The following is a 550345-nucleotide window of genomic DNA, read 5'->3' as shown; positions in this document are numbered from 1 at the left end:
GGCCAGATCTTACAGTGGGAATCACAGCCACTGAACTGGAAAACGAAGGTAGTCAGAGTAATTAGATTATGTGGTGGCAGGGGCCAAGTAGCAGCACTAAACTGTCAAAGGTATGGTGGGCATAGTTACTATAATGGACAGCAGAGCCAAAGCAGCAATAGGAATAACCTGACTCCTGCAGACTTATGGCGTTGACTAGTTAATCATGGTATTCCTAGAAATGATCTGCATAAGCAGAAAGGTTCCAGGTCAAGTGAACAATAAGTCTAACTCAAATCATTTTTAAAAAGAGTCAATCCCTCAATGAATTCCCAGACTTGAGCCAGTTTACAGATCCAGAACCCCTTGAATTAAGGGAAATACAGGTCCCCTGGAGGAAGGATCTTGGTGCACTACCAAAAATTTATGCTGTTCATCTTTCCCTCAACCTTCCTCAAAGGGACCTATAGTCTTTAATCACAGTAACTCTGCATTGGGGAAAATAAAATCATCAGACCTTTCAGAGACTACTGGACACTGACTCTGAACTGACCTTGATTCCAGGAGACTCAAAATGTCACTGTGGCACTCCAATCAGAGTAGGGGATTATGGGGGCCAGGTGATTAATGGAATTTTAGTTCAGTTCCATCTCTCAGGGGGCCCAGTGGGTCCCCAAACCCATCCTGTAGTTATTTCCCCAGTTTCAGGATGCATAAGGAACAGATATACTTAGCAGTTAGTAGAACCTCCACATTGGTTCCCTGACAATGAAATGAGGGATATTACCATGGAAAAGGCCACTAGAAGCCACTAGAACTGCCACCACCTAGGAAAACAGTAAAACAGAAGCAATAACTGCATTCCTTTCATTGCAGAGATTAGTGACACCAGATACAGGGGTGGTGATTCTCACTACATCTCATTCAACTCTCCTAATTGGCCTGTGCAGAAGACAAATGATCTTACAGAATTAGAGTGGATTATCATAAGCTTACCCAACTGGTGACTCCAACTGCACCTGCTATACTTGATGTGGTTTCATTGCTTGAACAAATGAACACATCCTCTGGTACCTGGTATGCATCTATTGATCTGGGAAATGCCTTTTGCCACCCCTGTCTATAAAGCCTACCAGAAACTATTTTCTTCTGGCTGGAAGATCAGAAATATACCTTCACCATCCTACCTCAGGGGTACATCAACTCGCAGTCCTGCCATAATTTAGTTTTCAGGGATCTTGATCATTTTTTCATTCTACAAGATATCGCACTCTTCCATTACATAGATGACATTATGCTAATTGGACCTAGTGAGCAACAAGTATACTTGAGACTTAGTGGTAAGACATTTGCATGTCAGAGGGTGGGAAATAAATGCCACTAAAATTCAGGAGCCTTCTACGCAGTGGAATTTCTAGAGGGCTGGTGGTGTGGGACATATTCCTTCTAAGGTAAAAAATAAGTTATAGCATTTGGCCCCTCCTACAACCAAGAAAGAGGCACAATACCTCGTGGGCCTCTTTGAATTTTGGATTTTGCCTCCAAAATGGTCCATTTACAAAGCCACCCAAAAAGTTGCTAGTTTTAAATGAGGCCCAGAACAAAAGAAGACTCTACAATAGGTTCAGCCTGCTGTGCGAACTGCTCTGCCACTTGGCCCATATGATCCAGCAGATCCTATGGTGCTTGGTGAGTCTATGGCAGATAGGGATGCCATTGGGAGCCTATTTAGCAGGCGTGCATAGACGAATCACAGTGCAGGCCTTTGGGATTTTGGAGCAAGGCCCTCCATTATTGGCAGATAACTACAGTCATGAGTTGCTTAATGACAGGGATATGTTCTGAGAAACATGTTGTTAGGCGATTTTGCCATTGTGCAAATATCATAGAGTTTACTTACACAAACCTAGATATTATAGCCTACTCTACAATTAGACTATTGCACCTAGGCTATAAACCTGTACCGCATGTTACTGTACTAAATACTGTAGGCAACTGCAACACAATGGTAAGTATTCATGTATCTAAACATAGAAAAGTACAGTACAAAATACAGTTTTATGGTTTTATGGAGCCACAGCAGTATATGCGGTCCATCATTGACTGAAACATTACACAGTGCTATTCTTTTGAGAGACAGCTCTTAGCCTGCTACTGTGCCTTAGTAGAAACTAAACACCTGACCATAGGCCACCAAGTTACCATGTTACCTGAGCTGCCCATCATGGATGAGGTGTTATCCGACTCACCAAGCCATAAAGTTGGGTGTGCATAGCAGCTCCCCGTCATCAAATAGAAGTGTTATATATGCAGTAAGTCCAGAGCAATCCCTAAAGGCACTAGTAAGTTACATGAATAAGTGGCCCAAATGCCCATGGTCACTCTTACTACACTGCTTTCTTACTCTCTCTCAAACTGTACCTATGGGCTCATGGGGAGTTCCCTATGATCAGTTGACAGAGAAAGAGAAGGTTTGGGCCTGGTTTAAAGAATGTTCTGTACAATATGCAGGCACCACTTGAAAGTGGACAGGTACAGCACTACAGCCCCTCTCTGGGACATCCTTGAAGGACAGTGCTGAAAGGGAATCTTCCCAGTGTTAGAACGACAGGCAGTGTACTTGGTTCTACACTTTGCTTGGAAGCAGAAATGGCCAGATGTGCGATAATATATTGATTCGTGGGCTATAGCCAATGGTTTGGCTGGATGGCCAGGGACTGGGAAGGAACATGGTTGGAATATTGGTGACAAAGAAATTTGGGGAAGAAGTATATGGAAAGACTGCTCTGATTGGGCAAAAGACATGAAGATATTTGTGTTCCATATGAATGATCACCAAAGGATGACCTCAGCAGAGAAGGATCTTAATAACTGAGTGAAGAAGGTGATCCATTTTGTGGATATCAGTCAGCCTCTTTCCCCAGCCACCCATGTCAATACCCAATGGGCTCATGAACAAAGTGGCTATAGTGACAGGGAGGGAGGTTATGTGTAGGCTTAGCAGCATGGACCTCCACTCACCAAGGTCAGCCTGCCGATAGCCACTTCTGAGTGCTCAATCTGTCAAGAGCAGAGACCAACACTGAGCCCCCGATATAGGACCATTCCCCAGGATGATCAGCCAGCTACCTGGTGGCAGGTTGATTATAATGGACCATTTCCATTATGAAAGGAGCAACATTTTGTCCTTACTGGAATAGACATTTACTCTGGATACAGATTTGCCTTCCCTGCATGCAATGCTTCTGTCAGCTACCATTCAGGGACTTACATCTTGCCTTATCCACCATTGTGGCATTCTATGCAGCATTGTTTCTGTCCAGGAAACTCACCTCACAGCCAAAGAAGTGCAACAGTGGGCCCATGTTCATGGAATTCATTGGTCTTGTCGTGTTCCCCACAACCTGAAGCAGCTGGCTTGATAGAATAGTGGAATGGCCTTTTGAAGACTCACTTACAGAACCAGCTAAGTGACAATACTTTGCAAGGCAGAAGCAAAGGTTCTCCAGAAGGCTGTATGTGTTCTGAATCAATGTCCAACATACAGTACTGTTTCTCCCATAGTCAGGATTTATAGGTCTAGGAATGAAGGGGTAGAAATGGGAAGGGCACCACACACTGATTCCCTAGTGACCTACTAACAAAAATTTTGCTTCCTGTTTCTACAAAGGTATGCTCTGCTGGATCCAGAGGGAGGACTGCTTCCACCAGAAGACACAGTTGAACTAAATTCCATTGAACTAGAAGTTAAGACTGCCATCCAACCACTTTGGGCTCCTTATGCCTCTGAGTCAACAGGCCAATAGGGGAGTTATGGTGTTGGCTGGGGTAATTGATCCAGACTACCATGGGGAAATCTGACATAAAAGAGGTAAAAAAGAATATGTCTGGAACACAGGAGATCTCTTAGGGTGTCTCAGTATTACCATGCCCTGTGGTTAAAGTCAATGGAAAACTACAACCCAAACCAGGCAAGACTATGAATGGCCCAGACCTTTAGGAATGAAGGTTTGGTTTACCTCCCCTCCACCCTCAAACCAACCTTGGCCTTCTAGGTTAAGAAGCATAACCAGCTGAGGTTCTTGCTGAAGGCAAAGGGAATACAGGATGGGTAGTTGAAGATGGTAGTTGTAAGTATGAGCTGCAGCCATGTCATCAGTTACAGAAAAGAAGACTGTAATTGTCATGAATATTTCATCCCTATTTTTTTTAAATAATGTGTGTATGTACACATATATTAAACAAATATCTTTGTTTCCTTTCCTTTCTTATCCCTTATCGTGTAACATAAGATGTATTGACTTTATACTAGTATTCTAAGTACTAGTATTGTTAATACTTTAAAGACATCTTAGTATTTTAAGTATGGGATATCAGAAGACTACACGTCACTCACAGACTTTACCTCCTCTTCTGGAAAAGGGATTACTGCATTTTTTGTTGTATGCAGGATAGTTGTATCATGTTAAGTGGAATTATGACCTTGTTATTGTCATTATTTGGAGATTAACTATGGTTTAAGGAGATACATATGGATGCCAAGTTCACAAGGGGCAGACTTGTGATGGTTAATTTTATATGTCAACTTGATTGGGTTAAGGGATGCCCAGATAGCTAGTCAAACATTATTTCTGTGTGAGTCTATGCTGGTGTTCCCAGAGGAGATTCGCATTTGAATCAGCAGACTGAGTAAAAAAGATCCACTGACACTAGTGTGAGCAGTTATCATGTAATCCATTAAGGGTCCACCTGAGTAAAACCAAAAGGTGGCCGGGCGCAGTGGCTCACGCCTGTAATCCTAGTGCTTTGGGAGGCCGAGGTGGGCAGATCATGAGGTCAGGAGTTTGAGATAAGCCTGGCCAACTGGTGAAACCCTGTCTCTACTGAAAATACAAAAAAAATCTAAGCATGGTGGCAGGCGCCAGTAATCCCAACTACTCAGGAGGCTGAGGCAGGAGAATCGCTTCAGCCTGGGAGGTGGAGGTTGCAGTGAGCCGAAACTGCATCACCGCACTCCAGCCTGGGCAACAGAGTGAGACTCTGTCTCAAAAAAAAAAAAAAAAAAGAGGAAGAAAGTTTTCTCTTTCCCTTCTTGAGGTATGACATCCATCTTCTTTTGCCCTTGAACATCAGAGTTCCTGATTCTCAGGCCTTCACACTCCAGGACTTACACCAGCAGTTCCCTGCACCACTCCCCACCTTCTTCCAGTTCTCAGGCCTTCACCCTTGGACTGGTAGTAATACCATCAGCTACCCTCATTCTCAGGCCGTTGAATTTGGACTGAATTGCACCACTTGCTTTTCTAGTTCTTTAGCTTGCAGAGAGCATAATGTGGGACTTCTTGGCCTCTGCAATCATGTGAGCCAATTTCCATAATGAACCTCTATTAGGGTTTTCAAGAGAAACAGAACAAATAGATTATATATTTGTTCTGTTTCTCTTGAAAACCCTAATAGAGGTTCATTATGTTTCTCTTGAAAACCCTAATCGAAGTGGTGAGAAATGGACAGCTGTCCTGAGCCCAGATGTAATAGCATCAGGGTTTGTGTTTGGCCAGGAGGGTAGGCTATTCCCTCTTCACTCCCAGAAGTCCACCTCCACCTTTACTTCAGACCCACATATGCTGAGAAAGGAGTGTCACAGTGGCTATCTTCCCTTGCTAGCTCCTCCCTCCAGGGAGGTAGGAGGGAAAGGCAACATGAGCTGTTCTTTCCTGGAGTCTGCATGGCTCCTCTTCTGGCTCTGCTCCTTTCATTTTTAAAAATTTTTTTAAATTATACTTGTTTTCTTTTTTTAAAACATTTTTATCTTTGATGACAGTACAACATGAACATAATTTCCACATTGTTTAAAAATCCACATAGCTCTTTTAATAAATAAAGCATATTCATGGCTTAGATTTTAAATCACATTTACAGATGAGAGAAAACTTCTAGGCCTAAACAGGTAACAGTGAAGCGACTACTGCTGGAAGGAGTGGTGTGCCACATGCGCCTTAAGCCTCAAGAGTGGGGACTGCAGGGCTAGGAACACCAAACACATCACCTCTAGGCCAGATGGAAAGCCGAGACCCAGGAAGCCCATGCAACCACCTCTGCCCCCTCCCCTAGTGCTGCAGAACCAACTGGATGCTGTGTTACTTTCAGATGAACTGGAGGTGGGTCCTGATCATATTACATGAAGCTTCCCACCATTGTGAATAATTAGGCAAGGCGTTAGTGTCAGAGGGGCATCACTGATAAATGCAAAGCAATATTGGGGCAGTAAAGAGGAAGCTACAGAAACATTCGCGTTTCTTCAAATATCAGAATCTTCCACATCATAGCAGGAGAGCTGAGAACGTGCTCTACCTCCTGAAGGCTTAGTCCAAAAATTTCCTGTTGGCTTTTGCACCAAAGAAGGCTCCCTGGACTTCTAGCATCATCTGCTGGGCTATGAGATCCAGCTGGCTTTCTGGGGTTTTGGAAACCTTTATTTTATGATTACCATTATAGATCTCAACTCCACCAGCTATGTCCTCAGGCAGGTAGGACTCCTGGTCGATTTGGACATCAACATTGTTTTTGGTGGCAATTTTGTACATAGGGATTGCCTTTTGCACCGCAGCCTTTACCAGAGGAAGGTCTTGTTTCCTGCAACGAACAATCATTCGGTGCTCCAGCAACTGGTACAAACCCTGGAGAACCAGTCCATCTAGCAGCACTTGGTACCTGGTTGTATCTTTTACCACCTTGCTGAGTCTCTGTTTTGCTTCATTTAGTAGGTCTGTGATAAGGTCATCTCTCGCTCTGAGGACTTTGAGCCTTGCTTGATTCATCAAATTGGATATCTGAATTTTCTTCTGCTACTCAATCTGTTTCTCTTTCTTCTCATGATATTCCATAATCTTTAGTCTTTGGGTTTCCACAAGCTGACCTTTCTCTATGTTGAACTCTTCTTCTGCCTTTGCATCTATTTCTTCTGCTTTCTCATTGGCTTCTTATTCAATGAAAGCCATCATATGCTTTATCTGCTTTCGCATGTCAGCATCACTGACAGCCATGGCAAGAGCAATGCTAGGCCGGAGAGCAGCAGGCTCGAGTTTAAGTTTGAAGGGGAAGGTGGGAGGATTGGGCAGAGGAAACCCCTGTGCAGATCTTTATCAATTTCCTTTACTTTATTAATTTCCACACTTTCTAAGCAAGCCTTGGCTTCAAAATGACCACAGTCAGGTTCTCCAAATGAGTGCAATTTTTTATAGATGTCTTTCCTCTGCACAGCCCAAGTAAAAAGTATGAGCAATTCTACTAAACTGAGTCTCAAGCCCAGACACCCCTCACAGCTTCCCTCTGAAACTGGGCAGTAATGCTTCCACCTCAGGAGTCATGCTGTCTTTGGGAAAATGCACTGTTTCACTGGGTGCCTGGCAGCATGGGTCTGTGCTTTATCCCAGTCTGCCCCTATGTCTGTGCTTTGGTGAGTATCTCAATCTCTATTTTTAGGTAGGTTCCTCACACTGTTAGCAGAGTAATGGGTATAACCCTGAGTCAAGACCTGGGCCTATCCTGGGAGTCTTCTGACCTGCTTATTCCCATGCCCCAGGCTCTAAGTGTCAAGAATTTGACATGGATGCTCAATAAATGAAAAATAAGAATCTTTAACCCAACCAACGTCATATATGGTAACCCAAACCTTCTCCAGTACTCAATCTATTACCAAGGCTCTAGGCAATCCATAATAACCTAGATCTAGGCCAAAACCAAATCACAGTAACCAATACCCTTCATCCAGTCTCTTCCTCTAGACTAGTTGCTCGTTGTTTTTTGTTTGTTTTTAAGACAGGGTCTTGCTCTGTCACCCAGGCCGGAGTGCATGGCACAATCATGGCTCACTGCAGCGTCAGCCTCCCAGGCTCAATCAGTCCTCCCACCTCAGCCTCCCGAGTAACTGGGACTACAGGTGCAAGTCACCACACCTGGCTTAGACTGGTTGCTCTTTGAGGGCCACTGGAACACTGTCCGCAAGAGAGATCAGCCCAACACAAAGAAGTTATCAATAAGCGTTTAGTGAATTTGACTTTTCCTCCTTACACTACAGAGCTACCACCTACAAAACCCTGAAAACACTTTTCCAACATTTCTTCTCTTAAGTAACAAACCCAGTATCCTGTAATCTAGGTTTTATTCATTTAGACAAGCATTTACGTAGGTCGCTGAAGAAAAGCAAGACAGATATCCCTTGCCTTCAACATGCAGTCACAGGAGAAATAAAGGACACACAATTAAGTTATAGTGTAGTATCATGATTCTTGGCCAAAAGAAAGAGTAAATGTCAGCAGTAAATATGAATGATAGAGTGAGGTAATACAAAGAACTTTGAAGTGAGAGAGGTAAGGTTGCCTACTATACTGGACATCTATTTTGGCTGCCTGCCATCCAATCACCCTTTTCAAGGAAGATTGTTCCTTCCCTACTCTCAGTCCATATGTTTATGGTATAGTTAATTCCACCCCGAACTCCAAGGGTCAACTTCTGACCCCAGGCATGACCATTAAAGCATCACCTTCCCCTGGTCACAGTGATTAGTTCCAGAATGGACCCATGACCTACTCTTCAGTGAGATGCAATGATTCTTTTGTGAGAACAATTAGAAGAGAGGCAGTCCATGTTTTAGCTATACTTTAGCCCAGAGGGATAGCTCCAGTGGTCTTGTACCACAAAGGGAAAGAAAGCCTGTCTCTGAATGGAGCCAACACAGTCTGTAGCTACCACGTCTGAGGCCGGACTTTTCAGCTACGTGAGCCAAAAAATTATCTTTCCTTAAGCTGAAATTGACTGCTTATCTATAAAATCAATCTATAATACATATAATCAGACCTTAGTAAAGTTACTTCGAAAAATTTAATTGTTCCCAAGTCACCTGGCTCTTTAGGGGGTTGGTCAGTCAAGGAAGCCATATGTTCAGTGGGGACACAGGTTTTAGAGCCAGACATTCATGGAGCTGATTCTGGCTTCTTAACCTTTCTAAGTGTTAGTTTATTCGTCTGTTAAATGCAGATAACAATAGTGTCATGTAATTTTTTTTTCATGTCTGAGGGCAGATTCTGTGAGCACAAAATAAAAGACTACTTACAAGAGCTTAGGTTTTAAGTTAATATTTAATTTATTAATTTAAAACTCAATACCTAGGTTTATTTATGTCTTAAAATTCAGTTCATAAGTATACTATTCTATCTGTAAGTCTATTATATATATCTATTATATGGATTTACAGATAGAATAGTATACTTATAAACTGAACTTATATAAAATAATTCAGTTTAAGGGGATCTTTTATAATTGTTCAAGTAACTCAGGTAGAACTATCTAAACTCTTAAACAGTCTCACTTATAAGCTTATACAATGTAATTATATTAGAATTTTAACTGAATTTGTAAATGTTTATATTCTTTTTCATTCTGTACCTGTCATATGCCTAATCAATCAAGTTCCATCCCTGAGGAGGCAGGACTAGATTGCAGCTCTGACTCTGATGGACAGAGCAGCATGTGGAGGCTTGCATGGTGAGTTTTAGCTCCAGAACGACTGCAGGAATAAGTCAGGAATCCTGTGAGGACCCACAGGCCCTCTGAAGGAAGTGAACTGCTCCTGCAAGACCTGGGAGACACCCCAAATACTGTGAGTACGCAAACTGCGGAAGTGGGAAAGGGAGATCCTCCGCCCCTGAACACACACCGCCACCAGGGAAACTGAAGGTCTAGTTTTTGGGAGAAGATTTCGACCTTACCTGGAGCTGAGTCAATTTAGAAAGCCAAGTGAAATACAGGGGTAGAGGAAGCAGTGGGAAAGGCCCTGGGAGCTTGCTGAGTCCCTAAGCAGGCCATTCCTGCCTGGCATCACAGGGCTCGTTTGAGAGGGTGGCCAGAGGTGCAGGGAAAATGCCACAGAGAGAAGAAAGTCTCCAGATGAACTTTGTAACAATTTGAACTAGTTGAGAAGCCTCCTGATTAGAACTTGGGGGAGGATGTGAATCCTGTGTGCAGACTCCACAGGTGTGGGAAGAACTAAAGCCCTTTTCTTTTGCAGCTGGGAGGCAGGTAGCCTGGGGCAAGTTCTCAGCCCTGCTTACCCACTGCCTGGAAACAGACTCGGTGCTATTAGCGGGGGCATAGTGGGAGTGAGACTGGCCCTTTGGATTGTGTGGGAGCTGGGTGAGGCTTGTGACTGCCAGCTTTCCCCCGCTTCCCTGACAACCTGTGTGACTCAGCGGAGGCAGCCATAATCCTCCTAGGAACATAACTCCATTGACCTGGGAACCTCACTCCCATCCCCCACAGAAGCCGCAGCAAGACCCACCCAAGGGAGTCTGAGCTCAGACATCCCTAGCCCTGCCCGCACCTGGTGGTCCTTCCCTACCCACCTTGATAGCTGAAGACAAAGGACATATACTTTTGAGAGTTCTAGGGCCCCATCCACCACCAGTTCCTCTTCATACTGCCACAGCAGATGCTCTCTGGAAAGCACCACCTCCCAGCAGAAGGCCAGCCAGCAAAAAAATAGAGCACTAAACCACAAAAGCTAAGAACCCTCATAGAGTCCATTTCACCACCCTGCCACCTCCACTGGAACAGGAGCTGGTATCCACAGCTGAGAGAACCATAGATGGTTCACATCACAGGACTCTGTGAAGACAACCCCCAGTATTACCACAGAGCCTGGTAGACTTGCTGGGTGGCTAGACCCAGAAGAGAGATGACAATCACTACAGCTCGGCTCTCAGGAAGCCACATCCATAGGGAAGCGGGGAGAGTACTACATCAAAGGAACACCCCATCGGACAAAAGAATCTGAACAACTGCCTCTAGCCCTAGCCCTTCACTTTGACAGAGCCTACCCAAATGAGAAGGAGCCAGAAAAGCAACCCTGGTAATATGATAAAACAAGGCTCTTAAACACCCACCAAAAGTCACACTAGCTCACCAGCAATGAATCCTAACCAAGAAGAAATCCCTGATTTACCTGAAAAAGTATTCAGCAGGTTTATTAAGCTAATCAGGGAGGCACCAGAGAAAGGTGAAGCCCCATGCAAGGAAATCCAAAAAACGATAAAGAAGAGAAGAGAGAAATATTCAAGAAAATAGATAGCATAAAGAAAAAACAATAAAAACTTCAGGAAACATTGGACACACTTAGAGAAATGCAAAATGCTCTGGAAAGTCTCAGCAATATAATTGAACAAGTAGAAGAAAGAAATTCAGAGCTCAAAGACAAGGTCTTCAAATTAACCCAGTCCAACAAAGACAAAGAAAAAAGAACAAGAAAACATGAACAAAGCCTTCAAGAAGTCTGGGATTATGTTAAATGACCAAACCTAAGAATAGTCGGTGTTCCTGAAGAAGAAGAGAAATCTAAAAATTTGGAAAACATATTTGGGGGAATAATCAAGGAAAACTTCCCCAGCCTTGCTAGAGACCTAGACATCCAAATACAAGAAGTGCAAAGAACACCTGGGAAGTTCATTGCAAAAAGATAATCACCTAGGCACATTGTCATCAGGTTATCTAAAATTAAGACAAAGGAAAAAATCCTAACAGCTGTGAGACAAAAGCACCAGGTAACCTATAAAGGAAAACCTATCAGATTAGCAGCAGATTTCTCAGCAGAAGCCCTATAAGCTAGAAGGGATTGAGGCCCTATCTTCAGCCTCCTCAAACAAAACAATTATCAGCCAAGAATTTTGTATCCAGCAAAACTAAGCTCCATATAGAAGGAAAGATACAGTCTTTTTCAGACAAACAAATGCTGAGAGAGTTCATCACTACCAAGCCACCACTACAAGAACTGCTCAAAGGGGCTTTAAATCTTGAAACAAATGCTGGAAACACATGAAAACAAAACCTCTTTAAAGCATAAATCTCATAGGACCTATAAAACAACAACAACAACAAAAAACATCAAGGTACACAGGCAACAAATAGCATGATGAATGGAATTGTACCTCACATCTCAATACTAACATTGAATGTAAAAGACCTAAATGCTCCACTTAAAAGATACAGAACTGCAGAATGGATAAGAATTCACCGACTAATTATCTGCTGCCTTCAAGAGACTCACCTAACACATAAGGATTCATATAAACTTAAAGTAAAAGGGTGGAAAAGGGCATTTCATGCAAATGGACACCAAAAGTGAGTGGGGGTAGCTATTCTTATATCAGACAAAACAAACTTTAAAACAACAGCAGTTTAAAAAGACAGAGACATTATATAATGGTAAAAAGCCTTATCCAACAGGAAAATATCACAATTCTAAACATATATGCAGCTAACACTGGGGCTCCCAAATTTATAAAACAATTACTAATAGACTTAAGAGATGAGATAGACACCAACACAATAATAGTAGAGGACTTCAATACTCCACTGACAGCACTATATAGGTCATCATGACAGAAAGTCAATAAAGAAACAATGAATTTAAACTATACCTTGGAACAAATGGACTTAACAGATATATACAGAATATTCCATCCAACAACCCGAGAATACACATCCTATTCAACGGTGCATGGAACTTTCTCCAAGATAGACCGTATGATAGGCCACAAAAGGAGCCTCAATAAATTTAAGAAAATTGAAATTATATTAAGCACTCTTTCAGACCACAGTGGAATAAAACTGGAAATCATCTCCTAAAGAAACCTTCAAAACCATGCAAATACATTGAAATTAAATAAACTACTCCTGAATGATCACTGGGTCAAAAACAAAAGCAAGATTGAAATTTAAAAATTCTTTTAACATAACAACAATAATGACACAACCTATTAAAACCTCTGGGATACAGCAAAGGCAGTGCTAAGAGAAAAGTTCATAGCCCTAAATGCCTACATCAAAAAGACTGAAAGAGCACAAACTGACATTCTCAAGTCACACTTCAAGGAACTAGAGAAACAAGAACAAACCAAACGCAAATCCAGCAGAAGAAAGGAAATAACCAAGATCAGAGAAGAACTAAATGAAATTGAAATGAAAAAAATACAAAAGGTAAATGAAACAAGAAGCTGGTTCCTTGAAAAGATAAATAAAATTGATAGACCATTAACAAGATTAACCAAGAAAAGAAGAGAGAAAATCCAAATAACCTCAATAAGAAATGAAGTGGGAGATATTCCAACTGACACCACAGAAATACAAAAGATCATTCAAGGCTACTATGATCACCTTTGTGCACATAAACTAGAAAATCTAGAAGAGATGGGTAAATTCCTGGAAAAATACAACCCGCCTAGCTTAAATCAGGAAGAATTAGATACCCTGAACAGACCAATAACAAGCAGCGAGATTAAAGTGGTAATTAGAAAGTTACCAACAAATAAAAAGTACAGGACCAGACAAATTCACAGCAGAATTCTACCACACATTCAAAGAAGAATTGGTACCAATCCTTTTGACACTATTCCACAAGATAGAGAAAGAGGGAACCCTCCCTAATTCATTCTATGAAGCCAGTGTCACCCTAATACCAAAACCAGGGAAGGACATAACCAAAAAAGAAAACAGCAGGCTGATATCCCTGCTTAACTTAGATGCTAAAATCCTTAACAAAATACTAGCTAACCAAATCCAACAACATATCAAAAAGATAATCCACCATGATCAAGTGTGTTTCATACCAGGGATGCAAGGATGGCTTAACATGGGCAAGCCAATAAATGTGATACATCACATAAACAGAATTAAAAACAAAAATCACATGATCATCTCAATAGAGACAGAAAAAGCATTCGACAAAATCCATCATCCATTTGTGATTAAAACTCTCAGCAAAATCAGCATACAAGGGACATACCTCAATGTAATAAAAACCATCTATGGCAAACCCACAGCCAACATAAGACCAAATGGGGAAAAGTTGAAAGCATTCCCTCTGAGAACTGGAACAAGACAAGGATGCCCACTCTCACTATTTCTCTTCAACATAGTACCGGAAGTCCTAGCCAGAACAACCAGACAAGAGAAAGAAATAAAGGGCATCCAAATCGGTAAAGAGGAAGTCAAACTGTCACCGTTTGCTGACAATATGATTGTTTACCTTGAAAACCCTAAAGACCCCTCCAGAAAGCTCCTCGAACTGATCAAAGAATTCAGCAAAGTTTCTGGTTACAAGATTAATATACACAAATCAGTAGCTCTTCTATACACCAACAGCAACCAAGCAGAGAACCAAATCAAGACCTCAACCCCTTTTACAATAGCTACAAAAATAAATAAATAAATAAAATACTTAGGAATATATCTAACCAATGAAGCAAAAGACCTCTACAAGGAAAATACAAACACTGCTGAAAGAAATCATAGATAACACAAACAAATGGAAACATATCCCATGCTCATGGATGGGTAGAATAAATATTGTGAAAATGACCATACTGCCAAAAGCAATCTACAAATTCAATGCAATTGCCTTCAAAATACCACCATCATTCTTCACAGAATTATAAAAAAATTCTAAAATTCATATGGAACCAATAAAGAGCCCACATAGCCAAAGCAAGACTAAGCAAAAAGAACAAATCTGGAGGCATCACACTACCTGATTTCAGACTATACTATAAGGCCATAGTCACCAAAACAGCATAGTACTAGTATAAAAATAGGCACATAGACCAATGGAACAGAATAGAGAACCCAAAAATAAACCAAATACTTACAGCCAACTGATCTTCAACAAAGCAAACAAAAACATAAAGTGGGGAAGGGACACCCTTTTCAACACATGGCACCAGGATAATTGGCTAGCCACAAGTAGGAGAATGAAACTGGATCCTCATCTCTCACCTTAAACCAAAATCAACCCACGAAGGATTAAGGACTTAAATCTAAGACCTGACACTAGAAAAATACTAGAAGATAACACTGGAAAAACCCTTCTAGACATTGGCTTAAGGATTTCATGACCAAGAACCCAAAAGCAAATGCAATAAAAACAAAGATAAATAGCTGGAACTTAATTAAACTAAGGAGCTTTTGCATGGCAAAAGGAATGGTCAGTAGAATAAACAGACAACCCACAGAGTGGGAAAAAATCTTCACAATTTATGCATTTGACAAAGGACTAATATCCAGAATCTACAATGAACTCAAACAAATCAGCAAGAAATAAAACAAACAATCCCATCAAAAAGTGGGCTAAGGACATGAATAGATAATTCTCAAAAGAAGATATACAAATACCCAACAAACATATGAAAAAATGCTTGACATCACTAATGATCAGGGTAATGCAAATCAAAACCACAAGGTGATATCACCCTACTCCTGCAAGAATGGCCACAATCAAAAAATAAAAAACAGTAGATGTTGGCATGGATGAGATGATCAGGGAGCATTTCTACACTGCTAGTGGGAATGTAAACTAGTACAACCACTATGGAAAACAGTACGAAGGCTTCTTAAGGAATTAAAAGTAGAACTACCATTTGATTCAGCAATCCCACTACTGGGTAAGTCAATATAAGAAGTCATTATATGAAAAAGATACTTGCACACACATGTTTATAGCAGCACAATTCGCAATTGCAAAGTCGTGGAACAAACCCAAATGCCCATCAATTGATGAGTGAATAAAGAAACTGTGGCATATGTATGCAATGGAATACTACTCACCCATAAAAAGGAATGAATTAACAGCATTTGCAGTGACGTGGATGAGATTGGAGTCTGTTCTTCTAAGTGAAGTAACTTAGGAATGGAGAACCAAACACTGTGTGTTCTCACTGATATGTGGGAACTAAGCTGTGAGAATGCAAAGGCATAAGAATGACACAATGGGCCAGGTGCGGTGGCTCACGCCTGTAATCCCAGCACTTTGGGAGGTCGTGGCAGGTGGATCATGAGGTCAGGAGATCGAGACCATCCTGGCTAACACGGTAAAACCGCAACTCTACTAAAAATACAAAAAATTAGCCAGGTGTGGTGGCGGGCGCCTGTAGTCCCAGCTACTCAGGAGGCTGAGGCAGGAGAATGGTGTGAACCCAGGAGGCGGAGCTTGCCGTGAGCGGATATTGCGCCACTGCACTCCAGCCTGGGTAACAGAGCAAGACTCCATCTCAAAAAAAAAAAAAAAAAAAAGAATGATACAATGGACTTTGGGGACTTGGGGAGAAGGGTGGGAGGGGGCGAGGGATAAAAGACTACAAATAGGGTGAAGTGTAGACTGCTCGGGTGATGGGTGCACCAAAATCTCACAAATCACCATTAAAGAACTTACTCATGTAACCAAACACCACCTGTACCCCAATAACCTGTGGGAAATTTTTTAAAATAAATATAAATTTAAAAAAAAAACAAAAATTTTCCATCCCTGATAAGCAAATCCTTCCCAAGTACTCAACTAAAAATTATTATGTATATTAAACATGTAAATCTATTAGGTCTAATTGTCAAATATTTCAATACTGTTTATAACCCTAATTAAATTTTCATACACCTCACAGGTCTAATTGATCAAATTAAGCTAATCTATTGGATTCTTCAATATGCCATATTATATTAAAATTGCACTTTAAGTACCATACTCCTCCACACATGAACTTATTATAAACATAAAATTATTAACATAATAGGTTTGATTTATTTATCATCTCTATTTTTAATTCTAGCCTTTTCAGGTTTGAAAAGCCACTTACTCACTGAGTTCTAGCATCTCCAGGGAGTTCGGATTACTAGGTCAAGAATTGACAACCATGATAGAGTTACCATCTCAGGGGGCCAAGTTGAGGTGACTGGCTCAACAGTTCACGGCTGTGAGATAGTTACCTTGTCAGGAAAACTGGGGTTGACATCTTAAACAAGTTGAAGCTATAGAGTTGAAAATTTATTAACACAATAAGGTCATTATCGGTTAGAGATTTGACATTGGGGAACAGGATCTGAACTTTGCAGGCTTCCAGAATGATTCTACCTGAGCTACATGTGGATACAGTGAGTCCTTTTTGTAGTCACCATGACAACAGGGGACTTCTAGTCCATATCCTTCTACTGGATTCAAATTACACCCTTCTGTAATTCATCTGGTCAAAGTTTGCAACCTCACTCAGGTTGCAAGAATAGAAACTTCTACCACAATTTGAGTAGATACGTGAGCCTCTTAAGAATTTTTTTTTTGTTTTTTGAGACAAAGTCTCACTCTGTCGCCCAGGCTGGAATGCTTTCAGCTCAGTGCAACCTCCACCTCCTGGGTTCAAGTGATTCTTCTGCCTCAGCCTCCCGAGTAGTTGGGATTACAGGTGCATGCCACCCAACTCAGTTAATTTTTGTATTTTTAGTAGAGATGGGGTCTCACCATGTTGGCCAGGCTGGTCTCTATCTCCTGACCTCAGGTGATCCGCCCACCTCGGCCTTCCACAGGGCTAGCATTACAGGCATGAGTCACTGTGCCTGGCCATCTTATGATATTTTAATGTACTTGTTTTTTAACAACTACATGCGTGACCTTTCCACCCATCTCCCAAAATTCTGCTGTAATTGGTCTGGCTAAAGCCTAGGCATCAGGATTTTTCAAATCTCCTCTGGTGGCTCTAATATACAGCCAAGGTTGAGAATCACTGATATGCCTTCTCCTTCAGCTGTAAAGACATATTAATTTTATTCCACCAGAGCTTGAATACTTTTCATACCTCTTTGTCTGCCACGAAATTGTGTTGATGACAGTAAGTTATAATATGGGATAGTGGTTGAAACTTCAGGCCCTAGAAACAAACTGTTTAGGTTTGATCTTGAGTGAATTTCTTACCTTCTCTGTGCCTTAGCGTCACTAATTGTAAAATGGGAATAATAATTGTGCTATCATAAACAATAATGGTGGATGCTGCAGCTCCCAGAACTACAGCCACAATATCAGGAGCAGGAGCGGCAGTGATGGCATGTCACCTGCAGGTATTTTATGCATGGGGTTTGTAAGAAGGAGATAACTGTCACTACTCATATGACCTCTCTGACAGTCTGTATGGTGTAGTGTGCAATTATTTTCAGCAAGGGTACTGCATTTATGGAGACCGCTGCAGATATGAACATAGCAAGCCACTGAAACAGGAAGAAGCAACTGCTACAGAGCTAACTAAAATGTTGTCCCTTGCTGCTTCCTCAAGTCTCTCATCGATAGTTGGACCACTTGTCAAAATAAATACAGGCAAAGCTGAGTCAAGAAATTCAAACTTTGCAACTATATGAGCAGGTTCAGAGGACTGGGTGAATACTATTGAGTTTGTTCCTGGGCAACCCTACTGTGGCTGTACTGTGCCTTCCTGCACTGAAGCTCCCCTGCAGGGCTCAGAAGAATCAGAGAAAGAGCAAACTGCTATGGAAACAAAGAAGCAGCTGTGCCCCTATGCTGCAGTGGGAGAGTGCCAATATGGGGAGAACTCTGTGTTATCTCCACGGAGATTCATGTGACATGTGTGGGGTGCAGGTACTGCATCCGATGGTTGCTGCCTAGAGATCACAGCATGTAAAATCGTGCATTGAGGCTCACAAGAAGGACATGGAGCTCTCATTGGCTGTGCAGCACAGCAAGGACTTGGTGTGTGGGATCTGCATGGAGGTAGGCAGTCTATGAGAAAGCCAACCCCAGCAAGTGCCACTTCAGGATCCTCTCCAACGGCAACCACACCTACTCTCTCAAGTGCATTTGCAAGTGGAGAAGTGCTAAGCAATTTGAGAGCAAGATCATAAAGTCCTGCCCAGAATGCCATATCACATCTAACTTTGTCATTCCAAGTGAGTACTGGGAGGAGGAGAAAGAAGAGAAGCAGAAACTCATTCAGAAATACAAGGAGGCGATGAGGAACAAGGCGTGCAGGTATTTTGATAAAGAGCATGGGAGCTGCCCTTTTGGAGGGAACTGTTTTTACAAGCATGTGTACCCTGATGGCCATAGAAAGGAGCCACAGAGACAGAAAGTGGGAACATCAAGCCGATACTGGGCCCAACAAAGGAACCACTTCTGGGAACTCATTGAGGAAAGAGAGAACAGCAACCCCTCTGACAACGATGAAGAAGAGGTTGTCACCTCTGAGCTGGGCAAGATGTTGCTTATGCTTTGGGCTGCAGGTAGGGACGATAGACTGACAGACTCTGAAGATGAGTGGGACTTGTTTCATGATAAGCTGGAAGATTTTTATGACTTGGATCTATAACAACCTTGCATGGCGTGTGAACTGGTCTGCTGACCCCAGACAGCAGCTGTCCCCTGTGGTGGTGTGGCAGTGCCTGTGTTCTCTCCTAGGCAGGCCTATCAACTCCAAGTGCTGCGGTAAGAATTTTTACCCAGGGCCTGTCTTCTCAACCCCTACCCTTTCCGCGAGGAGTGTGTTTTCCCTGTTGAAAAAACTTACAAAAATAAATCTTAAAGTTAGTTTTTTGTAACATGAATTTAACCGTCAGTTAGTGTAGGTGTGTTGCGCCATCTGTTTTCAACCAGATTGTGTTTATGGACTTTTCACACACTCATTTTGAGGACCCCAGGTTCAAAAGTAAAAGCAGTGGTCCTGCTTTGGGGTCCAAGAATAGGAGTGATGGGTGAAGGGACCTAAGCTGGCCAATAGCCTTCTGCTCCAGACATGGGACGTGGATCCTTGAGGTTTCTGGTGAAATCTGCACATCTGTGTTTTTATATCTGTTCCCTATCCTGTAATCCCTACCACGTGCACTTGTTCTGTGGTTTTTGGTCTCTTGTTTAATTGTACATAAGTGATACTACTGGGTAACCAGAACCAGGTGCAAATGTGTTGAGATTTCTACTGTTTTGCATGTTAGGAAAATTGAGAAAGAATACATATAAAAGATACAGAGGCATAACATCAATGCAGAGTTGGAAGTTGACTCCCAAGGGCTGACATAATGTGTATGAGTGTGGGTGTGTGAAAAGCTTCTCATCCCTGCATAGATGCAGTATTCTTAGCCTTAGCAGAAAAAAGTGGTTTAGTGGTTTAAGCCTTGTACAGCAGGATAGATCTTAAAGGGCAAAGCACTATATTGGTAGTTGTCAATATAGCAGTGCTAGCTCTGTCTATATAAACAGAGAAATGGGGTTAGCCATAGAGGTTAAAACTACCTGGTTATCCCATATGTTAACACAAACTGGGTCTTGGATACACTGTGTATTTAATGTTTTATGATCTAGCTTTTCCAGTACAGGCACTTTCTGAAAAACCTTTGTCTTCATTTGGGGCATTTTGTTGTCGAGTTTTTGTGTTTTTTTTTGTGGGTATTTGCCTCATTCCACCCCTGAGTTTTCACATAGACAGATGTGATACAAAACTCTGTTCTAAGGTGTCTATTGTAGTGGACTAATGGGTTTGCAGTAATAAGTCATACTTTTCCACTGAAGGGGAGGGCTTGGGAATCCCTAAGACTAGCTAAAATTAAGTTATTTGAAGAATTCCTTGATTGGAAATTTTACCTTTGTGTTTTGTCGCTTTGTTTCCTGAAAGTAACTCGGGGATGCTCCTGGTTTGTCCATTTACTGCTTTGATTCCTTGGATCCCACCCATTCTTTCACTTTATGAAAATACAAATAATTGTTGCAGAGGTCTCTGTATTTTGCAGCTGTCCTTTTGTAAGAAGCACTTTTCCCAAATAAAACAATTCAAATAATAGTCACTATCTGTAAGATGTGAGGAATAATTGTTCCTATCTTCTAGGGTTTTTTTTTTTTTTAAGTAGGGTTAAATGGCATTAATTATACATTAAAGGCATTATACATGTAATGCTTACTGCACAGCATTTGCACATATTAGGTGCTCAATAAATTTTAGCTATTCTTGGCTGGGTGCCAATGGCTCAGGCCTGTAGTCCCAGCACTTTGAGAGGCCAAGGCCAGTGGATTACTTGAGTCCGGGAGTTCCAGACCAACCTGGGCAACATGGCAAAACCCCGTCTCTATAAAAAATACAAAACAATTAGCTGGGGGTGGTGGCGCATGCCTGTGATCCCAGCTACTCAGGAAGATGAGGTGGGAGGATCGCTTGAGCCCGCCGAGTGGGCAGAGGTTGCAGTGAGCTGAGATTGTGCCACTGCACTCCAGCCTGGGCAACAGAACAAGACCCTGTCTCAAAAAAAAAAAAAATTTAGCTATTCTTATCATCATTTTCTATGTGAATTATCGTGTAATCTGAAAATAAATCTCTTCCTCTCCAATCCTTATACTCCCTCTTTCTTTTTCCGATCTTATTGTATTGATCGGGACCTCTAATATCATGGTGAGCATTGATGGTGACAGAAGTACCCCCATTTTATTGGCTCGTTTAGTTACTACTGTTAAATAAAATGCTTCCAAAGTTTAGAAGCATTCCTCGCACATTAAAGTATGAGGTTTGATAGAGGTTTTGCTATAGATACCCTCTTTCATATTAAGGAGGTTCTCTTCTTATTTTTAAAGGGGAACTGAATTTTATTGCTTGCTTTTCTGTCATTAAGAGAGATGATCATACAGTTTTCCTCCTTTGATTTATTAACGTGAATTCCACTTGTTGAAAAGATATCATTCCCTCCACCTTGGCGCCTCCCAGCCAGGAGCCCAGCCCCTACGATGAGACTGAAATGCACTACTCCTTCCACTTGCTCATCCAAGAGCAGAGCCGCTGGGAGGCCCAGGAGGGGCTGGAGCTGTAGCAGAGGGAGAGGGGTGGTGGCCACAGCGAGTGGCCAGCAGACACTCTTGGGGCCCGAGGGCACCCACAGCACGGCCACACTCTGCGTCCTGGCCAGCATTCCCAGCCTCACCATTGGCCGGCCCCTGCTCGCAGACTTGGTGCGCTCCTCCCGGCACAGCCTGCGTCTGTACGACCTGAAGCTGGACCCCACGTCCTGGGAGGAAGAGGAGGAGAAGCGGAGCCTCCTGGTGAAGGAGCTCCAGGGCCTGGCTGTGGCGCAGCGGGACCACGTGCTTCGAGGGATTCCCCTAAGCCTGGCTGAGAAACGCGGCCTGCGAGAGAAGAGCCGAACCCAGAGCGGGAAGTGGAGGAGCCTGCGGGGCCATGGCAGAGTCTGCTCCTGCTGTGGTTGGCTCAGATATGTCTGTGTGCTGGCCTTGCACAGCCTGGGGCTGGCGCTGCTCTTGGGCCTGCAGGCCCTGAAGCCGTGGCGCTACGTCCTGAAGCGCATCAGGGGCTAGTTCAGCTCCAACGTGCTCTCCTACTTCCTCTTCCTTAAGACCCTGCTGGCCTTCAACGCCTTCCTGCTGCTGCTGCTCGTGGCCTTCATTGTGGGCCCGGAGGCCGCCTTCACGCCCGCCCCGCCGGGCCCTGCCCGCATCTGCTCTGGCCTGGAGCTCCTCAAAGACACAGGCTGCTTCACCCACATCATCATGTATTACAGCCACTACAGTAATGCTAAGCTAATGCTAATACCGGGTGGGCAGCACCTCTGGCATCCACGCCGTCACTATCTTCTGCTCCTGGGACTGCAAGGTGAGGCAGAAGCGGGCCCCCCGCCCTCAGCAAGACAACAGACAACATTCGCACCGGGAGAAGGAGCTGCTGGCCCGAGCAGCAGCTGCGGCAGAGCCCCAGGAGCGTGTGCGGGAGGCTGCGGCAGGCGGCCATGCTGGGGCTCATGTGGCTCCTGTGTCTGGGGACTGCGCTGGGCTGCGCTGTGGCCGTCCACATCTTCTCGGAGTTCATGATGCAGAATCCGGAGGCTGCTGGCCAGGAGCCCGCGCTGCTGGTCCTGCCTCTGGTGGTCGGCCCCCTCAACCTGGGGGGCCCCTACCCGTGCCTTGGCCTGACCGCCCTGGAGCTGCATGACTCCCCGGTGCTGGAGTTGTACGTGGCCATCTGCAGGAACTTCATCCTCAAGCTGGCCATCCTGGGGACACTGTGCTACCACTGGCAGGGCCGCAGGGTGGGCGCCCTGCAGGGCCAGTGCTGGGAGGAACCCGTGCTGTATGGGTTCCTGGTGATGGACTCGTCCTCACGTGCTGGACACGCTTTTCGGGGAATTGATGTGGAGGATTATCTCCGAGAAGAAGCTGAAGAGGAGACGGAAGCCTGAGTTTGACATTGCCCGGAATGTTCTGGAGCTGATTTACGGGCCGACTCTGACCTGGCTGGGGGTGCTCTTTCTCGCCGCTCCTCCACGCGGTGCAGATCATCAAGCTGCTGCTCGTCTTCTACGTCAAGTAGACCAGCCTTTTGGCCAACTGCCAGGCACTGCTCCGGCCTTGGCTGGCCTCCCACGTGAGCACCATCTTCCTCACGCTGCTCTGCTTCCCCGCTTTCCTGGGCGCCACCTCTTCCTCTGCTATGCCGTCTGGCCTCTGCTACACCCTCAGCCATCTGCGGCCCCTTCCGGACCCTGGACACCATGTACGAGGCCCGCAGGATGTGGGTGCCCCAACTGGAGGCAGCGGGCCCCAGGGGCTCCTGGCTGCCCTGGGCGCACCGGTACCTGGTGGAAAACACCTTCTTCGTCTTCCTGGTGTTGGCCCTGCTGCTGGCTGTGATCTACCTCAACATCCAGGTGGTGCTGGACCAGAGGAAGGTCATCTGCCTGCTCAAGGAGCAGATCAGCAACGAGGGGGAAGACAAAATCTTCTTAATCAACAAGCTTCACTCCATCTACAAGAAGAAGGAGAGGGAGGAGAGGAGCAGGGTTGGGACAACCCAGGAGGCTGCGGCACCCCCTGCCCTGCTCAGACGAACGGGATGCCTAGGGGGCCGGCAATGGGCCTCGCAGGCCCGCCCAGCGCCCTGAGACCACACTGGTCCCTCCCAGTGACCCCGCTGGGACACCAGGACAAGGAAGAGTCTGCTTCTCCTCTCGAAAGCTGTAGCCGTGCCTAGGCTGGAACCGAAAGGGTGGGTGAATCCGACTTGGACACCCCCAGTGAACTCTGCCCTGCCTGGGACTCTATTTATTCTGATTAAAGGGGTTTTGCAGAAAAGAAAAGACATCATTAAGAAGGTGAATTTATCATATAAGAAGAGGGAAAGAGGGAAAGGCATCAAGATTAACTAAAAGAAATAAAATTAGTTAAGTCAGCAAATTCAAGAGAAACTATACAGATCAGCTAGATCTTATGAAGAGAGAGGAGAGAAACGAACAAAAGTTATGGAATGTTTCTATTCTTGTGACCATCACTGTGAGAGTTTCAAGAACACAGTGGGTGGTCAACCAAGTAAGATTAACGTCTCCGAAATGGCTGCACTGCATATATTCTTTCTATCTTTTACTGCTCTTGCCTCTTTCCAATTACAATAAGATTCTATTTTGTTAATTTTTTTTTCAAGTGAATGGTGTCAGAAAAAGGGTGCATTTTGTTTTGTTTTGTTTTCAGTTTTTTTTCCCCAACTTTTTATTTTGGAAAATAATATCGGCCGGGTGCAGTGGCTCACGCCTGTAATCCCAGCACTTTGGGAGGCCGAGGTGGACGGATCACTTGAAGCCAGGAGTTCGAGACCAGGCTGGCCAACATGGCAAAACTTGTCTCTATTAAAAATACAAAAAATTAGCCTGGCATGGTGGCTCGTGCCTGTAATCCCAGCTACTAGGGAGGCTGAGGCAGGAGAATCACTTGAACCCGGGAGGCAGAGGTTGCAGTGAGCCAAGATCACGATATCGCACTCCAGCCCAGGCAACAGAGCAAGACTCTGTCTCAAATAAAATAAAATAATAACAAAAAAAATCTCCACAAAAGGTGAAATTATAGTATAATGAATTAATAGTTTCTCCATCACCTAAATTCACTGATTGTTAACATTTTGCCACATTTTACTTATCTATATAATTTTTTCTTTTTTGTTGAACCATTTGAGAGTTGCAGACATCATGGCATTTTAAATCAAAACACTTCAGCATGCCTCTGTTTAAGAACAAGAACATTCTCCTATATATCCACAATGCCATTATCACATCCAATAAATTTAACATTAATATAATTGTATCTAATTATATAACATATTAAAATTTCATCAATTCTCCCCAAAATTTCTTTTCTAACTTCTTTCTTATTTGTTCTAATTAGGGATACCACATTGCATATGGTTATCAGGCATTTTTAGTATCCTTTAATTTTTCTTTTTACATTTTTGAAAAATAGAGACAAGTTCTCGCCATGTTGCCTAGGTTAGTCTCGAACTCCTGAACTCCAGTAATCCTCCTGCTTTGGCCTCCCAAAGTACTGGGATTATAGGCATGAACCACTACACCGCATGAACCACTATGCCTAGCCCTTGAATCTTAATCTTTAATCTAGAATAGTATACACACAAATGCATGTATGCATATAACACACACACACACACACATATATATAGTTTTTCATAACACTAATATTTTTGAAAAGTCCAAAGAAGTTGCCTTGTTGAATGTTCTACAATCTGGATTCATCTCACTCTTCTCCCATAGTTAGATTCAGGTTAATCATTTTGGCAAAAATACTACATACATGATGCTGCATACTTCCTATTACTTCACATCAAGAGGCACCTAATGTCAGTTTGTCTCATTATTGGTGATAAGTTTGACCACTTGGTTAAGGTAGTGTCCATCAGATCTCCATTACAAACATGTTTTCCTGTTTGTAATTAATCACATAACCTATAGAATATACTTCGAAACTGTGTGAACATCCTCTTCTGCAACAATCTTTCACCCACTGGTTTTAGCATCCATTGATGATTCTTGCTTGAATCTGCTTATTACGCTCATGATTGTAAAATAGTGATCTTCTAAGGCAATACCACATGCAAATGCTATTAGAGAACTTAGCTCTACCTTAGGAGGAGGACTGGGGAGGCATTTTCAAGAGATTCAAGCAGAAGACAAAGAGATAATGTCATAAATGAAAAGATTATCTTGAGTTTCTACAGTCAAGAAAGTTTCTAGGTTTTAGATCCATAGGACAGTTGTTTCTCCTGTCAACTTTAGCCAAGTCAGTTTATGTTAATAAATCGTCAGTTGGGCTGGGCTCGGTGGCTCATGCCTGCAATCCCAGCACTTTGGGAGGCTGAGGCAGGCGGATCACCTGAGGTCAGGAGTTCAAGACCAGCCTGGCCCACATGGCAAAACCCCATCTCTACTAAAAGTACAAAGAAATTAGCTGGGCATGGTGATGTGTGCCTGTAATCCCAGCTACTCGGGAGGCTGAGGCAGGAGAATTGCTTGAACCTGAGAGGTGGAGGTTGCAGTGAGCTGAGATCATGCCACTGCACTCCAGCTTGGGCGACAGAGCAGGACTCAATCTCAAAAATGAATGAATAAATAAATAAATCATGCAGTTACACATCTGTTTTATCTCTGTGTTGAAGTCATTAGCCTTATTGTCTGGAATGAACCCAAATGTTCATTCCCCTAGTCCTCTGTATAATTTGGCTTGGATCAGAGTAATTGTAGTGGCTGATTGCTTACATTGTTCTCGTTGCCTGTGCCATTGCCTCAGATGAAGTAATGAGACTAGGCTGGGAAGCCAAAAGCACTGATGGAGTTTCTAATTTTGAAAACTCCTTACGTTTCTGGAATAAGCTATACTTTGTGAATGCGTTATTTTTAAATTTAATACTGGACTTAAAATTAATATTTTATTAAAATTTTTGCATCCATGTCATAAATAAGATTGTCCATTCTATTGCCCTTAAATGTTTTTGTTATCAATATTATTTCAACCTCTTAAAAATGAGTTGAAAATTTTTTTCCCCTTTGGAACAACATGTATAAGACAAGAATCATCAGTTCCTTTGAAAGTTTAGTAAAAGCTCACTAGTAAAATGGTCTGGCTTGTGGGCGGATCACGAGGTCAGGAGTTCAAGACCCACTGGGCCAACATAGTGAAACCCCATCTCTACTAAAAATACAAAAAAGTAGCCGGGCGTGATGGTGGGCACCTGTAATCCCAGCTACTTGGGAGGCTGAGGCAGGAGAATGGCTTGAACCTGGGAGGTGGAGGTTGCAGTGAGCCGAGATCGTGCCATTGCACTCTAGCCTTCTTGACAGAGTGAGACTCCGTCTCAAAAAAAAAAACAAAAAAACAAATGGTCTGGCTTTAGTGACTTTAATGATAATAAATAATTTGAAGCATTCCCCTAAAAAGAATACAATAAAATTCATACTCTATAAAACTATAGAGCAGTAAAAATCAAAGAATACATGTGACAACATAGATAAATCTCAAAACTATAATATTGGACATTTCAGTTTTTTCCAGTTGCTTTTGTTATTTTTGTTTGTTTTGCCATTATGGACAATGCCACTATACACAGTCTTCTACATGTTTCTTGGTGCCCACATGCAAGAGTTTCCCTAGGGAATATACCTTGTAGTAGAATTGCTAGATTGTAGGGTACATGCATGTTCAACTTTTTAAGGTAATGCCATACAATTTTCCTATGGGAATTTTCCAATTTATACCAATATTAGAAACATACAAAAGTTCCTATTATGCCATATTCTCGTTAACATTTGGTATTATCCAACTTTTATATTTGGCGGTTGTGAAACTGGATTTTACTGTGGTCTCAACACACATTTTCCTGACTTTGAATGAACCTGAACATTTTAAAATATGTTTACATATTGTTTATGCTTTTTATTGAGTGGAAATAATGCTTTTTTTTGTCCATTTTGCTAACTGAATTGTCTCTTCTTATTGACTTAAGAAATTATTTACATATTCTACATATCAAATCTTACTTAGCTTTATGTGTTGCAATTATTCTCTCATTTTGTAGCTCATCTTTTCACTCTTTTTTTCTTTCTTTCTTTCTTTTTTTTTTTCTGAGTCAGAGTCTTGCTCTGTTGCCCAGGCTGGAGTGCAATGGCATAATCTCAGCTCACTGCAACCTCCACCTCCTAGGTTCAAGTGATTCTCCTGCCTCAGCCTCCCGAGTAGGTGGGATTACAGGCATGTGCCACCATGCCCGGCTAATTTTTGTATTTTTAGTAGAGGCAGGGTTTCACCATGTCATCCAGGCTGGTCTCGAACTGCTGTCCTCAGGTTATCTGCCCATCTCGGCCTCCCAAAGTGCTGGGATTACAGGCGTGAGCCACTGTGCCCGGCCCTTTTCACTTTTTTTATGTGAAATGTTTAATGTTAATGTAGTCAAATTCATTGATATTCTTTCTTTTAGTTTGTCCATTTTTGACCAAATTAAGAAATATTTTCCTATCCAGTAGTCAAAAAGATAATCTTCTATATTGTCTTGTATAACAATTTTTCTGTTTATATATAGGTCTCAAATACTCTAGGAATTGACTTTTGTGTATGTTGTAAGATAGGGATCCATTTTATTTTTCCCCTTATAATCAATCATCCACATACAATTTACTTTAGAAGGTCTGTGAATTGTCTATTTTAAAATTTTTAATTTTGAAATAATTTTAGATTTAGAGGTAGTTGCAAAGATAGTAGAGAGTCCCTGTATACCCTTCAATCAGTTTCCCCCAATGGTTGTATCTGACATAATTAAGGTACACTATCAAAACCAGGAATAACACATGGATACAATGTATGTGTATAGTTCTATATCATTTTATCACATGTGTATATTTGTGTAACCACCACAACAATCAAGATACAGAACAATTATATTATTATAAAGATCTCCCTGTGCTACTATTTATATTCACACATACCCAATTGTCTTTCTATTCTGTTTAAAGTATCTTTCAAAGACCAGAAATTTTGAATTGAAAAAGAAAACAACCCAATAAAAAATGGAAAAAAATATGTAAACAGACACTTCACCAAATAAGATATATGGATGCAAATAAGCACATAAAAATATTTTCAACATCATTGGCCACTAGGGAAACAAACATGAAAATCACAACGGTATACTTTGGAAAACAGTTTGGCAGTTTTTTAAAAAGGTAAGCATATACCTACCACTTGAGCCAGCCATTTCTAGTTATTTATTTACCCAAGAGAAATGAAAGCATATTGATGGCAGCTGCAGCCCATCTAGAGTGGCCACTGCAAAGTTGCTGGCTTTGCAATGGAGGAGACCCAGCTGGAACTGCATGCACCAAAGAGCTGGGAGCTGGAAACAGGTAGGAGCCCCACCTTTTTCCAAGTTGGCAGGGTGGGAGACCTGCTATCCCAGGCACAGCTGCAGCCACCCAGCTGTGGTTATGGATCCAGGCATCCTTGCACTCTCGGGGGCCCAGGAAGCCCCCCTGCCCCTGCAGGCTTGGAAGTACCTGCTCCCCTTGCCTGGCCTATCCCTGTATCCAGTGCATGCTCTGATTTTGGAACAAAGTTGAGGCCAAGCCTGGGCACTGTCACAACCCAGCAGGGTGTGGGAGTGCACTCAGGGTGGCGTTGACACACCAGCCCCCTGCCGCCTCGGCCACCTCCAGACTTTGAGATTGAGGGGGTTCTGAGGGCATCTAGGCATGGGCCTGCAGGCACCCTTCAGCACAAACAGCCTGGGCACTGTGGATGACATGATTGATGGTGGCAGGAGGCTGACAGGATTCTGGGCAGGTCCCCGGTGAAGCCCCATCTTCATGCCAGAAACGTCCTGGAGCATGGGAACTCGGCTGTCAGTTCTGGATGGAGTCTGCAGCCTGGAATGAGAACTTATGGTGCTTTTTCTGGGCCCACGTGTGGCCACCCATGGATCAATAAGCACACACTTCCTCCCTTCTGAAGCCCATAAAAAACCCAGACTCAGCCAGACTCAGAGTCACACAGATGTTGGGACAACCTGCCTGCAGATAGGAGCTACCCACTCTGGGTCTCCTCTCTTCTGAGGGCTGCACTTGACAGGATGAACTGCCTGTGGAAAGGAGCTACCTACATTGGGTCTCCTGAGAGCTGTACTGTTGGTCAATAAAGCACCTTTTCGCCTTGCTTACCTTCCAGTTGTCTGCATACCTCATTCTTCCTGGATGCAGGACAAGAACTCGGGACCCGCCAAATGGTAGGGCTGAAAGAGCTGTAACACAAACAGGGCTGAAACACATCCCACCCCCTCCCACTGGCTTGCCACATTGCAAGTGATGAGAAGGAGAGAAGAGCTGCAGTCCTTCAGGGAGTCCAAACCTAAGGGCTCTCTGAGCCAGGGCTGTGACACCCTCTTTGGGGCTCTGTGGTTCCTGGTATCTCCAAGCTTCCTGGAGGCACCACATTCCCTGGAGCCCACAGTGGAAGCCACATGCACTATGCCTGGTCCAGCCACAGCCTCACATGGAGCCAGCACCTGGGCCAGCGCCTGGAGCTGCCCACCCACAGCAGCTGGTGTGCCTGGCTGTGTGCAGTGGCTGGACCCCATGCACCTCTCTCATGCACCTCTCATCACTCTGCACCTGGCTCACCCTTGGCAGGCATGGGATCCGGGCCAGTAGAACAAGCTGAGCACAGCCTGTGAGGTTGAGTGGGCAGAATGAGCCTAGTAGACCCAAGCACAACTCGGGCAAAGGTGCCACTGGCCACAGAGGCTTCCAGCTGGAAAAGTGACACCCTAAGGATCCTGTGACAATTTGGCTATACAAAGAATTCTACAGAAATGTTCATAGCAGCTTTATTTGTAATAACCCCAAACTGGACACACTCAAAATGTCCATCAAGAGGTGAATGGATAAACATATAAATGTATGGCTATCCAATGAAATAAAATTCAACAATAAAAATGGATAAATATTTATATACACTACATAATGCATGAATCTCAAAATAATTATGCTGAGTGAAAGAAAGCAGACCAACCAAAACAAGAATACATACTGCATGATCCCATTTATACAAAATTCTAGAAAATGTAAGCTAATCTACGGTGACAAAAGCAGATTCAACATTCACCTGAAAGCCAATGGACAGAGAAGAGGGATGAGGGAAAGGGATCACAAAGGGCATGAAGAAACTTTTAGGTGTGATAGATGTGTTCATTATCTTGATGTGGTGATGGCTTTATAGGTGCAAACCTATGTCAAAACTTATCAAATTGTGTCAGCTGTGCCTCAATAAAGCTGTCAAAAAAGAAGAACCCATAAAAGATTTCTTTCTTTCTTTTTTTTTTTTTTTGAGATGGAATTTCACTCTTTCACCCAGGCTGGAGTGCAGTGGTGTGATCTTGGCTCACTGCAAGCTCTGCCTCCCGGATTCACGCCATTCTCCTGCCTCAGCCTCCCGAGTAGCTGGGACTACAGGTGCCCGCAACCATGCCCAGCTAATTTTTTGTATTTTTAGTAGAGATGGGGTTTCACCATGTTAGCTAGGATAGTCTCGATCTCCTGACCTCGTGATCCACCCGCCTCGGCCTCCCAAAGTGCTGGGATTACAGGCGTGAGCCACCACACCCAGCCAAAGATTTATTTCTTGCTCATGACACATGTCCATCATGAATTGGCTAGGAGTATTGTCCTCGTCCTCAGTCTGGGACCTGGGCTGATGGAGAAGGTACTACCTAGAACAATCCTGGTTGCCATAGCAGTGGAAAAAAGAGCACTGTGGCAAAATACACACTGATTCTTAGAGCTTCCACTCAAAGAAACAAGGCTACACATAACTTTTGAGGTGCTTATAACTTTGGAAATATATATTACTAGTGAATTGTAACTCCTCATTATGTGGCCATTTGTATCCCTAATAATGCTTTTTTCTTTAAAGTCTATATTTTCTACACACTAAATTTCTTTTAATTGGTAATTCCTTGGGATAATTTTTTAAATTCTTGTACTTTCAACCTTTCTGTGTGCTTACATTTTAGGTTTATTTCTTATAAATAACATATAACAGGATTTGAGGGTTTCTTTTTTTCTTTCTTTCCTCCTTTTTTTCTTTAGCAACAGGGTCTCACTCTGTTGCCCAGGCTGAAGTGCAGTGGCATGATTATAGCATACTGCAGCCTCGAACTCCTGTAAAAAGATCCTCCTGCCTCATCTTCCTGAGTAGCTCGGATTACAGGGATGTTGCCCAGGTTGGCCTGGAACTCCTGGCCTCAATAAATCCTCCTGCCCCAGTCTCCCAAAGTGCTGGGATTACAGGAGTAAGCCACAGGGGTTTTCTTAACTAATCTGAAAAATTTTTGTGTTTTAACTGGTTAGTTCATTCCATTTCACATTTATTTAGACAAATATTTCTATTTGTCCTATTTTTCTTTGGGATTGATTTGTTTTCATTAATCCAGGTTTTCCCCTTTACTAATTGGAATTCAATTTATTGCTTTAGTGCCTTCCTTACCATTTTCACAGGAATGCTTAATCTCAAAAATTAATATTTTTCCCTTTACCTGAATAATTACAGAATTTTAAATGCCTTACTGCAAACATCTTCTTCTAATTATTTCAATATATAAACCAGATCAATACCATTCAACACAAGCCCACAAAAGCAAGCAAAGTGTTTTGGTTTTCTTTTTCTCCTAGATCACTTTTTCACTAAGGTGTAGGTAATTGAGGGTATCATCTTTGTCCAGAGATCTCAGTTACAAATCTTCACCCTGCATAAATCCAAGTCCCCATTTTCTTGTCATTGTCTTGTCATTAGACTCACAGCCCTGACTTACAAGACCAGTAAACATGCTCAGAACATCCAAAGTGTCAGCACCCACTTATCACTTGGTTTTCAGCTTTCTGTTTGTTTTTTACCTCTAGGAATTTTCCTTATTTTCTTGAAAGCTGGTAATGACAGACCCTGCTGCTCCACTCCTGCCAGTGCCCCATCCCAGCTAATGTGCGTGCACCCCACTGTGCCTCTGCAGCTGCTAGCATGTGCAAGTGAGCACAGATCCTGCTGCCACTGCCCCTGTGAAGTACTTTGGCTGGCACTCTCCACTGGAATGTTGTGTGGCCAGCAGTCTGGGAATACCTCAGCCTCTCCAGTGTAACAAGTTCCTAACCTTGGGGGACCAGACAACAAAGCTGGGGGCTCAGTACCACGCCCCCAGAGTTAGAGTACAAAGCCCAGGAGTGTTGAGCTCTGCCTTGGCCTCTTGAAATCTTCTAGAAACAAAGCCCGTCAACTGAACCCACATTATGCCATTATCAAACCCCCAAGGGCATCAAAGAATATAAAAGCAAAACACCCCATCAAAAGGACAGCACATTCAAATATTAAAGGAGCATCAGCCCACATAGATGAGAAAGAACCAGCACAAAAACCCTAGTAAGAGTGTCTTCTTACCTCCAAATGACCACACTAGTTCCTCAGCAATGGTTCTTAAGCAGGCTGAAATGGGTGAAATGACAAACATAGAATTTAGAATATAAATAGGAACAAAGATCATCGGGATTCAAGAGAAAGTTGAACCCAATCCAAAGAATCTAAGGAACACAATAAAATGATACAGGAGCTGAAAAATAAAGTGGGCATTTAAAGAAAAAAGCACACTTAATCTGATAGAGCTGAAAAACGCTACAAAAATTTCATAATACAATTGCAAGTATTAACAGCAAAATCGACCAAGCAGAGGAAAGAATCTCAGAGCCTGAAGATTGGTTCTCTGAATTAACTCAGGCAACAACAGAAAAAAAAAACACAGAATAAACAAAACTTCTGAGAAATACAGGATTATGTAGAGACCAAATCTATGACTCTTTGGTATCCCTGAAAGAGAGGGAGAGAAAGCAAAGAACTTGAAGACATATTTGAGGATATCATCCACAGAAATTTCCCCAACCTCACAAAAGAGGCCAACATTCAAATTCAGAAAATGCACAGAACCTGAGCAAGATACTATATAAGATGACCATCCCCAATACACATAGTTATCAGATTCTCCAAGGTCAGCATGAGAGAAAAAATATTAAAGGCAGCTAAAAAGAAGGGGCAGGTCACTTATAAAGGGAACCTCATCAGACTAACAGTGGACCATTCAGCAGAAATTCTATTAACCTAAAGAGACTAGGGGCCTACATTCAGCATTTTTAAAGAAAAGAGACTCCATTCAAGAATTTCATAACCAGCTAAATTAAGCTTCATAACTGAAAGAGAAATAAGATCCTTTTTAGGCAAGCAAATGCTAAGGGAATTCATTACCACCAGACCTGCCTTACAAGAGGTCTTTAAGAGAGTGCTAAATATGGAAAGGAAAGACCATTACCAGCCACCACAAAAACACACAGACTATTGACACTATAAAGTAATTACACAATCAAGTCTGCATAATGACCAGCTAACAGCATGATGACAAGATCAAATAAACACAAATCAATATTAACCTTGAATGTAAGTGGGCTAAATGCCCCCAGTTAAAAGGCACAGAGTGGTAATTTGGATAAAGAAGCAAGACCCAAATCTATGTTGTCTACAAGAGATCTATCTCACATGCAGTGACACCCATTGGCTCAAAGTAAAGGGATAGAGAAACATATACAACAAAGCAAAGGAAAAAAAACAAGCAGGGGTTGCTATTCTAATTTCAGACAAAACAGATTTTAAACTAACAATGATGGAAAAAGACAAAGGAGCATTACATATTGGTAAAGGGTTCAATTCAACAAGAAACACTTAGCTATCATAAATAAATATGCATCCATTACAGGAGCATGCAGATTCATAAAACAAGTTCTTAGAGACCTGCAGAGGGACTTAGGTAACCACACAATAAGAGTGGGAGACTTCAACACCCCATTAGCAGTATAAGACAGATCACTGAGGCAGAAAACTAACAAAGATATTCAGGACCTGAACTCAATACTTGACCAAATGGACCTAACAGAAATCTACAGAACTCTCTACCCCAAACAGCAGAATGTACATTTTTCTCATTTGCACATGGCACACGCCTTAAAATTGACCACAAAATTGGCCATAAAACAATTCTCAGCAAAATTAAGAAAGCAAAATCATACCAGCCACACTCTTGAACTACAGTGTAATACAAATAGGAATCAATACTAAGATCACTCAAAGTCATACAATTACATGGAAATTAAACAACCTGCTCCTGAATGACATCTGCATAAACAATGAAATAAAGCCAGAAATCAAGAAATTCTTTGAAACTAATGAGAACAAAGATATAAAAATACCAGAATTTCTGGGACACAGCTAAATCAGTGTTAAGAGGGAAGTTTATAGCATTAAGTGCCCATATCAAAAAGTTACAAAGATGTAAGTCAAGTTAACAACCTAACATTACACCTAGAGGAACTAGAAAAATAAGAGTAAACCAACCCTGAACCTAACAGAAGACAAGAAATAGCCAAAATTAGAGCTGAACAGAATGAAACACACACACATGCACACACACACACACACACACACACACACACACACACGATCAATAAAACCAGAAGTTGGTTCTTTGAAAAAATAAATAAGATTGATAGACTGCTAGATAGACAAAGAAAAAGAGAGAAGATCCAAATAAACACAATCAGAAATGACAAAGGAGACATTAACACTGACACCAGAGAAATACAAAAGGCTCTCAGAGACCATTACAAACACCTCTATGCAAACACAAACTAGAAAGCTTACAGGAAAGGGATAAATTCCTGGAAACATACAACCTCTCAAGATTGAAACAAGAGGAAACTGAAACCCTGAACAGACTAATAATGAGTTCCAAAATTAAGTAAGTAATAAAAAGCCACCCAAGTGTGGTGGCTCACGCCTGTAATCCCAGCACTTTGGGAAGCTGAGGCAGAAGAATAGCTTGAACATGGGAGGCAGAGGTTGCAGTGAGCTGAGATCGCGCCATTGCACTCCAGCCTGGGTAACAAGAGCAAGACTGCATCTCAAAAAAAAAAAAAAAAAAAAAAAAAAAAAAGTCTACCAACCAGAAAAAGCCCAGAACCAGATGGATTCACAGCCAAGTTCTACCAGATATATAAAGAAGAGCTAGTACCATTACTACTAAACCTATTTCAAAAAAATTGAAGAAGAGGGACTCCTTTCTAACTCAACCTATGAGGCCAGCATCATTCTGATACCAAAACCTGGCAGAGAAACAACAGAAAAAGAAAACTTCAGACCATATTTTTCATGAACATCAATGTGAAAATCCTCAGCAAAATACTAGCAAACAGAATCCAGCAGCATATCAAAAAGCTAGTCCACCATGATCAAGAAGGCCTTATCCCTGGGATGCAAGGTTGGCTCAACATATGCAAATCAATAAATGTGATTCATCATGAAAACAGAACTAAAAACAACCACATGTTAATTTCAATAAATACAGAAAGGGCTTTCAATAAAATTCAATATATCTTCATATTAAAAATTCTTAACAAACTAGGCATTGAAGGAACATACCTCAAAATAATAAGAGCCACCTATGACAAACCCAAAGCCAGCATAATTAAGGGGCCAAAGCTGGAAGCATTCCCCTTTAGAATCAGAACAAGACAAGTATGCCTGCTCTCACACTCCTATTCAACACGGTACTGGAAGTCCTAGCCAGAGCAATCAGGCAAGAGAAAGAAACAAAAGGCATACAAATAAGAAAAGAGGAAGTCAAACTATCTCTGTTTGCAGATGATATGATTCTATACCTAGAAAACCCTGTAGTCTCTGCCCAAAAGCTTCTAGACCTGATAAACAATTTCAGCAAAGTTTCAGGATATAAAATCAAAATACACAAATCAGTAGCATTTCTATACAATAATAACATTCAAGCTGAGTGCCAAATAAAAACACAATCTCATTCACAATAACTGCAAAAAATGAAAATAAAATAAAATACCTAGTAATACAGTTAACCAGGGAAGTAAAAGATCTCTACAATGAGAATTACAAGATACTGTTGAAAAAAATCAGACATGACAGAAACAAATGGAAAATCATTTCATGCTCATGGATAGGAAGAACCAACATTGTTAAAATGGCCATACTGCCCAAAGCAATTTACAGATTCAACACTGTTCCTATCAAACTACCAATGACATTCTTCATAGAATTAGAAAAAACTATTCTAAAATTCATGTGGAACTTAAAAAAACAGCCTGAATAGACAAAGGAATCCTAAGCAAAAAGAACAAAGCTGGAGGCATGACACATTACCCAACTTCAAACTATGTTACAAGGCTACAGTAATCAAAACAGTATGGTACTGGTACAAAAACAGACACATAACCCAATAGAACAGAATAGAGAGCCCAGAAATAAAGCTGTACACCTATAACCATCTGATCTTTGAGAAAATCAACAAAAACAAGCAAAGAGGAAAGGACTCCCTATTCAATAAGTAGTACTGGGATAACTGGCTAGCCATATGCAGAAGATTGAAACTGGAACCTTCCTTACACTATATACAAAAATCAACCCAAGATGGATTAGAGACTTAAATGTAAAACCTAAAACTATAAAAATCCTTGAAGAAAACCTAGGAAATACCATTCTGGACATAGGCCCTGGCAAAGATTTCATGAAAAGATGCCAAAAGCAATTGTGACAAAAACAAAAATTGACAAATGGGACTTAATTAAACTAAAGAGCTGCCACACACCAAAAGAAACTATCAATAGAATAAACAGACAACCCACAGGATGGAATAAAATATTTTCAAACTATGCATCTGACAAAGGTCTAATATCCAGAATCCATAAGGAACTTAAACAAATTAACAAGCAAAAAACAATCCCATTAAAAAGTGGGAAAAGGACATGAACAGACACTTCAAAAGAAGACATACACGTGGCCAACAAGCATATGAAAAAATGCTCAACATCACGAATTATTAGATAAATGCAAATCAAAACCACAATGAGATATCATCTCACACCAGTCAGCTTTATTAAAAAGCAATAATAATAATAATAACAGATGTTGGCAAGGCTGCAGACAAAAGGGAATGCTTACACACTGCTGGTGGGAGTGTAAATTAGGTCAGCCACTGTGGAAAGTGGTTTGGCTATTTCTCAAAGAACTTAAAACAGAAGTACCATTTGACCTGGCAATCCCATTAATGGATATATAATCAAAGGAATATATTGTTCTACCATAAAAGACACATGCATGCATATGTTCATCACAGCACTATTCATAATAACAAAGACCTGGAATCAACCTAAGTGCCCACCCATGGTAGACTGGATAAAGAAAATGTGGTATATATACACCATGGAATACTACTGAGGCATAAAAAAGAACGAGATCATGTCTTTTCCAGCAACATGGATAGAGGTGGAGGCCATTATCCTTAGCAAACTAAGCAGGAATAGAAAACCAAATACTGCATGTTCGCATGTTCTCACTAATAAGTGAGAGCTAAACATTGAGTACACATGGACACAAAGAAAGAAACAATAGACACCAGGGCCTGCTTGACAGTAGAGGGTGGGAGAAGGATGAGGATTGAAAAACCACCTACTGAGTACTATGCTTATTACCTGAATGATGAAATAATCCATACAGCAAACCCCTACAACACACAATTTACCTATATAACAAACCTGCACATGTACCTCATAACTACAAGGTTTTTTTTAAGTTCTTTATAAACTGGAAAGTTCTATGCCAATAATGAGCATTATAATTAGATTTAGCCACAAAATGTATGCACACTGTTTTCATTAAAATTTACTTGTATAATCAAAAAATAAATAAATACAAACTGAGTCTCTGTAAACTAAAGAAAAAAAGTTGCATGCATCTAAGTGGATATTTGCTGTGTTTTATGTAGCAATTGCACAACTGTAGGTGCTTTATAAACGGTTTTTTAGTCCACAGAATTACCAGAATTGGAAATTCATTTTTGTTTTTCTCCTTCTTCTTCCTCTACATAGAAATATGTTTTTCTATGTTTAATTTTTTATCTATAGCTGGTTTGATTTTTCTTTTTTCTCTTTTCTTTTTTCTGACCACAAAGATCCAGAAGATATCTACAACTGGTTTGAAAGTTATATTTTTATACTTCTGGAGGTTTCCCCTAACTTACCTACACTCACATTTATACTTTTTTTTTTCTTATGATTGCCTAAAACTCATGGCATCTAAATCTTTACCCCAAACAAATTAACAATCTTGGCATGCATTTACCTCTCTCTCTCTGTCTCTTGATTACCTCCCTGACACTTTGAAATCATTGGAAGCTTTAACTCTAGATTGTTAGGGAAATCTAATCTTTTTAAAATGGCATTTAATTATTTAGACAACAAAGACCATTTCTAATTTCCTTATACCATCCATCCCATCCCTCTATTCTTCAGTTTAATGGCTGCTATCTGGAGGACAACTGAAACAATAGTACTGAGTGAAAAAGCAATATCCCTGGTCTAATCCAAGACACAGACTTATTTCCCATTACATAACTGAGAAGTGTAAAGGGTGCTTTACAAAAGTTTTGAGCAGTCTTGTTTTGCTGTTTGAGACTCCTGAACCCCTATCATATCTTTCCTTCCAAATCTGTGCATTCTAGGACATAAACGGTCAAGCCAATTCTTGCCTTAGCTCATTTCTTTCTTTTTATTTTTTCGTGGTTAAAAAAAAATACATAAAATAAATTTACCCTCTCAATTTTTTTTTTTTTTTGAAACGGAATTTTGTTCTTTTCACCCAGGCTGGAGTGCAGTGGTGCAATCTCGGCTCATTGCAAACTCTGCCTCGCGGGTTCAAGCGATTCTCCTGCCTCAGCTTCCCAAGTAGCTGGGATTACAAGCACCCACCACCACGCCCAGCTAATTTTTGCATTTTTAGTAGAGACGGAGTTTCACCATATTGGCCAGGCTGGTCTCGAACTCCCTACCTCAGGTGATCCACCCACCTCAGCCTCCCAAAGTGCTGGGATTATAGGCATGAGCCACCGCACCCGGCCTACCCTCTCAGTTTTTAAGTGTACACTACAGTCTTGTTAACTATGTGCACATCGTTATATGACAGATCTTCAGAACATCTTCACCTCACATGTCTCAAACTCTGTACCCATGGAATAATAACTTCCTATTTCCCTCACTCTATAGACTTGCAACCACCATTCTACTTTCTGCTTCTATGAGTTTGATTGCATTAGATAACTCATTTGAGTAAAATCATGCAGTGTTGCAGTGTTTGCTTTTTGTGATTGGCTTATTTCCCTTAGCATAATGTCCCAAAGTTTCATCCATGTTGCAGCATATGACAGGATTTCATTCTTTTCAAAGGCTGCATAATCTTCCATTGTATGTGTATTAGGGTTCTCTAGAGGGACAGAACTAATAGGATAGATGTATATATAAAGGGGAGTTTATTAAGGAATATTAACTCACACAATCACAAGGTCCCACAATAGGCCATCTGCAAGCTGAGGAGCAAGGAAGCCAGTCTGAGTCCCAAAGCTGAAGAACTTGGAGTCCAATGTTCAAGGGCAGGAAGCATCCAGCATAGGAAAAAGATGTAGGTTGGGAGGCTAAGCCAGTCTACTCTGTTCATGTTCTTCTGCCTGCTTTTTATTCTGGCCACGCTGGCAGCTGATTAGATTGTGCCCACCCAGATTAAGGGTGGATCTGCCTTTCCCGGTCAACTGACTCAAATGTTAATCTCCTTTGGCAACACCCTCACAGACACACCCAGGAACAATATTTTGCATCCTTCAGTCCAATAAAGTTGACACTCAGTATTAACCATCACAAGTCCACCCCCTGTCAACTTGAACCCATACACATCTCCTGAGATCATACATAATCTTCAAATAAGACAATAAAAACATAATATTCAAATAAAGACATAATTACACCTAACATAATACAACTATCTTTTGGGCACCAATCCCCAACCCAAATGCTATTACGTAAAATTAACAACACTTAAATGCTGATATGAAGTCAATAAATCTTATATCACATGATAAAGGAAAAAAGGAAATAAAAATGAAGAAAATTTTCTTAGTACAAGTGTACACATGCACAAACATGTTTTTAACAAAAGAAGGAGAAATACTCATGACAACTACAGTCATTTCTGCATCTGGTCACGTGGTCATAGCTGGTATTGATGACTACTTTCTTCTACTACCTATTCCTTATTCCCTTTGCCTTCAGCAAGCACCTCAGCAGGTCATAATTTTTTGCCTGGTGGAGTAACCCAAACCTTCATTCCTGAAGGGTCTGGGCCATTTGTAGTCCTGCTTGGATTGGGCTGTTGTAGTTTCCCACTGACCTTAGTCACAGGGCATGGTAATACTAAGAGATGCCCTAATGGATCTCCTGTATTTCATGCATACTCTTTCTTACTTCCGTGGTGGAGCAGCAGACTGATTTCATCTTGATAGTCTGGGTCAATCACCCCAGCCAACACTGTAACTCTCTTCTTAGCCTGTTGGCTTAAATGTAGGAGGAACCCAAAGTGTCCAGGTGGCAATCTTAATTTCCAGTTTAATGGAACTGTTGTTGTGTCTCCTGGTGGCAGCCTTCCTCCCTCTGGAACTAAGACCTCTAGGTCAGCAGAACATAATGTCACAGGAACACAAAGAAAAATTTTGCTAGTGGGTCACTAGGGGTAATGATGAGTGGTGCCACTTCCACTTCCACCCCTTGATTCCTGGACTCATGATCTTGGCTATAAGAGAAACAGTACCATATACTGGACATTGATTCAGAGCATACACAGCCTTCTGGAGAACTTCACCCCAGCCTTGCAAAGTACAGTCACCTAGTTGGTGTTGTAATTGTGACTTCAAAAGGCCATTCCACCATTCTGTCAATCCAGCTGATTCAGTATGATGGAGAACATGGTAAAACCAGTGAATTCCATGAGCATGAGCCCACTGCCGCACGTCTTTAGCCGTAAAGTGAGTGCTTTGGTCAGAGGCAATCCTCTGTGGAATACCATGATGGTGAATAAGGCATTCCATGAATCCATGGATGGTAGTCTTGGCAGAAGCATTGCATGCAAGATAGGCAAACCCATATCTGAAATAAGTGTCTATTCCAGTGAGGACAAACCTCTGCCCTTTCCGTGATGGAAGAGGTCCAATATAATCAACCTGCCACCAGGTAGCTGGCTGATCACCCCGAGGAATGGTGCCATATCAAGGGCTCAGTGTTGGTCTCTGCTGCTGGCAATTGGGCACTCAGCAGTGGCTGTAGCCAGGTCAGCCTTGGTGAGTGGAAGTCCATGTTGCTGAGCCCATGTGTAGCCTCCATCCCTACCACCATGGCCACTTTGTTCATGGGCCCATTGGACAATGACAGGGGTGGCTGGGGAAAGAGGCTGAGTGTGTCCACAGAACGGGTCATCCTATCCACTTATTAAAATCCTCCTCTGCTGAGGTCACCCATTGATGAGCACTTACATGGGATACAAATATCTGCACAGTTTTTGACCACTCAGAGAGGTCATCCACATACCTCTTCCCCAAATTTCTTTGTCACCAATTTTCTAATCATGCTTCTTCCAAGTCCCTGACCATCCAACCAAACTATTGGCTACAGTCCATGAATCAGTACATAATTGCATATCTGGCCATTTTTCCTTCTATGCAAAGTGCACAACCAGGTGCACTGCTCAAAGTTATGCCCACTGGGAAGATTTTCCTTCACCGCTGTCCTTCAGGAATGTCCTAGAAAGGAGCTGTACTGCTGCAGCTATCCACTTTCAGGTGGTGACTGCATATCATGCAGAACCACCTGTGAACCAAGCCCCAGTTTTCCCTTCCTCTGTCAACTGATCATAGGGAACTCCCCATGAGGCCATCAGTGCAGGCTGGGGGAGAGAAGGCAGGGTGGCAGAAGTGGAGACCATGGGCATTTGAGACACTTCTTCATGTAACTGACTTGTACCTTCAGGACCTGCTCGACCCTAATCACATATATACTACTTCCATTTGATGATGGAATGCTGCTGTGTATGCCCCACTTTATGGCTAGACAGGTCAGAAAGCACCCAGTTCATGATAGGTAGTTCAGGTTGCATGGTGACTTGATGACCCATAGTCAAATGTTCAGTTTCCACCAAAGCCCAGTAACAGGCCAAGAGCTGTCTCTCCAAAGAAGAGACATTATCTGCAGAAGATGGCAGGGCCTTGCTCCAAAATCCTAGAGGTCTCCACTGTGATTCACCTATGGGGTCCTGTCAAAGGCTCCAAATAGCATCTCTATTGCCACTGACATCTCAAGCACCATTGGATCTACTGGGTCTTATGGTCCAAGTGGCAGAGCAGTTTGCACAGCAGCCTGGACCTGTTGCAGAGCCTTCTCTGTTCTGGACCCCAATAAAAACTGGCAGCCTTTCAGGTCATTCAATAAATGGGCCAGAGTAACACACCCACGCAGAGAATGTGTTGCCTCCATAATCCAAATAGGCCCAGTAGGTGTTGTGCCTCTTTCTTGGTTGTAGGAGGGACCAAATGCAGCAACCTATCCTTCACCTTAGAAGGAATATTTTGACAGGCCCCACACCACTGAACCCCTAGAAATCTTACTGAGATAGAAGGTCCCTGAATTTTAGTCAGATTTATTTTCCATCCTCTGGTACACAAATGTCTCACCAATAAGTCCAGCGTGTTTGCTACTTCTCACTCACTGGATCCAATCAGCATAATGATATCAATGTAATGGACCAGCGTGATGTCTTGTGGAAAAGAAAATTGATCAACGTCTCTCCAAACAAGATTATGACACAAAGCCGGAGAGTTGATAAACCCCTGAGGTAGGACAGTAAAGGTATATTGCTGGCCCTGCCAATTGAAGGCAAATTGCTTCTCGTGGGCCTCATGGACAGGAATGGGGAAAAAGCATTTGCCAAATCAATGGCTGCATATCAGGTACCAGGAGATGTGTTAATTTGCTCAAGCAATGAAACCACATCTGGTACAGCAGGTGCAATTGGAGTCATGACTTGGTTAAGCTTATGATAATCCACTGTCATTCTCCAAGATCCATCTGTCCTCTGCACAAGTCAAATAAGAGAGTTAAATGGGGATGTGGTGGGAATCACCACTCCTGCATCTTTCAAGTCCTTGATGGTGAAACTAATCTCCACAATCCCTCCGTGGATGCCATATTGTTTTTGATTTTTCTAGGTAGAGGCAGCTCTAACGGCTTCCATTTGGCCTTTCCCACCGTAATAGCCCTTACCCTACCAGTCAGGGAGCCAATGTGGGGGTTCTGCCAGCTGGTAAGTATGTCTATGCCAATTATGCATTCTGGCACTGGAGAAATGACCACAGGCTACATCTTTCTCCTGTGTTGGATGCTTCCTGCCTTTAAACATTGCACTCCAGGTTCTTCAGTTTTGGGAATTTGACTGGCTCTCCTTTCTCCTCAGCTTGCAGACAGCCTATTGTGGGACCTTGTGATTATGTATGTAAAAAGTATAAAAGTGAGTGTAGGTAAGTTAGGGAAACCTCCAGAAGTATAAAATATAACTTTCAAACCAACTGTAGATATCTTCTGGATCTTTGTGGTCATAAAAAACAAAAGAGAAAAAAAAGAGAGAAAAATCTAACCAGCTATAGATAAAAGTTAATAGATAAAGTTAAACATAGAAAAACATATTTCTATGTAAAGGAAGAAGGAGGAAAAAAATAGAAAAATGAATTTCCGATTCTGATATTACCTTGTTGATTTTCTGTCCAGATGATCTGTCCAATGTTGAAAGTGGGGTGTGGGAGTCCCCATCTATTATTGTATTGTGGTCTCTCTTCAGCTCTAATACACTTTACATATCTGGGTGTTCTGGTGTTGTATGCATATATATTCACAATCCTCCTTCTGAATTGATCCCTTTATCATTATATAATGACCTCTGTCTCTGTTTTTTCACTTAAAGTGTATATTGTCTGATAAAAGTATAGCTATCCTTGCGTGCTTTTGGTTTCCATTTGTGTAGAATATCTTTTCCCATCCCTTCACTTTCAGTCTATTATATGTTTAAAGGTGAAGTGACTTTCTTGTAAGCAGCATATAGTTTGGTTTTTTTTAAATCCATCCAGCTGTTCTATATCTTTTAATTGAGGAATTTGAAACGTTTATATTCAGGGTTACTATTGATAGGTGAGGATTTACTCTTGTCATTTTGTAATTGTTTTCTGATTGTTTTATATATCATTTACTCCTTTCTTATTGTTTATCCTTGCAATTTGGTGGTTTTTCTCTAGTGATAATATTTGATTCTTTTTTTTATTTGTATATCAACTCTACCAGTGAGTTTTATACCTTTCTGTGTTTTCATAAGTGTTGATATAATCTTTTTGCTTGCAGATGTAGGAGTCCCTTAAGCATTTCTTTTAGGACCAGTCTAGTGGTGATGAAGTCCCTCAATTTTTGCTTATCTGAGAAAAACTTTATTTCTCCTTCATTTCTGAAGGATACCTTTGGTGGGTATTCTTGGCTAGTAGTTTTGTTTTGTTTTTTTTTCCTTTAGCACTTTGAATATATGAGTCCTTTCTCTCCTGGCTTGTAAGGTTTATGCTGTTGTTAGTGTGATGGGAATTCCCTTATATATATGACTTGATGCTTTTCTCTTGTTTTTAGAATTCTCTTTGTCTTTGACTTTTGACAGTTTTATAATGTGTCCCAGAAAGGACCTTTTGGGGTTGAATCAATCTGGAGACTTCTGAGCTTTCCATATCTGGATGTCTATATTTCTCTCTCAAGACTTGAGACATTTCCAGTGATTATTTCATTAAGTAGGTTTTCTATGCCTTTGCCATCTCTTCTTCTGAAATACCAAAAATACAAATGTTTATTTTCTTGATGGTGTCCTATATGTCATATAGGCTTTTTTCTTTCTTTCTTTCTTTTTTTTTTTTCTGAGATTGAGTCTCACTCTGTCACCCAGGCTGGAGTACACTGACATGATCTTAGCTCACTGCTACCTCTGCCTCCTGGGTTCAAGCAATTCTTGTGCCTCAGCCTCCCAAGTAGCTGGGATTACAGGCATGCACCACCATGCCGAGCTAATTTTTTTGTATTTTTAGTAGAGATGAGGTTTCGCCATGTTGGCCAGGCAGGTCTTGAACTTTTGGCCTCAAGTGATCCACCCGCCTTGGCCTCCCAAAATACCGGGATTACAGGCATGAGCCACTGTGCCCGGCTTCCTGAATTTCCTTATCATCATTATTTTGAATCCCTTTTTTTTTTTTTTTTTTTTTTTTTTTTTTGAGACGGAGTCTCGCTGTTGCCCAGGCTGGAGTGCAGTGGCGCGATCTCGGCTCACTGAAGGCTCCGCCCCCCGGGGTTCACACCATTCTCCTGCCCCAGCCTCCCTAGTAGCTGGGACTACAGGCGCCGGCCACCTCGCCCGGCTAATTTTTTGTATTTTTAGTAGAGACGGGGTTTCACTGTGTTAGCCAGGATGGTCTCGATCTCCTGACCTCATGATCCGCCCACCTCGGCCTCCCAAAGTGCTGGGATTACAGGCATGAGCCACCGCGCCCGGCTTGAATCCCTTTTAAGGCATTTCGTAGACTTCCTTTTCTTTGGGTCTATTACTGAATAATTATTGTGTTCCTTTGGAGGTGTCATGTTTCCTTGCCTTTTTTGTTTGTTTCTTGTGTCTCTATGTTGATATCTATGCATCTAGTATAATAGTCACTTCTTCCAATTTTATGAAGTAGCTTTCACAGGGGAAGACTTTTTCCTGTAGATGTATCTATAGTATCAATTGGGTAGGGTTGTTTAGCTTTGGTTCTGAGTGAGCATTATAGTGTAGTGTCTGTATGATTCCTACAGCTGTAATCAGTGTCACCAGTATCTCCAAGTTCCTCATTGGCTTAGGCTGCAGTTGTTTGTGAAGGCTGTGGTGAAGCTTTGCTGTAGATATAGATTCTGTGTGGGCCAGTCCTCAGATCCCCAGGCAGTGCATGCAAGTATCAGTAGTGGCAGCAGTGACCCTAAATGGATTGTCCTCTGGTCCCTGGACAGCATGCACAGGTGCTGGTGGTGGAAATGGTTGCCCTTGGTGGGCCGGTCGTTGGCCCCAAGATGGCATGCACACAGGCACCCATGGTGGCAGTGGTAGCAGCAGCCCCAAGAAGTTCAGTCCTTGGGCCCCCAGGCAGTGTGTGACCCCTCTGCTAAAGGGGGCAGAGTTGCTATCAGTGATGGTGGCCCTAGGCAGGCAGCTCTCAGACTCTGAGGGGTGTGAACTTTGGCTCCCTATGTCCTGGGGGCAATCTCCCTGATGTGCTGGGCTGTCTGTTCCCTGGGGTGTAGGGTACTGAGTGGTCTCAGGTGCCAGGAACATGGCCACATCACTGGTTCCAGCTAGTGTCAGGACACTGCAGTCCTCTGACATTTTTAACTCTGAGACTTATTCCAGAGGAAAGTCTTAGCTGGCTGGAATTCAAGAAGGAGCTAAAATGAAATAGGCTTAGTTTAACAGAAAACCAGGAAGGACAGACTAGTTCCTTTCACTGCTAAGAAAGAGAAAGACCCTTCTCAGAAAAGGCATGGAGTACAAGTCCTAAATGAAACAAGGAGCTCTACAGAATTTCAAGTACCAGTCCCTTGTGAGCTCTCCAAATGTTCCAGAAGTTGATCAGCTACAGTTTAGGTTTTCCTACCCTGGCACTGGTTTCCACACAGGTTTCTGTTCTGGTATGTTGTGATTCTCTGTATCTACCTGTCTCTCCAATTTGGGGGGCAATGATTTGCCCTGTGACCTCACTTGTTTTATGGATCTAAGAAGAGTTGTTGATCTTTCAGTTCGTTCAGCTTTTACTTATTGCTAAAACAGAGGGGTGACTTCTAAGCTCCTTACACGTGGAACTAGTAACCAGAATTACTTTTATTCATTCAGCTACACTATGTCTTTTGATTGTAGAGATTAATCCACTTACATTTAAAATAATTACTGATAGGAAAGAACTTATTATTGCCACTTTATTATTACTTCTGTCTGTCTCGTAGTTATTTTGTCTCTCTTTTCTTCTCTTGGTGCCCTTCCTTTGTGTTTCACTGATTTTTGTGTGTGTTGACTTGCTTTGATTCTTTTCTCATTTTTTTCTGTGCATCTTCTATGGATATTTTCTTCATGGCTACCATGAGATTTACATACACATCTTATAATTATAACAATCTATTTTAAGCTAATAACAATTTCAATTACATACAAAAACTCTACTCCTTTACGTCTCCTCCACTTTATCAATGTCACAAATTTCATCTTTTTATATTTTGTATGCATCAATGCAGTTTGAGTTTTTATGTTTTTCTCTCTTAAATTATATACCAGTTATTAAGGGATTTACATACCAACATTACAGTGTTATAGTCTTTTGTATTTATCTATAGATATACCTTTACTAGTGAGTCATATATTTTTGTATGTGTTTGTGTTGCTGTCTAGCATCCTTTAGGTTAAACCTGAGGACTCACCCTAACATTTCGTGTAAGGCAGGTGTTGTGGGGATGAATTCCCTAAGCTTTTGCTTATCTTAGTAAGTTTTTCTTTCTTTTTTTTTTAGCATCGTCTTGCCATCACCCAGGTTGGAAGGCTAGCATGATCATAGCTCACTCTAACCTCAAATTCCTGGGCTTGAGTGATCTTCCCACCTCAACCTCTTGAATAGCTAGGAGTACAGGCTCATGCCATCACACCAGCTTTGTGTGTGTGTGTGTGTGTGCGCGCATGTGTGTGTGTAGAGACAGGGTCTCACTATGTTGTCCAGGCTGTTCTCAAACTCCTGACCTCAAGCAATCCTCCTGCCTTAGCCTCCCAAAGTGCTAGGATTATAGGCATCAGTAACCATACCCAGCCTCTCTTTCATTGTTGAAGGACAGTTTTGCTGGATGTAGTGTTCTTGTTTGGCAGGGTGTGTGTGTGTGTGTGTGTTTTCTTTCAGCACTTTAATTATATCATCACACTCCCTCTTGCCTATAAGGTTTCTGCTGAGAAACTCCCTGATAATTTTATAAAGTTTCCTTGTATGTGATGACTTGCTTTTATCTTGCTAGCTTCAAGATTTTGTCTTTGACTGCTGACAGTTTGATTGTAATGAGTGCTCCTTATTGTGGGCCTCTTTGGTTCATCTTAATTGGAGTTCTTTGAGCTTCTTGGGATTGGATATCCATTTCATTTCTCAGATTTTGGAAGTTTGGGCCATTATTTCTTCAATTACATTCTCAATCCCTTTCTCTCCCTCTTCTTCTGGAACTCCCATAATGTGTATATTGATCCACTAGATGGTGTGGCATAAATCCCTTGGGATTTTTTAACTTTTCTTCATTCTTTTTTTTCTTTTTGTTCCTCTGACTCACTAAGTTCAATCTGTCTTCAAAGTTACCTGATTCTTCATTCTGCTTAAGTCTGCTGTTGAACCCCTGTAGTGAATTTTTCAATTCAGTTATTGTATTCTTCAGTTTCAGAATTTGTTTGGTTATTTGTTTCTGTCTCTACTGACATTCTCATTTCATTCACACATTGTTTTTCTGATTTTTCACAGACTGGCTTCATACAGAGAAAGACCTTCAGTAAGGTCTTGGCTTCAATAAGCAGCCAAGATAGATTCTGGGAACCTCCGAATCCTTTCAGAGGGGATGTTACTTCTCTGGGCTCATGCTTCTAATTTCCCAATTACAGACCTTTGCCAGTTTGTTGTTACTTTCAGAAGTGCATAATTTTCTGTTCTTTCTAGTGTCTGTCTGAGGTACTGCAGGTTCTCTGGTAGTACTGCAGCAAGTCTCCCTGCTCTCCTTTGTGCTCAGTGGCCCCCAGGCATTCAAATTATGTTGGCTCCCCATTAGCACCCCAAATTAGGTGACAAATACCAGTCCCTTAGGCAGTTCTCCCAAAAGGCAGAATACTAACACATGTTCTGCTCTTCTCCTTCCTTCCCAAGAGAGAAGCCACAAATTGGGAGCCTTCTCTCAATTGTGCTGAGTGTGCTGACCTCTGTCTCTGGCACTACAGGCCCTCCAGTGTTGCAGCAAGATGTACTTCCCAACCCCGTTCTCCCTTGCTTTCAGTGGCCCCCGGGCATCCAGAGTATTCCAGTTCCATTAGTACATCAAGTTAGGCAAGAGAATAAACCAGTCCGTGGGCAGCCTTCTAAAAGGCCAGAACATTAAATGTATGTTCTGCTCTTCTCTTTCCCCCAAGGAAGAACCTGTGACCCAAGCTGAGCTGTGCTGGTTTGAGGAAGAGACAATCACAGATAAAGTGAAACAGCTCCTTACCTGTTTCAGTGTGGTTCTTTTTGGCTTTGTGCTTGCCTGGGGTAGTAAAACCTAATTGGTTTTTAGAATTCTACCAAAATAAAGGTATTTTGGTCTGTATATTGTTAAGTCAGTGTCTCTGTGAGGGAAATGGAGGCTGACACCTACCTCCTATTGTACCATCTTGCTGACATCACCATGTCATCTCTTTCTTATGTGATATTTCATTTAATCCAAAACATTAATTGTAAGACACACTGCAATATTGGAGTAATTATTGCAATGTGGAAAAAAAAAGATCAATGGTGATAGTAAGACACCATGTATATAGTAAGATGCAGGCTGGGCACAGTGGCTTGTGCCTGTAATCCCAGCACTTTGGAAGGCTGAGGCAGGAGGATCTCTTGAGCCCAGGAGTTCAACACCAGCCTGGGCACCATAGTGAGTGTTACATGCATCCATGTGAAGAGACCACCAAACAGGCTTTGTGTGAGCAACGAGGCTGTTTATTCACTTGGATGCAAGTGGACTGTGTCCGAAAAGAGAGTCAGCAAAGGGAGATGGGGTGGGGCAGTTTTATAGGATTTGGGTAGGTAGTGGAAAATTACAGTTAAAGGTGGTTATCTCTTGCAGGCAGGAGCGGGGGTCACAAGGTGCTTGGTGGGGAGCTCCTGAGACTCATCGTCCAGGGGAGGACTGTCACAAGGTTGATTCATTAGTTAGGGTGGGGCAGGAACAAATCACAATAGTGGAATGTTATCAGTTAAGGCAGGAACTGGTTGTTTCACTTCTTTTGTGATTTTTCAGTTGCTCCAGGCCATCTGGATGTATACGTGCAGGTCACAGGGGTTATGATGGCTTAGCTTGGGCTCAGAGGCCTGACATTCCTGTCTTCCTCCACTGTTTAAGAGTTACCCAAAGCTTGGTGTCCGTGATGGTCCAAGGGGCTTCCGAGATGATCAGGCAGTGTCAGTCTTCAGCTGTTAAGCCCAGGAGATCTGAGAAGGAGTCAGCCAGAGAGCCCTGGGTTTTTGCTCCAGCAGGTCTAGGAGCAGCTTTAATCTGAGTTGGACAGTCAGACTTCCAGTGGGGTCCTGCACAAACAGGACAAGCCTTAGGAGGAATCCTGGGCTGCAGGCCTTCCGAGGCCCAGTGGCCGGGCTTTTGGCGTTTGAAGCAAGGTCCATAAGGAGGTTTTGAAGGAGTGCCTGGAGGCTGCAGTTTTGTTGTTTTGAGGTTTTTGTGTGCTGTAGGCATGGCTGGGGTTTGTCTTACAGCAAAGGCAAGCAGTTGCAGCTCTGAAATACGTTGTCACTTGGCTGTCTCTTCTCTATTGTTAAACACCTTGAAGGCGAGGTTAATTAAGTCTTGTTGTGGGGTTTGAGGGCTGGAATCTAGTTTTTGGAATTTTTTCCTAATGTCGGGAGCAGACTGGATAATAAAATGCATATTAAGAATAAGACAGCCTTCTGGCCCTTCTGGGTCCAGGGCTGTAAAGCGTCTGAGGGTAGCCACCAAGCGGGCCATGAACTGAGCTGGGTTTTCGTCCTTACCTTGGGTGGCTTCTTTAGGTTTGTCATAATTAACAACTTTGTATGCTGCCTTTTTAAGCCCCTCAACTAGGCAAGAGACCATGTAATCTTGCCTAGCTGTATCTTGGGAGCCTGTTTGGTATCCCCATTGGGGATCCTCCTGGGGAACTGCCCTGGTGTCTTCTTGGAGGCCTGGCTCAGGACGCTGGCAGTCATCAGCATGAGATTGGGCTAGGGTATAAACTCTCGCTCATCTGGGGAGAGGGTAGAAGTCAGGATGACATTTAAGTCACTCCAGGTTAAATTGTAGGACTGAGTTAAATATTGGAATTCCTGTATATATTTAGTGGGGTCTGATGAGAAAGAGCCTAAATGCTGACTGATCTGGGAGAGGTCCAATAGGGAAAAAAGCACATGTACCCTGACTATGCCTTCAGCTCCAGCCACCTCTCTAAGAGGAAATTGTTGGGCAGGTGGAGGAGAGCTAGTCACGGAACGAAACTGTAAGCCAGACCAGGTGTGAGGAGGGGTGTAATAGAAGGGTTATAGGGTTGGGGAGCAGAGACTGCGGAAAAATTGGGACCCAATTCAGCCTGGCAAGGAGCAGCCAGGGGAAGAGGAGAGAGGTCAGAGGGGTCAGTGGAAAAGGAGGATTTGGAGGACTCTGAACTTGGGATGGAGACTGAAGGAGCAAACGGGAGAGAAAGAAGGAAAATCTGGGACAAGCTGCATTGGGAGCAGAGACTAGGGAGAGAGCGAAGTGTAAAAAAGGCCTGGACGTAAGGCACCTCAGACCATTTGCCCAATTTTTGACAAAAATTATCTAGGTCTTGTAGGATAGACAAATCAAAAGTGCCATTCTCTGGCCACTTGGAACTATTGTCAAGTTTGTACTGGGGTCAAGCAGTATTACAGAAGAAAATAAGATGTTTAGGTTTTAGATCAGGTGTTAGTTGAAGGGGTTTTAGGTTTTTAGGAACACAGGCTAAGGGGGAAGAGGGAGGAATGGATGGTGGAAAGTTGCCCATAATGGAGAAGGTAAGTTTAAAGAGGAAGGTAGAGACATGGAGAAATGGAGGTGGGCACCTACCAGGCTTCCAGTAGGCATCCTTGACTGAGTCCTGGGCTGTAATGTGAGTGAACAGGCAAAGCAGGCATCCCTGCAATTGACCTGCCACCAAGGGAGTGTGGGTGAATGATCAAGGCAGGCATCCCCGTGGAGATCAGACACCAGTGGAATGTGGGTGAATGATCAAGGCAGGCGTCCCCATGGAGATCAGACACCAATGGAATGTGGGTGAATGATCAAGGCAGGCGTCCCTGCTATGATCAGACACCAAGGGAAGACTGTCTTCCCAAATCCATGACCGATGTCAGAGTTTTTGAGTTCACGGATAAAATGTGTTCCTTTGTCTCTACTAGAAAGGAAAGAGAACTGAAATTGGAAAGATAGGGAGATTGAAGGGTAGCAAGAGAGGCTGGAGAAGAGAGCAAAGAGACCGCTTACCTGAGTTGAAATTGGTGAGATGTTCCTTGGGCTGGTCTGAGGACCCGAGGTCATAGGTGGATCTCTTCATGAAGTGAGGGTGAGGACAGGGGGCCAATCTCTCAAAGGAGTCCCCCTGTCCCGGGTTCTTTGGCATCAAACGTTACGCACATCCATGTGAAGAGACCACCTAACCAGGCTTTGTGTGAGCAACAAGGCTGTTTATTTTCACTTGGGTGCAAGTGGGCTGAGTCCAAAAACAGAGTCAGCAAAGGGAGATAGGGGTGGGGCAGTTTTATAGGATTTGGGTAGGTAGTGGAAAATTAGTTAAAGGTGGTTATCTCTTGCGGGCAGGGGTGGGGGTCACATGGTGCTCGGTGGGGAGCTCCTGAGACTCTTTGTCCAGGGGAGGACTGTCACAAGGTTGATTCATTAGTTAGGGTGGGGCAGGAACAAATCACAATGGTGGAATGTCATCAGTTAAGGCAGGAACTGGCTGTTTCACTTCTTTTGTGGTTCTTCAGTTGCTCCAGGCCATCTGGATGTATACGTGCAGGTCACAGGGGTTATGATGGCTTAGCCTGGGCTCAGAGGCCTGACAGTGAGACCATCTCTAACAAAAATAAATAATTAGCCAGGTGCGGTGGCACACATCTGTGGTCCCAGCTACTGGGGTGGCTGAGGTAGGAGGATTGCTTGAGCTCAGGAGGTGGAGGCTGCAGTGAGCTGTGATCACACTACTGCACTCCAGCCTGGGCAAGAGGGAGACCTTATCTCAGAAAAACAAACAAAAAACAATGATGCACCCTAGTCTTATTGTGGCAATCCAGAGAGAGGGTGGGGAGGCAAGCAGAGATGACAGAATTGGAAGCTACTCACATGCCTTAATGTAACTCCTCACTAAGATTCTCAATCTCTAGGAAGGATTCTAAACTTATCAAAAGAGCTGAGTTCTGTGACAGGACTAATGGGGACAAAATAGAAAAGGTTTGTACAGATCACAGGAATCTCAGGCAAGAGATTATGAGGTCATAAACCCAAGGAATCTGCAGAAATTGTGTGGAAAGTTTGAACTTTCCCATCTTGTGGAATTGGCAATGCTCTGAGGCAATCATACAGAACTCTCTGTGGATCAGGAGGGTCCTAATTGGCACCTGGTTTACACAGACAGCATGTTTCCAAATCACTCATCCCCCTTTAGTTCATCCTCCACACTAGCCCAAGTGCTTTTCCTAAATAAAGAGTGAATATTATCATGTCATTCCCCAGCTTTAAAATTCCTTATTGTCCACAATCCAAAATTTCTTACCCTGGCATCCAACACAAGGGCTTCCTCTCCTCCTCACACAGGGCACACTATCAAACATTTCATTATTTCCTAAAACACTAAGCCTTCCCTTCTGTCTGAAATAAACTTTCCCTTTCCTCTCTTTTCTCTGCTATAAACACCTATTCATTCAGACCAAATTCAATCATCCTTTCAGATTCCCCTCTCCTGTGAAGTTAACCATTCCCACCTGTGTTCCCCCAGCACCTTGTTCAGAGTACTTTCACTTCCTCTGCGTTCCTTGCAGGAAGGACTATGTCTTTTTTTTTTTTTTTTTTTTTTTGTGATGGAGTCTTGCTCTGTCGCCCAGGCTGGAGTGCAGTGGCGCGATCTCGGCTCACTGCAAGCTCTGCCTCCTGGGTTCATGCCATTCTCCTGCCTCAGCCTCCCGAGTAGCTAGGACTACAGGCGCCCACCACCACGCCCGGCTAATTTTTTATATTTTTAGTAGAGACGGGGTTTCACCGTATCAGCCAGGATGGTCTCAATCTCCTGACCTCGTGATCTGCTCACCTCAGCCTCCCAAAGTTCTGGGATTACAGGAGTGAGCCACCGCACCCAGCCAGGAAGGACTATGTCTTACTCACTTCTGGGCCCCACTGTCCAGTACAGGCCAGGTTAAGGCACTCCCCCGGCTTCTACAGCATCCTGGGTACAACTGTAATGATACCTACCATCCTGCATTGCAACTCTGGATTTGTGTGGCAATCTCCTACACTAGAAATCAGGGGCCACATTGTCTTCAATGTCAGTATTACAAGTTACTAAGAGGGAAGGAGGAAAAGAGGGAGAGGAAGAGAAGAAAGAGTAGATGGAATGAGGGAGAAAGGGAAAAAATAAGGGGAATGAAGGATAAAATAAAGTTTAAAAGGAAGTTAGACAGTGAATAAAAGGACTAGTCAGGACTCAAAAGCACTGACTAAAACAAAAAATGTTAGCATATAAGTTAGGGTCAAAAAAGGGCAAGTGAGCCGGGCACAGTGGCTCACATCTGTAATCCCAGCACTTTGGGAGGCTGAGGCAAGCGGATCACCTGAGGTCAGGACCAGCCTGGCCAACATGGCAAAACCCCATCTCTAGTAAAAATACAAAAATTAGCCGGGCGTTGTGGCACATGCCTGTAATCCCAGCTACTCGGGAGGCTGAGGTAGGAGAACTGCTTGAACCCGGGAGGCAGAGGTTGCCGTGAGCCAAGATCGCGCCACTGCACTCCAGCCTGGGCAACAGAGACTCCATCTCACAAAAAAAAAAAAAAAAAAAAGAGAGAGAGACAAGTGAGATTGGCTGGGGAGCTTTGTTCCAAGATCAAAGCAGGAGCCTGGTACATTGGTCGTAGGCCCAACTGGCAGCAGACACTCATAATTATAAAAGTCACAGTGGGGCTCAGCACAGTGGCTCACGCCTGTAATCCCAGCACTTTGGAAGGCCGAGACGGGTGGATCACCTGAGGTCGGGAGTTTGAGACCAGCCTGTCCAACATAGAGAAACCCCGTCTCTACTAAAAATACAAAATTAGCCGAGCATGGTGGCACATGCCTGTAATCCCAGCTACTCGGGAGGCTGAGGCAGGAGAATCGTTTGAACCTGGGAGGTGGAGGTTGCAGTGAGCCGAGATCCCGCCGTTGCATTCTATCCTGGGCAACAAGAATGAAACTCTGTCTCAAAAAAAAAAAAAAAAAAAAAAAAAAATCACAGTGGTTGTCACAAAGTCTCCAAGTCAGGAAGGAGTCAGACTAAGCTTCCCAGACTGAGAGGGGATCTGTAGACCTAGCTTGATAGTGGGTATAATGAAGAGCTTGACCTTGGGATCAGACATACCTGAATTAAGTCTCCACTCTGCCAATAGGTCTGGTTATTTAATCTCACAGAATTTTCTTGCCTTGAACATGGGGACATTACTACCTTACAGGATAGTATGAAGACTAGAGATAAGAGTTGTACAATAATTGGCACTTAGTAGGTATTTAAAAGATGGTGATTTTTATTATTAGGGTGTGTGCCAACTCACACACACAAGTTTGGGTGACTATGTTTAAAATATATTGTGTGGAGATTTTCAAGGAATCAGAAAATGTGTATGAAATAAAAGTGCTTGGTAAACAGTAAAGTACCCTATAAATATAAATGAATCATTTGGGAAGTCTTTTATAGTTGGATAAAATACAGGACTTGAATTTGGGCAGTAGTTCAGGTCCTACACCCCGCATTTACTTGCTCTGTAACCTTGGGCAAGTCCCTTTCTTTATCAGCCTATTTCTACATACGGCAAATGCAAGTCACTCTTAGTTGCTGTGAGAATTCAATAATGAGTGTAAAGTTCCTGGCACATCTCTTACTGGTGAACGGCAGGGTCCCCATGTTAGGTAAGGTTATGGGTGATGTCAGTTCCAAGCCCGGTGCCAGAATCACACTCTGCCAACTGGCTACAAATGAAGAGGGCCCCTCACTCTGGAAGAGTAGGGCCCCAGATTCACAAGAGAGGTAGATAGGGGTCTTTTGTATTTGTTAGAGGAAGGGTTCTTTTGTATTTGTTAGAGGAAAACTGGGTGAACACTAAACTTCCATGTAGAAAACACTGAAATCTGCCATGTGGAGCCAGGCCTAAACCAGGAGGACAGGAAACCAGACATAATCCCTGCTAAGCTGTTCCAGCCTTGAGGACTAAACTATTGCTACTAAAAGCAAAGACTCTCATTATGGGTTTTAAGATTTCTCTCACCTTATCCCACCCTTCACCCTGTACTCCCCGTCACTGCCGTTTTTCCTTGGCACAGAGTAAGTGCTCAATCAATAACATTGAGGCCAGGTGTGGTGGTGTGCACCTGCAGTCCCAGCTACTCCATACACTGAGGTGGGAGGATTACTTGAGCCCAGGAGATCAAGGCTGCAGTGAGCTGTGATCACACCACTGCACTCCAGCCTGGGCGACAGAGCAAGATCCTGTCTCAAAATAAAATAAAGTTGACCTCAAAATAAAATAAAGTTGAAAACGTTCTCATGCTTGGCACTGACTTGCCATAGAGCAAATGGCCCAAGGCCATATGAAGAGGCCACACTGGCTCCTAACTCCAGGCAAGTCTCCTAAGTGGCTCCTCCTTCAGAAGCCAAAAGGTAAATGTAGTGAAAAGAGCAACAGCTGGCAGTCAGGGAGGCCCAAGTTTGAACTCTGCTCCACAACGTACTTGCTGTATGACTTCACAGCAAGTGACTTTATCTTCCCTCACTTTCATGTCCTCTTCTTATTCCTTTGAGAGTTGCTGTGAGAACTACATGAGATAATGAATGTAAATGTGACTGACAGAATTAATCGCATGTAGTGGATGCTCAATTAATGTTAGTTCCTTTCCTTTCCCCCTTCTCCTCAAAGGCCCCAGAAACTCAGTCTGCTTTCCTTTGCTTTTCAGAGCATCTACCCATCTGTCTTTCTTAGAATTCAAATCCCTTCCAGAGTGGGTTCAGTGGGACAATCTCCCCAGCTCCCCACTTCCCCAAATAAGTACACGGGTCCTTTTCATTGAAGGGTTTTACTGCTAATCACTCTGGGGAAAACAGAGGCAGGTTGGGGGAGGGATAACAAGTAACAAACATGGGGGAGTGTGAAGGTCCCTGGGTCATGGCTCCCTGAGGGTTTCCCTTTCATTTCTAAGGTGGGACCTCAGATCTCTTCTCCAGACCAAGGAGGCCCCTTCCATTGAGAAGGTCACTCCTCCCACCCCAGAGATCTAGAAGCAAAGTTGGGGCACAACAGGTGGGAACTAGCAGGAAACTGCAGTGCACTCCTACCTAAGCAGTTCACAGACAATTTGGAGAACCTTCAGACAGTGACACCCATCTCATAAGTACTTCCTCAAAGGCCAGGGGGACTGCTGCCTTAATAACATGAGCATGTTCTGAGCCTACCCTATTTCTCTTTCACCCCAAGAAAGTAAAGCCAAGACTGGGTCTTCTGACTTTCCAACACGAGAAATTGGCCTGGAAAGAGGCAAGGGTTTTTATTCCAGAGTCCCTCCTCAGGACTTCCTGAGATCCTGACTTCAGAGGCTATACAAAACCATTCTCCAAAGTGGGATGAAGGGCTTGAGGTCAAGGTAGCAGCAAAAGATGCTGAAGATCTTCCTCCAATAGGTTAGGGTCTCTCACTCTCTCTCCCTCACTCTAAATGGGGCTCTCCTTCAGCTGGAATCTTTCCCAGCCTGTTCGCCCAAGTGAGTTTTCTGGTGGCGGATGAGATTCGAGCTCCGGGAGAAGTGTTTCCCACACACAGTGCACCGGTAGGGCTTCTCCCCTCTGTGGGTCCGCTGGTGTGCTCCAAAGTTGGAGATATCGCTGAAGGTCCGCCCACACTCAGTGCACTCATAAGGTCTCTCACCTGTGTGGGTGCGGTGATGCACGCCAAAGCTGGAGCTGTTGCTGAAGCTCTTCCCACACTCACAGCAGATGTAGGGTGCTGGCTCCAGGTGGGTCCGGTGATGCACAGCTAGCGTGGCACTCTGGCTGAAGCTCTTGCCACAGATGTCACAGCGGTATGGCCGCTTGCCTAGGTGATCTTGCTGGTGCGTGGTGAGGTCTGAGCGCCGCCGAAAGCTCTCCTGGCACTTGGGGCATTTGTAGTGTTTCTCTTCCAGGTGGATCCGCTCGTGCCGGATGCGGTTGGAGCTTCTCGAGAAGCTCTTGCCACATTCAGAACACTTGTAAGGCTTCTCACCAGTGTGGATCCGCTGGTGTGTTCTCAGGTTGGAGGTATTATTGAAGGTTTTGCCACACTGGGCACATATAAAGGGCTTCTCATCTGCCTCATGCCTTGGATGAGCAATGGGGTCCCCTAGCTCTCGAGCCCGGACAGTGACTTTCTGCCATGGCTTTTTTGGATGAGTTTCTTGCAGTTCATCCGACAGGCTCTCTTGCCCATGCTCCTTCTCCCCAGGTGGGATCCAAGAACCCTCTGAGTCATCCACTCTCCAAGGCTTACCCCCTTCCCCTTCCTCAGGCAGGTGTGGTTCTGGACTCTGCTCCTTCTCACTGCCCATCTCTGAACCCTGAGAATGAACACAAATGGCCAACACCTTTATTCTTTGGGTTGGGCCAGATCACAGGGAATCTTTTGTTCAGTTTGAAGGGTATACACCTTCCCCATGGGACCATCCATTAGAAATAACCTCAATCAACTGGAATACTTGGATAGAATACCTTTACTTGCTACCTTTTAAGTGACAAACTTTCAGAGATATTTAAAGCTACCCACCAGAGCAAAAAGAAGGCACCGGCTTTGTCCACCACCACCAGATGATATTTGTGCCATTTGAATAATGTCACTCTTCTTGAAACCACTAAGCAATGACAATCCAGACTATAATTCATGGGCAAGTAAAAGAGCTTTCATTTTGGGATAAGTTCAATTTTTCTGCCTAACTGTAAGTTAACTGTAACTCTTTTTATGTTTAATCCTTTTTGAAAAACCTTCCTTACAAGTATCTACCTATATGCCTGCTTTCAAAATGAACAAAACAAAACCTCTAAATCTTGAGGCTTTCCTAGGTGACAAGGCCCAGCTTTGGCTTTTCTTGAGATTTCTGCCACTCTACCCCTCTCCAGCCCACACCAGAATCTAGCAAGTAAACATCTGGGTTAATACCTGGGACCTCCAGGACCTACTGTGGGGCCTGGGCTGTGTTTCTTCTGATCAGTCAGTGCCCTCCACTACATTCTCAAACACCATACAAAGCCCCACCCACACCCCCCGCCCACACACGCATGCATGCACACAAGCAAGCAGAATCACACAGACACAGTCACACCATACACAAAGCCATATTCTCACGTAACACGGTCATACTCACATACCTGACATACTCGGTCACATTCTCATACCACACACAACAGCTATACACCTACACACCACACACAGCCATACATTATCACACCACACACATACATACTACATACACACTCATACCACATATAGCCACATACCACAGCCACACACATATATAGCTACATACATGTCTATACACATATACCCATACACCACACACAGACACACACTCACATACCAAGTACACACAAAGATAAACACAGACACAGACACACAAACCACACTCCCCACACCCCACCCCAAAACTAAACACATAAGAGTGCCCAGTACAGGTCCTGATTTGTGCAAACATCACTAATGTGTGCTAAGCTGCACAGACTCCTTTGGGTTCCTACAGCCAAGGACAGGGAAAGAGTTGGGGGGAAAAGTACCTCTGATGAGAGTGGTAGCATTTCCTCCGGGCCTTGAAGAAATAACGACATTTCAGCAGAGTGGGTTGGTGAACAGAGTGACATGAACAAAGGGATGAGGGAGGGAAGCACAAACTATCATAGGACACTGATGATAGAAAATGAAAGACTGATAATTCCTTCAAGTCTGCAAGTATTTCTGGAAAAAAGAAACACAGAATAAAGAAAGGGGTACTGACTACATTTAGGGTTGGATTACAACTGTGACACATACTATCTTTATCGCTCTCTGCAAATTATTCAACCACTCTGAGCCTAAACTCCCTCTTCACTAAAATTGTGATACCTACCCACACTACAAGACTTTGTATTAGAAAAAAATGCCTGTAATACTCAGCAGAGTGTGTGACACATGCTGTCATTCAGCAAATGGCAGCTGCTGTTACAACTGTTGAAGACACTACGTCCAGGCCCTGTGAAGAATACAAGAAAAAGATCTTTTAAATGATCTCATTAAGAAAAAACTTTTAACTTAAAAATAGCATAAAACTGTATATAACCTTCTAAAATGTGAAATACAGACAGAACCTCAACTCTTTAAGAACCAGAGGTTGACAAGCTTTTTCTGTAAAGGGCCAGATAATATTTAGTAAATATTTATGGCCATGGGATATCTGCTGTAACTATTCAATTCTGCCACTGTATCATGAATCATGAAAGCAGCCATAGACAAGACATAAAGGAATGTGTGGCTGTGCTCTAATAAAACTTTATTTAAAGCAACAGGAGGTGAGCTGTGGTTTGCCAATCCCTGTTAGTGTTCCTTGAAGAATTTAGATAAGAATATGAAAAATAATTGGTTTGCTTTACTTCCAAAAATGCAAGTAAACATGAGAAACTATTCCTTGATACTTAGACACTGTTTCCTGACCATCCTTTAAAAAATTAAAATCACTCCCACACTCCCAGTCCTCCTGCCCCATAGCACATCTTACCTTCTGACATTCTCTTTATGTCTATTATTTATTGTCTGCTTCCCTAAAACATAAGTTCCATGAGAGCTGGTGTCTTTGTTGTTTTTTTGTTTTTTTTTTAATTTACCAATGTAACCAAAACTCCTAGAGTAGTGGCAGCCATATACAGTAGATCCTTCATAAGTATTTGTTGAATGAGTTGAATAAAACACCAGCTCTGTCTTCATGGGACACAAGTAACCATGAACTGTCTCACCCACTTTTCCTCAGCAATCTCCTGATTCCTGCCTACTTTCTCCTTTATGCAGTCACAGAATCTTGTGCTTGGCTTATAGTGGTTTGCAACTACTAGTAGAACATGTCTGTTTCTATTAGTAGTTTATAAGCAACTTGAGGAAAGGGACTGGGTCATATTAGTAATCTCCTTCTGCAGCATAAAGCTGGGTGCTCAAATGTCTTTTGAATGTATAAGTGACAGGATGTGATCTTAATTCACGCCACCATCCCATCCCCCACCCCCTGCCCTGCTCCCATCTGACCTACAGCTACAGTATCTCTACGCAATGAGCTATTCAGCCTCCACTCACTTCCGAAACTGCTATTCTGAGAACCTATAATTTACCAAGTTCCAGCTCTACCCGGGGCTGGATGCTAGGTCAATGTAAGAGCAAAAGGATTTAGGATTATGATTACCACTCAGTTTGTGATACAGTGTACTGAAACAGACCGTGAACTCCAGAAATTGTCATACAATGCAGAAGGTTAAGTTCAGGGGACAGGGGCAGGAACTGTGCCTTAGTCACCTTTGTACCCACTCCTCAGTGTCTAACACAGCACCTGGCACATTATTAACATTTTTTTAAAGCTCGAATCAAGTGCTAAGCTGTGGACTAAGGACCATATATGAATCATCTAATTTCACTTCACATCATCCTTATTTTAGAGATGAGAAAGCTGAGGCTCAGAGAAATTAAGTATCTTGCCCAAGGGCACACAGCAAGTAAGTGGCAGAACTGGGGCCTATGCCCATCACTTCAAAGTCAGTGCTTTTAACCATTATACTATTACTGAAGGAAAAAAGGAGAGAAGACGGGAAGGAAGGAAATAAAAACAGTACCACTGAAGTTCACATGATACAGATGTATCTCCCTGATGAAATCAGGGCTGAGAAGTTTCAAGGAGGAGTAGGTATTTGACCTAAGGTTTGCAGGATGGGTAAGACTGGGACTTGCAGAGATAAAGAGGCAACTACCTACTGAGAAGACAGTGCAGCTGAAGTACAGAGGCACTTTCATATCACACTGCAGAGATCTGGGGGGAAAAGGGGTCTATTGGGCTTTGTCTTCCTGGTGGCTCAGCTGCACAGAGAGAAGCAACGGTGGAAGGGGCTGAGAAGTGGAGGAGGGGCCAGGTCTAAGAAGTTAAGAGCCAAGAAGATGGGGCTAGTGATCACAGATGATGAAGGTGAAGCGCCTAGGTTAAAGGCAAGGGGCCAAGCCATAGTGCGGTATGGAGGTCCGAAGTTACAGGTCTTTGGGGCCAAGTCAAGGGCTGCAGGGAGGAAGAGGAGAGAGGAGCTATGAAAGACCAAGAGCAAGGTGCTAACAGGGTAATTGTACAGGGAAGCTAGATAACGGGTCAGAGATACAGGAGGACCAAGGAAGTCAGAGGGTCGCAGGAGACGGTCAGGGAAGAGGAAGCAAAGGCTGCCAGAAGTGTCACAGGCCAGGGCCCAAGAGCTGAGTTGTGTGTTGCGGGGCGGGGAGAAGCCAATGGCGGAGGTCCAAGGGTACAAGAGCTGGTTTCAGAGATTGCCGGCGGGCTTGGGGCCAGAGAGGTGGGAGAGGAGGAGGGGCTGATCCTAAACGTATGGTCAGCGGCAGGAAGGCTGTATACTCAAACCCAACAGAAGGGCCGGGGAATGGGTTGGGGACAGCCACCTGGCTGCGTGGGCCGGGGGCCAGGGCGAGGGTCGCGGCGGAGGGACCACAAGGCCCCTTGGCTTCCCACTCGGTCCAGGGAGCAAAGCAGCAGCATCCAGATCCTCGGTGAGAGGGAAGTGGCCGTGTACAGAGTTTCCCGCGAAGTCGTGTCCGCCTCCCCCCGCGACCTCGGGCCCAACCCGGACCCACCTCGCTCCCGCCGCTCGATCAGGGACAGCGCCGCCTCTGTAGGCGAGGGAAGGAGCTGGAGCCGGAGCCGGAACCCAGGAAGGATCCGCCCTACTACTCCAGGATTGGTTTCTTGGGATAATTCTTTATTTCCATTGGCTACCATGACTGCCACAACGCAAGCGACCTGGCAGGACCACCAATAAGCTTTGACCGCTGGCGTGGCATGCTGGGAGTTGTAGTCCTAAGGAAGCGCGTAGACTCAGAGAAAACTTGCGAAGTTTAGGATGGAGCTGAAGAGACTGGGTTCCGTCCTACGGTGGGATTTCTTTCCGTGCTCGCGCGTTCAGCCCCAAGTCTCAGGGCCACTCGTCTGGGAAGTTGTAGAATCTGTATAGCCAACCTACACAACCTCCAAGGGGGCAAGTACTCAAATTTCCTTCTTTACTTTGAGTTGGTAATCCTTGACCGTCCTGTAGACGTCCAACGAAGCCTAGAGTCTGGCACCTCACTCAAGGTTTATAACTTAAAATCAAAGGAGGGTAGAGCTGGAAGGGAGTTTAAAGATAAAATAACCCAATCTCCTTATCGGAGAAGCTAAAAGTACCCTGTTCAAGGATCAACCTCCAGGTCTTCCAGCCCCCCTGAGCAGGGATTTTCCCGGGTTCCGCGTGCATCCCTAATTAAGCCTGACACGTGTTCGTCAATCCAGACACAACAAGATCACCAAAGTATCCAGGACTAGGTCTTTTTTTTCAGGTTTTATTTTTTAAAATAATAAAAGGCTAATGAAATACGTAAACTACAGGCTTCTCGTATCTGCACAATGTTTCAGTGCAAAGAACAAGGAGCATTGCCTTCAGAGCTAGATAAACCAAGTATAAAACTCTGGCTCTACCACCTAGCCATTTGGAGTACCAACTCCCTCCCCCATAAAATCCCTGGCAGAATTACTGTGAGGATATTATATATACATACATATATTCTCATGCATGTGTATGTGTATACATATATACATATATATGTATGTATGTTTTATATAGTTGTAAGGTTATAATACATACATATATTGAGGTTATTTCTTGATGACATTAATATTCAAATCAGTAGACTGATATGTATGTACATATATACATGTATAATACACATACATGTGTATATACATATACTAATGTATACATGTGTATATACATGCATACATGTGTGAATATGTATTATACATACATATGTATATATGTGTATACATATACACGTGCATACATGCTAAATACATATACATATATATACACCTATGTAGTACAGATATGTATATACACATACATGTATACATGTGTATATGTGTATGTATGCATATGTGTGTGTATATTATATGTATATTCATGTATGTATGTGTATATGTATGCATGTATTCTGCCTCCACAAGCTGACAATGTGAGTTAGTTTTAAGATTGGGATATTCAGGAATGCATGTTTGGAACTGAATATGGTTGAGTGAAATATGTGTGCCTTATGAACACTATTTGTTTATAAATTGATAAAATAAAATACTAGAGAGCAGACTCAGGAATAAAACTATGGCTTTAGTATGAACGGTGGCTAAACCTTGCCTTGGGGGACTCAAAGCTCTTTGGAAACCAATCTCTTACCTTCCCCACAACTCCTCATTCACAATGAAAATAACAGCATACCAAAACACAAATACCAAACTTTTATTTTAAAACTGTACAAAAGCAAACAAAAAATTCCACTGAGTCACTGTGATAGTTAATCTTATGTATCCACTTAACTGGGTCACAAGATGCCCAGCTATTTGGTCAAACATTATTCTGAGTGTTCCTGTGAGGGTGTTTCTCAATGACATTAACATTCAAATCAGTAGACTGAGTAATGCAGACTGTCCTCCCAAATGTGGGCGGGCCTTGCTGAATCAGTTGAAGGCCTGAATAGAACAAAAGAGCTAACTCTGCCCTAAGAGAATTCTTCCTGCCTAATAGCCTTTGGACAGGACCATCAGCTTTTTCCTTGCCTTCGGACTTGAATTAAACATCATCTCTTCCTTGGCGTCAAGCCTGCTGCCATCAGACTGGAACTAAACCATCAGCTCTCATGGGACTCCATCTTGCTGACTTATCCTGCAGATCTTGGGATTTAACCGCCTCCATAATCACGTGAGCCAATTCCTTATAATAACCACCGCCCCCCTGCCCCAATATATATTGATTCTGTTTCTCTGGAAAACCTTGACTAATACAGGAACTAACGGAGAACTTCTGACAAACAGAAAGATACAGTTTCTGTTGGATAGAACTGTGTATTCATCTGCAAACTGATAACCAATATCTCCATGGTTAGGCCAGATCGCATATATGATGTGACTTGAAAGCGACGAGGCTTCTGCAATACACACCCAAAAATCAAGGTCATTATTTCATCCTCACACCTAGTCTACCAACTTCCTATTTGAAATCAATACTCTCCAACCTAAGAGGCTGTTTGCTACACAAATACTCAAGTATTGCAGTACAATGGTCTTGTGGGGAAAAAAAAGCTTCTACGTTGGTGGTTAAAACTGCCACTTTTTCTAGCTGGACCTCTCTGAATCTCAGAAAGGGTTGGCACAACAGATTGATTCATAAGACAGTCACAACAGACTCAACAGACTGAGCCTCTGAAGGTCTGGGCCAAGGTCAGAGGGCAACATACAGCTGAGTTCTCTGCAACTGTGTTTCCCAGCTCCCTGATGTGCTCCTGGGGCTTTTCAGGATTATAGCAACTGTATTTAAAGTCGCTGTACCTAGTTACCATCAACAGGCAGATTAGCTTTTGAAAGCATGTACATTAGCTCTGGATATCACCAAACTATGTTGTAAACAGCATCAAGAAAATAGAAAAGGATGGTATGTTTTACTCATCAGCCTTTCCCAATTCATTCCTGAAGAAAGAGGGAAAGAGTGAGTGGTCTAAAACATGCTTGCTTTTAGAGAGCTGACTTTGGGGGGCAGAGGCCAGAACTGAGAGAGAGAAAGGCAGTCCTCAATGGGATAAGTAAGAAGTCAGGGACTGGGGGCCATAACTTCTTGACTAAAGCTTGAGGGCAGGATGAGGCAGAGAAAGTGTCTTCTAAATAACCCCTGGAGTAGCGAACTCTTTTCCCTGAACCTGTGCTGTATCTTGGTAACACATATTCAACATCTCCACCTGCACCTAAACTGATTGTTTGGTTTCCAGGAATCCTCCCTCCAGGTCACTGGGAGCTTCAATTCCTTAGAAGAAAGGTAAGCTTCAGAACTGAGGCCTGGGAGAAAAGTGGTACAAATAGAAACCACAAAAGGGTCTGGATTTGGGTTAAGGTGAAGAGACGTTCCATAATCATGGGGTTGGGCCAGGCGACTGAAGTCCAGGGTGCTGGGCTGGATGGTGATGGGAGCAGGTAATGTGGCATATCCCTAAAAAGAAGGAGCCTTGAGCTCCTGAAGGGCTGGGCCAAGGTCAGGGGGCAAGGACAGGATTATATCCTTCAGCTCTGGGGCCTTCGGGGGTAGTAAAGAAGAGTTCACCTTGAGGGACACATCTCCATTAGCATGGCCTTTCCCTTCTGGCCTGGGGACAATTGATTCCTCTGATTTGTGTAGTTCTGAACAAATGACTAGAGGTGCTGTGTTTTTTCCTCCATCATGAAGGCAAGGTTCAAAGAAAGGGCGAAGGGGGCCAGAGAAATTGTGGGTGAAAGTAAAGATGTGGGACTTGTTGGTCACATTGTAGAAAGAGATGACTCCTGCTTCATAGTCCAGGAAAATCCCCACACACCGTGGAGGCTCTTTAAGGCGGAAGGAGGTCTGCGGGGATGTGAGAGCTTCATACTCATTCCCACGACTCTGTCGCAGAAGCCAGTGTCCATTGGCAGGTGAGGCAGTAACCTTCCCCTTCCTGCTCACTGACTCACTACATACTCCAAGAATCCATTTGGTCTTGTCTCCCACATACACCTCCCAGTAGTGGCAGCCAGTCGTGAAGTACTCAGAGCCTAGGATGCTGACAACGAAATCAAATCTCTGGGGGTTGTCAGGTACAGGCTGCCGTCTGTCTCCAAGCCTTACACATCTTTGGTCCTCAGAAAGGATGAGTTTGGGATGTGCTGTGTCTGGGTCCAGGGTCACTGCCACTGCAAAGAGACACAGACAGGTGAGGCTTGGAAGTATAGGTCTTAAGGGATTTGGGGATGGCTTTGGAGGGAAAAAGAATCTTAGGTCTGCCATCACTGTCATTAGCCCATTTTAGTTCATGGATTCCCGCCCCCACCATGTGTACTGGAACCAAAGAATATTCTCTTTCAAAGAATAGGTCTCCTGGTCGATTACTAAGTAATAGAAGAAAAAGTTCTTCTTCATCTGTCTGTGAAACTGCTTTAATCCTCAGGAAATAACTACCTGTTATGATTTAAGTGTGTCCCTCAAAAGTTCACGTGTTGGAACCTTAATCCCTCATTGCTGCAGTGTTCAGAGGTAGGGCTTAGTGGGAAGTGTTTGGGTCCTTCACAAAGAGATGAATGCAGTTTTCACAACACTGGGTTTATTTCTCTGGAGAGCAGGTTATGATAAAGCAGGTCAGGGCACTTTGTCTCCTCTCTGCTTTTGGAGGCACTCACTTGCCCTTCTGTTCTTCCAGAAGCAACTATCACCATACTATGAAGTAGCACAAGCCCTTCACCAGATACAGTCGCCCAATCTTGGACCATCCAGCCCCAAGAACCATGAGCTAAATAAACCTTTTTCCTTGATAAATTACCCAGTCTCGGGTATTCTGTTATAGCAACAGAAAACAGAGTAAGACACCACATTTGTCTTTGATGTTCCAAAATAATCAAATGTGTGATGATAAATACAGGGTTTGTTGTTAGATCCTGTAGCCACATAGCATGTTTGAATCCCAGCTCTGCCACATGCTAGTTATGTGACCTTGGGCTTGTTACTCATCTCTGAACCTTAGTTTCCTCATCTGTAAAATGGAAATAGTAACAGAACCTGTGTTGTAGAGCTATTGTGCAGACTTGATGAACTAATGATATAGTGCCTCATTCCTACAGTGAGTGCATGATATTCATTCTGTCACCTAAAATTATTACTTATAATTATCTGCTTTATTTTATTTTATTTGAGGAAGGGTCTCACTATGTTTCCCAGGATGGAATGCAGTAGGTATTCATGGGCATGCAGTCATAACACACTACAGCCTTGAATTCCTGGCCTCAGGTGAACCTCCCACTGCAGCCTCCCAAGTACGTAGGACGAAATTATTATTTTTAAATGTTAATATAGAGAGAAGGATTCTTCCCTAAAATTGTGGATTATGAGTGTCACAGTGAGTCTCCTTCCTTCCCCAAATACAGGAAACAGCTTCTTCTTAGAGAGTTAAGTCTATAAACCATACACAGTTGAGATGGTGGCAATAAGCCAGACTGTAAATGTGAGACAGAAGGGTTTGTAAGTTCCCAGAATGCCAGCCAAGGTGACCTGGAGTTCTCTCGAGTGGCCAACTCATAATTTGTTGTACTCTGCCTGAAGGAAGATGGTGTGAACAGGAGGAGGATAAAAGCCTAGAAAATTGATAAGGATCCCAAAGCAGTGAAAAAAACAGGTCCCATTTGAACAGCAGCAAAAAATGCAAACTATTTAGGAATACATTGAAAGAGAGGTGCAAATCTTTTCATAATGTATATTGTTGGGGCATCTGCTCAACCCATTCCCTTCTTCTCTGAGAATCTCAATCACCACCCCTAAGCAAATTGGTCTGCAGAGAAAGAAGAAAAAGCAAATGTGTAGAAAGAGGCGGAAGCAGTGGCTATTTATCTGGTTGTGGGATAGGAAGGACTTCCCAAACCTGAAAGCATGGAAGAGACTACACAGAAAAAGATGAATGAATTTGACTACGTAAAAATAAAACACTTATGCATCAGAAAAATACTATAAGGAAGTACAAATGAAAAGTAATGGTGACAAATATGACAAAGAGCTAATATACTTTATCTAGAAAGAGTCTTCACAAATCAAAAAAAAGCCCAAATAGAACAGGAACAGACAAGTCACACAAAGAAGAAATACAAATAACTGATAAACATAGGAAAAATCTCAAAAACCACAGAAAACCCTTAAGAAGACCAAACCTAATATTATCAGTGCTCTAAAAGAGGGGATACTTTCTAAATCTAAATATGACCTCAAGATCGATCACAAAGATTTTTTTAATTTGATAGTCAGATATACAGATTTGATTTAAAAATTTTTAAATTACCTGCATTCCAGAGGAATGGAACAAAATCTAAGGTTACAAAGCCATAAGGAGGAAGTGCTCTGAGATATGGACCTATTTGATTGGTATAACTTACCAAAATGCAACCGGGCTCTTCTCCAGCCTGAAAAATGAGAAAAGGGGATCATTAAAGTACCAGAGACATCAAGAACTCCTGTAGGGTGGTGGTCAAATGTGGAGAAAGTGCATCTCACCTGAGTTTGCTGCAGCTCTTTTCAACTCTATGAAAGAAGAAACAAGGGGAATGAGCTATCACTGCAAATATTAGGGCAACAGGAGATAAGTTGGTACGGAAGTTACAAGAACATGGGAAACTTACTCAGTTCACTCCGGAGTTTCTCTAAAGAATGAAAACAATTTGGCAAATCAGAAGGAGGGCCTCTATGTAGAGGCCCTCCCATAATGCTACAGTCCCATCCCAACCATGAGCAGACAGATACTCAATAGCTATACCCTGGAACTTCCCCAGAAGAGTTTGCAAGAGCAGTAGATCCCAGCTGTGGACCATGGGAGTATCCCCAGAGATACTGCAGAGGATCAGCAAATTCCTATGTGAGCCAAACCTTATCTGCAGGCTAAATAAATAACACATCTCACACCTACAGGTAATGACAACATAAATTATGTAGATGTTGTAGGAAATATTACTTCATTTAAAACTATCACTGAGTATTGGACTTTGTGATCATGTATATTTTCTCAATGTAATAATTAATGCATAGATATGTCACATGTCTACAGATTTATTTTTATTTTTATTTTGAGATGGAGTTTCGCTCTTTTTGCCCAGGCTGGAGTACAATAGTGCAATCTCGGCTCACTGCAACCTCCGCCTCCCAGGTTCAAGCGATTCTCCTGCCCCAGCCTCCCAAGTAACTGGGATTACAGGCGTGCACCACCACACCCAGCTAATTTTGTATTTTTAATAGAGACGGGGTTTCACCATGTTGTCAGGCTGGTCACAAACTCCTGTCCTCAAGTGATCCACCTGCCTTGGCCTCCCAAAGTGCTGGGATTATAGGCATGAGCCACTGCACCTGGCCAGATTTTTTTTTAATGTTAAAAAGAGGTCCTCACACATGAAATGATGGAGAAGTACTGCTCCAGCATATTCAGTTTAATAAGGATCCTGTCCTCCTGGACCCCATCTAAGGAAATGTCATGCCTGGGTGATAAAAGGGACTTCCAGATGGCTTCACCTATGGGAGATGCATCTATCTCTTCCTGGTGAAACGTTTTTCATTTAAAGACTAAATAATAGTTGTGCAGGAAAGAGGAGCAGAGAATACTTGAGAAAAGAGGCCTTTGAGAGCCAAGAAAGCCCCAGTCCCCATGGCTTGAATTACCAGTACCCCCTCCCTTCTGCCCCAGGAAGTGAAACTGAGATGCTCATCCCAAAGCAAAAGTGTCAGCAGAAGGAGCTTGTGCCATGGATGAGGAGCAAAACTTACTGACAGCTTTATGGAGTTTTCCTAAAAACCAGAAAGAGAGAGAAGAGTGAGTGATCAGATCCTGCCTCTTTTTCCTCAGAGCTGTGGCAGCCTCATCACTCCAACCCACAAGATTAAAATGATGGTGACGCTTCTATGTCCCTAGTCCAGCTCCGTGTCCCAGAGTTCAGACCCAGAAATCTGATGGTGCTGGTGACACTGTCCCAGTGACCCAGCCTGCCCGGGACTTTGGTTCCTCCTTCCCCTTCCCCTCCTTTTCATCTGTCTGGTTTCATTTCTGCTGTCGGCATGAGTGTTTCTATATGTTTGTAACTGCGGTACATGAGTGTATGCACTGCTGTCCTTTTATAGCCCACCGTTTATGGTATCTAAGGTGTAAAACTAGCTAAAGGCCTAGCATGAACTTGTTAATATGGCTGTATTATTCTCTACAGTAACTCCCCTGAGGTTATAAATTTCACAAATTGGAGGTCCCAGAAGATTTGGGGACATGTGTATGAGACATGTGTTTCTGGGGAGTACTTGCAGCTTCTCTGGAGGGCCATGTGGCCCACATTTCCCCCTACCCAGCATTGGCCCTGCTAGACAATTGAAGTTACACATCCTGAGTCCACCACCAGTCCCTGTGCTAAGGGCCGGGCATGTGTTAGGCATTAGGCATTGGAGCAATGCAGCCGAATACGACACGGCTCCTAAGGAGCTTATGGTTTATTGTTACCATCTCCACTACTAACAGCTTCCATTTACTGTCTGCTGTGCTTATACTGAAGTAGGCACTGAATCCTCTCAATAATGTGAGATGCCTAGAATTATTATTGCCATTTTATAGGGGGGTGGTCTGAGGCTCAAAGGGACACAAAATTTGCCCAAGGTCTTCCAGCTAGTAAGTGACCAAGGAGGCAGGATTCAATCTAAGTCTGTCTGACTCCTGAGTTAGAGGCCCTCTCCCTTACCCCACACTGTTCCCTCTTCACTTGAGCAGAACAGCCAGTGTCTGCCAGATACACGCCACGCTTGCACCAGCTTGGAGGAAATGTAAGGAGGGAAGAGAGGAGACGCTGACATCATTGAATCTGGAGTCATCTGAGCCAGTGACTTGTCTTCCCAGATAGACTTCAACAAGGTGTCCAACTCAGTGGCCCACAGTAAATGTCAAATTAATGAAGACAAAATGGCAATAAGGAAAAGGAGTTCCAGGCACTGTGACAGATTTTTTTTTAAGGTTGCCTGTTTTAACACTGAAAACAATCAGGTAAGGGGAAGTTATCTGCATTTTGCTGATGAGGAAACCAAAACCTAAGTGGCAGACCAATGATCTGAGGTGTCACTGACCCCAGAGCCTGCGACCCTTCCTTTGTATCATACCACCTCTCTCTATGCAAAGGTTGTGTGGATTCTTGAAATTCCCATATATCCCATATGACCACATTAATATACTTTTCAATAATATGTAGACTTCTTTTTAAAATGGTTGGCGGAAAGGCTAATGAAGGGAGTTTATGGTAATCTAGGCCTGTGAATTTTGACCTGGGCACCTCCTTACCCACTGCCACAAGCTCCACAGCCCCTTAACATTGCACACTAAATTCCAGTAATATCAATGGAGGATATATGTGTGCATGTGTGTACAGTATTATAAAAATAGACTTATAATAATGACTGTCAACATTTACATAGAAAAATAAAGAATGTGTTTTTTGTTCCCTACCCCTTACTCTTTTATATCATTACCTTTTTCTTTAGCATGGTCTGAAAGAAGATTGTCTAGAGGAAGAAAGGAAAAGATAATGAGATTTTTTGCCACTGCCTTGAGGATCCCTGATTCCTATTGATTTTACCTGCCCTTGGACCTGTCCACCTCTATCTTCACCTCCACCTCCCTGATCCGGTCTCTAATCAACTCTCACCTGGACAACAGAAATGGCAGCCCAAATTGTCTCCCACATCCTGTCTTAATCCCTCTGGTCTCTACTAAACTCTGCAGCCTGAGAGAATTGTTTAGTTTTTTTTTTTTTTTTAAATCTGCCACCCTGGCTGGATTGCAGTGGCATGATCTTGACTCACTGCAGATTTTTTTTAAAAATCTGCCACCCTGGCTGGATTGCAGTGGCACGATCTTGACTCACTGCAACCTCTGTCTCCGGGGTTCAAGCAATTCTCCTGTCTGTCTCCTGAGTAGCTGGGATTACAGGCACGCACCACCATGCTCCACTAATTTTTGTATTTTTAGTAGAGACAGGGTTTCGCCATGTTAATCAGGCTGGGCTTGAACTCCCGACCTCAGGTGATCCACCCTCTTCAGCCTCCCAAAGTGCTAGGATTACAGGCGTGAGCCACCATGCCCGGCCAAGTTTTTCAAAGCACAATTACATCTGATATCCCCATTCCTTGCTTTACCACTGCTCTTACGAGAATGACTAAAATCCTGAATGTGACCCACCAGGCCTCAGGAGGCTCAGCTCCGCCTCACTCCCCAGCCTCACCCCTGCCACTTTTCCCCTCACTCCTGCACCTCCTCAACTCCCCAGTGAGTGCTGCTTTCCCCGACCATGCTTCTCTCTGAAGCTGTTCTTTCTGCGGTGGCTGGTTTTCCATTCCCTCTTCACTCATGACTTCTAGTCCTTCAGGACAAACTTCATACCCTCAACCCTCAAGCTTGGTTGGTTCATTCTGGTCATAGCCTTCACAGAACCAGGAGCTTTCTTGTGTAGCTTTTGTACACATTTATTTGTGTTAACTATTTAATTCATCTCATTTCCCTGACTACACTGAAAGTTCCAGGAGGGCAAAAACTGTGTCTGCTTTTACTCACTATTGCATCCCCAGAATCTAGTATTGTCCAGGGCATTTTGTAGATAATTATCAAGTATTTGTTGAACAAATAAAAGCTTCCCCCATGTTCAAGCTACTCGACTCCCATAGAATAAGATCAAGCAATGAGCTCACAGGCAAAAATCATTAAACATACAGGAAGGCAAAGCTATTACAAGTAAGAGGCAGTAAAAACTGGAAGCAACGGATTTAGACATTGCCACCATCACCAAGGATAGCAGATAATGGAATTTTCAGGAACAGAATCCAGGTTAGTGGGTATGGGGGGCACAGAAATTAACAACAAAAGAAACATCTCCCCTGCCCCCCAGCCAAGAACACTTACCCACCTCCGTCACATGTTCATAGAGAAGCTTTTCTAAAAGGGAGAGAGAAATGCCAGCTCAGCTTAGGAAGGGCTTTTTCTAACAGGCACAAGTGTCCCAAGATGCCCCCAGCTGCCTGAGTAGGACTGACTCCTTGTCACTACAGGTAAGCGGGCATTTGAAAGGATTAGAGAGTCTTCAAACCATCAGATAAGGGCAGGAGTGTTGGATTACATGACTGTGACTTTCAAAGTCCCTTGCAGCCCTGAGATCCTGTGAAATGTGACCATTTTTTATGAGAGTCTTATCCAATGGATATAATTGGATTTCTTTATTAAAGGGCTGTAATTCATTTCTTAGTTAATTAGAAGGCTGGCATAGTCGGTTATTTTCTTATTTTTCAAAGGATGAGAATTTACAGCTCTGCCCAGGGGCCTTTCTGCAGTTTATTGAACTCCCTTTGCAATGTGTGTCCCCAGGGCATGGCTCTACCAGTTTTCTCCCAGCCAACTTGCAGTGTCCCCAACCTATGGAGAAGTGTCAGGTCTACATCTACTTCCGTCTGGCCCTTTCCCAGAGCAGTCATAGTCCCACTTCCCACCAGCCTGAGCTCCCTTACCATTTAATTACCTTTTGCTCTTCTTTGCTTCCAGATAAGGCAAAGGCACACCATGATGAGAAGTACCAGGACAGGCAGGATCACAGCCAGAGCCACTGCTGAGGGGGAGAGACTCCCCACAGATGGGGCTGAAACAGAAACCACCAACGACTGACCTCAGGGAGATGTCTAAGAGCTTCTGGCATGCCTCAGATGGCAGGCGGCTCCAGCACATCCCAACACTCTCCATCACCTCTAGGGAGAGAGCTCCGGCCAAGAGGCTCTTTGCTTCTCTGATAACTCAAGCCCTGGATAGCATTAAAGATAACTGAGGCTGGGAACGGTGGCTCACGCCTGTAATACCAGCACTTTGGGAGGCAGAGGCAGGAGGATCATCTGAGATCAGGAGTTCAAGACCAGCTGGCCAATGTGGGGAAACTCCGTGTCTACTAAAAATACAAAAATTAGCCAGGTGTGGTGGCGGGCACCTGTAATCCCAGCTCTTCAGGAGGCTGAGGCAGGAGAATCCCTTGAACCCGGGAGGCAGAGGTTGCAGTGAGCCAAGGTCACACCATTGTACTCCAGCCTGGGTGACAAGAGTGAAACTCCATCTCAAAAACAAACAAACAAACAAACAAACAAAAACTGAGATGTTCCTCTCTCGGGAATGGTTTGGATGGTCCTGCCTCAAGATGATGACTTAAACAAACTTCTTGACCACAATCTCATCCTGCCCTATAATTCAATGGAAAAATAAGCCCGGGACTTCAGAGGACTGAAGGCACTCTCCTCACTACACACCTCCAGTCTTCCCAGGAGCACCTGCCTGTTTACCCCTGTCAATCCTCACTCTGCTCTAGAAGAGCAGGCAGCAACCTCTTTGCCCTGAGCACTGTCCACGGGGGCAAAGCAATTTCTATGATGCCGCAGCAGTAGGCCTGAAGCCTAGGCAGGAGAGAAAGGGGAAAAGAAAGAGGAAATAGAGGAGAGGAAACGAGCAGAAGCGGGCTATGGGTAGAAGTAGTTAAGAGCCTAAGCTGGGAGTATGTCCTTGCTCAATGCTGTGTGACCCAAAGCAGGAGACTGAGCACCTCCCAGCCCATTGTCCCTCATCTGTAAAATGTGTGCATGACAGGACTCCTTATCTCTTTGAGGTTTGGAGAGATTTAAAGAGGTCAGTCATATAAAGCATTCAGTCTCCTAAGTAGCCGGGATTACAGGCACATGCCACCATGCCTGGCTAGTTTTTGTATTTTTTTGGTAGAGACAAGGTTTTGCCATGTTGGCCAGGCTGGTCTCCAGTTCGTTTCAAGGATCATTAAAAGGTTCAGGCCAGGTGTGGTGACTCACACCTGTAATCCTAGCACTTTGGGAGGCTGAAGCAGGAGTATCACTACAGCTCAGGAGTTTCAGACCAGCCTGGGCAGCATGGTGAGAGCTCATCTTTATTATAAATAAAAAAGAAAAAATAAGTAAAAGGTTTGAACCCTTGGACCCATTAATTCTACTGCCAGAAGTACATTATTAAAAAAAAAATCAAAATCACTTTCCAAAATACGTTCAAAGATGTTCATTGCACCCTTCATTATAATATGAGGAAAATTTGGAAAGCATCCAGATGCCCAGAAACAGGGCTTTGATTAATTTTATTATTCTATAGCCACATGGCAAAATACTATGCAGCCCTTAAAATCATATTACTTAGGGACATGGGCAAAGAAAACAAATGCTCATGATATCATAAGTGGAAAAATATCCTGGGCACAAGAATACACATGTGTAAACATACATGCTCAGAGATACATATATACAAAAAAGTCTTGCAAGAAAGATACAAAAATGTTAGCAGCAGTTCTCTCTAATTTAAGCTATTATAGGCCATTTTTCAGTTTCCTTTAAATATTTTGGATTTTTTTCAAATTTTCTACAATATATATGCTTTATTCTTAGAATTTAAAAAAATTGAAAATTCCTCAAAAAGTTCCTGCTAGGGTAGGAATTTCCTCAGGAACCACCAGCGCCTTCAAACCTGTTTCCACCCCAGCTTTTACTTGTTATGACCACAGCTGTGGTCTTCTCTTGGCCAAGGGCCATGTTGTGGATGGTTCAGGACACATTCCCCAGTGTGCTGTCCCTGACTCTGCTAGACACTGCTATTTGGAAGAGCCCAGCTTTTTCCAGAGAGTGGGCCTCTGACAGGGATGGAAGTACCCTGCCTTGAGGTTCTCTCCACTTGGCCCAGGGCTCTGGGAACCATCCCACCTATCTGCACACCAGCAGGGCCTCTGCCAGGGTATGGTCCTGGCCATGGCCCTCTTCCCCCATAGCCTCCTGTGATGAACAGGGGCAGCTGTTAATGGAACTTGTCCTCTCTCCACTCTCTCCCCACGCTCCTCCTAATGGGATAAGCCAGTCTCTAGCTTTATTCTCAGACATTTAAAAATTCACCCATAGCAATAACTGTATCACATGATTCAGATTCCTGTGGGCACCTCGGTCCCCTTTTAAAAATTACTTTTCAGCTGGGCATGGTGGCTCATGCCTGTAATTCCAGCACTTTGGGAGGCTGAGGTGGGAGGATCACCTGAGGTCGGGAGATTGAGATCAGCCTGACCAACATGAAGAAACCCCGTCTCTACTAAAAATACAAAAATTAGCCGGGCGTGGTGGCACATGCCTGTAATCCAGCTACTCGGGAGGCTGAGGCAGGAGAATCACTTGAACCTGGGAGGCGGAGGTTGTGGTGAGCCCAGATAGCATCATTGCACTCCAGCCTGGGCAACAAGAGTGAAACTCCATCTCCAAAAAAAAGAAAAAAGAAAAAAAAATTAGTTGGCCATGGTGGCGGGCACCAGTAATCCCAGCTAACTCAGGAGGCTGAGGCAGGAGAATCACCTGAACCCAGGAGGCGAAGTTGCAGTGAGCCAAGATTGCACCAATGCACTCCAGCCTGGGCAACAAGAGCAACACTCCATCTCAAAAAAAAAAAAAAAAAAAAAAAAAAAAATTAATTTTCACCCCAAAGGACTCCAATTTGGAAAGTCTGTCTACCAACTACTGAGTGTTTTAAAGTAATTGATTCATCCCCACTTCATGGTGTGTGACTTCAAATTATGACCAAAAGATAATCAGCATGTGACCATGTGAAGCCAGTGTCATTCAAGCAAATGCAAAGACATGGTTTGGGTTGGGTTGAGTTGGGTTTGGTTTGGTAGACTGATTTTTTAAAATATTAGTAGACTGATTTTTGTGGACTGATTTTCAGTAAACTGTTTTTTTTAAATATTGAAGCTAGTTTGAGAACACTCTCAACTGGGTGCAGTGGCTCACACCTGTAATGCCAATACTTTGGGAGGCCAAGCGGGGAGGATTGCTGGATTGGAAACCAGTCTAGGAAACATAGGGAGACCCTGTCTCTACTAAAAGTAAAAAAAAAAATTAACCAGACATGGTAGTGTATGTGTAGTCCCAGCTACTTGGGAGGCTGAGGTGGCAGGATTACTTGAGCCCAGGTGGTCAAGGCTACAGTGAGCTATGATTGCACTACTGCACTCCAGCCTGGGCAACAGAGCAAGGCCCTATCTCAAAACAAAAAAAAAAAAAAAAAAAAAGAGAAAAAAAAAAAAAAAAACACTATCTCTCCCTTCCTAACCCTTTACTTTCTCAGGAACCCCAGGAGAGGACCCATTAAGTAAATCCTGTCACAGCAGGGGATCTGTCCCTTGAAGACATTTCTTTACAGCCATGTAATGAGTTCCTTGATAATGGAGCATAGAAAGATGACCCAGGGAGGAAAAGCTATTATCTGAGCCTCCAAGCCCTATTTAACCAGGACCTGCATTGTACAGTGTTTTCCAAAGTCTGAGTTCCTTCCTTATCAGAAATGCCTAGGCCAGCTTCACAGCCTCAGCTGAGATCAATGGACATGGCTGGGTAAGGCTGAGCCATCCTGGCAAGTAAAAACTACACTGCAGATGAAAGAAAAGTCTAGACATGGAGAGACAAAGTAGGTCCTGATTAAGCTTGTCCAATTGCCACAAATGACCCTGGGCACCTCAAACCCATTCTAACCTGCAACCTGCAGGATCACGGTGTCCTCTTTACTCAGATTTCCAACTTGGATCAGACATCGGTAAGACCCTTGGTCCTCAAGGCGCACGTCAAGGATCTGCAGAGTGACACTTCCCTCTTGGGCATCTCTCACTAGCACCGTCCTCCCCTTATATTCCGGCATCAGATCTTCATCCTGGTCCTTCCCATCCCGGAATATGTGAACAGCCTGGGAGCGCTGCGGGAATGGGGACCGCAGCCACCTCACCTCCTTGGGTACCGTCCCGGGCCAGAGGGAGAGAGGGCAGAGCAGCTCGGCTGTGCCCCCTAGTAGGGCCACGTGGAACTTGCCGGCATCCCCTGCGTGGCCTGGACAAAAAAAGAGACAAGGCCAACTGGGAGGGACGGCAGGAGAAAGCTTGGGAAGGGATGAGGAAGAGGATATCCCGGGGACGGACAGAGCCCAGGAAGGACTCTGGAAAGGATTGCCAGGGCCGGGGGAACAGAACCCCAAAAGACATAATGTTTCCAGCCAAGCTTCCTTATTCTGGGGACGCCAATATCACATGTACCAGGCAGGGAAAGAGGATCAGAAACTCCTACCTGACACATGCACAGACAGCCGGAGGAAGACGAGAGGGATGAGGCAGCCAGAGAGCCAGGAGCCAGCAGAACTCGCCATCTCCATCCGAACTAGGACAGACAGAGGGAGACAGCACAAGCGGGCTGATGGGCTTGGCGTGACAGAGGGTATAACCCAGGAGCCGAGGCCGAGACGGTATTGCTGGTGCTCTGGGATCACAAAGGCCGGGGCTCCAATCCCAGCTCTGCTACTTACCTCCTTGTGATACTGTGACCGAACTTCTCTGAGACTGTGTTTCTTCATCTTCAAAATGGGTAAAAGAACTGTGCCTCCTTGTGGGATTATGGTGAGGGTTGAAAGAGGTAAATGCTCACACAGAGGCTGGCGTGTTAAGTCTCTAAATGCCGTGAGTGAGGATGTCAGTGCAGATGAGATGAGTGAGGATCCAGAACTTATACCCAGAACTAACCAAGGAAACACCAGTAATGGCCTTTTTTTTACAGTTGGTGTCCAAGGCCAGGCTTGGGAAATGCCTGTTTCAAGCCAATCTTTGCCCAAGATGCAGCCTGGAGGTTTCCCTGACAGCCTTTTCCAGTTTGACTCTTGATAAATAACAGATCAAGGCAGTGAGGTCCCTCCATGTCATCCTGAAGGCACTAATCCTACAAATTCAGGGTCTGGCGCTGGAAAGACCTGGGTTCAAATCTTAGCTCTACCTATTACTAGCTCTGTGTCCCTAGGAAGGTTGCATAACATCTCTGGACCTCGGGTTCTTAATCTATGAAGGGAAACTGTCCTCACAGATGAGTGTGAGGGTTCAAAAAGATACTGCCTGCCAAGCACTGGCCACAAATGCCTGGCAGAACAACTGCTCATAAGTGTGTAGTTGTTGTTATTATTACTAACCAAGTGAGGAAAATTATCCCTAGCAGGTCCAGATGACCGTGTGCATGAATCACAGGGAGACCCTAAAGGATTTCCTCCTGTAAAGCTCTTTCCCCACCTATTTGCTACTGCCTGAAATTGCTTTAGCAGGAAACAGAATCTCTCATGCCACAAGTGAGCATAAAGTTTAAAATGTAAATGCTCTAGGAAAAGGCAACTCATCTCTTAAATTCTCTCCAAGGTTCAAATCCTTTCCAAAGAGGAGGCTTTTGTATAAGTCAGAAGGCCCAGTCCCTGAAGGTCATGGAAAAGGTCATGACACACGGAGGGGGTGTCAAAGGGAGACTGGGAAACTGAAGATGAAGCTAGCGTTGAACACATTCTCATTTTAAACACCCAATTCTGTTTTCTCATGGCAAAAAGCACACTGGTTTAGGGTTGTTCTTGTTTTTCTTTAAATCATATTTTATACAACATACCCCTCTAAGCAAATGACAACATAGCACTAGGTCATAGTGAGGTTAGGATCACATTAGGACACATTTTTTTGTGACTGTCCCACCCACTTTCCTATAGGTTACTAGCTACTCAAAAACTGGACAAGAGAAGTTAAGTAAATGAGAAAAGCTCTCTATTTTATCAATTATGGTTGAAGGTGGAAGTAGGGCCCAGGATTCCCTGGCGTTATCCCTAATCCCAAAACCCCTCAACTTTCTAGTGACTCTGAAGCACACCCTGGGTAGACATGCTCAGAGTGACCCAGAGCTCCAAGCTAACCCAAGGCTGCCTGAAATCAAATAGAAGGAGACCTCTATGGACCCATATTCCAAGATTCAGACAATCTATGAAGTGGTTAAGAGGGTGAGCTCTAGGCTGGGCATGGTAGCTCATGCCTATAACCCTGCACTTTCGGGAGGCCAAGGCAGGAGGATCACTTGAGCTCAGGAGTTAGAGACTAGCCTGGGCAACATAGTGAGACTCCATCTCTACAAAAAATAAAAGAAAATTAGCTTGGCATGGTGGCACGCACCTGTAGTCCTAGCTACTCAGGAGGTTGAGGTGGGAGGATTTCTTGAGCCTGGGAGGTTGAGGCTGCAGTGAACTGTGATTGCACCACTGCACTCCAACCTGGGTAACAAAGCAAGACCTTGTCTCAAAAAAAAAAAAAAATTTTTTTAAAAAAAGAATGAGCTCTAGAGTCAGCCTGGGTTCAAGTCCTGGCTCTGCCATTTCCTAACTGGTGGCCTTAGACAGGTTAGTTTACTTCTCCAAACCTCCTCTTGCTCACACATGAAATGAAGTTAATAATAGTACCTACCTCATAGATAGGGTTATAGTAAGGATCAAAGAAAATACATGTAAAATGATTTGCACCAGATGCTGGAAATAAAAAGCAAATGAAGTCCTTCTGTTAGATTGTCACTCCATGTAAGAAGTGCTACCAGGTCCTTTTTTTCATATTTTCTTACACAGATGTAAGAACCATCTGGTCACCATACTGACCTCCAGGATTTATTCTTCTAATCTAGTTTGCCAGGATGGCCCCTTCCTCCATCTCTTCTAACATGTAACATATCAATATTATAGTAGTCAACATCCTATTAATGGCTGTGAAGTAACACTAAATCATAAATATGTTTCTAATTATGATATTGCTCTAAATCAATAATAGTTCTTATTTATTGCATTTGTTGTTTCTCCATATATATTGTCTTCAGTACTGACAACATCTCTGAAAAGTAGGTATTATTCTCTTTTACACTTAGAACAGGAAAGGCAATCATACACACTTCAGGGTACCATGCAAGTGAATTGCCGGGATCCTTTCTGGAAGCAGATAGAATGTAAAACATGGATAAACAGATGAATGAATGCATGCCTATATAGCCCTGTATCATGAGTTATAAAATGAGCAAATGACCACCACACTTTACTGAGTGATTATCATGGAACTCCTTTACAAAGAAATTTTCCCCAACAAATATAAAATATGATTTCACTTCCTAAAGTTCAATGTATATGCCACAGTTTGGGGCTTTTTCTGTCTTACTTATTGTAGGAAAATCTGGAAATGATCCAAAACAAGGACAAAAATGTCAAATCATCTGTAATTCCTCCACCCAAAGATAATGTTTCTATAAATATTCTTTCTATGCATGTACATAACTTTTTGTAAAACAAACAAACAAAAACCATGACTGGGCACAGTGGCTCACGCCTGTAATCCCAGCACTTTGAGGTAGAGGTGGGAAGATTGCTTGAGCCCAGGAGTTTGAGACCAGCCTGGGCAACATGGCAAATCCCTGTTGCTACAAAAAAATATAAAAATAAATCAACTGGCTGTGGTGGTATGTGCCTGTGGTCCCAGCTACTTGGGAGGCTGAGGTAGGAGGATTACCTGAGCCCAGGAGGTTAAGGCTGCAGTGAGCCATGATCACGCCCCTGCACTCCAGTCTGGATGACAGAGCAAGACCCTGTCTTAAATAAATAAGTAAATAAATACTTTATATACTGTTTTGATACCTGATATTTTCACCAAGTGCTACATTATGTGCATTTCCCAAGGCAATCAAATCTTCTTTACATGACTTTAGGATTCCATCATGGACATAGAATTTTAGAAGTTAGGATATAAGATGTAAAAGCTTTAAAATAATTCTATATTGAGGACATTTAGGTTGTTTTCCAATACATCGCTATTATAAACATTGCTATAAGTGACAGTGGATTGAGGGCTAGAATCAGATGGCTTAGTCCTAGTCTTGGCTTGGTCCCTTACTGCTCTGTGATTTTGTAACTTTTTTTTTTTTTTTTGAGACAGAGTTTCACTCTGCCGCCAAGCTGGAGTGCAGTGGCATGATCTCAGATCACTGCAACCTCTGCCTCCCAGGTTCAAGCAATTCTCCTGCCTCAGCCTCCTGAGTACCTGGGACTACAGGCGCACACCACCATGCCCAGCTAATTTTTGTATTTTTAGTAGAGACGGAGTTTCACCATGTTGGCCAGGATGGTCTCGAACTCCTGACCTCATGATCTGCCCTCCTCGGCCCCCCAAAGTGTTGGGATTACAGGTGTGAGCCACTGCGCCCAGCCATGACTTTGTAACTTTAAGCAAGTCACTTAGATTCTTAGGCCTTAAGTTTCCCATCTTTAAAATGGGAAGACTTTTCATCTGCACTGACAAATTGCCCTCCAGAAAGTCATATCAACTTACCAAAGTATCCTATGAAATTTCTTGTTTTCCCACAACCTTACCATCACTGGATATTATCATTTAAAAAAAAATTTGCCAATTTCATGAGTAACAAAATGCCATCCCTTTTTTTTTGTTTGATGGTGATTCATTTCAATTTGTATTTCTTTGATTACTCACTGGTTATTTGGACTTTGTCAATTACCTGTCTATGTAATTTGCTCGTTTATCTATTGGGACATTTATTTCTTAATGGTTTGCAAAATTCTGCATATACTAACCATTTTTTTCCACTACACATGTTGGAAACATGGCAGTTATTTACATTTTAAGTTTGAAACAGTTTAATTTTTAAAACTTCTAAATCAGAAAAAAGATTGTAACAGATGTTCTCTTGACAGTCCCAAGCAGTTTAATATGACCCTGCAAATCTGCAATTGATCAGTCTAAAAGCACACAGCACAGCGTCCAGCAAATAGTAAGAGCTAAATAAATGTTGGCTTTAATTTAATAATGATGACAATACTACTTAAATAAGAGTACTTCAACAAAACCCATCCAGCAATCTTGTCACTTGTCTCCTTTTGTGTTTCTTTAGTGATAGCTAACAACTGCCCCATTTCACCCTTGAAAATGTTCTTGTGCGTAAGGAGAAAGGGGATTATTTCTCTACTAAACCTGAGGATCCTGAGAAAGTTAAAGGACTAAAAAGCATGAAGAGAGAGAGGAGGACTCACCACCTTCTGGATCAGGGACGCTTGTTCCTCTCACAGGCAAAGCTGGAGTTTGCAAGCTGGGAACACTCCTTCCCCATGCAGAGAGACCAGGGAGCAGGCAAGCGCATCAGGAAGGCCTAGGGATGTGGGCCGGGAAAAGTTCATATTTTATGAAATATGAGAGGCCAGGGCTCTCTCTGCCCCCACAGAACTCCCTTCTCGCTGTCCCTGTAAACCAGCAAGCCACACCCTGTCTGTATGCCCCTGATAAAAGAACAGAGCAAAGAGGAGGCTCCCAAAAATGAGGGAACCACTGAGTATGACTGACCGGGTAGGAGGCACGTTTGCCCCTCCACTCCCTTTTCCTCCAATGCTGCCAATAGTAATTCCCTCTGATGCGTTTTGATCCTATCACATTCTTTCTGAAAACCTTCCCCCTTTACTTTTCAAATCAGAGTAAATTGGAAGATTGGTTTCAAAGACATCCACCAATTAACCACCTTCTTTAACTCACTATCTTTATCTCCAGCTACACCCTGACATGTGCCTTCTGATAAGCAAGCTTGCTGTTTTCCAACATGTGATAAACGCTTCCCGCCTGTCTTGCTTTCATAATATCCTTAGCTGTATGTTCATAATCTCCATAATTATATCATTAACAATACATTACACATTTTTATGTCCTTTGAACTTTATAAAGATGGAGCCCATTGTACATAATTCCCAATTATTCCCTTTTTTTATTCAACATTAGCTTCTGAGTCTAGCAGACATCTGTGGTGGCCCACACCATGTCCCCTCAGCCCACCCAATTTTGGTGTAGCTGAGACTTGCAGGCAAGCTGCTAGCATGTCACCTCATAGGCCATGGCATTTTTCTGCTTGCCTGTCTTGGGGCTTTCTACAAAGCCTTGGAAGGCTGTGCAGCCCAGAAGTTCACCAAAGCTAACACCTCGGAGACATAAACAACAGTGAGAGGAGTCAAGACAAAATGCTCCAGGCTTGCACCTTCAGCTCTGAGCTGTATTCGACATGATTCCTCTGAGTGTTCCCAATGGGAGTGAGCACGGTGGTTCATAGTGGTAAGTAGCTCCGTACTGCACCTTTTATTGACTTTTCTTCCTTTTTTGCTCATTCCCATTTCTGCTTCCTGGGATTACCTCCTAAATACACTCTTGAACTGAAGTACTTGTCTCACACCTCACACTCTGTTCTGGGGGTGTACAAATTAAGACACTGAAATTAATCCAGGTTGTTTCACAGAGCACTAGGATATTCATTCACTGCTATATAGTAGACCATTATATAAATCTACCAACAGTTTCTCTCGTCCCTTAATGATAGAAATGTGGGTTGTTTCTGGGCTTTAGCTTTTATAAATAATACTGTCCTGAACATTCTTTTTTTTTTTTTGAGACAGAGTCTCGCTCCGTCGCCCAGGCTGGAGTGCAGTGGTACGATCTCGGCTCACTGCAAGCTCCGCCTCCTGGGCTCATGCCATTCTCCTGCCTCAGCCTCCGGAGTAGCTGGGACTACAGACGCCCGCCACCACGCCCAGCTATTTTTTTTTTTGTATTTTTAGTAGAGACGGGGTTTCACCGTGTTAGCCAGGATGGTCTTGATCTCCTGACCTTGTGATCCGCCCGCCTCGGCCTCCCAAAGTGCTGGGATTACAGGCGTGAGCCACCGCGCCCGGCCTCGTGCCCTGAACATTCTTGATAGGTATTTCCTGCTCACATGTGCAAGAATTTCTCTAGAGCACCAGTTCTTAATGTGTGGTCCACAAACACTTGAAGTCCCTGAGGCCCTATCATCCAGGTTAAAACTACATTCATCATAATAAAGACGTTATTTGCCTTTTTCACGGTATTGACATTTTCAAGGACACTGCAAAAGCAATAGTGGGTAAAACAGCTAGCACAAATCAGGAAGTGGCACCAAACTGTAGTAGAAGTTACAAATTTTATTAAATTTCAACTCTTAGATACACATCTTTTTAATAGTTTGTGTGACAAAATGGGAAGGATGCATAAACAGTTACGCTGCATATCAAAGTATGATGACTTTATCGAGGAAAAAACCTTAAGTGATTGAGTTGTGAGCTGAAGTAATCGCTTGACTCATGGAGCACCATTCTTACCTGAAAGTACAGCTGAAAGACAAAGTATAATTATTCAGACTTGGGTATTTGGCAGGCATTTTCTCCAAAATGAATAAAGTGCACCTGTCACTTCAGGAAAAGCAACTGACAGTGTTTGTTGTCAATGAGAACATTCAATCTTTTGAGCAAAAATTAGAATTTTGGAAAATTTTTATCTGCTGCTTGATACCCTCACAATAGCAAAAGACTTTTCTGATGAGATTGGCATTGATATTAATAAATGTGATTTTTTGATGTTGTATAATGAAATGTGTCAACATTTAGAAGATCTGTAAAACTCAGTGACTCAGCAATTTCCAAATGACCAATGGGTGTGTTGACAAAACCCTGCATGGGTAAAACATTCATTTAAAATGCAAGAAAAAACTGTGAGTGTTGCTGTAATAGAGTATAAAAAGGTCATTGCTATGGTTTCAGATTTCATGTCACAACTAAGCTTTAAAAAACTACCACTTGCTGAGTTTTGGTGTCTTATCAAAGAATATCCACGATTATCTGAAAAAGCTACTGAAATGCTCCTTTTCCAATTGCATACACTTCAACCACAAAACATACTGCAGCAGATTGAAAGATATAGCTGGCTTGAGAATACAGCTGTCTTCTATTAAGCCAGACATCTAAAATATTTATAGCCATTAAAAAGAATAAAATCCCATCATTCAAAGTGACATGGATGGAACTAGAAAACATTACGTTATATGAAATAAGTCAGGCACAGAAAGTTAAACACCACATGTTCTCACTCATAGTTAGATGTTAAAAAAAAAGAAAAAGTTAATCTCATAGAAGTGAAAAGCAGAACAGAGGTTACTAGAGGCTGGAGAGGGAAGGGGAGGATAGGGAGAGATTTGTTCAATAACACAAAATTACAGCTAGGTAGGAGGAACAACTTCTACTGTTTTATAGCACTGTAGGATGACCATAGTTAACAATAATATATTATGTAGTTTCAAATAAAGAAGAAAGGATACTGAATGTCCCCAAAACACAGAAATGATAAATGTTTGAGATGAATATGCCAATTACCCTGATCTGATCACTACACATTGTATGTATCAAAATATTACTCTGTACCCCATAAATATGTACCATATGTGTCAATTAAAAATTAATTAGGGCTGGGTGCAGTGGCTCACGCCTGTAATCCCAGCACTTTGGGAGGCTGAGCCAGGCGGGTCACCTGAGTTCAGGAGTTCAAGACCATCCTGGCCAACATTGCGAAATCCTGTCTCTACTAAAAATACAAAAATTACCCAGGCGTGGTGGCACACGCTTATAATCCCAGCTACTCAGGAGGCTGAGGCACAAGAATTGCTTGAAGCTGGGAGGTGGAGGTTGCAGTGAGCTGAGATCACACCACCACACTCCAGCCTGGGCGAGAGAGTGAGACTCCATCTTAAAAAAAAAAAAATTAATTTTTTAAAAAGGATTTATATAAATATAAAGCAGTGCTACTCAGTAATATTTTTGTTTCAAAAAAGTTGCTTTTCATAAATATATGTTTTGTTGTTATATAATTTATTATTTTTATTTTTAAAAGTAGTAATTATATTTAATTTTTCTTAGTTTTCTTTTTTTTTTTTTTTAGAGCTAGGGTCTAGCTCTGTTGCCCAGGCTGGAGTGCAAAGGCACAATCATAGCTCACTGCAGCCTTGAACTCCTAGGCTCAAGTGATCCTCTTGCCTCAGTCTCCCTAGTAGCTAGGACTACAGGTGCATGCCACCAAGCCCAGCTATTTTTAAAAATTTTTTTGTAGAGATGGGGTCTTACTACGTTGCCCAGGCTGGTCTCAAACTCCTGGCCTAAAGTGATCCTCGCACCTTGGCCTCCCAAAATGCTGGATTACAGGCATGAACCACCACACCCAGTCAGTTTTAATTTTTAATATGGAAAATTTCAAAAAATATAACTCATATAAACTGAAGCTCCCTGAGGTCCTCAATAATTTTTAAATGTAAAGCGTTTCTCAGAATATATACCTAGAAGTAGTATTGCCAGGTTATAGATGATACTAAATTGTTTTCCAAAGTAATTGTACCAATTTATAACTTGTCATAATTAATATTTTTACTGCTTTCTCCAGAAGCATTTTATCAGATAGTCTAAATCACATCATAAAATGAGTTTCTTATCTGAAATGTTCTTTTTAGACTTCTAACTCTATGAGTGAGAAAAACAGATACAGACATAGATAAAGATATCACTCATAATCGTAATCTCAGAATCCAGTAATAATCACTGTAATTTTTTTGGTCTATATGCTTCCTGACTTAAAAAGAGGGAGCTCTAGATTTCCAGTTAAATAAACATGTCTCATTGAACACAAATGCTTATCTCTGTTACCTCCCAAAATGATCTAAAATGACAATCTTGGAGTGCAAAAGGAAAAGCCTATAAGGACAAAGAGAACAGGACAGTAAGTAACTGTGCAATAGAGATGTCAATACATTTCTTTAATGAAGGAAAGCAGAGGGCTCACTAGTAATAGAGCTAGGAAAAACTGAACTCTAACCCAGGTGCCTGCAGAGGGAGGCAGGATTGGGGGAAACATCAGATAAAGGGTTCCTGACATCAACCCTTGACATCAGCAAGAAGAAAGCTGATTCTCAACTGAGAACCTTCCAGGCTTGGGATGGGAGGGACCAGGGCCTGGCTCTACCTCCCGGGGTTGTTGTAAGGATTAAATTAGCTAAAACATGCAAAATACTTAAAATAGGGGCTGATACTCAATGGTAGCTGTTATTGTCTGAGGATAAGCTCCAACTTGAAAGCCAGAGACCAAAATAAACAACAGAGACAATCTAGGAAGCAGAAGAAAACAGCAGAAAATTACAACTGGAATCCTCAGAAATATGAAATAAGAGAAGATCCTGAATCCACAACATAAGAGCAAGAGGCTACCAAAAAGGAAAGTCGGGGATCAAACAAAAACTCTTGGAAATTAACATTTTTGTAGCAGAAATGAAAAAATTCAATAGAAGAACCAGGGGATACAGCTCAGGAAAATCTCTTGTAAATTAGAATAAACAAAACCAGGAAATGGAACATGAAGAAAAATTTAAAAACAGGGAAACTGGCTGGGTGCAGCAGCTCATGCCTGTAATCTGAGTACTTTGGGAGGCTGAGGCAGGAGGATCACTTGAAGCCAGGAGTTCAAGACTAGCCTGGCCAACATAGGGAGACCCTGTCTCTATTTGTTAAAAAAAAAAAAAAAAAAAGAGAAACTGATCACAGAGAACGTTTCCCAGAATTGAAGACTTTGTTTCCCAATTGAAAGGGGCCACCGAGTGCTTAGCATAATGAATGAAAAATACTTAAAGGACAGTTTGTTATGAACGTTCAGAACATCAAGGATAAAGGAGAAAAATATCCTAAACAAATTAACAAATTAACAAACAAAATATATGGGAAGTAACACAAGTCAGAATAAATCAGTCTCCTCAAGAGTAGCCACATGAGAAGCTAGATGACAATGAATCAATGCCGTTAAACTTCTGAGGGAAAATAATTTCCAATGTGGAAATCTGTCACTCAAGGATGAAAGAAAATAAAGCCATTTTTAGACAAGCAAGGACTCAAAAATTTAGCTTCCATGAACCCCTTCTGGGGAGTTAGTGGAGAACATACTCCTCCAAAATGAGAGAATAAACCAAGAATGGAAAAACATAAGATCCAGAGAGCAGGGGATTTGGCACAGGAGAAACAAGAAGAGAATCCCCAGAATGTGGTTAGGTCCCTAATCCTAGGACAAGAGCTGTGAAGCAAGGCTAAGCAGAGGAGTTTGGAGCAAAGAGAGGATGAGTCTAAGGAGGGATGCTGCCAAGAAAAAAAAAAAAGACACTGGTAAATGACCTGGTTCACATCTGTAGTACCAGCCACTGAGGGGCTGAAGCGGGAGGATCACTTGAGCCCACCTCTGAAAATAAAAAATAAACAAGGGATGCATAGATCATTAAGCAAATAAAAATAGATAATTTTTTGACTCTAGAAAAAATATTATTCAATAAAGTGAATATAATCTTAGTGTAGTATATACCTCAACTGTAAAAATATTCTAGTTATATTACTATAAACTCTTGCTAGTCATTCAACAAACCAGGAAATTCTGCAGCCTGGCCAAGAGTCCACTGGTAGACACAAAAGAGACAGACAAAGCATAAACTCATGGAAAGAATAGAGAGGGGACTTTGACAGTGTTCAGCCTCAACATTCACTCCCTCCTGGCTCCAACCTTCACCTTCCCAATAAAGAATGTAGAATCCCAAACTGGTATCTCCAGTTCCGTTCTTTTCTGAAATCTTCTAATTGCTCACTGGACAATTCTTCTTGCCTATTGCCACTTGAAGCGTAATCTAGCTCTTTCTCTCTCTCGGTCCCTCTCTTGCGCGCGCGCACACACACACACACACACACACACACACACACACACGCTCCTAACTTATCCTCTTCCTCACCGTTTCCCAAACCAACTCATCACACCTTCTCCACTTTCAACAGTGGCTCAGTGGCACCACTACTTTTCCAGTCTTCCATGTGGCTTTTCCACTCCTCCATTCCCTATAGCTGGTTTGTTTTTAGCTGGCTTCTAAAGGTCCTGCCGTGTCTTCAGCTGTAATCTAGTTCATAGCTTATATGAACGTTATAAACCATACCATGTGACACAAATGTAAAATACCAGTACTACATCAAGATTTCTGAAATAGACTCTGACTTGGTTACTTTTATTAATAATAATCGAATCAGCATTTGTATAGGGTTTTTAAAAAGACATTTAATGTACTTTCCTCTGATTGCTAAAGTATAAACGTTTACTGTAGAAATTTTGGAAAAGCTGGGCGCAATTGCTCACATCTGTAATCCCAGCACTCTGGGAGACTGAGGCAGGAGGATCACTTGAGCCCAGGATTTCCAGATCACCCTGGGAAACACAGTGAGACTCCATCTCTACAAAAAAATTTTAAAAAATTAGCCAGGCATGATGGTGTGTGCCTGTAGTCCCAGATACTTTGGAGGCTGAGGTGGGAGGATTGCTTGAGCCCAGGTTACAGTGAGTTATGATCACACCACTGCACTCCAGCCTGGGTGACAGAGCAAGACCCCATCTATTTTTTAAAAATTAAATAAATAAAAAATAAACATTGTGCAGTAGATCTCTAGAACTTTTTCACCTTACAAACCTAAAATTCTATACCCTTTAAACAATTCCTCTTTTCCCTCTCTCCTAGCCACTGGCAGTCACCATTCTACTTTCTGTTTCTTAGACTTTGATTGCTTTAGATACTTCATATGAATGGAAACATGCAGTATTTGTCTTTTTGGGGCATTGTGCTCACTTTTAAGGCTTTTGATACCTAGTACTAAACTGACCTCCAGAAAGGCTGTTAACGATTTACAGTTTGACTGGAAGCGTGTGTCCATCTGGGCTGAGTTCATTGCTTGCTTAGCATCTATCAGTTGTTTCAATTCTTGCCAGTTTGATAGAGGAACAAATAGTGGACCCAAACAGGGTTTTACTTTGGATAAGGCCATTGTCCTATGAATCCTGGCTGAAATATTTGCTCCAGCACTTAGAAGCTGTGTGACCCGGGACAACTCACTTAACTTTTCAATGCTTCTGTTCCCTTATGTGTAAATGGGGATAATAATATACACGTATACATTATACACACTTATTATGAGGAATTAGTTAATAAATGTGAAGCTGTAAGAACAGTGCCTGGAATATAGTAAGCCCAAATGTAAGGTAGCTATTATCATTTTTGTCAATCCTTGCTAATGTAATACCTGGAAAATTACAGCCAGCTATTTTAATTTACATCTCCTCGGTAATCAGTTGAACGTGAATGTTCTCTGTATTTATACTGGCTATTGGTACTTCTGTCAAGATTTCCTTTTTCAAAGCACTGTGGCAAACGGGATCTCACTTGATCCTCCCAATAAACTCATGAATGAAGAAGGTGGCAATCATCAATCCCCACTTTTCGAATTAAGAAATTGAGCCTCGGAATTCGAATTCTGAGCAATTCCAATTCCAGGATTCGGATCTCACCCTCTAAAACCTAGTAGCTGTTGCAGAAAATATAACGGGAAAAAGCTTTGGTTAGCCGTAACCACCACCCACCCCGGTGTGGCTCCGCCCCTGCCCCGCCCCGGCACCGGCTTGCCCCGCCCCGCCCTCTACGCGGGTTTCCAGCCATCCTCTCTGCGCACGCGCGGCCGCTCCTGCGGGCGGAAGCCTCCTGGCGCTCGGCCCTGCGCCCCTCCCCCCGGCGCGCGGCCCCGCCCAGGACGAGGGGCGGTGGGCAGGCAGCGCTGGGTCCAGTGGTCGGGGGAAGGCGAGGATTACCCTCCCGGAGGCGTTGTCTGCGACTCGGCGGAGGCTCCAACTTCCAGTGGCCCGGTCGGGAAAGGTACAGACTCCCAAGCCTCTTGGTCGGCGGCTCCAGCGACCGCCATTTTCCTCCAGGAGAGGGAAGAGGGCAGGAGGCGGGGGCCGTCCCCTGGGGCCGGGCGGGCCGGGGCGGGGTCGGGGGGCCGGGCGGTGGGGGGCGGGCCCGGCTGGCTATGGGGCCCGGCCCCCTGGCCCCAGGAGCGGCTGCTGCGGCGGAGTTAGGCCGGCCGCAGTGGGAAAACCCTGGGCGCCCTCTGGGTCTCAGCGTCCCATTAGGACGGTTCCGCGCTGGGTGCCGCACGCCGCACAGTGGGCAACGCTTTCACAGGGGTCTTTGCATTTCACCCGCACACAGCAGCTCCTGGAGGGAGGCCAGGAAAACACTTAACCCATTTTGCAGACAGAAAACTAAGGCTCAAAGTGGGGAGGAGACTTGCCCAGGGACACCCAGCGAGGTTGTGGCCTTGGGACTCGGTTCCTACTCCCCCACATCCAGCGCCCTTGCCACCAGACCACTCTGCCTCACCTGGCAAAGGATGGGGCGGAGCTAAAGGATTAGAGGAGTAACTGGCAGGGTATTTTTTGTTTTGTTTTGTTTTGAAGATCTGCCTCTTTCTGTACCACCCAGATCAGAGCCTCCTAAGAAATATCCAGAAGTCAAGCCATGGATCCACCTGCACGTAAAGAAAAAACCAAAGTTAAAGAATCTGTCAGCAGAGTTGAGAAGGCCAAACAGAAATCAGCCCAGCAGGAGCTGAAGCAGAGACAAAGAGCAGAGGTGAGATTAAGGCGGAGGCTCTGTATGCCTGTAGTCTGCTGGAGATGATGCTGGAATAGAGAAACAGCAGAAAGGAGAACTGACAGCGAGCCATACTTGCCTCCAGGCAGGATGGGTGTTCTCCCAGGTTTAGAGGGGACAACACTGAGGTTCAGAATGGTGAGGTGGCAGCCCAGAATCACATGCCAAGTTAGTGTCAGAACCCCAGTCTGGTGCGGAGCTTTTGTGGTAAGAGACCCAAGGGAAGGAAGAAAGGAAAAAAAATGATATGTAAGGGGAAAGAAGGGGTCAGAATGAGAGAGAGCACGCAAGTGTCAGACACCCCCAGTACAGATGTTCTGGATTTGGTGCGGAAAGCAGCTACTCATGCCAGGTAGAGGCCCAAGCTTTAAACTCACCAGTGTGTTCCTTTGTTCTCTCAACGATTACAATCAACTTGAGAATAAAAAGCTTTAAACTTTACCCTGCCAATATTGAGCCACATACAGACATAAGTATTTTATTTTAGTATTTAATGTCAGGGAAAATCTTGCTGGTCTCTTTTTCCCTCTTTGTTTTGTTTATCTGTCTGCTTTGTTCATTTCCTGTCTTACATCCTTTTACTTCTCCATGGACAACTACTTTTTTTTATACTTTTACATTCAAATATATTAATAGATATCCTTGAACAATATACAGTAGTATTTTAAATTTTTACATTAATAAAATTCCTGCATTTTATTTTGCATTTTGCTTACATTGTTTTTTAGAACTATTCATGCCAATATAAGAATTTAGTTTATTCTCATTAATTTTTATAATAGTCTATTTTATGCATCCATTTTACTTAGTATATTTATTCATTCTTACAGAGATGCACATTTAAATTATTTATAGTATTTTTTGCTATTACAAACATTGCTGTAGTGAAAAGCTTTTAGGTGTCTCCTTTGGCACCTGCCTTAGAATTTCTGTAGGTTATTTAACTAGAAAAATTACTGGGTACATTCTCAATTTTACTAGACATTGCCACATTGCTTTTTTTTTTTGAGATGGAGTCTCTTTTTATTTTTTATTTTTTATTATTATACTTTAAGTTCTAGGGTACCTGTGCACAACATGCAGGTTTGTTACATATGTATACATGTGCCATGTTGGTGTGCTGCACCCATTAACTCGTCATTTACATTAGGTATATCTCCTAATGCTTTCCCTCCCCCCTCCCCCCACCCCACAACAGGCCCTGGTGTGTGATGTTCCCCTTCCTGTGTCCAAGTGTTCTCATTGTTCAGTTCCCACCTATGAGTGAGAACATGCGGTGTTTGGTTTTTTGTTCTTACGATAGTTTGCTGAGAATGATGGTTTCCAGCTTCATCCATGTCCCTACAAAGGACATGAACTCATCCCTTTTTATGGCTGCATAGTATTCCATGGTGTATATGTGCCACATTTTCTTAATCCAGTCTATCATTGATGGACACTTGGGTTGGTTCCAAGTCTTTGCTATTGTGAATAGTGCCATAATAAACATACGTGTGCATGTGTCTTTATAGCAGCATGGTTTATAATCCTTTGGGTATATACCCAGTAATGGGATGGCTGGGTCAAATGGTATTTCTAGTTCTAGATCCTTGAGGAATCACCACATTGTCTTCCATAATGGTTGAACTAGTTTACAGTCCCACCAACAGTGTAAAAGTGTTCCTATTTCTCCACATCCTCTCCAGCACCTGTTGTTTCCTGACTTTTTAATGATCGCCATTCTAACTGGTGTGAGATGGTATCTCATTGTGGTTTTGATTTGCATTTCTCTGATGGTGAGTCTCTTTTTTTTTTGAGACGGAGTCTTGCTCTGTCACCCAGGCTGGAGTGCAGTGGCGTGATCTCTGCTCACTGCAACCTCTGCCTCCCGGGTGCAAGCAATTCTCCTGCCTCGGCCTCCAGAGTAGCTGGGATTACAGGCGTGCACCACTGCCTTGGCCTCCCAAAGTGCTGGGATTATAGGTGTGAGCCACTGCACCCGGCCGATATTGTCAACTTTTAATTTTTGTTAACCTGATTCATTCATTAAATATTGGCCAGGCACAGTGGCTCACACCTGTAATCCCAGCACTTTGGGAGTCCGAGGCAGGCGGATCATGAGATCAAGAGATTGAGACCATCCTGGCCAACATGGTGAAACCCTGTCTCTACTAAAAAAAAAATTAGCTGGGCGTGGTGGTGCTCCCTGTAGTCCCAGCTACTCGGGAGGCTGAGGCAGGAGAATTGCTTGAACCCAGGAGACGGAGGTTGCCGAGATTGTGCCACTGCACTCTAGCCTGGGCGACAGAGCTAGACTCTGTCTCAAAAACAAAAAAAAAAGAAAAAGAACTGCTAGTATGTGCCAGGCACTGTTCGAGGAATTTGAGTCACATGATGACAAAGCAGAAAAGAATCCCTGCCTTCATGGATCTTGCATTCCAGCAAGGGGAGGCAGTAAACATAATAAGTAAACTTACTAGTGCATTTGAAGTTAATCTGTAAACTGAAATCTACCTTTGGGTTAAGGCAGACCCCCTGAGAGCTGTGGTCCTTTACCTTCCCATTCCCACCTGGATCCGGGTCCTCAGATGATATGACTGCATTGTGCTTTGGTGAACAATATGAGGGTTGCTATAAGAAACAGCCCTGAAGCAGGAGAACAGAAGCTACAGATAAGAAAACCATTGATCAGAGAAATGGTGATATAGCCAAGGGAGCTCTCACTGGAGGAACAGAGCTATCTATACTTCCGTGTACAACAAATGCTCTGGGAAATGGAGAACCAGTTGCCAGCCCATATGTGGTTACCTCACACCAATCAAAAGTGACTGTGGAGAGCACCCCCAATTTGGAAAACCAAATGAAAATGGAGTATCTCTGTTCAGAATGAAAATTTTGAAGAAATTATAAATTTACCCATTGGATCGAAACCATCCAGATTAGATGTCACTAACAGTAAGAGCCCAGAAGTTCCTTTGAATCCAGTTTTGGCCTTTGATGATGAAGGAACGCTTGGGCCCCTGGCTCAGGTAGATGGTGTTCAAACACAACAGACTGCAGAAGTTAAATGCGTATTTTTTCTGAAGAACCAACGTCAAAATTTAACGAGAATTTCTATAATTAATGGAATTCCTTTCATGCTATAAAAGAGCATCCCCTCTTCCAGTTTTCTAAAGATTTCTTGACCATCATTTTGAAAAGATTTATTTAAACTAGCTAAAGACAACAGACAGGATAGCTTTCCTAATAATTTTCATCAGTAGAAAAAAAATACTCCTCATTCTTCAGTACTTTCAAATGGCTTTTTCCAGTGTGCTCCTTCTTAGCAAATTAGTATTTTTCTGCGTTATTTAAAAGACAAGAGGATTTGGCTATAAAATGATTGACTAGGATTGACTAGGCATGATTTTTTTTCACATAGTTTGGTCTTAAAGCTTAACAGCTTAAAATTGGCAAAAAAAACTTGTGCCTTTTACCATGTAATACTTGAAAAGTAAGTACCTCTTTGCTACAAGTAGAATGAATAGGGAAAAGTTTAAGCCTGTTTTTTTAAAAATATTATTTTAAAGAGCTCTATTTGTAGAGGCAAATTATAGGCAGATTACCAGTTTCTTATAAATACAAACTTGTACATGGACATTCTGCAAACCCAGCTGTCATATTCTTGCAACTACTTTTGCAAAAGCATACTAAAAGGTTTTAAAATGTGAAAAAACATTATTTTTTCAGAGCAAGAAAATAATTTACTGTTGTCTTCAATAATGTGTAAAGTTTTTCCAGATAAACTAATCAAATAAATTAGAACAATGTGACAACATTGCAAATTTGTCATTAGATGCATTCCTTCTAACGTTACCAGGGGAGGATGTTACTGATGATTCAAGGCTGTTTCTGAAGTCTGTGTGTTGCTACTGTCCCCAGTGATGGTGGGACTTACCTCTGTCCTACTTGATCACAAATTATGTTAGGGGGAAATAAAGATTTAATATTTCATTAAATAAAAAAGAAATTTGGTTTTGCTCATTTAAGAGCAACAAGAAAATGGTGGTGTGTTGACTGTGTTTGGCCGCAGGGCACAGACCTTTATGGAAGTCCTCGCTCTGCATGGCATCCACCAGCTTTTCACCTTTCATTCTTATTCTTCACTTTTGCTGCTGAGCCTAGCTGTACAAATTTGCACTTTCATTTGCTAATGTAAATTCAATTTATTTTACCATTTTAGAGACTACTAATGATTAAATGTAAGAGAGGACACATGTTTTTATGTGGAGTGTTAAAAAAGATAAATTTATACCACTGTAATGTGCTGGATTTATTAAAAGAGATTGGTTAAACTGCTCGGTTGAATGAGAGACTTCCTCTATTGTACTCTTTTTTTTTTTTTTAAATCCAAGGATATTGTCTTTAGTAACAGCTTGTAACTTGTTAAAACATTAATTTGGGGTTTTTCCCTATTCTTAATTGTCTATGTACACATAGTAATTATGTTAAAATCCGTTTTTAAAAAAAACAGCCCTATGAAACTGTCCTCTGTGCATATTGTAAGGATAGATGTTGAGGACATTGTTCATGCCCTTATTGACACCCTTCTGTAAAGTTCTATAGGTTAAATTTATTTGTCTGACTTCAAATCTCAGCTCCTCCATAAATCCCAGTTCTTCCATGTGACGTTGGACAAGATACTTAACCTCTCTGAACCCCCAGTTCATCAGTTCCTCCTTGGTAAAATGAGGATAACATCTACCTCAGAAGACCATTAAAAGGAATAGAAATACCACGTGTAAAGCCCATAGCGCAGTACTTGGCAGAGGAAGCATTTGATAACTAGCAGTGATTATGATCAGGAATAATCTTGTGTTTCCAAGCAGGCAGCCTGCTCTTATTGTGTGGACCCTAAATTGAACAACTGCTGAGTTCCTGTTGACCTGCTGAAATGCAACGTTGCTGCACTCAAGCAGCAGCTGGCCCCGTGCAGCTCTTGAGATGTGCCAGGACCGAGCCAAGCCTACACATGCATAGCCACATGTAGTCCTCACACCAGGGCTCCAAAGCAGGAGTTATTGTGACTCCCATTTAACCTTGGTTAATCCGATATGTAAAATATATGGCCTTGTGAGGTAGGCAGTATTATCCTCACTTCAAAGGGATGTGAGTAGAGTCCTGTAGTTAAAGAGGGGCAGGCCTGTGGTCTAAACATCTTCTGACTTTTGTCTGTTGTTTTTTGCCTTGCCCCCTACAGCTGCCTTGCTGTTTTTTTTTCTGTTTGGTTGGTTGGTGTTTTTGTTTTGTTTTGAGACGGAGTCTCGCTCTGTCACCCAGGCTGGAGTGCAGTGGCACGATCTCGACTCAGTGCAACCTCCACCTCCCAGGTTCAAGCAATTCTCCTGTATCAGCCTCCTGAGTAGCTGGGATTACAGGCACCCGCCACCATGCCTGGCTAATTTTGTATTTTTAGTAGAGATGGACTTTCACCATGTTGGTCAGGCTGGTCTCGAACTCCTGACCTCAAGTGATCCGCACACCTCGGCCTCCCAAAGTGCTGGGATTACATATGTGAGCCGCCGCGCCTATCCTGTTTGTTTTTAATCTTTATTGCCTGGAATGTAATGCAACAAGACCCTTTGTGGGGAGGAAGAGACAGTTTCTATTCAATTCTGCAGACGCCAGATTCCAGAAAGTTAGATGTGAAGGAGAGATGTGGGAGGTGAATGGGAACGGAAGGCACATTGGCAGTGGAAGCACCGTTTGACACTGCTAGGGTCCGTTTCCTTCTTGACTGAGAGTCATTCTTTGGCCTGGACACCCTGACCCATTGTGAGTCTCCTCTTTCTCCTACCATCTTGCCTCCTTGATCTGGAGGTCTCTGAGAAGCTATTTAATTTGCATCTCAGTCCCTAGTACAGTAATGTGCAGATTAAAAATGCTCAGTAAATACTTAGTGAATGAAGCAAGCAGAGGTTTTCAAATATATATGTATATATGTGGGCCCGGGCACAGTGGCTCACACCTGTAATCCCAGCACTTTGGGAGGCCAAGGTGGGCAGATCACGAGGTCAGGAGATCAAGACCATCCTGGCCAACATGGTGAAATCCCGTCTCTACTAAAATACAAAAAATTAGCCAGGCACGGTGGTGCACGCCTGTAGTCCCAGCTACTCAGGAGGCTGAGGCAAGGGAATTGCTTGAACCAGGAGGCGGAGGTTGCAGTGAGCTGAGATCGGGTCACTGCACTCCAGCCTGGTGACAGAGCAAGACTCTGCTCACAAAAAAAATATATGTGTGTGTGTGTGTGTGTGTGTGTGTGTATGTATGTATGTGTGTGTGTGTGTGTGTGTTAAAAGTATATTTATATAATGTGTGTATGTGGCTTAAGAATAAAACACCCAACTATAGAACGTGACCAGTAACTGGGAAGCTTTGTGTACTCCTTTCCTGGTCATGTACCTCACCCTTCCCACCAGCAGTACCCTCTTTGCTGTATTTTATGCTAATCATTCTTGCTGTTCTACGTTAATTTACTGTCTGTGTACCTCTAAATATTTTGTTGTGTAACAATATATTGTTTTGAATGTTTCTGACCTTTTATATATGTTACCGTGACTGGCTGTCTTCACTCAGCCTTTTTTTAACCATTCAAGTTTATTTATTTTTATTATGGTAAAATATACATAAAATTTACTAGTTTCATCAGCCGCATTCTGTGTTTCAAGAATCATTTGCGGTAGTGTTAGTAACTATTTTCATCACTGTGTAGAATTCCATTTTTCTTAAAGATGACAGGAATATTCAAGCTTTCTAGTCAGTTTGGATCATTTTACTTTTCCTAGGAACTTGTTTCATTTAGGTTGTCAAATGTGTTGGCACGGAGTTCATAATGTTTCATTTTCATTTCTGTTATGTCAGTAGTTAAGTCTTCTTTCTAGTTCCTAATAATGTTTATTTGTGCCCACTCCCTTTTATGTTGATCTGTCATGTCAGAGGTTTGCAAGGTTTTTTTTAGTATTTTCAAGGAACCATCTGGCAGTCTTGGTGATCCTCTCTATTGTAGGTTTGGTTGCTTTTTCATTCGTTTCTGCTCTTTATTTTGTATTTTCTATTTGTCCCACTTCTAAGTTTCATTTTTTCCCCCTTCCTTGTCTTTTCAATTAATCAAGTTATAGCTCCTCTACACACACACACACTCTGTCTTTCATTTTTTTCTTCTACAAATTAGGAAGTTTTGTGATCTGTTTCTGTTCTTAGTGGGTGGATTAATTAAGAATAAAGAAAGATGATGAGGAATAAGGTGTAGTTACCCTGCCTTTCACCTGAGGATGTCTCTTGCCATCTTCTTTCCATCACCACTGCCTGCTGTAGACGATATTCCCACGACCTCCTGTCTGGACTGTTGTAACAGATGCCTCCTAAAGCACAGAAAGAATCAACGTTGCTTATGGCTGGGCACAGTGGCTCACGCCTGTAATCCCAGCACTTTGGGAGGCCGAGGCGGGAGGATCACATGAGGCCAGGAGTTGGAGACCAGTCTGGCCAACATGGTGAAACCTTGTCTCTACTAAAAATACAAAACTTAGCCGGGTTTGGTGGCGGGCACCTGTAATCTCAGCTACTTGGGAGGCTGATGCAGGAGAAATGCTTGAACTTGGGAGGCAGAGGTTGCAGTGAGCTGAGATCATGCCACTGCAATCCAGCCTGGACAACACAGCAAGACTCTGTCTGAAATATATATATAGCTCATATATATATGCGATATATACATACATATATAGCTTATATATATGAGCTATATATACATACATATATAGGCTTATATTATAGGTTATATATATAGGCTATATATACTACATATATACTATATAGTATATATACTATTAATAGTATATACTTTGGGAGGCCAAGGTGGGAAGATCTGTCATGTCAGAGGTTGCAAGTATACCATATACTATATATAGTATATATACACTATTAGTATATATAAGCTATATAGTGTATATAGCTTATATATATACTGTATACAGTATATATAGCTTATATACTATATATAGCCTATATATACTATATAGTATATATACCATTATTATATATATGTATACACTTTGGGAGGCTGAGGCGGAGGATCTGTCATGTCAGAGGTTTGCAAGTATAGTGTATATATATTAGTATATATAAGCTATAGTATATATAGCTTATATATTATAACATATATGCACTCTACTTATAACTTATATAAGCTATATATACTATACATAGTATGTATATATATATATATATATATATATATATACACACACACACACACTATATTCACATTGCTCCCCTGCACACTTATCTTTGCTGGCTCTCCAGAATCTGCCAGATAAAATCCAGATTCCTTGGCATGACATTTAAGACCCCAACATAATTTTCTTGCTTTCTCCAGCTCCCCAACCCCTACTCTATAATATCCTTTATATTGGCATGCTTGAAGTTTCCAGAACAGACTCTATACTTTTCCATTACATTTATTTACACATAAAGCCTCCCCCACCACCTGTCATGTCCCATGATAGATTTTAAGCTGAGATGGCCAATTTGCAGCCTTACAGAACTAGACCAGAAGATTATTTGTGGATAAATCTGATCTTCCTGTATGTAACTTCTACTTCACTGGTTCCTCAATCTCAATTGGCCACATGCTTGCTGAAGAGACTTGTTTTCTTCTTAAGGGATCCTACTAATCCCTTAAAGACCAAATCAAGCCACCTGCATCACTGCTGCTGTCTTGATTCTCCAGATGGAACTAATATCTAACTTTCCTATTCCCAGAGCACTGTCCCTGCATTACCACTACTGGTGAAATTCTGGTATTTTCAGAAGGCACCACCTGTTATGTCAGAAGATGCTTTGTGCAGCTGCTTCCATTGCTAACAGATGTATCTCTTTCTCTCATTCAGATCTATGCCCTCAACAGAGTCATGACAGAACTGGAGCAGCAGCAGTTTGATGAGTTCTGTAAACAGATGCAGCCTCCTGGAGAATGAGGCCCCAGGTTCAAACCAGATGGGATCCTGAGAGCTTTGAGAGGGTGTTGCCAGTTTTAAGCTGAGATGGCCCATTTGGAGCCTTACAGAACTAGACCAGAAGACATTTGTGGATAAATCTGAACTCACTTCCTGTGTGTAACTTCTAACTTCACTGGTTCCTCCCATCTGAATTGGCCACATGCTTGCTGAAGAGACTTGTTTTCTTCTTCTAAGACAGTGGTTTTGTTTTTTGGGTTTTTTTAAAAAAAAAAAAAAAACACACACAAAAAACACTTTTTCTATTGTTTGAGAAAAATCAGTGTTTCTCATGAAACTCTATATCTTCTCCAAAAATACAAATAAAATACTAATAAAATGTTCATTTGCTCATACTTTAGCAAATGCCTAGCCGTAGAAAATGGAGCACAAAGTAATGTGATAGGTAAGAAAAGTTGAGGTGAGCAGAAGGCACCCTCTCTCCTTCAGGAGCTTGGCAGAGAGGAGAGAAAGAACATGACTGCTTCCGGTTTTCATTCTTCCTGGGGCTAAAACTTTGCAGACCTTGCTGATCTCTAGTTTGTAGGCACACAGATAGAAATATGTGACCCCTTTACTCCCAGATGAGTCACTAGTCAGGGTTAGAGGCCTGAAGCTAGGATTCCCTCACCGGTGATGTGGAGAGCTAGCAGCAGGCTTGCATCAACAGCAAGAGGGGAGTGCAGGTGCTTTTTGTTTTTTGTTTTGGTGGCTGCCTTATCAGACCTAGAAATGGATTTATGGTGGAAATATTCAGACGTCCCTCAGAAACCAGCCACCCGCCCTCCGCCATTCAACAGCCATTTTTAGGTGTAGAAATGTAAGGTTGTTTCTGCTGCTGACATTTGTATCAAGAATGGTAGTTCATACCTGAATGCTTAGCTGTAGAGTTATTTTAATGCTGAGCAAAAGAAGAGATTGTTCTTCCAGGATATTTCATTTCCAGAAATTCCTTGGGAGTAGGGGGAGGAGGACTTAAGAGAGCTGAAAAAATACCACTCAGATGGGGCAAAGAGCCAGACACTGCCACCTGCTTTCCTCTAAGCTGGAAATGCTGGAAACACCTCAAGTTGTCCCTGTCTCCTCTGTCTCCCTGCTGCCTCTGAAGTCACTGAGAATACTTTTCCATTGCTCTGGCATATTTTAGGAGTAAACTGGGGAGTTAATGGGATGTTAAACATTATACCATTGTGGAGAATGTGTTTTTAGAGCCCAAGTTATAATTAAGGATAATCTCTACATAGATTATCTCCATAAATGGTAATTAGGTTCTGTAGCATCCTGCTAAATTTGGTTGAATGGAATTTTGTGTTTTCAGAGAAGTAGGGGGTTGGAGGGAGCTGTCCCTATAAACATACAGAAATACTGTCATATACTAAAAAGAGCAGTTTTGGAGCCAAATGACCTAGGGTACCCAACTACCAGTTATCCTCTCTGAACTGCACTTTTCCTATCTACATAATGGAATGGTATTTTCTTCCTCTCAGGAGTGTTGTTGAGAAATAATGTATGTAATAGATACTCAGTGCCTTAGTTCACTTTGTGCTGTTATAACAAAACCTCAGATTGGGTATGGTTTTTGTGGGTTGGTTGGTTGGTTGGTTTTTTGAGACAGGGTCTGGCTCTGTTGCCCAGGCTAGAGTGCAGTGGCACGATCTCGACTCATTGCAACCTTTGCACCTTTGCTTTCTGGCTCAAGCCATCCTCCAACCTCAGCCTCCTGGGTAGCTGGGACCACAGGCTTGCACCACCACACCTGCTAATTTTGTATTTTTTTGTAGAGACAGGGTCTGACTTTGTTGCCCAGGCTGGTCTCAAACTCCTAGCTCAAGTGATCCACCCGCCTCAGCCTCGCAAAGTACTGGGATTACAGGGATGAGCCAACATACCTGGCCTAGATTGGGTAATTTATGAAGAACAGAGATTGGTTTCTTACAGTTCTGGAAGCTGGGATGTCCAAGGTGGAGGGGCCCACATCTGCTGAGGGCCATCTTGCTACATTATCCTGTGGCTGAAGGTGAAAGGGCAACGGAAGAAGAAGGAGGCCAAACTTCAGCCTTTTATTAGGAACCCACTCCCAAGATAACTAGCCTACTCCAGCAATAACAGACAGCATTAATCATTCATGATGGCAGAGCCCTCATAACCTAATCATCTCTTAAAGTTTCCACCTCTTAACACTGTTGCATTGGGGATTATTTCTAACACACGAACTTTGGGGGACATATTCAAACCATAGCACTCAGAAAATGTTACTTCCCTTCCCAGCCACCTTTCAGATTGTTTCATGGGAAATGTTTTCAGATTTCACATAACCAGGAAAGACATGATCATTGTCTGGAAAGATTCTTAGTTGGGAACTGCTTGTATTAACATCTCTCAGCCTTGGGTATATTCTTGTCGTGGAGAAACACTCTAGTAGGGCACAAGTGGTTGTAAAATCAGTTTAGTAAATTATGACCAGCTTTTCTTTTTAATGAAATAACAAATTAGAAAATACCACATGTGGGGCCGGGCGCAGTGGCTCACGCCTGTAATCCCAGCATGTTGGGAGGCCGAGGCGGGTGGATCACGAGGTCAGGAAATCAAGACCATTCTGGCTAACAGGGTGAAACCCGGTCTCTACTAAAAATACAAAAAAAAAAAATTAGGCGTGGTAGCGGGCGCCTGTAGTCCTAGCTACTCAGGAGTGTTGGGAACAAGCCCCCCAAAATCTGGCCATAAACTGGCCCCAAAACTGGCCACAAACAAAATCTCTGCAGCACTGTGACATGTTATGATGGTCACAACACCCACGCTGGAAGGTTGTGGATTTACTGGAATGAGGGCAAGGAACACCTGGCCCACCCAGGGTGGAAAACCACTTAAAGGCATTCTTAACCCACAAACAATAGCATGAGCGATCTGTGCCTTAAGGACATGCTCCTGCTGCAGTTAACTAGCCCAACCTATCCCTTTAATTTGGCCCATCCCTTCATTTCCCATAAGGGATACTTTTAGTTAATTTAATATCTATAGAAACAATGCTAATGACTGGCTTGCTGTTAATAAATACGTGGGTAAATCTCTGTTTGAGGCTGTCAGCTCTGAAGGCTGTGAGACCCCTGATTTCCCACTTAACACCTGTATATTTCTGTGTGTGTGTGTCTTTAATTCCTCTAGTGCCACTGGATTAGGGTCTACCCTACTGAGCTGGTCTCAGCACAGGAGGCTGAGGCAGGAGAATGGCGTGAACCCACGAGGTGGAGTTTGCAGTGAGTGGAGATCGCGCCACTGCACTCCAGCCTGGGCGACAGAGCGAGACTCAAAACAAAACAAAACAAAACAACAAACAAAAAAAACTGCCACATGTGGTAAGGATATTGTTTGGTGAAACTTTTGTTTTAGGCTTACATACACATGAATGTGTATACTGCATTGGATGTAAAAATTATTCCTTACTGTGGGTTGTGGTAAAAAAAAAAAAAAAAAAAAAATCGAGATACAAGAGGATGCCTGAACCAAGAGAGCAATGGGTCATCTTTGTATTCCCCCTTCCTGTTTTTTTTTTTTTTTTCCCCTTTGAGTCAGGGTCTTGCTCTGTCACCCAGGCTGGAGTGCAAGTGGTACAGTCATGGCTCACTGCAGCCTTGAACTCCTGGGCTCAAGCAATCCTCCTACCTCAGCCTCCCGAGTAGCTAGGACTACAGATGTGTTCCACCACACCCAGCTAGTTTTTTAAAATTTTTTTGTAAAGATGGGGAATCGCCACATTGCCTAGGCTGGTCTCAAACTCCTGGCCTCCCAAATGCTGGGATTACAGGCATGAGCCACCATACCTGGCCTTTTATTCACATTTTAGAAAGAAAAAGATTTATCTTCTACCTCTAAGAAATACCAGCGTAAGGGGTCCAGAGGCCATTGTGTCCATAATTGGAATAACATTGAATGCTAAGGGTCTTATAAGCATAGTCAAAGAAAACTAGGAACACATCATCTCTGCTTACCTGCCCAGAATTCCCTCATCCTGATGTGGTCCATCCCCAGTTTCTCAAAGGTACAGAGATATTTTTGAAGCTTTACATCTAAAACCAATAATGATAACACTGACTTTGGAAGTCAAGCTCTAAGATCCACTACTTGGTGATTGTGTGGGCAAGTGTTAATCTCCCTAAGTCAATACTTTTTTTTTTTTTTTGAGATGGAGTCTTGCTCTGTCACTCAGGCTAGAGTGCAGTGGTGCTATCTCAGCACTGCCTCCTGGGTTCAAGAAATTCTCCTGCCTCAGCCTCGCGAGCAGCTGGGATTACAGGCGCCCGCCACTACACCTGACTAATTTTTGTATTTTTAATAGATATAGGGTTTCACTATGTTGGTCAGGCTGGTCTCAAACTCCTGATCTCAAGTGATCCACCCACCTCAGCCTCCCAAAGTGCTGGAATTAACAGGCACGAGCCACCGTGCCCGGCCCCTAAGTCAATAATTCTTAAGTGTTTTGGTCTCAGGGGTTTTACATACTCTAAAAATTGTTGTATATATCATATTTGCTTTATTAGAAGTTAAAAGCTTAAAAAATATTTACTAATTCATTTAAAAGTGATAACCCATTATAGGATAACATAAATAATATTTTTGTGAAAAAATTTCAAAAATAATCATTTAGTGAGGAGTGGCATCATTTTACATTTTTGCAAATCTCTTTAATATCCAGCATAATGGAAAAAAGCTGAATTCTCATATCTGCTTCTGTATACTGTATTCTCATCTTGTTTCGGTTGAAATATATGAAGAAAATGCGGCCTCACATTGATATGTAGTTAGAAAAGGGAGGAGTATTTTAATAGCCTTTTATGATCATTGTAGATAATCTTTAATACTATACCAAAACTCAGCGAGTGGTGGTTTCTTAAAGGTTAGTTGCAATATAGAATCTGATAACATGTCAGTGATCTTTTTGTACTTTATTACATTAAAATCCTTTGGTCTTTGCATCTTTCCCTATGAACAGATCTTTCACCCATGCATGATTTTGTAACATCATGCACTGATCATTTAGAAAATGTTGGTTCACCGAGTTATGCGGATTTTCCAAATGTTACCACATTGCATTACACAACATCAGAAATATTTATTCATTAATATCCCCACTGATCTCACCAGAAAAGTCTGAGTATTGGAAAAGTGTCAAACGCACAGTGACAGTGAGTTTGGATACAAGTTTTCCAAAATTCTAACTTTTCACTTGGAAGCTCAAATTTTATCCTTGGCAACAAGAACTATTTCTTGAAGCAACAGGCTCTCTCTGTTTATATTTTCAGAAAGACAAGTCTGAGCAACCCTAGTCTGTCAATCGTCCTTTGGTGTTTCATAAGAAAAGAAGCGAGTTCAGCTCAAACTCAAACCAGTGCTTTTCCTCCAGAAAACCATCATCACTGCAGTATGCAGCAGGAATGTTCTATGTGTGCTTTCCATTTCATTCCACAGAATATTAAAAAGATGTGTACTCGGACAGGCACGGTGGCTCACGCCTGTAATCCTAGCATTTTGGGAGGCCAAGGCAGGTGGATCACCTGAGGTCAGGAGTTCCAGACCAGCCTGACCAACATGGTGAAACCCTGTCTCTACTAAAAATACAAAAAATTAGCTGGGTGTAGTGGCGGGCGCCTGTAATCCCAGCTACTCAGGAGGCTGAGGCAGGAGAATCACTTGAACCCAGGAGGCGGAGGTTGCAGTGAGCCAAGATCACTCCATTGCACTCCAGCCTGCGTGACAAGAACAAAACTCCGTCTAAAAAAAAAAAAAAAGAAGTGTACTCAAGGGTAAAGTTTTAATAAAATTAATAATTTTTACTACTTCATCATAACATTCTTCAGTTTTTTGTTTTTTACTGTGAGCCTGCAGCAGTGAAAAGTACAATTAACTAGCAATACTGTTTAGGGCCACTGCCTAGATTCAAACCAGAATGTCAGGCATGTTGCCCACCATTGCTTTGCTCCATTAGCAAAAATGTCAACAGAGTGACATTTTAGTCCCAGTTTTAGGATTAAGAAAACACGGTGGCTCACGCCTGTAATCCCAGCACTTTGGGAGGCGGAGACAGATGGATCATGAGGTCAGGAGATCGAGACCATCTTGGCTAACACGGTGAAACCCGTCTCTACTAAAAATACAACAACAACAAAAAAATTAGCCAGGCGTGGTGGCGGGCACCTATAGTCCCAGGTACTCGGGAGGCTGAGACAGGAGAATTGCTTGAACCTGGGAAGCAGAGCTTGTAGTGAGCGTGAGACTCCGTCTCAAAAAAAAACAAAACAAAAAAACAGTTTTGACCCTGAAGGGGTCTCAGGAACCCCAGGGGTCCACAGACCACACTTTGAGAACTGCTGACCTAAAACCTGTGGTCACCTACCTCATTGGATTGTTTAGGGGATTATGTAAAATAGTAAAATTCAGGGAACGGTTCCTGACACATAGTAAGTTATATGGTATAATATAGTAAATGTTAATTATACATTTACTGTACATAGTAAATGTTAACTATTATTACCATTCTAAATTGAAATATGTACATATGGGAAGAGAAGAAGGCTAGAGGGGACAGAAAGCCATCTAACATTTATTTAACATATTTTACGTGCCATTCATTATTCTAGGTGTTTTACATTCATCCACATAAAACATCACGGTTGTTCAATCCACAAAACAACCCTGAAAGGAAGTAAATCCTCCATTTTACAGATAGGAAAATAGGCTTAGAGAGATTAAACGTTTTATTCAAGGTCACAGGGCTAAAAGAGTAGCAGAATTCTCAGTCACTTGATTCCGCTTATCAGACACAGAAGTAGGACTTCAGGTTAGGAAGAAGGGACTAGAAGTTGACCAGGAGGGAAATCTACACTCTCTCTCAAGCTTAGGACAAAGAGAACTGCCTAAACCCCACTGGCTTCATGTATGCATTTGAGAAGTGCAGATTTTAAAGTCTTGGCCTTCTCCCTTGTTCCTAAGAGGAAGCCCAAGAAGAGACATTCTATTTTAGAAAACCACTGTCTGAGGAAGTGAAGGCATTGAATGAGTAGCCTTAGTATCTGAGACCCTCAAGCCCGTATAGAAGTATAACCATACTCTCAGAGAGGTGCAAGGAAGCATAGATCCCTCTGTTAACCGGCTGTCAGCTGACCTATAACTATCCTAGTGTCATTAACCTACAAAAAAAACTGGAGGCAATTAAGTATGAATTATTGCCATTACAATCAAGCGATAATTTACACATCCAAATGGGCATTTTACTTTTCAAAGCTGTCCTCCTGGGGGTCTGTATATTTCTCTCTGCTGCTGTCACTTAAAATGGACATGGAAATTCTCTTTCAGAATTGCATCTTTTTCCTTTCAACATAGTTTCAAATTTTAGAAACAGCCACAAGGCATTTGAGTCCAAATATGATACCTAATTTGATTTAAGAATACGACATAATTGGCTAATCTCAAATGTTAGGTTTTTGGAAAAAATTTAGTTCAGAATAAAACCTGTTTTTCGCTTTTGGTGGTGGTGGTGTTGTTCCAGCTGCTTGGTCCTTAAGAATTTATGTGAAGACCATTTTCAGATTGGAGTTCCTAAAATGCTTTGATTAAGGGGAGCATCACATTGAAATGGATGTACAGCATTGAAGGACATTGTATTGAAATGTCTAAGCTCGTGTATATTTGTAAAATTCTTACCACATTATAGAAACCTTGTATGTAACTTACTAGAATCCACAACTAAATCAATTCATATACAAAGGGAACATTTCTGAGTGTCAGGCACTATGGCAGATAGCAAAAATACAAAACTTAAACTGAAGGAGATATAAAGTCCTGGGACACAGGCAAATCCATCTAACTAGGAACATATGAATGATTTAACAGGAAGGCACCGTCTATTCTGTTACAGTCAAATCTTACTTTGGGTTTTTATTTTTAAACATCTAATTTGAGAATAGATGTATATTTACCACATACATTGTTCTGGAAACTTAAAAAAGTTATATCCAGGGTAGAAGGTGTTCTGGCACAGTCTCTGAGGGTGGAGCAGAACCAGCCATCAATCCTTTTTTCCACCATCTGGGAGGTGGAATGTCTATCTACGCTGGGGGCTCAGTGGACCTGAGTTCTCGGTGAGGTACACCTTTGCCATACAGTACTGTTTATTTCTATTTGATTTGGATTTTAGAATATGAAGTGGCATCTGAATAGCTAGAGTTTAGTAGTTTCCAGCGTAGGAAAGAAAATCCACACGAGATCCTGCAAGCCAGATGATGCCCTGTGTCACCAATGTATCTAACTGCTAAACAAAGCAAAAGGCGGCAGCTTTGAACTATTAAAATACAGAATGTAGGCCGGGCGCGGTGGCTCACGCTTGTAATCCCAGCACTTTGGGAGGCCGAGGCGGGCGGATCACGAGGTCAGGAGATCGAGACCATCCTGGCTAACACGGTGAAACCCCCGTCTCTACTAAAAATACAAAAAATTAGCCGGGCGAGGTGGCGGGAGCCTGTAGTCCCAGCTACGCGGGAGGCTGAGGCAGGAGAATGGCGTGAATCCCGGGGGGCGGAGCCTGCAGTGAGCCGAGATCGCTCCACTGCACTCCAGCCTGGGTGAAAGAGCGAGACTCCTTCTCAAAAAAAAAAAAAAAAAAAAAAAAAAAACCCAGAATGTTGAAGTTACAAAATCCTACACACATTCAAACTAGGCAACAAGAGAGTCCTGTGATTGGCTCTACTCTCAGAGCCAGAGTCTGCAAGAGTAAGAAATGCTTCAGGAAGCCCCACCAGGCAGGGCTGAGGCTGAGGCCAATACCAGTTCTGAAGGCTCTCACTCCTTTCCAAGGGATGGACCTTAGTAGCACACAGTCACCCGGCTGGTAATGGAGCTGGAACCCAAACCCAGCCCACATTGAGCTTGAGGCGGGGGGATATTCTGCTCTACATGACATAAACAAGTATTGTCCGCAAGGGAGTCAGAACCCTGAATAAAGACAAAGAAGTGAAGTTCACTGACCCTGCTTTGGGTTTCTAACTTCATGGCAACAGACATACCATATATCTAGTATATGGCAACACAGGTACATACAAAGCTTTAGTGCAGGCTTGACCCAATATGCTGACACAAACCCCACAGAGGCCGGCAGGAGCTGGTAGAGCTGCTTAGCTTCCTCAGTGCTGTGGCGAAAGACAGGCTGCCTTGCCCCACAGAGCATCTGGAAAGAAGATGTACGAGAGCGACCACATCAGGCAGTAAAAAGCAGACAGAGACAATGGGGAGAAAAACAGCATGATGACACCTGGAAGAACAAAAAGTGCAGACACTCAATTTCTAGGAAGCTGTCTTCTATGCTTTCTACCCTCTACTCTCCCGTCCCCACCCTCCCATTCTTTACTTTTCACCCACAGTGCCTAAGAAACAAACAGAAAGAGACAGGAGCCCTGTCTTCAAGTTCAGTTTAATAGAGATAGGTAAGTAACTAGAGAAGTATAGCCCAATGCAGTCTCAGGTTCCACTGTGTCAAATTCACATCAGAAGTTCCAGCCAATAATAAATCTGAATTGCCTTTGTTAGGGAAAACAAAACAAACCAAGACAAAAACCAAAAACCCTTGTTAGGAAAAAAAAATCTTCCTCATTGTTTTAAATTTAACATGTGATAACGACCAATGCAGTATGATATGTATGCAGAAAAGAGTTTACGTGCAGGCCTGAGACTGCTATCCTCAGAAAGGCCTTCTTGCAAGGCTGGCCCTTGGCTGATGGCTGGAAACTTGAATAGTAAACAGTTCCCTAGACCAACATAAAACTTTCCCCAACTGATAAGAGTGTCTCACTGTTCCTAGACTGTCCATATAAGCACGGTGGTAACACCTGGTTTCCTTCTGGGAATCTGGAATTTTGGTACATGGTAGGCACAGGGTGCTGACATGACCATCCCCCAGTAAAACTTGGGCACTGAGTCTCTCATCAGTTTCCCTGGTAGCCAACACTTTATTGTATTATCACAATTCAGTGCTGAGGAATTAAGTGCATCTCGTGTGACTCTACTGGGAGAGGACTCTCTGAAGCTTGCACCTGGTTTCCCCTGAACTTTTTCCCATGCACCTTTTCCCTTTGCTGATTTTGCTTTACATCCTTTTGCTGAAATCAATCTTAGCCATGAGTACAACAAGCTGAGTCCTGTGAGTCTTCTCAGGGGTGGTCTTGGGGACTCCCAACACAATTTGCATCTCAGATTCGCCACCAAAAGGCAAAAGAGCACTCACGTTTGTGGAATATCTATTTTGCACTAGACATTCTGCTAGATGTGTACATTTTTTTCATTTACACTTCACAATAATCCCGTGGTTTAGAACTAAGTCTGTTTTTCATAAGAAGAAACAGAAGTAACCTGTACGAGGTCCTGATTCAAACCCACTTCTGCTTGACTCTTAAAAACTAGACACACTGCCTCAGGGAGCTCAAAAAGAGGACAAAGAGAGTATGAGCCAATGGTATTTCCATGGGAATGATCACCATGTATCCTGTAAGAGAAATCAGAACATATGATCTGATAGAAGACCACTTCTAGGAGTAATAAGCAGTTAAGGATATGCATGGGCATTTTGGAATACTGTATTTCAAGAATAGTCATTGATCTGTTGAGGCAAAAAGACAATACTGAAAACCAGAGTTGTCTTGGAAAGTACATGGCTGGCGCGTTGGCTCATGCCTGTAATCACAGTACTTTGGGAGGCCAAGGCAGGAGGATTGCTTGAATCCATGAATTTGAGATCAGCCTGGACAAAAGAGTGAGACCCCTCTCTACCATGTATGTATGATTTTCGGCTACTCCCTGTAAAAAAAAAAAAAAAAAGTATTTCATATAAGGTTTCAGAGTGCTGGTCACAGGCCAGTTCTCAGACGTACGAAGCTCTGTGGGGTAGAAGGGACCTCAGTCTAAGAAGGTGACTGGCTGCACTCCAAATAAGAGGAATGTCCACAGAAGCCATTTTGAAATCTACCCAGTAGGGCTCTGGTATTAACTGTTGTCAAAATCTGTAAGGTGCAGTTTCCTCCCTTACTCACACAGCAGGACAATCTGAGGAAGGCTGAGGCCAAGTATGTGGTTTATTTTGAGAAGAGGGGGATCAGTAGTATCTACAGGAGCGAAGAACACTAAGCAATACTACTGTTATGAGATAGGAGAAGGGGAGGTGGAGGAGAAGGGCGAGGCTAGAAATGGACACATCTGTGCCAGAGGATTTATATTTATTATCTCATTTAATCTCAGAAATCCTGCAAAGTAGGGATTAGTGGCTTCGTTTTACAGATGGATAAAATTGAGCTCAAAACAGTGAGGTATTAGCCCAAGTTCAACTAATATGTGCTAGAGTTAGAGCTTGGGCTCAGGTCTTCCTGAGAAGCTTCCAAACCCAGAAGCTTCTCACCACCATTCTGCCTCTGCCACCTAAGGCATAGGAGGAGCCAGCTCCTGGAGCTTTGAAAGGGCTGTTGGTGCTAATGTTACAAAAGGTATAAACCTTAAGGGAAAGGTCAGGATGAAACCGAAGACCCTATAAACTAGATGGGACTCACATGGGAATAATGGAAGGAACTCTGGATCCCCATAGATGTTTGTCTTGTTTACAGGAGCACATTTTAAGAGAAGAAAAACTGATATTCCTTGAAGGAAGCCCTAAATCAGGGGAAGCTCTAGGGAGACGTCTGCAAGGCCCCAGTGTGACCAGGAACTCAGGGCCTGGAGCCCAGTGCTCAGTTACTTCAAACCCAACCCTAAGAGTCATCCATGTCTCCTCCTCCTTCCTCAATGTCAATTCTATTTCCAACATTTATCTCAAATCCATTCACTTCTCTTTATCTCCACTGCCACCATCACCTCTCATCTGAACAAAAAGTTTGTTTTCCTCCTTGCATTCTCAGACCTACAATCTGTTCTCCACATTGCAGTCAAAGTGATTATTGAAAACTGCTGCTCCAGCCATACCACTTCCCTGCATAAATCCCTTTAGAGGCTCCTCATTTGCCTTTGGTATCAAATCCCAAATCCTGCCAGGTCTGCTCACCTCATGGCCTCAGTCTGTGTCACTGGCTGTCTCAGCAAGTTTCAGCCACATTGCTCCACTAATGTGTCCAGCCCCTGTGGCCTCAAAGCCATCACAACATACTGTTCCTCTGCCTGAACCTCCTGAACCTCCCCATCCCCACCTGGCCACTCCTCTTGTAGGTCTCACTTAAATGACACCTGCTTAAGGATCCTTTCCTTCCCTTCAGATCATGCCAGCCTGAAGTAGGTCACCCTCTGACACTCAGAGCACCCTGCACTTACATAATACATACAGTAAACCTACATGTTTCTAGATATTTCTGCCATTATTTGTTTGATCTCTGTCTCCCCTGTGATCAGCCTCTAGATTCAGAGGCAGGGACTGTTTGCCTAGTTTACCAATTTGATTTCCAGTACCTGGCACACGGTGGGTGCTTCCTAAATCTCTATTGAACTTATTAACATTTAGCAAGTATATACTGAGCACCTACGATGTGACTGACACACTTCTAGGCACTGGGGATTATATTAATAGCATGAATAAAAGAGAGTCCTCTATTGGGGGTAGGTTTAGTGTTTATAGACAATAAGAAAACTAGTAAATATGTCAGATGATTATCAGTTCTATGGGGAAAAATAAAGCAGAATAAGAGAGATAGAAAAATGCTGGGGTGAGGTACAGTGGCAATAAGCAACTGTGATAACAAACTGGCCATAGTGACATTTTCACTCACCTCCTATATAAACCAATTTTTTCCAGTTCTCAGACTCCAGGATTTTGTCATATGGATAGTAGCTCTGGTCCATCATGAAGAGAATCATGAGTGAGGCCATGCAGCAGAGGATGAACCTGTTGCCTTTGGTCAGAAGGGAGGTGGAAGCCAAGATGCAGGAAGCATAGGGGCAGGGTAGACCCTTGTATGTGGAGGGGACTCCTGCCAGGAAGAACGCTGGAGATTAGCTGCTTCCCTCTGCTCTAAAGATACCAAAATGAAGCAAGCCCCTCTCTCTTTGGGTATTCCCCTACCCAGGATACAATATTCCCTTAAACCCAAAGGCAGTGGCAGGCTGAAAATCATTTATTCACAAAGATGATGCATGGGTTTTACATTGGTTTTCCAAGGGAAAGCAGGCAGCCAGCTAGGACCAGGGTGTGCCCTGGCTCCTAGGAAGTCTCTGCTGAAAGGGTCCTTTGAGACCTGCTAGTCTAAGCCCTGTGCTGTATCTGCTCTCCCTCACTTTGTGACCTTAGGCAAGACAATTTCCCTCACTGGAGCATGGTTTCTCCATCTGTTTTAAGGAACTGGAATACAACCTCCAGTTCTAGTCCAAGAATCAATGTGCTCCATCCAAAGGTCACAGGTCACGCATTGAGAAAGAGGCACAGCTGCTCCAAGAAATGAAGGCCCTTGCCTCCCAGCCCAGGGCTCTGCCAATGCAGCCTGCAGCCTTCAGTGGGCATGGGGCATGGGGCACGCAAGGAGGAAGGAAGAGGAGCTCCAAAAAAGGAGTCAGTAACTGCACCCCAGGCTTCTGGCACCCGACAGCCCCCCGTTCTGTGCTCCCCTGCCCTCTGTTCTAAGGCAACCTTGGTTCCACTCACCAGGTGAATAAAAGCACAAGTGGAAAGAAGCAGCTGACACATAGATGATGGCCAGGATCCCACTCAGAAGTCCATCCACGCCTAGGAGCAGAGCGGAGGCCAAGCCGAAGGTGGTGAAGACGGCAAAGTCATTCAGCTCGGCTCCTGCCCCAGACGGCCCAAGGTTAGAAGAACTTATACTCCCACGTCTTGCACCTTAGCCCCCATCTAGTAGGGGAGCTGGGGTAGTGATAAGAGGGGTCCTGAGGTCACAGAAAGCAACAGCTGCTCCCCTGGGGCAGTCTTCAGATCAAAGCTCGGGATCTCCTCCTGGCTCTGCCTTGCGCTGGCCGGTGGCCTTGGGCAAGTATCTCCCCCTCAGATCTTAGTCTTCCCATCCCTTAACATGCAAGGCTTGGACTACAATCAGATACAAACTGATAAGCTGTGGGACTTTTTTCACGCTAAATCTTACATGGAAGCATTTTACTGTATTTTAAACCAGCTGCTCTGCTGGTGTAATTTTCATCTCCTCTCTGCCAACTTCCTCTCACCCCACCCCTACCCACTTCCACTCCAATACCTGGATGGGCCCAGAACAGGGAAGCAGGGCAGATGAGAAAACTGAAAGCCAGGACAAGGACTGCCCAAAGGTCAGCAAGTGAGCCAGCAGAGGAGCTGGAGCTGGACCGCGGGGCTCCTGAACTCCTGCTCCAGGGCTGCTGCTGCTGCTGCTCTCAGCGGGGTGTGAACAGGGGTGGATGCCTGATGAAGGCCTGCGGGATGTTAGAGGATGGACGAAGGGGTGACCCCAGATGGATGCTACTGGGGGCAAGGATTAGGGGCCTGGGGCCTGAACTCACCCAATTTGGAGCATATGTTGATGTGGCTGGTCATTGCCCTGACTGCCATGTCTAACAGGAAGCTGACCAGGAGCATCCGGGAGGCATAGTGGCATTTCCTAAAGTGCAGGCCAGCAAGCCCAAACAGGGAAGCACTTTCGCAGTTTCCACTGGAGACTCTCCCCTGCCCCCCATTAGTATATTAGTATACACTAATATACTTCCCACACACCTCCCACACTTGCACACATACACACCTCTTCATGTCCCCCACACTCACATCCCTTCTGATATATGCTGCTTTTTGCACCACACATGCACATACACATGCCTACATCCCTCACAAACTCAATCTACAGTCTTAAAGGGGTGCCCCAAACCCCCTAGAACATCACTAAGATCCCTTCCAACTCTAACTTCCAGGCATTTTTGATGGCACAGGGGACCTAGGTTCTAGTCCAGCCTCTGCCACCATCTCCCTATGAATTCTTAGGTAAATCACTACCCCATCTCTAGGCCTGTTCCCCCATCTGTAAAATGAGGAGTGTGTGCTAAATGATTTGTTTAATAGATACAAACCTATTCAGATGACCTGTTTCTCCTTGTGTGAGTTTTGGTAACTTATGTCTTTTAAGGGATTGATTATTTTCAGCTACGATATCAAATTTGTGGGCGTAGAGTTGTTCATAGCATTCCTTTATTATCCTTTTAATATCTGTGGAATCAGTAGTAATGGCCCTTGTTTCATTTCTGATATTGGTAATTTCTGTCTTGTCTTTTTTTTAACTTGGTTAGCCTGGCTAGAGGTTTACTGATTTTATTGATCTTCTCAAAGAATCAGCTTTTGGTTTCATCCATTTTTCTCTATTAATTTCTTGTTTTCAATTTCTCTGATTGCCACTCTAATTTTTATTTTATTTTTTTGAGATGGAGTCCCTCTGTTGCCCAGGCTGGAGTGCAGTGGCACGATCTCCACTCACTGCAACCTCCGCCTCCCAGGTTCAAGTGATTCTCTTGCCTCAGCCTCCTAAGTAGCTGGGATTACAGGCATTTGCCACCACATCCAGCTAATTTTTGTATTTTTAGTAGAGATGGTGTTTCACCATGTTGGCCAGGCTGGTCTCGAGCTCCTGACCTCAAGTGATCCGCCGGCCTCAGCTTCCCAAAGTGCTGGAACTACAGGCATGTGCCACTGCGCCCGGCCTGATTTTTACTTTTTACTTTTTATGCTTCCTTTGGATTTAGTTTGCTTTTCTTATTCTAGTTTCCTAAGGTTAAAGCTTAAATTATGGATTTTAAATCTTTCTTTTCTTGACTATATGCATTCAATGCAATAAATTTCCCTCAAAGCAAAGCACTGCTTTCCCTGCATCCTATAAGTTTTGATAAATCATGTTTTCATTTTTTTTAGTTCAAAACATTTTCAATGTTTCGTGAGACTTCTTCTTTTATCCACGTGTCATTTAGAAGTGTGTTGTTTAATCTCCATATATTTCAGGATTTTTCAGCTATCTTTCTGTTATTGACTTCTAGTTCATTTCCATGTTGTCTGAGAGTATACTTTTTTAAAATTTGTTAAGGTATGTTTTATGGCCCAGAATGTGATCTGTCCAAGTGAGTTTGAGAAGAATGTGTACTCTGCATGGTTGGATGAAGTACTCTATAGATGTCCATTTTATCCAGGTGACCAATAGTGTTGCTGACTTCAACTATGTGTTTGCTGATTTTCTGCCTGTTGGATCTGTCAGTTTCTGATAGAGGGGGTGGAAATCTCCAACCTTGATAGTAGACTCATCAATTTGTCCTTGCAGTTCTATTAGTTTTTGCCTCATGTATTTTGATGCTTTAAATGATTTCCATGAGCTCTTTCATACCCCACATTCTTGATTCTGTGCCTCCATCCAGCACCTGCTCTCAGGTCCCTCTAAAAGCTGCCACCACAGCTCCAAGCAAACCTGCCCTGAGAGGCCCATTCTCAAGTCTGCACCCTGATTGCAATGCTTAGGCAACCCAGAAGAAGCAAAGGGCCTGACCTAGACCTCAGCTGTCTCCAAACTACCACAGCATTTCCTTTGTTTAGACCTAGTCCTATGTATCTAAAGGGGACTGAAGTTAAATAAAAATACTCAGGGCACCATCATGGCAACACTCCTAGAAAATTAGGCTGTACTAAGAGGATAGAAATTTTCTGGGCTGGGCACAGTGGCTCACGTTTGTAATCCCAGCACTTTGGGAGGCCTAGGCAGGTGGATCACTTGAGCCCAGGTGTTTGAGACCAGCCTGGGCAATATAATGAGACCTCATCTCTTAAAAAAAAAAAAAAAAAAGTTTCTTAAAAAAAGAAATTTTCTGCTGTAGGTGTGCCCTACTTTATTATACTCCAAAAACCAAGACTTAGAGAATCACAAAAATTTCCAGCTGGAAGGGGGCTTAAACATCATCAGGTAAAGTCATCTTATTTTGTGGATGAGAAACAAATCCAAAGAGAAGTCACTTACTGATGGTTATAGACAATCAAGTAGATTAGGAGATGTTACCCGCATCATAAAGGATTTATCTTTAAAGGACTGACATCCCAAAAACATTGAAATGGGATTCAACTTACAGAAATAGAATTTGCTTACAACATTTTGGGGGAACATATAATGTCTCGGACCTCCCAGAACAGTGCTAATTTCAAATATTCTGCCAGGTCATATGATCTAAGAATTAGAAAATATGAACTGTGGCCTACCCAAAGATTGCATAAGGGCCACCAGAACAGAATCTATTGACTTTCTCACAGAAACCATTCTAGACTGCCATAGCTGGAATGAACTGGTACCGTTGAGCATGGGATCTTGGCCTCTTGACTCCTAAGCCACTGCACTTACCCTGGGTACACTGTGGATTCCTATGCCTCAGTGCCTGCTCTCCAAACTCTCCCTCTCCTTCCCGCATGCCATTGGCTCCAGCTCTTGGCTAAGAGCTTGCTGGGCCCCAGACCTACCTGCTGAAGCTGAAGATGATGGAGAAGAGCCCCAGCACCATGTTGGCCAGAGATAAGGCACTGGTAACATCCTTCCAGGAAACCTCATTTATCTGGGAATGGCTCTGGTCATGGCTCAGGAAGAAACTGGTACCCTTACCTGGGGCCCAAGAGAGAGGGGCGAAGGGTTCCCAAGGTTAAGGAGTCCCAGAAGAGGCTCCCAGGGACCTGTTCCACTAGATCTCATCCCAGAATGGCACCCTCCCTACATTCTGTTTCACTGGCTGGACTAAGGGAGACAGGAGGTAGATGAAGGAGACTCAGGAGGTGAAGACAAAGGTGCTGAGGATCCAGCGTCTTGGGAAAGCTCAACAGCAGAGTGGGTGAACCAACACAAGCATAGTTTCCACTCCCTCTCTGACTGCACCTTTGCCCCACAGCACAGACATCCCTCCAGTCCATATGCTGACTCTCCTGAAGCCCCATGGCCCAGAATGCAGGGGGTATGGGGCCCTTCTCCCATCTGAGAGGTGGGCCCTTGTCACTGACGAAGGGTTGGCTTGAGAGAGAAGTAGTGCCAGGAAGCCCTGTTGTCCCACAGTCCAAGTTCACTCCTTCTGAAGCACAGGGCTGCAGCTGAGGTGCCTCAAGGTCCTGGTTCTGACAGGCCCCAGTCAGAACAGCAGGCCTACTTCCCACAAGGAAAGAGACGGCAGATTAAAACTGAATGTGTAGCCGGACACGGTGGCTCATGCCTGTAATCCCAGCACTTTGGGAGGCTGAGGCAAGTGGATCATCTGAGGCCAGGAGTTCGAGACCAGCCTAGCCAACATGTTGAAACCCTGTCTCTACTAAAAATACAAAAATTAGCCGGGTGTGGCGGTGCATGCCTGTAATCCCAGCTACTCAGGAGGCTGAGGCAGGAGAATCGCTTGAACCTTAGGAGGCAGAGGTTGCAGTGAGCCGAGATCACACCACTGCACTCCAGCCTGGGTGACCGAGTGAGACTCTGTCTAAAAAAAAAAAAAAAAAAGTGTACAACACTGAATAGTTCACAAAGATCTTTTCGCCATGTTCCCATCCCCATGTCTGTTTCTCAGATCCTGACAACCTCAGGAGATGGTGCTAGAATTCTCCCCTATTTTATGAATGAGGAAACTACAGTTAAAAGAGAGGAAGATACTTGCTCAAAGTCACATGGTAAGTAGAACCAAATCCCATCTGTTTGATTCTAAATCTGCTGTTTCTTCGCTGCAGGCATAGATTTCAGCAGGAGGAGGTGTGTGGGATATGGCAGTGAACGAGCTCAATGGCCAGGCCTGCGAGGCAGCAGCAGCCTCCCTGTGTGTGTGGGACCGTCCAGCCCAGGCCCCCCAGTGCTCCCAGTCTCTCCCAGTCTCTCCCACAACAGGGAATTGGCTGGCCCTGCCCATCTTCACAGTCTGTCTTGTCTCTGTTTTTACTCTAAGACCACATTTGTACACCTTACACTCAATCTGCTTGAGAAACTGAGTCTCTTGGAGAAAGAGCCCCATTCCTCCCCAAAACTGAGAAGCCCCGCTGGTTGGGGCAAATGTACCAGCCACAAATAGATCCTGCACTTGAGTGAAATAAACAAGTTTCAAGGTGTTCCCAGATCTGTTTTCTCATTTAATCCTCACCCATTTCAGATGTGAGGATTAATCTCACCTCCAGCTCTGCCTCCATCCAGCCCCTCTGTTCAGCCCCAGGCCCATCTGGTCTGGACAAGAGCTGAGACAAACCATGGTCTTTTCTCATAAACCTGCCACCAACATGCCAGCAGCTGGGAGGGCTGACTTGGAGTTTGGGACTAGAGTTTATCAGGGCAGCACTGCTGGGCTCACTGCCTCCATGGGCCAGCCTCACTCACCAAAGGTGATCAGTAGCTACATGGCCAGAGCCATTGGGATTCCTAAGACGTTCGTATGCCAGAGCCCCTCCAAACCTAAGACAAGAAGCAATGCAAGCCAGGGAAATCTGGGAAGGGAAGGGGACAAAGGACTTGCTGCATACTCCCTCCCCATGAACCCGCTGTAGTGGTCTCTCCTGGGTCTCTGGGCTGACCCCAGCAAGATCAAACATCCCACTGTCTGCTGCTCAGAGCCAGTTAGCAGGTGCCCAGGGTCTGTCTACCACCTGTCAAGCATTGCTGCTGCCTCTGTGCTACTTCACACTGGTTAATTTTTAATTAATGGTCAATTGTCTACTATATTATCTCTTTCATTATCTCCTCCATTCACAAACCACTTTCACATTTAGGATTTCCATTGGCCCTGTGAGCTCTGTCAGGCAAGGGTTCTTTTTTTTTTTTTTTTTTTTTTTTTTTTTGAGACGGAGTCTCGCTCTGTCGCCCAGGCCGGACTGCGGACTGCAGTGGCACAATCTCGGCTCACTGCAAGCTCCGCTTCCCGGGTTCACGCCATTCTCCTGCCTCAGCCTCCCCAGTAGCTGGGACTACAGGCGCCCGCCACCGCGCCCGGCTAATTTTTTGTATTTTTAGTAGAGACGGGGTTTCACCTTGTTAGCCAGGATGGTCTCGATCTCCTGACCTCATGATCCACCCGCCTCGGCCTCCCAAAGTGCTGGGATTACAGGCGTGAGCCACCGCGCCCGGCCAGGCAAGGGTTCTTGTCCCTACTTTCCAGGTAAAGCAAGGAAGACTCAGAGATGGGAAGAACCTAGCTCAAGGTCACACCAGAAGTGGCAGAACAAAAGTTACAATTTTGCCTTAAGTGTTCTTTCCCCTGTGCTCTGCTGTCTACCAACCAAGAGGACTGAACATTGTATTGGTTATATGCTGTGCCTGAGCTGGGTGCTGGTAGAAACCTTGGTCCCTACCATCACAGAGTTTACAACCTATCCAAGGAAATGAGTCTCTTGCATACATGTAGAGACTTAGACCCTATTCATAGTGGTACCTTATCTTACAGATGGGGAAACTGAGGTTTCAGGAGAGTTATGTGACTTGTCCAGTAAATGGTGGAGCCAGGATTTGATTTGAGTCTCCTCTTTCCCAGTTAAATGCTGTTTGCAGCAGAATGCACAGGTCCCAGGTGTGAAAGGATGTGGAATTGAGAGTAAGGGCTGTAGAGGACAACAGAAATAAGGAACCACCCACTCATTCAGCAAATGTTTGGCCAGGGGCAAGATGTGGTGCCTGGTGCTTGGGACACAGAGAAGATTAAGACCAAAGGACACAGTTTAGCCACAGTACCTAACCCTGCACAGAAAAGAGGCGACCGGGCTACTAATGGAGCACCGAAAAGGGGCTCAGCCTGCCACGGGGTGAGAAGGCTCCCAGGAGGGGCGAGGGCTGAGGCTTGGCACAGCACGAGACTGCAGGTGATCTGGTCACTCCCCAGCTTCTTGAATGCCCTCAGGATGGAGTCCAACTCCTGCGTTTGGTATGCCAGCTCTGCTCAGCTCTCCCAGCTTCCTCTCAGTCCTCCCCACCCTTCTCAGAACCTCCCTTTGGACTTGGGTTGGGTGGTGCTCCTCTTTGGGAAGCCCCTCTGACATCACCCCTGAGCACGTTAGGTGCCCCTCATCTGTATGGTCTTGTCTTCTTGTGCTTACCATGTGACACTTGGCACTCTGTTTGGGCACCGCCTACACTGGCTTTCCTACAGGGAATGCAATTTGAGTGCTGGCCGAGGTCCCTGTACCCAGTATGAGGCCTGACAATAGAAGTTGTTCTGTGTTTGTTAAATTAACATCACAGGTCACTCTGGTGCTTCCCTGAGGTCCTCTCGCTGCACCAAATCTATTGACCTTCCATCTAACCCTGCCCAGTGTGGCCTCCAAGAAGCCTCAGATGAACGCTCAACAGTCCAGCCCCTTCCGCATACCCAGCAACTACCCAGTTCTTATGGTCTTCCACTTACTCATTTTTTAAAATGCGGTTTATTTATTGCCAATGGCTGCTCTGTGCCGGGCCTTGTGTGTGGGGTGGGGGATGAGGAGAACAAGAGCCAGGCCGCACACTCCAGCAGCTCAGAGTCTGGTAGAGGAGGCAGCTGTGTGTAGGGACAAGTGTAATGTTGGACAAGGGGATGTGCAAGCTGTTGTGGAGAGACTAAGTCTGGGGTGGGGCAGGGGAAGGTTCCACTCCTGTGGTGACATTTATCAGGGTCTCTAAGGATGAACAAAGAATTAGGAGGGACATTCTTGGCCCAGGGAATGAACCGCAGGTGCGGAAGCACGATGAGGAGATGGATCCTGGGAGGGAGGGGTGACCAGAGATGACACTGGCAGGTAGGCTGCAGGGGGTGGTCGTGCGGATGTGACCTTGAGTGGCAGCCCGTGGCGGGCACTGTGGTGTTCAGTAAGGGAGCAGAGTCTTTGTCAGACACGGGCAGGAAGCGCAGGGCGGCTTGGAGGCGGCAAACTGCAGAAAAGGAAACCGGCCAGGAGACGGGGGTGGGGGCGAGGAGGGTGGACGTGAGGAGAAAAGCAGGGCTGTGGCAGTGGTGCTGCAGAGGAGACGAGAGTTGAATATGGCTCTGAGGTTTCTAACTGAGTGGCGGGGCGGCGCCTCCGCGGAGTGAAACCATCCAGGCGGAGCTCTCCAGCCGGCGACACGCGTGGCACAGGCACGGCGACGACGCCGCTCATGCCAGTTACAGACCCCCTCCCCTCCCAGCCCCCGCTCCTTTCCTGGAGGCTGGAAACCCTCCGACGGAGGGCCGGCCTCTGGGGATGGGACGTGGTCCCCTGGCCCACTCTGGCTGTCCCGAGAATGCCCAGGCCCGGCTTCAGCCGCGACCACATCGGGAAGATGGAGCCGGGCTGGTCGCCGACAGCACCCGGGCAGCGCCCTTCTCGCCCCTTCCACGCGGCCGCGGAGGCTCACCTGAGGGCTCACCCTGGGGACACGGCATTCCTACATGAGATGGGGGTCCGCCCTCCTGCCCCGTTTCCTGTGCGGTGGAGGGGGCCAGCCCTAGCGAGGAGCGCCTCTCACTCCCACCCTAGCTCTTAGCTCACAATCCTCAGAGCAGGGGAGGGGTTGCGGGTCTGTAGTCGGGGAGAAGGGCCTCAGTTTCCAGGGGAGCCCAGGTCTTGTAGTGGGGGCGGTGGGGAATGGAGGAGTCCCAGGGAAGGGGACGTCTCCTCTACCTGGGCCAGGCTGGGAAGGCTTCATGGTGGAGACGGCGGGCCCAGGCGCGTGGGCCCGGAGTGGGGCGGGAAATGCGCTGGGGAGGCGAGGCTGTGCCGGGATGCTGGGCCCAGCCTCTCCTGGGCCCCTAGAGGTAAGCTCCACGCGGGCAGGGCTGCTTGTACGTTTGCTTCGCTACTGTTCGCTGTGCCTATAGGAAGGGCATAGGCACATAGGAATACTATTTGGATGAATGACAAGCTAAGGAATTTGGATTCAATTCCTGAAGAAAAGTTTTTCAGTAGGAAGGTGACATGGTCAGGTTGTTTCAGGAAGACTAACCTGGCAGGCATTGTGGAGGAAGGATCTGCAATCCCGCAGGGCAGGAGGCAGGTGAGCAACAGATGGGATGGGAAGAAGGAGCCCCCTCAGGAGCCCATGTGAGATGGACTCCCACGGGTGAGAGCAGCGAGAGGGAGGGGATAAGAGCATCTCAGAGGTGACTATCTTTGGCAGCTGGGCTGACAAAGTGCTACAGAAAGAAACTTTTTGGTATTGGGTAAGGATTTCAGGCATGGGTTCTCAGATAGTGCCCCATCCTCACCAGTCCACCGGAAGCGACACTGGAGCAGGGATCACTGTGAGGACCCCACAGGAGAATATAAAAGGGCAAGGGAGCTAGAAGGTCAAGTGACACTTTGCCTCTCCTTGCAGCCAGCCCGGGAAAGAGGAGTTTAAGACCAAGCATGTTCTGAGAACACCACACAGCAAGTACTGGGCTACATGTTGTACAGACATTCTCATCATGTCACTGGAACTTCTCAGCTAACCTGAGGTTAGTGTTAGCATTCCCATCCTACAGAAGAGGAAGTAGGGGATCAGACAGCTGATTCTACTGAAGAACACACCATTAATAATTAGTGGAGCTGAGACCTGAAAACAGTGATACCAAAGTCAGACCTAGGGTGTGTGAGAAACCGGGCGGAGGCAACAAAAGGTTTGCTACACGCCCCAGCCTGAGTCAGGCCAGCTTCCTTTGACCATCCACGTGTTTCTCTTCATTGCTCCCTGCCATGTGGCCCATTAAAGTGGCAAATTAGCCAGGCATGGTAGCTCACACCTGTAATCCCAGCACTTTGGGAGGCCAAGGCAGGCAGATCACGAGGTCAGGAGATCAAGACCATCCTAGCCAACATGGTGAAACCCTGTCTCTACTAAAAATACAAAAAAAAAATTGGCCGGGTGTGGCAGTGCGTGCCTGTAGATCCAGCTACTCGGGAGGCTGAGGCAGGAGAATGCTTGAACCTGGGAGGCGGAGGCTGCAGTGAGCCGAGATTGCACCACTGCACTCCAGCCTGGGTGACAAAGCTAGACTCCATCTCAGAAAAAAAAAAAAAAAAGAGTGGCAAGTTAAAAATTGTAGCGTAATGATTATACCAGCTTACCTTTAAACCAAGTTTACATTCCAGCGTTAACACTTACCAGATGTATAAACATGAACAAGTTACTTTTTCTGAACCTGTTTCCTAATCTGTAAAATGGGATTGTTGTCAGAATTAAATGAGATTATATGCTTGACAGAGAGTAGAAGCTCAATTATTAGCATTATTAATCTAAGGATATGATCATACATCTATTAACCTGGACATCCCCAAAGTTTCCTTCAGGAGAGGGGAAGGAAGCAGGGTAGCTGAGAAAGATACCCCCCTAACAGAAGTTTCTAGCTTCCCTCATTCTGGATCTCACAGGAAGTACAGAACAGGAACAGTAAGTTAGGCTACTTACACTTGTGCTAATATGGTAGCCAGCAGCCACATGTGGCTACTGAGCACTTGAAAGGTGGCTAGTCTGAATTGAGACGTGCTGTAAGTATAAAGTACATACCAAAGTTTGAATGCTTAGTTTAAAAAAGAATGTAAAATAATTTCTTTTAGTAATTTGTTGAAATGCTAATAGTTTGGATATGTTGGGTTAGATAAAATGTATGTATGTATTTATTTTTTTGAGACAGGGTCTCACTCTGTCACCCATGCTGGAATGCAGTGACATGATCATGGCTCAAAGCAGCCTGGACCTCCCGGGCTCAAGCAATCCTCCTACCTCAGCCTCCCAAGTAGCTGGGACCACAGGCACATGCCACCATGCCTGGCTAATGTTTGTATTTTTTGTAGAGATGAGATCTCCCTATGTTGGCCAGGTTGGTCTTGAACTCTTAGGCTCAAGCGATCCTCCTGCCTCAGAGTCCCAAAGTGCTGAGATTATAGGCATGAGCCACTGCACCTGGTGATAAAATGTATTCTTAAAGTTAATTTCACTTTTTACTTTTTGATGTAGCTACTGGAAAAATTTAGATCACACATGTGGCTCACATTATATTTCTATTAACTGCATTGACTTGGATCCTTCACAGGATATAGGTGCAGAGCTGCAGATGTCCATCCATTGATTTATTCTTTTTTTCTTTCTTTTTTTTTTTTTTTTTTTTGAAGTGGAGTCTCACTCTGTCGCCCAGGCTGCAGTGCAGTGGCACAATCTCGGCTCACTGCAACCTCCGCCTCCCAGGTTCAAGCAATTCTCAGGCCTCAGCCCCCTGAGTAGCTGGGATTACAGGTGCCCGCCACCACACTCAACTGATTTTTATATTTTTAGTAGAGATGGGGGTTTCACCCTGGTGGCCAGGCTGGTCTTGAACTCCTGACCTCAAGTGATCTGCCTGCCTTGGCCTCCCAAAGTGCTGGGATTACAGGCATAAGCTACCATGCCTGGCCCACTTATTCATTATTAAGAGTGTTTATCATGCGCCAGGCACTATTTTAGATGCTCGAGACAGCAGTAAACAAGACAAAGACAGTCTCTGTCCTCACAGAACTTATAATCAGAGAACTTATAAACAGAAGCAAAACATAAATCATTTCTGGTTGTGCTAAATGCTGTGGAAAACAAAGCAGAATCAGAACCACTTTAATGTGAGAAGGGTTGGTATTTCTGATAGGGTAATCAGGGAAGTGGTATTTCAGCAGGGACCTAAAGGATGAGAAGACACAAACCTGCAAAGACCCTGGAGGCAATGCTCCAAGCAGATGAGACAGCAAATGTAAATGAGCGGCAATGAGCTTGGTGTGTGGGAAGAACAGCAAGGTCAGCAAAGCAGGAACATGCTGAGTCCTGAGAGTGGCAGATCACATAGAATCTAGGGAAGAAATGAGAAATTCTGGGATTTTTTTTTTTAACAGAAGTGTTGTGATCTGGCTTGTAGTTTGTTTGTTTGTTTTGAGACGGAGTCTCGCTCTGTGGCCCAGGCTGGAGTGCAGTGGCACGATCTCTGCTCACTGTAAGCTCCGCCTCCCGGGTTCACGCCATTCTCCTCCCTCAGCCTCCCGAGTAGCTGGGACTACAGGCACCCGCCACCACGCCCAGCTAATTTTCTGTATTTTTAGTAGAGACGGGGTTTCACCGTGTTAGCCAGGATGGTCTCGATCTCCTGACCTCGTGATCCGCCCGCTTCACCCTCCCAAAGTGCTGGGATTACAGGCATGAGCCACCGTGCCTGGCCTTGTAGTTTTAAAAGATGCTGCTGACAGCCTCTGTGGAAGCAGGGAGGCAAGTTAGGAGATCACTGCATTGTCCAGGCTGAACATGTTGGTGGCTTGGACTAAGGGGGAAAGGGGTGAGGTGAAGAGAAGCAGTCACATTTGGGATACATTTTGAAGGCAGAGCTGGGACTTGCTGACTGGTATGGGGAGAACAAGAGAAATCAAGAATGACTTAGGTCATTCTTGTTGTGGCTGCCACAACAGTGTGAGACAGGTGCTGATGGAAAGAGAGAGGCCTGGTGGTGAAACAGGTTTTGGGGATGAACTCAAGAGTTTAGATTTGGACACGTTAAATTTGTAATGACTACAAGTCAAGTAGAGATATCAAATAAGGCTGTTGGACAAACAAGTGTGCATGAAACTTGGGGACTGATGAGGGCTGGAGATATGTATGCGAGTCAGCAGCGCGTGGACAGCATTTAAAGCCTGGGGAATGGATTAGACCACTTAGCAGAGATAAAGAGGAGGGGGCCATAGACTTGGCCTCAGAATGTAGATGTCAGGAAGAGGAGGAGCAGGACACAGAAAAGGTACAGTCAGTGAAGTAGAGAAAAGCAGTAGATGATAATATTACAAATCAAAATGAAGAAAAAAGCTTTCAAGTACAGACTGCTCCACTGAATCAAATGCTGTTTAAGACTACAGAAATGAAATTTTTCCAGGCACATTGTAGCTCCTTCCTCCCAAGCTCCAGCTCCTTAAAGGAACAAATGAACCCTATCTTCTGATGGGGGTTCTATATCCAGGCTTTAATGCCAGAGATATGAGCTCAATTGTTTATAGGTTGTATGACCTTAAATAAGTTACTTCTCTATACCTTGATATACATCCTCTACATACCTATCACTAAATGCTCAAGTGAACTACTCCAATAGTATCTCATATAAACATCTTATTCTGCTTGAGGCCAGGAATTTGGGACTAGCCTGGGCAACATGGTGAGTCTTCATCTCTACAAAAAAAAAAATGTTTAATTAGCTGGACATGTTGGTGTATATCTGTAGTCCTGGCTACTTGGGAGGCTAAGGCAGGAGGATCGCTTGAGCCCAGGAGTTCAAGGCTGCAGTGGGCTATGACTGAGCTACTGCTCTCCAGCCTGAGTAACACAGTGAGACTGTCTCAAAAAAACAAACAAACAAAAAAAAACTTACTTTATCACTTTTGTGATTTAACTTCTTTATAGCTCTATACTGAGATCTTTTACGACTGTCTTAATTGGCCCAAACAGGATTAAGGTTATGGTCAGACTCAAACAGGACTGTGTCTGAATCTGACCTCTACCACTTCCCATCTGTATAACCACGGGCCAGTTTCAGAATCTCTGAGATGTTCCTGCTGTGTAACATAAGAATACTATATACCTCATTGATGGTGGGTTGTGTGAAGATTAAAAGAGATAATGGATACACTTAGCAGAATAAAGGCTCATAAGACAGTAGTTATCATCTTTGTATCTGTAACACTAATACTCTTCATGTTTGTGGACTGATAACTTGAGAAAGTAAGATACAAGCCAGCTCTCCTTTCCTCCTTCCAGAGCACTAGGGTAGAGAAAGGGAGCTACAGTCAGCTGTTACTCACACCCAGTAATTTGGTAAGGGCCAACAAGGTAGATTATCAATATCACAGAGTATCACTGATTATTCTGGAAAATAACAGGGATATCCTCCTCCTCCTGAAAATTTTGTTGAGGGGATCCCCACTATTCAATGCAGACACTCAAGCCAGAAATTCAAGCATCATCTAAGAGTCTTTCCTCTAATCCCTCTGACATTTTATTAACAAGATGGCAATCGATTGTACTTTCAATGTGCCATGCTTCATCAAATGTAAGATGCTATGTTATGATTCTTTTTTTTTTTTTTTTGAGATGGAGTCTTGCTCTGTTGCCCAAGTTGGAGTGCAGTGGTGCAATCTCGGCTCACTGCAAGCTTCGCCTCCCAGGTTCACGACATTCTCCTGCCTCAGCCTCCCGAGTAGCTGGGATTACAGGCGCCCGCCACCACGCCCGGCTAATTTTTTGTATTTTTAGTAGAGACAGGATTTCACTATGTTAGCCAGAATGGTCTCAATCTCCTGACCTCGTGATCCGCCCGCCTCAGCCGCCCAAAGTGCTGGGATTACAGGCGTGAGCCACTGCGCCCAGCTTGTTATGATTCTTTTATGTAGCTCTAAGAAAGAAAAAATGCCACTTAAACTGTGACATGCCATTGACTTTTAGAAGTGTCCAAGTTTGACAGACACCAAAATGTGGGGGGGGGGGGGGGGGAAGTACACCTTGTAATTGGTGAAATACAGGCCCTCTCATTCTACTACTGCTTAATTCAGACTCCCATCATCCCTTGCCTTGATTAGGGATGGAATCTCCTGTCTTCCCTCTACCCAAACTCTGCTGCCAATATTACCAGCCTCCCCAAATCCTTCCATTAGTTCTTCTCTCATATTCCCCAGTCCATATTCTCCTGTTTAACTGGCTGCGATTCCCCAAATGTCGTGTCAATTCTGGTCAATGTCCCTTCCATGTTATTTTTTGTCTGGAATGTTTTTTCCTCCCTGTCTTCAACTATCTCCTAGCTTTTAAACACAAGGATTTTCTAGCCAGGACATATCTCACTCCACCCCTCCTCATTGCCAGGACTGCTTTGGTTGATATGGCTTAAATGGTTGTCACTTTCTTCATTCACAAATAAACTCCATCCAAAAATGAACCCTACCCCAACCCCCAAAAGACAAACTTCCTATGAAAGGGCAATTGGAGCCTCCAGAAAGTTCTAACTTGTATGGTTTTCAACACCAAGCAGGCATCAGCTCCTCCAAGTGTCTTCCCAAATTCTCCAAGCTCAGTAAGGAACCCCTCCCCGGAGCTCCATAGTATTCCATGCGTACCTCTATCACACCCCTTCTTAGAGCATCTTGTAATTGTTAACTTGTTTCCTTCCCTACTATACTGTGAGCTCCCTGGAAATTGTGATTTCTTATTCAGCTCCATTATTCACCAGAACCTGGAACCTAGAAGGCACTTAACACTAATGAAATTATCAGGTGAACAGATGGATGGGTAAATGAAAAGTGATTACTGTATATAATCACTGGGTCCTAGTTTCCCATTCTGAGGTGCCCCAAATCACCTCACATTGCCACTAGCCCTTCCCAAGTGTGGTAACTGGCTTAACCAGGAAAGAGCAATGACACCCCTTGGTGGTCAGTGCAGGGAGTACATCTTACTGAACAGAAGGCAGTTTCTCTCTTTTCAATCACTACTCTCCCACTCTTTAGGTTAGGAAATGTCAAGAGTGAGGGAGATTTGGCATTTTCAAATGATCAAGCTGATGACTGCATGCAGAATGGATTGGAGAGGGGACAGAGGGGGAAGCAGGGATGCCAGCTGGGAGGCTGTCTTGTCAGAGTTGACAGTCAAGTGCAGATCTGTGACTTTGACATCATCACACTTAACCACTTAGTAATATTGCCTTTTTTACCTAGAATTTTCCTTTCTTCTTCTCAACTGAGCACTGTGGCAGATAGATTCTAGGATCTGTTCAATGATTCAATGATGTCTGCCTTCTGGTATACATGCCTTTGTATAACTCCCTCCCTTGAATATGGGCTAGCCTAGTGACTTGCTTCCAACCAAAAGATTACGGCAAAGGTGATGAAATGTCACTTCTGTGATCAGACTACATGAGACTGTAACTTCCATCTGGCTAGCAGACTCTAATCCTTGTTTACTTTGCTTAAGAAAGCTGCCATGTTATAGAGGCTCGTGTGGCAAGGAAGTGAGGGCAACCTCCAGCCAACAGTCAGCTAGTGGAACCCCGGAAGCCAGCAACCCTTGTGGAATTGAAATTCTGCCAACAGGCCAGGTATGGTGGCTCAAACGCCAGCACTGTGGGAGGCTGAGGCAGGTGGATCATGAGGTCAAGAGATAGAGACCCTCCTGGCCAACATGGTGAAACCCTGTCTCTACTAAAAATAAAAAAATTAGCTGGGCATGGTGGCGTGCGCCTGTAATCTCAGCTACTGAGGAGGCTGAGGCAGGAGAATCACTTGAACCAGGAGGCGGAGGTTGCGGTAAGCTGAGATTGAGCCACTGTACTCAGGCCTGGCAATACAGCGAGACTCTGTCTCAAAAAAAAAGAAAGGAAAGAAAAGAAATTCTGCTAACAATTTAAGTGAGCTTGGAAGCAGATCCTTCCCCACTCAGGCCTTCAGATAAGAACAGCCCTGACCAATAACTTGATTTCAGCCTTCCAGGGTTTCAGAGAAACTGTGAAGCAGAGGACTCAATGAAATGGTGCCTGAACTCCTAACCTGTAAGCTCTGAAATAAATAGGTGTTGCTTTAAACCATTAAGTTTGCAGTAATTTGTTTATCTGTAACTAATAAAGCACCTATTCAAAATGTGTCATCATCATGCAGGTCAGAACCTTCTGAAAACCTGGGAAACTTTCTGTAGTCAGAATCCACTACTCTACCACTAATGTCTCTTCCATCCGGCTCTGCAGCACCTGAGCAAAAGACCTCTGCAGCTGAGTCCAAAGAGCATTCCCATGTGAACCGAGCAACCAAGTATCATCGGAGTGAGTTTGTTAGATTCTAGCCCCATCCTGTGCTAGGCCTTAGGTAGACCTCTTACAGCTCACAAGAAATGCAGTTTATGAGGAAAGACCATGAATCGGGGGGCGGCCCGGGGAGGGTATTACCAAACAGATCAGCATCAGGAACATCATTCCCAGAGAGAAATTTGGCCAATTGTCAGTTCAAGTACACATCTCTCCCTCCTTTTACAGCATATTGCAATAGATTATAGCCATGCGAAATAATCCATAAACTTAGCTAATTCCACCAAACAGATAGGAAAGAAGGTAGAGTCCTACAAGAGCCTAGTCAGAATAAGAACTACAGTAATTTTGCCAAAACCCTGTTAAGTTCTTGAATAATTCTGGTCAAAATGGATTTCAATCTGAGTTAACTCACAGTCAACAATTTGGCTGTTTTTCTTGCTTCTCACTCTACTGCCTTACTCTCTTCCACAGTGTTAAGTAGCCATTTAAATGGGTTTGTTCTGCTGCAGGTGGCTGAGCCTGGGATTTCCAACTTGGGAGACTACACAGTGGACTCTATAATGATTAGTGGCAGCATCCAATGTCTCTTCCAAGTCTAAAATTTGTGAGTTTCAAAGTTGACTCTCCCCAAACCTGGCCTTTGCTGCCTCAGATTCTGTCACTCTAGCAAGGCAGAGAGAGCAAAAGGGGCAAGACAAACCTCATCAACAGCACAGAAATCCCAGAATCACACACTCTCTGGTCCAGCCAAGCCAAGTGTTTTTTTTTTTGTTGTTGTTGTTGTTTTTTAAATCACCCTCCATTACTCAACATTCTCGTTCCCAGATGAATTTTAAACTGGAGTTGCACCAACTGTGAGACAGCCTCAACCCCAATGTTAAATACTACCAGTTATATATATATATATATATATATAAAAGACTGAAAACAGTTCTCTCTGGAAAACGATCCACCAACCTTTTTATGGGAAGAAGGTCTTCTCTAACACTTTAACTTAAGGGAAGAAGTGATGGAGAGGAAGAAGGAAAGTACACTGGCCAATACTCTGAAACTGACTGACTTGGGTATCTGTGGTCCAAAGAGGATCCCGAAAGACAGTGACTCTGTCTCAATGATTATTCCCATCCCAATTAAAAGTCATAATGACAGCATTTACATTCACACAGGGTCTCTTTCCAAGAAGTTTGTGAGTCACCTACATGTCTTCAATTCTCAAGGCAACAGTGGGGGCAACAAGGAGGTTGACAGCCAGGTCCTGTGAGAGCTGTTTGTCAAAGCCCACTCTCAGTGAGTCAGTCCCTGGAAGTTGGGTTCAGTGCACGGAGGCAGGGCCACTGACTGGCTTAGCAACGTGTCCATCATGCTGATTTTAGCATCTTGCTTCTCAATGTCCTCATACGGAGTCCAGGACAAGTCATGCTGTAGTTTGTAGGCACCAAGGAAGTCATGTGGACAACTTGTCCCCCATTCCTAGAGAAGGCAAAGGAGGCAGTTCCCATCAGCGTGGGTTGTAAACAAACTGAGCTCATTTCCTAATCATGCCACAATCTCTTTTTTGGCTTTTCACTTCATACTAGTCAGAACAACCTTTGGAACGCAGTTACCTTACACATCAGATCCCTCCCTTAATGAAGAAAATGAGTGAAATAATTTAAGCACAGGTATATTTTTTAGAGTCATGTCTGGGCTCACATCACCCCCAATTTTCTAAGAAACCATATACCAATCCACATGTCTACATTTTCACACATATACCAAGAATTTCTCAGAGGCTGGAGTAGATTTTTGGGCAAACAATGTATGTTCTTACCTTTGGAGAAATGATGGAAAAATACTGCTGACCACTCTCCCGTTTATAGAGATAGTAAATGTTGCCAGGTTTTTTCACTATATTACAAGCTACATGGTGCAGGTTGGCATCTCTGTGAGCATCTTCCAGTACCTATGAATCACAGATATGTAACAAATTAGGTATTGGAGATAACAGGCACCCACATTTGGTGATCATCCCAATTAAAATTTGGAAACCATTCAGTGCTTAGGATCTTGCTCCCCCATAGCAATGAATCACTTCTGAGATCCAGATTATTCTGAAGAAACAAAAATTAGACTATGCTGCTATGCTGTAAAAATGCCTTTAGAAAAATTATATTTCAAGCCAGGCACAGTGATTCATGCCTGTAATCCTAGCACTTTGGAAGGCCATGGCAGGTGGATCACTTGAGTTCAGGAGACCAGCTTGGGCAACATGGCAAAACCCTGTCTCTACTAAAAATACAAAAAATTAGCCAGGTGTGGTGGCATATGCCTGTACTCCCAACTACTTGGGAGGCTGAGGCTAGAGGATCACTTGAGCCCAGGGGGCAGAGGTTGCAGTGAGCTGAGACTACACCACTGCAGTCCAGCCTGTGTGATACAGTGATACCCTATCTCAAAAAAAAAGATATTTCAAAATGTTGAGCATTAATGACCCTGGGTAATTTTTAAGCTTCTTTCCTATTTTTCTGTGCTAAGTACATTTCTTTTATAAATGAAAACATAATCCCCTGTTAAATGCTTTACCTCATGAAACCTTCTCCTGGAAAAAACAAAACAAGGGAGGCTGAGGCAGGCAGATCACCTGAGGTCAGGAGTTCAAGACAGGCCTGGCCAACATGGCAAAACCCCATCTCTACTAAAAATACAAAAGTTAGCAGGGTGTGGTGGCGGGCACCTGTAATCCCAGCTACTTGGGAGGCTGAGACAGGAGAATCGCTTGAACCCGGGAGGCAGAGGCTGCAGTGAGCTGAGACCATGCCACTGCACTCCAGCCTGGGCAACAAGAGCAAACCTCTGTCTCAAAAACAAACAAACAGACAAACAAAAACTTATACTTAACCTCTTAAGCTTATTCCTTCTATTTTACTCAACACCTCTACATTTCTAGGAGGTATTAAAGACATAAAAAGTCACAACGATTATAAACAAGTTCAGCCAATCCTGAGAACTAAATAAAGAAAATGAAAGCCTGTCTAACAGTCATTCCTTACCTTCCTGGCTTGTTCTTGCAAATGTTGGATTTGCTCAGCTATGACTGTCAGCTTGTTGGTGGCATTTGCTCGGATGAATTCATCAGCCTACAGGTGAGAAAAAACTAAACTGTGGGTTGAAAGAGGAAAAGACTTCTATGATGTTCTTATCTTGATCCCAGGGTTATGTTAATATTTTGCTTCTGCCTAAAATATTTTTCCCATTCTTGCCACTGCCCCATAGCCTCCCACTCATCCGAGGCCCCACTCAGATAGCACTGTCATGAGAAGGCCACCCTGACATGACTCCACGCCACAGAGTTAAGTGCTCTCTTCTATTTCCCATAGCTTTCCACCCCTTCGCTATGAACTGCAGTTACACTGAACTTCTTTGGTTCTCCAGCATGCCTTCTCTCTTTCTCTCTCCTGCTACCAAATATACTGAATATATCCTCTCCTCCAACCAATCCATTTTTCCTCCTGCTCTTTACCTAACAAACACCACACATTTCTCAGGTCTCCATTTTCTCATGTTTAAACACTTGTGAAATCAGGGATGGATTTTAAATAATTAAAAGACACTTGTGATCTGGCCCTTATCATCTGCTAAGGTAGAAATCTAGATACACATAGAAAGTATTCGGGTTTTTCTGTGTGACCCCCACACCCCCTGAACTGAGAAAGTATGCGTTAATCTGACCATTTCCTCAGTTATTTACATCACAACTACTTAAATGTTAACTTATATGTGCATTTCTAATTATTACTTAAAATGTATTTTAAAAGACTGCATTATGATGTGGACCTGAAACAGAGTTATAATGTACACACAAGACTACCTGTCACGTGCCACAAAGTGCAACTGAAGGCAATGGACATTTTTTTTTTTTCAGACAGTTTTCGTTCTTATTGTCCAGGCTGCAGTGCAATGGCGCAATCTTGGCTCACTGCAACTTCTGCCTCCTGGAGTCAAGTAATTCTCTAATGTCAGCCTCCTGAGTAGCTGGGATTACAGGTGCCCGCCACCATGCCCAGCTAATTTTTGTATTTTTAGTAGAGGCAGGGTTTCACCATGTTGTCCAGGCTGGTCTCGAACTTCTGACCTCAGGTGATCCGCCCACCTCGGCCTCCCAAAGGTCTAAGATGACAGGTGTGAGCCACTGAGCCCAGCCAGGACATTTCTTAAAATAGATCAAATTCTCAAAGCTAGGAGAGACTAATGTGACAAATTCATGTGCTGGGAAGGATTACCACTCAGGCAATAGAATTCTGTCAAAAACTTCCACCTTACTTTTAAGAAAAGCTGATTATACACAATTAAGGTAAAGAAATGAGGAGATTAAACTAGAACCTGAACTAAGAAATATTAAAGAGAATTTGCTGGTTAGTTGAGGAGTCTTAAGGCAAAGTTCAGGTATAAACCAGTGTTATGAGTGAACAGAAACCACACAAGTAAACTGAGTCATTTATCTGTCCCACAGATGTATATTAGGCAGCTACTATGTGTCAGACACCACACTAGGCACTGGGTGTACTGGCAAACAGGAAAGAGAAGTCCCTGCCTTTGTCAAGATCGCAAGTCAAGTCTAATACCGTTCAACAGAAATATGAGGCAAGTTGCATATAAAATTTTAAATTTTCTGGTAGCCACGTTAATAGTAAATTAATTCTAACAATACTTTTTTTTTTTTTTTTTGAGGCAGAGTCTCGCTCTGTCACGGAGGCTGGAATGCAGTGGTGCAGAGGCTCACTGCAACCTCCGCCTCCCGGGTTCAAGCAAATCTCGCACCTCAGCCTCCTGAGTAGCTAGGACCACAGGCATGCGTCACCATGCCCCGCTAATTTTTGTATTTTTAGTAGAGATGGGGTTTTGCCATGTTTGCCAGGCTGGCCTCGAACTCCTGGCCTCAAGTGATACGCCTGCCTCAGCCTCCCAAAGTACTGGGATTACAGGCATGAGCCACCGTGCTCAGCTAATACATTTTACTTAACCTAATATATCAAAAACATTTTCATTTTAACATGTAATCACTATTTGTAAGTTGTTAATGAAATATTTTGCATTTTTTGTTTGTTTTTGTTTCTTTTTTTGGTCCTTCTCAGTCTAATCCATATTTTGCATTTGATATTAAGCCTTCAAAATATAGTGTTTATTTTGTACTCACAGCACATCTCAATTTGGATGCTAAATTTTCATCAGAAATACTTCATCTGTATTTAAACTTAATAAAATTTATATGTGAAAAAGTTGATTCACATACTCAAATTGTTCCAATATACTTGAGTTCCAATAATTGAAGTAATTATCAGGTTTTTTAAATTCAAATTAATTAAAATCAAATAAAATACAAAATTCGGTTCCTCAGCCACACTAACAACGTAACACAAGTGCTTAACAGACATAATGTTGCTAGTGGCTACCTAAAGCACAGCTCCAGTGAGTAATAGATACCAAAAAGTAAAGATGATTAAAGCTAATATTATATGTACTCATAACAATGCACTGTTATGAAGGAAATAACCACAATTATGTCGTAGAAGCAGGTTAAAGATAACAAATGAGTTAAGTAAAAAAGCTACTTCATTTTTATGAAGTTTAATAATAGGGAGTGGTGGGGAATTGGAAAGTATATGTAGCCTAGAGGTATTTGAATTCAATTTAATAATACTGTCATTTGGATGGGGTAGGGTACGGTCTTCTTCAGACAAGAAGGCCTCACCAAGGATATAACATTTGACTTGGGTCTAAATGAAAGGAGAGGACCGACCATGAAAAAAGCTGGAAAAAAAAAAGTTTGCAGGCATTTGAGGCCAGTGCAGCTGAAGAGTAGTTAGTGATGGGCAATGTGTAGAACAGGGTTTAAAAAGAGAGCAGAGACCAGATTGTGCAGTCTTGTAGCCCATGGTAAAAGAATTTGCATTTTGTTCCAAGAATGAAAGCCCAGGTGTGGTGGCTCACACCTGTAATCCCAGCACTTTGGGAGGCCGTAGCGGATGGATCACCTGAGGTCGGGCGTTTGAGACCAGCCTGACCAACATGGAGAAACCCTGTCTCTACTAAAAATACAAAATTAGCCAGGCATGGCGGCACATGTCTATAATCCCAGCTACTTGGGAGGCTGAGGCAGGAGAATTGCTTGAACTCGGTAGGCAGAGGTTGCTGTGAGCCAAGATGGCGCCATTGCACTCCAGCCTGGGCAACAAGAGCGAAACTCCATCTCAAAAAAAAAAAAAAGAAAGAAAGAAAGGAGGAGCCATATATGGCCAAGGAGAGAGTAGGTATTTCTAGAGCTAAGGTAGTTCCAGATTAGGGGTGGCCTTATAATAACCCTCCCTTTTCTTAAGGTGTTAGCAATAAATCTCATAAACAAAATTTGAATTTATATTTTGAAGAGTTAATATAAAATGCAAAATATGGATTAGTCTGAGGTCCAAAAAAAGGAAAAAAGAAACAAACAAAAAAAATGCAAAATATTTCACGAACAACTTAAAAACAAAAGAGCCTCATAAAAAAGAAAGGAAGGGAAGAGTACCTACAACTACTAAGCACTAACCCTGGCCTCAACTACTCTGAGGCCCTTTACATTCATCTCATTTACTTCTCACAACACCTTTATGACGCTGGAGATGATAACCTCACTTTCTCATTTTAGCAATTAAGACTCACAGACATGAGGCAACCTGTCCAAGGTTTCACAGATAATAAACAGCAAAGGATCTGAACACAGGTCAGATTCCAAAATTCATGCCTTAATACCAGGCCTCCTGAGCTTTCTGAACACACACCAATACCTGGGTCAGTCTTGCTAAAAAAGTACTTTTTTTTTTGAGACGGAGTCTTACTTTGTCACCCAGGCTGGAGTGAAGTGGCACAATCTCCACTCACTGCAACATCTGCCTCCCAGGTTCAAGTGATTCTCCGGCCTCAGCCTCATGAGTAGCTGGAATTACGGGCGTCTGCCACCATGCCCGGCTAATTTTTTGTATTTTTAGTAGAGACAGGGTTTCACTATGTTGGCCAGGCTGGTCTTGAATTCCTGATCTCGTGATCCACCCGCCTTGGCCTCCCAAAGTGCTCGGATTACAAGCGTGAGCCACTGCACCCAGCCCACCACCATTTTTTTTTCTTTTTAGACTTGCTCTGTCACCCAGGCTGGAGTGCAGTGGTGTGATCTCAGCTCACTGCAACCTCTGCCTCCCAGGTTCAAGCAGTTCTCCCGCCTCAGCCTCCAGAGTAGCTTCGGACTACAGGCACACACCACCATGCCCGGCTAATTTTTTGTATTTTAGTAGAGACAGGGTTTCACATGTCGCCCAGGTTGGTCTCCAACTCCTGAGCTCAGGCAATCCTCCCGCCTTAGCCTCCCAAAGTGCTAAGATTACAGGCGTGAGCCACCACACCCAGCCTCATTTTTTTGTTTTTTTTTAAGAGTCTCACTCTGTCACCAATTCTGGAGTACAGTGGTGCGATCTCGGCTCACTGCAACCTCTGTCTCCTGGGCTCAAGCGATTCTCATGCCTCAGCCTCCCGAGTAGCTGAGACTACAGGCATGAGTCACCACACCTTTTAGTAGAGACGGGGTTTCACCATGTTGGCCAGACTGGTCTCGAACTCCTGACTTCAAATGATCCACCCACCTTGGCCTCCCAAAGTGCTGGGATTACAAGTGTGAGCCACGGCACCTGGCCAAAAAGTACATTTTAGATAGTTAATATGTTTGATTCAATTTGTTTGTCTCTAAAGTTTTTTTTTTCTTCAGCTTCTCAAATACAGATTGTATTGGGGAAACAGAGGCAGCATAATAATGCATCCTCTGTATTTCATAAGATTATAGGATGAAAGACAAAAACTGTGTTCTTTCTTCCATCTGTTCAGGCCATCGTAATAAACACGATAGTCATTCAATAGCACATGAATACGTTGTGTGCACAAGATTCTGTCCCTGCCAACCTCCCTCCCAATAAGAGTAATCTGATTAACTAGATGCATATTCTCTTAATAAATAAAAGTTGCACTTTGCTCCCCAGCTCTTCAAAAAGAAGAAAGCCAAGTTTTGAATTAAAGGAGCTTTCTGCGTATCTGAATTTTTCTTAATTTTAAAAAAAAAAGGATTCGAAGGATTTCTAGGATCATTGAAAAAAAAAGAGATGTGAGGGAATTTGAGCACATTAAATAATTTTGGGCAAAGCAAAGACCCTGGAACATAATCAAGGCCAAATCTGATAGTGTATACAGGGATAAGGGGCCATGATAATCTTTAAAACAGCAGGACCCTCCATCTGTGGACACTGAAGAGGGTGTACAACTGGAAGTCTTGATAAGAGATAAGAAGGAATCTGGTTTTTCATTGAATAATGACAAAACTTTAGATCTTGGAGCTCTACTACTTCAAACCTTTCACTTCACAGATAAAATAGTTGAGGTCCAGAGAGAAGTAATCTGCCTTAAGTCGCACTGCAAGTTAGTATCAAAAGTGGGATTAATACTCATGTGTCCAAACTTCCAGTGTTTTTTCCATTATTTCACATTTCCTCCTTATTTGACTTATTTTGGCCATCCATATATAAACACTGGGCTTGGGAATACTGTGTTTAATGAGGACTAAACTTGGAGTCCTTGCCCTGCTAGAAGATGTTTAAACTCTCAGGTAACAAAGATCTTATGGGAAGCAGCTTAAAATAAGCGGACCTTGAAACTTCCCGAAGAACTTTTCTTTGTGTCAAATGGGAAGAATAACTCTGTACTGCCTACCTCACAAGGCTGTCCTAAGGTGCAAATGAAATAATGAACACTAAAGTGTTGTGTAAACCTTCCCACGAAGGAAGATTATGGGCACTCAAGTTGCAGTTAGAGGAACCTTTGGTCCCAGAAGGTCATTCGAATCAGGCCACCGACTCACAATGACAGTCGGCTTTACTCGTCTGTAAAATGGAGACAAGAGCAAATGCCACCCCCACCATAGGTGGTAGTGAGGTCTGAGCCGAAAGACGCAGAGTACAACGTGAACGAAGATGGTTATTCGCTGCCCCGGCCGCGCCTCCTCACCTTCTGCACCTGCTCTGCGAGCGCCACGAGGTCTAAGGGGTCCCCGGCCCGGTGGGTGTGGTAGGGGCTCACCAGGGCCAGGCCGCCGGGGGTCGGGGTGAGCTCCACCAGGGCTCCTGCGACACACACCCAGGAACACAAGCCGTGAGCTCCCGCCGTCGGCCTCCCGCGGAGCCCCGAGACCGGCTGCCTCGCGGGAGCTGACTTCCCCCTGCTGACTCCCGCCCCGCATACCTCCCTGGCCTGCAGCTGGCGGCGCTCCTTGCCTTTCAAGGACCCCCTCGGTCCGCCCCGGCGCGGCGGCGTCCTCCATGACAGCGCCTTATCCTCCCCACTCCCTGGGCTGTGCGAGTAGGAAGAGCCTGCGCATAAAGGCGCGTGGGCGGAGCTTCCGTCTTTCTTGTCTACTGGGCGTCAGTTCGACTGAGCAAGGCCTGAGCTCGGAGGCGGGGCTCCGGCTGACGCGCCGGGATTCGCTGAGGGCCGGTGGGGGGATCCGGGCTGACTGAAAGGAAAAGAGGCGGTGCAAGCCTCGTGGGCATGCGCCGCCCGGCTTGGAAGGTGGGGCTTCGCCCGGGGGCGGGCCTTCGCCGGGGGTAGGACTCCGGCCTTGGTGGCGGGTGGCTGGCGGTTCCGTTAGGTCTGAGGGAGCGATGGCGGTACGCGCGTTGAAGCTGCTGACCACACTGCTGGCTGTCGTGGCCGCTGCCTCCCAAGCCGAGGTCGAGTCCGAGGCAGGATGGGGCATGGTGACGCCTGATCTGCTCTTCGCCGAGGGGACCGCAGCCTACGCGCGCGGGGACTGGCCCGGGGTGGTCCTGAGCATGGAACGGGCGCTGCGCTCCCGGGCAGCCCTCCGCGCCCTTCGCCTGCGCTGCCGCACCCAGTGTGCCGCCGACTTCCCGTGGGAGCTGGACCCCGACTGGTCCCCCAGCCCGGCCCAGGCCTCGGGCGCCGCCGCCCTGCGCGACCTGAGCTTCTTCGGGGGCCTTCTGCGTCGCGCTGCCTGCCTGCGCCGCTGCCTCGGGCCGCCGGCCGCCCACTCGCTCAGCGAAGAGATGGAGCTGGAGTTCCGCAAGCGGAGCCCCTACAACTACCTGCAGGTCGCCTACTTCAAGGTGCAGACCTGCCTGGAACCAGGCGGCCGGGGTCCTTCTGGGGAGAGGAGTGTTGCAGGGGACCTGAGGAGCTTGGGGGATCGGGGAAGTGTCCGCAGGGAGGGGAAAGTGGCCTCCTGGCTGGGGAGCTCTCCTCGGAGCCGGGGAGAGCTGCTCCCTGGCAGGAGACCTTCCTCGCCCAGTTCGCATGGGCAGATGCTAACCCCAAAGGTCCAGCCTGGGGTTAGGGCACAGGCCAAGCAAAACTCATGGCCATTTTGTTCCCTGGGAAATCTCCTGGAAGGAATTAAAGCGGCAGTTTGGGTCTCCCATTCTGATGTCATTGTAAGTGTCCGAGTGAGAAGCTAGTAGCGGTCTACAATATCTCCCTTCCGGTTGGTTTTCCAGTGGTGCTTTTCCTGCTGTTTGATTCAGCAGCTCTCTTTCAGGATGTGAGGTTGCCACGTCGCCAGCAGGGGCTGCCTGGCCCTTTCTGTGTGTGTGTGGGGGCGGGGGGGGGACCCTCTGGCTAGTCTGCCAGGTTTACAAAGAAAATGAGTATTTTTCGGAATGCCAGAGTGCCATGTGTCCAAGTGTACACTTGGGCTTGGAGCGTTCCAGGCTTGTTTGGTGGTGGTGATGGTGACGATGATGATGATGATGATAGCCAGCACATACTTCCAGGCACTATTTTAAGCAGTTTGCATTTATTAACGCATTTGCCCTAATCTTCATAATATCTTGTCAGGTAGATGCTGTTATTAGTCCCACTGTATTGGGGGTGGGGGGAGAAAGAGTTGTGCATTATATCTGGTATATCTGTTGTTTAAAAGACCTTCGATTCGATCTAAAGAGACACTTAGAGACTCTTGGGGACCTCAGATTTCCACCCCTCCACAGCATTCTGCCTACACAGTTCCCCTCATTTTTCCTAGTTACTCGGAAGAGCGCTGGACTTGAAATCAAAATAATTGCGTTATGTCTTTGGTTATGTCGCTTCATCATAGCACTTTCTAAAACTATTTGACAAACATGTATTGCATACCTACTGCATTCCAGTTCTTGTACAAGTAATTAAATGCTCGACTAACGTCTTTGCTTTGTCTTGCTTTGCTGTTAAGAGTTACTGTAGTAAGGGCTACTGCAAGGGCATATACTTAGGGCTGCGGGAGCACAAAGGAGGGAGACTCTAGCTTTATCTCAGAGAAATTAGACTTCAAAGAAGAGGTAATATTGAAGCCTGCCCTAAGTATTGCCAGGGGGAGAGGAAAGAAGGCTCCTCCAGATAGAGAGAAAAGTAGAACCAAAGCATGATGTATTCAGGAAAAAAAATGAACTCTTGTGATTGCAATGTCGAGATGTGTGTGGGGAGTAGTAGGAGAGGCGGCTAGAAAAGTCAGTGAGGCCAGATTTGGAAGAGAATTCTGCGGACTGCAGGGAGCCATCCTCAGATTTGGGTTTTAAAACGCTTATTCTGGAAGCCATGGTGAATGAGCCTTGGAAGAAGGAGAAAGTGGTGGCACTTGATTAGGAGGCAGACATTTGTCCACAAGAGAGGAGGTTAAGTACCTCAGTGCTTAGAGAGTAAAGAAGGCTGGGGGTGGAGAGAGGAGTGAGGACATGAGGGAGAACAGAGAAAGGCAGGAGCAGCGCTGAAAGACACAAGAGCTAGAGTAATTCCATGAAAGGGACAGACCTGAAAAAATTTCTAATTTTACAGTTAAAGAAACTGAGGTACAGAGATGGGGAGTTATTTACCTTGGGTCACCTAACCAGGGCTGACTCCTTTAGTGTGCCTTTACTAGTACCAATGATAAGAAAATAAGTTTTCTTAGCATATTAATCATACCACCTAAAATTTATTGAGCACTTAATCTGTGCCCAGCACCATGTATTACAGGCTGCATATTATCTCGTTGAACTCTCAACAATGCTAGGAGATAGCTAGAGAATGCTATCTCCAGATGATAGATTAGGGAAACTGAGTTTAGAAAGTAAACTTTAAGTATCTTGTCTACTGCCCAGCCAGTCAGTGAGTCATTAAGCCCAGATGTGATGCTGGCCTGTCTCTTTTCTTTCTTTCTTTTTTTTTTTTTTTTTTTTTGAGATGGAGTCTCGCTGTTGCCAGGCTGGAGTGCAGTGGCGACCTTGGCTTACTGCAACCTCTGACTTCTGGTTTTCTGGTTCAAGTGACTCCCCTACCTCAGCCTCCCGAGTAGCTGGGATTACAGGCACGTGCCATCACATCCGGCTAATTTTTGTATTTTTAGTAGAGATGGGGTTTCTCCATATTGGCCAGGATGGTCTGGATCTCCTGACCTTGTGATCCACCTGCCTCGGCCTCCCAAAGTGCGGGATTACAGGCGTGAGCCACCGCACCCAGCCCTCTTTTCTTTTGAGACGGAGTTTCGCTCTTGTTGCCCAAGCTAGAGTGCAATGGTGCGATCTCGGCTCACTGCAACCTCCGCCTCCTGGGTTCAAGCGATTCTCCTGCCTCAGCCTCCTGAGTAGCTGGGATTACAGGCACATGCCACCACGCCCAGCTATTGTTGGTCTCAAACTCCTGACCTCATGATCCGCTGGTCTCAAACTCCTGACCTCATGATCCGCCCGCCTCAGCCTCCCAAAGTGCTGGGATTATAGGCGTGAACCCCCGTGCCTGGCCACGGCTGGTCTCTTTGATACCAGTGTCCACATAGTTAATTACTAGATCATCAGTGATTTATTTGGTTGGATTCTATATATGAAACCTGTGTTACTTTGACATGCTGGAGTCCATTGCTGTGGGCATTGTGGTCTGTAGCCTATTTCTCCCCCCTTGGATTTCTTTTTTTTTTTTTTTTTTTTTTTTTTTTGAGACAAGAGTCTCGCTCTGTCACCCAGGCTGGAGTATGGTGCTGTGATCTCGGCTCGCTGTAACCTCCGCCTCCCGGGTTCAAGCGATTCTCCTGCTTCAGCCTCCCAAGAAGCTGGGATTACGGGTGTGCGCCACAACGCCCAGCTAATTTTTGTATTTTTAGTAGAGACGGGGTTTCACCATGTTGGCCAGGCTGGTCTCAAACTCCTGACCTCAAGAGATCTGCCCCCTTCGGCCTCCCAAAGTGCTGGGATTACAGGCATGAGCTACCGCCCCCGACCACCCCCTCAGATTTCTTAGAGCTATTTGTTTGAACCTCATGAGCCCTGAGCTTTGAGTCAGAAAATACTATGTCTGGACTTAGTAAAGGACCTTAGAATTTTTAGCCATCCACCTTTTCCCTAAATGTCTCAAAAATTCTTCATTTTATTTTATGCAAAAAAAAATTTTTTTCTAGGAAAATTCTTAGGCATAGTCTGTTAGCTGCTCTTTTTTCTCTACCCCTAAATCCTTGAAGCCACAGAATTTCTTCAGCTCAGGCATTACATTTGATTCATGAAATATATATATGTATTTTTTTTTTTTTGAGTCAGGGTCCTGCTGTGTCACCCAAGCTGGAGTGCTGTGGCACCATCTTGGCTCACTGCAACCTCTGCTTCCCAGGCCCAAGCGTCCTCCCACCTCAGCCTGCAGAGTAGCTGGGACTACAGGCATATAGTACCATGTAATTTTTGTATTTTTCGTAAAGACAGGGTTTCACCATGTTGCCCAGACTGGTCTTGAACTCCTGAGCTCAAGTGATCCACCTGCCTCGGCCTCTAAAAATGCTGGGATTACAGACCTGAGCCACCGCACCCAGCATGAAAACATATTATGTGGGCAGTCAGTCTTTCACAGCACTCCCCATACAATATGACCTTTGTTTTAAAATGGAACATTGCTACTTCCTGTAATCTGGGGAACCCCTAAATCTGACTTGGGAAAGAGCTACAAATCTGCCCAGGGCACTATGCTCCTAATCTGTCGTGGGTAGTTCCTGCAATAGGTGTGCTTCCTGGGGCTGGCAGGGGCTGGGCACGCTGAGTGGAGGGCTCAGGGAGGCAGGGATTTCCTGTTTATGTGGACTGCTCATGTGGACACAAACGTTCAGAGATTGGATGTGAGCATTATCCACCTTCTCATGCTTCATTCTTAGATCAACAAGTTGGAGAAAGCTGTTGCTGCAGCACACACCTTCTTCGTGGGCAATCCTGAGCACATGGAAATGCAGCAGAACCTAGACTATTACCAAACCATGTCTGGAGTGAAGGAGGCCGACTTCAAGGATCTTGAGACTCAACCCCATATGGTGAAAAAAACTTTATCCCCTTCTTTCTTTCTTTCTTTTTAAATTTATTTTAGAGACAGAGTCTTGCTCTGTCACCCAGGCTGGAGTGCAGTGGCTTGATCATAGCTCACTGTAACCTCAAATTCCCGGACTCAAGAGACCCTCTAGTCTCGGCCTCCTGAGTAGTTGGGACTACAGGCATGCATTCTTTTGTTTTTTTTTAAATGACATTACTAAGGTTGTTTTCTAATTACATTACAGAAGTAATGAATGTTCATTGTATAACATTGTAGAAATGTAGGTAAGTATAAAATAAAAAGTAATCATTTGTAATACCGCCACCTTAAGAAAACCAGTTTATATTTTGCCCTATTTTTTAAGTCTTCCGTATATAATTTTTTCATCTAATTTGGTGTTATATCATGTATGCATTTTTTATCATCTTTTTTATTTTTTTTGAGGCAGGGTCTCACTTTGTTGTCCAGGCTGCAGTGCAATGGTGTGATCATAGCTCACTGCAGCCTTGACCTCCTGGGCTCAAGTGATCCTCCCGCCTCAGCCCCACAAATAGCTGGGACTAGAGGCATGCACCACCATACCCAGCTATTGTTTTTATTTTTTGTAGAGACGGGGTCTCACTGTGTTGCCCAGGCTGATTTCAAACTCCTGGCCTCAAGCGATCCTACTGCCTTGGGCTCCCAAAGTGCTGGGATTGCAGGTGTGAGCCACCATGGCCAGCCCCATCATCATTTTTTAACTAACATTATTATCATGAGTCTTTTCTCATGTCTTCAGTTTTATTTGAAAACATAATTGTTTATGGCTGCATGATAGTCCATCTTATGCAGAGACTATATTAATTCACTAGTCACATTTTTTTGGTCATGTATGTTTTTGATTTTCACTACAATAAATGTTACAGTATCCTTCAATGTTCTCATTCTATTTGTTTAGCAGGAAAAGTTCCAAAGGAGGGACTGTCTGTGATGATATAGCATTTTATAGAGAGTTTATGGTTCCTTACATTTTAATTATAAAATAGGAATGTTAGAAACAATATAAGAATGACTTATAGGCCAGGCGCAGTGGCTAACACCTGTAATCCCAGCACTTTGGGAGGCCGAGGTGGGTGGATCACTTAAGGTCAGGAGTTTGAGACCAGCCTGGCCAATATGGTGAAACCCCATCTCTACTAAAAATACAAAAATTAGCCAGGCATGGTGGCATGCACCCGTAATCCCAGCTACTCGACATGGAGGCAGGAGAATAGCTTGAACCTGGAAGGTGGAGGTTGCAGTGAGCCAAGATTGTGCCACTGCACTCCAGCCTGGGTGACAGAGCAACAGTCAAAAAAAAAAAAAAAAAAAGAATGACTTTTAAAAGTAAGTTGTGGCCAGGTGCAGTGGGTCACACCTGTCATCCCAGCACTTTGGAAGGCCAAGGCGGGCGGATCACAAGGTCAGGAGATTGAGACCGTCCTGCCTAACATGGTGAATCCCTGTCTCTACTAAAAATACAAAAATTAGCTGAGCGTGGTGGTGTGTGCCTGTATTCCCAGCTACTCAGGAGCCTGAGGCAGAAGAATCGCTTGAACCCAGGAGGCGGAGGTTGCAGTGAGCCGAGATTGTGCCACTGCACTCCAGCCTGGGTGACAGAGCGAGACTCCATCACACACACAAAAAAAAGTAAGTTGTGTTGGCCGGGCGTGGTGGCTCATGCCTGTAATCCCAGAATTTTGGGAGGCCGAGGTGAGTGGATCACTTGAGGCCAGAAGTTCAAGACCAGCCTGGCCAACATGGTGAAATCCTGTCTCTACTAAAAATACAAAAATTAACCAGGTGTGGTGGTGTATGTCTGTAATCCCAGCTTCTCAGGAGGCTGAGGCGCTAGAATCACTTGAACCCAGGAGGTGGAGGTTACAGTGAGCTGAGATCATGCCACTGCCCTCCAGCCTGGGCTGTCTGTCTCAAAAAAAAACTCTGTCTCAAAACAAAACAAAACAAAAAGTAAGTTGTGTTTATTTGAAAACTGTTAGCCCTACAAAAAAGTGCAAGAACCTAGGCCAGGCACGGTGGCTCATGCCTGTAATCCCAGCACTTCGGGAGGCCGAGGCGGGCAGATCACCTGAGGTCAGCAGTTCAAGACCAGCCAGACCAACATGACAAAACCCCATCTCTACTAAAAACACAAAATTAGCCAGGCGTGGTGGCGCATACCTGTAATCCCAGCTACTCTGGAGGCTGAGGCAGGAGAATTGCTTGAACCCTGGAGGCGGATGTTGCAGTGAGCCAAGATCGCACTATTGCACTCTAGCCTGGGCAACAAGAGTGAAACTCCGACTCAAAAAAAAAAAAAAAAAAAAGTGCAAGAATCTGTCACTAATGGGGGGGGAAGAAAAGTACAAGAAAATCATAATGAACTCCTAGATATCTTTCATCTAGATTAAGAGTTAAATGTTTTTTGGCCAGGCACAGTGGCTCACACCTGTAATCCCAGCACTTTAGGAGGCCGAGTTGGGAGGATTGCTTGAGGTTAGGAGTTGGAGACCAGCCTGGCCAACATGGTGAAACCCCGTCTTTACTAAAATACAAAAATTAGCTGGGCACAATGTAATCCCAGCTACTAGGGAGGCTGAGGCAAGAGAATCACTTGAACCCAGGAGGTGGAGGTTGCAGTGAGCTGAGATTGTGCCACTGCAGTCCAGCCTGGGCAACAGAGTGAGACTCTGTCTCAAAAAAAGAAAAAAAGAGCTAAATGTTTTTAAATTTCCAGAGCTAAATATTTTGTAAAGACCATTTACAAAAGGCCTTCATTTTATAGTGGTACCCAGGTCACCCCTTTCCATCCATAACCTGAGGAACAGGAAATTAGGACCCCTGTGAAGGTGGCTGAGGGCAAGGAGAGAGGGTTCCTCCTCTGTGGCCTGCATTTGAGTGCTCCTTCTTCCCAGTAGCAAGAATTTCGACTGGGAGTGCGACTCTACTCAGAGGAACAGCCACAGGAAGCTGTGCCCCACCTAGAGGCGGCGCTGCAAGAATACTTTGTGGCCTATGAGGAGTGCCGTGCCCTCTGCGAAGGGCCCTATGACTACGATGGCTACAACTACCTTGAGTACAACGCTGACCTCTTCCAGGCCATCACAGGTGCGTGCAGTTCAGAGCCAGACCTTCAGCCAGGCCTCCTGGGACTCTAAGGTCACCATCTGATAATATAAATGGGGACTCTTCACCCTCATTCCTCAATTTATTAAATCTGAGAAGCTGATGAAAAATTGCTTCCATTTGAATTTGTTCATCTTAACCAGAATTTGAGTTCTAAAGAGTGACCTCATAGTTATTCCTTCTGTTTGATTCCTTTCAGATCATTACATCCAGGTCCTCAACTGTAAGCAGAACTGTGTCACGGAGCTTGCTTCCCACCCAAGTCGAGAGAAGCCCTTTGAAGACTTCCTCCCATCGCATTATAATTATCTGCAGTTTGCCTACTATAACAGTAAGGCCTACTTTCCTTCCTCTTTCTCTGCTGGCTAACTAAGAAGCTAAAGGCAAGGTGGGCAGGGATTACAGCCACTTACTTCCTCAAGGTGTTTGGCTTATTTCAGTAGCTATGGGAGGCACCATGCCAAGTGATCCCTGGGTAGTTTGTTATAAACAACTGGCCTAGGAAGCCAATACCAGCAACCCAAAAAGCTGGGGGAGGGAGACTTAGGACCTCATCTCTTGTCCCTTCTATAACTTGTAATCTATTTTTGCTTTTGAATTAAAGTTAATAGCAAAATAAGGGTATGCCACAGTTTAAACTAGCTCAGAGGACATTTGCTAGCCCTCTCCCTGGTATAGCACTGATGCTTTTGTGGGGCTGCCAATTAATACCCAGAAAACCAACTCTTTGCAGAGTCCCTACTGTGTGCTAAGCATTACAAACATATTGATGAGTGTACAATATTTACAGTTGAGTTGAGATGACTAACAAATATCAACAAGAACTATTTTGCCAAAGAGACAATCTGCTATTGTAATCTTCCTTGTCTTCTGAAAATCTATAGAAAAAAGAAGGTAGGAAGACAGGGAAATTGATCTAATGATTGAGTGTATTGAGGCAAAATATTAAGGAGTATTGGAATTATTTGTGAATCTTAAAAGATGTGGGCATGCAGAGAATTCTGATTCTTTTCTGTTTCATTGTTAGGCAGCCCTGAGGACATTGACCACCTCACCTTAAAATTAATCACACATTCTATGTGTATTACTTAACTCCTGCCCCTGAAATCAGGCCATCATGTTAAGTAGCAGGCACCAGCTTGTCATGCTGCCATTGCCTCAAGCTTTGTGGAGACTGAACACTAAGTGGTCCCTGGTGCTAGGATTTTATCCTTTCCTTTTGACTCTTTCCTCTCAGCCATTCTTCTTTCCACTTTGCAGTTGGGAATTATACACAGGCTGTTGAATGTGCCAAGACCTATCTTCTCTTCTTCCCCAATGACGAGGTGATGAACCAAAATTTGGCCTATTATGCAGCTATGCTTGGAGAAGAACACACCAGATCCATCGGCCCCCGTGAGGTGAGAGACTTCCTTCTGTTATGACAGCTGCCAGCTGAACTCAGACCTGAGGGCGGAAGAGTGGGGTAGCAGAGGGGAGTAGGCGCTGTGCGTGCAGGGCAGGGGCCAGATGTCAGTGTTGGGGCCAGATGTGAGTTCAGTCACTCGGCTTGTTATTCAGAGGAGAAGGGAGCACAGGGAGGGAGTGTGGGGAGTACACAGGAGCCTCAATTAGCGTTATCTGGGCCCAGAAGTCTATTCTCTGAGTCCCGCAGAACTGCGCGGTGAGCATATTCTTTCCCCTCTTGGCACCCCTAACTTGGACACTCGATATTATTTGGCCAAGAGCTATCATTTTTCACTTAATACTGGTTGTTTTTTTTCTGCTCACCTGTTTTCTGTCTCCATTTTCTTTCCCATCTCTTCTTCTTCCTGCCATTGTTTGTTCTCTCCCATCTTTCAGCATTTTCCCTGTCTCTCTCCAAAACCAGGAGAAATATCTGTATAACACAAAGACTGCTGCGCTGAAAGGAGACACCCAGGCTCTTCTTCCGAGCTCTGGAGTCTGAGAGCCTCCAGTAGAAACAGCCTCTTGCTGCCCCTCCTGTGTGGGTTGTCATTGTAGTTGTCCTCTTTAGCCACTAGATGGTGACCATCTGGCTTTAAGATGGCACTTCCGGTCTCTTTTGTCTTGTTTGGTTAATACCTTTTCCCTGCCTTCCTTATGGCCATTAAGGGGAGTCTGAGGGGAGTGAGGGGAAATAAACCCACGTGGCCAATCTAGCATTTTTAACTAGAAGTCCCCTTTTGGAAAGAAGGCAACTAACATTTGTTGAGCCGCTGTCCAGGCGAAGCTCTGTGCGGGGTGGGCTGTATCCATCATCTCATTTAATCATCACAGCCACCCTGCAAGGTTGGCACTCTTCTTCCCACTTTAGGGATGAGGACTGTTAGCATCTGAGAGATGAAGTAACTTGTGCAGTGGCTTGTGGCCAGTCAGTGGTGACCGGAATCTGTTCCCTGCTTGGACCCAGTGCAGGCACAGCTCCAGACACATGGCTGACACTCAGTAAATCAGCATCGAATGAATAAAGATGGAAGTGGGGTTTGCTTCATAGCAGCCTTATAGGGTCATTGGAGAGGGTTAAATGAGATAACATAGCATTTGGTGACAGAAGCCAGTAATGTAAACTCCTGAAGAGAAAACGTCTCTCTTCCTCTTAGGTAAATATAGTAGATGACATAGGATTCATTGACTCCTTTAATTCCTCCTTGAACTGCCTCATGTTTTATTTCAACTGATGTCTCCTTTTTCTCTTCCTTCCTCCTCCTGCTGCTTGGAGATTAGCAGGGCACCTAGGGAAAGATGTGACCCCGGAAAGTACTCAGTTTCCCTGCCCTGGGTAAGCCTTGCCTGGGAGTCCATGTGGGAAGCCCAGAGTGCCAGGCCCTCCCCTTTAGCTGCTTATCCTCAGGGAGGGGTGTGGTCTGGTTAGGGTCTGAGAGGAGGCAGGTGGCAGAGCAGAAAGCACATGGGCTTTAGGACTGTAAAGACCCGGCTTTATCTGTCCAAATGCACATTCTGCTATGAAAAAAAAGAAAAAGATAACAGAAGACCTGGGTTTGACTGTAGGTCGCTGCTCTCCCATGTCCTGTAGTGTCACCTTAGACAGTGGTACATCTCCTCTGTGCCTCAGATGCTTCCTCTGTAGAATGAGCATACTAGTATCAACCTCAGATGTGGCTATAAAAGATCAAATGAATAACATGTCAGTTGCCTAATGCCTGATTCCTTTTCCTGCTTTGTGGACTCCTGTAGAAGTCAAGAAGGAATTCTCCTTCTTTGAAGAATATTTCCACTTTTGAGAATCATCAGATTATCTGTCCTAGAGACTAATGGGGGTTGGGATGGGGGAGGAGCAGGGCTTTTTCCCTTAAGGAAAGCCTGGTTATTCCAGTACCTCAGAGGTACTGTTGCTTGTGCCAGGCAGAGGACACAGAAATTAGACTTTTGTCTCAAACTGGGGAACAGACAGAGAGCATTGGTAGGGAGAGGAGGCCTCAGGTCACATGGGAGCATCAGTGTGGGGTGCCAGGGAGGGGAACTCCCAGAGGTTAAAAGACAGGGCTGAGTTCTGGGGGATTTGTTTGCTTTTTTACCCTCAGAGTGCCAAGGAGTACCGACAGCGAAGCCTACTGGAAAAAGAACTGCTTTTCTTCGCTTATGATGTTTTTGGAATTCCCTTTGTGGATCCGGTGAGCTAGGGTACAGGAGCCGGAAGGGAGCGGGGAAAGAGTGAGCAGGAGAGATGAATGGGGAGGAGGGGAACACTGTGCGATTCTGAGAGAAAACTTGCTGGAGGCTGAGCCTAGCCTGGGATCTGTGCAAGGCAGGGATGAGAGACAGATGAAAGGGGAACACTGGGCAGCTAGAAGGGACTTAGATGTGGAAACCTCCCATTTTGTCTCCTGAAAGGAAGAGGGTGATAAGCTGGATTACTCCTGTGGGCCTTATTTTATGCATTGAGACACCTGGAAGATTAAGTAGATCATCTTACCTTTTTCATTTCTTCCTGACCTACTTAGGATTCATGGACTCCAGAAGAAGTGATTCCCAAGAGATTGCAAGAGAAACAGAAGTGAGGACCTTGAAGAAACTGCATGGTTGGATCAGTCTGATGAAGCACTTGAGGCTTCCTGAGCCCAGGCAGATGTGAACTCCTGGCAAGGGGTGGGCAGGTCCAGTTTGGGAAGTCGGGGTGGAGCCCAGGGCTGGCCCTGGAATGCAGTCCTCAGAGCGGCTGTGCTCATAGGTCAGAACGGGAAACAGCCGTACGCATCTCCCAGGAGATTGGGAACCTTATGAAGGAAATCGAGACCCTTGTGGAAGAGAAGACCAAGGAGTCACTGGATGTGAGCAGACTGACCCGGGAAGGTGAGAGGACAGAAATAGGGGCATGTCTGGCTGTTGTCAGGGAGCCAGGCAGGTCACCCCACATTTGCCAGGCAGCGCTCCACCCCAGCATTGCAGAGCTCACCATGAGCCAGCCACCCTTAGGGTGCAAGTTCAGTGGACATCCTTCCTAACTCACCAGCGGGACTTTCAGCTGGAAAGAGCACTGAGAATCAGCCTTTGGCTCAGAAATCAGACTCCAGGATGTAGTGGTGCACACCCGTAATCCCAGCTACTTGGCAGGCTGAGGCAGGAGGATCGCTTGAGCCCAGGAGTTTGAATCCAGCCTGGGCAATATAGCAAGACCTCATCTTTAAAAAAAAAGAAAGAAATGAGACTTCTGTGTCACAGAAACATGAGTGACTAGTGTTGTCCACTTCCATAGGTATTAACTCATCCTGTCTCCCCACTCCCAAACTGTTTTCTCCCGGTTTTCACCATTCGTCCCTTTACTGAGACTCAACGCCTTCAGGCCTCCTTTGGCTCCTCTTCCTCCTGTGCCCGTTTTCTGCAAGCTGCTGGGAAGGCCTACTGATTGTGGCTCTGCTCTGCAGTGCTTCTCAGCTCTCTCCCCAGCCTTTTCCGTTTTTCATTGCCTCAGGCTTCCTTCAGGCCCTGGCACCTCCTATCTGCACCCACCCTTTCCCCGTCTGGCCTGTCCTTGCCCCTGCCCACACAAGGTAGCTAGGCCAGTCTTCCAGACACTGGCCTCTGACCCATCCTCCGTGCCTGCCCCTTAACCGAATGTTCTACTCTTGTCCTGTTTACACCGTCTCTTCACACAGGACTGCACTTTGTTCCGTGAGCCCGCCCACTGCCCACCAGTCTGTGTTTATGCCTGGCTCTCCTAGTACGCTTCCCACCATCCCTGCCCATGAGGGCATCTGAGATATACCCTGCAAAGCCTTTCTTTTTTTTTTTTTTGGAGATGGAGTCTTGCTCTGTTGCCCAGGCTGGAGTGCAGTGGTGCAATCTTGGCTCACTGCAACCTCCACATCCCGGGATCATCAAGGAATTCTCCTGCCTCAGCCTCCCAAGTAGCTGGGATTACAGGCATGTGGCACCATGCCTGGCTAATTTTTTTGTATTTTTAGTAGAGATAGGGTTTCACCATGTTGGCCAGGCTGGTCTCAAACTCCTGACCTTGTGATCCACCCGCCCTGGCCTCCCAAAGTGCTGAGATTATAGGCATAAGCCACTGTGCCCTGCCGTAAAGCCTTTCTTAACCTCCCAGATGATTGGAGTCCCCTCCTTTCTTTTGAACTTCTTAGGGCATTTATGGTCTGTCTTATGCTAGTTATTTGCATAATTGTTAGAGAACAGGTACTGTCTTCTAGGATTCATCTCTCACCCTATCTGGCACAGTTCCTGGTACACACTGAGGCCTCAGTTATCAAGTGGAGTTGAACTGAGTCTCTAGTATTAGTATGTCCCTAGCACAGAGAAACACCATGAGAACTGTAAGAGAGAAATGTTGACCTTTGCCCTATAGTTGCTTAAATTAACAGTGGTTAATTAAACAAGATTAGCGTATGAAAAGAATTTGTCCAGCATTCCTTTGTTTTCAGACCACTTTCACTTTGTTATTTCTCTTGATTCTTATAACTGAGAGGTGAGTCATGCAGATTGCAAGATCCTTATTTTAAATGAATAATGATGATGATACCATGGTAGCCAAACTTTTGAGGACTTACCATATGCCAAATATTGTACTAAGCTTTTAACTTGCCTTCCTTGTTCTTAACATTATACTGGCATCAAACATATAAGGTAGATGCTGTTTGACAGATGAGAACATTTTAATTAATTAAAATTAACCTCAGGGAGGTTAAGTAACTTGCCAAGGTCACACAGCTAATCAATGGAGGATCTAGGAGTCAAAGTCAGTTCTTCCTCGTTCCCGAGCTCATGTTTTAGGATTGTGTTTCTGATGTTTCCTCAAGAGTGTGTCATGGCCCAAAAGCCAGCAGCTATTTGGTCATGGAGCTGGGACTGGGAATCTCATCTTTCAGCTCTATGTTCTGTCCTCTGGACTATTCTACCTTTGAAAATGACCTAGCGGGAGATTTTGCTGGTGAAAAGGAAACAGCTGGAATTTCTATTTGTGACGAGGAGGCAATATCCAATGGAGAGTCTTTGGTCTAGCTGCTGCTAGATTTAGCTAGAGTTTTGTCATTGCTTTGCAGGTGGCCCCCTGCTGTATGAAGGCATCAGTCTCACCATGAACTCCAAACTCCTGAATGGTTCCCAGCGGGTGGTGATGGACGGCGTAATCTCTGACCACGAGTGTCAGGAGCTGCAGAGACTGACCAATGTAAGGGAAGCCCAGTGACTGCACCTTCCCCCAAGGGTCCAGCATCCCCCCACCAAGTGCCCCTTGGGTGGTAGCCTTCGCCTTCCTCTTCCTGGCCACAGTTGACCACCTCTTCTCAAGCCCTCAGCTGCCCTGGCTAACATCACCTTGTGTTTTGGGCCTTGTAGGTGGCAGCAACCTCAGGAGATGGCTACCGGGGTCAGACCTCCCCACATACTCCCAATGAAAAGTTCTATGGTGTCACTGTCTTCAAAGCCCTCAAGGTAAGATCAACACTGGGCATTCTAGAGTGTGGAGAAAGGGGTGGGGAAGGGGGAAGCTCAGGCTTTGAGGAAGAGTTGGGGCTGGTGGCAGGAAAGGTGAAGAGGGTCCACCTGCCAACATTCTTGTTGCCAGGAAGCGAGGATGAGTTATGTTGCGTGAGGTTCACTTTTGAATCCTGTTAGACCGAGTGTAATCAAAACAAAGTGAGCAGGATAAGACTGTTCGCCAAAGCTATGAGAATGCTTTCTTTAGAAAGGCTGATTCTAGAGGGCTGTGCTTCTGTGCAGGATGCACAGTGTGCTCATAAAGAGAGATAAGAAGGACAGGAGGAAGAGGAATATAGTAGGGGTATTGGGCGTGGGCAGCAGAGGCTGCAGCTTCAGTGGGGGTGTGGGGACGTGGGATGGGCCTGGTACTCATTGTCTCTGGCCCCTAAAGAGGGGCGTTGTGTTAGTCCGTTTTCACACTGCTGATAAAGACGTACCCGAGACTGGGCAATTTACAAAAGAAAGAGGTTTACTTGGACTTACAGTTCCATGTGGCTGGGGAAGCCTCACAATCATGGTGGAAGGCAAAGAGGAGCAAGTCACATCTTACATGGATGGCAGCAGGCAAAGAGAGAACTTCTGCAGGCAAACTCCCATTTTTTTATTTTTTATTTTTTATTATTTTATTTATTTATTTATTTATTTATTTATTTTTTTTTTATTGATCATTCTTGGGTGTTTCTCGCAGAGGGGGATTTGGCAGGGTCACAGGACAATAGTGGAGGGAAGGTCAGCAGATAAACAAGTGAACAAAGGTCTCTGGTTTTCCTAGGCAGAGGACCCTGCGGCCTTCCGCAGTGTTTGTGTCCCTGGGTACTTAAGATTAGGGAGTGGTGATGACTCTTAACGAGCATGCTGCCTTCAAGCATCTGTTTAACAAAGCACATCTTGCACCGCCCTTAATCCATTTAACCCTGAGTGGACACAGCACATGTTTCAGAGAGCACAGGGTTGGGGATAAGGTCACAGATCAACAGGATCCCAAGGCAGAAGAATTTTTCTTAGTACAGAACAAAATGAAAAGTCTCCCATGTCTACTTCTATCCACACAGACCCCGCAACCATCCGATTTCTCAATTTTTTCCCCACCCTTCCCGCCTTTCTATTCCACAAAACCGCCATCGTCATCATGGCCCATCCCCAATGAGCCGCTGGGCACACCTCCCAGACGGGGTCGTGGCTGGGCAGAGGGGCTCCTCACTTCCCAGTAGGGGCGGCCGGGCAGAAGCGCCCCTCACCTCCCGGATGGGGCGGCTGGCCGGGCGGGGGGCTGACCCCCCCACCACCCTCCCGGACGGGGCGGCTGGCCAGGCAGAGGGGCTCCTCACTTCCCAGTAGGGGCAGCCGGGCAGAGGCGCCCCTCACCTCCTGGATAGGGCGGCTGGCCGGGCAGGGGGCTGACCCCCCCACCTCCCTCCCGGACGGGGCGGCTGGCCGGGCAGAGGGGTCCTCACTTCCCAGTAGGGGCGGCCGGGCAGAGGCGCCCCTCACCTCCCGGACAGGGCGGCCGGCCGGGCGGGGGGCTGACCCCCCCACCTCCCTCCCGGACGGGGCGGCTGGCCGACCACCCCCCCCGGCCTCCCTCCCGGACGGGGTGGCTGGCCGGGCTGAGGGGCTCCTCACTTCCCAGTAGGGGCGGCCGGGCAGAGGCGCCCCTCACCTCCCGGACGCAAACTCCCATTTTTTTAAAGCCACCAGATCTCGTGAGACTTATTCAGTATTATGAGAACAGCACGGGAAAGATCCACCCCCATTATTCAGTCATCTCCCACCAGGTCCCTTCCACAACACATGGGAATTATGGGAACTACAAGATAAGATTTGGGTAGGGACACAGAGCCAAACCATATCAGTCGTTGAGGGCAGCTGACCATCTGTCTCCTTGGCAGCTGGGGCAAGAAGGCAAAGTTCCTCTGCAGAGTGCCCACCTGTACTACAACGTGACGGAGAAGGTGCGGCGCATCATGGAGTCCTACTTCCGCCTGGATACGCCCCTCTACTTTTCCTACTCTCATCTGGTGTGCCGCACTGCCATCGAAGGTGGGCCTCATTACCCCTGCAGCACCCGCCCCCGCATGCTGTACCTCAGCTCTGTGCTGGATGCTGAAGACACAGAGAGAACAGGATGCGGTCCCTTTTCTTCAGTTGGGGAACCAATGTAAATACATGGGTGGCATCCCAGTGTGATGCATGCCACAGTAGCATGGAGGAAGTTATAGTCAACCTACCTGGGGATCAAGAAGGCTTCCCAGAGGGAAATGGGGTGCAGCCAGAAAGGGGGCCACCCGTCACTTGTCACACAACGCACTTTAATGGGGAAGCTGGTGCTAAACCATTCATAGAGGACCTGCCTCCGGGTTAGGGTTTCATACATAGCTGAGCAGCTCCCTCGCTGCCATCTGTTGAAAGACAGCCCTCAACAGAAGGGCTTGTTAAAAGCAAAAATAATAACAACAACAACAACAACAAAAAGAAGGCTTCCCAGAGGAAGCAATGGCAGTTTTGCAGGATGAATACGATTACGGAGTACTCCGGGTGGTGGGATGGTGTTTGCACAGGAGTGGAGGCATTGTGCAGCCTGGTAGTCAGGGGAACTAAGAAAGGTGCCAAATCCTGGAGAGCTACATTCAAGGGAATTTTTATCCTTTAGCTCAACCATAGCTATGTGGCAGATTCTCTTTTACTAATTGTTAAATACCAAATTTGTGAGAGAGCTTCGTGATTTACAAGTGAGAGTGGCCTGGAGGTTATTCCTCATTCCCTCGCCCACCCACATTCCCTTTTGCATGTCCAAGAAGGGGAGAGGTTCAGCTAGTGCTGCAAGGATCCTATGTGGCCCAGAGCCGGCTCTGTCATACTGGAGCCTCCAGCAGGCCCCTGGCAGTGATGGCCATTGGTACGTGGCACAGATCAGAGGGCTTTCCTCTACCTCAGAATGTTTGGAATTCTGTCACAATCTGGGCACACCCAAAGGGACCAGTCAGACACACAACTGGGTGTGTCACAAGCCCCCGGTGGGAGAGCACAAGCACAGGTGCCAGGAGGCCAGGGAGGCCTCATCAAGCAGTGAAGGACGTGGTGAGGCCTTGACTTTTAAAGGATTCATTTTGCTGCTGTGTGTGTGGAGAGATTTCAAACCAAAAAGGGAAGCTGGTCAGCAATGACCTCTGTGGACAAGGGCAAAGCCCTAAACTCAGGAAGTGGCAGTGGGAGGAGGGAGAAGTGAGGCCCCGGGAAGGTGCAGGAGGTGGATGGACAGGACCTGGTGACTGGCTGGACAAGTGGGAATGGAGAAGGAGGCACCCACCACGACGTGACGGTGCCTACATAGAGCATGCCAAAGGTTTGCGTTGGGGAAAGACGTGGTCTGCCTGGCATTTGACAGTGAGCCCGGTCTGTTCCCTTTCGTGACCTTCTCCCTGCATGGTTTCTCCACCCACCCCACCCCAGAGCCCCACTGAAGTTCATGCTTTCCCTTTGCTAGCCAGCTCTTCTCTGCCCCACTTCCTGCCACTCAGCCCCATCTCCTGCAGTCCTGATGGAGGACTGACCCACTCTGCCCTGCGTCCGTCCCACCTCCTGATCCCTCATTCTCACTTCCCTGGGCCTTTGTATTTTGTAAAGTCCAGCTACAAACCAGGGTTGTGCCATTCTGCCCAGGATCTGCCCTTGGTTGGAGCCCTTCATTCCTGCTTGCCACACCCTGCTCACTTCTGCCAAGAACTGTCCTAGGAAGCCTGCAGACTTGTCCTGACCCCTAGGCTTGTGGCTTAGCCAAAGACACCCCCCTAGTTCATTGGGCATTCCGTAGACTCAAACACATTTTGGGAAGCACCTCCCCTGCCAAGAAGAGAGCTATGCCGTCTCCCGAGGTGCTCCCTTGCTAACATGTGTGACATTGGCCCCAGAGGTCCAGGCAGAGAGGAAGGATGATAGTCATCCAGTCCACGTGGACAACTGCATCCTGAATGCCGAGACCCTCGTGTGTGTCAAAGAGCCCCCAGCCTACACCTTCCGCGACTACAGGTGAGTGCGGGGCAGGTGCAGGGTGAGGAGGTCTGTGCCCTCCTCAGAGGCCCCACAGTGCCCTGCACTCTACTACCCCACCCTAGCACACACACACTGGTTGGGGCTAGCTGTTCCCAGAGTCCAATCCTTTATCCCCAAACCCGCTGGATAAGAAGATAGGCAAAGAGGGAATCATATCGTGGTGTGACAAGAACGGTAGTGTGAGTGGGCACAGGGGACTCTAAGGCGAGGGTGGAGAGTGGAAAGGTGGAGTTTGTACGGCATCAGTATAGGTTCTTAAAGGTTTCCCTCCCACACAAAGCCACCCTCCTGCTGCTGGTTGAGAGCACCTGGAGGTGAAGGCTCAGGGGAAAGGGAGGCAGGGAAGGGCCATGATGAGATGTCTCTGCCTTTCCCAGCGCCATCCTTTACCTAAATGGGGACTTCGATGGCGGAAACTTTTATTTCACTGAACTGGATGCCAAGACCGTGACGGTGAGTGCTCCCTTGTCCTTGTCCCTGGGAGATAAAAAGTCTGTTTTCTACAGCTGATGTTCCCAAAGTGCAGTGGACAAAAATAACCAACTGGGCTTCCCAGTGGGCGGTACCCTTCCCCCATCCAGAGGGGCTTTGAGACGTGTCCATCACTCCTCTAACCAGTCACCCTTTCTCTTTAGTTCTGGTCTTAGGGAAGCCATACTGAAGAGCTGCCCTCGGTCGTGAGCCCTAATGAGCCCATGTCTCTTCTGAGAGTGGATTACAGTCTTTGTCCTGTGCAACCCCCCTCCCTTTCTGTCCCCCTTAGGCAGAGGTGCAGCCTCAGTGTGGAAGAGCCGTGGGATTCTCTTCAGGCACTGAAAACCCACATGGAGTGAAGGCTGTCACCAGGGGGCAGCGCTGTGCCATCGCCCTGTGGTTCACCCTGGACCCTCGACACAGCGAGCGGGTGAGAGCAGCTCGAGCGGGTGAGAGCAGCTGGTGCTGTGGTGACCCGTTCCCAGAGCGCCCTTGGTTTGCCTTTCTCTTCCCCAAATCCCATTGCCAGTGGCTGAGACACGAAAGGAGCACTTGGGACACCAGCTCCAACGCCCTGTCATTATGGTCACATTGCCTTGTCCTCCCTGGGCCTGCTGTGAACGGGATCCAGGTGGGGAAAGAGGTCAAGACAGGGAGCGATGCTGAGTTCTTGGTTCCCTCCTTGGGCCCCACTTCAGCTGTCCTTTTCCAGAGAGTAGGACCTGCTGGGAAGGAGATGAGCCTGGGGCCATTAAGGAACCTTCCTTGTCCCCTGGGAAGTAGCAGCTGAGAGATAGCGAGTGTCTGGAGCGGAGGCCTCTCTGAATGGGCAGGGGTTTGTCCTTGCAGGACAGGGTGCAGGCAGATGACCTGGTGAAGATGCTCTTCAGCCCAGAAGAGATGGACCTCTCCCAGGAGCAGCCCCTGGATGCCCAGCAGGGCCCCCCCGAACCTGCACAAGAGTCTCTCTCAGGCAGTGAATCGAAGCCCAAGGATGAGCTATGACAGCGTCCAGGTCAGACGGATGGGTGACTAGACCCATGGAGAGGAACTCTTCTGCACTCTGAGCTGGCCAGCCCCTCGGGGCTGCAGAGCAGTGAGCCTACATCTGCCACTCAGCCGAGGGGACCCTGCTCACAGCCTTCTACATGGTGCTACTGCTCTTGGAGTGGACATGACCAGACACCGCACCCCCTGGATCTGGCTGAGGGCTCAGGACACAGGCCCAGCCACCCCCAGGGGCCTCCACAGGCCGCTGCATGACAGCGATACAGTACTTAAGTGTCTGTGTAGACAACCAAAGAATAAATGATTCATGGTTTTTTTTACTTGGTTTGTTCAGACAATGGAAATTTGCCCATTCTGTCCCAGAGGTCTCACTTGATAAAAATTGCTCTAGGCAGGACCCAGTGGCAGGTGTGGGACGAGAAGTCCTGGCTTGGCACCTGGCTCAACCACTTGCTGTGCAGCCACAGGCCAGACACTTAACCTTCAGCACCTCGGGGTTGTCATCTGTATAATGGGGATCATAGTCCTCCCTCTGCTCACCTTCTGGGGCAGCTGTATGGCCCAGATGCAATATCGGATGTGACAACACTTTTGTAAACGGTAAAGCTCTGGGTGAATGGTTGGGATTATTGTTAATCCTCTTCTGGCAGGGAGCGGCGGTCAGCAGTGCTCTGGCACGTCACCCCTATGTCAGCCACATGCTTCCTGCTCTGCCGTCTGGCCTCAGTGTCCTGTATCTCGGCCTCCCTGTGCAGGAAGACACACTCTAGGAAACACTGGAAATGGAGATTCAGCTCCTCTGGCTACATCCCTGGTACTAGGTCCAGAGCTTTTACTGTGCTTGAGATGCCACAGGGCGTTGAGTGTAGGAACCTGCACATGAGTGTTCACTTCTTCCATCAATCAATATGTATTTACTGAGCACCAGCTAAGTGCCTGGTGCTGGGAACGTGGCAGTGAACAAGTCCCCACCTTCATACAGCTTGTATTTTGTAGGAGAAACAGATAACACATGTAAATTGTGTGTGTGTGTGTGTGTGTGTGTGTGTGTGTGTAAAACCCTTAGAGGTAGAAAATAAAACAAGTCAGGGTCCAAGGTGGAGGAAAAACAAGGAAGCCAATGTGGCGGTGTAGATTGGTCAAGAAAGAGTATGGTGACATTAGCCAGGAGACGTGTCACGTGCCTGTAGTCCCAGCTGGACGCTGAGGCAGGAAGATCGCTTGAGCCTGGAAGTTCGAGGCTGCAGTGAGCTATGATCGCCCGACTGCACTCCAGCCTTCACAAGAAAGCAAGATCCCAACTCTAAAAACAAATAAAAAGGAAAGTGGTGGATTGTCAGGGGTGTCTGGGGGCCTATTTTTAAAGTAGAGCCAACAGGCATTGCTGATGGATTGGATGTGAGGTGTGAGAAAAGGCATCAAGAAGAAGCTAGGCCAGGCTCAGTAGCTCCGCTTGTAATCCCAGCAGTTTGGGAGGCGAAGGCCAGTGGATCACTTGAGTTCAGAAGTTTAAGACCAGCCTGGTCAACATAGGGTGACCCTATCTCTAAAAAAAACTTGAAAAGCCAGGCATGGTGATGCACACCTGTGGTCCCAATACTAAGGAGGCTGAGGTAGGAGGATCATGAGCCCAGGACGTCAAGCCTGCTCCATTGCACTCCAGCCTGAGTGACAGAGCAAGACCATGTCTCAAAGAAAGAACAAGGCTGGTCTTTGTGGCTCACGCCTGTAATCCCAGCACTTTGGGAGACTGAGGTGGGTGGCTCACCCAAGGTCAGGAGGTCGAGACCAGCCTGGCCAACATGGTGAAACCCGTCTCTACTAAAAATACAAAAATTAGCTGGGTGTGGTGGCAGGCGCCTGTAATCCCAGCTACTCGGGAGACTGAGGCGAGATAATCATTTGAACCCAGGAGGCGGAGGTTGCAGTGAGCCAAGATCACGCCATTGCACTCCAGCCTGGGCAACAAGAGTGACACTCCATCTCAAATAAATAAATAAGAACAAAAACAAAAATTTCAATTAAAAAGTTTATTGGGCTGAGCACAGTGGCACACACTTGTAATCCCAACACTTTGGGAGGCCAAGTCAGGAGATCACTTAAGCCCAGGAGTTCAAGACCAGCCTTGGCAACATTGGAAGACCGTATTGCTATTAAAAAAGAAAAATTGTTTTTTAGGAAACGATTATTTTTTGAGCTGGGAGATAGCACTGCGTGTTAGTTGGCTGGTGGGAATGATCCAGTCAAGACAGTCACTCCTCCTTTTATCATGGTTGATCCCCGCCATCCTATTTGGGTGGCTCACTCGGCGTACAGAGAGGACCACGTTAGTGCAAAAAGCATGAACTTTACCCACACACTGAGCTGGGTGACACTCCCACTTCCACCATGTGGAGTTGTGTGACCTCCAGCAAGTTAGGGAACCTGTATGTGTTTCCTCACCAGCGGAATGGAATCACAGTCCTTCCCGCGATGGTTGAGCGGATGAACAAGGGAATGCTCACAAAGCAACCAGCACGACACTTAGCCCATGGTAGACATCAACATTACAGAAGACTACATCAGCCTAATTCTGGTTTTCCAGAAGTTTCCACATCAAGGCAGATGACTTTACAGTTTCAACTTATGCTAAACAGATACAGGCAGCAGCCTCTTAACTGAGCTCACAAAAGGCCAGATGTTTTCAAGGCAGCAGGCCCAAGATAAGTGTATATAGAGTGGGGCGAGTCCTCCTGGAAGCATGGGGTGATGGCAGCCCGGCTGAGATGCGACTGTGATTTCGGTCTGCGTTTGGTAACGCACATGCAAGGGCGCGCGAGCAATGAGAGGATGACTGCTTGAGAAGAAAGGAGAGAGCCCATGGGAGGGTTGGAGGGGATGAAAGGCAACTCCTCAAACACAGTGAAGATTTGGATGTGGAAGACGCCGCTGGTCTCTGGCGCCCCAGGCATCTAGCAGAGCTCTCAGCAGGGGCATCAAGAGACAGATGCTGTACTCAGTGTGGTTAGCACAGGTAAATGGGACAGCCACATGTGTCACAGAGGCGCAGGGCCCGGGCGAGAGGGTGGAACACAAAAATGTGTCTGCTAACACAGTCTCAAGGTGCTCAGGGACCTTAGGAAGGAGGTAAACGACGCAATAAGTGCAGTGAATGGAAATATGCCAAGAGTATGATGGGATTGCAGATCAGGATGCTTAGCCGTGCCTGGGCAGGCAGAATCGTTGGGGGTGGCCACACAGCTGGCTGTATTGCTTTCTAGCTGTGCGCCCTGAGGCAAGTAGTCTCCATTCCAAGCTTATAGTTCCGGGAATCTCAGACTCTGAGTTGGGAGGGTGATAAGAACTCCAAAATTTCAAATGATGATTGCAGAGAAGGTGCTAGATTGCTAAAGACTGAATCGGACCCTCCTAACTGACAATGAGAGAGGGCGGTGGAAAGGTCTCCGATTTTTCACAGGGAGGGAGGCAAAAGCATTGAATCCTCATACCAATCAGTCAATGATCAACACATACCTAGCAAGGCTGGCTCTCGGTCAGGCACTGTTGCAGAGGAAGTGGCAGTGGGTCTTCAGCCACAGGCAGTCTGCCCACTCCCAGAGTGCGAAGGCTGGAGGGGCAGACTGTGCGGGGAGTCTTTTTGGAACAGAGCTTTCATTAGTCACAGTTCTGCAGGCGTTTTATGCTTTCAAACAGCCTTTCTCACCTATCATCTGATCCTTGTAAACTCCCTCATGCATCAGACAGGGCAAGTGTTATTATCCCTACTTTTCAATGGAGAAACCAGGCCCAGGGAAGCTGAGGATTTGGCTAATGTCCCATAGCTTTTCAGTGGCAGGGGTAAAGCTAGAACTGTAGGCTTCTCATAGCCTGAGTGAAAGCACAGGGTGCTGTGCTACCCCAGGGCAGTTTCAGTGAGCTCTTAATGGAGGCTGGGCTGTGACCCTGAGCCTTCCTGTTCTCCCCGCATGTCTGGGAGTCATTGGACTGCAAGGGGGGGCACCAGGAGTGGTAGGTGTCCTGGGTGGAGAAGCTGTGCCAGGTTAAGGAATGCCGCTCCAGAAGCAGAATCTGAATTCCAAAAGGCTTTGGAACAAGAATGAGGGAAGGCCGTCAGGGTAGGAGAGAATATTTTGGTAGAACAGACTCAAAGCCTCAAATAACAAAGAGAAGGGATAAACAGAAGCACTTCAGAGGAAGAGGAGAGCACTGTTCCGGATCACGAAGAGGCTCTGGGAACACCCAGGATGGAGGAGCATGCAGGCCTCCTGCTGGCTCTGTGGCCCTGTGGACCCGTGGCTCCCTTTCTCTCTTTGGCCCTCAAATTGTCAATGGAGGGGGCCGCAGCCCATGGTCTCTGAGGCATGCTTCTGACTGGCCTCTGGGCTCCTGACCCAGGTCCCCCTGAAACCAGAATGACCCCTGGATCTTCCCTACAGAGAGAGCGCCTGCAGATGGCGGGGAAAAGGGGCCAAGGCCCAGCGTGGAGAGAAGGAGGACTTTGCCTTTGGAGGAGCATATGCGGAGCAGCTACCCAGCACCAGGCCCCTGCCCTCCCCAGACATCGCTTACTTTAACGGACCACCACAACTCCATGAAGCAAACCTCCCATTTAGAGTGAGGACCCTGAGGCACCACAGTCATTCAGGTCACCCCTGGGGAGCATCTTGTCACTGCCCGCAGCCCCCTTCAATCTGGACCTGGTGCCTCCCTCAAAAAGGGAGGAGTGTGGGAGAGAGACCACAGGGGCCAGCACCACACAGTTTCAAGCGGAAAGCCCTTCCTGCTGTTTCCTGGCTGGGGGTCTATTACCTCCCTCTGCCGTGGTCTCCTTACTGTTAGGAGGCCTGCTGCCTGCAACAGTGGCCCACATGCTTAAATTAATGCACTGGTCACAGGGTGCCCATTGCGGCCCCAGTAGGATGGAGGAGGCTCCCCTCAATCCTACTGTCTTGTCATTGTGGTAGAAGAATCTGAGCTCAGGACTTACTTCTCTGCCACTGTCCTAGACCCCATTTGGTCTTGGGACCCACAGGTCGTCCAGGAAGCAGGTCTGTGTGTGCTCGGATCCACGTGGCTCTGACCCTCCCAGCACAGAGAGCCTGAGGGTCCCAGTGTGCACCACCACAGGTCAAGCAGTGCCCACCCTTGACCCTCAGATGGCAGACCACTCCCCCATCTCTGGCCAGAGCTGCAGGCCATACCAGAGGCCTACGCCCTGGGCGGGCACACAGGGCTGCCATTGTCTGCTCAGCGCCTGGCACCCTCTCGTTTGCATAGCCACGTGAAGAATGCAAGAGCGGGCTGGGGACTTGTCCCTTCAGAGGGGGGTTGGGGCTGTGGGGGAGGAAGCCAGCAGGGGTCTGCAGCAGGACCCTGCCTTCCCCCAGTGCAGTCCAGGAAGGGTGGGTGGGCTGTTGGGGACGGAGGGGGCGGCGGGGGGCTGGCAGGAGTGGAAGCAGGGTTGTGACATTCCTTCTGCACCCACGCTGCAGTGGGGCCCACTTGAACGTGAGGGGATTGCTAATGAGGTGGAAGAGAGTTAAACATTCCCCTACTCCTGAAGACCAAGAGAGACTGGGAGAGAGAAGAGGGAGGTGGGGGTGCTCGGAGCGGGCAGCCTGAACCCCGGGAATGTGCAGAGGCCACTGCTCCGCGCCAGGCTGCTCTAGAGTTGGGGGCCAGGGCCCAGTGTTCCAGTCCCAGCAGGAGCTACTAAGCCAGCCAGCAAGGGGATTAAGGGGCTGAGCAATCCGCCTTCCTTCAGGCTGATGCCAGAAGGTTGGGGCTGTCTCCCCAGCTCCCCACCAGGCCCCTTGCTGGCCGGCAGCCAGCGCTGGCCCAGCCTCGATAGGGCCCCTTTTCTGTCCCCCTCAGATCTCAAAAAGACCCCACAGTACATATTTCCTGGTCTGGCCTCCCTGATTTTTGGCACACACAGCTCCCAGGTACCCATGACCCCTCTTCCCAACACCCCACCGCTAGCTCAGCCTCCCCACATCCAGCTTCAGAGCCCCTGCCAAAAAGTTATCCTTGACATCTAACTCTAGTTTTACCCGCTGCAAACTGGCATTCCTTTCCCTTCTGTCCTAAAGTCAAAGGGCAGAAAACCCCAAGGGTTAGATCAGCCTTGCAAGAGCAAAGTCCATCCTCCCAGGGCTGGTGTTTGGGTTAGGGATTATCCGAATTTTAGGACACCCGAATCAGGTTCCTAAAGGGGTTTCCCTGTGGGGAAAGGCCCAGAGGGCAGCTGGGTCATTCCTCTCAGCCCCTCCCTTCCCTATCCCTGCGGAACGGGGCGGGGCAGGGACACCACCTGGGCCATGGGCCGGCCCTCCGCCCCCAGGGGGCTGGGCATGAGCTTTGCTGGGGACCCTGCTCTGGCTTAGGCGGCTGCTGTGGGCGGGCCCTGGCCTTTTCCAGCCCCTGGGCCTCCCCCTGCATTCTGGAGTCCAGAGCCACTGCCTTTGCTCCAGCCGCTGCCGCCGCACCACCTCTCCTTCTCTGCCTCTGACCCTCCTTCTCGCTGCTCCCCCTGCCCAGCTGCTCCTCCCACCTGGCCATGACCAAAGCCCCTGCTGGCACCCTGGCCCAGCTCTGAGTCCTGGGACCCTCGGTCCTCTCTCCTGGGCCATGGCCAACTCAGGCCTCCAGCTCCTGGGCTACTTCTTGGCCCTGGGTGGCTGGGTGGGCATCATTGCTAGCACAGCCCTGCCACAGTGGAAGCAGTCTTCCTACGCAGGCGACGCCATCATCACTGCCGTGGGCCTCTATGAAGGGCTCTGGATGTCCTGCGCCTCCCAGAGCACTGGGCAAGTGCAGTGCAAGCTCTACGACTCGCTGCTCGCCCTGGACGGTAGGCCCCAGGCCGGCGGGGTGGGAGATGGGAGGTGGGAACAGCAGGGGAGTCTGGAGCAAGTTTTCCTCACAGTCTGCTATCTGCGCTGGGCTCCAACCTCCAGCCTCCGCTCTACAATTCCCCCACTACTGCCCTGTGCCCATTGACGGTCCAGGCCAGCCTGCTGCCCTGTGGGAGGGGAGGGCTCTAGGGTCTGGCGGCTGTGGGTCCAGATTCCTGCTCTGTCACTATAACTTTGAACTAGTCACCAAACCTCTTCCCATTGTGATGTTCTCATCTCTAAAGGGGAATACTAATACCTGTGGCACTCTGAAAGACTCAGTTAAGACCCTTCATCCACTTCTCCCCACAGTCAGTAGACAGACACACACTGTATGATGCACACCTGCTCCCTAGTCCTGCTCCCAGGCCTGTGTGCCAGCATATGGGTGCATGCACATGCATGCAAACACGCATGCACACGCACACACGTGCACATGCATGCACAGACAGGTGTGTCTGCATGCAGTCCCTCTCCTTCTGGGGTGTGGAGATGAGCCTGACAGGCACCGCCGAAGTTCTAACTCTGGGGTGGAGGTGATCCACCTGCAATCTGCCCAGGAGCCCCCAGGGACAATCTGCTCCCCATGGGAGCTGGGAGCAGAGCGGCCTTCAACCAGCCCCATTGTGCCAGTTCAGGCAGGTCAGTTCAGGCAGGTCATCTAGCCTCGCTGAGGGACCCAGGTCTCCTGAGCACCCCCCAGGGCCCAGGATGGACCCATGCACCCGTGAAGAGGCAAGCTTCCAGCTGCCATGGGCAGAGGGGAAAGTGACTGTTGTCTGAATGGCTGCTGGGGAGGGGTTGCTGCGGGGCTCAGGCTGAGTTGAGCTGGGCCTCAGATACCCCCAGCTCTTCCACCTACCAAACCTGAGGGGACCCTGGAGCTGCCCTCAGCTGCTTGGGAGGATGGGCCAAGCCCAAGAGGGAGTCCCCAGGCCAGAAAGCAACAGCAGAGTGAATCATACTACCGGAAAAGCCTGCAAGGGCGAGTGGAGAATGGCGTTGACAGTGAAGGGGACTCTCACCCCCACACCCTGTCCTCATGCCCGGGCTGTCACTCCTCACTATCCTGCACCTGCCAGAAGGTGGTCTGACCCCCCAGGCCAGCTCCTGCTCAAGCCCCTCTCAAGCTGGGCTCCTTCCACCGACCCCAGGCACCGACCCAACCCCCATCCCCGCCAGCCCGACTCAGTGTCATCCCGCCCACCCTAGGTCACATCCAATCAGCGCGGGCCCTGATGGTGGTGGCCGTGCTCCTGGGCTTCGTGGCCATGGTCCTCAGCGTAGTTGGCATGAAGTGTACGCGGGTGGGAGACAGCAACCCCATTGCCAAGGGCCGTGTTGCCATCGCCGGGGGAGCCCTCTTCATCCTGGCAGGTGAGTGCCCCTCACTCCTGCACAATCACAACCATGGCAGGCAGCCCCAGCCCCAGTGGCCTCGGGGGGCCAGAGCAGAGCTGAGCGCCCCTCTGCTTTGTCTTTAGGCCTCTGCACTTTGACTGCTGTCTCGTGGTATGCCACCCTGGTGACCCAGGAGTTCTTCAACCCAAGCACACCTGTCAATGCCAGGTGGGTGCCAGGGCTTGGGTCTTTTGCTTTACCTCCTCTGGGGCCACTGACCTTTGTCCACTGGATCACCTGGCGGGGGAAGTGGGGACAGGATCCAGCTGCTGTCCAAGAAGCTTTAAAGGGGGGCGCCAGGAGGAGTGTGGTGGGGCCCTCCATAGGGGCGGGAGGCCTGTGATGGGCACCCAGGTGCAGCAAGGACTCTCTAAGGACCTAAGTGCCCTGGCTCTGGGTTTCAATCCCAGCTCTGGCTGGGTGCAGTGGCTCACGCCTGTAATCCCAGCACTTTGGGAAGCCAAGATGGGTGGATCACCTGAGGTCAGGAGTTCAAGACCAGCCTGGCCAACATGGTGAAACCCCGTCTCTATTAAAAATACAAAAAATATCTGGGCATGGTGGCGGGCGCCTGTAATCTCAGCTACTCGGGAGGCAGAGGCAGGAGAATAGCTTGAACCCGGGAGGCAAAAGTTGCAATGAGCCGAGATTGCGCCACTGCACTCCAGTCTGGGTGACAGAGTGAGATTTTGTCTCAAAAAAATCAAACGATCAATCAATCCCAGCTTTGCATGCACTGTGTCACCTGGGCAAGTTACTTAATCTTTCTGTGCCTAGTTTCCTCCTCTGTGAAATGGAGCTAGAACCTGAGCACCAGTTCACACATGGTTGTCAGGATCCAGCAGGATGCAGGTGAGGGTGTGGCACCGTGCCCGGGCCCTGGACAGTACCCAGCAAGCCTGAGCTGTTTTCATTTCTGCTGGTGGCAGCAGGGCTGAGATGACTTCCTGCAGGAGGCAGCAGTTATTCTGGGCCAGGAAGAAACTTGAGAATAAGGGCAGATCGTGGAGGGCCTTGCAACCACAGGAAGATTTTGTTCCTCATTTGGGTGGAGGCAGCGGCAGTCCTTCTGGCTGTGATGTGCAGAATGGTGGGGAGGGAGTGACACCAGGAAGGCGGCTGTCCCAAAGGTCTGAGCAGAGAGTTTGGGGCAACAGGGAGGGAGCAGTGGAAAGCAGGCTGATATTCAGGAGATAACCAGGACTTGTAAGACTGTGGGCATGGGAACTGAAGGGGATGCTCTGCAAAGGGCCTGGGCCCACCTTGGCTCCTCCCTCACTTCTCAGCCTAGCCAGGAGCAGAGAATGGGACAGTCTTAACCCTAGACATCCCAATGGGCTTTGGGCCTTGGGGTGGAGAGAGGATGAGAAAAGATGTCTGGGCTTTTGCAATCGGGAGGGATGCCTGGAGGAGGCAGAGGTGTTGAGAGGCAAGGGGAGGGAGGAGATCTCAGGTACAAGGTTTGTTCCCTGGGTGGTGGCTGCAGCCACAAAGTCTGCCAAGCAAGGTCCAGCTCAGGCATGTCAGGATAGGACTCGGCCCCCGATCCCTTCAACAGTCCCCAATGCCACTTGGGCTGCCAGGCCCTGTGCTGGGTCCTGGGGACACTGATGGCTCTGTCTGCCCTCAAGGGGCTTCCCAGGGAGCCGGACAAGCAAGGGGCTGAGGCCTCCTGGAGAAAGCATGGTAGTGGAGTCGGCGCAAGGGGCGGGGTGAACACAGAGGATGTCAAGGAAAGACCCCACGAAGAGGTGGCATCTGAACTGGGCTCTGAAGGCAGAGAAGGAACAGGGGAGGCACAGGAGTGGTGGGCTGGGGGGCTTGGTGCCCCAGCTGGGGGTGCCTTGTGCAAAGGCACCAAGGCAGTGAGAACCAGGAGCAGGGCTGGCCTGGCCAGCAGGGTCTGGGTGTGGAGAGCCCAGAGTGCCAGGTGGAAGGGTCTGGCCTTCTCCAGAGGGCAGCGGGAGCAGTCTTGGCTGGGAGTTCTGTGGGCCAGAATGTGACTGGGAAAAAACATGGCAGGGATTGCCCCACTCCTCCCGTGCAGACCTCTCAGGCCCTCCCATGCCCCCTCCACTGGCCAGATCAGGAAATGAGCCCAAGGTTGCTCAGAGCAGGAGCTGGAGGCCCAGCCTCTAGCCTTCACGCCTACCCCAGGCCGGGTCACCCTGTGTGGTGTTGATATTCTGGGCTGGGGGGGAGGGAGAAAGGAAGAGCATTCACCTCAATTTATCTGGAGATATGGAAGAGGTTGTGAGGCTCCAGCCTCCAGCTCCACACACTCTGCCCTTCCTCTGCCAGGGCAGGGACTGGGAACAACCTGAGACGGCAGCCACACCTGATGCCACTCTCCCTACCCCTTGCAGGTATGAATTTGGCCCAGCCCTGTTCGTGGGCTGGGCCTCAGCTGGCCTGGCCGTGCTGGGCGGCTCCTTCCTCTGCTGCACATGCCCGGAGCCAGAGAGACCCAACAGCAGCCCACAGCCCTATCGGCCTGGACCCTCTGCTGCTGCCCGAGAGTACGTCTGAGCTCCGCCTGCCCTGGCCAGCCCCCCACCCAGTGGCCCCCTTGCCCAGCATCCAGCCAGCCTCGCAGCACCCTGGGCAGGGCCACTGGGGCATAGGATGGGCATAGGTGCTCTGAGCAGCTTGTCCTCAACACAAGCACCCACCCTGCAATCTGAGACCCAGATCCTCAGAGAGACACCAGAGGCAGGACCCAGCCCCCAGGCATACACACAGATGCAGGTCCAGGCACGGTCTTGTCTGCACAGCCTGGTGGGCACCAGCATGCATCCCTGGAGACAGGCCCTCAGGCACCAGCCCGGCTGTTTACTCACTGAAGAGCTGCTTGGGTGTCTGCTACGTGCTGGGCCCTAGAGATAGAGCAGTGGCCAAGACGTACCTTAGTACCCAGGTCCTTGGGGTGAGCAGAAACCTTCACCCTCCCCAGTCCCATGGGCTCCTCACAGCAACCCCACAAGGGCAGTGCCGGGATGCTGAACGTTCACACAAGGACAGGGAGGGTCTGAGTTTAGGTCTCAGGTTCTTCCAGTGCGCCCAGGGCTGGGGGCCACCTACACAGATGGTGAGGTCGGACCATGGCGCCCCTGCCCCCGGGAATGGGCCCCAGGCAGGGCTGCTGTGAGGGCCAAGGTCTGGCCACGCTGGCCAGTACCCATGTCCGGGCCTGAATGCACAGCCCCTGCCCCCGACCCCACAGCTCACTCCACTAACCAGCTCTCTCTCTTTTGACTTTCAGACCAGTTGTTAAATTGCCCGCCTCCGCCAAGGGCCCCCTGGGTGTGTAATGTCCAGTCCCCAGCCAGGCTCTGTCCCCTGCCATACCTAGACTGTGTGTTTCATATTTTTTTGGAAAGAGAAGTGAACATCCAGCCCCAATCATGGTATCATTCGGTCTGTCCTCAGCGTGGCTTGGACGGGGCCTGTGTCAGAGTGGTCAGTGCTGACCCCTGGGGCTCTTGGGCAGAAAGATGAGGAGACAGAGGTCCAGGGTGGGTTACATAGCACATCCAGGGCTAAGCAAGAAATAATTCAGAGGTCCTACCCTCTGTCTAGGGACCCCCCTCCCAAGCCTGGCCTTGGCCTTGGCACAAAGTCCTCCTTGATAGGAGATCCCACTCACTCCTGGAGGCTGCCCCTGAGGCTTGGCCCAGCTCTAGGAGCAGTCCCCAGGGTCAGGGAGCCCCTGGTGTGGAAAGAGGCCCCAAGGTAGTAAACCCTGCCCCTGTTACTGTGCTCCAGAGACCTCCTAAGGGAAGGGACAGTTCCTGGAAGGCCCTCCAGCTGGATGCTGGGGATCAGCGATAGGTGAGGGGACACAGTGTAGGAGCTCCCCATGTAGAAAAGGGAATGTGGGGAGGGCGTTAGGAGCTTGCAGGCATTAGGACTGTCCTGAGCAAGGTCTGCAGCCCCCAGCTCTGCTCACCCCGAATCCTGCCCCTTGTTTCCACACCTACCATTCCTCCTCTCCTGATCCCCAGCATCCAGCTGAGGTCCAAGGTCTTTGTCCTAGAATCAGAGTGGGGAGGGGACAGCCTGGGGCTGCCCAGAGACTGTGGGTGGAGCTGCCTGCTGCACTCAGCAGTGCGGTCAGAGAAGGGCTTTTGGTCTTGAAGTCCAGGTACCATCCCCCCTTAGCATACAGGGGGAAGGGCCTGAGAGGAATGTAAGGAAACCAGCCCAGATCAGTCCCAAGGCCAGAGTCCTTTGTCCTACATCTCCCTGAACCAGAGTGTGCCCTGCCCCTCATGCTCAGACCTCTCCCACCCCAAACCCTCTCCCGGGACTCAGTCTCCCTGGCCACTGCGTATCAGGCTTCTGGGGAAAGCATCCATCACAGAACCTCCCCTTCCCTGCCACGCACCTTCCTTGGCCAGCTCCATTCTGGCCTCCTCCACCACCTGCCTTGTGACCACATCTCCCACCACGTCCCCAGATCTCAAGAACGCAGCTCAGCTTCTCCTTCGAGCTTGACTCTGAGAGGGAAAGTGACGGAAACCAAGTCAGATGAGATGACTGCCATGTACACTGCAGTCAAGGGCAGGGAGGGGAGGAATGACACAAATGGCAGGGAGCTGCTGGGGGACTGACCCCTCGGCGCCTGGCCTGGCCGGTGCTGCACATCCACCGGGGCACAACAGGGACTTGTCCAGCCTCTGGTCAGAGGATGTGGCCACCTGACCCTAAATAGGTTCCCCAGAGTCCTGCCCCTCTAATGAATGAGAACTGCAGGAGTTTCTCCTCTGGGTGCCTGAAGCTATAGTGCAATGGTTCCCAACCCTGCATGCACATTCGAATCACCTGGGGGCACAATGCCTAGGCTCCAACCCCAGACACTCTTATTTCATTGGTCTGGGTGGACCTGGCATCAGAAGTCATGTAGCTCCTCAGGGGACTGTAGTGTGTGGTCAGCACTGAGGGCTCCTCTATGAGGCCTCAAGCCCAGGTGACTCTGTGAGGTCTGCAGAGGGAGAAAAGAACCCACAAGGGAAGAGGTGGAGGTCAGGCACGGTGGCTCACGCTTGTAATCCCAGCACTTTGGGAGGCCGAGGTGGGTAGATACCTGAAGTCAGGAGTTCGAGACTAGCCTGGCCAATATGGTAAAACCCCGTGTCTATTAAAAATACAAAAATTAGCTGGCTGTGGTGGTGGGCACCTGTAATCCCAGCTACTCGGGAGGCTGAGGCAGGAGAATCGCTTGAACTCGGGAGGTGGAGGTTGCAGTCAGCCAAGATCGTGCCACTGCACACCATCCTGGATGACAGAGCAAGACTCCATCACAAAAAAAAAAAAAAAAAAGAAAAGAAAAGAGGTGGGTAGCCGGGCGTGGCGGCTCATGCCTGTAATCCCAACACTTTGGGAGGCTGAGGTGGGTGGGTCACAAGGTCAGGAGTTCGAGACCAGCCTGGCCAACATGGTGAAACCCTGTCTCTATTTTTAAAAAATACAAAAATTAGCCGGCTGTGGTGGTGGGCACCTGTAATCCCAGCTACTCGGGAGGCTGAGGCAGGAGAATTGCTTGAACTCAGGAGGCGAAAGCTGCAGTGAGCCAAGATTGTGCCACTGCACTCCAGCCTGGGCAACAGAGCAAGACTCCATCTCAAAAAAGAAAGAAAGAAAAGAGGTGGGGAGAGGAAGCCCCACTCACTCCTGCCTTTCCCAATACCAGGCTGTTCTGTGACACGCCCACATCTTCCCAATCAATTCCCCTTTTGGCTGAAAAAACGTTGAGTTTGAATCCTGTCCCACACAGCCAGAAGAGCCCTACCTAACAGGATTTGGAACCTGGAAACTCAGCACAGCCTTGCGGAATCCTGTTATATGGTGCCAGTGGAGCAGGGGTGGGATCATCCTCCTATTCTAGGCTGGGTGTTGGGCAGTCCTTGCTATTTGGTCATGAAGCAGCTGGCCAGGAAACCACACGTCATTCTCTCTTGAGATTCAGGGTCCAATGGAGAATGCGAGGATAGAGTGTGCTGGCTACTTCTTGTGGGTTTCAGGGATAGGCTGCAAGACAGACAAGATACATGCAAGTGGCGGGGGGCGGCGGGAGCGCTGGAGGGGGTGCCTGATGGCAAAGTGGGAACAAGCTTCAGTCTGTTCCTTAGGGGAAGCCCTTTCTGCCTATAGCCAGGGATTAAAGATGCAGAGGGTCAGAGAACCACACGTCTCGCTGAATTAAACAACCAACTAACACACTGATTTAAAATGTAGTGAGATCCTGGCAATGAGAAGATATCTGGGAAAAAACCAGAGGAATTTGAAGCTAAAAGACTGAGATGCCTGTTCCCACAGGCTTCTCCTGAAGCAAACCCACTCATATATCTACAACAAGGCCACCTGGGCTGCCAACTGGAGGCAGGGCTGATAATCCGGGCGTCATGTCCAGGTTGTTGTTTACTGTCCTAGCCTTAAGGCTAAAGGACTGGGGAGAGACCCAGGAAGGTAGGGCTCAGACTCAAAAGGCATGATTCTAAGGCTTTTGCCTTATTCTAAAGCATTGTGTATTACTAAACAGAGTCGTCCTGTTCCCCGCCCCCCCCACCCCAGAAGGAAATTGGCAGGCCATAAAATATGATTGTAGGAGGAATACACCCATGTACTCAGCCCCAGGGCCAAGGAGCACAGAAACAGAAGATGTTCAGCAAAAAGGAGTGAACCTGAGCCCCTGGAGAAGCTGATCAGGAAAATATGCTATTGCTTGGGAAGAGGCTCAAAAACTGTGCAGCTGAGAATAGAGCGTATGGACTGACTACTAGATTATCAAGGAGTTATTGTTAATTTTGTGTTACAAATATTGTTAGTTTTGTGTGATAATGATACTTTTTTTTTGTTTCTTATTATTCTTATCTGGTAGGGGTGCATGCTGAAATGATATAATGGTTGCATTTGCTTTCAAATAACAAAGAAAAAGTTCAGAGGCAGTGAAAGTTATAAAATAAGATGGGTGAACCCCAGTGGTACTTAGGGGTTCTCCTTATGTATGTTTGTAAATTAAAAAAATAAAAGGTTTAAAAATACCTCTAAGGTTTGCTGGTTGTATCATATAATATAATCCTCCTGACCAGGGAAGTAAGGATGATGGACACTCCAGAGATTTGCTACTCAAAGCACAGCCCTCAGATGGCAGCAACGCATCACCTGGAAACATTAGAAATGCAGATTCACAGGCCCCGCCCCAGACCCTGTGACTCAGACGTGGCATTTTTAACAAGATCTCCAGGTGATTCAGACACACAGTGAAGTTTGAGAAACACCAGTGAAGCTGGTGAGAGCTGTGTGGTGCTTCTCCTTTTTGAGGGGAGAATTTCAATTGACCTTGTCCTGTTTTCCTCCGTCATTTGCATATTAGGTATATTGAAAGTGGTTCATTTTATGATTTTTGTCTACAGCTGGCAAATTATGAGGAGCTACAACTAAGCATGATCCAGGCCAGGTGTGGTGGCTCACACCTGTAATCCCAGCACTTTGGGAGGCCGAGATAGGAGGATTGTTTGAGGCTAGAAGTTTGAGACTAGCCTGGGCAACAACCCTGTTTCAATTATTTAAAATTTAAAAACATTTATTTAAAAAACAAAAAGTTAGCCAGGTATGGTGGTGTGCACCTGTAATGCCAGCACTTTGGGAGGCTGAGGTGGGCGGATACCTGAGGTCAGGAGATTGAGACCAGCCTGGCCAACGTAGTAAAACCTCGTCTCTACTGAAAATACAAAAATTAGCCAGGCGTGTTGGCGGGTGGCTGTAATCCCAGCTGCTCGGAAGTCTCAAGCAGGAGAATCGTTTGAACCTGGGAGGCAGAGGTTGCAGTGAGCTGAGATCGTGCCACTGCACTCCAGCCTGGGTGACAGAGCAAGACTCCGTCTCAAAAAAAAAAAAAAAAAAAAAAAGATACAGGCAAAATTTCAAATGAAGACAGGCAACACCCAAAGTAGTACTTTCCAATTTTTTCTTCTCATCAAACATAAAAATATATTTTGTTCAACTTATGAGAATACTGCAGGCAATTTCATTCTGGCCAACCCTCCTGTTGAAAACAACTAAAAATGGGTGAAGTGTAAAAAATTCTTCAACGCCTCAAAAGGCTGACAAGGATCCTATGGAATCACCAAGTCAAAGCCTAAAGAGCTTTTCCTCTCCCTTTCAGCCACATGGTGGCCCATGAGGTCACCGCAACGCTGAGGAGTGGTTGGCTGGCATGGCTGGAGATTAGTTACATATAAGGGGATTAAACAAATATGCAAATATCCTGAAGAAAATGGGAGCCAGGCTTACAAAGATGGAAAGGGGGAAAATTAGAGTAAATTCTGTGGTGTTGAATTCCAGTTGGGGGTATCTGGATGAACTTGTGGTTTTTAACATATGTAGATACATATTGAAATGAATACGGGTGTGTGTGTGCACACGTGTGATGCATATATCCATGAGCTGTACCCCCTAGGAAGGCTTAGCAGTCATGATACCCCAGTAGCAATGGGCACACCTAAGCCACTAAGCCATATCTTGGTTTCTAAATACCATTCTCCACTAAAAGTGACCAGGCTCCAAGGAAAAATGACTGATTTCAGAACTGGAGTAGAGAAACTACAAAAGAAACTTGGAGCATCTTGGTATTCCAGAAGCAAAAAGTGCTCAACGAATGATGATGATGTGTCTAAGGGATCCAGAAGCTGGATTAAAGGTGGTCCCACTTGCTTTATCTGGGATAATTTGAGCATCAAAATAAATAATAATGAATAATGGGTTTCAACTCACTGGATACAAATAAGAATCTACTAGTCCTTACCAATTTGATTAAGTGGGGGAAAAGAAAAAGTTCTATCTTACAGTAAAATGACTATATGAATAACTTATTAACAAATAAGTAAAAATCATGACTTTACAGTGATGAAACATAGCAGATATATATACATATATATATATATTTTTTTTTTTTTTTTTTTTTTTTTTTTTTTTTTTGAGACGGAGTTTCGCTCCTGTTGCCCAGGCTGGAGTGCAATGGCGCGATCTCAGCTCACCGCAACTTCTGCCTCCCAGGTTCAAGCAATTTTCCTGCCTCAGACTCCTGAGTAGCTAGGATTACAGGCATGCGCCACTACACCCAGCTAATTTCATATTTTTAGTAGAGACAGGGTTTCTCCAAGTTGGTCAGGCTGGTCTCGAACTCCTGACCTCAGGTGATCCACCCGCCTCGGCTTCCCAAAGTCCTGGGATTACAGGTGTGAGCCACTGCACCTGGCCAAGACATATCTTAATCAAGTGATAAGAGTTACCCCAGGAACGGGACAAATTGAAACGGATGCCCCTTGCTGGAGTGCATGGAGAAAACCACAGCACAACATCATTTGCATGATATTCCTGCTATAGGTGCATAACCTGAATCAATCATGAAGAGACAGAAAAACACAATTGGGACTGTTTTATAAAATCACTGACCTGTACCCTTCAAAACTGTCAAAGCTAAGAAACACAAGGAAAGATTGAGGATATATTACAACAAAATGCAATGAGTGATCCTGGATTGGATTCTGGACCTATAAAGGACACGTTGGGATGACCGTGAAACTGGAATTATATCTGTGGTTTAGACGGTAGTATCACAGCAAAGTTAATGTCCTGAGCTTGACAGTTACCTTGTGGTTTTGTAGAACACTGTCTTTGTTTTTTTAAGGAAATACAAGAGGATAAAGAGGCATCAGAAAAAAAAATATACAGAGATGCGCAAGAAGTTATATGAAATATTTGCAGTATAATACTAATTGAACCATCGAAGTGAAGGACGTATGGGAATTCTTTGAACTGTTCTGGCAACTTTTCTCTGAAATTATTTCAAGATTAAAAGTAAAGGCCGGGTGTGGTGGCTCAGGCCTGTAATCCCAGCATTTTGGGAGGCCAAGGTGGGTGGATCACCTGAAGTCAGGAGTCTGAGACCAGCCTGGCCAACATGGTGAAACCTCGTCTCTACTAAAAATACAAAATTGGCTGGGCATGGCGGCACATGTCTGTAATTCCAGTTACTTGGGAGGCCGAGGCAGGAGAATTGCTTGAAGCCGGGAGGTGGAGGTTGCGGTGAGCCAAGATTGCCCCACTCCATTCCAGCCTGGGCAACAAGAACGAAACTCAGTTTCAAAGAAAAAAAAAGGATTAAAAGTTAAAAAATGTCTTAGGAAAGTTAGAGAAGCTTTCTTCTCAGGGGACATTTAAAAATCTAAGCACACTTAAATATCTCCTAGAATGGGGAAAGAAGGGAAAGCCCTGGTTCACCTACAGTGGGGGATCTATCAGATCCTCCAGACATTAAATTTAGATACCAAATGTTATACCCTTAAAGGTAAGGCGGGCCGGGCGCAGTGGCTCACGCCTGTAATCTCAGCATTTTGGGAGGCCAAGGCGGGCGGACCACCTGAGTTCAAGGCTGCAGCAGTGAGATACGATTGTCACTACACTCCAGCCTGAGTGACAGAGTGAGACCCTGTCTTTTTTTTCCTTCTTCTACTTTTTTTTGAGACAAGGTCTTTCCCTGTTGCTCAGGCTAGAGTGCAGTGGTGTGATTTTGGCTCAGTGCAGCCTCGACCTCCCAGGCTCAAGCCATCCTCCCATCTCAGCCTCCCAAACAGCTGGGACTAAGAGTACAGGCCACCACACCTGGCTAATTTTTAATATTTTTTTGAGCCTAGGATTATATTATTTTCCTTTAGTAATATTTTATTTTCTTTGGCGAGGTGCCTAAGGGCGCCAGCAATCCAGGATCACTTTTATCTAAGTTCAGGACTAAAGATTTCTGGGTCTTCAGTCAGGTTGCAATCCACGTGAGTGTCAGCTTAAGTTACCACTATGGCACATTTATCCAGGGTCCCCAACTCAAAGCATTGGGTAGTCTATAAAGGTTACCAGACTGTATCTAGATGTTTTCCTCTATCACCGTACGATTGCCCCTCCCAGATAAGCAAACGCTTATGCTTCCAAATCAACACTCAGTCTCTCAGTTCCCTCTAAGAGATTAGCAAATAATTCGAGGGCAAAAGCAACCCTGAGCATCAGACTTACTTTCCTACATTACCATGTTCTCCTGGACCCAAGCCTGGAAATCTCTCAAGATTTTTGTATATTTTGCATCTAGAAAGATTTTTTAAAGTATTTTGTATAGTTTTCTTAGCTGTCTTCAGCAGAAGAGCTGCTCCAACATTACCAAATGTGGAAGTCAAGAGTAATCTTTTCAAAATGCCATCATATAATTTCAGGATACATTTCAAAATTCTTGCACAAGTAGAACATTATTGTTTATTATTTTCTCTTCTGTGACAAGATTGTTCATTACAATTCAAATTAACAGAATTACTAGATATTAAAATACCACAAAATTGGTTTAAAATTGTATAAACTTATTACTTGAGTGTTTTAAAAGTATGTATTTCAAAAATTATATAATGAGCACATGAAGCCTGTTTTAAGCAATGTTTACAAAAATGAGAAAGAAAGTGATATACAAATGACAAATTCTCCTTAAATGGCCTTTCTTATTATTTTGAGATGGAGCCTTGCTCTATTGCCTGGGCTGCAGTAGAGTGGCACGATCTCAGCTCACTGCAACCTCCACCTCCCGGGTTCGAGCGATTCTCCTGCCTCAGCCTCCTGAGTAGCTGGGATTACAGGTGCACACCACTATGCCCAGCTAGTTTTTGTATTTTTAGTAAAGATGGGGTTTTGCCATGATGGTCAGGCTGGTCTTGAACTCCTGACCTCAAGTGATCCACCTGCCTCACATTCCCAAAGTGCTGGGATTATGGATGTGAGCTACTGCACCCAGCCATGTTTCTATTACTATAAACTACTTTGCATTTTCTACTACTTGATATAAATGGAATCACAGACTATGTACTTTTTAGGCTCCGGCTTCTTTCACTCAGATAATTATTTCAATATTTATCCTTTTTGTTGTGTGTTTATTCTTTATTACTAAGTAATACCCCATTGTATGAACCTATACATTCATCTTTTGATAAATATTTGAGTTATTTCCAGTTTGGAGCTATTATTACAATTAAAGTGGCTACAATATATACAAGTCTTTATGTGGGCACATGCTTTCATTTCATTTGGGTATATTCCTAAGAGTGGAATGGTGGGGAGTATGTTTAGCTTTTTAAGAGAATGCCAAACTATTTTTCCAAGGTAGTTGTATCATTTTATATTCCCATCTTTTAGAGAGAGCTAATTTGTTTTATGCATTCTCTGCAATTATTTTTTCTTTCTTTTTTTTTTTCTTTTCTTTACTTTTTTTTTTTTTTTAAGACAGGGTCTTGCTTTGTTGGCCAGGCTGGAGTGCGGTGGCAAAATCTTGGTTCACTGCAGCCTTGACTTCCCGGGCTCATGCGATCCTCCCATCGCAGACTCCTGAGTAGCTGGGACTACAGGTGCACACCACCATGCCTGGCTAATTTTTGTATTTTTTGTAGAGGCAAGGTTTCATCATGTTGCCCAGGCTGGTCTCAAACTCCTGAGCTCAAGCCATCCACCCACTTCTGTCTCCCAAAATGGTGGGATTACAGGTGTGAGCCACCGTAACCAGCCTATCTCTGCTCTAATCTTTCCTTCTGCTAGCTTTGAGTTTAGTTTGTCTTTTTTTTCTAGTTCTCTAAATTGCAAAATTAGGTAGTTGATTTGAGATCTTCCTTGTTGTTTTTTAATGTGTTTATTTATGGCTATAAATATCTCCTTTAGCATTGCTCTCACTGGTTTCCATAAGTTTTGGTATGTTGAGTTTTTGTTTTTCATTTATCTCTAAGCAGTTTTTTTTGTTTTGTTTTTTTTTTTGAGACAGGGTCTTGCTCTGTCACCCAGGCTGGAGTGCAGTTGCATGATTGTGGCTTACTGCAGCCTTGACCTCCCACACTTTTTTTTTTTTTTTTTTTTTTGAGATGGAGTCTCCCTCTTGTTGCCCAGGCTGGAGTGCAATGGCATGATCTTGGCTCACTGCAACCTCCGCCTCCCGGGTTCAAGCGATTCTCCTGCCTCAGCCTCCCGAGTAGCTGGGATTACAGGTGCACGCCACTGTGCCTGGCTAATTTTTGTATTTTTAGTAGAGATGGGGTTTCACTATGTTGGCCAGGCTGGTCTCAAACTCCTGACCTCAGGTGATCTGCCTGCCTTGGCCTCCCAAAGTGCTGGGATTATAGGTATGAGCCACTGCGCCCGGCCCTCCCAGGCGTAAGTAATCCTCTCACTTCAGCCTCCCAAGTAGTTGGGACTACAGGCATGTGCAACCATGCCTGGCTAATTTTTTTATTTTTTGTACCAATGGGGTCTCACTATGTTTCCCAGGCTGATCTCAAACTCCTAAGCTTAAGCGATCCTCCTGCCTCTGACTCCCAAAGTGCTGGGATTGCAGGGGTGAAACATGTGCCTGGCTTCTCCAAGTATTTTCTAATTTCCCTTGTGACTTATTTGATCCATTGGTTCTTATTAAACAATACACTCAAATTGTTTAATTTCTACAAATTTGTAATTTTTCTAGTTTTTCTTCTATTATTTCTTTCTAACTTCATACTTTGTGGTCAGAGAAGACACTTGATATGATAGCTATCATTTTAAATCTATTGAAACTTAAGTTTTAGCCTAACCTATGATCTATCCTGAATAATATCCCATGTGCACCTGAGGAGAATGTGTATTTCATTGTCATTGTGTAGAGTGTTTGGAACGTATGTTAGATCTAGTTGGTTTATTATGTTGTTCAAGTCCTCTATTCTTCTCTCTAGTTCTATTCATTACTGCAAGTGGAAAATTGAAGACTTTATCATTCTAGAAGTGTTTCTCCCTTCAACTCTGTCAATTTTTGCTTCATATATTTTGATGATTTGTTATTAGGTAACTAAATGTTCATAATTGTTATATCTTTTGCTATATTAAGTGTTTTATTAATATATACATATATAGTGTCCTCCTTTGTCTCTAATAATAACTTTTTTTGATGTTAAGTCTATTTTATCTTAAATGAATATAGTATAGCCATCCCTGCTTTCTTTTGGTTATTATTTTCGTGGGTTTTTCTTCCTTTCTTTCTTTTTTTCCTGAGACAGTCTCACTCTGTCGCCAGGCTGGAGTGCAGTGATGCAATCTCAGCTCACTGCAACCTCGGCCTCCTGGGTTCAAGTGATTCTCCTGCCTCAGCCTCCCAAGTAGCTGGGATTACAGGCATCCACCACCACGCCCGGCTAATTTTTGTATTTTTAGTAGAGATAGGGTTTTGCCATGTCAGCCAGGCTGGTCTTAAACTCCTGACCTCAGTTGATCTGCCTGCCTCAGCCTCCCAAAGTGCTGGGATTATAGGCGTGAGCCACTACGCCCCGCCTGGTTACCACTTTCATGAAATATCTGTTTTCATCCTTTCACTGTTTTGTTTTGTTTAGAGGCTGCGTCTCACTATGTTGCCTGGGCTGTAATTGAAATTCTGGGCTCAAGTGATCCTCCTGCCTCAACCTCCTAAGTAGCTGGAATTACAGGCAAATGCCACTGTGCCCAGCCTTCCTTTCACTTTCAACCTATTTTTTAAACACCCCCGCCCCCGGCTTTCTCTCCAACATTTTTTTTTTTTTGAGACAGAGTCAGTCTTGCAGTATTGCCTGGGGTTAGAGTGCAGTGGCACAGTCACCACTCACTGCAATCTCGACCTCCCAGGCTCAAGTGATCCTCCCACCTAAGCCTCCTGAGTAACTGGAACCACAGGCATGTGCCACCATGCCCGGCTAATTTTTAAAAATTTGTTGTAGGGCCAGGATCTTGCTATGTTGCCAGGCTGGTCTCGAACTGTCTCAGCTGGCCTCCTAAAGGGTTGGGATTATAGGAATGAGCCACCGTGCCCAGCCAGGGTTGTTGATTGACAGTTCTGTTTTGTTTTCCCTTTTTAGCACTTTAATTATATCAGCTCAGTACCTTCTGGCATCCAAAGTTTCTGGTGAGAAATCTGCTATAATTCTTATTGAGGGTTTCTTATATGTGACAAGTCACTTCTTTCTTGCTGCTTTCAGGTTCTTTGTCTTCAGTTTTTGACAGTTGGATTATAAAGTGTCTCACTATGGGTCTCTTTGAGTTCGTTCTACTTTAAGCTCATTGAGATTCTTGGATTTTTTTTTTTTTTTCTTTTTTGAGACGGAGTCTGCACTGTTGCCCAGGCTGGAGTGCAGTGGCGCGATCTCGGCTCACTACAACCTCTGCCTCCCGGGTTCATGCCATTCTCCTGCCTCAGCGTCCCGAGTCCCGCCTGGGACTACAGGCATCTGCCACCACGCCCGGCTATTTTTTTTTTTTTTTTTTTTTTGTATTTTTAGTAGAGACGGGATTTCACCGTGTTAGCCAGGATGGTCTCGATATCCTGACCTCGTGATCCACCCACCTCGGCCTCCCAAAGTGTTGGGATTACAGGCGTGAGCCACCACGCCCGGCTTTTTTTTTTTTTTTTTTTTTTGAGATGGAGTCTCGCTCTGTTTTCCAGGCTGGAGTGCAGTGGTGCAATCTCAGCTCACTGCAACCTCCACCTCCTGGGTTCAAGCGATTCTCCTGCCTCAGCCTCCCAAGTAGCTGGGATTACAGGCACCCACCACCATGCCTGGCTAATTTTTGTATTTTTGGTAGAGATGGGGTTTTACCATGTTGCCCAGGCTGGTCTCAAACTCCTGACCTCAGGTGATCAGCCTGCCTCAGCCTCCCAAAGTGCTGGGATTACAGGGCATGAGCCACTGTGCCCGGCCTCTGATTCTTGGATGTTTATATTCATGTCTTTCATTAAATTTGGGTATTTTTTGGCTATTTCTTCAAATATTTTCTCTGCCCCTTTGTTTTTCTTTCTTTTTTTCTTGTTTTTTTTTTTTTTTTTTTTTTTTTTTTTAATGGGGGATGGAGCTTCGCTCTGTCACCCAGGCTGGAGTGCAGTGGCATTGATTCTTTTTCTTCTCCTTCTGGAGTTCTCACTATCTATTGTGGTTTGCTTGAAGGTGTCCCATAGGTCCCTTGGGCTCTGTTCACTTCTCTTCAGTTTTTTTTCTTTCTGTTCCTCAGACTTAATAACTGTCCTCTCTGCAAATTATCTGCTTTTTTTCTTCTGCCTGCTCAAGTCTGCCTTTGAATTTCTCTAGTCAATTTTTTTTCTTTTTTCTTTCTGTAGAGATGAGGTCTCTCTCCATTGCCCAGGCTGGTCTCAAACTTCTGGGCTCACATGACTCTCCTGCCTTGGTCTCTCAAAGTGCTCCAATTACAGGCATGAGCCAACATGCCCAGATGCTAGTCAGTTTTTTATTTCAGTTATTGTACTTTTCAGCTCCAGATTTTTTTTTTTTTTTTTTGAGATGGAGTTTTTGCCCTTTTTTGCTCAGGCTAGAGTGCAATGGCGCAATCTTGGCTCACCACAACCTCCGCCTCCTGCGTTTAAGTGATTCTCCTGCCTCAGCCTCCCAAGTAGCTGGGATTACAGGCATGCACCACCAGGCCCGGCTAATTTTGTATTTTTAGTAGAGACGGGGTTTCTCCATGTTGGTCAGGCTGGTCTTGAACTGCTGACCTCACTTGATCCGCCCGCCTCGGCCTCCCAAAATCCTGGGATTACAGGTGTAAGCCACGGCACCCAGCCTGTTTTTTGGTTTTCTATCTCTATTTGATATTTCCATTTTTTTCATACTTTGTTTTCTTGACTTTCTCCATGTATTTCTTTTAGTTCTTTGAGCATCTTTAAGACAGTTATTATAAAGTCTTTATCTAGTAAATCGGTTATGTGGTCTTTCTCAAGGATGGTTTTTGTTGGTTTATTTTTTCCTTTCAATGGTTCAAACTTTCCCATTTTTTTTGTATCCTTATGATCTTTTTTATTGAAAACTGAACATTTGAGTCTAATAATGTTGTTAACTCTGGAAATCAGATTCTCCCCCTTGCCCAGGGTTTGCTGGTTTTGGTTTGTTTGTATTGCTTTTGGCTGTCTGTATATCAAAGATCAGCATGAGGTTTAACTTCAGGTGTTTCCAGGTCTTTTGGCACCCTGAACTCTTCCCTGGGATGTGCAGTGACTTTCTAATTTCCCCTGTATATGCTTTTTGAGTTTTTAGTCTTTAATGTCTGGATCCCAAGAGGGGAAAAGATAATGAAAGGGGAAGGACCCAGATTATAAGAAGTCCCTTTCAATTCCCTGGAAGCCGCTTCAGCTGGAGGGGAGGGGTTTGCATAGCAGGAGAGGTACAACAGCAGCTGCTCACCTCTGTGTCTGCACCTCCTTGATCAGTGATGAGAACACAGTTAATCATTAACATTAATCAGTGATGAGAACACAGTTCCCTGATACTTGGAGGACTTGGTCTTTATTGTCCACCCTGGCTCCTGCAAACTGTTTGCAGGCTCCTCCTGGAACACATGCACAGCTTCCTGCCATGGGGTTAGGGGAGAAGGGGATAGGTAGCTGCAGCTGAGCTGGGAGTTGAAATGGATTGGAATTAACTGCAATTTCACATCCAAGCCTCCTCTGGAAGTTGCAAGACTTCAACAGACTCCAAAATAATTACATCAAACAGATTGTCAGTGTACTTATTGTCCGTGTTGTGGGGGCAGGGCAAAATGCTGTTGCTTCCTACTCATCCAGGATTTTCCCAGAATCCTCTCACCTTCTTTTTATTTTTTAATTTTTATTTATTTATCTTTTTTTGAGACAGTGTCTTGCTTTGTCGCCCAGGCTGGAGCGCAGTTGCTCCATCTCAGCTCACTGCAACCTCTGCCTCCCAGGTTCAAGCGATTCTCCTACCTCAGCCTCCCGAGTAGCTGGAACTACAGGTGTGCACCACCACGCCCAGCTAATTTTTCTATTTTTAGTAGAGATGGGTTTTCACCATGTTGGCCAGGCTGGTCTCAAACTTCTGACCTCAAGTGATCTGCCTGCCCCAGCCTCCCAAATTGCTGGGATTACAGGTGTGAGCCACCATGCCCAGCCCTCACCTTCCTACTTTTTAAATGATGCTTTTTATGATAGTCTGGGTCCTCCAAACAGTAGACCCCCTAGTGGGATTAAATATGTAAGAATTTTATTAGGGAAATATTTGTGAGAGAAAATGGAGAGGCAGCTGGGAGAGCCATCCCACAGTGATGCCAGCCTGGCCCAGGATGCTGGGTGGAAGCATCCTAGATCACTACATAAGTCTAAGGAAAGCTTGGCATGAGCATCAGGGGAGACCTTGAGGCATAGTCGGCTGTCAGTCCCATGTCTCCCAGGAAAAGGCCTGTTTTAGAATCCCTGCCACACTCAGCCATCAGCTTGGGAGCATTTGGTAAGCAGAGCCTCAGGGCAAATAAGGTGGTAAATTTTAGAGCAAAGCAACTCCGGCCCTTGGTTAATTACACTCCCTGTAGTTGGAGGTCTATAAACCACTTTCTTGTGGCAACTACACTTTTACAGTTTACAATTTTTATACCTATTATCTCAGTTTATCCTTACATTATTCCTGTAATAATAACACAAAACTTATTTATTTTTTTGAGACAGAGTTTTGCCCTGTTGCCCAGGCTGGAGTACAGTGGTGCAATCATAGTTCACTGCAGCCTTGACTTCCCAGGCTCAAGCCATCCTCCCGCCTCAGCCTCCCAAGTAGCTGGGACTACAGGCATGTGCCATTATGCCCGGCAAAAAAAAAATTTTTTTTGTTTTCTTTTTTTTGAGACGGAGTCTCGCTCTGTCGCCCAGGCTGGAGTGCAGTGGCATGATCTCAGCTCACCGCAACCTCCGCCTCCCGGGTTCAAGTGATTCTCCTGCCTCAGCCTCCTGAGTAGCTGGGATTATAGGCGCACGCCACCACTTGTATTTTTAGTAGAGACGGGGTTTCTTCATGTTGATCAAGCTGGTCTCAAACTCCTGACCTCATGAACCACCCGCCTCGGCCTCCCAAAGTGCTGGGATTACAGGTGTGAGCCACCGTGCCCGGCCCAAAAAAAATTTTTTTAAGAGATTGGGTCTCACTATGTTGCTCAGGCTGATCTCAAACTCCTGGGCTCAAATGATCCTCCTGTCTCGGCCTCTCAAAGTGCTGAGATTACAGGCATGAGCCACTGTACCCAGTCAGCCAAGACTTATTGAGCACTAACAAAATGTGGTTTCATTGATTCTTGTTTCATCCTCACAACTTTAGGAAGTGAGTACTATTTATACCCCTTTTTTTTTAATTAGGTGTTTAATTTTCTCCCATGTCCTGGATTCCGGAGGCAAGTGGCTTCTGGTATTGGCAAAGGAGGTGATCGTTAGGACTTAAGATGAAGTTTCATTGGCAGGACTAGAGCTCAGGTTTTCTTACTCCGAGTTGCTTTCCAAGTTTCTCTCATGTGAGGACACCGTGAGGTGGTGGTGAAGGTGGCTTTGTGCAATCCATGTCAGAAGAGGACCCTCACCGGAACCAAATCTACTGTTACCTTGACCTGGACTTGCCAGTCTCCAGAACCATGAGAAATAAATATCTACTGCTTAAGCCACTTAGTCTCTGGTATTTTGCTACAGCAGCCCAAGCAGGCTAAGACATGGTTCCACAGTCCCTTTCTAGCAGCAGCCCTCGTTTCCTTCACTCAGCTGCCAAGCCTCTTCATGGTTATCCATAATTTATTAATTTCAACATACGTATTGAGCTTTTGTTCTGTACTCTTTTAGCCCCATTATAGATGCTGGGATATAGCAGCAGTGAACAAAACAGACAGAAATCCCTACCCTTATGTAGCTTAACTCCTATCAGAGCAAGATAGTTAGCAAGCAAGTTAATGTAGCCAGCAGATGACATGCACCATGGAGGAAAATCAGGAAGGCCAGGAATTGGGGGCTGGCCATGGGAAGGGGTGGCCATCTTAAACAGGTAGGCAGGGGAGGCCCTGCTGATCAAAGACCTAAAGAACTGAGGAAGAAAGCCACTAACTTATCCGGCAGAACATTCTTCCAGTCAGAAGGGAAAAACAGGTGTGAATGCCTTGAGGTGGAAGAGTGCCATGAAAAGGAAGCCTGTGAGGTTGGGTGGAGTAAACCAGGGGAGAGAGTAGATGGCATGGGGCAGGTGGGGGCACATTGTGGAGGCTCCTGGAGGATGCTGGCTTCTGCTCAAAAGTGAGACTGGAAGCCTCTGAAGGATTTTGAGCAGGAGTGTCTCGAGGCCTGACACAGGTGTTAGGGTAGGAAGATGGTAGCAGGGAGGCTACCACAGCCTGGACCCAAGTGGTCAGAGGTAAGTGGTCAGATTCTAGCTGTTTCAAAGTCAGAATCAATGGAATCTGCAGACTCATTGGAGGGAAATTGAGAAGTCAAGGATGACTGAGGGTTTTGGCATGGACCTGTAAGGATGGACCAGCCATTGTGGAGATGCGGAAGGCTGCGGGAGCAGCAGGTGCGCTGTAGCTGCCCTATGCACCCCTCGCCTGCTGCAGTCTGAGGGTCACCTCCACATTCCACTCCTCTCACCAGTCATCTCCTGGTTGCTAAGGCCAGTAAACACTTTTCAACTCCCATCTTCTTGGACCTATTGGCTTTGATGTTGTGAGCAATTTCCTATTTTGCTCCCCAGTTTTCTGTGATGCCCCCTTTCTGGATTTGCCACATCTTTTTCTAGCCATCACTTCTATGTCTTGACCTTGTTCCAAAAGTTTGTGTCTCCATCCTCATCTCTCCACAAATGCCCCTAAAGGGATATGATTTTACCCATGATCACAGCTTCCAATAGCCACCTGATGAGTGTCACTCTGCCTCGGCCTACACCTCCCTCCTTAGCTTCCGACACACTCCCCATGGGTGCCCCCACAGGTCCTCAAACTCCACATATCTCAACTGAGCTATCAGACCCCTCTCCTCTTTATGCATGTTTTTATTCCAGCGAATGACAGTATCTGCATCAACATTCTGCAGTCATCCGTGCATTCAGCTAGTTACCTACATCTGCCAACTCGATTTCTGAAAATATCTCAAACTTGAGCCCCTCTTTCTTACTCCATATTTCTGGTTGAGGTCTCATTACTCATCTGGACTTTGGGACCTAACCTGTCATGCATTACACTTGACTGTGTGCCTCAGTCTCAGCTAGGCGTCCAAACTTCCCCAGTCAGCTGTCACTGCCTGACTGTTAATTCTCATTAGCTCTCTACATCTCCTAATCTAACTCAATATAGCTCCCTTCCCAACCTTCTCAGGGGCCCGCTGGAATTCAGGTACAGCCTCTTCTGTGTATGTTCTTATTCAGCTTTTTACTCTTTCTCTAATCATACTTACCTCCACAACCTTATTCCCTTGGAGCCCTTTCAATGGAGTCTGTTTTTTTTTCTCCTATGTCCCAAATACCATGGTGTCTGGTGGTGGGCTAAGTCTCCTTTGTTACATTATTGCCACTTTTTTTTTCTTTTTTTTTTAAAGACAGGGTCTCACTCTGTCACGCAGGCTGGAGTGCAGTGGCTCAATCATGGCTCATTGGAGCCCCAACCTCCTGGGATCAAGTGATCTTCGACCTCAGCCTCCAGAGTAGCTGGGACTAAAGGCATACACCACCAAATTTGGCTAATTTTTTATTTCTTTTTTTAGAGATGGGGTCTCACTTTGTTGCCCAGACTGGTCTCAAACTCCTGAGCTCACATATTTCTCCTGCCTCAGCCTCCCAAAGTACTGGGATTACAGGTATGAGCCACCACTGCCACAATTTTCCCTCTCTCCAAAGCCCTCAAAAACCCCTTCTTTGAAGCGATGGACAAAATTCATTTAGTCCAATGAGTTTCTGGATTAAACTCATTATCCAGAAGCATTCCTTCAAGATTTAATTCCTGTATCCCCTCACTGTCCTTTCCACACCCACTAACTACTTCCATCATCACTTGTGGCAATTTCAACATGCACACAAAAGATCCACTGAACACCGTGGTCTGACTCCACATTCAGTTGGCCTGTGATTCTTCCTCCTCCATCTCCCATCTACATATCCACAACCTAAGCTTTGTCAATACAAGTAACTGCACCATACCCCATCCCAGCCTAGGACCACCACCTCATATCCTTCCAGTTCCCTTAATAAGTACAGTCATGTACCACACAAAAATGTTTCAGTCAATGACAGACTGCATATATGATGGTGGTCCCATAAGATTATAATAGAGCTGACTCAATAATTGAGCATGCCATTCAGGGGCCTGGATGTTGTCTGGCCCAGTCCACCATCATTGGCATATGAATACTCCTCTTGGGGTCTTAAGTTGTGCTGACACAACCTGCCGATACCACCACAGCTGGCAACCACCTGCACATACCACCAGCAGGCCAAGAGACTGGCCCGTCTAACCTGTTGTAGCTACCACCAACACTAGCATGAACATTTGGGTTGCTCCACCACTGCTACTGCCATCACCCACATCACATCAGCTGCCAAGGGGCCTGAGAACCTGCCTGGGTGCCCAGACCACAGCTGCCATTACCAGCATCTGAGCGAGCCCCGTGGAGGCCCAAGAATCAGTCTGTCTGGATTCACTGACACTGGTGCCAGTGTAAGCTGCCCAAAGACCCAAGGACAGGCATGCCCAGCCCACCACTGCCACCACTAGGGACTGAAGACTGGCCCATCTGGCATTCTAGTCCCCAGCAACTTTCCCACAGCCTCCACTAATAACCATACTCTATGCCACTAGGGAAATCACAGTTACCACTGAAGCTATTTACAGTGGAAGAAATAATATACTACTGCATGCACCCGAAATCAAAATCAAAGTGCCCTACTCAACCAACACCATAGATGCATCTTCAGAAAAAGGACTTCCCTACAAAAGCAATGTCAAAAAATTGAGGGTGGGCACAGTGACTCACATCTGTAATCCCAGCACTTTGGGAGGCCTAGGCAGGCAGATCACTTGAGGCCAGGAGTTTGAGACCAGTCTGGCCAACATGGCAAAACTCATCTCTACTAAAAATACAAAAATTAGCTGGGTGTGGTGGTGCACACCTGTAATCTCAGCTACTCAGGAGGCTGAGGCATGAGAATCACTTGAACTTGGGAGGTGGAGGTTGCAGCAAGCCATCACACCACTGCACTCCAGAATGGGTGACAAAGTGAGACTCTGTCTTAAAAAAAAGAAAGACACAACTATTATACCAGATGTATAGATAATAACATAAAGACATAGGAAACATGAAAGAGCAAGGAAATATAACACCTCCAAAGAAACATAGTAAGTCTCCAGCAACAGATCCCAATCAAAAATTCACAAAAGCCTAGATAAAGATTTCAAATTACTGATTTAAAGACACTCAGTGAGATACAAGATAAATACAGAGAAAACAGAAAAAAAAAATCAGGATGTGAATGAGAAATCTACCAAAGACACACGTATTTTTCAAAAGCACCAAACAGAGGCCGGGTACGGTGGCTCATGCTTGTAATTCCAGCACTTTGGGAGGGCAAGGTGGGTGGATCACCTGAGGTCAGGAGTTCAAGACCAGCCTGACCAACATGGTGAAAATCAGACTCTACTAAAAATACAAAATTAGCTGGGCATGGTGGTACATGCCTGTAATCCCAGCTACTTGGGAGGCAGAGGAAGGAGAATCACTTGAACCTGAGAGGTGGTGGCTGTGTAAGCCAAGATTGCACCATTGCACTCTAGCCTGGGCAACAAGAGCAAAACTCTGTCTCAAAAAAAAAAAAAAAAAAAAAAGCACCAAACAAATTTTGGAACAGAAGAATTAACTGAATGCAATACAAAATACATTTGAAAGCTTTAACAATGGACTACTACATCAAACAGAAGAAAGAATCTCAGAACTTAAAAACAGGCCTTTTGAAATAATCAAGTCAGACAAAAAAAAAAAAAAAATGAATTAAAAAGAAGGCCAGGCACAGTGGCTCATGGCTGTAATCCCAGCACTTTGGGAGGCCAAGGCAGGAGGATTGCTTAAGCCCAGGAGGTCAAGGTCAGCCTGGGCAGTAAAGTGAGACCCTATCTCAATAAAAAGTTAGCTGGGCGTGGTAGCTCCAGCTACACAGGAGGATGAGGCAGGATAATCTCTTGAGCCCAGGAGATCAAGGCTGAAGTGAGCCATGTTAATGTTACTACACTCCAGCCTGGGCAAGAGTGAGACTCTGTCAAAATCGGTCAGTCAATGAGAAAAGCCTTCATGACATCTGTAATGACAAAAAGTGACAGAATATTTGAATTATCAGTGTCCCTGAGGGCAAACAGAGAATGAAAGGGTTAGAAAACCTATTTAATGAAATATTAGATGAAAACTATCCAAGTCTAGCAAGAGACCTAAACATCCAGATCCAGGTGACCCAAAGATCCCCAAACAGTACAAAAAGGTCTTGTACACAGTCAAAACTATCTAAAGCCAAAGCAAAAGAGAGTATACTAAAAACAGCAAGAGAAAAGCAGAGGCACCTACAAAAGAACCCTCATCAGACTAACAGCAGAGTTCTCAGCAGAAACCGTATAGGCCAGGAGAGAATGGGATGAAATATTCAAAGTGCTGAAAGAAAAAAAAATGCCATGCAATGATATTACATGAGCAAAATTATCCTTCACAAATGAAGGAGAAATAAAGTCTTTTCTAGAGAAGCAAATGCTGAGGGAATTTAACACCACTAGACCAGCTCTACATAAAATGCTCAAGGGAGTCCTAAACTTGCAAGAGAAAGGACAACATTTACCATCATTAAAGAGCACTAAAGTATAAAACTCATTGGTAAGTTAAACACACAAATGAGGAAGGACTCAAATGGTACCACTATAACATATCACTAAACCACAATAACAAACAATGAGGAAAAAAAGAAACAAATATACAAAGCAATCAGAAAACAATTAACAATGTGACAATAACAAAATATAACATAGCAATAATAACCTTGAATGTAAATGGGTTAAATTTTCCACTTAAAACACAGACTGGCTGAATGAATAAAGAAACATGATCCAACTATATGCTGCCTACAAGAAACCCACTTTACCTGCAAAGACACATATAGACTCAAAGTAAAGGGACAGAAAAAACACTCCACACAACTAGAAACCAAAAGCAAGCAGGAGCTTTGATACAAGCTATACCTGTATTAAATAAAACAGATATTAAGTCAAAACAGTAAAAAGAGACAAAGAAGGTAACTATATAATGACAAAGGGATCAATCCAGCAAGAGGATATAAAAATTCTAAATATGTATGCACCCAAAACTGGGGCACTGAGACTCAAAAAGTAAATATTGCTAGATCTAAAGAGAGACTTCAATACAATAAAAGCTGGGACTTCAAAACTCCACACTCAGCTTAGACAGATCATCTCAGGAGAAAATCAATAAAGAAATACTGAATTTAAACTGGACCTTAGAGCAAATAAACCTCAGGAGAAAATCAATAAAGAAATGTTGAAGGCTGGGAGCAGTGGCTCACGCCTGTAATCCCAGCACTTTGGGAAGCTGAGGCAGGTGGATCACCTGAGGTCGGGAGTTCAAGACCAGCCTGACCAACATGGAGAAACCCCATCTCTACTAAAAATACAGAATTAGCTGGGCATGGTGGCGCATGCCTATAACCCCAGCTGCTCAGGAGGCTGAGGCAGGAGAATCACTTGAACCCAGGAGGTGGAGGTTACAGTGAGCCACAATCACGCCATTGCACTCCAGCCTGGGCAACAAGAGTGAAACTCTGTCTCAAAAAAAAAAAAAAAAAAAAAAAGAAAGAAAGAAATATTGAATTTAAACTGGACTCTAGAGCAAATAAACCGAAGAGACATTTACAGAGCATTTTAACTACAGAATAGACATTCTTCTCATCAGCACATGGAACATTCTGTAGGACAGACCATATGTTAAACCACAAAACAAATCTCAACAAATTTTAAAAAAACAGAAGTCATATCAAATATCTTCTCAGACAACAATGGAATAAAACTATCAATCAACACCAAGAAGAACTTGAGAAACTTTATGAATACATGGAAATCAAACAACATGCTTTTGAACTACCAATTGGGTCAATGAAGAAATTAGATGGAAACAAAATTTCTTGAAAGAAATGAAAACAGAAACACAACACACCAAAACCTGTTTGATACAACAAAAGCACTACTAAGAGGGAAATTAATAGCAACAAATGCCTACATCAAAAAAGTAGAAAGATTTCAAGTGAACAATCTAATGATGCACCCCAAGAAAGTGAAAGAGCAAGAACAAACCAAACCCCAAATGAGCAGAAGCAGTAAAGATCAGAGAACTAAATGAAATAAAGACTAAAAAAAAATACAAAGGATTAAGATAACAAAAAGCTGGTTCTTTAGAAAGATAAAGTTAATACACCTCTAGCTAGACTAAGCCAGAAAACGAGAAGACCTAAATAAACAAAATCAGAAATGGGAAAGAGACATTACAATTGATACCACAGAAATACAAAAGATCAGACTATTATGAACAACTATATGCTAACAAACTGGAAAACATAGAGGAAATGGGTAAATTCCTGGAAACATGCAACCTACCAAAAGTGAATCAGGAAAAATAGAAAACCTGTAGAGACCAATGAGTGGTGAGGTTGAATCAGTAACTAAAAGTCTCCCTACTGGCCAGGCACCGTGGCTCACGCCTGTCATCCCAGCACTTTGGGAGGCCGAGGGGGGCAGATCACCTGAGGTCAGGAGTTCAAGACCAGCCTGGCCAACATGGTGAAACCCTGTCTCTACTAAAAATACAAAAATTAGCCAGGCATGGTAGCAGACGCCTGTAATCCCAGCTACTTGGGAGGCTGAGGCAGGAGAATTGCTTGAACCTGGGAGACAGAGGTTGCAGTGAGCCAAGATTGCACCACTGCACTCCAGCCTGGGCTACAAAGCGAGACTCCATCTCAAAAAAAAAAAAAAAAGTCTCCCTACAAAGAAAAGCCCAGGACCTCATGGAGACACAGCCAAGTTCTACCAAATATATGAAAACAACTAATACCAAACCTCTGGTAAGTATTACAGAAAATTAAAGAGGAGGCAACTATCCCTAACTCATTCCACAAGGCCAGCAGTACCCTGATTCCAAAACCAGAGAAGCACACAACAAAAAAAGAAAACTACAGACCAGTACCTCTGATGAACACAGATATAAAAATCCTCAATAAAATACTAGCAAACTAACTCCAACAGCACATCAAAAAGATAATACGCAAAGACCAAGTGGTATTTACACCGGGAATTCAAGGGTGGTTCAATATATGGAAATTGGCCAGGCATGGTGGCTCACGCCTGTAATCCCATCACTTTGGGAGGCCGACGTGGGTGGATCATTTAAGGTCAGGAATTTGAGACCAGCCTGGCCAACATGGTGAAACCCTGCCTCTATTAAAAATACAAAAATTAGCCTGGCGTGGTGGCGGGTGCCTGTAATCCCAGCTACTCGAGAGGTTGAGGCAGGAGAATTGCTTGAACCCAGGAGGTGGAGGATGCAGTGAGCAGAGATCATGCCACTACACTCCAGCCTGGGTGATAGAGCAAGAGTCTGTCTCAAAAAAAAAATAAAAAAGGAAATCAATAAATGTGATTATTATATCAAAGGAATGAAGGGCAAAACCCATATGATCTCATAAGACACAGAAAAAGCACTTGATAGGCCAGGCGTGGTGGCTCATGCCTGTAATCACAGCACTCTGGGAGGCCGAGGCGGGCGGATTACGAGGTCATGAGTTCAAGACCATCCTGGCCAACATGGTGAAACCCCATCTCTACTAAAAATACAAAAATTAGCCAGGTGTGGTAGCATGCACGTGTAGTTCCAGCTACTTGGGAGGCTGAGGCAGGAGAATCGCTTGAACCTGGGAGGCAGAGGTTGCAGTGAGCTGAGATTGCGCCACTGCACTACACCCTGGCGACAGACTGAGACTCCATCTTTAAAAAAAAAAAAAAAAAGAAAAAAGAAAAAGCATTTGATAAAATTCAACATCCTTTCATGATAAAAACTCCAAACAAACTAGGAACAGAAGGAACTTATCTCAAAATAATAAAGGTTATATACGACAAACCCCACAGCCAACATGATACTGTATGGTGAAAAGCTGAAAGTCTTATTTTTAAAATTTTCTAATTTATTTTCCAAAGCATTTGACAGGAAATTTTGTTTCCTTAAATTTCCTTTTTTTTAGTAGAGACAGGGGCTCAGTCCGTTGACCAGGGTGGTCTTGAACTCCTGGCTTCAAGTGATTTTCCTGCCTCAGCCTCCCGAAGTGCTGGGATTACAGGTGTGTGCCACTTCACCTGACCAACCCTTTCCTCTATCTCAAAGAAGGCAAGGATGCCTACTTTCAGCATTCCTACTCAATACAGTAATGAAAGTCCTAGCCAGAGCAATCAGGCAAGATTAAGAAATAAAAGGCTTCCAAATTGGAAAAGAAGTCTAATTGTCCCTCTATGCTGATGATATAATCTTATATCTAGAAAAACCTAAAGCCTCCATCAAAAACTCCCAGATTTAATAAATTCAGTGAAGCTGCAAGATACAAAATAAACTTACAAGAATCAGTAGCATTTCTATACACCAATAATGAGTTAGCTGAGAAAGAAGAAGGTAATCCCACTTACAATAGCTATCAAAAAAAATACCTAGAAATAACCAAGGAGGCAAAAAATCTCTACAAAGAAAACTACAAAACACTGAAGACAGACATCGAAGAGGACACAAATGGAGACATCACATTCTCATGGATCAGAATTAATACTGTTAACAATACTGCCCAAAACAATCTATAGATTCAATGCAATCTCTATCAAAATACCAATGTCATTTTACATAGAATTAGAAAAAACAATCCTAAAATTCATACGGAACCACAAAAGAGCCTGAATAGCCAAAGTAATCCTGAACAACAACAAAAAAAACAAAGCTGGAGGCATCACATTACTTGACTTCAAAATATATTAGAAGGCTGGCCTGGTGCGGTGGCTCACGCCTGTAATCCCAGCACTTTGGTAGGCCAAGGCGGGCAGATTATGAGGTCAGGAGATTGAGACCATTCTGGCTAACCCGGTGAAAACCCATCTCTACTAAAAATACAAAAAATTAGCCGGGTGTGGTGGCGGGCACCCGTAGTCCCAGCTACTCGGGAGGCTGAGGCAGGAGAATGGCGTGAACCCAGGAGGAGCTTGCCTTGAGCCAAGATCACGCCACTGCACTCCAGCCTGGGCGACAGAGCGAGATTCTGTCTCCCCCCCCCCCCCAAAAAAAAAAAAAAAAAAAAAAAAAAAAAAATATATATATATATATATATATATATATATATATATATATATCTGAAGGCTATAGTACCAAAAACAGCAAGGTATTGGTATAAAAACAGACACACAGACCAATGGTACAGAATAGAAAACCCAGAAATAAATCCACATCTTTACAGCCAACTGACTTTTGATAAAGGTGCCAAGAATATGCACTGGAGAAAGGACACCCTCTTCAATAAATGGTGCTAAGAAAATTGGATATCCATAAGAATGAAACTGAGGGGCCAGGCACGGTGGTTCATGCCTGTAATCCCAGCACTCTGGGGGACTGAGGCGGGTGGATCACGAGGTCAAGAGATCGAGACCATCCTGGCCAACACGGTGAAACCCCGTCTCTACTAAAAATACAAAAATTAGCTGGGTGTGGTGGTATGCGCCTGTAGTCAGCTACTTGGGAGGCTGAAGCAGGAGAATTGCTTGAACCTGGAAGGTGAAGGTTGCAGTGAGTCGAGATCACGCCAACTGCACTCCAGTCTAGGGACAGGGCGAGACTCCATCTCAAAAAAAAAAAAAAAAAAGAATGAAACTGGTCCCTTATCTCTTCCTATATACAACTCAAGATGGATTAAAGACTTAAACTATAAAAACTATTCGAAAAAAAATCATAGGGGCTGGGCATGGTGGCTCACGCCCTGTAATCCCAGTACTTTGAGAAGTAGAGGCAAGAGGATCACTTGAGCCTCAGAGTTTGAGATTAGCCTGGGTAACATCAGCGAGACCCGTCTCTACAAAAATTAAAAGGATTGCTTGAGCCTAGGAGGTGGAGGCTGCAGTGAGCCACGATCATGCTACTGCACTCCAACCTGAATGAGACCCTGTCAAAACAAACAAACAAACACACACATTGGTTCCAGGCAAAGATGTCATGACTAAGGATGCAAAAGCACAACTGTAATAAATATAGACAAATGCGATCATATTAAACTAAAAAGCTTCTATACAACAAGGGGAAACAACAGAGTGAAGAGAAAACTTACTGAATGGGAGAAAATATGTCAACTTAATGTCCAGAGTATACAAGGAACTCAAATAACAATAAAAAAACAAATAATCCCATTAAAAAGTGGGCTAAGGACATGAATAGACATTTCTCACATGAAAATATTCAAGCAGCCAACAGATACCTGGAAAAATGCTCAACATCACTAGACATCAGGGAAATGCAAATTAAATCCATAATGAGATATGATCTTACCCTAGGAAGAATGGTGATTATTAAAACGTCAAAAAATAACAGATGCTGGCAAGGATGCACAGAAAAGGGAATTCTTATACACTGTTGGTAGGAATACAAATTGGTACAACCACTGTGGAAAATAGTATGGAGATTCCTCAAAAAATTATGAATAAAACTACCATAGAATATAGTAATCACAATGTTGAGTATTTACCCAAAGGAATAAGCATCTGTATATCAAAGGGATGCCTCCATTTGCACGTTTAGCATAGCACTATTGACAATAGCAGCAGTCAGGCGTGGTGGCTCACACCTATAATCCCAGCACTTTGGGAGTCCAAGGAGGGAGGACTGCTTGAGTTCAGGAGTTCAAGACCAGCCTAGGCAACATAGGGAGAATGCATCTCTACAAAAAATTTAAAAAATAGCCAGGTGTGGTGGCACACACCTGTAGTCACAGCTACTCGGGAGGCTGAGTTGGGAAGGTTGCTTAAGCCCCACAAGTTTGAGTCTGCTGCAGTGAGCTGGGCTGGTGCCACTACACTCCAGCCTGGGCAACAGAATGAGACACTGTCTTAAAAACACAAAACAAAACAAAAAACCCAGAACCAATAGCAAAGAACAAAGAGGGAGTCAATCTAAATGCCCATTGACCGACGAATGAAAAAAATGTCGTATATATACACAATGGAATATTATTTGGCCATTAAAAAAGAATGAAATCATGTAATTTGCAGCAACATAAATGGAAATGGAGGCATATTACATGAAGTAAGTCAGGTACAGAAAGACAGATGCCACGTTCCCACTCTTATGTGGGAGCTAAAAAAAAGCTGATCCCAGGCCAGACACGGTGGCTCATGCCTGTAATCCCAACACTTTGGGAGGCTGAAGCAGGTGCATCACCTGAGGTCAGGAGTTCGAGACCAGCCTGGCAAACATGGTGAAACCCAGTCTCTACTAAAAAACACAAAATTAGCTGGGTGTGGTGGCAGGCACCTGTAGTCCCAGCTACTTGGAAGGCTGAGGCAGGAGAATCGCTTGAACCCGGGAGGCAGAGGTTGGAGTGAGCCGAGATCACGCCACTGCACTCCAGCCTGGCGGGCAACAGAGCGAGACTCGTCTCCAAAAAAAAAAAAGAAAAAAAAATTGATCCCACAGAGATAGAGAATACATACTAGAGGCTGGGAAGGGAGTCCAGGGTGGGTAAAGAGAGGTTGATTAGTGGGTGCATAGTTAGAATAAGCCCCAATATTCTATAGCACAGTAGGGTGACTACGTATTATATATTAGTAACAATGTACTCTAATTTCGGCATAGCTAGAAGACAGAACTTGAAGTGTTACCAATAAGTAGAAATAATACTCAAGGTGTACCTCAAGGTGATACACTCCAAGTACCCTGACCTGATCATCACATTCTATTCATGTAACGAATACTCACATGTACACAATATGTAAAATACTTCGTATCAATAAAAGATACTGTAGCTGAAAAATTCCTACTGCCTAGTGACGTCCTAGCCATAGGAATGTCATAGCACAACATGTTACTCGTGTTTGTAGTGATGCCAGTAATAGACAAATCTACCACACTACCAGTCACATAAAGTATAGCACAATTATATACAGCTTGTAATAATAAATGTTAATGGCTTATGTATTTACTACATGACACTGTAATAAAATACATGCCTAGTATGTTTTTTAAAAGTTAACTTTTAACTGTTAGCCCCAGGCAGGTCCTTCAGGAGGTATTCCAGCAGGCACTGTTATTGTTATCAAAAGAGATGACAGTTCCATTCAAGTTACTGCCCCTGAAGACCTTTCAGTGGGACAAGTGTGTAGGTAAAAGACAGTGATATGGAGAATCACAAATTTACCTAAATAACAAACCAGCACACATCCCCCTTGAACCTACAAGTTAAACTTTTTAAAAAAAGCTTACAGGTAAGTATGTATTTTCATAAAGTTGTAGTTTTAAGTTAAGAGTCAAAAAGTTCTTAAAAATTAGTTTGTGGCTGGGCGCGGTGGCTCACACCTGTAATCCCAGCACTTTGGGAGGCCAAAGCAGGCGGATCATGAGGTCAGCAGTTCGAGACCATCCTGACCAACATGGTGAAACCTTGTCTCTACTAAAAATTCAAAAATTAGCTGGGCGCGGTGGCGGGTGCCTGTAGTCCCAGCTACTCAGGAGGCTGAGGCAGGAGAATCACTTGAACCCAGGAGGCCTCCGCCATTGCACTCCAGCCTGGGTGACACAGCAAGACTCCGTCTCAAAAAAAAAAAAAAAAGTTAAATGGAAAATACCTTTTATCTGGCTAATTTTGAAATTTTTGTAGAGATGAGGTCTTGTTATTTTACCAGGTCAAATTCCTGGTCTCCCAAGATGCTGGGATTACAGGCATGAGGTACCATGCCCACCCTTCTGTACCTCTTCTGTGCTTAGACACACAAATATTTAACACTGTGTTATAATTGCCTGTATTCAGCAGTTACATGCTGTACAGGTCTGTAGCCTAGGAGCAATAGGCTATACCATATAGGTTTGCATACATACTCAATACCTTTGCTCTTTCCTTCCTTTGTTGAATTCACCTGGCAAAGCCCTAGTTAAATCCAACTCCCCACCTGCTGGTAATTCTGCATGTCCCTAGTACATTTGTTTTCCCATTCCCAAGACAACTATTTCACATCTTTTTCTCTTTAAATCTTCAACATCCCTTCAGGCCCCTTTCTGTTTGCTTTCCAAGACACACTACAATAACCCTAAGACTTTATATATTTTTATTTTGAGACGGAGTCTCCCTCTGTCACCAGGCTGGAGTGCAGTGGCGCGATCTCGGCTCACTGCAACCTCCGCCTCCTGGTTTCAAGCAACTCCCTTGCCTCAGCCTCCCGAGTAGCCGGGACCTCCCAGTTTCAAGCAACTCTCTTGCCTCAGCCACCCCAAGTAGCTGGGACTACAGGTGCCTGCCCCCACACCTGGCTAATTTTTGTATTTTTAGTAGAGACGGGGGTTTCACCATGTTGGCCAGGATGGTCTCAATCTCTTGACTTCGTGATCCACACGCCTCTGCCTCTCGAAGTGCGGGGATTACAGGTGTGAGCCACCACGCCCGGCCTAATAACCCTAAGACTTTAAAACTGAAATACATTTAATCACTGGATGAACTGACTAGTCTTAATATCCATAAACATGGAAAAAAAAATCCACTGTCTTTTGATCGTTCCACTCCCTTCCATAAAGATCCATAGATTCACTCCTAACTACATTTCCTTGATAGTATCATGAGAATGTGTTTATATTTTCTAGACATTACAGAAACACAACTAGCCAATTATAAACACTCAAATTTGACTGCAATATCTTTTGGATTTTCTGTGTGGCCAGCATCACCTATGCATGACAATTATTTCTTCCAAATCCTTCCGTTTTTTTAACTGTACCGCCCTAGGTCTTCCAGTGCAACGTTCAAAAGAAACTATGACACACTCGCTTTTTTCCTCACTTCCTGCTCTCCTGTGCTCACACTGCTCAAGTTCACTCTGCTCCAAATGGCACATCTCTTCCGGAAGACAAAAAAAAAAAAAGGAATACAGGTTATCTCACAATTGCTAAGGCTGGGGAACCAGGCTCAGTGTCACCATCTAGGTGAGGCAGATAGGAGGAAACCATTGCTGCTGCAGCATCACCAAAGCACAGCGACTACCCTCGCTAGCAAAAGGAGTTTGCATAGCTTCCTAGCAATGTCTCCAGGTCTCATGTTGGTGTATCTGATTGGCAGAACAGGTTCTAAACCTTGATCTTGGCTGCAAGTTTTCTGGGTAGTTTTTGAGATGTATAGCCTCTGTAGTCCTTACAAATAATCCGTAAGTACACAAAATACTGGGCAACAGAACAGGAGACAGTATCTAAAAACATGTACGTAGTTCTGTTTCCAACACTAGCACCTAAGATTGTATTCCCCCAAACAACTGTCCTCCTCAATGTGTTTTCGAGAATCTCATTCTAACATTATTGGATGTTTAACCAATGTTTTTGGTCTTCCCATTTCCATGATATCCTAATACAGATGCTCTTCAATTTATGATGGGTCAATGTCCCCATAAACCACAAGTCAGAAAATCATTAAGTTGAAACTGCATTTAATGTTGGCAACACTGCAGTCAACTTACAATGGTTTCATTTATGATTTTTCAACTCTGTGATGCCATGAAAACAATGTTGATTCAGTAGAAACCGTAACCCCACTAAAAGCCCCTAAGTCAAACCACTGTTTAAGTCAGGGACTGTGTGCGTCTGCAGTTGTAAGTAACAGTTTAGATGCTACCAACAGTTGAAGTTTCAGGTCCACTGCACTCTTGCCAACACAGTATTTTCATGAACACCAGCAAGAAATAGGCTAACTCACTTCTGCAGTACAGATATTTACACTAAGTAGGGTTAAAAAAATTTTTTTTGAGTAGTCTCTTATCAAGTCCTCTGCAAAGAGTTAGTCCCAAGCAGGAGATGACTTCCACAGCACTGCAGGATTCCTGATGTGCCACTCTGGCCTACTCCCGACCCCTACTGTCTGCTTCCCCTGGGCCCTGATAGCTGGCCAGGATGATCTGGAGTGTTTCGGGGCAGCAGTCACTATCAACTACATGACTATTTCACAAAGCAAGCCAAAGAACATCTAACAAAACATTAGAAAACAAAAGCCAGAGAGGCCAGGTGCGGTGGCTCACACCTGTAATCCCAGCACTTTGGGAGGCTGAGGCGGGCGGATCACAAGGTCAAGAGATCAAGACCATCCTGGCTAACACAGTGCAACCCCATCTCTATTAAAAATACAAAAATTAGCTGGGTGTGGTGGCACGCACCTGTACTCCCAGCTACTAAGGTGGCCGAGGCAGGAGAATCGCTTAAACCTAGAGGTGGAGGTTGCAGTGAGCCAAGATTGTGCCACTGTACTCCAGCCTGATGACAGAACAAGACTCCGTCTCAAAAAGAGAAAAGATCAGCCAGACTAGGCTTAGGATTTAAGGTGTTGAGAACCACATAATTACAAGCTCACCAACCTCCATGTTCCTAAGCAGCTTTCCCATGGGTTTTATATTACTTGTTTCCATCTCTAGGACATAAGGAGCTGAACCAATATTTGATGACCACACCAGGCAGTGTGACAGGTTGTCCTAACACTTCAATTGGCATCTTCAATTGACACACTGAAACAAATTCTCCCAAGGTGACAAAACTAAGTGGAGCAGGATGAGAGTCTGGTCGGTCTAGGCTAGAGCAATGCCCTTTTAAACAATGCCTCACAGCCAAAGGGACCCACCCAAAATCTACACTCAAGTCTTTCTTACAAATGAGCTAAATCCTTCAATGAAAAATGGCCAGGTTATCAGAGTATGTATTTTCTAATTTTTAGTATGGGCCCACAGGCATGCCACTTAAAGGATTAGAGATTTTGAGACATTTTACCTGAGGGAATTACCAGTGAGCATCATCTATTTGTAGACTGGGTCAAGCTAAGGGTCCTATAAATAGCTAAATACTTACAAACTAAAGCAAAACTAGACAAATTTACACAAAGACAATTATTTAAGACCTTTATTAACAGGTGCTTGCAGTTTGTTGACTTTTTTGAAAAAATCAAGTTGTAAACTTTTATTACAAATTAAAAATGAAGTTCTTAAAAATCTCAACTTGACCAGATATGAAACAATTTAAAAACCTTTAAAGGCGTATTGAGAAAAACCAGGCTTTTTTAAAAAACACGTTTGTTATTACCAAAAAGAGACGTCTTTAGGTAAAAATAATAAAAACCCCATGCTGCATAGATAATGCAGATAGTTCTATTTATCTGGTCAACGGGCAAAAAGCAAGCACTTTAGGTCTTCAGCTCCAATCTTTTGTTCATTTCTTATTGCTGGAATTTCATATTTCTTCTTGTTGGATGACTAAACTGTAAAGAAAAAAATAAAGATGATCATGTAGAATTCATGGTGATCTTCATTTAGTGTAGTACATGCCCTAGTTTACATTACTTGTGTATTGGGAGACATTAACAGATCTCTTGCCATCCAGCAAATAGTAAACGGGAAAAAACCAAAAGCACCACTGGTTGAATGCTAATTTTGGAGGGAACAACAATCACGTACCTCTCGATATCATGTAAAAAGCGAAATGAAAAAGAATCCCTTAATTTTGGAATTAAGGGTAATAAAAACAAGTGAGCTAATGAGCTAAAGTAACAAGAACGTAATTGTATCATGTGGTCTGCCAGAGAATTATTATTATTAATCTACAGGCAGTTTAAATAAACCATGATAAACCACGTGTCATTCTAGGAGTTTTTTAGACACGAAACACTCTCGTCTTTTTCCGGGAACAACATAAACCAACAAAAAAAAAAAACAATTAGAAATGATTAAAAGATTATATTAATGTTGCCACTTTCTCCAAACAGACTCTATTTGTCACCATCTAGGTTAATTCTAACAGCTATCCCCACTTCCTTTTTGAAATAATGCATAAATAATAATGTAATTAACATATTTCTCAGAATACAGCTAGCAAAACTTTCCTCTGTTTACTAGTGAAATCATAAAATTCATTCAGAAAAGTTGATAGAAAGCACTAATAGTTCAAAATACTCATGAAAATACAGGTCTCCAGTGTCAGAATTGAGAACTAGCTGAAGGGTGGCCAAATATGACTCTGATATTCAATATTCCTAAAATGAAATATTAGGTAATTAAGAATAGGGCAGAACACATTATAAATAACATGGCTTTCATTATCTGATGGAACTGAGGTTTTTCTACTCTTGCATTAATAAAACGAAATGGTCACCACTCACGACTGCCATAAATGGATGGCCATCCAAGCTTGCTTACCCGGATGATGGTAGAGATGGTAAGCCGGCATTTACTCAGCCCCGCCCTGCTCAGCCTCGGGAGCGGACGAATTCTCAGCTGGTGGATCGGCTGCTTTTGTCTCTTTGCCATCTTGTGGTTTAGGGTTTTCTGGGCGTCTGCGTCGGTAATTGAAGTTGCGGCGGTACCGACGTTGAGGTGGCTGCTGACCTTGGGTCTCATCTCCTTGATTTTCTTTATCTTCTTCATTGCCGTCCTCTCTAGGCTGTCTTTGGCGAGGAGGGCCCCTGCAATGAACGGTGTCAAACTTAAGAATGATAAAACCTTCTCTCTTCAACACACCCACCAGTGTAACCAGTTGGTTCACAACTAACTCACCATGTCTGGCCCATTCTGTATCAAGTGGTCTGTAGGCAATTTGTGTAAAGAGATGGGTTTTTTTTTTTGGGGGGGGGGGGATGCTGAGTAGGGGGAAGAGTCTTGCTTTGTTGCCCAGACTAAAGTGCCATGGAATGATGACAGCTCACTGTGGCCTCAATCTCCCAGGCTCAAGTGATCTTCCCACCTCAGACTCCTGAGTAACTGGGACTATAGGCAAGCCCCCCACGTCTCATTAATGTCTGATTTTTAGTAGCGATGTGTTGCTATGTTTCCAAGGCTGGTCTTGAATTCCTGACCTCAAGCTATCCTCCCTCCTTGGCCTCCCAAAGAGTGCTGGGATTACAGGCTTGAGTCTTTTAATCACCAAGATAAAGATACTAAATTTTGGGATTTTCTTTCCCCCAGTGCTCAGAAATGATGGATTCCTGGCCTTTCCTCTGCCCATACTCTGAGCACTCCAGAAAGCCCCAGGCCTTTAGTATCCATGAGTCATCATGGGAATAAATTCACATTTACCTTTGTACATTCTAAAACTCTTTCCCCACATCTTTTGGAACTCATGATGAATCTTCAACAAAATTGTTCTGACTTTTCTCTGCAACCCTACAGTGGTGACTGTTCTAACCTTATTGTGGCTTCTAAATCAACTCTCCCAGTTTCTAAAAACTAGGCTTTCCATCTTATTTTGGATTCTGCTCCATTTACTATCTTTTTCTTACTGCAGTTATTACTAAGGTTCGAGTGTAACAGCTTCTAATAACCTGGGCTTTCAGACTGACCTCCCAGTCCAGCTGTTTTCTACCTGGGTTTTTTCAATTATACCACTCAACTTTCCAATTATGTACCTTCCTATTTTTCTTAGGTAATTCCTTATTGTTTTCTCATTCTTAATCTAGGACCTGTAATACAGCGATTCTATCACCTATTCATCTCACTCCAAGGTTGGGCACAGTGGCTCACACCTGTAATCCTAGCACTTGGGGAGGATCACTTGAGGGCAGGAGTTCAAGACTGCTTGAGTAACACAGTGCAACTCCATTTCTACAAAACAATTTAAAAAAAAAAAAACAACCCTCATTTTCCCCTTTTCTCCCCTCTTTATCCAAGTATAAAGTCTACCACTAATCATATGACCAATCCCTACCCCAGTGTCTTCATCTGGATAAACCAGATCTGGATAAATCAAACCAGATCTGGATAAACCAAATCTGGATAAATCCAACTCTCTGCCCAACCTGAGCCTGATGCCCAAATGGCTAGAAACACAGAGTCAAGCTGGGTGAACTCACTTCTAATTTATGATCGTTATCCTATTACTTATAAATTTACCATCTCTATTTTCTGTTCTAGAGGGTTCTTTGCCCCAAACTTTTCAAACTTCCTCTTTACTTTCGTCTCAATTTAGCAACCAAAGGCTTCCATGTCTTCCCATTAACACATGCGTGCCCATGTATTCTTGTTTCTTACACAGGAAAACGGCAGGTTCCTAACAAAAGGTCAACATTTTCACCTGTGGGCAAAACCCTACCCTCTCTGAGAAAGAAAACAGTTCCAGCAGTCACTTTCCTGCCATCAACTGTTATCCTGGATTGCATTTCAGCCTATAAATGTTATTTCTCAACAAAAAACCTCCCTTTTTGACCCCCCATTTTCCCCTTACTACTATTAGTCTCATTTTCAGCAACACTTGTACTATACTCTGTCTTAAGATTTCCCTTTCAGTTTGCTCTTGAACCCACACCAGTCAGAATTTCACACCATTCCATGCATTAGGGGCAGCATGTTTCATTTACTCTCATTTGAACAAAAGATTCCTGCACAGTTTGGAAAGTCTAGCATTCATTGATAACTTCCAAGCAATTTTATGTTACTTCTGCAACTATCTGGCAGGACTGAGCATTCTAAACATTGAAACACGTAGACATTAAGTCTAACTTAAACCAAAAGGCAAAAACCTCTGCACTGGAGGGGTAACAATGGACAAAGATACCTTTCTAAGAGACAAATCAACCGCAAGCTTGTTTGTCAATATAAAGACAAACAATTTACTCAACGGTGAACTGAAGCACTGAATACAAACACAAAATTATGCTATTTTTAAGGACATCAATGAAACTAGGCAAAACATTTAAGCTCTTCAGTGTAACAAAAGGTAAACCAAAGATTCTGCTGCTGGAACCCATGGACTTAACAGATGGACTGCCATGAGAGGCTATTTTAGACCTACTCTGAAAAATAAAAACCCATCTATCTTCAACATCCAGCATCTGGCTAACACAATCTCCTGGTAGAAAACTGAATCAGAGATCTTCAATTGTGGTAGTGATCAGTTAGGACCTCAGCTCTTTTAACTGAAAACTCAGGACAAGACATATTAATACAAAAAATATGATGACATCAGCTGCTCTTGCAAAACTCTCAATGTACATGTGCTGATAAATACATGTAATACAACCTCGACTAGATTCCCTAGTTCCTAAAACTTCACTAAGTGCTCCAACTTTGGTAAAATTTAAAAACCTATATACAGAAACCCCCTCTTATAGACTCACAGTATATTTTGGATATGTTGGATACTTCTAGAATAATAAACTTGACACTTAAAAATTTGGGGATTTAAAAGTTGCGATTTAAGTGATCAGTTAAGATGCGTTATTACTGTATTGGTTTGATTCTTCAGAGGTACCTGTCAGCTTTTGGGGATCACCTATGAAAACTCAATGCTTTGATATCAAACCCTTAGAGAAACAACTATTACACCATCCTATCCTACCACCGTGGGACTGGGAACACTGCCTCAAAGTATACTACGGCATGGACTAAAATATGCTTGGTTCATGGAATTTTTCCTCGATTACTCTAATAATGACATCTATTAATAAGATTTCTAATACCCACTCAAGTAGATAGTTGTCTAACGACAGACTGGATTTCCCCCCGCAGAATGTAAATTCTTGGTGGAGCAATTTCATTTTGCAACTTTGAGCTGACAACTCCCAACTCCAAAAAAAAGGGGGTACATATCTAAACTGAGAAGTGTTTAGTGGAAGATAATGTATGCCATTTCAAGTGATAACACTGTTGATTCTTCACTAATGCCATGGTACAATTCAGATACTCCTAATGCTTTCCTTTCTCCCTACCAAGGAGGCAGGTTTAAAAGGTGTGGTTTAAAATATTATCTTACCTGTTCAAGGACAGAAAATTTGAAATTCCAAACCCTCATCATTTTCTAAAAAAATTTATGTATAAAGCAGACCTCATCTATACAAGCTGTTTTTAATAGGTTCACCTCTTAGGCATCTGATGAAAGAAAACGTGAAGTGTTAACAGAAAAATGAGTCTGCAGGAGAGGCATGATATTGCTGAGTCCTAACACGGGTTTGAGGAAATTTTAATAGAAACATGTTTACGTGGACCATACCTGCGGAATCGTGGTCTATATCCCCGATACATATTCTGCCTCACTGGTCTACCTTGTTCTCCTGCACCCTGGTTGTCAGCACCCTGAAAAAGACAATGGAAATTAAGCCTACTGGGTCAGTAATATAATAAAAAAACCCAACCAGATAAATCCAAGAGTTAAAAAACAAACAAAACAGACCATCTAGTAATTGTGACTACATTATAAATTAATCCTTTTGGTTCTTACTAGGAATCCAAGTTGCTTTCCATATAATTAACAGCTCTAAACAGTCCTACCAGAACTTATCACATTGCTGTTGTTGATGGTGAAACTTACCTCCATCACTTCTCCCTGCACAGGAGGGTTGGAATACTGTGGTCGACGCCCATAGGGTCTCCGCATGTAGTAAGGTGGGAACCTTCGCCTGCGGTAGGGCCGGCGTTGTTGGGCCTGGCCTTCGGGAGCACTCTCCGATCCCTCGTTCTTTTCCCCACTCTCACTATTCTGGTAATTTTGCTGGTAATTGCGTGGAGGACCCCTACGACGTGGATAGCGTCTATAATGGTTACGGTCTGCTGCATATTTACTGCCTTGAACTGGAACACCACCAGGACCTGTAACATTTGCTGCCTCCGCACCCTACAAAAGCCATTACATATTGATAGTGACAAAGGAAATCAGAACACTTTCAACACTTTCAAAAGGAAATCAGAACATTTTCAAACAAAGCAAAAAACAACAAAGTTAAGGAAAAAAAAGGGGGGGGGGGCGCAACTGCGTGACCAGGGGTGCACAGAAATGACTAAATATCAGTTCCTCACTGTTCTGAAGAGATTGCCCTCTAACTGCAGCCAGAACATTAGGCTTGATGCACCTGTGTTCATGAGGTCACCTGAACACATCCATCCACATTAGAGCCACCATCCTAATGGATGAGACCTCCAAAATATTTCCATACTGAAGTCAAACCTTTACACAAAAAGCATCCTCACCTTTTCTCCTTCAACAACATCAAACTCCACAGTCTCTCCATCTCCTACACTGCGAAGGTACTTCCTGGGGTTATTCTTCTTTATGGCAGTCTAGTAATATCACATTCCAAAAATAGATTAACAGGGGAGAATAATGTGCTTTTTCATTTAAAATGTACCAGAGTCAATATTATTTTAGCTTGGATATACACTTAAGATTTGCTTTAAATAAGACCAAACCATCAATAAATTTAGGAAAGCGGGGACCACACTATCCCCAACTTCAACAAAAACACTCCAATCATACAAGGCCCCAGCATTGTACCACTATTTACAAAACTAAAACAAGTAATTTAACACTCAAGACAGACACATCATTTTAAAAACTGCTTTTTGCAAAAGCATTATATATAACTTTTAACAAATGAGGATATCCATCTATCCCCTGAGGACTGCACTTAATAGGAGAAGGTGGCCCCACACTGCGTCAGTTTAGATGACAGGCGAGTTTGGTTTTGCATGCTTCAAAGCTGACCAAACCAACTTTGCCCCTGTGTTACCGTATCAAACTCAATTACAAATGTCAACCAAAATCCCTTCCAATCTGATAATACATCAGTGGAAATGCAATTCATGTGTATTAACTATGTCATTCTTTATATGATCTGACTGCATGGAATTGTTAGTTATCACCTCCCCAGAATTCAATAAATCTTGTATTAGAGACTTGTTGCTTCTACTTTCTCCAGACTGTTAAGAGAAGGGAGGAAGAGTAACATCTCACGTTTCTATGAAATTTTTTTGCAACATTCTTTCACTTACTATCTATTCAATCTCATTATGAGACAGGACATGTGAAAGTATTGTTAATCCCATTACACAGATAATGTAACAGGCTTTAAAGTTAGGTGACTTGCCCAAGGTCACACAGTTAGTAAGGAGACTTTCTAAACCCAGGTATTGGGTCTCCAAATCCCATGTTCACTCCAAATCTCAGCTATATCCATTACAGGATCACTCATGCATTTCCATTGCAGAGGAGACAGGACAATCAACGAATCTGAGGCCAATTAAGTGAAGCTGCCCAGAACTGCAGTCTCCCTGATACACCACTAAGACCTGAGCAGCCAAAGTCCCAAGAAACAACTACATGTTGAAACCACTTCCAAAAAAATGAAAGCATATTGGTGGCACCTTGTGAATCAGTACAACTGGGTGAGTTGAGTCAAATAATTGATCTCATCTGTCATCTAAACTGTCACATAGTTTTCATACCTTTCAGATATAGCCAACTATCAATTACCTGCAGTCATAGGGGATAGCAGAATTATGGATAATTAAAATCCCAACTCTTTATTTTTATCAACATCTCCACCCCTGCCCCAACCCCAACCCTTAAGGGTTGCCAACAGGCAACAAGACCGAGAAACTTTGCTGTCTCTTGTTCCTAAGTCTACACATTCTTTTGAACATGCAGAAGGGGAGTAAGGAACAGTTGAGCTGTGTTCTTCCAAACAAGAATACCAATTTTATAAAACATCTACTTTAAAACAACATTTTGTCTGAAGTAGTCCTGTATTTATTTACATTTAGAATTTAAATGATTCCATAATTACATTTGACCCTGAACTACCTGATTGGGTTTGGGTGTACTAGAAATTGATATAGCTTCCTCCTTGTCATCAAATACTGTGTAGGACACTTCAGTGAGCTACAAAGCACCAACCTATGACAGCCCTTCCTATGAAACATGCTGCCATAAAAGCTAGTATCTAATTAAATGTGAGTATGGATATTAACTTTTAGGTCTTTTGATTTCTGGATTATAGTACAAAAAAGTAGTTATGGTCTCTAATTTTAATACAAGTTGACAATATTTCAAAAGCCTTAGTGAGAAAACTGATAGCACAAACATATTTTTTCCTACTCATTTCGTATCTGTGAGGATAAGTACATTCAATGTAGCCTACAGCATATCTAAATTTGAAGTATTAACATACACTTGGCAGTGGTTTACATTAGTAATAATCTTAATTCCTGAATGTGCAAACATTTTCCCTAAATGATACTTAGGGAGAAAGTTCACTATGCAGTACTCATCAGTACTCATCCTATGTTAACAGTTTTCTCTTCCCAAATCACTGGAAGCCAATCTAAAAATTATTTAATGAGCAGCTGCCAACCTTGTCACACTTCCCCCCACTTAACCTTAAACTAGTGAAATTTTTTCATTTTCCAAGCCAGCCAAAACTCTCCAAAGGTTTAAAAAAAAAAAAAACCCAATACCCATTCAAAGTGATTTAAAGTAAGCAGAAGGCTCTTTATGCTACTTTTCAAGTACTCACTTCAATTACTATGTTTTGCAGGTCTGTCTTATTTACCCTTGATTATGGAGATTTGTCCCTACAGGTACACCTAAAAGCCTTTGAAAACTTCTTGCCAAAGTTTCTGTGTATTTATAGCAACATTATTTGTTCAACTTTAGAATCATGGAATAATCTGTTCATCTGAAATTAGGTATAAATATTTAATGCAGTGAGTTTGACTCAACATTTGAGAAAGCCACAGCTGTTGACAAAATTCCAATTTGAAATGTCTAGGATAATTAAGTCAACTCTAACACATTTCCACGTATACATTTTTAAGCATGCTACTACTCCTGTCGTAAGTAAATAAACTGGTGGTTGGACTTAACCTTTTATAAGGAACAAAAGCTGAGAACATATCTAACCTTTTCTTCTTACAATCCTTGAATCAGAAGTGCAAATATCTACACAAGCACTCACCTGGTGTACAAATACATCTTCCTTGGTGTCATTCCTGCAAGACAGAACCAAGTTGAACAAGTTAGAAAATGAAATAAATCTCATGTTGTCAAAGATTAATTTTCCCAGAGACTCTCTGGCTGCCAATTAGGTACCAGGAAATTTGGCAAAAATCAAAAAACACAAGCCACCATGCTCTCTGCTTTCAAGACTTCAGCAGTTGCAAACAGTTGTAGCCTCATTACCCGTAAGATAGGCAAAAAAAAAAAAAAGTCTAAGAAATTAAAGTGTGACCTACTGAGCCATAATTAAGAGGGTAGCAATGACTAGCAAAATATATTCTGCCCCTCCTTATCCTATTAAACATTAACTGTTCTAGCACACCCTCCTCTTACCTCTAGAGCATGGTTACCAACAGAAGTAGTAGTTACATTCTCACCTTATCCTGCATCTCCCAACTACCAACTTTCCTTGAGATCATAAAAATGAGAACCCCCCTCCCCACCAACAGAATGTATAACGCAAAGAGTGAAACCTAATGGGAACTGTGACCTTTGGGTGATAAGGTATGTTTGAATGTAAGAAAAGCCCAGTTATAAAAGCTACTCCACAAGTCCAGACAAGGACTGATGAAGGTTTAGACCACGGAGCCATGTATAAAAAGACATTTGAGATCTCTTTTTGAGGCAAAATGAGAAACTTTGTGGATGACTGGATGTCAGAAGCGAGGGGGTAGAGAATAATCTCACTTTTTAGCCTGGATATTGGGATTAAGGTGATAACACGAGGAGCAAGAATCACCACTGGAGAAGGAAACGGATTTCCAGGCCTGCAGTGGCCTGCCTCACCCTCTTTACTCCGTCAGGTCAGAGTGAGAAAAAGCTCAGTAGTAGCTCTAGCGTTTAATGACAAAGGGAACAAAGGTTACAATGAACTGGACAAACTGGCTTACTGACTGTTAGCTTCTTGCTGAACTGGGGGCAACATATGCATCAAAGGATCCACATAAAATTAACTTTAAATCTGACCTGTAAATTATAGCTTGGATTATTATAAGAACATTTTTAATTGATGGGAACAGGATAATTAAAAAAACAGAACAGGTAAACTGTAAAAGCGACTTAAGGCAAGTGACTGAAAACTGACCTTTCAAGCTAGATGATTAGGATTGCCTAGGGAAATGATGGCTGTACCTAATGTCCATCTGTCCATAACTCCATAGGCACCACAAAAACAGATTACAGCCATCATTTATTAGTTCTGCTCTCCAATATGACTGAATTTCAAACTCTAAGGCTCTAAGGGGAAATACAATAAAAAACTGGTAGAGTAAGAAAGGCAAATACAGGCAAAGTCTAGAATAGTGATTTTCAACAGGGGCAATACTTCCCCTGGCAGGGTATTTAAAGTTTTTCCAGTCCGGGTGCAGTGGCTCACGCCTGCAATCCCAGCACTTTGGGAGGCCAAGAGTTCAAGATCAGCCTGGCCAACATCGTGAAACCTCGTCTCTACTAAAATTACAAAAAATTAGCCAGGCGTGGCTGTGTGTGCCTATAGTCCCAGCTACTCTGGGGGGTGAGGCAGGAGAATTGCTTGAAGCTAGGAGGCGGAGGTTACAGTGAGCTGCTGCACTCCAGCCTGGGCAACAGAGTGAGATTCCATCTCAAAAAAAATAAAAAAATAAAATTTTTTTCCAAAGATAGGGAGCACTATCTGCATTAATGGAAGTGGTGGGTGTTAGTTGCTAGAAGACTATGTAAAGATTTGGTATAGAAAGTAAATTTGTTTATTGTTATCTGAGTCATGTATGTATTTCTGTACTGTTTTAATACGCATTAAATTCACTAAAAATGCAGCTTCTGTGGAGAATTTTTCATTACTGATAATGCTACTCATGGTATCTGGGTAATACATCATTTCTTTATCAATCCATTTTGTGGTGGCTCTGACTGTTTGTTATGCCTTCTAATGTAGTTACAACAGGTATTCACATATCAATATCATCATACCCGGCAATAAAAATAATTAAAAGTAGTTACGTGGCGAGACCCTATATCTATAAAAAATAAAAAATTAGCCGGGCCTCCATTCAAGTCCCGGAAATGAGGGTGCAGTGAGCTATAATCATGCCACTGTACTCCATCCTGCGCAACAGAGCAAGACCCTGTCTCTGCACAGAGAAAGCACAAGGCTGCCATTACACACAGGGTAATGTCACTCCTGCAAAGACAGGGAGGTGTTTTGTGGGTACATAGATAGATATGTGAAACTAACACAGTTCACTGACCAGTGTCATGACAGTAAAAACAGTATTGCAAAAGGAATACTTAGCCAGGGCCTCAAGCTCAAGGTATTTACTGAAAACGTCCTCAATTGCAATAAAAACATTATACCATTAAAAAGAGTGATTTGTTGAACCAGTGATTTAAATGTATTGATCTGCTTTGAATTTGCAACCAGCCAGAATCTCTAGTTTAAACTGGCAGTTATAACAAAAGAGACCCTCAAATATTAGACAGCTGCAGTGCAGCTTTCTGGGTGCAGGTGTCACTCTCTGCCAGCCATCACTATTCTTTTCTGTTCAGTTTTTCTCTCAGGTGTTTGCTGGGAAATTAACACTGGAACTGACCCTTTTCCGGCAGTGAATGTAAGCTCTAGCTCCCCCATCTACTAGAAAGAAATGTCTTCAAGATGTAGAAATAAGGAATATTCTGAAAATAAAAATTATACAGTAGTAAAGATAATTCAGAAAGAAAAAGCTACCTGTTAGAATTTCCAGTCTAAATGGCACAGGGTAGTTAGGGAGAAAAGGGGTTGGAGAAAGAGAAACTATGACTAAAGATGAGAGGTATGAACAAGCTGTCAAGTTCCTATGGGCTAAAGCTGGGGCAATCAGGCCCTGAACTCCAAAGCTGGATAAAGTCTTTCTTTCTATTCTTCTTGGCCACCTGCACAGTCTGACACATACATATGTACAATTAGATTTGCAGGTCACAGGAGTGCCCTGCATTGTTTTAACTAGAAATAAAAAGTATTAGTCTAAATGTGGTTCTGGTGCCCTGTATATATGTAACAATATAGGACCCCCAAAATAGATTTTGCTTCTGGTGAATCTTATTCATTGGGTTAGTGTATGACTGTCTATAATATTTTCCATTTGTATTATTACATTGGGAAAAACATTTTTATCACTTTCTATTGTTAAGAAAATGGAAAACTTAAATATGGTGTTAAAAATGGAAATATATGTGATATTTGCATTATTAAACCCCTTTGCAGATCTTAAAAAAAAAAAAAGAAAAGAAAAAGAAATAACAGTACTCAATTTTTTTTTGAGATGGAGTCTCACTTTGTTGCCTAGGCTGGAGTGCAGTAGCGATCTTGGCTCACTGCAACCTCTGCCTTCGGGGTTCAAGTTCTTGCACTTCAGCCATGAGTAGCTGGGATTACAGGTATGCACCACCACGCCCTGCTAGATTTTTAGTCTTGACTCAACTATTAACAGCTGTGTAACCTAGGAAAGCTGCCTCATTGGCTTTTTTACCTGCAAAATGAGAAAAACTACACTAAACACTTAATAACTTACATTACTAAGGTAGGTACTCAAATCTTTTTAGTATTTATTGGGCATTTACTATTCACTAATACTAGCCAGATTTCTAAATTAAAATCTAATTGCTACCACTCCTATACTATGGCCTATCCAGATTGGTAAGGGTCTTAAAAATAGACAAAATGCAACTCAAAATGGGAAAACAAAGGCAAAAAAATTTAACTTCCCTGGAAAACTTTTTAGTAAGTCAAAAGACAATTACAGCTTGCCAGATAATTCTCCATGCCACAGGAACTAGGAATTCTAGCATTTGCTTTTCATGGCCCAATCCATCCAAACTCCCGGACTCTACTCCAGCATGTTCACCATGTTTGACCCCCCTCCCACTCCTTTTAAAACATAACTATCTTTATCCTAGCTGTATATCTACATAAAAAATAAGCTAAATTTTAGAAAACTTTTTTGCCAATCCACAGTATTGCCTTAAATAAGACTTATTATACATAAATTTATCCGTAACTAAATGCTCTTATACTACTACTTTGTTGCAGATCACCAGACCACACTAGTCTAACACCTTAATTCACGTAACTGCATACACTAATTTACAATCCTGTGGTTATAAAAACTCCAGGATTTACCATCTATATGCTCCATAACCTAAAGCAACCAGATACCAATTTCCAAGCCTTGTAGATGACTGTAAGATAATAATGTCCACTTATCTTTGTATTTCTTCTCTATTAAACACCCTTCACACCCAACAGACTCACTTCTGTTTCCCACATATTGTCTATGATTCTGCCTTCGGACAAACTGTATGTTTCCAAGGGCTAAGACTGGAGGGTAGCAAACTCAGCAACTGCAGCCCCAGGACTAGGGGGACAGGAAGGTAATACAGTGTATCCTTGAATAACTCAGTATCTATGAGGGTGGATAGAAGTTTGAGGTGCCAACCTGCTGCACAGTTGAAATCTGCCTGTAACTTTTGACTCTTCCAAAATTTAATGGCTTACTCGTGACTGGAAAGCCTTACTGGTAACATAAATCCTTAACACATTTTCTGTCTTATATGTATTATATACTGTATTCTTGCAATAAAGCTACAGAAAAGAAAATGCTAAGAAAGTTGTAAGAGAAAATACATGTACAGTACTGCACTTATCGATACGGTAAGTGTACATCTGTCTGAAAGGTAATTCCAGCTGTAGACCTCATCTATAGCACATATCGAGCAACTGAACTTTTTCTTACAATGCCATGACTTTTCTCAGCATCACTAGCGCCACTTTGCATGGGTCCCATGGTGCTATTGAAGACTTACAGTATTGCACTAAACCACAATACCTGTGTACTACAAGTTCTTTTTACTGACATGCAATTTACTGGAGAGATAAACTGTTCATGTGAAGATGATTAGCGTCACATGGCATTTTAAGGGGCTCACTGCAGTAGCAATAGGCAGTGGCTACATATTATAATAGTACAATATTACTACAGTGAATGTCGTGCAGTTATGATTTAATGCTGCCTGAATCTTTATGTTTGTTTACATTTCTCAACTGCAAATGGCTGTATTAACTTTCTAATGCATTTGTGTACATTTTATGGTAGTAAATAATAAAACAGACTAGTATCTACAACATACTCAACTTTTCCTTATTTTGGGGGATACTTCTTGGCTATGTGGTTCATCTGAAGTTTTCAGGTTGTTGCAAATCTCCAAACATTTTTCCAATATATTTATCAAAAAAAATCTGTGTGTAAGTGGACTTGTGTGGTTCAAACTCACATTGTTCACGAGTCAAACTGGATACTAGTTCTCTATCCTAGATTTCAAGAGTAAAGGATTGTACTTTGGGAGGACACAGGGAGTGGGACCTACTAGTATTCTCCAAGTCACGTATCAGTGACTTGGTGAACACGGATGACTTCTTGCCAGCTTAAGATCAATGGTTAATATAACCAGCATACAAATCTCTCCTAATGTCTCCTGCATACATGTCATTGATGTTTGTCTTTAGGGTTCCAGTTTGGAACCTTCGACATCTCTCCCTTAGCAGCACCTGCAGAAAAGTCTTTAAACCTTCCCTAGTGCCAAAACATTTTGTCAGTTATGTTACGGTCTACCCATGACTTATGTGGCTTAGCAATGGATCTACTGTGATCAAGTTAAGATCAGTGTGACTTTAACAGCCCAAGAGATTTTTGGTAATGACATCCTTCCAAAGGTTTACACTTCTATTAAGAACCACACATTTGGGAGGCTGAAGCTGGAAGATCACTTGAGCCCAGGAGTGCAAGACCCATATGGGCAACACAGAGAGACTCCACTTCAAACAACCAACAACCACACAGTAAGTACTTTACACCGCCACCTTTAAAAAAGAAAAAAAAATCACCCTTTAGAGGCCGGGCGCAGTGGCTCACACCTGTAATCCCAGCACTTTGGGAGGCCTAGGCGGGTGGATCACCTGAGGTCAGGAGCTTGAGACCAGCCTGGCCAACATGGAGAAACCCTGTTTCCACTAAAAATACAAAATTAGCCTGTGTGGTGGCGGGCGCCTGTAATCCCAGCTACTCGGGAGGCTGAGGCAGGAGAATCGCTTGAACCTGGGAGGCGGAGTTGCAGTGAGCCAAGATCGTGCCATTGCACTCCAGCCTGGGTGACAAGAGTGAAACTCCATCTCAAGAAAAATCACCCTTTAAAAAGGCAATATTCAGTCTTACCTTGCAGGCCATACAAAAAAAAAAGATTAAGGGAGATAAGGTGCAACATTCTCTCCTTTAATTCTTCACCTCCCAGTATCAGGAATTAAGCAAGTCCTTTTATTTGTATAGCTGACCTACATGCTAAACTAGAACTTTTAACAATCCCAAACTTCACAAAGTAGATAGTGAAAGGCAGAAAACTTTTCAAATCCAGGACCTAGCAAGTCAGCAGACAAGAGCCCCAGTGACATACTTGGATCATTTAAGAGTCTTTCAACGGCTAAAAATAATCACCCTAAGAAATTATCTGTAACTATGTGGACAACAACCAAATTGAAAATGGCTAGGGTCTATTTCAGAGACAGCATAAGAGCAGTTGGTGAACACTAACTCCAGAGTCAAAAAACAGTTCCAATCCTGCCACTTATCACCTATGCTTATGGGGACAAGTAACAACTCCTTTGTGCCTCAGAATGACAGTACCTACGCCTCAAAGGTTTTTAAAGATTAAGTAAATTGGCTCATTTTAAGCACTTACTATAGACCCTAGTATAAATACTTGTTAGCTGTATCTATTTTCACCAACATGTGTTGGAAGTCACCTATCAGTTATGTACATATGGAATCCCCACAAGGGAGCCCCCACCCCAAAGGGAGACTAAACCTGATAGGCGTGACTAAAGAGAGATAGCCAAACCTTTCCCTGGCTTGGTTTATTACATCTTCCTAGACCATGGGTAATAAACTCAAATGCATACACAGAGGCCAGGCGTGAAGGCTGTCGTAAAAAAAGTATACCCCACCTAAATGTGGTGACAATATGGCCAGGTGGTTTTTACTTATGTGGAAATACAGGCCCCCAAAGCCAGCTAAAGTTCAGATCTTAAAAATATAATAATCTGGATTACTTGGTGTTATCTCCTGAATTATAAATGTTAGTAATTAATCCCAATTCCTTTAAAAAATACTGTACTGTCTAATCAAAGCATCTGGGAGTAGTTTTAGCCAGAAGGTCACAAATTTGTGACCTCTGCTCCAAATTCTTTCACCTCAAAACATTAAGAATTATTAATTTAAACATTTTAAGTACTCTGGAAACAGAAAAATATTCCTATTCTGGTCACTATAAACTGTTGCCAATTCATGGTAATCTTTGGTGAATATGGATCAATACTCAACCACTAACAAAATTCAACAGTAATCTGGGGGGAGCTAATAAACCCCTCTAGTCACATTCTCCGATTATGTTTTGTAGACACAGTTCACAAAAGAATAACTCAATGAATTTCTTAGAATTTCTAGATTACACAGTCTAACAAAATAAAGCCAAAACTTCTGCTATTTTTAAAAGCTCTATGCTCATGTTACTTAGCACCTTCTTCACAATATAACCATCAGGGAGAAGCCCTTTCATGAATTAATTCTAACAAGGTTGTAACAATTCATCAGGTGGTAATTCAGGCTGGAATAAACACATTTACAATGAAATTATGTCTTTAAAGGCAGAAAATTTACATACAATATTGTAATTATAAAAATTCCTTACAATCCTAGCATATATAATCCAGCGCATCCAAAAACCCCAATTAAAAGTCGTCACAATAGTCATCCCGAACACTGCACCCTCTCCTTTATACAGAAAACAGCACGTTATGTGTCAGTCTGTCTCCCTCCCTCATAAGAGACAGGTGCCTCCAGCCAAGTCTATTTGTTCCACTACACGAACTACATATAGAACCAACTGCTAGCTTCCAAAGTGATTTCTTTTATCACATACATTTTCCTTAATTAAAGCAAATCTTCCCTGTATTTAATTGGAGTCAGATTTTACAGCATCTTATTAAAAAAGTCCCAGAATCATTAAAACCAGTTCAGAAGCATAAAGAACATTTTAACCAGTTAATTTGACAAAATAATTGAGGTTAGGATAGTCCAAACAAAGGACCATCAAAAGCCAATTCATAACTTGCCCTGGAGGATGACCAATTGAGTTGATTCCAATTCAGAATAGAGATATTCAATGAACAGTATCTCATGGACTAAATACTTAAAAAATGTAAAGATATTACTCTTATTCTGGACAAAACTGTTGATTTCAAAAAATGTCATAACCTATGCCTACTTAAAAAAAATGCAGCGAAACAAGGCACATGCTAAAACTTCTTCAACACATACAAAACCTGCAATCTATCCGCTGAAAAGGCTGCAAATTTGCACACCAGAGTTACCATTACATTGGGTCAAGGGTTAAAAGCAGTGATTTTGAAGGTATGGCCCGAAGACCATTATCATTCCTGTTAAAAATGTACCCAGACCTAATGAATCCAAGGCTCAGAAGGAGGAACTCACCACTTACATCACACCCTCCCAAGGTAAGCACACTTAAATTTGAAAACCACTGGTTTAAGGGTTAGACTAGTAACGATAATCAGAGTAAGACAGAAATACAAACTAAAACACTAGAAAGTTCAGAGAGATCAGTTAAAAAGCTATCAGTATGCCAATTATATATAAGCATTCCCTTCCTTCTTGCTAGTAAGCCATTATCAAAAAATTAATGAAAAACGTAGTTTCGGCCAGCCAGGAAAGCAAACAGTATATAACAAGATGGAAAATCCTAAGATTTTGGAAGAAACAAAATATTTTCCCACAATTGCAAAAGTAGAGAATAGATCACCAAATGCTTATCTCTTACTCTGAGTGTTTCCACAATACTCTATGATTGATTAATGAACAGTTTTTCATCAGGCAATGATTCTGTCCTTAAGCTTGATTTTGCCCATTTGTTGTCCATTCCACATTGTTCTTTTAATCATCTGCTTAGGTCTTCTACAGTAAGCAAGCAAGACAATGCTGAGATGGCACTAAGTACCATACCTGTGAGGCCAAGATTGCTACTGGCATACCCAGTGCTCTGCACCCATGTAACTAGCACTACTAGCCTTGGCAGCCATCTTGAAAATGATGCCCGGCTTACAAGGGAGCCCATGGAATACAGTGCGTCTACTGCACGTTACCACCACCACTCCTACAAACAACCCGAAGGGTAAGTCCTAAAGACGTGTCTGCAGCTTTGCCTTCAAACAGGAAGAAAAATGTCAAGTTACCAGTGACTATGGCCACTCTAATAAGCTACAGCCAGGGATCTAACAGAAATCGACTTAACCAGTTATGATTCTAGGACAAGGAAGAATGAAAAATAAGAACGGAAGAAGGAAAAAAAACCACTTTCTTGTAAATATATTATTTACTGGATGAGCAAATAAAAACAGTTCTCTCTGGTCAAAGCTGTGCTAAGACAAAATTTATCTCAGGTATTAAAATGAAACGTGAAACAAAGGCAATACAACCTCTCGGTAAAGATGACAAAACCTCATATAGTCAAATCCTCTTACCCTAAAACGTTAACAATGTATAAATATCCGATGTCAGTGGATCACATTCTCAAATACCGAGTTCAATAAAGTAGAAAAAGATGACAAGGATAAAAATGTACTGGACCGTAGTTTCCCGTTTACCCTGTTAAGGAATGGCTCATTCACTCCGCTTGCCTTTTGAATTGCTTTGTACTGTGACGAAGCCTTTTAAGTTAGCTTCAAATTAATATTTAGCTGCAAAACAAAGGCATTCTCTAGATCCACTAATCCCTAATCAAGGAAAACAACAACAACAAAAAATCATACTAATACACCAGAGGTAGTAAACGCCTTTCAGAACAGAGCTGTGGATTGGGGCTTCCCAAGCCCCGAGAAGCCGACAGAGCAGGAAGCAAGCAAGAAGGTGGGATGGAGGCTTCAGAGCCCGGCAGCTCACCTGTTGATGAAACCATATCCGTTCCTTACATTGAACCATTTTACTGTTCCCAAAACCTTCGTTGCTGGAAAAGAAAACAAAGCAAAACAAGCCACGATTACCAGCTATCCTTTTCCAAATCCGCCCGGCTTGGGCATCCGGTCCCTCGCACGCCGGCCGCCGCGGCCACCTGACAGCCCTTTCTCTCCACCGCCCGGGTGCGGGGCCACGCAGTCGCCGCCGCCGCCGCACACGTGGGTGAGTCTGAAGCGCGGGGCGCTCCAGGGCAGGCCCGGGGCGCGGGCCCCAGGATGGGTGTGTGCGCAGGCCGCGGACGGAGAGCACGTGAGGGAAGGGGAAGCCGCTCCGGCCTGCGTAGGCGGTGCGCCGCGCCCTCCGAGCACACGCGGAAGGGAGCTGGGTGGGGGTGACGCGAACAACGGCGTGCGGGCCCGAGCGCACGAGGCCGGTCGGCGGGGAGGGGACCCCGTCGCACACGCGGTCGGCGGCGCGCGGCCGCAGGGGGAGGGGCGCGCGGCCGCGCGGGGTCCACAGGGGGCGCGGGAGGCAGTGCGCGCGCGCCTGCCGGGCGGGTCCCCGCGAGAGGGAGTGAGGGGGGGACGGGGGGGATGGGCGGCCGCGCGCCGCGGAGTCGGTGCCCACCGGCCGCGCGCCCGCCGGCTCGCCCAGCTCCGGCTAACGGTTCCGCTGCTGGGCTGCCCGAGGGCCCCACCCCCGTCCCTGTCCGGTCCTCACCGATGACCTTCTTGTCCCCGCCGGCAGGCGCCGCCGATGTGAGGCCGCCCGGGCCACCGCTCCCTGCGCCGCTGCCCGTAGTGCCGGGCTTGGTGTCGGCGGCGCTGAGGGCGGGGGCGGCGGGGGGGGCGGCGGGCGGCTGCTGGGTCTCGGCCTCGCTGCTCATGGTTGCGGTGATGGTGACTGGGGCCGGCTGCGGCAGCTGCGGCTCCTCCCGGGGTGTGATGGTAACTAGGCCGGCGGCGGCGGTGGGGCTGCTCAGGGCTCTCTGGGGTCCGCTCTCCGCTCCCGCTACCGATCGAACTAGCGAGAATGGCGGGACAGGCGGGATAAGCCCTACGAGCGACCCGCCCTAGGCGTTGTTCACTGGCCAGTGGTACTGTCAATCTGCCCACCTGACCCCAATCCCTAGCTTCTATTGGCTAATATTTTATCAGTCCTCCATTCTCATTGGACCTTTGGCGGCTAATTCAGTCGACCTACAACCGTTCCTGCCTCCGCCGGCCGCCATAGAGACCGGAACTAGAATTAGAGTAGTCGGCCACGAAAACCATAGAGTACCCGAGAGGACGGGCAGAAGGAACGTGACTTCCACGAGGCAGCCGCCGGGCTGGCGGGCCCCACGTTCAGGGTTGTGTCTCGGCTGAAAAAAAGGCACGCCCGAACGCTGGGCAGGGATTACCCGGCCGGACCCGGGATTGGAAGGGGGCTCGAAGACGCCTTAGCCCCCCGTGAAGAAAAGGCTTCCCTCCCTCCCAGCTCCAAATACGGTCCCTGTGATCTGAGAACATTACGGCGGGCATAGAGTCGTCTTTTCTTTAATGGCCGTGTAGTCGCGGCACAGCCGAGGGTTTCTGGAATTGCCTTAAACGTATGCGTTTGAAGAGCGTACCCTTTTGTCGGAGCAGTCACCTTGGAGGGACCACGCAGGCTATGGCAGCCCGGGTTCAGCATGTTTAGGGCGAGGGTGTGCTCCATGGGGACCTGCCTTCTGATCCGTTTTACCAGGCATATATTTAAAAAAATGTGTCTTCCTTTCCAAGTATTCACATCTTTTTCTACTGACCACAAATCAGATTTAATTCAACTCACATTTATTGAACAAGCTAGCCTGTTTTGTTTTTTCACTTTATTCCTGCAACAGCCACGTGATAGAGGGATTACTATCCACGTTTCACAAACGATAAAATTGAGGCTGCCACCTGATGTTACTGAAGTCCTCCACCCACCTTCTTTCGTTCTTTTTTAAGCGTCTACTATCGGCTGGGGATGGAATAGTTCGCGAGTCAGTTTCTGCCTTCTGATGGAGGCAGAAATTTAAACAGCCAACACGGTAAATACTCCAGAGCTGCAAAACCACGAAGTATTTTGGGAGTGGAAGCAGGGAGAAGGTGGAGGGCTGACTTTCCGCGCACAGGGTACAGGCGAGAAGAGGTGAGATCTCGGGAAATGCAGTCAAGTAGTTCAGTAAGACTCGAATGTGACATTGGGTTGCAGAGGTGGGCAGTCACTTAGGTATATTTAATTGGAAATATATCCTGAGGGGAAGAGTGAGAAGAGCAATTTTAGAGTCATAAGTAGGGAGGGGCATCTTTTTAAAAATGGCTGCGGAGTGGAGAATGGGTTGCAGAGGGGCAAGGAATGGAAGTAGAGAAAGCAGTTAGGAGGCTAATGCAGTATTCCTTACCCCTACCAATGCCGTCTAGGCCTGTGAGTTCCACCTCCTAAAGGCGTTCTTGAGTCAGTCCTAAACCCTCTAAATGTCAATTCAGAGTCTTTTCATTCCTACTGTCACTACTGTAGGCCATCATCACCAATTGCTTAGAGCAAGGGGTAGGAACCTTTTTCTGTGAGAGCCAAATAGTTAATAATATAAGCTTGGCCGACCATATGGTTCTGACTTACTACTCAGGTTTGGAGCTTGAAAACAGCCTTAATTTTTACATGACACGAATCTTTACATATTTTCAACTATTTAAACATTTTAAAAACCATTTGTATTCTTAGCTCATGAGCCACAGAAAAACGGAGTGTAGTCGGCTGACCCCTAGCATAGAGCAGTGCTGTTGGCTACTAACCACACCTCTCTACCTCTTTCTTACTCTAATATTACCCACCACAACAGCCAGAAAGTTCTTTTGAGAACATCTATCTGATCATGACACTGTCTTACTTAAAATCTTCCAGTGACTACTATTACCCTTAGGGTAGTCCAGATTCCATAATGTGGTTTACTGGACTCTATGACTTCTAAGAGAAGTCTTAGAGTCTTCTCTTGTATTCCCTGTCCAACCTTCCAGGTGCTTGTAACTACTGGCTGCAGGATACTGCAGGAGCAGAGGTAGCAAACAGCTGAATTCTATGAAAATAGAAATTGGTTAAAAGTGTTGCTTCAGTGTATCAGATGACAAGGGAGATGGTGAAATATTACAAGGGCCCTACAGAATAGACACTTGCAACTCTCCAGCCAAGTAAACATGCTTCAGAGGACATCGTAGAGAAAGGACTGTCATCTAGTGGAGTCCTTTAGCCACTGTTACGTTTGGAGTATTACATAAAATTCTACATACAACACTCTTCCTTTCCTCCTTCCTCTTTGCCTGCTTAATTCTTCATCCTCTAGGTCTTGGCTCAGATGCTACTAGGTTAAGAATCCCTCCCATCTTAACACACTGTATTGCTCTAATTAAATGTTCCCCACCAGACTGTGACTTCCTTGGGCATCTTAGTGCCTGACACATAATACCTTAAAAGATTCGTTAAATGAGCGACATGGTGTAGAACATGAATTGAAAAAGGTACTGGCAGCAGAAGGGTCATCTGGGCAGCTGTGCCAGTAATCCAGGTGAAAAAGGCTTTCAGCAGCAATGTGTATGGAGAGTGGGTGGATTCCACAGCTGTTGTTCATGTGTTCCAGCTCCAGATGACTTGAATGTTAAAATGTTTCCCCAAAAGGCAGTCCTGCCAACACTGAGGACATTTAAAAGCATGCCCTATAGGCTTGAGAGCTTTTCTCCAGTTACAAAGACACTTAGAAAATATTGCAGCAGCACCTCTACGAATAAGTGAACAGCCTCACTATGTAACTGCTTTGAAGGGATGGCTTCTCAAGCAAAAATACAAATTGTGTAACATCTGTCTTTTCAATGTTACTTTAAAAAGTATCATTACTTACTCATCCAGTTACTTCATTCAGCTCTCTTCGTGCTCAGTGAGCCTGAGGATAAGCTGTTTAAGAAACTAGTTTGCAGCCAGGCACGGTGGCTCATGCCTCAGCACTTTGGGAGGCCGAGGCAGGCGGATCACTTGAAGTCAGGAGTTCGAGACCAGCCCGGCCAACGTGGCAAAACCCCATCTCTACTAAAAATACAAAAATGATCTGGGCATGGTGGCATGTGCCTGTAATCCCAGCTACTCGGGAGTTTGAGGAGGGAGAATCGCTTGAACCCGGGAGGCGGAGGTTACAGTGAGCTGAGATTGTGCCACTGCACTCCAGCCTGGGTGACAGACTGAAACTATGTCTCAAAAAATAATTTTCTTGTAGCCACCTCTCTACAAGCACCAATAGTTCATGACTGTTCCAAAGTGGGAGAGCACCACTGCAGAGCTTTACTAGTCTCCCTGCCATCCTGGGAGCTCACACCATCCAGCTGTCCGTGGTGAGCACAGTACAGACAACTCCAGTGCCTGCCTTTAAGTGATGTGATGGGCAAGGGATTCATCCCAAGAATCTTCTCTGCAAAATAACTTTTACCTTGTCCCCCCATCTCTAATAGACTGTGGCCTAAGAACACAGTTCCCTCTTCCTAGAAAGCCCTCGCCACCTTGTTGATCTGGCATATTAAAGCCTGTCAATACTTACCTCAAGTGTCACCTCTTCCAAGAAGCCTTTTTCCGTTTTTTTTCCCTCTTCCTCTCATACCACTATCATTCATGCAACAAATATTTATTTAGCATCTATTAGATTCCAGAAGCTCAGTTCTTCCAGGTGTTGGGGACACAGCAGCTAAAAACAAAACAAAGCAAAAAGATCGGCGAGGCGTGGTGGCTCACGCCTGTAATCCCAACACTTTGGGAGGCCGAGGTGGGCAGATCATGAGGTCAGGATATCGAGACCATCCTGGCTAACACAGTGAAACCCCGTCTCTACTAAAAATACAAAAAATTAGACGGGCACGGTGGCATGTGCCTGTAGTCCCAGCTACTCGAGAGGCTGAAGCAGGAGAATCGCTTGAACCTGGGAGGTGGAGGTTGTAGTGAGCCAAGATCGCGCCATTGCACTGCAGCCTGGGCGACAGAGTGAGATTCCGTCTCAAAACGAAAAACAAAAAACCCAAATATCCTGCCCTGCCCTCACACGGGCTCACATTCTAATACCACCATGCATTGAAACTGTCCCTGTCTCCTATCACAAGCATGAGCCACATCTTACCTAGCTCCAGGGCCTAGGACAGAGACTGGCATAGAATGTAGGTGCCAGATGTAACAGAGTGCAGCTGACCAGCCCATCTCAAGAATGTCAACTCCGGATCACAGCTGTTCATCCTCCCCATCTCTTTACAATCCCACCCTATATAGTTACTTAAAAATCTCTCCTCCACTAGATGACAGTCCTTTCTCTACAATGTCCTCTGAAGTATGTTTCCTTGGCTAGAGTTGCAAATGTCTGTACTGTAGGGCCCTTATCACCATCTCTTGTCATCTGATACACTGAAACAACACTTTTAACCAAGTTCTATTGTCATAGAATTCAGCTGTTTGCTACCTTTGCTCTTGCAGTATCTTGCTGCCAGTAGTTAAGAGGCATCCCCATCCACAAGACAGAAGAAAGCAAATAAGAATGAGAGCAAACAGAAAGTGCCTCATGAAAGAAACATCAGGGAACTTTCTTCTTTGCCTCTTCAAAATAGATGGGGTCTCACTCTGTCACTCAGGCTGGAGTGTAGTGGCACGATCATAACTCACTGCAACACCAAACTCCTAGGCTCAAGCATCCTCCTGCCTCAGCCTCCTGAGCAGTTAGGACTACAGGTATGTGCCACCATACTCAGCTAATTTTTTTGTTGCTGTTGTTTGTTTGTTGTGTACAGACAAGGTCTTGGTATGTTGCCCAGGCAGGTCTTGAACTTCTGCACGCTGAAGTGATTCTCCCACCTCAGGCTTCTGAGTAGCTGTGATTATAGGCAGGAGCTACAGCACCCAGCTAAGTGAGATCTTTATATGTTGAACTGTTTCCTTTCAAAACTAACATTTTCTTTTTTTGAGACAGTCTCACTCTGTCACCCAGGCTGGAGTGCAGTGGCGCGATCTCGGCTCACTGCAACCTCCACCTCCCAGGTTCAAGCGATTCTTGTGCCTCAGCCACCAGATGGGTGGCTGGGATTACAGGTACGTGCCCCAAGCCCAGCTAATTTATTTTTAGTAGGGATGGGGTTTCACCATCTTGGCCAGGCTGGTCTTGAACTCCTGGCCTCAAGTGATCTGTCCACCTTGGCCTCCCCAAGTGCTGGGATTACAGGTGTGAGCCACGGCACCCGGTCCCAAAACTAACATTTTCTAAGGTATTGTTGCTGTTTACTACAAATTACCTTCATATCCACTCTCTTATTTGACTCTTTCAAGGATGCTCTGAGGTAAGTAGATAGGTCAAGTTAGTGACCCTTTCCTCACGGGCTCAATCCAGAACTAACCAAATTGATCCTTCTGGGAACATCCTTGGAATAAGTAGAGCTGTAAAGTCCTGGGGCTGTGCCTTCTTTGTCCATCAGCTTTAACCTAAGAGAGTTAGGTTTGCTACAACTGCCTGCAAGTCAAGAGGCATTAACTATACACAGCAAAAGCTTGGCTCTGGTCCATGCTGGCCTCTGAGGAGTGCCAGTCCTCCTAGCTAAAGCTGAGGTGTGAGGAGACAGGGCTATTACAACTATTTAAAAACAACCCACAAACAAACAAAACCAAAAGAAAAAAAAAACATACGCATACAAAAAAACTTTATTTACAGTTGAAAACTTAAAGACAATCTTGGATTCTGAATCTCTGACACTTCCATGGTCTCTTGATCAAATGGGGCAGCAGCAGGCAGGGAAGCAAAGACGGGGGCCAGTCCAGATTATCTTACTCAAGAACACCACCAAGAAGAAGGGAAGGCCTACAATGGCAGAGACATGGAGGTCAGTGTGGGATGGGGAGGTAAGCACCTCAGAGGAACTGGAAGGGGACATCCCATATGAGACAATGCTCCCAGCTATTCTCTTTTTTTTTTTTGAGACAGAGTCCCATTCTGTTGCCCAGGCTGGAGTACAGTGGCGCGATCTCGGCTCACTGCCACCTCCGCCTCCCGGGTTCAAGCAATTCTCCTGCTTCAACCTCCTGAGTAGCTGGGAATACAGGCGCCTGCCACCACACCCAGCCAATTTTTGTATTTTTAGTAGAGATGGGGTCTCACCATATTGACCAGGCTGGTCTTGAACTCCCGACCTTGTGATCTCCCTGCCTCAGCCTCCCAAAGTGCTGGGATTACAGGGATGAGCCACCGTGCCCGGCCACTCCCAGCTATTCTCTACACTCCTAATCCTCTTTTCCCAAAAGGGTAGAACAGGTCAGATTCTCACCATAGGTCAGACCTTTAGGTCCCCAGAGCAAAGTTGGGCAGTAAATTACAAAAGAACCAGGAAGAAAGCAACTAACATTTATGGTCAAGCATACTATCTCATTTATTTGCCCTTCACAACTCCATGCATTATATATTATCTAATTATGCAAAGGAGTAGGGTCCCAAGGGGTTTCATGGCTTGACTGAAGTCACAGAATTAGACAGTGATGAGACTTCCTGGTCTACTTGGCTCCAAAGCCTTTGTCCTTTTTGTCAGACTCTGATGGCTCTCTGTGGAGGTCCAGAACAAAAAGCAATCCTTCTTCCTTGCAGGTTTCGGTCCCAGAGGTAAAGAGAAAGGGAAGTCCACACTCTGGGTTTATGGCCTTGAAGTCGAGCAAGCTATACTAAGAGAACAGAGTAAGTACACCCAGATACTATTGTCCCCCTCCTCTTGCCATTCCTCAAACATGCCACACCTTGCTCCAGTGGACAATGGGTACTGGCATCGTACTGCAGGCACAGACTGAAGTTTAACTGTGGGCCCTCAAGCAAAGTGTATGAAAATGTATAAATGTACTTTGTAAGCTGCATGGTGTGCCAGGACCTAAGCTCTGTCATACCAGGCACTATGTTAGTCAGCATGATCCTTGCTTCAACAAGTTCTCAGTCCAGAGAAAAACAGACTTACATATTTGTGATACAGTATATTAAATGCCACAGTGGAGAGATGAACCAAGTGCTGTGGGAGCACCCACTGTCTGGGCTTAGACCTGGAAGAGGAGGTGGAGGGATCAGCAATGGATTCACACCTGATGTTAGCCACAGCTGTGGGCAGGCTCCTGGGAAGTGCTGGGAGGATTTAGGATTAGTTAACACTACATATAAACAGTATGTATTTCTATTACAAGATACATGTTCAAGGTAGAAAATTCAAGCTTAAATAAGGCAACTGAAAAGTCTCTTTGCTATCTCTACTCTGCAGAAGTATTATCCACAGTCTGCTATATATCACTGCAGAGATTCCTGAAAGTCATTCAAAATAAACAGTAACATGCTTACATAAATTACTACATCTTGACTGTCACTTAACTTACCTTAGAAATCTTGCCAACACATCCAGATCTACCTCTTTATTTTGTTAAGGCTGTATAGTATTCCACTGAAGAGAATGGAACCTCTACGTGTGTAAGACTTGGCTGCAATGCAAGCAGCTTTGCCTTTGTACTGGACTGGAATGGACTGGAGCCAGACATTCTCTCCACTCCTGGCCTTTTCAGCTGGCAGAGCTTCTGAGTTTCAGGACAGGGAACATACAGTGTCACATGCCCAGCAGGCACATAAATATTTGCTGCCAAATCTCCAGTGTTCCCCAGACCCATATTTTCATGTAAAACCTCTTTTCTCTTGCCTGGACTACTACTGCAGTAGACTCCTCACTGGCCTCCAGCCCATCCTCCACAATGCTGCTAGAATCATCTTCTGAACATGAAAATTCATCTACAGTATTCTGCTGAAAATCCTTAAGTGGTTCATATTGGCCTGATTCTTTTTTGGAGGGTCAGTGCCCCTTTTGAGAATCTCAGGAGCACAGTGGACTCCTTCCCCAAAAGGGAAAAATTACTTCATGCCTGAAAGTCAGCCTCTGCCCTCAGAATAACATATGAACTGCTAAACTTGGCACTGGCTTTCACTACTGGCCCTGGCCTCTCTCCAACCTTCTCACCATTTGCTTTTCATATCTTCCTGCTTCAGTCATATTGAATTATTTGCAGCTTCCTCTACACTTCCTGCTGTTTCCTGCCTTTGTGACTTTGCATAGGCTGTTCCCTCTGCCTGGAATGCCCTGCCCAGTTTTAGCCACCTGACAAGTTATATTCTTTCTTGTACTAAACTGAAGCATCATCTCTTCTGTAGTCTACTCAACCACTCTGGGAAGATCCGGGCATTTATGCTTTCCTCACCTTGTTCTAAAACCTCCAATACAGGGCTTTATTGTACTGTAATTGTCAGTTCTCCCAAGAGACTGAGTTCCTTGAAGGATGGAACTGACTTTTCAAATCTGTAGCCTCATATGCAGCATGGGAACTATCTTAATTCATCAGCGCTTAGTTGTGGAATGAATAGAGGACCAGCCCAACTGCCACCAACACATATTTCCTAATCTTCCCCTACGGGAATGTCTCGCATCTATAGGTAATTCTAGAATGAAACACAGTGTTTCCTAAACCTTAGTCATTCAAATAGCATCTTCACAACTGTTACAATATCTATCATCCACAGGTACAATTTATTTTTTAAGCTAATCACTATTTGAACTTCAATATTGCCTCACTATAAGCTGTAATAACTGTAAAATGATGTATTGTGCTAATTCCGTATTTTTTCCTAAGATCCAAATATTAAAATAAAAGACAGTCATCCCACCACTAACTAAAGTAGTGTTTCCCACACTTCTCTATTAAGAAGCATGTGAGATACTTGTTACAAACATAACATCCTGGTCCCACCCCAAAGCCACTCAATCAAATACTCCAGGGAAGGGATCTAGGAATTCGTAGGTTTAACGAGTGCCCCAAAATGATTATTACCTGTTGGAGAATCTAGGCAACAATGAATTAAGGAAAGCTCTCTACCATTTGGTACTGGTACCAGGTTTGAGGATCACAGGGAAGAGGGTAAGCATATCAGACTAGCAGAGCTGCCAGAACTCGGGCTTTCAAAAGAGAGGTGCCACCCTCTCCCATGTCCATGTAAGTAGCAAACAACCCATTCAGACTACAGCAGGAGAATCCTGAGTGTAGAGGTTCATTTATGCTATACATAACCAAATTCATCATAAAAAGTTTTCCAAGGGCTGGGCACGGTGGTTCATGCCTGTAATTCCAGCACTTTGGGAGGCTGAGGTGGGAAGATCGCTTGAAGCCAGGAGTTTGAGACCGGCCTGGACAACATGGTGAAACCCCATCTCTAAAAAGTTAGCTGGGTGTGGTGCTGCACGCCTATAATCCCACCTACTAAGGAGGCTGAGGTGGGAGGAACACTTGAGCCAGGGAGGTCGAGGCTGCAGTGAGCTGTGACTGCGCCACTGCACTCCAGCCTGGGTGACAGAGTAAGACCCTGTCTAAAAAAAAAAACTCTCCCAGAACTCACTGAGATAAAACCAAGGTTTCTATAACTAAAGTTGTACAGACCAGGCATGGTGGCTCACGCCTGTAATCCCAGTACTTTGGGAAGTCAAGGCGGGCAGATCACATGAGATCAGGAGTTTGAGACGAGCCTGGCTAACTTGGTGAAACCCTGTCTCTACTAAAAATACAAAAAAATTAGCCAGACGTGGTGGAGCATGCCTGTGATCCCTGCTATTCGGGAGGCTGAGGCATGAGAATCGCTTGAACCTGGGAGGCGGAGGTTGCAGTGAGCTGAGATCGTGCCACTGCACTCCAGCCTGGGCAACGGAGTGAGATTCTGTCTTAAAAAAAAAAAAAATTGTACACAAAACTTCATTTTCACTAAAACCAAAGTCAGAACCTAGGAAGGCAAAACACAAAGGTTCTGGAAAGAAGTGCTCCATAGGGAGGTAGAATTGATCAAGTGACCCGTCTTCTATCTCCTTCTTAGCTGTTTCACTGCATATGTCCAGTGCCTGGGCACAAGGCCTCAAATGCAGGATTAGGTGATACCTTGATGTGAATGCAATGGATTCCTGCTGGACTAGTGCCACCAAGAGAGTACTTCCTCTTGGTCTTTTTTTTTTTGGAATATGGCAAGTTCTCAATTAAAAGATAGACTCTTATCCCCTATTGACTTGCCTCACAGTCTGCATCAGCATCACCTGAGAGCTGATTAGAAATGCAAAATCTCAGTCCCCATCCAAACCCACTGAGTCAGAACCACTATTTTATAACAAATCTCCTGGAGATCCGTATGAACGTTAAAGTATAAGAAATACTGCCCGGCCAGGCATGGTGGCTTATGCCTGTAATCCCAGCACTTTGGGAGTCCGAGGCGGATGGATCATGAGGTCAGGAGTTTGAGACCAGCCTGGCCAAGATGGTGAAACCCTGTCTCTACTAAAAAATACAAAAATTAGCTGGGTGCGGTGGTGGGCACCTGTAATCCCAGCTACTCGGGAGGCTGAGGCAGGAGAATTGCTTGAACCTGGGAGGCAGAGTCTGCAGTGAGCCGAGATCGCGCCACTGCACTCTAGCCTGGGCGACAGAGCAAGACTCCGTCTCGAAAAAAAAAAAAAAAGAAAGAAAGAAATACTGCCCAATAGGGCTTAAAAATACCACTTCCCTTCCCTCCACACCCCTGCTCCATGGGAAATTCATCTCCTCTTTCATTAATTTTTCTTAAATCACATTATTCAGAAACCCAAAATGGGGTGCCCATCTGTAGAACCCCTTTACATTAGACTGCCACCCAGATTTCCTAACACCTTAAAACCTATGAGGGATTTTTGGTAAAGTGAAATGCGATAATTCAAGTAAAGTTCTTAGCTCATTATCCGGGCACAGGAAGAATTCATTGAAGGATAACTGCTTTAATTATAGTGCCCTTAAGTATTAGCTACGAGATTCAGTTCTAAGCAAGCCAGGGCGAGTAGATTGAGAAGCTTACATTTAAAAGAGTTCACTGTCCAGTACAGTAGCCACTAGCTACAACTGGCTCTTTACATTTATTATTTTTTTATTTACTTATTTATTTTTGAGACAGGGTCTCGCTCTGTCGCCCAGGCTAGAGTGCAATGGCACAATCTTGGCTCACTGAAACCTCTGCCTCTCGGGTTCAAGAGATTCTCGTGCCTTTGTCTCTGGAGTAGCTGGGATTACAGGCGTGTGTCATCACGCCCGGCTAATTTTTGTAATTTTAGTAGAGATGGGTTTTACCATGTCGGCAAGGCTGGTCTCAAACTCCTGGCCTCAAGCGATCCACCTGCTTCGGCCTCCCAAAGTGCTGGGATTACAGGTGTGAGCCACCACATCCAGCCTAATTTAAATTTAATAAACTACAGCTTAGTTCTGTCAATAAAAAAAAAATAGGCTGGGAATGTTTGCTCACGCCTATAATCCCAGCACTTTGGGAGGCCAAGATGAGCAGATTACCTGAGCTTAGGAGTTCAAGACCAGCATGGCTAACACGATGAAACCCCGTCTCTACTAAAAATACAAAAAATAGCCAGGCATGGCAGCGTGCGCCTGTAATCCCAGCTACTCAGGAGGCTGAGGCAGGAGAATTGCTTGAACCCGGGAGGTAGAGGTTGCAGTGAGCCAAGACGGCGCCACTGTGCTCCAGCCTGGGCGACAGAGCGAGACTCCATCTCAAAAAAATAAAAAATAAATAAAAAATAAAAAGTTAACAGTTTAGTCCCTCAGTTGCACCAGCCACATTTTAAGTGTTCCGTTGTCACATGGGGCTGGTAGCAACCATACTGGACCTCCCAGATCTAGAATCTTTCCATCATCACAGCCTATGGACAGTCCTGGTCTAGCGGGCCTGTGGAATGTACAATGGCCACCTGAGGAATGCGTTCTGCTTGGGTTGCAGGCTGAGAAGAAGGGCTTTCTTGGAAGCAAAAGTTCATATAACTTTTGCTAACAGTGGGGGAGAGCGGGGAGGGTTGATGATCCCCACCCTCAGAAATAAAACCTCAACAAGGACTTCCAGTAACTTTATGTAAAAGACTCAAAAAGATACAGAAAAGAGGCCCCAACATTAAGAATTTCTAAACTTTATTCTTTTTGTTATCGTTTGTCCTCTGGTAGTGATCAGTGGTCAGTCTTTGAAAAGAAAGGACCTATGAACTCAACTTTAGTTACAGCAAAGAAATGAGTAGGAGACGGAGGGAATGGCCAGCAGCCATTGAAGAGGGAGAGCAGGCTGGGCCCAAGGGGGACCCAGTATTGGCAGAAAGGAAAGCTCAGGGTGTCAAGTGGGCCTGAGAAGGGATCATCTGGCTGAACAAGAGAGGTCCACATGTAGCTCTCAGCACACACTTGTGCATTCCAGCCTCAGCATTTGCTCACACGAGTTCCCCGCCTAAAATGCCTGACATTCTCCCTCTCTACTTAACTCATGTAATAAATTTTTACTGAATGCCTGTAAGTGCCAGCTTTCTGAACAGAGTTGGTCACAGATAAAGGTGTGTTGTAGAGTCATTAAAATGGTCAGGTATTTGACTGGATCTCCATTTGGAAAAAAAGACAAGAAAAAGTCCTATCTTAACACTATACAGAAAAATTAATTATAGATGATTTTATAAATGTACAAATAAGACTTTAAAAATACTAGAAAAATGATCTTAGCTCCACCATATAAAAAGAAATACTAGAAAAAACACAGAAAACATTGTGATCTGAGGTAGTAAAGACCTTAAATGAGACAAAACTGAAAAGCAGTGAAAGACTGATAATTTGGACTTCATCAAAATTTAGAACTTCTCTTTAACAAAGAATATCACCAAACTTAAGCAACACAATACTAATTTTTTTCTTAAAATATATTCTGAAGAAAACAATTACAACATATAAAATTAAGAACTAATGCTCAGTTGGGGGCAGTGGCTCACGCCTGTAATCCTAGCACTTTAGGAGGCCAAGGTGGGCAGACCACTTGAGGTGGGGACCAGCCTGGCCAACATGATGAAACCCCATCTCTACCAAGAAATATAAAAATTAGCTGGGCGTGGTGGCATGCACCTGTAGTCCTAGCTACTTATAGCTATTGTATAAGGTAATCTTATACAATATTTTTAATACGTTTGTGCATGAAACAGATTTTTGACTATGATCCATCACATGAAGTCAGGTGTGGAATTTTCCACTTCTAATGTCATGTTAGTGCTCAAAAAGCTTCATATTTTGGAGCATTTGGGATTTCGGATTAGGGATGCTCAGCCTGCACTGCAGTTTCGGTTTTTCTTTTCCTTTTTTTTTTTTTTTTGATGTCATCCAGGCTGGAGTACAGTGGTGTGATTATAGCTCACTGCAGCCTCAAACTCCTGGGCTCAAGTAATCCTCCCACCTCAGCCTCCTGAGTAGCTGGGACTACAGGCATGCACCACCACACCTGGCTAATTTTTTTTTTTTTTGGAAAGACGGGATCTCACCAGGTTGCCCAGGCTGGTCTCGAACTCCTGAGCTCAAGCTATCTGCCCTCCTTGGCCTCCCAAAGTGCTGGGATTACAGGAGTGAGCCACCTCCTGCCGGGCTGTTTTCATTTTTTAATACAAGGTGGTTTTACATGAACTAAGAAGGAAAAGTTTTCAAGACATATTTTTTAGAACATGAAAAATATAGTATGATTTCATTTGGGAAAAAGAAAACCTCCCAAAATTAGATGGGCAAGGCAAAGGCCCTGATGGACATACATCAAACTAATAAGGAAGTGACCTTTGGAAAGGGGAGTGGAATTGCAGGTGGGTATTGTCAAGAGGGGCTTTCACTTTATCTGTTTGGTGTGAAAGTTTTCACAATGAGAGTGTATTATGTTACTTGTGTAAACCAAATGAAATGAAATATGGGAACCTTGATTGGATCACCTTTTTTTAAGCTACAAAAGTTACTTTTGGGACAATTGGGGAGGTTTGAAAATGTACTATATATTAGATAATATTGTGGTTACGTAGGATGTTCTTATTTTTAGGAGTTCCTTGCTGAAATACTTAGGGGTAAAGTGTCAAGAAGTCTGCAACTTTCAAATGGGAAAGAGAAGAAGAAAGGGTAAAGGAAGGAAGATGGGAAGAAAGGAAGGAAAGGATGGAGGGAGGGAAGAGGAGCAGGAGGGAGGAGGAGAGGCAATGGAAATGGGTGAGGAGGCAAGAAGGGAAAGAAAAAAACAAATGTCAAGGCAAAGCAATAAAACAAGAATGTTAATCATTGGTGAATCTAAGTGAAGATATATTGGTGTTCAAGGTATTATCTTCTAACTTTTTTGCAGGTTTGAAAATAAAAAAAAAAGAAAAACAAAACATCACTACCCCTCACCTGGCTGGAAGTGATGGATTTCTCCCTTGTACTCTTCTCATACTTGGCAATGTCACTCATATTACTAGTGATCACCTCTGGGAATGTCTTACTTTCCATGAGCTCCTGAAAGGAGACATCTTTCAATTCTTTGTCCCCCTCTCTGCAGCTAGCATGCTGCCCAGCGCAGAGCAGGCAGTGGTAATTACGGGTAAGAAATGAGTCCATGTAGGCTGGAAGATGCAAGGCATTCACCTATGAGGCCAGCGAATATGAAGTCGAGGCCTGGAATTGCAGTATCAGTTCTGATGAGAGGCATGACAGGTGTGTCTCCTGGCTGCCTGGCCTGGTCCCAGCAGAGAGTTACTCAGGCCTGGAGCCAGGTCTTTCTAGGGGGACTACTGAATGGAACTGTAGTCTGAGAGTGCTGTTACAAACTGCCTGAGTAGTTTTCACATTGATACTTTGTACATTACAAAGTGATAGAAAAGTAAAGTGCTCCTACAACCCTTTCTCTTTTTATTTTTACAGTGACTCTGAGAGATAGGTATTACAGTATTTCCATTTGACAGATGAGGAAATGTGCTCAGAGAAGGAAAGTGACTACTCCAAGGCCATACACGGAGGAACTGGGCTCAATCTCATGTCTTCAAGACTAAAGTTCTTTCCACTAGACCATGCTGCCTTCTCTGAGGTCTGATTCCTAACCTAATAGGAGAAAGACACACTTACCTGATTCAGTCTTTGTCTGGACTACATCTCCCCACACTGCGAGATCACCACAGGTAGCTTGGGCTTATTGTTGGGGCCTGTGGGAACATTCTAGGAAAAAAAGCACAATGGAGATTCATCCACTCAGGCACTTCCTCGTTCCCTTATCAAACTTTTACTGATGCCTGCCAGCCCTGTGCTAAGGACTCAGCACTCAGAAACAGTCCATGTCCTGGCAGACAGGTAAAGCATATAATACCTATCAAAGAGAAAATGCAAAACACTTAGAAAATATCAAACTTATGATTATATAAGAAAAAGTTATAAGAGAGAATTGGATAAGGGTTAGATAGGCAACTAAATTGGGGCTTAAAGAGGTCAGGGAAGGATTCACAAAAGAGGGGTATTTGAACTGTGCCTAGAAGGATGAATGGGATTCCATCAGGAGGGAAGGAAAGAAGAGCATTCCGGCTAGAGGAAACTGTGTGAGCAAAGGCTCAGGGGCAGGAAAGAGCAAGCAGCAGGGACATGCATGGCAGATTTAGAGAAGAGCTAGTAGCCTGATGTGACTGGAACATGGAAGAGGCAATGGCAGAAGAAGGGGCCATGGAGAGGTAGACAGGGACTAATCATGAAGGACCTTGAACGCAATGCTGAGGAGTAGAATTTTATCAAGTAGGCAACAGGATCATCAGAGGCCAAACCTCAGTGTTGGCCAGACAGGCTAACTTAGGTGGTTCTCTTCCCTTTTCCTGGGGCAATGAAGACAGCCTAACAAACTGGAGCTCATTCCCCCTTCTCTAGCTCCTGCACGCTAGTCAGACAGTACCAGACCACAATGGCAGAGAAACAGAAAAATCAAAGCAGTACTTACCTCAATCTTTCTCATCACTAGAAGTCCATCGATGATTTTTCCTGTAGGAAGAGCATGAGCTGGACTTTATTCTTGTTTACATAGCATTTTCCAGCTTCCAAAGCCCATTCTTAGCTATTTTCTCATTAAACCCTCATACTAACTTTAGGAAATTAAGATGCGGTAGAGGTGAAATGACTTGCTCAAGGTCATAGGTAATAAGTAGAGTTAGGGCTCAAACTTATACCTGAGTGACTCCAAAGTCTCACCGTATCATGCTGCCTCTATGGCATTTCTTTGGTGCTAGCAACTGGGTTTTCTCCCTAAGTGGTTCCATACTATATCAAATGGTCCTTTTGTCCTTCCCTCTAGTTCTCTAGCCACACATGTTCCCCACCTCCCCACCATTTCTGTTTTCTCTATTACCACCTAAGCAGTTACACAGGTTGAGCTTTCTTGGTAAGAGTTTGAGAACTAACTCCTCTGGAGGTTCCATCCAGGGTGAATGGGGCCTGGACCATGAGACAGGAGTAGGACTTACCAAACACCACATGCTTCCCATCCAGCCAATCGCACTTAGAGCAGGTGATAAAGAACTGACAGCCATTTGTACTTGGACCACTGTTCGCCTGATGGAAACCAAATATACCTGCAGTAAGTTTCCCCGGCCATGTTAGCTGAAGGGCAAGATTTCCAAAAGAGCTTGTAACACTGATTCCTCTATGGTTTTTTTCAGTAAATCTAACTTAGCACCTATTATGAGCCAGGGCCTAAGCTAGGATCCAAGGATACAGAGATGAACAGGATATGGCTCACTGCAGCCTCAAACTCCTGGGCTCAAGCAATCCTCCCCACCTCAGCCTCCCTAGTAGATGGGACTACAGGTGTGTGTCACCACACCTGGCTAATTTTTTTTTTCTTTTTTAAGTAGAGACTAAGTCTCACTATGTTGCCCAGATTGTTCAAACTCCTGACCTCAACCTCAAGCAATCCTCTTGCTTCGGCCTCCCCAAAGTGCTGGGATTACAGGTGTGAGCCACCACACCCAGCTATGAATATGTCTTGAAAGCACAACTGTTTACATTCTGAGCAGTAGGGCTGAATGCCCAGACACAAATCCTGGTTCAGATTTTAGTTCCCCAGCCTGCTAGCCTGCTAGTGGGCCTTACCTACTGGTTTTCTTTTCTTTCTTTTCTTTGTTTTAAGATGGAGTTTCGCTCTTGTTGCCCAGGCTGGAGTGCAGTGGGGCAATCTCAGCTCACTGCAACTTCCCCGTCCTGGGTTCAAGCGATTCTCCTGCCTCAGCCTCCCGAGTAGATGGGATTACAGGCACCCACCACCACACCTGGCTAATTTTTTGTATTTTTAGTAGAGATGGGGTTTCACCATGTTGGCCAGGCTGGTCTCGAACTGCTGACCTCAGGTTATCCACCTGCCTCAGCCTCCCAAAGTGCTGGGATTACAGGCGTGAGCCAGCATACCTACTGGTTTTCTCAGTCAAACCAGACTAAGAAAGGAGGTGGTAAAGGTGAGTCCTGGGCCAAGCAAGAGAAGGAAAGCATTTGCTTCCATCCCAAGAGACAGCACTGGGCCTCAAGAGGGGCCCAGGAACCAGCTGGCTATAACCCAAAACCTTGATTGGACCTCACTTACCATGGAAAGCAGGCCTGGAGCTGAGTGTCTAAGTTTAAAATTTTCATCTGCAAATGGCCCCCGGTAAATACTGGCGACTCCAGTACCATCTCCCTGAGCAGAGAGAAGGGAAGTATTAGTGACTTGGAGTGTTGGGTCCCTGGAAACCGGAGGAAGAACACTGTCGCACCTAAAGCATGACATCTTTAAAGTCTACTCTTACTCTTGTTGGTCATCTTGGAAGCTGCACCTATTTGACCCCACCCTGCAATCAGATCAAGCCTTATATAAGGTACCTACAGCCCACAAAGACTGGCTGGAGCATTTTATAGACTGGATAAAAGAGGTCACAGCTGGGCCTCTAGAACGATCAATTAAGATGCAGACAAAGTAGGGAACAGCAACAAGGTGATCACATACTCAATCCTTGCCATTCCTGAAGACTCTCATGCCTTCAGTCACATAAAAGTACCCACTTAAGTGACTACCACCCCATTCCCCTAAACTATCTAAGAGGGTGGGTGAGCTCTTGGCAGTCTGTATGTACAACATGATACCACCCTCCTGGTCATAGTTGATTGATCTAGGGAAGGATGCCTAACTCACTCTGGGCCAACTAGAGTTCCTTCTCTGGGAATCTGGAGGTGGGATAGATGCTCTCTTTGAGGCTAAATTTGTAACATGTAAACCTGAAAGCTGGATGTGACTACCATTTGCAAGCTGGGCTAGAGAACAGAGAGAGAACACAACACAGATGTGTAGCGAGCACTAGAGAAACGGAGATAAAGAACTGCCTTGGTTCTCTATGGTTCTAGTTCCTAGTTCTATTTCTTCCTTTAGTTCCATGAAACACTCCCTTTATTATAAACTCCCAATTTCTGCTTAAACTAGCTTTATTTGCATTATCTCCTTGCTCTTCCAGCAACCTTGAGGAATAAGCATTATCATCTTCCCCATTTTTCATGTGAGGAAACTGAAGTCTGGGTAATAAAACAATTTGACCAAGGCCATATTTGCAGTGCCTTAAATAGAATCCCTGAGTTTTAAAGGCAATATTGAGGAGTGCCAAAAAGATCAAGCTCTCCTCGCCAGTTAGTAAAGAGAAAGAGTACATGGGAGAAAGGGAAAACACTGACCCAGTGAGGAATCAAGGGTCCCTTTTTGGAAAAGAACTACCATTAATATAAGCCAGAGAATAAAGAAAAACTGTCCAAATTCAAACCTTTGTTTGCCTAAATATTATAAAATAAAATCAAGTCTGTATATTAGAAAGACCTGGCCTGGTGTGGTGGCTCACACCTGTAATCCCATCACTTTGGGAGGCTGAGGCGGGTGGATCACCTGAAGTCAGGAGTTTGAGACCAGCCTGGCCAACATGGTGAGACCCCATCTCTACTAAAAATACAAAAATTAGCCACGTGTGGTGGTGGTACCTGTAATCCCAGCTACTCGGGAGGCTGAGGCACGAGAATCGCTTGAACCCACCCGGGAGGTGGAGGTTGCAGTAAGCCAAGATCGCACCACTGCACCCCAGCCTGGGCGACAGAGCGAGACTCCATCTAAAAAAAAAAAAGATCTGAATTTGAGTTCCAGATCTATCACTTAGAGCTGGGAAAGTCACTTCCAATCTGTGAGCCTCAATTTCCTCATCTATCAAGTGAGGATGAAATTACCTACTCTTTACAGTTATCATGAAGATTCAATTAGATAGTGTCTGTAAAAAGCACTGTACAAACAATATAGTACTATATAAATAATCAAATAAGCTAATATGTCATTAACTAACTACACATACATATTAATACAGAAGGAAGAGAGAAAACAAGTTCATCTCCAATTTCCCAGTGAACCTAAGGGACACATCAGTTACCGTGCCATTCTCCGTAATCACGTTATCTATAGCTCTCCAGAAACAATAGGGAAAATTACAAAATTAATAATTTGGAGCAAACAATAGAAAGCAACTTATCTTCAACTATAGTGAATTGATCAAATAACTTGTCTATTCATAATGAAATATTAGGTGGCTATTAGAAAGCATGTTTTAGAAGACATAACGACAAGGGAAAATATGGACAATTATGAAGTACAAAAAAAGTAAAACATATAGATTATTTTAAGTCTGTTAAAAATTATATAAACACACATATACATACTAAGGTAAGACTGACAACTGTAAACCAAAATGCCAATAGTATATTGTGAGGTGAGAATGAGGGTAATTCATTTGGTGATTTATTTTCTTCTTTGCACTTTTCTTTTGCAACCAAAATAATAAATACTATTAAAACCAAAAATAAATGAACAAACAAATATTCTTGGTCAAACTTTGGAAGGTCTCAAATTCTGATTTTTCTGACTCTTGCTCATTCCATTTTGCCTTCCCCAAGGAAGGTTCTAAGCAAGCTTTTTTTTTTTCCCTTTAGACAAGGTCTTGCTCTGTCGCCCAGGCTGGAGTGCAGTGGTATGAACATGGCTCACTGCAGCCTTGAATTGACCTCCTGGGCTCAAGGGATCCTCCTACCTCAGCCTACCAAGTACCTGGGACTACAGGCGCACACCACCAAAAATAAAAAAATAAAAAATAACTTTTCTTATTTTTGTAGAGACAGGGTCTTACTATGTTGCCAAGCTGTTCTCAAACTCCTGGGATCAAGCAATCCTCCCAGCATCCCAAGGTACTGGGATTACAGATGTGAGCCCTACCAGCAATTGCTTTTAACTCGGCCTTCAGACTGAGCAACTATTGTCTAACCCCAGAGTTATCGACAAGTGATCAGATGTGCCTGGGGCAAAGACTAGTAAAAAGCTATTCCTCTCCTTGTAAGGCAACAGGGAAGCCTAGGGGAAAAAAAAGGAAAGAAGGCAGAGGATAGCTTCTCAGCCCTTCTTACCAGCTAACAAACCCTACTACCATTATCTGTTTCCCGGGGCTGCAAACAAATGCCCACAGGAGCAGGCAACGTAAATAAGGGAAACAGTTGTGGAGACTGGTGAAATGGCAAAGATATGCCATGTCCAAAGGGACCAGTTCCTTGATTCCAACCAATTGTCACTGTCACTGCCACTGTGAGAAATGCAGGCCCAGCATACTTCCACTTTCCATTTTTTAAAGAGAAAAAAAAACTAGGATTTTTTTGTGCCATTTCACAGTTATACAACACCATGCAGATGAATCAAAACATAGGTAAAAACGTAATTCGGCCTAAAACCTGCCACTCTGCAACCCTGTATTGCATAGGAAAGGAAAGAGGTCTTAAAAACTCATGAGATTCAGACTAAATAAACACATAAAAGAGAACACATGTCTCCCAGATCCAAGAAAACAGCAACACAACTAACCAAATGATATTAATAAGAGTAAAGAAAGACCATTCAGAAGTGGGGGGTAAGGACAAAAGCAGGTTTAAGAAAGAAAAAATGTAGTTTATCCCACACCCTCCAAGGTTGGGGTGGGGAGGGAGGCTTCATATGGGGGACAAAAACAGTCTACTTACAAGAAAGCTATGGTTAGCAAAAAAGAACTATTTCACTGGGCTCTCTCAGTGAATAGAGCAAAATTCCTCCAGAACTATCTACCTCTCTTGCTCTGATTCCTTGCCCACAAATCAACTTCTTATGAAAAACTCAGCTTTCCAGGCACTGTGACACCCAGAAGTAAAAGAGAAAATGAAACAAGCATTTAGCCCACTAGAAGGAGACTTACCTCCATTCAGAAAAAAACAAAAACCACAGCTGATTTCTGACTAAGTTTCATATGACTAATTAGTGTGAACCTATCATAGATCATCTATAGGTATTCTTAAAAAGTCCAATTTCTGGCTCAAAAAGGCTGAGATTTGGACCATGGAATTTAATGCCTCAATCAAAGTGCTAAAGTCGGTTATCTACAGTCAGTCGTACCCAGCCACTTTCAAGAACTTCCCCATCACCATTCTCTCCAACACCCACATCAAACCTGGCTATTGTTCTCAAGCCTGAAGACTGGGTCTCTGTAGTAAAAACAGCAATTGCAACAATAACAACAAAAACTAAAACTACGGGTCTTTGATAGGAAAGGAATAGTACTTACATTAACAAAATCTCCACCCTGAATCATGAAATCCTTTATGACCCTGAAACAGAGAGCAAAGAATACTGAGAAGATTTTATGGTTTAGAAAAACATAGATGTTGTTATTATTGTATTAGATTAACGTTGATTTCAAAATACACTATCACTTTGGCTATTATAAAATCATTACTCTTAGCTGGGTGCGGTAGCTCACGCCTGTAATCCCAGCAGTTTGGGAGGCCGAGGCAGGCAGATCACATGAGGCCAGGAGTTTGAGACCAGCCTGGCCAACATGGCAAAACCCCGTCTCTACTAAAAATACAAAAATTAGCCGAGCGTGGTGGCACATGCCTGTAGTCCTGGCTACTCGGGAGGCTGAGGCAGAAGAATTGCTTGAACCCAGGAGGCGGAGGTTGCAGTGAGCCAAGATCATGCCACTGCACTTTAGCCTGGGCGACAGAGTGGGACTCTGTCTCAAAAAAACAAAACAAAACAAAAAAAACCTGAAGATTATTCTTTTCCTGAATGATTAAGCTGAAAGGATAATTAACCATAAAAAAGGATTTTCGTTATAAATTAGGGCATGTTAGAGTTGATCAAGTGCATGATCTGGTACCTGAACAGTAATAAGAAGAAGGGGCTGAAAGCTTACTTGCCAAAGCAAAAGGCAGAGCAAGGGTTTGATGTAAATTTGGGGGAAAGAACTACAGAGAATTTATGTGAAATGTACTGCTAAACATGTAAGGGCTTAACAACTGTTAGCTATTACCCCTAGGGAGGGTCCTTAACCTTTCTTATCCTCAGTTTCCTCCTCTGTAGAATGCAGATCACCCATACCACTTCACAGGAGTCTTACTGGGGATTAGAGACCCAAAGCTCTAAAGCTGTGATATAATTATGTGCTAACATTGTTACTAACCACAGTGAGGCCATGAGAAAGATTCTATATTGAAATGAGACTAAGTGTTGACATACTCCACTCCCCAGGAAATATGATTATCCTTGGACAATCATATATGATCATTTTAGGAATTAGTTATAAATATCAACCAGCAGGATATATTATATGCACTTTAGGATTACAAGTGTACTTTTTAAAAAATCTGCATTCGCACAAACAAGTGCATGAAAAAGACAAGATATTGTAAAGATGAGTAGTTTCTGTTTTAAAGACCTAAGAAGTGGGGGAGTGTAAGTAGAGTTAGAACATTTAATAAATCTTCAGTTGTTGAGTCCACAAAAACATTTCTTCTCAAGAAATGTAAGAATTACCCTCTGGTTTTATTTTCCTCTAAAGAGCCTAATCCCCCAGGAAATATTTCTGAAAGACTCCAGGATGGCTTGCCAAGAGCCTTACCTGTGGAAGGTGCTTCCTTTGTATCCTATTGGAACCCCATCTTTCCTATAACCGAAAAGAAAGAGACTTGGAGTGACAGCAGGTAGCACAAGGCCTTTCCAGTTTACCATGCACTGGAGCCAAAAGGACTCTCCTAAAGATGGTTGACAGACATAAAGAAGGCAAATAAACTAGGGACAGACCCTTGGGGCATTACCTTCTATCACTGTCACCAGCAATCATTCAAGGCCAGCAGGTGGTTCACCGATACCCTCACTGCAGCCCCAGAACACCCCTCTGGAGCAGGCAAAGAAGTCAAACACATCTGAAACTGACCTGAATTCTCCGGTGCAGAACTGCCTGAAAGGGACAAAAAATGAATGATTCAATCACTATGATGTCACAGTCGTGAGCGCCTCTAAATACGGGAAAGAATAAACACTGGAGCCAGCAAGTCCACCAATCGGCCAGCCAGACGTCCAGACACGCAGTCACACAGACTAACAACGTAAATTAACACGGGAACAATCCAAACGGCAACCAGACAGAGCAATGCATGGAGGAATCAGGTCTCAAGAGCAGTGAGCGGACGGACAGAGGTAGACAGGCTATTTCAGGCGGCTGACTGGAGCCCGACTTCTGCCTCAGCTAATCCAGCGGAGCTGGAGCACGTCCTTACCTAAAGTTCTCGGCCGTCTTAGGCACAACGTCTGCAAAGAGCTCGATCTTCATGCGGCCAACTTCCTGCAATCAGCGGGAGAGTGTCAGAAGGCCCAGTCCAAGACCATGAGGGCTTCACGGAGCAGGGGGCATGATGGGCTGACCCACCACCCTGCCGCTCGGTATCTCCCACCTCCGCCTCCCTAGTCTAACCGCCCAGTTCCTCCAGAAGCGGGGCGCTAGGATTGGGGAGACTCCTCCTCCTCCTTTCCCCCCGCCCGGCAGGTCGGTAGGTTCGGGTGCAATTTCACTTTCTGGCTGGCTTCCCGAGTCCGCTCTCTCTGGGTGAGTTCTGCCTGCCTAGCCCCGAGCAGTTTCCCTTCGGCGCAGGTGTGGGCAGCCTCCTGGATCTCACCTGACCGCCAATACTGACATCAAAGAACACCACGGGGTTAACAGGACTTGAATTTGCCACCGCCATGGCTCCGACCCGGAAGCAGAAGTCGGGAGCGTGGGATTCCGGCGAACCTAAAGCCCGGTCCGCGGATTTCGTCCGGGGAGCAGGCGCGGTAGACGTGGAGCGAGACCAGGCTCCGCCCCCGGAAGCTGTCGCCCCGTGCGGTGTGTGCTGAGACTGCTAGGGTCTAGCTGAGAGACTCTGCCTGGCACTGGGGACGCGGGAGTGAGGAGGAGGAAAGCCTTGACATCTTTTTGGTTAAGGTCAATGGTCACCCCACTCACGTGGCTGTACTAAGGGCAGTACAAGTTGATCTTGCTCTAGCTAGGACTTTTGGACTAGGCAGTCGCCAGGGTCCTCCTTATCGGCTCTTGCAGCCAAGCCCTCTGCACCGCCACACGTGCTGTCTGTCTTCTGCCCGCTAGTGTGAACACCGTGAAGGCAGGAACTCTGGTTTGTTCATCCTCAGCGTTTAGAACAGCTTGGCACGTACAGGCTTGCTAAGTAAATATCCCTTCCTCTAAGTCAGGACAATAGATAATGTTTGTTCTGCCACAAAAGCTACCAGTTTTGTCATTTCCAATTCATTTCCCATAAAGCAACTAGAGTTTTTTATTTTTTATTTTTAAAATAACTCTTGTGCTTCCTATTTATTTTAAAAATAACTCCTGGCTTCCCATATTTAGAATAAAATCCAATTCCGTGCATACGAAGCCCTACAGTGCATTTATCTGGCTATCACGTACCTGACCTCATCTTGTACCACTTGCCCTTAGTTACTGTGCTCTGACCTGTCTGTTCCTCCAGGTCACTGAGATCCCTCCTCTCTTTAGGGCTTTGTAATAGCTGTTACTTCTGTCTGAAATATTCCTTCCAGAACTTAATGTGGGTTGGCGGGGGATTGTGGGGGTTGGTTGGGGTATGCGTGTGGGAAGTAATGCTCCTTGTAGTTCAGGGCTCACCCCAGATGTTACCTCCTGAGAGGCAACATTAGACCTAATCTAAAGTAGCCCTTGGTCATTCAGATCACTGGTTTGTTTTCTTCATGCCACCCCCACTTCCACATTATCTTCGTATGGTATGTGTCTACACCTCATTTCCTGCCACACACACATAATCTTCCTCCCTGATAGCATATAAACTCCATGAAAGTAGAGACTCTCCTGGTCCTATTCGCAGCTGTAGCTGCAATGTCGCCTACTGAATAGCATATAGTAGGTATTCAATAAATAATAGATGCAATGAATTTAGTGAAAGAAGGGGACCTTGGGCAAGGCTCATTCAATATAACAGCATGCATTTAATAAAATAGTTATTATTTCCTAGTTCCTATGATCATCTTTCTAGCTCTGTTGTCTGAGAAAGCAAGGATTACATATAAAAATACAGTGTGTCTCAATGTAAAGGGTCATTTTTATTTCTGGTTACTGATCCTCTCCTCTTGGTCTCCTCCAACTGAAAAAGAAGAAAGGGGAGGAGGGGGAAAAGGAACAGCAGCAGTCACGCTTCAGTATAATTTTATACCAACTGTTTTAGAATAAATCTTTAAAATTGATAATATCCAATGTTGATGAGGTTGTGAAAAAAATAGTACATTGATAAACCTCTAGTGAAAATAAATGATGATAGCATTTATTAAGCAGTTACTACGTGCTAAATACTTTACATGCTTCATTTCATTTGGTCCTCACAACCCTATGGGATAGAGAACTATTATTGTTCCCATTTTAGGAATCAAGAAATTGAGGCTCAAGGAGGTTGAGTAACTTGACTATGAAAACAGTATGTTGACACACTTTTTATTTATTTTATTATTTATGTATTTATTATTATTATTTTTTGAGACAGAGTCTCACTTTTTGCCCAGGCTGGAGTACAGTGGAGTGGTCTCAGCTCACTGAAACTTCTACCTCTTGGGTTCAGGTGATTCTCGAGCCTCAGCCTCCCGCATAGCAGGGACTACAGGTGTGCACCACCATACCCGGCTAATTTTTGTATTTTTAGTAGAGACAGGGCTTTGCCATGTTGGCCTGGCTGGTCTTGAACTCCTGGCCTCAAGTGATCCACCTGCCTCGGCCTCCCAAAATGCTGGGATTATAGGCGTGAGCCACCGCACCTGGTCAGGCAGAACCCTTTTTTAAAGCAAAGGAAGTGATGTCCTAGAGCAATATTAACATTTATATCCTTTGACTCAGTCCAATCTTGCGAATTTGTTTTCTGGAGTAATTCAAAAGAAGAAAAGAACTACATGCACAAAGACCTTCAACACAGCATAATCTTAAATAGTAACAAAGTAAAACCAGGCCTGGCATAGAGGCTCATCCTATAATCCTATCACCTAGGAGGCTTAGGTGGGAGGATCACTTGAGCCCAGAAATTTGAGACCAGCTTGAACAATAGAGTGAGAGTGAGACCTCGTCTTTACAAAAAGTACAAAAATGAGCCAGGCATGGTAGCACATGCCTGTACTTGGGAGAGGCTGAGGAGAGAGGATCACTTAAGCATGGGAGGTTGAGGCTGCATGAGCAGTAATCAAACCACTGCACTCCAGCCTGGGTTACAAAGTGAGACCCTGTCTCAAAAAAAAAAAAAAAAAAAAAAAAGTAAAAACAGCTTAAATGCCAAACAAGAGAACGTTTAATTTATAGAACATCCACATCCTCAGAGATACTGAGCAGTACTGTTCCACCCTGATAGATGAAATGGATGTGAATGTTGCTGATCTTTTCTGAAGAAGCAGTCCCACTACACTAAAGATGAGCTGGAGACTGTTCACCTACTTTGTACTCCTGTTTGGAAATATTTAGGGGTAGTTTCTGTGTAATGGGGTTTATGTGAACTCTCTTCTCATACCCCCTCCCCCAGGAAAAGCTCTTGGTATTTTCCTATCCACTTTTATTTTATTTTATTTTATTTATTTTTTCGAGATGGAGTCTTGCTCTGTCACCCAGGCTGGAGTGCACTGGTGCAGTCTCGGCTCACTGCAACCTCTGCCTCTCGGGTTCAAGTGATTCTCCTGCCTCAGCCTCCCCAGTAGCTGGGACTACAGGCGCGCGCACTACCACACCTGGCTAATTGTTTTTGTATTTTTGTTAGAGACGGGGTTTCCCTAAGTTGGCCAAGCTGGTCTCGAACTCCTGACCTCAGGTGATCTGCCCACCTCGGCCTCCCAAAGTGCTGGGATCACAGGTGTAAGCCACCACGCCCAACCTCCTATCCACTTTTAAATAATGTATTGCTCTAAATCTTCTTCATTAAACATTTAAAACTTTTCCCATAAAAATAATTATAGAACATCAACATGATTGAATATCATATGGCGATTGAAAATGTTTCCATGGTATATACAGTAAATTAAAAATCAAACTGTGAAAATGAATATACAATATTATAATAACCACTTAGAATATATGTACTTGAATTAGGACCAAAAGGGAATAACTGTAAAATAAAATTAGTTGTGTTAAGACTGTGGTATTGGTGTAATCCCAGCACTTTGGGAGGCTGAGGTGGGTGGATCACCTGAGGTCAGGAGTTCAAGACCAGCATGGCCAACATGGTGAAACCTTGTCTCTACTAAAAATACAAAAATTAGCTGGGCATGGTGGCGGGCACCTATAATCCCAGCTACTTGGGAGGCTGAGGCAGGAGAATTGGTTGAACCTGGGAGGCAGAGGTTGCAGTGAGCGGAGATCATGCCACTGCACTTCAGCCTGGGTGACAGAGTAAGAGACTCCGTCTCAAAAAAAAAAAAAAAAGCTTATGGTATTATAGGAGGGTTTTTGTTTTTGTTTTTTGCTTTTTTTGAGACGGAGTCTCACTCTGTCACCCAGGCTGGAGTGCAGTGGTGCTATCGCAGGTTCACGCCATTCTCCTGCCTCAGCCTTCTGAGTAGCTGGGACTACAGGCACCCGCCACCACACTCGGTTAATTTTTTTGTATTTTTAGTAGAGACAGGGTTTCACCGTGTTAGCCAGGATGGTCTCGATCTCCTGACCTCGTGATCCACCCACCTCAGCCTCCCAAAGTGCTGGGATTATAGGCGTGAGCCACCACGCCCAGCATAGGAGGGTTTTTTTAAAAACAAAATTTGCTTTAATGTGACTGTATTGTTTTTACTGTTAAAAAATAAATCAGAAAAGATACCCATGATAATGGGAAAGAATGTTGAATTAACCCTACATGTGCTCTGCTGAAGAGAAACCTAAATAAATCATTGAACTAAAGTCAATATTTTGGTCAATACAAGGCATCTGAGGATATCAAACAAACTTGAGAAATCCATTTTTACAACTGCTTTAATGAATTTATCAGCAGTTTTGAAGACTCTTGGGTGATATCCATTTGGGATCTGTGGTAACTCTTCTCAATGTCATGGTCCACCTTTTGTCCAGGCTTTAAATTACCACTTTTGTTCAGTATAGCTTTAGGCACCAGTGATTTTATAGTTCTGACTTTTGGTCTTGTTCTTGTATACCATGTGTCTCCTTCAGAGAAGCCACATTTATGTATCCAGCCTCAGAATTCTGTGAACACACAAGATTCTCAGGAGACTTTTCAGGGGACTTTGAACTTGCCATTGCTTCTTTTGACTTGATCTCTTCAGTCTCTTGAAGACTTGCAAATGACTCTACCAAACCTTTTCCTGAAAAACTAAGAAATGCCATATGTGAGGACATCATGTACATAGAGTTTGTTGGTAGCAGTTCGGGGTTACAGGGATACAGGCATTGATAGAATTTCAATTTTTTGCAACTGTTACACAAAGCCAAATAAAATTTACCTTAAACCTATGTTCATATTTTATTTCCTACCTTAAGTCAGGATTCTGTGGGGTTTAGAGTTGAAGGAGTGGCAAGGGGAGGAATTGGAAGAAGATTCAAATAATTCATGTAGAGAAAATGACCCCAGAAAGCTATGCCTTCTCAAGCCAGCAATCCAGGACTAGTTAGGCAGCCATGACTCTCAGGCATGGCTGACAGTCCATCTCAGATAGACTTGACTTTATTTGTCTTGACTTTACTAACCTGGAGTTTGATAAAGGCAATATTTCATTCACTACTTCGGATTCAAGGATGTCACTAATTGTTGTTTCCTAAAAGGAAAGAAAGGATGAATGTGAAAAGTTATAATGATAAACCATTAGCTATATGATCCTAGAAAAAAATATATATATAATAGATACAATACCTGCACATAGTACAAACAATGAAAAACATAAAAGGGTACAGAATGAAAAGCTGGTTGCCCTCTCTCTCTCTATATATATAACCTATCTATATTTATCTATAGACGATCTATCTATATCTGTCTATCTAGTTTTACACACATGGTACTATACATACTATCTTCACCTTGCTTCTTTTGTTATATAAATTTTGGAGATATTGCAGAAAATTTTATTTTTAAAATAACTGCTTTGTTGAGAAGTAATTCACATACTATAAAGTTTTCCCTTTTAACGGGTTCAATTCAGTGCTTTCTAATGTACTCACACACTTATGCAACCATCACCACTGTCTAATTCCAGAATATTTTCATCACCCCCCAAAAAAGCCCATACCCAGGAGCAGTCTACTCCCCATTTATTCCTCCCCCAAATCCTTGGCAATCACTAATATACTTTCTGTCTTTATGGATTTCCTTATTCTGGATGTTTCATATAAATAGAATCATACAATATGTGGCCTTTTATGTCTGCCTTCTTTAAAATATTATCATGTTTTCAAGCTTCATTATGTTAGAGTAAGTATCAATAGTTTATGTCTTTTATGGCTGAATAATATTCCAGTGTTTGGATAAAACACATTTTGTTTATCCATTCATCAGGGGATGGAGAGTGGGTTGTTTTCACTTTTTAGTTATTATGAATAATGCTGCTATGAATATTTATCTACAAGTTTCTGGTAGGACATATATTTTTATTTCTCTTGGATATTGTGATGGTCAGAAAGTTTTTTCAAATTTTTATTTATACTATTGAATATTGACAAATTATAAGTGCCTATACTTACGGTGTACAAAGTGATGCTATGATATATAATATGGAATGATTGAATTGAGGTAATTAACATATCCATCACCTCAAATACTTACTCCTCCGGTCTAACTGAAACATTGCACCTTTGGCCAACATCTCCCCATTGCCTCCTCACCCCTCAGCCTCTGGTAACCAGCATTTTGCTCTATGCTTACATGTGTTCAATTGTTTTAGATTCCACATTTAAGTGAGAAGATGTGGTATTTGTTTTTCTGTGCCAGGCTTTTTTCACTTAGCATAATATCCTCCAGGTTCACCAATGTTGTTGCCAATGACAGAATTTCCCTCCTTTTTAAGGTTAAATAGTATTGTATCATATATATATACCACATTTTCACACACCATAGTGTATATCACATACTGACTTCAAATCCTTTGGATGTATACCCAGAAGTAAGATTGCTGGATCATATGGTAGTTCTATTTTCACTTTGTTGGGGAAACTCCACAGTTTTCCATAATTGCTGTACTAATTTATATTCCAAACAACAGTGTACAAGGTTTCCCTTTTCTCCACATCCTTGCCAACACATTATCTTTCATATTTTTGGTTTGTTGAGATAGGGTGTTGCTCTGTCACCCAGGCTGGAGTGCAGTAGCATGAACATAGTTCACTGCAGCCTTGACCTCCTGGGCTTAAGGAATCCTCACACCTCAGCCTCCTGAGAAGCTACAACCACAGGTGCACACCACCACACCCAACTAATTAAAACAAAAAAAATTTTTTTTTGTAGATACAGGGTCTTGCTGTGTTGCCCAGGCTGGTCTGGAACTCCTGACCTCAAGCAATCTTTCCACCTCAGCCTCCCAAACTGCTGGGATTACAGGTTTGGGCTACCATGCCTGGCCCTTATCTTTCATCTTTTTGATAACAGTCATTTTGACAGGTGTGAGGTGATATCCCATTGTGGTTTTAATGTGCATTTCCATAACGATTCATGATGTTGAGCTTTTTTTTTTTCATATATCTGTTGTCCATTTGTATGTCTTTTTTTGAGAAATGTCTATTCAGGCCCTTTGCCTACTTTTTAATTGGGTTGTGTTCTTGCTATTGAGTTGAGATCCTTATATATTTTGGATATTAATCCCTTATCAGATGTGTAGCTTACAGATATTTTCTCCCAATCCATAGGTTGCCTCTTCACTCTGTTAATTGTTTCTTTTGCTGTGCAGAAGCTTTTTAGTTTGATATAATCCCATCCCATTTGTATATGTTTGTTTTTGTTCCCTGAGCTTTTCGTGTCACATTGGAAAAATTGTTGTCCAGGTCAATATCATGTAGTTTTTCCCCTATGTAGTGTTCTTCTAGTAGTTTTACAATTTCAGGTCTTGTCTTTAAGTCTTTAATCCATTTGGAGTTGATTTTTTAATGTGGTGTTAGGTAACGGTCCACTTTCATTCTTCTGCACATAGATATCCAGTTTTCTCAATACCGTTTTGTTGAAGGGACTGTCCTTTTCTCAATGTCATTTTCATCCTTTGTCAAAAAATTAACTGACTGTAGGCCAGGTGTGGTGTCTGACACCTATAATCCCAGCATTTTGGGAGGCCAAGGCAGAAGCATTGCTTAAGCCCAGGAGTTTGAGACCAGCCTGGGCAACATGACAAGACCCCATCGCTACAAAAAATTTAAAGAATTAGCTGAGTGTGATGGCGTGCACCTATGGTTCCAGCTACTTGGAAGGCTGAGGTGGGAGGATTGCTTGAGCCCAGGAAGTTGAGGCTGCAGTGAGCTGTGATTGCCACTGCTCTCCAGCCTGGGCAGCAGAAAAAGAAAAATCAATTTTAAATGTGTGGGTTTGTTTTTAAGCTCTCTATGCTGTTTCATTTTGTCAATGTGTCTGTTTTAATGCCAGTCCCATGTTGTTTTAATTACTGTAGTTCTGTTATACACACACACACACACACACACACACACACACACACACACACATATATATTTTTTTAGACAGGGTCTTGTTCTGTTACCCAGGCTGGAGTGCAGTGGCACAATCATGGCTCACTGCAACCTCTACCACCTGGGCTCAAGCAATCCTCTTGCCTCAGCCTCCCAAGTAGCTGAGATTACTATGCCCAGCTAATTTTTTACTTTTTTGTAGAGATAGGGTTTTGCAATGTTGGTCTTGAACTCCTGGGTACAAGCTGGTCTCAAACTCCTGGGCCCAAGCAATCTGCCCCCCTCAGCCTCCCACAGTGCTGGGATTACAAGCCTGAGCCACCGTGCCCAACCTGTAATATAGTTTGAAATCAGGTAGTATGAGGCCTCCAGCTTTGTTCTTTCTGCTGAATATTGCCTTGGCTATTTGGGGGTTTTGTAGTTCCACATGAATTTTAGGACTGTTTTTTCTATTTCTACGAAAAATGACATTGGAATTTTGATAGGTATTGCACTGAACCTATAGATTGCTTTGGGTGGTATGGGCATTTTAGCAATATTAATTCTTTCGATTCATGAACATTAATATCTTTTCATTTATCGTATTTTCTTCAATTTATTTCATCAAAGTTTTGTAGTTTTAAGTATACGGATCTTTCACCTCTTTGGTTAAATTTATTCCTGAGTAGTTTATTTCTTTTGAAGTTATTGTAAATGGTATTATTTTCTTTATTTCTTTTTTGGATAATGTGTTATTGGTGTATAGAAGCACTACTGATTTTGGTGTGTTGATTTTGGTGTGTTGATTTTGTATCCTTCAACTTTACTATATTTGCTTCTTAGTTCTAACAGTTTTTAGGGATTTCTATATATAAGATCATGTCAACAAGTAGACACAATTTCAGTTTCCTTTCCTATTTGGATGCCTTTTATTTCTTTCTCTTGCCTAATTGCTCTGGCAAAGATTTCCAGTATATATGAAATAGAAGTGGTGAGCGTGGGCATCCTTGTCTTGTTCTTGATCTTTGAGAAAAAGCTTCCAACTTTTCTCCATTGAGTATAATGTTAGCTGTGGGCTTGTCATATATGGCCTTTATTGTATTGAGGTACATTCCTCCTAAACCTAATCTTTTGAGAGTTTTTATCATGAAAGGATTTGAATTTTGTCAGATGCTTTTTCTGTATGTAATAAGATGATCATATGGTTTTTGTCCTTCATTCTATTAATGTGGTGTATCATGTTTATTGATTTGCATATGTTGAGCCATCCTTGTATTCCTGGGACAAATCTCACTTGATCATGGTGAATGATCTTTTTATAGTCTTGCCTGGTTTTGGCATCTGGGTAATGCTGGCCTCATTTAATGAGTTTGTTAGTATTCCCTCCTCTTTATTTTTTTTGAAGAGTTTGAGTAAGATTGGTATTCCTTCTTTAAATATTTGGTGGACTTCAGGAGTGAATCCAGCAGGTTCTGATCTTTTCTTTGATGGAAGACTTTTTATTATGGCTTTGATCATATGATTCATTATTCGTTTGTTGAAGTTTTCTATTTCTTCATGGTTCAATCTTGGTAGGTTGTATGTTTCTAGAAATTTATCCATTTCTTCTAGGTTTTCCTATTTGTTGGCATATGGTTATTCATAATAGTCTCTAATGATTCTTTGTATTTCTGAGATCTCAGTTGTTATGTCTCCTTTTTCATTTCTGATTTATTTATTTGGGTCTTCTCTCTTTTTTTCTTAGTTTGTCCAGCTAAAGATTTGTTGATTTTGTTTATCTTAAAAAAAAACCCAACTTTTTGTTTCATTGATCTTCTATATTGTTCTTTTAATCTCAATTTCATTTATTTCTGCTCTAATCTTTTTTGTTTGTTTGTTTTGTTTTGAGACAGAGTCTTGCTCTGTCACCCAGGCTGGAGAGCAGTGGCGTGATCTCGGCTCACTGCAACCTCCACCTCCCAAGTTCAAGTGATTCTGCTGCCTCAGCCTCCCAAGTAGCTGGGATTACAGGTGCATGCCACCACGCCCAGCTAATTTTTTGTATTTTTAGTAGAGACAGGGTTTCACTGTGTTAACCAGGATGGTCTCAATCTCCTGACCTTGTGATCCGCCTGCCTTGGCCTCCCAAAGTGCTGGGATTATAGGTGTGAGCCACTGCGCCCGGCCTGCTCTAATCTTTATTATTTCTTTCCTTGTATCAATTTTGGGTTTGGTTTGTTCTTGCTTTTCTAGTTTCTTGAGGTGCATCTTCAGGTTATTTGAAGTCTTTCCACTTTTTTGATATAGGTGTTTGTTGTTATAAACTTCCCTCTTAAGGCCAGGCATGGTGGCTTATGCCTATAATCCCAGCACTTTCGGAGGCTGAGGCGGGTGGATCACCTGAGGTCGGGAGTTCCAGACCAGCCTGACCAACATGGAGAAACCCCGTCTCTACTAAAAATACAAAATTAGCCAGGCATGGTGGCACATGCCTGTAATCCCAGCTACTCAGGAGGCTGAGGCAGGAGAATCGCTTGAACCCGGGAAGCAGAGGTTGCAGTGAGCCAAGATTGCGCCATTGCACTCCAACCTGGGCAACAAGAGTGAAATTCCATCTAAAAACAAACAAACAACAACAAAAAACTCCCCTCTTAATATTGCTTTTATCATATCCCATAGATTTTGTATTCCCATTTCCATTTGTTTCAAGATATTTTAAAATTTCCATCTTAATTTCTTAATTAACCCATTGGTCATTTGGGAATATGTTGTTTTATTTCCATGTGTTTGTGTAGTTTCCAAGGTTTTTCCTGTTATTGATTTCTAGTTTCATTTCATTGTGTTCAAAGAAGATACTTGACACAATTTCTGTTTTTCAAATTTGTACTTGTTTTGTGGTCTAAGATATGGTCTATTCTGAAAAATGTTCTATGTGCTGATGAAAAGAATGTGTATTCTGCAACAGTGGGTATGTTCCATAAGTGTCAGTTAGATCTACTAGGTCTAGTGTGTAGTTTAACTCCACTATTTGTTGATTTTCTGTTAGGATGATCTGTCCATTATGGAGAGTTGGGTGTTAAAGTCCCCACTATTATTAGGTTGCAGTCTATCTCACTTTAGGTCTATTAATGTTAGCCTTATATATTTGGGAGCTCTGGTGTTGGATGCATAGATATTTATAATTGTTATATTCTCTCGCTGAATTGGCCCTTTTATCATTATATAGGTTACCCCCCTTGTCGTTTTTAGTCTTTGACTTGTAGTCTAATTTATCTGATATGACTATAGCTAGTTCTGCTCCTCTTTGGTTTCCAGTTGCATGGAATATCTTTTCCCACTCCTTTTCAGTCTCTGTGTGTCTTTATAGATGAGATGGGTTTCTTGAGGGCAGTATATAGTTGGGTTTTATTTCTTTATCCATTCAGCTACTTGCTGACTTTTATTTTTTTGCATTGATTTTATTTATTTATTTTTTTGAGATGGAGTCTCACTCTGTCACCCAGGCTGGAGTGCAGTGGCTCAGTCTTGGCTCACTGCAACCTCTGCCTCCCAGGTTCAAGTGATTCTCCTTCCTCAGCCTCCTGAGTAACTGGGATTACAAGCACATACCACCACGCCCAGCTAATTTTTTTGTATTTTTAGTAGAGATGGGGTTTCACCATGTTGGCCAGGCTGGTCTCGAACTCCTGACCTCAGGTGATCATCCACCGCAGCCTCCCAAAGTGGATTACAGGCATGAACCACCGCACCCAGCCAAATCTTTAATGCTAGATCCCTGCCTCCTTTTTGGCTCTAGGTGGCACCTTAAGCCCAGGTTCACCTTGGCTCTAGTAAATGGTGAGAGCACTGCCTGTCCCAAATAGGGGAGGTCCCAAAGGGGTTATCCTGGCAGTGAGGGAAGGCTGTCTAGGGGCTCATGCCCAGGAGACCTGGGGGACATAGCTCCTACAGCCACTCTTATGTCTTCTTTGGCTGAGTTACAGAGCAGAGTCCCACCTCTTCTGTTTCAGGGATATTTCAGGGATATGCCTGTCTTCAGGGATATTTCTGCCTGCAGGAAGTTGTGATACTACTACCTGTGGGTTAAGACAAGGACAGGTTTCTGGCTAGGAAACCCAAGAAAGTGGGGAATCTGTTTGACTACCTCCGTTTTACTTTTTCCAGTGTAGAAACCATAAGTTGAGAGATTTTCCAAACAGTGGGTGCCTGGCAGAATGTGGGGAAGGGTATTGTGGATGTGGAAGTTGGATTCTCCTACCATCTGCTCAGAGTGTTTCCACTTCTCTGTGGCCTCAGGAACTGACTCATCCTCATGCTGGAGTTCTGCATTGTTGCTGGTGAAGACCTCAGTGCTGTATATTTCTTTCTGTTTCTTTGTTGGAGGGAGAGAAGCCAGCTTGCCTCTATGCCACCATTTTGGAACAGGAAACTCCTTAAGATTCTAAGTTTAAAAACAATTTTGGAGTTATTTATTTCAATAGGTATCAAGATGTTAGAAGTTAGTACCTTTGACACATACGGAATATTGAGTTTGATGTGCTATAGTTCTGATCCATGTGACCATTCTTATCTTCATTCAAGGTTAACAATATGGATCGCAAAGCTATTGGTCCCAGACATACTCCATTAAGTCTTCTAACTCAGCACTTGTAATACTATAGTACTTATTTACAAATGTGTTTGTCCTTCTCTAGTAGACCAAAGGCCTCTGAAAACAGGGACTATCTTTTTATTCCCAGGACCTAGGCCATTTCCTGGAATTGATAAGTATTCATTGAATGAATAAGTAAAAGAATGAATGACTAGACAATTGAAAACAGTTGTGGCTCAAGGAAAGACATAAATTACTGGATATCAAGCCACACTACTTGGCAGTTCTACTTTTGACAAAATCAGAAAAAAAAACGAAAACCCACTCATATAGCTTGGAAATAATCACCTCTCTGAGACCAAACAAGTCTTACAGCAACAGTGATCAACAAGCAGGATCTACTATCCAGTATCTTGGGAAGAAACATCTAGTAGGTGATATAAACCAGAGAAGAAAGTAATCAGCCTCCATCTTGGCTTCAGAATATGATTCTGTTCATTGAAGTCCCTCTTGCTGACTTGCTTACCAGACAGACTATGGACCTGATCTGAACCTGTACTATTTTCTGCATCTCTCTGTATTTGGCCACTTGTCTGCTTGGACTTTTGGAACATAATTGCTTCTCTTTCACTCAGATGCTCTCTTTAGGCTTGACTCTTTGCCATAGCAAACTTCACTTTACTTAACTGAGTCTCAGATTTGCTCATGTTTTAGATGGGGCTAGAATCATACATGGCAAACAGTGCTGTTGAGAGTAAGGCACATATGTTAAAACACTGAATATTTATTCATTCTCAAATATTTATGGAGTACCTGTCCATAGATACAGTAATATATGAGATACACTCCTTGCCCTCCAGGAACTCACTGCTGAGTTAATGAGATAGAGGAGAAAAAGGGCAATGACAATACAGTGTATTAAGGAAGAAGCTATGAGGCATATACAAATTGCTTGGAGATCACACAGGAGGAGATAGTTTACTAAAATCTGGCTGATCAAGAGCAGTCTCAGGGTCTGCTATCCTGGTGTGCAGCCAAGAGCCTCTTTGCCACAGCCTACCATGAGGCCAAGAGCCCAGCTACAGCTATATAAAGATGAAGGCAAGAGACAGCACAGCAGCCGTAGCAACCCGAACTTCACATTAAAGGCAGGCCCAATAGGAAGCACACATCTTACCTCTCCTCTGCGAATATGGATGCTCCTTATAATTCGCTCTAAGAAGCCAATCTGCTGTGTGAGACGAAGACTATTTTCCTGTAATTGCTTATTTTCTTTATCCATGTAAAGTACCCTAAGAATGGCATAAATCAGTGGCATGATTAGAGATTTCTGTATCATTACTAAAAACCCAAAACTACATCCCACTTCCCACTGGCCCCGGATCTTAGACTACTGTCCAGATTTTAGAAGCAAGTTTGACAGAATAATTCCCACCATATTCCAAGAACAAGTGTGTTGTTTAATACTGAGTGTCAACTTGATTGCATGGAGGGATACAAAGTATTATCCTGGGTGTGTCCGTGAGGGTGTTGCCAAAGGAGATTAACATTTGAGTCGTGGGCTGGGGAAGGCAGATCCCCTCTTAATCTGGTGGGCACAATCTAATCAGCTTCCAGTGAATATAAAGCAGGCAGAAAAACGTGAAAAAGAGAGACAGGCCTCTCCTCCCAGTTTACATCTTTCTCCCATGCTGGATGCTTCCTGCCCTCAAACACAGGATTCTGAGTTCTTCAGTTTTGGGACTCGGACTGGCTCTCCTTGCTCCTCAGCTTGTGGACAGCCTATTGTGGACTTTGTGATTGTGTAAGTTAATACTTAATAAACTCCTCTTTATATATATGTATATACTCTCCTTTACATATACATATTTATGTCTCCTATTCTGTTCTTTTCCTCTAAGAGAACCCTAATACACCAAGTAAAAGTTAATAAACTTCTGGGCTGTACATGGTTATTAAATACATGTACAAGAGTATTAATTCTAGCCCTTGAAAAATTTAAGGAAGGATATGATCCCATTTAGGGTGGGAATGAAACAAGAGAGACTCTGTATCCCTTCAAATATTGTAGCTACATAGCTTGCATCTGGTTCTGTTATCATACTGATCGGATTCTGATTTCTTGTGAAGTAGAAATAGTGGTAGCAGCAGCAGCAACCATGTTTCAAGTACTTGCCATGTACTTATGCAATGTAACCTACCCACACAGTAAGCACTTAAAACTTTTCATGTATTAGCTCATTTAATATGCACAGCAACCTGATGAAATATACACTGTTGTGACAAATCTGAGCCTCAGTTTCCTTATTTGTAAAATGAGGAAATACTCCTTGGAAGAAACTTACTGTAAGGAAAACATTCAATCCAGTCCAGGTGATTGTGTCATCAGTAGGGCAAGATAGAAATATGATTAATGTTAATGCAAAGGTAATGAGTTAATTGTGTTGGATCCTGACTGTCAGAAGCTATGACAGTTTGAGAAGAGCAATGATTTATATGGGACATCTAAAAGGGGAGACACAGACAGTAAAAGATCAGAGATTCTCCAAGCCTGCCCAGAGACGTGTGCCCAAAGCAGTGGACAAGAACATTACAGTCTGCTTGGCAGTCCTCTCCCCAGACTATGGTGCTATGGTCTAGGGCCAAGCTGCTGAGGTCCACATGCTGCTCTGTCACTGACTGGGCTGAGTGAGTTCCCTCACCTCTCTAGACCTTGGCTTCCTATCTGTAAAATAAGGCTAATAGTGCCTCTCTCCTGGGATTGGTGTCAGGATTAAATGAAGGAAAGAGCTTAGAACAGTGCCTAGCATATAGTAATTGCTCAGACAAATCTTAATCATTCCAGTTATTATTGGTGACATTATTTGTTAACATCAACCCACTCTCTTTGATTATAATGAAAGTCTCCTATGAAGAAGAGAATGCTCAGGCTGGCTGATATATGACTTATTTTCTGCTTATAATATTTCTCATTAAAAATTAATACACTGATATCCTGTGGATTTCATGAATTTAAGTTACTTCTGTGAGCCTAATTCTCTCTTGTTCTACCTTGATTCCATAGGTATCCAATAATAAAAATGTGGATCAACACACACAAAATGACAGGCCAGAATGCACACAGCCAAGTCCTCAGTGAGGCAATGACATTATGAAACAGCCTATCTAAATAGCCAACCAGCCTCCTCCATGATATTTTTCTCTTTAATTTAACAATTTCTGCCACTTGTATGATCTGCCAAAAACAGCAGACAGCGGAGCGAGAGTCATAGGGTAGGCTACAAACTCAAAGGACAGTCTCTAGAACCATCTCTTTGTTGAGGGAGAAACATCCTCTTGTGGAGTTTATTGGCTCCCAGGCAGGATGGCACCTACCTGCTCTGGATGGAAGATATCGTCCATTTGTTGCTGTGGATCAACTGTTCTTGCTCTATGACTTGCTCCTGAAGTTTCCTTTTTTCTAGAAGCAGGGTATCATTTTGGGCAGTGATCTGGTCCTGTATTGCCTTCTCCTAGGGATTAGAAAGTCTCCTAATTACCACAGCAGGAGAAAGTATGATAAATTTAAGAGCATAAGCCTGTTTCTAAATCTAGCAGAAATTTTCCCTTATTTACTTTTTTTTTCCTGTCCCCTAGTCTGTTTCTATCTGTTTGCTGACATTGTCATTCACTGTAGCTAAATAGTTTTTCAATTTTCAAGAGGTTATTTTATGTCATGTCATATATATATATATATATTTTTTTGTTTGTTTGTTTGTTTAAGACAGAACTTGCCCTGTCACCCAGGCTGGAATACAGTGGCGTGATCTCTGCTCACTGCAAGCTCCACCTCCCAGGTTCATGCCATTCTCCTGCCTCAGCCTCCCAAGTAGCTGGGACTACAGGTGCCCACCACTACGCCCGGCTAAGTTTTTTGTATTTTTAGTAGAGATGGGGTTTCACCGTGTTAGCCAGGATGGTCTCGATCTCCTGACCTTGTGATCCGCCCACCTTGGCCTCCCAAATTGCTGGGATTACAGGCGTGAGCCACCATGCCCAGCCCATGTCATGTATTTTTTTTTCTTCTTTTTCATGACCCTGAAAGTAGTGAGATCATGTTGTTTTTTGTTTGTTTGTTTTGTTTTGTTTTTGACATGGAGTCTTGCTTTGTTGCCCAGGCTGGAGTGCAGTGGCAATATCTCGGCTCACTACAACCTCTGCCTCTCAGGTTTAGCCTCAGCCTCCCGAGTAGCTGGGATTACAGGCATCCACTACCATACCCAGCTAATTTTCATATTTTTAGTAGAGACAGGGTTTCGCCATGTTGGCCAGGCTGATCTCAAACTCCTGATCACAAGTGATCTGCCCGCCTAGGCCTCCCAAAGGTTTGGGATTACAAGCGTGAGGCACTGCGTCCAGCTGTTTTTTTTGTTTTTTTTTGTTTTTTTGTTTTTTTAGACAGGATCTAGCTCTGTCATCCAGACTGGGGTGCAGTGGTACAATCATGGCTCACTGTAACCTCACACTCCTGGGCTCAAGTGATCATGTGCCTCAGCCTCCTGAGTAGCTAGGACTACAGGCATGAACCACCACAGCTGGCTAATTTTTAAATTTTTTGTAGAGTCAGATGCCTGGTGCCATGGCTCACACCTGTAATCTCAGCACTCTGGGAGGCCAAAGTGGGAGGATTGCTTGAGCCCAGGAGTTTGAGACCAGCCTGGTCAACATGGTGAGACCCCGTCTCCACACACACACACACACACACACACACACACACACACACACACACAAAAGCCATGTGTGGAGTTCAAGGCTGCAATGAGCTAGGATCACACCACTGCACTCTAGCCTGGGTGACAGAATGAGACTCTGTCTCAAAAAAATTTTTTTAAGATAAAAAATAAAATAAAATAGTAGAAACAGGGTCTTGCTCTGTTGCTCAGGCTGGTCTCAAACTCCTGGCCTCGAACTATCCTCCTGCTTCAGCCTCCCAAAGGACTGGGATTACAGGCATGAGACACTGTGCCCAACCTACATGTTTCTTTTAAATAAGATACTAATGTAGGTCATTCAGAAAAGACTGGCCATCTATTATTATTATTAATTTTTTTTTTAGATAAAGTTTTGTCTTTCACCCAGGCTGGAGTGCAGTGGTGCAATCTCGGCTCACTGCAACCTCTGCCCGCTGGGTTCAAGCAATTCTCCTGCCTCAGCCTCCTGAGTAGCTGACATTATAGGTGCCCACCACCGCACCCAGCTAATTTTTGTACTTTTAGTAGAAATGGGGTTTTGCCATGTTGGTCAGGCTGGTCTCAAACTCCTGACCTCAGATGATGCACCCACCTCGGCCTCCCAAAGTGCTAGAATTACAGGCATGAGCCACCATGCCTGGCCATCCATCTATTATTAAAGACCTGTAGGATGTTGATTAGATTATGTTCCGAAAAAGCTATTCCAGATTTTAAAGTCCATCTCAGGGACCCGGCAATATCTAATGGTAGTCTGACCTGCTATAATTTAAAGACATTTAATTAATAATGTATTGGTAAGGATTGAGAATAGAAGCAATCATCCCACAGATAAACCCTAGACAGCTCTAACTGGATTAAAAAGTGTACTGCATGAGGAAGGTGACTGACACCTTGTCCTTGGGAAATACTGTATTTTTTAAAACAAACAAAAATTCCAGACACATGCTGTGATAATAGGATAAAATGGGAAAGTCTGGTTTGAGTGGTCACAACAGAAGTCTCAATTGACTCATTATATAAAGAAAAAGCTGAAGGAATGAAGCCAAAAGAAGTGGCATTACTTTTTGGAGACTTAGAAAGAAATCTGGCATTTTTATGCTCAGTGCTCTGGTCCTTGGGCCCTAAAATATACATAAAATAAGAATTCCTAGGTTTGTACCACTGTGGCATTAAAAGCTCTAACATCAGTCTTCTCTAGGCTAAGTCGTTCTAATTCTGTCAACAATTTCTCATGTGAACAATGAATCCACCAATTAACATTCTTCTAAGATTTTTTTTTTTTTTTTTTGAGACGAAGTTTCACTCTTTTCACCTAAGCTGGAGTGCAATGGTGCAATCTTGGCTCACTGCAACTTCTATCTCCCTGGTTCAAGCAATTCTCCTGCCTCAGCCTCCCAAGTAGCTGGGATTACAGGGATGAGCCACCACACCTGGCCCTTCTAAGAGATTATATACCAAAAAAAGGAAAATAACATCTATGAAAAATGTGTATGTACCAAGTACCACTTTAGAAATTGTATGTTTTAATACTCACAAAAGCCTTGTGTATGTAAGGTAGGGATTATTTCCCTCATTTTACAGATGAGGAAAGTGATACACAGAGACTTGTCCAAGCTTACAGGCAGGGCTAGAATTTGAATCCAAGTCTATTTAAGGCCAAAGCCCACAGTACCCTTCAATGGCAGTGAGCAAAAGATCCAATTATTCTCTCAGCCTCTGCTTATTTGGGAGCTCCAGCACATTTTATGAAGACCTGTGGTTCTTTGGGTAGGTGCATTAGTTTCCTAGGGCTGCCATAACATTTTCTCATAGTTTTGAGTGACAGAAATCTGAAATCACATTGTTGTCAGGGTTAATTACTCATGGGGGCTCCAGGAGAGATTGTGTTGCATGCCTTTCTCCTAGCTTCTGGTGGTTGCCAGCAACCCTTGCTATTTCTTGGCTTGTAGCTGTATCATTCCAGTCTCTGAATTCATCATCATGAGGCATTCTTCCCCTGTCTGTGTCTGTCTGTGTGTTTTCCCCTCTTCCTATAAGGACAGCAATCATCTTAGATTTATGATTCACCCTAATCCAGGATAATCTCACTTAACTAATTGTATCTGCAAAGACCCTATTTCTATATAAGGTCACATTCTAAGGTTCTAGGACATGAATTTGAGGGACGCTATTCAACCCAGTGTAGTCAGGAAGAAAGCTAGCATGCCTGTTGAAAGCAGAAGACTGTTTTTCTGGCCTAGAAGCAAAATGCAAAAGTATGAAAAAGAACTGATAATATAGAAATAGGCTGATGATATGTCTGATGGACCCATGAACTAGGGTTGCTACTTTTTTTTTTCCTTTCTTTCTCTTACTCTTTATTTATTTATTTATTTATTTAGATGGAGTTTTGCTCTTGTCCCCCAGGCTAGAGTGCAATGGCATGATCTCAGCTCACTGCAACCTCCGCCTCTTGGGTTCAAGAGATTCTCTTGCCTCAGTCTCCTGAGTAGCTGGAATTACAGGCATGTGCCACCATGCTCGGCTAATTTTTTTGTATTTTCAGTAGAGATGGGATTTCACCATGTTGGCCAGGCTAGTCTCGAACTCCTGACCTCAGGTGATCTGCCCACCTCGGCCTCCCAAAGTGCTGGGATTACAGGCGCAAGCCACCGTGCCCTGCCTCTTCTTTTCTTTTCTTTTTTTTTTTTTTTTTGCCCATGGGTGCTATTAAAATGGATTACTACTTTTTCTTATACACTTTCCATAGTCTTTTCCTAGTTCTAAGCTGGATCTCAGTCTCTAAAAGTTTGAAAAATTAATGGCAAAAAAAGGAGGACTGCAAAAATCCAACTTATTTTTCTTCTCTCACTATAGTTTAGAGTATCAAGAGGATTTTTTATTTTAGTTAGAGACAGAGCTTCTCTATGTTGCCCAGGCTGGAGTGCAGTGGCTATTTATAAGCACAATTATAGCCCACTGTAACCTTGAACTCCTGGCCTCAAGCAATCCTCCTGCCTTGGCCTCCCAAAGTGCTGGAATTACAGGCATGAACCACTGCACCCAGCCAATTTTTTAAAACTAAGAATGCAATATTTGTGACCCACCTATTATATTCCAAAAATGCTTTATTGTGTATAGTCTGGGAATTCTTGACCTAGGGTCCCAGGATAGTTGATGGAATCACTGAAATTACATTAATGGTTATGGTATCCTTGGCACACAGTGGTGGTATAAAAATTTGTTGAGTGTGGAAATGAATATTTTAGGAATGATGATAGAGTTCTCAATATTCTGAAAGGGCTAGTGACCCCAAGAAGGGAAAACCTTACTGGCCTAGTCAGTTACTCTCCATCCTGAATTTATATAGTTTAATAATCCCACAACCATTCTGCATTTGATTCTATTCATCTGTCCCATTTCCTGTTTATTCATCCACCACTAAGTCACAAGGGCAATAAGACAAACATAAAAAAGCTTGAAGGCAAGGACTGATAAAGGAGTAAGGATCACCTATTTTCACTGCCATTTAAAACTGACACTGAAGTCTGAGGCAAAATGAGGGCTCCACAAAGCAGAAATGAGTTACTGAGAGTGGTTTGGAAGTCTGTGCTCAGGAGTGTTCAAGAAAAGGCATTTCCATCTGAAGAAAGACATTGATCATAAGTTGGCAGTACAGAGTATTTTCAGTATTCAATTCCGTGTAGCAGCACTAGGAGTCTTATGTACTTTTGGTCAGGGCTTAAAGAATTACTTATTGAAAGATGGTGCAAAGAAAAGAAATGAAAACGAGGACTATGAAGGGGTCTCAAATAATTTTTAAAATGAAAAGGCTTTCTCCAAATGGCTGACCATGGGAATCACCAGTGAGCTCTTCACCTTTTATTTTTTCCTCACCTTTTCTATTTTATGTTGCAGGATTCCAATTTCATCTTCAAATTGGTTAATTCTCTTATCTCGTAGTTCTACTTCATTAGTTAAACGATACTTGACTTTTTGAAGCTTGACTTTTTGTTGGTGATGTTTCTCATTATAGTTTCTATAAAAGTAAATTTGAGTTTAGACACATCTGAACACAGTTAAAATTTATTTTGCATCCTCAATATGCACCTTTCTTGGGTGTCCTCTTCTTGCTTAAGTCAGGGAACTGGCACCGGATGTGGATACTTATCCTGCCTCACATCTTCTTGCCCTCCATTTCAGGGAGTGGGCCAAGGATAACCCCCTATATAACACCAGCTTTAACTACTGCTGTGGACTCAAGTATTTGGCTTATCTTGGTCTTTTTTTTTTTTTTTTTTTTTTTTTTTGAGATGGAGTCTTGCTCTGTCGCCCAGGCTGGAGTGCAATGGCAGGATCTCAGCTCACTGCAACCTCCACCTCCTGGGTTCAAGCGATTCTCCTGCTTCAGCCTCCCGAGTAGCTGGGACTACAGGTGCCTGCCACCATGCCCTGCTAATTTTTGTATTTTTAGTAGAGACAAGGTTTCACCATATTGGCCAGGCTGGTCTCGAACTCCTGACCTTGTGATCCGCCTGCCTCAGCCTCCCAAGATGCTGGGATTACAGGCATGAGCTACCGCACTTGGACTACCTTGGTCTTGTACTGATGGTTGTGGTATAACTTTAGCATCTGAGTTTAATTTAGGAAACTCCTTGATTTTTTTATTGTGGTATAACTGATTTTTTATCCCTGACATCTAAATTCTGACTCCTGTTCCACTAATTCAGTCATTAACTTAAAATTTCCTCGTTCTTGGCTGTATCTTGGACAGTGATATACTCCCTTCAATCTTATCTAATTTCCAGATGGCTTGGCCTGTTCTCAGTCCTTGCATTGAGTCTGGACCTCTTCTTCTTCTTCTTCTTTTGAGACAGGGTCTCACTCTGTCACCCAGGCTGGAGTGCAGTGGTACAATCATGGCTCACTACATCCTCGACCTCCTGAGCTCAAGCAATCCTCCCACCCCAGCATCCCAAGTAGTGCACACCACCACACCTGGTTAATTTTTTTAATTTTTTGTAGAGATGGGTGTCTCACATGTTGCCCAGGCAGGTCTTAAACTCTGCCTCAAACTATCCTCCTGCCTCAGCCTCCCAAAGTGCTGGGATTACAGGCATAAGCCACCCAGTGAATCTGGACTTCTAAAAGCCAGTTCCATATAGGTCACTTTCAAGACTCTGATTCTTAGATACATCTAAGTTATGGCCAATAAGCACATGAAAAGATGCTTAACATTACTAGCCATTAAGGAAATGAAGATCAAAAGCACAATGAGATACTGCTTCACACGCACTAGGATGGCTAGAGTAAAATGACAGATAATAACAAGTGCTGACAAGGATGCAAAGAAATTGGAACCCTTATACACTGCAGGCAGGAATATAAAATAGTATAGTCTCTTTAGAAAACAGCCTGGCAGTTCCTCAAGTGGTTAAACATAGAGTTGCCATTTTTTTTTTTTTTTTGAGATGGAGTCTCACTCTGTTGCCCAGGCTGGAGTGCAGTGGTGCGATCTTGGCTCACTGCAAGCACTGCATCCCGGGTTCATGCCATTCTCCTGCCTCAGCCTCCTGAGTAGCGGGACTACAGGCACCCACCACCACGCCTGGCTAATTTTTTGTATTTTTAGTAGAGACGGGGTTTCACCGTGTTAGTCAGGATGGTCTCAATCTCCTGACCTCGTGATCTGCCCGCCTTGGCCTCCCAAAGTGCTGGGATTACAGGCGCCAGCCACCACATCTGGCCTAGAGTTGCCATTTGACCCAACAATTCTACCTAGGTCTATATATTCAAGATAAATGAAAACATATGTCCACACAAAAACTTATACACAAATGTTCATAGCAGCATTATCCATAACAGCCAAAAGGTGGAAACAACCCAGATTGCCATCAACTGATGAGTGGATAAACAAATAGGGTATATCTAGCCAGGCACGGTGGCTCACACCTGTAATCCCAGCACTTTGGGAGGCCAAGGCAGGTGGATCACTTGAGGTCAGGAGTTCAAGACCAGCCTGGCCAACATGATGAAACCCCGTCTCTACTAAAAATACAGAAATTAGCTGGGTGTGGTGGCGGGCACCTGTATTCAGGAGGCTGAGGCAGGAGAATCACTTGAACCCAGGAGGCGGAGGTTGCAGTGAGCCAAGATTGCGCCCCTGCACTCCAGCCTGGGCAACAGAGGGAGACTTCATCTCAAAAAACAAACAAACAAAAAAAACCAAATACGGTATATCCATACAATGTTATAAAAAGAAAGGAAGTACTGATACATGCTACAACATGAACCTTGAAAGCATTATTCTAAGTAAAACAAGCCAGGCACAACAGACTCCATTTATATGAAATGTCAGTAATAGGCAAATTTAGAGAGAAAGAAAGTAGATTAGTGGTTGCCTAGTCTGGTGGTGGGAAGGGAACTGGGGATAGAGTGATAGTTAAAGAGCATGGGGTTTCTTTTAGGTTGATAAAATGTTCTAATGTTGATTGTGGTAACAATCAAAACATGGACAAAAGCCATTGAACTATACACTTTAAACGAGTGAATTGTATAATATTTGAATTATATCTCAATAAAGCTGTTTAAAAAACCAAAGAAACAAAAGTCTAAATTACCATTTCAAGCTACTATAATATCTAATCAGAGTAAACAAGAAAATAGATTAAAGCATCCATACTACCACTAGCCAAACCTCATGGAGCATGAGTGCGATACAAACAAAAAGAATGTTGTTCTTTAAAGTTAAGGAGAAGCTTCACTTTGAACCTACTAGATGTGATTACACCAAATAACTCTAAACAAACCTCTGCATTGTTCACATTTTAGGCCTGATAAATATTTGCTGTGGAAGGCTATAATGTGCACTGTAGAATGCTTAGTAGCATCATTGGCCCCCACCCACCAGATGCCAGTAGCACCTCCTACAGTTGTAACAACTAAAATGGTCTCCAGACATTGCCAAATGTCCCTTTGCCCTGGAAGGCTGTAATGTTTTGTTTTTTTTTTTTTTTTTTTTTTTTTGAGACAGTCTTGCTGTGCAGCCTTGATCTCCCCAGCTCAAGTGATCCTCCCACCTCAGCCTCCTGAGTAGCTGGGACTAGAGGTGTGCATCACTATTGATACGGTTTGGCTATCTCCTCACCGAAATCTTATCTTGTAGTTCCCATAATCCCCATGTATCATGGACGGGAGGTGATACCTGGTGGGAGGTAATTGAATCATGGGGGCGGTTGCCTCCATACTGTTCTATTGACAGTGAGTGAGTTCTCATGAGATCTGATGGTTTTATAAGGGGTTTTTCCCCTTTTACTCAGCACCTCTCCTTGCTGCCACCATGTGAAGGACGTGTTTGCTTCTCCTTGTGCCACGATTGTAAGTTTCCTGTGGCCTTCTCAGCCATGCTGAACTGTGAGTCAATTAAATGTCTTTCCTTTATAAATTGCCCAGTCTTGGGTATGTCTTCATTAGCAGCATGAGAAGTGACTAATACAACTATGCTCAGTTAACTTTTAAAACAATTTTTAGTAGACGCAAGGTCTCGCTATGTTGCCCAGGCTGGTCTCGAACTCCTAGCCTCAAATGTTTCTCCCACTTCAGCTTCCCAAAGTGCTAAGATTACAGATATGAGACACGGAGACTGGCCTGGGAGGCTGTGACATTGACAAAGATAGATTTGGTCTCCCTCCCGGTTTCCTGGTGGAAAAAAACAAAAACAAAAAAACCTCTTAAGTCCTTGGAATCTACTCTGGAGTAATAAGTGTCTTTTGTATGTTAATGAAATGACTGGTGTCTGGAGGCCCTTAGAGAGCTTCAGGATTCTAAGGTATGATTAGAGAGTTGGGGCTTCCAGGTGCATACCCTTATCATTCAGGGAGGGGAGAGGATGAAGGTTGAGTTGAACCACCAATGGCCAAGGATTTAATCAATCATACTGAGAAAAGAAAAATAGCTCAGAGCAGTCTGAGCTATGTGAAGCATGCAAAATTCATCAGGCCCAGAGACAAGAGTATAGAACTTCAGTCATTACCTGCCCCCATTCAGACTTTTTATAACTGAATTTGCTTGGGGGTGACTGTTTTAAAATCATTTTGTTTTTGACTAGCTCCCTCACTCATTATTTTCTGTTCTTGAAATTTGTGATACAAAGAATAATGTATAGCTGGCCAGGCGTGTTGGCTTACACCTGTAATCCCAGCACTTTGGGAGGCAGAGGCGGGCAGATCACTTGAGGCCAGGAGTTCAAGACCAGCCTGGCCAACACGGTGAAACCACATCTCTACTAAAAATACAAAAATTAGCTGGGCATAGTGACGCACATCTGTAATCCCAGCTACTCAGGAGACTGAAGCACCAGAATTGCTTGAACCTGGGAGGCAAATGTTGCAGTGAGCTGAGATCGTGTACTGCATTCCAGCCTGAGCAACAGAGCAAGGCTGTCTCTGAAAAAAACAGAACACTGTATTGCCAATCAATGTATAGCTTACGTTATTTATTTACTTTTTTTTTTTTTGAGATGGAGTTTTGCTCTTGTTGCCCATGCTAGAGTACAATGGCACGATCTCGGCTCACTGCAACCTCCGCCTCCCAGGTTCAAGCAATTCTCCTGCCTCAGCCTCCCAAGTAGCTGGGATTACAGGCATGCACCATCACGCCCGGCTAATTTTGTATTTTTAGTAGAGACAGGGTTTCTCCATGTTGAGGTTGGTCTCGAACTCCTGACCTCAGGTGATCCGCCCACCTCAGCCTCCCAAAGTTCTGGGATTACAGTCGTGAGCTACCGCCCCCGGCCTTATTTACTTATTTTAAGGTAGAGTCTCACTCTGTTGCCCAGGTTAGAGTACAGTGACATGATCTTGGCTCACTGCAACCTCCACCTCGCAGGTTCAAGCAATTCTCCTGCCTCAGCCTCCTGAGTAGCTGGGATTACAAGTGTGTACCACCACGCCCACCTCAACCACAGCAGGATAGGGCACTGGTCAGAGTAATGAGGCCCCCTTTCCAGGCCCTAGCTCCTGGACATACCCTAAGCCATAAGGAAACCCGCTCCTTTGAAGGGAAGGACCCAGTCCCAGCAAGATTCATCATCTGCTAACTGAAGAGCCCTTGGACCCTGAGTAACCAGCAGCGATACTCAGATACTATATTAAGGGCCTTGGGTGAGACTCTGAGACTTGCTGGATTCAGGTGACAAGACATTCCCAGCTGTGGTGGCTACAGGGTGAAACTCCTGCTTGAGAAAACTGGAGGGAAAAATAAAAGGGACTTAGTCTTACAGCATAGGTATCAGCTTTGCCACAGTAGGGTAGAGCACCAGGAAGGCTCTTGGGGTCTATGATTCCAGGACTTGGCTCTTAAACAGCATTTTTGGACATGCCCTGGGCCAGAAGGGAGCCCATTATCCTGAGGGTGAGTACCAAGCCAGGCAGCATTCACCACAAGCTGATTTAGGAGACACTGGGCCTTAAGGGAACATTGGCGGTAGTCTGGCAGTACTCTCCATGGGCCTGTGATGGTAATGGCTATGAGGTGAGGGTCCTCTACCTTTGGAAACGGGAAGAAAGAGTGGAAAGGACTGCATTTTCGGGTTTGAGTACCAGGCTAGCCACAATACAACAGAACACCAGGTGGACTTCTCAGGTTTTTTTATTCTAGTCCCTGGCTCCCAGATGGCACCACTGGACCTGCCTGGGGCATGGGGGAGCTCGCTGCCCTGAAAGGAAGGACATAGGCCTTGCTGGCTTTGCATCTGCTGATTGCGGAGCCCAGGGACTTGAGTGGTCATAGCTGGTAGCCAGGGAGTGGTTACAGCAGGACTTGGGAGAGACCCAGTGCTGTGCTGGCTTCAGGTATGACCCAACACAGTCCTAGTGGTGGCCATAAGGGTGCTTGTGTCATGCCACCCCCAGTTCCAAGTGGCTCAGAACATAGAGAGAGACTCCATTTGTCTAGGAGAAAGTAAGGGAAGAGAACAAGAGGGAAGAGAACAAGAGTCTCTGCCTAGTAATCCAGGGAATTCATCCAGATCTTTTCCAAGACCATTAAGGCAGTACCTCTACCAATCTGCAAGAACCATAGCATTACTGGGCTTGGGGAGTCTCCTAAAGCAGGTAGAGCTTAGATGACAACACCCAAGTACTTTTGAATATCTGGAAGGTCTTCCCAAGAAGGATGGGTACAAATAAGCCCAGACTGCAAAGACTATAATGAGTATCTAACTCTTCAATGCCCAGACACAGATGAACATCTATAAGTACCAAGACCTTCCAGGAAAACATGATCTCACCAAATGAACTAAACAAGGCACCAGGGACCCATCCTGGAGAAACAGATATGTGACCTTTCAGACAGAAAATTCAAAATAGCTGTTCTGAAGAAACTCAAAGAAATTAAAGATAATACAGAGAATGAATTCAGAATTTTATCAGATAAATTTAACAGAGATTGAAATAATTAAAAAGAATCAAGAGGAAATTCTGGAGCTGAAAAATGCAATAGGCATACTGCAGAATGCATTAGAGTCATTTAATAGCAGAATTGATCAAGCAGAAGAATTAGTAAACTTGAAGATAGACTATTTGAAAATACACAGGGCCAGGTGCGGTGGCTCACGCCTGTAATCCCAGTACTTGGGGAGGCCAAGGCAGGCAGGTCACCTGAGGTCAGGAGTTCGAGAACAGCCTGGCCAACATGGCAAAACCCTGTCTCTACTAAAAATACAAAAATAGCTAGGTGTGGTGGCACGCACCTATAATTCCAGCTACTCAGGAGGTCGAGGTAGGATAATTGCTTGAACCTGGGAGGCAGAGGTTGCAGTGAGCTGAGTTCATGCCATTGCACTCCAACCTGGGCAACAGAGCGAGACTCCATCTGAAAAAAAAAAAGAAAAAAAGAAAAAGAAAAGTAAATACAAAAGCAGAGGAGACAAAAGACAAAAGGAATAAAAAAGAATGAAGCACACCTACAGGATTTGGAAAATAGCCTCAAAAGGGCAAATCTAGCCAGGAACAGTGGCTCACGCCTGTAATCCCAACACTTTCGGAGGCCAAAGTGGGCAGATCACCTGAAGTCAGGCATTCACAACCAGCCTGGCCAACATGGTGAAACCCCATCTCTACTAAAAATACAAAAATTAGCTGGGTGTAGTGGTACATGCCTGTAATTCCAGCTACTTGGGAGGCTGAGGCAGGAGAATCGCTTGAACCCGGGAGCTAGAGGTTGCAGTTAGCTGAGATTGCGGCACTGCACTCCAGCATGGGCAACAGAGCCAGACTTCATCTCAAAAAAAAAAAAAAAAAAAAAAATAGGGGGACATATCTAAGAGTTATTGGCCTTAAAGAGCGTGTAGGAAAAGACACAGGGGCCCATGCAGCGGCTCACGCCCGTAATCCCAGCACTTTGGGAGGCTGAGGCCGACGGATCACGAGGTCAGGAGTTCAAGACCAGCCGGGCCAATATGGTGAAACCCCATGTCTACTAAAAATACAAAAATTAGCTGGGTGTGGTGGCACACACTTGGGAGGCTGAGGCAGAAGAATTGCTTGAACCCGGGAGGCAGAGGTTGCAGTGAGCCGAGATCGTGCCACTGCACTCCAGCCTGGGTGACAGAGTGAGACTCCGTCTCAAAAAAAAAAAGAAAAGAAAAAGAAAAAGAAATAGGAGTAGGAAGTTTATTCAAGGGGATAATAGCAGATAACTTCCCAAACCTAGAGAAAGATATCAATATCCAAGTACAAGAAGGTTATAGAACAACAAGAAGATTTAACCCAAAGATTACCTCAAGACATTTAATAATCAAACTTCCAAAGGTCAAAAATAAAAGATACTAAAAGCAGCAAGAGAAAAGAAACAAATTACATATAATAGAACTCCAATATGTCTGGCAGCAGACTTTTCAGTGGAAACCTTACAGGCCACGAGAGAGTGGCATGACATATTTAAAGTGCTGAAGGAAAAAACTTTTACCCTAGAATAGTATATCCAGTGAAAATATCCTTCAAGCATGAAGGGGAAATAAATACTTTCCCAGACAAACAAAGCTGAAGGATTTCATCAACACTGGTTCTGTCCTACAAGAAAAGCTAAAGGGAGTACTTCAATCAGAAAGCAAAGGACGTTAATGACTAATAAGAAATCTTCTGAAGGTATAAGACTCACTGGTAATAGTAAATACATAGAAAACCACAAAATATAACACTGTAACTGTAGTGTGTAAACTACTCTTAAGTAGAAAGACTAAACAATAAACCAATAAAAAATAATGACTACAACAATTTTCAAGACATAGTACAATAAGATATAAACAGAAACAAGTAAAAGTTTAAAAGTGGAGGGATGAAGTTAGGGTATAGAGTATTAGTTTTCTTTTTCCTTCTTTGTTTATGCAAACCATATTAAGTTGTAATCACGTTAAAATAATTAGCTATAAGATAGTGTATTAGTTTGCTTTCAAGCTGCTGATAAATACATACTCAAAACTGGGAACAAAAAGAGGTTTAATTGGACTTACAGTTCCACATGGCTGGGGAGGCCTCAGAATCATGGTGGGAGGTGAAAAGCACTTCTTACACGGCAGTGGCAAGAGAAAATGGGGAAGAGGCAAAAGCAGCAACCTCTGATAAACCCATCAGATCTCATGAGACTTAGTCACTATCACGAGAATAGCACAGGAAAGACTGGCCCCCATGATTCAATTACCTCCCCCTGGGTCCCTTGCACAACATGTGGGAATTTTGGGAGACAAAATTCAAGATAAGATTTGGGTGGGGACAAAGCCAAACCATATCATTCTGCCCCGGCCCCTCCAAATCTCATGTCCTCACATTTCAAAACCAATCATGCTTTGCCAACAGTCCCCAAAAGTCTTCATTCATTTCAGCATTAACCCAAAAGTCCACAGTTCAAAGTGTCATCGGAAACAAGGCAAGTCCCTTCTGCCTATGAGCCTGTAAAATCAAAAGCAAGCTAGTTACTTTCTAGATACAATGGGGGTACAGGTATTGGGTAACTACAGCATTCCAAATGGGAGAAATTAGCTAAAACAAAGGGGTTACAGGGCCCAGGCAAGTCTGAAATCCAGTGAGGCAGTCAATTTTAAAGCTCCAAAATGATCTCCTGTGACTCCAGGTCTCACATCCAGGTCACACTGATGCAAAAAGTGGGTTTCCATGGTCTTGTGCAGTTCCATCCCTGTGGCTTTGCAGGGTATAGCCTCCCTCCTGGCTGTTTCATGGGCTGGCATTGAGTGTCTGTGGCTCTTCCAGGTGCATGGTGCAAACTGCCAGTGGATCTACCATTCTGGGTTCTGGAGGATGGTGGCCCTCTTCTCACAGCTCCACTAGGCAGTGCCCTAGTAGGGACTCTGTGTGGAGGCTCCAACCCCATGTTTCCCTTCCACACTGCCCTAGCAGAAGTTCCTATCCCTACAGCAAACTTTTGCCTGGGCATCCAGGCATTTCATACATTTTCTGAAATCTAGGTGGAGGTTCCTAAACCTGAATTCTTGACTTCTGTGCACCCACAAACTCAACACCACATGGAAGCTGTCAAAGCTTGAAGCTTCTACCCTCTGAAGCCACAGCCCAAGTGCTAAGTTGGCCCCTTTCAGCCATGGCTGGAGTGGCTGGGACACAGGGCACCAAGTCCCTAGGCTGAACACAGTATGGGGACCCTGGGACCGGCTCACAAAACCACTTTTTCCTCCTGGGCCTCTGTGCCTGTGATGGAAGGGTCTGCTGTGAAGGTCTCTGACATGGCCTGGAGACATTTTCCCACGGTCTTGGGGATTAACATTAGGCTTCTTGCTACTTATGCAAATTTCTGCAGCCAACTTAAATTTCTCCTCAAAAATGGGGTTTTCTTTTCTATTGCATCATCAGTCTGCAAATTTTCTGAATTTTTATGCTCTGTTTTCCTTTTAAAATGAAATGCTTTTAACAGCACCCAAGTCACGTTTTGAATGCTTTGCTGTTTAGAGGTTTCTTCCACCAGATACCCTAAATCATCTCTCTCAAGTTCAAAGTTCCACAAATCTCTAGGGCAGGGGCAAAATGGCACTAGTCTCTTTGCCAAAACATAACAAGAATCACCCTTGCTCCAGTTCCCAACAAGTTCCTCATCTCCATCTGAGACCATCTCAGCCTGGACCTTATTGTTCATATCACTATCAGCATTTTTTGTCAAAGCCATTCAACAAATCTCTAGGAGGTTCCAAACTTTCCCACATTTTCCTGTCTTCTTCTGAGCCCTCCAAACTATTCCAACCTCTGCCTGTTATCCACTTCCAAAGTCGCTTCCAAATTTTTGGGTATTTTTTCAGCAATGCCCCAATCTACTGGTACCAATTTACTGTATTAGTTCGTTTTCACACTGCTGATAAAGATATATACCTGAAACTGGGAATAAAAAGAGGTTTAATTGGACTTACAGCTCCACATGGCTGGGGAGGCCTCAGAATCATGACGGGAGTGAAAGGGACTTCTTACATGGCAGTGGCAAGAGAAAATGGGGAAGAAGCAAAACCGGCAACCCCTGATAAACCCATCAGATCTCATGAGTCTTATTCACTATCACAAGAATAGCACAGTAAAAGACTGGCCCCCATGATTCAATTACCTCCCCCTGGGTCCCTCCCACAACATGTGGGAATTCTGGGAGATAAAGTTCAAGTTGAGATTTGGCTGCGGACACAGTGAACTCATATCAGATAGTATTTGCAAGCCTTATGGTAACCTCAAACCAAAAAAAATACAACATATATACAAAAAATAAAAAGGAAACTAAATCATATCACAGAGAAAATCACCTTCACTAAAGGAAAGACAGGAAGGAAAGGAAGAAGGAAGAGAAGACTACAAACAACCAGAAAACAAATAAGAAAACATCAGGAGTATTAAGTCCTTACTTATCAATCATAATATTGAATGTAAATGGACTAAACCTTCCAATCAAAAGACATAGACTGGCTGAATGGATTAAAAAGCAAGACTCAATGATCTATTTCCTACAAAAAGGACATTTTACCTATAAAGATACAAATAGACTGGAAACAAAGGGATGGAAAAGGATATTCCATGACAATGGAAACCAAAAAAGAGCAGAAGTAGCTATACTTATATCAGACAAAATAGATTTTGAAACAAAAACTATAAGAAAAGACAAAAAGGTCATTATATAATAATAAAGGGGTCAATTTAGCAAGAGGATATAACAATTATAAATACATATATATGCCCAACACTGGAGCACCCAGATATATAAAGGGAGTATTATTAGAGCTAATGAGAGAGACAGATCCCAATACAGTAATAGAGGGAGACTTCAACACCTCACTTTCAGCATTGGACAGATTTTCCAGACAGAAAATCAACAAAGAAACATTGGATATAATCTGCATTATAGACCAAATGGACCTAATAGATATTTACAGAACATTTCATCCAATGGCTGTAGAATACACCTTCTTCTCCTCAGTATATGTATCATTCTCAAAGATAAACCATCAGGTCACAAAACAAGTATTAAAACATTAAAAAAACTGAAATAATATCAAGCATTTTCTCCGACCATATTGGAATAAAACTAGAAATAAACAGCAAGAGGAATTTTGGAAACTATACAAATACATGGAAATTAAACAATATGCTCCTGAATGACCAGTGGGCCAATGAAAAAATTAAGAAGGAAATTGAAAAATTTATTGAAACGAATGATAATGGAAACACAACATACCAAAACCTATGGGATACAGCAAAAGCAGTAAGTTTATAGCTGTAAGTGCCTACATAAAAAAAAACCTGCAAATAAACAATCTAATGATGCATCTTAAAGAACTAGAGAAACAAGAGCAAATGAAATCCCAAATTAGTAGAAGAAAAGAAATCATAAAGATCAGAGCAGAGATAAATGAAATCGAAATGAAGAAAACAATACAAAAGATCAATGAAACAAAAAGTTGTTTTTTTGAAAAGTTAAAATCAACAAAACTTTAGCAGGCTAAGAAAAAGAGAAGATCCAAATAAATAAAATCAGGGACAAAAAATGAGATATTACAACTAATACCACAGAAATTCAAAGTATCGTTAGTGGCTATTATGAGCAACTAAATTCAGTAAATTGGAAAACCTAGAAGAAATGAACAAACTCCTAAACACATACAACATAACAAAGATTGAACCATGAAAAAATCTAAAACCTGAACAGACCAATAACAAATAAGGAAATCAAAGCCATAAAAAAAAGTCCCCCAGTAAAGAAAAGGCCAGAACCCAATGGCTTCACTGCTGAATTCTACCAAACACTTAAAGAAATAATACCAATCCTACTCAAACTATTTTGAAAAATAGAGGAGAAGGAAATCTTTCCAAACTCATTCTACAAGACCAGTGTTATCCTAATACCAAAACCAGACAAAGACACATACAAAAAAGAAAACTGCAGGCCACTATCACTGATGAATATTGACACAAAAATCCTTAACAAAATAGTAGCAAACCAGCTGTATGCAGTGGACTCATGTCTGCAATCCCAACACTTTGGAAAGCTGAGGCAGGAGGACAGCTTGACCTCAGGAGTTCAAGGCCAGCTTGGATAACATAGCAAGACTCCATCTCTACAAAAAATTAAAAATTAGTTGGGCATCATGGGGTATGCCTGTGGTCTCAGCTACTCAGGAGGCTGAGGTGGGAGGATTGCTTGGGCCTGGAAGGTGGAGTTTGCAGTAAGCCAAGATCACACCACTGCACTCCAGTCTGGGTGACAGGGTGAGACCCTGTCTCAAAACAAACAAATGAAAAACCGAGCAAATGGAATTCGATAATACATTAAAAAGATCATCATGACCATGTGGGATTTATCCCTGGGATGCAAGGATGGTTCAACATACACAAATCAATCAATGTGATACATTATATCAACAGAATGACAAATGATGTGATACATCATATCAACAGGACAAAAACCATATGATTATTTCAACTGATGCTGGAAAAGCATTTGATAAAATTCAACATCCTTTCATGATAAAAACTCTCAAGAAACTGGGGACAGAAGAAACAATTTTATAAGAAACAAATTTATAAGAAGTCAAATTATTCTTGTTTGCAGATGATATAATTTTATATTTGGAAAAACCTAAAGACTCCATTAAAGAAGTACTAGAACTCATAAACAAATTCAGTAAAGTTGCAGAATAGAAAATCAACATACAAAAATCAGTAGCATTTTTATATGCCAACAGGGAACAATCTGAAAAAGAAATTAAAAAGCGATTCCATTTATAATAGCCAGACATAAAATTAAATACCTAGGAATTAGCTTAACCAACAAAGTGAAAGATCTCTATACTGAAAACTATAGAACACTAATGAAAGAAATTGAAGGACACCAAAGAACAGAAAGATATTCCATGTTCTTGGATTGGAAGAATCAATATTGTTAAAATGTCCATATTACCAAAAGCAATCTACAGATTCAATGCAATCCCTACCAAAATACCAATGACATTCTTCACAGAAATAGAAAAAACTATCCTAAAATTTATATGAAACCACAAAGGACCCAGAATAGCCAAAGACATCCTAAGCATAAAGAACAAAACTGGAGAAATCACATTACGTGCCTTCAAATTATACACAGAGCTATGATAACCAAAATGGTATAGTACTGGCATAAAAATAGACACATAGACCAATAGAACAGAATAGAGAACCCAGAAACAAATCCACACACCTACAGTGAACTCATTTTGACAAAGGTGCCAAGAACATACACCAGGGAAAAGATAGTCTCTTCAATAAATGGTGCTGGGAAAACTGGATGTCCATATGCAGAAGAATAAAACTAGATCCCTATCTCTCACTGTATACAAAAATCAAATCAAAATTGATTAAGGACTTAAATCTAAGACCTCAAAGTGTAAGAGTACTATAAGAAAACACTGGGGAAATTCTCCAGGATATTGGTCTGTGAGAAAATTTCTTGAGTAATACCCCACAAGTGCAGGCAACCAAAGCAAAAATGGACAAATGGAATCACATCAAGTTAAAAAAAATCTTCTGCACAGCAAAGGAAACAATCAACAAAGTGAAGTGACAACCCATGGAATAGGGAAAATATTTGCAAAATGCCCATCTGACAAGGGTTTAATAACCAGAATATATAAGGAACTCAAACAACTATGTAGGAAAAAATCCAATAATCTGATTTTAAAATGGTCAAAATATTTGAATAGACATTTCTGAAAAGAAAACATACAAATGGCAAACAGGCATATGAAAAGGTGCTCAACATCATTGATTATCAGAGAAATGCAAATCAAAACTACAATGAGAGGTCATCGCACCCCAGTTAAAATGGCTTTTATGCAAAAGACAGGCAATGACAAATGCTGATGAGGATGTGGAGAAAAGGGAACCCTCATACACTATTAATGGGAATGTAAATTAGTACAACCACTATGGAGAACATCTTGGGGGTCCCTCAAAGAACTAAAAATTGAGGCTGGGCATCGTAGTGGCCCATGCCTGTAATCCTAGCACTTTGGGAGGCCAAGGCGGGCGGATCACTTCAGGAGTTCAAGACCAGCCTGGCCAACATGGCGAAACCCCATTTCTACTAAAAATACAAAGAAAAAAAAAAGCCAGGTGCGGTGGTGCATAAGTACGCCTGTAATCCCAGCTACTCAGGAGGCTGAAGCAGAAGAATTGCTTGAACCTGGGAGGCAGAGTTTGCAGTGAGAAAGAAGGTGCAAGACTGTTTCAAAAACAAAAAACAATAAAACCTAAACATTGAGCTATCATATATTTGAGCAATCCCGCTGCTGAGTATATATCCAAAAGAAAGGAAATCAGTATATCGAAGAGATATCTGCACTCCCATGTTTTTTGCAGCACTGTTCACAATAGCCAATATTGGCAAGCAACCTAAATGTCCACCAACAGATGATTGGATAAAGAAAATATGGTACTTATACATAATGGAATACTATTCAGCCGTAAAAAAGAATGAGATCCTGTCATTTGCAATACATGGATGGAACTGGAGGTCATTATGCTAAGTGAAATAAGCCATGCACAGAAAGACAAACATCATATGTTCTCATTTATTTGTGGGATCTAAAAATCAAAACAATTCAACTCATGGAGATAGAGAGTACAAGATGGTTACCAGAGACTGGGAAGAGTAGTGGGGAAATTGGGGGAGGTGGGGATGGTTAATGCGTATGACTATAAAAAAAGTTTTAACTATAAAAAATAAAGAATGAATAAGACTATAGTCAATAATTGTACATTTTTTTAGATTGTACATTTAAAAATAACTAAAGAAACAGACCAGTTGCAGTGGCTCACACCCGTAATCCCAGCACTTTGGGAGGCTGAGGCAGGAGAATTGCTTGAGCACACAGGTTCGAGACCAGCCTGGGCAACATAGTAAGACCTTGACTCTACAAACATAAACAAAATTAGGCCGGGCGCGGTGGCTCACACCTGTAATCCCGGCACTTTGGGAGGCCGAGGCGGGCGGATCACAAGGTCAGGAGATCGCGACCATCCTGGCTAACACAGTGAAACCCTGTCTCTATTAAAAATACAAAAAAATTAGCCTGCGTGGTGGCAGGCGCCTGTAGTCCTAGCTACTCCGGAGGCTGAGGCAGGAGAATGGCGTGAACCCGGGAGGCGGAGCTTGCAGTGAGCAGAGATCACGCCACTGCACTCCAGCCTAGACCACAGAGCGAGAGTCCATCTCAAAATAAATAAATAAATAAATAAATAAATAAAATAAAATAAACAAAATTAGCCAGGTGTGGTGGCACATGCCTGCAGTCCCAGCTACTGTGGAGGCTGAAGTGGAAGGATCACTTGAGCCCAGGAGGTCAAGGCTGCAGTGAGCTGAGATTGCGCCACTGCACTCCCAGCCTGGGCAACAAAGCAAGACCCTGAAAAAGAAAAAAGAAAAGAAAAGAGAAAAACCAAAAAAGTATAATCATATTATTTGTAATGCAAATGCTTGAGGGGATGAGTACCCCATTCTCCACGATGTGATTATTACTCATTGCATGCCTGTATCAAAACATCTCATGTACTGCATAAATACACACACCTACTATGTACCTATAAAAATTAAAAATAAAATTTTTGTTTAAAAATCCACTTGTAACTTCTGCTAATCAGATTGTATATTCAGGGCAATTTGAATCTATGCTCTGGGTTGTAATCCCTAAGCCTGGATCAAATAAATTCTCTACTTACATTAATTTTGCCTCAGCTTCTTCCCTTTAGGTTGACAATGGCTACCTCATGAAACTTTCAAAAAAGCCCAAAAGGACTGGGTTTGGGGGACTTCTAAATAGCTGAACACAGGTTCCTGGAGGGTGGTGCACCCAGAGAGGGTATAGAAACTCCAAGCCCCTTCATGGGAAGGGATGATGTGCTCTGTTCATCTCTTCCACCTGGCTGTTCATCTGTATCATTTGTAATATCCTTTGTAATAGATGGGTAACATAAGTAAGTCTTTTCTTGAGATCTGTGAGCTGTGTGCCTTTTTCCTTAGCTGATTTTAATCTGTATCCTTTCACTGTAATAAACCATAACCATAGCTGTTTTTCTGAGTTTTGCACTTCATTCTAGGGAGTCATCAAACCTGAGGGGAGTCTTGGAGATTCCTGAGAGACAAGTTACTTTTTTTTTTTTTTTGCCCCTCATATTGTCCCACATACTTTGAATAACTGTGCTCTGCCTGATTTATTTGAGATCTTGAGCCAGCGAGGTCTGTAGGTATTTCCCCACACTCTTGTTTGAACTTCCCTGCAGGCAGCTCTTCCTCAAATATTGTACAGTTCAAGGTTACTGGTGTTTTCTAGTTTTATAAAAGCTTGTTTTTTTACATTTCATTTTAGGTTTGGGGGCACATGTGAAGGTTTATTACACAGGTCAAAACGTGCCACAGGAGTTTGTTGCAGATATTATTTCATCACCCAGGTATTGAGCACAGTACCCAATAGTTCTTTTCTACTCCTCTCTCTCTTCCCCTACTCCTCAAGTAGACCTCAGCATCTGTTGTTTCCTTCTTTGTGTTCATAGGTTTTTATCATTTAGCTCCTGAGAAGTTATTTAAAAGAAGTTATTCTAAAGAGAAGAATCTGACCCCAGAGCCTATGATCTTCCCATCATACCCCACTGCTATAATACTAACAAAAGTAGGCAAACAGATATTCCTGATTTCTCCTGATGAGATATACTTCATTTTGTACAACCAGAAGGGATTGGAAGAACAAAGCAGACTTATCTAGATGCTAATTTTAGTTAAACTGGTATGGAAGAACTACTCCAAGGGAGTCCTATATCCTTGTAAGTTGAAGGAAATGAAAATATTTCACTCCAAAGTATATTTCCTTGATATATTTCAGGATACCTATTCAGAATGGCTGGAAATACAAGAACAGTTGAAAAGTTGTCTTTCATGGGAGCAGGTGGATGGGGGGCGGGGATTTGCATCTATAGAGAATAAATTCAGCCAGGCTTTCTCTGAGGGCCTTCCTTCCTTTGTCAGATCTAGGAAAGATTCACTGAGAGTCTGAAACCTTTAAAGGTGTGAAAGCGATATTGACTATCTATTCTCTCTGAGGGCTGCTATAATACCTGTGAGGTTTCATCTATATAACAAGACCACCTTTGCTAGGGAGGCCTCCTCTTCTCCCCTTCCCTTAACCTGTTTTGCCATGATCTAAGCCCCCATTCTTTCTGTAATCTCAAGATGGTGTATAAGCTTCTATACCTCATTGGAGACTGGGGTAATCTTTCTGTGGTTCTCCCACACACACATTAATAGATTTGCATACTATTTCTCCTATTTATCTGCCTTTTGTCAGTTGATTTTTCAGTGAACCTTCAGAGGGTAAAGGAGAAGTTTTCCCTTGGCCCCTGCTAAGTTATGTCTTACCCTTAAATGCGTTTTTGCAGGGCTCCTCCATTTTCCAAAATAGTACTCCTCTTTCTCCTATTTGTTAAGTGTACATAAAAGAATCATTTTGCATGTTTTTCCCTGAAGAGATTAATTTAGCCAGATACCAAACTGAACAGTTTGGCTTCCTGTAGGCCAGAGGCATGTATACAAAGCTAGATATAGCTTGCTTGTCAGTGCATGCCGGAGTGATTGACTGCTGGGGTTGTACCCAATCCAACTTCTCCTTCTTCTACATTATATACCCCGATTTTTTTTTGCTGGGCACTGGTTTACTCAGCATAGGAACTACATTTTCTGGCTTTCCTTGCAGTTATATGAGGCCATGTAAGTTCTGGCCAACAGAATATTACTCAGCATAGGATGAGTTATTGCAGTTAAATGAGGCCATGTAAGTAAGTTCTGGCCAACAGAATATGAATGGAAGTAGTGTGCCTTAAAGGAAAATGGAATGCCCTTGCCTTCCCGTCGTTCTTTCTTACTGCCTGATATGTGGATATGGTAGTGAATTATTTTGAACTATGTGGATAAGGGAAACATGTTAAAGATGGTGAAGCAAAAACAAGATAGAGGGAGCCTAGGCTTTTGATCCATTGAGCCACCATCAGCACCCACTACATAATATAGGCATGTACTTTTGCAGACTGTGTTGTTCACAATTACCACAGCTGTGACTTAGGTTCTTTATAAGGAGGTATTCTTTACAAAAAGGTACACTTCATAACTGTTCTCATTCTCCTTTCTGCTAGGAACGTTTGGTAAAAGATATCACTGGTTTTCAGCCAGGCATGATGGCTCACGCTTGTAATCCCAGCACTTTGGGAGGCCGAAGCAGGTGGATCACCTGAGGTCGGGAGTTCCAGACCAGCCTGACCAACATGGAGAAACCCTGTCTCTATTAAAAATACAAAATTAGCTGGGCGTGGTGGCACATGCCTGTAATCCCAGCTACTCGGGAGGCTGAGGCAGAAGAATTGCTTGAACCTGAGAGGCGGAGGTTGCGGTGAGCTGAGATGGCACCACTGCACTCCAGCCTGGGCAACAAGAGCAAAACTCCATCTCAAAAAAAAAAAAAAAAAAAAAAAAGATATCACTGGTTTTCAACATCCTCCAGTCTATAGCTTCAGAGATGTAAGATCCAGCAGTATACCTGTCATCCTCTGGGTTTCCCAGCTGTTCACAGTTGCTCTGATGTTTTAACATCGTTTATAATACAACATGTACTTCTGAAACTGTTTTTGCAAAAATTATGACTGAAGAAATTATAATAGTGAAAGAGATCTGACCTAACTAACTCCATCTTACTTCTAACCTCCAAGCTGTTCTTGTTCATTCCTAGGTGTAGGCCCAACTAACTTTGGGAGAAACTTAGTTTATAGTTTAACTTCAAAACAAACTTGATAACAGCCCTTTCCCAAAACAAACCCCCTTCTTGCCTGGGGACTAGACTGCCTTTGCAGGACTAACAAATGAGCCACAAGATTAGAAATTATGGTTTAGGAGTCACTGTTGTAAACCTGAGATCAGTGCTTGAGATATTTTGCAGACCCTGTGTTGAGGTGCACCAGCTGATGACACCTAGATAGATAAACTGGCTCATGTGGTCTTGTGGCCCCCACCCAGGAACTGACTCAGTGCAAGAGGACAGCTTCAACTTTCTGTGATTTAGTCTTCGACCTGATCAATCAACACTCCCCACTTTCTAACCCCCTACCCACCAAATTTTCCTTAAAAACCCCTATCATCAAATTTTTGGGGAGACTGATTTGAGTAATAAAACTCTCGTCTCCCATACAGCTGACTCTGCATGAATTAATCTTTTTCTGTCTTGCAATTCCCCTGTCTTGATAAATCAGCTCTGTCTAGGCAGTGGACAAGTAGAACCCATTGGGTGTTACATTTCTGGAATTTCTTTCACCTATCCTATACTGGAATATTAAAACCCAAGTCTCTAACTTCTCATGCCAGACAGCTGCTCTCTTATTCTGCCATTTGGGTAATTAAAAAAATTAATTTATTCCTTAAAAAAATTTTTTTTTGGTAGAGACGAGATCTCACTTCGTTCCCTAGGCTGGTTTTGAACTCCTGGGTTCAAGTGATCCTCCTGCCTTGGCCTCTGAAAGTGCTGGGATTACAGGTGTGAGCCACCATGCCAGACCAATTTATTATTTAAAAGAATTAATTACAGAAAGTTTGGGAAAATCCCCAACTCCCAATATGACCAGTACTATGATATTGTATTTCCTTCTAATTCCTTTTATAAGCATCTTTTGTTTAAACATTGTCTGCATCAAAATGTTTATCGTATGCTCTTTTCACTTATTACAGTATAAGCATTTTCCCACATTGTTATCTAATATTCACAGCCATCATCCTTTACAGCTGTATTATGTCCTATTAAGTGACTGTATTATACTTTACCTAATTAGTCTCCTATTATTTGATATTTAGGATACTCTCCGTAATGTTACACACGGTTTGGAAAGCATGTTGATGCAGTACAGCTGGTGAGAACTTAGAGCTTCCCTTGTCATTGCTGGCTATTTGTCGCTACTATTGGTTCGGTCTGAAGTCCTGTTGGCTACCTTGCCTGAAGAACATGTAGATTTTCTATGCTTATTTTTGGCTTTGTTAACTATTAATGTTATGAGGTGACACAATATTTATGTTCTAAAATTTAGGAACAACTTTTAGCTTGTGTTTAAGTAAAACCAGGTTGTCTATACTTTGATTTGAAAAAAGCAAGGGAACTGTTCCTCTGGAAAAGTGGTAGAGAAAACGTAAAAAATAACCATTGCCTGTGAAAGTCAGGACTGGGATCAGGGAAATGAAAACAAAAATAAAGGTAGAGTTTCAATTAATTCCTTCCATTTTCTTTCCTAAATATAGTTTTCAACCTCGGATGCACATTAGAATCACACAAGGATGCTTTTAGAAAAGTATTGATCCACAGACCCTGTGCCCACAGGTTTTTATTTTATTCTTCTATGTTGGAGCCCAGGCATGTGCAGCGGGGTCAGAATCCACCACCCTAAAAGGCTGTGTACAAATAATGTGGAAAAACATTCAGCCTCACTAGCCATCAAAGAAATTCAAAATAGGCCAGGCACAGTGGCTCATGCCTGTAATCCCAGCACTTTGGGAGGCCAAGGCGAGTGGATCGTCTGAGGTCAGGAGTTCGAGACCAGCTTGGCCAATATGGCGAAACCCTGTCTCTACTAAAAATAAAAAAATTAGCTGGGTGTGGTGGCATGCACCTGTAGTTCCAGCTACTCGGGAGGCTGAGGCAGGAGAATCGCTTGAACCCAGAAGGCGGAGGTTGCAGTGAGCAGAGATTGTGCCACTGCACTCCAGCCTAGGTGACAGAGCGAGACTCCATCTAAAAAAAAAACCAAAAAAACAAAAAACAAGTTCAAAATAAAATCACAAGTAATTTCTGTCTATAAGTGCACTTAAAAATAATAGAATATGTTGAACAAAAGAAGTCAGACACAAAAGAGTATGAAGCTGCCCCAACAAGGTTGACAGGAAGTACATGCTGGGTTCTGGACAGCAATATAATTATAATAAAGCATTAATCAGGCTTCACTTTGGTCCACTTCCTTGTTGCTAAAAGTCACACAGCATTAGATACTGATCATTTGCATCCCCATTGTTCCTACAGACAGGACCTCTAACATTTAGAATCGTAGGGTTTTTTTTAAGAATTGCTTGGCCGGGCGCGGTGGCTCACACCTTTAATCCCAGCAGGGATTACAGGAGGCTGAGGCGGGTGGATCATTTGAGGTCAGGAGCTCAAGACCAGCCTAGCCAACATGGTGAAACCCCATCTCTATTAAAAATATAAAAATTAGCCGGGCAGTAGTGGCGTGCGCCTGTAATCCCAGCTACTCGGGAGGCTGAGGCAGGAGAATTGCTTGAGCCTGGGAGGTAGAGGTTGCGGTGAGCCAAGATCAGGCCACTGCACTCCAGAGTCTGGGCAAGAGAGTGAGATCCTGTCTCAAAAAACAAACAAACAAACCAAAGGAGTTGCTTAAGATGTTTTTCAGACACAAATTCCAGCAACCAGTTTGAAAACCCCCAGAGAGGAACAGCATCAGCATGAGAATATAGCTACTTCATCTCCCTGTCCTATGACTTCACCCTGGACTCTTTGACCTATCAACCATCTTCACATTTTGGCCCAATCCAAAATCCTTAAAAACCCTAAACCTAAGTTCCTCAAGGAGATGGATTTGAGGTTTCCTCCCATCTCCTCATTTGATGACTCTACGATTAAACCTCTTTCTCTGCTGCAACCCAGTGGCTTGGTGTATTGACTTGCTGTGTGCATTGGGCAACAAACCTATTATGGTTACCATTACATGTAGTATAATTCCATTTAGAAGAAATTCTAGGACAGGCAGAAATCAGAACAGTAGCTACTTGGAGGGAGATGGGAGAAGCAGTAGGTGCAGATCATCTGCAAACAGGTCATAGAGAACTTTTAAAGGACAGTAGAAATATTCTGTATCTTTTTTTTTTTTTTCGAGATGGAGTCTTACTCTGTCATTCAGGCTAGGGTGCAGTGGCATGATCTTGGCTCACTGCAATATCTGCCTCCTGGGCTCAAGTGGTCCTCTTGCCTCAGCCTCCTGAGTAGCTGGGACCACAGATGTGCACCACCATGCCTAGCTAATTTTTGTATTTTTGGTAGAGACAGGGTTTCACCATGTTGCCTGGCCTGGTCTTGAACTCCTGAGCTCACGTAATTTGCCCGCCTCAGCCTCCCAAAGTGCTGGGATTACAGGCATAAGCCACTGCGCCTGGCCCTGTTCTGTATCTTCATTGGGGTGGTGGTAATATGGGCACAAACATTTGTCAAAACTTATCCAATTGTACATTTAAAAATCTTTGCATTTATTATACGCAAATTATATCTCAATTAAAGAATATTGGCCAGGTGCGGTGGCTCACGCCTGTAATCCCAGCACTTTGGGAGGCCGAGGCGGGTGGATCACGAGGTCAGGAGATCGAGACCATCCTGGCTAACACGGTGAAACCCTGTCTGTAATAAAAATACAAAAAATTAGCCAGGCGTAGTGGCGGGCGCCTGTAGTCCCAGCTACTCGGGAGGCTGAGGCAGGAGAAAGGCGTGAACCCAGGAGGTGGAGCTTGCAGTGAGCCGAGATCCGGCCACTGCACTCTATCCTGGGCGGCAGAGCGAGACTCCATCTCAAAAAAAAAAAAAAAAGAATATTGGGGAAAATTTCATCAGAACCTCTCTCCCCCATCAATAGTAGTATTCAATGCTAACGAGGATGTGGTAAAATTGCTACTCTTATATAATGAAGGCAGAAAAATTTGGTAGTGTCAGAGGCATTTGAACCAGAGCAACTCCATGTTGAATAAGCTGGGTAAAATGAGAATGAGACTTGCTGGGCTGCATTCCCATGAGTTAGGCATTCTTAATCACAGGATGAGATAGGAAGTCGGCACAAGATACAGGTCACAAAGATCCCTGTGATAAAACAGAATACAGTAAAGAAGCCAGCCAAAACCAGCCAAAACCAATATGGCAATGAAAGTGACCTCTGGTCGTCCTCACTCCCCATTATATGCTAATTATAATGTATTAGCATGATAAAAGACACTTCCATCAGCGCCATGACAGTTTACTAATGCCATGGCAACATCTGGAAATTACCCTATATAGACTAAAAAAAAGAGGAACCCTCAGTTCTGGAAAAATTCCTGTCCCCTTCCCAGAAAGCACATGAATAGGCCGGGCACGGTGGCTCACGCCTGTAATCCCAGCACTTTGGGAGGCCGAGGCGGGTGGATCACGTCAGAAGATCGAGACCATCCTGGCTAACACGGTGAAACCCCGTCTCTACTAAAAATACAAAAAAAAATAAGCCGGGCGTGGCAGTGGGCGCCTGTGGTCCCAGCTACTCTGGAGGCTGAGCCAGGAGAATGGCGTGAACCTGGGAGGCGGAGCTTGCAGTGAGCCGAGATCGTGCCACTGCACTCCAGCCTGGGCGACAGAGCGAGTTTCCGCCTCAAAAAACTAAAATAAAATAAAATAAAATAAAGCACGTGAATAATCCACCCCATATTTACAATCAAGAAATAACCATAAAAATAGCCAACCAGCAGCCCTCGGGGCAGCCTCTGTCTATAGAGCAGACATTCTTTTATTTCTTTACTCCCTTAGTAAGTTTGCTTTTACTTTACTTTTTAGATTTGCCCCGAATTCTTTCTTGCATGATTTCCAAGAACCCTCTGTTGGGGTCTGGGTTCAGGACCCCTTTCTGGTAATAGTAGGATACTTTGGAATGTTTGTCAATACATTTTAAGATCTATAGTTCTATAAAAATAAATTTAAAAATGAAAAATATAATACTAAAATGATTTTTTTCAGCACTGTTTTGAATAAAAATATTCAACCATCAGACCAGTGAGTAATTCTTAACCAAATTAGGATTATGTTGTGAGAGTTAATTCCAGCAGGTCTAGGATTAACCTAAACTGTTTTGCTAAAGTGCCTGTTTGGCACTGACTGTTGGTCAAGCATACGACAGAGGGAAATATAACGATTAAAATAGTGTGGCATCATAACCTCAGGTCCAAGTAGTTTCATGGCAGTTTGTACCAGTTTATCAGCATTGTTTATTGATAACAGTGATAATGATGATTTGCACCTGGTCTCATTGAGACCCCCAAGAAGTCTCTGCTCTTGAAACAGGTTACATGGCAGGAATATGCTTATGTGAACAACAGAATATAAAAAGTATTTAATAAAATCTCAGCTGAGACTTGGTTTTGGGCTCCCTGGTTGTGAGGTGGTCAATGCACACATGAGTGGTTCCTGATCTGAGGGAGGAAGTGCATCCAGCCACGACCCTTACAGAGTGAACAACATTGCAGCTGCTGCCTGACTTCTCTGGCCCCCTTGCTGTGAAACACACATGGGCTCTAATGCATATTCTTCCTCTAATGCTGTTTCTATATGATATCCTATTCCTGAAATAAGGTATACATTTGTTAGCACTGTAATTGTATGTTCTGTTTGTCTGTTAGCAGTTGTACCCTGTTTAACTGCTGCTGTTAGTGCAAGGGCATATCAACTTCATGAAATATTAAGTTTTATGGAAATAGCAAATTTGAAGACTATAGCAACAAAGCACAATGCTTATCATATGATATTAAGAGAAAGACAGTATAAAACTTTTATGAAAGCTATAATAAAACCATAAAATTATGTTTATTGACAAGACACTAGGAGTGAACTTGGGAGAATGTCTGCATAAGTTTTGTTTCATTCAAAAATTTTACACTGAGAGGTGTGCCATAAATAATTACAAAAAAAAAATTGCACTGGGCACAGTGGCTTATGCCTGCCTATAATCCCAGCATTTTGGGAGGCCAAGGAAGGAGGATCACTTGAGGCAACATAGTGAGACCCCTGTCTCTATAAAAAAATTAAAAAGTGAGCTGGGTGAGCCTGTACATGACTGCAGTCCCATCTACTCAGGAGACTGAGGTGGGAGGATCACTTGAGCCCAGGAGGTTGAGGCTGCAGTGAGTTGTGATCGTGACACTCCACTCCAGCCTGGGTGACAGAGTGAGATCCTATCTGAAAAAAGAATTTTTTTTTGCAATGTTGTTTCATTATATGTAAAATGAAAAAAAAATTAACTGCCTAAAAACCAAATGTCATTTTACCTTTGGACAATGGTATTTGCCTGATATACATATATGTATGTATGTATGTATGTATAGAAAGAGAGAATATATAAGTACCATATATGTAATAGGTATATCATTATATATAACATCTATATAATATACATATTAGTAATATTTTGTGTCAGTTCTCTAAAATAAAAAATAAAAAAGCTCTTTAAATGAGGAGAGGGTGGTTCAGGCTGAGGAAAGTATGTGAGGTGAAAAAAAGTGTGAAGGCAAGTGAGAAGGGTGTATTTGGGGAAAAACAAGTTCAATACCATCAAAGCTCAATGAATGGTAATTCCCTTCTCCTTCCCTCTCTTGAGAAGAAATTAGGCCCCATATTTCCCTAGGAAAAGCCCTGTGGATAGCACTTTTGGAAACATAGGAATTTTATGATGGCCCTCTTGAAAGGTTGCTTCAGTGAGCAGCCCACCATTTAGCCCTAGAGCCTGCTCAGCAAGAAATAACTACTCTACATAGTTTTCTTCCAAAGAGAACTTGTCTTTGTTTACCTCACATGGACATTAAGCAGCTTCAATAATCGCAAATATTCTTCACGTAGAGCTTCCTTCTCTTGCTGTAGCTTAGATAGCTTCTCTGACAATTCCTGGTTGCTTTTGACATGCTGAAAAACATTGAAAAATAATGAGAACTCTGACCTGACAAAGGTATGATGTTGAAGAAATGCAAAGTCTTTCTGGTAAAAAAAAAAAAAAAAGCTTATAGTCACTCCTGCTTCTGAGATCATAGTAGCTTCACGGGATTCCTGTACTTCCAGATTTTCTGAAAGTCAGCAACTATTTCCCCTTGCCTTTTGCTTCCCCAGCCTTCCCAATAATTTTGTAAGCATCTAATTCCCTTTATTAAAAATCTTCCAAGGCCGCGTGTGATGACTCACACCCATAATCCCAGGACTTTGGGAGGCTGAGGCAGGCATATAGCTTGAGCTCAGGAGTTTGAGACCAGGCTGGGCAATATGGTAAAACCCCATATCTACAAAAAAATATAAAAATTTGCCAGGTGTGGTGGTGTGTGCCTATAGTCCCAGCTACATGGGAGGCTGAAGTAGGAGAATGGCTTGAGCCTAGGAGGCAGAGGTTGCAGTGAGCTGAGATCATGCCACCACACTCCAGCCTGGGTGACAGAGCCAGACTCTGTCTCAAAACAAAACAAAACAAAACAAAAAAACAAAAAATCTCCCAGCTTAAAGTATATAAAGTGAAAGCTGTTCTCTTCAGTTAATTAACTCTGATAAAATATTTGGTTCTATAAGTGACTGCAGTGATGAGAAACTCAAAATTAGGAATTTGGGATTGGTTATCTGACTTGGCTAGCTTTGAAGGTGATATAGTCTTGTCACTAGTTCTAGCAATCTATGGCAAAAGAATTGATTATCACTTATAGTTGCTGGTAATGAAGTACTTTGGAAGACCACATGAGTGGTATAAAAAATGTTATAATGGAATTGAGGACTACAAGGATTGTGAGGTGGGCTAGCCACATCTGATCATGTTACTGAGCTTAGAAGAAAATGTCCAACTTGGGGATTTAATTACTGGAACAAGGCATTGTCTGAGAACCACAGATCTTCTATGAGTGTCCTAAAATAATTTCTCTCTTGTAGTCAGAAGACCGATATATCCAAAAACCAAATCCCAAATATCAAGTGGACTGCAGAATTACAGCACTAATTGATTTCACAGGCTTGCTAGGTCTCTTATGTGAGAAACAGGCTTTGGGAATGCGTGGAAACCTGAGAATTACAGTGCCTCTCTTGCCATCACAAGCACTCCCTCCACTCCTGTCTAAGGAGATTAAGTTTGAAGATTCTGTATTGATTTCACCCAAGGCACTTACCTTGTAAGGGGATGCCTATAGTCCTCGAGGCCCACCTCTATACCACCACCACTTCTCATTGTCTCCAATCCTGTAACTACAGTTGGATCCCAGCACACCATGGTTAGTTGGGGTTAAGTGTAGGGACTGACTTTGGGACTGCCATATTGAAAGAATGGCAAGATTTTGCCAACTTAAATTGGCAAAAACTCTAGGACTATATTCAGGAATGTATTTGTAGGGAGTTACACTAATCAGTGCCCCTAACCCCTGAACAACATGAGAGTTAGGGGCACTGACCCCCCACACAGTTGAAAATCTGCATTATGATTTTTTTGACTCCCCACCAAATTACTAATAGCCTACTGTTAACTAGAGGCCTTATCAACAACATAAGCAGTTAACACATATTTTGTATGTGTATCATGTATTGTACTCTTGCAATAAAGTAAACTAGAGAAAATAAAATTTTATTAAGAAAACGATAAGGTAGAGAAAATATATTTACTATTCATTAAGTAGAAGTGGATCATCACAAAATTTTTCATCCTCATTGTCTTCATGTTGAGTAGGTTGAGGAGGAGGAGAAGAGGAGAAATTGGTCTTGTTATCTCAGGGGTGGCAGAGCTGGAAGAGGTGGAGAAGGTGGAAGGGAAGGCAGGAAAGGCAGGGACACTCAGTATAACTTTACAGAAATACACTGTAATTTGACTTTTTTGCTTTTTCATTTCCCTAAAAATATTTCTATACAGTACAAATCCTTCTTTCATTGTTTGTGTTAGTTTCAGTGCCTGTATCACATAGAAATGTCCATATTGTAAAATCTGTCAAAAGCAGTCTTGAATATTTGGAATCCTTCTGCCAGATTGTCTAAGGTCAATTTGTTTTCTAGTACTGCTTTTTCTGTTTTCTTCCTCATCATGTGGCACTGGTTTGAAAGTGCTAATCTCCATCAAGTTGTCTTATGGTAATTCCTCCTCTGGATGTGGTGTCTATTTGCTCTTGAATTTCTCCAAGATTCATATCTTTTTTTTTTTTTTTTTTTTTTTTGAGACAGAGAGACGGAGTCGCGCTCTGTCTGTCGCCCAGGCTGGAGGGCAGTGGCGCGATCTCGGCTCACGGCAAGTTCCGCCTCCCGGGTTCACGCCATTCTCCCGCCTCAGCCTCCCGAGTAGCTGGGACTACCCAGGCGCCCACCGCCACGTCCGGCTAATTTTTTTTTGTATTTTTACTAGAGACGGGTTTCACGGTGTTAGCCAGGGTGGTCTCGATCTCCTGACCTCGTGATCCGCCCGCCTCGGCCTCCCAAAGTGCTGGGATCACAGGCGTGAGCCACAGTGCCCGGCCAGACTTGATGGCTTTCACAGCTTTTTCTATAACAATGATGGCATGTCCGTGCCTGTCACTTGCCACATAAACTAAAAATGACAAAAATCAAAACAAACAAAAACAATGATGGCATCTTCAACAGTGCAATCCTTCCAGACTTCTCTCTCTATCGGGGTTCTCTTCCATAGTTGACAATCCTTTCCATAGAGTACCGTGTGTGATGAGCCTTAAAGGGCCTTATGACCCCTGATATAGAGGCTGAATTACAGACATGGTGTTTGGGGCTGAATTACAGACATGGTAATGAGCCTTAAAGGGCCTTATGACCCCTGGTCTAGAGGCTGAATTACAGACATGGTGTTTGGGGCTGAATTACAGACATGGTAATGAGCCTTAAAGGGCCGTATGATCCCTGGTCTAGAGGCTGGATTACAGACATGGTGTTTGGGGGCAAGTAGACCACTTCAACATCTTTGGTGTTGAACTCATGTGGTTCTGGGTGGCCAGGGGCATTTGTCCAACATCAAAAGAACCTTAAAAGGCAGTCCCTTGTTACCAAGGTACTTCTTGACTTCAGGCAGAAAGCATAGATGGAATCAATCTAAAAAAAGAGTTCCTGTTGTGCAGACCTTCTTTTTATACAATGAAATGACTGACAGCTGGTGTTTACCTTTTCCCTTCAAGGCTTGGGGATTAGAAGCTTCATAGATATCCCTTTCTGCTTTAAATCCGTGTTCACTGATTTTCCTTACTAATACATGTCCTTTGTGATTTTTTTTTTTCCCAGAACAGGGCACTTTCACCCACATTCAAAAACTGTTCAGCAGATATCCTATTTCCTCAATGATTTTCTTCCTTCCTTTCTTTTTTTTTTTTTTTTTTATAGAGACAAGTTCTTGCTATGTTGCCCAGGCTGATCTCGAACTCCTGGCCTCAAGTGATCCTCCTGCCTCAGCCTTCCAAAATGTTGGGATTACAGGAGTGAGCCACTGTGCCTGGTCACAATTATCTTCTTAACGGCATCTGGGAACTCACCTGCTGTCTCTGTCAGCAGAAACTGCATCTCCTGTTTTCTTGACATTTTTAAAGCTAAACCTCTTCCTAAAATTAACAAACCACCCTTTTTAAAGCTAAACCTCTTCCTAAAATTAACAAACCATCTTTTGCTGGCATTATTATTTTTTAGAGATTGGGTCTTTCTCTGTTGCCCAGGCCAGAGTACAAAGGTGCAATCATAACTCACTGTAGCCTCAAACTCCTGGTCTCAAGTGATCCTTCCACCTCGGCTTCCCTAGTAGCTGCTACTTTGCTAGCTTTAAATTCTCCAACTTTAAATTCTTCACTTTCCTTTTGGTTTAAATTGTCATATAATGACTTCTCTTTTTCTTGAGTCATATTAGAATCTATAGATATGCCCTTCTTATAGTAATCCTGCACCAACATAAAAGCTGCATTTTCAATATGGATAAAAAGGTATTTCACAAAAAGTGCATGGTTTTTACGCCTGCTAGCACAGCTGCAGCAACAGCTTCATGAATTTGCTTTTCTTTTTTTATAACGGTCCTCATGGTGGATTCATTTATCTTGAAATGTTGAGAAACCACAGTTGCAGACTTCATCTATGGTACCTATGAAGCAATTCAGCTTTTTATTGTAATGTCATAATTTTTCTTTGTTTCTTGGCAGCATTTCCGACGTCACTAGTGGCTACTTTGTATGAGTCCCATGCTGTAATTTAAGGTTTATGGTATTGCACTAAACACAGTGAAAAATACTTGAGACCCACGAGAGATTTCTTTTTAATTCAACACAAAATTTACTGGCCAGAGGAACCTGCTCATGCAAAGAAGATTGGTGTCACATGGCATTTTAAGAGGATACTTGCAACATGTGAGCTCGCTGCAGGCCGAGGCGGGTGGATCACTTGAGGTCAGGAGTTCGAGACAAGCCTGGCCAACATGGTGAAACCTCACCTCTACTAAAAGTACAAAAATTAGCCAGGTGTGGTAGCAGATGCCTGTAATCACAGCTACTAGGGAGTCTGAAACGGGAGAATCATTTGAACCCGGGAAGCAGAGGTTGCAGTGAGCTGAGAGCGCACCACTGCACTCCAGCTCGGCAACAGAGTGAGAATCTGTCTCAAAACAAATAAATAAATAAACTTACTGCAATACCAAAATGCAGTGGCTATGAAATTATTACAGCAGTACAGTGTGTACTATAGTTAATTTTATGCAGTTATGATTTAATACTGCATCTTTACATTTGTTTACCTTTCTCTCAACTGCAAATGACGCTATGTATGGTCTGTAAGTGTTTGTGTGTGTGTTTTCATAAATGTTAACTTTATAATAGAGTTAGGTATACTTTATGGAGTAAAGATAAAATAGTATCTACATATACGCTTTCACAACGTGCCTAACTTTTTCAATGTTTCTAAGCTATGTGGCTCATCTGCAAGTTTTTTTAAATTCTGGCAAATCTCCAGAAAATTTTCCAAAAGAATCTGCATACAAGTGGACCAACACAGTTCAAACCCATGTTGTTCACAGTCAAGTGTAATGTTAAATAGGCTGAATTTATTAATATGAATACACTTATTGGACATTCAGGATTTAATGTGTTAATTTGAACATCTAAGAGTGACTTTGGGCCAGGTGCAGTGGCTCATGCTTGTAATCCAAGCATTTTGGGAGGCCGAGGCAGGTGGATCACTTGAGCCCAGGAGTTCAAGACCAGCCTGGGCAACATATTGAAACTCTGTCTCTACATGCAATAATAATAATAATAAAATAGCCAGGCATGGTTGCATATGCCTGTAGTCCCAGCTACTTGGGAGACTGCGGTGAGAGGATGACTTAAGCCCAGGCAGTTGAGGCTACAGTGAGCCATGATGGCACTACTGCACTCCAGCCTGGGCGACAGAGTGAGACCCTGTCTGAAAAAAAATAATGACTTTGTTTGCTCTTTTGATTGACTGAAACTTGGACACACAAGTGACTTATATTAAATGATATTAAGGTGCCAAACTTCTTTGGCATAAGGGAGAAAAAGGCATCCAAAGGTTTAAGCAGATAGGAAATTTGGGGTGGGTTTATAGTTACTCTTCATAACCATGGGAATCCAAAAGATACTCCCCTCACCAAGGCTTTACCAAATAACACTGGTGAAAAAGCACCAAATTACTTGAAATGCTATATAATGCTAACCTATTGAGGATAATGGTGGAGGTGCCAACACTGAAATGGCTCCCTGATTTTAATGGGGATGATGGTACTACACAGTGTCAGAGGTCAAGCGGCAGTGCTTAACTTTCAGATACAAGGTAAGTATTATTAATGTTAGTAGGAAATTGGGCCAGAGATACAATCAAAGGGTTTGACCTATAGCTATCTTGTCATAGTTAGTTGATGACAATGACTGTAGGACTAAAATATACAGGCAGCCAATTAAAGTCTTACCTGAAATGTATTTTCAAACAAAGAAGTAAGTAAATAAATAAATAGAACCCCTTAGGTCTGGTGAACAAAGGCCCAATTTAAATGACAAGAATGGAAAGTAATGGCCTCTTCTTGTTCAATCCCTAGGCCTGGGTCAGCTCACAGATCCAGAGTCCTTTGAATGATGAGCATGCCAGGTTTTCTTCAGGAAAAACCCTGTGATACTGACACAAGTATGTGATCTTCTTCCAAACATTCCCCTAAGAGGACCTGTAGCCTCTTATCAAGGGGACTGGGCATTGGAGAAAGGGAATTATATAGACTTTTGGCGAACAGCAGTACAGTGATTCTGAGTCAACACTAATAGCTTGGAACCCAAAACACCATTGAATTTCACAATTCGAGGTGTGGACCTTAAGGAAATGAGGTGAAAAATGGAGTTTAAAATCACAGTGTATCTTAGGACACGTCCGCAGTGATTCAATGGCTACATGTATGTTTCTGAATCTCCTCAGTGGTTATTTCCCTAATTCTTGAATGTATAGTCAGAATAGATAATCTGGGATAGCAGACTCTCCATACTGGCTTTCAACCTGAGGAGTGAGGGCTATTGATGGAAGAAAAGGCCAAGTGCTTGGAGTTGCCTCTTTAGATTCTGGAATCAACATATACCACATTTGTTCCTTCAACTCATTTAATTTTTTAAAAGACAGAATCTCACTCTCAAATGCCTTTCTAAAATTAACAAACCATTCTTTGCTGGCATTATTATTTTTTAGAGCGTGGGTCTTGCTCTTGTTGCCCATGCTGGGGTGGGGTGCAGTGGTGCAGTCACAGCTCAGTGCAGCCTCAAATTCCTAGGCTCAAGTGATCCTCCCACCTCAGCCTCCCAAGTAGCTAGGACTACAGGCATGTACCACCCAGCTAATTAAAAAAAAATTGGAGAGACAGGGTCTTACTATGTTGCTCAGGTTGGTCTCAAACTTCTGGCCTCAAGCAATCCTCCCACCTCAGCCTTCTAAAGTCCTAGAATTACAGGTGTGAGCCACTATGCGTGTCCCTTCAAACCACTTATTAAGTGAGGGCTACAAGTTTTTAGTGGTGTCCAAAGAAAGACATTTTTCTTGCTTCCAAGTTTTGGCAGTTATGAATAAAGATGCTATAAACATCTGTATGCAGGGTTTTGGGTAGGCATAACTTTTTCAACTCCTTTGGGTAAATACCAAGGAGCATGGTTTCTGGATCATATGGTAAGAGTACATTTAGTTTTGTGAAAACCAGCAAACTGTCTTCCAAAGTGACAGCGCCATTCTGCATTCCCACCAGCAATAAATGAATGCAAAGATATTGCTTCATATGCTTGCCAGCATTTGGTGTTGTCAGTGCTCTGGATTTTGGTTCATTCTAATAGGTATGTAGTAGTATCTCATTGTTGTTTTAATTTGTATTTCCCTGATGACACATGATGTGGAAGTTTCCCATATTTCCAGTTTACTGACAGCATTTATAGTGAATGGATGTTGGATTTTGTCAAATCCTTTTTACGCATTTGCCATGGTTTGAATGATGGTGTTCCCTCCAAAATTCCTATTGAAACATAACTCCCAATGCACCAATATTAAGAGGTATAGCCTTTGGGAGGTGATTAAGTCATGAGGGCTCTGTCCTCATGAATGGAATTAGCATCCTTATAAAAGGGCTCCCAGTTGAAGGGAGCATCCTCTTACCCTTTTATCCTTTCCACTATGTGAAGACAAAGAGTTCCTCCCCTCCAGAGGGTGCAGCAACAAAGTGCCATTGGAAGCAGACAGCAGACATCATCAGACACCAATACTGCTGGCATCCTGATCTTAGACTTCCCAACCTCTAGGACTGGAAGAAATAAATTTCTGTTGTTTATAAATTACCCAGCCTAAGGTATTTTGTTATAGCAGCATAAACAGACTAAGATAGCATCAATAGATAGAATCATGTGATTTTCCTTTTTAGCTTGTTGATGCGATGAGTTACATAATTTATTTTCAAATGTTGAACCAGTTTTGCATACCTGAGATAAATCACTTGATCATGGTGCATAATTCTTTGTATACATTGTTGGATATGGTTTGCTAATATTTTGCTGAGGATTTTTATATCTACGTGAGAGATACTGGTCTGTACTTTTCTTATAATGTCTTTGGTTTTGGTATGAAGGGAATTCCAGCCTCATAGAATTAATTAGGGAGTATTCCCTCTGCTTCCATCTCCTAAAGAGACTACAGAGAATTGATATAATCTATTCTTAAATGTTTGGTAGAAATCACCAGTGAAACCATCTGGGCCTGGTGCTTTCTGTTTTAGAAGGTTAGTATGTGGATTCAATTTCTTTAATAGATATAGTTCTATTCAATTGTCTATTTCTTCTTGTGTGAATTTTGGCAGACTATATCAAGGAATTGGTCCATTTTATTTAGGTTATCACATTTGTGGGCATAAAGTTGTTCATAATATTTATTGATGATTGCTCTAATGTTCGTGGCATCTGTAGTAATGTTCCCTCTTTTCATTTCTGTTATTTGTAATTTGTAACTTATGTCCTCTCTCCCTCTTTTTTTTTGTTAGCCTGGCTAGAGGCCTATCAATTTTATTAATCTTTTCAAAGAGCCAGTTTTTAGTTTTGTTATTCTATTGAATACCCATTTAAATTTCATTGATTTCTTCAAAATTTTTTTTTTACACAAACACCACCATGTTAGATAATTTCATTGATTTCTCCTGTAATTTTTATTATTTCTTTTTTTTTCAGCTTACTTTGGATTTAATTTGCTCTTCTTTTTGTAATTTTCTAAGGCCAAAGCTTAGATAATTGATTTTAGATATTTTTTTCCTCCTCTGTATATTTTCAAATACCCTGTCTTGAGCTCACTGATTCTTCTACTTTATCCATTCTGCTGTCAAGAGCCTTTAGTCCATTTTTCAGTTCAGCAAATGCATTTCTCACAGTTCTAGGATTTCTGTTTGATTTAAAAAATTTTCAATATATTTGTTGAATTTATCTGATGAATTTCTGAATTTCTTTTCTGTGTTATCTTGGAATTCACTGAATTTCCTTAAAACTGCCATTTTGAATTCTTGATCCAAAACCTCACACATCGCCATCTTGTTAGGGCTGGTCACGGTCTCCTTGCTTTGTCTGTTTGGGGAAGTCATGGTTTCCTGTTTGCTGTTGTTCCTTTGGGCTTACATCTTTGTCTTCACATTGAAGGATTAGTTATTTATTCCAGTCTTTGCTGGCTGGCTTCTTTTTGTCTTTCTAGGGTGTGTTTGCTTACAGGTTCTTTGCAGTTCACCTGTTGAATCCCCTTTACTCTAGGTCACTGCCTCCTTTTCAGGACTAGATGGGTGCCTTAAGCCAAGGTTTGCCTCAGTTCTCCAAAACATTTGCAGTGCTGCCCATCCTGGATTGTGGTTAGGGGTGTCCCAAAATGGGATGCCCTGGCTATGTGGGAAGGTTAGCTAGGGGTTCATGCCCAGAAGACTCATGGACTCTGCCTCATACAGCATGGTGGTGCAGAACAGCCACTCTGGTTTTGCATCTCCTTTGGCTGAGATAAATAGCACGATTTTGTGGGCTGGGGTTGTTAGTCCCAATCCCCTCTCTTTGTTTCAAGCTGCCTTCAGGGGTTTTTCTCCCTTCAGACACTCACCAATGCTTCCCGTCTTTCTTCTCTTCTAATATATGCATTCAATGCTATAAATGTCCTTCAAAGAACCACTTTCCAACAAATTTTGATAAGTTGTATCTTCACTTTCATTTAGTTCAAAATATTTTGAAATTTCTCTTGCGATTTCTTCTTTGACTTTTGTGTTTACAAGTCTGTTGTTTAATCTCCAAGTATTTGGGAGTTTTCCAGCTATCTTTCTGTTACTGATTTCTAGTTTAATTCCATTAGGGTCTGTATTAGTCCGTTCTCACACAACTATAAGGAAATACCTGAGACTGGGTAATTTATGAAGAAATGAGATTTAATTGACTTGCAGTTCCACAAGCTATACAGGAAGTATGGCTGGGAGGCCTCAGGAAACTTACAATCACGGCGGAAGGTGAAGGGGAAGCAAGACATGTCTTACCACAGTGAGTGGGGGAGAGAGAGAGAAAGAAGGAGGGAGGGAGGGAGAGAGCAAGAGTGAGAGAGAGAGAGAGAGAGAGCACAGGGGGAAATGTTATACACTTTCAAACAACCAGATCTTGTGAGAACTCTATCATGAGACAGCACTAGGGGTATGGTGCTAAACCATCAGAAACTACCCCGATGATCCAATCACCTCCCACAAGGCCCCTCCTCCAACACTTGGGATCACAAGTCAACATGAGATTTGGGTGGGGACACAGAGCCAAACCATATCAGGGTCTGAGAGCATACATTGCATGATTTCTATTCTTTCATGTTTGTTAATTTGTGTTTTATGGCCCAGAATGTGGTCTCTCTTGATTAACATTCCATGAGAGCTTGAGAAGAATGTGTAATCTGCTGTTGTTGGGTGAAGTAGTCTATAGATATCCACTATATCTGGCTGGTTTATGGTGGTGTGGAGTTCAACTATGTCCTCACTGATTTTCTGCCTGCTGGACCTGTCCACTGCTGATAGAGGGGTATTAAAATCTGCAATGATAACAGTGAATTTCACCTACTCCTCCTTGCAGTTGTATCAATTTTTGCCTCACATATTTTGACATTCTTTTTTTAGGCACATACATATTAAAGATTGTTTTTTCTTCTTGGAGAATTGACCTTTTTAATCATTAAATAATGTTCCTCTTTATCCTGGATAAGTTCCTGATATGATTTGACTCTCTGTCCCCACCCAAATCTCATGTTGAATTGTGATCCCGAGTGTTGAAGGTGGGGCCTGGTGGAAGGTGATTGGATCATGGGGGTGGTTTCTAATGGTTTAGCTCCATGCCCCTAGTGCTGTCTGGTGATAGAGTTCTCACAAGATCCAGTTGTTCGAAAGTGTTTAGCACCTCCTGCCTCACTCTCTCTTCCTTCTCCAGCCATGTAAGATGTGCCTTGCTTCCCCTTTACCTTCTGCCATAATTGTAAGTATCCTGAAGCCTCCCCAGCCATGTAGAATGGTGAATCAATTAAATCTCTTTTCTTTATAGATTACCCAGTCGCAGGTATGTCTTTATAGCAGCATGAGAACAGACTAATACACTTCCCTTACTCTGAAGTATGTGCTGTCTGAAATTAATTTAGCTACTCTCACTTTCTTTTGATTAATGTTAGCATGTTACATCCTTCTCCATCCATTTACTTTTAATTTACATGTGTCTTTATATTTAAAGTGGGCTTCTTGTAGACAACATATAGTTGGGTTTTGTTCAACTTTGACCAATTTGGACATTCTTTTTTAATTGGTGCATTTAAACCATTGATGTCTAAAGTGATTATTAATATAATTGGATTGATATCTACCATATTTATTACTGTTTTCTATTAGTTGTTCTTTGTTGCTATTTTTGTCTTCCATGCTTTTTATGCCTTTTGTGACTTTAATTGAGCATTTTATATGATTCTGTTGTCCTCCTTTCTTAGGGTATCAGTTGTACTTCTTTCTATTTTTTCTAGTAGCTCTAGAATTTATAACATACAACTAACCCAAGTCCACTTTCAAATAACACTATACTACTTCACAGGTAGTATGAGTACCTTATAATAAGAAGATAATCCTAATTCTTCCTTCTTGTCCCTTATATCATTGCTGTCATTAATTTCACTTACACATAAGCATATCTAAGTGTATGTATGTGTGTGTATATATATTTATACACAGTTATATATGACACACATAATCAAATACATTGTTGCTATTATGCTGAACAACTTATCTCTTAGATCAACTAAAATTTAAAAATGAAAGTTTTTACTTTACCTTCACTAATTTATTCTCCAATGCTTTTCCTTCCTTATGTAGATCCTGGTTTCTGATCTATATTTTGTTTCCCTTCTCTCTAAAGAACTTCTTTTAACATTTCTTGCAAGGTAATAGATTCCCTTAATTTTTTTTGTCTGAGAAAGTATTTCTCCTTCACTTAGAAACAATTTTTGTTGTTGTTGTTGAGACAGAGTCTCACTATGTTGCCCAGGTTGGTCTCAAACTCCTGGTCTCAAGCGATCCTCCTGTCTTGGCCTCCCAAAGTACTGGGATTACAGGTGTGAGCCACCACACCTGGCCCTCACCTTTACTTTTTTTTTTGAGACAGGGTCTCACTCTGTCACCCTGGCTGAAGTGCAGTGGCATGACCAACTTTGACATTCTCTTTTAATTGGTACATTTAAACCATTGATGTCTAAAGTGATTATTAATATAATTTGATTTATATCTACCATATTTATTATGGTTTTCTATTAGTTGTTCTTGTTCTTTGTTGCTACTTTTGTCTTCCATGCTTTTTCTGCCTTTTGTAATTTTAATAGAGCATTTTATATAATTCCATTGTCCCTCCTTTCTTATTGCATCAGCTCATTGCAGCTTCAACCTTCTGGGCTCAAAAATTCCTTCCACCTTAACCCACTCCCAGTCCCCACCCCCACCGCCACCCCCAGTAGCTGAAATTAGAGATGCATGCCACCACATCCAGCTAATATATATATTTTTTGTAGAGATAAGGTTATCACTATGTTGCCCAGACTGATCTTGAACTCCTTCGCTCAAGAGATCCTCCTGCCTCAGCCTCCCAAAGTGCTGGGATTACAGGTATGAGCCACCATGCCCAGCTTCCCTCACCTTTGAAGGATAATTTTGCAAGGTACAGAATTCTAGGTTGGTAATTTTTTCTCTTAATACTTTACTATTTATGTATTTATTTCACAGGCCAGAATGCAGTGGCACAATCATGGTTCCTGCAGCCTTGAACTCCTGGGCTCAAGCGATCCTCCCACCTCAACCTCCCAAGTAGTTGGGACTGCAGGTGGTGCTCCACCACACCTGGCTAAGGTTTTCTTTTTTCCATTTTTTGTAGAGACTGGAGTCTCACTATGTTGCTCAGGCTGGTCTTGAACTCCTGGCCTTAAGTGATCCTCCCGCCTCAGCCTCCCAAAGTGCTGGGATTACAGGTGTGAGCCACTGTGCCTGGCGATTTTTTTTTTAAGGCAGATTCTTGCTTTGTCCCCTAGGCTGGAATGCAGTGGCATGATCACAACTCACTGCCGCCTAGACCTCCTGGGCTCAAGTGATCCTCCTCCCTCAGCCTCCTGAAGTGGTATAGTGTTATTTGAAAGTGGACTTGGGTTAGTTGTATATTATAAACTCTAGGGCCACTCAGCTGGGACCACAGGTGTGCACCACCATACCCAGCTAATTAAAAAACTTTTTTTTTTTGTAGGGATGGGGTTTCACCATGTTGCCCAGGCTGATCTCAAGTGATCTTTCTGTCTTGGCTTCTCAAAGTGCTGGGATTACAGGTGTGAACCACTGTGCCCGGCCTCAACACTTTAAATATTTCACTCCACTCTTCTCTTGCTTTCATGGTTTCTGAAGAAAAGCTGGAAGTAATTCTTATCTTTGTTCCTCTCTGAGTAAGGTTGTTTATTTTTTCCTCTTTCAGGATTTTTCTTTCTCTTTGATTTTCTGTCATTTGAAAATTTTATGCCTAGATGTAGTTTTTTGGGCATTTATCCTGCTTGATGTTCTCTGAGCTTCCTGGATCTCTGGTTTGGTGTCTGTCATTAATCTCAGGAAATTCTCAATCATGATTATTATTTCAAATATGTCTTCTGTTCCTTTCTCTATTTCTTCTCCTTTGGTTATTTCCCATATGTATCTATATGTATCTATCATACCCCTTACATTTATCCCACAGATCTTAGATATTCTGTTGTTTTTGTTTTAGTATTTTTTTGTTTGCTTTTCAGTTTTGTAGATTTCTATTCAGATGTCCTCAAGGACAGAGCTCTTTCCTCAGTTGTATGCAGTCTATTAATAAGCCCACCAAGGTATTCATTTCTGTTACAGTGTTTTTGATCTTTACTTAAAAATCAAAAACACTGTAACGGAATTTCTATGTGGTTCTTTCTTAGGATTTCCCTCTCTCTGCTTGCATTGCCCATCTCTTCCTGCATGTGGTCTACTTTATTCCTTAGAGCCCTTAGCACATTAATCACAGTTATTTTCAATTTCTGGTCTGATAATTTCAATATTCCTGCTGTATCTGAGCCTGGTTCTAATGCTTGCTCTGTCTGTTCAAACTGTTTTTGTTTGTTTGTTTGTTTGTTTTTTTGCCTTTTAGCGTGTCTTGTAATTTTTTCTTGATAGCGAAACATGATGCAGTGAGTAGAGGAAACTGCTGTTAAATGGGCCGTTAGTGATGTGGTGGTGAAGTGTTGGGGTGGATGGGTGGCATTCTATAGCTCTATGATTAGGTACAGTCTTTTAGTAAGCCTGTGCCCCTGGACTGTAAATTTCACACGTGCTAGTTTTTTTTTTCTCCACCCACCTCCCTTTTGTGGGACGAGATGGCTAGAGTTGGCTGGAGTTGGATATTTCTATTCCGCTAGGTCTGTTAGACTCTGACAAAACCCCAACAGCTTAGGCTCTGGTTAAATAGTTTCTCCTGCCGGCAGACCCTGTTAGGAAGTTTCAAATGTTCCCCTTTTCTCCCCGTTCTGGAAGCAAAAGGGGATTTTTCTCAGATATTCACAAGAACCTGGTATGCTACAGGAGGTAAAACTCACAAATGTGTCTAAGTCCCCTAATGACTGGGTCCCTCTGGAGTTTCTCTCTCTCAGACTTGATACACTGAGCCTCCAGCAATTCATCATTTACAGTTCAGGTTTCCATACCTGGGCACTGGTCCTCATGAAGGTTTTGCTCCAGTAAGTTGTGATTATCTGTATTTGTCTATAGGTATCTCTAATTTTCGGGGTAGCGGTTTGGACTGTGACCTCTCTTCTCTGAAGGATCTAGGGAAATGTGTTGATTTTTCAGTTTGTTTGGCATTTCACTTGTTGTCAGGACACAGTGACAACTTCCAAGCTTCTTACATGCTGGATCAGAACGTAGAAGTCTGTTTCACATGTTTTTGCATTCGCACCAGAGGCATCTCTCAATAATCAGACGGAACAAATAGTGCTTTCTGTACATGTCATTTAGCCTCTTTCTAGCACCCATTTGCCTGCTTAGAGGGCTCATGGACAAGGTGCATGATAGCAGGAATATATATTTTTCAGGGAGTCACTAAGGCTAATCCACTTAATTTGCCAAACCCCAAGATCCCAATATAAATGCTGAGCAAGTAATATGGCACCATCTCCTGGGAGAACCAGCAAGCAACCTGGTAGCAGGTTCATTACCTTTCTATCATCAGTATCGTGGATAGAATGACAATTTGCTCTCAGTGGACTAGACACTTATTATAAATATGGATTTGCTTTATCTTTTGTTTTTCTTTTTCTTTTTTTCTCTTTTTGAGACAGAGTCTTGCTCTGTCACCCAGGCTGGAATGCAGTGGCGCAATCTCAGCTCACTGCAACCTTCACCTCCCAGGCTCAAGCGATTCTCCTGCCTCAGCCTCCCAAGTAGCTGGAATTACAGGCATGTGCCACCACACCTGGCTAATTTTTGTATTTTTAGTAGAGAGGGGATTTCACCATGTTGGCCAGGCTGGTCTCGAATTCCTGACCTCAAGTGATCCGCCCGCCTTGGGCTTCCAAAGTGCTGGGATGGCAGGCGTGAGCCACCACGCCTGGCCTGGATTTACTTTTTCTGTCCATAACGCTTTTGCCAGGACCACCATTTGTGGACTTACCAAATTCCTTATTTCTCGTCATGATATATAACTCGGATCTAGACTTGTAGTAATAAAAAAAAATATTGCTTCTGACCAAGAAAATCACTTTATAGCAAGAAAAGTGAAACAATGGCTCATATAATCATATGACTCATTGGTTCTACCGTATATCCTATCATGCAGAAAAACCAATCTGAAAAAAAAAAACAGCGAAATTACCTACGGAAGACTTAGCTATGATGCTGGCCAGGTGACAACACTTCATAGGTTTGAAGTGTTGTCTTACAAGATGATGTATAAACTTTTAACTGTGATTGATATATGATATTATTTCTCCCCTAGCCAGAATACATGAAAAGGGACCAAGAGATGAAATTGGGAGTGGCTTCTTAGGCCAATACCCATTAGCAAAATGCATGCTATTGTATTACTGGTAGTTAACTTTATAATTTTTTGTTTTAATTTTTAAAATTTTCATTTCTTTTTTATTTTATTCAGAGCAGAAGACCATGATGTTTTAATTTAAGAAATGAGGTCTGGCTATGTTGCCCAGACAGGAATACAGGGGCTATTCACATATGCAATCATAGCATACTGAGCCTTGAACTTCTGGCCACAAGCAATCCTTCTGCCTCAGGCTTCTAAGCAGCTAGTACTATAGGCACTTGCTTAATTATAAGTTCCTGGCTTCTAATTAAGCTTTTTCTTTTTTCACTTGAGGTCTCACTCTGTCACCCAGGCTGCAGTGCAGTGACACAAACACAGCTCACTGAAGCCTTGACCTCCTGGGCTCAAGCAATCCTCCCACCTCAGCCTCCCATGTAGCTAGAGCTGCAGGTGCACACCATCAGGCCCAGCTAATTAAAAAAAATTTTGTTTTGTAGAGACAGGGTCTTGCTATGTTGCCAAGGCTGGTCTCGAACTCCTGAGCTCAAGCAATCCTCCCACTTCAGCCTCCTAAATCGTTGGGATCACAGTCGTGAGCCACCACACCTGGCCTATAATTAAGTTTTAATGTTATAGTATATCCACGCATGTGGATTGAGACTGAAGTAAAATGAACATCACCCCAAAATAATCATAGATACTGATTGGACTTTGAGTATTCTTTATTTTTATGGAGACAGTGTGTCTTTATTTATATGAATTATAGTGCATCATATTCAGTGGAAGCATGATATTCTTCTTGTAGTTTAGAAGTTAAGCCACAAGGTAAAAGCATTTGGATGGATGCTGAGTATCCCAAGTGGACTGTGCTAGAACTCAACATGACCCCACTCTTCTAAGCTTTCCCCTGGGCCATGAGCTTGGAAGCCTGAAAACTGCATTTTCCAGACTTCCCTGCTAGCAGGGATCAAGTGTAGTTTCTGCAGATGAGAGGAACTTGCACACAATTTGGAAAGCATAAGGGAAGGAAAAGTCATTTTTCTTGTGTTACTGTGGTATAATACATACATATTTTGATCTTTGTCCTATTTCCTGGCACGCTGCTCCTAAAACTCTTGGAATCTCCGAAGTGGTAAGTGTCTTTTTTGTAAACTAATGAGAAGACTGATGGCAGAGGGGTGGGGAGACTCTGGGGCAGCCTCAGGATGTAGGCAAGTTGCCAGGGGTACCATTATATGATTAGAGGGTTGGAACTTTCAGGCTCATCCAGACTTCCCAGGAAGGGAGAGGGACTAAAGGTTGAGTTAATCACTAACAGTTAATGATTTAACCAATCATGCCTACATAATGAAGTCTTCATAAATCCCCAAAAGGACAGGGTTTAGGGAGCTTCTAGGTTGCTGAATATGTGGAGGTCCTGGGAGGGTGGTGTGATCAGAGGTCATGGAAGTTCCACATCCCTTTCCACATGCCTTGCCCTATGCATCTCTTCCATCTGGCTGTTCCTGAGTTGTGTCCTTTTATAATCAGCCAGTAATCCAGTAAGCAAACTGTTTTCCTGAATTCTGTGAGCCATCCTACAAAAAGATCAAACCCAAGGAGAGGGTTGTGGGGACCTCTGATTTATAACTGGTTGGTCAGAAGCATAAGCAAAAACCTGGACTTGCAATTGGCATCTCGAATGGGGGCAGTATTGTGGGACTGAGAGCTTAACTCATGGGATCTGATGCTATCTTCAGGTAGATAGTGTCAGACTGACTTACATTTTTGTACATCCAGTTGGTGTCCACAAAGAATTGGAGAATTGCTTAGTATGGGGAAAAACTCACATAACTGGTGTCAGAAGTTGTATTTGGCCATTTTTGCATTGCTATAAAGGAATACCTGAGACTGGGTAATTTATAGAGAAAAGAAGTTTAATTGGCTCATGGTTCTGCCGGCTATACAGAAAGCGTGGTGCCAGCATCTGCTCAGCTTCTGGTGAGGGCCTCAGGAAGCTCACAATCATGATGGTAGGTGAAGTGGGAGCAGACATGTCATATGGTGAGAGGAGCAAGAGAATGGGGAGAGGTGTCATATACTTTATTTATTTATATTTTAAGTTTTATTTATTTATTTATTTTTTGAGACAGGGTCTGGCTTTGTTGTCCAGGCTGGAGTGCAATGGCGTGATCTCAGCTCACTGCAAATTCCGCCTCCCAGGTTCAAGCCATCTTCCCCACCTCAGCCTCCTGAATAGCTGAGACTACAGGTGTATGCCAACACATCCAATTAATTTTTGTATTTTTTTGTACAGATGGATTTCTCCATGTTGCCAAGGCTGGTCTCAAACTCCTGAGCTCAAGTTCAAGGTCAAGCTCAAATGCCTTGGCCTCCCAAACTGCCGGGATTACAGGCATGAGCTACCATGCCTGGCTACATACTTTCAAACAACCAGATCTCATGAAGAGCACACTCACTATTATGAGGACAGCACCAGGCCATTAATGAGGGATGCACTCCAATGACCCAAACACACTCCCCTCAGACCCAACCTCCAACAACGGGGATTACATTTCAAGATGAGATTTGGAGGGGATAAAGAACCAAACCGTATCATTCCACCCATGACCCCTCAAATTGCATGTCTTTCTCACACTACAAGATACAATCATTCCCTACCAATAGTCCCCAAAAGTCTTAACTCATTCCAGCATCAAGTCCAAAGTCCTAAGTCTCTTCTGAGACTTATCTCCTTCCACTTATGAGCCTGTAAAAATCAAAATAAGTCATTTACTCCCAAGATACAGTGGTAGTACAGGCATTAGGTAAACATCACAATTCCAAAAGGGAGAAATTAGCCAAAAGAAAGAGTCAATAGGCCCCATGCAAGTCTAAATCTCAGCAGGGCAGTCATTAAATCTTAAAGCTCCAAAATACTCTCCCTTGACTCCATGTCCCACATCCAGGGCACAATGGTGCAATGCGTAGGCTCCCAAGGCCTTGGGTAGCTCTTCTCCTGTGGCTTTGCAGGCAGCAGCCCCTGTGGCTGATCTCACTGGTTGGAGCTGGGTGTCTGAGGCTTTCCCAGGTACAGGATGCAAGCTGCCTGTGGATCTACCATTCTGGAGTCTGGAGGGCAGTGGCCCACTTCTTATAGCTCCACTAGGCAGTGCCCCAGTGGGGACTCTGTGTGAGGCTTCCAACCCCACATTTCCCCTCAGCATTGCCCTATTAGAACTTCTCTGTGAGGGCTCTGCCCCTGTGGCAGGGTTCTGCCTGGGCACCCAGGCTATCTCTCACATCATCTGAAATCTTTGTGGGAGCTGCCAAGCCTCCTTCACTCTTGCATTCTATGTGCCCACAGGTTTAGTACCACATGGAAGCCACCAAGGCTTATGGCTTGCATCCTCTGGACAGGCAGCCTGAGCTGTATCTGGGGTCCTTTGAGCCACAGCTGGAGCTGTAGTAGCTGGGATTCAGGGAGCAGTGTCCTGAGGCTGAGCAGAGCAGTGGTACCCAGTGCTTGGCCCCCTAAACCATTCTTTCCTCCTACGTCTGTGGACCTGTGATGGTAGGGGCTGTCTCCAAGTTCTCTGAGATTGCCTTTGAGGCCTTTTCCCATTGTCTTGGATACTAGCACTTGGCTCCCATTTAGTCATGCTAGTTTCTCTAGCAAGTAGTTGCTCCATACCCTGCTGGGATTCTTTCTCTGCCACATGGCCAGGCTGCAAATTTGCTGAATTTTTATGCTCTGCTTCCCTTTTGAATATAAGTTCCAACTTTAAGTCATTCCTTTGCTCCCATATCTGATCACAGGTTGTTACAAGGAGTCAGGCCACATCTTGAATGCTTTGCTGCTTAGAAATTTCTTCTGCCAGAGACCCTAAATTACCACTCTTAAATTCAAACTTCCACAGATCCTTGGTACATGAACACAATGCAGGAGTTCTTTGCTAGGGTGTAACATGAGTGACGTTTATTCCAGTTCCCAATAACTTCCTTATTTCCATCTGAGACCTCACTAGGCTGGCCTTCACTGTCCATATTTCTATCAGTATTTTGGTCATAACAATTTAACCAGTCTCTAAGAAGTTACAAACTTTCATCCTCTTTTTTTTTTTGAGACAGAGTCTCGCTGTGTCACCTAGGCTGTAGTGTAGTGGCATGATCATGGCTCATTGCAACCCCGACCTCCCAGCTCAAGTGATCTTCCCACCTCAGCCTCCTGAGTAGCTGGTACTACAGGTCCATGCCACCATATCTGGCTAATTATTTTTTTGTTGAGACAAGGGCTCACTATGTTGCCCAGGCTGGTCTTGAACTCCTGGCCTCAAGCAATCCTCCTACCTCAGCCTCTCAAGCGCTGGGATTACAGTTGTGAGCCACTGCTCCTGGTCCTCCTGCCTTCTTCTGAGCCCTCCAAACTCTTCCAATCTCTGCCTGTTACCCAGTTCCAAACTTGCTTCCACATTTTCAGGTATCTTTTTTAGTAACGCTCCGCTTCTTGGTACCAATTTTCTGTGTCAAGCTGTTCTTGCACTGCTATAAAGAAATACCCGAGACTGGGTAATTTATAAAGAAAAGAAGTTTAATTGGCTTACAGATATGCAGACTATACAGGAAGCATGGTATCGGCATCTGGTCAGCTTCTGGTGAGGGACTCAGGAAGCTAACAATCATGGTGGTAGGTGAAATGGGAGCAGACATGTCACACGGTGATAGTGGGAGCAAGAGAGAGCGGAGAGGTGCCACACACTTTTAAACATCTAGATCTCGCAATAATTCATTATCGTGAGGACAGCATCAAGCCATTTATGAGGGACCCACCCCCATGACAAAACCACCTCCTGTTAAGCCCCACCTCCAATGATGGGGATTACATTTCAGCAAGAGATTTGGAGAGGAGAATCATCCAAACTATATCAGAAGTGAAGTATTCAGAGTGGTACGAGTATAGAAAGAAGAAACAGGTTTGTTTGTCTTTCCCCCCAACAGTTCTTTAGCACTAGCAGATGGATAAAAGGGCAGACAACAGATGAGACATTTGTAGGAGCTTCAGGACAGTTCCTGCAAATTCTCCACTTTGACGCTGCAGGAGGTGGCTTCTCTGTGATTTCTGAACTTCTGGATTTATTGAAAGCTAGCAGCAGTCCTTTCTGACTCTACTCTCCCCTGGTCCCTTCCAACTGTTTTGTAAGCTCTTATTCCCTGTGTTAAATCTCTTCTTGCTTGAAATACCTAGAGTAGATTCTACTTTCCTGACTGAACCCTGACTAAAGGATTAGGTTTAGTAAAGTGCTAGGCACTCAATAATAATTAGCTGTTACTAATGGGAATAGGAAAACTGAGAAGCATGTCTATTTACTTTCTTACCTCATCATATTTTCTTTTTTCATTTTCCAGTTGTTTAAGTAGGGCCTCTTGTTGCTGAATTCTGGATTGTTGCTGAGAACAGGTCATTTCCAGTAGATTTTCTTTATCTTGTAAGGTTCTCACTTGCCTGTGTAACTCATCTACGTTCTGATATAGAAGTTTCCTGAGGGCAATTAATGTAGATTAAATCACACCATGAATTGCAAATGAAATTCAGACCTAAAATTTTTATGGCATCACAAGGGATTTTTTTTTTTTTTGGTTCAATGAAGTAGGGTATGTGTCTATAAGCTAAAGGGACCAACACAGGGAACCTCTTTTGTGATAGAAGCTTTCCTTACTTCTCTCACTCACTCATCAAAATGACCCTATGAGGAAAAAGTAGTTGTCCTTATTTCAGAGATGAGGAAGTTGTGGTAGAGAGAACAGTTAAGACAAAGTGGAGGTAGGGCTCGAATCCTGAATCCCATATTCTTTCTTCCTTACTGCTTTACGAGTTGAGCCCTTCATCTTCTGGGTTCAAGGTAATGTTAGTTACAAGCACTATTGATAATAATAAGCACACATTAACACTGCTATAAATGAATCATAAATGAGCCTGCATTTTATGAGAAAATTTACCATTTTCCAAAAGAGGGTAAAGGAACTCACAGAATTTTACCTCAAATATGGTATCCTGGTATACTAAATATTTTGAATGAAAGGCCCTTAGAGATCAGCAGATGCTAGAAGAGGCTTTTCTCTTATCTGCGTGAAGACTGGACTTACCAAGGAGAACAATTATACCCATCCCCTCCCTGAAACTGCATTATTTATGGATCTTCAGAAAAGAAGATTGAGGAATATAACAACACCTCCACAGACCTTTTCACAAGACAATGGCTATCTCTTAAACTCATTCAAATTCCCAGGTAAATAATTTATGAATTAATTTTTGTCTCCAGGGTCCCTTCACTCTCCCTAATGAGTTACTGTCCCTTGGAATTCTCTACATTCCTCATCTCCCTCTCCCCTGGAAATGGGTATATAAGCTTCTGCAACACACTTAGACACTGGGTCATCACACTTGATTTTCCCCACCCCACGTTAATAAAATTGTGTTTGCTTTTTCTCCTATTAATCTGTCTTTTGTCAGTTGACTTTTCAGAAAACCTTCAGAAGGGGAGGGGAAATTTTCCCTCCACCCCTACAAGGGCCATTAGCACTCTTTCAGTCTCATCATGAAACCAGCCCAACTGTCCCACAGAAATTACACTTACAGTTTTTTAAACAAATGTAGAAATGTACCCTCCCAGTCTTAAAACTTGAAATTTATATCTGAGTTCCTCCCTCAGGAGACTGACCCTCAGGCAAGAAACTAAAATTCACCAGATCGTAGCATACAGAAAATGAGATGCCTCATTCCTCATGATTGGTTCCTTACCCCTCACTAATTCCTGTTTTACATTCCTTCCCTGCTATAACCCCCCAAATTTTAGTTGGTCAGGGAGATAGATTTGAGACTGATCTCCCATTCTCCTCAACTGCGGCACCCTAATAAAGCCTTTTTCCCTGGCAATACTCATTGTCTCAGTAATTGGCTTTCTGTGCACTAAGCAATGGGACCTAGACCAAACCCCTGGTATTTCAGTAATAGAATAAAGTTTGTGAAAAGAGTTTTCTGAGGATTTCAGACCAAGGTTCTCTGGACTTAGGAGATTCATCTTGAAGACTGTGATGATGATAATGAAATAGTACTGGTGGGCAAAAGTCTCACCTGCATGCTAGGGCAGTAAAATCCTGACATTCGACAATTAAGTTTGTTTTCTCTAACTTCAGTATTCTGAGAAATCAACAGGTTATTGGGGGACAATTATATTTGAGACATGGGCTCACATCCCTCCACCTCTCGTTCTTCTCCTTATGTTTCTTGGATGTAAGTGCAGACTCTCCAAGGACTGCTATAGCTAATTTTCTACCATTCACATCCACTTCTACAGCAATATCCTCTCTTTCATCTCTCCTTCATCTAATTCACTGTATACCTGCTATTATGGCCTACTTCTTTTTGGTTCCACTCTCAATTTCCAGACTAAGAGATAAGCCTTGAAACTAAAAGAGAAGTTTTGATCCACTGAAACTAAAAACACTTGAGTTATTGGCAGTAAAATTTGAGAGCTGAAAACTAGAATTGGAAAGTAGGAAGTTGGCTGGACATGGTGGCTCACACCTATAATCCTAGCACTTTGGGAGGCCAAGGTAGGAGGATCGCTTGAGCCCAAAAGTTCAGGAGCAGCCTGGGCAACATAGTGAGAACTCATCTGTATAAAAAATTTTTTAAAAATTAGGCATGGTGGCATGCGCCTGTAGTCCCAGCTACTCAGGAGGCTGAGGTGGGCGAAGTGCTTGAGCCTGGGAGGTCAAGGCTGCAGTGAACTGTGATCGCACTACTGCACTGCAGCCTGGGTGACAGAGTGAGACCCCATCTCTACAAAAAGAAAAAAAGCAAATTCGGAAGTCAAAATTAAAAGAGCAACTCAAGAATATGCGAGAAGTTAATTGATATAGAGTTTGAAAAATAAAAGACTAACAAACCAGGTCTGCCAATGAATAAAATTAAGAAATTGGTGTACTGATAAGACTCCCTGCATTCTCTGCAGCCTGAGCCTCTTTTAGTAGTCAGAGTGTTCTTTCTAAATTGCAAACTAATCATATAACTTCCTCTGCTTAAAATCCTATAGTGGCTCCCCATTACTCTTTCTTATATATATATTTTTTCTGTTCCTTGATTCAGGAACCCCATACTCTTAAGGTAAAGTCCAAACTGTTCACCATGGCTTGATATATTCTGCATGAGAAATGGGCACTGTGGCTCACAAGAGCTGGGCACCATGGCTCATGAGGATCTGTGGCACTATGGCTCACACCTCCTAACACTTTGGGAGTCTGAGGCTGGAGGATCACCTGAGGCCAGGAGTTCTAAAACAACCTGAGCAACATAGGGAGATCCTGTCTCTAAATTTTTTTTTTAATTAGCTGGGCATGTTGGGTATGCCTATAGTCCTAGCTACTCAGTAGGTGGAGGCAGGAGGATCATCTGAGCCCAGGAGTTCAGGGCTGCAGTGAGTCATGATTGTGCCACTGTATTCCAGCCTGGGCAACAGAGCAAGATCCCTGACTCTAAACAAACGAACAAACAAACAAACAAAATCTAAGGTTCTGCATGAGCTAGGCCTACGTCACCTCCTTATCTCATTTTCTCACCACTGTCCCTAACCTCATTTTCTTTCAGCCAATGAACTTTTTCACTTCCTCAAAGTGGTCCTCCATACTATTGTCTATTTAGCTTCTTGATACCAACTACTTCATTCTCAACTTAAACCACTTTCTTTGAGGAAGTCTTTCTTAAGCTCCCTCACTCCATAGATATCCGTGTTATGTACTATCATGGCAACCTAAACCTCCTTTAGTATAACACTTACCACACTTCATCATACTTCATTGCAGTTGCAAAGTCTTATGTATAGAGATATTTATTACAGTTTTATAATAGCAAAAAAGTCTAAAAGATGTAAGTATTACATAAAGTATGATATATCTATGTAACAATGTCATACAACTGTTTAAACTGATATTATGAAACCATAAATCAGTAAGAAAAAGAGAGATGGAAAATTCTAAATATTTGGGATAAACAACACACTTCTAAATAATACATGAGTCAAAAAGGAGGTCTCAATAAATTAAAAATATTTTGAACTAAATGAAAATGAAATACAACTTACAAAATTTATAGGATACAACATAGCAGAAAACTTGTAGCATTACATGCATATATTATAAAGGAAGAAAAATATAAAATCAGTAATCTAAGCTTTCACCTTAGGAAACTAGAGAAAGAAGAACATTATAAGCCTAAAGCAAGCAGAAGCAAAGAAATAGTAAAAATGAGAGTATTAATCAATGGGATTGAAAACAAGAAAACAATAGAGAAAAATCAATGAAATCAAAAGTTCATTCTTTGAAAAGATGAATAAAATAGATAAACCTCTAGCCAGGCTAACTAATAAATAGAGAAGACAAATATTAATAATATAAAAAATGTGGCCAGGCACAATGGCTCACATCTATAATCCCAGCACTTTGGGAGGCTGAGGCAGGAGTATCACTTGAATGCAGGAACTTGAGACCAGCCTGGGCAACACAGCAAAGACTCATCTCTATTTGACAAATAAAACATTTATTTTTAAATATCAAAATGAAAGAAGGGCCACCACTACTAACTCCATGGACATTAAAAGGATAATAAAGGAGTATTATGAACAATTCTGCCTACAAATATGATAACTTACATTATATGGACTGATTCTTTGAAAGACACAAACTACGAAAGCTCACACAAGGAGAAATAGATAATCTAAGTTGGCCTATATCTGTTAAAGAAATTGAATCAATAATTAATTACCTTCCAAAAAATAAAGCACTAGGCCCAGATGATTTCATGGTGAATTCTACCAAACATTTAAGAAAGAAATGATACCAATTCTCTGCAATCTCTTCCAAAAAAAATTGAAGGAGAGGGGACACTTCCTAAGTAATTTTTTGAGACAAACATTACCCTAATACCAAAACCAGATACAGATATTATATGATAGGAAAACCACAGACCAATACCTTCATGAACAGGTTCAAACTCAGTGTGGTCTGTTAAGTTCTACATGACCTAGGTCTAGCTTACCTTTCTAGCCTCATTTTCTTGCCACTTTCCTTGTCTCTAAACGTTTTGTTCTGGCCAAATGAACTTTCTTCATCTTACTGAGAAGATTATGATGATAATGACAACAATAGTAACAACAATAACATCCAATATTATAATAACAGCGAAACTTTCTTTTTTTTGAGATGGAGTCTCGCCTGTTTAGCCTGCCCTGTTGCCCACGTTGGAGTGCAGTGGCGCCATCTTGGCTCACTGCAACCTCTGCCTCCTGGGTTTAAGCAATTTTCTTGCCTCAGCCTCCCAAGTAGCTGGGGTTAACATGTGTCTGCTACCATGCTTGGCTAATTTTTGTATTTTTAAGTAAAGATGGGATTTCACTATGTTGGCCAGGCTGGTCTCAAACTTCTGACCTCAAGTGATCTGCCTGCCTCAGCCTCCTAACATGCTGGGATTACAGGTGTGAGCCACTGGTGCCAGGCCTAATTTAAACTAAATAGAATTAACTATAGTTTAACAAATATATTTTTAATAGAGTAGCTTTGTAACATTTTGACTTGTCTAGTTTCCCAGAATTCCTTCTGTGTAAGTTTCTGGTTATAGTGGGCCACAGGAGATAATATTTGTGTAAGATTTAGAGAACAGAATTGAAACATTTTGTTTTTTCCAGGTGGAAGGTTGGAGCAGGCATTTTTATAGTTTATAAACACTGCTAGATATCTGCTGCTCACCTTGGCATGACGCAACAGCCAGGCCTACAACTGCTCCACCTTCCCTTGAATCCTCCTTCACCTTTTCCATCTCCTGGGCCAGATGTCTATTTAGCTCCTTGATGAAGGGTGCCAGTTTTTCCTGTAGGATACCTACACTTTATCAAGGTTAGAGGCAGCAAGAACTGACATGGCTTCCAGTCCATCTTCATGGTTTTCACCTTGTTGCTCTTCCACTTTACATTCAACTTCATTTCATGATTGTTTGCCCTGCAGACTTCAAGCTCTAGCATAAGATGCAAAGATGACGCCATACAGACTGCATAACCAGTTCCCATAATTGCATAAGACCAAGTCCCTGTAATAAGGCTTTTATTAAATATATATTCCTACTGATTCTATTTCCTGGTAGAAGTGCTTATTATGTGTCAGGATATATATTATGTCACTGAAATAGAAGAAACTGGGAAAAATCTAAATGTTCAACAATAAAGGATTTATTAAATAAAATGTGACATATCATTAAAATAATATTCTAGAAAAAAATGTAATGTCAGATAAACAGATCGTAATATTTTAAGTGAAAAAGTAGGTTACAATCTAACTATTTAAATCAGGGTTATTTTCTTCCAGATTATGAAACAATATACACTATAGGGTCCCCTTTCGGTAGAAGAATTTCCCTATATATTTTATTTTCCTACACTTAGTTTAAATAGTGCATACATATTTCTTCTTAGCAAATCTTCACAAAAGATGTATAGAACTGGCATTACAATTCCCACTTTAGACATAAGGACACTAAGCAAGAACAAACATCAAATTTATGGTGAAACTAAGGTGGAAGAATGCTGAAGTCATTGATGCTTTAATGAAAAGTTTAAAGAGACAACAGCCCAAAGAAATCAGCAGTTTACTAATGGATAAGTCATTTTAAGAAGGGATGAGATGATGTTGAAGATGAGGGCCACAGTGGCAGACCATCCACACCAATTTACAAAGAAAAAAAATAATTTTTTTGTGCCCTAATTGAAGACTGATAATTAGCAGCAGAAACAATAGCCAATATCATAGACATCTCAATTGATTCAGCTTACCACAATTCTGACAGAGAAATTAAAGTTTAGCAAACTTTCCACTTGATGGGTGCCAAAACTGTTGCATTCAGATTAGCTACAGACAGGAGCAAAGCTTTCAATAGGAATTTTACACAAGTGGGAGGAAGATCCTGAAGCACTTCTTTGAAGAATTGTAACAGGAGAAGAAACATGGCTTTACCAATATGATACTGAAGACAAAGCATAATCAAAGAAATGGCTACCAAGAGGAGGAGGAAGTGGCCCAGTCACAGCAAAAGTGGACCAGTCAAGAGCAGAGGTCATGCCAACAGTTTTTTGTGATGCTCAAAGGATTTTGCTTATTGACTTTCTAGAAAGCCAAATGATAACCTGTTTATTATGAGAGTGTTTTGAGAAAGGTAGCCAAAGCTTTATTTTAAAAAATCCCTGGGAAAGCTTCACCAGATTCCTTCTCTACCATGACAATGCTCCTGCTCATTCCCCTTATCAAACAAGGGCAATTTTCCAAGAGTTTTGATGGGGAATTATTAGGCATCCACCTTACAGTCCTGATTTGGCTCCTTCTGATTTCTTTTTGTTTCCCAATCTTAAAAAATATTTAAAGGGCACCCATTTCTCTTTGGTTAATAATGTGCAAAAGACTGCAATGATATGGTTAAACTCCCAGGATTCTCACTCAGTTCTCTAGGGATGGACTAAATGGTGTGCTTCATCACTTACAAAAGTGCCTTGACCTTGATGGAGCTTATGTTGAGAAATAAAGTTGTTTTTTGAGACAGGGTCTCATTCTGCCACCCAGTCCAGAGTGCAGTGTTTCAATCATGGCTTACTGCAGCCTCAAACTCCTGGGCTCAAGTGATCCTCCTACCTCAGCCTCCTGAGTAGCTGGGACTAAAGGAGTCCACTGTCATGCCTGGATCATTTTTTTTTTTTTTTTTTTTTGGTATAGACAAAGACTCACTATGCTGCCCAGGCTGGTCTCAAACTCCTAGGCTCAAGTGATCCTCCTACCTCGGCATCCCGGAGTGCTGGGATTACAGGTGTGAGCCACTGCACCTGGCCAATATATTTTTTATTTTATCTTTCAATTCAATTTTTCCACAAACTCTCTGAAGTCCCCTCGTACAGAATATCAACTTCATTGTAGTTTGAATTTTGTCAGACTACATGTCAGAGCAAATTCCATAGTATTTCATAGGCAAGTCAGTCAAGAATATTTACTGTTACCACTAGGTGTGCCCCAGAACCAGAAGAAATAATCTCTGCCTTTAAAAATCTCACACTCTAGCGCCAGAGGTAAACTAGAAAATAAACAATTAGAATACAGTGTGGTAAGTGCAATACATCAGGAATTGTGTGTGGCTGAGTTTACTTCAGTGGGGACAGAGCAGAAATACTCTCTGATATTCTGTTAGAAAAAATTGATATTGCTGATTAACTCAGTCATGGCTAAACCCACAGGAAACTGAGATCTCTGCTCCTCTTACCTCTTCTGTTGTTCTTCTTGATATTGTTGCTTTACTTTAGCTTCATTTTGTGTTGCTTCTTTTATCTTTTCCTCTAGCTGCTGCTTCTCTGAAATACAAGTGTCTGTGAGACAGACTTTATGAGCATGTTCTAATTTCCGCTGCAGGTCCAAAATCTTGAATGAAAAAACATTTACAAGTAAAGCATTAAGAAGAGTGTGACCTTTTTTCAAATTAGGGGAATAACATATAAATAGCAAACATAGCAGTGCTAACATATTAATCTGACCTGAAGTAAAAAGAGTAGCTAGATTTAATTTTAAAATAAATTGTTTAATTTTTGCAGTATGTAATGCATTCATATAATTCAATGTGTGTATATAAAAGAAGCTACAGGCCAGACATGCTGGCTCACGCCTGTAATCCCAGAACTGTGGGAGGCTGAGCTGGGTGAATCGCTTGAGCCTCAGGAGTTCGAGACCAGCCTGGGCAACATGGTAAAACCCCATATTTACAAAAAAATACAAAAATTAGCCGGGCGTGGTGGTGAGTACCTGTAGTCCCAGCTACTCAGGAAGCTGAGTATTTGTTTGTTTGATAGATAATGCCAAACTGCCTCCACAGGTATTAGACCAATTTATACTCCCAACAGCATTGTGAGTGCACCTAGTTTCTCCACAGTGTGGCTAGATTCATGAATAACACTGCAAAACAAAATAGAAGTCTCTTATAAACCAAGCACCTATTAGCATATTGCTTAGCATCAATAATAGGTTTTTTAATGCTCTGGGAGAACTAAAAATATGATTTACAAATTTGAAAGAGAGACTGTTATATTTTAGAGTTTATATGACAGATTTAAAGTGTCATTTAAAAACATTTTTTTCTTGCCTTTTTCATGTAGCAGCAAAAAACCCCCACATTTTTTAAAGATAAATTTCCTTTACACTTGTTTACTTATTTTTATAAACTCTTGTGTCACCTTAAATTGTGCCTCGTACATAGTAGGTGCTCAATAAATATTTATTGAATGAATAGATTTCGGCAGGGTAGCTATTATCCCTCTAATATATTTCTGACCCAACAAGGAATCTTTTACAATGGCTTGGCATCACATTCCCCACAAATATTCAGTGAATGCCAGTGGGTGTCACCCGTTTTCTAAGAGAGGGGCTTTCTGCATCAATCCCAAGCCCCTGCACCTAGGTCTCTGCATAGCCCACACAGCATGAGAGAGAAGAAGATGCAGAATGATTCAAGGGGAATGGTAGTAGGCAGCCAGCCATCTGAGGCCAGCTCAAGTTCCTTGGAGCTGTTCTATTTAGTTCTGTCTAGGGAGAATTCTTACTTAAGGAATTCAGTACTAATTCCACAGACAAAAGCATCACCTCATTGGCTTCTCTGTCAAGGATACATCCAAACTTTTGAACCTGCCACACAATTTAAGAAAGGGAACATTTCCAATACTTGAAGCCCATTGTGTGACCCTCTTTGATTATCCCTCATCCCTCTCCACCAGAGAAAACCAATATCCTGAATTTTGTGTTAATCGCATCCTTGCTGTTCCTTTTTAATATATGAGAGGTTTTTTTTTTTTGAGATGTGCTGTTGCTATATTGCCCAGGTGATCCTCCTGCCTTAGCCTCCAGAGTAGCTGGTACTACATGCATGTGCTACTATGCCCAGCTAACTTTTTTATTTTTGTAGAGATAGGGTCTCACTATGTTGCTCAGGCTGGTCTTGAACTTTGGGTTCAAGTGATGCTCCCATCTCATCCTCCCAAAGTGCTGGGATTACAGGTATGAGCCACCATGCTAATAGTCCCTTCCTTCCTTCCTCCCTTCCTCCCTTCCTTCCTTTCTTCCTTGCTTCTCTCTCTCTTTCTCTCTCTCTCTCTTTTTGAGACAGAGTTTCGCTCTTGTCACCCAGGCTGGAGTGCAATGGTGTGATCTCAGCTCACTGCAACCTCCACCTCCCGGGTTCAAACAGTTCTCCTGCCTCAGTCTCCTGAGTAGCTGGGATTAAAGGCACGTGCCACCACACCTGGCTAATTTCTGTATTATTAGTAGAGATGGGGTTTCACCATGTTGTTCAGGCTGGTCTCGAACTCCTGACCTCAGGTGATCCACCCACCTTGGCCTCCCAAAGTGCTGGGATTACAGGTGTGAGCCACTGCGCCTGGCCATTCACCTCACCTGGCCACTTGCCTCGCCTCGCCTCTCCTTTCCTTTCTTAAAAATAAGTTAATTCAGCCAGGGCGGCTCACGCCTGTAATCCCAGCACTTTGGGAGGCTGAGGTGGGTGGATCACGAGGTCAAGAGATCAAGACCATCCCGGCCAACATGGTGAAACCCCGTCTCTACTAAAAAGTACAAAAATTAGCTGGGCATGGTGGTGTGCACCTGTAGTCCCAGTTACTCAGGAGGCTGAGGCAGGAGAATCGCTTGAATCTGGGAGGCAGAGGCTGCAGTGAGCCGAGATAGCGCCACTGCACTCCAGTCTGGTGACAGAGCGAGACTCTGTCTCAAAAACAAAAACAAAAAAAGTTAATTCTAGGGAAATGGCTGTTCCATAGACACAGCAGGGCTACCCCATAGGCAGAGTAGCCTGGATGCTCTTTCTTTGCAACTGATACAAAGTGGGGGAAAGAACTCAGATTACCAGTAATACTACCATATACATATACAATTTATTTTTTTGATCTTTTGCCAGGGGACATTTGGGTTGTTTCTAGTTTTCTGTTATTCGGAACAATGATATTATGAACATGACTATATTCCTGTTTCCTGATACATACATGCATGTAACAGTTTTTCTTATGCCTAGTAGAAGTGTTAAGTTGTATGATGCACACATCTTTAAAACATTTATACTAGTTAACTCTTCCAAGTGAAGTTAATATATATGAGTTCTTGTTGCACCAAATCCTCACTAATATTTAGTATTGTCTAAGTTTTAAAATCTTGCCAATCTTTACCAATTTTACCAATTACTTTTTAATGGAATTATAACATCCATATGGTAAAGTAACCTACATATATACATATGGTGAATAACATACATGTCTTAAGTGTACTCAATGAAATCTGACTTGTGTATCTACTTCCCCGACCAAGATATAGAATACTTGCAGCACCACAGAGGATTCCCTAGTGCCCCCTTCAGTTAATACCTGTCACAAGAATAACCACTATCTTACTTCCATAGCTTAGTTTTATCTATTCTTGAACTTCATACTATACATAGAATTGTATAGTAAGAACTCTTTTGTTCTGGTTTCTTTAACTCAACATTAGATTTTTTTAGTTTAATTCAGATTGCTGTCATCTACTTTTTGATGTTTGCTTCATATTATATGGTTTGATGAAATTTTTTTTGTCGAATTTAACTCTCAAACTTGCACATCAAAATGTACAACTGTTACATACTACTGCCACCTAGTGTCGGGCAATCTAAAATGAAGGGACAATATTTCAAAATGGTTCATTTCACAACACAAATCCCCCTACAAAATTACAAAATATGTTTGATGTGATGAATATGATAATTACCCTGATCTGATCACTATACATTATATCTATTGAAACATCACTATGGGCCAGGCGCGGTGGCTCATGCCTGTAATCCCAGCACTTTGGGAGGCCGAGGCGGGTGGATCACGAGGTCAGAAGATCAAGACCACCCTGGCTAACACGGTGAAACCCCATCTCTACTAAAAATACAAAAAATTAGCCGGGCGTGGTGGTGGACGCCTGTAGTCCCAGCTACTTGGGAGGCTGAGGCAGGAGAATGGCGTGAACCTGGGAGGTGGAGCTTGTAGTAAGCCGAGATCGCACCACTGCCCTCCAGCCTGGGTGACAGAGCGAGACTCCCTCTCAAAAATAAATAAATAAATAAATAAAAATAAACATCACTATGTACCCCATGAACACGTACAATTGTTTGTCAATGAAAAAAACAAAATTAAAACAACATTTACATTAACAGCCAATCCAAATGAGAGAATACGCCTTCTCAAATGTGAAAATATAAAACAAAGGCCACATGGGATCAGTCAGTTCTTTAAGTTCATGTTATCGCTTTAATAAAACTGACCTTTTTAAGCCCATGAAGTTTTTACAAATACACAAGAATTCCTAAAATTGTAGGAACAGGTGAAATCAAAACAGAAGAAAACATGGGAGAGAAAAAAAATCTTAGAATTCTATCAAGTCTGCATCATATTTATTTCTTAAAATCCTCAGGGAAATAAGATTTCAGTAGTGGTATTCAGTGTATGCTGTTTATTAAGCATGAGGATAATTACCTTTTCCTCTGCATCAGCAACTTTAGATTTCTCCTGAACCAGCTTTTCCTGTAGGTTGTTCTGTGATTTAATGCTCTGAGTGTGTTTAAGTACTTCCAACTCCAGTTCCTTGATTTTCTGCTGACAGTGCTTGTACTCTGCCGTGAGTGAAGAGCACATCTTTGTGCTGTCTAATAACTTCTGTTGGGCATGCTTTAGTTCAATCTTTATCTAGAGGTAGAGAATAAGTAAGAGTAATACAAATAAGTGTGGAATGAATGTGAACTAGAATAAGCAGCTTTCAAAGGAGTATAGTCCCCTAAAAGCCAACAAATACCAATGTCACATGGCTGAGTACCTCTTTAGAGCTGCCATGTAAGAGTTTCCAAAGTGTAGACAGATGGCAGTTAGACAAAGGAATTTTCCTGAGTTTCTATATATGCATGGTCTAAACATTTTCCATCCTTTCTTCAATCTAGTCCAAACTGGCTTTCATCCCCACTACTCCAGTGAAACTTTCTGCCAAGGGTACTAACTGACCTCTTCATTGCCAAAATAAATCCAATGGACAAGTGACTTCTCAGTAGCATTCTGTGACACCAAACTTTGCTGGTTTTCACTTAGCTCTCTGCTGTTCTTTCTTGGTCTTCTTTGTAGACTCTTCTAATGCTACCCAACATGTGAGTATTATTGGACACTTCTAGGCCTAGAGAGTAGATGATTTGCTATCCATTTCTATAATTTGAAATGCCATTTTATGCCAATACTTGCCAAAATGAAACTCCTTGATTCTGCCTGTATCTCCAAAGTCTTTTTTTCTCTGTCTTCCCAATTTCAGTAAATAATGCCACCATCCAAACTTTTGTGCAGGTCAGTAATCCCTGAGTCTTCCTTTTCCATTATGAACCAATTCCAATCATTTAGCACATGCTGTCATTCTATCCCCACAATACAACTTGCATTAATCCATTTGTGTCATTTTTTTTGCCACCACTCTAGTCTGGGGCATCATCTCTAGCCTGGGCTACAGCAACTGCCTCTGCACTGGTCCTACCACTTCCATTTTTACTCTTTTCTAATCTATCCTCTAATGCTGTGGCCAAATTTTCTTTTAAAAACATAAATTGAACTACTTGACACCCCTGCTTAGAATCTTTCAGTGGTCCCTCACTCCAGATCCCACCAGCTTGCCTGGTTTTGTACACTCTGGCCCTTGTCTATCTCTTTAAAACTATCTTGTTATTTCTCCTTCTCCCACTGTAACTCCTGTCACACTGGTTGGTATTAAGAGTTTCCAATACACCAAATTTTTTCCACACTTCCCTCTGCCAGAAATGCTTTCCCTTTTCCCTTCTCATTGTATGGTTGCCTGCCTATTCTGCAGGTCTTAGCTTAAATGTCACTTTGCAGGGGGCAATTTTCAGAATCATTTAATCTGAAATGTCCTTACTCATCACTGTACCACATTTGTTTCCTTCATCAAACATACCATGATTTATAATTAAGTATGCATTTATATACCTGTTTATATCCCCTTTCCCCACTTTAAATTCCAAGAAAGCAGAGACTATGTTTTTTTGTTTGTTTGCTTCTTTTTTTTTGAGACAGGGTCTCTCTCTGTCGCCCAGGCTGGAGTGCAGTAGCACAATCTCTGCTCACTGCAAGCTCTGCCTCCCGGGTTCACGCCATTCTCCTGCCTCAGCCTCCTGAGTAGCTGGGACTACAGGCACCCGCCACCATGCCCAGCTAATTTTTTTGTACTTTTAGTAGAGACAGGCTTTCACCAAGTTAGCCAGAATGGTCTCGATCTCCTAACCTTGTGATCTGCCCGCCTCGGCCTCCCAAAGTGCTGGGATTACGGGTGTGAGCCACCGCACCCAGCCAAGACTATGTTTTTAATTCATGTCTTAATACCAAGGCCTATCAAAGAACCAGAGAGTAGGTGATTAAACAATTATTTACTGAGCAAGTAAATGAATGATATTCTAAAAAGTATCAGAACGTAGTGAATGTATACACTGGGCAGGGAAGGCTCATAGACAAAAGTGGTGAGAGAGAATTTACTTTGTTTTAATGGTAAATAGAATTCCCTGGTCTCAAAGCTTTTCAACTGAATTAACAGGGATGATAGCTATAATGTCCTTCATCTGTGCTTTCTCTATATTAACCAATCAGATTATATAAAATGAATCTAAAATTTAATTGTGTTCAACCACTTTGAGCATCAGTTTCTTCATCTGTAATATGGGGATAATAACTACTTACCTCATAGGATAGTTGTGAGGCTGCATTAAATGAGACAAAGCAATTAAAGCCTCAAGAATAGAGCCAGACACATAGGAAAGACCTAACAACAGTTAAGTGTTGATATTCAATAATTGCTTTTAGAATATCTACTGCATTTGAAATACAGAGCTGAGGCATATGCTAATATTACTACTTTACATTTGTTAGGCTTTCACATCTATGAAGTGGCTGGGATTGGTATTTTAGCCCATTTTAGAGATAAAAAACTGAATCTCAAATAGTTGCCAGATGATAGAATCAAGGTCTGAATATAGATTTTCTGATTCTAATCCAGTACTCTATACTATATTTACTCTAAACTGTGAAATATGTGTATTTATTATTTCTCTAAAAAGAATACATTAGAGTGGATCAACAAGCTAAAATTTGGTTCTTTAAACAGTCTAATAAAATGAATAAACTTCTAGTGAGACTGATCAAAGAAAAAGCAACAAGGCAAAGGTAACTAATATTATAAAAGTGAAATGACCATCATTATATATCTTTTCTTCTTTTTTTCAAAAGCTACCTTTGTTAAAATATATACATTTTAAAAAGAAGACAAGATTAATAAATTTCTGTAAAACTTTAAAAAATTTAAATGAAATGGAAACTTTAGAAAAATAAAATATAACAAAGTTGATGCAAAAAAAAGAAGAACTTGACTTCTCATAACTATTAAAGAAATGGAACTAGAAATTGAAAACCTACCCAAAAGAAAGCAAAATCAGAAGGCTTTAGGGATGAGTTTTTTGCAATAATTTAAGAAGAAATCATTGTAACTTAATACAAACTCTTCTAGAAGACAGAAAAAGAGGGTATATTACCCATTTTTATTTTAAGAGGCTAGGATAACCTTGATATCAAAATCTGACAAGGGCATTGCAAGGAAGTAAATGACAGACTAGTCTCACTTTTGAGCAAAGTTGCAAACATCCCAAAGACATATTAGCAAGCCAAATCCAGCATTGTAGGAAAAGAATGATAATTTATGATGAAGTTAGGTTTATCCCAGGAATGCAAAATTGGATTAACATTAGAAAATCAGTCAAAGTAATTCAGCATATTAACAGATTAAAATTTTTAAAAAACCTTCTCAAAATATTCAGAAAAAAATTTATGAAATTCAACATGTATTTGTCATAAAACATTGAACAAACTAATGCTAGAAAGCAATTTCCTTAATGTAATAAATATTTTTATTTATTTTTCTTTCTTTCTAAAGTACATTTGGATAAAATATCTATTTTTAAAAAGCTATAAAAACATACTAAATGGTGAAATTTGAGAGCTTTTCCTTTGAGACTGGGAATTAGAAAAGGATGCCTACTGTCACCAGTTCTATTCAGCACTGTGGTAGCCAGTAAACAGAACAAGAAAAAAGAATGAAAGGTTTAACATATGGAAAGGAAGAAAGCAAATTGTCTTTAGATGATATGATTACTTGCATAGAAAATCCAAAATAACATATACATACATTGTAAGAATAAAAAAGTATGGGAAAGTTTTTATTAGAAAATGATTATATATTTTCTATATATTGGGAAATAATTAGAAAATGAACATTTTTAAAGTTACCATTTATAATAGTATGGAAAATATCAGCACCTGTGAATATGTCTAACAAAAGATATATAAGAAAATTTAAATATTGAGAGAAATTAAAAACCTAAATACACATACTCTCTTCTTAAATTAGAGGATTCAATATTGCAAAGATTTAAATTCTGCCCAAATTGACCTATAGATTCAATGTAATTCCAACTGAAATCCCAAAAGATTGTGTGTCAATATTCATGGGTTCTATGTGAGTTCATGTGAGTATTTGTGTGTAGCTTAACAAACTGATTATAAAACTTATATAGGAACCCCAAAGGCCAGGAATAGCCCAGATATCCCAGAAAAGAAGAACAAGGTGAAAAGATTTGTTCTATCAAATGTTAATATTTATATAAAGCTAAAATAATCATGATAGCATAGTATTGGCACAAGGGCAGACAAATAGAATAATGGAACAGAATAGGGATCTCAGAAATATGCCACAATAGGCTGGGCACGGTGGCTCACGCCTGTAATCCCACACTTTGGGAGGCTGAGGTGGGCAGATCACCTGAGGTCAGGAGTTCGAGGCCAGCCAGGCCAATATGGTGAAACCCTGTATCTACTAAAAGTACAAAAAAATTAGCCAGGCATGGTGGTGTGTGCCTGTAATCCCAGCTATTCGGGAGGCCGAGGCAGAAGAACTGCTTGAACCCAGGAGGCAGATGTTGCAGTGGGCCAAGATCATGCCACTGTACTCCAGGCTGTGTGACAGAGTGAGACTCCATCTCAAAAATAAATAAGCAAATACATAAATACATAAATAAATGTTAATGTAGAATAGCTTTATGACTTTGAAGTAGTAAGATATTAAATCAGACCCCAAAAATCACTAGTTATAATGAAAAATAATGAATATTAAAATTAAAAACTTTGATTCATCAAAAGATATATAAGGAGAATGAAAATGCAAGCCACAGAGTCGATGTTTATAATACATACCTGATAAAGGGTTCATGTATTTAAAAAACTTCTATAAATTAATGAAAAAATTAAAATGACAGAAACCCCAAATAAATATGAACAAAATCTTGAACAAGCACTTCACAAAACAGAAATTCAAATGCCAATTAAATGTATAAAAAGCTGCTCAACCTTGTTTGCAAACAGGCAAATGCACACTAAAACCACAAGGAACTACTGCTATACACGTATACTAGGTTTGCAAAAATTTTAACGTCTGACAGTTCCAAGAGTTGGTGAGGATGTAGAGCAATGGGAACCTTCAGACACTGTTGGTGGAAGACTTTAGAAGGAGTTGAAGTAATACATATTCTATGATAAAATAATTCCACTCCCAATCTCTTCCTAGAGGAATGTGTACTTATGGACATCAGGATACATGTGCATGAGTGTTCATTGCAGCACTCTTTAAAAAGTAGAAACCTTACTCAGTTCTATTCATATATCTTGCTACTCAAGAAAGAATCTGAAATTCATTGACTGAACATATCTGAAATAATGTGCTGTTAAACCCTCTGTTCAAAGGCAAAGTTCTTTCAATAAAAGCTGCTCAAGTGTGTAGAGTGCTTAGCTTATGAAACCTCATTTCCTCATTTTTCGTTAATTTTTGAAGACCAGAAATGCCATTTCCAAAAATGTTAGTGGACACATAAAAATGGTCAAACGCTTTGTTAAACACAATGAAATGAGTGTATGTAGAAGTAAAGAAATTAAACCCTAAGAGCAAATGCCTTGATATCATTGGTGGATCAATGTAGGTCAACAGGAAAAAATGTAATACGCTTATCTCATTGATATTACCAAAAAGAAATTCTCAATCAAGTTTTAATAAACTTCCTATTTTTCTAGTAAAAACCCATTTCCCACCTTGCCATTCTAAACCAGCTCACCTTCTGGTTCATTTTTTTTTTTCATTTTCTCATTTTATTTTGGAGGGTTGGTATAACTTTTGAAATTTCAATGATAAGAACAAATCTATTAGCTGTTGACTTCTTCTAAAAAGGCACTCCAGCCTTTTAGAAAGCCTAGAAGTTTCATTTTTCAAGAACAATCTTACTATGAAAAAAGTAAGACACAGACAATGAATAGATAAGAAACAAATCAAAGAAAAAGAAGAAATCAAGTGTTCTGGAATATTTGGTAAATTGAATTTGTTCAAAATTAAGAAACCTAAACATCTCATTGTAAACAGAAAGGGTACATACAAGTCCTTTCATAATATATTGTCTATTTACTCCACAGGCCAAGAAAGGTAAAGGCCTCTTGGGCCTGTGATCAAAGAGTCAACACTTAAGGTTTTGGCGATGCTGGTAATGATGAAATAAGACAACACTGGGGCAAACACTGTTATGGCCAATGACCTATGCATCCAAGGCAGCTTCTTCAGCTTCAAGTTGGGACAGTCGAGCACCAAGAAGAGGATCTACATCAGCGTCTTGGTACTGGTGGTGACAAAGCAGCAATCTGCCTGAGGCTCTGCAAGCCTACAACATTCTTTTTAACATCCCCAAGCTGGAAACACGTAAAATGTCCATAAGCCACAGAAAAAATAAATAAAGTATGGCATTTTCTTACAATAGAATACTATATTGTAAAGAAAATGAATAAATAATGGCTATACACTATAACAGGAATGAATCTTGCAGACAAAGTTATCATAAGGCAGACACAAGGTATAAATACTGATTATATTTTTGAAATATAATTTTGAAAAATAGGGAAAACAACTATATTGTATGAGATTCATAAATAGTTGATAAAACTATAAAGTAAAGCAAGAGAGTTATTACCAAAATTAGCAGTTACTACTAATTTTGGGTGGTAAGGTGATGGGATTATGATGGGGACAAGGTGTGCAGGGGCCACTAGTGTGCTGGCATTGTTCTATTTCTTCTCCTGGGTAGTGTTTAGTTGTCTATTTACTTTATGACTACTAGGTAAACTGTATGTTTTATGCATTTTCTAAGTGTTATATTTTATAACAAAATGATTTAAAAGCAATAAGTTAGTATTTTGGTTTCTTTTTCTTTTTTTTAAAGAAAAAGTGATATTTTAATGTTTATTTAATTTTTTTTTTGAGACAGGGCCTCACTCTATTACCCAGGCTGGAGTGCAGTGGTGTGATCATAGCTCACTGCAGCTTCAAATCCCTGGGCTCAAGCAATCCTCCTGCCTTGGCCTCCCAAAGCCCTAGGATTGTAGGCTTGAGCCACTGCACCAAGCCACTATTTTTATTTATTTTTAAATTTTTAAATAATTAATTTATTTTAGTTTTAAATTATACTTTAAGTTCTGGGATACATGTGCAGAACACGCAGGTTTGTTACATAGGTATACATGTGCCACGGTAGTTTGCTGCACCCATCAACCTGTCATCTACATTGGGTATTTCTCCTAATGCTATCCCTCCCCTTGTCCCCCACCCACTGACAGGCCCTGGTGTGTAATGTTCCGCTCCCTGTGTCCATGTGTTCTCATTGTTCAGCTCCCACTTATGAGTGAGAACACGCAGTGTTTGGTTTTCTGTTCCTGTTTTAGTTTGCTGAGAATGATGGTTTCCAGCTTCATCCATGTCCCTGCAAAGGACATGAACTCATTCTTTTTTATGGCTGCATATTATTCCACGGTGTATATGTGCCACATTTTCTTTATCCAGTCTATCATTGATGGGCATTTGGGTTGGTTCCAAGTCTTTGCTATTGTGAATAGTGCTGCAATAAACATACATGTGCATGTGTCTTTATAGTAGAATGATTTATAATCCTTTGGCTGTATAGCCAGTAATGGGATTGCTGGGTCAAATTGTATTTCTGGTTCTAGATCCTCAGGAATAGCCACACTGTCTGCCACAATGGTTGAACTAGTTTACACTCCCACCAACAGTGTAAAAGCGTTCCTATTTCACCACATCCTCGCCAGCATCTGTTGTTTCCTGACTTTTTAATGATCGCCATTCTAACTGGCATGAGATGGTATCTCATTGTGGTTTTGATTTGCATTTCTCTAATGACCAGCGATGATGAGCTTTTTTTCATATGTTTGCTGGCTGCATAAATGTCTTCTTTTGAGAAGCGTCTGTTCATATCCTTCACCCACTTTTTGATGGGGTTGTTTTTTTCTTCTAAATGTGTTTAAGTTCCTTGTAGATTCTGGATATTAGCCCTTTGCCAGATGGACAGATTGCAAAAATTTTCTCCCATTCTGTAGGTTCCCTGTTCATTCTGATGATAGTTTCTTTTGCTGTGCGGAAACTCTTTAGTTTAAAAAATACGGAACGCTTCACAAATTTGCGTGTCATCCTTGCACAGGGGCCATGCTAATCTTCTCTGTATCATTCCAGTTTTAGTATATGTGCTGCTAAAGTGAGCATGTGTTTTTGTTTCTTAGTCTCATAAGTATGCCTAACATTAGCTAGATACTCAAGTTTGATAATTTGAATGGATTTTTTTTTTTTTTTTTTGAGACAGATTCTCACTCTGTCGCCCAGACTGGATTGCAGTGGCCCGATCATGGCTCACTGCAACCTCTGCCTCCTGGATTCAAGCAATTCTCATGCCTCAGCCTCCCGAGTAGCTGGGACTACAGGCGTGTGCTACCATGCCCGGCTAACTCTTTTTTTTTTTTTTTGGACTTTTAGTAGAGATGGGGTTTCGCCATGTTAGCCAGGCTGGTCTCAAACTCGTGAGCACTTTAAGTGATCTGCTCACCTCAGCCCCACAAAGTGCTACGATTATAGGTGTCAGCCACTGCACCTGGCCTTGAGTGGATTTTTAAAAGTGAGTCCTAAGTTTGTAAAGCTGAGGTTCCAAAATGACCCAAATTGAGGAGGGGTGTAATATGGCAAGATGTCTATAAAGGAAAGAGAGAAACAAACTTGACAAGTTCTGACTCTATAATTTGTTAGCTTTGCAATCTTGAACAGTTTCCTCATCCATAAAGTGCTGACCCTTTAGGGTTGTGAGGCTGTTCGTAAGAGATAAAGTAGACAGGCAGTGCCCGGTGGCTCACACCTGTAATCCCAGCACTTTGGGAAGCTAAGCCGGAAGGATCACCTGAGGTCAGGAGTTCGAGATCAGCCTGGCCAACATGGTGAAACCCTGCCTCTACTAAAAATACAAAAATTAGCTGGGCGTGGTGACATGCGCCTATAATCCCAGCAACTCAGGAAGCTGAGGCAGGAGAATCTCTTGAACCTGGGAGGTGGAGGTTGCAGTGAGCAGAGATCATGCCACTGCACTTCAGCATGGGTGACAGAGCGAGACTCCATCTCAGAAACAAACAAACAAAAAGAGATAAAGTGGACAAACTCTCAATAAAGGATACTCATCATATATAACTTTCATAGGTGCCTGGCCAAAGGAGCTAATCAAGAGGCTGATGTCTTATTTCTAAATGGCCAATAATTTATCTCACCATGGAGATTAAAATAGACAAAAAAAATTCTCTCTCTCTTTTTTTTTAAATTTACTGCATGCTCTTTACAAACAGTGAAAAATAAAAATCTTCTCTTGTTACCAAGCTATCATTTATCCATCCCTGAAAGACTGTTCATTAATCCAATAAATATTTATAGGGTACCAATCATATGTAAGGCATTATAATCTGTGTAGTTCTGGCCATTGTTCCTTAAGAAATATGTAGTATTGTTAGAATATGTCCCGAGTTGGAGAGTTAAAATGATCTAAGAAATGTCCTTGAAGGGAAAGTGAAAGACTGTCTTATAAGAACATGTGATAAAGATTTAGAATTTAATTTAAAACTACAAAGGCTTGAAGGAATATGATCAGTCTTCAAAAACTCATGAAGGGTGAGGACAGGGAAGAGGTTTATTCAAATAATCCCGGAATACGAGAACTCCCTTAGAAGGCCTTCCTTGAAGTTTGGGATAAACGGATATTTGTTTTCCTCTATATCTCCCCTACTAGACTGTGAGCTCTTGAAAAGTAGGGACCTTTCTTATCCATGTTTATGTCACTTTTCAAATAAGATCATTTTATCCTGCTATACCAGGTGTGGGCAAACTTTTCTCATAAAGGGCCAGGTAGTAAATATTTTAGACTTTGTGGGTCATATGGTTTCATCACAACTATCAAATCTGTTGCTGTAGCACAAAAGCAGTCATAATATATAAACAGACAGATATGGCTGCCAATAAAACTTTATTTATAAAAACAGAAGGCAGACAGAATTTGACCTACATGCCAAAGTTTGCTGACCCCTGCACCATGGGGATAAGGATTTTTGTGCCTACCATTAAACTCTCAGTGTGTCTACAAGATTGCATATGAATATTGAATGTTGAATTTTAGAACCTTCAATAGAGGCTTATAGAAACTAAGTCCTTAATGTATATTTACAGAATTGAACCATAATTAAGAGGAAGTACTATTTTACACGGAGGTTAATTTTAAACATTTATGTGGTCCATAAAATTTAGTTGAATCTGTGTATGGCAGTTCTACATAGATTATTTTTAAACAAGCTTTTGGGGGATGTTGCCTTAACTATTTCATGCTGTTGTATTAGGAAGAACAACTTTGTTCTCCCACGAATTGTACCTTGGTGCAGTTGAGATCTGACTGAACCAATAATAATGGATACATCTAATAGGGATAAATAAGTCTAGTGATACACAGGGCAGGACAACCAGGGTTTAGGGCTCGGGTCACTGAAGTTTAGTAAGTACTAAAAATTTTAGATAGTGTTTTCAGAAGATTATGTAATTTAATGCCTTTTTCTATTTACAGGTTGATAATACACACATTCTTACTTAGCAGGGAAAAGTTAAAGGAGGAAGTTACCAGATAGCTCACATTGTCCACATATTTGTGGATCCTATCATGAATTATCAAGTAGAGGAACTTAGATTCGTTTATTCCCAGGGCCAACTGAAACCCTTCCATAAAGCATTTGCCCACAAGAGTTACCTTAATGTTTTCTTCCTGAAGTAAGCTATTATGTTGCTTTAAGTCCAAGTTCTGCCCTCGTTCATATCGAAGCTCATTTTCAGCTGAGTTGCATAGAATCTGGAGCCGGTGCAAATTCTGGTGAAGTTGTTGTACTTCCCCTTGCTGGTTGTATTTTAGTTTTTCTCCAGATGATGGATGCTAAAGCAAACATTTTAAAAGAGAAACACAGACAATTGGAAAGAATATTGGTAAAACATGGGTTCAAGTTGTCAGAACCGGAATTGTCAGAATGTGATTATTCACATGTAAATGTTTTTGGAGTTAGCTTATCTACAGCAAACTACTCTTTTACATTTATGGATAGTTGATACATGTTCATATAATACATGTTATATTAGAGTGAAAATAACAATAAAATTATGTTAACAAAAGCAGTTAGGCACAGACAACTTACCTTATTTTTCATATCAATGATAGAAGCACAGACAATTTTAGGGTAAAACACATTTAAAATGGGAAGTTCAAAGAGTCCATATGTTAAGAAGTAGAGTGTGAATGTGTGTGTGTGTGTGTGTGTCTGTGTGGTGTCTGTTGGCAAAAAGAAAGAGGAAATTTAGTAAGAGACCTTAAGTTTCTAGCCTTCCTCATCACTTTCTTTTATTTCCCGATGATTCTTCTCCCATAAACACACTCCCATAAAACACATTCTTTCAAGGATGAATAGTATTACATTGTGTACACACACACACACACATCACTTCTGCAGATATCTCTTTGACATACTGGTTTCATATCCCTTGGATATATACCTGGAAGCGGAATTGCTAGATCATATGGGTAGCTCTATTTTTAATTTTTTGAGGAACCTCCATACTGTTTTCCATATTGGTTGTACTAATTTACATTCCCACCCACAGTGTCGAAGTGTTCTATTTTCTCCACATCCTTGCCAACACTTACCTTTTGTCTTTTTGATAAAAGCCATTCTAATAGGTGTGAGGTGATATTTCATTGTGGTTTTAATTTGCATTTCCCTAATAATTCACGACGCTGAACATTTTTTCACATACCTGTTGGCCTTTTGCACATCTTCTTTTGAGAATGTCTATTTGCATCCTTTGCCTATTTTTAAATTGGATTATTTGTTTTCTTGCTATTGAGTTGTTTGAGTTTCTTATATATTTTGGGTATTAACCCCTTATCAGACGTATGATCCATAAATATTTTTGCCCATTCTGTAGGTTGTCTTTTTACTCTGTTGATTGTTTCCCTTGCTGTGCAGAAGCTTTTTAACTTGACGCAACCCCATTTGTCTATTTTTGCTTTTAGAGTCACATCCAAAAAATCTTTGCCAAGAAAAATGTGAAACATTTTCCATAAGTGTCAATCAATGGATGAATGGAAAAGAAAATATAGTATACACACACAACACAAACACACATACAATGCAAAACTGTTCAGCCTTTAAAAAGACAGAAATCCTGTCATTTGTCACAACATGAATGAACTTGGAGGGCATTATGCTAAGTGAAATAAGCCAGGCGCAGAAAGACAAATACTGCATGATCTCACTTATACGTGGACTCTGAAAAAGTTGAACTCATAAAGTTGAACTCACAGAAGCAGCAAGTAGAATGGTGGTTGAGAGGCTGGGGAGGGGAGGCATGGAATGGGAAGATGCTGGTCAAAGGGTGCAAAGTTTCAGATAGACAGGATAAATTCTGGATATGTACATAGTGACTATACTTAATGTGTTGTATACTTGAAAATTGTTAAAAGAGTAGAGCTTAAATGTTCTCACCACAAAAAAGTATGTGAGATGATACATATGTAACTTAGCTTGATTTAATCATTTCACAATGTACACATAAATCAAAACATCAGGTTGTACATCACAAACATACAACATTTGTCAATAATCCTGAATAGGCTGGGCGTGGTGGCTCACGCCTGTAATGCTAGCACTTTGGGAGGTCAGGAGTTCAAGACCAGCCTGGTCAACATGGCGAAACCCTTAGCTGGGTGTGATGGTGCGCACCTGTAGTCCCAGCTACTTGGGAGGCTGAGGCATGAGAATTGCTTGAACCCAGGAAGTGGAGGTTGCAGTGAGCCAAGATCATGCCATTGCACTTCAGCCTGAGTGACAGAGACTCTGTCTCAAAAAAAACAAAAATCCTGAATAAAGCTGTAAAAAAAGCACATGTATCAAACACCAGCAATACACTTTCCTATCAGGCTTCTTCAGTGAAATAAGAGAATAGTCATTTGGATTTTCTACAAAGGTAGGCACAAGTAGTATGCTGAATAGATAAAGAATTCAATCTTATACAATTCAATAGATAAGATATTCTTAGAGTTTCCTTAGTCCTGGTCCAGTATGCTCCTGTCTACAACTTTCTAAAAAGCCCATGTCATTATTTTAGTTTTATCTTGCTTATGTCCCTAAAGTAACACAGAAGCCCTCAAGTCCTGTTAACTCTTCAATTCCTATTTTGGTTTAGCTAGAAAGGCAATCTAAACACAATATGCTTTTCTTAGAGCTGCAAGATCCCTAGGAAAAAAAAATCTTCAATGGGTTATAATGTAATTATGAAGAAGCCTCACTTTTTTTTTTTTTGAGATGGAGTCTCGCTTTGTCGCCCAGGCTGGAGTGCAGTGGTGCGATCTCAGCTCACCACAACCTCCGCCTCCTGGGTTCAAGCAATTCTCCTGCCTCAGCCTCTTGAGTAGCTGGGATTACAGGTGCGTGCCACCATGCCCAGCTAATGTTTGTATTTTTAGTAGAGACGGGGTTTCACCATGTTGGTCAGGCTGGTCTCCAACTTCTGAAGGTGATCCACCCGCCTTGGCCTCCCAAAGTGCTGGGATTACAGGCGTGAGCCAGCGCGCCCAGCCACTTTTTAAAAAAATTTCTTCTAAAAAAAACCAGGATACATAGTCAGAATGTGCAGGTTTGTTACATAGATATACGTGTGCCATGGTGGCTTGCTGCACGTATTGACCCATCCTCTAAGTTCCCTCCCCTCACCCCCTACCCCCAACAGGCCCTGGTGTATGTTGTTCCCCTCTCTGTGTCGATGTATTCTCAATGTTCAACTCCCACTTATGAGTGAGAGAACATGTAGTGTTTGGTTTTCCGTTCCTGTGTTAGTTTGCTGAGGATGATGGCTTTCAGCTTCATCCATGTCCCTGCAAAGGACATGATATCATTCCTTTTTATGGCTGCAAAGTATTCCATGGTGTATATATACCACATTTCCTTTATCCAATCTATCACTGATGGGCATTTGAGTTGGTTCCATGTCTTTGCTATTGTAAATAGTGCTGCAATAAACATATGTGTGCATGTGTCTTTACAGTAGAATGATTTATATTTCTTTGGGTATATACCCAGTAATGGGATTGCTGGGTCAAACTGTATTTCTGGTTCTAGATCCTTGAGGAATCACCATGCTGTCTTCCACAATGGTTGAACTAATTTACATTCCCACCAACAATGTAAAAGCATTCCTATTTCTCCACAGCCTCGTCAGCATCTATTGTTTCCTGACTTTTTAATAATCGCCATTCTGACTGGCATGAGATGGTATCTCATTGTGGTTTTGATTTGCATTTCTCTGATGATCAGTGATGTTGAGCTTTTCTTCATATGTTTGTTGGCCACGTAAATGTCTTCTTTTGAGAAGTGTCTGTTCATATCCTTCACCCACTTTTTGATGGGGTTGTTTTTTTCTTGTAAATATGTTTAAGTTCCTTGTAGATTCTAGATATTAGACCTTTGTCAGATAGGTAGATGGCAAAATTTTTCCCCCATTCTCTAGGTTGCCTGTTCACTCTAATGATAGTTTCTTTTGCTGTGCAGAAGCTCTTTAGTTTAATTAGATCTCATTTTGTCAATTTTGGCTTTTGTTGCAATTGCTTTTGGCGTTTTTGTCATGAAGTCTTTGCCCATGGCTATGTCCTGAATAGTATTGCCTAGGTTTTCTTCTAGGGTTATTGTGGTTTTGAGTTTTACATTTAAGTCTTTAATCCATCTTGAGTTAATTTTTGTTTAAGGTGTCAGGAAGGGGTCCAGTTTCATTTTTCTGCATATGGCTAGCCAGTTTTCCCAGCACCATTTACTGAATAGGAGAGCCTTTCCCCATTGCTTGTTTTTGTCAGGTTTGTCGAAGATAAGATGGTTGTAGATGTGTGGTGTTATTTCTGAGGTCTCTGTTCTGCTCCATTGGTCTATATGTCTGTTTTGGTACCACTACCATGCTGTTTTGGTTAATGTAGCCTTGTAGTATAGTTTGAAGTCAGGTAGTGTGATGCCTCCAGCTTTGTTCTTTTTGCTTAGGATTGTCTTGGCTATATGGGGTCTTCTTTGATTCCATATGAAATTTAAAATAGTTTTTTCTAATTCTGTGAAGAATGTCATGGTAGTTTGATGGGAATAGCATTGCATCTATAAATTACTTTGGTCAGTATGGCCATTTTCCTGATATTGATTCTTCCTATCCATTAGGATGTTAGGATGGAACATTTTTCCATTTGTTTGTGTCCTCTCCTATTTCCTTGAGCAGTGGTTTGTAGTTCTCCTTGAAGAGGTCCTTCACATCCCTTGTTAGCTGTATTCCTAGGTATTCTCTTTGTAGCAATTGTGAGTGGGAGTTCATTCATGATTTGATTCTCTGCTTGCCTATTGTTGGTGTAAAGGAATACTTGTGGTTTTTGCACATTGATTTTGTATGCTGAGACTTTGCTGAAGTTGCTTATCAGTTCAAGAAGTTTTTGGGCTGAGATGATGGGTTTTTCTAAATATAAAATCATGTCATCTACAGAGACAACTTGACTTCCTCTCTTCCTATTTGAATACCCTTTATTTCTTTCTTTTGCCTGACTGCCCTGGTCAGAACTTCCAATACTATATTGAATAGGTATGGTGAGAGAGGGCATCCTTGTCTTGCACTGGTTTTCAAAGGGAATGCTTCCAGCTTTTGCCCATTCAATATGATATTGGCTATGAGTTTGTCATAAATAGTTCTTTATTATTTTGAGATATGTTCCATCAATACCTAGGTTATTTAGAGTTTTTAACATGAAGGGATGTTGAATTTTATCAAAGGCCTTTTCTGCATCTATTGAGATAACCATGTGTTTTTGTCTTTGGTTCCGTTTATGTGATGGATTATGTTTATTCATTTGTGTATGTTGAACCAGCCTTGCATCCCAGTGATGAAGCCAGCTTAATTGTGGTGGATAAGTTTTTTGATGTGCTGCTGGATTTGGTTTGCCAGTATTTTATTCAGGATTTTTGCATCGATGTTCATCAGGGATATTGGCCTGAAGTTTTCTTTTTTTGTTGTGTCTCTTCATGGTTTTGGTATCAGAATGATGCTGGCTTAATAAAATGAGTTAGGGAGGAGTCCCTCCTTTTCAATTGTTTGGAATAGTTTCAGAAGGAATGCTAACAGCTCCTTTTTGTATTTCTGGTAGAATTCAGCTGTGAATCTGTCTGGTCCTGGGCTCTTTTTGGTTGGTAGGCTATTAATTACTGCCTCAATTTCAGAGCTTGTTACTGGTCTATTCAGGGATTCAACTTCTTCCTGGTTTAGTCTTGGTAGGGTGTATGCAACCAGGAATTTATCCATTTCTTCTAGATTTTCTAGTTTATTTGCATAGAGGTGTTTATAATATTCTCTGATGGTAGTTTGTATTTCTGCAGAGTCAATGGTGATATCCTCTTGTCATTTTTATTGTGTCTATTTGATGCTTATCTCCCTTCTTCTTTATTAGTCTAGCTAGTGGTCTATTTTGTTAATTTTTTCAAAAAACCAGCTCCTGGGCCGGGTGCAGTGGCTCACACCTGTAATAACAGCACTTGGGAGGCCAAGGTGGGAGGATCATGAGGTCAGGTGTTCGAGACCAGCCTGGCCAGCACGATGAAACTCTGTCTCTACTAAAAATACAAAAAATTAGCCAGGCATGGTGGTGCGTGCCTGTAATCCCAGCTACTTGGGAGGCTGAGGTAGGAGAATCACTTGAACCCAGGAGGCAGAGGTTGCAGTGAGCTAAGATCACACCACTGCACTCCAGCCTGGGTGATGGAGCAAGACTCTGACTCAACAACAAAAACAACAACAACAACAATAAAAACAGCTCCAGGATTCATTGATTTTTAGAGAGTTTTTCATGTCTCTATCTCCTTCAACTCTTCTTTGATCTTAGTTATTTCTTATCTTCTGCTAGCTTTTGGATTAGTTTGCTCTGCCTCTCTAGCTCTTTTAATTGTGATGTTAGGGTGTCGATTTGAGATCTTTCTAGCCTTCTTATTGTGGGCATTTAGTGGTATAAATTTCCCTCTTACCACTGCTTTAGCTGTGTCCCAGAGATTCTGGTAACTTGTCTCTTTGTTCTCATTGGTTTCAAAGAACTTCTTGATTTCTGCTTTAATTCCATTATTTACCAAGAAGTCATTCAGGAGCAGGTTGTTCAATTTCCATGAAATTGCATGGTTTTGTGTGAGTTTCTTAATCCTGAGTTCTAATTTGATTGCACTGTGGTCTCAGAGACCATTTGTTATGATTTCAGTCCTTCTGCATTTGCTGAGGAGTGTTTTACTTCCAATTATGTGGTCGATTTTAGAATAAGTGCCATGTTGCACTGAGAAGAATGTATATTCTGTTGATTTGGGGTACAGAGTTCTGTAGACGTCTACTAGGTCCATTAGATCCAGAGCAGAGTTCAAGTCCTGAATATCCTTGTTAATTTTCTGTCTCGATCTGTCTAATACTGACAGTGGGGTGTTAAAGTCTCCCACTACTATTGTGTGGGAGTCTAAGTCTCTTTGTAGGTCTCTAAGAACTTGTTTTATGATTCTGGGTGCTCCTGTATTGGTTGAATATATATTTAGAATAGTTAGCTCTTCTTGTTGAATTGTTCCCTTTACCATTTTGTAATGCCCTTCTTTGTCTTTTTTGATCTTCGTTGGTTTAAAGTCTGTTTTGTCAGAGACTAGGATTGCAACCCCTGCTTTTTTTTGCTTTCCATTTGCTTTGTATATTTTCCTCCCTCCCTTTATTTTGAGCCTGTGTGTGTCTTTGCACATAAGATGGGTCTCCTGAACATAGCACACCAATGGGTCTTGACTCCTTATCCAATTTGCCAGTCTGTGTCTTTTAATTGGGGCATTTAGCTCATTTACATTTAAGGTTAGTATTGTTATGTGTGAATCTTATCCTGTTATCATGATGCTATTTGATTATTTTGCACACTAGTTGATACAGTTTCTTCGTAGTGTCATTGGTCTTTATATTTTGGTGTGTTTTTGCAGTGGCTGGTACCGGTTTTTCCTTTCCATATTTAGTGTTTCTTTCAGGAGCTCTTGCAGCGCAGGCCTGGTGGTAATGAAATCCCTCAGCATTTGCTTGTCTGAAAAGGATTTTATTTCTCCTTCACTTATGACGCTTAGTTTTGCTGGATATGAAATTCTGGGTTGAAAATTCTTTTCTTAAAGAATGTGGAATATTGGCCTCTAATCTCTTCTGGCTTGTAGAGTTTCTGCTGAGAGGTCCACTGTTAAACTGATAGGCTTCCCTTTGTAGGTGACCTGGCCTTTCTGGCTGCTCTTAACAGTTTTTCCTTCATTTCAACCTTGGAGAATCTGATGATTATGTGTCTTGGAGTTGATCTTCTCATGGAGTATCTTAATGGTGTTCTCTGTATTTCCTGAATTTGCACGTTGGCCTGTCTTGCTAGGTTTGGGAAGTTCTCCTGAATAATATCCTGAAGTGTGTTTTCCAGCTTATTTCCAGTCTCCCCGTCTCCTTCTGGTACTCCAATCAATTGTAGCAGAACCCTCACTTTGGAATTAGACACGCCTGTGTTTCAATCCTGAATCTACTGCTTATCAATGGGTGATCCTGGAAAGATTACTTCATCTTCTATACTTCAATTCCCTCATCTTAAGATATGGATAATAATGATTACTGCTGGATGGGGTGATGAGTTAGAAAGATAACACATGCAAGCACTTAGCACAATGTCTGGCACTTAATAAGCACTCAATAATGTTTCCCATTACTGTTGATGCTTCCTAATTTTCCCTTAACTGTCTTCATTTTCCATCTGCAAACAACATGGAATGCCTTGATCACCATTCTACCTTCTTGTTTAACCATTATATAACAGCTTTTAACAATTAATTAATAATCAACAGCCTATAGGTTAACATACCAAAACAGAGATACTGTATACAAGAGATGCACCCCAGTTTTACCAAGAGGACAAAGGCCCAAAAGTTTTAGCTTCTTTTGAAGGATGGAAAAACCAGAACAGTAGTTCTTCTCATCTACATTTTCCAGTTCAGTCACTCTGCCAGAGTAGAAATGCAAATTATTTTTCAAGAAAGTCAACTGTTGAAGCAGCTAGCTACTAGACAAGCAGCCAACAAGAGTCTCTATTTTTTTTCCCACCATATAATCCTGGTAGAAAGTTACTGCAGAGCATAAACACTCAATCAGGTTACTAGGAACCACAAAAAAGAGCAAGGTAAGTACACAGGGGTCTTTTGTTTTTTTCTCAGTCAACAGATCTATTAAGCCAATTACCCTTTCTTAGTCTTCATTTATTCATCTGTAAATTAAAGACATAAGACCAGATGATGCCTAACATCTTTTCCGTCTTAAGGAATTACAAATTCCTTAAGAATTAAAATAAAACAAATTGGAACTAGCCTTAACTATCCTAATTTTATCAGCTTTTAATATTTTAAAATTTTAAATATTTTATTATTTACATATTTTATTTAATATATTTAATATAAATAAAATATTTTATTTAATATATTTAATATAAATAAAATATTTTATTTAATTATTTAAATATTTTATTGTTTAAAATTTTTAACATTTTATTTTAATAAAATAAACATTAAGTACAAATGAACTTCATAAAATACTGGTCCCAATGGCAAGTTCATTCCTATTGTGGCAATAGAGTGAAGACTACTGGCTAAGAAAATATTTGATAATCTTTGTGATCACAGTGTTCAGCTTCTGCTCAAGCCTCCCACACTGGCCAATGTCCACTGACCAATGTCCATCTGGAGCTGTAAAAGTAATCTCTTCTTAAATATTTGATGTCATGTTCCCCTTTGGTCTTCTGAACAAATTCAGTGACTCCTTTTCCTTTCACAGGTGTATCTAAATCTCCTTTCAGGTAAATATTTTCCCCATTTACTGTGACTTGTCTAGTTTTCAAACTCTGTATCTGAATCCTTTCAAATATATTTTTTAACTTCCTTTATTGCTACTCTTTTTCTAAACGTATACTTGAATCACTTTTCAAATGTATATTATCGGCCTTCTATTTACTTATGAGTACAAAGGCCTCCCTTCTGTGGATCTCAAAATAATTTCTGGAAAGGTGTATGTAAGGAAATTTTAATTTGTGTAAGAGAGAACCTGTAAAATGAGGTGTAAGAACCAAAATGTGGCTATAGTCACTACTTTTATTTCTCCTACAGGCAGATCCCTAGTAAAATAGCAAAAGCCATAATTAAAATAATAAAATGTCTGTCGTATTTTCCTCACTAAAATGAAGTACTCTGTCTAGTAAGCTACATACCAGAAATGGAAAATGTGGTGCATCCTACCATCCCCAAATCCTGTCTGGCTAGGGCAGATGTCAACAGTCAATCGGTAATTTTCCTGCTGAGCTTAGATGGAGTTTATGAACATTTTATAATAAAGTGCATCAACTGATGGACTTAGTTCAGATTTTACTTGCTATTTTGCTACTATTCAGGCCATGGTTATAATATTGCTCACAAATGTATATGATAACTCAAAGAGTGTACCTGGATTGTTTGTAATACAAAGGATAAATGCTTAAGGGGATGGATGCCCCATTCTCCATATGTGGTTTTTATGCATTGTATACCTGTATTAAAACATCTCATGTACTCCATAAATACACACATCTACTATGTACCTAAAAAAATAAAAAAAAACATATATATGAATGATGGTATTTAAAATGATGCTTATATCCACAGCCAATCAGAGGAAACGAACCCAGTCAGGGCATGTGTTTATAGCACCTACCTGGGCACCACTGTCATCTGAACTATCCCCAGAGCTCTGAGACTGAAGAAGGCTCTGATTTATATGGCTCAGCTCTTCTCTAAGCCTCACAATTTCCTCAGGCTTCATGGTTAACTGCTGTTCTTTTTCTTCATCTTTCATATCTCGATTCTGTTGTGAGCCCTCCTCCTTCTGCCCCTCTCTTGGAAAACTGCCCTCCTTTACTGACTCCTCTGGAATTTCCTTCTGCTTTCTTTCTCCTAATTTGGGACTTGGTGCAAATATAAGAATAAAATCTATCAAAATGCTTATTATAGTAGTAGAATCGGGAAAAAAAAGCTACAAGTCAAGACAGTGTTGCAAACAAGATTTTCAACCTGAATTCTATAGCACAACAGTCATCTTATTCTTAAAAATAAACTTTAAAAACATAAGTCGGCCGGGCATGGTGGTTCATGCCTGTAATCCCAGCACTTTGGAAGGCCGAGATGGGCGGATCACCTGATGTCAGGAGCTGGAGACGAGCCTGGCCAACATGGTGAAACCCCGTCTCTACTAAAAGTACAAAAATTAGCCAGGTGTGGTGGTGTATGCCTGTAGTCCCAGCTACTCATCAGGAGGCTGAGACATGAGAATCACTTAAGCCCAGGAGGTGGAGGTTGCAGTGAGTCAAGACTGTGCCACTGCACTCCAGCCTGGGTGACAGAGTGAGACTGTGTCTCAAAAAATAAAAAATAAAAGAAAACCCACAGATGAGTCACATTTTTTACTTACATTCAGGGAGATGACCCATCACAGGTTTTCATTTACAGCCAAACTGCCAGTTTAAATGAGTTTTATACTTTTTCAACTTTTAGTATGGCATTGAGCAGACACAGGTTATAATGATTTTAATAAGCACTAGCCACTTTGGCAGGCACTAGGGCTTCAACAGGACATGATCTGTGCCCCAAGGAGCTTACAATTTAGTGATGAATGAGGATAAGAAATGAGCTTACAATTTAGTGAGAAATGAGTAGTAAGTAATACAAGGCCTGATGGATGAGTAGGCACAAGCTAAACAAATGTAAAGGGAGGAAGGAGTGTGTATGTACTTGCATGTGTGTATGGACGTTGGGGAAGGTGGGTGTTGGTATAGATGAGAACATGAACAAGCAAAGGTGTGCCAAAATGATTTAATAAATAAGATATGTAAAACCCCGAAGCAAAAGAGAGAAGGTGCTTTAGAAATATTATTTGGATGCCATGTGGCAGGGAAACCATTTGAGAGACTGTTGTAATAATCCATGTAATAAATAACAATAAATAGAACTATGATGGACTCTGGAGATATTTAAAAGACAGTATTGATAAGGTTTGTCATTTATTGGATGTGGCAGGTAAGGGAGAAAAAGGAATCATCATGACCTGGATTTCTGACTTGGGAAATGGACAAGTGGATGGTAGACCAACATGTGGGAATGTGGCTATAGACTGACTACAGAGATGTCTGTGGTGAGGATACAGACACAGAAGAACGTGAGCAGAAACACTGGGACTGGATAAGACGAACCAGGGAGAAAGGGGAAAGTAAGAGGAGGCAGATCATCCTAGACAGAAGCCTAAAAACTTGTAAGGAACAAGCAGAGGAGGTGAAAGCCACAGAAACCAAGAGGAGGGAATGCACCTTCAATGGTTAGAGAGTGTGGATGACAAGGAGAATGAACACAAATATGCTGGTTTTATTTTTATTCCCTCAATCTTAAATTTTGTTTTGAGTACCCTGAAACCTAGCACAGCATGCTTCACAGATTATAGTTGGTAATCATATTCTTCAAGAAATCAATTTGGCAGTACAGATCAAGAGCCATGGTCAGGTGTGGTGGCTCACGTCTGTAATCCCAGCACTTTGGGAGGTGAGGTGGGCGGATCACCTGAGGTCAGGAGTTCGAGACCAGCCTGGTCAACATGGCGAAACCCTGTCTCTACTAAAAATACAAAAATTAGCCAGGTGTGGTGGTACATACCAATAGTCCCAGCTACTTGGGAGGCTGAGGCAGGAGAATCTCTTGGACCTAGGAGGCAGAAGTTGCAGTGAGCAGAAATTGCACTATTGCGCTCCAGCCTGGATGACAGAGGGAAACTCTGTCTCCACAAAAAAAAAAAAAAAAAGAAGCCATAAAATGTCCATAATCTTTGAATAATTGCATATGAATGAGTTTACTGCAATAAAATAATCCATAAGAAGAAAAAAGATGACTGTACAATAATGCTCATACTAAATAGAGATATGGAAATGGCTAAGAGAATTAAAGATGCTTCAACTTAAAAGTGACCTCAAGACTATTCATAAACATGAAAACTACTTATCAAAGTAAAATTGTGGCGCAAAAACAAATAAACATGTATGTATTAACGTGTGTACACACATACATACATATATATATATACTATGGGAAAATGTCTAGAAAAAGCTGGAAAGGAACAGGGAGAAAAATTGTGTCTAGGGAGTGTTTTATTCCTTTTAAAATTCCTCTAATACTATAAAAAATAAATATTTTATTTTGAATTTAGCAGTTTTTAAAAGATAATATATTCAAATGATGCAAAACAGTATGAGATAAAGGGTAAAATGCCTTTAAAAATTTTTATAAAACAACAATGAAATTTTCCATCATTTATAAATCCCTTTCCTTTTCTTATATCCAGTGGAAGCTAGACACACATTAAGACTGGGAAAATGCAAATGTATACCGTGTGTGTGTGTGTGTGTGTGTGTGTGTGTGTGTGTGTGTATGGAATCTCACCTTGTCACCCAGGCTAGAGTGCAGTGGGGCGATCATAGCTCACTGCAGCCTTGAACTCCTGGGCTCAAACAATCCTCCTGCCTCAGCCTCCTGAGTTGCTGGGATTACAGGTGTAAGCCACTGCATCCAGTAGTTTCATATTTTTTTTTTAAATGGAGAAAATGGACTTTTTCTTCGAAGAAGATGGAGTAGACACACTTTCCCCCTATTTTTACCATTAAGTACAACTAAAAACTCTGAACATTATATATAAAACAAACATTAAAAGACTTTGAAAGGTGGAAAGAAGAAGGCAGACCAGCTAGGGAACTCAAGACCCAAGGAACGACATGGCTGTGAGTTTCCTGGGTGTTCTTTTTGCCTCACAGATCCCTGAGTTGTAGCTGAAGAAGACAGCAACCCAGACAATGTCAACAAGCACAAACAAAAACAACAACAAAAAAAAAACAAAAAAGTCCAAACAAAAGTCTGCCATCTTTAGCCAAAGCACCAGAAAAGGCCAAGGAAGAAACACAATTTTGGACACCTACCTACTCCAGCTGAACGTCACAGAAAAAACTGTGCCTTCACCTCCACTTATGCCAGCAAAGCCCAAATTGGGAGCCTAGATTTCCACCCTCACCAGGCTGTAATAAGGGATTCCAATTCCCTGACTGGGGTGGTGTCAGAGAAGGCCAAGTAGGGATAAGGGACTTTTATCCCTGCCGAATAATAAAGAGCTCCCCTACCCTGCAGTGTGAGGGGAGACCAGGTGGTGAGTTTAGAATTCCAACCCACCTGGAAGGGAGGAGGCACACTTCTCCCTTTCCACTGGGGCGGTGTCAGAGGAGGCCACCACCTAGCACAATAAGCCACCCCCACCCACCTGCCTTGTGGTATCAGTGGCGGCCCCGGGGAGAGAAGTCACAAGTCACTCCTCCCCTTCTCAGCCATGTGCTGTAAGTGGAGGCTACTGGAGAAAAGGAATTCCCATCCTCACCAGCTGTAATAAGGAACCCTTCCTCCTGCAATTACCTCAAAATAATTTTTTTTAAAATTTTTCCATTTAAAGTATATTTTTCCATTTAAAAAATGGAAAATCCATGAATTGGTGCTTTAAATTTAATATATATGAAGGTGTCTCATTTGTCACATTAAGAAGGATGAATGACTTTATAAAGACCAGACTTAACCAGACCAATTTAATTTCCTTCTGTAAATACATAATGGCCATAGAAGAACAGAAGTGGCCTTTGTTATGTTTCCATAGTTTAAAGACAAGGTTTAAGTGTCCCTCCTCTTTGGTGGGTCCATGAGATGTGCCTGTACAGCCACATTCAGAGCATGGCGGTCAAGGAGTTTTCCCTGACTTGGAAGGAATGAGCAGTGCTCTCCAGGATACAATTCTGGGCTAATGCCATTTTACATTTTTATTAATGGGCTGGATAAATAAATTGCATTCACATGAATCAGTTAATTAGTAAATTAAGGAGAACTAGCAATACCTGGGAATACAGGGATTTAATATTTAAGTGATATTGATACATCAGGACAAGAATCCATGAAAATAAATGCTCCCCCAAAAGAACAGAATTTGGCTAGGTACAGTGGCTCATGCTTGTAATCCCAGCACTTTGGGAGGCCAAAGTGGGAGGATCACTTGAGCCCAGGAGTTCGAGACCAGCCTGGGCAACATAGGGAAACCTCCGTCTCTACAAAAAAATTTTAAAAATTAGCTGGATGTGGTGGCATGTACCTATGTGCCTGTGGTCCCAACTACTCAGGAGGCTGAGGTGGGAGGATCACTTGAGCCCAGAAGGTCGATGTTGTAGTGAGCTGTGATGGCACCACTGCACTCCAACCTGGATGACACAGCAAGTTCCAGTCACACACACACACACACACACACACACACACACCAGAATTTATCCTTTCAAAAGGTATAAGAGAAAATGTGTATACTTAGAAACCAAAGGAAGGCTGAACAGATTTTTAAAAGTAATACCTAATAGTATGTATTACTTTATTATTATGTTCACATAATAATAATATTATGTATTGCATTAAAGTTGTGTGGGCAAAAGCAGACTATCAGCCAAAAATTATATGGAGTTGAGAACATGTCCTATAGCCAGCACGTCTGCATCTTAAAAACCGGAAAACCCACCATGACTCTCAAATTTTTGCTTCCTCCTGTTGTAGTTCTTAATTTTTAACTGAAAGGATTTATTACCTAGTTCTTATTGAAACACCTCCCTTCCCCCAGCTTCTGCTTTTTTACATCATGCAATACTTCTGCAATTGTCACCAGTCTTCAACTGGTGGGAGGTATCTAGGCAGCAACCCTGTCCTATTCCTTTTCTAGTAGCATACATGCACAGCAGTCTCAAACATATACAGATTCAAGAAAGAGCACAGTACAGTAGAAACCATGAGTGCTAGTCCTGTATCTTCCACCTACTATTTACGTAACCTTCTACAAGGCACAATCACTCAGAGTCTCAATCTCTTCATTTGCAAGGTGGTCTTTCCTTTCTCATAAGCTTTTTGGGATTTTTGAAGTAAAATGTAAAGGCATTTTGAAAACCTGCAAGGCAGCACACCAACATGGCACATGTATACATATGTAACAAACCAGCACATTGTGCACATGTACCCTAGAACTTAAAGTATAATAAAAAATGAATAAAAAATAAAAAAGATATCATTAAAGTGAATTAAAGCCTAGTAGAACAGAATAGGGGTGGCTAACGATGAAACTTTGTTCCCACAGAGGAAGAAAAAGATTCAGTCATTTATTTGTCAAATATATGTTGAATATCAACTATATGACAAGCACTACTCCACATACTAAGGATTCAAATAAGTGATCAACACAGCCAGGTCTGTGCCCTCACATAGCCTACATCTAGAGGAGGACAAGAAACAAACACACAAACAAATAAGATAATTACCAACTATGATAAGTCACAAACAAGGTGACATGGTAAAGTATTTGGAAAGTAGGAGTTATAATTTGCCTAGACATGGCAGTTAGGAATTACCACTCTGAGAAGGAGTTAGCCACATGAAAAGCTGGGGGAGGACTATTCTGAACAGGGGAACCTTTTAGTGCAAAGGTCCTGAAGCAGGAAAGTCCTTTAAAAGTTGGAGGATCTAAAAGGCAGCAAGATGAGGAGGAGGTAGGTAGAGGCCAAGTCATGGAGGGCCTTATGGGTCATGGTAATGGTTTAGATTTTAAGTGCAATAGGAAGCCATGGAGAGGGTTTTAAGAGAGAGAACAATATTATTCGATTTGCATTTAGAAAAGACCATTTGGCTACTCCATGGAGAATGGATTGGGAGGAGGGTATGGAAGCAGGGAGGACAATTAGGAAGATATGTAACAGTCCTGATGAGTGATATCAGTGCTATGGAGTAGGGTAGCAACAGTGGAAATATAGATAGAAGTGAACAGATTCAATATTTTATGTTTTCATGGTAGAAGTGACAGGATGTGTTGGTGGAACAGATGTGGGGAAGAATCAAAGGTGACTCCTAGGTTTTGGCTTGATCAATGTGTGAATGGAGGGGCTATTCACTGAACAGATTGGACTGGGGAAGAAATAGTTTGGAGGAGGATGAAAAATACATTGGTAGTCTGTGAAGGAGACAGAAAGTCAACATCAAGTTGAACTTGAAATTAAAATGGACTTGAACACTTATCAAACAACCCTTGATAAAGGTAGAAACGATGCAATGAAATAGTGAATGAGAGTGTGTTGGAAAGAACAAAGCTCATTAAGGTCAAGGAAGCCACTGGCTGTTCTGGCCCAAGCTTCCTAATAAAACAAGGACAGGCTGAGATCAGCTGGGCTCTATAAGCTTGGGGCTGCTATTGGAATTCCAACTTCGGATTCAGTTGCAAGATAGTGCAATTGTATACCCATTGTACACAGTAGGAGTAGGGGGAAATTTTCATTTACTCAAATATTTTGTGAGTACCTACTATGTGTCTGGCATTGTTCTAGACACTGGAGACATAGTCAAGAACAAGAGAGTCTGGGCTTAGAAGAGTTCCTCCCACCCTACCTCTCATGTTATACATATAGAGAGACTGTGCCCTAAGCGATTTTTCAGCACCATAAAGCTCATTTTCTGAGAAAGTGACCTAGAACCCAAGTGTCCCAAGACCTTCTTGCCCTTGCGATATTTGTGACTACATCTTCTCCAAAGCAGATAAAGTAGTACTTCTCGTGACTCAGCGTTAGGAGACTTGGGTCCTCATCCCAGTCCTGCTGGTAGCTTGCTGTGTATGTGATTGTGAATGAAATAGTCATTTCAGTTTTCTTGGTCTCAGAGACCTCATTTGTGAAAAAAGAAGACTTAGCTAAATATCAGTGGTTTTCAAACTTATTTTAGCTGTGGACCCTTTATTGAATTAAAAATCTTACACAAAACCCAATATATGAAACATAAAAGTGGAGCTTCTCTGGGTGAAATGGGAATGGAGGGCTCAATGGTCCCGCTCATCAGTCCTTCCTCATCTTACAAGGTAATTTCTGAGGCCCCTCTGCAGAATTCCTAAAGTTTTGGGAAGTAGAAGTTTGAAAACTGCTAAGTTGGAAGATCTCCTGAAGGTCCTTCCAGTTCTAAGAGTCCGTTACTCTATGACAAAAGAACTATAAACAGAAAAACAAGACACGGCCCATTACCTTAATACCTTAAAGGAGCTTAAAATCTAGTAGAAGAGATGTACTGTAAGGATCAATCAATCAACTTGGCTTATAAGCAGCTTCTGTGTGCATGTGCCCATGCTAGGTATGCTGTACCACTTGCTACTTCACTTCAATTGAAGACTCTGGCTCATGGCTTTCTGTCACCTTCTTCACCCCAAGTCCTGCCATCATACTGGAAGATTGCAAGTCCCATAGAGACCACCCATGAATGCCTTGGCATCGCTTCTTCCATCTCCTTCTCTCCAATTACCTTCTCATCTCTCCTATTTTGTCAACTAATTGCATGACCATGTCATGAGTTGTCAGCAGCAGCAACTATTTCACTTCTGAAATATTAAAATTAAATATTGCATTCCAGCTTTTCCTTTTTATATAACTTGGTCCCAAGGCAATCATAGTATCTGCAATTCCTTGTCTATTTTTCTATCCATTTTACTGATAAAAAGCCCTTGTTTTACTTGCTTCCAAATCCAATATAGAGTTTAGAGTTCATTATTTCAATCACTGTCTAAATAAAATGGTCAACTCTCTTACCCCATTGTCTTTCCACTGCACTCACATGGCAAAACCCCAACCCTGGATAAATCCAACTGTCTTCTCTTGCCTATACTAAACTGCTGAATATTACTAAAGAATATCATCTATTCTCAAAGACAGATGAGCCAAATAAATTCAGCTTCTCTAGCCTGTTCTAGTATCCTCCACGCTACCAAACACTGTAGTAGTTTCCCACTGTCCAAACTCCCTAATACAGGTCTTCGTGTCCCTTCATGATCAGGCCTCTGCCTGCCTCTTCATTCTCATCATCCTGTTCCCCATTTCCTCTCTTCACACTCCATGCTATAGCAGCATAGAGGTCACTTTTAGGGCCTCAAACAAACCATGCTTTCTCTTGAACATGCCATATCTCCCCTGAAAATTATTCTCCCATCTTTTTGCTTGGCCCCTGATTACTCAGACTTCCTTTAAGAATATTTTTTGATTCATTAGCCTGGGCCAGAGCCCATGCTTTGTGTTCCCATAGTACTCAGTACTGCCTTGTTTAACCATTTTTCTCCATCAGACTATGTGGACCATAAGGATAAGAAACTGTGTCTTATTTTACATCTTCGGTACCTCCCTACAGTGCCTGACACATGGTAGATACACAATGTCTTGCCAAATGTGGTTGTGTTATGGACCCATGATGAGGGGAGGCTGTGAAGAGGGGAATAGGAGATAAACAAGTAGGAAAACATTATGAGAAAAAAAGGAGAAGGAGGCAGATGGCAGATACCTAGACTTTTCAGAGTCCCAGTTATGGGAAGCAGATTGGACCAAGTCCTGGAAACAGGTGGCATCAAGGAGCTCTTAAGAGGGAAGGCCATTATCTTTCTTATGGCAAGGTTTCCCACCCCTAGATGAATTAAAGCCACATCCTTGCTCCCCACGGCAAGTATCCCTGCCAATTACCCAAAATCACCTGGGTGGACTTTTGTCAGATTTGATTATTTATGTCAGCTCCTTTTTGAAGAACTTTCAGATTGACCATTTCATCTTCATTGCCACTTACTCAATGTAGGCAACCATCTCTTCATCTATCACTCATATATAGATTAATTGGTCTATCTTCCATCTCCATTTTATCTAATAAAGAGATACTAGAACAATCTTCCTCAAAAATCCTGTAAGACACTGTTCCAGTGCTCAAGAACTAGACTTTCTCTTTCCCTACAGCAAACCTAAATGCTGTGATGTTGCTTCTTGGCTCTCTGTTTTTGTGACCATTATCATACCCCTTCCCCATCGTCACTCCAAGATGCTCTCCCACATCTGCAACTAGGTTTCATAATTGTGAATCTTGGACTCAAAGCTTACTCTAAAGTTAAAGCAACTTTTAAGAGGGCATAATATTTAGGAGCCCCAAACTCGCAAAATAATCTCCTTCTATCTTTAGAACATTTACAAAGATATAACTTTGTCTACATCTAGACTATATTTTCTCACTTCATTGATGAATGTATCCTTTAGTATGGTATATGTCAAAATTGACATCATTGTTTCCTTTTGATTATTTAGTTCTAGACTTTTTCCCAGACAAAATTTGATTGCAACTATTAACTTATGTGCCCAGGAAGAGTAGTGCACTTGCCAAAGCCTCACGTTTCTGTGAAAGATACTTTTGGTTAGAAAAGTAGAAGTACCTTTAGAGGGCAAAATTAACAAGATAGATAGATAGATAGACAGATAGATAGATAAATAAGAGAAAAGTGGTCAAAAAATTATCATTTGCAATGTAAAATAGAGACAGCAAAAAACAAACTCTGCAGAGTATAGTCATAATTATGTAAAAATATACATATATGTGTATGTATATAGAAAAAAGAAAGACAAATTAGGATGTTAACATCTTAACATCTTTCCCTGGTGAGAATTAAGGGTTGTTATAATTTCCTTATACTTTTGCATGCTTTCTAAGTCTTCTAATAAAAGGATATATATATATCCTTTTATTAGAATACTATATATATATATATATATATATATATATATATATATATATATTTTTTTTTTTTTTTGAGACAGAATTTCACTCTTGTTGCCCAGGCTGGAGTGCAATGGCGTGATCTCGGCTCACCGCAACCTCCACCTTCTGGGTTCAAGTGATTCTCCTGCCTCAGCCTCCCGAGTAGCTGGGATTACAGTCATGCACCACCACGCCCAGCTAATTTTGTATTTTTAGTAGAGATGGGGTTTCTCCATGTTGGTCATGCTGATCTCGAACTCTTGGCCTCAGGTGATCCGCCCGCCTTGGCCTCCCAAAGTGCTGGGATTACAGGCATGAGCAACTGTGCATATGTAACAGGCCGCATACATTCGTTGTTTGAAAGCAGGAAAAAAGTTTTAAAATGTAATAATATATCAAAAGACGAACTTTTTGGAGAATGCTTATAACTAATTTTTCCACTCACATAATTTGGAAATGAATATTAAATTATTATTATTATTATTATTAATTTTGAAACAGGGTCTAGCTCTGTTGCCCAGGCTGCAGTGCAGTGACACAATCATGGCGCACTACAACCTCCACCTCCCACGCTCAAGCAATCTTCCCACCTCAGCCTCCCGAGTAGGTGGGACTGCAGACACACATCATCATGCCAGGCTAATTTTTGTTTTTTGTAGAGATGGGGTTTGCCATGTTGCCCAGGCTGGTCTCAAACTCCTGAGCTCAAGCGATCTGCCTGCCTCAGTCTCCCGAAGTGCTGGGATTACAGACTTAAGCCACTGCACCCAGCCGAATGTCAAATTCTTATAATGATCAAGCCAAATAAAATATACCCTCTCTGAATAATTAATGTGATATAGGATTTTCCCAATTTACCAGAGTTCCTCTGTCTCTTCCTTTCGGCTTTGAATTTCTGTTTCCAAAATTGGTTCATTAGATTCAGGATCTTTACAGGTATTTTCACTTGTAATTAAATTAGAAGGTGCAGTTTTTCCCCCTAGAGTAAAATGATTTAATTGTGCAAATTCTTGTGAAAGCTTCAAGACCTGCAAAATTAAGTGAAAGACAAATATTCTATTTTGCATACTTTTATTTATAGCTGTGAAAAAAAGTATACTGATTTCATTAAATGCTTAACTATTGGCTTATATAATATAAAATGACATCCTAATTGAAGGCTGATTCCAACTTAATTTAATACTTTGCAGTTGTTATATTACTTAATCGATTTTTTTTTTACCATAGGCATAAGGGTATGTAAATTCCCTTTTTTTTTTTTTTTTTTTTTTTTTTAAAGGTATTTTTGGACTCTGGGGTTGGGTTCTCAGAGTGCTGTTTAGCATTTGGTTATACCTTTTAACAAGCACAAATATGTGATCTACAGAGTTTTACATGATCACCACACATTTTTGTTTTCAAGTTTTGAATGTACTTCATTGATTCATAAAAGCAATAATATATAATAAAAACAAAAATATATTGCTGCCAGAAAACATTAGAAAGAATATTAGATATATCTTACGGAGATATCTTCTATATCTATAAGAATATTAGATATATCTTACAGAGAAGAACTTTCTTCCATAGTGGTTCTCAAACCACTATGATATAAAAGCATCAGCTGAAGAATTTATTAAAAGCGCAGTCTTGGCCGGGTGCAATGGCTCACATCTGTAATCCCAGCACTTTGGGAGGCCAAGGCAGGCAGATTGCTTGAGTCCAGGAGTTCAAGACCAGCCTGGGCAACATGGAAAGATCCTGTCTCTATGAAAAATTAGCTGGGCATGGTGGTGTGCACCTGTAGGCCCAGCTACTCAGCAGGCTGAGATGGAAAAATGGCTTGAGCCTGGGAGGTGGAGATTGCAATGAGCCGAGATCAGGCCACCGCACTCCAGCCTATATGACAGAGTGAGACCCTGTCTCAAAAATAAAAATAAAAAATAAAATATTTGTTAAAGAAAATGCAATCTTATATTGTAGCCCCTACCCTGAGTAAGACTCACTATCAGTGGTCTGGGGGCGGAAATGGAAATCTGTACTTTAAATAAGCCTCCCATGTAATTCTGTAAGTAGATGCTTTGAGAATCACTGCCTTTTGTGATTTGGCAAACCATTTGCTCAGTCTTTTTGTTTTGTTTTGACAAACAGATTCTAAAGATTTCCTTTCCTGAAAGGTTACTCTATATCTTCATATAAAATGAAAAAACATTTCCTTCAGGGAGTAGAAAGGATGGGTGGGGAATGATTCTAAGAAAGGAAGATGGGCTAGGCGCAGTGGCTCATGCCTGTAATCCTAGCACTTTGGGAGGCTGAGGTGGGAGGACTGCTTGAGGCCAGGAGTTTGAGTCCAGCCTAAGCAACATAGCAAGACCCCGTGTCTGTACCCAAATAAACAAACAAATAGAATGGAATAAAAAATAAGAAAGGAAAATGGATCCCCATCAAAGTATTGTGCTAAGGTAGACAATAGCCTGCCTGATTCATATCCTGAGCCTGTCTGAAAATGCAAAGCTTCTACATGTTTGATTCTAAGAACACAATGGACTTAATTATAAAGATCAATTTAAGTTTACTTTAAGAGATCCCTTTGGTTTCCTATGCCTTTTCAATTCTCTGAAGAGAAACTACAGTGTGTAAAATGGACTATAATCTCATAAAATCCATAAAATCTCATATGGACTATAACCTTTCTAGGGGAGAAGGTTGGTCTTGAACTAGTCCTTTCAAGTTGGGAAGATATAGATAAGAGAAGAGACTACAAATAGCACATTTTAAGCATGGGGAGCAATATGGCCAAAGGCACTGACATAGAACTGAGTATAGAGTAATTTGGGGGAAAGTAAGGAGGATGATTTCATTGGAATAGAGGCTACAAAGTAAGGAGCTGCAGAAATAAGGCAAGATTGCCGGAGTTTGAGACCAGCCTGGCCAACATGGTGAATCCCCATCTCTACTAAAAATAGAAAAATTAGCCAGGTGTGGTGGTACATGCTGCAACCCCAGTTACTCGGATGGCTGAGGCATGAAAATCACTTGAACCTGTGAGGTGGAGATTGCAATGAGCCAAGATCGTGCCACAGCACTCCAGCGTGAGTGAGAAAGACAACTGAGTGAGAAAGAAAGAAAAGAAAGCAAGGTAGGAAGGAAGGGAGGGAGGGAAGGAGGGGAAAAAAAAAAAAAGAAGGCCAGTTGTGGTGGCTCACACCTGTAATCCCAGCACTTTGGGAGGCTGAGGTGGGCAGATCATGAGGTCAGGAGTTCAAGACCAGCCTGGCCAACATAGTGAAATCCCGTCTCTACTAAAAATACAAAAAATTAGCTGGGCGTGGTGGCAGGTGCCTGTAGTCCCAGCTACTCAGAAGGAATAAGGCAAGATTGAAGGGAGAGGTCAGATTATAAAGGAACGTAAAAGACAATTTTATTAATGAGCTTGCATTATTTTTGTAAGCAGGAAAAAATATTCCAAAATGCTACTTAATCACTAATCTTTGTGGTCATTGTAAAAATGTAAACATTACAGATAATAAATGTTAGTCACTTAAGTAGTAAAGAAAGGCAGCCTGGCAAAATAGGGAGACCCTGTCTTTATTAAAGAAAAATTTAGGCCGGGCGCGGTGGCTCACGCCTGTAATCCCAGCACTTTGGGAGGCCGAGGCGGGTGGATCATGAGGTCAGGAGATCGAGACCATCCTGGCTAACAAGGTGAAACCCCGTCTCTACTAAAAATACAAAAAAAAATTAGCCGGGCGCGGTGGCGGGCGCCTGTAGTCCCAGCTACTCGGGAGGCTGAGGCAGGAGAATGGCGTGAACCCGGGAAGCGGAGCTTGCAGTGAGCCGAGATTGCGCCACTGCAGTCCGCAGTCCGGCCTGGGCGACAGAGCGAGACTCCGTCTCAAAAAAAAAAAAAAAAAAAAAAGAAAAATTTAAAATTAGCCAGGTGTGGTGCCATGTGCCTGTGGTCTCAGCTCCTTGGGAGGCTGAGGCAGGACAATCACCTGAGGCCAGGAGGGGGAGGTGAGCTATGATCTTGCCGCTGCATTCCAATCTGGGTGATAGAGAGACCTCATCTCAGAAAAAAAAAGGATAAAACAGTGGAGTTTAGATTTGACGTTATAGCAAACTGAAAGCTGCTGAGGGTTTCTGCAAAGGATGGTGACACTAACACAAAGCATTTTCTAGGTATTCTGAATTCTCACATGACAAAGTAGTGTATATCTTAAGTGAGTAGAAGCTTTATTCTTTATAACAAAGAAAGTTAAAGCCATCAGACCCTCCATGACATGGCTATTGTGGAACAGGACCAACTCTGTTCCACAGACTTCTTCCTACCAAAATTGTATCTTAGTGATATAGCTCAGTTTAATAATCAGCCATGTTTAAGTAGCATAAGAATTAAGCTTATGGTTCCACTTTCTGATTGAGGCCTTAGGCTAGGGTAGAAAGAGCATAGGCTGAGAATCACCATGTAACTTGGCAGCAGTCTAATATCCCTGGGCCTTGGTGTTCTTATGTGTAAACTGAAGGAGTTGGTCTACATGATCATACTCATTTCAGCTCTAAAATTCTGTATGAGTCTAGATGTTGTAACCCAAACAAAAATGACAGCCTGTAAAATGTGGGCTTCAGCAAATACATACAGCTTCTTTAGCAAGACTATCTTTAAGTCTAAAGCACTCTATATTCTGAAGAAAAACTAGAATATAACTTAAAAATCAAAGATTCAAAACAGAAACTTTTAATGAGTAAAAGTTTGATGGGAAACATAACACATAGTCTCAAAGTATCTCCCCACAAGATATGTATCTATTGCAAAGGCAAAAGTAATAACTTTGTAGTGTAGAAATCTAGCAGACAGTACCTTAACCAAATGATCCAAGTTAATATCATGAGGAATAGAACAAAAATGTCATGTCTCCTGATAAAATACACTGAGAAGGATACAACATTATCTCTGTAGTGTGGGTAATCTGAATTACATCGTGAGAAAACATCAGACAAATCCAAATTAAGAGACATTCTTCAAAATCAATGGTCTTGTTATGCACTGCATGTTTGTGTTGACTCAAAGTTCATATGTTGAAAGCCTTACCCTCAATGGGATGGTATTAGGAGGACACATTGGCAAGTAACTAATGCACAAGGGTGCAGCCCTCATGATTGTAGTAGTGCCCTTTTGAGAAGAGACAGGAAAAAGCTTGCACTCTCTCTCTCTCTTTGCTGTTGGCCATGTGAAGATACAATGAGAAGATAGCTGTCTGCAAATCAGGAAGAATGCCCTCACCAGACACTGAATATGCCAGATATGCCAACATCTTGATCTTTGATTTCCCAGCCTCTAGAACTGAGAGAAATAAATATTTGTTGTTTAATCTACCCAGTCTATTGTATTATGTTATAGCAGCCCAAACTGACTGAGACAGTACTCTTCGAAAATATCAAAATCATAAAAGACAAAGACAGACTGAGGAACTTTTGCAGATTGAAGGAGCTATAGAGACATGACAATTAAATGCAATGTATGATCCTGGGTTGGATCTCAGACTAGGAAAAAAGTTATTCTCTTGCTATAGAGGGGAATCAGAATAAAATCTGAATACGAGCTATAGATTAGATAATGGTATTGTGTCAATGTCAATTTCCTGATTTTGAGACTTGTACTGTGGTAATAGGAGATGTTATTGTTTTTAGTAAACCCACATGGAAATATTTAAGGGTAAAGGAGATTATGTCTCCAACTTACTCTCAAAGAGTTTATAAAAAACTGTGTGTGTGTGTGTGTATGTGTATGTGTGTGTGTGTGTGTGTAGAGGGAAAGAGAGACAATGATAAGGTAAACACGATACCATGTTAACATTTGGAAGAGTGAAAGTATATGGGAAGTCTTTGTACTTTCATAATTTTTTCTGTGAGTCTGATATTATTTCAACATAAAAAGTTTAAGAAAAAAGGAGACCCAGATTACCAGAAGAGCAGATCTGGATCTCTTTATTTTATATTATATTCTTCTCATTTCAGCTCATCTGTTGTTAACTTTTTCAATGATATTTTAAAAGGCCTGGCCCTTTAACTGTACAACGTGATGATAACTTACCTTGCTGACAAGGTCCCACAAAAAAGGCTTAGTTGTATATTATGCTCTACATAGCTACTCTCCCAGGCAGCAAACCCTATGTTCTGGACCTTTCCCTCCCATGTCACATGCTATCTGATCTATGTCCCAATCCCTCAGCAACCTGCTCCTGATTTTCTGGGATAACTACACATAGGTTAAATTAGGCTTTGATTTAGTTACTCACCTTACATATGGTGTTAAAATATAGCCTAATATATTTTAACTGCTGTATTCAAGACTTTGCTCCTTAATCTTTAGTCTAGGTCAAAAGAGTGATCGAGGAAAGGAATTTTCAGCCAGGAGGAGATAGTGATAACCTAATAGGTGGGACTCTAGAAATTATACAGGCAACCTTTCAGTCTAGTATTGGACTAGATGGGAATCCTTTGCCCTGGCCAGGTAGCCTTTTCTTTTTTTTTTTTTTTAGAGATGGGGTCTCACTGTGCTGCCCAGGCTGAAATGCAGTGGCTATTCACAGGCACAATCACAGCACACTACAGCCTCTAACTCCTGGGCACATTTTTAAACTTAGGCTCCCTGGAAGCCATTTTTAAACTTAAGGAACAAGCTTGAATCAGGACATTTGAACATTTTCCTAATTCTAAGCCCAATTTTCAGTGTAACTGAGAAAGACGCTTTGGTCCTAAATTTTTAAATTGAAGACATTTAAATAAATCTTTTACATTATAGAAAGATGCTTTGATCCTAAATTTTTAAATTGAAGACATTTAAATAAATATTTTACATTATAATATGTACTCCAAAAATTAAGTTGGTGGGAAGCTGATTTAAAGTAAAAAAATTTGCAGATTAATCCTAATTGCCAAGTGCTGGTTGAAGTCTGAATATTTATCTTGACATATAGCTTGACTCATAATCCACAGTATATGGCAGTATATGGCAATTTATGCTATAATAATAGAAGAAACTCCAATTCCCAAATCATCTGTTGCTTAAAATTAATTTCCTTTTAACCTATCCTCATAAAAGCTACATTAAATATTGAACATTTAAATACCTAACTCAGTCTCACCTTTGTTTCTAATTCAGAATTCTCTCTTTGTAACAGGTCACATGCTATTAAAAAATGGTCTTTGCTTTCTGATTCCCCTGGAAGATTGTGAACTTCATTATAAAGGCATATAAGCTCTGACTTTGATTTTTGCAATTCCTGATTAAGAAATGAAGACATTTAGTAGAATAAAATAAGACTATTTTCCCCCATAAAAGATATAATATTTTTAAGAATGAATCTTGAAATGGTCCTGACAAATTTTTTGTTTTAAATATTCCAACCTATCCTTCTGGCAGACCGATGCCTTTCTTAGTAGTTAAAACAAAGTTTACCTAAATCAATTAAATCAATTAAATAAACTGAGCATTCTTAGTTTCTATCATTCACAGGTTGAAAGATTTAGTTTCTAGAGTCCTTCCTACATTAAGCAAGGCTTATATACAGGTAAATTCTTTGGCAATGCTTGCAATGACTATCAATAGTTATATTATCTGTTTCTAAGATGTATCTTTTTAGAAGTACCATTTATAGAACAAAGTGCTATGTGGTTTACCTTTAATGTTCTGACAACTTTATAAGGGAATTGCTGAAAGTAAGGCTCAGAGATCTTAAGTGACCTGCCTAAATTCACATAGCCAGGAAGTATAAAGCTGAGATTCCAAATCCATAAATCTGTCTGACTTTAAACTCTGTGGTTTTTTAAAAAAAATTTATTTATTTATATTGATGCGGTCTCGCTATGTTGCCCAGGCTAGAGTGCAGTAGCTATTTACAGGTGTGATCATGGTGAACTATAGTCCTCAACTCCTGGGCTCAAACCATCCTCCTGTCTCAGCCTCCCAAGTACCTGGTACTATAAGGGTGCCATGATGGACAGCTTAAACTCTGTGTTCCTAACTACAAATTATGCTTATTTAATTATATTCAGTGACTTAATTAACCAGGGTTTTCTTTAATCCTCTGATGTTTTTTTCTCTTTCTCTTTTTTTTTTCTTTTTTGAGACAGGGTCTCCCTCTGTCACCCACACTGGAGTGCAGTGGTGCGATCACAGCTCACTGAAGCCTTGACCTCCTGGGCTCAAGTGATCCTCCCACCTTAGCCTCCTGTGTAGCTGGGATTACAGACACATGCCACCACACCTGGCTAATTTTTTTTTTTTTTTTTTTTTTTTTTTTTTTGTGGAGACAGTGTCCCACTATGTTGCCTAGGCTGGTCTTGAGCTCCTAGTGATCCTCTTGCCTCAGCCTCCCAAAGTGCTGGGATTACAGATGTGAGCCATTGTGCCCAGCATGATTTTTAAAAATATATATCCACAAGAGAAAACACTTTGGCTAAATGCAGATTTTTTTTTTTTTTTTGAGATGGAGTTTCGCTCTTGTTGCCCAGGCTGGAGTGCAATGGCATGATCTCAGCTCACTGCAATCTCTGCCTCCTGGGTTCAAGTGATTCTCCTGCCTCAGCCTCCCAAGTACCTGGGATTATAGGCATGCACCACCACGCCTGGCTAATTTTGTATTTTCGGGAGAGATGGGGTTTCTCCATGTTGGTCAGGCTGGTCTCGAACTCCTGACCTCAGGTGATCCGCCCACCTTGGCCTCCCAAAGTGCTGGGATTACAAGCGTGAGCCACCGTGCCCAACCTAAATGCAGATTTTTAACAGATTTTTACATTGATGACACAGGATGTGCACTGATTGACTGGTGGAAGACTTTGGGTTGAGAGTCAGTCTGTGGTGCTCAATGAAGGGAATAGGTTACATAAAATTTACTTCAGGAGAGGAGCTACTTGGTATTTTCCCAAAGCCTTGAAGTCAAAGTGGGAGGTAAATGCTGATTAGAAAGGCTTAGACAAAAAGGCAAGAAGGTAGAGGGTGGCCTCCCAAAACCACAGGAAGAGGGTAAATGATAATTGATTTCCTATCTTATTTCACTGAAAATTCCTGTAGGTCATTAGGATGAGATTAGGGGCACTGCAAACTACAAACTGATTGAGTGTCACTATCCTCTAAATTACTGATTTAGACTTCCATGAACTCACTTCCAGGTCTCTTTTCATAATATAGGCTGATTATGTCTCCTGATAGATCTTTCCAAGATGGCAGGACAAGAAGTTAAAACGAGCGATAAGCCCATGACTCTATGAACACTACAACAATCAAACGTCTGCTAAATAAAGGACTCTTTGCTTAGTGCTAGAACTCAGCTTGGAGAAACAACAGAGCTACCCCATTATTATTATAGAAACACGTATTCTACAGTGCTATGGACTGAATTGTGCTCTCCCTCCCTATTCATATTGTTGAAACCCTAATTCCCAATATGGACTGTATTTGGAGATAGATAGGGTTGATAAGGAGGTGATAAAGGTCAAATGAGGATATAAGGGTGGGGCCTTAATCCAATAGGGTTAGTGCCTTTATAGGAAGAGGAAGAGACACCAGAGCTTGCTCACTCTGTCATGTGAGGACACAGCAAGAAGGTGGCCATCTGCAAGCCAGGAAGAGAACCCTCACCAGGAACTGACTTGGCTGGCACCTTGATCTTGGACTTCCCCTCCTCCATAACTGTGAGAAAATAAAATTCTGTTCTTTGAGCCACCTAGTCTGTGGTGTTTGGTTATGGCAGCCCAAGCTGAGACACATAGTTATACTTTATTTAAAAATGATAACATGAAATCCCTAAATTAGAACTACAAGAAGAAGAAAACAGCTTCCTGAATGGTAATACCTCACTTTCAACTTTCAAGGCCTTCTCTGCAGTGTCAAGACCAGATGCCAACTGCTTCTCTCTCTCTCTCTCTTTTGACCACTCACTTTCAAACATTTCATTTTTTTCTTGGCTCATTTTCAGGATCTGTAAAAAGCATTTTACATAATTAATTTTATATATAATAGCAGTGTTTCCTACAAATTCTGATAATAACAACTTTCTAACTCAATAATGAAATCATCCAGGGGATTTATGAACCTAGGAAAACTAGTTTATAGCTCATAAGATACATTTTTCTCTCTAAGCCTTAATTTACACAATGGTAAAATGTAGTAACACTTGTTCTACCTACATTATAGCCATCACAGTAGGAATAAAATGTGATTTTGAAAGTATTTTATAAAATTTAATCACTTATCAAATATAAGGCAGTATTGAAATCTTTCCAAATTATTTGAAAATAATAAAAATTGGACTCATAATGATAACAGCTACTTTATATTGAGGACTTACCACATGTCAGAGACTATGGTAAGTATGTTAGATGCATTATTTCATTTTGTTTTCCTAGGACCCCTATGAGATTGGAATTATTATTACATTATTTTTACAGAGGAGACAGGTGAGGCTCAGATATGTTACATAATTTGTCCAAGTTCACACAGTCAGTACTGGAATTCTAAGTCAAGTCTAACTTAAATCTCTTACTTTTAATATCTACTCTATTCAGCCTTGCCAAAGTGAATTTTCTGTTATGTAAAAAAACCTATTAGGAGATAAAATTGAGATCAAAATACAACTTAGGAACACAACAAAAACTGAGCCAATTTCTTTGATGAGCACACTATCACCAAGCAGCAGACCCCTCTCCATTGTTTATTTTTTTAATTTTTTAAAATTTATATATATAATATATATATATAGTAGTGATGGGATTTCACCATGTTGCCCAGCCTGTTCTCAAACTCCTGGGCTCAAGCGATCCACTCACCTCGGCCTCCCAAAGTGCTGGGATTACAGGTGTGAGCCACCGTGCCCGGCCGACCCCTCTCCATTGTAAAAGCCAACCTGTCAAATGAACTAATTGCACATTTGGTTTGGCCAGTCAGGAAGCAGCTGAAATTGGCACATCTATATTTTGTAACTTGGGAAATGCAGAGTGGTATGTAGGAACAGCCCTCCCAGTCCTGTTCTACTGGTTTCCAACAATGGCATCCCGAGCTAGTTACCTCACTTTTCTTAGCCTTAGTTCCTCATATTAAAAATACAGATAATGATGCCTGGACATATATGGGCTCCTCACTTATAGAAAATGCTCTGTAAGTGGCAGTTTATATTATTATTGGATTGTTCCAAATTTTTACATTCATTCGTTAGTAAGGCAATACCTTTAAACCATCCTTATAATTTCAACATACCAGTTTATCCTAAATACATTAGTAAATGGGCTCCTTACTGATTGAGTACTCCTGGCAAGGTTTTCTGTAACCACTGGTCACAATCATAGGATGTACATTCCTAGAAGTGTGCTTTCTCCTTTTGCCTATTTTCAGTGATTCTTGAGCATCCTTATGGTGTCTGCCTTACCTCTATTAGAAAACGTAACTGAAAATTATCCCTTTTTTCTTACCTCATTCAAATCTTGTACTTTGTCTCTTGATCTTTTGTACTGGTTTCTCTTCTATCTTCCTATGTTACTGATAATTCAGGCTCTAACATGGAAGCCTCAATCTAAATAAATCACCAGTTACAAAATGTCATTTTAAAAAATACTGAAAAAAAGCGACATTTCTTAAGCATCTTCTTCTGAGGTAGTAGCCCTGAAATCGCTTCCTAGCAACAAGTTTCACCTCCTATCTGGTCTTGGATCCTTAAGAGATTTGCTTTATTATGGATTTGAGACTTTGCTGTTGTTTGGTAGCTGAGCCAAAGGGAACAAGTATTAGAAAAATACACTACAGAATCCTGATTGTTCTGAATTAATCAAACTACTAATTTACCTTTCTTATGTTTAATGTCAATAAAACAGAAATAACAATCCAAAGCTGATGAGTTAGAAAGAATGGGGAATGCTATTAGAAAAATGGATACTAAAATCCTAGTGTAACTTTTATAATTCCTCCTGTCCAGTGGTATGGACAAAAGATGTAGTCAAGAATCATGTCAGCTTAGCAGCACTGCACAAGGAAATGGAGAAGAATAAATGTTTTTTTCCCAGAGTACCTTCTCCCATCAGCCACCATCTGCACTGGTGAATATTTTTTCAGATTCACACATGACATGCTGATGCATTCAACACTCAAGGCAAGAATTCCTTTAGCCCCACCCTTATGGCACCTGAGATGCTTCAGTACAAAGTAGAAGAAACATCTCAACTCTTAAATATGAACCCCCCCCCTCATTTTCTTTGTCTTTTCCTAGAGTAAGAATGTCATGTATTTCAATGCTATAATTTTTAAAAGATAGCTTTCCCAAAGAATATATATTTAAAATTTACCATAATACGTGGCACATTGAATATAGTTATGCCTTTAGGCAATTTATATACTTAATGAGCCCAGTAACCAAAGTTTAAAGCAGAAAAACACAAGAAAGGGGCAATAAATAATGTGAGAGATGAGCAATAGGATACAGAGATCTCTGAGTAGCTTGAGGGAGCCTACCTCACCTGCCAGCCAGCAGTAAGCAAAGAGGACTAATGACTTAGCATGGGTAGCCACCAACGACTCTGGAGATGGTGTAACAGCTCAGAATTTTCCACTTTCAATGTTCTACTCTCTGAAAGGTGGGGATCACCTAATGCTCTGAACTAAACTGTGCCTCCCTGCATAGTATGACAAGTTTTATTGTCGTCCCACTGTGTGCTTGCGTTGTGCTGCGCCCTCTCACAGGCACAGTCAAATGAAAAGATGAATGCAGGCACTGTAGAAAATAAAATACTGCCTGGTCATCACCTGTAGGTGGAAGCGGTTTATGTGCTCAGTGCTGGGTATGCTGTAGCCCTCATGAGTTATAATAAGTCCCCTATATAAATCTCCTCTGTAAGTTGCCCCAAGAGTTGTTATGGTGTAGAAAATGAGCCCTGGGGCCAGATAAACCTGGATCAGCTCCTGGCTGCAACTATTACTTTGGTCAAGTTCCCTTAAGTTCTCACAAATATGTAATGGGAATACTCCTGCTTACTCTGGGGAGGGCTGTGTAAAATATGACAAGGTTTCTCTTCAACCAACCTAATTAATCCTTTATTCTTTAATTCTCAATACCCCTCCACCTCTCTTTCTTCTTCTTTCTTTCTGCTTTTACTACATGCCCAGGCATGCCACAACACCAGTGACGTTATCAACACCAGCTCACATTCCTTTCCTTATTTTTTAAAAAACTGACTCTCTAACTTGCCACAGACAACCCCTTCCCTCTCTCTCCTCTCTCCCTTACGTGCCCACCTTATCTAAAAAAAAGTTTAAATGTTTATCCAATCAAGTCTAGTTTAAATTATACAGTCCAACCCCACCCAGTGGGGAAAGGGCACAGGGACAAGATTTACGTCAAAACTAAAAGCTTTTGGCCGGGCAAGGTGGCTCACGCCTGTAATCCCAGCACTTTGGGAGGCCGAGGCGGGTGGATCACGAGGTCAGGAGATCGATACCACAGTGAAACGCCGTCTCTACTAAAAATACAAAAACAAAATTAGCCGGGCGCGGTGGCGGGCGCCTGTAGTCCCAGCTACTTGGGAGGCTGAGGCAGGAGAATGGCGTGAACCCGGGAGGCGGAGCTTGCAATAAGCCAGACGGTGCCACTACACTCCAGCCTGGGCGACAGAGGGAGACTCCGTCTCAAAAAATAAATAAATAAATAAATAAAAACTTTCACCCTCCTTTATTGTATACGCTCTCATAACGACCAGCCATATGGGCGGCACCCCCCTGCACAAAAGTAAATTTGCTTTGCTGAAAAATCCTTTATCTAAGTGCTCATTTTCCTTACAACTCCAAGGTCTATTTCTAACGCTGTTATTGGGATTAAATGAGATTATGTTTGTTAGACACCTAGAACAGATCATGACACATGATAGATGCTCAATATATTGTGGCTATTATTTTCCTACCAGATACCTAGCATTTCTTCTATTTTAAGCATGTTCTCTGAGAACACGTGTAATAACAGCACTAAGATGGTCTATTTAGTGATAAGTCTGTCTCCATAGAGAAATGGGTAAGGAACACAGTTACATCTTGAGAAGAGTGCTTGATATAAGGGAATGATTTCCTAAATTATTTTTCCTTTTTAAGTCACAGGACTCCCATCTCCCCTTTATTTTCATAATAATTCTTATGGAAAAGCCCTTTACAGAGTTCCCAGAAGTGGAGATTTCTCTGACTGATGTGGAGGTAGAAGACCCACAGCTTTCTATTTATGAAACATCAAAGATCCCTGGAACACAGTTTGGAAACTACGATGGCAAAAACATTAAGTCTTTTTTTGTTTGTTTTTTAAGAGACAGGGTCTCACCATGTTGCCCAGGTTGATCTTAAACTCCTAGGCTCAAGCAATCCTCCCACTTTGGCCTCCCGAAGTGCTAGGATTATAGGTATGAGCCACTGCACCCGGCCAAAACATAGGTCTTGTAGTTAGGTTGAGATTTGAAATCTTGACTTTCACATTTTACAAATCTGTGATCTTGGTTTTCTCATGTGTAAATCAGGGTGAACAATACCTACCCTCTCTGAATTTCTGTTAAAATAAGTTATGTCAAACCCCCAGGAGAGTCATTACAACACTGAAGAGACTCATATATTAGTTTCTATCTGTATTTGACAGGGTTCTTTGGAGAAACAGAACCAACAGAAGATTTTATATATATATAGTATGATCTCACTATCATTCAGGCTGAAGTGCAGTTGTATGATCACAGCTCACTGCAACCTCTGTCTCTCGGCACAAGCAATCCTCCCACCTCAGCCTCCTGAGTAGTTGGAACTACAGGCATGCGCCGCCACGCCTAGCTAATTTTTGTATTTTTTTGTGGAGGTGGGGTTTTGCCATGTTGCCCAGGCTGGTCTCAAACTCCTGGACTCAAGTGATCTACCTGCCTTGGCCTTCCAAAATGCTAGGATTACAGGTGTGAGTCATTGTGCCCAGCCCAAAAATAATGTTTAATCAGGTATCTGGGCATCCCAAACCTCAGTCAAGTTGACATATGAAGTTAACCAGTACACCATCTATGCTAGTTCATTCTTGCATTTATAATAGTATAAAAAACTACCTGAGACTGGGTAATTTATAAAGAAAAGAGGTCTAATTGACTCACAGTTCCTCAGGCTCTACAGGAAGCATGGCTGGGGAGGCCTCAGGAAGCTTACAATCATGGCAAAAAAGGGAAGAGGAAGGAGGCACGTGTTACATGGCCAGAGCAGGAGGAAGAGAGAGAGGGTGAGGTGCTACACACTTTTAAACAACCAGATCTCGTGAGAACTCACTCACTCACTATTACTAAAACAGCAAGGAGGAAGGTGTGCCCCCATGATCCAATCACCTCCCACCAGGCCACTCCTCCAACATTGGGGTTTTTATTTAATATTACAATTCAACATGAAATTTGGGTGGGAACACAAATCCAAACAATACCACCATCTTTTTACTTCCTTTTTGTAAGAAACAGAAAATAAAGTACAGCAGTCCCCCTAATCTTTGGAAGATATGTTCCAAAACCTCCAGTGGACACCTGAAACTCCCAATGGTACCAAACCCTCTATACAGTCCTCCCTTGATATCTGAGGGAGATTGGTTCCAAGATCACTGAAGATACCAAAATCCATGGATGCTCAAGTCCCTCATATAAGATGGTATAGTATTTTACATATAACCTATACACATCCTCTCATATATTTTAAATCATCTCTAGATTACTTACAATGCCTAATATAATGTAAAAGCTATGTAAATTGTTGTTACACTATTTTTAAAATGTTAAATTGAGAGATGAGTCTCATTATATTTCCCAGGCTAGTCTCAAACTCCTGGGCTCAAGCAATCCTCCTACCTCAGCCTCCCAAAGTGCTGGGAGTGAGCTACCATGGCCAGCCTGTTCTATACTTTAAATTTTATATTATTTTATTGTTGTATTGTTATTTTTTATTTTAATATTTTCAACTCATGATTGGTTGAATTGGGAGATGTGGAACCTACAGATATGAAGAGCCAACTGTACTGTTTTTTCCATGTATACATAACTAAGATAAAGTTTTATTTGTAAATTAGGCATAGTAAGAGATTAGCAACAATAATAATAAAAATATACTGTAATAAAAGTTATGTGAATGTGGTCTCTCTCTAAATATCTTATTGTACTGTACTTATCCTTCTTGAGATGATGTGAGATGGCACAATGCCTAAATAATGAGGTGAAGGTGAATGACTTAGGCATTATGACATGGCATTAGACTACTACTGACCTTCTGATGATACTTGAAAAGTAGAGTCATCTGCTTTGAGTGATCTTGGATCACTGAGCCATGATGATGTCCATGGTTGCATGTCAGGAGCAGGCTGACTAATGCCCATGACTAATGGGTATACAGTGTGTATGTTGTAGGTGCACTGGTCGAAGGGATGATTCCCATCCCAGCAGGACAGTGTAAGATTTCATCATGGTACTCAGAATGGTTCACAACTTAAAACTTATGAGTTGCTTATTTATGGAATTTTGCATTTAATATTTTCAGTCTGCAGTTGACTGCAGGTAGCTGAAACTGTGGAAAGCGAAACTGAAAATAAGAGGGAACTACTGTAGTCAGCGATAAGGAAGGAATGACTGAAGGAAACAACCCATGCCAGGAATAGCATATTACTAGGTCAAGGTCTGGAAACAAGTTAATGGGAATGGGCTGTTACTCCTTACCTGCTGACTACAGCACTCAGTTCACTTAATTCCTATGCTGAAAATGATCCTTCAGTTAATACTTGTTGCTATCACCATCACCTGGCTGCCAAACACCATCAAGAAATCTTGAGGCTTTTCCTTCATGAAAGATTAAGAGAGAACTTGGAAGGCAAAATCTTTCTTTAGGAAATGATTTTAGAAGGTCATTTAACTCTAATTGATTATTACTAACTGAGACCATTTATTTATTTATTTATTTATTTATTTTGAGATGGAGTTTTGCTCTTTCACCCAGACTGGAGTGCAGTGGCATGATCTCAGCTCACTGCAACCTCTGTCTTCTGGTTTCAAGCTATTCTCCTGCCTCAGCCCCCCAAGTAGCTAGGATTACAGGCGTCCGCCACCACGCCCAGCTAATTTTTGTATTTTTAGTATTTTTGTATTTTCACCATGTTGGCCAGGTTGGTCTCGAACTCCTGACCTTATGATCCGCCCACCTTGGCTTTCCAAAGTACTGGGATTACAGGCGTGAGCCACCGCAGCAACTCATTTTCCGGTTTTAAAGATTTCTACTTGCTAACATCTTTAAAAAGAAGAAATATTTACAGTGTTCATTAGTCCAATCCAGCTTGCTTTATGTGGGATGATGTAAGTGAAAGGATTATTAGAGTCAATATAAAGCTTTATTTTCTAATTTTAGAAATCCACACAAACTTCAGTCTAGATGACAAGGAAAAGAAAACTGGTTTACATCACAGCTTAGAGGATTGAGGTTAGACACACATACACTATTCTGGTACTTAATGTTAAACGTTAGGGAAAACCATGTGATCTTTTCTGAACATCTTTTGAAATAAAACAGATGCTCATTTATCCAGAATGTCACAGATAACATTTGTCAAAGAGGGAGGTAGATTAACCAGGTATTCTCCAATGATCTTCTCCAAGCATAAGTTCTACGATACAGACAGCCATGTGGAGGTACACCACTGATACCTCCCTTCAAAAAAGTACTTGCTTCTCTTCCCAGGTAGCCTCCAGTGAATGACTGAGCATGGTGGGAATATTAAGGCCCACCCAATTCTGCCCAATGTGTAATTCCTCTACAGGTTATCAATGTTCCAAAATCGTCTGTTGGGCTGGCAGAGACTTTCTCAGAGCTACACTACAGTTTGAGGCTCTTCCTACCCAATCAATCTTCCTTCTTTCTCCCTCTCATTTAACAGATGTCAGACCTGCATTGTGATCTGAAGGCTTTCCCTGGCCATGTCTGCTCCTTACCTTTATACTTCATAGATGCCCCCTCAATAACTCTTGAAATTCTATGTTCATCGTGGGGCCTGCTTCCCATATCAAGCCTCCTTCACACGGATATATGAATGACAGAGCAAGGTGTGGGCCACAATTGTGGTCACCATGAAAGAAAAAAGAAGTCAGAGTTTAAGCCATTCTCACATAGGTAGTCTTTGGAAAAATATTTCTCTTTTGGAAGACAACTTATCAGAGCTAGCACACCTATTCTATGTTCCAACTGGTTTGTTCTAGACTTCATTGCCACTAGAAAAGGTAGAGGAGGCCGGGCTCAGTGGCTCATGCCTGTAATCCCAGCACTTTTGGAGGCCAAGGAAGGTGGATCACCTGAGGTCAGGAGTTCGAGACCAGCCTGGCCAATGTGGTGAAACCCCATCTCTACCAAAAATACAAAAATTAGCTGGACGTGGTGGTGGGCACCTGTAATCCCAGCTACTCGGGAGGCTGAGGCAGGAGAATCACTTGAACCCGGGAGGCAGAGGTTCCAGTGAGTCGGTATCGCGCCATTGCACTCCAGCCTTGGTGACAAGAGCAAAACTCGGTTTCAAAAAAATAAAAAAAGAAAGAAAGAAAGAAAAAGAAAAAAAAAGAAAGAGTAGAGAAGATGAGGTTAAAAGATTAGAAAACACAACTACCCTCCTTCCCAGACACCACAGGAAGGAGCAATACTCAACATCATTAATCTTTTTCCTAGAATGTGGGAAGGAAGAATGGGAGGTTAGTGAGATTTGCATAAGAGATTCAGTCTGCTTTTCTTTATGTTTTGTTTGAAAAATTTGACCTTTTAAAAACTGTAGTGTTACATGTGTACAATAGTTTCCTTCAGTAATTCTAAAGAAAATGTTATCCTGTTAAATAAAATCACCTTTCTTCTTATTGATTTGTTTGTATGTTTACTCATTAATTCACTCAATGATTACTGAGTACAAAATATGCCTTCATTCTTTGCTGAGTCCTAGGGACATTATTATTCTCATTTTACAGGTAAGGAAGTTAAGGACAGAGAGCTAAGTAATGTGTTCAAGGTCACAATGTAGTTGATAAGAGCTAGGATGTGAACCCAGGCAGACTGTTTCCAAAGTGTGCTCCCAACATCTAAACTAAAGTTGCTTGATCACATCTTTCTGTGTTACAAATACCCCTGTGGTCCTATCCTAGTAGATTGTCACAGTGGGAAAGCACAGATATGCAAGCAGATAAGTTACCCTGTAAAGTTATCAGCTCTGTAGTAGGGGTGTACAACAAGTACTGAGGCAGTCAGAGGACATTATGTATTGACCCAAATCCTTATACTTGAAAGAAGTTTTACTAGAAACACATGTATTTATTTTCAGGTTACCTTCCTGGTCAGCTTTACACCCTTCAGAGCAGTTATTTTGAAAAATGATGAACACAAAGTATGTTGGAAATCCATGTTTAAAATCACCTCTGAAATGGTGAACACACGCAAAAAAACAAAAACAAAAACAAACCCAGATAATAAGTAATCATCTTTCTGGGAAAGGTTGATTTTTAGGGGGAACAGTTAATATGTTCAGATATTCAGAGACAAATTTGAAAATTTACTTGTGTAACAGTTTGGGGGAAGTTTCATTCTATAAGACAAACTATCTTATGTAACTATGCAGTCAATTTGTAAAGAAAAATTTAAAAATAGTTTTTATCCAATGCATGTGGCAAACATGACTAAAGCACCCCAGGAAAACTGTACTGAAGGAGATACAATATTAGGGTAGATAAATTTTGGTGTATTCACATAAAAAATAAAAAAAATTGATTTTAAACCACAGAACATTAAGTCTAGAGAGTCATTCCCTCTGATACAGAGGACAAAAACCTTGGAGATCCATATTTAAAAGATCAATTTCTTTAGCACCTGGAAAAGAGATCCAAATAAAAACAAGGCCTGGGAAAAGGATATGAATTATTCAGGTAGTCAAGCAGAGATAGTTCTGGGATGATATCATTTGTATGATTTGACAAAATGAGCCAGAACTTAGAAATTACTCAGCGAGAAGAAAACGACCTCAAAACCCAACCCTCCAACAAAAAAATAGACATGAAAAACAGGTCATGGAAAAAGAAAAAAAGGGCCATGACGGAATAATGAGGATGAGATTTTCCTCACCCTTACACATGGAAGAGTGGAAAAATACTTATAAAACAACTCTTCTCAGACACTTGACAAGAGACATTGGGGGACTTTACTCCACTAGAGATGGGTGGAAATTAGGTGACACTACAACTGCCAGGGATTTCTGCCTTGAAATACTTTCTAGAGTGTGGTGATATGAGGGAAATCCTGTATAGAGCATAGCAATCTTGTGGAATTGAGGAGACAGAGAAAGGAGTTCAGAAAGATGAAATGGCAGAAATACGTGGGATAGAGTACCACAGAAAAGGGAGCCACACAGAGAAAAGAACTGCAGAAATCTGCAGTTTTTCAAGTCTTTCCTGAATACTGAGCCACACATGAGTAGGGCAAAACTCCACAAAGATAAGCAAAGAACAATGAGAGAGCTGTAAGAACAATTCTCAGAGGTCAGCAGGGTTGGGAGATGTTTGAGTTCTGACCAGCTAGATCAGAGAGTCCTTATTGAACACCCAGGGTCACACCATAAGGGTAGGACTATTCTAGCCCTAGAATAAAAGTTCCTATAAATCTGCCCTAAGGAAGCTTAAAAACAATCCAGAAAGAATTAAGCTATTCAGCAAGTAACTTAACCTACTGTGAAAACAAAGTTTAATATTATTTAAGCAAGACAATAAAATTCAGTCCTCGACAATATAAAATTCATAATGTCCAATATCCAGTAAAATATTATTAAACCTTCAAAGAAACAAGTGCAACACAACTAGGAAAAAAATCAGTGAATAGAAACAGACCTAGAAGTGACAATGTATTTTTTAAGAGACCTAATGAATAAAAGATAAAAGATATTCAAAAAAGAACTAATGAAATTTCTAGAGATAAAATTTTCAACACTTTAAATGAGTGATTCATGGGATGGGATTAAAAACACAATAAACACTACAGAAAAAAAATGAGTGAACTTGAAAACAACAATAGAAATTATCAAACTAGAACAAAGAGAGAAAAACTGGGGAAAAAATGAACAGAGCCTTTGTGAAAATACCAAAGGATGTAAACACATGTAGTTGGATTCACAGAAGTGGAGCAATACAAAAAATTTTGAAGAAGTGAAGAAATAATGGCTAAACTTTTTCCATATTTGAGGAAAACTATAAACTCACAGAATCTAGAAGCTCAAATACTCCCAAGCAAGATAAGTACTAAGAAAACCAAGAGAAACTGTAATCAAACTGCTAAAAAAATTTCATAAATGCCAGAGAAAAAAGAAATAGTAAATATAGAAAAACAAAGATAAGAATGACTATGAGCTTGTCAAAAACTATGAAAGCAAGAAGACAAAGGAATGATATCTATAAAGTATTGTTAAAAGAAAGTCAACTTAAAATTCTATATCCAGTGAAAACATTCTTCAAAAATGAAGGCCAGGAGAGATGACAGATTGGGAAACACCAGAAATCTGTCTCTCCACCTAAACAATAATCCTGCTGGTGGCATCTGTCTGATACGAATATTTTTGAACTCTGGAGTCTATTAAAGGCTTGAAACTTCTAGAGAAAGGGTTGGATGGTAAATTGCTGTTAATTTCTATCAGTTTAAGCTCTTAGCCCTGCAGCAGCCATCTCCTCTCCTCCACCCCTGTGGCAGGCAGTGTGCATGAGTTCCTGGAACAGCTTGCATGCAACGTGTGGGAGTCAAAATGGACAACAAGGATGCTTTCCTTTAAGTATTGGGGATTTGTGTTCTGATGGGTGATTGCTGCTTTCGCTCATGTAGGTACAGACAGAGTCAGGTGGCCATTGTTTTTGCACCTCCACCCATTGTTGCAAGCCCCTCCCCCTCTGGCAGAGGTGACATTCAGGAGATTCAAAGGGCTAGCATCCTTTTTCTTCTCTCCTTAATTTTTCTCTTTTTCCCTTTTTGGAAGCCAGTCATTAAAGAGCAGAACATTTGAAAGCAACTGCGTATAGAGAGGAAACTGGAAAATCCACTGCATATGATAAGGGAAAGGCACACACTCAGAAAAGACTCCAGAAGACCTTAAGCTTATACATCAGGCTAATGCCACAACAATAAAAAACAAAACAAAATAAAGCAAAAACAGCAATCCCTGGGAGGGTGGCGAATCTGATTTCGAGAGTTACCACATTAGATTCAGATGTTCAATTTTTAAGAAAAAAAAATACAAAGAAACATGAAGGTGTGGCCCATTTAAAACTTAAAAAAAAAAAGAAAACAAAACCAACAGAAACTGTCCCTGAAAAAGACCATATGGCAGATCTACTACACAAAGACTTTTAAAAAACTATATTAAGGAAGCTTATGGACACATGGAGAAAGTCAAGAAAATAATGTATGAACAAAACAGAAATATCAGTAAAGAGATAGAAAACCTAAAAAGAAACAAAAAGAATGTCTAGAACTGAAAAGTACAACAACTGAAATAAAAAATTCACTATAGGGATTCAAAGGCAAATTTGAGCAGGCAGAAGAAATAATCAGTGAACCTGAAGATATGACAATTGAAATTACTGAGTTTGAGGAACAATAACAACAAAACAAAATTGAAGAAAAGTGAACAGAGGCTAAGGCAGCTGTGGGACATCATCAGGTGGGCCAACATACACACTGGGGAGTCCCAGAAGAAAGAGAGGGCAGAGAGATTATTTGAAGAAATAATGGGTGAAAACTTCCTAAATTTGATGAAAGGCATGAATACAAACAACCAAGAGGCTCAACCAACTTGAAATAAGATGGGCTCAGAGACGACCACACCAAGACACATTATAATCAAACCGTTGAAAGACAAAACCAAAAGAAAATGTTGAAAGCAGCAAGAGAGAAGCAACTTATCACACACAAGGAATCCTCAATGAGATTAACAGCAAAATTCTCCTCAGAAACTTTGGCAACCAGAAGGCAGTGGGCTGAAATATTCTAAATTCTAACAGGAAAAAATTGTCAGTCAAGAATCCTATATCTGGCAAAACTGGTCCTTCAGAAATGAGACAGAATTTAAGACATTCCTAGGTATGTCTGGGGGAGAAAAGCTGTAAAGTTGTTTACGTTATACCTGCTATTCAAGAAATGCTAAAAGGAGACCTACAGGTTGAAATGAAAGGACAGTAGACAACAACCCAAAGCCATATGAAATTAATAAAGATCTCAGTAAAAGTAAATACACCGGCTATTATAAAAACCAGTACTAGCTGGGTGCAGTGGCTCATGCCTGTAATCCCAGCACTTTGGGAGGCTGAGGTGGGCAGATTACCTGAGGTCAGGAGTTTGTGACCAGCCTAGCCAACATGGTGAAAGCCTGTCTCTACTAAAAATACAAAAATTAGCCAGGTGTAGTGGTGTGCACCTGTAATCCCAGCTACTCGGGAGGCTGAGGTGGGAAAATCACACACTCCAGCCTGGGCAACAGAGTGAGACTCCATCTCAAAAAAAAAGAAAAAAAAGTAATATTGTAACAATGGTTTGTAACTCCACTTTTTGTTGTCTACATGATTTAAGAAAGAATATATTTAAGAAAATTATTGGTCTAAAAGCTAGTATTATTGTAACTTTGGTTTATAACTCCACATTTTGGCTTCCACATAATTGAAAAGATTCATTTATTTTTTAGTTGTTAGTTTATGTTTTTGGAAACACATTTGTACAAAGATGTAATTTTGGGACATCAAAACTGAAAGGGATAGTGATGGCTGTAAATGAGCAGAGTTTTTGTATGATACTGAAGTTAACCTAAAGAAATTCAATTTAGAGTATCATAACTTTAAGATGTTAAATGTAACTTTCACATTAACCTTAAGTAAAATAGTTACAGAATATACACAAATGGAAATGAGAAGAAAAGAAAAGTGTTTTACTATCCAAAGTCAACTAAACATAAAAGGGTAATGCAGGAAATAAGTGGGGGAAGCTAACAAAGCATATAGAAGACAAATAGCAAAATGACAGAAGTAAGACCCCCCTTTTCTGTAATTATTTTAAATGTAAATGGATTAAACTCTACAATAAAAAGACAGAGATTGGCAAATTGGATTAAAAAAGTCCAACTACAGTTGGCTCTCTGCATCTGTGGGTTCCATATCTGCCATTTCAACCAACCCTGGATTGAAAATATTAAAAAAAATAAAAATAACAATATGACAATAAAATGCAAATAAAAATGATACAGCATAACAACTATTTATACAACACTTACATTGTATTAAGTATTGTAAGTAATCTAGAGATAATTTAAAATATATGGGAGAATGTGCATAAGTTCTATGCAAATACCTACACCATTTTATATAAAGGCCTTGAAAATTTTGTATCTGTGAGGGGTCCTGGAATAAATCCCCTTATGATACTGCAGGATGACTGTATATACAGTCTAAAAGATAAAAGTAGACTGAATGTGAAAGAATAAAAAAAGACATTTCATGCAAATAGTAACCAAATTAGAACAGGGAAATTACTACACTATACTAATATCAGACAAAATAAACATTCAATTTCAAAAAGGTTACAAAATATTGTAAAATATATTATATATTAATAAAAGGCTCAATATAGTAAAAATATATCATAATTACACATATTTTGGCAAATAATAAGACCATCAAAAAACAAAAGAAAAAATTTACAGAATTGAAGGGAGAAACAGACTGTTCAAGAATAAATGGAGTCAATACCCTACTCTCAATGATGTATTAAATAACCAGACCAAAAGTAGGTAAGGAAATAGAGGACTTGAACAACACAATAAGCCAACTAGAGCTAACAGACATATACAAGATGCTATAACCAACAGCAATAGCTTACACATTCTTCTCAACTGCACACAGGACAATCTACAAGATAGATCATATGTTAAACCACAAATTAAGTCTCAATAGATTTTAAAAAACAGATATCATACAAAGTATCTTCTCCAACTGAAACAGGATAAAGTTAGAAATTAACAGGAGGAAAACAGAAAAATTCACAATTTGTAGAAACTAAACAACACACTTTTAAAAAACCAATGGATCAAAAAATAAGTCACAAAGAAATTAGAAAATACTTGGCCAGGTGTGGTGGCTCATACCTGTAATCCCAGCACTTTGGGAGGCCGAGGCGGGTGGATCATGAGGTCAGGAGATTGAGACCATCCTGGCTAACATGGTGAAACCCCGTCTCTACTAAAAATACAAAAAAAAAAAGTTAGCCAGTCGTGGTGGCGGGCGCCTGTAGTCCCAGCTACTTGGGAGGCTGAGGCAGGAGAATGGCGTGAACCCGGGGGGCGGAGCTTGCAGTGAGCCAAGATTGCACCACTGCACTCCAGCCTGGGCAAAAGAGCGAGACTCCGTCTCAAAAAAAAAAAAAGAAAAAAGAAAATACTTAAAGATGAGGCTGGGGGCTGGGTGCGGTGGCTCACGCCTGTAATCCCAGCACTTTGGGAGGCTGAGGCAGGTGGATCACGAGGTCAGGAGATCAAGACCATCCTGGCTAATACAGTGAAACCCCGTCTCTACTAAAAATACAAAGAAAAAAAAATTAGCTGGGTGTGGTGGCAGGTGCCTGTAGTCCCAGCTACCCGGGAGGCTGAGGCAGGAGAATGGCATGAACCCAGGAGGCAGAGCCTGCAGTAAGCCACGATCACGCCACTGCAATCCAGCCTGGGTGACAGAGTGAGACTCTGTCTCAAAAAAAAAAAAAAAAAAAAAAAAGATGAGGCCGGGCGTGGTGGCTCATGCCTGTAATCTTAGCACTTTGAGAGGCCGAGATGGGCAGATCACGAGGTCAGGAGTTTGAGACCAGCCTGACCAACATGGTGAAACCCTGTCTCTACTAAAAATACAAAAATTAGCCGGGCATGGTGGTGCATGCCTGTAATCCCAGCTACTCAGGAGGCTGAGGCAGCAGAATTGCTTGAATCTGGGAGGTGGAGGTTGCAGTGAGCCAAGATCATGCCACTGCACTCCAACCTGGGCAACAGAGTGAGACTCTGTCTCAAAAAAAAAAAAGAGAAAAGAAAGAAAATACTTAAAGATCAATGAAAATGAAATCATAACACACCAAAACTTACAGATACAGAAAAAGCAAAGTGAAGGCGGGAAATTTGTAACTGCTTACAGTAAAAAATAAGAAAGATCTCAAATCAACAAGCTAACTTCACAACTTAAAGAACTAGAAAAGGAAAACAAAACAAACCTGAAGGTAGCAAAAGGAAGGAAATAAAGATTAGAAAAGAGATAAATGAAAGACAGAAATGAAAAACAATCAAGAAAATATACAAAAAGCTTTGTTCTTTGAAAAGATCAACAAAATTGACAAATCTTTAATTATATTTACTAAGAAAAAAGAGAGAAGACTCAAATTATTAAATTAGGAAGTGAGGGCATTACAACAGATACTAGAGAAATAAAAGTGATTTTAAGAGTGTACTATGAATAATTGCATATCTAGAAACTGGATGACCTAAATGAAATGCAGAAATTTCTAAAAACATGGCCAGGCATGGTGGCTCACGCCTGTAATCACAGCACTTTGGGAGGCTGAGGTGGGCGAATCACAAGGTCAGGAGTTTGAGACCAGCCTGGCCAACATGGTGAAACCCTGTCTCTACTAAAAATACAAAAAAAATTAGCCAGGCATGGTGGCAGGTGCCTGTAATCCCAGGTACTTGGGAGCCTGAGGCAGGAGAATTGCTTGAACCCAGGAGGTGGAGGATGCAGTGAGCCGAGACGGCATCATTGCACTCCAGCCTGGACAACAAGAGAGAAACTCCATCTCAATAAAACAAAACAAACAAACAAACAAACAACAAAAAAGAAATTCTAAAAACACAAAGCCTACCAAGACTAAATCACAAAGAAACAGAAAATCTGAATAGACTAACTAGTAAGAAGAATGAATCAGTAAGTAAAATCTCCCAACAAAGAAAAACCCTAGATCTGATGGCTTCATTAGTGAATTCTACCAAACATTTAAAAAAGAACTAATATCCTTTTTCCCAATGTTCCTTTAAGAAAATGAAGGGGAAGAAATACTTCTTAACACATTTGAAGAGGACATAATTACTCTAACAGCAAAGCCAGATAAAGATACCACAGGAAAAGTAAACTACAGGCCAATGCCCCTTAAGAACGTTGATGAAAAAATCCTCAACAATATACTAGCAAATTGAATTCAGTAGCATATTAAAAGGATTATAAACCATGACCAAGTAGAATTCAGTCCTGGAATGCAAGGATGGTTCAACATATTGAAACTAAATCAATGTAATACATCAGGTTAACAGAATGAACAGAAAAACACCCATATAATAATCTCAGTTGATACAGAAAAAGCATTTAACAAAATCCAACATCCTTTCATGATAAAAACACTTAACAAACATGGAACAGAAAGAATCTGCTTCAATATAAAAATCCATATGAAAAATCCACAGTGAACATTATACTCAATGGTGGAAAGACTGAAAGCTTTTGCTCCAAGATCAGACAAGGATGCCTGCACTTGTTATTTCTATCCAACAAAGTACTGGAAGTCTTAGCCAGAGCTATTAGACAACAACAACAACAAAAATAAAAGGTATCCAAATTGAAAAGGAAGAAGTAAAATTACAGTCATGTATTGTTTAATGACAGGAATACATCCTAAGAAATGTGTCGGTAGGTGATTTTGTCAGTGTGCAAACATCATAGAATGTACTTACACAAACCTAGATGGTATATCCTATTACACACCTAGGCTATATGGTTTAGCCTAGTGCTCCCAGGCTACAAATCTGTACAGCATGTTACTGTATTAAATACTATAGGCAATTAAACAAAATGGTATTTGTATATCTAAACATATCTAATCAGAAAAGGTACAATGAAAACACAGTATTATAACCATATGGGACTACTGTCACAAATGTAGTCCATTATGCTGCATAACGATATCTCTGTTTGCAGATTATATGATCTCATAAATAGAAACCTAAATATTTCACCAAAAAAACTTCTTAGAGCTAATAAATTCAAAAAGTAGTAGGACATGAAGTCAACACACATAAATTAGTTGCATTTCTATACTCTAACAATGAACAATCTGGAAAGGAAATTAAGAAAACAATTCTATTTATAATAGCATGAAAAAGAATGAAATACTTAGGAATTAGCTTAATGAAGAGAGGTGAAAGACTTGTACAATAAAAGATAGAAAACATTGGTGAAAAAATTAGGAAGATGAAAATAAATGGAAAGACATTCATGTTCATGATTGGAAAACTATTGTTACAATGTAAATACTATCCAAAGCTATCTACAGATTCAATATAATCCCTATCAAAATTCCAACAATATTTTTTGCAGAAATAAAACAATCCATCCTAAAATTTGTACAGAGCCTAAAGGGACCCCAAACAGCCACAACAATCTTGAAAAAGAAAAACAAAAGTTGGAGGACTCACACTTTCTGATTTCAAAACTTACTACAAAGCTGCAGTGTTCAAAACAGTGTCATAATTGAATAAAGACAAATATATAGACCAAGGGAATACAATAGACATCCCAGAAACAAACTCTCGCATATTTGATCTTGCATATTTGATATTTAAATGTTTGGTAGAACGAAGCCATCAAGTCTAGGGCTTTTCTTTGTTGAATGATTTTCAACAAGAGTGCAAAGACGATGGAGGAAAGAAAGTTTTCTAGTAAATGGTGATAAAACAACATCCACATGAAAAAAACTAAGTTAGACACTTACCTTACACTATTCACAAAAATTAATTCAAAAAGGATAAAAAGACCTAAACACAAGAGCTAAAACTGTAAAATTCTTTTGCAGAAAACTTAGGGGGAACTCTCCATGACTATGGATTTGGCAATGATTTCTTGGATATGACATCAAAGACACAGGCAACAAAAGAAAAATTTAAAAACTGTATTGCATAAAAACTAAAAACTTTTGAATATGGAAATAACACTACTGGCCAAGTGTGGTGGCTCACACCTGTAATCCTACCACTTTGGGAGGCCAAGGTGGGAGGATTGCTTGAGGCCAGGAATTTGAGACCAGCCTGGGCAACACAACAAGATCCCATCTCTACAATTTCTTTTTAATTAGCTAGGCATGGTGGCATTTGTCTTTGGTCCTAGCTACTCAGGAGGCTATGGCAGGAGGATTCCTTGAGCACAGGAGTTGGAGGTTACGGTGAGCTATGATCTTACCATTGCACTCCTGCCTGAGTGACAGAGCAAGACCCTGTGTCATAAATAAATAAAATAACACTGTCAACAAAGTAGAAAGGCAACCTACAAAGTAGGAGAAAATATTTGCAAATCATGTATCTGATAAGGAATATTAACATCTAGAATATACAGAGAACTTTAAAACTTATAAGAAAAACCAAACCTAATTCAATAATGAGGAAATAATTTAATAGATATTTCTCCAAAGAAGATAAACAAATGACTAATAAACACCTCAAAAGATGCTAACATTAATAATCACTAGGGAAATGCAAATCAAAACCACTATGAGATACTACCTTAGTCCATTTTGTATTGCTATAACAATACCTGAGCTGGATAATTTATAAAGAAAAGGGGGTTATTTGGTTCATGCTTCTGGTGGCTAGCAAGTTCAAGACTGAGCAGCTGCATGTGGTAAGGGCCTTATGCTATTTCAGCTTATGGTGAAAAATGGAAGAGGAGCAGATATGAGCAAGAAGAGCACGTGGAAAAAGAGAAGGCAAGAGAGAAACCAAGGAAGTCAGATTCTTTTTTTTTTTTTTTTTTTGAGATGGAGTCTTGCTCTCTCGTCCAGGCTGCAGTGCAGTGCAGTGGCGCAATCCCAGCTCACTGCAACCTCCACCTCCTGGGTTCAAGTGATTCTCTTGCCTCAGCCTCCCGAGGAATTCAGATTCTTCACATAAACTAAATCTTGCAAGAGCAAGACTCACCTCCACAGGAAGGCCTTAATCTATTCATGAGGGATCTTCCCCATGACCCAAACACCTGTCACTCGGTACCACCTCCCAATACCACCACACTGGGAATCAAATTTCAACATGAAAAGGAGTTTTGGCAGGGACAAGCCATATCCAAACCATAGTACCACTTCACACACTTAGGATGGCTACCATGAAAAAAACAGACAACAACAAATGTTGGCAATGATGTGGAGAAATTAGTATGATTCTACACGGTTGGTGGAAATGTAAAGTGATATAGTTCCTGTGGAGAATAGTATGACAGTTCCTCAAGAAAAAGTAGACACAGAATTTCCATATCATCTGACAATTTCACTTCTGGTTATATACCCCAAAGAATTTAAAGCAGGGATGCAAATATGTATTTGTACACCCATTATTTACACTAGCTAAAATGTGGAAGCCACCCAAGTATCCACTGACAGACAAATAGATCAGCAAAATGTGGTATATACATTCAATGCAATATGATTCAGCCTTAAAAAAGAAGGAAATTCTGACACATGCTATAACATGGATGAACCTTGAAGACATCATTCTAAATTAAATAAGCCAATCACAAAAAGATAAATAGTACATGATTCCCCTTATATGAAATATCTAGAGTAGTCAAAATCATAGAGACAGATAGTAAAATGGTGGTTTCCAGAGGCTGGATGCAGGGAGTATCTTAGTCCCTTTGGACTATTATAACAAAATACCATAGACTAGGTAATTTACAAACAATAGAAGTTTATTTATCAGAGTTCTAGAGGCGAGAAGTTTAAGATTAAGGTACTAGTAGGTTTGGTGTCTGGTGAGGCACCTTTCTGCTTCCAAGTTGGCACCTTGTTGCTGCATTTTCCAGAAGAAATGAACACAGTGTCCACACACAGTCTCATTTCAACCTCAAGGCCTTTTACAAAAATGCTAATGCCATTCATGAGGGCTCTGCCAAATCATCTCCCAAAGGCCACATCTCTTAATACTGTTGCATTCTAGTTACCATAACAAAATCCCACAAACTGGGGTCTTAAAACAATAGAAATGTATTATCTCACAGTTTTGAAGGCTAGAAATCTGAAATCAAGGTATTAGTAGGGCCATATTCCTTTTGAGACTCTGGGTAGCATCATTTCTTGACTCTTCCTAGCTTCTGATGATGGCTGCTTATTCTTGTTTTTTTTTTTTTGGCTTGCAGCTGCATCATTCCAGTCTCTGCCTCTGTAATCACATGGCATTCTCTCTGTGTATGACTGTCTTCACATGGCATTTCTTCTTGTTATAATTGTACCAGTCATATTGGATTAAGGCCCACCCTAATTAACTCATCTTAATTTGATTACTTCTTCAAAAGTACTATTTCCAAATAATGTCACATTTACAGGTCCTGGGGGTTAGGACTTCAATATATTTCAGGGTACAGGACACAATTCAACACCTAAGAGGCCAAGCACAGTGGCTTATGCCTGTAATCCCAGCACTTTGGGAGGCCAAGGTGTGTGGATCACCTGAGGTCAGGAGTTCAAGACCAGCCTGGCCAACATGGTGAAACCCCATCTATACAAAAATACAAAAATTAGCTGGGTATGATGGCAGGTGCCTATAATCTCAGCTACTTGGGAGGGTGAGGCAGGAGAATCACTTGAACCTGGTAGGCTGAGGTTGCAGTGAGCTGAGATCTCGCCATTGCACTCCAGCCTGGGCGACAGAGCATGACTCCATCTCAAAAACAAAAACGAAAACAAAACACATAAGAGACTAATATACAAAATATATAAAGAGCTCCTGAGACTCAACAAAAAGAATAAATAACTCCATTAAAATTGGTAAAGGATTTGAAAAAATTTTCACCAAAGAAGATATGCAAATGGCTAACAAGCACTTGAAAAGGCAGATACTCAGTATCATTAGTCATTCAGGAAATATAAATCAAAACCACATTGAGACACTACTTCACACCAGCTAGGATGGTTATAATAAAAAAGAAGGATAAGTGTTGGAGAAGATATGGAGAAACTGCAACCCTCATACACTGCTGATGAGATGTAAAATAGTACATCTTCATTGGAAAACAGTCTGGTAGTTCCTCAGAAGGTTAAATGTAGAGTTAGCATATGACCCAATAATTCCACTTCTAGGAATATCCCCAAGAGACATGAAAACATATGTCCATACAAAAACTTATAAATGAACATTCATAACAGAATTATTCATAATAATCACAAAGTAGAAACTATCAAATGTCCAATTGATGAATAAATAAACAAAATGTGATGTATATCTGATATAGTTTGGATATTTGTCCTCACCAAATCTCATGTTGAAATGTGATCTCCAATGTTGGAGGTGGGGCATTAGTGGGAGGCATTTTGATCATGAGGGGGAATCCTTCATGAATGGCTTAGTACCCTCCCCACAGTAATAAGTTCACATGAGATATGGTTGTTAAAAAGAGGCTAAGCCCTTCCCCCTCTCTCACCATGAGACAGACCTACTACTTCTTTGCCTTCAGCCATGACTGTAAGCTTCCTAAGGCCCTCACCAGAAGCAGATGCCATCATTATGCTTCTTGTACAGCTTGCAGAACTGTAAGCCAAAATAAACCTCGTCTTTATAAATTAACCAGCCTCGGGTACTCCTTTATAGCGACATAAAATACACTAATGATATAGGAGTTAAAAAGAAATTATTTAGGAAGATTTTGAGGGTAAGGAAGTCCTCATTAAGGTTTTACTTTTCATGAAAAGCACCCCCAAAATCATTTTCTTTTCTAACAAAGAGCAGTCTGTAAAATTGAGCTGCAGACATAGACAAGCAAACTGAAAACTTGCACAGGTGAATGCCGGCAGTTGTGCCAATAGGAAAAGGCTACCTGGGACTAGGCATGATCAAAATGGCGGCTCCATCTTCCCTTCTCTTTGCCAGCCACATATACAGTAAGGAGCAGACAAGATGGCGCTGGCCAAGTAGAAAACCCATTTGCATATTAAGATCAGGGTGGGGTGACAAACCTTCCCCACACACTATGTAAATATTATACCTGGTCAGGACAATCTGTTGGCCCTACATAAATCAGACACTGCCTCCTCAATCCTGCCTATAAAATCTGCTGCAGTCTGCTGCAGGTCAGCTTTTCCCTTTCAGATGCCCCTCTCTCTCACAAGAGAGAGCTGCTCTCCTCTCTCCTTTCTTCTGCCTATTAAACTTTCCCCTCCTTAACCCACCCATGTATGTCCATGTCCTTAATCTTCTTGGCATGAGACAATGAACCCTGGATATTTCCCCAGACAATGATGCTACTTCCCTTGGTGGCTTGTCCAGGATCAGAACAGGAACAGAAGGTATAACCATCAGAGTGGTAAGAATGGGAGCAAATCTCAAATCTGTCCTTTAATTTTGAGGTTCTTGGCCTCCATTTTAGAATCAAATCAAACTAAATAAAAAATACTGGGCTCCCATCAACCATTTAAAAACACGGTTAGCGTGGCTGCCAGCCTTACAAGACACAGGGGTGAGGTGTACTGAGGAGAACATGGAGAATCCCCCAGAAACCACGGGTTGCTGGGCATGTTGGCCATGTTTGAATGAGTTACTTTTCATGTTGGGCCTAGCCACCGCATGGGGCTGAGTGAGGTCCTGAAACAACTGAGGATTTCTGGTCAGGGCAACAACCTGCTATTATCCAAAGGCTTCTGGACTAATCCCAGCCTCTGACTGCTTGACTGGGTGTTGGCAAAAAGGATCTCCAGCTATCCTGTTGCAAAATTTCCTTCTTTTCTATCCATGGTTGCCATGTCTCCTATCCTCTCTCTATGTGCAATATGCGGGAAGTTTTACAGCTCAGGGAAGTGATCCTGTTAGGCAAGATCAGGAAATTCTATAGTAACAAAGGATATAACTCAGGGGAATGCTGTTGTGATTTTCTAGGATCAGAGGGTCTCCCCCCACCCGCCACAGTGAGGTCACTCCCTGCCCTTAGTCTGGAGAGCACATGGCATTTCCAGGTCACTCTCTGCCCTTGGTCAGGAAAGCATATGGCATTTCCAGGTCTGTTGGGAATGGGCCCCCAAATCTGGCCATAAACTGGCCCCAAAACTGGCCATAAACAAAATCTCTTTGAGCAGCACTGTGACATGCTCATGATGCCCTTGACGCCCACACTGGAAGGTTGTCGGTTTACCAGAATGAGGGCAAGGAACACCTGGCCCACCCAGGGTGGAAAACCACTTAAGGTGTTCTTAAACCACAAACAATAGCATGAGCGATCTGTGCCTTGAGGACATGTTCATGCTGCAGATAACTAGCCAGAGCCCATCCCTTTATTTCGGCCCATCCCTTTGTTTCCCGTAAGGAATACTTTTAGTTAATCTACAATCTATAGAAACAATGTTTATCACTGGCTTACTGTCAATAAATATGTGGGTAAATCTCTGTTCAAGGCTGTCAGCTCTGAAGGCTGTGAGACACCTGATTTCCCACTTCACACTCTATATTTCTGTGTGTGTCTTTAATTCCTCTAGCACTGCTGGGTTAGGGTCTCCACGACCAAGCTGGTCTCAGACAGGTCACTCTCTGCCCTTAGTCTGGAGAGCACATGGCATTTCAAGGTCAATAGCGCCACCTAGAGGAATAAAAATCCTCTCCATGAGGCACAATGTCGTCCCTTTGCCAAATTCTCCTCCCAATTCTCCTCCCTTTTTGCACCAATATACTAAAAATCAGGCTCTATGCCCCTTCTGTAAATGGGAAAACTCTGCTTTTGACAATTAGGAGTCCTAATTGGCCACAAATGGCCTCTGGCACCAAATTTTAGTCTTGACACTGTCCCATCGGCAGGAAAAATGCCATTTGGTCCCTACGTTCTTTTAAGGCACCTATTCTACCTCCAATTAGAACAGTACTTAAATAGTAAGGGAATTTTAGGTCCAGAAGTTAACTGGAACCATTCTCTAAGGGGAAACGCTTTAGCATGGGCCATGATAGTAGGATATAGAGTTCAATCTAGTACCCTTTCTCCATTAAAGGGGCCTTGTCCAAATGCAACTATTACATAGTATTTCCTGAGATCCATCTTTGAGGGAGGATGCAGATCACATAAGTCTAGGAAGTCAAAGGGAAATCACAAGTGGAGGACTAGAGTCACATGGGTAATCGTGACTAATCCCAGTTGCTTAGTTCCTCTGGTTCCACAACTGGGGGTCATGCCCGCAACCATGAGTGGCACATTTAACAAGGTGCTGGGACCCAGGAACCAAGGAGGGAAAACAGTAAGGGGGATGCCCTCACTGTCTTCCCCTCCACCCTGGGTCACACTGAAAGGAATAGGATTAAAGGGACGCCTTTTTCTCGCTTCTCTTTCTAAATGGGTAACAGACCATCTTCAGCTTGCACCTCTCTGTAGTGCTTTCTGAAGCACAAGGACTCCTTTGACCCTGAGACTTTGAAGAAAAAGTGGCTCATTTTCTTTTACACAAGAGCATGGCCTTTTTACTAGATCTTCACAAGAGTTGCACAATCAACCCAGCCCTTATAGCAGTCATATCAGGCGACCTACAGAGAATGATTCCCCCAAATTAGAGAAGCAACTTCCAGGGAAACCATCTGAGGATCCCCCTTATTTGGGGCCCCCCTCAAGTTCCCTTCTCATTGCAGGACCTTAGGCAAATAAAGGGAGACTTAGGCCAATTTTCTGACGATGCTGATAAGTATATAGAAGCTTTCCACATTTTTTTTTTTTTTTGAAACGGAGTCTTGCTCTCTCACCCAGGCTGGAGTGCAGTGGCGCGATCTCACCTCACTGCAACCTCCACTTCCCAGGTTCAAGTGATTCTCCTGCCTCAGCCTCCCAAGTAGCTGGGACCACAGGCGTGTGCCACCACATCCAGCTAATTATTGTATTTTTAGTAAAGACGGGTTTTCACCATATTGGCAAGGATGGTCTTGATCTCCTGACCTCGTGATCTGCCCACCTTGGCCCCCCAAAGTGCTGGGATTACAGGCATGAGCCACCACACCTGGCCTCCAAAATTTAACTCAAGTGTTTAACCTCTCACAAAGGGATATTATGCTATTCCTAAGCCAAACCCTAACCAAGGTTGAAAACCAGGCAGCTCCGCAGACAGCAGAGAAATTTGGAGATGAGCAATCTGTCTCCTATGGTAGGTCAAAAGGAAAAGAGAAAATAGAGAGAGTAAAGAAACAGGGGAATCATCATTCCCAATTGGAAGAGAGGCAGTACTTATTGACAACCCTAATTGAAACCCTCAAATGCAACTTCCAGATGCCCTGGTTCTTCCTGCCCACCATCTACATTGTCAGCTCCTCCAATTCTACAACACAAACCCCGAGACTTTTCTATGGTATTTTTCCTTCCTTTTTTCATGGTTTATAATGTTCCTCCAAACTGGGAAAAGTTAATTTCCCCAAACCTTAAAATGCTTTGCTTAGAGTTGAGCTTGGAGGAAGGGAACCCAGAAGCTTGACATACTGGCAAAAGGGTAAAAGTTTTACGGTTTTTTTTTTAACCAGTGGGCTTTTGGCTTCTCTCTCTCTGTGCAAACTGGTAAAATGAATAATAAGAATCACTGTTTATATTCTCTGTTAAGTTTTAATTAATGAAAGAGGATTTGTGAGGTTGGTCTTAAGTTGCAGCCAGTCTAGTGTGCATTGTGTGTCTTTCTGCATGATTCTGTTAAAAGAAAGGGTACCTTAGGTTAGGATACAGGCCCAGGACCTCATAAGCCTGTTGATCAAGCCAGCTCAACAAAGTGTTCAGTAACAAACTTTGCTACAGGCCTCTTCTTGTTTTATGTCCTTCGGAACATGACCTGTAACCACATGGCAATACTTTGTTTTAGTCCCCACCATTGTAAAATGGTGACTGTCTTCTGTGCTAAGTCAGTTCCTGGGTGGGGGTCTCAAACTCAGATAAGCCATTTTATCGATCTGGGTGGTGCTAGTTGATCTATCAAGGGCGGGGTTTGCAAAATATCTTAAGCACTGACCTTGAGAGCAGTTTAGAGAGAGTCAAAATCTTGTAGCCTCCAGCTGCATGGCTCCCAAGCAATGGTTTCTAATCTTGTGACTAGTTTCTTGGTCTGCTCCCCAGGAAAGAGGGATGGTTATCATCTTTGTTTTAGACTATAAACTGTAAATCACACTCCTTCCAGAGTTGGTTCAGCCTATGTCTAGGGATGGGGAAGGGCAGCTTTGGGGCTGGAAGCAAGATGGAGTTGGTTGGGTCAAAACTCTTTCACTGTCTCAGTCACAGTTTTGCAATGAAGGTTTCAAAAGCTGCTTACCACCCCTTTGAAAATACCTCATACACTCGCAGCTAAGTCATAACCTAATTTAGGCTGGTTGGTTTCACCTGTGAGGTTACTTTTTGTAAAGTTCAAAAGCTGAAAAACTTAACTGCTAGGTGTGGCTAAAGTCAAGTAACAAGGGACTTAAAAGGATTTTCTTAAAGAGTGCTCAGTTTGATTAAAAGCGGATATCCAAGCAAGGGTATATTTTAAAAACCTTTATGCTTTTCTCTTCTTGGAGCCTGTTTTTTTGAAAAAGGGCTTTTTTCTTCAGTCAACTGAACTATTTTTCTCCATTTTTTTTGTCTTGCCACTCTTAATGCACACATAAGAGGCCCTAAGATAACTTCTGGTAGTCTGGGACTTCTTGGGAAAAACAGAGGAGGTGCCACAGACCCTGTTTTGGGAAAACACATACACACACACACGTACACACCCTCTGTTTCCCTCATGAAACCCCAGGAATTAAAAGCAGCTACATCTCTCTCAAAATCAAAGGTGCTGTTCTGTTTCGCATTGTGTTATCTGATGGTTTTAAGTTTTGGGGCTATCAAATTACTTTGCATTATGAGAGGGCTTTGTGTAATAACTAGGTAAAAAATATACCTTAAGGGATGGCTAATAGAAGTTATGGAGGGATACTTACTTCTTTGCACATCTGGATCAGAGAAGCATGCTGTTGGCTACCCGGAAGATTTGGAAACATCCCCACCCCAAATTAAGGGATAAGGCTCCCATGGGGAGTGGGCTGATTACAAAATGGGCTGATTGCCTTTGGGTTGCCTTGCAATGAGATGCGTGGTAGAAGCACTACACTGTCTTCTCCCCATAGTATTTCCCTCCTTTTGGGAATCCAGGATCCACTATAAAATGGCACCCTTTATTTTGAGGATCTGTCTTTGCCTTCAGCTGTGCCAGCTTATTCAGCCATAAAAATGCATGCTTTCCTAGTCGTGTTCCTCCAAGGTCTCCACCCTGAAGCCAGTAATCCAATTAAGAAACTAGCAAATGAAAAATTTTACAAGTGCTAAATCTTCTGTCTGGGTAGCTATATATGTGTTGTGTGTAATATCTATAAAAAGAGCTCTAATTAATTGTCTTAGAGAAAAATAAATGCTTAAATATTTTAAAGGAAAGATAAAAGCTGTAATGCTTCTTAGTTAATGTGACTTTAATTTTTAAGAAATAAAAAAGTCTTCAAGATTATTGGTAAAATACAAGTGTTATCAATATAAACAGGTGATCTAAATCATGTAAGTCAAATACTAGGTTTGCTAAAGGTTTCAAGGTTGTAAACCACCTGCTTCACAATTTGGTAAGGGCTGGGGACATACAAAATTAACAACCCCCTAACTATGCTGGAAAAAGTAAGTGATTTTCTCTGTGCCTAGTACATAATCAAAACAACTTACCAGGTTTCACATTAAAGTTAAAAATTGCTATGAGTTACTATCATAATATGTAATTTTGACTACTAAAAATAGATTTACATGCAAGGTGTGTAAAAACAGTAAAATATGTTTTTTAGTAAGAGATTATAAGAAAGTATGGAAATGTAAATTTTACCTAGTCATAAAGAATTGTCTTAAATTAGATAAGATAAAGCTGAAGGTTTAAGCAAGTTATGGAAAGATTATAAAAATTAATCTGGCAAAAATCCCATGTGTAAACCTTAACTAAATTCAAAAGGGTATTATATCATTTTTTCATAAATTGAGCATTGAAATAAAAGCACAGCAAAGTTGTCTTAAGACACTAATTCGCATTTCAGCAAAAGGGTTACAAAAGGTTTGCAAAGATTTCACCTCATGGTCAAATTGGTTAAGATTAGATGGTATTGTCTATGAGGTTTCATTAAAAAATTGAGGCTGGGCACGGTGGCTCATGTCTGTAATCCCAGCACTCTGGGAGGCCAAGGCGGATGGATCACCTGAGGTCAGGAGTTAGAGACCAGCCTGAACAACACGGTGAAACCCCGTCTCTACTAAAAATACAAAAATTACCCAGGTGTGGTGGCACATACCAGTAATCCCAACTACTTGGGAGGCTGAGGCAGGAGAATCACTCGAATCTGAGAGGCAGAGGTTGCAGTGAGCTGAGATTGCACCATTGCACTCCAGCCTGGGCAACAAGAGCAAAATTCCATCTAAAAAAAATGGGGTTAACATTAAACCAATGCAAGGATAAATTTTGGCTTTGAACAGGATTTTCACGTAATAGTAAAGGTTAATGAAAGATTTTTGCTTTTTGACTTATCATTTTGGCAAAATAATTTATGGTAATCTAGACTTCCATTTCATAATATCAAGTGTTTTAAACCTCTAACATATTTATCAGGCTTCCAAAAATCAAACTTCAAGTTTCAAAATTGTCTCTCCTGATGCCTGGCTTTCTGGATGGTTCAGAGGGTCTCTAAACCATCCAAAGAAGAGGTAAACAGGATTATTTGACATATTTAATTACATGGAATTGCTAAAATGATGTCCAATCTTCTTTAGGTTATATTTTGTTGAACAATACTAATACATGTTCCAAAATTGTATGGGATTTCTAAAATTCTAATGTCTATGTATATGCTATTAATCATAATTAAGATTGAAGTTATTGTAAACCACAAAGATAACCAAATCTCTTTGTCAGTCGTGTTTTTAACTGTAACTATGCTGGAAATTTTGTCATCTGCAGGCAATTGTTGTATTGCTTTGTTCCTTTTCAAAAGATAGTTTATAATCAAGCTATAGGACTTTTACAGGTGTTCTCAAATGCAGGTTTCTAACATTGGAATAGAGAAAAAACACACAGGATTCATGAGGAGCTGAAATGTTCATGAATATCAAACAGGAGATAACTGCATGAACTACACTAAAAGAAGTCTGACATAATCTTTTTTAACTTTTTGCTTGAAACATTGCTCATCCTTATTTTGTCCTTCAGTGTCAAGGAAACTTTTATTTTAAGCTATCTACAGCTTTTAACAATTAAGTAAGGTATACTCTTGTGAATAAAATTTAAGGCATACTTCTTTCTCATTGCCTGGTTCCTCTAAAATTTGGAAACGTATTCTTAACTTATGGCAATATAGTTATTTGCATCAGTACAATAAGAATCCATTTTCTTTTTCAACAGAATACAATTGGAGAAACTGGTTGTCTTTATCAAGACTTTGACTGGAAGGCTGTATTTCTTCTAAAGGAATCAAGCTTGACTTGAAGAGCCAATAAAAGCCCTTTGGGGAAGACTAGCCTCATATTGTTGCCTACACAGTCCCCCAGGCAGATTCCTGACCTATGGTCAGTAAAAAATGTCACTTTCTAACAGGTCCAGGTGCTCCAAGCTTATCTTAGGAACTTAAGAGGAAAGGATCACCCAACTCACAGGTATTTAAGGATAAAAACCCATGGCTGGACTTGGCTTTAAAAGGTATTATTTGAGATTCCTCCTGGAACAGAGTTTCATCAAATCCAATCCAAAAGGCCTATGTAGAAATAATTATTCTTGTTGCACTTTATGCAAATAATCAGGCCAAGTATATGACTAAACTTTATTCTACAAACAACATGGTCCTATCATAATTTGTTTTTACTGAAAATGAGGACTAGAGAGAAAAAAATTATGCTCCAAAACTTATACATTTGTCATTAAATTCTAGTTTCATTGGTTATTTTTAAGTTTTTTTTCCCTACATTTTAGGCTAGCCCTGCTTATTCTTGTGAATCAAGTAATGATTTCCTGCAGCTTGGGAAAAAGAAAAATGTATGGGTAATGTAAAAATCTGGATCAATTATCCTGCAAATAATTGGCCAGATAGTTCTGGCCAATTATCCTGCAAATCCTGCCATGTAATAAAAGTGAGTAGGTTGCTCATAACGCAGAAATTTCTTTAGGAAAATAAAACCAAGGAACTTCATAGACCTTCCAAAAGGGAAATTCTATATCTTGGCAACTAAAATTTTAGATGGAAATGATCTACTACACCACCCTTGTGGGAATCGCTACACACACTCTACTATTTGTGGTAGAGTTATACATGGTAGCACCTTCTAACTGAAATATTGGACAGAGAGTTTCCACTGCTGTAGTATTTTGCTTAATTATTATCCTTATAGCAGGAATAATAGCTACTGACAAGAGGTAAACATGAAGGTTTCACTATTGCTGAGTCCACCAGGACTTTTTATTGGGTTTGGTAATATGTCACACCCTAGCTATGCAAAGAAGTTTATAAAGAAAATAGATTTTATATAAGAAAGGATCTTGTATGGTAAAATTTTATCCTGAAGAGAATAACTGCTTGTTTAAAAAGAGGGATGTTTAGGAAAAGTCAGAAAGTTTAAACATGTCATAAACGGTCTGTGGAAGTCACAAAAGAATTAATAATTGCAGGAAAGATTTAGCCAAGGTTAACACTAGTTACTCTAGCCACCCAAATCCAATGCCACTTATCCTTTTATACTAACATTATTAACATTTGTTAATGTTACTTTTATATTAACACTATTAACATTTCAGCAGCATCTGGTGGAGGCAAATGAGTATTACAACCCATTGGAATGGCAGATAGCAATCAAACTCCAAATGGTGCTGCAGACAGAACCATGCATCGACATGCCTTTCTTCTGAGGACCCTAAGAGAAGCCCCAGCTGGTGTTCTCCACAGGGCACCCCTTTTCTGCAGAAAGTAGTGAGAAAGAGTCATCACCTAAAACCCCTTGATAACAGGTGTTGGGAACAAGCCCCCTGAAATCTGGCCCCAAAACTGACCATAAACAAAATCTCTGCTGCACTGTGACATGTTCATCATGGCCATAATGCCCACGCTGGAAGGTGGTGGGCTTACCGGAATGAGGGCAAGGAACATGCCCTCATGTTTTGGCCCACCCAGGGCGGAAAACCGCTTAAAGGCATTCTTAAGCCACAAACAATAGCATGAGCGATCTGTGCCTTAAGGACATGCTCCTGCTGCAGTTAACTAGCCCAACCTATTCCTTTAATTTAGCCCATCCCTTCGTTTCCCATAAGGGATACTTTTAGTTAATTTAATATCTGTAGAAACAATGCTAATGACTGGCTTGCTGTTAATAAATATGTGGGTAAATCTCTGTTCGGGGCTCTCAGCTCTGAAGGCTGTGAGACCCCTGCTTTCCCACTTCACACCTCTATATTTCTGTGTGTGTGTCTTTAATTCCTCTAGCGCCACTGGGTGAGGGTCTCCCTGACTGAGCTGGTCTCCACAGTTAGGGTTACCACTCCTGAGGGGGGAATAAGATAGGAGTTAAAAAGAAATTATTTAGGCAGATAGTGAGGGTAAGGAAGTCCTCATTAAGGTTTTAATTTTAATGAAAAGCAGCCCCCAAATCATTTTCTTCTCTAACAAAGAGCAGCCTGTAAAATTGAGCTGCAGACATAGACAAATAAGCTGGAAGCTTGCAAAGGTGAATGCCAGCAGTTGTGCCAATAGGAAAAGGCTACCTGGGACTAGGCATGATCAAAATGGCAGCTCCATCTTCTCTTCTCTTTGCCAGCCACGTGTACAGTATGGAGCAGACAAGATGGCGCTGGCCAAGTAGAAAGCCCATTTGCATATTAAGATTAGGGTGGGGTGACAAGCCTTCCCCACATGCTATGTAAACGTCACACCTAGTTGAACCAATCTGTAGGCCCTACATAAATCAGACACTGCCTCCTCAAGCTTGCCTATAAAATCTGATGCAGTCTGCTGCAGGCCAGCTTTTATCTTTTGGATGCCCCTCTCTCTCACAAAAGAGAAAGCTGCTCTCCTCTCTCTTTTCCTCTGCCTATTAAACTTTCCACTCCTTAGCCCACCCACGTGTGTCTCTGTCTTTAATCTTCTTAGTGTAAGATGACGAACCCCAGGTATTTACCCCTGACAACAATGCCACTTCACTAAGGGTGGGGTGTACTGGCTCATGTCTATAATCCCAGCATTTTGGGAGGCCAAGTGGAATGATTGCTTGAGCTCAGGAGTTTGAAACTAGCCTGGGTGACATAGCCAGACCTTGTCTTTACTAAAAAATCACAAAAATTAGTTGAGTGTGGTGGTGCGCATTTATAGTCCTAGCTACTCAGGAGGCTGAGGTGGGAAAATTGCTTGAGCCTGGAAGGTCAAGGCTGCAGTGAGCATGCACTCCAGCCTGGGTGACAGAGTGAGACCCTGTCTCAAAAAGAAAATCCATACAATAAAATAGTCAGCCACAGAAAGGGATAAAGTACTAATTCATACTACAATATGAACTTTGAAAACATTATGCTAAGTGAAAGAAGGCAGACACAAATGTCCACATATTGTATGGTTCCACTTATGTAAAATGTACAAGATAGCCAAATTCAAAGGCAGAAAGTACTTTAGTGGTTGCCAGAGGCTGGGGGGAGGGGGCAGGTAGAAAAATAAGAAATGGATACTAATGGATAATGGATAGAGTTTCTCTCTTGGGGGATAAAAATTTCCTGACAAGAATTCACGAGGGAGGTTCCAAGATGGCCGAATAGGAACAGCTCCAGTCTACAGCTCCCAGCATGAGCGACGCAGAAGATGGGTGATTTCTGCATTTCCAACTGAGGTACTGGGTTCATCTTACTGGGGCTTCTCAGACAGTGGGTGCAGCCCACGGAGCACGAGCCGAAGCAGGGCGGGGCATCTTCTCACCCGGGAAGAGCAAGGGGTCAGGGAATTCCCTTTCCTAGCCAAGGGAAGCCATGACAGACGGTACCTGGAAAATTGGGACACTCCCACCCTAATACTGTGCTTTTCCAATGGTCTTAGCAAATGGCACACCAGGAGATTATATCCCACGCATGGCTCGGAGGGTCCCACGCCCGGCTCGGAGGGTCCCACGCCCATGGAGCCTTGCTCACTGCTAGCACAGCAGTCTGAGATCGAACTGCAAGGCAGCAGTGAGGCTTGGGGAGGGGTGCCCACCATTGCTGAGGCTTGAGTAGGTAAACAAAGAAGCCGGGAAGCTCAAACTGGGTGAAGCCCACCGCAGCTCAAGGAGGCCTGCCTGCCTCTGTAGACTCCACCTCTGGGGGCAGGGCATAGCTGAACAAAAAAGGCAGCAGAAACTTCTGCAGACTTAAACGTCCCTGTCTGACAGCTTTGAAGAGAGTAGTGGTTCTCCCAGCACGGAGTTTGAGATCTGAGAACAGACAGACTGCCTCCTCAATTGGGTCCCTGACACCTGAGTAGCCTAACTGGGAGGCACCTCTCAGTAGGGGCAGACTGACACCTCATATGGCCGGGTGCCCCTCTGAGACAAAGCTTCCAGAGGAAGGATCAGGCAGCAACATTTGCTGTTCTGCAATATTTGCTGTTCTGCAGCCTCTGCTGGTGATACCCAGACAAACAGGGTCTGGAGTGGACCTCCAGCAAACTCCAAGAGACCTGCAGCTGAGGGTCCTGACTGTTAGAAGGAAAACTAACAAACAGAAAGGACATCCACACCAAAACCCCATCTGTACATCACCATCATCAAAGACCAAAGGTAGATAAAACCACAAAGATGGGGAGAAACCAGAGCAGAAAAGCTGAAAATTCTAAAAATCAGAGCACCTCTTCTCCTCCAAAGGAACACAGCTCCTCACCAGCAATGGAACAAAGATGGACACAGAATGACTTTGATGAGTTGAGAGAAGAAGGTGTTACACCTTATAATTTCAAGACTTACAATAAAGTTACAGAATGGAATTGTTCTAAGAATAAACACATGGGTTAACAGAATGGAATACAGAGACCAGAAGTGGATCTTTATAAATGTTTTTAATAAAGGCACCAACCTTAATCCATAAGGAAATAACTCTTTTTACCAAATCTTTCTGGAATAACTGGATATACACTAAAAATGAATGAACCTCTCAATTTTACCTCACAGTATATACAAAAATTACCTGCAGTAGATAATAAACCTAAATGTAGCAACTAAAACTATAAAAAATTTAGAAGAAAGTATAAGAAACATATTTTGTGACCTTAGAGTAGATAAAGATTTCTTAAATAGGCTTTTTGTGTCCTATCACAAAATTATAAAAGAAAACATTGATGAATTCACCTCCATCAAAATTTTAAAACTTCTACTCTTTATAAAACACTATTAAGAAAATGAAAGACATGTCATAGAATAAGAAAAGATTTATAATACATATATCTAAAACAAAGGACTGGTATTGAAAATATATAAAGAACTCTTGGCCAGGTGTAGCGGCTTATGCATGTAATCCCAGCACTTTAAGAAGCCAAAGATGGAGAATCACTTCAGGCCAGGTGTTTGAGAGCTTGGGCAACATGGTGAGACATCATCTCTAATATGTAAAAAAACAAAACAAAACTACTTCTACAACTCAATATAAAGAAAGAATACAAGCCAGAGGCTGGGCACGGTGGCTTTCACCTGTAATCCCAGCACTTTGGGAGGCTGAGGCGGGTGGATCACGAGGTCAGGAGATTGAGACCATCCTGGCTAACACGGTGAAACCCTGTCTCTACTAAAAATACAAAAAATTAGCCGGGCGTGGTGGCGGGTGCCTGTAGTCCCAGCTACTCGGGAAGCTGAGGCAAGAGAATGGTGTGAACCCGGGAGGCGGAGCTTACAGTGAGCCGACATCACGCCACTGCACTCTAGCCTGGGCGACAGAGCGAGACTCTGTCTCAAAAAAAAAAAAGAGAGAACTCGGTGGTGGCCACTGCGCAGACCAGACTTCGCTCGTTCTCACGCACCTCACTCCGCTTTTCCTCGGCAACTATGTCTGACAAACCCGATATGGCTGAGATGGAGAAATTCGATAAGTCGAAACTGAAGAAGACAGAGACGCAAGAGAAAAATCCACTGCCTTCCAAAGAAACGATTGAACAGGAGAAGCAAGCAGGCGAATCATAATGAGGCGTGCACCGCCAATATGCACTGTACGTTCCACAAGCATTGCCTTCTTATTTTACTTCTTTTAGCTGTTTAACTTTGTAAGATGCAAAGAGGTTGGATCAAGTTTAAATGACTGTGCTGCCCCTTTCACATCAAAGAACTACTGACAACGAAGGCTGTGCCTGTCTCTCCCATCTGTCTATCTGGCTGGCAGGGAAGGAAAGAACTTGCATGTTGGTTAAGGAACAACCTTCTGGGGTAGAAGAAGTGGGGTGGGACGACAGTGAAATCTAGAGTAAAACCAAGCTGGCCCAAGGTGTCCTGCAGGCTGTAATGCGGTTTAATCAGAGTGCCATTTTTTTTGTTCAAATGATTTTAATTATTGGAATGCACAATATTTTAAATACGCAAATAAAAAGTTTAAAAACTTAAAAAAAAAAAAGAATACAAGCCAGAAACAGTGGCACATGCCTGTAATCCCAGCACTTTGGGAGGCAAGAAGATTACCTGAGGCCAGGAGTTTGAGACTGGCCTGGACAACATAGTGAGACCTCATCTCTACAAAAAAGATTTTTTAAAATTAGTTGAGTGTGGTGCTGCATGCCTATAGTCCCAGCTACTTGAGAGGCTGGAGCAGGAGGATGGCTTGGGCCTGGAAGGTTGAGGCTGCAGCGAGCCAGGACTGCACCCCTGTACTCCAGCCTGGGCAACAGAGTGAAAACCTATCTCTAAAAAAAATATAATAATAAAAATAAAATAAATTTTTTAAGAATGCAGACCACTCCATTAAAAATGTATAAAAGATTTGAACAGATGCTTCACAAAAGAACATATATAAATGGCCAAAACATATTCATGGCCATTAGACACCCTCAAAAGGCAAATTAAAACCACTATTTACTAGATATACCCTGGCACTTGTATCAGTCTGTCTTGGGTTTGATTGCTTTGCTCACCACTTCAGAGGCTGATCATGCTGAATATAGTAGACACTGTACACACTGGAGCCTACATCTTATTAGTTCTCCATGATATGCTCAAATTGTATCTTTATAAGATTCTTTTCTCTTCAGAGAAACAATCTACTATATTCTCCAAATTAATTGTTCTCTATGAGGAAGAAGTAAACAGAAACACATCCTCTGTAGCCCTCTTTCCTCTTCCACTCTAATTAGCTGAGCATTAGAAAAAGACAGCCCAATAAGAAAGAGTAGCAAATGATTAGCACCAATCACTCTAGTATACTCTGTAAAAATGCAACTCAAAAATTAGAGATCAGAAAGAACAGAACTTTAAAATACAATACCTGTTCTCTCTGTTCACCACCCACAGTTTTTCCAGGGGAGTGGTTTCCAAGTTGCTTATTCTCTTGAGATTCACACACCTCTCCTTTAAGTCTTTCAACCTTAAATACAAAAGTAAACACCTTGTAGACTTCTCAATTTTTGTTTGGATAAATTATTGTTTTGTTTTTTAATTATACAAGTAATATATAAATACATTCTCCTTGTAAATCTTCAACACATAGGTATACAGAATAAAAAATGGTATTTTCCTTCATATCACAACTGGTCCTCCCTTTCCAGAAATAACACTGCTTGGAATGTACCCTACCTGAACTTTTTCACGTATACACACATGTATTAAATATATAAATGTATTAGATACATAAATTTATGAAGACTTAGACAACTTACCAATCTTCACTTTTTATTCATTCTTTTTATGATTGCATTTTTATTGTGGTAAAATACACATAACAAAATTTACCATGTTAGCCATTTTTAAGTGTACAGTTCAGTGGCATTAAGCATCATTAAGCATATTATTAAGTACATTGTCAGGCACACTGTTGTGCAACCATCACCACCATCCATCTCCAGAACTCTTCATCTTGCACTGAAACTCTATACCCATTAAACAATAACTCCCGTTACTCCCTCTCCCCAGCCACTGGCAATGACCATTCTATTAATACTTTCTGTCTCTATGACTTTCACTACTCTAAGCATGCCATATAAGTGTAATCACATATTATTTGTCCTTTTGTGACTGTATTATTTCATTTAGAATAATGTCTTCAATGTTCATTCATGTTGCAGCATGTGTATGAATTTCTTTCCTTTTTAATGCTGAATAATATTCCATTGTATGGCTATACCACATTTTGCTTATCTGTTCCTCTATCAACGAGCATCTGAGCTGCTTCCAACTTCTGGCTATTGTGAATAATGCTACTATGAATATGGATGTACAAATCTATGTATGAGTCTCTGTTTTCAATTCTCTGGGGCATATATCCAGAAGTGGAATTGTCAGACCACATGGTGATTCTATATTTAACTTTTAGAGTAACTGTTTTCCATGGTGGCTGCACTACTTTAGATTCTCACCAGCAATGCAAAAGGGTTCCAATTTTTCCACATCAACATTTGTTATTCTCTGTTGTTTTGATATTAGCCATCCTGATGGGTCTTTAGTCACTCTTGCAAAAAAATTTCTAAAGCACCTAGTATTATGCCAGGTATTTTCTTAGATATTAGATATATGATTATTTAATGAATATAAACTAAAATTGAAGAGATGTATTTAAAATTTGGAAGTACATATTTTTAAAAATCAGTAAATTGCTAAGAAGAAATGGTTAAAAATATAAACAGTTAAAGATTTAGTATTAATAATCTTAAACTTATCCAATATAATAGAGTAATATTTTCTATGTGGTGAACGTGTTAACTATAAACTATTATCTAATTCCTTATTTAAAAGATCCTAGATTTACATGATAGCAACAATGTTGCTGTTTAGCATAGGTAGTTAAAATGTATAAAATATAAGTACAGATAGAATGCATCTAGGTCAAAGCATGGCATCCCCCTGAGATATTACAGCCACCAGTATTGGTCCCTGCTAAAGACCAACTTACATGTTGTATACCTGTGTTGCTTATGCTGTTGATTGTTATGGTAGACACATTTAAATACGTTCTAAGAAGTAAATTAAACTTACCATTTCACCAAGCACCTTTTTTTCTGAGTCAAGTGATCGAACCCTATTTCTTAAAGCCAGAATTTCCTCATCCAGTCTCTGATTTTGTTCCTTTGCTTTCTGTAGGTCAGCTGCATCTAAAACAGAGAAGAACACAGTTTACTCAACTGGATCAAAGTTTTAGTTTCAGGGGCACTAACTCTAAAAACGAAGGAAGTGCTATTTAGCCTGCCCTTCTTGTCAGTCCTACCATGTCTCTGCATATGTGGCTGGCTCTCTGTGCAGGAGAGCCACTAGGCTCTCAAGTCTAGTCCTAGAATATTCTACCAACCCAAAGAAATAACAGAGAAAGTTTTATATTACTCACACCAGACCAATGAATTGGACTTTTTGAGTGTAGGGTTTGCAGCAATAGAGGTTCTTCTAGGACCTAGAATTTTAAAACAATTTAGCCTAGCCTACCTTTTAAAAGTTAAATGACCAAAAAAAATGCCTTTCAGTCCTGTCTCTTTTACATACCTCCTAGTCCATTAGTTTATATATCTGTTCTTAGAACAATTCCATGCTGTAGCTTTATTGTAAGTCTTGAATTGTAAAGTGTTAATACCTCAAATTTTATTGATCACAAATGGAACATAGGCTTTTTGTTAATCAAACTACATAGTTTTGTTCAAAGTGAATATTTTTATCCCACCTTCACCTAGTACCATGTCCCAAAATAATATTTTTAACACATAGTAAATATTTTCAGACATTTATATATATATATTTATAGTAATATACAAACAGACAAAGTTGTGTTAAAAATATTTAACAACTGGTTAAGCATGTACCCTCATCTATAAGAATGTAGCTCTGAAGTAGAGTTCTAGAGAACATTTTGCTGTGCTAAATATTATCTCTTTAGTAGCTGGGAAGACATGGGGCTAGAAGGAGCTAAGACAATTAGGGCAGGTAGAAATGCTTGGAAGACTCAGGACAACAGCTACTTACAACTCAACACAGAATTATTCCAGTATCTTCACAACATTACTGCCATACTAGTATATACCAGCTCACAGAGGTCCTGTGAGTACACACACACACACACACACACACACACACACACACACTCCACAAATAAAAAACCCAAATGACATTATACCACACATCTTACTCTACAACTTGCCTTATTCACTTGATAATATATCACAGAAATCTATTCATGTCAGTGCACACTTGGCTCCATGTCGTCTTTAACAGCTGCAAAGTATGCCTCGTATAGTCACTTATTTAACAATCTATTGTTGGTAAACATACTGCATTTAATTTTACTATCCAACAAGTTATTTCTTACTCTCTGTACTTATTTGTTAACTGGCCACTTAAAAAGGTGGGAAGTATTCTCTTCTTCAATTTTCTGGAAGAAATTATGTAAATTTAGTATTATTTATTCCTTAAATAATTCCTCTTATTAGAATTCACTAATGAAGCAATCTGAGCCTGGAGTTTTCCTCATGGGAAGATTTTTATTTTTATTTTTTAATTTTGTTTTATTTTTTATTTGAGTCAGAATCTTGCTCTGTTGCCTAGGCTGGAGTGCAGTGGTGCAATCTCACTGCAGCCTCTGCCTCCTGGGTTCAAGTGATTTTCCTGCCTCAGCCTCCTGAGTAGCTGGGACTACAGGCATAGGCCACCAAACCTGGCTAATTTTTTTTTTTTTTGCTTTTTTATTTTTATTTTTTTATTATCATACTTTAAGTTTTAGGGTACATGTGCACAATGTGCAGGTTAGTTACATATGTATACATGTGACATGCTGGTGTGCTGCACCCACTAACTCAGCATCTAGCATTAGGTATATCTCCCAATGCTATCCCTCCCCTCTCTCCCCACCCCACAACAGTCCCCAGAGTGTCATGTTCCCCTTCCTGTGTCCATGTGTTCTCACTGTTCAATTCCCACCTATGAGTGAGAATATGTGGTGTTTGGTTTTTTGTTCTTGCAATAGTTTACTGAGAATGATGATTTCCAATTTCATCCATGTCCCTACAAAGGACATGAACTCATCATTTTTTATGGCTGCATAGTATTCCATGGTGTACATGTGCCACATTTTCTTAATCCAGTCTATCATTGTTGGACATTTGGGTTGGTTCCAAGTCTTTGCTATTGTGAATAGTGCCGCAATAAACATATGTGTGCATGTGTCTTTATAGCAGCATGATTTATAGTCCTTTGGGTATATACCCAGTAATGGGATGGCTGGGTCAAATGGTATTTCTAGTTCTAGATCCCTGAGGAATCGCCACACTGACTTCCACAATGGTTGAACTAGTTTACAGTCCCACCAACAGTGTAAAAGTGTTCCTATTTCTCCACATCCTCTCCAGCACCTGTTGTTTCCTGACTTTTTAATGATTGCCATTCTAACTGGTGTGAGATGGTATCTCATTGTGGTTTTGATTTGCATTTCTCTGATGGCCAGTGATGGTGAGCATTTTTTCATGTGTTTTTTGGCTGCATAAATGTCTTCTTTTGAGAAGTGTCTGTTCATGTCCTTCGCCCACTTTTTGATGGGGTTGTTTGTTTTTTTCTTGTAAATTTGTTTGAGTTCATTGTAGATTCTGGATATTAGCCCTTTGTCAGATGAGTAGGTTGTGAAAATTTTCTCCCATTTTGTGGGTTGCCTGTTCACTCTGATGGTAGTTTCTCCTGCTGTGCAGAAGCTCTTTAGTTTAATTAGATCCCATTTGTCAATTTTGGCTTTTGTTGCCATTGCTTTTGGTGTTTTAGACATGAAGTCCTTGCCCATGCCTATGTCCTGAATGGTATTGCCTAAGTTTTCTTCTAGGGTTTTTATGGTTTTAGGTCTAACATGTAAGTCTTTAACCCATCTTGAATTAATTTTCATATAAGGTGTAAGGAAGGAATCCAGTTTCAGCTTTCTACACATGGCTAGCCAGTTTTCCCAGCACCATTTATTAAATAGGGAATCCTTTCCCCATTGCTTGTTTTTCTCAGATTTGTCAAAGATCAGATAGTTGTAGATATGCGGTGTTATTTCTGAGGGCTCTGTTCTGTTCCATTGATCTATATCTGTTTTGGTACCAGTACCATGCTGTTTTGGTTACTGTAGCCTTGTAGTATAGTTTGAAGTCAGGTAGCATGATGCCTCCAGCTTTGTTCTTTTTTTGTATTTTTAGTAGAGATGGGGTTTCGCCATGCTCACCAGGCTGGTCTTGAACTCTTGACTTCAAGTGATTCACCCCCCTTGGCCTCCCAAAGTGCTGGGATTACAGGCATGAGCCACGATGTCCAGCCCATGGGAAGGTTTTTAACTAAAAATTCCGCCTCTTTACATAGATTTAGAGCTATTTCTTCTTAGCTGAGGTTTGGTAGTTTGTGTCTTTTAAGGAATGTGTCCACGTCATCCAGGTCATCAATTTACTGGCATAAAGTTATTCATAATATTCCTGTATTATCTTTTTATTGTGTAGAATTATTCTGTTATTTTTTATATTGGTAATTTGTGACTTCTCTCTTTTTTCATGACCAATCTAGCTAAAAGTTTATCAATGTTGTTCTTTCTGAAGAAGCAGCTCTTGGTTCCACTGATTTACTCTATTGCGGTTCTGTCTTTAGTTTTGTTGATTTTTTTTTCTTTTTTGAGATGGAGTCTCCATCTGTGGCCAGGCTGGAGTGCAGTGGCACAATCTCCGGTCACTGCAACCTCTGCCTCCCAGGTTCGAGATTCTACTGCCTCAGCCTCCCGAGTTAGCTGGGATTACAGGCATGCGCCACCACACCCAGCTAATTTTTGTATTTTTAGTAGACACGGGGTTTCACCATGTTGGCCAGGATAGTCTTGATCTCTTGACCTCGTGATCCACCTGCTTCAGCCTCCCAAAGTGCTGGGATTACAGGCGTGAGCCACTGCGCTCAGCCACTTTTGTTGATTCTAACTCTTATTTTAATATCTCCTTCCTTCTGCATGCCTTGGATTTAATTTTCTCTTCTTATTCTGTTCTTATTCTTCTTATTCTTATTATATTTAATTATATTCTTATTGTTCTTATTCTGCTCACCTTATTCTGGGTTTCTGAGGTATAGACTTAGATTATTTTGAGTCCTTTCTTGATTTCTAGTATAAACATTAAATACTATAAAATTCCCTCTAAGTACTGATTTAGCTATGTCACAGAAATGATGATATTGTTGCATTTTCATTTTCTTAAATTCAAAATATTTTCTAATATCTCTCTTAATTTTTTTCTCTGAAGGCATGGTCTTTTTATAAATATCTTTTTAGGCCGGGTGCGGTGGCTCACGCCTGTAATCCCAGCACTTTGGGAGGCTGAGGCGGGTGGATCACAAGGTCAGGAGTTCAAGACCAGCCTGGCCAACATGGTGAAACCCCATCTCTACTAAAAATACAAAAATTAGCTGGGCATGGTGGCAGTTTCCTGTAATTCCAGCTACTCGGGAGGCTGAGGCAGAGAATTGCTTGAACCTAGGAGGTAGAGGTTGCAGTGAGCTGAGGTCATGCCACTACACTCCAGCCTGGGCGACAACGTGAGAATCCGTCTCAAAAAAAAAAATCTTTTTAATTTCCAAATATTTCCAACGAATCTACTTCTGTTACCAATTTTTAGTTTAATTCCATTATGATCAGAGAAAATAATTTGTATGATTTCATTTTTTTCACAGAGATTTGCTTTATGGCCCAGGATGGCCTTTTTTTTAAATTTTGAACTTTAAACAGATTCTTGGACCAGTGCTTCATATCCATCAGCTAATTCGACTTTAGCACCTGTCTCATCCCCAGTGGCTTTTCCAGAACAATTACCTTCATGAATTTTCCCAAATCAAACTTGGGCATCTTCAGCATTTTTACTTTTCTAACAAAGACATCATGGAGAAGATAAATAGATAGGCAAAGCTTTTCTCTTTTCCAGTGCTGCCTGGAATCAATTTATTGACCACTTCTTTCAAGTCATTTGCACCTTTCAGGTCATAATTTCCATCATTTTCTTCTGGATTTCGCAGACCTGTTGGTGCTGAGCATAAGAGGCCTTCTGTATCAGATTGTGTTTTTTAGTAAAATCAACAGAGTAGATGAAACAAATAACCATCGGTAGTCTTGACATCAATGTGAGGTTCAATCATGGTCTGCCATTTTTTGACCACGGAACACATTTCGTCAGGGGTAAATCCATGCCCTGGAAGTTAGTTTTTTTCCTGAACATCTTCAGCAATCAGCTTGAATTTTCTAAATGCAACTTCATCATTCTGCAGATCAGCAAGACTCACTTCAAACACACGACGCTTGAGGCTATCAGATGCAATTTTGGTTCCTCGAGTCCTGGTGACTAGCGTCTCTCCAATATTTCTTATATTGAACATAGCAAGTGCTTTTACATCACACCAATCTTTCTTAGAAAATGGATCAACCACTCTATTTTCGGCTCCCTTTTTGCCACCTTTCATAAGGTGCTTGTTCTTGCCAACAGCCATGGTGCTGCTCACAGAGCCAAAAGGCTACATGTTTTGATACAGGCATGCAATGCGTAATAATCATGTCATGGAAAATAGGTTATCCATCTCCTCAAGTATTTATCCTTTGTGTTACAAACAATCCAATTATACTCTTTAAGTTATTTTAAAAGGTACAATTAAATTATTATTGACTATAGTCACCCTGTTGTGCTATCAAATACTAGGTCTTATTCTTTCTTTTTTTTTTTTTACCCATTAACCATTCCCCACCTCCCACTGAAACTGCCCCTTTATTCTCCTTCCCATCCTCTGGTAACAATCTTTCTGCTCTCTATGTCCATGAGTTCAACTGTTTTGATTTTTAGATTCCACAAATAAGTGAGAACATGCAATGTTTGTCTTTCTGTGCCTGGCTTATTTCTGTTAGCATAATGACTTCCAGTTCCACCAGGATGGTCCCTCTTGGTGAATGTTTCATGGGTATATGAAAAGAATGTGTATTCTGGTAAAATTTTCTATAAATATCAATTAGGTCATGTTGACTGCTAGTATTTTTAGGACTTTTATATCCTTACTGATTTTTTTCTGTTTACTTGTACTATTAATTACTAAGAAAGCAGTGTTCATTTTATAATTCTATTCATACATTTTTAAAAGGAGGCTATGTGTAGTTTTAGAATTTAAAAATTGGTAAACGTATTTAAAAATTTTTTAGCTGTTACCGTTAAAATAGTCAAATTTCATTATATTATTGATAACTGGTAGCATTTTTATATAGGCAAGCTAGGGTCAGATTAATTCACCACTGATTCAAGCCTACTGGCTTTCCAGTGAACAAATATGTATAAAGTATTGTTAAATGCATTATAAAGTATATTGGTGTCAGTGGTCCCAGTAAAATATGCATGATTTGTATTGATCACAGGTTTGGGAGTCAGACATATAAAGATTCAAATACCAGCTCTGATACTTAATGTAGCTACTGGATAACTCTTAACTCTGCCATGACTCAGTTTGCTTATCTAAGAAATAGGGATACTACTACTCACTACTTGGAACTGCTATGAGGATTAGATGAGATATGTGTGTTCAGGGTGGTATGGCCATAGACTGTTGTGAGGATTAGAGATAACGCATGTGAAGTGCCTGGCAGAGTACCTGTCACTTAGTAAGCAATAAATGGTAGTAGTAGTGGTAGTAGTAGTAGTAATAATAACAGTAGTAGCAACAGCAATAATAGTAGTAGTACTTATTATTTTAATTCCTAAATATTATTTTAAAGCATATTATTAATGTATATTATATTATTTCTTAATGTATTATTATTAAATAATAATTTTTTAAAAAATTTATTCTTTTGAGATGCGGTCTTGCATTATCACCCAGGCTGGAGTGCAGTGGCACAGACATGGCTCACTGCAACCTCCAACTCCTGGGCCCAAGCCTCCCAAGTCTTTGGGACTGCAGGCGTGTACCACCATTCTTGGCTACTAAATAATAATCATCATATCTTCTAGAATGACTTACCATTTTCTTTCAGCTTTACCAAATTTTCCTTCAATTTGTCAATTTCTAGTTGAGCCTTCTTAAGTGCAGAATCTAAAAAAAGAAATAAAATATTTGTATAAGGAACAAATGATTAGTATAATAATCAAATTTCAAATGACTCTCTCTCTCTGGAACACTTTCTTTCACCTGGCTACTGTCCTAGGAGTTTCTGCTTAAATGTCAGCTCCTCAGGGAATTTTCCCAGACTTCTCTCTTAGAGTTCCTACTGCACCCTATATTTAGCCCTATCCCTGATTATCTGATCTTGTAATTGTCTTTCCTTAATAGTTTCCTCCATCAGATTTCATGATGAAGAGGAATTTAAACCACTGTAAACAACAGGAAAAGCTGAAAGTTTTTAGGTATGGTACTACCAGTTTAGTAAAAAGAAATTACACCCAGAAATAAGTAAAAATAATTCCTGCAATCAATCATATTTAGAATTTTGCCAATAGCTGCTAGAAATATCAAAATAACAAAATTTCAGGAAATAGCTTTTGGTGCTATGCAAGAATTGTATAAGGATGGCACAGTGATATTTAGGAAGACTATTGGATTTGGGCTCTCTACTTCAGGTTTTATCCCTTTGTCTCCTACGGTCTCCTCATCACCAGCGATATTGCTAGTGGATCGCCTATATTATCAGAATGAAGAACCTCCCAGAAGTAAGAGACTAACATGAATTTTATAACAGGTCACTTCTAACCACAGAGTGAGCACATCAGCACAATTGTGAAGGTTTTATTATTACATCCGTAACACTCAGTTCTTTAGAGTAAATCCCAGGATAACCCACCAGATTCACCTAAAACTGCATTCCTAACTATAGCAATACTATTACTACTGCTGTTACCATAGCAGTAACTACCAGTGCCAGATATATGTACCATCATAACAAATCTGCAAAGTAGATATTCATGTTTCCATTTTATAGATGAGATAAACAAGACTCAGAAAAGTTAAGCAAGTTGCTCAACATTACACAACTAGTAAACTGTATGGCTGGGATGTGAACCTAAGTCTGTTTACACTGAGCCAAAGATGTAAAAATAGCTTTTGTTTTTACTAAAAGAACAGTTTTCTAAATGTATTCCTCTATGGAAGAAGGAGAGAAAGTAAAGTGAGGGCAGGTGGAAAGGATATTCTGGAAAGAGGGAATAAGACGAGTAATATAGGAGGTAGGACAGAACAAAGGAGACGACATAGGAGGGAACACTGAGTAGTTCTGGAACTACATATAGTCTAATACTGCCTGGTCTGTAGTGCAGAGAATTAGGACAGTGTGGGATATGACCTGGATACATAGGCAGAGGCCAAACCAGAAAGACCTTATTTGCTACATAAGAGAGCTCAGAATTTATTATGTGAACCAGGGGCTTCCAAACTGTATTCTATGAACCTCTAAGTTCTGAAGACTTCAGGTGTTCTGAAAACATTTGACTTAATTGCCATTTGAAAAAAATAACTATTTCTGGAATAGCACACATAGTGAAATATATTGCTCCAAATTTAGATAATATCAGACTACCAAATTTATTAACTTCTATGGTCAGGTTAGTTTCTGCCATGTTTGTGAAGATACTTGAAAACTGTAGCTTTCTGGGGTTGGGCACAGTGGCTCACACCTATACAACACTTGGGAGGCTGAGGCATGAGGATTGCTTGAGGCCAGGAGTTTGAGATCAGCCTGGGCAAGTAAAACCACCTTCTCTACAAAAGATTTAAAACTTAGCCAACTGTGGCACTACACGCCTGTAGTCCTAGCTACTCATGAGACTGAGGCAGGAGGGTCACTTGAACCCAGGAACTCAGTGAGTAAGTGATGATCGTGCCACTGTACTCCAATCTGGGCAACAGAGTGAAACCCTGTCTCTAAAAAAAGAAAGAAAAAAAAGAAAATTTTAGCTTTCCAACAGTCCTCCTAAACCAGTAATATTTCTAAAACTGTATTGGTTGTAACTTTTCTTGAGATCTCTCTACCAGATTAAGAGTTTTACTTTCTTAGTCTATTTCTAAGTCTCTTTCTAAGTCTGGTTAGCATCGATTTAAAAAAAAAAACTTTTTTACTTATGGAAGATTTCAAATATATACAAAAGTAGCTAGGGCAGAGTTATGGTAATACCTACATCCATCACCCAGCTTTTAACAATTACCAACTTATGGTCAATCTTGTTTCACTTATACCCTTACATATTATATTAATTTTCTAATGTCGTATAACAAATTGCCACAAACTTAGTGGCTTACAACAGCATCCATCTACTAGTTCACGTTTCTCTAGGTCAGGAGTCCGGGCATGGTGTGCCGGGGTTCTGTGATCAAAGTCTTACAAGGGTGAAATCAGGGTGTTGGCCAGGCTGTGTTTCTCTCTGAAGGCTCTGGAGAAGAATCCATTTCCAATCTGATTCAGCTTGTTAGCTGAAATCAGTCCTTGAGGGTGTAAGACTGAGGTCCCCATCTCCTCACTGACTGTCAGTTGGAGGTCTCTCTTGGCTCTTGGAGGCTGCCCACATTCTTTGTTACCTGGTCTCCTCCATCTTCAAAGTCATTATTTATTTGTTCTTCAAAGTCATTAATGTAGAATCTCCCTCATGTTAAATCCCTCTTGCACTTCAAATCTCTTTTGCCAGGAAATGCCTTGACTCTTTTAAGAGCTCACCTGATTAGATCAGGCTCAAGTAAGATAATCTCCCTTCTTTAAAGTCAGTTGGTTTGGGACCGTAACTACGCTTACAAAATCTCTTCACAGCAGCATCTAGATTGTATTTGGTTGAATAACTGGGAAAATATGTGTGTATACCAGGGGGTGGGGCTCTTGGAGGCCACCTTAGATTTTCACCTAATACACTTATTTCCCCCAGTTCTTATATTTTTAACAGCTTTGAGGTACAGTTTACATACCTTAAAAATTACATATTTCAAGTGGACAATTCAATGGTTTTTAGTATACCTACAGGTATGCAACCATCGCAATCTAATTTTAGAACATTTCCATCACCCTATTAAGAAAATCATATGCACTTAGTCAATCCCAATTTTCATACCTAGCCCTAGACAACCACTAATCTACTTTCCTTTTTTTTTTTTTTTTTTTTTTTGAGACAGGGCATCACTATGTTGCTCAGGTTGGACTCAAACTCATAGGCTAGGTGATTCTTCTGCCTCAGCCTTCCAAGTGGCAAGTAGTTGGGACATAAGCATGTGCTACTGTGCCCAGCTATGCCAATCTACTTCCTATCTCTATAGGATTGCCTTTTATGTACATTTCATCTAAATGGAATCACACAATATATGATCTTTTGCATCTGACTTCTTTTACTTAGCTTGTTTTTGAGATTCATCCATGTAGCAGGTGTAAGTACTTCCTTCCTTTTTACTGGCAGATAGTATTCTATCATATGAGTGTCAGGAGTTCCCAAGGTCACCCCCAGGTTTGGTGATGTGCTAAGAGGACTCACAAGTCTCAACATATGTTCATATTCAAAGCTAAGATTTCCTACAGCAAAAGGATAAAGCAAAATCAGCAAAGGGAAAGGATGCATAGGGCAAAGGCCAGAAGAAACCAGGAACAAGCTTCCAAGAGTCCGCTCCCAGTGGAGTCACAAAGGATATGTCTCCAGCAGTGAACTGTGACAATACATGTAAAATGTCTACCTGGGAAGTTCATGAAAGACTCACCACCTAAGGTTTTGTTGAGGGCTGGTCACACACACACTTTCTGCCTAGCATATACCAAGACTCTTAAAGGAAAGCAGGTGTTCTGCATGGACCACATTGTATAAACAGCTTAGGCACAGTGAGCCACTATTGGTTAAGGAATGGTGGAAACCCTCCCAAAATCCAGGTTCCCAGATGTCAGCCAGATGCTTGTGACTGTTATAAGCAGTCCTTTCTTAAGAATAGCAGTGTCGGGTGTGCTGTTAGCTACTTTCTGCACAGTATGGATATACTGCATTTTGTTTATCTGTTCACCAACTGACAGACAGTTGGGTTGTTTCTAACTCTTGGCTACTGTAACTAATATTGTTATGAACATTTACATACAAGTCTGTGTTGATACATGTTTTCATTTCTCCTGGGTAGGTAGCTAGGAGTAGAATTTCTGGGTCGCCTTTAATATTTTGAGAAACTGTTAAATGTTTTCCAAAGTATCTTCACTATTTTACCTTCTTACTAGCAATGTATAAGGGTTTCAATGTTTCCACATCCTTACCAACAGTTGTCACTGTCTGTCTTTTTTAGCATGGCCATTCTAGTGGGTATGAAGTAGACGCTCATTGTGGTTTTGCTTTGCACTTCCCTAATAACTAATGGTATCGAACATCGTCTTCTTAATCGACAAATAATAATTGTATATGTTTATGGGGTACAATGTAATGTTTTGCTATATATTTATATTGTGGGGTGATTAAATCAAGTTAATTAACACATCTATCACCTCACATACTTATCAATTTTTATGATGGGAGGTGCTGAGCATCTTTTCATGTGCTTGTTGGTCATTCACATATCTTCTTCCTGGAAATGTCTTTTCAAATCCTTTGCCCATCTTTTTTCTTTGAGACAGGGTCTTGCTCTGTCACCCAGGCTGGAACAATCATCGCCTACTACAGCCTCAAACTTCTGGGCTCAAGCTATCCTTCCACCTCAGCCTTCCAAGTAGCTAGGACTACAGGTGCATGTCACCACGCCCAGCCCTTTTGCCCATTTTTAAATTGGGCTGTCTTTTAATTATTAAATTGTAAGAATTTGTTACATATTCTGGATGTAAGATCCATATCAAACACATGATTTGCAAATATTTTCTTCTAGTCTATGAGTTGTCTTTTCACTTTCTGATGGTATGTTTTGAACTGTAAAGGTTTTAAATTTTGATTTAGTCCAATGTATTAGTTTTTCTCATCATTTTTGCTTTTGGTGTCATATTTAATGTATCACTGCTTAACCCAAGATCATGAAGATGTTTTCCTTGTTTTCTTCTAACAGTTTTACAGTTTTAACTTACATTTAGCTCTATGATCCATTTTGAATTAATTTTTGTGTAGGTGTAAGGTAGAGACCTGTATTATTTTGAAGCAAATCCTAGACATCATTTCATTCACTTATGAATATTTCACTATACAGCTCTAAAAAATAAGAACTCTTTTTAAACAAAAAATTAATTTAACAAAAATTTAACAATAATTCTTTAACTCATATGTCTAGCAAGTGTTCAAATTTCAAATTGTTTTATTAATGTTAAAAATTTGAATCAGGATTCAATAAAGGCCACACATCATAATTGGTTAATAAGTCTCTTAAATCTTTAAAAATTCATCTTTTTTCTTGATATTCATTTGTTGAGGAACAAATATTTTATATAAATTCTTTTTTATTCTTGAAAAAATTATCACTGAAAAAATTTTTCATTTTCATCCAAATTTTATGATGTGATAGAGAGCTAAAGAATAAACTAAAGAGAACTAAAGGGATTTATTTTAAAGAGTTTGTTGAAAGAAACAAGCTAATACTTGGGAAACACTGTCATATAACACATGCCTAGCTACAAATTCTGCTATAAGTGGATGACTCAGGAAGTTACAGATGGCGCACACACTGATACTGCACACAACATTCCAAAAGGACTTGCTAATTCAGCTTCCCAGCAGTCCTAATAGACTCACTGTGGAGATGGCTTTCAGTTGATACGTCTGGGATTTACCCTACAGAGCAACTGCTGATAGAACAGGTTGCTATGTGATTGTGTTCTGTTGTGTCCAAATGTAACTACTAAGGGTACTGAATATCCTGCTTTCCTTTTTTCTTCTTGTATGGCAAGCAGCAAATATTGCTTCTCATCGTGTTCATGTGACCAAATTTATTTTCTTTTTAGATAGTGTTTACTGAGGAATAAATTGCATGCAGTGAAATTCACCCTTTTAAGTGTATAGTTTGAAGAATTCTGACAAATATGTACAATTGTATACCCACCAACCCACATGGGATATGCAACATTTCCATCATTCTGAAAAGTTATTTGTGTCCACTGTTTAAAATGTACTTATAAAAAATTTACATCCTGATATTCTTTTTTTTATTATTATTTGTTTTTAATCACACAGGCATAATCATTATTGTTTTATACATTTAACATTTTTAATGTTTATGATTCTAAAGTAACCTATACATTGCATTTGTAAAAGAATCAGTCACGGATTAAAAATATAGAAAGGAGATAATTATAATTTAAAATTTTTATACTAAATTCTAGATAAAGCAAAGATGTAAATATAAACAATAAAAGTACCCCCCCAAAACCAGGGGTAAATATTTTCAATAACCTTGTAGTGAAGAAAAGGCTTTAAACATGAAAACTCAGAAAGCATAAAGAATAATTCACTTAAACCCAACTTGATGAATATTAGCATTTATGGTAAAAAAACAATAACAACAACATAACATTTATAACCAACAAAAGGCTCATATCCACAATATATAAAGAACTCCCACAAATAAATAAAATAGAAAAATATACAACAGACTCGAGCAGGAACTTCACAAAGTTGTATATCCAAACGAGTAACAACAACAACAAACATATGAAAAGATCTTCAACTTAATTAGCAGTCAGGGAATACCAGTTAAAGCCACACTTAAATACCACTATACACTCAACATAAAAGGTGAAGTTGGTAAGACTGACAGTACCAAGTATTGAAAACCAAGGTGGAGGAACTAAAATCTCACATACAACTGAGGAAAGCTTAAATTAGTATAATTACCTTGGAAGACCAAAGTAGAACCTGCCCTTTGATTCAGTAATTCTGCTCTTACCACAATCAGAAATGTGTAATAAGCACACTGAGACATATACCAAAATGTTTATAGCAGCAATATTCATAATAGACAAAAACTGACAACACAATCGTCCATCAGTAGAATGGATAAATTGCAGTATGTTTATTAATGAAATACTATAAACAGCAGAGTGAACAAACAACTGCTACGTGTAACAAAATGAATGAATCTTATAAGACTGAGCAGGAGAAGCAAACCATAGAAGGCATACTGCATATAGTCAAACGCAGAAACTGCATTCAGTCAGGACAGTAGTTACTCTGAAGGAGGAGGAAGGATGTAGAGATAGAAAGAAGGAACACAGGGGACTTCTGAGAGGCTGGGAATTTCTTGTGGTGAGTGGTATACACTTACAAGTTGTGCACTTTTGGTAGATATGCTTGGGCTTTGACAAAAATTCCTAGCATGGTAGAAAATGAGGCTGTTCATCACTTTTATGTGTTTATCTTAAAGACTTGTTTCTCAGTGTTTTTTTTTTTTCTCATGTTCCACCCTGAGATGAGATCAGTACAGTTAAAGCATGATCGGAAATGGTCATCTGAAACCACAGCTTACCTAATTTACATTGTTCCTTCTCCTTCACTTGTAGTTCATCAGTGAGCCTTTGAATCTCTTCATGAGCCACCCCTAACTTCTTTGCTACTTGTTCCATTCCTCTTCCTAGGCAGTTTTGTGATGTTTTGTCTTTTTCCAGGTCTTCATTATGATACTGAAATAAAACTTCTATTAGTAATAAAACAAAGAGCAAATGTACTCTCATGACATTTTGCTATTTTCTATTAATGTTTAAAAGCCAATAAATTAGCAAACAATATCTATGTGTATTTCTTTGTGTGTGTGAGTGTGTGTGTGTATGTGTGTGTGTCTGTGTATTTCCTTTCTTAGGTTGAACCAAATAAAACTGGTGATATTTGATTGCTTTTACTTATAAATATTTGGTTTCATGTGGTTCAACCTAACATCCAAGAGATATGAGTGTATTGTTCTATTTCTTTGCAGTATTTTTTATTTATATACATTTTTACATAGTCATAATACCAACACATGTACAAGTTTCTGTCTGGCTTTTTAAATTTAACATTATACAGGAACACTTCTCTGTAAATTGCTGTACAGATTTTCTAATGTAATGATTTTTTTTTTTTTTTTGAGATGGAGTCTCACCTGGTCCCCCAGGCTAGAGGGCAATGGCACAGTCTCTAATGGCACAACTGCAACCTCCGCCTCCCAGGTTCAAGCGATTCTCCTGCCTCAGACTCCCAAGTAGCTGGGATTTTAGGCACGCACCACCACGACTGGCTCATTTTTTGTATCTTTAGTAGAGATGGGATGTCACCATGTTGGCCAAGCTGGTCTCGAACTCCTGACCTCGTGATCCACCCACCTGGGCCTTCCAAAGTGCTGGGATTACAGGCATAAGCCACCGCACCCAGCTTGTAATGATAATTTTTAAAGGCTGTACTGTGTTCCAGCATGGCTATAACATTATTTCTGTACTCACTTAAAAATTTGGATAGCTTCTGATTTTTGCTATTGAAAATAATACTGTGATGTACAGTTTAATCTTGGGTTACCTCCCATACTTAAATTCACAGTGTACACTTTATTCACCAGACTTACCTTTTAATAACATTTCCCTAGATCAAAAACATTAAATTCCATGAGCAGAACTGAATATATTTAAAATAATGTGCTATATATTCTAAAGAACTCCTTAAAAGGGGAACTACAAACATATTTGTAAATAAAAAATATGTATAGTCCCAAGGTGATTTTTTTTTTTTTTTTTTTTTTTGAGACAGGGTTTTGCTCTGTCGCCCAGGCTGGAGTGCAATGACATAATCTCGGCTCACTGCAACCTACGCCTCCCAGATTCAAGTGATTCTCCTGCCTCAGTCTCCCTAGTAGCTGGGATTACAGGTGTGCACCACGATGCCTGGCTAATTTTTGTATTTTTTAGTAGAGACAGGGTTTCACCATGTTGGCCAGGCAGGTCTTGAACTCCTGACCTCAGGCGATCTGTCTGCCTTGGCCTCCCAAAGTGCTGGGATTACAGGTATGAGCCACTGCACCTGGCCTAGTCCCATGGTGATTTTTAAAAGGACATAACATAGATTGTTTAAATTTTGATACATTCAATAAAAAATCAGCTATCATGTCAAATGAGTGATTTTTTCCTCCTCAAATTTTTGTGATGTGTTCAAAATACTTTTATGCATAATTTGATAATTCTTACAGCATGACTCTTTTTTTTTTTTTAAGAGATGAGGTCATGCTTTGTCACCCAGGCTAGAGTGCAGTGGCGCAACCATAGCTCACTGCAGACTCCAACTCCTGGGCTCAAGCAATCCTCCCACCTCAGCCTCCCCTGTAACTGGAACTACACCACACCCAGCTAATTTTTTTTTATTTTTCATAGAAACTGAGTCTCACTATGTTACCCAGGCTGGTCTTGAACTCCTGGCCTCAGGTCATCCTCCAGTTTTGGTCTCCCAAAGTGCTGGGATTATAGGCATGAGCCACCACATCTGGCCATGAATCTATACATTATCATACATTCAAACAAAATACTTCTAAGGTGAAAGCTGATTTGTAATTAGCCACAATTATTAAGTAAAGGATTATAATTTCTTTTTTACCTCACTCAGTTTTTTTAGACTGTTACACAGGTTCTTGATGTTCTCTTTGTAGAGACTGGTGGATTTGTTCCAATTTCTTCTTAACAAAATTCAATATATAAATGAAACGTACATAAATCAGTCTTCATGAACAAAAATGTCATTTTGCCTGGGTGTGGTGGCTCACCTGTAATTCCAGCATTTTGGGAGGACAAGACAGGAGGATTACTTGAGCCCAGGAGGTTGAGGCTGCAGTGAACGGAGATCATGCTACTGCACTCCAGCACTCCAACCTGGACAAGAAAAAGAAAGAGAAAATGTTTAAATCTTCAACTAAAGTATAAAAATGAATGATAAATTTTAGCAAGATTGCTAGATATAAGGTCAATATATAAAAATAATTATAATTTAAAATACCAGTAACAAATTAGTAGAAAATTAATTTTTTTAAAAAGATAGCATTTATTATTAATAGCATCTAAAAATATGAAGCACCTAGGAATAAATCTAACAAAAATGTGCAAGATCTTTGTGGGGAAAATTATAAAAATTTACCTATATACATTAGAAAATGAATAGATATTTCATAATTACAGATCATATCTATCAAACAATTTGAGTTAATTTTTATATATGGTGTGAGATAAATTTATTGCAAGGTCTAAAATTTCATATATTGCCTTGACATCTTTCAGTCTCACAGAAGCCCCAAAAAAGCCTAGCCATCAGTTACTCGGCTCGCACCAGAGATGTCCCCCATCCAGAGAGAAAGAGTCCCCATCTGGCCAGTTCCTCTATCAGCCGGAGCAGCTGTACTCCACACAGTCCTTAAACTAATGAGTTTCACTTCCCTGCCAGCCCACGGAATTTTCCAGACAAGCCAATCACATCTTCCCATGGGAACCAGGAGGCACCTCATCTTCTTGTTACTACAAAGCCTGCCTCCCATACTCCCTATGAGTTCATTCTATTCTTGAGAGTAACCCCTTGTGGCCCTGCATAGCATAGCATATCTATCCTCTTCCCATGGGCTGAGTGTATCTGACTAATAAGCTGCTATCAATCTCATCTCTCTCCAGTGTCAGGTGTCATGTATTTGGCCATCTTGTGGTATTTAGAGCAGGCATTCCTCACCAGTGGGGAACAGAACTTCGATCAGGATTTGGGAGGCTTTTTTTTTTTTTTTTAAGCATATGTCTATATCTAATTGTTCCAGCATCATTTGTTGAAAAGGTTATCCTTTTCTCATTGAATTACCTTGTCACCTTTGTTGAAAATCTGTTGATGGTGTACTTGTGGGCTTATTTCTGGACTCTCTATTGAGAGTTCCATTGATCTATAGATCTATCTGAATGCCAAGAATGCATTTTCTTTTTTTGAGATGGAGTCTCACTCTTTCGCCCAGGCTGGAATGCAATGGTGCAACCTTGGCTCACTGCAACCTCCACCTCCCATGTTCAAGCGATTCTCCTGACTCAGCCTCCTGAATAGCTAGGATTACAGGCACCCACAACCACGCCCGGCTAATTTTTGTACTTTTAGTAGAGATGGGGTTTCACCATGTTGGCCAGGCTAGTCTTGAACTCTTGACCTCCGGTGATCCGCCCAACTCGGCCTCCCAAAGTGCTGAGATTACAGGTGCGAAACATCGCGTCCAGCCCAAGAATATATTTTCTTGATTGCTACAGCTTTATGGTTAAGTCTTGAAATCAGGAAGTGTTAGTGCTCCAACTTTGTTCTTTTTCAGTTTTTTTACTAGTCTAGGACCTTGCATGTCCACATCAACTTTAGAATCAGTTTGTCAGTTTCTACAAATAAAAAAAGTGACTTTGCTGATTATTTTATGCTCAGGCTCTTTACAACATTAGCTAAAACAAAATATTAGCTTTAACCAAATTAGGAATGCAACACAAATGTTACAGGCTATATTTTATCATAAAATGGGTATCTTGGGGGGGCGCAGTTTGGTTTTTGTTTTGTTTTATTCTGTTGTTTGAGACAGGATCTCACTCCGTTCCCCAGGCTGGAGTGCAGTGATGCAATCAAGGCTCACCACAGCCTCGACCTCCCAGGCTCAGGTGATCCTCCCACCTCTGCCTCCCGAGTAACTGAGACTACAAGTGCATGCCACCATGCCTGGCTAATTTTTGTATTTTTTGTAGAGATGGGGTTTCGCCCCTTTGTCCTGGCTGGTCTCAAATTCCTAGGCTCTAGCAATCTACCTGCCTTGGCCTCACAAAGTGCTGGGATTACAGGCGTGAGCCACCGTGCACGGCCAGAGAATCTGTGTTAATTCTTTCTGGCCATTATTGGAAAACTATGATCCAAAAGTGATTGAGTAGTTGGTATTAGAGTCATCCAAGATTTCACCCACCATTCTCAATTTGTTTGATAGATTCCTTTTCATTAATAAATCAGTTCATCTTCCCTCACCATTTACACTCTGAGCCTTGTTTTCGTTCTCATTCTTTGATTATTACTGCAAAACTACCCCTAAGTTTCCCACTTCCAATCTGGTCCCTATGTAATCCATCCCTCTACTGTTGCTAGAGTAATTTTTCTAAAACATGAATCAGATCATGTTAGCTGCCCTCTTAAAATTATTTAGTGATTCTCCAGATATTTTATAACAAAGTCAATAATTCATATGTTCAAAAATATTTGTATGCTTTTAGCATAGTCCAGGAACATCAAGCATAGTCCAGGTGTCAAATCCAAATGCCTTAGTTTAGCATACGGTTTCACCATGACGTGGTTCCTGAAAATATCTCCAGCCACATTTCTTCTTAGCATTCACTCACGTGAACCACTATGTATTATCAACTCTGTTCCCTTTGCCAGGAATGCCTTTCCCAGCTTCTTAATCTAGCTAGCACCTTTCAAAACACAACTCAATGCAATCTCCTTTGGAAGCCTTTTCTGGTCACCCTACCCATCCTGTCTTTCTCATCACCTCCCCTGAATTTTCCTAGTATTCTGTGCCTTCCCTTAGCATAGGACTATCCACACTGAACTACAACCACTGGCTTATCTCTTTCCTTCACAGTTTACAGATTTATTGCAAGTCCAGATCAAGTCTAATTTGAAGAATGTGGGATGCATAGGATTGATTTACAAACTGAGGCTTACTGGCAGTCCAAATCATTAACATGCTAGGGAAAACTGTATATGAACTTTTGCATTATAATGACATCATTCTCCTATTTATCAATCATCATGAGCTAATTTATATTGCAAAAACACGTGGCCTGTAATCCCAGCACTTTGGGAGGCTGAGGCGAGTGGATCACAAGGTCAAGAGATCAAGATCATCCTGGCCAAAATGGTGAAACCCCGTCTTTACTAAAAATACAAAAATTAGCCAGGCATGGTGGCGTGCATCTGTAGTCCCAGCTACTAGGGAGGCTGAGGCAGGAGAATCCCTTGAAGCCGGGAGGCAGAGGTTGCAGTGAGCCGAGATCACACCACTGCACTCCAGCCTGGGTGAAAGAGTGAGACTCCATCTCAAAAAAACAAAACAAAGAAAAACACATGTTGGCAGTAGGACATACAATATCTTCTGTTTCTTGCAGTGTGGCAGATTAGAGCCCTTGAACAACCTTCCTACTGAGAATTACCAGAAATGCCGGAAGAAATTTTCCAGAAGCTTTGTAGAGGGGGGAAAAAAAAAAGCCAGAATTAAAGAAAACTCTTAAAATGCAACCATTATACAAACAAAAATAGAATATTAACTTTAAATCATGAGAAGAAAATTCAGTCTACCCAGTAGAAAGCAAGAAAGGAAAAAATGAGGGTACAGTACAGTAATATGTCCTATAATTAACTCAATTTTCTCTACACCTAGGCAAAAAAAAAAAACAAAAAAAAAAACTTCCATCAACGAACTCTTGTAAAAGAAATTTCTAAAAGGAAAAAAGGAAAATGATCCCGAATGGAATATCTGAGATGCAAGGAAAAATGCTGAGTACAGAAAATAATAAATGTGTGGTAAATATAATCACTGACCATATATAATAATAAGTATAATAACAGCACCTAATTTTTTTATCTTTTTTTTTTTTTTGAGAAGGAGTTTCACTCCTTTTGCCCAGGCTGGAGTGCAACGGCACAATCTCCGCTCACCACAACCTCTGCCTCCCAGGTTCAAGCAATTCTCCTGCCTCAGTCTCCCAAGTAGCTGAGATTACAGGCATGAACCACCACATCCGGCTAATTTTGTATTTTTAGTAGAGACAGGGTTTCTCCATGTTGGTCAAGCTGGTCTCGAACTCCCCACCTCAGGTGATCCGCCCACCTCAGTCTCCCAAAGTGCTGGCCTAATAGCACCTAAGTGTGTACCTACACAAATATAGAATATTCTAAAAGGGTTCTATCTGTATTTTCCTTTGCAGCTTTGAAGTACTTAATATTTTCTAAGTCCTTAATATGCTAGTGAAGGAGTTAAAAATACACTACTCTGGTATATTGACTATTTTGAGTTAAACACACTTGAAAAACAGCAGGTGCAAGATCATTCTGATCTTCCATTTCTTAAAAGCAGGAGATGAAATTCCCATGTTCAAAGATGCCCTCCCTTTGCTAGAAGGAAAACAACACTCTTCTGATTAAGGATGGGAAGTTGAGGCCAAGAGAATTCTTTACAGACCTTGTTAAAGTAACTCTTATCTTTTCAGCCTTTCCATATATTTAGTTGCATTTCACAGCTTACTATTGTCTGTCCAATTCAGTATATGAGAGATTGATTCTAAGTGCTTCTTTGGGTCTTCATCTCCATTTATTTCCAATTTAAATAAATGTGTATGCTTTTCTCCTGTTAATCTGTTTTATATCAACTTAATTCTCAGGCTCAGCTGGGAAAAAAAAAACCTAAAGAGGAAGAGGTAAAGTTTTGCCTCCCCTAAACTGGGTACTTTACAAGCCAGGTACTGTGAGAGACACAAATCACTAAAACTAGGACATGATCTCTACTCCAGAGGAGCTGATACTGATTATAATATAGTGTGGTAAGTGCTGTAATAGACACTGAAAGAAAATACCCTGCACTCTCATACACATTTCAGACTATTTCAGAATACATACTTTTTTAAAAGACAGGCAGAAAATACACTTAAAACATTAGAAGTATTATACTTTTCTTGGGGTAGAAGATATAATTTTTCCCTTCTTTATAAGAGCATACATTTCTCAAATTTTCTATAATGTCATATGTTAATTTCTAGAATTAGGGAAGAAGTTTTAAAATGACATGCCCACAAAAGGAAAAACAACTCTGTTTGAGTTGGAGCTCTTTAAACTCATGTCTAAGCTGTTCATTTTCCTTTTCATCATAACCATGAAAAAATGCTTCTCTTCCCTCTGTTAGGTTACAAATACAGTTTGCATAATTTTCCACCTAAAAAAAACACATTTTCTTACTTTTAGTCCATGGCTCATATTTTAATCCATATTAAAGGTCCGGGAAGTGAAAGAGCAATTAAGAGATCACCATTCTATCATGACTATAATCTGAGAAATCAACAGAAAACTCAGCTTTCCTCAAGTGTTGGCATCTGGCTCTAAACTCCCTTCCAGCTGTCTTACATTATCATACACTATGTTTCCCATAGGTATGATGACATGTAACCACAAATTTCTGGGACAGTCCCAATCTCTAATATTTTTTTCTATCAACATACCAGGTTTTAAATCAAGTTTCCCTCTCTGTGGTTTAGGAAATATGGTCATGATATCCATGAACAGAAAAAAATCTACATAATAATTAGGTTTATACTGCTATGCTGAAACTGATGGCTAAGATGATTAAATGTTAACAGGAGATTACATTAAAAATTGTTGTGTATTCTTTGAAAAGCTTGCAGTTAATATAACGGCTTCACAAAAAGCTACTTTTATGTGCATAATAACAGGTAGAAAGCGAATATGCTCCAGGCACTATATTAAGTACATCAAATATTTAATTGTCTCCACAACCACATGGGACTATTATTCTCCCACTTTGGAGGTGAAGAAGCAGGCTTAGAGAGGCTAAGAGACTTGCCTTGTCACATAGGGAATAAGGGGAGGAGCTAGAATTCATACTCTGATGGGTAGAAACCAGAGACTGAGTTCTTAGTACGCCAAAGTGCTTAGAAGTAGACTACCGAAATAACTGAATTGCATTTTGGTGAATTCTTTGGAAGCCTATAGGAAAACTCCTTAAAATATGTACAGAAAGATGAATAGTATAGAAGGAACATAGGAATCACAGTTCAACTTTATCACTTCCTGGCAAACTTTCGTTTCCTCTTTAAAATGGCAGGAACAATATCCATTTCTAATGATAATAGCTATCATTTATTGAACACTTGCTAGGTGCCAAGTACATGGGTAATTTATACACACTAACCTGTATAAATCTCACAAATCCCTTTGAAGATGCTATTAACATCTCTATCTTACAGACAGAAATTTCAAGCTCAAAGCAGTTGAGTAACTTGCCCAGAGTTAAACAGAAAGATAATGCTAAAGGCAACTTTTCACCCCCATCTGCCTAATGTTAAAGTTCACACTCTATGATGCTATACTGCTTTTCATTCTAAAGGAGCTGCATTCTTCTTTAGAATTTGGAGATTGGATTGTCCTTTAAGAATTAAATTTAAAAATGTTACCTGTGTGAAGCTGAGATGTGAAAACATAGCAGAGTGATTCCCAGGCAACCTGAGATAATTCATTAGTTCATTTAAAGAAAGTATGTTGATGAGTATTGGAAACATCCAAGAGAGTAACAATAGGGCCAAAAAAAAAATAGCTTTATCTACTCCTCTAAGCACTAGGTGCCTGGTCCTAGGATATGAGGTCCAGAAACGAGGGTAGATATAGATAGCCCTATTGTGGAAACCTGGCTATCTCAGCCAATGCTATAAAAAGTTAGAATCATTTGTTCACCAAGTAAACATCTAATTAAAAGTTGGCTTCCCACATAATGTGCCTGTAAGAGAATACATCAGCCACCAAAAATACATGTTTAGTTCCTCTGGCAATTATATTTCTTATTGTCAATTAAAAAGGAGGTGTCTCATCTCTATGACTTTGGTTAATACAAGCCCACCTTTGAGAAGCAGATCCACTGATACTATGCCGACATTAGTTTCCAAGCCTTCAAAAAAAAGAGTCACCTAGAAGGTCAGCTCCTGAGAGAAGGATGACTTTACCAAGATAATGAAAGCTACCTGGAGCAGTCCTGTTTAGATGTTCAGCCAGTCATCACTGGGCAACATCCTATACATGGAGTCTTAATGGAAACCAACACAGACTGTTGCCATGTTTCATTAGAAAAAAAAAAAGGTCTACACGTGGGTGCTTTTCAAACTATACAGTGATAGCCAAACATTAGTTTTTAATATGTCAATTTAATGAAGGGCAATGAACAAAATCACAGGTGTCTTTAAAATTCTATGCTATTAGTTCTCACTTCTTTTGTTTCACCCATGTGCTTCACTATAAGCTCTTCTACATCTGTGGTAGCAGTCCTCAGCCTGTCTTCACTGTGCTGGCTGGAATAAGCACCAAACAGAGTTGTTCTTCTGTAGTAGCAAGGGGATTGATTTCTTCTTTTTCAAGATGGTGAAGTATGTCTTCTAACTGAACTTTTCCCTTGATAGAAGAAATAAGCATATGTATATGAACACACACACACACACAACTGAGGATGCAAGATATCTATGTGGGTGCCACCTTAGTCTCCTTATTAGAGTACTAGTCTTTAGGGTACTAGCAATAGAAAGCTAGTAAGCTACCTGAACCTTCATCACACTTATGTATGTGTATGTATATATATCTTGGAAAATCCAAGATATTTCTAAAGAACAAAATATAGCTGGCAATACACATACAAAGCTGCTATGTGAGGAAAACTGAAAGCAGGAATAAAGAAGTCTATGTATATATGACTAGAGTCAGACTCTCTACAATGTATATTTTACTTTTCCTGTTGTTATCTAGTTATGAGCACTTAAATGAAACAGCTGGTAATACCGAAAAATGTAAGCTTTGAACAACTGTGTATCTTCTAAAATAACAAATGACATGATATACTTAATGAAAATTATGTACAATGGAAAAAAAAAAAGCTTTTCTGTCTGTTCTAAAGTTTGCAACTTTTATCTGAAAAGTCTCCCAAAGGGCTCTTGTTTCTTTTTTAAAGTCCAAAGAAGTCTTTGTTCCTTTTATTGCATATTTAGAAATAAAAGGATTCCTCTGGAAGCTAGAGAGGCCCCTAATTCTATACTATCCAGGATTTATTTTACTCACAGAATATGTCTTATAATTTATGTTGACTTCTCATTAATTCAGTTCTTTTCTGCAACTTCTTGGTCTAAGCCTGCTATCAATATCAATTTTTTTAGGTTGCAAGTAATCATGACATAACAGTTTGCAGTATGACAGTATATGAAAGATAAATATCTGCTGATCGATGAAGTGATATCTGTGTTACTAGAGCCACTAACTATTTTTTTTTCTTTGAGATGGAGTCTACCTCTGTTGCCCAGGCTGGAGTGCAGTGGTGTGATCTCAGCTCACTGTACCTCTGCCTCCTGGGTTCAAGTGATTCTCCTGCCTCAGCCTCCTGAGTAGCTGGGATTACAGGTGTGTGCCACCACACCTGGCTAATTTTTGTATTTTTAGTAGAGACGAGGTTTCACCATGTTGGTCAGGCTCGTCTCGAACTCCTGACCTCAAGTGATTAAAACCACTAACTATTAATAGGACTTGCTGTTCTAATCAAATACAACTTTTAACCAAGTTAATCTGACCCAAATTGCAGTGACAGACATAATTGTTATTGTACTTCAGTCCACATAAATATACTATTTTGCTTTTTAAAAGCAAAACCATATTTTTATTATTTTTCTCCTTGATTGCTAAGTTTTCTAGAGTCTTACCATTTCCACATCAACAGTATTTATAGATGATAAATGGTTTTAATTATCAGCTGATACTCATACTGATGAAAAACACCCAAGTCTGAATCCTGCACCTCTGTAGGTCCTCTTCATGACATATAACTAAAAATTTTCTTCTGTTCCCCCGACCTCCTTCACCTGGTCCCCACTCATATCTTCCCCCTTCTCCCTACAAGGTCTTTGAGCATCATACAGTTATTTGTGGTTTTAGTCCTGGGTAGCAGAGAGCCCAAGATACTAAGAATACATAGCATCCTATGAGGACTATTTGGCAATATGGAAAAATGCTAAGAAATATGTGATAATGCTAAGAGAAAAAGCACAATGCAAAAGTATTATTATAACTATGTAAACACCAGACACACAAAGAAAAGACTGGAAGCAAATACCTCAAAGTGCTAAAAGCAGTTGTGATAAACTGATGAGGTAATTAGAAAATAAATGCTTAAATTATTATAAGTCCTGTACTGTGGGTTGCTTGCCCAACAGCATAATCCCCATGCTGTAGGGGTGGAGTAGGGGAGTCTAAGGTTGGAGGATGTTAAAAGGAAAAGGGGATCAGGATATTGGAAAATACCTTTGGATCTGATCCTTGCTGATCAGTAGGACGGTACAGGCTTCAGGTCAATACTCAAGTGCACAAATCACCCAAGCTCCTTCACTTGACCATTCTCCCAAAGCCAGTGATCTTTATGCACATTTTATTTAGCTGCCCATCCTCATGGCTACACCTGAGTCCTTATCAACAGCCTGAGCTAATGTTGAAACCCTGCCATCCTAAACTCCATGTGTCTCCCTCTAACACCTTCTATGCTTCTTCCCCCTTTTTCTTAATTGTTGTAAATATACATAACTTAAAATTTACCATTTTAACCATTTTTAATAAAATTCCATGGGATGAAGTACAATCACAATGTTGTCTAACCATCACCACAATCATTTCCAGAAATTTTTCATTATGCCAAACAGAAACTCTATACCCATTAAACAATAACTTCTCATTCCCCTCACCCCCAGGCCCTGGGAATCTCTATTCTACTTTCTGTCTCTATAAACCTGCCTATTTTATACAACTCATAGAAATGGAATCATACAATATTTGTCCTTTTGTATTGGCTTATTTCATGCAGCATAATGTCTTCAAGATTCATCCATGTTGTATCGCTAATCATAATTTCATTTAAGATTGAATAATATTCCATTGTATGTACATAGCACATTTTATTTATACATTCACCTGTTGATGGACATTGGAGTTGTTTCCACCTTTCAACTATTGTGAATGATGCTGCTATGAACACTGGTGTAAAAGTATTTGAATCCCTGTTTTCAATTCTTTGGGGTATATACGTAGGAGTGGAATTGTTAGATATATAATTCTATGTTTAACTTTTTTTTTGAGGAACTGTCCTACTGTCTTCTACTGCAGCTGCACCATTTTACGTTCCTACCAGCAATGCAGGTCTTAATATCTTCACATCCTTGTCAACACTTACTTTGGGTTACTTTAAAAAAAAAATAGCCATCCTAATGGGTGTGAAGCAGTTGCTCTCTTAAACTAAAAGAATTCTACAATTACAGTGAGACCTCCAATCTCTGGACCATTACATCCTCTCTCAAACTACCAGATACTCTTTGGCTTCACTTGTTTGCCCCTCAAGCCTAAACCCAACTGTTGATCATTTCAATCCTTCACCAACATCCCCAGTTATCTTACCCCTTTGTCCCACCTTCCTTGCAAATCTCAGCCCTGTAAAAGTTCATGCATTTGACTATTATCCACCTATTTTAGGTTGCTGAGTGCCGATAGAGAACAAAATCAAACAGGCATGCAAATCTGAACCATTACAAATTCATGGCCTCTGGTCTGAGCCAAGCTTCTCAACCGCTGGGTCATTTATGAGTTGCTAGTTTCTGTTACTATTTCACTCAGCAACTATTCAAAACTTTTACCTCTCCCATCAAACTGAATATCTCATCTCTCCCCTCACTCTTGGCAAATGACCTTGTCTCCCAGAGAACTAGTAAAACAAAGGTCATCATAAAACAGTCAGTTGCTTCTCCTCATCAACATACCAACCTTCATCTTTACCAATCTTGTCCTCTTTCCCTTCTCAGTGGAAGAGCTTCCCATCCTCCTGATCAAGGTTAATCCCTTTACCTGTATTCTAGGCCCCATCCCATACTGCTTCCTTAGGGAAGCATTTTCTTTTCTGTATGTTCCTTATCTCCTTTTCTACTGTTCTCTTGTCCTCAGCTCAAGACATCTCTGGTCTTAAAGATACAAGAAATAACCTTCCTTTAGCCCCACCATATACCTCTCTAGCTACTGTCCTGTTTTGGACAATTTGTCTCCCACACTCCTATACTGTGGCTTCTGTGCTTGGCTTCCACACTCTTACACTTGCTGCATTTTGCCTTCTGCTCTTACCATTGTACTCAAATTATCAGTCAACAATGAACTCAAAATGCCATATCCATAGCTCACTACAGTTTCAAACTCCTGCGCTCTAGTGATCCTCCTGACTCAGCCTCATGAGGAGCTAGGACTACAGAAATGTGCCAACATGCCCATCTTATTTTTAAAATTATTTTTTTAGAGACGAGGGTCTTATATGTTGCCCAGGCTGGAATTGAACACCGGGGCTCAAGTGATCCTCCCATTTCAGCCTCTCAAAGTGCTGGGATTACAGGCGTGAGCCACTGTGTCTGGCCCTGTTTTTGTTTGTTTTAACATATGATCTCTTTGCTGTACGTCTTCACTCCTTCCCTGAAAGTTTTTTTTTTTTTAATTCTGTTCTGTGATGTCACTTTCTCCTGTTTTGACTCCTATGTCTCTAGCCTTTCCTTCTCAGTATGCTTCCTGGGTTCCTCCTCTTCCATCCCTTCAAATGCTGCCATTTCCAGGAAAACCCTGCCTTTAGCTCTCTGCCCTTCTCACTACCATGTGATTAATAGCTTGGGCACAGGAGTCTAATATACCTTGGCTCAAACCTTGGCTTCGCTACTTTGTAATTGTGTGACTTACACAAGTCAGGTAACTTCTTTAAATTTTTATTCTGTCTGTAGAATAAATGTAATAGTAATGCCTACCTCACTCTGTTGTTTGAAAGATTAAATAAGAATCTCTCTCTGCTATGCTCCAGATCAATCTAGAAGAAGTGGCAAGAAACAGAAACACATTGAAGTTGGAACAAATACAGGTGAGTGTGGCAGAGACTGCTGGTGTCCTTTAATATTTACTATTCCCTTCTTCCACAGAAATAAGATATTTAGTGTTTTGACTGATCACAAGACTGACTTCCTTACTGATAGATACAGCCAGGTGACCAAGTTCTGACCAATGGGTGTAAATGGAATTATGTGGTGCTTCCAGAAACTGTCCTTAAGGAATGTGATGCCCCCTTTCTTGCTCCTTACTCCTTTCTACTAGCTGGAATTCAGACAAGATAGCTGAAGCTTGAGCAGCTATCCTGGGCACCATAAGCTGGAAACCACATGCCATGGATGCTATAATATCAGGAGAGAAGAAATCTGGGTCTCTGACCATTTCAAGGTGCTGCCCCACCAGTTATAGATTGTTTTATTTTTGACTTTTATGTGGGAGGAATACATTTCTTTCTTTTTCAACGCATTATTATTTTGGGCTTTCTGTCCCTCACACAACCAGCTAATCCCAACTACTATATGAGGGTTATTGAGTGGATGAGGTACAAGGACATATGCTGGAAACTAAATGTGGCTACACAGGAATTGGATACAGAACTACACAGCCATTAACAGTCTCTCCTGACCCATGAGGTCTTCTGTCTCTGAGCTTCCCTGCGAGTTTGCTCCTCTTGCTTCTCTACAGAGAAAAACTTCCTCTGCTTGCTCATCAGCAAGGCTGAAAAGAACTATTCAAGTCCTTAGCGAATGTGACTTTTTAGATTAAGCCATTTCTATCTTTGTATCTCTTAGTTCAAATTTTTGAAAGAGACAATTGTTTGTTGCTCACCAAATAGGCTGTGTCCCCCTCTCCAAAGTTACCTGTATTTTCCCCATTCAGTCAGTTGTACATGGAATGGGTTGGAAGTAGAGGTACAAATATGGCCTCTGAGGGCCTACTCTTTAAGCAAGATTTGGCAGACAGATCCAAGTTCCAGAGAAGAGGCTATAAGCTAAGAGGGCAATATAAAATGAGTCTACTGTTTAAGACCAATGCGTGTCCAGTTTTCTAGTGAACAACTCAGCTTGAACAACCCATTCATCTTTCCCTCCTCCTTCTCTATTTCATAGTTAAAATCACTGTCAACATAGTTTCCCAAGCCAGAAACCCAGGAGTCATCCTTGATCCTCCTTCCTATTCATTCTACTCTGGTATGCAACCAGTCACTGAATTTGCAGTACTTCTTTCATCATTTTCTAATTCATCCTCTCCATGTCTAGGGTTACTGCCTTAGTTTAGGCTTGCCTACTATTTGTTCAATTTAGTATAATAGCAACCTTAACTGATGTTCCTGCTGCCAGGCTGGCCCTCATCCAATCCATTCTCAGCAAAACTCCAGACTGATCCTCCTGAATGCAAATCACTTGCTGCTTAACCTTCTTGTTGCTTTCATGTAGAGTTCAAACCCTTTAGCTTGGGACCAGATATTCTTCACAATCTGGTTCCTCCCAGTCTCTCTAGCCTTGTCTTCTGCCGCACCTTGACATTAGCCATTCATGTCAGTATACTTATTGGTCCCTATCATGCTGCTTATATTTCCACAAATTTTGACATTCAGGTCACTCTACCTGGAATGGTGCTATGAGATCCCCAAACAAACATTTTCCCAGTGGATTTATTGAGACCTGATGATTAACTTTTAAATTCTAGTAAACTAGATCTTGAAGTAATAAAACTAAATTATAAATGCTCTGACATCTAAACTGTACCTAAAATTGCCCACACAACAAAGTACATAAGAATACTATTCTTGGCCGGGCGCAGAGGCTCATGCCTGTAATCCCAGCACTTTGGGAGGCCGAGGCAGATGGATCACCTGAGGTCAGGAGTTCAAGACTGGCCTGGCCAACATGGGGAAACCTCATCTCTACTAAAAATACAAAAATTAGCCGGGCATGGTGGCGGGTGCCTGTAATCCCAGCTACCCAGGAGGCTGAGGCAGGAGAATCGCTGGAACCCGGGAGGCAGAGGCTGCAGTGAGCCGAGATCTCAACACTGCACTCCAGCCTGGGCGACAGAGCAAGGCTCCATCTCAAAAAAAAAAAACAAAACAAAACAACAACAACAAAAAAACTATTCTGTCCAAAGTAGATACTAAGTAAATGCTCATTAAATCTCTTAAAAATCCAATCTCTGGAAAGAAGTGCATCCTGAAGTAGGTTTAGGCCTCCAAAAACTTCTAGATGTAAAGAATAAGGTGGTAAAGCAAACTGAGACAAAGAATTTTAAACGAGAAGAGGACAAGGAGAATGGGTGCAGTCTCCTTGTTTTTTCTCCTGGTAGGTACTCTCCAACTGCATTGCAGGGGCCAGGACCCTATCTTACGCCATAGCACATCTCCTGCCTCTGAGCAAAGGCTGAGCTTTGGATTCCAAAGTCTTTGAGTGACTCTAGGGAACAAAGTACATAGCACAGCCACAAAAACTGAAATATGCTGTCAGGTGACTTTTCACTGTAACCTTTCTTTCTTCTATTTTCCACTCCTTTCACACAAATATAATTTAAAACTCACACACATCTTAAATAAAATACATATTATGCACAGTTTTTCAATTCCCAAATAAAATTAGTATACTTTTTTCAAAAGTTGAAAACACTGTAGCAATGTAAAAAATGTTTAAAATATAAAGTGAAAAAGAAAGGCAAAATGTACATAACTATGTAAAAATGTACACAGCTAAGCAAGAGTGACAGAACAAAAAAATGAACTGTTGATGTGTTAAGACAGAGTTTCTCAACCCTGGCACTACTGACATTCTGAGCTGTTGTGGAGGCAGTTCTGTGCATATTAAGATATGGAGCAGCATCCCTGATCTCTACCAACTATATGTCAGTAGCATATCCCTAGTTGTGACAACTAAAAATGCTTACGTACATTGCCAAATGTCTCACAGGGGGCAAAACCCCACCCCACTCCCCAGGTTTAAAACTGTGCTAGAGGTCGGGTACCGTGGCTCACACTTGTAATCCCAGCACTTTGGGAGGCTGAGGTGGGCGGATCACCTGGGGTCAGGAGTTCAAGACTCAGCCTGACCAACGTGGAGAAACCCCGTCTCTACTAAAAATACAAAATTAGCAGGGTGTGGTGGCACATGCCTATAATCCCAGCTACTCAGGAGGCTGAAGCAGGAGAATCACTTGAACCCGGGAGGCGGAGGTTGCAGTGGGCCAAGATCGCGCCATTGCAATACAGCCTGGGCAACAAGAGTGAAATTCCGTCTCAAACAAAACAAAACAAAACAAAAACAAAAACAAAAAAAACTGTCCTAGAATGACAGGAATTTATTTTTTTTGAGACAGGGTCTCACTCTGTAGCCCAGGTTGGAGCGCAGTGGTGCGATCATAGCTCACTGCAGCCTCGATCTCCCAGGATCAAGTGATCCTCCCACCTCAGCCTCCAGAGTAGCCAGGCTACAGGAGTGCTCCACCATGCCTGGCTAATTTTTTGCATTTTTTGTAGAGTCAGGTTTTTGCCATGTTTGCCCAGGTTAAATTGTTTTTAAATTTATGCCTTGCTATTCAATAAATACATATTAGAAGAGGAAAGGAAAGGAAAGCCCCTTACAATATAGCATCTAACACTTTTTTCAAGAGTTAGGTTTTATCCAGTTCCAATTTAATGTGCAAGATTGAAAAGGCTGCAGAACTTGTTTTTGTTTTCCGATCTATTCTAGAGGAGAAAGCTGAATTTCTCAGTATTTAAAAACTTGACCTGGCTCTAAGCATGAGACATCACAAACGACTGCTTCTATTGGACTGAGAAATCAAAATATCCAAATCATTGTAGCCCCAAATAGCTGTTTAAAATGTGTATGTTCTGTATGTCCTCAAAATAGGTTTACTTTTAAACCTGAATACTGAAGAAGAAATAGTAAGATTCAACAAGGAATGCGTATTGTAAGACAAATTAAGTCAAGCTTTCCAAGCTAAAATAAAATTGCACTGGATCTAAATTAATCTTATGCCATATTTAAGGCCCTCTGTTCCAGCCTTTTTAGAACAATTGTGTCTGCTCCCTTGCCAAAAATATTTATTTTCAATCACTCCTTATTGTTTTCATTTATTGGCTTACATCACAAAGAATGTTTTCTGATTCAGAAATTGACAGGAAAAGAAGGCACAAGTACTATTTCAATCATCTCCTCTCCAGAAAATTACATCATATCCCCAGTGTTGGGTTCATATGGGCTTAAAGTTGAAATCCTGTCTTACATGATCACTTTGAATGCCCTTTTCACATTGATAAACACATCAATAAAATTTAATGAAACAAGGAACAACCTTCTTTCATTATGTAAGCCTGAAATGGGTCCAATACTGCAATTTTGATTTTTTTTTCCATTTTCAAAACACACTAGACCTACAGTATTTAATGTTTATATTTACCAATTTGCACTTCTCCTAGTCTCTAGTTTACCCAAGACTGAAAGGTTGCCATAGTGCAAAGAAAAACAGAAAATCTTCCCAATGACTGCAGAGCTGGAGAATGCGAAATACTTAGGTACGCAAAGCATTGTAGCAGGAAAGCAGAAGGAGGTGGTCTATAGATGACAGAGGTGGTGCAGACAAATGGACATTCAATAATGTGCAGCGTGAACAGGGAAAAGTTAAAATGGCTGTGAAATAAGCAGGATGAGAAAGCTGGTGCTTGGAGTGATGAGAGAAGTGGAAAAAGTTGTAGCTTGAAAGGCAGAAGGTAACTGACTTCATGACCTCTGATGTTGAGGATACAAAAGGCCTCCAAATCTTCATCGGGATTCAAGGTTCTGCATGACGAACATCGGCCAAAAAAAATCAGAAAACGGTAGTTCTTTGTTCGCGGGCCTACACGTAGGGGAAAGCTGCCCCTCCGTGGACTTCGTAGTGGCCTGGACCTTCGGGCGTTGTCTGTCCAGGGGCGCGTCTCGACACCTCACCTTTAAGTGAGAAAAGGAACGCCGACCTACCTCGCTGAGGATGTTCTAAGCCCGCTCTAATAATAAGCGGCAGCCTAATACTAAATGCTTGTGGCAGCTGGGTCCGGGGAAAACGGGCGAATTCTCCTTCAGGCGGAATCACTCCAGCCAGGGAATAGAAAGGCCGGGCCAGGAGGGGTTCCCCTCCTGTAGTTTCGGACCATACTGGGGAGAAGCAGAAAAGGCCCGTAATGCGGAAAAGAGGGGAGAATGGGTGCTTTCCTCCTTGGGGCTGAGGCAGGAACCTCAAGAACCAAGTCGGAAATTTTCCTGCGGAGGGTGCCGCGAGCGTCCCGGGGTCGCTCGGCCCCTACGCGCTCAGCTGCTAGCTGCAGGTGCCTACGGAGACCTGGGCGTCATAGCAACCGCGCTCGCCGCAGAGACGCAGACGCGTCCTTCCGGCGGGAACCATAGAGACGACGCACGCCAGTGGAACCAGAGACTGTGGTTCTTGTGGAGACTGTTATTATGTCTCACACCATTGGCCTTCGGGTCGGGGGCGGAGTTGTCCCGGCCGTATCGATAGTACAACTCATTCCATTGGCTTTGGAGACAGCTGTAACCATGGTAACATGTCGAGCGTTTGCGACTTAGCGAATACATTTTGTCTTGGGGCGTTCTAGCTCTCAAAGAACTTCCCGCCAGGACTCAGCTGGAGCCCCTGCCTACTAACCTTGGATTTATTTTTCTACAAGTTCCTTCATTCTTAAAGGGGCAGGAAGTGCTAGCTCAAGAGCTCTGAATTTTAGGCCTAGATCGTGTCACTAGCCACGTGGGGCACGTAAGATAAATCACAATTTTTGGATCCAGCTTATTATTGTAAAAAGGAAGAAACTGGGCTTGACTAGAATTGTCCCTAAGGCTGAAGCCCTTTAGAAGTCCTAAGCACTGAAAATTCAGGTAAGATGAACGTTATCTTCCCCACCTATGTAATGCAAAATAAAAACTTATAAATGACACAAAATTTAACATACTCAATTTATATCATCTTTTTAGATGCTCTTATTGCAAAATTCTAGTTAATTATCAAACTCGATTTTAGTCATGTTTTGGGGGCCCTTGCTTTGCTGGTATCCCAAACACAACATTTCTTGGTCTTACTCTAGTTCCCCAAGAGAATACTTCACAAATTTTTGCTGGTTCTACATGCATTATCCGGACGTATTTTACTCTTTATATAATAAAGTGCCTCAACCTCTCCTTCTGGCACTAGACCTCTTGCAAGTGTTTTTTTCTGAACTAAAAGGCTCACCACCAGCACTTGTAGCCCACTTCACTCCTGTTTATCAGTTTAAGTATCACCTACTCAGGGAGACATTCCTTGATCCTCCATCCAAGATCAGGTTCTTAGTTACCCTCATTGACTCATGTTCCTTTTCTTTATACACTTCCATTTGCTATTAAAACACACACACACACTCTCCCCCACCCCCCTGGAATTTTTACTTGTGTAAATAATCTAAGTGCTCTGAATATAAATTAAACTGAAGTGGAAAACACTAAATAATTTCATGTAGAACACTGATTGTTTTTAAGCGTTAACAAGACAGGATATAAAATTCCCAAGGGAGGTAATAATTATGGTAAAGACAAACATTAAGATCACTTCTACTTTTAACCCCATATATCCCCATTGTACATTCAAAGATGACAGTCATCATCCACATAAAGCTATGAATGCAGAGAAGAACATATTCTACTTCTTGCCCTTCAGTACTGCAGCCACTGACAGAGCCCACTGCTTTTGGGGTTTTGCAAATTGGACCTGAAGTTCACTTAAAATCATTGTCAAAGGAGCCTGGGTGGCTGGGCGCGGTGGCTCACGCTTGTAATGCCAGCACTTTGGAAGGCCGGGGCGGGCAGATCACGAGGTCAGGAGATGGAGAACATCCTGGCTAACAAGGTGAAACCCCATCTCTACTAAAAATGCAAAAATTAGCTGGGCGTGGTGGCGGGCGCCTGTAGTCCCAGCTACTAGGGAGGCTGAGGAAGGAGAATGGTGTGAACCCGGGAGGCAGAGCTTGCAGTGAGCCGAGATTGTGCCACTGCACTCCACCCAGGACGACAGAGCAAGACTCCGCTCAAAAAAAAAAAAAAAGAGCCTGGGTAACATAGTAAGACCTTGTCTCTATGAAAAATAAAATATTTAGCCAGGCATGGTGGCACACACCTGTAGTCTCAGCTGCTCAGAAGGCTGTGGCAGTAGGAGTGCTTGAGTCCAGGAGTTCAAGATTACAGTGAACCATGATTGGACCACTGCACTCCAACCTGGGTGACTAAGCATGACCTTGTCTCTAAGAAAATTTTTTTGTTCAAAGGGACTGCTGCTTCCAGAACAGTCTTGACTGCTGCAGTATTTTTCCTCTGTTCAAGGTCACATTTCCTGATTAATGAAGTATTTCAGTCTTAGAATTTCTGTCAAATCTTCTCAATTAAATTTATTGTACTTCTATTATCAGACAGACACAGGGGCTACCCTTCCCTACTCCATGAAACACCATGAATTGTATTTTAAGTCAAATATTTATGTGAAACACAGTACCTGCTTCTACCTTAGTCATCAATGCTAATTTTTCAAATTGCACCTGGACTATCCTACAGATCATTTAGGGAATTTTTTTGCACTATGCTACTTGTGCACTCCAAACCCAAAACGTAGGACAGCAAGAGAAGTATTGAAAGTTTTTCAAAGATTCTCAAGGATTCAAAGATTAAGCAGGGCAGTGGTGTAACACTGCTTTGCTAAGTGAGAAAAACAATAATTGCAACCATTTAGTGAGTGTGAATCAAATGCTAGGCACCAGACTGATGCTTTCTTTTTGCTATTTCATTTGATCCTCACAATAAATGGCATTACTTTGCAGAGAGATTATCCTCATTTTATGCATGTGGACACTGAGATTAAGTCAAATGCCTAAGTTTATAAAGCTAATAGGTGGCACAGCTGGCTAAGTTGACTTCTAGCCCATACTCTACCACACTGTAATGCATCCCTCAGGACAGAGATCACCAAGTGGCCCCTGCCTGGTCCCAGGTGGAAGGACATATTAAGTTAAACTGAAAAGCAGTCCTAAAATACTTGAAATGTAAACTATTACCCAAACATGAGGTGAATCTACAATAAGAAGCAAAAAGTAAATGCAGTGAAAAGCTCACCATTCTACAATCTATCTTCAGGGAGGTATCCTTCTTTCCTACTACTATATTTGATAAATTTCAAACAAAACAAAACATCCTTTCCATTGTGTCAGCTTTTGGACACACACTTTATTGCACTTGATTTTTTTATACATCCATTTCCTAAACAAGATATGTTTATTCATCTTTTTAATCCTCATGGCTCAGCACAGGGCCTGACATACATAGGCATTCAACCAATATTTGATCTCCAAAGCATGACCATTCATGCATCCATAATCCTTTTTCTATAGTATAAAGATGGCTGACATTCAGGCCCCCATGTATATTTTAAGGAATATATAATTCCCAATAAGCTCTTCTTTTTAAAGGTGATTAACAGTTCTAGTGTTCAATTTCAAAATCAAAATGACATCATATCAGGTGTCATTAAAAGACAAATGCCAAACCATATTTGCCTACACACCACTGCCTTTTCCCTTTCTTTCATTTTATCTGTCCATATGAAAGCCATGGTTTTTTTTGTAGTTTTCACCATCTCTAAGAGCCCTGAACAATTTTTGATCCTATAAGGGCTTTTTACTTCAGTTTCTGTCACCTATAAAAGCTGTGTGTCGAGACTGAAGATTATCCACTATCTTCTCTTCTATCTCTACGCCTTTTTCTATTTCTTCCTCTGATAGCAATAACTTGGTTTCCGAGTCTTTGGTTACAATAAACACAAAGGACTGTCGTGACTCAAGGATATTAGCCACCACCACTTGATGCTGATAAATTTCCAAAGCCTTCCGAGCTCGATTAATTACAATGGCGGGGTCAGTCTCCAACTTAAAGGAAATTATAAATGCTTTGGGAGCCCAATCTTTAACCAAAGGAGAAAGCAGTTTTGGCACCATCTTCATTGTTATCTGTATTGGAAAAAGAAAAGCTTAATAAGCAAACAATGGTCATTACCTACCAGGTCAATCTCATGGGAAACTAAGGAATTAAATTTAAGTGGGATTTCTCAACCATCAAACTTTTCAGTTAAATGTTTAGTTTAAAAAGTCTTAGGGGAACACAGTGGCTTGGCCTGTAATCCCAGCACTTTGGAAGGCCAGGATGGGTGGATCGCTTGAGCCCAGTTCAAGACCAGCCTGGGCAACATGGCAAAACCATGTCTCTACAAAAAAATACAAAAATTAGCCAAGCATGGTGGCACCCACCTGTAGTCCCAGCTACTCAGGAGGCTGAGATGGGAAGATCACTTGAGCCTGGAAGGTTGAGGCTGCAGTGAGCTGTGTTCATGCCACTGCACTTCAGCCTGGGCAACAGAGCGACACCTTGTCTCACAAAAAAAAAAAAAAAAAAAAAAAGCCTTGGCTCTGTAGAGTTCACAGCGATGCCTAAATTCAAGGCTCCATACATATTCTGGGGCAAACCATGCCTTCTGAATAAGCCCTGCCATGCTCTGCCAACCTTACCACCATTAATATTTTCTCAAGCATGTCCCTTTATTTTTGAACCAAACCCTCAAATAAACAGATACAAATAATCTGTTCATACAAATATTTGGCAGAAGCCTAAATAAAGTTGGGTTTTTAAACCTCTCAGCCTAAAATATTTCTTGCATTGGTAGAATGGCTATTAGATTCCATTTTTAAATTGTCACATGTAACACAACTTAGCAGTGAGGAAACTGATTTTATTTTCACTTGACCAAAACTCCTAGTACCTCATCCCCAATCCCTTCTCAGGGTAATGTTCAGTTGCTTTGTTACTTTCAAGATAGAACTAAAAACTGTGGGATAAACTAAAGATCCCAGAGATTAAAAAGCGTGAAATCACTAAGCTAATCATCAGACTTTGCCCTAAAAAAAAGCTGTTAGTGTGATAGGGATCATATACCAGTTTATTTATACTTTATTTTTCTCCTTAGCATTTATCACTACTAAACGAGTTATGTATTTGACTTATTTATTGTCTCCTCTGCAGAGGAAGCAACACAAAGGCAGGGTATGTTTCTTTTCACTGCTTTCATCTCTAAGTCCTACAGCAGTGTAGGACCTCAATAAACTATTCTACAAAGTCGGCAAATGCCCCACAGATAAGAGTTTCTCCTAATAAAATCCTACCTGTATCACCCAATAAATGACTAAGAACTCCTGAAGGTTCCAAAAATCTAAAATCACAACCACACCTACCTTATCCATATTTCTTCCTTAACCTACAATAGCCCCCAACTAATCTACCCACTCCACTTTCTCCTTCTCTACTTCGTCTTTCATACTGATGCCAGAATGTTGTTCTCAAACAAAAACTTTATCTCATTCTCCTACTTATGTGTCCCTTAGCTCCACAAGAAAAAGTCCAAGCTCCTTAAAAAAGGAAAATAAAGTCTTCTACAAAGCAAGCCATCTCTTCAGTCAGCTCTCCAGCCTTACCAAAGCACTTCGGTTCACAGCCCACTGCCCACTTTCAAATTCCTACTGCCATACTCCACCTGGAATGACCTTTCCCACTTCGTACACCCTCTGCTCATTTTGTTTTGATTTTTGGTGTTTTTTTTTTTTTTTGCGACGGAGTATCGCTCTCGTCGCCCGGGCTGGAGTGCAATGGCGAGATCTCAGCTCACTGCAACCTCCGCCTCCTGGTTTCAAGCGATTCTTCTGCCTCAGCCTCCCGAGTAGCTGGGATTACAGGCGCCTGCCACCACGCCCGGCTAATTTTTGTATTTTTTTAGTAGAGACGGGGTTTCACCATGTTGGCCAGGCTGGTCTCGAACTCCTGACCTCAGGCGATCTGCCCTCCTTGGCCTCCCAAAGTGCTGGGATTACAGGCGTGAGCCACCGCGCTCGGTTCTGCTCATCTTTTAAAACCCAGTTCAATTCATCTCCTCCAAGAAGCTTCATCGACTCCCCCAGGATTCACTCGCCCCATGATCTGACTGCACTTTGTACATACCTCCACTAGAGCATTTATCACTCTGTATTGTAATTATGTCTGTGTCCAGCTCCCTCACTAGATTGTGAGGTCCATGAGGGAGGGCGGTGTCTTATTCATCTCTGTATCCCCTGTGCCTAGCGAATACAGATGCAGAAAGGCCATCTCCAGATCAAGAGGAAATTAACCCAAGATTGGTTATATGGGATTAGATCTCTGGAAGAGAAGCGCCCATCACCTGCAGTGGGCCCCCAGATGACTGGATCTTGTGTTCAGGCATTTCAGAGACAGGAACATAGAAATCTGACACAGCCGCAGCCAGGTAAAACATCGCAGAAGGGCCTGCAAAGAGAAACACAAGGTGTTAACAAATCGGCGAGGTACGATATAGGATCAGCTCCTTCTCAACTCGGGTTCCCCAGCTGAGATCCGTGGGTAAGCAGGAGGTAAGGGGATAAGTGGCTGGAAAGAAAGGCTGTGCTTCCAGGCAAAAGGGGTACTCCTAGGGCACGCACCTAGCGGATTGAGTGCCTGGGCCGCAGCCTGCAACAGATGCAAATAGTCCGCCAAAGTGGTGAACTCTACTGCCAGGAAGGTGCCTGCAGCCGCAGCCTCCTGGTAGCTCCTCAGAGCCTCAGCAAAACCCGGAAGTGCATTCTCCTCGGCCTCCAGGCTCAGCAAGCCCGAAAGGGCTGGGCCCGAAGGCCGCAGAGCGGACAGCCAAGTCTGGGGTGGGAAGCGGTGGGCATAGGGGAAGGCAGAGCGAGCGCGATACAAGAACAGGACCCCGTAGCCGGCGGCTAGGAAGGCCTCGGCCGAGGTTGCACCGCGCCGCCCGCTGCTGAAGTTGTCCAGGAAGCGCACCGGCCGCGCTTCCAGTGGGACCTTGGTGCCGCCTGACGTAACCAACACCACCCGCCGGCCCTGCGCGCCCAGCCTGGCCGCGAAGCGAGCCATAACCTCAGCCCAGCGCGCAGCACCGGGAGGCTGGGGGAACTCGGCTACCGGATCCATTTCCGCCATCTGCAGCGCAGCGGCCGGCGCCTGCGCACGTTTCGCGGCCGCCGCGCCACGCCCCTTCTCGCCTACCTGGTGTACGCGCCGCGCCGTACTGAGTGGGCGGTTCACTACCCTTCTTTTGACACTAGGTCCCGATCTCGCCAAGTCTGGAAATGCGTAGTTGTTCTGCCCCAGAGCCCAGCGAAAGTGACACTGCAACGAGGGGGATCCCCGGCTGGGTGGGCATCTGGTAGGGTCACGTTCCCTCACGTTCGTTTCCTAGCCTGGGTGAAGAACTGGCCATGTTTGACCCTTACCGGCCACTGTACGGGCCTTTCTGGACTTGGACTCCTTGGGAGTCGTTTCTCGGCCATTTGACCCGTGGGACTTGTGGGTTTTGTGCTGCTTTTTCTTTCTTTCTTCCCCTTTTCCAACTTCAGCAATACACCCAGATGTTAGTCGAGTCACGTCCCGCCGCCCTCTGCCCTTGAAATGCTGGCAAGTACGCAGCCCCGCGATCGTCACGTGACGCCGGGGTTCAGCGTATCCTTGCTGGGCAACCGTCTTAGAGACCAGCACTGCTGGCTGCACCATGAATGTGATCTACCCACTGGCAGTCCCCAAGGGGCGCAGACTCTGCTGTGAGGTGTGCGAAGCCCCAGCCGAGCGGGTGTGCGCGGCCTGCACAGTCACTTATTACTGGTAGGCCCTGAAACGTGGCACCTGGGCGCTATAACTCCCTCCCTCTCTCCCTTTCCCGGGTCTGGCTTGGGTACCTTGCGTTAGCCGTTGCCCCTGACTCTGCAAGGGACACCTCAAAACGGCTTTAAGACAGGCCCCTAAGACTCCCGTGGCCTCGTCTGTCTCATCTCCCACTTATTCGTCACTCATGTTTTCTGAAGGCGTACTCTGTGTTATGCACTATTTTAGGTGCTAAAGTTACTGGGGCAGCTCGGTAGATCAGTTCCTTCAAAGATCTAACATTCCAATGTGGGAGACAAATCAGTAAAGAAACAGGCCGGGCGCGGTGGCTCACGCCTGTAATCCCAGCACTTCGGGAGGCCGAGGCGGGCGGATCGCCTGAGGTCAGGAGTTCGAGACCAGCCTGGCCAACATGGTGAAACCCTGTCTCTACTAAAAAATACAAAAATTAGGCGGGAGTGGTGCTGGGCGCCTGTAATCCCAGCTACTCGGGAGGCTGAAGCAGAAGAATCGCTTGAACCCGGGAGGCGGAGCTCGCAGTGAGCGGAGATCGCGCCACTGCACTCCAGCTTGGGCAACGAGAGTGAGACGATAGTGAATGGGGCAGTATGTGGAAAGCTTTCCCTGTGGAAGAAACATTTGAGCTGCATTTTGAGAGGGCAGTCAGAACCTGCTGTGTACAGGAGTAGTGAAGAAGGGTAGGGCATTCCCGGCATCCGGGACTGCTAGGGCAAATGGCAAAAGAACAGAGTTTGCTAAGGGCCGAGTGGAGAACGTAGTAGTGGAGGGAGCAGTCAGTGATTTTCAAACTGCAGGCCAGGGCCCTTTAGCAGTTTATGAATAAGTCACAATCACCATTTAGAGAAAACAACAACAACAAAAAAGAGCACAGAATGAGTAGAAAGTATCAGGTTAATCCTACCTGAATTGTTTCTTAAAACTTTTGTCTTAGTGTTTTATGTGGACATGTGTGTGTGTACAGGAAAAATGTATTTCTTACTATAGGTTGAGTCAAAATTAGCCGGATGTGGTGGCGTGCACCTGTAATCCTAGCTACTCGGGAGGCTGAAGCAGGAGAATCGTTTGAACCCGGGAGGCGGAGGTTGCAGTGAGCCGAGATCGCTCCATTGCACTCCAGCTTGGGCAACAAGAGTGAAACTGTGTCTCAAAAAAAAAAAAAAAAGTTGGAACATCATTGTGATAGGTAGTAGAAGTTTAAACCAAGAAGATAAAGGTTAGGGCTAGACAGTGACATGAGATCAAGGGTTTGGAATTTATCTCCTGGGAAACCATGAATGGTTTTGAGCTGACATGCTCTCATTTGTGTTAAGGAAAGAGGATGGGCTGCAGTGTGGCAGATACAGAGGAAGGTAGACACTGACGGCTGCATAACAGATCAAGAAGCTGTTGCAGTACCTTCTCATACTGGCCTAGGTGTCCTTCCTCAGTGCTCTCAAAGCACTGAGTATGTCCCCTATCCTAACACTTAGGACATGGACTGAAATCATTTATTTATTTCTTTCATTAGGCTGTATGCCCCACAAGGGCAGGGATGGTATCTGTGTTTTCATTGCTATCTCCTCTTTGGTGGCTTCCTTGCCTTTAGAATATAATTAAGAATTTGTAACAGAAAATACAAGGCCCTGGTTATTTCTCTACCTTCACTTCCCACCACACTCACCCCATTTTTTCTTTGCTGTAGTTATAGAGAACTGAAGTTCTAATTTGCTAAGCCCTTTCTTCCCTCAGTTTCTTTTCCCAGTCTGTTCTCTCTGCTAGGAACCTCCCCTTCAACTACAAGCCTTCCTGGCTCCCTTTCATCCTTCAGTTCTCAGTTTAAATGTCATTTCTTCAAAGAGGTCTAAACCCAGTCTCAACTCCCCGTCATACTTTTCTCTCTCACAGTACCATTTTTCTTTGCTTTTTCTGTACTTTTATATTATTGTGTTTGCTTGTCTGATGTCTATGTCTTTTACTAGACCCAGTGGCCACACATACCAGACACTCAATGAACATCTGTTGAATAAAACTAAATGGATAATAAACCCATTAACTTGGGCAAGGAACACGGGGAAAAGATGACGGGCATCAGATTTGGTTGTAGGCATAGAGTTTAAGAGGCCTTTGGGTCACCCCCAGAGAGATGGCCAGTAAACCGCCGTGGGTAAAACCTGCCACTCAGGCTTGGGAAAGATTCAATCCTTTTGCTTGGTGTGAGCACTGACTTTTTCCTTAAAACACCCCTGTCCTCTGTATCCCTCCAGCCGGAAGTAATTCCTTCTTCCTCTGAACTAACTTTACAGTACTCTGTATCTCTCAGATGACTCATATTTCTCTTCATTTTAATTGTTGGTGAGTGTGTTATTTCAATTCTGTTATGCTCCATTAATGCTAGATACTATGTCAAATGTGTACAGAGGGACTGTCAAGTATGCTAACTTTTGATCTATGTCCGACCTGTCATTGTATGCCCCATAGTCTCTAGCAAAGTGTCTTGAAATAGTTGGCACTTGTGCTTTTATCCCTTGGGCCAAAAAATAAAAATGTGAAAAAAAAGACATAGTTGGCACTAATATCTGATAAATGCATGTATAAATTATCATCTTCTATGCCCTTATCTTCGATTTTTTTTCTTTTACTTGCTTTTAATTCTCTTTAAGACCTTCTCCTTTTGTTTTTTTGCTTCCTTTTCTCCAGATTTCTATGTCTTTGGGTCTTGCAGATTTCAAGATTTTTTGATAAAACAAAACTGAGGTTGTTGTTCTATAGGTTTTGATGGTCGAATGTAAAGCATCTAGTACCCTTCCTGGAACCATGTTGGCACACAGTAAATGTTCCTTTTCATCATCCCAAGTTTAAGGAACAAGAAAGTCAGTCTGAATTTGTGAAAGTTTTTTTCTGCAAAAGAATTTTTTTCCTGATTATAATTGCAATTCATGCTCACTGCAGAAAACCTGAAAATATAAAAAATCAAGAAGAAAAATAAGCCATAGTCCCACAACCCAGGGATTAATAACCTGAAATTTTGGTGAATTTCCTTCTTTTCTCTGAATACATTTATTTTATATATTGTGTGTAATCTTGTGCATATTGCTCTATAGTGGATTATGACCATTCTCAGAGAATAGCACATTTTTATTTACTTTAGAGACACAGTAGAACTTTTATTTTTTTATTATTTTTTTGAGACGGAGTCTTGCTCTGTCACCCAGGCTGGAGCGCAGTGGCACCATCTTGGCTCACTGCAACCTCTGTCTCCCGGGTTCAAGCAATTCTCTTGCCTCAGCCTCCCAAGTAGCTGGGATTACAGGGATGCGCCACCACGCCTGGCTAATTTTTTTGTATTTTTAGTAGAGACGGTGTTTCACCATATTGGTCAGGCTGGTCTCGAATTCCTGACCTTGTGATCCGCCCTCCTCGGCCTCCCAAAGTGCTGGGATTACAGGACAGTAGAACATTTTTAAGAAAAGGTAATTTTATGGAAGTACATACTAAAACATTGGTGACAAGTAAAAGAGACTTCAGTACCATAGGTTTGCATGAATTTAAATGTCTTTAGTCAGGGCGTACATTCTGTAATTCACTACAAATACTATTGCTTCCTGTTCTTGAATACCACTTCACCATTCGTTTTCTTCTCCTGGCCAGTGACGGCATTTAAATTTGCGCTTCATATGTCAAACAAAAGGAAAAATTATTGCAAAAAATATTGCAGATCACTAAGAAAACAAACAGTGAAGTGGTATTCAATAATAGGAAGCTATAGGATCAGTGGTGAATTGTAGAATGAATGCCCTACCTAAAGATATTCAAATTCAGCTTAAAAAAAAACATGATAATAGCCAAACAAAACATGTGGCTCACAAGCTACTTAATTGTGAGCCCTGATTGAAAGCATTTATCCATTCCTACTTTATCCCTGACCCTGTGTTAGGTGTTACAGGTGGGACAGATCAATAAGCAGGGAGCCCGCAAATATATAAATAAAGCTCACTTTATTTAGAAAGGCAAGATATGTTAGTGGCTCTCAGTGGAACAAAAGTTCAGGCATCTAAGTTAACATTTCCATTGCTTACAAGCCCCACTTGATAAATTCCCTGTGGAACTCAGCTATATCCTGGCTAAGTGCTTTTATTGATCTGTTTATAATAATTCTCTACCTCCCCAAAAACATTTTAAATGGTTTCTGTCATTTCTTTGGTAGCAGTCACAACTTGTAAAGAATATACTTTAATTGCATTTCTATTGTCCAAGAAGGTGGCAATATTGTCCAAGAAGGTGCTTGAACATGGCTATATATTGTCTGTGGCTGCTTTTGTGCTACAACAGCAGAGTTGAGTAGTTGCAACAGAGATCCTATAGCTCTCAAGCCTAAAATATTTATCTGACCCTTTACAGAAAAGCTTTTCTGATCCCTCCTCTAGATTATTGTTACCTGTTTTGAAATATGTATAAATGGAATCAAACAGTTAACTTACATTTAAGTGAAAATGTGTAATAAGCAATAGAAATGCAAAAACCCATGACTATGCATCTAACAACAGAGCCTCAAAATACATGCAGCAAAAACAGACAGAACTGGGGAGAAAAATAGACAATTTAATAATAATGGTTGAAGACTTCAATATCCTACCTTCAGTGATGAACAGAACAACTAGATGAAAGATCCAGTATCCCACTCTCAGTAATGAATAGAACAACTAGATAGAAGATCAAATATCCCACTTTCAGTAATGCATAGAACAATTAGACAGATCAGCAAGGAAATATAAGACTTGAATCACGCTATAAACCAACTAGACCTAACAGGTATCTGTAGAACACCATTCAATAACATGAGAATGCCTATTCTTCTCTAGTGCGTATAGAACATTATTCAGGATAGAACATATATTAGACCATAAAATAAATCTCAATAAATTTATAGAGATTGATTTCATACAGAGTATGTTCTCCACCTACATGGAATGAAATTAGTAGTCAATAACAAGGAAATTTGGTAAATTTACAAATATGTAGAAATAACACACTCTTAACCAATGAGTCACAGAAGAAATTACAAAGGAAATTAGAAAATGCTTTGAGATAAATGAAAACAAAAACAACATACTAAAACTTAGATGCTGGCAAAGCAGTACTCAGAGGTTACTGTATGAATTTAGTACTCATATGAATTTATACTAATATACATTACATTGAAAAGAAGATCTCAAATCAGTAACCTAGCATTTCATCTTAAGAAACTAGAAAAAGAAGAGCAAACTAAAACATATTTATAAACTCCTTTATGCACAGCCCTGTGTTGGGTATAGACACAAGCTAGCAGAAGAAAGGAAAATTAAAGATTATAGCAGAGATAAAACAGAGAATAAAGAAACTACAGAGAGAACTGATGAGACCAAAAGTTGGCTCCTTGAAAAGACCAACAAAATTGACAAACCTTTAGCTAGGTTGACTGGCCTAGAAAAGAAGATTCAGATTACTAAAATCAGAAATGAAAGTGAGGACATTACTACCAACCTTGCAGAAATAAAAGAGATTATAAGAGAACACTATGAGCAATTGCATGCCAGCATCCCTGTGTGACTTCAGAATGTGAATGTGTGCCTGCAGAAACAACATACTCTCCAATCCCAACACAGTTTATACATCATCAAATAACCACATGAAAGGAAAGAGATTTGAGTCTCAGAAATGGCTTTGAGCTCCCTGCCTGGTTTGTATTTGGCTTACTTTTCTGGTGTCTAGGGATAGGCCAGTAGGAGGGTTAATGGAATCTTAAGTCATGCCAAATATAAAGATCATAAAGTCTATGTTTCCGTTGTCAGTGGGGTGGTACATCAGAAGGCTGACTGGGACAGCATCCATGAGAAAATATGTCAGCTCTTGATTCCACTGCGCACTTCCATGCCCTTCTACAATTCAGAGGAAGAACGGCAGCATGGCCTGCAGCAGCTGCAGCAGCGGCAGGTAGGGCCTACGGCACTTTCCAAGGTTAAGTCGTAGGTGCGGTGAAGCTGCCCAAGACAAGGCTCGAACTGTGTTGGGATCACTAAATTGTAACCTCACGGAGGGCAGAGACTTTGTTTTATATCTTTTTAAGTCCTCAACACCATCCAGTCTGTTGTTTTCCACATTTACTAAATACTTACTGTATTAGTCTGCTAGCACTGTCACAATCAAATATCACAAACTGGGTGGCTCAAACAGCATACATTTATTTCCTCACAGCTCTGGAGGCTGGGAAGTCCAAGATCAAGGGGTCAGCAGGTTTGGTTTCTTCTGAGGCCTCTCTTCCTGGCTTTCAGATGGCTGCCTTCCTACAGTGTCTTCACATGGTCCTTTGTGTGCAAGCATGCCTGGTATCTCTTTGTGTGTCCAATTTCCTCTTTTTATAAAGACACAAGTCAGATTAGGTTAGGGCCCACCCTAATGGCCTCATTCTAACTTAATCACCACTCTACAGGCCCTAGCTCCAATTATAGTCATGTGACAGACTGCAGGATAGGGCTTCAACACATGAATTTTGGCAGGGGACACAGTTCAGCCCATAACATCCACAGATGCCAAGAGTCTGGCCACATAATAGGAGGGTTAAGAATGATGTATGGATATACTACTGAATAAATAAAGGAGGTTACCAAAACCTGCCACTATTATTATGTATAGTGTTGAGTATTATTGAGTATTGAGCATCTCAATCACTCTAAAAAATTAGCCCCTTATTATAAGCCATAAATCTCTAAACATAAGATCCATCCATTTTAGTGTTATGACACTTTGATAGTGGCCTTAGAACAATGCAGAGTTAAAGTTTTTTGTGATATTAGCTAAACAGGATAATTCTGGAAGGGAAAATGAGATGTTTCTCTCAAAATTAACTCAACTAGGAAGGCAGAAAGTTTCAGATTGTCCTGAGACATGCTAGCTTTGCTAAAGTAAAGTTTTATTAGAACTGTAAAAACAATACTCATTTATTCATCTGATAACTCTATATTGAGCATTCATCTATGCCAAGCGCTGAACTAAGATGAAAATACACATGTTCCTGGGCCTTAAGGAACTCATAGTCCAGAGTTTGCTTTCTTATATCACTTATGTGGGGCTTCACGTCCACTCTAATACAGGCAGGCTCACTATGTGCCTTTAACTGGGTCATTAGGTGTTGGCCTTATCCCCAGGGCCATCTACATCCACCTTTGCCTTTAACTTTAGACTGTCTCAGATAGTCTGTTTCTCTCTTCCACAGAAGTATTTGATTGAATTCTGCTACACCATAGCCCAGAAATACCTCTTTGAAGGGAAACACGAAGATGCTGTACCAGCAGCTTTGCAGTCCCTTCGCTTCCGTGTGAAGCTGTATGGCCTGAGCTCCGTAGAGCTTGTGCCTGCTTACCTGCTGTTGGCCGAGGCCAGCCTTGGTGAGTGAAACCGACTTGAGATCCTTGGATCCCTTAAGTGGTGTTATGTTTGGGTCACACCAATGATCAAAGAGTCACCCTTGACAGTGGCACCAAGAGACCTATTGTAGAAGGAGCAGGGTTGCTGTAAAGTTTAGCACAAGGTAGGGAAGGAGATGTCACAGACTTTTGTCTACAACTGGCAGAAATCCACTCAAGCTGGCCTGCACAAAAAGGAGGAACTTTGTGCGGGTGCTGTAGTATCCTACAGGAGCTGAGGCTTCATGAGGGACTAGAATTGGAGTGCCTTTCGTTCTCTCTTGGGCCTTGTCTCCTGTATCTACTTCTCTCTGGGTATCTATCTGCTTTGCTATTTTCCCTCTCTGCAGACCAGATTTGTCTACCCTATGCTCACTGTAGAAGACAGCTACCCCAAAATGTCAGATGGAGTTTTTCAGTTTACGTGTTTTCTAGGTTTGAAGTAGGCAGTAGAAACTAATTAGCTTCTGATTTCCAAATACAAATTCGTAGAAGACAGAATTTTGTTGACATGGCTTGAGTGTGGAATCCACCTTTATTCCCTGGGATCAGAGCCACATAGTTCAGAAATACAGGAACCCACCCCTATAGATGGGAGAGGCAATTCTGAGAGTATAGAGCAGACTTAGCAGATACCCTACATGGTGGCCACCATTTAAAAAAATGCTTCATATGTTTTAATAGCCACCATTAAAAAAATACTTTTTTAAAAGTAAAACTTTTTTAAAAGTAAAACTGTTAAAATTAAGTACAATATAAAGAACTTTTATCCCCTGAGTTCTCTGAGAGTAAGTTGTTCACCTGATTCCCTATCCTTAGAATACTTCAGTGTCCCCTTAGTAAATGAGATATATTGTATTGTGGTTATGAAGGAGAATGTCTTTGTGGGAACCACACAAGGGGACCCTGTCATCTAAGAAGACCCCATTCAAGTTTCTCGAATTTTCCCAATAACATCTTTATAGCAAAAGGATACAGTTCAGGGTCACACTTTTCATTTTGTTGCCATGTGTTGGCAACAAAACTCTGGAATAGTTTCTCAACCTTTTCTTGACTTTTATGATCTTGACACTTTTACAGGTTACAGGCCAATTGTATAAAACATTTCTCAATTTGAGTTTGTCTGATATTTCCTAATGATGGGACTCACGTTATGGATTTTTGGCAAAAACAGTACAGAGGTGATGCTGTGTTCTCATCCCATCCTATAAACTGGCATGTTTTCATTTTTTTCATTACTGATGATGTTCATTTTAATTACTTTATTAGGATGGCGTCTGCCAGTCTTCCTCCCTGTAATGTTACTCTTTCACCCTTCTGTAATTAATAACTTTAATTTTCATTTCATGGATACGTCCTTTGAAACTATATAAATATCCCATTCCTCATCGAATTTTCAATGTATTCATTTAGTTATTTGTATCAGTATTTTATCTTTATTCAATGGGCTTAAATCCATTACTATCGTTAATTTGATCCTCAAACTGTCCCTGATTTGACCAGTGACAAACCCCACTCAAGCTGGCTTCTGCATCTCCCAGATACAACCCCATTTGTTCTTTGCTCACTTGACTGCTTTCTGGAACATACCTCTAAAGAGCCCTGATCTCTTTCAGTGGAAAGTGAAAATCAGAAGCCAAAAGCTGTGCACTAGATGTACTCATGCTTTTGGGGTATTACTGCTCCCAGGCCTTCTCAGTGGAGTTAGGGAGTAAGTGTAAATATAATAATGGGTGTACGTATACACACATTACATCTGTATTTATTTCTATATCTATATATCTTTTTTTTTTTTTTGAGACCGAGTCTCACTCTGTCACCCAGGCTAGAGTGCAGTGGCGCAATCTGAGCTCACTGCAGCCTCCACCTCCCTGGTTCAAGCAATTCTCCTGCCTCAGCCTCCCGAGTAGCTGGGACAACAGGTGTGTGCCACCACGCCTGGCTCATTTTTGTATTTGTAGTAGAGACGGGGTTTCACCATGTTTGTGATCTTGAACTCCTGTCCTCAAGTGATCCACCTGCTTCAGCTTCCCAAAGTGCTGGGATTACAGGTATGAGCCACCGTGTCTGGCCTGTATCTATATATCTACATCAATATCTCTATGACCACTAGTCTATACTGTTTGATCCAGATCTAATACAGCACCATAGGGTTCAATCTGATTTACTTCCATTCCTTAATTGCAACTCCCTTTGCTGACAGCTTTCACTTTCATTGGTTTATTTACATATTAATGAGTTCCCCTGTATGAATCAATCCCCGCTCTCTAACTCCGTCCTTTCCACCTTATAGATACCTCTTCCCGCTCCATGGGCCCTGACTCCCCATTCCAGGCTGCCTCTGCTGCATGGATCCCTCCTCACTTGTGTGGGTTCCAACTCCCCATAACAGGCTGTTTGCCTGCAGGAATGCCCTGCTCACCCTGCCCAGGTCTGACACCCCATTCCAGACTGTCTTTCCTCCAAAGTAATGAGAAAAGCACTGGACAAGAAAATACAGCCCAGGTTCTGTTTACCTCTGACACTGGCTAGCTATGGGATTCTGGAAAAGTCACCCTAGCCCAAGTCTCATCATCTCTCATCTAGACCACTGCCTACTAACTGGTCTCCCCACATCATCTCTGGCCTCCCTCCAATGTGGTTTGCATACAAAAATGTGACCCATCACTCCTCTAAATAAAGATCAAATTTCTAAAGCAACCCATGAGGCTCTGCTTGATCTAGCCGTTAACAAATTCTCTCACCTCAATTCTATCACCTTGTCTCTCTTGAATTATTTTCTCCCTCCCTTCCAGTTACACCGACCGGCCTTCTCTCAGTTCCTCAGAAGCATGATGATTTCCTTGTTTGGAAAGGCTTTTCTGTAGCCACTCTCTCTGCTTCTCCTCCTCTTCCCTTCACCAAATTAACTCCTTATCATCTTTCAGGTTTCAGCTCAAGGGTTACTACTGCCTTGTCTAGAAGCTTTCCCAGGGCTCCAGACCAGGTTGGGTCTCCCCTTTTTTTTTTTTTTTTTTAGACGGAGTCCCGATCTGTTGTACAGGCTGGAGTGCAATGGCCTGATCTTGGCTCACTGCAACCTCTGCCTCCCAGGGACAAGTGATTCTCCCACCTCAGCCTCCCGAGTAGCTAGGACTACAGGCACGCACCACCACGCCCAGCTATTTTTTGTAGTTTTAGTAGAGATAGGGTTTCAGTATGTTGCCCAGGCTGGTCTTGAACTCCTGGCTTCAAATGATCCACCCACCTCAGTCTTCCAAAGTGCTGGGATTACAGGTGTGAGCCACCGCACCCAGCTGGGTCTCATTTTTAATATACTTGTTTAAAGAACTACCCTTTCTGGCCGGGCACGGTGGCTCACACCTGTAATCCCAGCACTTTGGCAGGCTGAGGTGGGCGGATCACGAGGTCAGGAGATCGAGACCATCCTGGCGAACACGGTGAAACCCTGTCTCTACTAAAAATACAAAAAAATTAGCCGGGCGTGGTGGCGGGTGCCTGTAGTCCCAACTACTCTGGAGGCTGGAGCAGGAGAATGGCATGAACCCGGGGGGCGGAGCTTACAGTGAGAGGAGATCGCACCACTACTGCACTCCAGCCTGGGTGACAGAGCGAGACTCCGTCTCAAAAAAAAAAAAAAAAAAAAGAACTACTCCTTTCTTCTGAGCACTTAGTCCATTAATAATTGTATTCATTGATGAGATTATTTAATTGTCTCCCTGCTCCAGTAGACTGTAAGCTCAGGGGAGAACTGGATCTGTGTCTATTCTTAATTATCACGGATGTCTTCACACTCAGCCCAGTACTTAGCACAGAGAAGGTACTAAAAAGATAATTTCACAGTACCTGAAACCTCGTGAGCACTGTGTAAGTATGTGTTGAATCTGAGTTGTCTTCACAGGATTCTTTTAAGGGTGAAATGAGTTCGAGTGTAATGACCATGAAAGTGCTTTGAAGTCTGGAAAGTACTGTCTAAATGGAAGATTTCACTGTAACTTCACAGTCATTGGTTTAAAACCTTGCTAACGTTTCTGGAAGTCTAAAGAAATCACTTTCCTGTGCACATGTTTCTTTCCCATCTTAGAGATTACTTCAGACTGGAGTGATTTGGAAGCAGGAGAGCCTGAGTTCAAATATCATCTCTTTCTTTACTGTCTGGGTGATCGTAGGCACCAAGCTCTTCCTCACTCAGAGCTCTCACATATATGGTTCCTTCTGCCTGGGATGCTCTTTTCTCTCTCATACGTGGCTGGCTTTTGATCATCCTTCAGGTGTCTGCTTAAACTGGCCAGGCATGGTGACTCCCACCTGTAATTTCAGCACTTCGGGAAGTCGAAATGGGAGGATCTCTTGAGCCCAGGAATTCAAGATCAGCCTGGGCAACCTAGCAAGACCTCATCTCTTAAAACAAAAAAATTAGGCGGTCATGGTGGCATGCACTTATAGTAGTCCCAGCTACTTGGGAGACTGAGGTGGGAGGATTGCTTGAGCCCAGCAGGTGGAGGCTGCAGTGAGCTAGGATTTTGGTTACTGTGTTCTGTTCATTTCCTTCACAGCACTCATGTTTTGTCTATTTATTGTATGCCTACTTCACTTGATTTTAAGCTTCTTGGAGTCAGGGATCATGTCTTAGTGTGCATTGAGCATCATGCATTGTGATAGAGACTCAATCAATTAGGTGAATATATGTTTGGTTGAATGAATGAATGAAGTTGCCTCCTCTTCAAATTCCTCATCTGATGATTATTTCACAGGGTTGTTAGCAGACTTAGACCACCGATGCAAAGGGACTAGCACAATGTTGGGCAAATAACAGGTCTTCAATAAATACAGATTCCCTTTTCTTCCCCTGGGCACCTCACAGCCACAACCTTTGACTCAGCTGTGACTGCTGTATGCTGCATTCCTTCACTTTCATCACCAAGTCCTGCAAAATCTTCTCCCATAATATCTCCCAGATCTGCCGTTAACCCAGTGTAAGCCTGTTGCCTCACCCTTCAGACAAGTACCACTGGTCTGTAAGTGGCTGTCCTTTCCCAATTCCATACACTAGTAAAATCACCCTAAGGGATAGTATCACTTCCTTTATGTCTCCACCACCTCCACTTCACCCTATGCCTCTCCAGGTAGGCACTGTCCATAAGAGGCAGGCCTGAACTTACGCACTCACTGGTCACAAGCTTAGTTCTGACTGTAATCTCATGGGCTAGTAGTAGCCCATTCTTCTCACCGTACTCTCTCTCTCTAGCCTCACAGTTTATTCTCCCAAGTATGCCTTTTCCTTTAGGACTGATGCTTGTTTAGATGCTGGTTCAGCTGGGCCTTGGAGTCTTCATTCTTTGGCATTGCCTCCTTGAGTGAGAACTGGATGTTGAAAATTTTAAATTTCCAATATTTGTCAATGCCCTGTCCCATTTTTTTCCCATCTAAACAATCTTAGTTAAGAGTCATTTGCTTCTTCAAATGTGAGAGGACTTCAGCCTAAACCTCATATTTTATAGACAAAGCCTGGAGGGAAGATGTGACTTGCCATGTTCACATGAGCCAGGATCAGGGACTAGGCCTCGTGCTCCTAATCTAGTAGTTTCCCATTTTAGTTTGCACTTTGACCTTCCATCAGGCAAAGTTACTTCCTTCTTCTTGTAGACTGCTTCCTCTTCATCTCTTTTCCTTTAATTCAGTGATGTAGGGTTACAACTAGAATAAAAGCATGCTTACATATGAACTAGGTCTGACAGGAAGGACACAGAGGAGCAGAGGGTTGGCTTATGAGGGGTTCGTGTCCTTACCTCTTAACCCTTTGTTGATGCCATTTCTGCTGCAGCACCTATCACACCAATGCTTCGCCCCCAGAGCACGCCTCCTACCCTGCAGCACACTGACGTAGTGGCTTTCTATTCTGTTCTGACAAATTTCCCCAGGAGTCAAGCAGGTAGGCAGGCCTCTGTATATATAAAGATGATATGTAATACACAAAAAGCTTTAAGTGTCAAGAGTATCTAAATATTAGCAATAAATGTGGCTTTCCTTTCTCTTACCTTCCACATTACTTAGTAACCGTGTGTTGTCCATTTTACTTCCTGTCTCTTTTTGATCTCCTCCTCTTTAGTTCACTGTCTTGTTTCAGGCTCTTAAGCGTGCTTGTCCGAACTATTTCAGACATCTTCCAGTGAATCTTCTACCTTTATTCCTCCCCTCTGGTCCCTCCTCCACATTGGTTCCAGAGGATCTTTCTAAATTTAAATCTGATTCTCTCGCCCTTTTTGAAAATCCTCTAGTTTTTATCCACATGCATCAAGTTCCTTGGTATAACTCACTAAGCCCTCCATGACCTGCCCCCTGCCTACCACCATAGCCTCATTTTCTGCCATTCTGTCTTTCACAATTTGTGCTCCAGCATCACAGGCCGATACAGTCCCTACACCCTCCATATTTGTAGGTTCTGCATCTGCCCATTCAAGCAACCATGGGTCAAAAATATTTTTAAAAATAATACAATGATTAAAAATGATACAAATAAAAACAATACGGCCGGGTGCGGTGGCTCACGCCTGTAATCCCAGCACTTTGGGAGGCCGAGGCGGGCGGATCACAAGGTCAGGAGATCGAGACCATCCCGGCTAAAACGGTGAAACCCCGTCTCTACTAAAAATACAAAAAATTAGCCGGGCGTAGTGGCGGGCGCCTGTAGTCCCAGCTACTTGGGAGGCTGAGGCAGGAGAATGGCGTGAACCTGGGAGGCGGAGCTTGCAGTGAGCCGAGATCCCGCCACTGCACTCCAGCCTGGGCGACAGAGCAAGACTCCGTCTCAAAAAAACAAAACAAAACAAAACAATACATGATGTTACTTGTGGGCTTATAAACAAAAAAAGAAAAAATGTAAACAAAAAAGACAAAAATGATATAGTAGAACAACTATTTACATAGCATTTACTTTGTATTAGGTATTATAAGTAATTTAGAGATGATTTAAAGCATAGGGAATGATGTGCATAGGTTATATGCAAATACTACACTACTTTATATTAGAGCCTTGAGCATCCTTATATTTAGGTATCTGATGGGGGTTCTGGAACCAGTTCCCTGCAGCTGTGACTCTATATAGTTCTATGAACATAACATATTATTTCATATTTCTATGACATTGCACATGCTGTTACTTCTGCCTGGGATGCTCTCCCTGCCTTATCTACCTGGAAAACTTCTATTCATCCTCAAAACCCAGCTCAGACTCTGCTTCAGTGTCCCTCTCCATCTCATCTATAGAATTAAACATTTCCTATCCTCTGACACTTCCAAAGCTTGTGTTGCTATTGCAATTATACTATATTGTAAATATATTTGTTTTCATGTTGCACTTTGATTCCCCATCACCCAACACAAGGCCTGGCACAGAAAGGGTATTAAATATGCATATATATATTTCACAATTGAGATATAATTCACATATCATAAAATTTACCCTTTTAAAGAACAATTAAGGCCAGACACAGTGTCTCACGCCTGTATTCCCAGCACTTTGGGAGGTCGAGGTGGGTGGATCACCTGATGTCAGGGGTTTGAGACCAGCCTGGCAAACATGGTGAAACCCTGTCTCTACTAAAAATACAAAATTAGTGGGGCGTGGTGGTGCATGCTTGCAGTCCCAGCTACTTGGAAGGCTGAGGCATGAGAATCACTTGAACCTGAAGGCAGAGGTTGTAGTGAGCCGAGATCGCGCCACTACACTCCAGTCTGGGCAACAAAGTGAGACTCCCTCAAAAAAACAACAACAACAACAAAAAAAGGACAATCCAGTGGTTGGTTTTAGCACATTCTGAAGGTTGTGCAACAATCACCATGATCTATTTCCACAACATTTTCATCACCCCTAAAAGAAAGCCTGTAATTGTCAGCAGTTACTCCCTCTTAGTGCCTCCCTTGCATTGGACCCCCTGTTAGTGCCTCCCTTGCATTGGACTCCCCCTGTCGCCTGGCCACCACTAGTCTACTTTCCGTCTCTATGGATTTGCCTATTCTGGACATTTCATATAAATGGAATCATACAATATGTGGCCTTTGGTGTCTGGTTTCTTTCACTTAGTATAGTGTTTTCAAAGTTCATCCACATTATAGCAGGTAGCACTACTTCATTCCTTCTTATGACTGAGTAATATTCCACTCATGGAGATGGAGATGGAGATGGAGATGGAGATGCCTCCTTTTGTTCATCCACTCATCAGCTGATGGACATTTACATTGTTTCTGTTTTTTTTTTTTTTACTCTTCCAAATAGGCTGCTGTGAACATTCCTGTATGAGTTTTTCTGTGTCAATAAATACTTGAGTCAATGAATACATGAGTGAATGGGTAATGACTCATATTTCCTCATGTGTTCTTTGGCCTGGATATGAATTATAACCTTCTTTTCTGCTTTTGGGCAGGTCTGGGCCGAATCGTTCAGGCTGAAGAATATCTATTCCAAGCCCAGTGGACAGTCCTCAAATCAACTGACTGTAGTAATGCCACCCACTCTTTACTGCATCGGAATCTGGGACTTCTCTATATAGCTAAGAAAAACTATGAAGAGGCCCGTTATCATCTGGCCAATGATGTAAACAAGCTAAGTTATAACACCTGTATATTTCCAAAATCTAAATTATAACACCTGTATATTTCCAAAATCTGTTTAATTTTTTTAAAACTGTGCATTTCTCTAAAACTTTCTGTTTACAACTGATTATTTGGTGGGATGTTAGCCATAACACAATTCTACCGACCCGAGTTCAAGCATTTCTACTTCATAGCTATTCAACCTTGGCCAGGTCACATATTCCTGAAGTTTCAGTTGCCCTGAAGAGTAAAGGGAGGCAAAACAGCATACTCGTTAAGAGAAGGGCTTTGCTGGCCGGGCATGGTGGCTCATGCCTGTAATCCCAGCACTTTGGGAGGCCAAGGTGGGTGGATCACGAGGTCAGGAGATTGAGACCGTCCTGGCCAACATGGTGAAACCCCGTCCCTACTAAAATACAAAAAATTAGCCAGGCGTGGTGGTGCATGCCTGTAGTCCGAGATACTCGGAAGGCTGAGGCAGGGGAATCACCTGAACCCGGGAGGTGGAGGTTGCAGTGAGCCGAGATCGCGCCACTGCACTCCAGCCTGGCGACAGAGCAAGACTTCGTCTCAAAAAAAAAAAAAGAGAGAGAGAGAAGGGCTTTGCTTCTAGTCACAGATCTGTTTCACTAGCCACATCGTCTTGGAAAATTTGTTTAACCTCTTTCATCACCTGCAAGACAGGAATAATAAAATAGTCTCTGTCTCACTGGGTCATTGCGAAGATTAATAATAGGACAATAAATGTATAGTACCTTGGCTATTATTTTAAAAAATAACAGTAATATCTCTACTTCAGAGTGTTGGTTATTAAATTTAAAAGAGCTAGATGTATAAGAAAGCACTTATCGATGATAAAACTCTGTACAAAGTTAGATGGGATGTTGAGGATGATAACTGAATTGTTCTTTCAAAATTTAAGGGGTTTCTATTAGGATTTCAGTACTGGAAAATATTACCAGAGAAAAGAGTTCCTGGGCGTGAAATCTGAGTTAGCGTAGAGTCAGACTGCAGTCTCCATGCAGGTTGGTTCTCTCTTCAGCCTCTCTTCTGGCCTCTGCACCAAGCAGCCCTTCCTCTGGTTGCCCGCCTGTACAATGCCCGTAAATTAAATTTTACGCTGGTTATTCTTTAAATTCCACTAACCCATATCCATTCTCTGCCCTACTCTATGCCCTGGGAGCCTGACCTCTATGGACTACACAACCTCTATGGACTCCATTGCTCTCTGGCCTTGGTTGGGTTTGGAGAGTGGAAGGCATAGTAGGGGAGTGGAGAGTAGGAGGAGAAAAAGGCTGGGGTACTGATTCTCTCTGCTGCCTCTCTGCCCCACCCCTGATCTGTCAGGAACAGTGTTCCTCTGTGGCCACAGCTCCTGTCAGGCAGCCTTCTTCCATAGTGCTAGCTCTTGCTGGGCCCTGGTAACCTTGTTTCCTCCCCTTGCTGTTTCAGGTGTAGGGATGGTAATAGTTTCTTGCTGTTGGTAGTCCCTGGTGTTTCACTAGGCTTTGTTGGTTTTACTCGTAGGGCTTTTCCCTAGCCCTTGTTGGTTTCTTAACCCTTCTACATGTCAAGTAATAATTCCACTAAACTATCTTCAGGCAATCTTATTGAGGGTGCCATCTAGTTCCACCTGGGCTCCTGACTAATACAATTCTTTGTGTTTCCTCTCTATACTCTACATCCTCCAACAAATTAAGCAGAGGCACATTCTGTCCTGAGCTGGGCCACACAGTTAAGAATTAGTAGGCCAGGTGTGGTGGCTCACGCCTGTAATCCCAGCACTTTGGGAGGCTGAGGCAGGCAGATCATGAGGTCAGGAGTTCGAGACCAGCCTGACCAATATGGTGAAACCCCGTCTCTATGAAAAATACAAAAATTAGCTGGGCGCAGTGGCTCACGCCTGTAATCCCAGCACTCTGGGAGGCCGAGATGGGCGGATCACCAGAGGTCAGGAGTTCTAGATCAGCCTGACTAACATGGTGAAACCCCGTCTAAATATACAAAATTAGCTGGGTGTGGTGGCATGTGCCTGTAATTCCAGCTACTTGGGAGGCTGAGGCAGGAGAATTGCTTGAACCTGGGAGGCAGAGGTTGCAGTGAGCCAGGATTGCGCCACTGCACTCCAGCCTGGGCGACAGAGTGAGACTCAGTCTCCAAAAAAAAAAATATGAAAATTAGCCAGGTGTGGTGGTGTGTGCCTGTCATGCCAGCCGCTCGGAAGGCTGAGGCAAAAGAATCACTTGAACCCGGGAGGCGAGGTTGCAGTGAGCCAAGATCGCACCACTGCACTCCAGCCTGGGCGACAGAGGGAGACTCTGTCTTTAAAAAAAAAAAAAATTAGCACAAGCTCAGATTCCTTAGCCTAGCTTTTTAAACACACACACACACACACACACACACACACACACACACAGAGCTTTATTGATATATACCATAAAATTCACCCATTTTACGTGTACAATTAAATTATTTTTAGCAAATTTACAGAGTAGCGCAACCATTAGCACAATCAAGTTTCAGAACATTTCCATTACCCCAAAGAGATCCCTTGTATCCATGCGCAGTCATTTCCCATTCCTGTTCCAGCCCCAGCAACCACTTCCTGTTTCTACAAATTTGCCTTCTCAGGACAGTTCATACAGACAGCATCATGTGTGGTCCTTTGCATCTGACCTCTTTCACCTAGGGTGATTATTTTGAGATTCATCCATGTTGTTGCATGTATCAACAGTTCATTCCTCTTATTGCTGATTAGCATTCCATTGCCTGGATATACTACAATTTGTCTATCCATTTATCAGTTGATGGACATTTTGGTTGTTTCTATGTTTTGTGTATTTTAAATAATGCTGATATAAACATTTACGTACAAGTCTTTGTGGGTAGGTACTTAGAAGAGGAATTTCTGGGTCATGTAGTAACTCTATGTTTAACTTTTTAAGGAACTACCAAACTGTTTCCACAGAGGCTGCACCCTTTTACATTCCCATTGGCAATGTGTGAGGGTTTCATTTTCTCCATATCCTTCCCAACACTTTTTATTTTCTGTATTTGATTCTAGCCATCCTAGATGCAGTGATATTTCATTATAGCTTTGTTTTGCATTTACCTAATTACTATGTTAGTATCTATACATGTGCTTATTATTCATCTGAATATCTTTTTGGAGAAATGTCAATTCAGATCTTTTGCCCATTTTTAAATTGGAATGTTGTAACAGTTTTTTGTATGTATTCTAGATACAAGTCCTTTATCAGATATATGATTTGCAAAAGGAACTCAAGCACTCTCCTTCTTCCTTCTGCTATAGATTTATTTTGCCAGTTGTGCATTTGGAACAGAGGACATTAGGACTTCAGGAGGCTACTTCCACCTGGCTAATATATTCTATGACCTTAAAAAGTTGGACCTGGCAGACACATTGTACACCAAGGTGAGCTGGGGAATGTGGGAGCTGAGCCTTCACTCTTAGGCTTGGTGTCTTACAACTTGTATTAGACTATTCATGAAAAACATACCATTCATGAGAAAGAGAGGCACAGAGAGATGAAGTGGCTTGCCCAAGACTATATAGCCTGATACATGATATACTCCATTTTCTTTCTTCCAGTGTCTCCACTACCAAAATAGACTAACCCTTAACATCCGTAGGGTGATTAACGAATAATGAAGGACAGGTCAGTAAGAGCCAAACCCCTTCAGATAGACTGTTGTATGCTGTGTCATACCCATAGCAGCAAGCTAATGTGGGCTTATTGAAGTGTGCGATAGAGAAGGAGATTTCCAAGGGAAGTCTGTTGCTACAAGATCCTGTCAAGGGATCCAAGAACATGAGAAATTTCCATATTTACATGTAAAATATTTTAAACTGTTTCCAATATATTAAAATGTCAGCTGTATCCATATAGTAACACCTCACTTAGCAGGCAATCATTTGTGTAATAAATGTGTAATACAGGCTTTCTGCTGATTGTTGATTCATGTTTTAGACCTGCTTCTGAGAAAGAGGCATTTTGCTGTAGTTTAAAAGCTTTAGAATCAGATAGACCAGGGTTTAAATTCTGGCTATGCCACTTAACAGCTCTTACCAGAAGTCGTGTGTGATCTTCTCTGAGCCTCGGTTTATTTACATGTAAAATGGGAATAATAAGAATATTACATCAGGATGTTGTGAGGATGTGAAGGTTTCGTGTTGTGTGTGCTATACAAAAGATAACCACTGTTATTAGACCCCACTAGGGCTACCCCAAGATGAGCTGCCACAGGCCCTTTTCAGCCCATCACTTGTCACACTTACCTTGGCCAGGCCTGTTTGGGCTCCTAGGGTTCCCTCTGCCTCCAGGCACAGTAAGAGAGAGAACCTCCAGGTTGTCCAGAAGCCCGGCCAAATGCGCTACTCTCCTCACCTGCCTGGTCCGACGGCTGAGGTCTGGCCTGCTTGTTGTATTACCATCTCTTTTCCCAACAGGTCTCTGAGATCTGGCATGCATATTTGAACAATCACTATCAAGTCCTCTCACAGGCTCACATCCAACAAATGGATTTACTGGGCAAACTATTTGAGAATGACACTGGCTTGGGTAAGTGGCAGTTTTCCCTGAAGGGAGAGCAGTGACTTCATCTCACCCAATACACAGACCTTGTCCCTAAGAGGGAAAGCAGCTGTCCCTGTCATGAAGCACACCATTGCCACCTTCCCCATGTTGCTGATGGAGAAAACTGAGACACGGGGATCAAAGAGATTTTACCAGTGTTGGGAAGAATTCAGATCCCTATCATCACACATAGCCATTCGGGGGTTACTAAGGGACAGATTTAGAGGGAAAAAAAGACCACATCAAAGCCCCCTGTGATTTCTGCAGAGCATCCATTTCTATGTTATCCCTCCAGGGCAGCAGTCCCAATCTCTCCCTGGCACCAGGGACCCGTTTCATGGAAGACAATTTTTCCATGGACTGGGGGGCGTGGGAGGAATGGTTTCAGGAGAATTCAAGTGCATTACATTTATTGTGTACTATGTTTTTATTATTATTAATATATTGTAATATATAATGAAATAATTATACCATGCATCATAATGTAGAATCAGTGGGAGCCCTGAGCTTGTTTTCCTGCAACTAGATGGTCCCATCTGGGAGTGATGGGTGACAGTGACAGATCATCAGGCATTAGATTCTCATAAGGAGTGTACATCCTAGATCCTTTGCATGCACAGTTCACAATAGGGTTCACGCTCCTAAGAGAATCTGATGCTGCTGCTGAACTGACAGGAGGTGGAGCTCAGGTGGTAATGCAAGCAATGGGGAGTGGCTGTAAATACAGATGAAGCTTTACTCGCCCCTACCACCCCTGCTCACCACCTGCTGTGCAGCCCGATTCCTAACAGGCCACAAAACAGTTCTGGTCCATGGCCTGGGGGTTGGGGACTCTTGCTCCAGGACACGTAAGCCAAGGTAGACTCTACACAGAAGGTGCATTGCTGATTTCTTCTGGTGCCTTAACTTCATGCTTTACTGAACAGTGAGCTTCTCAGTGGCAGGGCCCAGTTGGATTAAACTGTATTCCCCGGGCCAGCAAAGGGCTAAGTGTTGAATAGTACCGTACAGCATCATGCCCTCAGAGACAATGAAAAGACACAGAGGATCTAGTTTCTGCTCAAAAGAGACATACAGTGCAGTTGGTGATATAGAACCTATAGGCAATAACAAAAGAACATTCCTGTGAGTACAAATTATGTTACAAGATGAGTCCCAGAATGAAGAGGTGAGGACAGCTGGGTGGTGTTGAAGAAGGAAGACTCTTTGGAGGAGAGGTTTTGAGCTAAAGTTTAAAAAATTAATAACTTTATTGAATTTTCTCTCATTATGTAAATAGTTCATGTTATAGCTGAAAACTTGGAAATCATAGATATCCAAAGATAGCCAACCTTAACATGATGGTGTATATCCTTTTCGTCTTTTTCTCTAAGCTTAGTACTTGTATAAGTGCTTTTAAATGCATGTAGTGACTTCTCAGTAAATGATGACTAAAGTAGGACCAAAAACTACTGGGGAAAATAGTAAACAGACTCTCAGAGGGAAGCATGAAGGTTGTTGCTTACGCATCTATGGCCTAGACGAGAAGAGTTAAGCTGCTGCAGCTGCAAGAAGTCCCTTCCCCCAGTTCTCTCCTCTCAGCTGTAGAGTGGAATCTGAGTTGGACCCAAGGAATCTGCCTGTGGCAGATTATCTGTGTTTGTAAGCCCAAGAGATCTAGAGTTCAGGACTCCGAAAGAGAGAAACCTTAGCAACTTTGGGACCTGTGGGAGTGAGCCTATTTTTAGGCTACTCTGATAATGGCATGCTAAGCAAAGCTGGAAAGCGGTCTGAAACTCCTGCTTCGGAGCTTCCTGCTTTGCACCTGGAGGGAGTCCTCTAGGTAAAAAACTTGCTGTAATTGGTGCTATTTCCACCAGTGCCCTTGGGAAGGCTTCAGCAGACCAGGCGCTTTAACAGCTGAGTGCTTTTGATGAGGGCAGACTCAGTTGCCAAGAGCCTGTTTTTTCTTTCTTCCCCTTCCAATGCAGATGAAGCCCAAGAAGCAGAAGCCATTCGCATCCTGACTTCAATCTTGAACATTCGAGAATCTACATCTGACAAAGCCCCCCAAAAAACCATCTTTGTTCTGAAGATCCTGGTCATGTTTTACTACCTGATGATGAATTCTTCAAAGGCAAGTTTCCCTAAAAAAGCAACACGTCTAAAATGAAGGTAGAAATTCAACTAGTTGAACTCAAAATTTGTGTTTTGCCCAATTCCAATAGCTTTTGCCCTCAGAGCAAGCCCTCACTCCAAAGAGGTTCAGATGCTCACGATGTTTCTCCTGTGTTGAGTCTAGCCTGCATAATGGAAATTGGATTGTCTTCTTCCCCCGAGGGTTCCCAGTCTTGCATAGATAAAGAGAGTCTGAGGCAGTGCTGGGAAGCCTGCAGGGCAGGAAGGCTCTGGGGAGCCTTGGATGGATGAAGTAGCCGCTCTAACTCCACTCAGTTACTGAGTTCCCTGTTGCTGCGGGGATTCAGGCAGAAATGCATTGCCATGAAATGATTCAAAAAGTAACTTTTTGAGTACTTTTACCTACCAGTTATTGGCCTAAACCCTTTACATAATTATCATACTTAATGCTTACACCAACATTAATGAGGTAGCTATTTTATTATCTCTACTTTACAAACAAGGAAACTGAGGCACCGAGAGGGTCAATTCTTTGCCCAATGTCTTACAGACAGCAAGTAGCATATCTCAGGTTTATTGACTTATTGGTTGATTCTCTCATTCATTCAAACATTTATTGAAAATCTACCATTTGTAAAGCACTAATCTAGGGACTGGGGATACAGTGGTGATCCATACGTTTCCTATCTCTATGGCACTGGTGTTTTTTGGAGGAGTGGAAATAAACATATGTATGTGTAATATAATTTCAGATAGTAGAAACTGTTATAAAGAAAACTAGCCAGGCACAGTGTCTCATGACTGTATTCCCAGTACTTTGGGAGGCTGAGGAGGGATGATTGCTTATGTCCCGGAGTTCAAGACCAGCCTGGGCAACATAATGAGACCCACTCTCTACTAAAAATAAAAATAAAAAGATCAGCCGGGCTAGAGGTGTGCACATGTAGTCCCAGCCACTCGGGAGGCTGAGATAAGAGGATTACTTGAGCCCAGGAGATTGAGGCTGCAGTGAGCCGTGCTTGTGCCTCTGCACTCTAGCCTGGGTGACAGAGCAAGATCCTGTCTCAAAAAAAAAAAAAAGAAAAAGAAAAAGAAAAGAAGAAGAAGAAGAAGAAAAAGCAGTTGGCAGGGGGAGAGAGAGGAGGCTGGTTGGAGGGAGCCCTTTTTGTGTGGGTGACATGGGAAAATTTAAGACTCCTTTCCTCCCTCCTCCCTCTTTTCTTTTCTTTCTTCAGCTAACTTTTACTAAGCACCTGCAGTATACCAGGCCTGGAGGAGCTCACAGGTTATAATAGAGTGTGACAGCGAAGCCCAGAGCACTGTGGGAGCACAGTGCACAGGGCACTAACCCTACCTGGGATAGGGGTAGGAATGGGTGAGGAATAGGAAAATATTTCCACTGAACTTTCAAATTTACATTGGACAAAACCTCATTTCTACGGTGCAATGTCCAATTTTCCACTGTGTACTCAAGGAAGTCATTACCCCAGGGTGTGTTAGATCTACAAGAGACCTTAGACAAAAGGCACACATCTATCTATCCATCAAGACTGGCACCTCACTTCCTTCAGGCCTTCACTTGACTCAGCTGTTTTCTTTTCAGTGAAGCGTTCCCTGCTCTCCCTGTCTAAAACTGCAAACCCCCACTACTACCTCTAATGCTTCCTATCCCCTTTCATGCTTTATTTTTTTCCTTAGCATTTATCATTTAAGATACTGTCGTGTTTTACTTATTTGTCTTCTTTATTGTCTTTCTCCCCTACTACACTGTAAGTTCCATGAGAATAGGAATTTCTGCCTATACTCACAGGACCTGGAACATGGTAACCATTCAATAACAATTTATAGGAAGGAAGGAAGGAAGAGAAGAAGGGAGGAAGAAAGGGGAGCCTCTTTCCAAGTCAAAACTCTGGGCCACATGGTCTCCAGGACCACCCCAGAGTGGTAATTTACTTGTGGCACCTGTCACCTCTATGCCCTCCAGTGATGGCCTCTAGGGCCTGATTAAGGTCCTACAAAGATCTCACTTTGTTAAGAAGGTATACTTAGTTTGTACTTAGTTTGTCAAGTCAGGTGGGGTTTTTTTCTGGTGCCCTGCCCAGCGCACATGTGGCTAGCTGTAAGGGCCCAGTGTGTTTACAGGTTTATCAACAAGAGCTCAGTGGGTGGTGTGAAAAGGTGGTCAGTTCTCTCTCATGTTTCTGGAGTTGAGCACAGATGGGGCTTCCCAGTGTTATGCTTTCCTGTGACAACTTCCTTTTGTCACTGCAATTCTATTTCAGGCACAGGAATATGGCATGAGGGCCCTCAGTCTAGCCAAAGAACAACAGCTTGATGTCCATGAGCAAAGCACCATTCAAGAGTTATTAAGTCTCATTTCAACTGAAGACCATCCCATTACTTAGTGACCCATGAGCTCTGCATCAAGGGTTATTCCAGGGGCTACTGAAGATCTAATATATTCCAGCCTTGCACAACTGCTTTGAGGTACTGTAGACTGCTGAAGTTTCCACCCTCTTCCCCTGGGATTGCACACATAGCTGTTATTTTTTTCTTACACAGCATATTAAGGGAATATAAAGCTTTAGGCATAGAAATCACTAAAAACTGTGTTTGTCATGACCTTTGTACTTGATTTATCATGACTTTGTATGACTGAGTAATATGTAGTCAGATCACTAATATGGTATTTGTAATTAAACTACAAATAGTTTGTCATTTCCCAGAAGTCTTCCAACGATGCATGTTTCATACACTTTTGCTAAAGGAGGGGTAAAGGAGGGGGTAGGGAATAAAGCTATATTGGAACAAAGTTTCTCTATTCTTAATTCCATGCTGGAATTAACTTAGCGTTAATCTGAGGTAGATTGTGATAAAGTACCCATTATAATAGAGCAATCACTAAGAAAATAACTCTAAAAATAGTTAAAAATCAACAAAGGGATTACAATGGTATGCTAGAAAATACCCACTTAAAGAAAAGGTGAGATAGAGGAACAAAAAGGACATGAGACACATAGAAAACAAATAGCAAAATGCAGGCATAAATTAGATATAAGGTCTTCCTGTGCCAGAGGAGGCCCCTGGGCCTGTCAAGGAGCTTCAGTATGGATTGACTGAGATGCCATTCCAGGGTGGCATCTTTCTTATCTCAGACAATAATTTGAAGTAGATGTGGGCCATCTATACAGTCTAGGGGAGAGGCATTCTGAAAGATCCCCTGTGATGGAGAGGACAGAGGGTGAGCCTTGGACTCAGACATGCCTGAGCTCAAATTCCAGCTCTCTCACATCATTGGTTTGTGACCTTGATCTCCCTATAGCCTCATCCATTACTGTTGTAAAATGGCCCAGATGTGGCCACAGCTATATCAGCTCATCCCATCTTGATGACTCTGGTAATTTAGCATATCCTTTTTTTTCTCCCTTAGTTCCTCTCCAGACTTGCCAAGCAGCATTTTGCTTCGTGAGTAGATCTGCACCCAGGGAGAAGATATGCAGGTCAAGAACCTGTCAGAGAGTTTTATGTTCCTCACTGTAAATTAATTCACTCAGACACATATAATAAAAATAAGTCAGATGGGTCACCCTGCCCCTTCAGGTAAAATCAGCTGGAAACCGCCCCCCACCCCCCGCTCTCACCGCCCCCACTTCCATACTTGTGGGCATTCTTATGCTTCTCCATGATGGCTATGAAGTCCCAGGGGCTTACTTGTCTTTCAGCCATCTCTTGATCTAATTTTCAGCCTCAGATGAATTCTCAGTCTCCAGTCAACACTGTGTAGCACTTTCTTCTTCTCTTTAAAGACAGAGCCCCTTCTTCTTAGCTCTTAACTCGTAACCCCAAATATGAGTCAGCTCTTTCAAATAGACTCTTAATGAAGACTGGAGGGGTAAGGAGGAGGATCAACAACTCTTCAGCAGATAATTTCAAAGAAAATATTAGAACTTACCTATTCTGAAAACATTCTAAAAAGTCCATTTTATTAGACTCCTACTCTATCCTTTATTTCTTGGCCTCTTTTTGCCTTCTCACTCCTGTCTTATCTATTCTCCCTGAATTCCTGTTCATTAACCCTTCTGCATTGAATAAATTTATAAAGTTATTGTTTAAATATATTGTTTCTATTTCTTTATTTTTATTTTTATTTATTTATTTAGTTTTGAGATGCAGTCTCGCTCTGTCGCCCAGGCTGGAGTGCAGTGGCGCAATCTCGGCTCACTGCAAGCTCCACCTCCCGGGTTCACGCCATTCTCCTGCCTCAGCCTCCTGAGTAGCTGGGACTACAGGCGCCCACCACCACGCCCGGCTAATTTTTTGTATTTTTTTTTAGTAGAGATGCGGTTTCACAGTGTTAGCCAGGATGGTCTCAATCTCCTGACCTCGTGATCTGCTCGCCTCGGTCTCCCAAAGTGCTGGGATCACAGGTGTGAGCCACCGTGCCTGGCCAATTTATTGTTTCTATTGACTGATTTACTTCTTGGCTATAGGCCATAATTTTCTGCTTTTTTTTCATGCTTAGTAATTTAATTTTCAGTTTTTCTTCTTTTCTAACACATGCATTTAAGGCTATAAATTTTACCCTGTATACTGCTTTAGCTGATCCCATATGTTTTAAAAATGCAGTATTTTATTTTTCTAAATGTGTCTTATTTTTTATGACTCATGAGTCACTTAGAAATATGACTCAATTTCCAAAAGAGAAGTTCTAAAACAACTTCTTTGCTATTGATTTCTAGCTTTATTGAGGTCCTAGAACATTCTGTATATAATTTTGATTTTTAGAAATGTTCTTTATAGAATGTGGTCAATATTTTAAGTGTTCTGTGTGTGCTAGAAAATAATGAAGTTATTGGGAGCAGTGCCCCTTAAGTCAAGTTTGTTCATATTTTCAATTCTTGCATATTTTTGCTGACTTTTTGTTCATGTCTAAGAAAGGTATAAAATCTATCCACTAACATTGTGGATTTATCTATTTCTCCTTGTAGTCCTGTTAGTTTTTGCCATATATATATATATATATATATATATATATATATATATATGAAATATATATGTGTGTATATATATATTTTTTTTTTCTTTTTTTTTGAGATGGAGTCTCACTCTATCGCCCAGCCTAGAGTGGAGTGGCACAATCTTGGCTCACTGCAACCTCTGCCACCTGGGTTCAAGCAATTCTCCTGCCTCAGCCTCCCAAGTAGCTGGGATTACAGGCATGTGCCACCATGCTCAGCTAATTTTTGTATTTTTAGTAGAGACCATCTTGGCCAGGCTGGTCTTGAACTCCTGACCTCGTGATCCACCTGCCTCGGCCTCCCAAAGTGCTGGGATTACAGGCGTGAGCCACCGTGCCTGGCCTGTTTTTGCTTTATATTTTTTGAGGCTTTGTTATTAGGTGTCTACACATTCAAATATTATATTTTTCTAGTGAATGGAATTTTTTGTATTATGAAGTGTGATTCTCTTTATCTCTAGTAATGTTTTGGGCCTTAGAGTTTATTTTGGTCTCATATTAATATAGCTGCATTCACTTCCTTTGGGGCTGGATTGCTCGTTATCAGCTAGGCGTCATCACCATTCCCTTCATCATTTCCCTCTGCTTATAATGGGAAGCTTAGAGCTATAGTTCTCAGTATCCCTCTCCCTTTATGATTCTGGATAACATTCTGTCAATGAGGGCCAACTGCTCAAAATTTGGAAGCTGCATAAGGAGCAACCATTTACCTTCCTGTGAGTCATCCACTGTTGTTTTCCTGAATGCAGATTTCCTGTGGAAGCAGCTTGCTGCCGTTTACCCCCGATCTTGATCTCCCAGCTACTTCAAAGATTGTGTATGCCTCTAATTCTCTGTATTAAATAACTTTCTTTATTCAAAATGCCCAGAGAGGTTTCTGTTTCCCTGACTAAACTCTGACTGAAACTCTTGATATTTCTTCCCAACAATCTATATGTCTCCTATACTTCCAAACAATCTATATCCTTAGAGGGGTTCTCACTATGTTTTGCAGGCTGGATTTGAACTCCTGGGGTCAAGAGATCTTTCTGCCCAGTGGAATTGGGGCAGGCACCACTGGGCCCAGCTCGTAATGTTTGTGATGCATCTCTTGTAAAAATAATATGATTAGATGTTTTTATATCTTTCATTCTTAAAGAATCATTTAGTCCATTTACATTTTGTTTACACACTAAATGATTTGAGTTTTTAAAAGTTATTGGAGTTTAAATCTATGATCTTATTTTATGCCTTCTATTTGTTCTGCATGTTCTATTTTTTCCTTTTCTTTCTTTTGGATTGATTACATAATTTTCTCCTTCCATTTCTTCCACTCTGCGAGCTTGTAGTTTATATTCTGTGTTTCTGTTCTTTTAGTGATTGCCCCAGAAATCCAAGCATTTGTTCCTTACTTATCAAAATTTAAAGTTATTTGGGAAACTCTCATCCCTGACAATAGAAGGTCTTTAGAATCTTTTAACTATATTTACCTCCCACTAACTTATACCTTCTTATTATTTCAAATATATCTTAAACTCATGTCATAATTATTTTGTAAAGTCATCATGTTCCTTCTTTTCACATCTTCCATCTTGGCTCACATTACTGATAAATATTTCAGTATTTCCTATAGTGAGGGCCTAAAGATGGCAAATTCTCAGATTTTCTTTCTTTCATTAATTCAAAAATGTTCTTATTTTGCCCTAATTTTTTTTACTCTTCAATGAAAATATATTTCATTTTTATATATGATTTATTGATGCAGGAAATCATCTCAGTTCTGAACAGCTCTACAAAATGTGGTTTACTTGGCCGGACGCAGTGGCTCACGCCTGTAATCCCAGCACTTTGGGAGGCTGAGGCGGGTGGATCATGAGGTCAGGAGATCAAGACCATCCTGGCTAACACAGTGAAACCCTGTTTCTACTAAAAATACAAAAAAATTAGCCAGGCGTGGTGGTGGGTGCCTGTAGTCCCAGCTACTCGGGAGGCTGAGCCAGGAGAATGGCGTGAACCTGGGAGGCGGAGCTTGCAGTGAGCGGAGATCATGCCACTGCATTCTCCAGCCTGGGCGACAGAGCAAGACTCCATCTCAAAAAAAAAAAAAAAAAAAAAATGTGGTTTACTTGACCCTGAAGGGTATAAGTAGGTTGAAATGAGCCAGGATTTCTGGGTTCCCTATAGAGTGTCTCTTATCTTCCCACCTGGTGATCACATCTTTCCTAAGCGTCTTCAGCAGAATTCATAAGGGTGGAGCTGAAGGATCATCTCTGAAAGGCCTGATTAAAATTTTCCACTAGCAAGCACATATGCACTGTTACAAATATATCATATCGTCTATGAATCTTTATTTAACAAAAATTCACTCTGAGTTGCTGCTCTACGCTCTCACTATATAACATTTTATCATTGCGCTCCATGGCTTTCTGCTGTGCCACAGGGCCTCAGATGACCAAGATTGGAACCAAACTGCTAGCACCAGGCCTTGCCATGTCCCATTACAGATACACATTGTACAAATGAGGTGTCTCTGTTCTCATGATGACTCTGTGAGGTACAACATTTCTCAAACACAATAGGTCACACAAAACAAACAATTGGCAAAGAAAATGCTTCAGAAAAGATGGTGAAGCATTATTTGGATGACGGAACCATGCAATCATTTTGCCAAACACAAAACATATGTCTTTCCTAATATTCATCAAGATCAGTGCAATGTGATAAATATTTTATATTATGTACATACATACACACACACTTTTAATAGCTAATATTTAAATAAGCAGTAGCAGGTTTTAAAAACATACGAACAAGGTTAGTATTGGGAGCAAGATGTAAAACCAGAATTATATATTATAAGCATTATCCCTTGCAGACCTTTTTCAGGATTGTGTATCTCCTGGAACATCTTAATGAACATGGCAAAAAAGAAAAAGAAAAGTTTTCAGTGAAAAAAGGTGGTTCATGGTTTAAAAGTCAAGTTTTACCACAAGAAACCAAGTTGGAGGTAAGGGTTGAGGAAGGTAGCAGCCAAAAATGACCACTGTAGTTCTGTTTTATTTTGTGTGTGTGTGGTTTCAGCAAGTGGTTGGCATTGTGCACTCAACTGAGGAGGCCCTGAAAGAGGGGAGGTTTGTTGGGGAGAGATAAAAACATGAATTCAGCTTGAAACATGGTGAATTTGAGACGCTTATCAGACATTTGAAGAGAGATGAAGGGTGGGCAACTGGATATGCCATCTGACCTTAAGAAAAGAAGCCTGGGCAGAGCACGGTGGCTCACACCTGTAATTCCAGCACTATGGGAGTCCGAGGCAGGTGGATCACCTGAGGTCAGGAGTTCGAGACCACCCTGGCCAACACAGTGAAACCCCGTCTCTACTATAAATACAAAAACATCAGCTGGGCGTGGTGGTGGGCGCCTGTAGTCCCAGCTACTTGGGAGGATGAGGCAGGAGAATTGCTTGAACCTTGGTGGTGGAGGCTGCAGTGAGCTGAGATTATGCCACTGCACTCCAGCCTGGGCAACAGAGTGAGACTCTGTCTCAAAACAAAACAAAACAAAAAAAGAAAAGAAAAGAAGCCTGGGTTCAGAGATAAATTTGAAAGTATCATGTACGTTGTAATTAATACCAAGCAAATGGAGATCATGTAGGGATGAAACCCGCAGCTAGGGAATAGCAGAAAGCCTAAGGAAATGCCGGAGGAAACAACATTTAATGGAGAGGAGGTGAACCCAGCACAGGAGGCTGATGTAATTTCAGACTTACTCAGCCTACTCATGCAAAGAATTCCTATAATACCTTTCACCCAGATCTCCCAAATGTTAACATCTTACCACATTTGCTTTATTTTCTCTCTCTAGAAACCCATTATTTTCTGAGCCATTTGAAAGTAAATTGCAAACATGATGTACCTCTATCCCTCGATATTTAATGTGTATTTTCTAAAAACAAGGACACATTCTTACGTATTCTTATTAGAACAATCACCAAAATGAGGAAATTGACATTGATATGATACTATCAGGCAATACAGTACAGACCAGTTGTCTTAATAATGTCCTTTAGAGCAGAAGAAAATCCCTGGGCAGGCAGTGTGCTCAGCTGCCACTTCTCTTTAGTCAGAGGAGTGCCTTTAGATGTGACACAAGTGCTGCCACTCCAAGGTTCCCTGACCCATCTCATGAGAATTTCAGCCAGAATTTTCTAACAAAAGATGCTTAGGCCCTTGAGGAGCTCTAAAGAGCTGTGATTCACCAAGAGTACAGTAGACCTAAGGTTAGTGGAAGAGCGATCATTTTTGAGAGAAGCCTCTCACCAGATTTAAGAAGTGCCATTAGTGAAAGCAGCAGCTGCAGGAAAAGCAGCGGATACCAGCGTGATAGACAAGTGGGTGCCAGCAGCATGAAGCTGGGAGAGTCCTAGAGGGACACCATGTAACTCTGGGAAGTAGAAGGGGAAGTGTCACAGGCTTATTCTTTGAGGAGAGGAAATCCCAAGATCCCACAACTTGGAAAGGCATCTGCAGCCAGCCTGAACATCTCTCCACCTGTGCCCCTGCAGCATGGTTTCTGCCAGAGCCACCGTCAAGAGGGTAGGGAAGCCATCAGCAACCTTTCCAAAGTACTTCCTTTCTCACCAAATACGCTGGTCTACCATGGAGCTAAATGCAGTTCTCTTTGAGACAATGGGGGAATTTGAATACGGACTGGGAATTAGATGGTATCAAGGGATTACTGCTAATCTTTTTATATGTGGTAAAGGCAAATGGAAACGTCCTTTTCTGGGGAGTTTACTATTCTCTCCACTTTTGTGTAGTTTGACGATTTTCATGTAAGAGAAGAAGAAAGAAACATAGGCCACATTCCCCAGTGTTTGGGTTCAAGGACAATATGAATGGTACATAATGTCATACCCCAAATCATCCTCGGCTGCAGCAATCAAGCACTATCCCTTTGATGCTCTGACCTCAATTTGGACTCCCTGACCCTCAGAAGCTGGGGAATAGCCTTAGTTCAAGGGTCTTGAGCCTTGTTTTGACTGTTAGTCCCCCAGGGTCTTATCACCGCTTCTCCCAGGAAGCCTCTTGAAATGTCAGGCAAACACAAGTCCTGAGGGCCCTGCCTGACCTGTCAGAGTTCTTCTGGTGAGTACACAGATTCTTTCAATCCCCTGAGACCCCTTACTGCACCACACAGCCATTTTAAACAGCTTTCAGCTCTCACTTGCTATTTGAATCTTAATTCGAATGTCAGCCCGGGAGAGCACGCTGAGCAGGCCCGTGACAAGCTCACGCCATCTGCATTAGTATTTTCCTCCATCATCTTGACAGTTGAGAGTTGGCAGTATTACAATTCAGACGGCACTCTGCGTTTGAAAGGAAAATTATAGTTTTTCAGAACGCAGCTGGTGTGCAAGTGAATAGGGTGAAGTTTCTTCTGTGAAGGCTCTTCCTCATTTTATGATATGAAAATAATAAAATGTAGATTCAGCATGTGATTCTTACTTTACAAGAACCACCAAAAGGCACAGAATTTTGGAGACAAAGGCAAACAAAGCATTCTGTTCCATAGTAATAATTTTAATAAAAAGCAAAAACAGCAAAACAATCATTTATAAATGATTTCGTCTCTGTTGGAGAAGTTAACACTGTTATTGCTGTATAAACCACTTGGAAATGAGCTATTCTGGTGCCTAGTTAAGATGTATTCTTTTCAGCATATTTTCATTTTGCCAGTTAGGCAGGAAAAGCTACAGTCCACTTTCCTGGAGGGAATTTAGCTGAACTACTGCCCACAGGTGACAGTGAACTTTACAAATCACTCCAATAAGTTTAGTAGCAAAGTAAACATCTTTCTCAAGTGTTGAAATCACAGAAGTTAGACAGAACAAGCAGAGAAGCAGTCTTTTAGGTGTTAAACTTCATGCCACTTGTGCACATTACACTAGGACACTTGCTTCTGAGAAATACAACACAAATGCTACCTCCCTGGAACTAAGATGTTTCAGTGCTCACGTGTATCAGTTTCTTCTCTCTGTCTCCCAGCAGCAGTGGTGTGCTGACAAATGTTTAACAACCAGCTCTCGGGGAGGGGGGTCTTGATATAGAGTGTTTGCCAATCTCTGTGGTGTAAATACTCTCAATAGGGCCGATTCCCCAGCTACTGATGTGATGTCACTGAATGTTCAGGTTGGGAAGAGATGTGCAATAGCACGCCATTATATTGTAGCACACCATACCAATACAATAGATGTCAGTATCCTCAAGAACATAGATAATAGTAAAATAATTAGGAAGTGATGAGTTTTGAGTATTTATTACTGTTTTTAACATACTTTATTTAATTGCAGGTTAATATAATCTCTAATGGTCACTGTGGCTGTGTTTACCAACCAGCTTACAAAATTCCTGGAAATTCAACAATCCACTCTCATGGGCCAGTGCAAACCACTTCGGCACACCACTGGAACTCGGGACCTCAAGGTGGGACTAAGCAAACCAGGCACCCGCCTAGTCCTGCCTCCACAGTGACCGTTATCAGCTCTGCAGAATGATTAAGGGCCCCAGCTCTCCCCTTGCAGATCAGTGTTCCTTCTAAATAGGAGATTACGGGAGTCCCACTCCGGATAGGCCCAGGACAGCAGAATTTTAGCAGCTTTATTGGTTAGTTCCATCTGATCTCAGGGCTGTCATCCCTGCCAAGTCCAGATGGTGCTGTCAGACTATCAGAGTTCCCCACACAGCCCCTCCTTCCCCCAGCCTTCTGCACTCCCCTCACCCTCTATTTGACAGGTTTAATTCACGTCCCTGGCACCACCTCCTTCCATTTGATGCGAAGCCAGCAAACCTAATACAGGAAGAGCCAAAAAACCCAGGTGCTAAATCATCCAAGGTCAGGCTGCTTTCCAGGTCGGCTTTCCAGCCCCCCAGTTGTCTGAGGCAGTCTCTCCTCCAGGATTTTTCTTAGCCAAATACGTTCGCTAGATCTTGCACATAGCGTCATAAAATCTCAAGGATGGATGGGACCTTCCAGTCATTAGCCTGAACCACAGCATGCTTGAGCTACCGCCAGCCCTGCCCCCAGCAGCTCTTTTTCCCAGCTGTAAAGCTGCTGTCTGCCAGCTTTTATCCCTTGGCACTGAGCCATGATCACAAGAAGGCGATGCTTGTGTTGCTCACAGTGGGGGAAGCAAGAGGAAAGGAACCTATGGAAAGCCAGGCATGTGGTTAAGTGCGACACATTCAAGTTTGTTTATGTATCACATTTATAGGTGACAAAATTAAGGTTTAACAAGTTGAAGTAAAGTGTCCCTGGGTCACACAAGCTTTAAGTTACCTGGATTTGAACTGGATCTGACTCAGACTAGTACCATTCACATTAGCCCACGCTGCCTTCCAAAAGGTGTACCCCTGACAACGAGTGGTGAATATGGTCATTGTGATGCCTGGCTTGTGCAGTGGGAATTAAAAATGCATCACCTTAAGAGATGGCACTCGAATTCCGCTTGGGGAGGGAACTGTCTTCGTCCAGGAAAATGTTTTTAATAAGCCACCCATGGTAAAAGGTGAAGTCATGACGGTTAGGGTGTTGGCAGGAATCAAATTAAGAAAAGGAATGGCTATCCATCTGGTTGTATGTGAGAATATAAATGGAACTGCTCTGTCCCAAGGACAGGAGACAGGGACCACGTGGAGTGGAAGGTGAGTGGAGATTCCTCCATAGTATATAAAAAGAACATTCTATAAATGGGGTGCCGAGTCTGCACTGTTGTAGCATCTGCCATTCCTTCCCACGTCACTGAGACACACGCAGGCACACACACTCACTCGCTTGAATTTTGCTATGTGGAAATGGGCGAGGAAACTGAGCTTCATGTCTCAGCTGATGCATTGCAGGGATAAGACGCTATTTAAAATGAGGTAGCAGAAGTGTGGAGTCAGCAGTGGCTGCAAAAATATAAGTCTTTGAGAAATCACAGAAATCTAGAGGTTCAGAAACAGAGCCCAGTTATCAGACCTCTCTGGATGTCAAGAGGCAAGGAGCCCTCAGCTGACATTTGGGTTACAATAGGGATGAATCTGTGCCTAATGTCTGGCTGCAAGGGGAACGCACTGTGGAACAGAAAGTGGGGGGAAACTTTTGACCTTGTTGCTGATTGAAACTGGAGCATGTGCATCGAACAGGATTTCTTCTTGGGTGTGCCTAATGCAATAGGTTTAGGAGCTGCAAACCCTTGGTTTCCAGGACATTCTGCAGTGAGGGAACATCAGCCGAATTGGAGCCAAATAAGCTTTCAGTTAGCTTGGCATGGGCTTTCTTCCTCACATCCCACCACTGAAAGTGTGGGGTAGAGTTAAATGGTCTTGGCTGGTCTAAAGACGGTGCGGGCCATGAGCCAGCTTGCATCATGGAAATATACATGCCTTTGGGGCTCTCACCTAGAAGCCATCCAAGTGCTGAACCCTTGACAGCTGGCACATCAACACCGTGTTGATCCAGAACAGAGGCTCATCAGAAGGGGAGGAGGCGGAGGGTAGGCCCAGGATGGGAGCATGTGCTAGATTCCAGGGAGGGATGGAGCTACCTCTGGCAGTATGCCAAAGTGGATGAGGAATCAGACTGCCTGAGTCCAGCCTTGCTATTGACTAGCAAGTGAACATGGCCTCTGGAACTAAGTAAGATTCCCTACTTATGAAATGGGGGACTAGACTGGTCTCCAAAATGCTAATTCCATGGTCTCAAATGGGGATCATAAGCGACTTTCTTAGTGTTGCCCTGGAGCCCCAGAGAACATGAACCTCACAGCAAAATTACCAAACCAGGTTGGAATGCCAGCACAGGGCTTGAGACAGTGCATATTGGCACAGGAGCTGTACCTAGAGAAGGAAATGGAAAGGCTTAAAAGAAGAAAGTTTCCACATTCAGCCCTGTGGTTTTAGGAGGGAGGGCTGCAGAGTCTAGCCATAGACCTGGAATGGAGGCATGATTTAGTTTTAGGAAAAGATTATAACATTATAGCCCTTAGAAGAATCGTCTTCCAGGTAACATTTTAAAGTAACAATCTGTCCTGATCTTGAGTCTCAGAGGTACAGTCAAAAACAGTCCCAGATCTATGAACATTCACTTTAGGGACAGTGACAAATATGGCTATTTTCAGGGGCCTTCCCAAGACATCCACTCAGACTAATGGCAAACAGGCTTACCTCCAGTTGCAAAGGAAAATATTAAACTGTAGTGACTTGACTAAGGTTGGATTTATTCTCTGACCTGACTCCTTAAACTGACCTGCTAAGGCTATGCCTGCACACAGCACTGTGGTTCATTAGCCTCTGGGAGGGTCAGCTTTTATTTGGGTGGTCCTAAAACTCCCCAGCCAGCCGCTTACATCTTCCTCAGATTTGCATTCAGTGTTCTCAAGACCAGCATTCCTCAGGATTTAAAGAAGGGAGGAAGCACATCTCCCCCACTTCTCCAGGGTGGATGGAAATCCATGCATCTCATTATCTTTATGCAGAACAGCTTCAAAGACATCTACCTCTGATCAATACATATTCATGATTCTTTCATTAAAACAGCCCACAGAAGAGCCATTTTTTCCTCCTTCCTACTAGAATTCCAAATCATCCCAATTTTTTATTTCTTTCACAAAACTATTCCAGACCTTTCCCTTTTCCCTTTCCTCCTCTCCTGGTCCCCATGGTCATGGAATCTCCTTTTAGCTGGAAGCAATGGGCCTGAAATTGTGACACTAGTGGCTTATGATCTACTTATATTGTTTCTGAGATCCGAAAGACCTAAAGCCCCAAATCCTCATTCTGGCAACCCCATACCCGATCAGAAAAACAGCATGAAGACATTTTTCCCAAGTGCAGAATCGTATATTCTGAGTGACTGAGCTATTGGCATTCAAGTTTTGACCAGTTTCAAGATGCTACTACCAGATAATGGGAAGACCATATACAGACACTGCAATCTATGTTACATAAGGAAGACTTTGTTAGTTGGTATACAAGAGTGGAGAGTTTCAGGTTATATACGATACATCCAGAAGGCTGTCTGAATACACAAAGAGCCTTATTCCTTTCAGGTCTTAAGTTTCCCTGGCTGGAAGTGAGGCCTCTGAGAAGCTGCATTCCTTTCTCAGGGTACCCTACCACTGTTTGGTGTGCTAATGCCAAGAATGTGTGGCTTTTTTTTTTTTTTTTTGAGACGGAGTCTCGCTCTGTCACCCAGGCTGGAGTGCAGTGGCATAATCTTGGCTCACTGCAGCCTCCACCTCCAAGGTTCAAGCAATTCTCCTGCCTCAGCCTCCCAAGTAGCTGGGACTACAGGCGCCCGCCACCATGCCCGACTAATTTTTTGTTCACTGTGTTAGCCAGAATGGTCTCAATCTCCTGACCTCATGATCCACCCGCCTCGGCCTCCCGAAGTGCTGAGATTACAGGCGTGAACCACCACGCCCGGCCTGGCCTTTTTCTTTAAGGAGTGATGGGAAACTGTTATAAAATCAGATGTGGGAGGTGCTCTACTACCATTAATTTACATGCACCAGTCTCACTTACTTCAGCTTCAAAGAGGTAAACAAAGGAGGCATTTTCTCTATCTGAGTGAAACATGGAGACGCAGAGTTCCTGTGATTGCACGAGGTCAGCTGTTCAAGCGGAGAACCAGAACCAGGCTCTGGCTCTACACCCCATGTTCCTTCAGCAGGCCTGTGGCCAGCTGTGACAAGTATAGCCTGGCCACCTGGCTGAGGCTCACAGAGCCCACAGCCAGCATGGTATGGGAAATCCTGGATTGGGGCTGGTTGTGGTCCAGCTGTGATCCAGCTTTCTCCACTTCTAGACAGGGCTAGTGCCAGGCAATGAAGCCAATGACTACAGATGTCACTCACAGCTGGAAAATGGGCCTCCTTTGGCAAAGGAATCTGGAAGCACTCTCTAGCTGCTCTGCTCAGGCTGGGGCCCTGCTAGCCTCCTTTTAGATAAAGTGGGGAGACTAGATTCACACCAAACAGTGGAAATGAGGGAATGCAGCTTCCAGACGATCATCACTTGGTTAAGTTTGCACAGAAAGTGTAACCAGTTCCAGTGAGAACAAACCTAAAGCTGTCCGTCTTTTAAAGCCACCCTGAGTGGTAAAGATAAGGTACATATCTTAACCTATATAAAGGTGAAGTATTATTTTTCAACTGTACAAGACACATTACTAGGGTTACAGTTCAGTGGCATGCACCTTATGTTGGACTGCATTTAAACTACAACTGTGTAGTGTGACATCTCCATTACATGGCACCAAACATTTGTCAATTGCACAACTATTACTTGGTGAGATCTGGTTTTAACTACAATACTTTAAAAGCCAATTTCTATTTAAATGTGTTATGAAAAAATGCAATAGCTTAACTTTATACACATTTTACATTTATGGCAGAGTAAGTACGGTAATTTCTGCACCCGAATGGGTAGTGTTGCCTTTGAAGTAGTCACCTTGGGAAGATGTATGTTTATTCCAGTGAAGCTGACCTTACACAGAACATTCCTAGAACCCTCTTTAGAAACTGTCAACTTGTAAGGGTCTTCAGTGTTGGTAAATCTTTGTCCTTTAAGGGTAGATCTATTTTTTGAGGAATGATTTTTTTTTTTTAACAGCTAAAGAGCATTAGAAAATAAGTCTGCTAAATAAAATGGGTGAAGCAGCTCAGGATGATCTTGGTGGGCAGGAGGAGGGGTTGGATAAAACACAAGGTCTGACTATAAAGTTGTGAGGCCTCTTGCCTTGCATGGCTTCAAAGGTAATCCCAAAGGGGAACCCTAAGTGTTCTTGGCACATGCAACATCAAGAAAATAACTCCAATTATGCTAACTCTTGAGTGCATATGTTCTAGTGTATTTGGTTAAAAAGGTGGCTTTGTTCATTTTCAGTCATATTTCGTATAAGCAGAAATGGAAAACTCCATCTCTGTGATTTCTCCCAAGGGAAAGATCTCATCTACTGCTTAGAGAATTAAAATGAAAAGCACTTGGTGTCATGTCTACATTAGCCCCCCCCCCCGCAAAATGTGCAATGGGTAATTCCTGATACCTGAGTCTTCCCCGTTTGGAAAAGTGGGTAAGGACAGGTGTCTGGATCTTAGATAAAAGTAGAGTTTCAAGGGGATTGGAGTGTTTCCAATGGCTCCCATCTACTCAATAGACCTCCAACACCCACTCATACAAGAAAACCCCCTACAGCTAAGCAGTACACAAAGTTTCAGTAGAGGAGGGGAAGAATGATGATCTCCAAGTAGCTTTCTATGGTAAAAACCCACTGGCTTCTGGATGACAAGTGAACAGAGTCCATTGAAAAACAAAGTCCATGGTGTTAGATTCTAGTGCACGCTTAAGAAATAAACTGAGTGGCCACTAGCTCATTGAAGTGCATTTCCAGCTGAGGCCAAAGGCAGCAAAGGTGCAAGAAGCTGCTAGAGCTGACGTTAGTTGAAGCAGGGTCTATAAATTCAGAGTGGCAAAGCAATTTGTAGAAAGGCCCAGTTACAAAGCAGGACATTTGCCAACCTGTGAAGTCAAAGAACGTTCAATCTCACTTTCTACAAAGTGCTTCACTGAAAATGCTAATGAGGAAGCTCCCTAAAACACCATATCCTGAGTGTCGGAGAAATATGGTCAAGATGGTGATTGATGGGGAGCAGAGATCGATCCTCTAATAGTGTTTGAACTGTGTCTTTTCCAAGCATCACACACACACTTAGTGAAGAACCTATTACTGCAGTCACATTCCACCTCGTCTGCACATGCTTCCATCCCGTGGTTGCTTTTGAGTACATAATTCCAAGAGCCATTTTGAGCTAATGGGTTCTACTGCTAAAAGTCAGAAGCAACAGCAGAGTCAGTGCCTTAGCGTCAGCCGTAATATCCACGTGCTCACAGCAGACATCAGTCTCATACTGATCAGTCGGGACGTTGTTCTTGAGTGTTTTTATATTTGTCTTTGTAAAAACCACAAAGCTAGGCCATTTGCTTAAATCATCGTTAGAAAAAATGCTGAGTGCCCAGATGGGATTTCTAGTTTCTGTGCAAATGAAATCACATTAGTCCAGATTTTATTCACTCAAAACTACTAGGGAAGCAGTAGGATTTGGTTTAAATGCTGCCAAAAAGCAGGAATTCACTTAAGTTTTAACTCAGAAGCAATCCTGTTGTTAATGTTGTAGCCAGGTTCGGGCAGCATGGAGGGTGGGGCCCCCATTGTGCTTGCTGAGGAATCCCGGATCTCTCCCAGTTCAGGCTCACTTTCACTAGAGGTAGACCCACTGTTGATGGTATAGACGCTCTCTGCAACTCCCTGAGCTGAAGCACAGCCATCCGGCTCGTTCTTCTCCCTTGGACTCGACAGTCCTGGGAGGACAGCCATCTTTCCAGTCTGCCTATTTGGCAGCAAGGACATGGTATAGTCTGCAATGATCCCACCCACATCTAAGTTGCATGCCTGGTCAAAGGCTAGGAAGCCAACATTAGCATTTGCCTCACACACCACAAAGGAGCCATCGTCCATGATAAGGAGATCAATGCCACAGAAGTCCATGCCTAGGATGTTGGACACCTGAATAGCCAACTGCTTGCCTTGTTCTGTCAGCGGACACTTGACGCCCACGCCACCTGTGGGGAAAGCACAGTGATGTAAAGGTGACAACTGAGAAGTCAGATGACTCTTCAAAGAAGAGACAGGGATCTGCCCAGGAGGGGCAGAAAGAGAGGCTCGATCATTAATCACAAAAGGTCTGGATGGAAATCAGTACACCTTGGGAAAACAATACGGCCATTTTTTATCTAGTCTTAAAAATGCTGATTTCCTCTGACTCAGCCATCCTACTACCAAGGAAATAATCTTATATATGGGGGAAAAAAAGCTTTATGCACAAAGATGTTGATGGCAGTATTATTTAAAATACAAATCATGGAGCCAGGTACATGATGGGCACTTAATAAATATTCAATAAATATTGAATGAAGAAATGAAAAATTATAATCTAAATCTCTCACAATAGAGAAAAACAGTGTATTTTACAGCCATTAATAATAATACCAGCTGGGTGCAGTGACTCACGCCTGTAATCCCAGCACTTTGGGAGGCTGACGTGAGAGGATTGCTTGAGGCCAAGCGTTTGGACCAGGCTGGGCAACACAGTGAGACCCCATCTCTACAAAAAAATAAAAATAAAACTAGGTGGGTATGGTGGCTCGCTGTAGGGTTCCTCCCACCCCAGCTGCAGTTCCAGCTACTTGGGAGGCTGGGGTGGGAGGAACCCTAGAGCTCAGGAGTTTGAGGCTACAGTGAGCCATGATCATGCCACTCCACGCCAGCCTGTATGACAGAGTAAAACCCTGTTCCAAAAACAAATAATAATGCCCACAGACAGCTTGTAATTACATGGGAAAACAGGGGATTAAAGACTATACAATATGACTATAACTAGGCAAAAAGAGATTTCTCAGAAGAAAAGACTGTAAAGAATATGACACCAAAATATTAACAGTAGTTGTCTCTAAATGGTGGGGACGATAAATACCTTTTTCATTTGACTTTGCTGTATTTCCCAAATTTTCTTTTTTCTTTCTTTTTTTTTTTTTTTTTTTTTTTGAGAGACTCTTACTCTGTCACCTAGGCTGAAGTGCAGTGGTGTGATCTTGACTCACTGCAACCTCCGCCTCCTGGATTCAAGCAATTCTCCTCTTGCCTCAGCCTGCCGAGTAGATGGGACTACAGGCGCCCGCCACTACACCCAGCTAATTGTTGTATTTTTAGTAGACACGGGTTTCACCATGTTGGCCAGGCTAATTTCGAACTCCTGACCTCAGGTGATCCACCTGTCTTGGCCTACCAAAGTGCTGGGATTTCAGGTGTGAGCCACTGCGCCCGGCCATATTTTCCGAATTTTCTACACTGAGAATGTATTCTTCTCATGATTAGAACAAATAAAATTAACTTATTTATTTATTTATTTATTTGAGACAGAGTCTCACTCTGTCGCCCAGGCTGGAGTGCAATGGCACGATCTCGGCTCACTGCAACCTCCGCCTCCCGGGTTCAAGCGATTCTCCTGCCTCAGCCTCCCAAGTAGCTAGGACTACAGGCACATGCCACCACGCCCAGCTAATTTTTGTATTTTTAGTAGAGACGGGGTTTCACCACCTTGGCCAGGATGATCTCGATCTCTTGACCTTGTGATCTGCCCGCCTCAGCCTCCCAAAGTGCTGGGATTACAGGGGTAAGCCACCACACCTGGCCAATTTATTGATTTTTAAGAAGAGAGATGGCTCCTTCTTCCGTCTTTCTGTGCTGACAGAATGATGCATGTCAATGTCCTGGCTGATGCTCTCAAGAGCATCACCAAAGCCAAAAAGAGGCAAACGCCAGGTTCTTATTAGGCCATGCTCCAAAGTCATCATCTGGTTTCTAACTGATGACAAAGCATAGTTACGTTGGCAAATCTGAAATCACTGATGATCACAGAGCTGGGAAAATTGTTGTGAACCTCACAGGCAGGTTAAACAAGTGGGGAGTGAACAGCCCCAGTCTGATGTGCAATTTGAAGATCTAGAAAAATGGCAGAATAATCTGCTCCCATTCCATCAGTTTGGTTTCACTGTACTGACAACCTCAGCTGGCATCATGGCCATCATGGCCTGTGAAGAAGTAAGATGAAAATACACAGGTGGGAAAATCCTGGGATTATTTTTCTAGGGATGTAATAGATATTAATATTTATAAATAAAATGCCTCAATGGACCAAAAAAAAAGAGAGAGAGAGATATGGAAAGGACTGAGACAAAATCCTGTACCAAGGACAGAGACCAATTCCCCTTACTTTGCTAAAAAGCTAGGACTTCAGATTTCTCTCCAGTTAGTCTCCTTGGAAAGATTTAAGAATTGTATTCTCAGGTCGAATAACTAGTGTCTTTACCTTAACAATGTCCCTTCCCACCTATGACACTGTATCTAAAAAAGGCTATAAAACGGTTTTAAAACAGCTCACCAAGAAAAGCAACATGGATAAATTATAAAGCCACGTGGTTACTAATGAATGGATTTTGTAAGGTAACTAAAAAAGTCAAAATGATAACACACACACAAGGTTCAACACTTTGGCACTAAGCATGATCATGAAAATGGGCTGGGCGTGGTGGCTGACACCTGTAATCCCAGCACTTTGGGAGGCCGAGGCGGGCAGATCACAAGGTCAGGAGATCGAGACCATCCCGGCTAACACGGTGAAACCCTGTCTCCACTAAAAATACAAAAGGTTAGTCGGGCATGGTGGTGTGCACCTGTAGTCCCAGCTACTCGGGAGGCTGAGGCAGAATGGTGTGAACCGGGGAGGCAGAGCTTGCAATGAGCGGAGATTGTGCCACTGCACTCCAGCCTGGGTGACAGAGCGAGACTCTGTCTCAAAAATAAATAAATAAATAAATAAATAAATAAATAAATAAATAATAAAAATAAAAATACAAAAATCAGCCAGGTGTGGTGGTACACACCTATAATCCCAATTACTCGGGTGGCTGAGACATGAGAATTGCTTGAACCTGGGAGGCGGAGGTTGCAGTGAGCTGGGATCACGCCACTGCATTCTGGCCTGTGCAACAGAGCAAGACTGTCTCAAAAAAAAGAAAAGAAAAGAAAAAAAAAGAAAATGAGATAACATGTAAGGTACTTAGTAGTGTGTCAACCTGAATCTAGCATTTGACACCAACACATCACTTTATCACAATTATCTTATAATTATCTCTCTTTTTTTTTTTTTTAAGAGATAGGGTCTCACTCTGTTGCCCAGGCTGGAGTGCTATGGCACAATCATAGCTCACTGCAGCCTCAAACTCCTGGGCTCAAAGGATCCTCCCACCTCAGCTTCATGAGTTCAGCTGGGACTACAGGCATGTGCTACTGCACTTGGCTAACTTTAAAAAAAAAATTTGTAGAGATGGGGTCTCACTTTATTGTCCAGGCTGGTCTCAAACTCCTGGCTTTAAGTGATACTCCTGCCTTGGCCTTCCAAAATGCTGGGATTACAGGCATAAGCCACCACAACTGGCCCATGTCTTCTTTATGGGACCACGTGCTACCTGAGGGCAAAGGCTCTCTCATCATCTCTACATTCCCGGCATCCAACACATAATCTGTTCCTGGAAATGCTCAATGACTATCAATGAAAGAAGTGCCAGACAGTGTCTAAGCCTCTTTATTAGTCACTGGACTTGGTATACTCATATGGTGATTTAGGAAATAATAACTAGTGATTGTGATTTTTTTTTTCCTATCACCAACATATAAACTCATTCAGTGAGGTTGACAATAGCTTTCTGTGATGGGGACAAGAACTTACATCCCTCTTGAAGTATCTCCATTCAGTACAACAGATAACAAACTTTATCAATGGGTTAATGGGATGGGTTTATGCATTCGACCAAAGCATAAACTGTAGCTTTCTAATAACATCATACAAAAAGGAAAACATTTCCATTAAAATATAAAAGGAAAATATATTTCTCCTGTCATCACTTTAGACTCTTATTATTTTTTTTGCCTGAGCTGTTGCAACAGCTTCAAATCTCATCTCCCTGCCTCCCATCTTATGCCATCATTCCATCCTTTACCCAGATGGGAGTTTTTCTCCAACGTTGGTCCTCATGTCACTCCCTTTTTAAGTCTTAACACCTAGAGGACAGCGTTCAGTCCTCCATGTCCTGACACTCCTTGCCTGACCTCTGCCACAGCGCTTACACTTGTACGCTCCCCTCCAGGATTGCTTGCTGCCATAGGAAAGAGTTTGTTCCTCATTCTCATCTGTGAGATCCTGGTGTCTAGCAGAGGGTCTGACAAGACAGTAGGGATCGATATACATTTGCTGAATGGGTCCAAATACCCTAATAAAACCCTGTGCTTTTATACCTTACCGAGAGAGCAGTTGCTCTGCATCCGTCCATCAGTGGAGCAGCGAAGCATAGAGCCTATGACCTGGCCCCCTACCACCACCACCCGGATGTCCTTTCCATGGGACTCCTTCACGTACTTCTGGAACAGGTAGGGCACATCGTGGCGGATCAGATGGCAGATGTCAGAGAGGTGATGTTTATCTCTTGCCAGAAAAACAGCTTTTCCTTTAAGAAGAAAAAGAGCAAGAGAAGGGGTTAGAGAAGCCTCTGGACTCTGTACTTGCCATCTGGCCTCCTTGTCCATAAAGTCATCAGTTCTTTCTAAACTTGCCTCACTTTGGTCCCTTCTATTTCTCTGCTAGACTTTTGTTTCTTATCAAATGACCACAGAACCTTACTTTCCCTTAACTTTCCTCAGGTCCTAATACCCTCTCCCTCCACCATCACTCTTTTTGAAATGACTTAATGATTATTCCAGGAACACAGAGAAAGAGCCAAAATAGAATCCAAAGATCTAATCAATTCAGTGCCCAAAACAGTTAATTAGCATCTCCCATCACCCCCAGGATGCTGATTAGGCAGGATCCACATCTAACTCATTTTAAAAAAATTCTTCAGACCTAACACTGGGCTGGATGCACAGGGCAGATGCCAATTAATGTTTGTAGAACATAATTTGTTGAAAATACTTTAGAGAAATTCCAAGTCTAGATGGAGAGAGATCCCAAAAAAAGGTAGCACAGAGTGATATAACATCAACAGAGGTCTATGCATAATTCTGTGGGAGCTCAAAGGAGGGAAGCACTGACAGACATCCTTCCTTTTAGACATAAAGTTATTATTTGGCTATACCCATTTAATTCTGAAAGGAATGGCCTATGCCTCTATTGATCTCTGCAGAAAGCATTCCTTCTTGATTCTAAATTCTTTATTTTCTGTTCAAATTGCCTACACTTTTGTAATTATTTAGCATCAGCTTTTTTTTTTTTTTTTTTTTTTTTTTTTTTGAGACAGAGTCTCGCTCTGTCACCCAGGCTATAGTGCAGTGGCGCGATCTTGGCTCACTGCAACCTCCACCTCCCGGGTTCAAGCAATTCTCCTGCCTTAGCCTCTGGAGTAGCTGGGATTACAGGCACGCATGCCTAGCAAATTTTTGTATTTTTAGTAGAGATGAGGTTTCACCATGTTGGCCAGGCTGGTCTCGAACTCCTGGCCTCAAGTGATCTGCCTGCCTCAGCCTCCCAAAGTGCTGGGATTACAGGTGTGAGTCACCATAACCGGCCAACATCAGCTTTTCCATTGATATATTAGTTAACAGACCTGAGCAGAGGTTCTGATAAGTTTGCTCTGCAAATCTGACATGAGCATGCCCAGTCTGAACATTCTTTTCAGCAAATATGGAACAAAGAGATGGTTTTCCTAAGCTTTGTGTCACCATCTTACAAGGACTGGAACTCTTCTGAAGTCCTAATAAAAAGACCAGTCCCAGGCCAGGTGCAGTGGCTCACGCCTGACATCCTAGCACTTTGGGAGGCTGAGGCGGGCAGATCACCTCAGGTCAGGAGTTTAAGACCAGCCTGACCAACATGGAGAAACCCCATCTCTACTAAAGATACCAGATTAGCTGGGCATGGTGGTGCATGCCTATAACCCCAGCTACTTGGGATGCTGAGGCAGGAGAATCGCTTGAACTCGGGAGGCAGAGAGGTTGCGGTGAGCCAAGATCGCGCCATTGAACTCCAGACTGGGCAACAAGAGCAAAACGTCATCTCAAAAACAAACAAACAAACAAATACACCAGTCCCTAGTGGTACATAAAACTGAAAAGTAAATTCCAAAACATGTTATAACCAGGATGCAATCATTCCCAAGATGACTGGATCCTAGACACCTGACAGAGCTGGAGGAGTTCAGCCACGTGATCTGAAGATGTCCACATGGCAGGTGACAGGAGAGTGTGCAGGTAAGTGGGTGTCAATGTCAGGGAAGCTGGATAGGGCCCAGCAAGGGGTCACAAGAGGAAAATGGAGAGGCCCCAGCAAGTGTGGACGATGCAGCATCAGTGTTCCCTGTCTTCAATCAATGAGTGTGGGGCAAGCAGATACACATCTGATGCCAGGAGATCTGGAGATCTGGCTTCTGGCAACAGATGGCTGGGATTCAGGTATATGCACTGGGTTCTCCGGACATTAGGTAGGATTTTCAGCAGAGATGGGGGCTAGAGATAGGAACTGGGTTTCTTGGTTTCGGGTACAGAAGTTCTAATATGGGGGTCAGTCTGCAGTTAATAAAGGAGCCACAGTTTTAAGGCAAGAAGGAAAAAAGGAGAGAAAGGCAGTAAGATTGGTTAATCATGTACTAAGTGCCAAGCAGTTTGATTTTTTATTATTTCACTTATACTTCATGCTAGCCCTAGGAAGCCATTATAACAAGGATGGTTAATCCCATTTGAGGGAAAAAGGGTCCAATCTCAAAACTTACTATAAAGTTACAGTAATCAAGACAGTGTGGCTTGGCATATAGAACTATATCAAAAGAATAAAATTGAGAACCCAGAAATCAACCTTCACGCACATGGTGAGCTGATTTTTGACAAGGGTTCTAACAGCTTTTAGTGGGGGAATGAACAGGCTCTTCAACAAATGGTACTGGGAAAACTGGATATCCACATTCAAAAGAATCAAGTTGAACCCCTACCTCATACCATACATAAAAATTAACTCAAAATGTATCAAAGACTCAAAGGTAAGGGCTAAAACTATGAAGCTTTTAGAAGGCAACATAAATGTAAGTCTGTGTGGCTTTGGATTAGGCAAGCACAAAATGACATCAAAAGCATATGGAAACAAAAAAAAATAGACAAGTTAGACTTTACCAAAATAAAAAACTTTTGTGCATCAAAGATACTATATCAAGAAATGAAAAGACAACCTATGGGAATGTGAAAAACATGTTCAAACATGTTGTTATATATCTAATAAGGATTTAGAATCTACATTATACGGCTGGGTGCAGTGGCTCACGCCTGTAATCCCAGCATTTTGGGAGGCTGCGGTGGGTGGATGGCTTGAGTCCAGGAGTTTGAGACCAGCCTGGGCAACATGACAAAATCTCATCTCTATAAAAAATGCAAAAATCAGCCAGGCATGGTGGCGCATGCCTATAGTCCCAGCTACTTGGGAGGCTGAGGCAGGAGGATCGTTTCAGCCCAGGATGCAGAGGCTGCAGTGAGACAAGATCGCACCATTGCAGTCCAGCGAGAGCATATCTCAAAAAAAAAAAAGAATCTACATTATACAAGAACCCTTCAAACTCGACAATAAAAAGATTAAAAACCCAGTTAAAAAGTGGGCAAAGGATATGAAAAAACATTCCTCCAAAGAAGATACACAAATGGCCAACAAGCACATGAAAAGATGTTCAACATCATTAGTCTTTGGGTAAATGCAAATCAAAACCACAATGAGATACCATTTCACACTCACTAGATAGCTATAATAAGCATACATACATACATACTTACATAACAAATAACAAGTGATGGTGAGGATATGGAGAAATTGGAACCCTCAAACATTGCTGGTGGAAATGTAAAATGTGGTACAGCCATACAACAGTCATATTATTAAGTCACAAAAAGAGATAAACTAGTGTTACTTGCTACAACATAGATGAACCTTGAAAACATCATGCTAAGTGAAAGAAGCCAGACACAAAAGTCCACATACTGTATAAATCCATTCATATAAAATAGCCAAAACAGGCAAATCTATAGTAACAGAAAGTATTATTAATAATAGGTCAGTGGTTGCCAGGGACTGAGGGAGAGGCAATCGGGACTAACTACTACTAGGTATGAGGCTTCTTTTGGGGGTGATGGAAATGTTCTGAAATTAAGTAGTGGTAATAGTTGTAAAACACAGTGAGTACACTAAAATCCAGTGAATTTTACGCTTTGCACTGTTAAATTTTTTATGTGAATTGTATTTTCATTTTTTTGATTTCCAAAACATTATGTATATTTAATTTCTGTTTGCTGTCTTACCTTTCTACAACGTAAGCTACTCGAGGGCAGGAACTTTTGTTTTTATCTGTATCCCCAAAGCCTGGAATAGTGCCTGGCATTTTGTAGACACTCAATAAATATGTGAATTTTATGTGTATTTTACCACAATAAAAATGACTAGTTGAAAGGCTGGTTGAAATTGAGCTCAGTAGCACATCTGCATCGCACTAAGAGTCCCACTTTGCCACCCAGGCTCCTTTCTCTGCTCCTCAACACGACTCATCTATGCTCACTGGTTGCGTTGCCTACCCTTGCTTCTGTGTGTTGCTCACTCACTTCCGCCAATTCAAATTCTACACATCCACTGAAGTCTGCTTTTCTTCCAGTGAAGACTTCATGGCAGAATTGTCCCCTCCCTCCTGTAGGCTTAAACAGACCCCTGGGCATACTTGCTATATCAGTGATGATCACCCTGCAATGCAACTGTGTCTACACATTTGAGCGCCTCGAGATCAGTGACTGGGTCTAGTTTGTTTTTGTTTTTTTGTTTTTTGAGACATGGTCTCACTCTGTCGCCCAGGATAGAGTGCTGTCTAGTTCATTTCTATTGCATAGTCCCTACACCATAGTAGTTGCTCACTATGTATCTATTTAGGGTGACCTTCCCTCACTCCAGATGCCTGGAGTGTTTAAGCATGCCACCTGGGTATCCCGATGAGGCACCTGCTCATATACTGCAGGAAGACTCCTTTCTGTTGCTGATGTCCCTACTGAGTCCCAGCGATGCACTGAGCACTACAGTAAGCCTTACAGAGACAGATGCTCAGGATCTGGTCCCCACCAATGAGCAGCTCGCAGTCTAGTAAAGAAAGGAGGCATATAAACCTGTAACTGTTACAAAGTATAGCACTCTGCTAGAGGCACATACAAAATGCTATGGAAACAAAAAGGGAAGAGCAATTAATTTTGTCTGGAAGACAGGGAGGGAGATCAGGGAATGTGTGCAGAAAAGAAATGACATCTGGAGCTGGCCTTAAAGGATGAGCAGAAGAAGTTGACCAAGTGAGCAGAGAAAGATGGCATTCTCAGCAAAGGGAAAAGAGCAGACGCTTAAAGAGGGGAAAATGCACGGTCTACTTGGTGAATGAGAAGTAGTCTGGAATGGATTATGAAAGGTTCATGTGGCCAGAGACAGCTGCAAGGGAAGGCTGAGGCTGTTTGTACAGGGCCTTCAGTTTCATGATGAGGAATATGGACTCTGTCTAATAGGCGGCACAGGGTCTTGGGAGGGTTTTTCAGTGAGAGAGTAACAAGAACAGATCTATGTTTCAGAGAAATTACTTCAAAAAAAGAACAGAAGAGGCACTGGCAGTGGAGTTAGGGAAACTGATCAGCATTAAGTCAGGAGTTGATTGCAATAGTTCAGGGAAGAGGTGAGCATGATCTGACAAAAGCAAGAACAGAGGACAAAGAGAAAGAAACACTGCAAGCTCCTCAAAGGGGAGCTCCATTTTTCTAAGCAGCACTTGAGGAGTGTCTTGTCCAGGCAGAGCAGCAGCCCTAGTGGGCTGATTACCCAGGAAGCCCTGGAGAGGTGGCACTGACCCCGGTGGCCTCGTGTGCTCTTCACCACGACTGGGTAGCCCAGGGGCTCAGCTTCATCAATCATTTTTGAAAAGTCTTCATGCCCACCTGCCAAGAAAAGGTGAAAGTCAGTGAAGGTAAGGCTGATAGTCAGGTAGCGGTCACCCCAGCCCCGCCCCTCTGTAGGAATTCTTGTGAGGCCTCATCTCTCTCTGATTAAGGCCATTCAAACCCAGTTGATTCAACAGACACACATTATATACCTGCAAGGTAAAAGGTGGGAGCAGAGAGGTAAGGAAACCAACATTTAGCAGGTGCCTTCTGTGTGGTAAAGACTTCACAATCCTTATAACAATCATATAGGTAGATACCTTTCCCTTTACAATGGCTGTGGTAGGTGGAACCCCAAGATATATCTGCCCCCTGGTGTAAGCTCCTTGTATAATCCCCTCTTCTAAGTGTGGAAGGGACCAATGAATATGTTGGGATATCATTCCTGTGATTTTGACTTTTAGTTAACTGAAAGGGAGATGATCCTTGGTGAGCCTGACCTAATCAGATGAGTCTCTAAAAAAAAAATGGTGAAACATCAGAGAGACTCTTCTGCTGGCCTTGAAGGAGCAAACTGCCATGTTGTGGAGAAGGCCATGTGGCAGGGAGCGGAGGACAGCCTCTAGCAGAGAATGTCCCCAGTTGATGGCTAGCAAGGAAGTGGGGGACTCAGTCCCACAACTACAAGAAACTGAACGTCAACAATCAGGCAGCTTGGAAGAAGACCCCAAACTTCAGGTAAGACCACAACCCCAGCTGACACCATGATTTCAGCCTAAGGACACCTAACCAGAGAACCCAGCTATGCTGTGAGACTTCTGATCTACAGAAACTACGAGGTAATCAATGGGTATCATTTGAAGCTGCTCAGTTTTTAGAAGTTTGTTATGGAGCGATAGAAAACCAACACTCAAAGAAACCAAGCCTGGGGATTTGTCTCACCCAAAATTAAGGTATGACTCTGAAGCCTGAACTGGCTCCACCATACTCCTATAAGCCTTAATTTAAAAAAATATGAATAACGATGTGCATGAAAATCTTTCTAAATTGTTTTATGAACCTGGGTTCTTATATATACTATATCAAACATAATCTTTTCTTGATAGCTTAGAGTCCATGTCATGAACATTAATGACTGCACCGTAATGCCCCAAGGGACTACATCCGCCCTCTATTCAATGGCACCAAACTAGTGTACTTTCTAGTTTGGGAACCTGGTTTTTTAGTGGTTTGTCACATTCCTTGCTGTCAGATGTCAACTAATATTTCTCACTGCTGTCAGTATAGAGCAGAAATAAGCCTCTTTTCCTGATTCTCTTTGCTGTGGGCTTAGAGAGGACAATGCAACTTGTGAGATTTTTCTAGCACAGGGGAAACTAAGTTCCAGATAAGTCTGGAGGGCTTTCCCATTCATTAAGTAAGAGAGGGAGGTTCAATGCTTGTTGGAGTTTGTGACACATATTTGGGCTGCTTAGAGGTTCTTTTTGTTTACTTCCTAGTTCTCAAAAATGTGCTAAATACATGTGTTTTGTAGGTACAGTGGGGCACTAGTTTTCTCTTGTTGCGGTAACAAATTACAACTTGGTGGTTCAAACAACACAAATCTATTGTCATACAGTTCTGTAGTTAGAAGTCCAACACAGGTCTCACTGGGCTAAAAAAAAAATGTTAGCCAAGACCAGGTGTGGTGGCTCATGCCTGGAATCCCAGCACTTCGTGGGCGCCGAGGTGGGCGGACTGCCTGAGCTCAGGAGTTTGAGACCAGCCTGGGCAACGTAGTGAAACCCCATCTCTACAAAAAATACAAAAATTAGCTGGGTGTGGTGGTGCACATCTGTGGTCCCAGCTACTTGGGAGGCTAAGGTGAGAGGATCAGTTGAGCCCAGGAGGTCGAGGCTGCAGTGAGCCACAATCATGCCACTGCAGTACACCCTGGGCAACAGAGCAGAACCCTGTCTCAAAAAAAAAAAAAAAAAGTTAGCCAGGTGGATTCCTTTCTGGTGGCTGTAGAGGAAAATCTATTTCCTTGCATTTTTCAGGTTCTAGAGGCTACCCACATTCCTTGGCTCATGGCCCTCTTCCATGTCCAAAGCCAGCAACAGCAGGTAGAGTCCTCACATGGCAACACAATGATCTTCCTCCTCGGTCACCTCTCCCTCTGACTCTCTCTTCTGATTTCCTGTTCCACTTTTAAGGACATATACAACATTGGGCCCTCTTGGATAATTCAGAATAATTTCTGTATCTTAAGGTCATCTGCTTAGCAACCAACTCCATCTGCTGTCTTAATTCCCTTTTGCCACATAAACTAACATAATCACAGGTGCTAGGGATTAGGACTTGGGTATCTCAGGGTGGGGGAGTGGCATTATTCTGCCTACCACAGGCAAAGCAAAATACTCTAGAATACTAACAAGACCTGTCTAGTTCACAAGAGTGCTAATGATTTTTAAAAAAGAAAATGAGGCCGTGAACGTAATTAGGGGCATCTTCATGAAGAGGATGTTTTGTAAGAAGGGAACTCCCAGCTTCCCGCCATCCCGCTGATAAGCTTATGTTCTCTCTAGCCATCCTTCCTTCCTTTCTTTTCGATGCAGTAAGAGAGGTCTTCCTAATCCATCCCTGGCCCACTGTGCTTTAGACGCCCTTTCTCAACTCCCCAGGGATTTTGCACCCTCTCTACTATATCTTCAACCTCCCAATTCCTAATTTCATGGGCATTTTAAACATGCTCAATTATCTTCCATCTTAAGCAAATAAGAGTCCCTATTCTTTGACCCTGCATCATCCCTTAACTATAACTTTGTATCCCTACCATTAGCCACTGAAAGAGTTATAGAAAGCCACTGTTTCCATTTCCTAACTTCCCATTTATTTCCTTCTCCCTCTCTCCAGCACTAAACTGAAGCTGTATTCATTAAACTCCCTTTTGCTGAACCCAACACACACATCAATGTTGACAAGTCGCATTATGTTACCTGTCCTTTTGGAATCACACAATACTTTTGATTATACCACCCATCTTGGAATACTCTCTCCGTTGGCTTCTCTGATCTCTCTTTTTTCTCTTCTCACCTCTCAAGTTGCCCGCCCTCCCTCCCTCCTTCCTTTTTTTTTTAGACATGGAGTCTCATTCTGTCATCCGGGCTGGCAATGGCATGATCATAGTTCAAAGCAGCTTTGAACTCCTGGGCTCAAGTGATTAGTTTCTTTTATAGATTCCTCTTCCTGTACCCATTCCCTAAAGCAGGAGTCCCCAACCCTAATAACAGGCTGTGGCCTGTTAGGAACCGGGCGGCACATCAGGAGGTGAGCAGCAGGTGAGCAAGCATTACTGCCTGAGCTCCACTTCCTGTCAGATCAGTGGCGGCATTAGATTCTCATAGGATCTCTAACCCTATTATGAACTGCACATGCAGGGGGATCTAGGTTGTGCACCGCTTATGAGAATCTAACTAATGCCTGATGATCTGAGGTGGAACAGTTTCGTCCTGAAACCATCCTCCCCCACCCCACCCCCATCTGTGGAAAAATCGTCTTCCATGAAACGGTCCCTGGTGTCAAAAAGCTTGGGGACCACTGCCCGAAAGGATTCCCTCTTTTAAAAAAATGTTGGTGTTAAAATATACATAAAATATACCATTTTAACCATTTTAGGTGAACAGATCAGCCCTCTTTTCTTCCTACATACACTCTCCCTGAGTACTCTCATCCATTCCTCGGACTTCACCTCACATAATGAAGGTTTCCAGCTCCACTTCCCTAGTCTGCACTTCTTTCAGAAGCTCCAGATTCATTTATCTGCTGCCTACTAAATATTTTTACTTGCATGTACTACAGACACCTCAAACAGATCATGTCCCAAACTGAAATCACCTCTCCCCTATAATCCTTCACCCCCTACCCACAAATCAGCTTCTTTCCTCCCACATTTCTAGTCTTAGCAAATGTTTGCTTTCACATCTGGTTGCTCAAATCAGAAACCAGTCACTCTTGATTTCTCTCCAAACTCTTCATATAAATCAATCATCATGTCCTATTATTTCTACAAACTTCACAATTCCTGAATCTGTTCACACATCTTCATTCCCACTGTTAGTTTAGACCATCGTTGCTCACTTGGATTATTTTAAAAACCTACCACTACTTGTCCTGTCTCTACTTTGCCCCTGTCCAATTCCTTCTCCACAGTATAGCCAAAGTGATCATCTGAACTATAACTCTTATCAGGTCACCTCCCTGATTAAAGCCCTCCCATAACTTCCTGTTAGTCTCAGGATTAACCCTCATCTCCTTCACCTGCTGTATATAGTGCCCTCTTATTTTCCCAGCCTTATATTTAGCTATATCTCTCTTAACATTCTACAAACTACTCAGAATACCACCAACAGGTCAGGGTGTCTCTCCCCTCTGGGTCTTTCTATATTCTGCTCTCTTGTTACATTACCTCCCTTCCACCATCTCCCTTTGCTTAGCTAGATAACTTCAGCGTAACTCTATGTTAGCTCTTTTAGGAAGACTTCCTCAATGTCTAAACTGCACTGGGGAGCTCTCCTACATACTCCTGCACCGCTCTGCACTTATTCTTTTCATAGCATGTTTCACATTGCTCTGAAATTGCCTGTTCACTTGTCCTCTGCCTCTGATGAACTGGGAATGCCTTGAGGGCAGGAGCCTCTTGCTTAATGCTGTAACCCAGTGCCTAGCATGCTGCCTGGCACACAGTGTGTACCAGATATGTATTTAATGAATAACTTACAGAAGGGAAGACGCCAAGGCATTTTCAGATAGAAAGGCCAGGATAAAGATTTCAGATAGGCCAAGATGTTGAATCAACAGACTCACATTCAAAAGCAACAAAGATACTAGAAGGTTTCTAAGGAAAGAAAACAGAGATGCACATGATTTGGGAAGCTATTTCAAGCTGACTCACCATAGGAGAAGGTGTCTGGCATGGGGACCCCATGTCCAGCCAGTTCTTGGAACGTCCAGAATTTGTTGATGCAATTTAAGATGCTCTGTGGGCGATTGACCAACCGGCAGCCCAGCTTCTCCAGGTGTCGCAGGACAGTGATGTCACTGTCTGACTGCACTGAGGGTGTGGGTACCCGTACAAGCACCACATCCGGGAAAGTGGTGAGGGCCTTCTGGTTTAGCTGGAGGCCTGCAATTCAAGGACAACAGTGAGTGCTGTGCCTGCTATCGTTTAGTCCACCAGAAGAAATGGTTCCAACAGACTCTTCAAGACTGAACCTAGTAGGAACAGAGCCTCAAAATTGGCCCCCTGGACATCCTGGTGTACAAGGAAACTCTATAGGCAACCCTATACGCCAAACAAACAGGCAGAGCATGATCATGAGGAAACACAAAGGAATGACCAGAAAGAAAGCATATCAAGAATAATCTAGGTTAAAAGAATCCACAGGAGATATACAGTCACCTTCCTTCCCATAGGACAAGTATGACTCAAAGTGTAGTGGCTTAGGAGGTGGAAGGCTTAATGAAAAGGAAATAGTTTTGCCCACTTTAGGAATCCCTACCACTCTTTTATATCTGATTGGAACATTATATAGCCCTTTTTTTTTTTTTTTTTTTTTTTTAAAGACAGGGTCTTACTCTGTCACCCAGGTTAGAGTGCAGTGGCATCATCTTGGCTCACTGCGACCTCTGCCTCCCAGGCTCAAGTAATCCTCCCACTTCCGACTCCCCAGTAGCTGGAACTACAGGCGTGCACCACCATGCCCAGCTAATTTTTGTGTTTTTTGTAGAGATGGGGTTTCGCCATGTTGCCCAGGCTGATCTCACACTCCTGAGCTCAAGCAGTTCACTCGCCTCAGCCTTCCTGTGTTGGGATTACAGGCGTGAGCCATTGCGCTGAGCTATGCAACCATTTAAATGATTTTATCAACATAATGCACAAATGTCAATGTTAAGTGAAAAAACAGGATATAAAATTATAAATAATGCATTATGATCTCCACTATATAAACAGATACAAATTGGGAACAGCTAGAAGGAAATATACCAACATTTTAACAGTGGGTAATGGAATTACAGGTAATGTCTTCTTTATATTTTATACTTGTCTGTATTTTCCAAAATTTCTCCAAGTACTTATTACCTTTACAACAAAAAACTTTCTGAAAAATCAGTCTACTAAAAATCAGTTCAATTCAATATCAAAGAAAACTAGAATGCATCCAAAGACAACCAATCCACTTTGCAAGATGACGTGATGCTGTATTCCACTGGGTTAAGTAGGAATATTAGCTTGAAGTGAAGACTCAGAGGAACAGGAGCACAGTCTTCAAGTTTCTGAAGGGCTTCAGTGCAGAAGAATTATTTGGCTTGTCTTCTAAAACTCCAGGAGACAGAGATATCCATAAGAGCATTATTTTGTCTGTCTGTTCACTGATGTATCCTCAGCACCTAGAATAGTGCCTGCTGCACGGTAGGCACTCAGTGTTTGTTGAATTGAATAGATGCTATAGGGAGATGGATTTGGGCTCAACAAAATGGATACTTTTCCACTCCCTTAGGATGTAAGGGCCAAGGCTCATTACTCAAGGATGGTATAAGAGAGCATGCAAGGGTAAGAGGGGTTCACAGCAACTTGCTTGGTCCCTCCCAGTCCTGACATCCTATGGCTGGTATTACTCTATGTCATTACCTAGGTCTCCATGGTGCACCCAGAATCTGGTGATGGAATGATGCAGACAGGATATGGCATGAGTAGGGCAATGAGAAGCTAGTTCAAGGAATTATACTTGGTCTGCTCTAATTAACCTTGAAGGAATCTCTAAAATGCTCTAAAGAATATATTGTATTATTTTATTTTTTTTTTAGACACAGGATCTTGCTATCGCTCAGGATGGAGTACAGTGGTGTGATCACAGATCACCACAACCTCTAACTCCTAGGCTCAAGCGATCCTCCCACCTCAGCTTTCCAAGTAGTTGGGACTACAAGTGTGCATCACCATGCCTGGCCAATTTTAAAAAAAATTTTGGGGAGATGTAGTCTTGCTATGTTGCCTAGGCTGGTCTCAAACTCCCAGTCTCAAGTGATCCTCCTGCCTTGGCCTCCCAAAGTGCTGCGATTACAGGCATAAGCCACTGTGCCCAGGCAAAAAAACCTTTAAAACACAGTCTACAGAGATATTTTATAGGCTTTAACCCAAAGCACCTTCTATTTTGTAAGTGATATTATACTGCATAACCACATAATTCTAGGGGGAAAAGGGTGCTAATGAAGTTACAATTTCTCCACCAGGTGATGAATAATATCAATATAAAAGCTCTAGGCACAAAGATGAAAAACAAAACACCCACAAAACTACTACATGGCCCTGAATTGCACACTTTCCCCCATTCTAGGAGATATTTCACTGATTAAAAAGGGGAGGGGTAGGAACAATCATTACAATAAACTGTTTTTTGTACTTCCGCTGATCATGTGAGTCCAAGGAACTGGAACCTAATTCTCAGGGTTATAAACAGCATCCAAGTTATCTTCACTTTGCCATCAGAAAACAGTATCACTTACAGATGCTTTTACTGTTCTTTGAAAAATTCCTTTGACACTTACAGCCCTTGGGGGAAATAATGCGAAAGGTAAAAGTAACCCATGTGTAGTAGCCTCAAAAGTGGTTGGAGAAAAAAGAAAAATATTCAAGTTGCTTAAGATAGTAAATACAGAACACCCAGGACAACATTACACAGTGAGATAATATATGTGAAAATGCTTTGAAAACTATAAAATGCTATACATATGTAAGGCACTGGCATTATTACTACACAGAAGACATTCTACTAAGCAAAGTAGGACAACTTATGGAGATTTTTACCACCTCACAAGAAAAACAGCTTTACAACAGAAACATGACCTAGAGAAACGAGAAGCAGCAAAAACGTCTGGCTTTCAAATCCCAACATGAGACCACAGACAAACAGTTAAACTTCTAAATGGGAAGAAAAGAATTCAATCATTTCTGGAAATACCAACCACAAGTGGACAGAGACAACTCAGCCTCAACGAGCAGATTCACATAGACCTAGGAAGTCTTACCAGGACTTCATCTCTCTTCTCCAAAGGTAAATCTTTGGGCCTGGCTCATTCCAACTGAAGCCTTTAATAAATGAAGAATGGAATGGGTTAAAGTATAGCCCAAAAGGCTCTACTAAGCAGTTAGACAGGTCTTGTGCATGCTGGCTATCCAGGCCTGTGCAGAGAGGGACATGACAGGTTTAGGGATGCAGTTGCAAAACTAATCACAATCTTTGCCCATTGACACAGCTCTGACATTCTTTTTTTTTTTTTTTTTTTTTTTTTGAGATGGAGTTTCACTCTTGTTGCCCAGGCTGGAGTGCAATGGCGTGTTCTCAGCTCACTGTAACCTCCACCTCTCAGGTTCAAGTGATTCTCCTGCCTCAGCCTCCCAAGTAGCTGGGATTACAGGTGCCTGCCACCATGCCCGGCTAATTTTTTTTGCATTTTTAGTAGAGAGGGTTTCATCATGTTGGCCAGGCTGGTCTCTTGACCTCAGGTGATCCGCCCGCCTCAGCCTCCCAAAGTGCTGGGATTACAGGCGTGAGCCACCGCCCCCAGCGCTAGCTCTGACATTCTTGCCATGGGCAACTTCACATGCCTCCTGCTCTTTCCCATTGCCACTGCCATCATATTTCTAATAGTAGTAGACAAGAAGCAGCTGCTCATGTGGCTTCAGTGGGAGCAACAGTTATACACAGCCATGGCCAAGGACAATTTGGGTTTAAGGCTGGCCCTCGGCAAAAGGTCTGTAAATTTTGAGACCTTTAACCACTTAAGTAATCTCCTCTCAGGAAAGGACCTAATAAACTTAATACAGGATGGAGCTTAATGTATCACCTCTCCCAGGATCGTTAACATTTCCACTGCAATCTACGGACCTCAAGTCAAGGGAACGAAGAGCTGATGCAGGATATCAGGAAGGACAGGGCTCTGCTTGGTTGCTAGTCAACAGAAGGAAAGCCCTCAACAATCAGAGGCTCATGCCCTCCAAGAAGAGATTTCATGTGATTAAGTACCCTAGTGCTCTTGGGTATCACCCTAACTTGGGGAGAGGGAGAGGCAGCTGAATTGTTTCTGGAATATTTTGGGGTCTCCCAGACTCATGGGGTGGGCTTGAGATTATGTTTAGCCTCAAACCACTTAAAAAAAAAAAAAAAACTAAAACAACCACTCTGTCCCCAAATAGGTCAATGAAATATTAGTGGAAAAAAGATCAAACCTCAAACAAGTTAGGACAGTGACCAACTGCCAACCCAGTTAAAACCAATTTTTTGAAACCAAAACAATATTTTCTCTATGTTCTAAAAAAGAATAATCTACTTTTATGGGTAATTGTGTTCTGATTTCCTTTTGAATTCTCTATTTATATTTGAAAATATTTTGATGTATTAAAAACAAGATAGAAAACCAGGATAACTTTTCCCAAAGAACAGAGTCTGTTTTTTCTAACCCATATACTGGGTTAAATTCTACATAACTAGGCGGGGCACAGTGGCTCTCGCCTGTAATCCCAGCACCTTGGGAGGCCAAGGCGGGTGGATCACCTGAGGTCAGGAGTTTAAGACCAGTCTGGCCAACATGATGAAACCCCGTCTCTACTAAAAATACAAAAATTAGCTGGGCGTGGTGGTGTGCACGCCTGTAATCCCAGCTACTTGGGAGGCTGAGGCAGAAGAATCACTTGAACCCAGGAGGCAGAGGCTGCAGTGAGCTGAGATCGCGTCATTGCACTCCAGCCTGGGCAACAAGAGCGAAACTCCGTCTCAAAAAAAAAAAAAATCTTCATAACTGGACTTACGCATTTGTATGTGCAATAGCGAAGAAATACACTTTATGATAAAGAGAAATAGCTTCAGAAATAAATCTTTATTGGAAAGCAGAGTTCTAAAACTTAACCATTCTCAATCATCATAACAACAGAGGGAAGCAGAGGCATGGATAATAAAAGGTCTTGTAGTTCAGATTTGAATTCGGACAAGATTTTTATTGAGCCTCTATTGCGTTTTAGGTTATTTGCTAAGAACTTTCACACATTATCTCGTTTAAAGTAAAGGTGTCTTATAATACAGATCCTTGGAATTGATTTGACTATAAATGTCTTTGCATTTACACAAAGCCGATACATAATGAGTCATCACCCTCCAACCTGTGCATGCATGTCACTCACATATGTGTGCACACATGTGCATCCTTGGATTCACTAAAGAAAGCTTCAACACCAAACGGATGTCTGGTATGCCAGAAAAAACCTTCATGTACAAAACAAGCAGAAAAATTAAGAAAACAGCAGGATACTAAAGCATGACAGCAAACAAGGACCTCACTTATGGTAGCTTTTAGAACCATTATATTTGAGCAGGATCATGTAACAGTGGCTGGCAGTGAAACTCTGAAAGTTACCAGAAAGGAATCAACTATATAAATAACGTGAATAGGCCAGGCATACTGGCTCACGCCTGTAATCCCAGCACTTCGGAAGGCCGAGGCAGGCAGATCACCTGAGGTCAGGAGATCGAGACCAGGCTGGCCAACATGATGAAACCCTGTCTCTGCCTAAAATACAAAAATTAGTTGGGCGTGGTGGCAGGCGCCTGTAATCCCAGCTACTCAGGAGGCTGAGGCAGGAGAATTGCTTGAACCCGGGAGGCAGAGGTTGCAGTGAGCCGAGATCCCGCCATTGCACTCCAGCCCTGGGGGACAAGAGTGAGACTTTGTCTCAAAAATAAATAAAAAAATAAAAGTGGATAATCCACTTAGCACTTCAGATTATCTTGTGTTGTGAGGAAGATGTGTCATCCAAACATGACTTGGCACACCTCCATCAGTTTCCACCTTTCCCCTTATTTCTTCCTACTCCACCCACAGCATTTTCTCGTAAAACAGTTATTTTTATTTTTAACAAGTAGATGCCACACCCCTCTCCTTCCCTTTTAAAGTTCTTTGTGACAATGCCCAAAGAAAGCTCACCTCCACCTCACTAAAACCCACAGACATTTATGTGGCCATTTTCTCTTTCCACCAACTGTGATTTTGAGGTGATTTAATTCAATTCAACACTTATTGAACTGGTTGGTATGACTCAGACACACTACTAAGCAGGAATACAAAGTTGAACTAGATGGTCTCTGCCTACCAGGAGATTATAGTCTCCTCACAGAGAAAGATACACAACTTAAATATGCATTTTTTTCACTCCTGAAACACATTGATTGTTTCACATATTCATTCAGGGAATATTTATTTAGCACCTACTTTGGGCCAAGCCTAGTGTTAGTTTGGTTTCTGTAGAAGCTCACTCAGACAGGATTTAAGTGCAAGTAGTCTCTCTGGATAGTAATTTCAGGAAATGTTGGGAGGGGCATAGAGAAGGGAATGAGGCAAACAAAACATACTTTATCAAGGGAGTTACCACCTCTCAGCAACCAGAGCTGAATCCTGCTGAGGAACTCTAGGAAATGGCTTAGTACATGCACTTCAGTTATTCCACCTGAGAGGCCAGGGAGTTGACAATTTCAAGTTTTTGTTTTGAGACAGGGTCTTGCTCTGTCATCCAGGCTGGAGTGCAATGGCGCGATCTCGGCTCACTGCAACCCCTGCCTCCCGGGCTCAAGTGATTCTCCTGCCTCAGCTTCCTGAGTAGCTGGGACTACAGGCACGAGCCACCATGCCTGGCTAATTTTTGTATTTTTTGTAGAGACGGGTTTTCACCATATTGCCCAGGCTGGTGTCGAACTTCTGAGCTCAGGTGATCTGTCTGCCTCAGCCTCCCAAAGTGCTGGGATTTCATAAACTCATAATGTCTACCTCTCAGGGTATGAGCCACTATGCCCAGCCAATTTCAAGTGTTTATACATCAACTCAGTTTTTGGTTAAGGCTGCTCCAGGGGCATGGTGTTAATTTCCTGACCCTTCTGGCTTGCCATACATGTGTGGGCAACGTGGGATCCTGTACCAGACAAAGCCCTCTAACAGGTGCAGGTGCTGGTAGTCAGAAGCCGGGCCCTGGTGCAATCAAATGGTAAAAGCCAAAGGGACTGACAGGGAAGGAACAAGCACTGTCTTCTTAAGGGCTGGGCATGGGAGTTGACAGGTGTGAGTAAAACAAACAATATCCCTGGAATTTAAGAAGACAGACAACACACAGTTGTTATTAATGCTGTTAATGTTCTGTGTAGAGCACCTGGGTCTTGTTGAGCAGGGGGAGGGAGAGGAGACTGACTGTAACACAATGTGCTAAGTGCTCCAACAGACCTACATCAGGGTCCAGGGAGAGCAAAGGAGGAGGGAGCAGTTAGGATGATTATCTCTGCCTGGGGAGAGAGAAAAATCAAGGAAAGTTTCAGAAAGGAAATGTTGACACCTCATGCCTCTAAACTCTGAAGAAATGTGGAAAACTAATAAATTCATAATCTCTACCTCTCAAACAAATCAATAGTAAGACATTGCATCTTATAGGCACTGAGTTCAAGAATGTCTCAAGGCTAAAGTAACTCCTTGGAAAGGCCCTTCAAGAAGTTGAAACAACATGAGATGAAAGGGAATTTGGCAAAGTGGATACAGTATTGGCCTTCAAGTCAGAGACCTGATTTATTTAGCTGCTCTCATTTAGCTTGGCAAGACACAAAAATCGCTTTGGGTCTGTCTCCTCTTCTATAAAATGGAAGGGCCCCAGAACCTGGCAAACCTTCCTCCCTCATCTCCCTCGCCATCTCACAACATGATCTTTCTTCAGCTATGAAGACAAAGCTCAGCAAGTCCTTCTCCTCTGTTCATATCAGTCACCCAAGTCTCAGTCTCTGAGGCCACATCATTTCCCTGGACTGTATACCCCATATAGCTCTGACACTGCCTTTTCTCATTCCACCCTCCACCTCTTCCCATCTCCACTCTGCCCTCTGAAACTCAATGGACAGAAAATTCCCTTATCCTCAACCTTTTCCGTGTGCCTTCCCTTCACTTTCCTTCTTTTTCTGAGTCAAGCTGCATCCTGTCTCTCGCCAATGACACCGCTTCCCCAACAGCCCTCTAAGTTGTGGCTGTTTTCTCCCCTCTCGCCACAGATTACTGGGCCTAGATATCCTCCTCGCTCCTGATTGCAATTAGAAGACCATTCTGCCTTCTCTCCTCCCTAAAATATCCAGCCTGAATCTCATCAGGCCACACAACACATCACCCCTTCTTGTGCAAGTCGTCTACAGAGCCCAGGTCACTCCCTCTGTTCTTGAAGCTTTAGCTCCTTACTCTTACACTATCAGAAATATTGGTGATTTCCATGTCCCTATGAAGAATCCTTTCAATGCCAAGGACTCTCAATGTCTTGACCTCCTTTTCTCCAAGGATCTTCTCCACCATCCCACCTCAGCTACCACTCCTGGTTACATTCTAGACTTTGTGCAAGCATCCTTATTCTAATCTCCAACCACTCCTCCTATCTTTCCAGCTTGCTTCTTCTAGTACTATTCCTTGACCCAGCTATGCATTGACCCCACAAGAAGCTACCATCCACGGGTACCACCATCTTTTCACTGTCCCTCCGTTCATATCCTCAACTTCCCTTCTTATCCTATTCAAACTCCATAGTCAAGCACCATGATCACTTCCTGCATATACCCTCAAATCCTTGCACCCACTTATTGTTTATGTAAACCACAACTCTGGCCAGACCAATTCAACCCTTTATGTCCCTCCTTTGTAATGAAACGTACCTAGGGAAAATACACAAACCTGCTGACTTGTCTCATGGGCACCCTTAATGTCTGGCAATCATTATATGTCCCTAGTCCCTTCAATCAACCACAACACTATTTCACACTTTCTCTTCTTATCTTACACTTTTATTACTTTGTCCCATCTTCTCATTCTTCCTATTTCAATGTGAAAAACTGAAGCAATCAGAAAAGACCTTCTCTGTAAGTTCCCACTATCACATCTACCCACCCACCTGCACCTGTGACATATAGATTACCTTCTCTGCTCTTGTAACAGCTGAATTGTCCTTACTCCTAGCTTAGACCAACCCCTCCAAATACGCAGTAGATCCCAGCCCTTCTCAGCCACTTAAAGCACTGCTCCTGCCATTTGCCTGTCTCTCCTACATCACCAATTTCTCCCGCTGTATTAGATCATTCACAACAGCATACAAATGTACCATTATTTACCCCTTCTTTATGAAAAGCCTCTCAGCTGGGCACGGTGGCTCACGCCTGTAATCCCAGCACTTTGGGAGGCTGAGGCCGGCAAATCACTTGAGTTCTGAAGTTCGAGACCAGCCTGGCTAGCATGGTAAAACCCCATCTCTACTAGAAATACAGAAAATAGCTGAGTGTGGTGGCATGTGCCTGTAGTCCCAGCTACTCAGGAGGCTGAGGCAGGGGAATCGCTTGAACCCAGGAGGCAGAGGTTGCGGCGAGCTGAGATCGCACCACTGCATTCCAGCCTGGATGACTGGCGATACTCCGTCTCAAAAAAAAAAAAAAAAAAAAGGAAAAGAAAATCCTCTGAATCCTGTCTCAATCCTGATAGCCTTTGGGCTATCATCCTGTTTTTCACCTTCCCTTTACAACAAAACTCTTAGACTGTTTATATTCACTCTTTTCTACCACTTACCTGAAACTGCTCTTATTGGGGTTGCTAATGCTACACGCACATTGCTAAATCAATTATAATTCCTCATCCGACTTCATCTACCAGAACATTTTTTTTTTTGAGATGGCGTCTCGCTCTGTCACCCAGACTTGAGTGCAGTGGCACGATCTCTGCTCACTGTAACCTTTGCCTCCCAGGTTCTAGCGATTCTCCCACCTCAGCCTCCAGAGTAGCTGGGATTATGGGCGCGCACCACCACGCCCGGCTAAATTTTTTTATTTTTTAGTAGAGACGGGATTTCACCATGTTGGCCAGGCCGGTCTCGAACTCCTGACCTCAAGTGATTCGCCCACCTCGGCCTCCCAAAGTGCTGGAATTACAGGCAAGAGTCACTGTGTCTGGCCTAGCAGCAACATTTGACATGATCTGATCACATCTTCCTTCTTAAACAACTTTCTCTCTCCACTTGGCTTACAGGACACCCACTCTCCTGGGTTTCATTTTTCTTTTACTCAGGATTCTTTGCTAGTTTCTCCTACTCACTCTGCCCACTAAGCACTGGAGCTCAATCTCTGAACCCTTCTCTATCTATAGTCACTCCCTTGATAGGTGTGTAAAGGTGCTCCTACTTTGGTATCTCCAAGCCAAGCCTTTTTCCTGAATCCCAATCTTTCCATAAATGGCTACCTGACATATCCCCTTGGATGTTTAATGTGCAACTCATACTGAGTTCTGATATTCCTCACCTGCCCAAACTTATACCTGTCTTCCTTTCCATATCAGCAAATAACATATTTTATTCTTCCAGCTGCTCAGGCCAAAAACTTTGGAGTCCTCCTTGACTAGTCTTTCCTGAACACCCAATATCTGATCCAGTAGTCAAATCCTGACCACTTTGTCTTCAAAATATGCCCAAACCCAGTCACTTTTCACCTTCTCCCTTGAAATCATTCTAGCCCAACAATCTCGTCTCACCTGAATTGTAGCAATAACCTCCTAAGCAACCTCCCTACTTCTGCTCTTGGTGCCTCTAGTCTATTCTCAACATGGTAGCCAGAATGACTCCGTGACCCATTAGGCAGATCATATCATTTCTCTGGTCAAAAGCTTTCAGTGGAGGCCAGGCACAGTAGCTCACGCCTGTAATCCCAGCACTTTGGGAGGCCAAGGTGGGCGGATCACGAGGTCAGGAGTTCAAGACTAGCCTGGCCAAGATGGTGAAACCCCATCTCTACTAAAAATACAAAAATCAGCCAGTACGGTGGCATGTGCCTGTAATCCCAGCTACTTGGGAGGCTGCGGCAGAGAACTGCTTGAACCTGGGAGGCAGAAGTTGCAGTGAGCTGAGATCGTGCCACTGCACTCCAACCTGGGCGACAGAGCAAGATTCCATCTCAAAAAAAAAAAAAAAAAAAACAAGCTTTCAGTGGGCCAAGCACAGTGGCTCATGCCTGTAATCCTAGCACTTTGGGAGGCCGAGATAGGTGAATTACTTGAGGCCAGCAGTTCAAGACCAGCCTGAACAACGTGGCAAAACCCTGTCTTTACCAAAAATACAAAAATTAGCTGGGTGTGGTGGTGTGTGCTTGTAATCCAAGCTACTAGAGAGGCTGAGGCAGGAGAATCACTGGAACTCAGGAGGCAGAGGTTGTAGTGAGCCGAGATCGTACCACCGTACTCCAGCCTGGACAACAGGCAAGACTCCATCTCAAACAAACAAAAAATATCCTTCAGTGGATTCCCAGCTCATCCAGAGTAAAAGCAAAAGTCCCTCAGTGACCCACCAGGCCCTATGTATCTGCTTCTTCCCCCACTCCCCTCTCTGACCTCCTCTCCTAATACTCATCCCTTGGCTCACTCTGCTGTGCCATGCTGGCCCCCTTGCTATTCCCTGTTGCCTAAACTACTCTACCTCCAGATATCTAAACAGCTTGCATCCTTACCTCCTTCAGATCTTTACACGGATTATCATCTTCTGGGTGAGGACCACTCCGGCCACCCCATCTAAAATTGCAATCCCCTCTCTTACCTCCAGAAACATTCTGTTTTCTTCTTTTTTTCTTGCTTAGCTCTTTTCGCCAATATACTATACTTTTTATTTACCTTGTTTACATCCTATTTTCCCCATCTAGAATGTAATCTACTTGAGAGGCACAGATTTCTGCCTACTTTATTCTGGTGCCTAGAAACAGTACTTTATACACACTAGGCCATCAATAGATATCTGTTGACAGGATTTAAAAAAATGAATAAAATCATAATAATGAGCGTGAAGCCTGCCTCTGTTCCCACTCTCCATTTTATCTCTACTGCCTAGTACAATGCCTGGCACAGAGTGGGCATTCAATAAATATTTATTAAATGAAATAAATGAATGTATAGGATTGTTGCAAAGATTAAGACACATAAAGTATACTAAAGTATTAACAACAGAGTTATAGGAATGCAGAATCAGTATTCCTGTTAGTTCCTCAACACAAAGTAATCTAAATTTATCACTTTCTCATAGTGGAATCTGGAGTTACATTTTTTTTTTTGAAACAGGGTCTCGCTCTATTGCCCAGGCTGGAGAGCAGTGGCACTATCACAGGATCCTCCTGCCTCAGCCTCCCAAGTAGCTGAGACTACAGGTGCATTCCACCATGACTGGCTATTTTTTATTTTTTATTTTTTGGAATAAATAAAAATAAATAAATAAACAGTCTCACTGTATCACCCAGGCTGGAGGGCAGTGGCTCAATCTCGGCTCACTGCAACCTCCGCCTCCCAGGTTCAAGTGATTCTCCTGCCTCAGCCTCCTGAGTAGCTGAGATTACAGGTGCATTCCACCATGCCTGGCTAATATTTATTTATTTATTTATTTATTTGAGATGGAGTCTCACTGTGTTGCCCAGGGTAGAGGGCAATGGCGTAATCTCAGCTCACTGCAACCTCCACTTCCCAGGTTCAAGTGATTCTCCTGCCTCAGCTTCCTGAGTAGCTGAGATTACAGGTGCATTTCACCATGCCTGGCTAATATTTATTTATTTATTTATTTATTTATTTATTTATTTGAGATGGAGTCTGTGTCGCCCAGGGTAGAGGGCAGTGGCGTAATCTCAGCTCACTGCAACCTCCACTTCCCAGGTTCAAGTGATTCTCCCACCTCAGCCTCCCGAGTAGCTGGATTTACAGGTGCATGCCACCAAGCCTGGGTAATTTTTGTATTTTTTTTTTTTTTAGTAGAGACGGGGTTTCACCATGTTGGCCAGGCTGATCTTGAACTCCTGACCTCAAGTGATCCACCTGCCTCGGCCTCCCAAAGTGCTGGGATTACAAGCGCCTGCCACAGCACCCCCCCAATTTTTTATTTTTATAGAGACAGGGTCTCTATAAAAAATTTTTCAGAATATGTTGTAGGTTTGTGTTAAAACAATATAAACCCAATTATAACCAAAAAACAATTATAATCCAAATTATAATTGTTTCTCGGGACAATGGGTAAAGTGGCCAGGGAAGCGGCTGGAGTGAGGTGAGGCTAACACTGACATATGCAGATGCAGTGTCCTCCCTGCTAGTGAGGGTAGTGGCAAGGAGGTGAGGTGTGGATGGGTGGAGATGACACAAACATCTCTGAGTGATGGCTGTACTCCCTTCCACCAAGCAGGCCCAACAAATTTGGTGGAAGTGTTCTGGTAGCTGCAACAGGTGGCTCAGAAATCTAGGAGTAGGGGCCAGGCTCGGTGGCTCACGCCCGTAATACCAGCATTTTTGGAGGCCGAGGTGGGCAGATCACCTGAGGTCAGGAGTTTGAGACCAGCCTGGCCAACATGGTGAAACCCCATCTCTACTAAAAATACAAAACATTAGCCCGGTATGGTGGCACATGCCTGTAGTCCCAGATACTCGGGAGGCTGAGGCAGGAGAACTGCACGAACCCGGGAGGCAGAAGTTGCAGTGAGCTGAGATCACACCACTGCACTCCAGCCTGGGTGACAGAGTGAGACTCCATCTCAAAAAGAAAGAAAGAAAGAAAGAAGGAAAGAAGGAAAGAAGGAAAGAAAGAAAGAAAGAAAGAAAGAAAGAAAGAAAGAAAGAAAGAAAGAAAGAGAAAGAAAGAAAGAAAGGAAGGAAGGAAGGAAGGAAAGAGAGAGAGAAAGAAAGAAACAAACAAACAAAGAAACAAAGAAAGAAAGAAAGAAAGAAAGAAAGAAAGAAAGAAAGAAAGAAAGAAAGAGAAGGAAAGAAAAAGGAAATCTAGGAGTAGGGCTTTGAGATCCATGAAGGATCTCATCCACTGGTTCTAAAACTCTTCCTAACATAGTTCATGGGGTATCCATAAAAACTCCTGTTAGAAACATAAACTAAACATCCACCCCACTCTCAGCCCTTGTAAAAGGATCCAAGAACACTTTGATTTAAAGAATCTGACCTAGAATTTGCCATTTAGCTACCAACGTTTTAGCTCTAAATGTAAGGGAAGGAATGCTGAATCATCCTGCTCCTAAGAGACAAACAGTAACACAACCTCATTTCCAGGTCAGACTCATTTTATATGTCTTGGTGGGTATCTGTCCCTGAGTTTGTGACTATACTTGTTTCTTGAGCCAATTAATCATACAGACCTGTGGGTGGGCAAAGAACTTAATTCTTCCTAGTGAATCTGTCCTCATTTACACATCCCCTCATGATCTCCCCCACACAGAAGCTCCTTAGCTCATTGCAGTAAAAGTCTCACATACTTCAAAGTAGCTTTTAAGACATTTCATTCAGTCATCCAATAAACATTAACGGAAGGCCTACTATGTACCAGTTTTGAAGCACACATTTGAGGAATCCTGGTTCTTCAGAGGGAGGGGGGATATAAACTGTATAAATAGACAATTATAGCAAAATATGATGAGTGCTATTTTAAAAGGTATGGACAAAGCTATTTGGCAGCAGATGGAAGAGAGGGACTACTTGAGGACAGAGAAAGGAGCGCAAGCAAGCCTTTTTAGAGATAAGTGACTTGTGCTGGATTTGAAGGATGAAAAAAGGTGAACCATGTGGGAGGGAACAGTGGGCATCTGAGGCAGAGGGAATTTTAGTGCAAGGTCTGGAGTCACAGAGAAGCATGGTGAAATCAGTGTAGACTGATGCAAGGGATAAAGTGGAAGAGAGGAGACAAAGTGTTTAGACCAGAATTACTGAGTATTGGTCCTAACTCTCAGCCAGTGCTATATTCCCATATATCCTTATTGGCATTTAGAAGAGCTAATAGGTAAAAAGCAGCTAAACCTATGCCCAGCACAGAATAAACACTATATATATATATATACACACACACATATATAGTATATATATACATACATATATACATATATACACACATATATACACATATATATGTATATATACACACATATATATACATATATATGTATATATACACACATATATACATATATACATGTATATATATATACACACACACACATATATGGCTATGACCATTATTATTATGTGCATTCTGGTGTCACATTCATCACTTTATCCCTAGGGTTGAGAATATTTAGTACGTATTTATGAAACGAATGAAGAACTTGCAGTTTCTAAAAAGGAAACGGAGATGGGTATGATTTTCACATAATGCTACACCCAGCAAAAAGTGAAGGGAGGCTGTTTTCTACAGGATTACTTCAGTCACCTAAAGATCATTTTCCTTTCTCCACTGTCTCCCACTCAGATTGCTAGATTAAAAATAATAATCATGAAAACTTGTAATCTCTTGTCTGAATCCTACTTCCAGATATAACCTGAAACTCTAAGCCCTGGATTTGGGCTCCCACTAGCCTCCAGGGAGAAAAGCTCAGGAATGAATTTAAGCAATAGACTGAGGCACTGCCCATACCTGCCCCAATCAACTCCACCATCATATTCCTACACTAACATAAAGAAGCAATGGAAAGGAGTGAAGGCACAAAAGCTTTGTAAAGGTGATACCTGAATTTCCTAAATTATAAAATTACATTGCAAAGTCACTGTCTAGCCTCAATATAACTCAATTCAGTTCAATTCCACATCTACTGAGAAAGGTACTATAGGCTGCAGACATCCTAAAGGAAGCTTATTCCATATCACTGGGCTAGAAATTAGAAGACCAGGTTTTTAAACTTTAGGTTTGCTGTTAACTAGCTGGATGGCATTGAGGAAGTCACTTCACCTTTCAGAGCCTCAGGTTCTTCTTCGTAAAATGAAGGAATTAGAATGGTTGATCTGAAAATCCTTCCCAGCTCTTACATTCTGTAGTTCTCAAATGGTAAATAATATCAATATCATCATAACTACATATTTCTGTATTTCAAAGCAAGTTGAATTCTGGAATTTTTTTTTCGAGAAATACTTTGGCTCGGCAAATTACCAAGTGTTTTCTATAGTCTGACTACAGAAGAAACTAGGAACCAGAGATCATATCCTCATTCATTTAAAAAAATATGTATTGAGAGCCTACTACGTGCAAGGCACTATTCTGGCCACTATTATAGCACTGAACAAAGCCAACAAGGTCATTCTCCTGGGACTCACTTGTGCTTTAATTAATCTACTTCCATAACAAATCTTTGGACAGCAGAATTGGTGATCTAATCGTTTTGTTCTACGTTTTGTGATTTGTGTAGGCTACCTCGGAATTAACAGAAATTAAAACTGCATCAAAAAATACCTGTCTTCAATTTCTCCATCGACCAGGCAAATAGCTGTGTACATTTTCCTGTAGTTAAAAAGAACAGGCCGGACGCGGTGGCTCACGCCTGTAATCCCAGCACTTTAGGAGGTCGAGGCGGATGGATCACCTCAGGTCAGGAGTTTGAGACCAGCCTGACCAACATGGTGAAACTCTGTCTCTACTAAAATAAATAAATAAATAAATAAATAAATAAAATAAAAATTAAAAAAAAAAGTAGTGGCACATGCCTGTAATCCCAGCTACTCAGGAGGCTGAGACAGGAGAATTGCTTGAACCCAGGAGGTGGAGGCTGCATGAGCCAAGATGGCGCCATTGCATTCCAGACTGGGCAACAAGACCCAAAACTCTGTCTCAAAAAAAACAAAAAAAAGAACTCCTGGTTTGTGAATAGATTAAGGTATTTTCACACATGAATTCTATTAACATTTAAGACACTAAACAAAAGGGTCTGAGTGTTTCCTGTGGCACTAGCATTTAATTTTATCTTTTTTTTAGGACTGATTCTTTAAAATGAGGTTTTAGATACAGAGCATTTTCTTGCTCTTACAGAATTTGTGACGGTTCTACAAACTAAATGTGATGTGGAATTTGGCTACTGTATCTCAAAAAAGAGACATCTTTACAAACTGTAAAATAAATAAGCAAAAAGTTCATCCTGGGTAGAAAGATGTACATGTTAACTACTTAATCTAGGTCGGTGAAATACAACAGATTATACAATTTAAATATGATCCTGAAACACATAAAGTGAGAGGAACCTTAACCCCTAGTTTCTATAAATAAGAATCCCGAGATTCAAAGACAAAAGTGGTTTGCCCAAAGCAAAGCCAAGATACTTGTTAACTGTAAAGCTGTAATAGGAATTCACATCTGCAGATTCCCTGTTCAGAAATCTAGTTCTACATTAACTGTGACAGTTTTAATAAATCAAGGATAGAGAGAGGGTACCGGTTGCATCTGATAGTCATTGTTGTAGATTAAATGTAAGGTACCTAATGTTTATGGTATATTTCTCCAACAGGATATACAATCTGATATTAAGTATGAGGGACTTCGATAAACTTGGAGATGAAAAATCTATAACAGATATATTCCACTCAGAAACAGGTCATATTCAAAATCTCACTTGTAAGTAGTCTTTCCGAATTTGAAATTCCTTCCCCTGCCAAAGCAAAGTAACAGATTACGAGCTTATTTAACCATTAATAATTGTTGAAATAATGCGAACAGTATCCCAAGATGCACCCTGAACTGGGCGCAAATCCTTTTGAGTCCTGGACTCCCTGAAATGGTTGGATGCCTCCAGTGGAGCCCCAGAGACACTCAAACAGCAAGCCAGAGGGTTTTCTGCGTCAGGGATTCCTAAATCAGAGAGGCCTGTATTAAGGATATACGAAAAAATAATTAACCTTTTGAGGTCAAACCCACAGATGACAACCATGTCTTACCCACAAAAGTCTCCTGAACACAGCAGTGGAGTGATCAGTGAGGCCAGAACTGTCTGAACCTGAAATCCCGGCTCTTCTGGAATCAGAATTCAACGCTGCTAGGGAGAAGGATGAGTTAAACCCATCAAAGGTCTACACTCCCACTTTACACTCGAGAAGTGACTCCAATCTTTCTCAGATTTCCCCCATATGTGGCTTTCTAGTTTGGAAATAATATTCTATGTGGTGCACATTACTGATGCTCACACACTCCCAAAAAACTTTTTTAAAACAGTCATCTTAATAGTAATTTTGTAAATCTGGTGTGGATTTCTAGAAACCTCAGAGTCTAAACTGTCAAGGTATTGATGCGAGCAGGATTTGCAAATGTGGGGTTTAACAGCCTGATTTTCCTCGGACACCTGGGTGGCTTCAGGTGAATTCGGGTTTCTCACAAAATGAAGTCCCCTAAGTAAATTAAATCGCGTTCTCGAATCTTGGCCTCGGGGCAGGTGGTGGTGGTTAAAGAAGCTATGAAGGTTAGCGGCTTTCTCCAACCCCAAGAAGTCTCGCAGCTAGAGTGCGGCTAGTGTGCGGGCCCGAAGGAGACTCTGCTGCGGGAGGCCCGGCGAGCGCGCCCACCCGACCGGCTCTCGTGGACCCCGGCGCGCCTCCCTGCCCTCCCCGGGCCCGCCTCGCTCACCGAGGTGGCCGCCGACGATGGTGACGGCGATCTGGTCCATAAGCACCGCCCGGAAGCGCACGTCCTGCTCGGAGCAGCGCTGCCGGAGGGCGCGCAGGATCTGCACCTGCGGGTAGTCCTCGCGGATGCGCCGGTCCGTCAGGAACCAGAGCTGGGAGCACATGGCGGCCAGGGCGGTGCGCCCCGCGCGGCGCGGACCCCTCGGCGCCCCGGGCCGCTCGCTCAGTAGGGCGAGCGGAGGGGCGGCCGGCGTCCGGGGCGAGCGCGCCACGGCTCCGCTCCCGCGGGTGCGCCAGGCGTCTCTGCAGCCCTGACCCAGCGAATCCGCCCGGCCACTCAGCGCCGCCGTCGGCCCCGCCAGCCAATCAGCGCGCGGCGGCGGGCGCTGGCGGCTGCAGAAGCGACCCTGGCGGGCGGTGCCGGGGAAGGACGGCGGGTGGGGGGCTTGCGGCGGCGGGGGAAAGGACCCGGGGTTCCGGGGAGCGAGCCGCCGGCGGGCGCAGGCGAGGCGGAGGAGGGCAGCCCCGGCAGGCCCCGGACACCCGGTGGACGTGGCGCTGCGGGCTGGGGTGGGACAGCCGGAGCAGGAGGGGCCGGGGCGGCGGCCCTGTGAGGCTCGGAGGGTTTCCGAGCTGACGGGCCAGAGATGCGCAGTGGGCGGCGGATGCGTCTCCCAGGCGATCCCGGGCGCTCGGGGGCTGGGACACGGGCGGACGCCTGCTGAGCCCCGGACAGGGAGGGCCTCGGGGACGTCCCAAAGGAGATTCCGGGGTATGGCGAAGGTCACACGGCTAGGTCCCCAGTTGGACCCTAAAGCATTGGAAGGAGAGGGATTTCTCTGCCGAAATCCTAGCCTGAAGCCCCACGGGGGTGGGGGAGGATGTAGGAGAGGGGGAAGTTGAGTCTTACCCACCTCCCATTCAGATAATTTGAAAGTGCATTTCCTGGGGTCTCAGATTTTCTTACACTGGACATCCCCTCCTAGGTTTCAGCAGGTCTGAGCCTTCACAGACTCGAGGTCATAAAAAATTGACCTAGCATCCTTTTCAGTTAGAAGGACCACTGGCTGGTCTCCCTTCACCACTCCCGCTCTCCCCAGGCCATACAACTGAGTCATCTTTAAACACTGTCCTTGGTCCTGGCCAATTGCAAACCCTGCCTGCAGACAATAGTGTTTGAAGCCAGATTTTCCTTTCTAAATAACTGCAGGATTGAAGTTAGCCATTTTTGGAGACTGCATTTGCTCTTCCAGTTCATTAAAATATGCCTTTTTTTAATTTCTTTTTTGGCTTAGGGAAGCAAGAGTAGTTTCAAGGTAGACCCAGCAATGGCAACTTAGAAATGGGGTAAGTTGTCTCAGGGAAGGCACAGGCTTCTCTGTAAATATTGTGCAGGTGTGTGCATTTACTCACTAAGATGAGCCTATAGGAAAGTTCTGTATACTGGAATTTCAAAAGTTATTTTTCAAGCAATGTTTTTCTTTTTTTTTTTTTTTTTTTTTTTTGAGACGGAGTCTCGCTCTGTGGCCCAGGCTGGAGTGCTGTGGCGCGATCTCGGCTCACTGCAAGCTCTGCCTGCCGGGTTCATGCCGTTCTCCTGCCTCAGCCTCCGGAGTAGCTGGGACTACAGGAGCCCGCCAGTACGCCTGGCTAATTTTTTGTATTTTTTAGTAGAGACGGGGTTTCACCGTGTTAGCCAGGATGGTCTCGATCTCCTGACCTCGTGATCCACCCGCCTCGGCCTCCCAAAGTGCTGGGATTACAGGCGTGAGCCACCGCGCCTGGCCTTTTCAAGCAATCTTAAGTAAGTATTTTGATGTTGCAAAATATCTCCTCCCCCGTTCTATGAATGTATTTTCTTAAAGTAACAATAGTGCCCTATGGATTGGTAACTTTCAAAACTATTTTATGGCAAAAGACAAAATTACAACAAATTTAGTTATAGATTGAATTGGCTTTTGAGATTCATGAATTGGGGTAGCCTCCATTCCACAGAATAGAATGAGAGCTTTCACTGGGCAATGGCAGAAGAGTGGGTTTTAAAAGAGGGGAACAAGGAAATAGAGCAATGGAAGAAGAGCTGATTGCTTAACATCAGGCTACTTTGGGTTACTTTTTTGGTAAGGGTTAAAGCAGAGGGGACTTCCTTATTCTGACTCAGGTAAACTGAAATCTCCTGTTTTCAGGAAAAGCTGGTCTGTTGTGGGATGTACCTCAAGTTTGATTATGTGGCATTTAGCAGGAGGGACTCGATTTGGTTTGGTCTATTCTGTTGTGGCCTGGTGCAAAAGCTCAGTCCAAAACAATGGCCTCCCATAATTTTTGTTTAACACTTCGTAAGCTTGAGCTCTAGAACCTCTATGTTCTACATTGGCCTTTTCCTTGATGTTTCATGTTATACATTTTTTTAACCCTGGCTCCTACAGTATCACCCATAGAATGTGATGCTTCCTTTAAGGCTTCTATAGTATCACCCATAGGAGGTCTATAAGATAGTCAGAACCTTGATTTTCATATATCTTTACTAAAAGATATATAAGTCAGTGAATTTAAAAGTTACTTATAACCCATTTTCAAAGCCATCCACACTAGACTAGAATGTTTTAAGTTAACTGTAGATGGCTATCAAGGTCCATAAAAGCCAGGCTTGAGAAGAGCAGAATCTGAGGATGGGATCCAGATGTTGTAATCACTTTCTCTGAACTCCCTCACCAGGAGCTCACTACCAGCTCTGTGATCTCCCCTTCTCCAGATGGGACACAAAGACCTGGGACAGTAGCATATCCAGTTAGGAAATGACTACACATGTATGTGCAATGTTCTCTTACGTCACCGGAATTCCTCAAGCACAGAGGCAGCTTTTCCAGGTACAGGTCTGCTTTCTAAGATGTATTACTTTATGGAATATTTCTCCATAGGTGACTCCCAAATTCAAATTTAACCTTGATGTTCCCTGAGCTTTAGGATTTAAAAGGATGTTGTTCTGCCATCACCTCAATGTCCCTAGGCTAAACTAATTATTTTCCCCTCCAGTCCAGGCTCAACTGTCTTAAACAAAAAGGAAAATGAATTATCTCATATAACAAGAAACCTGGAGGTAGGTACGTTAGGATTCTTTTTTTTTTTTTTTTTTTTTGAGACAGTCTCACTCTGTCATTCAGACTGGAGTGTAGTGGCGCGATCTTGGCTCACTGCAACCTCCGCCTCCCAAGTTCAATTGACTCTCTTGCCTCAGCCTCCCGAGTAGCTGGGATTACAGGAATGTGCCATCACACCCGGCTAATTTTTTTTTATTTTTAGTAGAGGTGGGGTTTCGCCATGTTGGCCAGGCTGATGTCTTAACTCCTGACCTCAAGTGATCTGCCTGCCTCATCATCAGTGACCCAGACTCTTTCCATATTTTCACTCTGACAGCCTTGGGCTAGTGCCCCTCATAGCTACAAAATGGCTGCCACAATTCTAGCTGACGTACATACATGCACAATGTCCAGCAGAAACAGAGAGACTATTTCTTCCTGTGTGTCTCTTTTTTTAATCGGCAAGGAAAACTTTTCTCAGAAGCCCTCAAGTCGACTTTCCAGTCTCATATGCCCACATCTAAGCCAGTTACCAGCAAAGAAAAGGAAACTATCATGAATGGCTTAATTTCATTATGGTTCATTCCTTGGGGCTGGGAATTAGACTCCCTTCCTCCAAGCACATGGCCATGTAGAGGTGGATGAACTGGGGAAAGATTGGAGGTATTTTAGGAGGATTGAAAGGAGAATAGATGGCCAGGTGCAGTGGCTCATGCCTGTAATCCCAGCACTTTGGGAGGTTGAGGTGGGCGGATCATTTTAGGCCAGGAGTTCGAGACCAGCCTGGCCAACATGGAGAAACCCTGTCTCTACTAAAAATACAAAAAAACTAGCCGGACATGGTGGCGCGTGCCTGTGATTCCAGCTACTTGGGAGGCTGAGGCACAAGAATCACTTGAACCCAGGAGGTGGAGGTTGCAGTGAGCCGAGATTGTACCACTGCACTCCAGCCTGGGCCACAGAGCAAGACACCATCACAAAACAAAACAAAACAAAAAAAAAGGAGAATAGATGTTGGGAGGATAAACAATGGTGCTTCGTATAGATGACAATATGGTAAATGTATCAGTCAAGATAAGCTAGGTTAGGCTGTGGTGACAAGTGATCCCAAGAGGGCTTGCAACAATGAAGTCTTATTTCTGAAAATGTACTCATACATAGTAGGACAGTATGGCTATCCTCTAGGTTGTTTTTGTGCCAGGACCCAGGCTGACAGAGCAGTCTTTACTATTTCTTTTTTTCAGAGAGAGGATCTTGCTCTGTTGCCCATGCTGAAGTGCAGTGGTATAATCAGAGCTCACTGCAGCCTCAAACTCCTGGGCTCAAGCAATCCTCCCACCTCAGCCTCCTGAGAGGGTAGGACTACAGATGCACACCACCATACCCAGCTAATGTTTTTCTTTTTTTGTAGAGATAGGGGTCTCACTGTGTTGCCCGAGCTCATCTTGAACTCCTGGCCTCAAGTGATCTGCCTGCCTCAGCCTCCCAAAGTGTTAGGATTACAGGCGTGAGCCACTGTACCGAGCCCAGAGCAGTCTTTATCTGGAATATGTTGGTCTCTCATGGAAGAAGGAAAGTGATTATGATAAACTACATGCTGGCTCTTAATACTTGTGCCTGGCACTTACACATGGTCAGGTCACATTTTCTTGGCCAGACCAAGTTCACCTGGCCACACCTGATGTCAGTGAAGTAAAGGAAATATAATCCTTCCCTGGGAAAGGCAGCAAAAATTTGTGAACAATTGTGACCAACTATACAGTCTGCTACAATCGAAGACCAGAAATAGCCAAATCCTGCTCTGCTAATCATCCCTCCTCTCCTTAGGGTTCCCAAGGGAACTATATCCAAGAAAAACTGGAGTAGAAACCAAAGGATCATTTTATTCATAGCTGAGCTAGCACCCAACAACATCTAAAGCAGAGCTCTGCAAAAAGATGGAATCGAATTGCATGGCTTAGGTTTAAGGCTGAAGCGATGCTTCCTAATTCCCTGCCCCACCCTCCCTGCGCTGTAAGTTTTGGGACCAGTATGCTTAGGCATGCCTACAGAAAGAGAGGAGAAGATGCTCAGGTCTGCAAAGCTTTACTCATCCAAGTGTGTGCTAAATGAAGACTGGTCTGGGCCTACTCAGAAGGAAATGAGGGCTAGGCACAGTGGCTCACGCCTGTAATCCCAGCACTTTGGGAGGCTGAGGCGGATGGATCACCTGAGGTTAGGAGTTCGAGACTAGCCTGGCCAACATGGCGAAACCCCCATCTGTACTAAAAAAAAAAATTAGCCGGGCGTGGTGGTGGGCGCCTGTATAGTTCCAGCTACTCGGGAGACTGAGGTAGGAGAATTGCTTGAACCCAGGAGGCGGAGGTTGCAGTGAGCCAAGATCACGCCATTGCACTCCAGCGTGGGCAACAGAGGGAGACTCGTCTCAAAAAAAAAAAAAAAAGAAAGAAAGAAAAGAAGGAAATGGGGAATGATCCTTTAGCACAAAGTGGCCCCAACCACTAGTGTGGACTAAATATCCTGGTTTGATATTGTGATATAACAAGGGATATATATTTTGGTCTCTGTCCCCAGCTCCTGACTACATCTCCTAAAATCCTTGTAATTTCCTAAGTGATAGGAGCTATAGGAGCATCTTTTCCTGAAATACTGGGTTTAGTCCCTGGCTCCTGAAACAGCTCCAGAATGATAAAGTTGTGTTGTTCCTAACAGGCCCCCTTCAACCACACCTGAGTTTATGTTAGTAAGGTGACTTTTGGAAATCTCCCAAAGATGAGGAGCTGATTACCAGAGGAACCAACCGTTTGATTACAGAGTTGGAACTTTCAACCCCACCCACTCACCCACCCCAGCCTCTAGAGAGAGGAAAGGGGTTGAAGGTTAAGTTGGTCACCAATGGCCAATGATGTAATCAATCACTCCTACTTAATGAAGCCTCCATAAAAACCCTAAAGGACAGGCCAGGCACCATGGCTCATGCCTGTAATCCTAGCACTTTGGGAGGCCGAGGTGGGCGGGTTGTCTGAGCTCAGGAGTTTGAGACCAGCCTGGGCAACATGGTGAAACCTTGTTTCTACTAAAATACAAAAAATCAGCTGGGCATGGCAGCGTGCGTCTGTACGTCTGTAGTCCCAGCTACTCGGGAGGCTGAGGCAGGAGAATTGCTTAAACCCAGGAGGCAGAGGTTGCAGTGAGCCGAGATCACGCCACTGTACTCCAGCCTGGGCGACAGAGCTAGACTCCGTCTCCAAAAAAACAAAAAACCCTAAAGGACAGGGTTCCAAGAGCTTCTGGGTTGGTGACTACATCAAGTTGCTGGGCGGTGGTGCATCTGGAGAGGACATGGAAGTTCCACGTTCCTCGCCCCACACTTTGCCTATGCATCTCTTCCAAGGCTCTTCCTAAATGGTATCCTTTATGATAAACCAGAAAACGTAAGTGAAGTATTTCCCTGACTTCTGTGAGCCATTCTAGCAAAATTTTTAAACATTTATATTATAGACAGGGTCTAGCTCTGTTACCAAGGTTGGAGTGCAGTGGCACAATCACAGCTCACTGCAGCCTCAACCTCCTGGGCTCAAGCGATCCTCCTGCCTCAGCCTCCCAAGTAGCCGGGATTATAGGCATGTGCCACCAAGCCCAGCTAATTTTTTTAAATAATTTTTTTGTATAGATGAGGTCTTGCCATATTACCCTGGCTGGCCTCAAACTCTGGCCTCAAGCAGTCCTTCTACCTCAGCCTCCCAAGGCACTAGGATTGCAGGTGTAAGCCACCACACCTGGCCATTCTAGCAAACTATTGAACCCAAGGAGGGGGTCGTAGGAAGCCCCAATTTATAACTAGTTAGTCAGAAGCACAGGAGGCCCAGACTTGTGACTGGCATTTGAAGTGAGGGCAGTCTTATGGGACCAAGCTCTTAACTTTTAGCATCTGATGCTAGCACCAGTAGATAGTGTCAGAATTGAATTGAATTGAATTGTAGGATACCCAGTTGGTGTACGAAAAGAATTGGAGAATTGCTTGTTGTAGAAGAGACCCACACATTTGGTGTCGAAAGTGTTGTGTGAGCACATAAAAAATACATCTAGGCTGGACGCAGTGGCTCATGCCTGTAATCCCAGCCACTTTGGGAGGCTGAGGTGGGTGGATCACCTGAGGTCAGGAGTTCGAGATCAGCCTGGCCAACATGGAGAAATCCCATCTCTACTAAAAATACAAAAGTTAGCCGGCCGTGGTGGTGGGCACCTGTAGTCCCAGCTACTCGGGAGGCTGAGGTGAGAGAATTGCTGGAACCCAGGAGGTGGAGTTTGCAGTGAGCCGAGATTGCGCCAGTGCACTCCAGTGTGGGCAACAGAGTGAGACTCCATCTCAAAAAAAAAAAAAAAAAAATCGGCCGGGTGCAGTGGCTCACATCTGTAATCCCAATACTTTGAGAGGCTGAGGCAGGCAGATAACGAGGTCAAGAGATTGAGACAATCCTGGCCAACATGTTGAAACCCCATCTCTACTAAAAATACAAAAAATAACTGGACCTGGTGGCGCACGCCTGTAGTCCCGGTTACTCCGGAGGCTGAGGCAGGAGAATTGCTTGAACCCAGGAGGCAGAGGTTGCAGTGAGCCAAGATTGTGCCACTGGACTCCAGCCTGGTGACAGAGCAAGACTCCATCTCAAAAAATAAAAATAAAAAATAAAATAAAAAATATTTTCCTTTGGCCTGGGCTTTGACCAATCAGGTTAATATCTGCTTCTTCCTTGTGATCATAGCCGTAAGAGGACAGGGGAGAGGAGATAATTCCTCTGTTCCCACATTTTGTTGTCTCTTATTCCATTGGGAAGATGAGTGGAAAATTCTCCTACCAAACAGAATATGTGCGTTGTCTAATTACCTCCCCATCTAGATTAAGCCTGTCAAGGTCAGGGGCAATGCATCATGCATACTGTTTCTACATGTGATAGGCACTCAGTTTCTGTTGGTAGCAATTGTGGTTGTCATTTAAGAAACATCATTGCAAGTTCAGTTTACAAAACTGTGGCCAATACAGATATAGCAGGCTTTCGTAACCTGGGGTTCTGGGGCTTTCTTATCTTTCTTTCAACCTTCACTATATATTGGCATAGAAAGGTATTGAGATATGGGACTGGACAGTAGAAGGAGTGTCTTTATAAACATTACATATATCCCCAAGAAGATGGATCTGCCAAGTATATAGAAGATCAAAATTCAAGCTACCTCAATAAATTAGAGAAACTGTTGTCAATAGCAGGTTAAAATGCACTAAAGTAATTGGATTGTTCCTAATACAAAGGATAAATGCTTGAGGGGATGGATACCCCTCAAGCATCAATCCATGATGTGATTATTTCACATTGCATGCCTGTATCAAAACATATCATGTACCCCACAAATATATACACCTACTATGTACCCACAAAAATTAAAAATTTAAAAACTTACATAAAATGCTCTAGGATAAACGGAAAAGTGGTATAATTAAGGAGAGAAAAAAAAGCATCACATGGCTGGGTGCAGTGGCTCATGCCTGTAATCCCTGCACTTTGAGAGGCTGAGGCTGGTGGATCACCTGAGGTCAGGAGTTCAAGACCAGCCTGGCCAACATGATGAAAACCCATCTCTACTGAAAATACAAAAAATTAGCTGAGTGTGGTGGTGCGTGCCTGTAATCCCAGCTACTCGGGAAGCTGAGGCAGGAGAATCACTTGAACCCGGGAGGTGGAGGTTGCAGTGAGCTGAGATCGTGCCACTGCATTCCAGCCTGGGCAACAAGAGCGAAACTCCATTTCAATTAATCAACCAATAGCATCACACACAATAGAATTCAAGGGAAAAACTGACCACACAGAAATGTGCCAAGAAGGGCCTGATAGATGTGGCAAACCAGTAATGGAATGTGTAGAAAAATTGGGGGCTATATTAACAGAAGCCTGGGAGGCCAAATTAATCTTCATATCTCTGTGACCTAGCACAGTGTGTGGCACACGGTGGATATTGATACATATTTATTGGAAGAAAGTGTGACATTGACTTTGGTCACATCATCTTTGCTGTTCCCTGCCTCTGAAAAGTATTTGCGTAACCAATTCCTGTCCACACTTCAAGACCCAGCTTAAACACAACTTGTTCCATGTTGCCTTCCCTAAAATCCACCTCAAGCCCAGCTAGAAGAAAGGGTTCCATTTCTGAATTATTGTAAGCATTTAATAACTCAAGCAATTATTTTAGTAATGTGCACTCTGATTGCATATTGGGTGAATGATAATTCTTAGATTATGGCAATGCAATCTATATAATTTTTAAATTATAGAATTAATAAGGGAGGGTGTGTGAAATTCTAGAAGTTTAATCTCTGGCACTGTCTCTGACTTTCCTTGCTCTAGTTTTTTTTTTTTTTCAGATGTTATATGTCATCCAGATATCAGCCTCATCCTCTTATTCAAGCTCACACCCCCTGTGTCCTCTCAAACAAGGGCCTTAGTGAACCAGGCAGAATTTACTGAAGTAGAGACACAATTTGCATCATGTAGCTTGCAACAATTCATTTAGTAATCCCTCTATAAACTATTTTCCAGAGTACCCTCTCTGGTTCTGCTACTAGAGTGTTTTTTGTACTCTTCTCCACCCTCCAAGCCTCCAGCTTTGCTGCTCTTAACTCTCCCACTCCAGAGCCTCTTTCAAATTCCTCAGCCCTTCATTAGTCAGAGGAAAACATTTTATCCCAGCTCATGCTTCCAAAAAGTGTACCCTGGACAAATGACTCTGTTCAGCAACACAGAAGTTCTTCCAATTAGAAGAGCCATCCTCTTCAGAAAACAGAGGAGGATCATAAATACCTTTTCCTTTCTGCAGACATAATTAACACAAAATGACTAAGTGGGGTTAGTCAAGGAAGTCTTATTAGCAGGCTTGTTGGAGTCAGCTTTTGAAGGTGGCAATGGACATAGTTTTGCAGGGTGGAGTGCAAAGAAGGCATTCAGGTGGTTGCTGGCTGCAATCCTGCTCTGGATGAAGTTGGCTCCTAGAACCAGGTAGAGGTTTATAGTTTTCAAGGGACTTTTCCTATCCCTCCCAAGACAAGGCTGCATAGTTGCTTATCCTGTTATCTGCCAGCCTTAGCTTCACTTAGCTATAATCATTAAGGATAGACATTTGTTGTCTCAGCCTTTCCTAGTCTCTTAGTCATTTCTGACCAAGTCAGGAATTAGATTAGGAGCCTCAACACTGTTTCCTTCCCTTCCGTGTTAGGATACAGGCTATGCTGCTATAACATAGACCCCCCAAAAGACAGTGACTCAATAAGAAGTTTATTTCTTTCTCACTTAATAGTCCAGTAAGGTGGATGTCTGACTATACAGATAGCTCCGCTCCAGTTGTTCATCTTGGAACCCAGGTTTCTTTCATCTCAGTGTGCCACCTACTCCAGGATGTGCTCATTGTTTGCATGGTTGAGCCTGGCTCACTTGGCCACATCTGTGTCTAGACCTCTGGAAGGAGAAAGAAGGGAAAGAGAAGGTGGAGAGCAAGTAGCTTGCTTTTAATGACATAACATCAAAGTTGTACTCTTAACTTCCATTCACATCTCATTGGCTAGAACTTGGTCACATGGTCACATCTACTGCAGGGAAGGCTGGATAATATATTCCCTAACTGGATAGACATATGCTCAGCTAAATGTAGTGGAAGAGAGAACGGCTTCCATTACAAAAAGGAAGAGGAGAAATGATGATAGGGATGATGAGCAGTTTCCACCGTACTTCCCCATGGCCTGTGGAATAAACTTCTTAGCATGGCATAAGAGACCCTATGGGACCTTCAGCTTTCCACTCTAGTAATATCCAATTACTTGACATGCCCTGAACTTGCTTTGCTGTGTTTCCCTTCCATGACTGTTTATGGTAAATTTTTCTCACCTTTCTTTGCCTGCTAGAATCAGCTCAAATAACATCATCTCCAAGTGTTCCTAAAACTCAGTCTGGGGCAACTGACTCTTCTTTGTCTTCTCATAGCACACTATGCATTCATCTCCTCTGGCACTTGTCAAATTCCCCCACTGACTGCAAAAGTTTGAAATCATCTCCTTTCGGCTCTGTCACCATCTAGATTGTAAGCACCTTGAGAGCAAGTATGCTATGTCTTAGTCGTATTTGTACCTTTAGTTCCTAATTTGAGCTGAATTCCTTTTGCCTACCAGTGGGTGAAAGATGTTGTGCCATTGCCTGAGCCCTTGCATGCTCACTGGGTTGTAGCTTACATCTGTAATAGCCAGGCTGTATTAGTAGACATTCTTGTTCTCACTGGTTTGGAAGCACTAGCCTGAGGCTGCTGCTGGTCTAGGATCCCAATCCTCTTTCTAGTCCTTGTGAATTTCCTCCTTTGAGGAGCCTAAAGTTTGTTTTGGTTACCCCTAGGGGCTAGCTGCTAAAGGGCATGACTGCCATTTACTGCCTTTGATCTTGGAAGCTCTTGCTGCTAGGCTTCACCTGCTATGGATTTTCCTGATGGTGAGACCTGGGGGAATTCAATTCTGGTTTATTGTCTTTGGACACTGACAAATGATCGTTTAGGTAGATCATTTCCTCCCAGTTCTGCTCCTAGTGGGCTCTGGCCATTTTCCACTTGTCACTGCGAAGACTCTATTCTGCCTGACTTGTGAATGTTTTCCATTTTAAGATTGATAAGTATTATTGGTACCTTCTATTTTAAACTAACTGGTCCATGATGAGAATGGATTAACAGCTTTGTGGCATATCACTGACACAAAAAGCAACTTGTACAGACTTTCTTTGGATGAATATATATATATATATATATATATATATATATATATATATATACACACACACACACACACACACACACACATACATATACATATCTACATACATGCTTAAAATATGAATATGTGAGCATGCAAACCAGGGTATTGAGAAGGTTATTCATATGGTAGATGTTCTTTATTTTATAAAAGGGCTTACTAGGAAGATCTTATGCATTATTTTCTATCTTTTTGGTATAACTTTGGTAATTGTTCAGCAAGGTACAATTCCCAGGTCAGATGGATGATTTGGGCAGCCACATAATCTGCCCTTCTGTGTGTCAAAGCTGTGGATCAGAACAAGGAGATTTAACCTTAAAAAGTCAGCAATTTAGTCAGATTGTCAAAAGAACTCAGTAATATCCAGGGAAGTAAGAGGCAGGGAACTCTAGTGTTCTTGATGAGCTGAAAATGAATTGGTAATTTGTCATGAACTGAAAATTCTCAATTCCAAAAGGTCATGGAAGAGTCACAGATAGGTCCCACCTGGGCAGCTCAAGTACCGAGAACCCTTCCAAGTTTCCCTGCCTGTATTAGTTAGAAGTTATTCATTTACAAATGACAGAAATCCAATTTAGCATAAGCGGCAAGGGAGTGTACTGACTCACGGTCCTTGGAAGGCTAGGAATGGACTTCAGTCACAAGTAGATCCAGAGACTAAAATGCATTTTCCAAATTGGCCTTTCTCATTTTTTTCAATCCCAACCTTCTTATTCTTCATTGATCCCATTCTTTTCTATGGGAATTACCTTCCTCCACAAGGCAGGGAAGATAGCCCTCATTCACATTCTAAATGTTCTTTATCTGGAAGGCTGGATAACTTTTCTTCTATCTCCAAATGAAAAAATTCCCAGGAAGAACTTTGATTGGCCTGACTCAAGTCACATTCTAGCCCTGGACTAGTCATTGTGGCCAAGAGTACAGGGTACGATTGGCTGGGCCCTGTGGCGGGGAAGTGGGGTGGTATAACTAGTAGCCTCGTGAGACTCAGAATTCATGTGGGTCACACTCTCCTTTCTAATGCTGAGACTCTCCAGTAAATATCTCACATGTTCGCACCAAACAGCCCAGGCTTCATTTCATACTTCTGCTTGTTTCTACTCTTGATGTTCTGCACTGACCACTGCTTGCTTTTAGTGTGAACACCTGCTTTGTGGTTCCCTTAGGCTGCCACTAAAACCACTTAGCTGGACCACTGTTGGCCACTTTGCTGCTCAGGCCACTGCTTGTGCTTTTTTTCCCGGACCTCCTCTCAGTGGTCTATTTGGAAAAGTGCCCATGGGCATCTCAGATACTCTGGCAGGGACTAGTTCATGCAGTTGTGTAATTAGGAACAGTTATATAGGTCGTTCAGTGCATAAGGGCATCCCATGAAAGCAAACATGGGAACTGAAGTCTAGCATGAAATCCAGCTTACTAAGCTGTACATCTACCTTTTTGTGTTCTCCAGGTAGAAGACATACTTTTTTTATTTGCTTAAGGGTACCAAGCCACCATGCATCAGGGAGAACATATTACTTGAGCTGATTCTAGCAAGCAAAGAAATGTGAGAAAGATTTACCATAAATAGTCATGGAGATAAGACACAGAAAAGCATGTTCAGGGAATTTCAAGTAATTGGATATTACTAGAGTGGAAAGCTGAAGGTCCCATAGGGCCTCTTATGTCATGCTAAAAAGTTTATTCCATAGGTCGTAAGGAAGTGACATTTTATTTTATTTTATTTTATTTTATTTTATTTTATTTTATTTTATTTTTTTGAGAGTCTCACTGTCACCCAGGCTGGAATGCAGTGGTGTGATCTCAGCTCACTGCAACCTCCACCTCCTGGGTTCGAGCAATTCTTCTGCCTCAGCCTCCTAAGTAGTTGGGACTACAGGCATGTGCCACCATGCCTGGCTAATTTTTTTGTATTTTTAGTAGAGATGGGGATATGCAATGTTGGCCAGGCTGGTCTTGAACTCCTGACCTCAAGTGATCCACCTGCCTCGGCCTCCCAAAGTGCTGGGATTGCAGGCGTGAGCCACTGCGCCTAGCCAGGAGGTGACGCCTGTAATCCCAGCACTTTGGGAGCCAAGGCGGGTGGATCACGAGGTCAGGAGATTGAGACCATCCTGGCTAACACGGTGAAACCCTGTCTCTAATAAAAATACAAAAAAAAAAAAAAATTAGTTGGGCGTGGTGGCGGCTGCCTGTAGTCCCAGCTACTTGGGAGGCTGAGGCAGGAGAATGGCGTGAACCTGGGAGGCAGAGCTTGCAGTGAGCCGAGATCGCGCAACTGCACTCCAGCCTGGGTGACAGAACGGGACTCCGTCTCAAAAAAAAAAAAATTTCAGACAAAGCTTCCCTGCAGGCTAGCAGCAGCATAACTCTGGCTGTTTCCTCTGAAAGGTTAGGAACAAGTACATCTCTTCTGTTTGCCATTGTATCAGAAGAATGCCACTACCATAAACATAACATTGTGAGAGCAGCTAGGGGCACAAGCCCACCTCACCTGTCTTTATTAGGCCTGCTATAATAATATACCATAAACTTATTGGCCTACAAATGACAAAAACGTATTGCTCATAGTTCTGGAGACTGGGAAGTTCAAGATCAAGGCGATGGCATATTAGATGTCTGATGAGGGCCTATTTTCTGGTTCATAGATGGTAACTTCTTGCTGTGTCCTCACATGGCAGAAGCGGCAACACAGCTGTCTGGGGTCTCCTTTATAAGGGCACTAATCCCAATCGTGAGGGCTCTGCCTTCATGACCTGATCACCTCTCAAGTCCCCACTTCCTAATTCCATCACATTGGTGTTAGGTGTTAGCATGTGAATTCTGGGGGGACAGAAACAGTCAAACCATAGCACCACCCCATCATCAAACTACATCTTCATATATGATAATCTCAGCAATGTGAATACAACTATTTTGAATAATTGACCTTCACACTGATTGGCCAACTAAGTCAGTCCTGGACCTACAAACTAAACCCCTGGTGAAAAGCAAAAGTCAGATGAGCCATACCCCTTACTTGGAAAAATTAATAGTCATTGGCCCTGTCCTTTCTTGCCTGGGAAGGTGACAACATACAATCAGTATCTTGTATTTATTTTGTCATGTCTTGCTGAAGCCTACATATTTTATTTTTTTTTATCTTGAAGCCAACTGAAGGCTCCTAGGTGCAGTTTTTATTTGACTACATCAGATAATTTAGTTATATTCAATAGAAGAGCGTGCACTGTATATAGCATAGATTAGGCAGACTATATAGGAGGCAACATGGGTAGTAGGAAAGAAACCATCGAACTGGGAGACCCAAGTTCTTGTCCTGCCTAGCACTGCTAACTAGCTAGCATGTGACATTAGAAAAGCCATTAAAACTGGCCAGTCATGGTGGCCCATGCCTATAATCCCAGCACTTTGGGAGGCCGAGGCGGGCAGATCACCTGAGGCCAGGAGTTCGAGACCAGCCTGGCCAACGCAACAAACCCCGTCTCTACTAAAATATAAAAATTAGGCGGGCATGGTGGCAGGCACCTGTAATTCCAGCTACTTGGGAGGCTGAGGCAGGAGAATTGCTTGAGCCTGGGAGGCGGAGGCTGCAGTGAGCTGGATCGTGCCACTGCACTCCAGCCTGAGCAACAAGAGCGAAACTCCATGTCAAAAACAAAAAAAAACAACAAAAATAGAAAGGCCTCTAAAACCTCACTAGCCATCTGCAAAATGAAGGGCTTTAGATAACCTCTAAGGCCAGCTTTAAAATGCCATCATTCCATAGTCTCATTGGAAGTGTCTGTAGGCTGTTCAAGAAACTCATAGACACCAGGGACCAAGGACAAATCAGCTGCCCTGAGCCAAATACCAAGAGGGAACAAGCCCAAGCTGGTGATAACCAGAGGTGCAGACGCAAAGTGTGCACTTGTCTTCCAGGAAGGTGTTTGGTGGCTGGGCACAGGGGCAATGAGAGATAGTGTTGGAAAATAATTTAGTCATGGGTTCACTAAACGTTCCTTTCAACCTAGGTTTAAGATACATCTAAACATTCCCCATCAGTTGCTTTTTTGGGGGGGTGGGTGGTGTCATCATATCTCTAGAGAAATATATTCCTAAGACCTACACGCATAGTAAAGCTCTCTGTGGTACCTTTAGAGGCTGTGCACAACTTCACAGACAACTGGTAACATTAGGATAAAGTATTATATTGTTAATCCTGGCTAGTTAGGAGGCTGAGGTGAAAGGATTGCTTGAGGCCAGGAATTCAAGATGTGCCTGGGCAACATAGAGAGCCCTCCATCTCTCCTAAAAGAAAAAAAAAATATGTTGTAGCCATTCTGGATAGTTCCAAATGTGGCCCAAAGGGTACTGGCTATCTTCTGGCCTTGCTTGATCTGTGATGTTGTTTATGCTCATAAGCTATAATCTGTACTCTGTTGATGGCACAGCTTGGATTCCAGATACCCCCTTAGTTATCTACAAGAATAGGAGAGTGAGTCCTGGCCTATAGGAGATAAGACTCAGACTAGGTCTGTATAATATACATCACATCTCCAGAGACTGCTGACAAGCCATATGAGACACGGAGGAAGTCTTTCAGAATACCGCCATTTCCAAGAGATAGTACCTGTCTATGTACCAAGTCCTATGTCCCAGTAAAAGAGCCTGGGGCCAGGCATGGTGGCTGATGCCTGTAATCCCAGCACTTTGGGAGGCCAACGCAGAAGGATTGCTTGAGCCCAGGAGCTCGAGACCAGCCTGGGCAACAAAGTGAGACCCTGTCTGTACCAAAAAATATATAATTTTAAAAATCAGCCAGGCTTGGTGGTGCATGCCTGTAGTCCCAGCTGTACTCTTTGGAAGAAAGCGTCGCTATGCACAGCCCACACTAAGGAGTGGGGTGGTATGCTTGCTTCCTTCAGGGCAGAGTAGCTACATAAATTATTTTGAATTCGTTTGCATGGGAGATTCAACTCTTCTCCTCATTTACTTATTCTTCAATCACTTATTTATTTCATTCAGTGACTTATGCTTTCATCCAATTGGCTGTTCCTATCTGCAAGAGAAATGGGAAATGCAGTTTTTCATGTGGGCGCATTGTTCAGAATTTGGAAGGAAAGAGTCACCCTGGATTTCATGGATATTTATTTTGTTCATTGGGTTATAATCCAATACTAATTTGTTTATTTTGTTGCTCAAATTGTTCCAGCTTTGGCCATTGAGAGTTCTTTCAGTTGGTCCCTGTTTCTCTTTAACATATTCCCATCATTGTGTTATTGTGGTTTTTGGTTTTGTTTAGTTATGTTTATGTTGCTTTTTAGCATTTCCTTATTTCTGGCACTAGAAGATGTTTCAGATTCATCTTGTATATTTTCTGTCCTAATTTTGGAACCAGCCATTTCTCCAAGGCCCATGGTTTGTTCCTTGATTTGCATATTTCCATTTAAAACAAACTCCTTAGAAAGTGGTGATATCAGCCAGGGCGCGGTGACTCATGCCTGTAATCACAGCACTTTGGGTGGCTGAGGCGGGTGGATCACTTGAGGCCAGGAGTTCGAGGCAACCTGGCCAACATGGTGAAACCCCATCTCTACTAAAAATACAAAAATTAGCCAGGCATAGTGGCAGGCGCCTGTAGTCCCAACTACTCAGGAGGCTGAGGCATGACAATCATTTGAAGCTGAGAGGCAGAGGTTGCAGTGAGCCGAGATTACACCATTGCACTCCAACCTGGGTGATGGAATGAGACTGTGTGTCCAAAAAGAAAGTGGTGAGGGAAGTTGAGAGGAGAGGAGAATGGGCAGGACCTACTACCCCTCTCACTTCCTATTGATTCAGTTGTTTTACCTTGCTTAAGCAAATAAAAGTTTGAAACTCATATTTATTTCCTATTGTTGCTATAATAAATTACCACAAACTTTGTGGCTTGAAACAACAGACATGCATTATCTTATAGTTTTGGGGATCAGAAGTGTAGAAATGGGTCTTATGGGGCTAAAGTCAAGGCAGGGCTGTGTTCCTTCTGGAGGCTCTAGGGGAGAATCTGTTCCTTGCCTTTTTCAACTTCTAGGGGCTGTTTCTCTCCCTTCCTTGGCTCATGGCCTCCTTCAATAATGACATCACTCTGACCTCTGTCTTTGTAGTCAAATCTCCTCTCTCTTCAGCTTCCCTCTTTCATCTTTTAATGACCCTTGTTATTACATTGGGCCCTGTATTACTTCATTCTCACACTACTATAAAGAAATACCTGAGATTGTGTAATTTATAAGGAAAAGAGGTTTAATTGGCTCACAGTTCTACAGGCTGTACAGGAAGCATGGCTGGGGAGGCCTCAGGAAACTTACAATCATGGCAGAAAGCAAGGAGGAAGAAGACATGTCGTTCATGGCTGGAGCAGGAGGAAGAGAGTGAAGGAGGAGGTGCTACACACTTTTAAACAACCAGATCTCGTGAGAACTCACTATTATGAGAACAGCAAAGAGGAAATCTGCCATCGTGATCCAATCACCTCCCACCAGGCCCCTCTTCCAACATTGGGGATTACAATTTGACATGAGATTTGGGTGGGGACACAAATACAAACCATATCAGGCCCACTCAGATTATTCAGAATAATATCTCTATTTTAAAACCTTTACATTAATCACATCTGCAAAGCCCCTTTTACTACATAAGGTAACATAGTCACAGGTCCTGGGGATTAGAACATGGATGTCTTTGTGGGGGTGGGGGTGTCATTATTCTACCTACTATAAAACCTTAAAACCAAAAAGTGGCATCTGCTGATAAATCACAGTTTTACCTTCCTTTCTGCTACACAGGACACTCAAACTCTGAATGTTTTCAACAGCCTCAGACAATCATTTCTTCTTTTTCCAAAAGGAGATGATAATAACAGTATTATTTAATAAACCATTCTAAAAACCTTATGTTGCTTTTTGGTATTTTACCAAAAATGTATCACAATTTTCCTCACTTATTCTACTGATATTTTCCTCAGTAGCAATTTAGAACGTGTAGGTTAAATAGTACATATGGTTGATTTCCTATTCTCATTAAATGATCTCTTAAACTTTAAAGGCTCAAATGTTTATACAGGCTTCTAGGTTCATGATGGCCCACAAAGCCTATCTATTCCTTGTCTTCTATGTCTTTTCCATCCTGATAGTCTAAGTCCTCATCGGGCAATCATATAGATTAGAGAATGCAAGCTATGTGTCCCATAAGGTAGACCTAATGCATTAGACTTACAGTTAAATAATTGTGGATTTTTTTCCAAATGAAAAAAGTTACATTAATGAATATAATTTGTTATAGATTTCAAAAACGTTCCCTATTAATTTTCCTCAACATTGGTACCTCTTTCTGCTTGTCTGTCAGTGTATGCTAGCTGACAACAAAAGAAATGAATAAGAAGCCAATTAATATTAATAGAAAAAGTCAGAGATAGGAAATAAATTATGTCTAGTTTGATAGGTCACGGTGTGTTTCTATAATTTTATGTTGCATACATCTAATAGAGAACTATTTTGCTAGCTGAAATGCTTTCTCACATAAAGAACTCTAGATGTAAAAAATAATTACCTTTCCCTAAATATGGTGGAGCCAACTACGATTTTTTTCATTTTATTGCAGATACTTTATAAAAATATACTATTTTCCTCTTGTAAAAGAGAAGTTTCCTCCTGGAAAGGCAAGAATATGGGCTTTGGAGCTAGATAAATCTGAGTATTAACATCTTACTAGTTGTATGACTTTGTTAGTTTTTTAAAAATTCCCCTCCCTCCTTCCCTTCCTTCCTTCCCTCCATCTCTCTCTCCCTCTCTGTCTCTCTCTCTTTCTTTTTTCTTTTTCTCTCTTTCTTTCTTTTGACAGGATCTCACTCTGTCACCTAGGCTGGAGTGCAGTGACACAATCATAGATCACTGCAGTCTCGACCTCTTGGGCTCAAGTGATCCTTCTGCCTCAACTTCCCCAGTAGCTTGGACTACAGGCATGCACCACCATGCCCTGCTCATTTTTAAATTTTTTGTAGAGATGGGGTCTCCCTATGTTGCTCGGGCTGGTCTCCAACTCCTGGCCTCAAGTGGTCCTTCCACTTCATCCTTCCAAAGTGCTGGGATTACAAGTGCCTGACCTAGTTGTATGACTGAATACATCACTTAACTGAATAATTTGTAAGAAATTACATGTGGTTGTTTGTAGAAGATACTAATTAAAGCAACTTAAATACAAAAGAGGCATATTTCTTCCTCAGAATAAAGAAGAGCAGAGTTAGGCAGTTCAGGGTTGGTGTGGCTGCTCCTTGGTCATTAAGCATCCAGGATCTCCCCTTTCCATGTGCTCTGCCATCTTTGGCACACACCTTCATGTTCTAGGTTACTCTTGGTCCAATATGGCTTTTGAAGCTCTAGCCACCTCATCTGCCTTCCAAGCAACAGAAAGGACAAACGGAAGAAGGGCAATAATGACAGAGTTCCAAGAAGCCTACCCAGTGACTTCTGCTTACATCTAGTTGGCCACTTTTATCTGCAAGGGAAAGGGAAATGAATTACATGTAATAGTTATTAGTATGGGTTTCAAGAAGCTGATTAAACCACTTGGAGGAAATAGGCAGTGTGCTAACCCACCAGTATAATAGAGAAATATTATGTGTGAGTCTATCCTTGATTTAGCAGCAAAAGCATAAGAACAATAAATATCTTGGGCTTAAATGTAAGTAAGCTAGTTGAAGTGTTTGTAGAAAATACCCTAATGCATATTCTCTCTCTCTCTCTCTCTCTCTCTCTCTCTCTCTCTCTCTCTTTTTGGAGTCAGGGTCTCACTCCTGTCACCCAGTGGTGCTATCATTCCTCACTGCAGCCTCAACTTCCTGGGCTCAGGTGATTCTTCCACCTCAGCCTCCCAAGTAGCTGGTACTACAGGTGCGTGCCACCACACCTGGCTAACTTTTTGTATTTTTAGTAGAGACAGGGTTTCGTCATGTTGCTCAGGCTGGTCTCAAACTCCTGGACTCAAGAGATCCACCCACCTTGGCCTCCCAAAGTGCTGGGACTACAGGTGTGAGCCACCATGCCTGGCTGCATTTTCTCTTAATAATTTGGATTATTTCCCTGCCACTCCCTTGCCTGTACTGTTATTCAATCAAAGTAGGCAAGGGTTAATGCCACGTAGGAAGGAAAAGGGTATTTGGTAGAAGAATTCCTGAGAGACAGGAAGGGAAAGCAGGAAGTTCTTCTGATAATTGGGAAAAGCAGAGAGTGTGAGAGACAAAGGAGTGGGAGGCCAGAAATAAGTG

General features: G+C 42.5%; 13 protein-coding genes, 6 long non-coding RNA genes and 7 pseudogenes across 79 annotated transcripts, besides 25 other annotated features; 13 read left to right on the top strand and 13 right to left on the bottom strand.

Annotated features, from left to right (window-relative positions):
* Positions 1-6141: 6141 nt before the first annotated feature.
* Positions 6142-7140, bottom strand: ATP6V1E1P1 (ATPase H+ transporting V1 subunit E1 pseudogene 1; annotated as a pseudogene).
* MKRN8P (makorin ring finger protein 8, pseudogene) lies at positions 17814-20623 on the top strand (annotated as a pseudogene).
* LOC339539 (uncharacterized) lies at positions 21462-52632 on the bottom strand. Its single transcript, NR_104171.1, has 4 exons — positions 52546-52632; positions 40093-40169; positions 29821-29900; positions 21462-23582 (listed from the first exon to the last, which is right to left on the bottom strand). It is a non-coding gene; the product is annotated as an uncharacterized LOC339539 (long non-coding RNA).
* Positions 21533-23903, top strand: LOC100420252 (transmembrane channel like 6 pseudogene; annotated as a pseudogene).
* A 5144-nt stretch (positions 52633-57776) lies between the features above and the next one.
* ZNF691 (zinc finger protein 691) lies at positions 57777-63641 on the bottom strand. 7 transcript variants are annotated; one of them, XM_047421910.1, is made up of 4 exons: positions 63597-63641; positions 60841-60963; positions 59511-60689; positions 57777-59304 (listed from the first exon to the last, which is right to left on the bottom strand). In XM_047421910.1, the coding sequence occupies exons 3-4, from the start codon at positions 59565-59567 to the stop codon at positions 58441-58443; spliced, it is 921 nt and encodes a 306-aa protein (XP_047277866.1). In that variant the 5' UTR covers positions 59568-60689; positions 60841-60963; positions 63597-63641; the 3' UTR covers positions 57777-58440. The 7 variants fall into 7 exon arrangements, with proteins under 7 accessions (XP_047277866.1, NP_001229668.1, XP_016856891.1 ...); NM_001242739.2 differs by having other exon boundaries at positions 60512-60689; XM_017001402.3 differs by having other exon boundaries at positions 59511-60963.
* Positions 63605-63674: an enhancer, noted in NCBI's record as "active region_898". NCBI's record gives its function as "activates an Ori minimal core promoter by ATAC-STARR-seq in GM12878 lymphoblastoid cells {active_cell/tissue: GM12878}" and the evidence as "EXISTENCE:reporter gene assay evidence [ECO:0000049][PMID:35858748]".
* Positions 63835-64104: an enhancer, noted in NCBI's record as "active region_897". NCBI's record gives its function as "activates an Ori minimal core promoter by ATAC-STARR-seq in GM12878 lymphoblastoid cells {active_cell/tissue: GM12878}" and the evidence as "EXISTENCE:reporter gene assay evidence [ECO:0000049][PMID:35858748]".
* ZNF691-DT (ZNF691 divergent transcript) lies at positions 63840-68359 on the top strand. The gene is made up of 5 exons (NR_186083.1): positions 63840-63997; positions 65570-65743; positions 66804-66850; positions 67338-67479; positions 68241-68359. It is a non-coding gene; the product is annotated as a ZNF691 divergent transcript (long non-coding RNA).
* Positions 65263-93132, bottom strand: ERMAP (erythroblast membrane associated protein (Scianna blood group)). 9 transcript variants are annotated; one of them, XM_047443591.1, is made up of 14 exons: positions 93001-93132; positions 92439-92720; positions 85502-85706; positions 84516-84631; positions 79721-79810; positions 79139-79486; positions 75100-75216; positions 74490-74522; positions 73064-73096; positions 71333-71353; positions 70201-70221; positions 70076-70102; positions 69958-69984; positions 65263-67737 (listed from the first exon to the last, which is right to left on the bottom strand). In XM_047443591.1, exons 5-14 carry the CDS (start codon positions 79803-79805, stop codon positions 67022-67024), a joined length of 1428 nt encoding a protein of 475 aa, XP_047299547.1. In that variant the 5' UTR covers positions 79806-79810; positions 84516-84631; positions 85502-85706; positions 92439-92720; positions 93001-93132; the 3' UTR covers positions 65263-67021. The 9 variants fall into 9 exon arrangements, with proteins under 9 accessions (XP_047299547.1, XP_006710376.1, NP_001017922.1 ...); XM_006710313.5 differs by lacking the exon at positions 85502-85706; NM_001017922.2 differs by lacking the exons at positions 85502-85706; positions 92439-92720.
* Positions 72595-78354, top strand: LOC124904163 (uncharacterized). Its single transcript, XR_007066035.1, has 2 exons — positions 72595-74414; positions 75123-78354. It is a non-coding gene; the product is annotated as an uncharacterized LOC124904163 (long non-coding RNA).
* Positions 92714-93003: a silencer, noted in NCBI's record as "silent region_771". NCBI's record gives its function as "represses an Ori minimal core promoter by ATAC-STARR-seq in GM12878 lymphoblastoid cells {active_cell/tissue: GM12878}" and the evidence as "EXISTENCE:reporter gene assay evidence [ECO:0000049][PMID:35858748]".
* Positions 92857-103202, top strand: SVBP (small vasohibin binding protein). Of its 2 annotated transcripts, none has more exons than NM_199342.4 (3): positions 92857-93064; positions 93674-93823; positions 102754-103202. In NM_199342.4, exons 2-3 carry the CDS (start codon positions 93710-93712, stop codon positions 102838-102840), a joined length of 201 nt encoding a protein of 66 aa, NP_955374.1. In that variant the 5' UTR covers positions 92857-93064; positions 93674-93709; the 3' UTR covers positions 102841-103202. The 2 variants fall into 2 exon arrangements, with proteins under 2 accessions (NP_955374.1, XP_016856715.1); XM_017001226.2 differs by having other exon boundaries at positions 93649-93823.
* Positions 93154-93353: a silencer, noted in NCBI's record as "silent region_770". NCBI's record gives its function as "represses an Ori minimal core promoter by ATAC-STARR-seq in GM12878 lymphoblastoid cells {active_cell/tissue: GM12878}" and the evidence as "EXISTENCE:reporter gene assay evidence [ECO:0000049][PMID:35858748]".
* Positions 93914-93983: a silencer, noted in NCBI's record as "silent region_769". NCBI's record gives its function as "represses an Ori minimal core promoter by ATAC-STARR-seq in GM12878 lymphoblastoid cells {active_cell/tissue: GM12878}" and the evidence as "EXISTENCE:reporter gene assay evidence [ECO:0000049][PMID:35858748]".
* Positions 103203-109426: 6224 nt separating the features above from the next.
* TMEM269 (transmembrane protein 269) lies at positions 109427-125263 on the bottom strand. The gene is made up of 6 exons (NM_001354602.2): positions 125172-125263; positions 120320-120458; positions 117352-117449; positions 116510-116653; positions 115641-115841; positions 109427-112156 (listed from the first exon to the last, which is right to left on the bottom strand). The coding sequence occupies exons 2-6, from the start codon at positions 120358-120360 to the stop codon at positions 112029-112031; spliced, it is 612 nt and encodes a 203-aa protein (NP_001341531.2). The 5' UTR covers positions 120361-120458; positions 125172-125263; the 3' UTR covers positions 109427-112028.
* Positions 116585-121933, top strand: LOC107984946 (uncharacterized). 2 transcript variants are annotated; one of them, XR_007066036.1, is made up of 2 exons: positions 116585-116672; positions 121556-121933. It is a non-coding gene; the product is annotated as an uncharacterized LOC107984946 (long non-coding RNA). The 2 variants fall into 2 exon arrangements; XR_001738020.2 differs by having other exon boundaries at positions 116588-116672; positions 121399-121933.
* Positions 124522-125263: an enhancer, noted in NCBI's record as "H3K4me1 hESC enhancer chr1:43250662-43251403 (GRCh37/hg19 assembly coordinates)". NCBI's record gives its function as "activates a minimal SCP1, AML or CMV promoter by ChIP-STARR-seq in primed H9 embryonic stem cells {active_cell/tissue: H9 hESC(primed)}" and the evidence as "EXISTENCE:reporter gene assay evidence [ECO:0000049][PMID:30033119]".
* TMEM269-DT (TMEM269 divergent transcript) lies at positions 125359-134441 on the top strand. The gene is made up of 4 exons (NR_133055.2): positions 125359-125571; positions 126132-126252; positions 133430-133590; positions 134085-134441. It is a non-coding gene; the product is annotated as a TMEM269 divergent transcript (long non-coding RNA).
* Positions 130763-143005, bottom strand: C1orf50 (chromosome 1 open reading frame 50). 2 transcript variants are annotated; one of them, NM_024097.4, is made up of 5 exons: positions 142864-143005; positions 142630-142745; positions 136605-136691; positions 135386-135517; positions 130763-135045 (listed from the first exon to the last, which is right to left on the bottom strand). In NM_024097.4, the coding sequence occupies exons 1-5, from the start codon at positions 142940-142942 to the stop codon at positions 134860-134862; spliced, it is 600 nt and encodes a 199-aa protein (NP_077002.2). In that variant the 5' UTR covers positions 142943-143005; the 3' UTR covers positions 130763-134859. The 2 variants fall into 2 exon arrangements, 1 of the variants encoding a protein (NP_077002.2); NR_040733.2 differs by lacking the exon at positions 142630-142745.
* Positions 142718-142857: a silencer, noted in NCBI's record as "silent region_768". NCBI's record gives its function as "represses an Ori minimal core promoter by ATAC-STARR-seq in GM12878 lymphoblastoid cells {active_cell/tissue: GM12878}" and the evidence as "EXISTENCE:reporter gene assay evidence [ECO:0000049][PMID:35858748]".
* Positions 143226-163880, top strand: P3H1 (prolyl 3-hydroxylase 1). Of its 8 annotated transcripts, none has more exons than NM_022356.4 (15): positions 143226-143747; positions 147779-147931; positions 150864-151053; positions 151271-151402; positions 152332-152471; positions 154617-154706; positions 155037-155089; positions 155264-155385; positions 157590-157717; positions 157885-157980; positions 159918-160068; positions 161937-162054; positions 162456-162531; positions 162842-162982; positions 163402-163880. In NM_022356.4, exons 1-15 carry the CDS (start codon positions 143283-143285, stop codon positions 163555-163557), a joined length of 2211 nt encoding a protein of 736 aa, NP_071751.3. In that variant the 5' UTR covers positions 143226-143282; the 3' UTR covers positions 163558-163880. The 8 variants fall into 8 exon arrangements, 7 of the variants coding, with proteins under 7 accessions (NP_071751.3, NP_001139761.1, XP_047283572.1 ...); NM_001146289.2 differs by having other exon boundaries at positions 162842-163001; XM_047427616.1 differs by having other exon boundaries at positions 162842-163183.
* Positions 143478-143587: a silencer, noted in NCBI's record as "silent region_767". NCBI's record gives its function as "represses an Ori minimal core promoter by ATAC-STARR-seq in GM12878 lymphoblastoid cells {active_cell/tissue: GM12878}" and the evidence as "EXISTENCE:reporter gene assay evidence [ECO:0000049][PMID:35858748]".
* Positions 143848-143967: an enhancer, noted in NCBI's record as "active region_896". NCBI's record gives its function as "activates an Ori minimal core promoter by ATAC-STARR-seq in GM12878 lymphoblastoid cells {active_cell/tissue: GM12878}" and the evidence as "EXISTENCE:reporter gene assay evidence [ECO:0000049][PMID:35858748]".
* Positions 158610-159274: an enhancer, noted in NCBI's record as "OCT4-NANOG-H3K27ac-H3K4me1 hESC enhancer chr1:43216651-43217315 (GRCh37/hg19 assembly coordinates)". NCBI's record gives its function as "activates a minimal SCP1, AML or CMV promoter by ChIP-STARR-seq in naive and primed H9 embryonic stem cells {active_cell/tissue: H9 hESC(naive and primed)}" and the evidence as "EXISTENCE:reporter gene assay evidence [ECO:0000049][PMID:30033119]".
* Positions 164870-165070: a silencer, noted in NCBI's record as "peak195 fragment used in MPRA reporter construct". NCBI's record gives its function as "represses an SCP1 promoter by STARR-seq MPRAs in K562 erythroleukemia cells {active_cell/tissue: K562}" and the evidence as "EXISTENCE:reporter gene assay evidence [ECO:0000049][PMID:32103011]".
* Positions 168059-168661: an enhancer, noted in NCBI's record as "H3K27ac-H3K4me1 hESC enhancer chr1:43207264-43207866 (GRCh37/hg19 assembly coordinates)". NCBI's record gives its function as "activates a minimal SCP1, AML or CMV promoter by ChIP-STARR-seq in primed H9 embryonic stem cells {active_cell/tissue: H9 hESC(primed)}" and the evidence as "EXISTENCE:reporter gene assay evidence [ECO:0000049][PMID:30033119]".
* Positions 170018-177161, top strand: CLDN19 (claudin 19). Of its 3 annotated transcripts, NM_148960.3 has the most exons (5): positions 170018-170413; positions 171669-171833; positions 171941-172025; positions 174224-174376; positions 175120-177161. In NM_148960.3, the coding sequence occupies exons 1-5, from the start codon at positions 170191-170193 to the stop codon at positions 175166-175168; spliced, it is 675 nt and encodes a 224-aa protein (NP_683763.2). In that variant the 5' UTR covers positions 170018-170190; the 3' UTR covers positions 175169-177161. The 3 variants fall into 3 exon arrangements, with proteins under 3 accessions (NP_683763.2, NP_001116867.1, NP_001172046.1); NM_001123395.2 differs by having other exon boundaries at positions 174224-177161; NM_001185117.2 differs by lacking the exon at positions 171941-172025 and having other exon boundaries at positions 174224-177161.
* YBX1 (Y-box binding protein 1) lies at positions 206449-227836 on the bottom strand. Of its 3 annotated transcripts, NM_004559.5 has the most exons (8): positions 227523-227836; positions 226788-226851; positions 216731-216764; positions 213966-214055; positions 213310-213612; positions 212992-213074; positions 209208-209473; positions 206449-208273 (listed from the first exon to the last, which is right to left on the bottom strand). In NM_004559.5, exons 1-7 carry the CDS (start codon positions 227686-227688, stop codon positions 209239-209241), a joined length of 975 nt encoding a protein of 324 aa, NP_004550.2. In that variant the 5' UTR covers positions 227689-227836; the 3' UTR covers positions 206449-208273; positions 209208-209238. The 3 variants fall into 3 exon arrangements, 2 of the variants coding, with proteins under 2 accessions (NP_004550.2, XP_047277451.1); NR_132737.2 differs by lacking the exons at positions 226788-226851; positions 227523-227836 and adding an exon at positions 226889-227118; XM_047421495.1 differs by lacking the exons at positions 206449-208273; positions 213966-214055.
* Positions 219544-219593: a silencer, noted in NCBI's record as "silent region_766". NCBI's record gives its function as "represses an Ori minimal core promoter by ATAC-STARR-seq in GM12878 lymphoblastoid cells {active_cell/tissue: GM12878}" and the evidence as "EXISTENCE:reporter gene assay evidence [ECO:0000049][PMID:35858748]".
* Positions 226931-227080: a silencer, noted in NCBI's record as "silent region_765". NCBI's record gives its function as "represses an Ori minimal core promoter by ATAC-STARR-seq in GM12878 lymphoblastoid cells {active_cell/tissue: GM12878}" and the evidence as "EXISTENCE:reporter gene assay evidence [ECO:0000049][PMID:35858748]".
* Positions 227191-227300: a silencer, noted in NCBI's record as "silent region_764". NCBI's record gives its function as "represses an Ori minimal core promoter by ATAC-STARR-seq in GM12878 lymphoblastoid cells {active_cell/tissue: GM12878}" and the evidence as "EXISTENCE:reporter gene assay evidence [ECO:0000049][PMID:35858748]".
* Positions 227491-227690: a silencer, noted in NCBI's record as "silent region_763". NCBI's record gives its function as "represses an Ori minimal core promoter by ATAC-STARR-seq in GM12878 lymphoblastoid cells {active_cell/tissue: GM12878}" and the evidence as "EXISTENCE:reporter gene assay evidence [ECO:0000049][PMID:35858748]".
* Positions 228131-228180: an enhancer, noted in NCBI's record as "active region_895". NCBI's record gives its function as "activates an Ori minimal core promoter by ATAC-STARR-seq in GM12878 lymphoblastoid cells {active_cell/tissue: GM12878}" and the evidence as "EXISTENCE:reporter gene assay evidence [ECO:0000049][PMID:35858748]".
* On the bottom strand, positions 228600-251831 carry PPIH (peptidylprolyl isomerase H). 12 transcript variants are annotated; one of them, XR_007063970.1, is made up of 12 exons: positions 251742-251831; positions 251346-251410; positions 251003-251026; positions 250688-250732; positions 249350-249392; positions 245299-245391; positions 244187-244274; positions 243667-243707; positions 242814-242903; positions 242103-242207; positions 234927-234966; positions 233496-233670 (listed from the first exon to the last, which is right to left on the bottom strand). XR_007063970.1 is itself a non-coding variant. In XM_047430866.1 (10 exons), the coding sequence occupies exons 1-9, from the start codon at positions 251805-251807 to the stop codon at positions 242835-242837; spliced, it is 534 nt and encodes a 177-aa protein (XP_047286822.1). In that variant the 5' UTR covers positions 251808-251831; the 3' UTR covers positions 228600-231528; positions 242814-242834. The 12 variants fall into 12 exon arrangements, 4 of the variants coding, with proteins under 4 accessions (XP_047286822.1, NP_001317439.1, XP_005270419.1 ...); XR_946525.1 differs by lacking the exons at positions 233496-233670; positions 234927-234966; positions 242103-242207 and adding exons at positions 228600-229060; positions 231385-231528; XR_001736914.1 differs by lacking the exon at positions 234927-234966.
* On the top strand, positions 234448-339433 carry LOC124904162 (uncharacterized). Of its 2 annotated transcripts, none has more exons than XR_007066033.1 (2): positions 234448-234534; positions 250628-252490. It is a non-coding gene; the product is annotated as an uncharacterized LOC124904162 (long non-coding RNA). The 2 variants fall into 2 exon arrangements; XR_007066034.1 differs by lacking the exon at positions 250628-252490 and adding an exon at positions 339094-339433 and having other exon boundaries at positions 234459-234534.
* Positions 253064-454147, bottom strand: CCDC30 (coiled-coil domain containing 30). Of its 11 annotated transcripts, NM_001355224.2 has the most exons (23): positions 446597-446968; positions 436951-437132; positions 429688-429793; positions 427438-427591; positions 420025-420096; positions 413041-413156; positions 411338-411436; positions 375265-375365; positions 373653-373778; positions 364675-364844; positions 353849-354098; positions 351978-352115; positions 343779-343958; positions 333025-333234; positions 328740-328894; positions 320771-320933; positions 299164-299276; positions 272876-273017; positions 267645-267781; positions 265447-265561; positions 263937-264119; positions 256811-256878; positions 253064-256436 (listed from the first exon to the last, which is right to left on the bottom strand). In NM_001355224.2, exons 14-23 carry the CDS (start codon positions 333181-333183, stop codon positions 256226-256228), a joined length of 1446 nt encoding a protein of 481 aa, NP_001342153.1. In that variant the 5' UTR covers positions 333184-333234; positions 343779-343958; positions 351978-352115; positions 353849-354098; positions 364675-364844; positions 373653-373778; positions 375265-375365; positions 411338-411436; positions 413041-413156; positions 420025-420096; positions 427438-427591; positions 429688-429793; positions 436951-437132; positions 446597-446968; the 3' UTR covers positions 253064-256225. The 11 variants fall into 11 exon arrangements, with proteins under 11 accessions (NP_001342153.1, NP_001382446.1, NP_001342155.1 ...); NM_001395517.1 differs by lacking the exons at positions 351978-352115; positions 375265-375365; positions 436951-437132 and adding an exon at positions 370944-371081 and having other exon boundaries at positions 446356-446968; NM_001355226.2 differs by lacking the exons at positions 351978-352115; positions 353849-354098; positions 364675-364844; ... (1 more) ...; positions 436951-437132; positions 446597-446968 and adding exons at positions 452904-453007; positions 453755-454147.
* RNU6-536P (RNA, U6 small nuclear 536, pseudogene) lies at positions 341116-341220 on the bottom strand (annotated as a pseudogene).
* Positions 391010-391210: a silencer, noted in NCBI's record as "peak194 fragment used in MPRA reporter construct". NCBI's record gives its function as "represses an SCP1 promoter by STARR-seq MPRAs in K562 erythroleukemia cells {active_cell/tissue: K562}" and the evidence as "EXISTENCE:reporter gene assay evidence [ECO:0000049][PMID:32103011]".
* Positions 409840-410458, top strand: TMSB4XP1 (TMSB4X pseudogene 1; annotated as a pseudogene).
* Positions 417741-418539, bottom strand: RPS3AP11 (RPS3A pseudogene 11; annotated as a pseudogene).
* Positions 436837-453913, bottom strand: PPCS (phosphopantothenoylcysteine synthetase). 8 transcript variants are annotated; one of them, NM_001287511.2, is made up of 3 exons: positions 453181-453711; positions 452904-453007; positions 436837-437132 (listed from the first exon to the last, which is right to left on the bottom strand). In NM_001287511.2, the coding sequence occupies exons 1-3, from the start codon at positions 453686-453688 to the stop codon at positions 437010-437012; spliced, it is 735 nt and encodes a 244-aa protein (NP_001274440.1). In that variant the 5' UTR covers positions 453689-453711; the 3' UTR covers positions 436837-437009. The 8 variants fall into 8 exon arrangements, with proteins under 8 accessions (NP_001274440.1, NP_078940.2, NP_001274437.1 ...); NM_024664.4 differs by lacking the exon at positions 436837-437132 and adding an exon at positions 449018-450651; NM_001287508.2 differs by lacking the exon at positions 436837-437132 and adding an exon at positions 449018-450651 and having other exon boundaries at positions 453530-453711.
* Positions 447022-447071: a silencer, noted in NCBI's record as "silent region_762". NCBI's record gives its function as "represses an Ori minimal core promoter by ATAC-STARR-seq in GM12878 lymphoblastoid cells {active_cell/tissue: GM12878}" and the evidence as "EXISTENCE:reporter gene assay evidence [ECO:0000049][PMID:35858748]".
* Positions 453361-453480: an enhancer, noted in NCBI's record as "active region_894". NCBI's record gives its function as "activates an Ori minimal core promoter by ATAC-STARR-seq in GM12878 lymphoblastoid cells {active_cell/tissue: GM12878}" and the evidence as "EXISTENCE:reporter gene assay evidence [ECO:0000049][PMID:35858748]".
* Positions 453571-453640: an enhancer, noted in NCBI's record as "active region_893". NCBI's record gives its function as "activates an Ori minimal core promoter by ATAC-STARR-seq in GM12878 lymphoblastoid cells {active_cell/tissue: GM12878}" and the evidence as "EXISTENCE:reporter gene assay evidence [ECO:0000049][PMID:35858748]".
* Positions 453881-454110: an enhancer, noted in NCBI's record as "active region_892". NCBI's record gives its function as "activates an Ori minimal core promoter by ATAC-STARR-seq in GM12878 lymphoblastoid cells {active_cell/tissue: GM12878}" and the evidence as "EXISTENCE:reporter gene assay evidence [ECO:0000049][PMID:35858748]".
* On the top strand, positions 454232-479925 carry ZMYND12 (zinc finger MYND-type containing 12). 2 transcript variants are annotated; one of them, NM_032257.5, is made up of 8 exons: positions 454232-454366; positions 460195-460336; positions 461616-461787; positions 470229-470398; positions 473711-473833; positions 474869-474980; positions 476966-477111; positions 479396-479925. In NM_032257.5, the coding sequence occupies exons 1-8, from the start codon at positions 454257-454259 to the stop codon at positions 479516-479518; spliced, it is 1098 nt and encodes a 365-aa protein (NP_115633.3). In that variant the 5' UTR covers positions 454232-454256; the 3' UTR covers positions 479519-479925. The 2 variants fall into 2 exon arrangements, with proteins under 2 accessions (NP_115633.3, NP_001139664.1); NM_001146192.2 differs by lacking the exon at positions 461616-461787.
* Positions 479926-486021: 6096 nt separating this feature from the next.
* Positions 486022-529462, bottom strand: RIMKLA (ribosomal modification protein rimK like family member A). 3 transcript variants are annotated; one of them, XM_047418484.1, is made up of 6 exons: positions 529157-529462; positions 513754-513814; positions 510620-510850; positions 505657-505743; positions 500067-500270; positions 486022-495770 (listed from the first exon to the last, which is right to left on the bottom strand). In XM_047418484.1, exons 3-6 carry the CDS (start codon positions 510639-510641, stop codon positions 495280-495282), a joined length of 804 nt encoding a protein of 267 aa, XP_047274440.1. In that variant the 5' UTR covers positions 510642-510850; positions 513754-513814; positions 529157-529462; the 3' UTR covers positions 486022-495279. The 3 variants fall into 3 exon arrangements, with proteins under 3 accessions (XP_047274440.1, NP_775913.2, XP_006710648.1); NM_173642.4 differs by lacking the exon at positions 513754-513814; XM_006710585.4 differs by lacking the exon at positions 513754-513814 and having other exon boundaries at positions 500183-500270.
* On the top strand, positions 497430-497902 carry RPS15AP8 (ribosomal protein S15a pseudogene 8; annotated as a pseudogene).
* Positions 529246-529465: a silencer, noted in NCBI's record as "silent region_761". NCBI's record gives its function as "represses an Ori minimal core promoter by ATAC-STARR-seq in GM12878 lymphoblastoid cells {active_cell/tissue: GM12878}" and the evidence as "EXISTENCE:reporter gene assay evidence [ECO:0000049][PMID:35858748]".
* Positions 529546-529665: a silencer, noted in NCBI's record as "silent region_760". NCBI's record gives its function as "represses an Ori minimal core promoter by ATAC-STARR-seq in GM12878 lymphoblastoid cells {active_cell/tissue: GM12878}" and the evidence as "EXISTENCE:reporter gene assay evidence [ECO:0000049][PMID:35858748]".
* Positions 529676-529855: a silencer, noted in NCBI's record as "silent region_759". NCBI's record gives its function as "represses an Ori minimal core promoter by ATAC-STARR-seq in GM12878 lymphoblastoid cells {active_cell/tissue: GM12878}" and the evidence as "EXISTENCE:reporter gene assay evidence [ECO:0000049][PMID:35858748]".

Source organism: Homo sapiens, chromosome 1 (assembly GCF_000001405.40).
Source record: "Homo sapiens chromosome 1, GRCh38.p14 Primary Assembly".
Classification (NCBI taxonomy): domain Eukaryota; kingdom Metazoa; phylum Chordata; class Mammalia; order Primates; family Hominidae; genus Homo; species Homo sapiens.
Note: the sequence above shows the minus strand (reverse complement) of the source record. Positions and strands in the feature narration are given on the sequence as shown.

Coding starts and splice junctions, on each gene's coding strand:
- ZNF691 (NM_001242739.2), bottom strand. CDS start 60,595: ATGTCACTCTGTTCACCAACCCACTCTGCTGAAATGTCGTTATTTCTT. Junction 59,305..60,511: donor TGCTACCACTCTCATCAGAG/GTACTTTTCCCC, acceptor GTTCATTCTCAG/GGTTCAGAGATGGGCAGTGA.
- ERMAP (XM_047443586.1), bottom strand. CDS start 80,003: ATGAAGAAACACAGTCTCAGAGAAGTTCGGTCACAGTATCACAAGGAG. Junction 71,354..73,063: donor AGACCATGCTAAAGAAAAAG/GTAATGATATAA, acceptor TCTGGTTTTTAG/GAAAACTCCATAAAGCTGTC. Junction 70,222..71,332: donor AAAACTCCATAAAGCTGTCA/GTAAGTTTTGCT, acceptor TTCATTCTTTAG/AGAAACTCCGGAGTGAACTG.
- SVBP (NM_199342.4), top strand. CDS start 93,710: ATGGATCCACCTGCACGTAAAGAAAAAACCAAAGTTAAAGAATCTGTC. Junction 93,824..102,753: donor AGCAGAGACAAAGAGCAGAG/GTGAGATTAAGG, acceptor TCTCTCATTCAG/ATCTATGCCCTCAACAGAGT.
- TMEM269 (NM_001354602.2), bottom strand. CDS start 120,360: ATGGTGCTGGGGCTCTTCTCCATCATCTTCAGCTTCAGCAG. Junction 117,450..120,319: donor ATCATCTTCAGCTTCAGCAG/GTAGGTCTGGGG, acceptor CCTGCACTTTAG/GAAATGCCACTATGCCTCCC. Junction 112,157..115,640: donor AAAATTGGTTTATATAGGAG/GTGAGTGAAAAT, acceptor TTGTTCTTCCAG/GTGTCATCATGCTGTTTTTC.
- C1orf50 (NM_024097.4), bottom strand. CDS start 142,942: ATGGAGGACGCCGCCGCGCCGGGGCGGACCGAGGGGGTCCTTGAAAGG. Junction 142,746..142,863: donor GCCAGCTGCAGGCCAGGGAG/GTATGCGGGGCG, acceptor TGTGTGTCGCAG/GAGCCCTGGTGGAGCTCACC. Junction 135,046..135,385: donor TTTCCATCATTTCTCCAAAG/GTAAGAACATAC, acceptor TGCCTTCTCTAG/GAATGGGGGACAAGTTGTCC.
- P3H1 (NM_001243246.2), top strand. CDS start 143,283: ATGGCGGTACGCGCGTTGAAGCTGCTGACCACACTGCTGGCTGTCGTG. Junction 152,472..154,616: donor GATCCATCGGCCCCCGTGAG/GTGAGAGACTTC, acceptor TTTTACCCTCAG/AGTGCCAAGGAGTACCGACA. Junction 155,090..155,263: donor AGATTGCAAGAGAAACAGAA/GTGAGGACCTTG, acceptor CTGTGCTCATAG/GTCAGAACGGGAAACAGCCG.
- CLDN19 (NM_148960.3), top strand. CDS start 170,191: ATGGCCAACTCAGGCCTCCAGCTCCTGGGCTACTTCTTGGCCCTGGGT. Junction 172,026..174,223: donor AGCACACCTGTCAATGCCAG/GTGGGTGCCAGG, acceptor TACCCCTTGCAG/GTATGAATTTGGCCCAGCCC. Junction 174,377..175,119: donor CCCTCTGCTGCTGCCCGAGA/GTACGTCTGAGC, acceptor TTTGACTTTCAG/ACCAGTTGTTAAATTGCCCG.
- YBX1 (NM_004559.5), bottom strand. CDS start 227,688: ATGAGCAGCGAGGCCGAGACCCAGCAGCCGCCCGCCGCCCCCCCCGCC. Junction 226,852..227,522: donor CGGGGACAAGAAGGTCATCG/GTGAGGACCGGA, acceptor TTTCTTTTCCAG/CAACGAAGGTTTTGGGAACA. Junction 209,474..212,991: donor TATAGACCACGATTCCGCAG/GTATGGTCCACG, acceptor CGTTCATTGCAG/GGGCCCTCCTCGCCAAAGAC.
- PPIH (XM_047430866.1), bottom strand. CDS start 251,807: ATGGCGGTGGCAAATTCAAGTCCTGTTAACCCCGTGGTGTTCTTTGAT. Junction 251,027..251,345: donor AAGACGGCCGAGAACTTTAG/GTAAGGACGTGC, acceptor TGTCCCTTTCAG/GCAGTTCTGCACCGGAGAAT. Junction 243,708..244,186: donor TGGGAAGCATGTGGTGTTTG/GTAAGTCCTACT, acceptor CTCTTCCTACAG/GAAAAATCATCGATGGACTT.
- CCDC30 (NM_001395517.1), bottom strand. Junction 413,157..420,024: donor GGTAAAGCTGAAAGAAAATG/GTAAGTCATTCT, acceptor TCTCTGTTTTAG/ATGCAGCTGACCTACAGAAA. Junction 256,879..263,936: donor GGAAACACTCTGAGCAGATG/GTAGGAGAATCC, acceptor CTTTCCTTTTAG/GAAACAACAATTAGTGACAT.
- PPCS (NM_024664.4), bottom strand. CDS start 453,688: ATGGCGGAAATGGATCCGGTAGCCGAGTTCCCCCAGCCTCCCGGTGCT. Junction 453,008..453,180: donor CCAGGCACTCAATCCGCTAG/GTGCGTGCCCTA, acceptor TTCTCTTTGCAG/GCCCTTCTGCGATGTTTTAC. Junction 450,652..452,903: donor CATCTGGGGGCCCACTGCAG/GTGATGGGCGCT, acceptor TTTCCAATACAG/ATAACAATGAAGATGGTGCC.
- ZMYND12 (NM_032257.5), top strand. CDS start 454,257: ATGAATGTGATCTACCCACTGGCAGTCCCCAAGGGGCGCAGACTCTGC. Junction 454,367..460,194: donor TGCACAGTCACTTATTACTG/GTAGGCCCTGAA, acceptor TTCCGTTGTCAG/TGGGGTGGTACATCAGAAGG. Junction 460,337..461,615: donor AGCAGCTGCAGCAGCGGCAG/GTAGGGCCTACG, acceptor TCTCTTCCACAG/AAGTATTTGATTGAATTCTG.
- RIMKLA (NM_173642.4), bottom strand. CDS start 529,319: ATGTGCTCCCAGCTCTGGTTCCTGACGGACCGGCGCATCCGCGAGGAC. Junction 505,744..510,619: donor GCCAGACACCTTCTCCTATG/GTGAGTCAGCTT, acceptor TTTTCTTGGCAG/GTGGGCATGAAGACTTTTCA. Junction 495,771..500,066: donor GCAGAGCAACTGCTCTCTCG/GTAAGGTATAAA, acceptor CTTTCCCCACAG/GTGGCGTGGGCGTCAAGTGT.